The sequence below is a fragment of the Zootermopsis nevadensis genome, unplaced genomic scaffold (genome assembly GCF_977971745.1).
Source record: "Zootermopsis nevadensis isolate Lab colony 2312 unplaced genomic scaffold, Znev_1.0 Znev_ptg000017l, whole genome shotgun sequence".
NCBI classification, from domain to species: domain Eukaryota; kingdom Metazoa; phylum Arthropoda; class Insecta; order Blattodea; family Termopsidae; genus Zootermopsis; species Zootermopsis nevadensis.
The window spans coordinates 286870-743018 of record NW_028259149.1 but is presented as its reverse complement, the minus strand read 5'-3'; the positions used below and the strand labels follow the sequence as shown (position 1 = coordinate 743018).

Genomic DNA, 456149 nt, shown 5'->3' with positions numbered 1-456149 from the left:
CCTCATTCGGTCCCTGCCGAACACGGGCTATGCAACAGAGACCGTATCGTGTAGAGAGTCCGTCAGAGACCGAGTTTGTCAGAGAAGGGGTACGACAGAGACAGGTTCCGGCACTATGCGGTTTGGGAGGAGTTTGAAAAAAAAATTAAATTTTTCGATATATTCAAAAAAAGGAAATTGCTGGAAATTGCCTAAAAAACTCACAAAACTGAAAAATTTCAACTTCAAAATGTTTTCAAATATTTCGAAGTTTTTTGATTTTGTGCGCATTTTAGGCAATTTCCAGCATTTTTCCATTTTCCGAAAATTTCGAAATGTTTTTCAAAATCTCTGCACGCGGTCCCCGCCCTCACCCTTTTATGCCTAACTACGACTCTGCTTCAGTCGATCTCTGCTCATTCTCTCTGTAATGGTGTGATTTATGGATAGATTTAGTCCTACAAATGTTGGTAGCGTGCCTTTGAATGGAGCAAGTCAAGTTCACGAGGATGCTGTAGTCAGCTTAAACGTACTCAGCTGATATGATATTTCTTCCTTGAGGCTACAACTTGTTCCCTAAGGCTATACACCATTTATTTCTAACACTAAGTACTACAGAAATTTTACATTTGTTCAAACATTACATTCCTGACTCAGGCTAGTTCACTTTAACTTTTCAACAATTTGGTTGGGTAAATTTTGAAGATTTCATTATCTACCCCTACTATAGGAGTCATCGTCTCAGCGCTTACCTGTTAACAGTAGCCCGATCAGTGTCCCCTTGCCCATGGCTTCAGTGACCTCCTTCTATCTTCAAAGTTTTGGCTGTTCCGAACGAGATGTATCTTCCACTTCCCTCGTCAACTTTTTCTGATCCCTCCATAACATCGCTGAATTCCATTGCGCTATTTTTGCATTTGGAAACATTACAAAAAGCTTCTGTCTCTCCATCATAATTGTCCATATTGTCACACAAACTCATCTCATGAAACTTCTAGAATTGCCATCAGCCATGATGTACACAGCTGGAGCAGTGCTCATCCTCAGGGTAATGAATTTCTGTACTCTGAGGACAAAGTTGGTTCTTAAAACTTTGGTGTTTTCTCTATCCAACCGCCTGACACAGCAGGCAGCCTGGGAAGAATTCATTATACTTTGTCACTGTTAAATCTTGAGATCATAAACGACATTGCAGTCATTAGCTGCTGGTGGGGCACATGGTAACAGGAAATGAGGGGAAAAATTAAAAATCAAGAATGTTTCTCTTTGCAAGGAAAGATGTTAGATGTGAAATAGAAGTTATGTATGCTGTGTTTAATTAATGGTATATTTGTTTTTAGTATTAACCCAGAACACCAACATTTTGAAATGAAATGTATAGACAAAGTGGTGGAAGAATGTGACCTCCTCAAGCTTTGAACAAAAAATGCAAATAATTGAGTGTTCCTCTTGCAGCATACGAGTTTCCTCTGGTTGAAGGAATCTACAAATTTGTTCAGTCAGTGGCAGGTGCTTCAATAACCTGTGCACAAGGCCTTATAGATCTGTTGGCTCGAATAGCTGTCAACTGGTGCGGGGTCTAGCACCATGCACAGAGGTGAGCTGTGTAAGAATCAGTTTGCTGGTAAAAATCAAGGATTGATGAATGCAGTACAATATTGGCAAAAGAAATACTGGATTAAAATTTATAATTTTATCAAATAACCCCACCCCCTTGACTTTGAAGCCAAGGTCATGTAAATAACATTTTATAAGTCAATCCATAATTCAAAGACAGCACAACACTTTACCATAACAAGGTTCAACTGGTTAATCACGTCGAGTGGTTAAGGAAATATTTGCTTTGGACAGCTAAAAAATTCCAAAACCCATAAAAAGAAAATGAAAAGTTACTGCCTGTTGAAGCAGGTGGTAGTTTTCCAATAAGCTTTAAAGTGTGTGTTTATTCAGACTGTCTGTGAGGCTCACTTATGAATCTATATTGATCATCATTATATGATTTGATTTCTTTCTTGTCACTGATGATGAACACTTGAGGTCACTAGTGTCATTTATAGTGTAAACTTATTGTTTGTGTGCTAATTTTTAAATAAAATTCCGTTTCTCTATATTCCTTGATTAGCTTGTCAGCCAGTCCTTGGGCCTAGTTTTGAAATTGGGATCTCCGGAATACGAAGCAGAAATGATAACTACTCAGACGTGATGTTCAATGAAAATAGTTGTAATAAGTGTACTTCGTAAATCATTTAATGCATTCGACTGTTTCATAGGAAAGAATGAGACGTCTCTCATATTACTTTCAAGATCTTGTGTTTAAATTTCATCTTTCCGTATGTTGGCAACAGATCGAGATAGTTCGAGTAATATAAATAGGAAAGATGTGGTTTGTCTGAAGATATTATAAACTATTAATTACAAATGTTGGCCATGTAGCATTATATCGTCTTTCGAAATATTCTGTGAATTGACTGACTAGACGTTTCCTTTCTTTTTTTAATCCATTTCACATACTGGACTTCTTAAATGTTGAAAATATTTCTAAGTCGGATCAACAGTCGATTTATTGGGCAGCTGAATTTCGATTGTTTCCATGTGCATCATATGCGAGTTCGGTTAACCTTCAGAGTGGTGAGTGATTTTGACTGCTTTGTGGGGACGCATATTTGTGGAAAATTGGATCAGAGTTTCATTAAATTCCGTTTTATTTGATTTATACTTTGTAGCGTTTACACAATATTGTTAGGTTCTTGAGATATGTAGATTAAGAGGATACCTGAGTGAAGTTCATTGTGTGCGCCCTTCACTTCATATATATCTTTCAATGTGTACTGTGATTAAAATCAGCATTGAATATCGTGCGTAGCACACAGTGTGTGCATGTAAATTACTTTTATTTATTTTTTTATATTTAGCTGTTATGTCAGGCATGCATTATTCAGAGTACAACTATTTCCCTCAATTTTTGAGATATCTAACACAATTTTATAATTTACGTTTAATTTAACAGCAGAAGATGGATATAATCAAAATGGAAAATGATGATGTTGTAAGTGAAAAAGATTGCATTGCCATGGTAACTGATGAGGTTAATGTACAATCAGCACTTTCCATAAAGGAAGATGAAACTGAGGTAAGCATTGCTTTCAGATGAGTTTTTTTTTTCTGCCCATTTCTACACATGCTTGTGTTTGTTTGTTTTTACAATATGAGTTATTATTAGCTGTGGAACAGTTATAAAGAGAGAACATTGCTGTACCTTTATAACCTAACTCTGATTTGCTCCTGTAGTGCTCCAGACCTGTAAGAATAATAGAAAATTGCAGTCTGAATTGGGTAGTGTACATATGTATATATATTCATTATTTTAATTTGTAATACAAAGTAACATAGACTCCTTTTTCAGGCTTGTAGAAGAACTGTGGCCCAGTAAATGTAAATAAATACTAAACAGTCTAAGATGTTACAAATTAAATATAATGCTCTTGTTCATATTTGTATCTTGTTTGAAAGCATGAGTGCATGCACGAACACACTCATGCATGTGTATGTGTGTGAGAGAGACGTTAACAATAGTAATAATTGTGTTTAACTGGATATTTGTACAACTAAGAATTTCTTTCCATTTTCCATTTAATTTGTTTTACATCTTTTTTAGATTGATATTCATATTATGTTTCCACTTACAATTCTTATGATAAACCTGTTTTGACAGAATCTTATATTATGGTGTGAAGTATTTTTCATAAATTACAACCCTGTCCATTTTATTTTTTCTTTCGTTACTTTAACAGCACAAGCTAAAGTAAACGTGTCTGTTCTAACAAACTATTTGGTAATGTACACTGTAATGGTATTGAAGTGGTAGTTTGTTTATTGTGTTACTGGGTTATAATATATGTCCCTATATACACTGAATTACTACTACGCCACTGTGACTTGCTAAAAGTAGTTAAAAAGGTTACACGCAACAGTTACTGTAAGGAAAAATATATTTCCAATTCCATTTTCTTATTACATATGTCTGTCACTGTTAGTGTCCTCTGAACTCCAAACATCCGTGGCTTTGTTGTGTCTTCGTGTTAAGGCTGGATGCTCGTATGTTGTTGGGTTGGCACGGTTCCTCCTATGTAGATATGTTTACTGCATTTTGGGATCTTGCTTCTTGCTGTGTGTTCCGTTGATACAATCTTCTGTGATAATAGATGTCTGTGGAGTAAATGAGATCTGCAAAGATATTTGTAAAAAATAATTCATATATATGTATATATATTTAAATCTCTTTAAGAATTTTGTGGTGCATTAACACTTACAGTTGGTGTTGTGGCTTTCATATGTCATCTATTGTGGGGAAGTGTACTGCTTTGTGTATCATGGCATATTGTCATGCTGTATGTCCTAGGTACAAGGGGAGTTTGAAAAGTAATCATATTAGCAACACTGCTCATCTTCAGTTGCCTTCATCGAGATGGCACTTGTTCTGTTTTGTTTAGCTATTAATACAAATATTGTCATTTTCCAAATCGTGTGTGTCTGTGAAAGCTCTTGTAGAAAATACCTGTTTTGCAGTGGTGGAACAGAATGGCATTTCATATGATTTAAGGCAGAGATGTGCAATAGAATTGTGTGTGAAGCTCGGAAAAAGTGGTGAAGAGATGTTAAAGGTGTTACAGAAACAATGAGCCGAGCTAGAATGTTTCAGTGGTTGAACCATTTTAAAGATGGATACAAAAGGGTGGTTGAAGGCGATCAAAGTGGGAGACGAAGCACCATCATCTGGAAAAGTGATGCTGATATTGTTTTCTGACTCAAAGGGCATTATTCTTCACCACTGCCTACCTCAGAAGCTATGTGTGAGTGGTGTTTACTATGCAAATACACTTAAAATTCATTTGGGGAACATAATTCAGAAAGAAGTGACCGGAATTCACAACGTAAAGGTGGTGTCTGCTTCAAGACAATGCATGACCACATATTGCACATGTGGCCAGGGCTGCGGAGTTGGTAAAAATGTACCGACTCCTACCTCTATATAAACTCTTAAGAACACTTTCGCTACCGAGTGAGCCGCCAGCATCCTCAAGGTTAGTGAGATTCAACGACACATTGAAGCACATGGTCTGTTAATAATACTTTGTAACATTGGCTCCAGGCACCTTAAGAATACAAACTGTCTATTAATCAAGCGATTTCTGCAATAACTATCAGACGTATATAGGTTATAAGTCTAAAAAGTAGCCTGATGATCCACGTGGTGGTGCTGAAACCTTTTCTGGTACCATGTACCATTTTAGTAGGTTCTCCATTATTAATAAATATTGAGCTTTTATGAAGGACCCAGAGTCGGAGGTTTTAATACTGACTCCACAGCCGTGCATGTGGCGAAGGAGGCGATACCAGACATCGGTGGACCACCTGTAGAACACCCACCCTACAGTTCAGATCTTGCTCCATGTGATTTTTGGGCATTTCCAGCACTTGAACAAGACACTGAAGTTAAACAAGGTACCGCCGCTGCCTTCTTATTACAGATGGCTTCCAGTACGTGTTAACTAATTGATCTTTGTAATGCGAATTTGTGCTTTTTTCTTGGAGGCAGATATTGACTGAATTATTCAATGATATTTAGACGACTTCAGCTATAAAGGGTTAGGGGAAGAAAATTCATTGATGCTTTTTGACTGTTGATTACAGAACACAATATTTGGAACAGTGAAGGAAATAATGGGGACTGGAGAAGACTGCTTAATGAGGAACTTGGTAATCATTTGTCTACATCAAATGTTAATTATTATTGTTTTCACGTCAAGGAGGATGAATAGGGATTGTAAACATTAGAAATGCATACAAGAATTCAGTTACAAAACCTGAATTGAAGAGACCCCTTGGGGTATCAAGACATAGATTCGAAGATAATATTAAAATAGTTCTTAAAGAAATATGATAATGAGCACAAGGACTGGATCCTTGTGGCTAAGGTTAGCAACCAGTGGCAGGCTCTTTGAACTGACTCTGTAAACCTGTGGGCTCCATATATGCGGCTAATGTCTTGACTGCCTGGGGACTAGTCTGTTCAGCAGGCTTAGTTCAGTAAAGAAATAAATAATTCCATTTTAAATGTTTAATGTTTTTAGTTCTTCTTGAGGGTGTTGGTACAGGATACGAGTTAACAGTTGTAATCTAATTGTTTCAGTCCAGATATATATAGATGCTATTTTATTATGCTTACTGTAATTATCAGCTCTTCCAAGTTACCTGTCACCCAAAAAGGTTATCGATCCTTACTCTAGCCTGTCTGATTGTGTAATGGTTACATTTTACATTGAAATTTTAAATGGACAGAATGTGGACATGATCAGCATCGGGTATGGAGGTTTTGCATAACTTCATTTTACCTAAAGTTGTACCTGGTTCATAGAATGAGACTTGTGTAACGTCTTCTTTCGCAGATCATGAATATAAAACTTGAGGATTTTGCAGATACACATGAAGAGGAGGATCCTCTAGGAGAACTTCCATTAATAAAGTCTGAACGTGAGGTGAGTTTCACATTTTTATGCACTTTTAAGAAATACGTAGGATTACGTATTGTGTTTCTCTTTTTCCATCTCCACATGAAGGAATTCCACTCTGGTGAATGGATTTTGAAATGTCCTTTGAATAATGGTGCCAGAGGACTGAATTTTCTTGGGCACTATTTATGAAATACCATTTTAATTATGTGTTGCATCAGTTTTAAAACATATGAAATTAAACATTGACCAAACTGAGAAATATTTTAGACAAATATAGCCCATAAATCTTGTATAATTTGTGGGCTTTGTATTGAAAATACTGCGTGCTATTGAATTTCTTATACAATTCACAGGAACTATGAATGTTCTAAGATTATCTTTTATTTCTTTTGTAAGTTGATGCAAATTGTACTCATATATTAGAACAGTGTTGTCATTGCTGTTAAGCAACATTAACTCTTTCCATATGGAAAGCTAAAATTGAGTATGTAATAATAACCTTTGTTCAGGAGATAAATTTGCAGCCATGGAGACTTTTAATTAAGGGACAATTTGTGTCATAGCATATTCTGCCTTGTTTTTCAATTTGTTTCTGTAGACCCAAATATTCTCCTTTCCTGTATTGGTTTGGCACATATTTAATTAATTCGAATATTTAAGAAGTTAACTTGACTTCATATATAAAGTTTGTTGTTTTTCTGGACTTTGTCCATAGTTTGATATTCTAAAACAAAACTGTTATATTTCAATAGCTGGATCTGCTGCTGTCTTAAAGTGAAAATGCGTATTCTGTGGTCCCATAGAAAAGTCTTATTAGTCCCTTGGGATTAGTCCCTCCTGTGGGACCAGAGCAGATGTAGTTCTCAGAACGCGCTGATCGTGTTTTAAAATATCAAATGATGGACCATGTCAAGAAAATCAGCAATTTTAAATAAACTCCACCATCTTCAGGCTCCTTTAACCATGTTCTGCAGGTATTATTAGTTTTATTCAGTCCAATTGCATTGATAATTATTCTATTTCTTGCAGTGAGACAGCACAGTCACGATTCATAATGAGTATGGTTATTTTACAGGCCTCCATCAATTTTCAGAAAGTTGTACCTGATGCTTATAGTGAAACGTGTCTCGAGTCTTCTTATGATGACAATCAAGTTACCAATATCAAAGCTGAGGATGTTGGAGGTGTGAAAGAGGAGGAGGATCCTCTCTTGATAACATCTCCAGTAATAAAGGCGGAGCATGAGGTCAGTTGTGTGAGCATTGTTTATTCACATTGCATCTCCATTTGTCTGTCCACATGAAGGAATTCCGCTCTGATGAATGGATTTTGAAGTGTCCTTTGCAAAATGGTGCCAGAGGACTGAATTTTGTTGCTTAGTGTTTGTGAAATGGAATTTTAAATTTCTGTTGCATCAGTTTTAAAATATGTGAAATTAAACATTGCCCAAACTGAGAAATGTTTTACACAAATATATCCCGTAAATCTTGTATAATTCGTGGGCCTTGTATTCAAAATACTGCCTGCTGTTGAATTTCTTATGCAGTTCACAGGAACTATGAATGTTCTAAGATTATGTTTTATTTCTTTTGTAAGTTGATGCAAATTGTACCCATATATTAGAATAGTGTTGTCATTGCTGTTAAGCAACATTAACTCTTTCCATATGGAAAGCTAAAATTGAGTATCTAATAATAAACTTTATTCAGGAGATAAATTTGCAGCCATGGAGACTTTTAATTAAGGAACAATTTGTGTCATAGCATATTCTGCCTTGGTTTTTGAATTTGTTTCTGTAGACTCAAATATTCTCCTTTGCTGTATTGGTTTTGGCACATATTAAATTTAATCAAATATTTAAGAAGTTAACTTGACTTCATATATAAAGTGGGCAAGGAGGGAGGAATGTTAATGTGATGCTCTGCTGAACCGTTCTAAGGTTCAGGCCTTTGATGACCTCTGGCGGCCAGCATTTGAACTGTGTTTGGTCGGTCACGGGAGGATGATGGACCATCAAGATAACGTTCCAGTAATAATTCCTCTATGTTTCTCTTACGTCATTATTAGCCAATTAGCTGTTCTTCCCCCTCCTGTCCTTGTCTCAGGAAGACGTGTGATTAAGACCTGGCATGGGTCTTTCTTTTCCGGTTCGACGGTCATAATGAACAGACGTGTGTAGAGTTATGTCTGGCACCAAAAATTGTCGGGGCCGTCAATTTTGGTTCAAACATAACTTAGTACGGTCATTATGATGGTTGACTGGATCTGCACCCTGTAAAATAGTTTATTTTCTTGTTGTGTCATTATTTGTAGTGAGAAAATGGAACTTGTAAGTATTGGTATGCTTGGGGTCGGGTGTGGCCCAATGTGAAACGTATGTATATCATCATATAGGTCGACTAGTATTGTATTTGTTTAATCACGTATATTACTCTTTTGTTTGTGTGTAAATGGAAAGAGTATTTGTTGTGTTTTGGTGAATGTATCGCGTCTGTTAAGCGTTTCTGAAGGGTGGAATGGGACGCCCTGTGAGAGGCTAGCTGCGTGATAAGACGGGGAAGCACCAGTTCGATCACGAGCTACTGCGTAGCGAAACACGTGATCCAAAGCTGATGCCTGGTTGTGAGGCTAGTGGCTCTCTTGCTCTCCTGGGGCGTGTCACGCCGAGAGAAGATGAGTGTTTGAATCCTTGTGCGGTTCAAACCGATGATTGATCAAAGGTTGGATCTTGGTCTTTCATGTTTTCTGTTCGCGGACCATAAGGTAAATAAGGTCGCACAGAAAAGTAATAAGCTTTGGAAAGAGCGTTGTAATGTACGCATTGTGTATTGTGAATTCACTGGGTGTTGGGTGTGTACGAGAGTGTTGTGTGTACGGATGTCTGGATTAGTATTTTTTTTGTGTATGATGTTTGTGTTGAGGCTGGTCTGACAGCCGGAGAAAACTGTGGGATGTGCCATGGGGCACCTGAAGATGAATTGGGAAGTTGCAAGGTAAAAAGGTGTGAACACCTTTGGTAGCACTTCGCCAAATAATCGTCGTGCGGTGTTGTAACGTAGCGTGGCTACGAGAGCAATCTGTGTTGATGGTGTGGCTGTTATCTGTATGGACGCACCTGGGGTCTGTATGAATGTGTGTAACTTAGAATTTTGTTCTTATTGGAAAATTAGTTTGTATTCTCTCTTGTTTCATAGTACAATTTTTGTCATTTTTACTTTGTCATTTTAAATTCATTTTGTTTGTTTAACTTCAATTGAATGGGATTTGATTATGATTGATTGTGAATGTTCAACTGCCTTCAATGTTCCTTGGTTTCCCCACGAATACCTCGGGCGTAGAATACACGAGCAACGAGTCAGCGAGTATTAGGTGGACCTGATGAGCTGATGGTTCATAAATGGTAGCAAATGGACCGGAGGAGGAGCAGCTATTCGGTTCACTGCTCAGTATTTCTGTCCAAAACATTCAAAATGTAATTTCATTATTGTGTGCACGTACATCAGTGGTGTGAAGATAATTCTATGGAACTCAATGTTGAGAAAACAAAAATTATATCGTTCACACGGAAAACCAACAGTATTTACTTTAATTACTTTGTAAGTGGTATTTTAATTTCCCGTACTGACTGTATAAAAGATCTTGGTGTATTATTAGACAGTAAACTTTACTTTCACTCTCATGTAAATTTTGTTTATTCTCAGGCACTTAGGACATTAGGGCTTATTCGATTTATTACATATAATTTTTCCTCTTTAGACAGTCTTGTTGTTTTGTATAATGCTTTAGTTAGGCCAAAGCTTGAGTATGCCTCTGTCGCTTGGAATAATCTTACACAGACTGATTCTAATAAATTAGAAAATATTCAAAGGAAATTTCCAGTTTGTGCAACTACCGGTTTTTTCAGTTTAATACCTCAGGTAAATATGAGTTGATTTTAACTACGTTAAATTTTAGAACACTTTATTCCAGGCGGCGACATCTCGATGCTTTATTTCTTATTAATGTTTTTAAGGGGAAAATAAATTGCAACTCCATTATGGATACTGTTGGTATCCGTGTGCCGTCAAGGCAAATAAGAGAATTTTCTACGTTTTGCGTGTGCGGTGCGCTCAGACACAGTCCTTCAGCCAGGTGTGTCATTGCTGCTAATTATGTTTGTACATTCTTGGACAGTTTTGGTATAATCAATGTTTCTCTTGATTACACTTTTTCTATAAGGGATAATACCTAGAGTGGATCTTATTGGTTACTTTTGTACTGTAAATTTGCTTTTTATGTTATCTATTAAGTTTTTAATGTCTTTTTTTTCTTCCTTTTTCTGTGTTGTCTTTGTATATTGTTTGTTTGTTTGTGTTGCCCTGTCATTGGCTATAGCAGCTGTGGGTTAGTACATTAAATAAAGAATTTAATTATTATTATTATTATTATTCAAAATTCTTCATTTTGACTATATATTATGGTATTTAATCTTTAAGTCTTTTCTAGTTTTTTTATTGTTTATTGTTCTTTTAGTATTAATGAATTGAATTATTACATTACTTAGGCATATTAATTAGCCCATTTTCTTTTGAATTATCCCTCAATAAAGGATTGGAATTTAATTATTATTATTATTACTAATATGATACACTTTTATATTTAGTTTCATTTGTTTGATTTTGTATTTGCAATGTTTTACTTTTATTATTATTGAAATGAATGTAATCATTGTATTATATTTTATCCTGTAATGTTGTTCAGTGCTTGACTGTTATTGGCCTTACCTGGCTGTTGTCAAGCACTTAAATAAATTAATTGAATTGAATTGAATTGAATTGAATTATTAGTAGTGAGTATGTGTAACTATCGAATAAACCCTGTAACACAATGTTTTCTGACCATTTAATATGTGCTTTACCTTCTGATTACTAAAGCCAAGACATAATCAGCTGAGCCATTGCCACTGCTTTGGCACGAACATGCCAAGTAAACTGATGTGGATGTCGTTGATTTCATATTACATGGAGACTATACTATTAAAGTGATAATTGTATTGGATAAATCCTTTTCATAGTAATGGTTTTGATAGTTTAAGGAAGAAAATCTTTAACAAACAGCTACTGTGATTTAATATTGTTTTTTTGGAATTTGTCCATTTTTTGATGTTCTAAAACAGAACTGCTATATTTTGAGAGCTGGTGAAAGTACCTATTCTGTTGGGTCCCATAGAAAAGTCTTATTAATCTCTTTGGATTAGTTCCACTTATGGGACGAGAGCAGATCTAGTTCCCAGAACGCACTGATCTTGTTTTAAAATATCAAATGATGGACCATGTCAAGAAAATCAGCAATTTTAAATAAACTCCATCATCTTCAGTCTCCTTTAATGAAGTTCTGCAGGTGCTATTAATTTGATTCAGTCCAATTGTATTGATAATTATTCCATTTCATGCAGTGAGAGCACAGTCACGACTCATAATGAGTATGGTTATTTTACAGGCCTCCATCAATTTACAGAAAGTGATACCTGATTCTTATAGTGGAACATGTCTCGAGTCTTGTTATGATGACAATGAAGTCACCAATATCAAAGTTGAGGATGGCGGAGGTGTGATAGAGGAGGAGGATCCTCTCTTGATAACATCTCCAGTAATAAAGGCGGAGCTTGAGGTGAGTTGTGTGAGCATTGTTAGATACATTGCATCTCCATTTGTCTGTCCACATGAAGCAATTCTGCTCTGCTGAATAGATCTTGAAGTGTCCGTTACAAACGTGTGCAAGGGAATTTTAATTTTTGCTTACTGTTTGTCGAATGTAGCTTCTGTTTTGTGTTATATTTATCTTAAGATGTGTGATATTAAATATTGTGAAATACAAGAAGTGTTTTAAACAGATGTTGCAACACAACACTTTGATAGTTTGTCCAGACTTTCCAGTAAGCCTTGTTTTGATGCTGTTACTTCCCTTTGAATTCTGTGCTCATTTTTGTGGGTCTGTGAATGTTTGAAGGTTTTCTCCAGCTGTCTCTTTTCCCCGCTTTCTTTCCTTCTTCCTTTAACCTTGTTGCGGCGTGTATCACTACAGTGGCATAGACCAGCCATTTCCATTAAGGACCTTTAACAGGATAATTGATGACCCTCTAAAAATGTAATATTAGTTGATTTGTTATGTGACTATGTTGGACACTGTTAATTTTCTGGAGTATTTTATTGCCTTCATTTTAAGACTGCATCTTTGTAAGACACACTTGATTTAATGGTAGGTATTTAGGACGGAAATGCTACATTAATTGTTAGACACCATCAAATGTAAAATGCATTGTCAATATTCCTGTCTTTGGGTAATTCGTTGTCATTTACTGACAATTTTAGATTAGCAGCACTTTCCATCAAATGTAGTGTTCTCCAGCAGGTTTAAGTGTGCATTACTCTTTACTAAAGGAAAGGATAAGCTGAATCATTGGGTTACTGTCTGAAAGTTTCTCGTTCACATGATTCATTATTAGGGTTAATATTGAATGATGAACAGATATACGTCCCTCAGAGCTATCTGAAACTTCAGATGTAAGCGAATTTTAATTAACTTTTATCTTACTAGCGTTCCCTGTCTGGGACGTAAGTTGTGTACTCAGCCCTACGAACGTTCTCTGTGCGGAACTCAAAACTTGGAACATTGTAAGTAGATTTGGCTACGTCCTTTGGCCTCTTTTAGGGGCTGCAAATATTGAATCACTTTCTCTAGGGTTTTGACAAGTTCAACATGAGCTGTCAACCAGGGAAATATAACCATAAACAGCAATAAACATTGTTATTATCAAGTGGGTTTCGGCTTCGTTTTCAGATCCCCTAATCAAAGCTTCTCACATTCCTCGGCATGATCTGTGAAAAGAATGTGTATCCACTGTAGTAGGGGAAACAAATGTTTCTGTGTGTTCTTTAGTTCACAACCATGGCTTCTGCCATATCGAATGAGCTTCCAAGGAAGAAAGTAATGTTACTAAGGCCTATGTAGGTAATTATGACATTAACTGCATTTTTAAAAAACTATGTGTTCTCTCTTCTATTCGAATAAATATAGCTTTTATTTCGTCGATTTATCATGTTTACTTTAGATAATATTAAAGTTTTCCTTAGAGTGTGCACAAAAGTTTAAAAACCTGCAAAAAAACTCTGTAGGCCTGCTACCACTTTGCCATTTAAATCCGCATTGTTTAAAGGTTAAAGGTATCACTGGTAGGTGCTTTTTATGTAATTACTTTGTATGGATGTGAAACATGATCTCTCACTCTGAGGGAGGAACATAGATTGCAGATGTTTTAGAATAGGGTATTGAGCCAGATATTTGGGCCTAGTAGGGAAGACGATGGGGTATGGAGGAAATTGCATACTAATGAGTTAAAAAATTTGTATTACTACCTCAGTATTATCAGGGTGATTAAGTCAAGAAGAATGAGATGGGTGGGGCACGTAGCGGACATGGATGGGACAAGAGGTGTTCACCTGGTTTTGGTTGGGAAGCCTGAGGGTGAGACACCGCTGGGGAGACCTAGACGTAGATGGGAGGATAATCTCAGGCGGGATCTATGGGAGATAGGAGTTGAAGGAGACTGGATTTTTTTGACCAAGTCATGGAGCATGGTTACTTCAGTGATGAACCTTAAGGTTCCATAAGCCATCTAGCTAGTTATATATAAAATTGTCCCTACAAATTCTGTTGTTTTCTATGTATAGTAACATCTCAAAGAATATTATTTTTGTGTGTACGTGAAATAATATTCATTAAAATTAAATATTGTTGAGCATAAATCTACCATTCATACAATCTCATTGTTAAATTAAAATTAAATCCGTGGCGTAACAGCTCCAGAGAGTCAAAGCCGACTAGCTTGACTGTTGGCCTCATGTTCACATGCCTAAGCAGAGGCGAACGATCATCCAACCAGATATAGGATGATGTGTGGTCAACACTACGAACCCCCAGCCATTGCTAGCTATCCTGACCGGAATAAGCTACTCATTGTAGCTCCCCAATTTCCTCACGATGCTGGGTTGGCACCGGTCCCATACACTGGTCGATAGATCATGAGAAAATTTCTTCTCCCCCGAGACTCGAACCAGCGCGCATTCTGTATCGCAGCATGATGCCTCAGACCGCGTAGCTACAGTGCGGGACAATCTGATTGTTACTTTGTAAATTAGAATGATATAACTTCATCAAGGTGAAAGTGTCATTGCCCTAATGACAGAGGCAGCAAGCACCTCTGAAACATCAGTAAACTTCTGTCAGATTATGCAGAAGACAACCATCTTCATACTAGGTGCTTTGAGAAACTTTATTTATGTTCTTATCTGTTTGTATGTATGTACAAATGTATCCATACAGGCATGCTGTTTTTCGGTAACTGTTTTATAAAAACAACATTTCTGCAACACAATAATTGTATATGTGTATGGTGGTTTTACAGAACTGTATGGGTTCAGTGAAAGATGAACCTCGTTCAGACAGTGATATGTCTCAAGATGGAAATGAGGTCATCAGAGTAGAAGCGGAGGATGTCTCAGATATAAAAATTGAGGAACATCCTGTTCCAATAACAAATCAAGTTATGGAGGATGAACAGGATATATGTCCATTAAATGTCATTTGTCCTCGTGTGTGTCTGTCCATCCAAATGAAAAATTGAAATTGTGTCTAAGTTATGAAAGGTATCACAGACGATCTTCAGACATTTGTAGATCCTGATAATTATTCTACACATAGATTCAGACCACTGTGTTTGTTTTCGCAGTATACTCAGTCTCTACCCCTTCCTTCTGAAGTAAGGATATGGTATGCTGAATTACCAGATTGTACTCACAGTAGATCTTATTTACGATAGATGTAAATGTACCAGGTCTACAATTTATCAGGCTGTGGTTGTGCTTGCACTGCGTGGTTGGCAGGCGCTCTGTTGATGTGGGTGGGAGTTGTGCGTGTTCCTCTGGTGGGTGACCCGCGAATCAGTTACAGTGCCGCTAGTAACAGTGAACTACGAATATTTCTCGTCACTAAGACATGTTATTACATTAATTGTTCTTACCTTAAATCACAAAAGATGTTCTAAGTGACTTCCTTGTGCTTGCAAGGAAGCAAGCTTCAAACCTCGTTAGCATGTTTCAAAATACTCGATGGAGCTCTTCTTGGGATATTGCCGAAATGAATTGTCAAATGTTTTCTTTAAGTGCTTCTGCAGTGTGTGGATAAGTTGTAAACGTTGTGTAAATTTTATACATAGACCGTTCTTCCAAGAAATGACCGATGAAGAAAAGACTTAAAGTTTCTTCTAAATGTTTTGAACATGAAATTGGTAGAAATATGTTTTTATAAAAATTAAAACTTTTAAGAAGTGGTCATCTTGGTAGTTCAACTGTAAAGTTTGGAAAGTGGTTTATTGGAACAGTCATTATTACTGTAGATTGTACATCACTTCGTCTGAACAGTTAATTTTATTTGTTTTCTATTACTTATTAAGGCATGAAGATGTGCTGGAATTCTTATTGACAAATAGAGAAACCTAAAGATCAGGTTTATTTATTTAGGTTATTTTTTTTAATTTATATTCGCATTAGCAAATCATGACTTCATATATCCCCACTTCATGATACTTTGTCTCTGATTGGTTAACTCTTGCTTGCCTGTTGCAGAAAGCCCAATCATTTTGCTATAGGTTTTCTAATAACAAGTCTGGCTGGATACAAAGAACTTGAGTATGTATGTTATGATATAGGATGAGAATCCAGGGATAGTTGGCATACGTGATTTTCTTCTATTCCGTGCATTAGAAATTTTTTTGCACCTCTTAAGTACCATGCTGTCATTCAGGAGTCCATTTGATATGTGTCCGAGTTCAGGCCTGACCAGAAACCCAACTTTTTGTTACAAGTATCAGGGAACTAAATGAACTAGTAATTTTACATTTTCCTATGCCACTGCATCTAGAGTAATATATTTGCCAAGTTTGTGTGCTTACCCTTTAATACAGTGACCTACCATTCAAAGATAGAACACATTATGCGATGGAAGACCATGGGTTGAATTCAGGGGCTCCAAAATATTTAATCTCTTGCTGTAAGTAGCCAACAAGTGATTGAACCAACAAATTTACATGTAGCTGTCCCAGTGTGTACATAAATGTGTTTACTATGGAATTCAGATCCAACCTGGTACAGAGTAAGAACCAAGATAACTGAGTGACTTGGCATTTATTGTTTGAGTATGATGTTAAATTGGGGGCTGAAGTTTGAGGTCAGGGGCTCCAGATTATGTCACATACCTCAGTGAATTAACTGTTGTAAACTGCAATGTGGGCTTCAAATTCTTGCATGCCCTCCACTAACTTTGGGTGAGGTAATGGGATTTGGTAGAAAAACCTATCATGTTGCTTTCAAACTCATTCTTCTTCTTTTTTTATGATAAGTTATCATAATTCTCATCTCTTTTCTTCAGCAGAGTCCTCAGAAAGAACATGAACTTAAACATGGTGGGGGACATCCCAATTCCTGTGATGTATGCAGTAAAACATTCTCTTCTCCAAGTGGTCTAAAGAGACATCAACTCACACATATTGGAGAGCGTCCATTCCCTCATGATTTGAAGATACATGAACGTGTACATAGTGGTGAGCGGCCATTTTTGTGTGATGTGTGTAATAAATCATTCACTCACAAGACTAATCTGAAACGACATCAAGTCATACACAGTGGGGAGCGTCGATATACCTGTGACGTGTGTAATAAGTCATTCACTCAGAAGTGTCATCTGAAACATCATGATGTCATGCACAGTGGAGAGCGTCCATATTCGTGTGACGTGTGTAATAAGTCATTCACTCAGAAGAATAATCTGGAACGACATCAAGTCCTACACAGTGGAGAGCGTTCATATTCGTGTGACGTGTGTAATAAATCATTCACTCAGAAGAGTCATCTGAAAGAACATCAAGTCATACACAGTGGAGAGCGTCCATTTAACTGTGACATGTGTCATAAGTCATTCACTCAGAAGAGTCCTCTGAAACGACATCAAGTCATACACAGTGGGGAGCGTCGATATACCTGTGACGTGTGTAATAAATCATTCACTCACAAGACTAATCTGAAAGGACATCAAGTCATACACAGTGGAGAGCGTCCATATTCGTGTGACATGTGTAATAAATCATTCACTCACAAGACTAATCTGAAACGACATCAAGTCATACACAGTGGGGAGCGTCGATATACCTGTGACGTGTGTAATAAATCATTCACTCACAAGACTAATCTGAAACGACATCAAGTCATACACAGTGGGGAGCGTCGATATACCTGTGACGTGTGTAATAAATCATTCACTCACAAGACTAATCTGAAAGGACATCAAGTCATACACAGTGGAGAGCGTCAATATATCTGTGACGTGTGTAATAAATCATTCACTCGGAAGACTCAGCTGAAACACCATCAAGTCATACACAGTGGAGAGCGTCCATTTACCTGTGACATGTGTAATAAATCATTCACTGAGAAGAGTCAGCTGAAACACCATCATGTCATACACAGTGGAGAGCGTCAATATACCTGTGATGTATGTAATAAGTCATTCACTCTGAAGCATCATCTGAAACGACATCAAGTCATACACAGTGGAGAGCGTCCATATAAATGTGACGTGTGTAATAAATCATTCACTCTGAAGAGTCATCTGAAACGACATCAAGTCATACACAGTGGAGAGCGTCCATATTCTTTGATGTGTGTAATAAATCATTCACTCGGAAGACTCAGCTGAAAGAACATCAAGTCATACACAGTGGAGAGCGTCCATTTACCTGTGATGTATGTAATAAATCATTCACTGTGTAGAGCAATCTGGAACGACATCAAGTCATACACAGTGGAGAGGGTCCATTTACCTGTGACGTGTGTAATAAATCATTCACTCAGAAAAGTAGTCTGAAGACACACCTTTTATTACAGTCATAACCAGTCATGTGTGTGACAGATCATTCAGTCAGTGGAGTCATCTGAAGAATCATTAGAGCATGTAACATGGAGCTCCAACACCCCTTATAATTTTTCAAAAATTGAAAAAAATAATTTTTTTCTTTATAATTTGTAACACTTTGTTTCCTCTGTATCATTATTTTAATATTGCCCCTTACGTTGTCATTATCTGCTAATCGGCTGAACTGACAATAAGTCCGCGGGCGGGGAGTGCGAAGCAGAACGGGGCTATCATCCGGCTGCACGGATTTCAGCGCGGCTTTCCGGTCCAAAGTGCTTCTTTTATTGAGTTATATTCCTCTGTGTTCTGTTTAGCTCCTCTGTGCATAATATGTTGTTAATCTTGATAAAATTACTTGCTGTGTAATCTTTATTGGTAAACACAATAGACTTATTAATTTATGAGTAAAATGTAAGTGCGTAATTTTACCCAGGGCCTTGGCTGAAAATAAGATTGGGAATTTTGTATTGTTTATGTATTTTTAAAGAATGCCCATAGGAAGATTAATTGTTTATGTAACAGACATTTCTTCATACTCCAGACCGTACATAAAGCATGTAGTTGTACATTCAGAGGTCAGAGCTAATGCGTTAAACTGATTTTTATTTACAGTATGTCATTTTGGGTCCATATCCTCTGTAGAGGAACTCGAGTTATCTGACAGCTGAATGCAAGCAATATTTTGTTTTTGAAGATGATTGTCTTCTGGGATGTTATGCCGTGTGGTCTGGTGGAAGTTTGTCGTTGATAGCTGCCTCTGCCCTGAAGATGGAGGCAGCAAAGTAATCTGAAACTCTTGCAGTTTTCTTCCAGACTACATGACGTTACATTCACGAAGATGGTCGTCTAATACTTGCTACTCTGGGAGCCTGAAATATGACGTTGTTTGCTGTTGTTGGCAGCGTAAATAGTTAAGTACGCAGCAGAAAATGGGTACTTAAGGAAGTTGGTAAAATTTGTGTTTGATTATACATACAATGTGTTATTTGCTGTGTTTGTATCTTTGTAGGAGTGATGTAACATCTAGAGTAACGCAGTTGCACTTTCAATAAATGAATGCTAAGACCAGTTCAGAATCACAAAGAACCTGTTCTAAAAGTATTCCATGCTGGAATGTAGGACCTGTTCGTCTGTTATTTCTGTATTTGGTTTGTGCTGTTACAACAATGTTTTTAGGAAACCTGAAAGATGTAGATGGATCGTAATGAAGCAGGGTGGGAGGTTTGAGTGTGGATTCATGTGGTCCATTGGTGAACATGGTTATGAGCCTTCTTTTTATGGCTCGCTTTAATTTGTTCTTTTTCTTCTACTAGAGCAATGGCGATTTTGAGGCATTGCGACAGTGGGAAAGGCCGTGGTGGGCCCTGGACTGTAAACCAGCGAAATTTTAATTCCACGCAGGAAACCTGCGGATTCAAATCGTGACTTCTGGATTGAGGTGCACATTTACTACAGACCTCTCAGGATACACTTAAGGCCGTTCTTTTGTTTACTTCACGGTCCTTTGTGTGTGCTGTTTATTTAACGACGCTGCTGCTAGTGGCTCGGTTGATGAGTGCCGAACGACGTGTTGGTGAGCGAGTAATGAATTGGGTATGGTGTGGAAGGAAGTGGTCGTGGCTTACTTAAATTCGGCTTACAGTCACAGCATTTGCCATGGGAAACCTCAGTGTGGCCGGTTTCTGGAACCTCCACCGGTACGGAGCAGAATTACTAAGTCTGAGAAAAGTCGCGGTTAATTCTCATTTCGGATAGCAGGTTCTCCGCGTGTGACAGGATGCTTCAAGTCATGACTCACAAACTGTCTTTCTTGCAACCGTCCTTCCACACTCTTCGCCGCGGAGTTTGTTTAGTTGAGGTCACTGGCTAATCCCAGTGACGTGCCAGGCGCTCGTACGGTTGCTGCTTCGACTCTTTCTAGTAAGTGCGGAAGGGAATTTTGGGTAATTTGATAGTGGGCGGGGATTTAGGTCGGCGAGCACGTAACTCCGCTTCCCAGGAAGGCAAGGGTAGGGTTGATGTTTTACGTGGGATAGCAGTCTCAAATAAGAAACGACGCTACTGGTGAGCCTGGAGACGTTCACTTTATTGTCCTTTGAGACTTTTGAAGCCAATTGCAGCTTATACTTGGCAGTGCTGTGAATCGGCTGTTGTGTATAGAAAATGAGTAAGTGGTGAGAGTTTTTACGAAAATCTAAAATGCTGGAAATTGTCTAAAAAGCGCACAGAACTCAATAAATTTAAAAATTTCAATTTTTGTTAAAAATTGTAAGTTTTTGGTTTCGTGCGCTTCATAGACAATTTCCAGCATTTTTTCCATTTTTCGAAAATTTTGTGAAATTTGGAAAAGAAAATCAAAATACACTGCACGCGGTCTCCGCCCTAATCGGTCTGTGATACTAGGTATCTCAGAGACAGGTTCCGGCACGATAATGGTGGTGAGAATTTTAAAAAAAATGAAAATCTTCAACTTTTTTGTTTTTGCGTTTTTTAGACAATTTCCAGCATTTTATGTTTTTTCGAAAATTTGGAATAATTTGAAGAAAAAGAATTCAAAATTCTCCGCATGCGGTCTCTGCCGGAGTAAGTCTACCTCAATCGGTCCCTGCCGAACACGGGCTATGCAACAGAGACCGTATCGTGTATGGAGACCATCAGAGACCGAGTTTGTCAGAGAAGGGGTACGGCAGAGACAGGTTCCGGCACTATACGGTTTGGGAGGAGTTTGAAAAAAAATTAAATTTTTCGATATATTCAAAAAAAGTAAATTGCTGGAAATTGTCTAAAAAACTCACAAAACTGAAAAATTTCAACTTCAAAATGTTTTCAAATATTTCGAAGATTTTTGATTTTGTGCGCATTTTAGGCAATTTCCAGCATTTTTCCATTTTCCGAAAATTTCGAAATGTTTTTCAAAATCTCTGCACGCGGTCCCCGCCCTCAGCCTTCTATGCCTAACTATTACTCAGCTTCAGTCGGTCTCTGCTCATTCTCTCTGTAATGGTGTGACTTATGGATAGATTTAGTCCTACAAATGTTGGTAGCGTGCCTTTGAATGGAGCAAGTCAAGTTCACGAGGATGCTGTCGTCAGCTTAAACGTACTCAGCTGATATGATATTTCTTCCATGAGGCTACAACTTGTTCCCTGAGTCTACACACCGTTTATTTCTAACACTAAGTACTACAGAAATTTTACATTTGTTCAAACATTACATTCCTGACTCAGGCTAGTTCACTTTAACTTTTCAACAATTTGGTTGGGTAAATTTTGAAGATTTCATAATCTACCCCTACTACAGGAGTCATCGTCTCAGCGCTTACCTGTTAACAGTAGCCCGATCAGTGTCCCCTTGCCCATGGCTTCGGTGACCTCCTTCTATCTTCAAAGTTTTGGCTGTTCTGAACGCGAGCTATCTTCCACTTCCCTCGTCAACTTTTTCTGATCCCTCCATAACATCGCTGAATTCCATTGCGCTATTTTTGCATTTGGAAACATTACAAAAAGCTTCTGTTTCTGCATCATAATTGTCCATATTCTGTCACACAGACTCATCTCATGAAACTTCTAGAATTGCCATCAGCCATGATGTACACAGCTGGAACAGTGCTCATCCTCAGGGTAAAGAATTTCTGTACTCTGAGGACAAAGTTGGTTCTTAAAACTTTGGTGTTTTCTCTATCCAACCGCCTGACACAGCAGGCAGCCTGGGAAGAATTCATTATACTTTGTCACTGTTAAATCTTGAGATCATAAAAGACATTGCAGTCATTAGCTGCTGGTGGGGCACATGGTAACAGGAAATGAGGGGAAAAATTAAAAATCAAGAATGTTTCTCTTTGCAAGGAAAGATGTTAGATGTGAAATAGAAGTTATGTATGCTGTGTTTAATTAATGGTATATTTGTTTTTAGTATTAACCCAGAACACCAACATTTTGAAATGAAATGTATAGACAAAGTGGTGGAAGAATGTGACCTCAAGCTTTGAACAAAGACTGCCAATAACTGAGTGTTCCTCTTGCAGCATACGAGTTTCCTCTGGTTGAAGGAATCTACAAATTTGTTCAGTCAGTAGCAGGTGCTTCAATAACCTGTGCACAAGTCTTTATAGATCGGTTGGCTCGAATAGCTATCAACTGGTGCAAGGCAGCACCATGCACAGAGGTGAGCTGTGTAAGAACCAGTTTGCTGGTAAAAATCAAGGATTGATGAATGCAGTACAATATTGGCAAAAGAAATACTGGATTAAAATTTATAATTTTATCAAATAACCCCACCCCCTTGACTTTGAAGCCAAGGTCATGTAAATAACATTTTATAAGTCAATCCATAATTCAAAGACAGCACAACACTTTACCATAACAAGGTTCAACTGGTTAATCACGTCGAGTGGTTAAGGAAATATTTGCTTTGGACAGCTAGAAAATTGCAAAACCCATAATTAGAAAATGAAAAGTTACTGCCTTTTGAAGCAGGTGGTAGTTTTCCACTAAGCTTTAAAGTGTGTGTTTATTCAGACTGGCTGTGAGGCTCACTTATGAATCTATATTGATCATCATTATATGATTTGATTTCTTTCTTGTCACTGATGATGAACACTTGAGGTCACTAGTGTCATTTATAGTGTAAACTTATTGTTTGTGTGTTAATTTTTAAATAAAATTCCGTTTCTCTATATTCCTTGATTAGCTTGTCAGCCAGTCCTTGGGCCTAGTTTTGAAATTGGGATCTCCGGAATACGAAGCAGAAATGATAACTACTCAGACGTGATGTTCAATGAAAATAGTTGTAATAAGTGTACTTCGTAAATCATTTAATGCATTCGACTGTTTCATACGAAAGAATGAGACGTATCTCATATTACTTTTAAGATCTTGTGTTTAAATTTCATCTTTCCGTATGTTGGCAACAGATCGAGATAGTTCGAGTAATATAAATAGGAAAGATGTGGTTTGTCTGAAGATATTATAAACTATTAATTACAAATGTTGGCCATGTAGCATTATATCGTCTTTCGAAATATTCTGTGAATTGACTGACTAGACGTTTCCTTTCTTTTTTTAATCCATTTCACATACTGGACTTCTTAAATGTTGAAAATATTTCTAAGTCGGATCAACAATCGATTTATTCGGCAGCTGAATTTCGATTGTTTCCATGTGCATCATATGCGAGTTCGGTTAACCTTTAGAGTGGTGAGTGGTTTTGACTGCTTTGTGGGGACGCATATTTGTGGAAAATTGGATCAGAGTTTCATTAAATTCCGTTTTATTTGATTTATACTTTGTAGCGTTTACACAATATTGTTAGGTTCTTGAGATATGTAGATTAAGAGGATACCTGAGTGAAGTTCATTGTGTGCGCCCTTCACTTCATATATATCTTTCAATGTGTACTGTGATTGAAATCAGCATTGAATACCGTGCGTAGCACACGATGTGTGCATGTAAATTACTTTTATTTATTTTTTTATATTTAGCTGTTATGTCAGGCATGCATTATTCAGAGTACAACTATTTCCTTCAATTTTTGAGATATCCAACAATTTTATAATTTAGGTTTAATTTAACAGCAGAAGATGGATATAATCAAAATGGAAAATGATGATGATGTAAGTGAAAAAGATTGCATTGCCATGGTAACTAATGAGGTTAATGTACAATCAGCACTTTCCATAAAGGAAGATGAAACTGAGGTAAGCCTTGCCCTCAGATGAGATTTCTTTCTGCCCATTTCTACAATGCTTGTGTTTGTTGTTTTTACAATATGAGTTATTATTAGCTGTGGAACAGTTATAAAGAGAGAACATTGCTGTACCTTTATAACCTAACTGTGATTTGCTCCTGTAGTGCTCCAGACCCATAAGAATAATAGAAAATTGCAGTCTGAATTGGGTAGTGTACATATGTATATATCATTATTTTAATTTGTAATACAAAGTTACATAGGCTCCTTTTTCAGGCTTGTAGAAGAACTGTGGCCCAGTAAATGTAAATAAATACTAAACAGTCTAAGATGTTACAAATTAAATATAATGCTCTTGTTCATATTTGTATCTTGTTTGAAAGCATGTGTGCATGCGCGAACACACTCATGCATGTGTATGTGTGTGAGAGAGACGTTAACAATAGTAATAATTGTGTTTATCTGGATATTTTTACAACTACGAATTTCTTTCCATTTTCCATTTAATTTGTTTTACATCTTTTTTAGATTGATATTCATATTATGTTTCCACTTACAATTCTTATGATAAACCTGTTTTGACAGAATCGTATATTATGGTGTGAAGTATTTTTCATAAATTACAACCCTGTCCATTTTATTTTTTCTTTCGTTACTTTAACAGCACAAGCTAAAGTAAACGTGTCTGTTCTCACAAACTATTTGGTAATGTACACTGTAATGGTATTGAAGTGGTAGTTTGTTTATTGTGTTATTGGGTTTATAATATATGTCCCTATATACACTGAATTACTACTACGCCACTGTGACTTGCTAAAAGTAGTTAAAAAGGTTACACGCAACAGTTAGTGTAAGTGAAAAATATATTTCCAATTCCATACTCATATTACATGTCTGTCACTGTTAGTGTCCTCTGAACTCCAAACATCTGTGGCTTTGTTGTGTCTTCATGTTAAGGCTGGATGCTCGTATGTTGTCGGGTTGGTATGGTTCCTCCTAAGTAGATATGTTTACTGCATTTTGTGATCTTGCTTCTTGCTGTGTGTTCTGTTGATACAATCTTCTGTGATAATAGATGTCTGTGGAGTAAATGAGATCTGCAAAGATATTTGTAAAAAATAATTCATATATATGTATATATATTTAAATCTCTTTAAGAATTTTGTGGTGCATTAACACTTACAGTTGGTGTTGTGGCTTTCATATGTCATCTATTGTGGGGAAGTGTACTGCTTTGTGTATCATGGCATATTGTCATGCTGTATGTCCTAGGTACAAGGGGAGTTTGAAAAGTAATCATATTAGCAACACTGCTCATCTTCAGTTGCCTTCATCGAGATGGCACTTGTTCTGTTTTGTTTAGCTATTAATACAAAGATCGTCATTTTCCAAATCGTGTGTGTCTGTGAAAGCTCTTGTAGAAAATACCTGTTTTGCAGTGGTGGAACAGAATGGCATTTCATATGATTTAAGGCATTGATGTGCAATAGAATTGTGTGTGAAGCTCAGAAAAAGTGGTGAAGAGATGTTAAAGGTGTTACAGAAACAATGAGCCGAGCTAGAATGTTTCAGTGGTTGAACCATTTTAAAGATGGATACAAAAGGGTGGTTGAAGGCGATTGCAGTGGGAGACGAAGCACCATCATCTGGAAAAGTGATGCTGATATTGTTTTCTGACTCAAAGGGCATTATTCTTCACCACTGCCTACCTCAGAAGCTGTGTGTGAGTGGTGTTTACTATGCAAATACACTTAAAATTCATTTGGGGAACACAATTCAGAAAGAAGTGACCGGAATTCACAACGTAAAGGTGGTGTCTGCTTCAAGACAATGCATGACCACATATTGCACATGTGGCCAGGGCTGCGGAGTTGGTAAAAATGTACCGACTCCTACCTCAATATGATCTCTTAAGAACACTTTCGCTACCGAGTGAGCCGCCAGCATCCTCAAGCTTAGTGAGATTCAACGACACATTGAGGCACATGGTCTGTTAATAATACTTTGTAACATTGACTCCAGGCACCTTAAGAATACAAACTGTCTATTAATCAAGCGATTTCTGCAATAACTATCAGACGTATATAGGTTATAAGTCTAAAATGTAGCCTGATGATCCACGTGGTGGTGATGAACTATCCTAACGCACATGTTTGAGAAGTTGGTGGGTCGCTGCAAAAAATGTATAGCACCGAAAGGCTGTTAACTTTGGCAAGGTTAATGCCAAAGCCTCAGGAATCCTCAGATGGTGGGTAATGCGAGTAGTCGCATTACTTTTCAATCTCCCCTCGTAAGGGGACAAGAGGAATGCTGTTGGTAATAATGCTCATATAGTGCGTCAAAGATGGGGTTATGACTGTATGGATATCATTCAGCTTTTGGTTCGATTTTGGGTACAGTATAAGTGGTGTTTTTCTAATACTTTTAACGTCTTTTTTTACTGTTTGTTTTTATTATTTCCAAGTATCTTCTGTGGGGTCATAGGATTCTCCTGTATTTCGGATATATTGTGCATTACCTGATGATCTGTATTGTTCCATGTTCAACATACATGTTCTTTAAACCCCTCGTGAAGTGTGTGATCTGTTTGTGCTATATAATTAGTGTGCAGTCTCCACAGTTTAGTTTATTTGCACCTCCATCATCAATTTTCTTTTGTGATGTAGGTTTTTGGTGTTTTGTAAAAGATTTCAGTGGTTTGGAAGGCTATTGTGATCAGTATTTTTTTAAGTTTGTTATATCCAATTTTTGTTTCATGCATATGCAAATGTGGTCCATTTTTCTTTATGCCCTTTGTTTATTTGTACTATTATGTTGTTCTTAAGATGATGTTATGTGCTTACTATTGTTAAATTTGTTCCATATAATATTTGTATTATGATAATTTTTTTTAGTCATTTGCTGACCGGAATTTAATTTCTTACTTTCGTACTTTATTTTATAATGGATATTTTTGTTACTTGGCTGTATAGGTAATTGTCGCTGTTTTGTGCTATGTAGGATGACGACATCTTTGATGTACAGTCATGTAGATCATGCTAATATTGGAGACACCTAAATGCGTGATGCATAAGTCGAAAGAGGGGGGGGGTTTCAGACAGCCTCAGCTGCTTTGACTCACCAATCTAAACACAGCTAGAGCTACAAACCAACTGAAGCTGACACCCCTCTAGCGCGTGCTTCTGATGGGCCGTCTCATGTGACCAAAATCAGTCCTTTGCACATCTCGTGCGACCTATTCTTATTACAGATGGCTTCCGGTATATGTTAACTAATTGATCTTTGTAATGCATATGTGTGCTTTTTTCTTTGAGGCAGATATTGACTGAATTATTCAATGATATTTAGACGACTTCAGCTATAAAGGGTTAGGGGAAGAAAATTCATTGATGCTTTTTGACTGTTGGGTACAGAGCACAATATTTGGAACAGTGAAGGAAATAATGGGGACTGGAGAAGACTGCTTTATGAGGAATTTGGTAATCATTTGTCTACATCAAATGTCAATTATTATTATCACATCAAGGAGGATTAGTAGGGAATGTAAACATTAGAAATGCATACAAGAATTCAGTTACAAAACCTGAATTGAAGAGACCCCTTGGGGTATCAAGACATAGATTGGAGGATAATATTAAAATAGTTCTTAAAGAAATATGATAATGAGCACAAGGACTGGATCCTTGTGGCTAAGGTTAGCAACCAGTGGCAGGCTCTTTGAACTCACTCCGTAAACCGTTGTGTTCCGTATATGCGGCTAATGTCTTGACTGCCTGGGGACTAGTCTGTTCAGCAGGCTTAGTTCAGTAAAGAAATAAATAATTCCATTTTAAATGTTTAATGTTTTTAGTTCTTCTCGAGGGTGTTGGTACAGGATATGAGTTAACAGTTGTAATCTAATTGTTTCTTTCCAGATATATATAGATGCTATTTTATTATATAATTTATATCTTAATTGCGTCATGTTTGTGTTTTATTGATACAGTCTACCGTCTCTTAATATCGGACACACAACACATCACTTACAACCCGATATAAAACATCCAAGCACAACCTCCAAAATTAAAAGAGGAGACAAATCAATATAAGCAACGCAAGATGTACAACAGTTTTTAAAATTGATAGACCTGATGATGATGTAATACACATTGAAACATGTCGTCAATACAAAAAATGTAACAAGATGCAGTATCTACTGAGAATGTTATAATTTTAAGTAATTTTAAACAACATTATTTTAAGTTTGTGTATAGACGGAAAATAAAATATTGTATTTTATTATGCTTACTGTAATTATCAGCTCTTCCAAATTACCTGTCACCCAAAAAAGGTTATTGATCCTTGCTCTAGCCTGTCTCATTGTGTTATGGTTACATTTTACATTGAAATTGTAAGTTGACAAAACATGGTTATGATTGGTATCAGGTATGGAGGTTTTGCATAAGTTCATTTTACTTAAAGTTGTACCTGGTTCATAGAATGAGACTTGTGTAACGTCTTCTTTCGCAGATCATGAATATAAAACTTGAGGATTTTGCAGATACACATGAAGAGGAGGATCCTCTAGGAGAACTTCCATTAATAAAGTCTGAACATGAGGTGAGTTTCACATTTTTATGCACTTTTAAGAAATACGTAGGATTACGTGTTTTGTGTCTCTTGTCAATCTCCACATGAAGGAATTCCACTCTGTTGAATGGATTTTGAAATGTCCTTTGAATAATGGTGCCAGAGGACTGAATTTTCTTGGGCACTATTTATGAAATACCATTTTAATTATGTGTTGCATCAGTTTTAAAACGTATGAAATTAAACATTGACCAAACTGAGAAATATTTTAGACAAATATAGCCCATAAATCTTGTATAATTTGTGGGCTTTGTATTGAAAATACTGCGTGCTATTGAATTTCTTATACAATTCACAGGAACTATGAATGTTCTAAGATTATCTTTTATTTCTTTTGTAAGTTGATGCAAATTGTACTCATATATTAGAACAGTGTTGTCATTTCTGTTAAGCATCATTAACTCTTTCTTTATGGGAAACTAACATTGAGTATCTAATAATAAACTTTATTCAGGAGATAAATTTGCAGCCATGGAGACTTTTAATTAAGGAACAATTTGTGTCATAGCATATTCTGCCTTGGTTTTTGAATTTGTTTCTGTAGACCCAAATATTCTCCTTTCCTGTATTGGTTTGGCACATATTTAATTAATTCAAATATTTAAGAAGTTAACTTGACTTCATATATAAAGTGGGCAAGGAGGGAGGAATGTTAATGTGATGCTCTGCTCAGTATTTCTGTCCAAAACCTACAAAATGTAATTTCATTATTGTGTGTACTTTATTACTAGTGTGTACATGTGACTATCGAATAAACCCCCATAACATAATGTTTTGTGACCATTTAATATGTGCTTTACCTTCTGATTACATAAACCAAGACATAATCAGCTGAGCCATTGCCACTGCTTTGGCATGAACATGCCAAGTAAACTAATGTTGATGTCTTTGGTTTCATATTACGTGGAGAGTATACTATTACAGTGATAATTGTATTGGATAAATCCTTTTCATAATAATGGTTTTGATAGTTTAAGGAAGAAAATCTTTATCAAACAGCTACTATGATTGAATTTTGTTGTTGTTCAGGACTTTGTCCACAGTTTGATTTTCTAAAACAAAACCGCTATATTTTGAGAACTGGATCTGCTGCTGTCTTAAAGTGAAAATGCCTATTCTGTTGGTTCCCATAGAAAAGTTGTATTAGTCCCTTGGGATTAGTCCCTTGTATGGGACGAGAGCAAATCTAGTTCCCAGATCGTAGTGATCTTGTTTTAAAATATCAAGTGACGGATCATGTAAAGAAATACAGCAATTTTAAATAAACTCCACCATCTTCAGTCTCCTTTAATGAAGTTCTGCAGGTACTATTAATTTGATTCAGTCCAATTGCATTGATAATTATTCCATTTAATGCAGTGAGAGAGCACAGTCACGACTCATAATGAGTATGGTTATTTTACAGGCCTCCATCAATTTACAGAAAGTTGTACCTGATTCTTATGGTGAAACGTGTCTCGAGTCTTGTTATGATGACAATCAAGTCACCAATATCAAAGTTGAGGATGTTGGAGGTGTGAAAGAGGAGGAGGATCCTCTCTTGATAACATCTCCAGTAATAAAGGCGGAGCATGAGGTGAGTTGTGTGAGCATTGTTAGATACATTGCATCTCCATTTGTCTGTCCACATGAAGCAATTCTGCTCTGCTGAATAGATCTTGAAGTGTCCGTTGCAAACTTGTGCAAGGGAATTTTAATTTTTGCTTACTGTTTGTCGAATGTAGCTTCTGTTTTGTGTTATATTTATTTTAAGATGTGTGATCTTATATAATGAGAAGTACAAGAAGTGTTTTAAACAGATGTTGCAACACAACACTTTGATAGTTTGTCCAGACTTTCCAGTAAGCCTTGTTTTGATGCTGTTACTTCCAATTGAATTCTATGCTCATTTTTGTGGGTCTGTGAATGTTTGAATTTTTTTCTCCAGCTGTCTTTTTCCCCCTTTCTTTCCTTCTTCCTTTAACCTTGTTGCAGCGAGTATCACTACAGTGGCATAGACCTGCCATTTCCATTAAGGACCTTTAACAGGATAATTAATTTTATAATTAATAATACTTGATTTGTTATATAACTTTGTTGGACATTCTCAATTTTCTGAAGTATTATATTGCCTTGATTTTAAGACTGCATCTTTGTAAGACGCACTTGATTTAATGGTAGGTATTTAGGACGGAAATGCTACATTAATTGTTAGACACCATCAGATGTAAAATGCATTGTCAGTATTCTTGTCTTTGAGTAATTCATTGTCATTTACTGACAATTTTAGATTAGCAGCACTTTCCATCAAATGTAGTGTTCTCCAGTAGGTTTAAGTGTGCATTACTCTTTACTAAAGGAAAGGATAAGCTGAATCTTTGGGTTACTGTCTGAAAGTTTCTCCTTCACATGATTCATTATTAGGGTTAATATTGAATGATGAACAGATATACGTCCCTCAGAGCCATCTGAAACTTAAGATATAAGCGAATTTTAATTAATCTTGTTGCTGTATCACTGGCAGGTGATTGTGTAATTGCTTTGTATGTATGTGAAACATGGTCTCTCACTTTAAGGGAGGAACATAGATTGCAGATGTTTTAGAATAGGGTATTGAGCCGGATATTTGGGCCTAGTAGGGAAGACGATGGGGTATGGAGAAAATTGCATACTAATGAGTTTAAAAATTTGTATTACTACCTCAGTATTATCAGGGTGACAATGTCAAGAAGAATGAGATGGGTGGAGCATGTAGTATGCATGGATGGGACAAGAGGTGTGCATCGGGTAATGGTTGGGAAGCCTAAGGGTAAAACACCGCTGCGGAGACCTAGACGTAGATGGGAGGATAATCTCAGGCGGGATCTATGGGAGATAGGAGTTGAAGGAGACTGGATTTTTTTGACCAAGTCATGGAGCATGGTTACTTCAGTGATGAACCTTAAGGTTCCATAAGCCATCTAGCTAGTTATATATAAAATTGTGCCTACAAATTCTGTTGTTTTCTTTGTATAGTAACATCTCAAAAAATATTATTTTTGTGTGTACGTAAAATAATATTCATTAAAATTAAATATTGTTGAGCATAAATCTACCATTCATACAATTTCATTGTTACTTTGTAAATTAGAATGATATAACTTCATCAAGGTGAAGGAGTCATTGCCCCGATGATGGAGGCAGCAAGCACCTCTGAAACGTCAGTAACCTTTTGTCAGATTACGTGGAAGACGACCATCTTCATACTAGGTGCTTTGAGAAACTCAAATCTCAAGTAATGTGTCATATCCTCCAATTAACTGAACATCTTTAATTAATGTTCATGTTTTCTGAGTATCTTATATGTAATCAATTACTGACTTTGTTCCATTAACAGTCCATGACACTGTTTGTAGTTTTCTCCATATATATATATATATATGGATGAAGACCATCACTATGGAAAGTCCTCGATGCAAGTCAACACAGGCTATTGGTCTCTGAAAATGTAGTGTTCTGGTTTGGTGAAACACACTGAATGCATTGCTTTCCCTGTCTTGCTTTGCTTCTCAAATTCAGGTATAATTTCTGTGTACATCATAAAACATTTTCAGTTGTCAGAATTGCTGCTTATATCCCAGTACATTGACCCCACCATACATTCCGAAACCTGTTTAAGAAATTCATATCTACATGTTCTTATGAGATATGTGAAAGTCATTTGACGGACACTTGCATTATGAATACTTTCAGCACCAGTATATTACAAGATATTAATTCAGCTGCCATTTATAGGGCATTTTTGCTGCAATTTACCTGTGTGATGCACTCCCACGATCTGCCTAAAAAAATGTAATTATTTAATTATTTTATTAACGTTGTACAGAACTTTGTCATTTGTCTCATGATGTTTGTGTACATTGATACTTTTTTGGTGATTTTGCTGAAACCTATTGTTTTCTCTCTCTCTTAATTGGGATCTGAGCCATTTTTCAGCTATTCCTCGAATGCCATCATAATGTAATTTAGTTAACAAAATTTAATAATTTACACAGTTGGAATTTTTTGCTAAATCACAGTCTATCCTTCTAACCAGCATTTTTTGGCTGTCTGTCAGTTTGTAGGCTGTATCTTCAGTGGACGCACCTTTCCTGAAGCCAGATATTTCTTGGACCAGTGTGCATGTGATGACATAACCTATTGTATAAAACCTAACCTCACATTCTTCTGAAATAATAGGACTTCTGTTAAATGTATCTTACACCTCTCAATATTAATAATGTACCATGTTATTTTTATTTTATTACCAGATTTTGTTATTAGTCTACTGTAAAACTGCTTTTTAGCCTGTTTTATAACATAATTCAGAATTTTACAATACTTAATATGGAATGCTCTTGATTTTCAGTGATAACTGTTTCTGCTATAGATATGAATCCTTATTCATTTGCAAGATGTCTTTAATCCTTGCATAATCCAATCATTCTTTATTTTGGTTATATTATTATATTTAATTAGAAAACTACATTGATAGAAACTTAGAAAAATATACAAAATTGAGTTAACCTTATATTTTGATATTGTGTTCTTTTGAAAGAGAAGTTACCTGCTACAGCAATATTATATTAATGTGAAATATTACATTATATTATTCATAAGCAACTGGATTTTATGGTCTGATTGGTAATATTTTATTGGGGAGGTAGATGATGAACTGAACCTTATACTTGCATAATGCTTCCCTCCTAACTGAATCCTAGGCTTTCTTGAAGGCTATTAATAGCTGATATGTCCTTCATTATACTCCTGATTTTTTTCCAGTACCTCGAAAATGTAGAATGTCTGCTCATTGTTGACTGATTACATAAGAATCTTTAGTGATGATCCAAAATATTTCCATGGATGTATTGAATTAACCTTGACAGAGAATGTTGTATTTAGAATGAAATAGTTACCCCCACATCACGAGGTCTCCTCTTTAATCCACAGCCAGAAGACGTTCTGTGATGTAGTTACTAGGAACCCACATAATATGGACTTTTCCCTGATTTGTTTTTAAGCACATTTGAAACTGAAGGCTATAGAAATTTACCTTTTAGCTTCACTTTACCTATTCATCTGTCCATTTATAAGAAGCTGAAAAGAAAGAGCTAATTGGATTTTCAAGAAGTTTTATGTTAGGGATTTTTCTATTTGAAGAGACATTTCAGTATTGTTCATGTCATGATGGCAACATCTGGTACTTTACATTAATGCCAACATCTGCTTTTTCTTGAGAAAGTGACTTCGTGGTAGTGGTAAAGAATCACCAGCTAGCTACGCAACGAAACTGAGCAAATCTAAGTTGCCATTCTTGATACTGATATCATCTGCCATCCAAGCAAAGGTCAGACACCCTACTCAAGCTAAGGTTACTTGCCCCAAACACCTCTGATGTCACTGGCATCATTCACAAAGGCCAAATTGCTGTAAATATGTCACAATGGTTGCACTTGGCACACTGCCCCCCCCCCCATTTTTTTCTTTTGTTTTGCCAAATCCTACTTGTTCAGTGTTTATGAATTTCTGTTCTTGGGCTAAAGAGATTCATGGGTTATTTTTTTATTTAGTGTTCTGTCTGAGGACAGGTCCATTGTTCTCCCAAAAAGAGTTCGCCAGTTTTCCCTATTCATGGGTTACAAGAAGTTAAAAAGCATTTGATGCAAGTTCATTTATATCCAACTAAAATCATAATTAATTTAGTTGGATATGAGTGAACTTGAGGTTAAATTATTTTAGATTCTCCTTTCACTCTTATCTGTACTGTTTATTGAACCCAGTACATGGTTAACTATATTGCTTGAAAGATTTTTATCAGAAGGTTCACTATGCTTTAGATACCAACAAATAGATTGGTTAACCACTCTTTTTTCTCTCCCCATTAGGCTAAGCAATGTGAGTAGGTTTTTCTAACAACAAATCTGGTTGGGTTGGACATCATGTTATGGAATGTGAATATGTGGTTTATATATGTATCTCTTATGCTTTTCCGCATGCTGCCAGTCGAGAGTTTGTTTGCTTTGCAGAAAATTTCAGTCTTGGCAAGTGAATTAACTTATTTGTCTCAGGTACCCAGGAGCTAATTGAAATAGGAATTAAAATGCTATCCCACTGAGAAAATAAACCTGTTCAGAAAAGAACATAACTTTTGTAATGCAATATTCATCGAGCTTACTTATATCTTGTTTTCAGTCTGATTCTTCTTCCTAATAAGATTTGTCCTAATATTTTTTTCTATTTGTTAAGAGTCCTGCAAATGAACAGAACCTATTACATGATGGTGAGAGTCCGTATTCCTGTGATGTGTGTCATATTTCATTCACTCTTCGAACTACACTGAAGAATCATCAACGCATTCACAGTGGGGACCGTCCATATTCCTGTAATGTGTGTAATAAGACATTCAGCAGTAGAGGTAGTTTGAAAATACATCACCGTTTACATAGTGGTGAGCGTCCATTTTCCTGTGATGCGTGTAACAAATCATTCATTGAACAGAGTACTCTGAAGAAACATGAACGTACGCACAGTGGAGAAAAGCCATATTCCTGTGAAGTGTGTAATGAGTCATTTAGTCATATGGGTAATCTTAAGAATCATCTACGAATCCACAGTGGGGAGCGGCCATATTTATGTGATTTTTGTAATGAGTCATTTAGTCATATGGGTAATCTTAAGAATCATCTACGTATCCACAGTGGGGAGCGGCCATATTTATGTGATGTATGTAACAAATCATTCACTCAACTGAGTAATTTCAAGTTACATCAACGTACGCACAGTGGAGTAAGGCCTTATTCCTGTGATCTGTGTAAGAAGTCATTTGTTCAGAAGGTTTCTTTGAAGGATCATCTACGGGTCCACAGTGGGGAGCGGCCATATTTATGTGATGTATGTAACAACTCATTCACTCAACAGAGTAATTTGAAGAAACATCAGCTTACGCACAGTGGAGTAAGGCCATATTCCTGTGATCTGTGTAAGAAATCATTTGTTCAGAAGGTTGCTTTGAAGAGTCATCTACGGGCCCACAGTGGGGAGCGGCCATATTTATGTGATGTATGTAAGAAATCATTCACTCAACTGATTACTCTGAAGAAACATCAGCTTACGCACAGTGGAGAAACTCCATATTCCTGTGATGGCTAATAAATCATTCAGTCATCAGAGTAATCTGAAGGATCATAAGCGTACGCACAGTGGAGAAACTCCATATTCCTGTGATTTGTGTATTGGGTCATTTAGTTGGAGGAGTGTTCTTAAGATACATTTACGCATCCACAGTGGGCAGCTGCCATATTTCTGTAAGGTCCGTAAATAATTGTTCGTTCAGAAGGGTGCTTTGAAGACACATCAACTTAATACATGGTAGACAGCAGCCACATTTATGAGATGTATATCGTAAATGATTCCTTTACCAGCGTAATCTCATTACTAATCTGTATTTCAGTGATATTAAATGAATTCATTAATAGAATAATCTGATTAGTCAATACATGTGGGTTGCGCATCTTCTTGTGATATATGTAACTCTTTCTATTATCAGAAGAGAATTTGTTTTATACAGGAATATTATGCAGGATGGGAATAGTATTTGTGCATTTGAGGCAGAGGGCAGTCACATTCTTGTTTAATAAAATGATGAGCTTCTCATGATGTGACGTGAAGTTTCTTAGCCACTAAATGCAATAAATTCTTCTTGCATCTCGTGTTGTGTTATCTGTATAACATTCTTTCTTCAAAGAAGCTAAACAGTGACAGTGATGTACTTTTGGTTTAACAATTTTATTCAGTCTATTTCTTCCAAAACATTTTATAATTGTTTCATTGGTATCGGGAATGTTATATAATTTTAAGATGTGTTAAGCATTTGTCACTTTTGTTATTTTAGTTGCATTTATTACTGATAGTTCAAAATAATCATACGAATCTTCAGGTTACTTGCAGGTCAGACAGGAGTGTAAGTTGCAATGGCTTTGTTATCAATAGCCCACCTTCTGAATGCTGTGCTTGGAAATGTCACAAGCAGATCTAAGTGACGGCATATGTGCTTTCATACGCAGAAAGCATTTGAGTGTTTTGTAAAAGATATTCCTACATAGTCGGAGGTGTATTTATTGTTCTTCCTATGTATTTTACATTTTCTGCTAATGTAATCACTATTTGTTATCATAGGATAATATACTAAGCTTGTCCAGGAAACTTCACATGATACATGCTAGGAATATGAGAAGTACATAAGTGTGGTTTGTTTGAGGGCTTGAAGCTTAGCACTCACCCCCGTGCATTGCCAATGGTAAGAATGTATGGATGTATAGTTCCTATTTGCCACATCTCATTATAGAGTCATCAGTTAAAGCACAGGGATTCATACTCGTACCATAGTCACCAATATAGTACACAGATAACCTCACCCTCTTTACCTTTTTCATAAATTGAACCGCGAGTGGGACTTTAAAGATACAGGTAGATTCTCACTTGAAGTAGGAAAACTCAGGGAAATGACCAACGCATGTAAGGAAAGTATTAAGTATTACAGTGTGTGTTTCGGAATTCATTCCTGCATTGAAATATTGATAAGACTGATGATTATGATGCTTTTAAGGACTATATATGCTAGTTAAGCTGTGCCCAGGTGTAGATCAACACTGCTTGACACTCATTCAGACTCTGCAGAAAAGGCAAGAAGTAGTTTTAAGTTGTGGATATATTACCCCTACAGGAACAAAAATCAAATTTTTATAATGCTTTTTCTCCTGTTGGGTTGTTAGCAGCAACTTTGAAGTAACCATGTCACTTCCTAGTCTTACATTCAAAATTACAAGGCAATTCAGCAGAAATGTGTTCTGAAAACCTATTAAATTTTCATGTGATTCTTAAAAATGTTTCTTTCCACAATACTTGAACATAATTGTTCAGGTGGCAACATGTTTACTGTTTGTAGACTGAATGATGTATTTGCATGGCAGCCTGCCAAAGAGAACCAAGCTGTCATAAAAACCTGGACATGGAACTACAATTAAAGATCAGACGCATTTAAAAAAGTTTTGCTTCCTGACAGGGATCTGTGCTCTGGCAATGCAGATTATTTATGCAAGAAGCAGTAACTACTGTATTGAATGGTAAGTAAAATAAAGAAGTCTGGCTACACACTTTGTTAGTGGTTGGGGGAGGGCAGTTATAGATCCAACTAATTCTTAATCTTCCAGGCTATGATGCTCTTCAATGTGCAAGTTTCTCTGTGATACATTCCCCTCTCATTTAGGCCCAAATATATTCCTGAAAAAACTATTCCTAAAGGCCCTCAATTCATGATCCTCAAAGTGAGAGACCAGGTTTGACACCCAGACAGCACAACTTGCAAAATTACAAGTCAATTTTGACGGGTCCAGTGACAGAGGAACTCTGTCCGACCTATCCGAGTAAGTGCCCTTCCCAAGATAAACCGAGGAAGTTGATCCAGCTTACGAAAGGCAGTGTTTTTTTGAAGAAGAAAAAACAGACGATTGACATAGTCCAAGAATTTAGTGTTCCCGATGCCAAAATTACACTTTTGTGTACTTTAGTCTTTGTTATTATATTAGGCAGAAGAAAATATATTGGACTCAAAAATAGCAAGCATCCCCTGAATTTAAACTTCTATGGATTTCATCATGAAATGTCAAACTGATTTGTTAGTGTAATATATATTATTAGTAGTGTTTATAATTTGCGAATTATTCAGCAGTTATTTGATTTTTACCTTTACTAATTATAAGCACATGTGCATACCTGTAACCCGTTCACGTAGCGAAAAAAGTGACATACTGCTCAGATGTATTTTGCGTCTGAATTGGTTGCCGATTGACATGGCGTGGAAATAATATAGTGGAGAAATATGTTTTAAAATATAGTTCAGCTGGGAAATATTATTTTAAAAACAGTTTATTATTTGTGCCAAAGCTTTTGTACAAATAGTGTGTTGATAAATACAGGTTATTTTGACTGCACTAAGGCTCAAAGTGAGGTTATACTCATTAGTTCAGTGAGTTCAACATAATGTCGTTTATGAAGATGAGCTAGAAGCTGAAAGAACAAAGTTATCTTCATCTAGAGTTGTTTATGTTTGCGACCTGCGGCTTTTTTAAATAGTGTCACAAAATTCCTAGCACCTGTGGAAGGGTATGTTGTACATAATTTAATGTATTCTTGGTTTTTCTTCTTCGTCACTTTTCACACATTCAATTCACCGGCCATTCATTAGAACAATATATTTCTGTCCAGTCTGATCATCTTTATGTTCGATTCCCCGATTTTGTGTAATTTTACTGGGAACCATAATTTCTCTCCCCAATGTGAAGAAATAATTTAATGTATTCTGTACGTATGAAATTGAATTCGTTCAATTTCACGTGTAACAAGATCATATTATAGTGACATTTCTGTATTGTAAATTATTATTATATTTGTCAAATATAATTTTTCTTATGTTTCAAGTAATGCAGTAACATTCTTTCATTGCCTTTAGGACTAGTACGTCTATATGGAAGGGTCAGTGTCATTCCGCAAAAAAGTGTAAGAAAAATGTGTAATATGGTTACCTAGGAAATATCAACAATTTGTAAATATGGACTGACAACAATGGTCAGCTTGTATGCGTTGTTATATTACCTAGGAAACGTCATCTGTTTACTCTGCATTGTTGTGTTACATTACTGCTGTCAACAATCCACTTTCGTTATTGTGGAAAGAGATGAGCTGTGAATCGCTTGTAGAAGAAGTGCGTCGTAGACTAGATAATTTTGTGCTGGTAAAAACGTTTTACAATTTCACAGGTACTTATCTTATATAAGAATTATTAAGAAATCTATTGTTGCGTTAGTTTATTGCTATGTACAAGATGGTTGACATTGAAGTTAAAAGACTCCATAACGCAGAATATATGAGACAGTACAGAAAACGTAAGAAAAATAGAAGTATTAAATAATGAACCTAAAGTTCCCAAGAAAATACCAAAAACTAATGCTGAACATACAAGGGAATATATTGATGATTGTAAAAGATTTATTTTGAGTCATTTGAGAAATTATACAAAGATGTTTTCAGTTATGGCCACAGAAGATCCTAATACAATGCCGATAATATTGACAGGAATTTTTAATATTGATTTAAAGGAGGAAAATCAAAGCTTTGTCACATTTATGGAGGAAACGTTTGGCTTAATGTTGATGTCAAATCCTCAATGTAGTACTACTAGATCAAAATCTTGTATAGATATGGTGTTTACACGGTATGTTGATACTCTACAATGTACAAATTTTATAACATATTTCAGCTACCACAGGCCCATCTTAAGCGTAACTAATTCAAGGTAGGCAGTACTGTCTTACTCAAACTTTAATCAATTGTAAAGCGTGTATAAAGCCACTATATAAACTCCTTACCGTATAGACGTATTTACATCAAATTATCCGGAACCGTGGTTCCATTATAACTTTTTTCTTGAATTTTGTTATACATATTTTCCTCCTAATTTTACAGGCATTCATTCACTTGCATATGTAGGCTTATTGCATGATACAAGAAATATCTGTAGTCATCACATGCTAAAATGTGTAATGATTTTTTTTATGTAGGCCATCCTGGTTCACAACCTCATAAGAGCGTATGACATGTGCTCACACGTGCATGTCATCCCTTCCATGCCTGCCTCTGAAGACATTTTGCTGTCATATCATTACTAAAAAATATTTTAAATCCTTCCATAATATCTCTGACTTCCATTTTGTTATTTTTCCATTTGTAAACATTACGAAAAGCTTCTATCCCTGCATCATCATCATCTTTATTCCATCACACAAACTCATCACAGGAAACTTCCAGAATTGCTGTCAGTCATGATGTACACAGCTGAAACTGTGCTTCAATGAGTTATCCTCATCCTCAGGGTACTGAACTTCTGTATTCTGAGGACGAGGACAAAGTTGGTTCTAAATACTTTGGTGTATTCTCCATCCAACCGCCTGACACAGCAGGCAGCCTGGGAAAAATTCATTCTACTTTGTCACTGTTAAATCTTGAGATCATAAAAGACATTGCAGTCATTAGCTGCTGGTAGGGACACATGGTAACAGGAAATGAGGGAGAGAAATTAAAAATCAAGAATGTTTCTCTTTGCAAGGAAAGATGTTAGATGTGAAATAGAACTTGTACATGCTGATGGTGTACATTTTTTAGTATAGACATAGAACACCAACATTTTGAGATGAAATGTATAGACAAAGGGGTGGAAGAATGTGACCTCATGCTTTGAACAAAGACTGCAAATAATTGAGTGTTCATGCAGCATACGAGTTTCCTCTGGTTGAAGGAATGTATTAATTTGTTCAGTCAATATCAGGTGCTTCAATAACATGTGCACAAGTCCTTGTAGATGGATTGGCTGGAATAGCTATCAACTGGAGCAGGGCTGGCACCATGCACAGAGGTGAGCTGTGTGAAGATTCAGTTTGCTGGTAGAAATCAAGTATTGATGAATGCAGCATGATATTGGCAAAAGAAATACTAGATTAAAATTTATAATGTTATTAAATAACCCCCCCCCCCCCCCCCCAGACATTGAAGCCACGGTCGACTAAATAACATTTAATAATTCAATCCATACGTCAAATAAAGCACAACACTTCACCATTACAAGGATCAGCTGGTTAATGCTGTTTAAGGAAGTAATTGCTGTTTACAGCGAGAAAAATACAAAACCCATTAATACAAAATGAAAAGTTACTGTTTGTTCAAGCAGATGGTAATTTTCCACTGGGCTTTAAAGTGTGTTTATTCAGACTGGCTGTGTGGATCACTCATGGACCTGTATTAATCATATTATATGAATTAATTCCCTTTTTGTCGTTGATGATGCACACTTCGTTCGGCACTAGTGTCATTTAGAGTGTAAACAGATTGTTTGTATGTTTTTTTTATATAATAGTCGCAGTTTCTCTATATTCCTTGTTTAGCTTGTCAGCCAGCGTAGTTTGATACTGGGACCTACCGAATATGAAGCAGAAATGTTAACCACTGAACCCTGATGCTCAGTGTTTACGTTTCATCTTTCCCTAAGTTGGCAATTAATCGACATTCGACTAATATGTATCGGAAAGTTGTGGTTTGTAGAACACGTTATAAACTATGAAGTACAAATGTAGTACATGTAGTATGATATTGTCTGCTGAAATATGATGTGAATTGATTTACTAGACGTTTCCTCTCTTGTTTTAAACCATAACACATACTGGACTACTTGAATGTTGGAAATATATCTAAGTCGGATCACCAATCGATTTATTCGATAGCTGTATTTCGGTTGTGCCCATCTGTTCCATATGCGAGTACGCTTAACCTTCGGATTCGTATCAAGTCCCAGATGAGTCGAGAGTGATTTTGACTGGTTAGTGGAATCGCCCATGTGTGGAACATTGAATCACAGTTTCATACTGTTGAGTTTTATTTGATAAATACTTTGTAGTGTTTACAAAATATTCTTTGGTTCTTGAGATATGTAGATCAGGAGGATACCTGGGTGAAATTCGTTGTGTGCGCCCTTCACTTCAAATATATCTTTCAAGGTGTACTATGATTGAAATCGATATTGAATACTATACGTAGCACACACTGTGTGCATTTAAATTACGTATGTTTTTTTTATGTTTAGCTGTTATATATAATTTTATTTATTTTATAATTGTGCTTTTTAATTTTACAGCAGAACATTGTTATAATCAAAATGGAAAATGACGTTGATACTCTGAGTGAAAAAGATTGCATTGCCATGGTAACTGATGAGGTTAATGTTCAATCAGCACTTTCCATAACGGAAGATGAAACTGAGGTAAGCCTTGCTTTCAGATGAGATTTCTTTCTGCCCATTTCTACACATGCTTGTGTTTGTTTGTTTTTACAATATGAGTTATTATTAGCTGTGGAACAGTTATAAAGAGAGAACATTGCTGTACCTTTATGATGTAACTCTGATTTGCTCCTGTAGTGCTCCAGACCTGTAACATAGACACTCTTTTTCAGGCTTGCAGAAGAACTGTTCCCCATAATTGTAAATAAATACTAAATATTCAAAGATGGTACAAATTAAATATAATGCATTTGTTCAAATTGTTATCTTGTTTGAAAGCATGTGTGCATGTGAGAACACACTTAAGCATGTGTGTGAGATAGAGACATTAACAATAGTAATATTTGTGTTCATCTGGAAACAATGTTCCATAGAATTTTTTTCTGTGATTTGCCAAGTGGAATTCAATTTCTTACTCTCATTCTTTGTTTTATAAAGTATATATCTGTTCCTTGGTTGAACAGGTAGTTGTCGCTGTTTTGTGCTCTGTAGGATGACGACGTGTTTGATGTACAGTCATGTAGGTCACACGAGTAGTAGTGGCACCTAAATGCATGATGCATAAGTCGAAAGAGGGGGGGTTCAGTAGTAGTGAGATTCACACAGCCTCAGCTTCTTTGACGCACCGATCTAAACACAGCTAGAGCTACAAACCAACTGAAGCTGACTTCCTTCTAGCACGTGCTTTGGACGAGTCCATCTCATGCGTCCAAAATCATTCCTTTGCACAAGTAACAGCACTTCTCGTGTGACCTATTCTTATTACAGATGGCTTCCAGTATATGTTAACTAATTGATCTTTGTAATGCGAATGTGTGCTTTTTTCTTTGAGGCAGATATTGACTGAATTATTCAATGATATTTAGACGACTTCAGCTATAAAGGGTTAGGGGAAGAAAATTCATTGATGCTTTTTGACTGTTGGGTACAGAGCACAATATTTGGAACAGTGAAGGAAATAATGGGGACTGGAGAAGACTGCTTAATGAGGAACTTGGTAATCATTTGTCTACATCAAATGTCAATTATTATTATCACAACAAGGAGGATTAGTAGGGAATGTAAACATTAGAAATGCATACAAGAATTCAGTTACAAAACCTGAATTGAAGGGATCCCTTGGGGGATCAAGACATAGATAGGAGGATAATATTAAAATAGTTCTTAAAGAAATAGGAAATAAGCACAAGAACTGTATCCTTGTGGCTAAGGATAGCAACCAGTGGCAGGATCTTTGAACTCACGCTGTATATGTTCTGTATATGCACCTAATTTCTTGATTGCCTGGGGACTAGTCTGTTCAGCAGGCTTAGTTCAGTAAAGAAATAAATAATTCCATTTTAAATGTTTAATGTTTTTAGTTCTTCTCAAGGGTGTTGGTACAGGATTTGAGTTAACAGTTGTAATCTAATTGTTTCATTCCATATATATATATATATAGATGCTATTTTATTATGCTTACTGTAATTATCAGCTCTTCCAAATTACCTGTCACCCAAAAAGGTTATCGATCCTTGCTCTAGCCTGTCTGATTGTGTTATGATTACGTTTTACATTGAAATTGTAAGTGGACAAAACGTGGACATGATCAGCATCAGGTAAGGAGGTTTTGCATAACTTCATTTTACTTAAAGTTGTACCTGGTTCATAGAATGAGACTTGTGTAACATCTTCTTTCGCAGATCATGAATATAAAACTTGAGGATTTTGCAGATACACACGAGGAGGAGGATTCTCTAACCAAATTTCCAGTAATAAAGTCTGAACATGATGTGAGTTTCACATTTTTATGCACTTTTAAGAAATATGTAGGATTACGTGTTGTGTGTCTCTTGTCCATCTCCACATGAAGGAATTCCACTCTGTTGAATGGATTTTGAAGTGTCCTTTACAAAATGGTGCCAGAGGATTGAATTTTGTTGCTTAGTGTTTGTGAAATGCAATTTTAAATCTGTTGCATCAGTTTTAAAATATGTGAAATTAAACATTGACCAAACTGAGAAATATTTTAGACAAATATATCCCGTAAATCTTGTATAATTCGTGGGCTTTGTATTCAAAATACTGCATGCTATTGAATTTCTTATACAATTCACAGGAACTATGAATGTTCTAAGATTGTCTTTTATTTCTTTTGTAACTAGATGCAAATTGTACTGATATATTAGAACAGTAATGTAATTTCATTATTGTGTGCACATTATTACTAGTGTGTACATGTAACTATCGAATAAACCCTGTAACATAATGTTTTCTGACCATTTAATATGTGCTTTACCTTCTGATTACTAAAGCCAAGACATAATCAGCTGAGCCATTGCCACTGCTTTGGCACGAACATGCCAAGTAAACTGATGTGGATGTCGTTGATTTCATATTACATGGAGACTATACTATTAAAGTGATAATTGTATTGGATAAATCCTTTTCATAGTAATGGTTTTGATAGTTTAAGGAAGAAAATCTTTAACAAACAGCTACTGTGATTTAATATTGTTTTTTTGGAATTTGTCCATATTTCAATATTTTAAAACAAAACAGCTATATTTTGAGAGCTGGTGAAAATACCTATTCTGTTGGGTCCCATAGAAAAGTCTTATTAATCTCTTTGGATTAGTTCCACTTATGGGACCAGAGCAGATGTAGTTCTCAGAACGCACTGATCTTGTTTTAAAATATCAAATGATGGACCATGTCAAGAAAATCAGCAATTTTAAATAAACTCCACCATCTTCAGTCTCCTTTAATGAAGTTCTGCAGCTGCTATTAATTTGATTCAGTCCAATTGTATTGATAATTATTCTATTTCATGCAGTGAGAGAGCACAGTCACGACTCATAATGAGTGGTTATTTTACAGGATTCCATCACTTTACAGAAAGTTGTACCTGATTCTTATAGTGGAACGTGTCTCGAGTCTTCTTATGAAGACAATCAAATCGTCGATATCAAAGTTGAGGGTGTGGGAGATGTGAAAGTGGAGGAGGATCCTTTTTTGATAATATCTCCAGCAATAAAGGCGGAGCATGAGGTGAGTTGTGAGAGCATTGTTAGATACATTGCATCTCCATTTGTCTGTCCACATGAAGCAATTCTGCTCTGCTTAATAGATCTTGAAGTGTCCGTTGCAAACTAGTGCAAGGGAATTTTAATTTTTGTTTACTGTTTGTGGAATATCGCTTCTGTTTTGTGTTAAATTTATTTTAAGACGTGTGATATTAAATATTGAGAAATACAAGAAGTGTTTTAAATAGATGTTGCAACACAACACTTTGATAGTTTGTCCAGACTTTCCAGTAAGCCTTGTTTTGATGCTGTTACTTCCAATTGAATTCTATGCTCATTTTTGTGGGTCTGTGAATGTTTGAATTTTTTTGTCCAGCTGTCTTTTTCCCCCTTTCTTTCCTTCTTCCTTTAACCTTGTTGCAGCGAGTATCACTACAGTGGCATAGACCTGCATTTCCGGTAAGGACCTTTAACAGGATAATTAATTTTATAATTAATAATACTTGATTTGTTATATAACTTTGTTGGACATTCTTAATTTTCTGAAGTATTATATTGCCTTCATTTTAAGACTGCATCTTTGTAAGACACACTTGATTTAATGGTAGGTATTTAGGATGGAAATGCTACATCAATTGTTAGACACCATCAAATGTAAAATGCATTCCTGTCTTTGGGTAATTCGTTGTCATTTACTGACAATTTTAGATTAGCTGCAGTTTGGATCAAATTAGGTCTTCTCCCTTAAACAGCAAACTTAGGTTTAAGTGCGTGTTACTGTTTACTAGGAGGAAAAGATAAGCTGAATCTCTGGATTACTGTCTGAAAGTTTTTCATCACAGGATTCATAATTAGGGTTATTACTGAATGATGAACAGATATACGCTCTCAGAGTCACCTGAAACTTAGATGTAAGCGGTTTTTAATTAAACTTGTACCCATATCACTGGCAGGTGATTTTTATATGTAATTGTTTTTTTTTGGATGTGAAACGTGGTCTCTCACTCAGAGGGAGGAACATAGATTGCAGGTTCAACGCGTGTTGTGGCTAGCGGAGTTGCTAACTCTTATTAAGGCTGTCCAGCGTTCTTTTAGAATGCAGTATGGACATCAACCTCCTACACGGAAAAGCATTTGGTTCTGGGACAACAAACTGAGGACTACAGGTAGTCTGTTGCGTGTAAAATCTCCTGGAAAGACACGGACCTCTGAAGAAAATGTCAGTAGCATTAGAGAGGAATTCCAGCGAAGTCCACGCAAATCAATTCGTGCTGCTAGTTACAAATTTCACATTCAACAGTGCACGATGTGCTACACAAAAGGCTCCGCCTAAGACCGTACAAGATTCAAATGATTCATGCACTAAAACCGACTGACCAAGTAGCACGCACAAACTTTGCTGTGGACATGCTAGAAAGAATTGACGCGTCACCCGATTTCCTCCGCCAAGTGTACTTCTTGGACGAGGCGACGATCCATGTCAATGGAGTTGTAGGATTTGGGGCAGTCAAAATCCACAGGTCACATTTCAGATGGAGAGAGGCAGCCCCTAAGTGAACGTGAGGGCCGGCTTAATGCACGACAAGTTGATTGGACCGTTAAATTTTTTATTTTGGATAAATTTCATAAGCAGCTGGATATAATATGGTCTGATTGGTAATATTTTATTGGGGAGGTAGATGATGAACTGAACCTTATACTTGCATAATGCTTCCCTCCTAACTGAATCTGAGGCTTTCTTGAAGGCTATTAATAGCTGATATGTCTTCCATTGTACTCCTGATTTTGTTCCAGTACCTGAAAAATGCAGAATGTCTGCTCAGTGTTGACAGATCACATAAGAATCTTCAGTGATGATCCCAAATAATTCCATGGATGTTTTGAATTAACCTTGACAGAGAATGTTGTATTTAGAACAAAATAGTTATCCCCACATCACGAGGTCTTCTGTTTAATCCACAGCTAGAAGACGTTCTGTGATGTAGTTACTAGGAACCCGCATAATATGGACTTTTCCCTGATTTATTTTTGAGCATATTTGAAACTGAAGGCTAAAGAAATTTACCTTTTAGCTTCACTTTACCTATTCATCTGTCCATTTATAAGAACCTGAAAAGAAAGAGCTAATTGGATTTTCAAGATGGTTTATATTAGGGAATTTTTCTATTTGAAGAGACATTTCAGTTTTTTTCAGTGTCATATTGTCAATATTTCGTACCTTACATTAACTCCTACATGTGCTTTTGCTTGTGAAAGTGAGTTTGTGGTAGTGGTAAAGAATCGCCAACTAGCTACGCAACCACACTGAGAAAATCTAAGCTGTCATTTTTCATAATGACAACATCAGCCATCCAAACAGAGGTCAGGCACCCTACTCAAGCTAAGGTCACTGGCAACATTCACAAAGGCCGAATTGCTGTGAATATGTCAGGATGGTTGCACTTGGAACACTTGTCCTTTCTTTTGCCAATCCTACTTGTTCAGTGTTTATGATATTCTGTTCTTGGGCTAAAGAGATTCATGGGTTACAAGACGTTAGTAAGCATTTGATGCAAGTTTATTTATATCCAACTAAAATCATAATTAATTTAGTTGGATGTGAGTGAACTTGAGGTTAAATTATTTTAGATTCTCCTTTCACTCTTATCTGTACTGTAGATTGAATCCAGTATATGGTTAACTAAATTGCTTGAAAGATTTTTATCAGAAGGTTCACTATATTGCATATAATTATATGTCACCATTATAGCAACATCTGAGTATTCTTGTTTTTCGATGCTTTAGATATCAATAAATGGATTGGTTAACCTCTCTTTTTTCTCTCCCCATCAGGCTAAGCAATGTGAGTAGGGTTTTCTAACAACAAATGTGGTTGGGTGAAGCAAGCTTGAACTTGGACATCATGTTATGTAATGTGAATATGTGGTTTGAATATGTAATTCATATGCATTTCTGCATGCTGTCAGTCAACGAGTTTGTTTGCTAAGTAGAAAATTACAGTCTTGTGTGGGGTAGCCAGGAACTAAATGAAATAGGGATTAAATTCCTATCCCACTGAGAAAATAAATTAGTTCTGAAAAGAACATTACTTTCGTAATGCAATATTCATTGGGCTTACTTATATCTTGTTTTCAGCCTCATTCTTCTTCCTAATAAGATTTATCCTAATATTTTTTTCACTTTGTTTCCTAGTTTCCTGCGAATGAACAGAACCTATTACGTGATGGTAAGCATCCGTATTCCTGTGATATGTGTCATAAATCATTCACTTGTCAAACTACACTGAAGAATCATCAACACATTCACAATGAGGACCGTCCATATTCCTGTATTGTGTGTAATAAGTCATTCACGAGTAAAGGTAGTTTGAAGATACATCACCGTGTACATAGTGGAGAGCGTCCATATTCCTGTGATTTGTGTAATGGGTCATTTAGTCATATGAGTATTCTTAAGAATCATCTACACATGCACAGTGGGGAGCGGCCATATTTATGTGATGTATGTAACAAAACATTCACTCGACAGAGTAATCTGAAGAGACATCAGGTTATGCACAGTGGAGAAAGGCAATATTCGTGTGGTGTGTGTAAGAAGTCATTTTTTGAGAACAGCACTTTGAAGAAACATCTACGCATCCACAGTGGGGAGCGGCCCTATACCTGTGATCTATGTAACAAAACATTCACTCTACAGTGTAATCTGAAGGAACATCAGCGTACACACAGTTCAGAAAGGCCATTTACCTGTGATGTATGTAACAAAACATTCACTCTACAAGGTAATCTGAAGAAACATCATTATAAGCACAGTGGAGAAAGGCCATATTCCTGTGGTGTGTGTAAAAAGTCATTTTTTGAGAAGGGCGCTTTGAAGGAACATCTATGCCTGCACAGTGGGGAGCGGCCCTATACCTGTGATGTATGTAACAAAACATTCACTTTCCAGAGTAATCTGAAGAGACATCAGCATTTGCACAATGGAGAAAGGCCATTTTCCTGTGATGTCTAATAAGTCACTCAGTGTTCAGAGTAATCTAAAGGAACATCAGCATATGCACAGTGGAGAAAGTCCATATTCCTGTGATTTGTGTAATGGGTCATTTGGTCGGAGGAGTGATCTTAACATACATCTATGCATCCACAGTGGGGAGCTGCCATATTTCTGTGATGTCTGTAAAAAATTGTCAGTGGAACGACGGTTCCGGAGAATTTGACGTAAATACGTCTATACGGAAAGGAAGTTTATATATTGGCTTTATTCTAAATATTTCCTTTATACCCGCTTTACAATTGAGATAAGTTTGATTAAGACTTTGCTTATTTAACTTGAATTAGTTACGCTTAAGATGGGTCTGTGGTAGCGTAATGTAATGTAACGTTTTATAGGTAACAATGCCAAGTAAACAGATGATGTTTCCTAGGTAACCATTGTTGTCAATTTTTTGATAAACAGATGACGTTTCCTAGGTAACCATCTTACGCATTTTCATGACACTTTTTTGCAGAATGACCCTTCCGTATAGACGTATTTACGTCAAAATCTTTCGTTCAGAAGGGTGTTTTGAAGACAAATCAACTTATACATGGTAGACAGCAGCCACATTTATGTAATGTATATCATAAATGATTCCTTTGCCAGCGTGATCTCATTAATGACTAATCTGTATTTCAGTGATATTAAATGTATTCGTTAATAGAATAATCTGATTTGTCAATATTTGTGTAGGGTATGCATATTCTTGTGATGTAACTCTTCGTATTATTAGAAGAGAATTTGCTTGATACAGGAATATTATCTGGGATGGGTTAGTAATTGTGCATTTGAGGCAAAGGACAGTCACATTCTTGTGTAATAAAATGACGAGCGTCTCATGATGTATGACATGAATGTTCTCGGCCACTAAATGTAATAAATTCTTTTCGCATCTCGTGTTGTGTTATCTGTATAACATTCATTCTTCAAAGAAGCAAAACAGTGACAGTGACTTATTTTTGGTTTAACAATTTTATTCAGTCTATTTCTTCCAAAACATTTTATAATTGTTTCATTTGTATGGGGAATGTTATATAATTTTAAGATGTGTTAAGCATTTGTCACTTTTGTTATTTTAGTTGCATTTATTACTGATAGTTCAAAATAATCATACGAATCTTCAGGTTACTTGCAGGTCAAACAGGAGTGTAGGTTGCAATGGCTTTATTTTCAATAGCCGACCATCTGAATGCTGTGCTTCAAAATGTCTTAATCAGATCTAAGTGACTGGTATATATGCTTTCAGATGCAGTAAATTTTTTGTGTTTTGTCAAAGACATTTCTACATATTGGCAGGTGTATTTATTGTTGTTTCCATGTATATTACATTTGCTGCTAATCTAATCACTATTTGTTATCATAGGATAATATACTGTGGCGTAAGTTGGTTCTTATGCCATTTATTGTCAATCCTTGCTTTTTGGAGTCTACTGCTTTGAATATGATCCGACAAACACTTTTACATGTGGATCCACACACTAATCACACGCTCAACGCTTCGCGGTCTTGACGCCCTCCAACTTACTCTCTGCATGTTACTTCACCACTTGGCCGCACCCAGGATTGCAACTTTGTTTATATCCCCCTCCCAAGATGTTGAAAGATTCAGACCAGGCAGCCTGGAAGTCAGGCAGCCCCTCCCCTCCAGCGTGAGACCCGGCACCCACGGCGACGCATAACACTACCCCCTCCTTAAAGCTGCTCGTCCCGAGCAGCACCCAAGTACGGCGCCAACCTGTCCAGGTGTACTACCATCATCCGGGCCCAGGTATGCCGCTGAATCCGGTAAACCACGTCGTTGATTCTGGTCACCACCTTGTAGGGACTTTCTCTGTATTTGGCCTGCCTTGTTATGGGCTTTACATTGATAGCTTTATCCCTGTGCCCTTCTTTGCTTGGTTAGAAACCCCTGTGCTTCTACACTCTCTCTTCAGATCACCCAGGCCTTGGATGAATTGGGGCTGCTCCAAAGGGTTTGGTTACCCACAGGACTAGGCTACTTCTGCGGATCACATCCACTGGAAACATCACCAAATAATACCTGCTATGAAGATTACAGTCTTCAATTGGCACATTCATCGCCCTAATGACGGAGACAGTATGACCTCTGAAATGTTGGTGGAAATCTACCGTACTACATGGCGCAACAACCCTGAAGACGGCAATCTTCAGGCTCACCGCTGTGAAAACATCAAATCCTAAATACCCACTGTGCCTGCACCAAGCTGGGCTTTTAACACCTAGGCCTTTCCCAAGTATGTTTGTTCGCTGCAGTCTGATCACTTTTGCTTGCTTTCCCAGGGGCTTTGCCCTCTAGACTCCTCTGTGAGGCTTTTGAAATTCACTGCTTTGTTTCACAACTGGGTCTGCCCACTCAACAGAGAGCTAGGCCACCACCTCAAGGGCCCTCCATTCCCTTCAATAAATCCCAGGGATTTACTCCCTACAATCAGAAAGGCCTCGGAACAACCAGGACAGCTTTCAATCCTCCCATATCATCTGATTATGAAATTGTTTTGCATAAGAATAATGTAGGATAGTTTGTATCTTTCTGTAAATTATGCATTGAAATTTGGGTTTTAATATTAAATATATATTTCCACAGTTTCTTTTCTTTGTTAAGATTTTGATAGTTGTAAGCAAGGAAATGTGTACATATATTGTCAGTTTGCTGAAGTCCACAGTGATCCTAAAGGATGTGTACCCTGTTTTGTGCACGAGAGAGCACGTTCATGGGTGGTAATTGTCTGGTGTCTTACAGAACTGTGTTGATTTACTGAAAGTAGAACCTAGTTCATGCAGTGAGACATGTCTCACATCTCCTCATGATGGAAATGAGGTCATTGATATAAAAGTTGACGATACCACATGTGTATAAGGACAGGAGGTCACTTGCTAAAGAATTTTCCAGCAGTACAGACTGATCATGAGGTGAGTTTTAGTCTGTCTGTAAATTCTTAGATATATAGAATTGTGCATTATCTTCTCGAATGTGATGGGCTTTACCTCGGAGGTGCATAGGACCAGAAGTGGCATTGTTGTCAATTCTCTTAAGAACAGTCGTGATCCTCTTGAGGCGTTGTAGAATCCCAGGGGTTTCAAGCCCAACAAAAGGCCAGTGAGGCTTTGTCCCTGTGAGTTTCTTAAGGGGATAGATCCCCACTGAGGTGGCCCATCTTATGATATACAGACCTGTTTGTGGGCTAGTAACCCGTCATAGTGGAAATCCTGCAAGAGCAAAGCAGTGCAACCTAATATTTTTCTGTTTAACAGAGTCTTCTAAATGAAGGTAATCAGATACATAGTGAGGAGCGTGCATATTCCTATGATGTGTGTAATAAAACATTCAATTGGAGGAGTAATTTGATGGTTCACTGTGATGTATGTAATAAGTCATTTGGTCGGAGAAATCATCTGAAGAGACATGAAAGCACACACAGTAGGGAGCAGCCATATTCTTGTGATGTGTGTAATAAATCATTCAGTCGTAGGGGTCTCCTGAAGAGGCATCTACATGTACATAGTGGTGAGCGACCCTATTCCTGTCATTTATGTAATAAATCATTCAGTCAGAGGGGTCATCTCAAGGTACATCAACGCATACATAGTGGGGAGCGGCCATATTCTTAATATATTAAATGGATTTGATATCTGTTTATCTGCTATTTTTCATGAGTATTCTATAGGATTACATTACTAACTCATTTTGTAAGAATGTGCTAAAAATAAGACCCTAGCCTAGGTTGTGATTTTTATATAAACTAGAGCAGGGCGCTCCTTTCGGAGCTCCTAGGGGGGGGGGGGTGTCAAGTTTGTAAAACGCAACCAAACTTGGTTAGTCCCGAAGGGGAGTTAGTGTAGTGTCTCATTCAAGTGTTTTAACCCCTGAGTAAGAAACTAAACTAACCCCCCCCCCCCCCATGGGGGGTTTAAACACTTGACCAACCCCCCGAAGGGGGTTGGTTGCGTTTTAAAATCTTGAGTAAGACAACTACACTAACCCCCGTGTATAAACAAATATAAGGTGATATTGTTGATTTGACGACAACGATGGCTAATCCTTTCGGAGCGCTTCCTGCAATCTGATATTTTAATTCTTTACGTCGCTGTTCAGAGGCAAACAGTTCTTGGTCACTCAACTTTCTACGTCCACCCCCACCCCTGCAAATCTTCGTCTTAATATCGATCAAAAGTCAGTTTTCATAATACTTTCGTAATCATAAAGTCAGTTTTCATAACACTTTCTTAATCGTAATATATCGAATGAGTATCACTTTACCTTGTTGGAGTTGTTGGAGTTGGTACTTCAAATACTTGATAACGTCTTCTTTCACTTTTCTGATGTTTTAGGCCGACTGTCAGTCAATATTCAAGAACGCGAAGTGCTCCTTCTGGAGCAGAAATCATGCGACTGGCTTGATAGTTTTTGTTGTGAATCATTATTTGTTTTCTCGGCATTGTTGTGCAACAATGCCGAGTAAACAAATATCTGTTGGCATTGTTGATGACGTCATTTTTTGACGACAGATTGGTTGACGACAACGACTAATCACAAATTTTTATAGAAGACCAGATTGCCGTCGTTGGCCAGTGATACAATTGCATTGTGCTGGGACCTTTGGTTTCTAGCCATCGTAATTACTAACTTCATGGCAATCTGCTGTATGTACTTCAGGCTCATTAAATTGGTCAGCTACGTGAACGTTTAGTAACTTAGTAAAGTAATCTCTCCATCTGTCTACGATGCCATGTGATTCCGCGAGCAGATCCCCATTCTCGTCCTTGATTAAATGTATCCTAGGTTTGTACCCCTTCTTAAATTCACTTATGCTTCTGTACTTCTCTCTGATGTACATTCACAGTCTATGCCACATTTTCACTTCCCTCCTCCTCCTCCTCTTCTCTCTCTCTCGCTTGCAACTCATTTCTACATCCTGACTCTCCTCAACACACTCTCCAACAAATACAAATACAACAATGTCGAATACAACAATGTCATTAAACAGACACAACAATTATAAACGAATACAATTCCAAAAGCAACAATGTCTATAAATAGACACAACAATGCCGAATACGACAATGCCAAATACAATAATGTTAATAAACAGATAACAATGCCAGACGCGACAATGTCAATAAACAGACAACTAAACTAATCCCCCTTCGGAAGGATTAGTTTATGTCTCATTCAAGTGTTTTAACACTTGAGTAAGAAACTAAACTCCCCCCGAATGGGGGTTAAAACACTTGACTAACTCCCCCTTAGGGGGGGTTATTGCGTTTTAAAATCTTGAGTAAGACACTAAACCAAACCTCCCTTCGGAAGGGTTAGTTTAGGGGGTGAGGGTTAGGTTAGTTTCTTACTCAAGGGTTAAAACACTTGAATGAGACACTAAACTAACCCCCCGAAGGGCAGTTAGTTTAGCGTGTTACTTAAGATTTCAAAACGCAACCAACCCCCACCCCGAATGGTGGTTAAAATACTTGACGAACCCCCCTCCGGGGGGGTTGGTTTAGTGTCTTAACCCTTGAGTAAGAAACTAAACTAACCCTCACCCCCGAATTGGGGGGTTAAAACACTTGACTAACTCCCCCTTCGGGGGGTTGGTTGCGTTTTAAAATCGTGAGTAAGACACTAAACTAACCCTCTTCGGGGGGTTAATTTAGTGTCTTATTTAAGTGTTTTAACCCTTAAAGAGCAGTATGACTTGGATGAATGTTATTATTATTATCAGATTACCTTTTTGGTGTTGGTAACGTCTTCTTTCACTTTTCTTCATTTCTTAAATGGTCTAATGTCGCTGTTCGGAGACGATTTGATGCTTGTAGAGCAGTGGTAATGCGACTGGCTTGGTACTAAGCGTTATTTGATTACTCGGCATTGTTGTGGAACAACAATGCCGTGTATAAACAAATATAAGGTGATATTGTTGATGACGTCATTTTTTGACATTAGTTTAGTGTCTCATTCAAGTGTTTTAACCCTTGTATAAGAAACTAAACTATCCCACCCGAATAGGGGGTTAAAACACTTGACCAACCTCCCTTCGGGGATTGCATTTTAAAATCCTTAGTAAGAAACTAAACTACCCTCCCAAATGGGGGTTAAAACACTCGGTTGGTCAAGTGTTTAAAACGCCAACAGTTTTTGTTCAGTCAACTTTTTACGTCCAGCCCCACCCTTGCAAATCTTCGTCTTAATATCGATCATAAAGTCAGTTTTCATAATACTTTCTTAATCGTAATATATCGAATGAGTATCACTTTACCTTGTTGGAGTTGTTGGAGTTGGAACTTCAAATACTTGATAACGTCTTCTTTCACTTTTCTGATGTTTTAGGCCAACTGTCAGTCAATATTCAAGAACGCGAAGTGCTCCTTCTGGAGCAGTGATCATGCGACTGTCTTCATATTTTTTGATTTCTTTGTTGTGAAGCGTTATTTGTTTACTCGGCATTGTTGTGTTCCACAACAATGCCGTGTAAACAAATATCTGTTGACATTGTTGATGACGTCATTTTTTGACGACAAATTGGTTGACGACAACGACTAATCACAAATTTTTATAGTAAAAAAAAGAAAGAAAGATTTATCATGTTAATTGTAGATTTTATTGTTTAATCTATAGAAAATGTGCTTATTCCACATTTTAATTGTTGAACATTATGTTGCCAGAATACAAACTAAATTTTACCAAAGTTGCCCACACGACAAAAGATGTTGGGCAGGCTTGTTGTAAAGTGGGAGGGCTGCAGGGAGAAAACCTTTGGGAATACCTAGGTTTAGGTGAGAGGACAGCATTAAGATGGACATTAGCAAGATGGGATTCAGTGGAGTGAAATGAATATACCTATTCTGTTCTGCTTGAAAGTGCAGATTTCAATACATGCTTCAAATTCTCTTCATTTTTTATTCCTTTGTTTTTTGGTTCTCTTCTTATTCTTCTTCTTACCCTGTAAATCTCTTTTGGCATTTGTTACTGCTTTTCTTTCTTCGAGCAGAATTAAAGTAGCTGTTTCTTGTTTGTGGATTAGCTCAGGATAGAGTGAGGTAGCAGGCTTTTGTGAACAGGGTGATGAACCTTTGGGTTACATGAAGAAAGCAGGATATTCTTTTACAAGCCAACTTTTCAAAGAATATCCTGCACCATAGTGAGTGAGTGTTCTAAATTCTCCACTGGCACTTACATGGATCAAGATCTCTGAGATCATGTGAATGCTGCCTTGAGACCTTCACAGACCACTGAACCTTAGACGATGTTTGGCACAGCTGCACTAATTTTAGTAGCAGCTCCTGTTAGCACTGGGTTCACACAGTTCTTGCTAAGACCCGGGAAGAGAGTTGCATTTAATTCTGTCAATGAATGCATTGTAGATTGCTGTCTTCTGTGTAGTATGATAGAATCACGGTGCAACAACCAAGAAGACAGCAATCTTCAGACTCATCGCTGTGAAAACCTCAGATCGAACGCACTGTACTTCATTAGTATGCATGTAGCTTTGCTTATGGCAATGTTCAACATGTATTTAGTTTAAATGCTGCATTACTCTTTTGTACATAGTATTCTCAAAAAAAAAAAATAGAACTATAATTTTATGTTTGTATTATAATATTTTATATCTTATAATTCATTTAGCTGTGGATTGGTTTCCGGATTAGACTGCAGTACGAGTTTGAATGTAACGTGATCGTAGCCTGTCAGGTAATTTTTAGTCTGCCTTCAAACTGAAGTAAAGAAGCTTTCAGGCGTTACTGCATCATTTATATGACAAACTTTAATAATTAGGTTAACACGTTCGAAGGTACGTTGTATGTATTTGTTATTTATTTAATGACGTCGTGAAAAACTTAATTACGTTGAATAATAAGATGATTAATGAATTGGTAAGTATGTTCAACAACGGTGTTTTAAACGGACAGTTCCATGCACATAATACCAAGTCCAAACCGTGTTCACTGTTCCTCTCTGGTAGCCACGGAACCGAAATGCAGCGGACGGATACGATGTGTTTTAAGTTTTGCAGGTTACGTTACTCATACAATCTTTAGACTGGACAAAGCGAATTCATTTAGTATGTGTCCTCCATTGTTTTTTTAAACCGAATTCATTCGGTTTTCATTCGACGATTAATCCAATCGGCCGTGGAACTGACGTTAGATTGTGTTTAGTACTTGAAAGATGTGATCTATGCAGTTATGTGTTCTATACTTTTTCTTTGGTCATATACTGTGCATCCCAGTGCATAATTTGTTGTACCTGTTGTTTTGGCAGATTTTTGTCATAGTCAGTAGAAAGAACTTTGTTAGAGTTTTACAGTTTTATGTTTAAGTTTCTCTTTCAATGGTTGCGGGTTTTTTAGTTACAGTTGTCGAGGACGATATCTAGGTAAATGTCTTTGATATTTTCAAATATATGTTGTTTTAAATTCCAGTAGAAGGGTGAAATAAAAATGAACACTGCACATAGTACATTAAGGCAAGCATGTGTGAACATTATCGTGTTAGTATGTGTATTACAGAGTTGAGAGCTCCTTTACATTCCATAGCTCCATTTTTGGGCTAAACCAAAGGTTGTAGAACATAAATACAAGTAAAGAACTTGTTTCACATACAGGAATGCATAAACTTAAGAAATTTCAATATAAATACAAAAACTTATTTTACGTATAGATATACACGAAGTTTAAGATTTGTCAACAGTGGTAAAATCATCTGCAGTGTTGGAGTGAGTTAAGAGGTAACCTTTTATGCGGTCTTGAATACTTTTATATCATGATTTAAACTTTTAATTGCAGGTGTAAGATTATTGAATAACCTGATAACCGTGTAGTATACTCTTTTTTGTTATTTAGCGAGGTTGGTATTTGGCAGATGAAGGTCATGTTTACGTCTTTTGTTTAAATTGTGTACATTTGTGTTTCTTTGACATTTTCCCAAGTTTTCCACTACAAATAATTCTAAGGAGAGTATGTATTTACTTGCATGTAGAAGTATAGTAAATTTCCAAAATAATTTTCTGCAGGAGACTGCTTTTATCACTTGCCATTATTCTAATTTTGTTTCTGATGTAAAATACTTTATCACTGCCTCTTGAATTATCCTAGAAGTTAAGGTAAACAAAATAAAATAATTTTAAAGTATCTATTGTCATGAGTGGTAAGACTGTCCTCATGGAAAAAAAACATGCAGTGTTTACTTTGGTATAATATATTTAATGTCAATTTGTTTACCATAGAATCTGTTTGCTTCTACTTCAACTAATTTATTGTCAAAACCTATATTTAAACTAGGATATGTCTTGTTCTTAGTAGCAAATTTGATGTAGTTTGTTTTATCATTACTGAGTGCTAGCTACTTAGTGTTAGATCATTTGTTTAGGTTACTAAAACATCATTCATGATATTTCTAATATAGACCATTTCTGGATGTGTAATAATGATACTTGTATCGTCAGCAAAGAATTAATTTTGGATTGAAAGTTTATAGTTGCAGTTATGAAAACTGTTCTTAGATAAAAACTGGTCATCAGCAATATTCAGAGAATAATTATTTTATTTTATTTCTGAATGTTTGTGAGGAAGGTTAATTATAGCTTCAATATCATGGACCTTATGTTAGACATACAAACTGTTGTTTTTGTATCTTTGTATACGGTAAGCTGATCTTTGTAATCCGTTTTGTTTTAATGAAGATATTGTCAATACTGAGCATTGTGTAGGCATGTTGGAACTTTAAATATTCTACAGCAATCTTAGCATGTCATATTTAATTTTTTTTTCAAGCCTGTATTATTTTTGAAATTTGTTAATATTTACTATTCTTAGCATTCATTACTAATTTGTGACCTTCTTTGGCCATATGATGGGACTGTTCGTAAACTATTGTTCACTATGAAATAAACCCATACCATGAGCTCATCACAGTGGTTGAGAATTTGTGAAGGAGGATAGAATATTTCAGCAACCATTGACTACTGCTGTTATTCATTTATTGAGTGTTTACCACGGTTATTATGTTAATTGTGGTAATTGTGGTGTATATTGATGTAAGTAGGAATCAGCCAAAGTGTCCATATGTGTTAAGATTGTGTTGGGACAGATTAGGTTTAAACAGGTTAAGACATGTTAGTGTCAGTTAAGTTAGGTTATGTCAGGTCCGTAAGGTAAAGACATGTTTTGTTAGGTTATGTTTGTTTAATTGTGGTTAAAGAAGTTTGGATTAGAATAGATGTTTTTATATGATTTTCAACCGTGTGAATTGTGAAATTTTTAAAACTATGGGTGCATACAGATTTTAAAAATTTAGAAGGTTTATACAATTTAAAAATTTGTACTTCTATTTAGCGGGACAAGGCAGATGTAATACCTCTAAATGCATGTTGAAAAGAACACATTGGGGATATTATATGGAATACATTTTCCCAGCTTGTCTTATCAAAAGATGGAAGCAGAATTCAGTTAATGAAACATTGTGGTTTTTTTATTTAGATGATGAATAAGGCCTATGAAAACAATTCTACAGCCTCTTTCCACATTGGTATACAAAATGCATTGTTGGATGAGTAAGTGATGCATATTTGTTCTGCAACGTGATGTTGGTCATACCTACTGCAAACTGCAGATGAATTACTGCATGCTGATGCTGTACTGTGGAAGCCAGATGAACATTCAATTATACCTGAGGCCCAAAGCAGCCAGGACATTGAACAGAATGTTTCTTGGAACATGCTGCCTCCATACCATTTTGTATATGCTTTCTCTGGCATTGCTGTCGACTACGAGTACCTCCTGCCACAAAAATCTTGGTGAGATGCCCTAAAGGTGTTTACGTCAGATTGTCTCATTGCTGAAAAACTAGGTTTCTCATTAATATCAGGAAAAAAAGTGTGGAATAAATTAGTGTGTTTGCTTTCATTAGCTATAGTACTAATGTGTTTTTATTGATCACAAGGAATGTAGCATCTCATACAACCACATCTTTTATTTACAATTTTACAGGTGAATATTGATGTAATCAAATCAGAAAGTGATCTGATATTCTGAGCGAAGAACTTTCCATTGACATGAATACTGATAAGTTTTACATGTCATCAACATTTTCCTTAAAAATGCCTAAAACTGAGGTGAGCCTTGACTTATTTATGTTTATGTGCACATTCCCACATGTGGAAAACAGATCATTTATAAAGTGACATGTAATTCAAAGAATGCTCACAGTAATTTAATTTGCATGAAAGAACACAACAAAGACTTTCTATTGCAAACAAGTGAAAGAAACGTTACTCCAGCATGTGTAAATAAAGTCATAACATTCAATGATAACATAATCACATATACACGGTGTGTCCCAAAAATTTTGAGACAGATTTAATTACCCACGAAGGGCTGGCTCCATCTGTTGAGTTTGTTCCTGAGAGCGCAACTGTTGGTGTAAATTATTACTTGGAAGCCGTTGTCGTTCACGAGTTTTTGACAACCTGAGGTGTTGTGGTTGTTAATTACTTGCCTGATTTGTCAACTTCTGACTATTTTTTGTTCCCTAAATTAAAATTTAAAATGAAACGCATACGTTTTGATTACACTGAAGACAATCAGAAAGCTGCGGCCGACTTCCTGGAGGCTATCCCTAAGAAGGACTTTCAGCAATGCTTTGAAAAGTTTTATGATTGTTACAAGTGAATTGCTGTAGATGGATGTGCAATATAAAATGTAATTACTTGAAGATAAGCATGCTTTTAAGCCAGTCTGGAATATTTTGGGACGCACTGTGTACAACATACTGAACTAAGTCTAGTCATGTTGTGGGGTAAGTGTTGTGTTCAGTGAAGCTTGTATAATCAGTCTAAATGTTTTGGATTTCAGCATTGTGCTGTCATTCAGTTTTTGTGGTTAGAGGGATTAAGACTCAATAAGATTCAAAAGAAGAATGTTAGCACAATACTGAGTAAACTGTACTGCACAAATGAAGGTTTACCAGTGAGTGGAAAGATTCCAAAGTGGCAGGACAAATGTCATTAAATAAGACTGTTCAGACTGCCCGACCATTTTATGAATGACGGACAGTGTTAAATAGGTTTTTTCTCTGGTTAAAGAGGGCTGATGGATTACTAATATGATATAGGGGATAAGTTGGACATCAGCTGTGGATCGGCATATTCCATATGGTACATATGTTGCTTCACGTTCAGCCGAAAACATTTTTCACCTGTGGCATCAGGATTCTTGTGGGCCAAAGTAACATCTGTAGGGAAAATGGGGGATTACATAAACAGATGACATTTTTTTTTCTTGCACACATTTGTAGAATAAAGAAATAGTCAATTTTCCTGGCTTTTTAAATTTCCTTCAAATTCATAACAGCAGTGGATAAGTTGTTGCCCTCTGCTGACAGGAATAACAATAAACTGAAAATGACTAAAAATACATTTCATCTTAATAGAAGTAAAGAGCAGATAAATTAAAGGTGTGCTGCTACCATTCATTTCTGTGTCTTTGATCTCTCCACCCTTTCTAAAAGCATATAGATTCAAATGAACTATAAGCAAATTTTACTTTTTTTGGAGGTTGAGTGAAATTTGATCTCATGTTGAGGATAGAACATAAGTAGATCAAAGGTGTTTGAGAACTGCATGCTGATTGGAATACATTTGGCTGCAGAGTATTTGACTTCCATTCACTAGTGCAGCATTGTAAGATGAATTGATACACGGAAGTGTTTCTGATATCTTTACTGTGATGTGAAGACTGAGCATCAGCTGGCATTATTCATGTTTGCTAATAGAATAGTGAGAGAGGTAGGTGGTGGCTTAGTAGGGGGGGGGGGGGGGATAGTTTATTACTGAAAACGCGTGTGTAAGTGGATTCTTTGCTCATAGTTCACATACTTTGCAGGGTATTAGACTCCTTGGTCTTGCCGTAGAAATATTGCTCGTCTTACATGACGCTCCTGTTACATTATTGTCGTTACGTCAAAGAGTGGCTTGGCCAGTTGACAGGATGTAAGCCATCGGAAATTAAGAGTGCAGGTGTGTTTAAGAAAATGATAATTGATTCCTGCATTGAAGCAGAGGACATCCTGTAATGACCATTTCTCATTCTCTAAAATTTGTAAGGTTAAGCAATCATTTGAGAGATTTGGCTTTTTCATGGAGGTTTTTGTTGATGTTGGTATTCTGGGTACTAACATGGCGTTACTACCCAGAAAACAAACATTGGTAAGCTATCAATTATTCTTCATCCCAAAATGGGGGAAATGATGCGAACAGTTGAAGAGCTGGATACATGAAGTACAACAGAGGCACAAATCCCTTAAAATAAAATTCATAAACATTTTTGACTTCAGCAGTTGGTAGTAACATTACCATCACACGTGTAGACACCATAATGGTTATTGTTTAAGGACCAGTTGAATATTCTGTAGTCTTCTTTACTTTGGAGAATAGGTGGCATAATGTACTTCTGTGAACTGCCAGATATAAAGAACATGAGAAGTAAAGTCACTAGTATAGTCAGTGAAAAATTCATCTGGCTTAAGATAGGGACCAGTGGTGGGCTCTTGTGAACCCTGTAATGAACCTTTGGGTTCCATAAAATATTCTGAATTCCATGAGTGGCTGTTGGCTTCTCAGGAAGCACTTGGCTCCATGGAGTAATTAAGTGTCGGTAAAAAGTTAGGAATCGAAGGTGTCAGAAAAGTTCAGCATTTTACAGAAATGTATTACTAAGTACTTGGTGGTGCTGATCAAACTTTTCTCCTTATAATGAAGTTCTTGTAAGCTGTGATTGTATTTTTGCTGTTACAGTAATGATTTTGATAGCTGTTAGAAGAAAATCTGTATTAAACAGGTATTATCAACTTCATGCAGTATGTGTGTTCTATTTCATTTAATGAAAATTTGCAGTAAGTATTAATAATGAGTGTGGTGATTGGTGGTTTCACAGAGTTGTGCCAGTTTACAGAAAATTGTATCCAGTTCATGTAGTGAAACAGATCTTACAACTTCTCATGGTGGAAATCAGGTCGTCAATATAAAAGTTGAAAATGTAGCAGATGTACAAGACAAGGAGGAAGATCCCCTGATAACAGAATTTCCAATAATAAAGGCAGAGCATGAGGTCAGTTTTATGTCTTTGTGTACATTTCAAGGCACTTTGTAGAAATATGTAGGATTAACTATTGCTTTTCTCATCACCGTCTGTCTCCACGTGAAACACTTTGGTCATTCGGCTTTAAAGAGCTTTTTCCAAAATGTTTCAAGAGTCTTGTATGATGTGACATCATGTTTGTGCGCTACTACTACCGTTTTGTCTTAAGTTGGTTTCAAGAAATTAAATTGATGAATGTTTATCATTTGATATTACATCCTATCATTGGATTTATTATAAGAGTTCCCACAAAGTATGAATGTTTCAAAGTTGTCATTTGTTACTTCTGTAATTTTTTCCAAATTCTTATCCACATATTAGTTGTAACTGGAGTTCAGGATATTTATCTCCTTCAGTAGGGAAGATATACAGGTATGATTTAACTGACTTATAAAAAGTGGGATTTGAGGTTTTCACGGCTGTGAGTTCGAAGACGGCCGTCTTCTAGGTTGTAGCGCCACGTAGTCTGGTGGAAGTTTTCTCATCTCCCTGATACTGTAGGCAGCAAGGACCTCTGAAACATTGATAAACTTCTACCAGATTTTCGTACAGCACATGACATTGTCACATTTCTCATCTCTCGGAACTTTTGTGTGAAATGGGGTTGTCAAATACCATTTTGTCCTGAAGATATTTGGCATTAGTTTCTGGAGAGCTATTCTGTTTCTGAAGCCCTGCCTTTATGATATTCGACTTTTAAAAATTCCATGGTGGTATCTGCTGTTGTACATTCTGTGTCCTCTTTTACATTTGTATTTGACAAGTAAGGAAAGTATCAAGTGAAGCCTTTGCGGTAACTAAAGTTGATGAAAGACTCTCGGGTTACAAGCCGCATCAGGTGGCTGAATTGTGAATAAACCATATCTTCTGCCAATGTTTCGAGAGCAATCTCTGCTCTTATCCTCAGGGCTGCTGTGTAACAAATCTGATCCTTTGTAGCGCGCTTGCCGATGGGAACTCAGTTGGCAGAAGATATGGTTTATTCACCATTTATCTGTCTGATGCGGCTTGTACCCCGTGAGTCTTTCATCAAGAAAAGTGTCATTCATCATAATTATCTTTTATTTATAATTTTGCAGCAGAACATTGAATTCATCAAAGTGGAACATGATTTGGGTGTTCTGAGTGAAGACAATTCCACTAGCATGGAAACTGACGAGCTTTGCGTACCACCGCCATTTTCCATAAAAATGGCTGAACCTGAGGTGAGCGTCTACTTTTGTGGTTGTTGAAATGTGCAATAGAACAAATTAGAAGTATGATTAGCATTTCAGAAAAAGCTGACAATAATTTGCATGAACAGAATATTTTCACCTTTGAAAGATATGTAAAGAAACAACATTCTGCAGCTTCATAATTTGTGTCTGGTGTGCTCCCATACACATTCATTCTAGTAAGAACAATATCAAATTGCAGGGTTTGAATTGTGTAGTGTTATTATATTCATTATCTTAATTGACTGTGTTATAATGTGTGTGATTCAGAGTTAAAAATAAAGTAAAGCTGTCACACTATACACCATGTACGAGGTGCGATCGGAAACTTTCCAGACTGTGTCAATAGAGGGCGAACCGGATGTAGTACGAGCTTCTGCCTTTAGTGGGTGCAGCCTACATTCATATTGAATCGGTGTGCCAGCCGGCATCATCGAATTATCATTTGTTTCTTAGTTACGGGCGTTTTGGTAGTGCATTACACCGACCCTCCTGCGATTTCGGAATGGCGTGTGCATCAAATTTTGCCAAAGACTCGCCAAAACGGCTACGGAAACCTATGAAATGCTAAAGCAAGCATTTGGGGAGTCCGCAATGGGTCGTGCACAAACTTTTGTGTGGCATTCACGTTTTAAAAATGGCCGAACCTCTGTCGATGATGACGAGCGTTCTGGACGACCATCTTCGAGCACAACGCCCGAAAATGTTACGAAGATTCGGCAGGCCATTCACGAAGATCGACGTCGTACCATCAACGACTTGTGCGACATTGTTGGGATAGGCTATGGGACCTGTCAGCTGATTCTAAAGGAAGAACTCCACATGCGACGCATCCTGTCTGAGGACCAGAAGCAGAATCGACTTCTCGTTTGTCAGGAGCTCAATGATCTTGCAAGAACCGACCCCAACTTCCTTTCTAAGCTCCGTGTGACTTCTTCCTCTTCCCAAAGATGAAAATTCAGCTAAAGGGAAGGAGATTTGAGACGATAGAAGAGATTCAGGCAGAATCGCAGATGGTGCTTGACAGGCTGACAAAGAAAGATTTCCAGGGATGCTTCGAGGCTTGGCAGTGGCGCTGCGATCGTTGTGTTCACTCCCAGGGGAACTACTTCGAAGGTGATGGATGAATTTAATACCTGAGATAAGTGTACGGGTTTTTATAGGCGCAGTCTGGAAACTTTCCGATCGCACCTCGTAGGTGGGAGGAGGGGAGAGGAGGTACAGCTCCTACTTCTTCTTAACCTTGACACTAAAAGGAGGTGAGTGGTCAGCATTACGCCCCAGCCGTTCTTTACCCCCGGGAAAGGACCCTGTTGCCCATTGGATAGAAGGCTGCGTGGGCCCCAGAGCCGGTCTGGACGCAGAAGCTAGAGGAAAAATCCTCTGCTTCTGTCGGGGATCGAACCTTGGTCGTCCAGTCCATAGCCAGTCACTGTACTGGCTGAGCGACCCCTGTTAATATTTGATTCAGAATACATAATAATATTAAAAGAAATTTGCCTCCCAACAAGTGTAAATAGAATCCAAATACAAAATGGCTGTCTTTTGGGTTGTTGTGCTGTGTTGTCTGGTAGAAGTTTCAAATGTTTCAGAGATCCTTGTTGCTGGCATCATCTCCCCGATTTTCATTAAACCCAGAATAATTCATTGTACAGTATATCGCCAAATATTGTCATTTAAAACTTCTGTGTCTTTTTGTTAATGGACTATACATTTTAAGTGATTTCTTTGTGTAAAACAGTTACCGTCACATTGACGCAGTGCATAATTAGTGTAAAGAATGTGTATCATATTTGACGTAATGAGAGAGTACAGTCGTGATTGTAATGGTTGTTTTACAGAACTGCTGTGATTTACCAAAAGTTGCACCTGGTTCATACAATGAAACACGTGTCACATCTTCTCATGATGGAAACCAGTTCGTCAATATAAAAGTTGAGGATGTCGTAGATACACAAGAAGACGAGGAGGAGGAGGATCCTCTGTTAATAGAATTTCCAGTAATGAAGTCTGAAAATGAGGTCTGTAAGAATATCATTAGGCATATTTCATATAAAATGGTATTTTCTTTCTCATTTCGTCTGTCTCTTTCCACATGAAACAGTTTGACTCTGGTGAATGGGTTTTGAAAAGTCTTTTCTAAAATGTCATGAATGGGAATGTATTTTTTTGTTCTTTGTTTGCAGAGTACCAATTATGTTTTGTCTTTACATTTTGAAGGCATACATCAGTGGTAAGCCAAGCTTAAATGTCCACTTTGCAGTACCTAGATGAAACTGGGAGTGTAGTTTCTTGTTTCAACTTTAGTGATTAAAATGGCAATTTTTCAATTATTAATTACATTGCACTCAGAAACATTATGAGGGTTTATGAACACAGTAGTCATTACATGAAACCATTATCCTTTGAAATCCTTGCTAATCACATCCATGTGTTTAAATTGTTGGTCCAGCTGGCCCTTCTTGATGTTTCCTGGATTGCAGGATGCCGTAATGTCACCTCGAATTCAAGGTTGAAGTAAGGTATCAAATAGAAGACATGGGTTCAAGTAGAAATGTTTTGATTTACCTTTCATAAATCACTGTAAAATAACTGTTTCAAATGGAATATTGGGCATGTGATTTGTATAGCCTTTACACGATAGCATAGACTCATTAATGGTGAGAAATGGAGTTCGTAATGAAAACAGTGTAATGTAATATTTCTTGGCCTCATTTATATCTTGCTTTTATAATTTTTTTTTCTATTAACCTGCTACCTGATGTCCGTGTTTTGTGTTTCACAGAGTCCTCTGAATGAACGTCATCTAATACATGGTGAGGATGAATGCATACACCACAGGGAACGTCCATATTCCTGTGATCTGTGTAATAAGTCTTTCAGTCAGGTGAATCATTTGAAGCTACATCAACGAATACACAGTGGGGAACATCCATATTCATGTGATGTGTGTGATAAATCATTCAGTTGGAGGAGTCATTTGAAGATACATCAGCGCACACATAGTGGTGAGCGGCCTTATTCCTGTGATATGTGTAATAAATCGTTTAGTCAGAGAAGTCATTTGAAGATACATCAAGGCATACATAATGGGGACAAACCATATTCTTGTGATGTGTGCAATAAATCCTTCAGTCGCAGGAGTCTTCTTAAGAGACATGAACGCACACACAGTGGGGAGCGGCCATACTCCTGTGATATATGTGATAAATCATTTAGTAGTCAGAGTTATCTGAAGACACACAAACACATGCACAGTGGGGAACAGCCATATTCCTGTGATGTATGTAATAAATCATTCAGTCACATGAGTATTCTGCAGGTGCATCAACGCATACATAGTGGGGATCGGTCATATTCCTGTGACGTTTGTAATAAATTTTTTAGCAGAAAGAGTCAGGTGAAGATCCATAAACGCATACACACTGGAGATCGCCCATACGCTTGTGATGTGTGTAGTAAATCGTTCAGCCAGAGAAGTCAGCAAAAGGTACATCAACGCATACATAGTGGGGAGCGGCCTTATTCCTGTGATGTGTGTAATAAGTCATTCAACAGAAAGAGCCATCTGAAGCTCCATCATAGCATACATATTTGAGTTAATTGCAGGGAGCTGTCATATTCATGTGATGTGTGTAGTAAATAATTTAATCTGGTGAATGCTCTGATGATGAATCACACACATTGAGTTTCTTCATATGCCTGCCATGTGATCATTTATTCAGAGAAGTAATCTGAAGATACATGAAGACATATTGGGGAGTGGGCATATGCCTGTGATACATGTACGAGGTGCGATCGGAAAGTTTCCAGACTGTGTCAATAGAGGGCGAACCGGATGTAGTACGAGCTTCTGCCGCTAGATGGTGCGGCCTACATTCATAGTGAATCAGTGTGCCAGCCGGCATCATCGAATTAGCATTTGTTTCTTAGTTAACGGGCGTTTTGGTAGTGCATTACATCGACCCTCCTGCGATTTCGGAATGGCGTGTGCATCAAATTTTGCCAAAGACTCGCCAAAACGGCTACGGAAACCTATGAAATGCTAAAGCAAGCATTTGGGGAGTCCGCAAACTTTTGTGTGGCATTCACGTTTTAAAAATGGCCGAACCTCTGTCGATGATGACGAGCGTTCTGGACGACCATCTTCGAGCACAACGCCCGAAAATGTTACAAAGATTCGGCAGGCCATTCATGAAGATCGACGTCGTACCATCAACGACTTGTGCGACATTGTTGGGATAGGCTATGGGACCTGTCAGCTGATTCTAAAGGAAGAACTCCACATGCGACGCATCACAGCCAAGTTTGTGCCAAGGCTCCTGTCTGAGGACCAGAAGCAGAATCGACTTCTCGTTTGTCAGGAGCTCAAAGATCTTGCCGGATTGCCGGATTTAGCTCCGTGTGACTTCTTCCTCTTCCCAAAGATGAAAATTCAGCTGAAGGGAAGGAGATTTGAGACGATAGAAGAGATTCAGGCAGAATCGCAGATGGTGCTTGACAGGCTGACAAAGAAAGATTTCCAGGGATGCTTCTAGGCTTGGCAGCGGCGCTGGGATTGTTGTGTTCACTCCCAGGGGAACTACTTCGAGGGTGATGGATGAATTTAATACCTGAGATAAGTGTACGAGTTTATATATATATATATATATATATATATATATATATATATATATATATATATATATATATATATATATATATATATATAGGCGCAGTCTGGAAACTTTCCGATCGTACCTCGTAGTACATTGCTGAATAGGAAGGTATGGTAAAGGTCGTTTTCAAGCTGATGCTGCATTTTCCTCTCCATGTACTGAGATGCTGGCCAGTAAATCATGTCTTTCAGATCACATGATAGCATGCAAGAACATGATCTGATTGGAGGGTATACCTGTGCTCAGAAAATGTTCTAAGTTCAGATACTTTTAGTTAATTGCAGTGGCTGCTGAATGTTATTTCCATCATTTGGGAACATAATTTCAAACTATTGCAACATTCTCCAACACATAGAAGTTGCCCTGACATGATTTCTAAATGATATGAAATTACGTCTGTAAGGGGCTCAAAGTGCGTGCGATAGAGAGATTTCTGCAGACTTTCTGTTTCAATTTTTGAATGATAAAAATTACATTTCAGATGTGGGAATATGACAGCCATAGTCATCTGTTATTTGTTAATTGAATTAATGCATTAAATAGAGCCCATAATTGAATTGTTCACATTGTGTTTGGTGCACTCTCCTGTTCAAAATATGTTCAACATTTTTGTTGGTCTCTGTTCCTACTGGTAACAGATTTTGTTTCTGATCTGGAGCTTCAAAGCAACTAAATATAATAAATTATTTTTAACCTTTGAACAACCTGACACAGCTGGTAGCCCAAGAATAATTTATTGCATGTGGCTTCATATTATATTTTTACAGTAACATTCTTCGTCTTCCGGTGGCTCTATTACCCAGTGTGGGTCTTCACTGCCTCCTTTCAGAGGTTTCTTAGTCTTTTAAGTGTGTATTTGTGGGTAGTAAGTGACCAGCCCACTACCTCTGCACAATTTCTACTCAGGCCTGATTTTGTCTGCTAGAGAATCAGGAGAGACGTAGGTGAGAAGTGGTCGCTGAATTTTGCTTACGAAACATCTCGTTCGTTCTTTTACACGCCGTAAGTCTAGGACATGGGACAGCTGGATTTACTTCCCCACTGAAGAAAATAGTGCTACGGATTTTTATCACCCTTAAAAATTCATCGACCTTGGCTGGGTTTTAACCTGCGAACCTTGGATCCAGTGGTGAGCACACTAACCACCAGTCCACTGAGGGCAACTTTACAGTAACTTTAAGACATTTTATTTCTTGGGTAAAAGTTAATCCAGATACTACTGAGAAATTTATGGTTGACAAATGAATTACATGCTTATAGCACAAGACTTTGTGTGTGTTAAACATGATTAACTGCATGCTGGAAGCCTACTTGTGTAATCAGAGAAGTAAATGAAGTTATGGTACTTGGAACAGTTAACGAGCATGGATATGTAAACATAGCAAAAGCTTCCATACTTAGGTGATGTCTGGAATAAACCATTCATTAAGCAGTATCTTCTGAAGTGTTTATTTTTGACTGCCTAGCCCTGTGTTATTTGTTACTTTTTATTGTCAATATTCTGCAGAGACAAATGCATATCAGTTGAAGAATGTCCCTGTGTAACATTTCGTAATGAGTTATTGTTTTTACGGTGAGGGGTTATTAGCTCAACACCTAACCTCCAAACTAGAGGATCACCCCACCACTCCTTGCTGGTTGTCCACATATTCATAGCTACGCTCCATATCTGGAGGCCTTCTCCATCCGCAACTTGAGGCCATGCCATGGTGACAAGGTACCCACAATACATGGTCTGCTATCAGCAGCTGAATGAATATTAACTGTGTTGAAGAATATGTCCTAGGACTGGAGTAATGTGGTATGTGCACACACCTGGATATGTTTGAAAATGGGGTTGTCATATTTTGCAAATTCTGTCCCACATAGAGCAGAAACATCTATACGTGTTTATCTTAATGGGATGTCTCCTGTTTCCCTATTTTTGGACCTGGATTTCAAGTTTTAAACTTGTTAGTCTTGTTCTCTGCATCCCAAAACACCTCTTAGTGAAGCATCCGCAATTTGTATTTACATCTTCAGGCCTACCCCTTGATGTATGATACAACATTTTTGCAGTCTAAATTGCAGTAATGACTAAAGTAGCTTAAAAGGAGTGAGGAGGTTTCCATGCTCTTTTGACAAAAAGAGCTTGTCGGAGTATAAAGCTCTTTGCAGGAAATAAAGATAGGTAGGAGCTGATGAATTGTAATCCACGCTTTGCTCTTCCAGTAACTGGATTTTAAAGTTAGTAACCTGGATTGAAGATTGCCATGATGTACGAGGCTCGTCCACAAAGTAAGTTTCCCTGGGGCCGTTTACAGAAACAAAACACAATTTCATGGAAATATTTATTGCAACAGATACAGCAAGTGTCCAGCTATTTTTCAACAGATTCGCCACCGGAATTGAGACATTTGTCATACCGTGGGACCAACTTTTGAATACCTGTGTCGTAGAAGTCTGCCGCCTGGGATTGGAACCACTGTGTGACAACCATCTCCGCCTCTGTGTCATTCTCAAAACGCTGACGCCGACCGGACAGGAATTTCTTGAGGTGTAGGAAAAGATGGAAATCACTGGGAGCGAGGTCCGGGCTGTAGGGTGGATGATTAAACACCTCCCAGCTGAACTCCTGCAGGAGACTTGCTGTCCGTCGAGCCGTGTGCGGCCTAGCGTTATCACTGACCGCACTTCACAGTCGGCGGGAGCTGGAATAAGAACCTCCATCTTCAACAGCTGCAACGATGCTACTGTGAAAACGCGGGAAGTGCCGTTAGTGCATGCGCCATGCTGCGTCATTGCTCTATCACGTACGCACAGTCGCTTCGCGCAATATAAGGTTTGCTAGCTGTGGGACGAGTGGGAAACTTACTTTGTGGACGCGCCTCGTACAATAGTATTCAGACAAAGCATATATTAGGAAGTGGTCTGTTTCTGCCTTAAATCCTCTTAAGCACCTTTATCTCCACTGCACAAGGCTATATTTTCTCACTGGCTGTGATACAATCCATAATGGCTTTACTGCTTCTTTCTCGGGGTGAATGGATGTAGGTTGTATAACTCTGAACATGATAAATCCCAAGTGTAACTTTGCCATGGTGCCAAGAAATTTTGTCATGGTATCTAGTATTTTCAAGAATAATCATGTTCGGTTTGTGTCTGTTCATTCTCATTTGAAAATTCTAACTCAAAAATTATCTTGGGCAGTGGGCATTTGTGTGATAGTACATATTACAGTAAATGGTAAGCACATAGTTCATTTGCAATGCCATAGGTGGCATTTGTGTGCTGATCAGGAAGTGCAGACCAATCTATATCTGTGTTATGCAGTGAACTTGCAGAAGGTGAACTTTGACTTGTGGTTAAAATATTAGTTTCTTTGTTGTGGTTTTAATAGTTTGTTAGCAGATGAATAAAATGTGCAATAACAGCTGGGAGACGAGAAAACTACATAAATGCGGATAATGAGTTTCTTTGCTTAGTGAGATTTGAGGTTCTCATGGCAGCAAGTGTGAAGATGTGTGTCTTCTGGGTTGTTGTGCCATTTAGCTAGTAGGGGTTTACTGATCTTTCAGAACTACTTCCTGCCTCCATCATCAAAGTCTGATTTTCCCCACAGATGTTAAAATGATGTGCTCTGTTACAAATATAATTGTCTACATGTGTATTGAAATAAGCTCAAAAAATTAGTTATTATGTTATGTAAAATGGTTGTTGAAAGTGTTCAATCAAGATTAAAATGTAAAATTACCCAATACCATACATACTTAATGAATATAGGTCTAACCATTCTCAAGTTATTAACATGCACAGGCAGAGTGATTTTAAGAAGTACTCTGCACGGTTGCCTAAAACGATAATTCACATAGAATTCCTTTTGTTGGCATTAAAATATATAAAAACACTGAGGACAAAAAATTGCATACCTCTTAAATTTTTTGGGCTGGCTTGTAGTCCAAACAAACTCTTGTCATGCCCTGCAACTACATAGATCAGAAATTCTATGAGGACAGTTGCAGTACTCATGAAAACAGAACTTCATAAGTAGTTTATTTTTCTTACTTCCATTCTATCATGTCATATGGAATCATTTTATGGGGAAATCAACAGACAGCAAGAAAGAATTTTACATTCAAAAGAGGATCATTAGAATAAAGACAGGCACTAAAAGGATAGACTCTTGTAGGGAATTATTTGAGAAGTTTAATATTCTTCAACTACCCAGTGATTTCTTGCTCTCACTAATATCATTTGTATTGGATAACATGGAAAAATTTCAAACAAATACAAACATCCACAGCATAAGAACAAGATACAAATACAACCTTCATGTGCCGATTTCTAACCTCAGTGAATATCAAAAAGGAGTTTACTATACTGAAATTAAGTTATTCAATAATCGTCCACCTACTATAAATAGAAAGTTTAAAATATGATATAAAAATGTTGAAGCCAGCGTTAAAAGAGTATCTCCTATCTCACTCCTTCTACTCAGTATAAGAATTTATAAATACATGTAAGTAACAATGTTGATGGTTTCTCATCATAATTATTTTGCTGTAATACTGTAGTTCCAAAAATCTGTAAATAGCTGTTATAACGTTACATTTATATTTGTACTAGAAACAAGTTTTGTATTTGTGCTATGACCTATTCTACATCCTTGGCTGAGGCCTATGAAGGATCTATGAAATGTAAATAAATTCTATTCTATTCTACGATGTTTGATATTGTACTTTCTCCAGTGGGTCCAGTTAGTTAAGCATTTAGTTGACATCAAACTATTGAATTCAGGTCTCATTATATAATCATTGTCTGCCACACCTGCCAACAATAAACAGCGCGACTTTCCTGTTGTAAATTTCAGTGAAACGATACTGTCGCCAATTCATGCATACTCGCCGTGATTTTTCCAAGGACTTGATTCAGTTTCTCTATATTCCTTGTTTAGCTTGTTAGCCAGTCTTTGGGCCTAGATTTGAAACTAGCACTTACTGATACGAAGAAAGAATGTTAACCACTCAACCGTGATGTTCAGTGAATACACCTGCAATAGGTGTACTTCGTAACCATTTAATACATTCGACTGTTTGATAACATATAATAGGACGTCTCTCTTATATCACTTTCAAGACCTTGTGTTTACATTCCATATTTCCGTAAGTTGGCAACAAACCGAAATAGTTGGACTAATATGTATCGGAAAGTTGCGGTTTGTCAGAAAACAGTATAACTATAAATTACAAATGTAGGCCATATAGTAATATATTGTCTTCCGAAATAATATGTGAATTGATTTACTAGACGTTAATTTGTTGTTTTCAACCAAATCACATACTGGACTTCTTATATGTTCAAAATATTTCTAAGTCGGAGCACCAATCGATTTATTAGATAGCTGTATTTCGATTGTGCCCATTCATACCATACGCGAGGACATTAACCTGCAGACAGATGTAAAGTCACAGATGAACCACAGACATGGGAAAAGCCCTGCAATGGTAAGGGCTACCGCACACGTAAGACAAACAGTCAGACGATTGTTTCGTCGTTCGCACAAAGCCCTTAAGAACATATAGAGATGCGCACACTGTTACGACACGACAGCGACACGACTGGCAGTCGGTTACCTCTTACGACAACCCCGGACTTTTCTGTCTACCAACTGTCGTTGGCCCTTCGAATTATATGAAAGCGCGCAGACGAACGGCCTTTCATTTCGTGTGAGCATTTGCAGACAGTAGACGATTGTCAAACGTGGATTTTGTTGAAACTGCTATAGTATGTGCACTTGTGATACGCCTCAATAAAAGGAGGAAAAGGAATTACTGGGTGCATCCATTATACAGGGAGAGACTGTTCAAAGGAAAATTTCATACTATGTATGAAACATTACGGAATTATCCTGCAAAATTCTTTTCATATTTTCGCATGAGTACACAAAGTTTTGATGAACTTCTATTATTGCTGAGACCGAGTATAACCTATCAAGATACGGATATGCGTCTCGCTATTTTACCTGAAGAAAGACTGGCAGTGACACTAAGGTAAGTTAATAAATAAAATCAACTTTACATTAATTATTCTTATTTTCCTTATTTTTAAAGAAAGAAACTTAGATACAATGTGAAGTTATGCCTTGCTGTAGACAAATAACCTAGGCAGAGAGCCTAGTATCTAAAGGTCTAATATGTAAGAATCACAAGAGAAATTGGAATAATATGTTTGGACTGTGTCATTTGAATTTGGAGAACTGAAATCAGGATGCACTGGAGTAGATGAGCAACGTCGTTGTATTTCTTCGTAGTTGACTGAGGTTGTTGCAGCAGCTTGCGTCCAAATAAAGGCATTCCTGTTGCTATTTAACCCAGATGGCCCAGCTGCATTCAACATGAAAGGGGGGATTGTCCTGCTCTTAAGTTTTTAATCACGCTCAAAATTCTTATCTTCGCCTAGCTTTTTGAGCGAAGGAACTAAGGAAAGTGCGAAGTGGACGTTTTCGTCGTCAGTATTTCTTGAACTCAAATTGTTGAGTAAAGATTCCTCGAAAGGCTTCTGCTTGTTTCTTTTTTCTTCCGTGAAAGATTTTGCTCTGTTTTCAGCCTCGTTTACGTGGTCGATTCCCTCTTCTTTATCGCCATCGTCATCTGATATTACATTTGTTTCCGTTGTGGGAAGTAAAAATAACAATTTTTCAAAATATATATATTTCCTCCTCTTCGATGCTGATTGGCCGGACTTGGTCTGTTCCTGGGCGCGAAGCTCTCTGCTAAAACATGATCTTAAATTCTGCCACTTCTTTTGTATGTCTCGACCTAGAAATAGTGACACTATTTTATATAATATAAGTTTATAATACGACCCTACTATTATATGCTATGTTGTGTGATTTTATGTTACGTTGTACGTGTAGGTCTATTATGTTCTGTGATGTGATAGTATTTATATTGTATTATGACCATATTCTAGACTTGTCCCATAGATGTCAGCATCGGTTTCTGCGACTGCATAATTAAGGCATGTTGTGTACTTCATAATTTTGTTCGCTGTAAGGACGGCACACGTTTTGTTGATACTGTACAGGATATACACAAAAGAATGGCGCGGTTTCAAAAGTTAGTAAAAAAAAATATTTCTCACCTGACCGTGTATGTTGTGCCCCTGTAAGATGAGAAATAAATTTTGTTATTAACTTTTGAAACCGCGCCATTCTTTTGTGTATACCCTGTATATGAGTGTCCTCTCGAAAGTTAGGAGTTTCTTGTCGAAGTTTTTCATTTCACTTCAAGGATCAATACCAAAGCATTACGAAAAAATGTGATAGGCAGGTCGTGTGAAGACAATAAACATTTTACCAAGAATGACAGATTTGGTGCCATATAAGATGAAACAACATTTAATTTGGAATAAAATAAAAATTATCAAGCAAATCGGTCTACACTATAAGTAAAAATTTAAATTGTTAAAATGTAATTGTTGAAATTAAATAAAAAAACAAATAAACTAACCTGTTTCAGTCTTTTTTTCGGGTGACAATTCGCTCCAACCTGGTACCACAACTGAACAAATCTCTTGCCAAAGTTCTCTTTTAACATTGATGTTTGCATAATCTTTTATTGTTTTGTCATAAAGAGTAGGGCGTCTTTCGACCTCTTCAATTAATTCTTCGATATTCTCTTCTTGCAACATTCCTGACTTCTGTACTCGGCGAGGATAGAGCGAAGAACGTGGAACAAAAGAGAACAAGAGAACGACTGTTTAGACGTACGTCTGCGCATGCTCGTGGACTGAACTGTCGTGTCGTTTATTGATCGTATGCTTCAGCCGACCACGACAGAAATCTTGCGCATGCGCGAATATCGAATTCGTAGCACGGATTTTCTCCTCGTCTGTGTACTGTGCGTGTGTGTGTGTAGTACATTTAATCTCAGTTTCATTATATTCCATTTTATTTTATTTATTCTTTGTAGTGTTTACACAATATTGTTTGATTCTTGAGATATGTAGATCATGAGGATACCTGGGTGAAAGTAGCTATGTGTGCCCTTCACTACAAATATATCTTTCAACCTATACTATGATTGAAATCGGTATTGAATTCTGTAGGTAGCACACATTGTGTGTGCATTTAAATGACTTATATTTTTTTTATGTTTAGCTGTAATGACAGGCATACATGAACATCGTCATATTAGTACTATATTGCTCATATGCATTATTCAGAGCACAACTATTTTCCTTGATTTTTGAGATATCTAACACAATTTTATAATTTATTTTTAATTTTACAGCAGAACATGGGTATAATCAAAATGGAAAATGATGTTGATGTTCAAAGTGAAAAAGAGTCAATTGGCATGGTATCTGATGAGGTTCATCTACAATCAACACTTTCAATAAAAGAAGATGAAATTGAGGTAAGCCCTCCTTTCAGATGAGTTTTTTTTCTGTCCATTATTACACATGCCTGAGTGTTTGTTTTTACTGTATGAGTTATTATTATCTGTGAAACAGTTATAAAGAAAGAACATTGCTGTACCTTTGTAACCTAACTCTGATTTGCTCCTGTAGTGCTCCAGGCCTTTAACAGTAATAGCAAATTGAAGTCTGAATTGGGTAGTGTACATATGTATATATATTCGTTATTTTAATTTGTAATACAAAGTAACATAGACACCTTTTTCAGGCTTGTAGAATAACTGTGCCCCAGTAATTGTAAATAAATACTAAATATTCAAAGATGGTACAAATTAATTATAATGCATTTGTTCATATTGATATCTTGTTTCAAAGCATGTGTTCATGTGTGTGAGAGAGAGACATTAACTATACCAATAATTGTGTTCATCTGGAAATGTTTATAAGTGAGAATTTCTTTCCATTAACCCTTTAATTTGCTTTACATCTTTTTTAGATTGATTTTCATATTATGTTTCCACTTACAATTCTTATGATAAATCTGTTTTGATAGAATCTTATATTTTGTGTGAAGTTTTTATTATAAATTACAAACCTGCCCATTTTATTATTTGTTTTGTTACTTTAACAGCACAAGCTAAAGTAAACGTGTCTGTTCTCACAAACTGTTTGGTAATGTACACTGTAATGGTATTGAAGTGGTAGTTTGTTTATTGGGTTATAATATATGTTCCTGTGTACAATGAATTACTACCACACCATTGTTACTTGTTAAAATTGGTTAAAAAGGTTACATGCAACAGTTGGTGTAAGTGAAAAATATATTTCCAATTCCATACTCATATTACATGTCTGTCACTGTTAGTGTCCTCTGAACTCCAAACATCCGTGGCTTTGTTGTGTCTTCATGTTAAGGCTGGATGCTCGTATGTTGTCGGGTTGGTATGGTTCCTCCTAAGTAGATATGTTTACTGCATTTTGGGATCTTGCTTCTTGCTGTGTGTTCCGTTGATACAATCTTCTGTGATAATAGATATCTGTGGAGTAAATGAGATCTGCAAAGATATATGTAAAAAATAATTCATATATATGTATATATATTTAAATCTCTGTAAGAATTATGTTGTGCATTAACACTTACAGTTGGTGTTGTGGGTTTCATATGTCATCTATTGTGGGGAAGTGTACTGCTTTGTGTATCATGGCATATTGTCATGCTGTATGTCCTAGGTACAAGGGGAGTTTGAAAAGTAATGTTATTGGCAACACTGCTCTTCTTCAGGGTACTGTTTTGTTTCCTCAAGAGTGTTTAGCTATTAATACAAAGTTTGTCATTAAAGAGACCCCTTGGGTGATCTAGATATGAATGGGAGGATAATATTAAAATAGTTCTTAAAGAATTAGGATAAAAGCACAAGGACTGGATCCTTGTGGCTAAGGATAGCAACCAGTGGCAGGATCTTTGAACTCACTCTGTAAATCAAATCTAAAACTTCTTGACGATGGTGAAGAGTCAATTGAATAAAAATTTACTTGGATATTATCCATCGTCTAGTAATAAACAGAATAATAATAATAAACAGAAAATACAAGGAGGCTGCACACATGGCACTACTCGCCAATCCTATCAGCCAGCCTAGTTTGGATTTATCTCCTATTTGGATACCTGTCATCTCTCAAGAAATCCAAGGTGGGCATCGAGTTTCAAGTTAATATTCTTGTGTATTTATTCCCACCTTTTGTGAGTCTTTGTTTTATTTGGCTTTTTCGTGTTTAATGAATTTTGTTTCTACTATTTTATTCTTTTACGTCCCACGGATGGATGGTGTGGTAATGCCTTTTTATTCTGGGACTTTCACTTTTTTAATTTGTCCGGAGATAGGGATTAGCTCTATCTAGTGGGCCCAACTGAGTAGGAACCTGAAGACGAAGATAGAGCCCCATCTCCGAAACGTCGTTTTACGTTTTTTACGTTTTATTACTAGACGATGGATAATATCCAAGTAAATTTTTATTCAATTCACTCTGTAAACCTTCGGGTTCTGTATATGCACCTTGACTGCCTGAGGACTAGTACGTTCAGCAGACTTAGTTCAGTAAAGAAATAAAACAGTCCATTTTAAATGTTTAATTTCTTTAGTTCTCCTTCAGGCTGTTGGTACAGCACATGCAGTAACACAGTTGTAATCTAATTGTTTCAGTTTAGATATACAGGTGAGTCAGAAGTATGTTTTCAAACTTCGTGTGCGTATTCCAGGATCAAAAATAAGAATAAATGTTCCTATGAGCATGTTGTCACAAATGTTTCATTTTCGAAATAATAGCCAAAAATAAGATTCAATGAATTCACTTTATTTTAAAGTGAATCCAGCTTCCATGAAAGATTTTCAATGTACGTTTGGGCAGGAATTGTTGGCTACATGCTTATTGGTCCACACATGCTTCCATCGCGTCTAAGGGGACCTTCATATCGGTGATTCTTAAGAAGACACTTGCCACGTCTCCTTGAAGATGTACCACTGAATACAAGAAGACAAATGTGGTTTATGCATGACAGAGCCCCAGCACAGTTCTCCCATTGCATCAGATATCTCAATGAACAATACCCTCAGTGATGAATTGGGAATGGTGGCCCAGTAGCATGGCAACTGAGGTCACAAGTCCATTGGACTTTTATCTGTGGGTTGACTTGAAGTCCGTCGTTTATGCAACTTCCATAAACAATGACGACAACCCGTGGGAACCTGTGAAGATTGCACGCCAGATGATTCTAGAAAACCATGGTGTGTACGACCGAAACCGTCAGTTTTGTGTATGTCATGCTCGGGCATCTGTTACAACGAAACATCCCTGTCCTTATACTTGGCAATAAAGGCATACATTGAAAATGAAACATTTGTGACCTCGTGTTCATAGGAATATTTGTTCTGATTTTTGATCCTGGAATACGCACACAAAGTTTGTAAACATACTTCTAACACACCTGTATATAGACGCTCTTTTATGATGATTACTATAATTATCAGCTCCTCCAAGTTACCTGTCACCCAAAAAGGTTATCGATCCTTGCTCTCTCCTGTCTAATTGTGTTTTGATTACATTTTACATTGAAATTGTAAGTTGACAAAACATGTTTATGATTGGTATCAGGTATGGAGGTTTTGCATAACTTAATTTTACCTAAAGTTGTACCTGGTTCATAGAATGAGACTTGTGTAATGTCTTCTTTTTGCAGATCATGAATATAAAACTTGAGGATTTTGCAGATACACATGAAGAGGAGGATCCTCTAGGAGAACTTCCATTAATAAAGTCTGAACATGAGGTGAGTTTCACATTTTTATGAGCTTTTAAGAAATATGTAGGATTACGTGTTGTGTGTCTCTTGTCAATCTCCACATGAAGCAGTTTCACTCTGTTGAATGGATTTTGAATTGTCCTTTGCAAAATGGTGCCAGAGGACTGAATTTTGTTGCTTAGTGTTTGTGAAATGCAATTTTAAATTTCTGTTGCATCAGTTTTAAAATGTATGAAATTAGACATTGACCAAACTGAGGAATATTTTAGACAATTATGGCTACAGAAATCTCGTATAATTTGAGTGGTTTGAGATCAAAATACTGCATGCTGTTGAATTTCTTATACAATTCACAGGAACTATGAATGTTTTAAGATTATCTTTCATTTTTTTTGTAAGTTGATGCAAATTGTACCCATATATTAGAACAGTGTTGTCATTTCTGTTAAGCAACATTAACTCTTTCCATATGGAAAGCTAAAATTGAGTGTGTAATAATGAACTTTGATAAGGAGATAAATTTGCAGCCATGGAGACTTTTAATTAAGGGACAATTTGTGTCATAGCATATTCTGCCTTGTTTTTGAATTTGTTTCTGTAGACCCAAATATTCTCCTTTGCTGTATTGGTTTGGCACATATTTAATTAAATCAAATATTTAAGAAGTTAACTTGACTTCATGTATAAAGTGGGCAAGGAGGGAGGAATGTTAATGTGATGCTCTGCTCAGTATTTCTGTCCAAAACATACAAAATGTAATTTCATTATTGTGTGCACTTTATTAGTAGTGAGTATGTGTAACTATCGAATAAACCCTGTAACACAATATTGTGTGACCATTGAATATGTGCATTTACCTTCTGATTACTAAAGCCAAGACATAATCAGCTGAGCCATTGTCACTGCTTGGGCATGAACATGCCAAGTAAACTGAAGTAGATGTCGTTGATTTCATATTACATGGAGACTATACTATTAAAGTGATAATTGTATTGGATAAATCCTTTTCATAGTAATGGTTTTGATAGTTTAAGGAAGAAAATTTTTAACAAACAGCTACTGTGATTTAATATTGTTTTTTTGGAATTTGTCCATTTTTTGATGTTCTAAAACAGAACTGCTATATTTTGAGAGCTGGTGAAAGTACCTATTCTGTTGGGTCCCATAGAAAAGTCTTATTAATCTCTTTGGATTAGTTCCACTTATGGGACCAGAGGAGATGTATTTCCCAGAACGCACTGATCTTGTTTTAAAATATCAAATGATGGACCATGTCAAGAAAATCAGCAATTTTAAATAAACTCCACCATCTTCAGTCTCCTTTAATGAAGTTCTGCAGCTGCTATTAATTTGATTCAGTCCAATTGCATTGATAATTATTCCATTTCATGCAGTGAGAGAGCACAGTCACGACTCATAATGAGTATGGTTATTTTACAGGCCTCCATCACTTTACGGAAACTTGTACCTGATTCTTATGGTGAAACGTGTCTCGAGTCTTCTTATGATGACAATCAAGTCACCAATATCAAAGTTGAGGATGTCGGAGATGTGAAAGTGGAGGAGGATCCTTTTTTGATAACATCTCCAGCAATAAAGGCGGAGCATGAGGTGAGTTGTGTGAGCATTGTTAGATACATTGCATCTCCATTTGTGTGGTCCGCTGTTTAGACTTAAAGACTTTTTTAACAGGATAATTGACGACCCTCTAAAAATGTAATATTAGTTGATTTGTTATGTGACTGTTGAACATTGTTAATTTTATATAGTATTTTATTGCCTTCATTTTAAGACTGCATCTTTGTAAGACACACTTGATTTAATGGTAGGTATTTAGGACGGAAATGCTGCATCAATTGTTAGACACCATCAAATGTAAAATGCATTATCAATATTCCTGTCTTTGGGTAATTCGTTGTCATTTACTGACAATTTTAGATTCGCTGCAGTTTGGATCAAATTAGGTCTTCTCCCTTAAACAGCAAACTTAGGTTTAAGTGCGTGTTACTGTTTACTACGAGGAAAAGATAAGCTGAATCTCTGGATTACTATCTGAAAGTTTTTCATCACAGGATTCATAATTAGGGTTATTACTGAATGATAAACAGATATACGCTCTCAGAGCCACTTTAAACTTCAGATATAAGAAATTTTAAATTAAGCTTGTTACCGTATCACTGGCAGGTGATTTTTAGATTTTATTTTTATACATGACTCATTTATTGTGATATTGTTGAGCATACACTGTCATTCATACAATCACATTGTTACATTGTAAACTAGAATGTTATAACATCATCAGGGTTATGAGTCATTGCCCCGATGACGGAGGCAGCAAGCACCTCGGAAACATCAGTAAACTTCTGTCAGATTATGCAGAAGACGGCCATCTTCATACTAGATTCTTTGAGAAACTCAAATCTCAAGTAATGTGTCATATCCTCCAATTATCTGAACATCTGTAATTAATGTTCATGTTTTCTGAGTATCTTATATGTAATCAATTACTGACTTTGTTCCATTAACAGTCCATGACACTGTTTGTAGTTTCCTCCATATATATATATGGATGAAGACCATCACTATGGAAAGTCCTCGATGCAAGTCAACACAGGCTATTGGTCTCTGAAAATTTAGTGTTCTGGTTTGGTGAAACACACTGAATGCATTGCTTTCCCTGTCTTGCTTTGCTTCTCAAATTCAGGTATAATTTCTGTGTACATCATAAAACATGTTTCAGTTGTCAGAAGTGCTTCTAATATCCCAGTTCATTGACCCTGCCATACATTAGAAAACCTGTATATGAAATTCATGTCTACATGTTCTTATGAGATATGTGAAAGTCATTCGACCAACACAAGTTATTAATTCGGCACTCATTTATAGGGTATTTTTGCTGCAATTTACCTGTGTGATGCACTCCCACAACCTGGCTGGAAAATTGTAATTATTTATTCATTTGAAATGTCAGAAATAATTATTAACGTTGTGACAGCCCACTCTGAGTTCGATTCTCGAGCAGGCAGACCGGAGATGGACTTAGACTGGACTTTTGGCGATTACGCCAGTTTATATGCAAGGAAAGGGGCCTAAGTTAGTTTTGTTTCGGTAGCGCCTTCCTTAATCGGAATTTATATTCAAATTGTATGGAATTTTCCCGAGTTGACGGTTAGTATCGCTAGTTCGGGCCACATCTTGGGAGACTTGTTTGTTCCACTGGGCGACTGCCTGGCGCCAGCTACGTGATCAGATGAATGGGTGATTTTATGACCGGTGGCTCGACTTGGTGGGATGAGTAAGCTCTTCCAGATGTGTTTTAGCCGTTAGAAGACTTAGGGAAATTCACGTCACTATCCACCAATGGGTTTAAAATAAGCTATCGGCGGCAAATTTGTAAGGTTAGGGTGATGAACCACTCAGCCAATGAAAACATTCTTCAGATTAAAAAGTCTTGCTGAACGCGGTGTGCGTCCAGCAAGGGACTTCCAAACACTCACTTACGCTTTAGTCTCGGCGGCGAGTAGTCCTGCACTCGGCGAGGGAAAGTACGAAATTAATAAACGTGCCTGGTGAAAGTGAACAAATACACAATTTATAACTGAACGATATCCCCTCTTATTCCACTGCCTCACAAGTTGATCCCGAAACCCCTCTTCACCAACCCGTATATTCCTTGAAGGCAAGAGTCCATGCCCTGAGCTACCAAAACGAAACCCAACACAAAACCCCTTGTAACCAGCCGGGCGTCCTGATGTACAGAAAGAAATAGAAAGGACGGTTACAACGTTGTACAGAACTTTGTTATTTGTCGCATGATGTTGGTGAACTGCCTTGTGCTTCTCATTATTATAAGGTACATGAAAGTGTGAATGTGCGTGTTAGTATCTTGATGTTTCCCATACTTGCATCAGAAATATGGAGCTGTTTATATATCTTTTTTTTTTTTTTTGTCCATAAAACTGCCTCTCTGGAAAAAGATACACAAACATGTGGGCAGGATTTGTCACTGTAGAAACTCGTATGGTACCTTACAAGATAATTGGACGTTCTGTTCAAGTTTAGAAAGTGTTCCCCAATTTTAAAAAAATTAGTTTTTTGGTGATTTTACTCAAACCTTTTGTTTTCTCTCTCTGAAATAGCATGTGAGTCATTTTGCAGCTATTCCTGCAATGCTAGCAAAATGTAATTTAGTTATGAAATTTAATTATTTACACACTCAAAAGATGTTGCTACATCACAGTTAATTCCTCTAACCTGCATTTGTTTTATTTTCTGTTAATTTCAAGGCTGCATCCTCAGTGCATGCACCTTTCCTGAAGCCAGATTTTTCTTTGACCAATGTGCATGTGATTATATAATCTATTGTACATAACCTAACCTCACATTCTTCCAAAGAAGTAGTTAACAATTCAGTTAAATGTATTTTCATCTCTCCCTTTTTATTATGTACCATGTTCTTTTTATTTTATTACCAGATTTTGTTATTAGTCTACTGTAATACTGCGTTCTAGCCTATTTTATAACATCATTCAGGATTTTATTTAATATAGAATGCTCTTGTTTTTGGGTGATAACTGTTCCTGCTGTAGATATGATTCCTCTTACATTTGCAAGATATTTTTATTCCTTGCATAATCCAATTTTTCTTGATTTTTCCTATATTATTATATTTGATTGGCAAACTACCTTCTTGATACTTAAAAAATATACAAAATTGAATTAAGCTTATATTTTGATATTATTGTCTTTTTTAAAAGAGAAGTTACCTGCTACAGCTGTATCATATTAATACAAAATATTATATTATTCATGAGCTACTGGACTGATTGGTAATTTATTATTCTAGAGGTTTATGAAGAGCTGAACCTTTACTTGCATAATGCTTCATCCTAACTGAATCATAGGCTTTCCTGAAGGCTATAAATAGCTGATATGTCTTCCATTGTACTACTGATTTTTTTCTAGTACCTCAAAAAAGCAGAATGTCTGCTCATTGTTGACTGATGACATAAGAATCATCAGTTATGATCCCTAATAATTCCATGGGTGTATTGAATTAACCTTGACAGAGAATCTTCTACTTACAATGTAATAGTTACCCCCAACTTTATGAGGTCTTCTCTTTAATCCACAGAGAGAAAACATTCTGTTATGTAGTGACATGGGACCCGCATAACATGTACTATTCCCCGCTTTTTTTAAGCAGATTTCAAACTAAAGGCTACAGAAATGTACCTATTAGCTTCACTTTACCTATTCATCTGTCCATTTATAAGAACCTGAAAAGAAAGAGCTAATTGGATTTTCAAGATGGTTTATATTAGGGAATTTTTCTATTTGAAGAGACACTTCAGTTTTGTTCAGTGTCATGATGGCAATATTTGATACTTGACATCAATGCCTACATGTGCTTTTGCTTGTGAAAGTGAGTTTGTGGTAGTGGTAAAGAATCGCCAACTAGCTACGCAACCACACTGAGAAAATCTAAGCTGTCATTTTTCATAATGACAACATCAGCCATCCAAACAGAGGCCAGGCACCCTACTCAAGCTAAGGTCACTTGCCCCAAACACCTCTGATGTCACTGACAACATTCACAAAGCCCGAATTGCTGTGAATATGTCAGGATGGTTGCACTTGGCACACTTGTCCTTTCTTTTGCCAATCCTACTTGTTCAGTGTTTATGATATTCTGTTCTTGGGCTAAAGAGATTCATGGGTTACAAGACGTTAATAAGCATTTGATGCAAGTTCATTTATATCCAACTAAAATCATAATTAATTTAGTTGGATGTGAGTGAACTTGAGGTTAAATTATTTTAGATTCTCCTTTCACTCTTATCTGTACTGTTTATTGAACCCAGTACATAGTTAACTATATTGCTCGAAAGATTTTTAACAGAAGGTTCACTCTAATGCATATAATTGTATGTCACCATTATAGCGACATCTGTGTATCCTTCCTTTACAATGCTTTAGATATCAATAACTAGATTGGTTAACCTCTCTTTTTTCTCTCCCCATCAGGCTAAGCAATGTGAGTAGGTTTTTCTAACAACAAATCTGGTTGGGTTGGACATCATGTTATGGAATGTGAATATGTAACTCTTATGCATTTCTGTATGCTGTCAGTCGAGAGTTTGTTTGTAATATAGAATATTACAGTCTTGACAAGTGAATTAACCTATTTGTCTCAGGTAGCCAGGAACTAAATGTAATAGGAAATAAAATGCTATTCCACTGAGAAAATAATTCTGTTCTGAAAAGAACATAACTTTCGTAATGCAATATTTATTGAACTTGTTTTCAGTATCATTCTTCTTCCTAATAAGATTAGTCCTAATATTTTTTTTCAATTTGTTTGCTAGAGTCCTGTGAATGAACGGAACCTATTACATGATGGTGAGAGTCCGTATTCCTGTGATGTTTGTCATAGATCATTCGCTCTTCAAACTACACTGAAGAATCATCAACGCATTCACAATGGGGACCGTCCATATTCCTGTAATGTGTGTAATAAGTCATTCAGCCGGAGAAATCGTTTGAAGATACATCACAATATTCATAGTGGGGAGCGTCCATACTCCTGTGATGTATGTAACAAATCATTCATTGAACGGAGTAATCTGAAGAAACATCAACGTACGCACAGTGGAGAAAGGCCATACTCCTGTGATGTGTGTAATAAATCTTTCATTCTTCAAACTACACTGAAGAATCATCAACGCATTCACAATGGGGACCTTCCATATTCCTGTGATGTGTGTAATAAGTCATTTAGCCGCAGAAGTCGCTTGGAGAGACATCACCTTATACATGGTGGGGAGCGTCCATATTCCTGTGATGTATGTAACAAATCATTCATTGATCAGGGTAGTTTGAACAAACATCAGTTTACGCACAGTGGAGAAAGGCCATATTCCTGTGATGTGTGTAATAAATCGTTCAGTAGGAGTAGTAATCTGAAGGTACACCTACGCATACATAGTGGGGAGTGGCCATACTGCTGTGATGTGTGTAAGAAATCATTTAGTCGAAGCAATCTTATGAAGAACCATAAATGCATACACAGTGGGGAGCAGCTGCCAGATTTCTGTAATGCGTGTAGTAATTCGTTAGGTCAGATGTGTAATCTGAAGATCCATCAATTAATACATAATGGCAAGCGGCCATATTCTTGTGACATGTGTAATAAATCATTTACTCATAAAAGAAATCTAATCAGACATCGGCGTACACACAGTCGGGAGAGGCCATTCTCTTGTGATTTGTGTAATAGGTCATTTGGTCGGAGGAGTGATCTTAAGATACATCTACGCATCCACAGTGGGGAGCGGCCATATATCTGTGATGTCTGTAAAAAATCTTTCGTTCAGAAGGGTGCTTTGAAGACACATCACATTATACATGATAGACAGTAGACACAATTATGTGATATATTTCATAAATGATTCCTTTACCAGCGTAATGCCATTAATGACTATTGGTTATTTCAGTAACATTAAATCTACTCATTAATAGAATAATCCGATGAGTCAATACATGTGTGGGGTGCACATATTCTTGTGATATATGTAGGTCTTCCTATTATCAGAAGAGTCTGCAGAAGTATTATTGCTTACCGAGATTAAAGTAACTATTGTCCCATCTTGAATAAGACTTTGTCTGCTGTGAGAATGCAAATGAATATCTACTCGAGCACATTTGATTTGTACAGGAATATTATCGAGGATAGGATTAGTAATTGTGTATTTGAGGCAAAACAGAGAGGCATGGCCCGACATCATCTGGATTCATATTTAGCTGAGATCTTGTGGCAGCGTACAAATGATAACGGTGATATTTTTAAAACGATTTTAAAATCCATAAGCAAATTTTGTCCTCTGGAGACAGGTAGTAATAACAATTAACATCTCATGCATATCAAAATAAAATTTAATAATTTGTCATTTATTGAAATAAAATATAATAACTTTCAAGTATATGTCATTTATCCACACACATTAACCTAACGTAACCTAAGATAAACTAACCTAACCTAACCCATTTTTAAAGCGATGTGTCCCGATAACCCACAAGTACTAAAATTACATACTGCTCGGATGTATTTTGCGTCTGGATAAGTTGCCGTTAGGCATTGCGCGGAAATAATATAGTTGAGAAATATGTTTTTAAAAACAGTTCAGTATATGGCTCATAGCTTTTTGTACAGATAGTGTGTTGATAAATATTGGTTTGTAAGGTGCAATATTTTGACTGAATGAAGTCTCAAAGTGAGGTGATACTCATTAATTCAGTGAATTCAACATAACATAGCTTATGATGATGAGCTAGTAGGCTAAAAATGCATAGTTATCTTCTTCGGGAGTTGTCTATGTTTGCGACCTACAGCTTTTTAAAAAGTGTGACAAAATTCCTGACATCCGTGGAAGGGTATGTTGTACGTAATGTAATGTATTTTTGGTTATTCTTCTTCGTCTTCTTTCACACATTCATTTCATCGACCACTCACTAGAACAATATATGTCTGTCCAGTGTGATCATCATTATGTGTGATTCCCCGTTTTTGTGTAACTTTACTGGGAACCGTAATTTCTCTTCCCAATGTGAAGAAATATATTAATGTATTTACGAAATTGAATTGGTTCACTTTCTCGTGTAAGCAGATCATATTATAGAGACATTTCTGTATTGTATATTATTATTTCGATGAAGAAGATTTACTTGAATTTGGGTTAGGTATGTATGGAATCAGTATTTGATACATTTGGCAAGTATCACATGAAAATTCTGCTAGGAGATTTCAATGCAAAAATTGGGAGGGAGGATGTCTTCAAACCCACAATAGGCAGCGAGAGTCTCCATGCACTTAGTAATGATAATGGCGTCAGAGCAGTGACCTTCGCTACGTCAAAAGATTTAATTGTAAAAAGTACAAAATTTCCACACCGTGATGTTCATAAATACACTTGGACTTCCCCAGATGGCAGAACACACAATCAAATAGATCATGTTTTAGTAGATAAGAGAAGGCAGACAAATGTAATTGATGTGAGATCATTCAGAGGAGCAGATTGCGACACTGATCATTATCTGGTGGTAGCAAAAGTGAGGGAGCGGCTTTCAGTAAGTAGACGAACTAAACAAAATTTTGACACAGAAAGATTTGATTTGAAAAAATTAAGTGAGGGAGAGGCAAAGGAACAATATCAAGTTGAAATTTCGAATAGGTTTCAAATTTTAGAGACAAATGAGGATAATGAAAGTGTGGACATCAACAGGGAGTGGGAAAATGTCAGAAACTGCATCAAAATTTCAGCAAAAGAGAAACTAGGATACTACAGGAGAAAGCAAAATAAACCGTGGTTTGATGAAGAATGTTCAAAATTAATAGATCGAAGGAAGCAAACAAAATTTCAATGGTTGCAGAACCCAAACAAAACAAATGCGGATAATCTATGTAACGTGAGACGTGAGGCTAGTAGAACCTTTAGGACTAAGAAAAGGGAATACCTGAAGGGCAAAATTGCTGAACTTGAGACAAATAATAAGGAAAAAAACATCAGAGACCTGTACAGAGGCATTAATAACTTTAAGAAAGGATATCAACCCCAGACTAATTTGGTAAAGGATGATAGTGGCAATTTGCTTGCAGATCCAATAAAAATTGTGAATAGGTGGAAAAATTTCTTTAGCGAGCTCTTAAATGTTCATAATACTGGTGATATTAGACAGATTAAAATGCATACAGCTGAACTGTTGGTGCCAGAACCTAGCTTAGATGAAGTGGAACTAGCCATTGGGAAGTTGAAAAGTTATAAATCTCCAGGAATTGATCAGATTCCGGCCGAATTAATTAAAGCAGGTGGCAAAGGGTTGCATATGAGGATCCATAAGCTTATTCAGTTAATTTGGGATAAGGAAGAGATGCCACATCAATGGAAGGAATCCATAATTATTCCTATTTATAAGAAGGGGGACAAGACTGAGTGTGGTAATTACCGAGGAATATCGCTGCTATCAACCTCATACAAAATTCTATCCAACATTCTTTTGGCAAGATTAACCCCATATGCGAATGAAACTATTGGGGATCATCAGTGTGGGTTCAGACGAAACAGATCAACGATTGATCAGATCTTTTGCATTCGTCAGATACTAGAGAAAAAATGGGAGTTCGGTGGGACTGTACATCAGTTATTTATAGATTTCAAAAAAGCCTATGACTCTGTGAAGAGAGAAGTGCTATATAATATTCTTATTGAATTTGGTATACCAAAGAAGCTAGTGGGTCTAATAAAAATGTGCTTAAATGAAACCTGCAGCAAAATTCGAGTAGGTAAATATGTATCTGAGACATTCCTCATCAAGAACGGTCTAAAACAAGGAGATGCTTTGTCTCCCTTGCTCTTTAACTTTGCGCTAGAATACGCCATCAGGAAGGTCCAAGGTAGGCAGGAGGGTTTGCAATTGAACGGGACACATCAGCTATTGGCATATGCTGATGATGTTAATTTATTGGGGGACGATATAAATACAATAAAGAGGAACGCAGAAGTTTTACTAGAGGCTGGTAGACAAGGGGGGCTGGAAGTAAATTCAGAAAAAACTAAGTACATGTTAGTATCTCGTCATCAGAAGACAGGCGGGCAAAATTATCTTAGGGTAGCTAATAAATCCTTTGAAAGGGTTACAAAGTTCAAATATTTGGGAACAACAATAACAAATCAAAATGATACTTGTGAGGAAGTTAGGAGGAGACTAAATTCCGGAAATGCTTGCTACTTCTCAGTCCAAAATATTTTGTCTTCCCGTCTGATTTCTAAGAACCTGAAAATTAAAGTATACAAAACAATAATCTTGCCTGTTGTTTTGTATGGGTGCGAAACATGGTCTCTCACTCAGAGGGAGGAACACAGATTGCAGGTGTTTGAGAATCGGGTGTTGAGGAGGATATTTGGGCCTAAGAGGGAAGACGATGGGGCGTGGAGAAAACTGCACAATGACGAGCTTAAAAATCTGTACTGCTCCCCCAGTATTGTGAGGGTGATTAAGTCGAGAAGAGTGAGATGGGCGGGACATGTAGCGCGCATGGATGGGACAAGAGGTGTGCACCGGGTACTGGTTGGGAAACCTGAAGGGAAGAGACCGCTGGGGAGACCTAGACGTAGATGGGAGGATAATCTCAGGCGGGATCTATGGGAGATAGGAGTTGAAGGAAACTGGATTTTGTTGGCCCAGGACAGGGTCCGGTGGAGGGCTTTGGTTAATTCGGTGATGAACCTTCGGGTTCGGTAAGCCATCTAGTTAGTTAGTTAGTTATGTATTTGTTTCATTACTAACGTATTGATTCTTAATTTAATATTCCGATAATCCATCCGCAGTGAGTGTGATATTTGTCTGAGAACGAATTATTCCTGCCCTTCTGGAATCCTGAAGAAAATAATCTGACATTCAGATGTGGTTAGTATTTTGGACACATTTATCCAAGTTATCCAGGATATCTGTCAGAGGTGGCCATCTCATGAGAATGTTCATTCAATATGTCCTGAATCACATTTGCCATGTGTAGTCTTGCCTAATCTTGTTAGGAAACTGTTTCTTCTTTGTTCTATCCCATAGCTTGAAGAGTCTCAACAAAATAGCCTTGAAAGATCTGCAAGTAGCGTGCGGCATTACTTATGTCATCCAGGAAGTTCAGTGTGAAGTTTCCATCTGATGAAACAGCATCCCACACTGCATTTTTCAGGACGCAGAGCATGGGGATTATCAGTGCCTAAGATATGCATATTCTGTTTATTTATATGTCCATTTATGTGAAGCTGAGCTTCAGAGAACATGTGTTGAATAACTGTTTGCTGTTCTTCTAAATATTAATGAAATGAATCACAACAGATGAGTTAGCTATCTTCATCAACATCCGTTACTGCTTGTTGGATCTGAATTTTATAATCAAACATTTTCGAGTCTTTTCTTATTATGGTTAAAATGGTTAATTGTTTTAATCCTTTAAACCAAGCTCTTGTGGCAGCCATTTTACAGGTTTCCCTTGGCTAAGCACAAGTGCTGTCTGTATATATGTAGAGTTTTCTGGTATCCTCACAAACATCTTTCTGCCAACCCAGGCCTTGAATGTTCAAAATCTTCACTCACATTTAAATGGTCGATCTTTTATGACTTTCTCTGCAGTCTCACTCTAAACTCGCGCTGCATCATACAACACTCGCAGTTTGATAAAACAAACTGTTTCATACAAAACAAACACTGGTCACTTGTGTATGCCAGCTTGCTTATTACTGCTTGCGGAATGTCCCGCTTAGGAAGCACTAATAATTGATCAGAAGTCTCTGTCCTCTTACATGTTTTATGACACCAAATTTATTAATTTTTTTGCACTATATCAGCACATATTGGGATTTGTAACAACAATGTCTTCTCTTGATGACCCTGTATTTTCTGTACGGGTGTAAAACCTGGTTTCCCACCCATAGGGAAGAACATAGATAAGCACTTTAATGGGGATACCCTAAATATTTTGAGCTAGAAAGCTCTTTGCTTCTCTTGGTATGTCCTGATTTTATTTGGTTTGTGTTAATTTCTCTGGTGAAATGTAAGTGGTCAGTAACAAATCATACAAAATCTGCTGTCTTTTGACAACAAACTTGTGTGTTCATTCCACTATACATTAGTCGGTGAGGTAAGAAATATCGAGCAATCACAGGTTTAAGGGTTAGGCTTTAGGTTTCCATGACATTGAAAATTTATGTTGCAATTTTCTTGATGTCACATCCCAGACTATCAAAATCTGTAGATTAACCAATCAAAATGCAAGCTGTTGCCTATTATGAAGGAGACTTGAACATTACATTGCTCAAAATTCATTTGACTCTATGACTCTAAACATTTGAATCTACTGGATGGATTTGTTCAATCTTTCTGGATGAGACAATAGTAAATGTCGTGAGTAGCTTTAGATATGGATGGATTTACTGTCAGTATTATTGAAATGTTGACATTTTAGAGCAAGTTCAAATATCTGTCTGGTAGTAATGTCACTGAAACATGTTGTCTGCAGGATCATTTTATTTCAAGTATACAATCTTCATCTATTGGATACTGGTTGGATCTAGTTAGCATGAACAGATAATGTCATTATCAGCTATTTGATACTACTAAGACTTTAGAACTGATCAAAAAGAAAAAGACTGCTTGCTATTTTTCGTCATTTCTTTCCTAAAATATATTTGAAATCCCTCCATAATATTTCTGACTTCCATTGCGTTATTTTTGCATTTGTAAACATTACAAAAAGCTCCTCTCCTGACATCGTAGTTGTCCGTACTCCATCACACAAACTCATCACTTGAAAATTCTAGAATTGCCATCAGCAATATATCACTAGATACGTAGATGATATTATAATTATTTTTGACGAATCCTTCTCCACAGCCGAACATCCTAGATGATCATAACAACATGCACCAAAAGTTAAAATATAACCTAGAAACAGAAAATAATAATAAAATTAACTTTTCAGACCTCACCATTCACAGACACCTAAAAGAATTCCAATTGGGCATCTACAGGAAACCCACATTCTCAGACATGGTAATCCACAAAACATCTAACCATCCCAACTCTCAGAAACAAGCTGCATTCAAATTCCTTGTGAACAGATTGCACTAAATACCATTCTCTAAAGAAGAATTTGATAAAGAAACCAAACTCATCCAAGAGATAGGATACAATAATGGTTACAAATTTAATATCACAAGATCCTGTAACCTAATAAAAGCACCTAAACCCAACGTCAATGTACCCCACCTCACTAATAAAGTATGGTCCAGCTTTACATTTTTAATAGCATTAGAACACTCAATAAAATATTGAAAAACATAAACGTGGAAGTAGCATACACAGTTAACAATACCATAAAATTCAAATGCAGTTCAAGAAAACAAGTTAACAAATACAATAATAGTGGTGTATACCAGTAAAAATGCGGAAGCTGCGAGCTGGTCTATATATTGGCCAAACCGGTACGGATTTTAAAACCTTATTTAAAGAACACGTCCACGACATCAGTTTTAACAAAATCTAAATATGCCGAACACGGACAAGAATACGGCCCCATAGATCATATCATGGACATATTAAGAGTAGCTCAAATGGGTAAAATGCTGGGTATTCTAGAAAAATTACATATATACAAAAGTAGTAAACACAAAGCCATCATTAACGAACAAAACGCCCAAAATTCTAATGTATTATTTGACCTGGCATTAAACAGGAGAAAGTAAATTTTACAATAGTTGGCCACATTGCTTTCGAGCTAATATATACCCCACGCATTCCAACTTCCAGTAGGAACCCTGTTAGCTTTATCAAAATTCCCGTTTTTAGTGTAAGACCGTGTACCATTTCCAGCAATGCGTTTCTTGCGCAGGAATGGTGTCACCTAGCAAGGGAAGATGTCCTCCGCTTGCGCAGAACTCCGGCCTTAGTTAGCTTTTTTTAAAAAAAAAAAAACTTCCAATCTCCAACCACGACTCTGCACTTCACAGGTAAGGACGATGCAACCATAGCTACGGCCACCGGATCAATAGGTAAGTGTATAGTTCAACTTTGAATAACAACATGTAGTGCAGTATCGCTTGAAATGCTAATGTATATTTCATATATCCAGTTTAAACCATTAGATTAAATGAATTAATTTCCTTGATGCCACTGATGATGACCTCTTGAGGTTGAAACGCGTATGGCAATACTGTCTTTTTTATAGTGTTTATAGTTTCTTTACTTATTTTATATTCTAATACACGGTATGCAAAGTTTTAAGATTTTTAAAAACAGTTTAATATTTGAGCCAACGGTTTTGTACAGATAGTGTGTTATTAAATGTTGGTTTGCAAAGCATGTGAGGTCAACATAACGTCGCTTATGAAAATTTGCCAGTAGGTTAAAAAAACAGTTAACTTCTTCGAGAGGTGTCTATGATAGCGACCTACTGCTTTTTAAAGAGTGTGACAAAATTCCTAACATGTGGAAGGGTATGTTGTATATAATTTAATGTATGTTAGTTTTCCTTGTTCGTCACTTTTCACACATTCAGTTCACCGAGCAATCACTGGAACTATACATTTCTGGCCATTGTGACCATCATATTCGATTCCCCGTTTTTGGTGTAATTTCACTGGGTATCGTAATTTCTACTCTCAATGTATAAAAATTATTTAATGTGTTTTGTACTTACGAAATTGAATTCGTTCACTTTCTCGTGTAAGCAGATCATACTCTAGACACATCTCTGTAATCTAAATTATTATCTTTTTCAAATATAATTTTAGTTATGTTTCAAGTAATGCAGTAGCATTCTTTCGTTGCGTTTGGGACCAGTGAAATACTTTTCTTTCGTTTTCTTGAATTATTTATATTTGTTTTCCTTCTAATTCTGCGGGCATTCATGCATTTGCATTTGTAGGCTTATTGAATGGTACAGGAAACATCTGTAGTTGTCTCATGTTAACGTGTAATGAGTTGATTTTTTCATGTAGGCCACACTGGTTCACAACCTCATAAGAGCATATGACTTGTTCTGACACATGCATGTCATCCCTTCTGAGGCCATTTTGCTGTCTTTCCATTCCAGGAACTACATTGAATTTCTTCAGAAAGTAGAGGAAAGTTGTGCCTTGGAAAACCATGAAGAAGATTTACTTGAATTTGGGTTAGGTATGTATTTGTTTAATTAGTAACTGATTGATTCTTAATGTAATATTTCAATAACTCATCTCCAGTGAATGTAATATCAGTGTGAGAATGAATTTTTCCTGCCCTTCTGGAATCCTGAAGAAAATTATCAGTGATTCAGATGTGGTGAGTATTTTGGACATGTTTATCCAAGTCATCCAGGATATCTGTCAGAGGTAACCACATATATCATGGTAATGTTTGTTTAATATGTCTGAAATCATATTTGTCATATGTAGTCTTTCCCCATCTTGTTGGGAAAATGTTTCTTGTTCATTCCCATGGCTTAAAAAGTCTGAACAATATAAATAGTCTTGTGAGATCTGCAAGTAGCAAGCAACATTACATATGTCATACAGGAAGATTAGTGTGAAGATTCCGTCTAATGAATTAGTGTTCCACACTGCATGTTTCAGGACGCAGAGCACGGGGATCATCAGTGCTTCAGATATGCATATTGTATTTATTTATATGTCCATTTATAGGATATTGAGTTTCAGAGAATGTGTCGAATAACTGTTTGCTCTTCTTCTAAATATTGATGAAATGAATCACAAAAGATGATTTAGCTATCTTCGTCAACATCCATCACTTGTTGTAGGATCTAAATTTTATAAGCAAATATTTTTAGGTCTTTTCCGATTGTTTTAAACATTTAAACCAACCTCTTGTGACAGCCATTTTACAGACTTTCCTTGGCTGCGCACAAGTGTGGCGTACATGCTGTTTCTTTTCATGTACCTGAAAGATGCAGAATGTCTGATCAATGCTGCCTGATTACATAAAAATGTTCGGTGGTAATCGAATATAATTCCATGCATGTATTCAATTAACCTTGATGGAGAATGTTGTATTTAGAATGAAATAGTTACCCCCACTTTATGAGGTCTTCTCTTTAATCCACAGAGAGAAAACCTCCTGTTATGTAGTGACATGGGACCCACATAATATGGCCTTTTCACTGATTTATTTTTAAGCACATTTGAAACTAAAGGCTATTCAAATATACCTATTGGCTTCGCTATGACTATTAATCTGTCCATATGTAAGAACTTGGGAACAAACAGATAATTTGAATTTCAAGATGTTTTATGTTAGGGAATTTTTCTATTTGAAGAGACATTTCAGTTTTGTTCAGTGTCATGATTGCAACATTTGGTATTTTACATTAAAGCCTACATGTGCTTTTGCTTGTGAAAGTGAGTTTGTGGTAGTAGTAAAGAATCGCCAACTAGCTACGCAACCACACTGAGAAAATCTAAGCTGTCATTCTTCATATTGATATCATCTGCCATCCAAACAGAGGCCAGGCACCCTACTCAAGCTAAGGTCACTGGCAACATTCACAAAGGCCGAATTGCTGTGAATATGTCAGGATGGTTGCACTTGACACACTTGTCCTCTTTTTTTGCCAATCCTACTTGTTCAGTGTTTATGATATTCTGTTCTTGGGCTAAAGAGATTCATGGGTTACAAGAAGTTATTAAGCATTTGATGCAAGTTCATTTATATCCAACTAAAATGATAATTAATTTAGTTGGATGTGAGTGAACTTGAGGTTAAATTATTTTAGATTCTCCTTTCACTCTTATCTGTACTGTAGATTGAACCCCAGTATGTGGTTAACTAAATTGCTCGAAAGATTTTTATCAGAAGGTTCACTATATTGCATATAATTATATGTCACCATTATAGCGACATCTGTGTATCCTTCCTTTACGATGCTTTAGATATCAATAAATGGATTGGTTAACCTCTCTTTTTTCTCTCCCCATCAGACTAAGCAATGTGAGTAGGGTTTTCTAACAACAAATCTGGTTGGATGAAGCAAACTTGAACTTTGACATCATGTTATGGAATGTGAATATGTGGTTTGAATATGTAACTCTTATGCATTTCTGCATGTTGTCAGTCAAGAGTTTGTTTACTGTGTATAAATTACAATCCTGGCAAGTGTGTAACCTATTTGTCTCTAATGTATGTAAGAAATAATTTAATCTAAAAAGTGCTCTGAAGACACATCAGCTTATGCACAGTGGAGAAAGGCCGTTTTCCTGTGATTACTCTGTCGATGAATTTCAAATGTTTACAAGTAAGTCGTAATTTACCTATTGTATCCTTTGTTTATATTTTTGTGACATTTATATGACTTGTATTTGTATAACATGTATTGTATTATTATGACTTATTCTACATCCTATTGTCATCTGACTAACTTATGGATCCATGGAATGTAATAAAGATGTATGTATGTATGTATAACGTCACAGAGTTATCAGTAATCTGAAGGAACATCTGCGTACATACAGTGGAGAAAGGCCATTTTCCTGAGATTTGTGTAACAGGCCATTTAGATATAAGTCACATCACAGGAAAATGGCCTTTCTCCACTGTGCGTAATAGATCAAACAACAACAGAAGTGTTTTGAAGATACATCGGCACATCCACAGTGGGGAAGCGGGCATATTATATGTGAATTGTGTAAGAAGTCTCGTTCGGATGGATTCTTTGAAGAAACATCTGCTTGTACATGGAAGACAACAGCCACATTTATGTGATGTATATTGTAAATGATTCCTTTGCCAGCGTAATGTCATTAATGATTAATCTTTATTTCAGTCACATTAAATCTATTCATTAATAGAATAATCTGATTTGTCAATACTTGCTTGAATTGTGCATATTCTTGTGATATATGTAGGTCTTCCTATTATCAGAAGAGTCAGATTAATGTAACTAAATGCAATAAAATCTTCTCGCATCTCCTGTTTTGGTATCAGTATAAAAGTCAAGCAAAATATTGCAATGACGTCTTTTAGGTTTAACAATATCATCCTGTTTATTACTCCCAAAACTTTTTGTAACTGTTCATTAGTATGGGGAATATTGCATAATTTTAAGTTGCTATGCATTTGTCCTTTTTGTTATTTTCAGTTGCATTTATTACTGATAGTTCAAAATAATCATTGTAACCTTCAGGTTACTTGCAGGTCAAACAAAAGTGTAGGTTGCAATGGCTTTGTTTTCAATAGCCGACCTTCTGAATGCTGTGCTTGGAAATGTCACAATCAGATCTAAGTGACTGGCATATGTGAATTTAGATGTAGATAACTTTTTTACGTTTTGTCAAAGATATTCCTACATAGTGGCAGAAATATTTATTGTAATATCCATGTATATTACATTTGATGCTGATCTAATCATTATTTCTTATCAGAGGATAATATATTGAGTTTGTTCAGGGAGCTTCAGATGATACATGCTAGGAATATGTGAAATACATGAGTGTGTTTTGTTTCTAACAAGTGCCATATTTGGGTTTGAGGGCTTGAAGCTTATCACTCACCCCCATGTATTGCCAATAGAAAGATTGTATGGAACTATAGTTTCATTCTGTCATACCTCATCATATGGTGATTAGTTAAAGCACTGGATACGTCCTTATGCCATAGTCACCAATAAAGTACACGGATAACTTTTCTTTACCTTTTTCATACATTGAGCCACGGGTGGGACTTTAAAGATACAGGTAGACTCCCAATTAGTAGGAAAACTCGGGGAAATGACCAGCGCATATAAGGAAAGTATCAAGTATTACAGTGTGTGTTTGGGAATTTATTCCTGCATTGTAATTCTCACACATCGATGACTATGATGCCTTTAAGGACTATATATGCCAGTGAAGCTGTGCCCAGGTGTTGATCAACACTGCTTCAGGCTCGTTCAAACTCTGCAGACAAAGCAAGAAGTAATTTTAGTTTGTGAATATATTACCCTTACAGGAACAAAAATCAAATTTTTATAATGCTTTTTCTCCTGTGGGGTGGTTAGCAGTGACTTTTAAGTAGGCATGTTCCTTCCCAGTCTTACGTTCAGAATTACAAAGCAGTTCAGCAGAATGTGTTCAGAATCCCTGTAAAAATTTCATGTACTTCTTAAAAATGTCTCTTTTCACAACACTTGAACATAATTGTTCAGGTGGCAACATGTTTACTATTTGTAGAATGAATGATGTATTTGCATGGCAGCCTGCCAGAGAGAACCCAGCTGTCATAAAAACCTGAACATGGAACTACAATTAAAGATCAGACTCATTTAAAAAAGTTGTGCTTCCTGAAAGGGATCTGTGCTCTGGCAATGCAGATCATTTATGCAAGAAGCAGTAACTACTGTATTGAATGGTAAGTGAAGTACACACTATGTAGGTGGTTGGGGGAGGGCAATTATAGATCCAACTAATTCTTAATCTTCCGGGCTATGAAGCTCTTCAATGTGCAATTTTCTCTGTTATATATTCCCTCCCATTATCCTCAAATATTTAACCCAAAAGACTGTTGAAACAAACTATCAATGTTCCCTCAAGGTCAGAGACCAAGTTTCACATCCTTACAGCACAACTGACAAAGTTACAAGTCAATATTGAAGGGTCCAGTGACCGAGGAACACTTTGACGAACTAAACTGAGTAGGTTTCCAAAACTCCTTTATAAACTGAGAAAGGAAATAGCTCCAGCATCTGACACTCAGTGTTCTTTTTTAAAAAAACAGATGATAGGCATAGTCCTGGAATGTGGTGTTTCTATGCCTAAATTACACTTTTGTGTACCTTCAGCTTTGTTTTTTTTTGTGTTAGGACAGATTTTTGACTTAATAATAGCAAGCATTCCCTGAACTTAATCTGCTCTTGATTTCGTCATGAATTTTCATTCAGAATTGTTAGTGTAATATATATTATTAGTCGTGTTCATAATTTGCGAATTATTAAGCAGTTATTCGATTTGTACTAATTAATGCCGGGCACATTCGGCCCTACTACGAAGTTGTTAGTGTAACGATTACGAAAATACCACAGCAACAAACAAATGTGAAAGCATGTAGCGAAAACAATTATATACTATTCGGATGTATTTTGCGTTTAGATAGTTTGCCGATAGACATTGCATGGAAATAATGTTGAGAAATATGTTTTTAAAAAAAGTTTAATATTTCGCACAAAGCATTTTGTATAGATAGTGTGTTGATAAATATCGTTTTGTAAGGCGCGTTATTTTGACTGCACGAAGTCTTAAAGTGAGGTTATACTCATTAATTAAGTGAGTTTAACATAACGTTGCCTATGAAGATGAGCTAGGAGGCTAAGAAAACGAAGTCATATTCTTCGAGAGTTGTGTATGTTTGCGAATACAGCTTTTTAAAGAGTGTCACAAAATTCCTAGCAACTGTGGAAGGTTACGTTGTACATAATATAATATATGTGTAGTTAATTCTGTTCGTCACTTTTCATACATTCAGTTCACCGACCATTCTGACATAACAATATATTTCTGTCCAGTGTAATCATCATTATGATCGAATCACCAATTTTGTGTAATTTTACTGGGATACATAATTTCTCTTCTCAATGTGAAAAAATAATCTAATGAATTTTGTACGGATGATATTGAATTAGTTCACTTTCTCCTGTAAGCAAATCATAATATAGAGACATTTCTGTATTGTAATATTATTTTTATAATTTTCAAATATAAATTTTGTTATGTTTCAAGTAATGCAGTAGCATTTTTTCATTGCTTTTGGGACTATTGAAATACTTTTCTTTCCTTTTCTTCAATTTTGTTATACATATTTTCCTCCTAATTTTACAGCATTCATTCACTTACGTATGTAAGTCTTATTGCTTGATACAAGAACCATCTATAGTCGTCACATGTTAGCACGTGTAATGAATTGTTTTTGTCATGTAGGCCATCCTGGTTCACAACCTCATAAGAGCATACGAATTGTGTTTACACATGCATTTTTACCCTTCCGTGCCTGCTTCTATGGACATTTTGCAGTCCTTCCAATCCAGGAACTACACTGAATTTCTTCAGAAAGTAAAGGAAAATAGTGCCTTGGAAAACCACGAAGAAGATGTACTTGAATTTAGGTTATGTATTTTGTGCATTATTAACTGATTTAATTTTCTCGTACAGAGGCTTCGGTTTATAAAGCTGCCGTCGTACTTGAAGTGCGAGGTCGTCCGGTAGTCTGTTGGTGTGGGCGGGAGATTTTCATGTTCTTTCCTTGAGTCACCAGTGAATCAGTTTCATTGCGTCTGCTTTAGCGGATTGACGTTGATATTATGGTGTATAGTATTAAGGAACGTGTGTTCTTAGTCGAAACATATTCAAAATATTCTTCCTACGGAAGGTGCCGCCGTAAATTTCGCAGACATTTTCCTGGTCAAAGTGTTCCTAGCAGGCCCATGATAGAGAGATTAGTAAAAAAATTTCGTAGCACGGGATCAGTTTTGGATAAAAAGAAGAACAGGAAACGGAGTGTATTGACGGAAGAGAAATTAGATGAAATTGGGGCTCTATTAGAAAAAGGTCCAAGGCAATCTTTGGCAAGTTTAGCTGCACAATCCGGCGTGTCATTGGGATCTGCTCACACAGCAACAAGACTTCTGAATTTTAAGGTAAGCACAATTAATGTAATAACATGTTTTAGTGACGAGAAATATTCGTACTTCGCTGTTGGTAGTGGCACTGAATCCTAAAGAAAATAATCAGAGAATCACATGAAGTGGGTATTTTGACAGGTTTATCCAAATCCAAATCATGCAGGATATCTGGTCGGAGGTGACCATTTCATGGGAATTTTCATTCAATATGTCCAGAATCACATTTCACATATGTAGTCATGCCCAATCTTGTTGGGAACATTTTAATTCCATGTTCTATCCCATGGCTTGGAGAGTCTTATGTCATCCAGGAAGATCAGTATGAAAAATCCATCTAAAGAAATAGCGTCCCACCCTGTGCATTTTTCAAGATGCAGAGCATGGGGATCATCAGTGCCTCAGATATGTATATTCTGTTTATTGACATGTCCATTTATGTGAAACTGGAGTAAAGAGAACAACATGTGATGAGTAACTGTCTTCTCTTCTTCTAAATATTAATGAAATGAATGACTTAACTATCTTCATCGACATCCATTACTGCTTGTTGGATCTGAATTTTATAATCAAACATTTTTAAGTCTTTTCTTATTCCGGTTAAAATGGATGATTGTTTTAAACCTTTACACCAAGCTCTTGTGACAGCCATTTTACAGGTTTCCCTTGGCTAAGCAAAAGTGCTGTCTGTGTATATGCAGTGTTTTCTGGTATCCTCACAAACATCTTTCTGCCAACCCAGAACTTTTTCATTCACATTTAAATGGTCGATCTTTTATGACTTTCTCTGCAGTCTCACTCTAAACTCACGCTGCATCATACAACACTCGCAGTTTGATAAAACAAACTGTTTCATACAAAACACACACCGCTCACTTGTGTATGCCAGCTTGCTTATTACTGCTTGCGGAATGTCCCGCTTAGGAAGCACTAATAATTGATCAGAAGTCTCTAACATCTTACATGTTCAATGACACCAAACTTATTAATGTCAGCGCAGGATATCAGCAAATATTGGGATTTGTAACAACAATGTCTTTTCTAGATGACTCTGTATATTTTGTGTGGGTGTAAAACCTGATTTCTCACCCAAAGAGAAGAATATAAGTTATTTTGACTTGTTATTGGGAACACTTATGTGTGGTACATTAAATTTCACTTTCATAAATTTCAATTCTTTTTAAATTATACTTTCTAGTGTTTACATGATAATGTTAGGTTCTTGAGATATGTAGATCATGAGGGTACCTGGGTGAAATTCATTATGAGTGCCCTTCAATTCAAATATATTCTTCAACATATACTGTGATTGTAATCTGTACTGAATTCTGTACATAGCACACACTGTGTGAATGTAAATTACTTATATTTTTTTATGTTTAGCTGTTATGACAGGCATGCATGAATATCGTCATATTCGTACAATATTGCTCATATTCATTATTCAGAGTACAACTATTTCCCTCAATTTTTGAGATATCTAACACAATTTTATAATTTAGTTTTAATTTTACAGCAGAAGATGGATATAATCAAAATGGAAAATGATGATGTTGTAAGTGAAAAAGATTGCATTGCCATGGTAACTGATGAGGTTAATGTTCAATCAGCACTTTCCATAAAGGAAGATGAAACTGAGGTAAGCCTTGCTTTCAGATGAGATTTCTTTCTGCCCATTTCTACACATGCTTGCGTTTGTTTGTTTTTACAATATGAGTTATTATTATCTGTGAAACAGTTATAAAGAGAGAACATTGCTGTACCTTTATAACCTAACTCTGCTCCTGTAGTGCTCCAGGCCTGTAAGAATGAGTACGTATATTCGTTATCTTAATTTGTAATACAAAGTAACATAGACACCTTTTTCAGGCTTGTAGAAGAACTGTGCACCAGTAATTGTAAATAAATACTAACTAGTCGAATATGTTTCAAATTAAATATAATGCTCTTGTTCATATTGGTTTCTTGTTTGAAAGTGTGTGTGCACATGCGAACACACTTAAGCATGTGTGTGAGACAGAGACTTTAAAAATAGTAATAATTGTGTTCATCTGGAAATTTTTACGAGTAAGAATTTCTTTCCGTTATTCATTTAATTTGGTTTACATCATTTTTAGATTGATTTTCATATGATGTTTCCACTTACAAGTCTTATGATATATCTGTTTTGACAGAATCTTATATTTTGGTGTGAAGTTTTTGTTATAAATTACAGCCCTACTGCATACAGTATATGGTGTTTTTCTAATAGTTCAAACGTCTTTCTTACTCACTATTTTTATTATTTCCAAGTATCTTTTGTGGGGCCATAGGATTCTCCTGTATTTGGGATATGTTGTGCATTACCTGATCTCAATTGCTCCATATTGAAAATACATGTTCTTTAAACCCCTCGTGAAGTGTGTGATCTGTTTGTGCTATATAATTAGTGTGCAGTCTCTACAGTTTAGTGTATTTGCACCTCCATCATCAATTTTTTTGTGATTTAGGTTTTTAGGTGTTTTTTTAAAGAATCGGTGGTTTGGAAAGCTATTTTTATCAGAATTTTTTCAATTTTGTTATATGCCAGGTTTGTTTGCATGTGTATTCAAATGTATTTCATTTTTCCTTTTGTCGTTTGTTCATTTGTGCTATTATGTTGTTTTTACATCGATGTTAAGCGTTTACTGTTGTTAAATTTGTTCCACATTATATTCGTATTTTAATTATTTTTCTGTTATTTGCCAAGTGGAATTCAATTTCTTACTTTCATTCTTTATTTTATAAAGGTTATGTTTTTTTACGTGGTTGAACAGGTGATTGTCGTTGTTTTGTGTTCTGTAGCATTACAATATGTTTCATGTACAGTCATACTTATTAGAGATGGCTTGCCGCATGTGTTAGCCAATTGATCTTTCTAATGCGAATGTGTGGTGTTTCCTTTCAGGCAGGTACTAACAGATTCATTTAATGTTATTTTAAAAACTTCAGCTGTAAAGGGTTAAGGGAAGAAAATTCATTGATGCTTTTTGACTGTTGGGTACAGAGAACAATATTTGGAACAGTGAAGGAAATAATGGGGACTGGAGAAAACTGCTTATTGAGGATCTTCGTAATCATTTCTGTTTATCAAATATTAATTATTATTGTTATCAAATTAACTACGATGATTAGGGAATGTAAACTTTAGAATTGCATACAAAACCTGAATTGAAGGGATCCCTTGGGGGATCAAGACATAGATAGGAGGATAATATTAAAATAGTTCTTAAATAAATAGGAAATAAGCACAAGAACTGTATCCTTGTGGCTAAGGATAGCAACCAGTGGCAGGTTCTTTGAACTCACTCCGTAAACCTTTGTGTTCCGTATATGCGGCTAATGTCTTGACTGCCTGAGGACTAGTCTGTTCAGCAGGCTTAGTTCAGTAAATAAATTAAACATTCCATTTTAAATGTTTAATTTGTTAAGTTCTTCTTGAGGGTGTTGGTACAGGATACGAGTTAACACAGTTGTAATCTAATTGTTTCAGTCCATATTTATATAGATGCTATTTTATTATGCTTACTGTAATTATCAGCTCCTCCAAGTTACCTGTCACCCAAAAAGGTTATCGATCCTTGCTCTATCCTGTCTGATTGTGTTTTGATTACATTTTACATTGAAATTGTAAGTGGACAAAACGTGGACATGATCAGCATCAGGTATGGAGGTTTTGCATAACTTCATTTTACTTAAAGTTGTACCTGGTTCATAGAATGAGACTTGTGTAACGTCTTCTTTCGCAGATCATGAATATAAAACTTGAGGACTTTGCAGATACACACGAGGAGGAGGATTCTCTAACCAAATTTCCAGTAATAAAGTCTGAACATGATGTGAGTTTCACATTTTTATGAGCTTTTAAGAAATACGTAGGATTACGTATTGTGTTTCTTTTTTCCATCTCCACATGAAGCAATTCCACTCTGGTGAATATATTTTGAAGTGTCCTTTGCAAAATGGTGCCAGAGGACTGAATTTTATTGCTTAGTTTTGTGAAATACCATTTTAATTTTGTGTTGCATAATTTTAAAACATATGAAATTAAATATTGCACAAACTGAGAAATATTTTAGAAAATCTTGTATAATTCGAGAGCTTTGTATTCAAAATACTGCATGCTATTGAATTTCTTATACAATTCACAGGAACTATGAATGTTCTAAGATTATCTTTTATTTCTTTTGTAAGTTGATGCAAATTGTACTCATATATTAGAACAGTGTTGTCATTTCTGTTAAGCATCATTAACTCTTTCCATATGGAAAGCTAAAATTGAGTATTTAATAATAAACTTTGATAAAGAGATAAATTTGCAGCCATGGAGACTTTTAATTAAGGGACAATTTGTGTCACAGCATATTCTGCCTTGTTTTTGAATTTGTTTCTGTAGACCCAAATATTCTCCTTTGCTGTATTGGTTTGGCACAGCGTTAATTGAATCAAATATTTAAGAGGTTAACTTGACTTCATATATAAAGTTTGCCGGGAGAGAGGAATGTTAATGTGATGCTCTGCTCAGTATTTCTGTCCAAAACATTCAAAATGTAATTTCATTATTGTGTGCACATTATTAGTAGTGAGTATGTGTAACTATCGAATAAACCCTGTAACAAAATTTTTTCTGACCATTTAATATGTGCTTTACCTTCTGATTACTAAAGCCAAGACATAATCAGCTGAGCCATTGTCACTGCTTTCGCATGAACATGCCAAGTAAACTGATGTGGATGTCGTTGATTTTATATTAAATGGAGACTATACTATTGAAGTCATATTTCTGTTAGAAAAATCTATTTCATAGAAAAGTCTTATTAGTCCCTTGGGATTAGTCCCTCCTGTGGGACCAGAGCAGATGTAGTTCTCAGAACGCACTGATCTTTTTTTAAAATATCAAATGATGGATCATGTCAAGAAAAACAGCAATTTTAAATAAACTCCACCATCTTCAGTCTCCTTTAATGAAGTTCTGCAGCTGCTATTAATTTGATTCAGTCCAATTGCATTGATAATTATTCCATTTCATGCAGTGAGAGAGCACAGTCACGACTCATAATGAGTATGGTTATTTTACAGGCCTCCATCAATTTACAGAAAGTTGTACCTGATTCTTATGGTGAAACGTGTCTCGAGTCTTCTTATGATGACAGTGAAGTCACCAATATCAAAGTTGAGGCTGGCGGAGGTGTGAAAGAGGAGGAGGATCCTCTCTTGATAACATCTCCAGTAATAAAGGCGGAGCATGAGGTGAGTTGTGTGAGCATTGTTAGATACATTGCATCTCCATTTGTCTGTCCACATGAAGCAAATCTGCTCTGCTGAATGGATCTTGAAGTGTCCATTGCAAACTAGTGCAATGGAATTTTAATTTTTGCTTACTGTTTGTCGAATGTAGCTTCTGTTTTGTGTTATATTTATCTTAAGATGTGTGATATTAAATATTGTGAAATACAATAAGTGTTTTAAACAGATGTTGCAACACAACACTTTGATAGTTTGTCCAGACTTTCCAGTAAGCCTTGTTTTGATGCTATTTCTTCCCTTTGAATTCTATGCTCATTTTTGTGGGTCTGTGAATGTTTGAAGGTTTTCTCCAGCTGTCTTTTCCCCCCTTTCCTTCCTTCTTTCTTTAACCTTGTTGCGGCGTGTATCACTACAGTGGCATAGACCTGCATTTCCGTTAAGGTCCTTTAACAGGATAATTGATGACCCTCTAAAAATGTAATATTAGTTGATTTGTTATATAACTTTGTTGGACATTCTTAATTTTCTGGAGTATTTTATTGCCTTCATTTTAAGACTGCATCTTTGTAAGACACACTTGATTTAATGGTAGGTATTTAGGACGGAAAATGCTGCATCAATTGTTAGACACCATCAAATGTAAAATGCATTGTCAATATTCCTGTCTTTGGGTAATTCGTTGTCATTTACTGACAATTTTAGATTCGCTGCAGTTTGGATCAAATTAGGTCTTCTCCCTTAAACAGCAAACTTAGGTTTAAGTGCGTGTTACTGTTTACTACGAGGAAAAGATAAGCTGAATCTCTGGATTACTATCTGAAAGTTTTTCATCACAGGATTCATAATTAGGGTTATTACTGAATGATAAACAGATATACGCTCTCAGAGCCACTTTAAACTTCAGATATAAGCAATTTTAAATTAAGCTTGTTACCGTATCACTGGCAGGTGATTTTTAGATTTTATTTTTATACATCACTCATTTATTGTGATATTGTTGAGCATAAAACTGTAATTCGTACAATCACACTGTTACATTGTAAACTAGAATGTTATAACATCATCAGGGTTATGAGTCATTGCCCCGATGATGGAGGCAGCAAGCACCTCGGAAACATCAGTAAACTTCTGTCAGATTACGCAGAAGACGGCCATCTTCATATTAGGTGCTTTGAGAAACCCAAATCTCAAGTAATGTGTCATGACGTATGTAATTCATTACTGTTACTGTCTTATGTCTAGTTGGTGTTAGTTTTTAAGTTATCTACTTTAGGTTATCTGTTGTGTTTAAATACTTGTGTTTTTATTTTGAGTAATGTGTGTGCCTTATGGTTTTGTAATTTTATGAGTTGATTTATTTTGAGTGGTGTGTGTTGTTTTGTTTGTGTCTTATTGTAACACCACTGCCACCGGGTATAAACCCATATGCAGTTAGTAATAATAATAATTTTTGGACATCTGTAATTAATGTTCCTGTTTTCTGATTATTGAATATGCAATCAATTACTGACTTTGTTCCTTTAAATGACCATGACACTGTTTGTAGTTTTATCCATATTTATCCATAAAGACCATCACTATGGAAAGTCCTCCATGTGTGTCAACACAGGCTATCGGTCTCTGAAAATTTTGTGTTTACTTGTGTTCTGGTGTTGTGAACCTCACTCAATGCATTGCTGTTGCTTCTCACATTCAGGTAAATTTCTGTGTACATCATAAAACATGTTTCAGTTGTCAGAAGTGCTCCTAATATCTCAGTACATTGACCCTACCATACATTAGAAAACCTGTAAATGAAATTCATGTCTACATGTTCTTATGAGAAATGAGAAAGTCATTCGACCAACACAAGATATTAATTCGGCACTCATTTATAGGGTATTTTTGCTGCAATTTACCTGTGTGATGCACTCCCACAATCTGCCTGAAAAAATGTAATTATTTAATTATTTCAAAGTCAGAAATAATTATTAACATACAGAACTTTGTTATTTGTCGCATGATATTGGTGTACATTGATAGTTTTTTGGTGATTCTGCTGAAACCTATTGTTTCCTCTCTCTTAACTAGGATCTGAGCCATTTTTCAGCTATTCCTCGAATGCCATCATAATGTAATTTAGTTAACAAAATTTAATAATTTATACAGTCAACATTTTTTGCTAAATCACAGTCTATCCTTCTAACCAACATTTTTTGGTTGTCTGTTAGTTTGTAGCCTGCGTGTTCAGTGGATTATCCTTTCCTGAAGTGAAATATTTCTTTGACCAATGTGCATGTGATGATATAATCTATTGTACATAACCTAACCTCACATTCTTCCAAAGAAGTAGTTAACAGTTTAGTTAAATGTATCTTTCCTCTCTCCCTTTTTATTATGTACCGTGTTCTTTTTATTTTATTACCAGATTTTGTTATTAGTCTACTGTAATACTGCGTTCTAGCTTATTTTATAACATCATTCATGATTTTATTTAATATAGAATGCTCTTGTTTTTGGGTGATAACTGTTCCTGCTGTAGATATGATTCCTCTTACATTTGCAAGATATTTTTATTCCTTGCATAATCCAGTTTTTCTTGATTTTGCCTATATTATTATATTTGATTGGAAAACTACCTTCTTGATACTTAAAAAATATACAAAATTGAATTAAGCTCATATTTTGATATTATTGTCTTTTTTAAAAGAAGTTACCTGCTACAGCTGTATCATATTAATACAAAATATTATATTATTCATGAGCTACTGGACTGATTGGTAATTTATTATTCTAGAGGTTTATGAAGAGCTGAACCTTTACTTGCATAATGCTTCATCCTAACTGAATCATAGGCTTTCCTGAAGGCTATAAATAGCTGATATGTCTTCCATTGTACTACTGATTTTTTTCTAGTACCTCAAAAAAGCAGAATGTCTGCTCATTGTTGACTGATGACATAAGAATCATCAGTGATGATCCCTAATAAATCCATGGATGTATTTAGAATGAAATAGTTACCCCTACATCATGAGGTCTTCTCTTTAATCCACAGCCAGAAGACGTTCTGTGATGTAGTTACTACGGACCAGCATAATATGGACTTTTAAGCACATTTGAAACTGAAGGCTACAGAAATGTACCTATTAGCTTTGCTATACCTATTCATCTGTGCATATGTAAGAACGTGAGAGCAAACAGCTAATTGGATTGTCAAGATGTTATATGTTATGGAATTTTCCTATTTGAAGAGACATTTCAGTTTTGTTCAGTGAAAGTGACTTTGTTGTAGTGTTGGACAATCACCAGCTAGTTATGCAACCACACTGAGCAAAGTTGTCAGTCTTCATATTAACACCGTCAGCCATGCAAACAGAGGCCAGGCACTCTACTCAAGCTAAGGTCATTTGCCACAAACACCTCTGATGTCACTGGCATCATTCACAAAGGACAGATAGTGTCAGAATGGTTGCAGTTGTCATACTTGTCCTTACTTGTTTTTATTTTCCAAGTCGACATTTTCAGTGTCTATGAGATTCTTTTCTCGGAATAAAGAGATGCAAGGATTACAACATGTTAATAAGTAGATGATGAAAAGTTGTAATACAAGGTCATTTCCGATTTTGTTTGAAATTAGTGAACTTTAGATTTAATTAATTATTCGGTTTTTGTCCGTCTAATCACAATTCATATATAAAATTTACAATTAATATAATTAAAATATCATTTGATGTTCCTCATCGAACAATCAATTTACATTTGGAACATCTATTTACAACATGTTTCGGTTCCTATATGAACCATCCTCAGGTGTAAAATTTAAAATTATAATTTGTAGCTTAAATGCGTCATGTTTGTGTTGATTAAATATATATATTTATTTTCACAGTCTATACACAAACGTTTTTGTTAAATGATGTTTTTAAAATTATATAATATTAAAACATTAGTAGTTACAGATTATCTTCACCAGCTATCAGAGGTAAGTTACTCCGCACAACACATCTTGAAAATAAACGTCTGAATACAAACAAACAACCCAGCATGAAAATAGAAAATCTACAAGCAAACCACAGATTAATATAATACATTGCATAAAAAATATCTAATAATTTTAAAATATTATAAAATTGATATAAACCTGAAGATGAGGTCTTATCCATCGAAACATGTCGTTTAATAAATAAAAAAGCGCTTAATAATGTAAATCGTATTTACGATAAAAAGCGCCAAAAATATAATATTTTATACTACTAATGTTTTAATATTATATAATTTTAACAACATCATTTAACAAAAACGTTTGTGTATAGACTGTGAAAATAAATATATATATTAAAATTATAAACTTAAAATCTAATTACAATTTCTGATATGCAACTTTTTGGTGATGTTCACTTCCAGATTCATTTTTACATATTGGAGTGAATGTTTTTTGATGTTCTACATCGGCCTGTAATGCAAATGATTTAAAGAAATATTAATGAATATGAAAGAATATAAAAACAAAATGAAATAATATATTGGAAAGTAAAATTGAACATGGACATTCTAAAAATAGTGCAAAATAAAAGACAGAGAGATACAATAGAAAAATATCATATACAGCAAACATTTAAACAAAACATTTACCTAAACGATAATAATATTTACCTTAATAACCCCATTTTTAATGCCCTTCAGTTGCTTGACCCCACCCCCAACAACCACCTTTCACTCACTCTCCCTACATGCAACCGCGATCAGTAGTGAGCCATGTCTGTTCGGATACGTTAATGCTTCCAGACACATCAAGATATATCTACAATCTCATCTTTGGTATGTTCAATTTTACTTTCCAATATATTATTTTGTTTCTATATTCTTTCATATTCATTAATATTTCTTTAAATCATTTGCATTACAGGCCGATGTAGAACATCGAAAAACATTCACTCCAATATGTAAAAATGAATCTGGAAGTGAACAACACCAAAAAGTTGCATATCAGAAATTGTAATTAGATTTTAAGTTTATAATTTTAACTTTTACACCTGAGGATGGTTCGTATAGGAACCGAAACATGTTGTAAATAGATGTTCCAAATGTAAATCGATTGTTCGATGAGGAACATCAAATGATATTTTAATTATATTAATTGTAAATTTTATATATGAATTGTAATTAGACGGACAAAAACCGAATAATTAATTAAATATTAGTTTCACAATATGACGCAACTATATCACCTTTAGATTTAATGTTTTAGATTCTTCTCTCGCACTTCTCTGTACTGTAGATTGAACCCAGTATATGGTTAACTATATCGCTCGAAAGATTTTTATCAGCTCTATAACGACATCTGTGTATCCTTGCTTTTCGATACTTTAGATACCAACAAATAGATTGGTTAACCTCACTTTTTTCTCTCCCTATTAGGCTAAGCAATGTGAGTAGGTTTTCAAACAACAAATCTGGTTGGATGAAGCAAACTTGAACTTGCGCAGCACTACCACTCCTCAGACTAATGAGCCGCCACTGAGTGTAGGTTTGGGAATCATTCCTGCATTGTAATCTTCATGAGTCGATGATTGTGATGCCTTTAAGAAATATATATGCTAGTTATGCTGTGCCCAGGTGTAGATCAGCACTGCTTCAGGCTCGTTCAGACTCTGCAGAAAAGGCAAGAAGTAATTTAAGTTTGGGGAAATATTATCCCCTACAGGAACAAAAATCAAATTTTTATAATGCTTTTTCTCCTGTTGGGTGGTTAGCAGTGACTTTTAAGTAGGCATGTTCCTTCCCAGTCTTACGTTCAGAATTACAAAGCAGTTCAGCAGAAATGTGTTCTGAATCCCTCTAAAAATTTCATGTACTTCTTAAAAATGTCTCTTTCCACAACACTTAAACATAATTGTTCAGGTGGCAACATGTTTACTATTTGTAGAATGAATGATGTATTTGCATGGCAACCTGCCAGAGAGAACCAAGCTGTCATAAGAACCTGAACATGGAACTACAATCAAAGATCAGAAGCATTTAAAAAAGTTGTGCTTCCTGAAAGGGATCTGTGCTCTGGCAATGCAGATCATTTATGCAAGAAGCAGTAACTACTGTATTGAATGGTAAGTAAAGTACACACTATGTAGGTGGTTGGGGGAGGGCAATTATAGATCCAACTAATTTTTAATCTTCCAGGCTATAAAGCTCTTCAATGTGCAGTTTTCTCTGTGATACATAACCCCTCCCATTATCCTCAAGTCCAGTGACCCAGGAACACGTTTTGGTGAACCTAACTGAGTAGGTTTCCATCCCCTCTTTTATAAACTGAGGAAGGAATTAGATCCAGCATCCGAAACTAAGTGACCTTTTAAAAAAAACACGATTGATATAGTCCTGGAATTTAGTGTTCCTATGCCTAAATTACACTTTTGTGTGTACCTTCATCTTTGTTTTTTATATTAGGCGTTAGGACATAGATTTTGGACTGAATAATAACAAGCATTCCCTGAATTTAATCTGATCTTGATTTTGTCATGAATTTTCATTCGGAATTGTTAGTGTAATATATATTATTAGTAATGTTCATAATTTGCTAATTATTCAGCAGTTAATCGATTTGTTCTAATTAAAGCAGGGCACATTCGTCCCTACTACGAAGTTTTTACTGTAACGATTACCAAATTACCACAGCAACAAAACAATTTGAATCCATGTAGCGGGAAAAAAATATATACTGTTCGGATATATTTTGCGTTTAGATACTTTGCCGATAGACATTGCGTGGAAATAATATAATTGAGAAATATGTTTTTAAAAAGAGTTTAATATTTGGCCCAAAGCTTTTTGTACAGATAGTGTGTTGATAAATATCGTTTTGTAAGGGATGTTATTTTTACTACATCAAGATTCAAAGTGAGGTTATACTCATTAATTCAGTGAGTTCAAAGTAACGTCTCTTATGAAGATGAGCTAGAAGGCTAAAAAAACAGTTATCTTCTTCTAGAGTTGTTTATGTTTGCGACCTACAGCTTTTTAAAGAGTGTCACAAAATTCCTAGCATCTGTGGAAGGGCATGTTGTACATAATTTAATATATTTTTGTTTATTCCTGTTCGTCACTTCACCGACCATTCACCAGAATATATTTCTGTCAGTGTGATCGTCATTATGTTCGATTCCCCGATTTTGTGTAATTTTACTGGGATACCTAATTTCTCTTCCCAATGTGAGGAAATAATCAAATGTATTTTGTACTATGAATTTGATTTCGTTCACTTTCTCGTGTAAACTGATCATAATATAGAGACATTTCTGTATTGTAAAATTATTTTTATAATTTTCAAATATAAATTTTGTTATGTTTCAAGTAATGCAGTAGCATTTTTTCATTGCGTTTGGGACTAGTGAAATACTTTTCTTTCCTTTACTTCAATTTAGTTATACATATTTTCTTCCTGATTTTACAGGCATTCATTCACTTACGTATGTAAGTCTTATTGCTTGGTACAAGAACCATCTATAGTCGTCACATGTTAACACGTGTAATGAATTGTTTTTGTCATGTAGGCCATCCTGGTTCACAACCTCATAAGAGTATACGAATTGTGTTTACACATGCATTTTTACCCTTCCGTGCCTGCTTCTGTAGACATTTTGAAGTACTTCCAATCCAGGAACTACACTGAATTTCTTCGGAAAGTAGAGGAAAATAGTGCCTTGGAAAACCACGAAGAAGATGTACTTGAATTTAGGTTATGTATTTTGTGCATTATTAACTGGTTTAATTTTAATGTACAGGGACTTCAATTTATGACGCTGTGGTCGTGCTTGAAGTGCGAGGTCGGCCGGCTCTCTTGGTGTGGGCGGTATATTTTCACGTTCATTCCTTGAGTCGCTGGTGAATCAATTTAATTGCGTCTATCGTAGCGGATTGACGTTGATAATATGGTGTATAGTATTAAGCAACGTGTGTTCTTAGTCGAAACATATACAAAATATTCATCCTACGGAAGATGCCGCCGTAAATTTTTCCGACATTTTCCTGGAGTATGTGTTCCTAGCAGGTCCATGATAGAGAGATTAGTAAAAAAATTTCGTAGCACGGGATCAGTTTTGGATAAAAAGAAGAACAGGAAACGGAGTGTATTGACGGAAGAGAAATTGGATGAAATTGGGGCTCTATTAGAAAAAAGTCCAAGGCAATCTTTGGCAAGTTTAGCTGCACAATCCGGCGTGTCATTGGGATCTGCTCAAACAGCAACAAGACTTCTGAAACTTAAGGTAAGAACAATTAATGTAATAACATGTTTTAGTGACGAGAAATATTCGTACTTCGCTGTTGGTAGAGGCACTGTATCCTAAAGAAAATAATCAGAGATTCAGATGAAGTGGGTATTTTGACAGGTTTATCCAAGTCCAAATCATGCAGGATATCTGGTCGGAGGTGACCATTTCATGGGAATTTTCATTCAATATGTCCTGAATCACATTTCACATATGTAGTCATGCCCAATCTTGTTGGGAACATTTTAATTCCATGTTCTATCCCATGGCTTGGAGAGTGTGAACAAAATAGCCTTGTAAGATCTGCAAGTAGCGTGCGGCATTACTTATGTCATCCAGGAAGATCAGTATGAAAAATCCATCTGATGAAATAGCGTCCCACCCTGTGCATTTTTCAGGATGCAGAGCATGGGGATCATCAGTGCCTCAGATATGCATATTCTGTTTATTGACATGTCCATTTATGTAGATATGTAGATCATGAGGGTACCTGGGTGAAATTAATTTTGAGTGCCCTTCAATTCAAATATATTCTTCAACATATACGACTATGATTGTAATCTGTACTGAATTCTGTACATAACACACACTGTGTGAATGTAAATTACTTATATTTTTTATGTTTAGCTGTTATGACAGGCATGCATGAATATCGTCATATTCCTACAATATTGCTCATATTCATTATTCAGAGTACAACCATTTTCCTCGATTTTTGAGAGTTTCTAACACAATTTTATAATTCGTTTTTAATTTTTCAGCAGAACACTGGTATAATCAAAATGGAAAATGATGTTGATGTTCTAAATGAAAATGATTCCGCTTGCAAGATATCTGATGAGGTTCATGTACAGTCAGCACTTTCAATAAAAAAAGATGAAACTGAGGTAAGCTTTCCTTTCAGATGAGCTTTTGTTGCTGTCCATTTATACACATGCCTGAGTGTGTTTGTTTTTACTGTATGAGTTATTATTATCTGTGAAACAGTTATAAAGAGAGAACATTGCTGTACCTTTATAACCTAACTCTGATTTGCTCCTGTAGTGCTCCAGACCTGTAAGAATGAGTACGTATATTCGTTATCTTAATTTGTAATACAAAGTAACATAGACACCTTTTTCAGGCTTGTAGAAGAACTGTGCACCAGTAATTGTAAATAAATACTAACTAGTCGAATATGTTTCAAATTAAATATAATGCTCTTGTTCATATTGGTTTCTTGTTAGAAAGTGTGTGTGCACATGCGAACACACTTAAGCATGTGTGTGAGACAGAGACTTTAAAAATAGTAATAATTGTGTTCATCTGGAAATTTTTACGAATAAGAATTTATAAGATATTGTAGATGCGTCATATTGTGATTTATATAGTATTAAAAATATATTAAAATTAGCTGTCAATCACAATATAATATTATTAAAAGATTAAAATATCTTTTTACGTTCCCTATCGAGTACTCGATTTACATGTGGAACATACACGACATGTTTCGGCTATATATAGCCATCATCAGGTGTTATGTATTTAAACTTTTCACTGAATTACTGATTTTTTACTGATTTTTAATGATTTTTAGTCTTCATTTTTCTTATGATGTTCTAGTCCTTTATATTGTTTCTTCATTCGTTGTAGTATCACAGGTCACTAATATGTTTGTATTTCGTATTGATGTCAATGTTTTGTATATGGACTGTGAAGTAAAGGTTTCAAACTATTAATGAAAATTGAATATAGAAAACAAAATAAATAGTTGAAATTAATCATGTGAACTTACCCAAGAAGTAATATCGTATCAGGTTTATGAGAGATCGGAGATGTACTGTACTGTATTGGATCGTGGCTGGTTACCGACTGCGGTGCTTAGTGGGTGAAAGGTGGTTTGTCAGGGTTGAGGTCAAAATTATAAACAAAACATATGCCTTAATGATAATAATATTGTACTTAACAACCCCATTTTTAAAGCACTTCAGTACCTTGACCTCAACCCTGACAAACCTCCTTTCACCACTAGCACCGCAGTCGGTAACCAGCCACGATCCAATACAGTACAGTACATCTCCGATCTCTCATAAACCTGATACGATATTACTTCTTGGGTAAGTTCACATGATTAATTTCAACTATTTATTTTGTTTTCTATATTCAATTTTCATTAATAGTTTGAAACCTTTACTTCACAGTCCATATACAAAACATTGACATCAATACGAAATACAAACATATTAGTGACCTGTGATACTACAACGAATGAAGAAACAATATAAAGGACTAGAACATCATAAGAAAAATGAAGACTAAAAATCATTAAAAATCAGTAAAAAATCAGTAATTCAGTGAAAAGTTTAAATACATAACACCTGATGATGGCTATATATAGCCGAAACATGTCGTGTATGTTCCACATGTAAATCGAGTACTCGATAGGGAACGTAAAAAGATATTTTAATCTTTTAATAATATTATATTGTGATTGACGGCTAATTTTAATATATTTTTAATAGAATAAGAATTTCTTTTCGTTATTCATTTAATTTGGTTTACATCATTTTTAGATTGATTTTCATATGATGTTTCCACTTACAAGTCTTATGATATATCTGTTTTGACAGAATCTTATATTTTGGTGTGAAGTTTTTGTTATAAATTACAGCCTTACTGCGTACAGTATATGCTGTTTTTCTAATAGTTCAAACGTCTTTCTTACTCACTGTTTTTATTATTTCCAAGTATCTTTTGTGGGGCCATAGGATTCTCCTGTATTTGGGATATGTTGTGCATTACGTGATCTCAATTGCTCCATATTGAAAATACATGTTCTTTAAACCCCTCGTGAAGTGTGTGATCTGTTTGTGCTATATAATTAGTGTGCAGTCTCTACAGTTTAGTGTATTTGCACCTCCATCATCAATTTTTTTGTGATTTAGGTTTTTTGGTGTGTTTTTTAAAGAATCGGTGGTTTGGAAAGCTATTTTTATCAGAATTTTTTCAATTTTGATATAAGCCAGGTTTGTTTGCATGTGTATTCAAATGTATTTCATTTTTCCTTATGTCGTTTGTTCATTTGTGCTATTATGTTGTTTTTACATCGATGTTAAGCGTTTACTGTTGTTAAATTTGTTCCACATTATATTTGTATTTTAATTATTTTTCTGTTATTTGCCAAGTGGAATTCAATTTCTTACTTTCATTCTTTATTTTATAAAGGTTATGTTTTTTTTACGTGGTTGAACAGGTGATTGTCGCTGTTTTGTGTTCTGTAGCATTACAACATGTTTCATGTACAGTCATACTTATTAGAGATGGCTTGCCGCATGTGTTAGCCAATTGATCTTTCTAATGCGAATGTGTGGTGTTTCCTTTCAGGCAGGTACTAACAGATTCATTTAGTGTTATTTTAAAAACTTCAGCTGTAAAGGGTTAAGGGAAGAAAATTCATTGATGCTTTTTGACTGTTGGGTACAGAGAACAATATTTGGAACAGTGAAGGAAATAATGGGGACTGGAGAAAACTGCTTATTAAGGATCTTCGTAATCATTTCTGTTTATCAAATATTAATTATTATTGTTATCAAATCAACTACGATGATTAGGGAATGTAAACTTTAGAATTGCATACAAGAATTCAATTACAAAACCTGAATTGAAGGGACCTCTTGGGGGATCAAGACATAGATAGGAGGATAATATTAAAATAGTTCTTAAAGAATTAGGATATAAGCACAAGAACTGTATCCTTGTGGCTAAGGATAGCAACCAGTGGCAGGCTCTTTGAACTGACTCTGTAAACCTGTGGGCTCCGTATATGCGGCTAATGTCTTGACTGCCTGGGGACTAGTCTGTTCAGCAGGCTTAGTTCAGTAAAGAAATAAATAATTCCATTTTAAATGTTTAATGTTTTTAGTTCTTCTCGAGGGTGTTGGTACAGGATATGAGTTAACAGTTGTAATCTAATTGTTTCATTCCATATATATATATAGATGCTATTTTATTATGCTTACTGTAATTATCAGCTCTTCCAAGTTACCTGTCACCCAAAAAGGTTATCGATCCTTGCTCTCTCCTGTCTGATTGTGTTATGGTTACATTTTACATTGAAATTTTAAATGGACAGAACGTGGACATGATCAGCATCAGGTATGGAGGTTTTGCATAAGTTCCTTTTTCTTAAAGTTGTACCTGGTTCATAGAATGAGACTTGTGTAACGTCTTCTTTCGCAGATCATGAATATAAAACTTGAGGATTTTGCAGATACACATGAAGAGGAGGATCCTCTAGGAGAACTTCCATTAATAAAGTCTGAACATGAGGCGAGATTCACATTTTTATGTACTTCTGAGTATTGTGTTTCTCTTGTCCATCTCCACATGAAGGAATTCCACTCTGGTGAATGGATTTTGAAATGTCCTTTGAATAATGGTGCCAGAGAACTGAATTTTCTTGGGCACTATTTATGAAATACCATTTTAATTTTGTGTTGCATCAGTTTTAAAACATATGAAATTAAACATTGACCGAACTGAGGAATATTTTAGACAGATATATCCCATAAATCTTATAAAATACACAGGAACTATGAATGTTTTAAGATTGTCTTTAATTTCTTATGTAACTTGATGCAAATAGTACTGATATATTAGAACAGTGTTGTCATTTTTGTTTAACTCTTTCCATATGGGAAGCTAATGTAGCGCGCATGGATGGGACAAGAGGTGTGCACCGGGTATTAGTTGGGAAGCCTGGGGGGAAGAGACCGCTGGGGAGACCTAGACATAGATGGGAGGATAATCTCAGGCGGGATCTATAGGAGATAGGAGTCGAAGGAGACTGGATTTCGTTGGCCCAGGACAGGGTCCGGTGTAGGGCTTTGGTTAATTCGGTGATGAACCTTCGGGTTCGGTAAGCCATCTAGTTAGTTAGTTAGTTAGTTAGTTATATGGGAAGCTAACATTAAGTACGTAATATTAAGCATTGATCAGGAGATAAATATGCAGCCATGGAGACTTTTAATTAAGGGACAATTTGTGTCATAACATTTTCAGCTTTATATATGACTTTGTTTCTATAGACCCAAATATTCTCCTTTGCTCTGTCGTCTTCACATATTTAATTACATCAGATATTTAAGAGGTTAACTTGACTTCATATATAAAGTTTGCCGGGAGAGAGGAATGTTAATGTGATGCTCTGCTGAGCATTTCTGTCCAAAACATACAACATATAATTTCATTATTGTTTACACTTTATTAGTTGTGTATACATGTAAGTATCGAATAAACCCTGTAACAAAATTTTTTCTGACCATTTAATATGTGCTTTACCTTCTGATTACTAAAGCTAAGACATAATCAGCTGAGCCATTGTCACTGCTTGGGCATGAACAAGCTAAGTAAACTGATGTCGATGTCTTTGATTTCATATTACATGGAGACTATATTATTAAAGTGATAATTGTATTAGAAATTTTTTTTCCATAGTAGTGGTTTTGAAAGTTATACGCAAGAAAATCTTTATGAAACAGGTTCTAATATTGCATATTGTTGTTTCTATGGACTTTGTCTATAGTTTGATATTCTAAAACAAAACCGCTATATTTTGAGAGCTCGTGAAAATAGCAATTCTGATAGGTTCCATAGAAAAGTCTTATTAGTCCCTTGGGATTACTCCCTCGTGTGGGACCAGAGCAGATGTAGTTCGGAGAACGTAGTGATCTTGTTTTAAAATATCAAATGATGGATCATGTCAAGAATCAAAACAGCAATTTTAAATAAACTCCACCATTTTCAGTCTCCTTTAATGAAGTTCTGCAGCTACTAATAATTTGATTCAGTCCAATTGTATTGATAATTATTCTATTTCTTGCAGTGAGACAGCACAGTCATGACTCATAATGAGTATGGTTATTTTACAGGCCTCCATCAATTTACAGAAAGTGATACCTGATTCTTATAGTGGAACGTGTCTCGAGTCTTCTTATGATGACGATCAAATCATCGATATCAAAGTTGAGGGTGTGGTAGATGTGAAAGTGGAGGAGGATCCTTTTTTGATAACATCTCCAGTAATAAAGGCGGAGCATGAGGTGAGTTGTGTGAGCATTGTTAGATACATTGCATCTCCATTTGTCTGTCCACATGAAGCAAATCTGCTCTGCTGAATATGTTTTGAAGTGTGCGTTGGAAAAATTGTGCAAAGGATTTGGATTTTTGCTTACTGTTTGTGGAATGTAGCTTCTTTTTTGTGTTATATTTGTTTTAAGATGTGTGATATTAAATATTGAGAAATACAAGAAGTGTTTTAAACAGATGTAGAAAACACAACCCTTTGATAGTTTGTCCAGACGTTCCAGTATGTCTTCTTTTGATGCTGTTACTTCCCATTGAATTGTGTGCACAGTATTGAGGATCTGTGTATGTTTCTGGATTTTCTCCAGCTTTCTTTTTTCCCTTTTCATTCTTTCTTCCTTTAACCTTGTTGCGGCGTGTATCACTACAGTGGCATAGACCAGCCATTTCCATTAAGGACCTTTAACAGGATAATTGACGACCCTCTAAAAATGTAATATTAGTTGATTTGTTATGTGACTATGTTGGACACTGTTAATTTTCTGGAGTATTTTATTGCCTTCATTTTAAGACTGCATCTTTGTAAGACACACTTGATTTAATGGTAGGTATTTAGGACAGAAATGCTACATCAATTGTTAGACACCATCAAATGTAAAATGCATTCCTGTCTTTGGGTAATTCGTTGTCATTTACTGACAATTTTAGATTAGCTGCAGTTTGGATCAAATTAGGTCTTCTCCCTTAAACAGCAAACTTAGGTTTAAGTGCGTGTTACTGTTTACTACGAGGAAAAGATAAGCTGAATCTCTGGATTACTGTCTGAAAGTTTTTCATCACAGGATTCATAATTAGGGTTATTACTGAATGATGAACAGATATACGCTCTCAGAGTCACCTGAAACTTCAGATATAAGAAATTTTAAATTAAGCTTGTTACCGTATCACTGGCAGGTGATTTTTACTTGTAATTGTTTTGTATGGACGTGAACCATAGTCTCTCACTCAGAGGGAGGAACATAGATTGCAGGTGTTTGTGAATAGGGTGTTGAGGATGATATTTGAGCCTAGGAGAGAAGACGATAGGGCATGGAGAAAACTGCATAATAATGAGCTTAAAAATTTGTACTCCTCCCCTAGTATTATCAGGGTGATTAAGTCAAGATGAATGAGATGGGTGGGGCATGTTGCATGTATGGATGGGAAATGGTGTGTTGACCGGGTATTTTTCAGGAATCCTGAGGGGATGCCACCGTTGGGGACACCTAGAGAAGATGGGACAATAATTTCAAGTGGGATCTATGGGAGAAAGGAGTTGAAGGAGAATGGATTTTTTTGCCCAGGACAGTGACTGGTGTAGGGCTTTGGTTAATTCGGTGATGAATCTTAAGGTCCCATAAGCCATATTGTTTGTTATATAAAATTGTACCTACAAATTCTGTTGTTTTCTTTGTATAGTAACATCTCAAAATATATTATTTTGTTTGTGGATGTCAAATAGTATTCATTACGATTAAATGTTGCTGTAATGGAAAAAAAACTAAGATTTATTGTTTTTATAAAGGATATGAATTTTTGTCAAGTACATGATACATCACTCATTTATTGTGATATTGTTGAGCATAAAACTATCATTCATACAATCACACTGTTCCATTGTAAACTAGAATGTTATAACATCATCAGGGTTATGAGTAATTGCCCCGATGACGGAGGCAGCAAGCACCTCGGAAACATCAGTAAACTTCTGTCAGATTACGCAGAAGACGGCCATCTTCATACTAGATTCTTTGAGAAACTCAAATCTCAAGTAATGTGTCATGACGTATGTAATTCATTACTGTTACTGTCTTATGTCTAGTTGGTGTTAGTTTTTAAGTTATCTACTTTAGGTTATCTGTTGTGTTTAAATACTTGTGTTTTTATTTTGAGTAATGTGTGTGCCTTATGGTTTTGTAATTTTATGAGTTGATTTATTTTGAGTGGTGTGTGTTGTTTTGTCTGTGTCTTATTGTAACACCACTGCCACCGAGTATAAACCCATATGCAGTTAGTAATAATAATAATAATTTTTGGACATCTTTAATTAATGTTCCTGTTTTCTGATTATCTAATATGCAATCAATTACTGACTTTGTTCCTTTAACAGACCATGACACTTTTTGTAGTTTTACTTATATATATAGATAAAGACCGTCACTATGGAATGTCCTCCATGCGTGTCAACACAGGCTATTGGTCTCTGAAAATTTTGTGTTTACTTGTATTCTGGTGTTGTGAACCTCACTCAATGCATTGCTGTTGCTTCTCACATTCAGGTAAATTTCTGTGTACATCATAAAACATGTTTCAGTTGTCAGAAGTGCTGCTTATATCCCAGTACATTGACCCCACCATACATTCCGAAACCTGTTTATGAAATTCATATCTACATGTTCTTATGAGATATGTGAAAGTCATTTGACGGACACTTGCATTATGAATACTTTCAGCACCAGTATATTACAAGATATTAATTCAGCTGCCATTTATAGGGCATTCTTGCTGCAATTTACCTGTGTGATGCACTCCCACAATCTGCCTGAAAAAATGTAATTATTTAATTATTTCAAAGTCAGAAATAATTATTAACATACAGAACTTTGTTATTTGTCTCATGATGATGGTGTACATTGATACTTTTTTGGTGATTTTACTCAAACCTTTTGTTTTCTCTCTCTTAACTAGGATCTGAGCCATTTTTAAGGTATTCCTCGAATGCTATCATAATGTAATTTAGTTAACAAAATTTAATAATCTACACGGTTAGAAGATTTTGCTAAATCACAGTAAATTCCTCTAACCTGCATTTTTTTCATTGTCTGTTAGTTTGAAGGCTTCGTCTTCAGTAGACACACCTCTCCTAATGCCAGATGTTTCTGGGACCATTGTGCATGTGATGACATAACCTAACCTCACATTCTTCCAAAGAAGTAGTTAGCAGTTTAGTTAAATGTATTTTCCTCTCTCCCTTTTTATTATGTACCATGTTCTTTTTATTTTATTACCAGAATTTGTTATTAGTCTACTGTAATACTGCGTTCTAGCTTATTTTATAACATCATTCATGATTTTACAGTACTTAATATAGAATGCTCTTGTTTTTGGGTGATAACTGTTCCTGTTGTAGATATGACTTCTCTTACATTTGCAGGATATATTTTATCCTTGCATAATCCAATTTTTCTTGATTTTTCCTATATTATTATATTTGATTGGCAAACTACCTTCATAGATACTTAAAAAATATACAAAATTGAATTAAGCTCATATTTTGATGTTATTGTCTTTTTTAAAAGAAGTTACCTGCTACAGCTGTATCATATTAATACAAAATATTATATTATTCATGAGCTACTGGATATTATGGTCTGATTGGTAATTTATTATTGGGGAAGTAGATCAGGATCTGAACCTTATACTTGCATAATGCTTCACTCCTAACTGAGTCATAGGCTTTCCTGAAGGCTATAAATAGCTGATATGTCTTCCATTGTACTACTGATTTTTTTCTAGTACCTCAAAAAAGCAGAATGTCTGCTCATTGTTGACTGATGACATAAGAATCATCAGTGATGATCCCTAATAATTCCATGGGTGTATTTAGAATGAAATAGTTACCCCTACATCATGAGGTCTTCTCTTTAATCCACAGCCAGAAGACGTTCTGTGATGTAGTTACTACGGACCAGCATAATATGGACTTTTAAGCACATTTGAAACTGAAGGCTACAGAAATGTACCTATTAGCTTTGCTATGCCTATTCATCTGTGCATATGTAAGAACGTGAGAGCAAACAGCTAATTGGATTGTCAAGATGTTATATGTTATGGAATTTTCCTATTTGAAGAGACATTTCAGTTTTGTTCAGTGAAAGTGACTTTGTTGTAGTGTTGGACAATCACCAGCTAGTTATGCAACCACACTGAGCAAAGTTGTCAGTCTTCATATTAACACCGTCAGCCATGCAAACAGAGGCCAGGCACTCTACTCAAGCTAAGGTCATTTGCCACAAACACCTCTGATGTCACTGGCATCATTCACAAAGGACAGATAGTGTCAGAATGGTTGCAGTTGTCATACTTGTCCTTATTTGTTTTTATTTTCCAAGTCGACATTTTCAGTGTCTATGAGATTCTTTTCTCGGAATAACGAGATGCAAGGATTACAACATGTTAATAAGTAGATGATGAAAAGTTGTAATACAAGGTCATTTCCGATTTTGTTTGAAATTAGTGAACTTCAGATGTAATGTTTTAGACTCTTCTCTTGCACTTCTCTGTACTGTAGATTGAACCCAGTATATGGTTAACTATATCGCTCGAAAGATTTTTATCAGCTCTATAACGACATCTGTGTATCCTTGCTTTTCGATACTTTAGATACCAACAAATAGATTGGTTAACCTCACTTTTTTCTCTCCCTATTAGGCTAAGAATGTGAGTAGGTTTTTCCAACAACTAGTCTGGCAGGGTGAAGCAAACTTGAACTAGCGCAGCACTACCACTCCTCAGACTAATGAGCCGCCACTGAGTGTAGGTTTGGGAATCATTCCTGCATTGTAATCTTCATGAGTCGATGATTGTGATGCCTTTATGAAATATATATGCTAGTTATGCTGTGCCCAGGTGTAGATCAGCACTGCTTCAGGCTCGTTCAGACTCTGCAGAAAAGGCAAGAAGTAATTTAAGTTTGTGGAAATATTACCCCTACAGGTGGTTAGCAGTGACTTTTAAGTAGGCATGTTCCTTCCCAGTCTTACATTCAAAATTACAAGGCAGTTCAGCAGAAATGTGTTCTGAAAACCTATTTTATTTTCATGTGATTCTTAAAAATGTCTCTTTCCACAATACTTGAACATAATTGTTCAGGTGGCAACATGTTTACTGTTTGTAGACTGAATGATGTATTTGCATGGCAGCCTGCCTGAGAGAACCCAGCTGTCAAAAACCTCAACATGGAACTACAATCAATGATCATACACATTTATAAAAGTTGTGCTTCCTGAAAGGGATCTGTGCTCTGGCAATGCAGATCATTTATGCAAGAAGCAGTAACTACTGTATTGAATGGTAAGTAAAGTACACACTATGTAGGTGGTTGGGGGAGGGCAATTATAGATCCAACTAATTTTTAATCTTCCAGTCTATGAAGCTCTTCAATGTGCAATTTTCTCTGTGATACATAACCCCTCCCATTATCCTCAAATATTTTTCTCCAAAAAATTTTTGAAAGACCATAGATCCATGTTCTTCAAGGTCAGAGGCCAAGTTTCACATACATACAGCATAACTGACAAAATTACAAGTCAGTATTGAAGGGTCCGGTGACCAAGTAACACTTTGGTAAACATAACTGAGTAGCTTTCCATCCCCTCCTTTATAAACTGAGGAAGGAATTAGATCCAGCTTCTGAAACCAAGTGTTCTTTTTTCAAAAAAAAAACGATTGACATAGTCCTGGAATGTTATTGTTCCGATGCCTAAATTACACTTTTGTGTACCTTCGTCTTTGTTTTTTATATATAATTTGCGAATTATTAAGCAGTTATTCGATTTGTACTAATTAAGGCCGAGCACATTCGCCCCTACTACGAAGTTACTGTATCGATTACTAAAATACCACAGCAACAAGCAAATGTGAATTCATGTAGCGAAAAAAATATATACTATTCGGATATATTTTGCGTTTAGACAGTTTGCCGATAGACATTGCATGGAAATAATATAGTTGAGAAATATGTTTTTAAAAAAAGATTAATATATGGCCCATAGCTTTTTTGTACAGATAGTGTGTTGATAAATATTGTTTTGTAAGGCGCGTTATTTTGACTGCACCAAGTCTCAAAAGTGAGGTTATACTCATTAATTCAGTGAGTTCAACATAACTTCGCTTATGAAGATGAGCCAGGAGGCTAAAAAAACAAAGTTATATTCTTCGAGAGTTGTCTATGTTTGTGACCTACTGCTTTTTAAAGAGTGTGACAAAATTCCTAACATCTGTGGAAGGGTATGTTGTATATAATTTAATGTATTTTGGTTTTCCTTGTTCGTCACTTTTCACACATTCAGTTCACTGACCATTCACTAGAACAATACATTTCTGTCTGTTGTGACCATCATTATGTTCGATTCCCCGTTTTTGTGTAATTTCTCTGGGTATCGTAATTTCTCCTCCCTATGTAAAGAAATAATGTAATGTACTTACGAAATTGAATTCGTTCACCTTCTCGTGTAAGCAGATCATATTCTAGAGACATTTTTATATTGTAAATTATTATTATTGTTATATTTTTCAAATATAATTTTTGTTATGTTTCAAGTAATGCCATAGAATTTTTTCATTGTTTTTGAGGTTAGTGAAATAATTTTGTTCCTTTTTCTTGAATTTTGTTGTACATATTTTCCTCCTAATTTTACAGGAATTCATTCACTTGCATATGTAGGTTTATTGCATGATACTAGGAACATCTGTAGTCATCACTAGTTAACATGGGTAATGAATTGTTTTTTCCATCTAGGCCATTCTAGTTCATAACCTCATAAGAGCGTATGACTTGTTGTCACATATGCATCTCATCCCTTCGGAGCCTGCCTCTGAGGACATTTTGCTGTCTTTCCATTCCAGGAACTACATTGAATTTCTTCAGAAGGTAGAGGAAAGTAGTGACTTGGAAAACCACGAAGAAGATTTACTTGAATTTGGGTTAGGTATGTATTTGTTTCATTACTAACTGATTTACTCTTAATGTATTATTCTGATAATCCATCCGCAGTGAATGTGATATTTGTCTGAGAACGAATTATTCCTGCCCTTCTGGTATCCTGAAGAAAATAATCTGAGATTCAGATGTGGTGAGTATTTTGGACATGTTTATCCAAGTCCAAATCATCCAGGATATCTGTCGGAGGTGGCCATATCATGGGAATTTTCACTCAATAAGTCTAGAACCACATATGCCATATGTAGTTTTGCCCAAACTTGTTCGGATAATGTTTCTTCCATTTTCATTCCCAGGGCTGAACAAAATAGCCTTGAAAGATCTGCAAGTAGCGTGTGGATTTCTTATGTCATACAGGAAGATCAGTGGGAAGTTTCCATCTGATGAAATAGCGTCCCACACTGCATTTTTCAGGACGCAGAACATGGGGATTATCAGTGCCTGAGATATGCATAATTTATTTATTGATATGTCCATTTATGTGAAGCTGAGCTTCAGAGAACAACATATGTTGAATAACTGTTTGCTGTTCTTCTAAATATTAATGAAATAATTCACAAAAGATGACTTAGCTATCTTCATCAACATCCGTTACTGCTTGTTGGATCTGAATTTTATAATCAAACATTTTCGAGTCTTTTCTTATTATGGTTAAAATGGTTGATTGTTTTAATCCTTTAAACCAAGCTCTTGTGGCAGCCATTTTACAGGTTTCCCTTGGCTAAGCACAAGTGCTCTCTGTGTATATGCAGTGTTTTCTGGTATCCTCTCAAACTTCTTTCTGCCAACCCAGGCTTTGAATGTTCAAAATCTTCACTCACATTTATATTGTCGATCTTTTATGACTTTCTCTGCAGTCTCACTCTAAACTCGCGCTGCATCATACAACATTTCCAGTTTGATAAAACAAACTGTTTCATACAAAACACACACTGGTCACTTGTGTATGACAACTTGCTTATTACTGCTTGCTGAATGTCCCGCTTAGGAAGCACGAATAATTGATCAGAAAACTCTAACCATTACATGTTTTATGACACCAAATTTATTAATTTTTTTGCACTATATCAGCACGTATTGGGATTTGTAACACCGATGTCTTTTCTTGATGATCCTATATATTCTGTACGGGTGTAAAACCTGGTTTCCCACCCATAGGGAAGAACATAGATAAGCACTTTAATGGGGATGCCCTAAATATTTTGAGCTAGAAAGCTCTTTGCTTCTCTTGGTATGTCCTGATTTTATTTGGTTTGTGTTAATTGCTCTGGTGAAATGTAAGTGGTCAGTAACAAATCATACAAAATCTGCTGTCTTTTGACAAAAAACTTGTGTGTTCATTCCACTATACATTAGTCGGTGAGGTAAGAAATATCGAGCACTCACAGGTTTAAGGGTGAGGCTTTAGGTTTCCATGACATTGAAAGTTTATGTTGCAATTTTCTTGATGTCACATCCCAGACTATCAAAATCTGTAGATTAACCAATCAAAATGCAGCTGTTGCCTATTATGAAGGAGACTTGAACATTACATTGCTCAAAATTCTTTGACTCTGTGAAATATTAATACATTTTAATCTAGTGGATGGATTTGTTGAATCTTTCTGGATGAGACAAATGTAAATGTCGTGAGTAGCTTTAGATATGGATGGATTTACTGTCAGTATTATTGAAATGTTGACATTTTAGAGCAAGTTCAAATATCTGTCTGGTATTAATGTCACTGAAACATGTTGTCTGCAGGATCATTTTATTTCAAGTATACAATCTTCATCTATTGGATATTGGTTGGATCTAGTTAGCATGAACAGATAATGTCATTATCAGCTATTTGATACTACTAAGACTTTAGAACTGATGAAAAAGAAAAAGACTGCTTGATATTTTTGGTCATATCATTGCTAAAAAATAATTAAATAACCTCCATAATGCCACTGGTTTCCATTGTATTATTTTTGCATTTGTAAACATTACAAAAAGCTTCTGTCCCTGCATCATAATTGTCCGTATTCCGTCACACAAACTCATCACAAGAAACTTATAGAATTGCCTTCAGTCATGATGTACACAGCTGAAACAGTGCTTCAATGAGTTCTCTTCATCTTCATGGTACGGAACTTCTGTACCCTGAAACCAAGGACTACATTGGTTCGTAAAACATTGGTGCTTCCTCCATCCAACCGTATGACATGGCTGGTAGCCTGAGAAGAATTCATTATACTTCATTGCCATGAAAGCTTTACATCATCAATGACATTGCTTTCTGTATCTACTGGAAGGGGCACATGGTGACAGGAAATGCAGGGGAGAAATTAAAAATTGAGAATATTTCTTTGCAAGGAAAGATGTTAGATGTGAAATAGAACTTGTGTATCCTTCCTTCCTCTGTGGCTCTGCAGTCCTCTGAGGACTCTGGCCTCTCTTATCACAGTCTTCCAGTCATCCCTTGACTCTGCCTTCCTTCGCCATCTTACTCCAATGGTTCTCAGATCTGCCTCCACATCATCTATCCATCTCATACGTGGTCGTCCCCTCATCCTCCTTCCACCTGCTTGACCATTTAACACCTTTTTTTTGGGTACCTTCCGCCAGTCATCCGTTGAACATGTCCCATCCATCTCAGTCCGCCTATCTTAATAGTAGCAACCAGATCTGGTTCTTTGTACAGGGCTCTGATTTCTTCATTCGTTCTTATTCTCCATTCGTCTCCTTCCTCCACTGGCCCAAATATCTTTCTCTCGCATACATTAATCCTCCTTTCTGTTGTTTTCGTTAGGACCCATCCTTCACTTCCATTCATTATTACAGGTCTCATAATAGTTTTGTACATTCTCAGTTTGGCCCTTCTACTTAAATGTTTGCTTTTAAGGAGTATAAATAGAGCCGCATAACATCTATTGGCTGACTTAATTCTATTAGTTATGTCTGTTTGAACATTATTATTATCTGTCATTACTGAGCCCAGATATTTAAAACTCTCAACTGCTTCAAAAAGGTTATCTTCTATATGGATATGTTCCTTCTCCCTTTTGTTTCTTTCCGTTACCTTATATTTGAATTTGGCTTGACTGATTTCTAGTCTCAACCTCCTGGCTGTTGTTTCAAATTCCATGTAAGCAGATTTCAGTGCCCCCCCCCCCCCCCCCCCCTCTATTTCTGGCTGATATTACATCATCGTCTGCGTAGATTAACCATTGCACATGTCTATCATAAATGTTACCTCCTGGGTTTGTAGTTATTGCTCTTATTGCCTTTTCCCTGTCTTAGACCTTCATTTATTGGGAATTCTTTTGACAGTTCGCCTTGTACATTTCCACAGCTTTGGTTCTCCCTCATAGTCATTTTTACTAAATTAACAATAACAAATCAAAATGATACTTGTGAGGAAGTTAGGAGGAGACTAAATTCCGGAAATGCTTGCTACTTCTCAGTCCAAAATATTTTGTCTTCTCGTCTGATTTCTAAGAACCTGAAAATTAAAGTATACAAAACAATAATCTTGCCTGTTGTTTTGTATGGGTGTGAAACATGGTCTCTCACTCAGAGGGAGGAACACTGATTGCAGGTGTTTGAGAACAGGGTGTTGAGGAGGATATTTGGGCCTAGGAGAGAAGACGATGGGGCGTGGAGAAAACTGCACAATGATGAGCTTAAAAATCTGTACTCCTCCCCCAGTATTGTGAGGGTGATTAAGTCGAGAAGAGTGAGATGGGCGGGACATGTAGCGCGCATGGATGGGACAAGAGGTTTGCACCGGGTACTGGTTGGGAAACCTGAAGGGAAGAGACCGCTGGGGAGACCTAGACGTAGATGGGAGGATAATCTCAGGAGGGATCTATGGGAGATAGGAGTTGAATGAGACTGGATTTTGTTGGCCCAGGACAGGGTCCGGTGGAGGGCTTTGGTTAATTCTGTGATGAACCTTCGAGTTCCGTAAGCCATCTAGTTAGTTAGTTAATTAATTTCTTAGGGATTTTAAATTCTTTCATAGTTTCCCAAAGCTCCAGTCTTCTTACTTTGTCGTGTGCTTGCTTAATGTCTATAAAGAGGTGTTTCAGTCTCACATTATATTCATATGTTTTCTCCAAGATTGTTGTTAATGTAGAAATACGGTCAACTGTTGACCTCCCTGGTCTAAACCCCGCTTGATATTCCCCTAGTATGGTCTCAGATCTCTCGTTTATCATCTTTGTTATTGCTACAGACAGCATTTCATATACTATGCTTAGTAATGATATCCGTATGTAATTTTGACATTTCATGCGTGATCCCTATTTGTATATTGGACATATAATTGCTTGTTTCCAATCTTGTGGCATTTTCTCTTTGCCCCAGATCAAACTGATTAATTTATGTATCCTAGACGCCACGGTGGTCTAGCGGTTAGAACGCTGGCCTTGTAATCCTGGGGTCTCGGGTTCGATTCCCGGCGGTGCCCGAATTTATAACTTGTATTGGGCAAGGCCGTGGTCTAGGCAACACGGAGTTTTCCTCCGTGGCATCCCAACAATTACTCCATTCACACACAGAAGAAGGCAATGGCAAACCACTTCTGGATCATCTGCCAAGAACGTATATGAACAGGTCCCAGTCCGAGAAAAGGATGGAGGGATCCTGTTCATATGGACCTGTCGTCACACAGAACACTAAATAAATAAAATAAATAAACCTGTCAAACTGTCCCCTCCATTTTTTATTGTCTCTGCTGAGATCTGATTAATCCCCGGGGCTTTATTCCCTTTTAACTTATTTATCATTTCTTTGATTTCTTCTATGGTAGGTGAGTTGATCTCTTGGTTATTCTCTTCTTCTATTTCATCTAATTTCCCTTCCTCTTCTCGTCCTTCTCCCGTTAACAGTGCTTCAAAGTGTTGGGCCCATTCCTGCTACTATATTTCCTTCTTCATCCTCTAATCACGACAGTCTTGGTTGGTAGCCCTTTTTTATTTCATCCTCATTTTTGTAAAATTTCCTTATTTGATTATTTTCAAAATTATTTTGTATTTCATCCAAAAATTCCCTTTCTCTTTCCTTTTCTTCCTCCTTATAATTGCTTTAGCATTCCATCTTTCTTTATACTCCTTTAGGTTATTTCTGGTTGGTCTTTGTAACATCCTACATCTGGCTTTTATCTTTCTTATAGGGCTTTAGCAATCTCCTCATCAAACCAATCATTTTTTTTTGTCCTCCTTTCCTCCCAATACATCTTGAGCGGTTGATTTGATGGTTTTCTTTGTTTTTTCCCCAAACATCTTCTGTATCATCCTCATCATTGACTTTTTCTGCTTGTAATGCTTGTGTTAATTTATCTTTAAACTCTTCCAATTTTCCTTGCTTTTTGAGCTCCTCCACATTGTAAGCTTTGTTCTTCTCTCCTGGTGTCTTCCTTGTTTTGATTGCTAACTTCTGTCTTATTTTCAATCGTACCAAACGGTGATCTGAATCAGTATCTCCCCCTCTACAACTTTTGACATCTCCTGTCTATCAATACTTGGTCTATTTGGTTTTTAACCCGGCCATCTGCAGATATCCATGTTTCTTTATGTATTTCTTTGTGTGGGAAAAGGTACTTTTAATAACCATCTCTTTACTTAATGCAAAGTCTACTAACTTCCTTCCATTCTCATTTGTTTCTTCATGTTTGCTATACCGTCCGACTGCCGGCCCAAACTCTTCTTCGTTTCCAATCTTGGCGTTGCAGTCTCCTAGTACTATCTTAACATCGTGTTTTGGTAATCTGTCATAGGTTCTCTCCAATATCTCTTAGAACTGTTCTTTTTGTTCTTCCTCTGCGTCAGTGTACACGTATCATAGAGATGTTAAAAAACTTCCCTCTTAACCTGAGCTTACATATCCTTGAGGTCACCATCTCATATTCCATAATATTATGTCTGATAGTTTTCTTTACCATAAATCCAGTACCTAGGATGTTGGCTTCTTCCCCACTATTAATCAGTATATAATCTTGTAACTCTGTTACCTCTGTTTCCTTCCATCTGTTTTCTTGTAGTGCCATGCCACTACATCTATCTTATACTTTAATAACTGTTGTTCCAATCTTTTATTAGCTCCGGGCTGAAAAATACTTCTTACATTCCATATTCCAAACATTCTCGTTTCTCCCTTTTTACATCGCGGAGGTCGGCATAATGTTGAGGCTGTCCTGCTATTACTGTGATTTGGCTTCTCAACTGGTTTTGTTTTTACGGTGTGGGGTAGTTGGCCCTATGCCCAACCCTCAACCTGAAGGACCAGGTCATTTGATTTTGGGGTTTCTGTCCCCTAGACCGGTTGGTTTCACCACAGCTCCCGGAGCGCAGTCCGCACCTGGTTTTACATCAGAGTGCATTCTCCTAGCCTTTGGATAACCAATCCCTATATGCAAGGCAGCACAACCCTCCTCCTTTCTCAATCGAGCTTGGGACCATCTATGGCGGAGTTTAGAACTTGTATATGCAGTGTTTAATTAATGGTATATTTGTTTTTAGTATTAACCCAGAACACCAACATTTTGAGATGAAATGTATAGACAAAGTGGTGGAAGAATGTGACCTCATGCTTTGAACAAAGATTGCAAATAATTGAATGTTCTTCTTGCAGCGTACGACTGTCCTCTTGTTGAAGGAATCTACAAATTTGTTCAGTCAATAGCAGGTGCTTCAATAACCTGTGCACAAGTCCTTGTGGATGGTTTGGCTCGAATAGCTATCAACTGGTGCGGGGGCTGGCACCATGCACAGAGGTGAGCCGGATGAAGATTCAGATTGCTGGTAGAAATGATCAGTTGATAAATGTAGTACAATATTGTCAAAAGAAATACTAGATTAAAATTTATAATTTTATGAAATAACTGGCCCCCTACAATGAATACTGAGTTTCTTTTCGCATGAGTGAAGCATCTGGATCACGAAACTCGTCTGACTCACTTCCAACTTTTGCCGAGGGAACAAATGCTGGTATTTTACCTTCACCCCCCCCCCCCCCCCCCCCCTACATCAACACAGGATGATATACTTAAGTGCTGAGACAACTTTGCTTTATATGTCAGAATAATAACCCATGCTACAAAGTTTTGGCGTTTATTTGAACTTTTACAGCGTTATAGTACATGACTTGAATCTTGGAATGTTTTCTGGTTTCGATAAAAAGGGTAGACTCTATGAAATTATGGAAATGGAAAACATATCCCTTTACAAAAACTTTCTTTTTGTGCAAGAACCAGGCTATTACCAGTGTTTGAAGCATAACCGCTGTTTAAAATTTCTATGTTGATGTCTGGCTACGTTTCTACCTTGGTCTGCTGTTTTATCATAGTTTCTAAGACATCTGCAGTATTGGTCATTCCACTAAGCAGATGTAGCTGAGTGATTAGTTTTCACAGTCTATCACAGTAATCTGACATACTGTCAATTACAATAACTCAATAGAAATTAACTTTATGTATAAAGAGTGGATTACAAAAGTCAGGTTAGTTTACATTTAAGTATTTTAGCTGATTTAACATCTTGAAGGTGTCTTAAAGGACGCCTACACCGTTCGTTCGTAATTCTACTGTAGGTTTGTATGTATTTTTTCTTAGATTTGATCCTTTAGTTCAATTTTTTGAAAACCAGAGTTACACCTGAAGATGGCTGTCTTCTGGGTGGTTGTGCTGTGTAGTCTGGCAGAAGTTTACCAACATTTCGGAAGTCCTTGCTGCCGCCGTCATCAGGGCAATTGCTGTGATGATGGACGTCGGTAAACTTCTACCAGACTACGCAGCGCAACATCCCAGAAGACAGCATCTTCAGACTCACCACCATGAAAACCTCAAATCCTGCACAGAGTTACACCATCTCCATTGAATTTGTGAACTGGTGTGATTCTGGCAAGGAGGGGCATCGACTCACTCTGCCAAAGCATCGATGGTTGTATGGTTGTTTCCAAACCACATCTCTTGGGATGGGCATTTGTCATGGCATCCAAGATAACCAGATTTGAAGATTTCCGCCTTCTGGGTTGTTGCGCTGTGTAGTCTGGTCGATGTTAACCAACGTTTCAGAGGTCATACTGCCTCCGTCATCAGGGCGATGAGTATGAAGATTTCTGTCTTCTGGGTTGTTGCGTTGTGTAGTCTGGTTGATGTTAACCAACGTTTCAGAGGTCATACTGCCTCCATCATCAGAGTATGAAAATTTTTGTCTTCTGGGTTGTTGCGTTGTGTAGTCTGGTTGATGTTAACCAACGTTTCAGAGGTCATACTGCCTCCATCATCAGAGTATGAAAATTTCTGTCTTCTGGGTTGTTGCGCTGTGTAGTCTGGTTGATGTTAACCAACGTTTCAGAGGTCATACTGCCTCCGTCATCAGAGTATGAAGATTTCTGTCTTCTGGGTTGTTGCGCTGTGTAGTCTGGTTGATGTTAACCAACGTTTCAGAGGTCATACTGCCTCCGTCATCAGAGTATGAAGATTTCTGTCTTCTGGGTTGTTGCGCTGTGTAGTCTGGTTGATGTTAACCAACGTTTCAGAGGTCATACTGCCTCCGTCATCAGAGTATGAAGATTTCTGTCTTCTGGATTGTTGCGCTGTGTAGTCTGGTCGATGTTAACCAACGTTTCAGAGGTCATACTGCCTCCGTCATCAGGGTGATCACCGCTGTGAGAACCTCAAGTCTTACATAACCAGATTTAACTGCATGTAACTTTATACTGTGGTGGTATCTGAAAAGAAAGTTGACATTAGTCATCCTCAGAATTTTGTCAAGCTAATAGATTGAATTTGATAAGGAATTAGATAATAATGGCAAATATGTCACAAAATATTATAGAAAACTTGCAGTCAGCAGCTGAGGAATGCTTGCATGGAGGTTGAGATTAATTCGAGATGTGATGTGTGAGACTAAAATGCTGAAATGTATACCTGGATTTTGTAACCCATTTTTTAGATATAAAATATTTTCTGTAGTGTTACTGTATTTCAGAATGTGTCAATATGATGAGCCCTGTATTTGGGGGACTTATAACTCACATTTTATCTCTCTAGGGATGAGGCAGAGGGATTCTGTTATGTCAATGATATAGTCCTTGCCATTCACAAACTGAGAGAGAAGTTCAGCCGCATCCTGTACATTGACTTTGATCTTCACCACGGTGAGTAATACAGGAGTATATCTCGTACAGAAAAATTCGAAGTTTGTCTTAAATATGGATTGGAAATCCATAAACAAACTTAAGACTTTCACGTTTACTAAGTATAGCCACATGACAAGTCAGTAAAGCAGTTTTAGTTTATCAAAAAATTATGTTAGCTACTCTGAAAAAGATGGTAGATATAATAAAACAGCGTGAATTTTCTCTCACTTACATGTAGTTGATTTAATTACCTTTTGGATAGTCATAATACTGACATGTTTAACAAGTTGGTAGAATGCGCCAAAAATCGATGTTCTGTGACCTTATTTTTGTGGTCAGAGAATATGGAAAGAGTTGAATTTTTGGAAGAATTGCAGTTCATCTAGGTGGTAACCATCCAGCCAGATAAAAGAGCATGAATATGTAGAAAGATTTAAAGGATGTCAGGTGAGGGACGTGCACATTCTACGTGGCCGAAGACTGTAATGCATGTTGAGGTTAAGGAGCAGGTCATTGAGCATATCTAGGACAGTCGAGTCAACGTGTGCATCTGAAATAAGCATGCCTCAGTCATGGAAAAAAGAATTAGCACTCAAGTGGAAACTAAAAACTTGTAAACCATTGCGCTAAACTCATTGAAAGGTAGGGCAGTTGTGTATAAAAATAAGATATAATGCAGATGACTGGCTTATGAGATCTTGCACATTTGAAAATTCATTCAGTAGTAATTTGCCCATATACCATGCGATTTTGAGTTTGAGGCTGTTGATATATCTTCTGGAGTTCTAAAATTGTTTTTCTCTTTTAGGATCTCAGGTTTTCACGGTGATGAGTCCGAAGATTGCTGTCTTCTGGGTTGTTGTGCCGTGTAGTCTGGTAGAAGTATAACGACGTTTCAGAGGTCCTTGCTGCCTCCATCATCGGGCAAACTCATCGTCAGTAACATTCTACCAGACTGCATGACGCAACAACTCAGGAAACAGCAATCTTCATTGTTTGTGTCTTTCTGTCGTTACAGGGAATGGAGTGGAAAATGCGTTTTCCTTCTCACCACATGTTATGACACTCTCGCTGCACAAATATGAGCCAGGTTTCTACCCTGGCTCTGGGGGGCTGTCAGATGTGGGATTGGGTCAGGGTCGGTATTACACAGTAAATGTGCCTCTCAAGGAAGGTGTCAGGGATGACAATTACTTCACTATTTTTCAAAGGTTGGTAATATGTAACAATTTTATTACTTTTGTCTGCTGAGTATTACTATTCACATATGTTAAGAATTATTTAAAAGTATATAGTTACAAAAACAAATACAATGTTAAAATTATTACTTCATGTCTTATGTTACATTACAGTGGACACCCGTAGAATTTAATTTAGTCCTTGAAAACCTTCATTATGTGAATGTGGGAAATACAGATTAAAGGCCTAATTCATTCCCAGACCATTATTCATATTTTATCTTATGCCTCTCGCTAATTGCAGTCACTATTAATTCACATTTAAGTAAACAATTTGAATTAAACACAAAGTCTGAAAGACAGCTTTTCCAGACTGAACTCCAGATGCTTGCAAATGAGTGCCATTGATTGGCTGAAGCCAGCTAAGCCTTCTTATTGGATCTCAGAGTGACTAAAATTTGGTGAGTGCGTGTACTTTGTACGAGGTGCGATCGGAAAGTTTCAAGACTGCGCGTATAAAATCCCGTACACTTATCTCAGGTATTAAATTCATCCATCACTCTCGAAGTAGTTCCCCTGGGAGTGAACACAACGATCCCAGCGCCGCTGCCAAGCCTGGAAGCATCCCTGGAAATCTTTCTTTGTCAGCCTGTCAAGCACCATCTGCGATCCTTAGCTCCGTGTGACTTCTTCCTCTTCCCAAAGATTAAAATTCAGCTAAAGGGAAGGAGATTTGAGACGATAGAAGAGATTCAGGCAGAATCGCAGATGGTGCTTGACATTCAGTATTAAATGTGGGGTGTGTAGTTTTTGTCTAGTCTTGAGTAGGTTTCTGCAGATGTGGAAGATTACTGCAAATGTGTTGAGTGTGCGAGTTTGTGTCACGCTGCATACCACAGAACATAAATGTAATGGCAACTGTGCAGACATGAAACTTCCATGCCCTTATTTATACATAACATTATTACAGTAAACTGTAAATTATCCAGCCTTTATTGAGGACATCCTACTGTGTAATAGGTATGATACAGTAATGATATAATTAATATCTGTCCACACAGCTTAGCTTAATGTCTTGTTCTTTTCCACAATAGCATTATATGTTTCGGTCTAATCCAGACCATCTTCAGGTGGCATGTAAGGTTTTTTATTGAACTGTGTGTGATTTATGATATATTGACATTTAAGTTACAAAATACAAAACAAATATATAAGATGCTATACATTAGGTCTGTAGTTAAAAGATAAAACTTTAAGAAATTTTTAAAATACTTTGTTATATTTTTTATCTAAGCTTAAAATTACATTAAATAAATAGGTAAGTGAGCAAAACACCCCATTATTGGCTCTATAAGGATCCTCGAAAGCTATATTTTTTGCATAATAATTATCGACATTATCCAGTTTGCAGATTAAACTTGACCATCTTAGTTTTACATAAATGTGGACGTGTGTGAACTAGACTTTCATTCTTTGTCTACACTGTACTCTCCGCTTTGTGGGGGTCTGCGGTAGATGTGGTCGGACAATGGAGTTTTATTTTCTCAGCCAATCATGGTCATTATCAGTGGTAGAGTGGGGATGTTTGTTTCAGAGGTCATGGGGGCGGCTAAATAACGTAGTGGTTATTACAGGATACATTCAGAATTAGTAAGGGAGTTTTTATAGCAAATCTAAAACTTCTTGACGATGGTGAAGAGTCAATTGAATAAACATTTTCTTGGATATTATCCATCGTCTAGTAAATATAAAACGTAAAACGACGTTTCGTTTTACTTTGTCCGGAGATAGGGATTAGCTCTATCTAGTGGGCCCAACTGTGTAGGAACCTGAAGACGGAGATAGAGTCCCATCTCCGAAACGTCGTTTTACGTTTTATATTTACTAGATGATGGATAATATCCAAGAAAATTTTTATTCAATTGAGTTTTTATAGACTTACAGTATGAAAAAATTCCTTGTCTGAAACAGGTGTTTCTGAAGTGTCAGAACTAGTGTTCATGGCTTGTGGAGAAGCTTCAAAAACTGCAACAGGAGCTCGTTTATAAAAGCCGTCAAATCCCTATATAACATGAAGTAGTGTGATCACTTGAGCAGCCATTTTTATCCATCATGGATGGTCCTGTCATTTGGTGGCATATAACCTATACATTGTGACATGAACCAAGAAACATAATGTCCTGTTTTTTCTGGCCATCTAAGCTGAAACCCAAATTAGTATAATGAAATGCCAGTTCTTTCTTGTATTATCTGAAGCTTTCACGGCGACCAAGTATAATTAATTCTTCTCAGGCTACCAGCCGTGTAAGGTGGCTTAATGAAGAAAACACCAACAGTACCCTGAGGACGAGGACGGAGTTGGTTCTCGAAACGTCAGCGTTTTCTTCATTAAGCCACCTTACACGGCTGGTAGCTTGAGAAGAATTTATTATACAGTTCTTTCTTGTTTACCAGTATAGCCAACAAGGTTTGGTCAACATTTTGTCCTAACGCCGTGGTGGTCCAGTGTGGAGCAGACTGCATCAATGGAGACCCCGCGTGTGGCTTCAACCTCACACCTCGTGGCATCGGTCGATGCATCGAGAATGTTTTGGCATGGAATGTGCCAACCCTATTTTTAGGTGGAGGTACAGTTCAATTGTATTGTTCCCTATATATAGACCATTAATGCATTCCTTAATAAAAATGTGACAGTTATGGAGTAATGTGCTCACATATTATAATGTTGAGTAATTCCAGTGAAGTCATAAAATTAAGCTCCAAGCTCATTTTTTGCTCCTGGCATCTTAGCTTTCTCATTTGATTTTACCAATTCGGACACTTCGTTCATTCTTTCTGCATGTAGAAATGTGTATTGTCAAGAAAGATACAACATAAGAGATAATGGTGTTAAATACTGAACATTGAATTCTGATGTCCATTATACTCCCTGTACACATTGCAAATACATGTGCATCTTCTAGGGGGCTACAACCTGCCGAACACAGCTCGCTGCTGGACGTACCTCACTTCAATCATACTTGGTCTCCAGATCACTTCGTCCATTCCAGATAGTAATTTGGTAAGTATTCAGATATATGATGTGAATCTTTCACGGCGGCTTTCATTTATAAAGTCTTCTCGGGCTATCAGCCGTGTTAGATGGTGATTAATCACCGACGTAGTGCGCTATGAGCCACATAGTCAACAGCCTTGAAAATGAGGACAGAGATGTTCCTCGAAACGTCGGCAATTAATCACCATCTAACACGGCTGATAGCTCGAGAAGACTTTATTAAAGTATTCAGATGTTGGATTGTGGCGTATTAAATGCGTAGTCAAAGAGTTTGTGAACTCGGCCTGTATCATGATGGCTTTTACTATATATTGCTTTCAAAGTAATTCCCTTCTGCCGTCACATATTTCAGCTAGCATTCGTAAATTGCTGGATGCGCTCTGACTTACGCACTGCGCTCGTAGCCTTATTATGACTTCTGCAGACTGAAATCTTCGTCCCTTTGAGAAGACTTTCCTTCATGGGGACAGGTGATAATGATAAGGGGTGGTCCAGTGACTGAGAATGCTGTGGAAACATATTCCCATCACTGTTGGTCGGATACAGGTGCACCAAATTAGACCATGGAGCTGGTGCATTGTCTTTGTGGATCATCCAGTTTCATGAAGCTGAGATAATTTGCAGTGGATAGTTTCTTGCAAACATCAACAGTTTCATCAGTTGTCCATCTGCTGTCCTCTTGAGTAGTAGCAATTTGGGTTGTTGCACCGTGCAGTCTGGTAGACGTTCACCAGGTGATGAGTCATCACCCTGATAATGGCGGCAGCAAGGACCTCTGAAACGTCTTGAAACTTCTACCAGATTACATGGCACATCAACCCAGAAGACAGCCATCTTCAGACTCACTGCCACGAAAACCTCATCCTACATACTAGCAATTCATTGCTCATTATGGGTTACTGATGCCCTTGCTTTCCATACGCTGCCCTTCTTCATTACACTGGTCAACACGTAAAATGTTATGAAAATGAAACTTACCGATCTTGATTAATTTTAGGCTGCTGAACACGAAAATCACATTAAAATTTGTCGGTTGGCTCGTGTTTTCGAATTACGGCTGGGGTATCACATTGGTGAGTTACTCTACATTATTGTCACCACCCCGCTCTGCATTATGTGAAAAGCTGTTGCCGCCTCAAATGCATCTTCAACTCTTGCAGTATTCCTCGAATCCGGCCAGGTACCGGGTAATTTGTTCTCAGTTAACGGTTCTCTGTGAGATTCCTACTTCTTGTTCAGCATTTGTGTCGTGTAAGATTAATATGCCCTGTAATTGTGTGAATAGCCTGGATAACGTCTTTTACGTATGTGGAGAAGTCACGTTTGCTTCAAGAAAGTGTACATTAACTAGGCCATAAAAAAGGCTTACGAATTGTACTTTTGGTGTAAAGTAGGCGACCAGGACAAGAACAGGGCTCCACACACATGCTGCACCACCTGCTCATCAAAACTCAACGCGTGGGTGAATCGTAAGGGACGTTCTGTGCCTTTCTCAGTGCCCATGGTATGGAGGGAGCCAACAAATCACATCACAGACTGTTATTTCTTTATGGTGCCTCCTATTCGAAAAGGGATGACAATGAATAAAAAGTGGACAGTGACGTACCCAAATATACCATCTGCAATTCTCCCCGTCCCTCACGGTGAACTACTACCTATTCTTGAACCACCTGAAGATGAAGACGCTGATGATGTTCATGTTGAGCTTGATATACACGAAGAAGTACATCAGCTGTCTACGTTAAGGGATCCACCATTTTGTATAAGCCTCTATCCTTTTGAACCACATAAGATCACAGAAAGCGAGCTTAATGACCTCATCAGGGATCTCGAACTGCCGAAGAATAAGGCAGAGCTTTTGGTCTCGAGGCTAGAACAGTGAAATTTTCTAGATCATTCTGTGAAAGTGACAAAATTTCGTACTCGAAATAAAGACCGTGATAAATTCTATCAAACAGAAGGCGAACTCACTGACTTCTTATGGAAAAACTGGGGTGCAACTTGTCATTGAAGATGCATTTCTTGCACTCACACTCGGATTTCTTTCCGGTAAACTGTGGTGCCGTCAGCGACGAACATGGTGGGTGTTTCCAACAAGACATCTCAGCGATGGAGCAAAGATACAAAAGCAAATGGAGTGCCGCCATGTTAGCTGATTATTGTCGGATGGTGGAAAGGGATGCTTCAGTAGCTAAATATAAGGGAAATGTGAAAAGGCGCCGTGTTTGACAAAAGTATGTTCATAGCTACATTTAACTGCCATATAACTAAATAATACCTTGTATAAGTATAACAAACAATTTTTTTTCAGAAAACAATCTGCCAATTTAAGCACTATTTCCGTGTTTAGCACCCCAAAATCTATACAGTAAACTTACTTTCATGCCCATAACAAGAAATGACCCAAAATTTGTCCAACAGTGTTATTGGCGCTGCTTTTAAAGCTGTGGGCTAGGTATATGTGGTTAAAACCTCAATAGAGGCACAAGGATATTCAGAACACCTCTCCGTCTATTTTCTGGCCAATTCATGCATCAAATTTTGATCCCACACTTCCTGTATTTTCTCAAATAATGTGCTTAATATAAGCTTTGTAAATATTTAATATGATTAATGGAGTAGTGCAGAGATTAAAAGTTTAACTTCGATGGTGGATACGTCATGGGTTTTGCCGACACATAGACTTGTCGGTAGATGTCAGGATTTTGGAGAAACATGCTGGCTCCATCTTCAGGGCTGAACCCCCACTTCAGCACTGAAGATGGAGCCAGCATGTTTCTCTGAAAGACTGGCATCTAGCAACTAGTCTTCACAGCACCAAAATCCATAAGAACATCATCCTTACCGTTTGTCCGTGTTCTTCAGTGTTGTGACATCGTGTGGACTTGTAGGTCGATATCAGAATTTTGTAGAAACCTCCAGAGACATGTTTCTCCAAGATGAAGGTATCAACCTATGACTCCATATGGAATCACAACTCAGAAGAACATTGTCAGTCTTCACAATCATGAGAACCTCAATCTCACGTTACCTTCACTTTCTATGATGGAAGGCGTGGAAGTGACTTATTTGCAAAAGACAAACTAGTTCCCATTGGTAGATTTTTCATAGCGTAGTGTAACATGTGTTCAAGATGACTGTCTTCTATGTTGTAGCACTGTGTAGTCTGGTAGAAGTTTACAAACATTTCAGAGGTTCTTGCTGCCTCATCAGTTGGTAAATTTCTACCAGACTGCGCTACACTACAACCCAGAAGATAGCCATCTTCAGACTCACTGCTATAAGATCCTCAGATTCTACTTTGCATGTGTTTACATCATGAGAAGTTGGTACTCATACTTACCGCTACAGTGCACTGTTTTTTGTGCAGGACTTCATGTGCTACAGCCCTGATTTTGAGCTGGACATCGTTCGTGGCAACCGATCAGATCTTAATACTGCCGAGGACATGAAACACCTCACAGAAACCATATGCAGTGAGTACCATCACACGTGAAGTACAGTAATGTGATGTCGAGGCCTTGGTTCTCAGAAAGAGACACACTGGCATGACAGACTATGTGTGTAGCTTTCAGAAGTAGTTTTGCTGCTGTAAAATACGAGGTGTGATCGAAAGGTTTCCAGACCGCGTATAAAAACCCGTACACTTATCTCAGGTATTAAATTCATCCATCACCCTCGAAGTAGTTCCCCTGGGAGTGAACACAACGATCCCAGCGCCGCTGCCAAGCCTGGAAGCATCCCTGGAAATCTTTCTTTGTCAGCCTGTCAAGCACCATCTGCGATTCTGCCTGAATCTCTTCTATCGTCTCAAATCTCCTTCCCTTTAGCTGAATTTTCATCTTTGGGAAGAGAAAGAAGTCACACGGAGCTTAGAAAGGAAGTTGGGGTCGGTTCTGGCAAGATCTTTGAGCTCCTGACAAACGAGAAGTCGATTCTGCTTCTGGTCCTCAGACAGGATGCGTCGCATGTGGAGTTCTTCCTTTAGAATCAGCTGACAGGTCCCATAGCCTATCCCAACAATGTCGCACAAGTCGTTGATGGTACGACGTCGATCTTCGTAACATTTTCGGGCGTTGTGCTCGAAGATGGTCGTCCAGAACGCTCGTCATCATCGACAGAGGTTCGGCCATTTTTAAAAACGTGAATGCCACACAAAAGTTTGCGGACTCCCCAAATGCTTGCTTTAGCATTTCATAGGTTTCCGTAGCCGTTTTGGCGAGTCTTTGGCAAAATTTGATGCACACGCCATTCCGAAATCGCAGGAGGGTCGGTGTAATGCACTACCAAAACGCCCGTAACTAAGAAACAAATGCTAATTCGATGATGCCGGCTGGCACACTGATTCACTATGAATGTAGGCCGCACCCCCTAGCGGCAGAAGCTCGTACTACACCCGGTTCGCCCTCTATTGACACAGTCTTGAAACTTTCCGATCGCACCTCGTATTATCCGCATTGTGGACTTTGGTTGGGAAATTAGTCTTTTTCACTGGTCTTCTTTGACTTTGTAGTTATTGAGCAGTACAAGAAATTCCCTGTTATGAAACCGAAAGATTTGTCACTATCAGAATGAAAGTCGTCGTCAGACAGTTTCTGTAGCATCCTTCTGATGAAAGAAAGTTATATCATGTCTGACTGAGTGATTCATTGGTTAAAAATGCTGTTTCACTGCAGTGGTTATGAAACATTGGATGTGCTGAACAGATGGTCATGAATGATGAACAGGTAAGGATTTGAAAGATGGGTATCGTAACCTGTTCAAATACACTCTTCCATCATTTTCCTGGAGATAATTCAAGAAACTTTTAACACCACATTTAGAACAGTTTTTGGACCCACTTATCGTATCCAGTGAGTACCAGGGGCTCTTTACCTAGGGATAATGATTCAGATCGGTAAGTTGACCACTCACTTCGTGTGATTCCAAATTAAATACATGGTGCTTTAATTACGTTCCCCATGCACGTCTTCAAAGTGTTCTTAAACATGGGGACTCCTTTACTTTAAACCACAGCAAAGAAGAAAATGTGACATTAAACTCTATCTGTTCTACAAACATAGGTGACGTAGTTCATCACATCTTTAAAATGGGACTAGATTCTGTTTTCAACGTACTTCATGTATTCATACACCAGTGGGAAATTCAAACATTCTGTGCTTAACGTACGTCACTAGATGGTAGAGGAGATGCAATGTAAAAATGTTAAATGTTAAAACCAAATTTTATAATTAGCACGTTACTTAATGTGTTACTTCTGTTACATTATTATCTTGATTCACAAGCAATTATGTTTTAATCTGATATTGAACTAAAATTTACAGTATTCTTATTGTTATATGTGGAAAGTATACCGTAATGAATTTAAGTCATATATGGAATCCTGTTGCCACTCAGTATTTTACTATTTTTGAGATAGACATGAAAATATATGATACATGTGTCAACCAAGGGACCAGGTACTATTGAATATGATGGTCAAATTAGTAGAGGATGGGGTATGGAGAAAATTTCATAATGATGAGCTTAAGTATTTGTATTCCTTACCCAATATTTTCAGGGTGATTAAGTCGAGAAGAATGAGATGGGCGGAGTATGTAGCGTGCATGGATGGGATAAGAAGTGTGCACCGGGTATTGGTCGGGAAGCCTGAGGGAAAGAGACCGCTGGGGAGACCTAGACGTAGATGGGAGGATAATCTCAGGCGGGATCTATGGGAGATAGGAATTGAAGGAGACTGGATTTTGTTGGCCCGGGACAGGATCCGGTGGAGGGCTTTGGTTAATTCGGTGATGAACCTTCGGGTTTGGTAAGCCATCTGGTTGGTTGGGTCCACTATTTGGGAAGCCTGAGGGGAAGAGACCTCTGGGGAGACCTAGACGTAGATGGGAGGATAATGTCAGGTGGGATCTATGGGAGATAGGAGTTGAAGGTGACTGGATTTTGTTGGCCCAGGATAGGGACTGGTGGAGGGCTTTGGTTAATTTGGTGATGAACCTTTGGGTTCCCATAAGCTAGCTAGTTAGTTATTAAAAATTACCTTATGTAGGCTGATGACATCATCACCATTATGAATAATTGAGTCACCATTGTTTAACATCATGACTTTGGCATCCATCTCATTGATATTATGAAATATAGGAAATTTAATAACATCATCATCCCACCTCACTAATTGAAGCATCAGTCCTGTTGGTACTACCAAGCACAGGAACTTGAAAAGTAACTGTTTGGAGTAGTCGTAGCCATAACAAATTTCTTTAAAATCCTTTTAGACATAATCAAATTGTTAGATGCACACAGGCAGATATCACAAGTGAATTCTTATTAGATTATGTTAAGTTGGTGACGCACAGAGAATTGTGGGATTCACCTTCATTCTGTCTCATGAATTCAAGCAACCGTCATGCTGATATTACCAAATGTAGGAAGTCACAAAGTATGAGTTTAGAGAAGTCAGCTGTGGCATAACATATATATCAGAGGTTTAAGTTAGGTTAGGTTAGTGGTGTGCATGCACAGAATACAATATGTAATTGTATCATCATCATTTTACTTTCACTGATACCTGTCATCTACCTGGTAACATCATTGTGAATCAAGCCAACTTGAATTACCGTTTAATACTATAACGTTTATCCCAGTGAGAGTGGTCAGTCATCTGAATCATTTTCATCGTCAGAGGTCTCTTCAGTGCTAATAATATGATGGATGTCTGGGTTTCGGGTTTCTGTAGAAGTTTATTTCCCAGCTGTGTCCTTCGTCAGCCTCTCTGTGTGCCATACAGAATTTTCCTACATGAAATTTGTACCAGCGTCCACATTCTTTAACAGAATTCCACAATAGTAATTGAATTTATTTCATGAGGCAGTGTGTGCGTTTGCTTGGTTGTCATCGAACAAAAAGAACAGACCTGCTCCAATGATTCCACCCGTGTATTTTTCACTGCTTCCATTCCAATCCCATTCTGTCCATTGTTGCTTGTGTGATACCATTTAGCCTGTGACCAGTCCATTTCAGTCAGATTAAACTGGCAGTTGTATTTTGGTAGCCATGAAATCTTGCGCCCATGTTCCACAGTTAATTCATAAATTTTAAACCTATCAAGGAATATTTTTTACATATGTTCAGTATTATTACTGGACTGACTTCCTTCATAATGTGAAAGAAATTAAATATTCCTCGTGCTATTATTTATACAGCAAATTAATCACACTGACATGTACATTTACAGAAACTGATATGTCTTGGTGCTGAATGAAGCAGCTGACAACCCTAACCTATACACCATCAATAATCTGTTCAGAGATGAAACTACTATAATTGAGGTTGTTTCACCTTTTTCTTGAGGATGTGTTGACAGTGGCAAGATTCATTTAGAGCAGGGGTGGCCAACCCAAATGATCTTTCGGGCCACTTTGGAAATGCATCATAACTCCGCGGGCCACATATAAAATTATATATCCCCACAAATAATGTATTTTTTTAATACATTGGTTTTCACTACTTTGGCCATTATAAAATAAATATATTTTGTAAAAGTGTGATGAATCTCGCGGGCCGGAAAAATGTTCAAGGCGGGCCACATGCGGCCCGCGGGCTGGCCACCCCTGATTTAGAGTAACATTTAGAATCCATTATTAAATACTACTAAAAAGGGTATAAAGTTCAAATGTAAATGTATCCGCATTCGTGAAGATTGGTGTAAAATTATTCAACATATGGGAGATATCAGTGGACATACAGGACATTGTAAAGTTACATATGCAGCAAGGTACAATGAAATTATTTTGTTGCGCAGACAGTGTGTAATGTCTTAGGTATAAACTGAGTTTTAAAGTGAAAAGAAATAATATTTACCTTGTGTAGGTATGAATATGGCATTAGTATCCAGACTCTGTCAGTCTGTCGAATATTTACTGAGACACACCTAATTGACATATTTTCTCTTTCACTAACAGTAAAAGGACTAATTATCCACTGCATCTAAAATTGTTTTACTCAGTCTCGTACTGTTTTGCATCTCACATGATCAAACCAGATAACGTTAAATTGGTGGAAGATGTAGCATGCTTGGGGATCAGTGAGAAATACACATTAACGCACAGAATTTCAGTAAGAAAACTGAAGAGATATTACTTGAGAGACCTAGTCATAAATGGGAGGTTTATATTAAAATGGGTATTAAAGGTAGTGAATATTGTAGTTTGGAATGAACTCAGTTGGTTCCTTATCGGATTGCATGTCAGGATCTTGTGAAGATAGGCGTCACCCTTCAAGATTCATAAAAGGGACCATTTATTCTACTTCATTAGAAGGACTTCATATTTGTTATGATAAGTTAGTATTATTACCTTGCAACAAGGTGCTTATATTAGAAACAACGCTAACTCTGTCAATTCTCCATCTGTTACAGAAAACCTTGATAATATTGCAGAAGGACACAAGTAACATGAAAATAACTAAGATCAGAACTGTAGTTGCTGCAATCAGTGACGTGTTCACGTTGACTAATGCTGGGTCATCTTAAAGTTTAGAGTGGAAACTAGTAAACATTAAAATTATCAAATTTTTTATCTTAATGGCATCATAGCCTGTTCTAAATAAATTATTGCCATTCAAGTTAGTGAGAAGTGTACTGTTTAATCATAGCTGTTGATGCTATTATATCAGGTTCATAATTAATCATACTCAAATTCACATGAGCAACTTTGCTTTCATCAATAAGTCTATTTCCAAAATCAAATTTTGTATTATTCATCGCATAAAATAAATTTCAGAAATATAAATAAATGTGAAAATTGTTAACTGCCACCGAAGATTGTTTCAGAGTATAAAATATGGTTGCCAATGTGTTTTAGCCTTCTGTCACTTTATCTTCAACCTTAATATTTGTTTAATATGCATTCCCTTCTAAACATTTGCATTCCATTTCTAAGATTTTGTTTTTTTAGTTCGCTAAAGGACTCACGCCAAATTGAGATAGACTAATATGCAGTTCAATACATTCTAACATTTAAAATTGTACAATGTCAGGACTTCAGAAACTTTACTGTTTACTCGAGATGACTGAAGTCCAAAAATCTCGAGGAAAACCTTTATTCCGCTGAGGTAATAATATCTGAGAAAGCTTCCATATGTTGTCTTCTCCGAGTTCCAAATTATTTTAAGATCATCCATTTCAAGGAATCATTGTAGTCTGTGACTGTTCAAATCATGTTGACATAATTTTGGTTTCTTTTCAACTACTGCAGTGTTTATGACTGACAACTATGTCAGCTGCGTTCTCTGAACGTCGCAGTTTCACGTTTAACTCATTCAAGTGAACGCTTAAGTCAGTGAAGTACAACACTGGAGTGAAAAGCTATTTCATATCATCTAACTGCAGATATTGTTGATTTTCACCCCCAAAAACATTTTTATCTTGTTGAAACACGGAAAATCTGATAAGCGCACACCCACAACTAAGCCAGTGAACATTATTGGACATAATCAAGCCATATCATTTTTGAATCAACCTCTTTTGAAAATAGATTTATCTGCCTTTTATTTGAAGCATATGAAGCATTGAAGTTAATGATTTTCTTTATATGCCGTCCATTACTTGTGTCATGTGTGGAACCATTCTATGAGATGAAGATGACTGTCTTGTGAGTTGTAGTAAAAACGTCCATCTTCATACTCACTGCCGTGAGAACCTCAAATCATCAATTTTGTGAGATCTTCCCTGAGCCATGTCCTCTTTATTAATATTTGCTCATGAGTTCAAGAATGTAGTCGTAAACCAAGGTCCTGACGTCCTTCCCCCACAGGAAGTCTAGGTGGTTGAACTCCCTCAGCGGCACCCGGAAGTAACCAATAGGATTTGGGAGCTGTTTATGTAACAGCAGAACATCCTATGAATAGAAAGACCTCTTTAAGTGAATTAAATTAAATGTAGAGATTTGCTGCAGCCCGCAGACCATTTTGGCTTATCTGTTAACATTTTCCTCAGCCTTGAAAACCAATGAGTGCAATTTATAAACAGTATCAGGTAATTTGAATAAAAATTTTCTTGGATATTATCCGTCGTCTTCTTCTTCTTCTTCTATGGCTCTCCGGTCTGCGTTCGGTCCATGGCCTCCTCAATTCTCCTCTTCCATTCGGTCCTATTGTTAGGTCCATTCTATCCGAGGCTTTGATTGAGGTTTCGAAACATCTTCCTTTTTACGGTGCAAGGTTGTTAGCCTTGCGACCAACCCCCAACCTGGAGGACCAGGGTACCTGTCTTAGTCTGACCTCTCCCCCTCGACCAATCTGGCTAGGGAGGCCCTACCAGTAGCTAAGCTACCGCCAGCATAGCTCTTGGGGTCACTGAGGTACTCAAGCCCCACCACCACGACATGGTGCAGGTACCATTTAGTGGGGATTATCCATCGTCTAGTAAATAAAATATAAGACATAACACGACGTTTCGGAGATGGGGCTCTATCTCCGTCTTCAGGTTCCTACTCAGTTTGGCCCACTAGATAGAGCTAATCCCTATCTCCGGACAAAGTATAAAAGTGAAAGTCTCAGAATACAAGAACATCACCACACCATCCATCCGTGGGACGTAAAAGAATAAAATAGTAGAAACAGACCAGACTACACAGCGCAATAACCCAGAAGACAGAAATCTTCAGTAGAAACAAAATTCGTTAAACACGAAAAAGCCAAATAAAACAAAGACTCACAAAATGTGGGAATAAATACATATGAACATTAATTTGAAACTCGATGCACAACTTGGACTTCTTCAGAGATGACCGGAATCCAAATATGAGATAAATCCAAACTAGGCTGGCTGATAGGATTGGCGAGTAGTGCCATGTGTGCCGCCTCCTTGTATTTCCTGTAGACGGTATTAGGTTCTGTTAGTAACACCCTGGCTCCATCCCAACAGACATGATGATCTTCATACGCATGTTGGGCCAATCTCGATTTCTCCAGCAGGCCCTGTCTGAAGTAATATTTATGTTCCTTTATGCGTACCTCCAGGGGTCTGCTAGTTTCGCTGATATACCATCTACCGCAATCACAAGGGATCCCGTACACACACTGCCTAGTCTGTCTCTCGACTGTTCTGGGTCTCATGGAACTCAATACGTTTTATGTCTTATATTTTATTTACTAGACGATGGATAATATCCAAGAAAATTTTTATTCAAATGACTCATCACCATCGTCAAGAACTTTTAGATTTGAGTATCAGGTAATATGATTTATATGCAATTATTATCATAGGATCTGAACTTCAACAAATATCCATATTTTGCCTGGGTTTTTCTTAAAATTAACTGCATTCATGTAATTAAATTCATTATTTATTAATATCACACATGTTTAATAAATCATACTTAATTCTTACAACTACGTGCATAGTAGGATTGAGGTTTTCACGGCAGTGATTTCAAAGATGGCTGTCTTCCTGGTTGTAGCGCTAACTCGCAAGACAGTCATCTACGTGTATATTAGATTAATATTCTGAATGTGTTTGTAATAAGGTTAAAATGGAAACAAAAACAAGCCACTCTAATGTCGCAGATTTAAAATATCTGGTAATGATGGCAACAAACCAAAATTACATTCCCGAAGACATAAAGAGAAGATTAAATTTGGGGAACGCTGCCGTTCACTTCACAACTTTTCATCTTTCTCAGACTTTAATATATTTGAGCACTGAAGATACTCATCGTCTTCTGGGCTGTGATGCTGTACGGTCTTACGGTTAGTTACCGAAGTTCCTACAGAATTTTCTTAACAACCTACAGGATCACGAGGCTTCACAACCTAAAGATGACAGCCAACTTTAGCTTCCTGTTACCTATCTAATGACATAAAAATTAAAATATCAGAACTATAATTTTACCTGCAGTTTCATATGGGCATGAAATATGGCCTTTTACTTTAAGAGAAGACATGAATTTAGGTGCTGAGGAGAGGGAGGGAGTAAGCGGAGGCTGGAGAAAATTGCATAATGATGAACTTCATAATTTGTACTCCTCACCACGCAACTCAAGCTAGACAGTATAAAAAGGGGGGTTTATACGAGTAAATGCATACAAAGTTTTGGTTACAAAAATGTGAAGGAAAGGAACCACTTGGAAGACATAGGCATAGATGGGAGGATAATATAAAAATTGATCTTGATAGAAATGGGGGTTATAATAATGCTCAGTGATTCAGGGACAGGCTTTCGTCGACCTGGTAATGAACTTTGAGTTCCATAAAATGCAGGGAATTTCTTGATTATATGAGCTGCTGTTAGCAAGAAGGACTCTGCTCTTTGGCATAGGCTCTTCTTGATAGTTTCTAGGACAGCATATGGAGTTTAATGCATAAAGCGATCTGTTTGGTATTTTCAAGCTTTGTTACTGTGTGATGTCACGTTTTCATTTTCGGAATGTTAATTCAGTGATGGTGAGATTGTGTCGCACTGTGTAGACTTTTATGCATGAAGAGATTAAAGTGGCTCACCTTTACCTCCTTGCGTGTGTTGCCCATAGAAGATTAATACACACGTACTTACAAATATTGAGGAATGTTCATTGACCTTTATCATATGGAAGGAGAGGATTTAACACCTATACTATGGGGTTACCAACCAGACATCAATTCTTGTGGTTTAGCGGTATGCTAGTGTGATGTACAGCCGGTTTAACCATGCTAAAGCCATGATGTTCTGACGATTAAGATTAAAGATACATGATACAAGAAATAAGCATTTTCATTATTTCAGACAGCTTATTTTAAGGGAATCCCAGCTTTGTTTGTAAATTTATAAATTAGTAATTCTATGCCATTAAATACCTTAATAGAGTATCTAAACTAATTGTGTGTAGGACTGAAAGAAAAGGATGTCTTAGAGTGACCCAGCGTAAAGTTATAATTATTTCTTATCCTTTTGTCATGCCATGTTGGTTCATGGGGAAGTACAGATAAGACTTTACTAAATCCAGTTGAGTTCTTGACTTCACTGTTTGGTCAGCCGTATCCTAATTATGTTTCAAGAGCTACCTATTGGATAGGAGAATAGGCATTCTCCAGGGCTAATCCTCTGTGGACAATGAATAGAAACTCACTCTGCCCCATCTACTTTATAATAATCTGCGTATGATTTGGCTCCATGTATTTGTTAACCAGTGTCAGAAGTGAGTGACATTTCAGTTTTGTCAACAGACACATGAATGTTTGAGTCACGCCTCGTGCGTATCAAGAATAGAATCGTGAGACCTTGTCCTGCGCCGTTGACGGCCTGACACATTCCCTGCAGATCGACTCTGATACAGGCTTATTCTTTGAAAATCACTGGCCAGAGTGCTGTGTCCACTTCCTTAGCTGGCTACAGAGACAAAGGTTGAAGCAGTGGTGCCAGATTGAACTAATATTATTTTTACTTTGTAGGTTATCGTAGTTTGTGCTCTGCTGTGTATTTTGAAAAATTATACATAGTAATGCATCAGTATTGTAATATTTAAACGTGTAAGTATTGATCATTGGTGTCACTGGAACGTAGTTTAACGAAGGGGTAGGTTCTTTCCCAGATCAGGGACAAATGCAGAATTTGCACTCAGCATGCACAGATTCCTTTTAGTGGAGTACAAGACAGTATAACAGTTTTTATCATATATCATAGTTTTGCCAGTTAAATCATACAAAAGCTACCTTGATTCTACCTGGTTTATTTCGTAGATTTCCATCCTACTAGGCACACATCCGAGTAAATGCGTATGAAGCCAAGTAAAGTTATAAAGCGATGATTTCCTGAGCAGGTTCGTGTAACTAATTCTTATTGCCAGTTCAAATCTTGCCGTGTTAAAGCATCATAACCGAGTTTATTCTGGTTTTCCTGTCTATCCAGGAGAATGTGGAGATGGTATTTTGAATATGCCGTGACAAGTCCTTCAACCAGTTTTTGTTGTATTTCTATTCCATTCTGTGCAGTGCAAACAGGGTAATTAAAGAACCTAAAATTCGCGTGAAACAGCAACTGGAGGAAAACAAAGAATAGGGTGCTCTGTCTATCTAACTAAGCGGATGGCTTAGGAAACCCGAAGGTTCATCCCCGAATTAACCAAAGCCCTCCACCGGACCCTGTCCTGGGCCAACAAAATCCAGTCTCCTTCAACTCCTATCTCCCATAGATCACTCCTGAGATTATCCTCCCATCTACGTCTAGGTCTCCCCAGCGGCCTCCTCCCCTCAGGCTTCCTGACCAATACCCGGTGTACACCTCTTGTCCCATCCATGTGTGCTACATGCCTCGCCCATCTCATTTCTTTAAGAGGGTGTTTACATTTTGAAAGTAGTTTGCAACTCTCGGTTTACTTACTGTATGAGATGCGAGTGAGTCGTGGTCACTGTAGTGCAGAGAGATCGGTGCCTTCAAGTTGTCCAGTTTGTAGGCCGGGGGCTTCACATCTCCATAAAGACGGCTGTTCCCATCAGGCCCATAGTCGAATTGACAGAATCTCCCTGCGGAGCACATGGCCACGGAAGACGAGTAATTTACACTTCATCGTAATGTGGATAATACAATAATTGAAGATCACTATCTTCTGGGTTGTTGCGCAGTGTAGTCTGGTAGAACACAACCCAGAAGGCAGCCATCTTCGGACTCACTGCCATGAAAATGTCAAATCTTACAATACACCCAAATTTATTTTGACTTTATAGTATAAAGTTGGTGTTAAAGCAATTTGCTATGGTTCTTGGTAATTATTATTGTGGATCTAGTATTTGTAATGAAAATAAATACTGAATGTTGGTAACATACATGGAAGTAAATATTAATTAAACATCAAAAATTAATTTTTAAAACTTTGCATACATTAGGTAGGATTTGAAGTTGTTGTCGTGGTGATTGTGAAGATGGAACATTTCAGAGGTACTTACTGCTTCTAACATCAAGACGATAGAGTTGCGTCATATTGTGAAAATATATATTTAATTAATTAATCTTGTCCGTCTAATCACAATTTAAAATTTAGAATTAAGATAATTAAAATACCATGTGATGCTCCTTATCGAAACATTCCATTTACATTTGGAACATCACTTTCTCACTACATGTTTCAGTTCTTAGATGAACCATCTTCAGGTGTGTAAAAATTAAAATTATATAAACTTAAAACTTAATCATAATTTCTTATATGCAACTTTTTTGTAGTTGTTTATCACTTATTAGTGATGTTCACTTCCAGATTCCATTTTAATATATTTGAAGTTGTTCTATATATGTGCGTCGTGTTCAAATAAACTTTTAGGTTGGTGAATATTTTTGTTGATGTTTTTTATATCAGTCTGTAATGTAAATAATTCAAAGAATAAATAAATATTAATGAATGAATAAGAATAAAGAGAATAGAAAACAAAATAATAATTTGAAAAGTAAATATGAACATACCAGAGATGAGAGGTGTAGTTGAGTTCCGACTGTCTGGAAGTACTATCGTATTTGAACTGAACTGTGTTCACTATTGATCGTGGTTGTTTGTAGGGGGGGTAAGTGAAAGGGAGTTGTTGGGGGTGGGGGTTAAGCATTTGAAGGGAATTAAAGATAGGGTTATTAAGGTAATAATATTTACCTTAATAACCCTATCTTTAATGGCAGTACAGCCCAGAAGACAGCCATCTTCATGTGTACATTAAATTAAATAGGACTTGATGTATCTGAATTGTTGCAAAGTAGAGATTTTTATTTTCATTTAATTGAATAAATTACAGATGCCTAAAAATAATGTGGTTAGGAAAATGTTTGCGCCTGAGAAGGATGAAGTAAGTTGGCAATATGGAATATTATGTGAGGGTAAACTAGTATTGTTTGTATAGGAAGTTCAGGATACAGTAGACCGGACATGTGGTTACGATGGCGAAGAAACCTCTTGGTTTAGGGGTTAGGGAACATTAAGGCAGATCGTAGCAAAATATTTTTTGGATGGAACTGTCTCAGAATTATGGCAGACAGTGGATTTTGGTATTAGTGGCATTGAATCTTTGCGATCTACTAACAGAGATACTGTTAAAATGTTAGGTTTAACTGACTCAGTTTATGGTCCACAGGCAGACCATGAAAGATAACCTCTTTGATTCCATAACAGCTGAGTTTTAGTCGTCGTTTTAAAAATTAAGATCCACTTACCAGATTTTACCAGTTGTGCAAAGTGAAGAAATGTTTTGGTGGAAGTTCCTGCAGGAGTGTGTCCTAGGATGGTTGGTATATCAGACTGCAACAGAAAATTTTGTTACCTTAAGTAGTTCTGCTTATGAAGGAGTTTCAGGGATGGTATTTGGGTTAATCTTATGTGATTTAGCAGGATTTGAAGTGCCAAGAATCTTTGTCAGTGCATGCACCAATTGTTAATGACCTTTGGCCCACTCTAGTTTTCACAACCAGCCAGTAGCTACTGTTATTAACATTATCAGTAGCAAGGTCACCACAAATTTTAAATGTTTGTAGTTTTAGAATTCAGTGCATAACGAAGGACGTAGAAGTTTTATGAGCTAACTGCAAAATTTTAAATTCCCTGAATGCATATTTCATTATAAAATGAAAATGGTGTGCCATTCACAAAAATACATACAAAATTGTTAAACCTTAACCAAAAAGTGAAAATATTTTTACATGAAACATTTCTTATGTCTAGTTCTGTAAAAAAATTACACAAAAAATCATGAATGCAACTCAAGATGAAATTATTCAAAAGTGTAAAGTTAGGTTAGGTTACAATAAATGTTGACAACTCACGTTGTTGCCATTCCGGAACAACTTACGAGCACTGCTTCGTTATTCAAATAAATCTTTGCAGAGAGTCTGTCCTTATTTGATTCTACACATTAAAGGATTTTTATGTGCCGGAAGTGATGATGACCCTACCAGTGAACACGTTAAAACCTTATTGTGTATTCTGTAAAATGTTGAGGATGAAGGTTAAGTAGATTTCCCATTTGAGTTGAATTTGTTTGTCATATCCTTTTGTTATCGAGGTGACTAATATCATTATGTAACTATCCTTTAAGAGGTGACTCGTAATCCAGCGAGAAATTGGCGTTGTCATGCCGTATGCACGAGCTAGCCCTGGAAGACGCAGCTTACTGGATGAGGATGATGTGTTAGACTACACAATACTATTTTTTATTCCCTTTTCACTCCTACGAGAAGCATCCGGCTATCTTTTTGGAGGTTGCTATCTTTTTGGAGGTTACTGTATCTCTTTAGATATTTGGTAGGACCCCCTGAACGAGTGATCAGCCCTTCGCAAGGCCTCTGCCTGTACACAAGACAGCACGAGACAGAAAGACGCAGACAAATATCAATGCCTTGAGCGGAATTGGAACCCACGGCCCCAGTGTCCAGGCGTCCATTGTGACCGGAACACAAGACGAGACAATTTTCGGAACAGGTGGATTGGGTGTGGAGGTCCGTCGCCCGGCGTCCACGTTTTCCCGATCTGCTCCCCCCCCCCCCCCCTAAATATATATATCATAATTTTTTTTCGTTTTTGGTGATGCATGAAGGATAGGTTTGTGCTGTGGATGTACCAGGTCGTTACGATGTACTTAATTTCCATTGAGGTTAGGTTTGCTGGAGGCATCGTACATGAACATGTAGTTTACTTCAGGGGCTCAATTTGACGTCGGTGTGAGGTTTATGTTCAGATTAGGGAATGAAACTCAGAACATTTGTTTGTACATTCACTACACAGACAAGTCCCCACCATACGAACAGACCAAGTGCTCAAAATTACGTACTCTGAAGTGACGATCGAAAAATGCTACAACAGGCAAAATTGGCTTCTTCTTCTTCTTTTTTCGTTCTAAACAAGGAAGTCAGTTCGCATGTGTTAAAACGAATTGTTCCCATTTTACAAAAATCGACAACCACAATAATAAAATCAACATAAAAATACCTTAACTCGGAAACGGTGGTGCATCTGAAAACTTTTTGTTTTCATTTTCTTTTTCCAGATTATATCCTCACCAACCTCTTTAATAATTGTACCCGAACGTTTAATCAACCTGTATGACTTCTATACAGGATGGAGAAACATGTTTTGCTAATGAAAGCCTGAAGATTCATTGCTGTGGTTGTCCGAAGTAGCTAAATTTCGCAATCCTTTTTACTTTTATTTCATAGTTTACTTTTACCGACACGCATCAGTGTGGCGCTACCTATCGTCGTAGGCATACGGTACTGTGGCTCCACACACAGTTTCAATCTGCAGTTACGTATATTAGATCACTCACTTTCTTTAGTTTACGGAACCAGACACGTGCCAAAGGTTAGACGCATTTTTGCAACGTCATTTCAAATACGCCTAGGATTTATCAGCTCTTGTATTGGGTTATATTCAAAGACGGAAATTATGTGGGTTCCATGCTTTACCCTCACTGCTGTGTTAATGCTTACTGCGTTGATCTGGCTGCTGCCAAGGCCACCTAAAACGAGGAGGATGTTTCCACAGACGGCTTTAGCGAAGGATTTGTCCCTGCATGCACGGCGGCCGATCTCGACAAAAGGGTCCGAATTTGACAGGACGTTCATCACTCCGAGATTCCTTATGGTTCTCTGTATGGCACAGATAACATCACTTGATAGATCACAGATGTTCAGTAGAATCCCTCTGGTGGCAATTACTGCTGATTTTTTTCTAGCCCAGTAACATAACCCCAAAAAACCAGTACATGCATCATATTCAGGCACTAAAACCAAATTTATTTCTCATAAAATTCTGAACTTTGGGGTCTGAATGGAACTGGTGCCTTCTGTAGAAACTCAGAAATAAGACAATTTCTCAAACATGGACTCCTTATCATCTAAAAGAGTTGCAATTACGACTTTGCCAACAGGTATTTGAGCCTTTCATGTTTTCCGACAGGGGCTTCAGATGTTTCAACTCATGAGCTTATTCATTTGGTGACTTTTTATCATCTGACACTCATCAGAAGCCATTACATTCGATCTTAGTATCCATTAATCACTCTCAGCTGGGTTTCTGTTGAACCTAACTGCTAATTCATCATAAAAATATTAAATTGTATAAAAATTTGGCCAACTGTATAGTACCTTCAAAGAGAAAAACCCATAACAAAACCCACATGGACTGTCCTGGAAGAGAATTCAACCTTGTCCAACGAGAAAGCACCCGAACTATGGCTCAACCTTGTTGTCCCAGTAATTGTCTGTTACTCAGGACAAGACCTTTGACATTTTCAGTGTCCACGGACGTTGTGGGGGCAAAATACTGACCTTCCGCGTAGTTCCCCATTCTCAAGGTCAAATCTTTTTCTCCTGATTAACAACTAACAGGCAGGAATTACACTCATTACTTAGTTATTAATAACTGTTAGTGCACCGATGACCTACGTAGAACGCCTCGAGCCCTCTCGTCAGGATGAATGCCCTCAACGGGTTCGTCATGTGCGATGAGAACGCTACGGGGGCGAGACTGAACATCGCCCGGATCTTTCCGTTGTACTGAGGTCGTTCCGACAGAAAAGCGTAGAACATTGTCGTTCCCATTGAATGGCCGACGTAGAACAGCCGCTGTTCACCCGTCGTATTGACGATGTAGTCCACAACCGCGGGCAAGTCATACACTCCCATTTCGTGCCAACTGCAACTCACACAGAGACAATAGTAATCGATTCATATCGAAGATCGATACATCGTTTCATGATGTCCGAGGTATCGAAAAACTTGAGGAGTAGCAAGGTTACTCCGAATATTATAAGACAGATACAATAGAGATGAGTGGTAACTTCAACTCACACAGAGACAATAGTAATCGATTCATATCGAAGATCGATACATCGTTTCATGATGTCCGAGGTATCGAAAAACTTGAGGAGTAGAAAGGTGGTCGTCAATGAAAGGTTACTCCGAATATTATAAGACAGATACAATAGAGATGAGTGGTAACTTCAACTCACACAGAGACAATAGTAATCGATTCATATCGAAGATCAATACATCGTTTCATGATGTCCGAGGTATCGGAAAACTTGAGGAGTAGCAAGGTTACTCCGAATATTATAAGACAGATACAATAGAGATGAGTGGTAACTTCAGCCTCCGGCCGATTTACTCCGCAGAAGGAGCCACTTGTATCAATTGGATCTCCTTAGGAAATAATCCCACTGCTTATTCAATAGGATAGGAAGGCCCCGACAGATAATTAGACGAACAAGAAATCCCTGTCGGATATCGAACCCCGGTGTTCTTGCAAGATGCCTCAGTTGTCCCTGATGCCCTATTGGTATTATCAGCGAAGGTAAAAGAGTTATTTTATGCTGGACAGCAGTGGCGGCTCGTCTATAAGAGCTGCAGAGCTCCAACACCCCTTATAATTTTTCAAAAATTAAAAAAATTAATTTTTGTTTTTATAATTTGTAACACTTTGTTTCCTCTGTATCATTATTTTAATATTGCCCCTTACGTTGTCATTATCCACTAATCGACTGAACTGATAATAAGTCCACGGGCGAGGAGGAATGGGATGGAGGACGGGGCTATCATCCGGTTGCAAGGATTTCAGTGCGGTTAGCCGTTGAAATTTAGTGAGCGCGGCGGGCGGTAGAGTGAGGGGCAGTTCAATGGTACAGCGCGTATCGGAGCTGCAGTCCCCGCAAATTACTTTTTATAAATTGTCTTTGAGTAAGAAATAATGTAAAAATTCATGGCCGCCTTCTTCTGGACTTACAAATAGTTACAACATCCTCGATCACGTATGGCTTTTCTCCTGATGTAAATTTACTTTTTAGTTATTTATATTGTTATGTGTTGAAATAATATTCTGGTTTTTCCCCTAACACAGCACTATCGCTGCTCAGACTCACGAGCCGCCACTGCCGGTTAGGTAGTTTCAGACAAGAGACAAGACATCTTGGAACTGACAACATGAGATGAAAGAGATATTTAAATGGATGTTGTAGACCGAGTGTCTATGTTATCGTAAACGTTGGTTTAACTTAACAAACTCGGGATAAACTCTAGTGGCTTGCTCAGTTAACCCAGCTGTTCGTTAACTCATATTTAAATGGTTGACTTAATTCTCTAACGATTTCTCTGTATGACGTAGCAGACGTTTGTTTATTTCTATTTATATTTATTTTCTGACAAGTTTTACCCTTCGTGGATCTGCTTACCTGAAGTCCCAAAATTGCTCTGTTCCAGTAGTTAACTTCACGTGTCTTCTAGAGTAAGTGTTGCCCCTTGCGTTTCCCAACCAGACGTCATAACCCGCGTCTGCCAGCACATAACCTAGAACCAGTGTCAGTTTTAGTCGTCATGACCCCGCTCTTGCCAACAAGTAACCCAGCACCAGTGTAAATTTTACACGTCATGACCTGCTCTTGCCATCAAGTAACCTAGAACAAGTGTGCATTTTACACGTCATGACCTGCTCTTGCCATCAAGTAACCTAGAACAAGTGTCCATTTTACACGTCATGACCTGCTCTTGCCAACAAGTAACCTAGAACAAGTGTCCATTTTACACGTCATGACCTGCTCTTGCCAACAAGTAACCCATTGGTGCCTTTTCTTTCTGGTGAGGAACCTAACCTAAAACAATTTTTTAAACAAACGCGCCAAATTCGAGTGCGACAGTTAACTAATCGTTACATCGAGAAATCGTTAGTAATTTTAATTATCAGTTATTTATAGATTTCAAAAAAGCCTATGACTCTGTGAAGAGAGAAGTGCTATATAATATTCTTATTGAATTTGGTATACCAAAGAAGCTAGTGGGTCTAATAAAAATGTGCTTAAATGAAACCTGTAGCAAAATTCGAGTAGGTAAATATGTATCTGAGACATTCCTCATCAAGAACGGTCTAAAACAAGGAGATGCTTTGTCTCCCTTGCTCTTTAACTTTGCGCTAGAATACGCCATCAGGAAGGTCCAAGGCAGGCAGGAGGGTTTGCAATTGAATGGGACACATCAGCTATTGGCATTTGCTGATGATGTTAATTTATTGGGGGACGATATAAATACAATAAAGAGGAACGCAGAAGTTTTACTAGAGGCTGGTAGACAGGTGGGGCTGGAAGTAAATTCAGAAAAAACTAAGTACATGTTAGTATCTCGTCATCAGAAGACAGGCGGGCAAAATTATCTTAGGGTGGCTAATAAATCCTTTGAAAGGGTTACAAAGTTCAAATATTTGGGAACAACAATAACAAATCAAAATGATACTTGTGAGGAAGTTAGGAGGAGACTAAATTCCGGAAATGCTTGCTACTTCTCAGTCCAAAATATTTTGTCTTCCCGTCTGATTTCTAAGAACCTGAAAATTAAAGTATACAAAACAATAATCTTGCCTGTTGTTTTGTATGGGTGCGAAACATGGTCTCTCACTCAGAGGGAGGAACACAGATTGCAGGTGTTTGAGAATCGGGTGTTGAGGAGGATATTTGGGCCTAAGAGGGAAGACGATGGGGCGTGGAGAAAACTGCACAATGATGAGCTTAAAAATCTGTACTCCTCCCCCAGTATTGTGAGGGTGATTAAGTCGAGAAGAGTGAGATGGGCGGGACATGTAGCGCGCATGGATGGGACAAGAGGTTTGCACCGGGTACTGGTTGGGAAACCTGAAGGGAAGAGACCGCTGGGGAGACCTAGACGTAGATGGGAGGATAATCTCAGGCGGGATCTATGGGAGATAGGAGTTGAAGGAAACTGGATTTTGTTGGCCCAGGACAGGGTCCGGTGGAGGGCTTTGGTTAATTCGGTGATGAACCTTCGGGTTCGGTAAGCCATCTAGTTAGTTAGTTAGTTAGTTAGTTAGCAAATGTAAATTTTTCTTTCAAAATTTTATGACAACATATTCAAGAATATAAATATGGGTTCTATTAAATATGAATAATAGGGGGGGGGGGGTAGCTCCTTTAAAGGGATTTGAATATTTATTTGCCTTTCTGGTTAAATAAATGTTCGTCACATTATTTAGACACTTGCCTCTAAATGGAGGTATAGTCCTACCGAAAAATGCTCGCTTTCACACTACCTCTTCAACCGGACCACTTCTTCATGGGCGACATACCTTGACGTCAGGGCTGAAACTTCTTCGTATTTTGAGTTATAGCAAAGTTTTACTAAGACACGTGCCCATCAGAATCTAATATTCTTGCACATATAAGAGTATATATTATGTCGATGTGCATAGACTATGATATTTGGGTTAATATTTTGGATGGCTTATGGGAGAAACCACCACTGACGTTACTTGTAACTTCATGTCCTGTTTATACGTAAATAACTGTCCCAATATAAATTAATGAAATAAATACCTCAGCCAGTTACATAAATTTCATATGCAATTTCTGTCTGTTTTAAGGAAAATAATTGCCATCACATATTTCCAGTTCTGATAATGTAAATGAGTGTGCATAAGCCAAAATGCAGTTGCACTTAATACATCGTAAGACAAACATGACTTGTTTTGACTTTTGACGAAAACATCGAAATCTTCACCTTTGGAAAAAAAACTTTAATCAAACACAATGACCAGATTTTCCAGAAGTACGATTTCAACCCCAGCATCCTACACAAAATGGCAGTAAAAAGTGTCGAAATCACGACAGATCGTCCGCATACCGAGAGCTTTGTCTGGGCCGAGGATTACCCAGTCCGCCGAGCTGCTCAGAACGCCGTGCTGTACAATGACGGCGCCACTGTACACCGTCGCGTTATGGCGGCCATGAGGGATGCGATGGAGAGTGAGGAAGTAGCCGTCTGAGGTCAGCACTGTGTGACTCTCCACAGGATAGCCGTACTTGCTTACCAGCTGTGGCTAAAACACGCGGATCGACAGAGAAATGAGTGCGACTGTGGGCTAGGACACATTTTGGCTAGAGCATTCGTACTAACAGGACACTGAGACGACCTAGTATATCGAACAGTTCTGATGTGGAAGTGTAACCCATCATCCCCTTTGGAATTTAAGGCATTGACCCTTTAACTGCATGGTAATTATGTACCCAATTTCCTTCAAAAATCAAACTCTCTCTTTTATATTTATGGATTTCGAATTACTCTGACTGTAAATAGCAATTATTAAAGAGCGTTAACCAACTGATCTATGTAATGGTGAAGTGTTGTGCTTTATTTGAGGTAAAGAACTGAATCTTTAAATATTATTTTTACGAGGTATGGCTTTGTTGTTTTAAGAACATCAGAATGTTGCCTGAACATCGTTTGTTGAAATTTCTTTGTTGTAAGCAGTTTCGCTGCGAGGTTGTGTCTAGCATTGGCACGTGCTTACTTTCCTCTCCATTATCGAAGTTTCGTACTCACCGTTGACAGGTGTGCGTCAGGGTTATAATCCACCGTCTGATTCTGCACAGACGCGAGGTGCAAAGTTAGAAGTAATACGATAGATGGAAGCACTGGCAGGCCAGCCATGACACAGTTACAGTAGCTTGCTTCCTGTGGACAGTTAATTAAAGGAGCAAGTCACCATTTTTTCCTTTTTACGTGGTGAAGTGGCTCCCACGACATCCATTCTTCTGTCTCCCAGAAAGTTGAAATATTTGGGAGAATGACATTTAACGAAATGCAAGTAGACAAAATGTATTCTTTACTTTTTTAATTGTAATTTTATCTTATGTCGACTTTGGTGTTGGACAATAGAACGAAAACAAAGAAACACTTTACAAATTCTGTGAAGTCCTTGTTTTGTCACTATTGTTGTGTGGACCAAAATAATAAATAAATAATAAAAAAGAGGAATTCAGAAGTAGCTTAAATACACTTTTTGAGAGCAGGAGAAGAAGTCGAGAATGATCGATATTGATACGAAGAGGACAGTTACGAGTTCCGAGTCGAACATCGTGGTCGAGTGGTTAACTTTCTTGCTTCGTATTCGGGAGGACAATCTCTTGGTATCAGTAAATGAATTAAATATAAAAAATCTTAGTTATGGTTACAGTCGTATAACGTCCAAACCTAATCTCATAAATATCCGTCTCTGTGCATGTGTGACATAAAACTGTTTAACCTGTACATTTCGGACATGCCACACACAGTACCGACAAAATTCAGATATTCGGACGACCTGGCACTGGCAACCCAACACAAGCTTTTGGAAAATACTGAGACAATCCTCCCAAGAAGTGGTGATTGACTCCTAGCCCTTCCAAAACAGAAACCACATGTTTTCACCTTAATAATAGGATGGGCAACATTACATTGAGGACTATAACAGGCTGTCTCACCCACTGGCTAACTATACTGAGCAGAATTCTACCACCAGCAATACGTAGACAAGAAACCTTGTTACGTGAGAAAATCCTAACCTCCCAGCTCATGACAGCTGTCATCTTAATCTCGAAATTACCAACGGGACAAGACCTTCCTCGACAAACATGGAAAACCTTCAACAGGATCCTCACCAGCCACAGCGCATGCGCAGATGCCCTTAATAAGTGGGGAAAAATTCAAACAGCCAACTGTGACTGTGGTGCGAGTCAACAGACCATCAAACATATTGTACAGGGTTGCCACCTGAGGGCCTCTCCACCAGCAGTTGAATGGACTGCCAATCTTAACCTAAAATTATAGTACTGTATTCTAGTATATTATATTTGTAATGTCCATCGAATACTTGTATTTAATGTGTTGTAATATAGACATAAGATAAATAAATGTGACATCAAAGACGATTACGTCATCAGGACAGCCGAGGAAATACCAAATACAAAAATATAGACTAAAGGGCAACAATATTTCTACGGCCACGTTGGTAGTATGTAAAGACGTCACCACTTATTCATACAGGATCATGGGTAATTACGTCATTATTATCTAACCTCACAAATTTGAGCGTTCGTCACGTTGATATAATAGAACATAAGAAATTATGATTTAGGAATTCGGAGCAGTCTCCAGTAACATTGCGGCCATGTTTTCAGTCTCGTTAGTAGTTTGAAAGCGGTAATTTGGAAGACTGAGAAGAATAATGCAGCGCAGTAGTAAAATAAACATTAAGGAAATGTGGTTTGTTAATTTTCTCGTGATCGGTTTAGTGTTGTAGCAGGAGAATTTAATTTAAGTTCTTACGACAATGTGAGGTTATGTTCTGTGAAACTGTGGACACTCACGGACCCATCGTCCATCATGAAATTCGTTGGACGCCGTGAAAACTTGTCACACTGCCAATTTGTCCACTACTAATCCACGTAATAATTTTTTTACAAAATCTGCACTGACGTAAGAGCTAGGGATAGCCAACAGTATGAACAATAAAATAGTTGTGTACGTTTAGAATAAAAGGAAAATTGCCATCGTTGCTGTTAGTCAGAATCTGCTGGTTGTTAACCTGACTGTGACAGCCTAGTAGCTTCAGATATGATCTCTTTGCTTACGTCAGAGCAAAACGTAACAGTCTGGAAACTTTCCGATCGCACCTCGTACAAATCACTAAGTGTCTCTTCTTGTAACATATTCTGTCTTCTACTTAGTAAATGTTTATTATTATTATTATAATTATATTCCATCTGTTCACCACTTTACATGATATTTACTTCTATGTACCCGAGAAAAACCTTGCCCCTGAGGAACATAGTACAGCAGATATTTCTGAAATACATTTTGTTTTTAATACGTGTTACATGTATTATATAGTTTTATTTTTAGAGATGATTACATATTTTACGACAGCGTCTTTCGAATGATGTATGAAGATCCTAAAATGGCGGTTTTCTGAAGTTCCCTGAGGTCGTGTTCGCCCGGGATCTTGGCCAAATATTTTTTAAGTGACTTCGAGACGGTTCCAGTTGCTCCTATAATTATTGGGATTACTTTTGATTTCACTTTCAAAATTCTCTGTATTTCAATGAGAAGGTCCTTGTATTTCAAGATATTCTCCATTTCCTCCTTAATCATTATTATTATTATTATTATCACCATAATTATCATCACGCTCAGAATGAACACTTCACTCTTACTAACATGGATGGAATATTTTCTTCAGTTGTCACATTAACAAGTTCTTTATTCATTTACAAAATAAAGGAGCGGCCATTGTAGTTTCCCCTGCATGTCTGCAAAAAGCGTTACTCAGTCCATCCAAAGGTTAAGAGGCGAGCTTCAGTGGCTTGAAGTGTCGTGTTCACCTTGAACTATACCACCCAACTGTAGTGGAAGGCGAAAGACCGAGTCCACTCACCACACACCTCAATTCGGTCGTGATCTTCCTCAGCACCTCCAAGCAAACATCGAGGTCGTGTGCTGAAATAGGCCACTGCCGCTTCGTTTGAAAAAATTCGTGATAAGTCTTGTGTCTCTTTGAACTTTTGTACCAGATGCAGCGTCATTTTGTTACTTATGGCCCAGAATGTTGATGGAAAAATTAATTTGTTCTTGAGATGATAGAGAACATCATTTAATATATTTTAAATATTTAAATGTTAATTATGGTAATATTTTAATATTTAATAGGAATTTTATTGTGATTAGACTGATAAGATTTAAACAAATAATTTGTTCTGTTACGTCCAGACGAACTACTCTCGTTTCAAAATTATACCTCACTCCACTAACAAGAATCCTTGTTGAAGATCCAACCGCCGTGCCCTAAACTGCCCATTTTAATATTATCATCCCATCTGCGCTTAGATCTCCCAAGTGTCCGTTTTCTTGTATGATTTGAAGTTTACGCGGCGGTGAGTCTGAAGATGGCTAAATACGTTTCAGATGTCCTTGCTGCCTCCTTCTTCAGAGCGATAATTTTTTTACTTCAAATTCATGCTATATGATTTTTCTATCCTTCGAGCATCGTCTATGAGTGAATAGCGTTGTAGCTTCTTATTCGTAAGGTCCCGATTTCAAATCTCATCCCAGTAGGGCTTTTCTGACGGAAATTATTTGTAGTTTTTTCAGTCCCTCTAAATAAATTATGGGAGTATTTTGAAATAGGTGACGACTCCTTCCTACTATATCCTTGCCGATTTATTAAGTATTCATCCGGTAATTCGACTGTTTACAGCCTGAGCTATCGAAAGAGTCGATAAATTCACCAGCTATGAATAAATTTACCACCTCATCTATTTTATTTATTCGCCGTACGCCATCTTTTCTTTTCGGCGAAGTTTGCCAAGTAACAAATACGTCTTGTTTCAGACCGTTCTTGATGGAAAATATTCAGATAAATATTTACGTAAAAGAATTTTGCTACAGGTTTCATTTAAGCACATTTTTATTAGACCCACTAGCTTCTTTGGTATACCAAATTCAATAAGAATATTATATAACACTTCTCTCTTCACAGAGTCATAGGTTTTTTTTTAAATCTATAAATAATTAATGTACGGTCCCACTGACGTCCCATTTTTTATCTAGTATCAGACGAATGCAAAAGATCTGATCAATCGTTGATCTGTTTCGTCTGAACCCACACTGACGATCCCCAATAATTTAATTAACATGTGGAGTTAATCTTGCCAAAAGAATGTTTAATAGAATTTTTTATGAGGTTGAAAATAGAGATATTCCTCTGCAATTACCACACTTAGACATTAAAGACAATAATATCGCACCAACGTCCTTCCAAAATTACATAAGACAACCGGTCACTAACAAATTCCACTCTCTTAACTGCTGCCCTAATTCTGCTATGAACAAAAAAAAAACCTGTCCCTAACTGATGATTGTCATTCCCCTTTCCATAGGAAAAATGTTAAATTGTCCAATGGGATCGCGTCCTCCCCCTCCCATCGTACTTCCTGCACTGTCATTAAATCTAACTTATAATTCTCTAAGTCCCTACTCACTGATTTCAGTGCCTCAACCTTATAGAGACTTCTAATGATCCACATTCCAAATGTCATATCCTTTTTAAATTGTCATGGTCGTGCCAAAGAGTCCTTCCGGTTCCTAGACTTTAAGGTTATGTTTTTCGTAACAATCCTGTTTTTTACTGCGAAAGGTTCTTAGCCTTATTCAATGTTGCATTGAACGGTAAAAAACAAACTTTTCAAATGGAATTAAACTGTATAAAAACAAATTTTGAATTATTTTATTTTTAAACACCTTCAATTCATGTCCACTGTTTAATTTAAAAGACATAATTTTACACTGATACAAAACGACAGGTAAAAATACTTTAATTATTTAGAAGGAGAATGAAAAATCCTTTGGGTCTCAGTTTATCATCAAATTCCGTTTTTACATTTACTCCAGCTTAAAGACCGTCATTAAATAACGTAAAATGAAACACTTGCCAAGTCGTGTTGCGTGTTATATGACGCGCTTACCTGTGGACAAACAGACTCTTCGTTCTTCGTAGTCACTGCAGCATCATTTGATCTGGTGGGGGCCTTTTATACCCATCCTGAGGCTGGTATCACAATTACATACGCACAATCGGAAATGTACGATGTGCGATCGGAAAGTTTCAAGACTGTGTCAATAGAGGGCGAACTGGATGTAGTACGAGCTTCTGCCGCTAGGGGGTGCGGCCTACATTCATAGTGAATCAATGTGCCAGCCGGCATCATCGAATTAGCATTTGTTTCTTAGTTACGGGCGTTTTGGTAGTGCATTACACCGACCCTCCTGCGATTTCGGAATGGCGTGTGCATCAAATTTTGCCAAAGACTCGCCAAAACGGCTACGGAAACCTATGAAATGCTAAAGCAAGCATTTGGGGAGTCTTTGGCAAGATATTCAGGCAGAATCGCAGATGGTGCTTGACAGGCTGACAAAGAAAGATTTCCAGGGATGCTTCCAGGCTTGGCAGCGGCGCAAGGGATCGTTGTGTTCACTCCCAGCGGAACTACTTCGAGGGTGATGGATGAATTTAATACCTGAGATAAGTGTACGGGTTTTTATAGGCGTAGTCTTGAAACTTTCTGATCGCACCTCGTATGACATCTCACTGCATTTATAATGCCACCAACATGTTCTTGAGTTTTCAACATTACATCAAAATCAGTTACATAAACCGCTTGTCCACAGCCCCTAAGAAAGTTGCTACTTTGAACCTCAGTGGTAGCATTCAAACATTACTATATTAGTTTTTAATTGTTGATGGTAAAAACTGACCTACAGATTTCGGAGACTCTGTTAGTGGTCAGTCAAGGATCTCGGTAGAAAATTGTTTGAAAACATTGTTTCATTGCTAGAGCTCAAGTCAGTATTTTGAAAGTACGATCCTGTAATCAGTTTTTATTTTAAAACTTCAAATCACGACGTTAATTACATATAAAACCTGCTTTAACAACCATTTTACGTAAATTTTTAAAACAGAGAGTATTTATGGATTTAGTGTGATTCTAAGAGTAAAGATCGATTATTTTCCGTAACAGAATTAATCGATTTGTGTTTGTAATGGAGACGCGTTGAATTTTGTTTGAAGTATGAACTAAACATTTAAATGTTGTTGAGATGTTGACTGGATATCAGGATTTTCAGAACATAAAAAGTCAGGTTTCGTTTTGAATTCTTAATACTTTGCTATTTAGAATATTTGTTTACATGCGTAAATTATTTTCTGTCTTATTGATCATCGCTCTTGATGGAGGCAGCAGGGACCTCTGAAACGTGTATAAACTTCTACCAGACTACACAGCTCAACAGCCCAGAACACAGCCATCTTAAAAAATATTCAGTGTGAAATTTAGGTGCCATAAGATTAATGTTGTTTGAATTCTTAATTTTGTTGGTTAGAATTCATTTCATTGCCTAGGTTCTTTTTTGTTTCAGGTGCAACAACTGTAAGTGGTCAAATTTCTTTGTCGTCTGGACATTTAGCTCAGATGGCACTGATAGACATATTTTTACACCTTCGTTACGAAATCTGCATTATTAATCGTTGAAGATATTGAACGAAGCACAAATTGAACTTCACACATCAAGAGTCTGTCTGTTCAAAGGTGGAAACCTCTTATATAATAAAGATTGTTGTGTCATCACTAAAATTTATACAGTCCTATACAGTTTCAGGGATTTCTGACTCTGAGGCGGATCGCCCAGTTACTATGAGTCAGTGCAGTATTGAAGGAATCCTGAAACGGTTAATTTTTTAAAAACATTTTATTTATGACAGGTGGATCCTGGGAACATTTTCTGATGGATATGACAGCGCATTCGAATTGTATAAATCTGAAATCCCACGAAAGTTTGAGGTTGGTAAATATTTTCCCACATTAATGTGTTAACCCTATGCGGTCCCTTTTAAATATTACTACTGCCTGGGCTATTTAAATACCACTTACGAGGTGCGATCGGAAAGTTTCCAGACTGCGCGTATAAAAACCCGTACACTTATCTCAGGTATTAAATTCATCCATCACCCTCGAAGTAGTTCCCCTGGGAGTGAACAAAACGATCCCAGCGTCGCTGCCAAGCCTGGAAGCATCCCTGGAAATCTTTCTTTGTCAGCCTGTCAAGCACCATCTGCGATTCTGCCTGAATCTCTTGCCAAAGACTCGCCAAAACGGCTACGGAAACCTATGAAATGCTAAAGCAAGCATTTGGGGAGTCCGCAATGGGTCGTGCACAAACTTTTGTGTGGCATTCACGTTTTAAAAATGGCCGAACCTCTGTCGATGATGACGAGCGATCTGGACGACCATCTTCGAGCACAACACCCGAAAATGTTACGAAGATTCGGCAGGCCATTCATGAAGATCGACGTCGTACCATCAACGACTTGTGCGACATTGTTGGGATAGGCTATGGGACCTGTCAGCTGATTCTAAAGGAAGAACTCCACATGCGACGCATCATGACAACGCGCCAGCGCACACCGCCCTCAAAGTTCGGCAGTTTTTGGCCTCAAACACCATGGCCGTCATCCCGCACCCTCCTTATTCGCCGTGTGACTTCTTCCTCTTCCCAAAGATGAAAATTCAGCTAAAGGGAAGGAGATTTGAGACGATAGAAGAGATTCAGGCAGAATCGCAGATGGTGCTTGACAGGCTGACAAAGAAAGATTTCCAGGGATGCTTCCAGTCTTGGCAGCGGCGCTGGGATCGTTGTGTTCACTCCCAGGGGAACTACTTCGAGGGTGATGGATGAATTTAATACCTGAGATAAGTGTACGGGTTTTTATACGCGCAGTCTGGAAACTTTCCGATCGCACCTCATATTTTACCCTGATCTGGCCTCTACCAGTGACGCAAGTTTCAACTCGTTTGCTTCACTCAGTAGCAGTGGACGAGTATTTTTGTACAGACGTGTTTTTACCCTCGGCCGGAAAATGTCTGACTGCAAACGTGAACAAGGAGTTAACATCAAGTTTCTTGTTAAACTGAAGAAATCGCGACTGAAACTTTTCAATTATGATCCGAAAACCAAGCGACAATCAATACAGTGGAAGACAACATCATCTCCAAGACCAAAAAAAGCACGCATGAGTCGTTCGAAGTTCAAGGCAATGTTGATTATTTTCTTTGATATCAAGGGTATTGTGATAGCAGAGCGGGTATCCAGTGACCAGACGGTAAATCAGCAGTATTACACCCTATCCGCCAGACATCGCTCGCTGCGACGTCTCCCTCTTCCCAAAGATAAAGTCTGTGCTCAAAGGAACACATTCTTTTTCGGTAGATGTGAAAGCAAAATTGCTTTTGAACGTTGGCAGCATTGTATGCAGCAGTGTGTCAACTCAGAAGGGAACTATTTTGAAGGCGATCGTAGTTGATTTTCTGAATTTGTTAAATAAAAACAGTTCAAAGAAGAAGGCTTGAATGATAAGCTAGCCTCAGTTTGACTCCAGATCACGTATAAAATTCGTAAAATACGTGGCGGACTCAGTCTGACATCTGACCCTCAAAAGGTTAAACCCAGTAGTGACTATGTGACCCTCCTGCTTTCAATAGTCATTTTCACACGAGGAATGAATAAAGGGAGAAGGTAAAATATGCATGAAACATAAAAAGTTAATTATACTTAAGAGATGTATGTTTGCAAATCTGAATTGCTTCTACCTTGAAACTACGGATTGTCAAGGTAATGACTTTACATTTCTTAGCGAACACAGGGTTGTCGAGCCAGTGATGATGACGATGACGATGGCGAAATTTGCTGCTCATGTGTTATCCCAGATGGCATTAAGTATTATTATCTGCTATTGTTTTTTTATAAATAAATCAGTAGAACTGTTAATACGTTGGTTGGCTGTGTTCAGGTTCAGACATATTCGCGCTGGCTTCTAATTACGGAGACCTATGTTCAGTCCCGTATGAATTCAACTGAAGAAAGTAGCCCTGAAGAAGGTTCTTCTTCGAGTTCAAAGGTAGACGCTTCATCTCTTGACTCTGGGCTTTGTGAGTGTGGCAGTAACAATCTTTCTTTCATACCCGGAATCGGGATAGCTCAGTATTGATGCTGACTGTGGTCAATATTCTGTTGGAGCAGGTATAAGACGGCCTAAGCCTGAAGGCACTAAGTGATCTCCACCTCGTGCTGAGGACAACGATGAGTGGAGCTGTGTTACCTCTATCTTCATCGATGAAGCTCAAGGCAAATGTTCCTTTACCACGGGTTTTGATGTTCATTTATTATTTATTTAAAATCATGTATTATTTTATAACGAACATGATATTTCTGTAATGCGTTAATTTCTTATCTTCCCTGAGCCAAATGGTCGTATATAAAAGGGGTTGATTTCGAAGTAACTTTTACTCACCGCGGCTCAATAAATCAATAAACGTTTGCGCTGAAGGCTCTGAACATGTGAACGGAAGATACCATTTCTGTGATTCCATACTACACCCTTGGTCATTTATATGTACTTTTCCATCCACGGCTTATAGTAAACTTCTTATTTCCCTGACTGAATCTGTGTATGTGAGTCTTATAATCTCTGACATCACTGCTACCAACAGTAGAACACGTACTCAGGAGAACCACGTACGTTGGGTTGGTCACATATCAACGAATGACTAGCTGATTGTGGACGGTTTAGTGTTGAAGTTTCATACAAAGTAAAGTAAAATGGAAGAAATAGGAATTATATTACCTGATAAGGTATTCGGACGAATATTAAGAAAGAGTATTATTTTAATGAGACGTAGCACCATAAACGAATACATTATTTAGTGTAATGATCACATTCATTGGTCTTGACACATAACCAAAATCAACTTTGAACTTGCTTTACAGGAGGAGAATAGTCAGGATTCCAAGCCGATTTCAGGGCCTATAATTGGTGCAGGTGAAGAGTTAGACGTAGAAGATCTTTATACAAAATACAAGGTAGGCCTGTAATGTGTCACTGATAAGAATATCCCTGCTTTTGGCAATTAAGCATCCATAAGCTTCTCAGAAAGGCACTTGTACCATGGAGTTAAATTTTATACACATGCTTTGTACTGTGAAGTGATAACTTTACTGTGTGACTTGGCAGGGAAATGTGCCTTCAGTATCGATTTACTTGAACTTCTCATGAACTTATGCCACTAATGTGCACTGTGTAACCATTAACTTGTCTTGAGTGTTTTTCTGCTGCATTTTAAACAGTTTACAAAGCCCAACCAAAGTATCTGAATACTATCTTAAAACACAGTATTATGGTTGTATTTGTTAATATATTATTTTCTGTAACCATCAACACATCTAATTGTCAGTTGACACTAATTTATTGGTAACATGTTTTGACATCACCCTATCATCTGGTGAGACTTCATCATAAAAGTGATGTAGTGCACCAACCTTTTAACATCGTTAAAACTACTCAAAGTGAAACTATTTACGTTACATATTTGTGATGAAAGCTGGAATAGAAAATCACACTGTGATGTTTGCGTCAGCTGACAATTAGTTGTGGTGATGGTTACAATATATAATATACAGTAGAGTCCCAATTATCTGACCTTCAGTTATTGTACATTTCATTTTGTCCAATGTGCTGCGTTAGAATGCTCCGTTTTATCAACAGTTAACTGTGCATTGAACTCCAGCTTCTCATGTAGAGAAATCATCTCCTGGCTATTTGACGCCATGTGGGCTGGGCTGAGTTGGTGGATCAGTTTACCATTTCTCAAATTCCTAACTTTGTGTCCAGTCTAAACCAATGCTTTTTGTGGATGACAGATACTATTATTTTATATCCAGAAATTGTGACTGTTTCCAAATTTGCGTGAACGATGTTATTGCTAGCTTGAACAGATGGATTAAAGCCAATAAACTCACATTAAATTTTGACAAAAATGTCGTGAGTTTTTGTACTACCAACAAAAATTGTGTTAATCGATGTATAGGTTATCGAGATAAAACAACTGAAGAAGTTTCATTTATTCATTTAAGAAGTTTTAAAAATATCTGCATATTGAAACAACTCTGCAGGTTGCAGGTGATATATTGCTTCTTATTGTTCTAAGCACAGTATTAGTATATTAGTGACAATTATTTTATCATCTTACAATAACTTTAAACAGTTTACATGAAACTAAGTAAAAGAAATCAAAGCTGTCCCACTGTACACCATGTAGGCACTTGGGGGAAGAAAAGGTTTAGCTCCAACTCATTCTCAGCCTCAGCATTGGCGAGTAGTAGTTGGCATGAAGCTCCGGCCATGCTTTACCTCCAAGAAAGAACCCGTGTTCCCATTGGATAGGAGGCTGGGTGGACCCCAGAGCCAGTCTGCGTTTGCAGCGATTTATTTCTTGATTCTGTGTTTGCTTCTTGCCTGAATGTAGAAAACTGATCTGGAGTAAAGTGGTTTTGGTGTCTTTTGTTTTCTATTATTATTATTATTAAGTGTTCTGTCTTACGACAGGTCCATTGCTCTGCCCAAAAAGAGCTCTCCAGTTGTCCCTATTCTCGGCTTCTCGCTTTAATTCCTGGAACGTCATCTTCTTTCCTTGTTTAAGGTCGTCGGTTAGCTGTATCAATCTTCTTCCTAGTCCTCTCTTTCCTTCAACCTGGCCTTCGGTGATATCACTCATTAATCCATTCCTTCTCATAATATGTCCCAGCCAGTTGGCTTTCCTTCGTGTAATCTTTGCTCGTTGACTCTCCTCAATACTTCTTCGTTGGTCACTCGATCCGTCCACCTGATCTTCTCTATTCTTCTCCAACACCACATTTCGAAACTCTCCAGGTATTTCTGTTCCTTCTTCCTGAGTGTCCAAGTCTCTGCTCCATACAGCGCGACACTCCATACGTAACACTTGACTAGTTTCTTCTTCATCTCCAAGCCCAACTTGCTAGTGAGAAGTATCCTCTTCTTGACGAAAGCTGCCTTGGCCATGGCTATCCTCGCTTTTACTTCCTTGGTGCATAGAGCGTCCGTCGTGACTATGCTTCCCAAGTACTTGAAATGCTCCACATTCTCCAGCTGTTGGTTTCCAATTACAACGTTCAATGGTTCTGCTCTCGGTGCTATCCTCATTACCTTTTCTATTATTGGGTGTTATTTTGATTTCTAAAGTTTTGCGTGTATGTTGTTGTACTGTACACGCATCACTTACTGGGCTGCCTACGTCACAAGTACTTATTGAACTCTTGCATACGGTGGAAAATAATGTACATTAATTACAAACTGTTTATTTGGAAGACTGCGTAAGTTTCTTGATCCAGAATGAGGCAGCCGATATGTGTTAACAGAAATTGCAGCGGCAGCTTGAGTTCCTTGCAGTTCAGGAGGAGTACATCAAGGATGAGCAGCGTAACCTGAAGAAGGAGTACCTCCACGCACAGGAGGAGGTGAAGCGCATCCAGAGCGTTCCTCTCGTCATAGGGCAGTTCCTGGAAGCTGTCGACCAGAATACTGGCATTGTAGGCAGCACAACAGGTATGTCGGAAATGAGTGCACCTTCAGCTGGGTCGAATGATTTTTCTGCCCCCCTTCTAGAACAGGTCGGCAACCTGCATGTGGTCTGTCGCGTGATTTGCAAATTAGCCAGTGCAAGAAAGGCAAACATTTTCTGCCATTAAGGGACGTACACTATTTAAGTTTAAGAGCAGACGGTCACAACAGGAAATGTTTGAATGAAACAAAGATGTTTTTGATATAGGCCTATAAAGTTAGAATTACGTTCTGATCCTGAGGTGCACTGTTCTTTTGTTCGTACCAAATAAAAAAAACAGTATGAAAAATAACCAAATAATTGAAGTTTGTAAAATTAATAGTGACTTGAAACCAAAACTGTTCGAAAGCCAACAACTGTTGTTTTTACAACAAACTCGTCTGTTTGGAGAAATATGCGAGCTGTCCTTGACATTATTAATTATTTCCGCAGCCTTTACCAAAGATATGAATGGCCACTGTGGCCCACAGTAATGAAAATGTTGCCAGTCCTTTTTTGTAGAACGGGTTCTCAACCCTTCTCACTGGCGTACCACTAATTCTAATTTAACACATTAAATGTACCACTAACCAAATGCGTTCAGGGAAAATTATTTATGTTAATATTATCTTTTGATTTTCTTACTTACTTCGCGTACCACCAGTGGTACGCGTACCATGGGTTGAGAAACGCTGTTCTAGAACATGATAGCTAGCAGTGAGTTAACTTTAGATGTGGTTGTAAGACTTGAGGTTCTCACAGCGGTGAGTATGAAGATTTCCGTCTTCTGGGTTGTTGCGCTGTGTAGTCTGGTCGATGTTAACCAACGTTTCAGAGGTCATACTGCCTCCATCATCAGAGTATGAAGATTTCTGTCTTCTGGGTTGTTGCGCTGTGTAGTCTGGTCGATGTTAACCAACGTTTCGGAGGTCATACTGCCTCCGTCATCAGGGCGATGAGTATGAAGATTTCTGTCTTCTGGGTTGTTAACCGACGTTTCAGAGGTCATACTGCCTCCATCATCAGGGCGATGAGTATGAAGATTTCTGTCTTCTGGGTTGTTGCGCTGTGTAGTCTGGTCGATGTTAACCAACGTTTCGGAGGTCATACTGCCTCCGTCATCAGGGCGATGAGTATGAAGATTTCTGTCTTCTGGGTTGTTAACCGACGTTTCAGAGGTCATACTGCCTCCATCATCAGGGCGATGAGTATGAAGATTTCCGTCTTCTGGGTTGTTGCGCTGTGTAGTCTGGTCGATGTTAACCAACGTTTCAGAGGTCATACTGCCTCCATCATCAGAGTATGAAGATTTCTGTCTTCTGGGTTGTTGCGCTGTGTAGTCTGGTCGATGTTAACCAACGTTTCGGAGGTCATACTGCCTCCGTTATCAGGGCGATGAGTATGAAGATTTCTGTCTTCTGGGTTGTTGCGCTGTGTAGTCTGGTCGATGTTAACCAACGTTTCAGAGGTCATACTGCCTCCGTCATCAGAGTATGAAGATTTCCATCTTCTGGGTTGTTGTGCTGTGTAGTCTGGTCGATGTTAACCAACGTTTCAGAGGTCATACTGCCTCCGTCATCAGGGCACACAGCGCAACAACCCAGAAGACGGAAATCTTTAGATGTGGTTACTGATTATTTCTGATGATGCCATGTTCTTTATGACAGGCCATTACCCCTACCCATTCCTTTTCCAGCATTTCACGTACAGTGAATCCAGCTTCTTAATAAAGTTGCCATTTGCCGCTGTCATTGATTTGATTTTGATTTGTGCAGTTTGGAGAAAGTGTTACTGATGATGGAGCCAGAATGTTTCATGAAACAATTCTTGTTTTCTCACATGATTTTTTTTTATTGTTTTATGTTTCGTGTCTTTGTGTGTTGATTGATAATGACGAGCTTTTGGAAAATTCTGCGAGTCTCGTTATGTTCTAAATAGACAGAAAGAACAAAAGTTGGCAGACTGACTGTTAAACATTTGAAGCAGAAGCTCGTCTAAACAATATTTAATAATTCAGTCTGTACCACAAAGAAAACACAACTCTTCACCATTACAAAGCTCAGCTGGTTTTACCGCTATTTAAGGAAATAGTCGCTGTTGACGTTGAGAATCATATGAGATACATAAATAAAGAGGTAAGAATTAATTGTTGCTGAAGCACATGGGACAAACACCATTTGTCTGAAGAATTAGACATCTCTGAAATTATGTTGTACATTATGTACAATTAATAAATTGAAAAAAAGCAGAGTTGTTGGGTTACCAGAGATTTAATTAAACCTTTATTCGCAATGTATCACAGCTTCAGTGTTCTCGTATGATAAAGGTTAAGATTCTTTTAGGTCGATTGATAATATTCAAGTACATTTAAAACATTAATATAGTAAATAAAATAATAAGTGCCCTTTTTTTTTAGCTAAACAACAACAGTTATTTACATATTTTATTGTTTTGTTCAGAGAAAACATACATCTGTGCTGAATAGCTGAATCACGTTTAATTTATGTGAAAAATACGTAGTGAGAATTAGACAGTTTGAAGGAATGTGTTCATGAAACGAGCATTATGTACAATTTTATATAACATGCTTGGATAAGTGTGTGGTGTATTACAGGTGGGCTTTTTCCGCAACAGTTGTGTGTTTTTGGCAATGCAAATTAATGACGTGGCTCAGAATTCTATTTTAACGTGAACTTTTTTGTGTATGTTAATCACCCGATTTTATTACATTTGTGGTTTCGGTGTTGAGAAATGTAAGAATGGAATTTTTGTCATTGTTGACAAATCTCATGGAATTCTGTGACTGAAAATCAAGTTTACCGTAAATTCTAGTACAGATCTTACATACCTCATTTGATGAAAATACAGGCAATATCGCATGTAAGATTTTTACCTGTTACATATGACACTAAATTATCATAAGCTATTTACTAATTACATTCAAAGTTGTGGAGGAGCCAGAGTAGCGCAGTCGGTATAGCGACTCACTACAAAAGTAACGACTGGGGATCGATCCCCGACAGGCAGAGGATTTTTCCTATAGCCTCAGCATCCAGACCAGCTCTGGGGCACACCCAGCCTCCTGTCCAGTGGGTACCGGGGTCCTTTCCCGAGGGTAAAGCACAATCAGGGCGTGACACTGACTGCTCACCCCTATCTAGTGCTGAGGTTAAGAACGAGTAGGAGCTGTAACGCCTCTCCCCTGAATTGCCTACATGGTGTATACCAGGATAGATTTACATTTACGTATTGTGCGTGTGTATGCAGCTATTCCGTAATCATGTGAATACCTCCAAGAATTATGTTTCTTCAAAATCTCCGAAGTACAAGTGTGATGACATGAAATTTTTTTTTATAAATCTGTGTGGAGCCTGGCAGAGACGACCAAAGGTGACAGCTTTTGAACTTTGCTCACCAGAGCTGAGTTTCTTTGTCAGTGATAAATGCTCTTACATTTGATGTTATGTACGTTGCAGGTTCAAACTATTACGTGCGGATATTGTCCACTATAGACCGGGAGCTGCTGAAGCCTTCAGCCAGCGTGGCTCTGCACAAGCACAGTAACGCTCTCGTCGACGTGCTACCGCCTGAAGCCGACTCGTCAATATCCATGTTGCAAGCCGGTGAGTGCAAGTTATGTGGGTGAACTGTGTTTCTTAAATGATCCTCTAGCTGAACTTCGGAGAATAGTGGTTAGCATTCTTGTTTTTTATTTTTTGATGCCCTGAATTCATATCTTCTGGTAATTGTGACTGATAATGTACATTGCTTTCCTGAATTTATTTAGGAAACTGCCGAGATAATACTGTAAAGTCTTATGCTCACAACCTTCACAGTCCAAGATTTATAATTATTTTTAAACTACATAAATAATGTATTTAACAAACTGTTATTGAAAACAGAAACCAGGTTCTTGTAATATCAAATCTAAAACATCTTGACGATGGTGAAGAGTCAGTTGAATAAAAATTTACTTAGATATTATCCATCGTCTATTAATAAAACGTAAAAAACGTAAATCCAAGGTGGGCATCGAGTTTCAAGTTAATATTCATGTGTATTTATTCCCACCTTTTGTGAGTCTTTGTTTTATTTGGCTTTTTCGTGTTTAATGAATTTTGTTTCTACTATTTTATTCTTTTACGTCCCACGGATGGATGGTGTGGTAATGCCTTTTTATTCTGGGACTTTCACTTTTTAATTTGTCCGGAGATAGGGATTAGCTCTATCTAGTGGGCCCAACTGAGTAGGAACCTGAAGACGGAGATAGAGTCCCATCTCCGAAACGTCGTTTTACGTTTTATTACTAGACGATGGATAATATCCAAGTAAATTTTTATTCAATTGTCAGGTTCTTGTTAGTTCAGCAAACATGGCACCAACCCAGTTAGTTCATATGCTGATGTTTCTGATTTGTGTTCAGGAGGCAAATGGCTCAAATCTTGACGAGGATGCCACCTATTCTGACTTTAGAGCTTCCCCCCTCTCTCTTACAGTGTTGTAAAGGAACATGGTTCAGATTTGAGATTTTGCAGGTGGTGAATATTTTGATAATGGTCTTCTGGATTGTAATGAATACCCTCGAAGGTGGTTACCTGTATCTTTGGAGGAATGGCTCCCCTCCATGTACAGAATGTATCCTGAAGTGGAGGCAGTAGGTTCCTGTGAAGTCTTGAGGAGCTGATGTCACCTGTTTTGTGTGGTTCAGATGAGAAGCCGGATGTTCAGTATTCAGATATTGGTGGGATGGACATGCAGAAGCAAGAGATCCGAGAAGCCGTCGAACTGCCCTTGACCCATTTTGAACTGTACAAGCAGATTGGTATTGACCCACCACGTGGAGTGCTTATGTATGGCCCCCCTGGCTGTGGCAAGACCATGCTGGCCAAGGCGGTGGCCCACCACACAACGGGTAAGGTTCTGAAAACTTTGATTCACTCTAAAATGTAAAAATATCTCACTGTGTAATTTTGAGTCTTAAAGAGATGTCAGTAAGTGTATTCACTGCGCAGAGAGATCGTAAATTGTTACAAATGGGTGCTTGGGTAGCTCAAAATGGATTTGTAGCTTTTTTTTACTGTAGTTTATTTGTAATGCCACGGTGGTCTAGCAGTTAGAACTCTGGTCTTGTAATCCTGGGGTCTCGGGTTCGATTCCCGGCGGTGCCCGAATTTATAACTTGTGTTGGGCAAGGCCGTGGTCTAGGCATCACGGAGTTTTCCTCCGTGACATCCCAACAATTACTCCATTCACACACAGAAGAAGGCAATGGCAAACCACTTCTGGATCATCTGCCAAGAACGTATATGAACAGGTCCCAGTCCGAGAAAAGGATGAAAGGATCCTGTTCATATGGACCTGTCGTCAGACAGAACACTAAATAATAATAATAGTTTATTTGTACCAAATTTTGCTGAAATGGGACCACTATTTCAGCTGAATTTTTCATCATATTCTGTTTGGTAGCAGTGATAGATCACTGTCATTCAGAATCAAATTTTGCTGACTGATTTTAGGGCAAACATATTTGATCTAAATTCTGTCACATGTTTAATCAGAGCCAACTTTTATTACGTAGACATGAAGCTGACAGACGAGCAATTTCTTCCGACTCTGTAAAACATTAAGCAGTAAAAAAGTAAAGCGTCCCACTAATGCCATGTAGGCGCATCGGGGGAGTGGAGGTATAGCTCCTACTCTTTCTTGACCTCGACACTACATGGGGGTGAGTGGTCAGCATCACGCCCTGGCCGTGCTTTACCCCCAGGAAAGGATCCCGGTACCCATTGGACAGGAGGCTGGGTGGGCCCCAGAGCCGGTCTGGACGCAGAGGCTAGAGGAAAAATCCTCTGCTCCTGTCGGGGATCGAACCCCGGTCGTCCAGCCCGTAGCTAGTCACTATACTGAACTATACTATACTATAAGCAGTGCAAAATATAATATGTTCGGTTTGACCCCGGTACAGTGCGCCTTTATATACTGTCACATTTTTATTGTGCTAATTAAATCCTGTATGTCTTCATAGGTAATTAGTGTGGTTAAGTGCCACATCCGCTAGCCGCCATCTACCAACTTCTGAGGCAATATAAATGTACCGCTAAGCATTATAAGAAGTCCAGTATAGTGTGGGAAAGCGAAGGCGAGGGGACATGTCTTAATCCTTGAGATTACAGTTTCTCATGGCAGCGAGCGTGACCAAGGGTTATAGGACCATGTAAACTGGTAGACGTTTATCGACATTTCAGAGGTGCTTGTTGCCTCTGAAGTTTTAATAAATATCTACCATACCTCATGGTACTGCAACCCAGAAGACAAAAAACTTGTTATTTTAATCCTGCATGTTATTTATATTCTGAGGAGACTGTTCACGTCACAGAAGTTGAAAACTGAATCATTTGATTCTTCCTGTGCTGCAGCCGCGTTCATCCGAGTGGTGGGATCAGAATTCGTGCAGAAGTACCTTGGTGAGGGGCCCCGTATGGTGCGGGACGTCTTTCGATTAGCCAAAGAGAACTCGCCAGCCATCATATTTATCGACGAGATCGATGCCATCGCCACGAAGCGCTTTGATGCCCAGACCGGTGCAGACAGGGAGGTTCAGCGAATCTTGCTAGAGCTTCTGAACCAGATGGATGGATTTGATCAAACCACGAATGTGAAAGTGATCATGGCTACCAACCGTGCAGACACTCTCGACCCGGCTCTACTTCGGCCCGGGCGATTGGACCGTAAGATCGAATTCCCGTTACCAGACAGGCGACAGAAGAGACTTGTATTCTCTACAATTACATCAAGAATGAACCTCAGTGAGGAAGTGGATCTAGAAGATTATGTGGCGCGTCCTGATCGCATCTCCGGTGCAGATATCAATGCCATCTGCCAGGAGGTGGGTAACAATATAAATAATTGATATACTTGTAAGTCCTGCTTGGTAATGTACCTGCATATTGTAGTCAGTACTTCTGGAAGTGCCAGTAGGTTAATTTGAATGATACGCCTGTTCTGTTTAGACTGTAAATCTTTGGTAAGACGAGGCCCGACAGAGTTGGCTGACATGCTTAGAGTTTACTCAGCTGCTAATGTTGTATATGCTCTGACAATTAACTGGATTTATTCTGTAAAATTACATATGTAGTGATTAACCACTGTAACAGAAATATGTGACGTTGTGTTCCATTAACTCATTAGGGAATTATACATAAATTATGATAGAAATTTGTTGGATCTTCCAAGTGTGCTCTCAGTTCTGCCTCTGAAATTTGAATGTTTGATAATAATGGGCTGAAACTGTTGAAGGCCTTCGAAACTTTTCCAGTTTTTGGTGTCAGAATGGTTGCCTGGCGAAAAAGGTGTTTGGTGTTACCAGTTCTGTTCTGCACATTCAGCTGCCTGGCAGCATAGTGCAAAAGTGCAGGTGGAAGGGCACTTTTTGAACTGTCGTCTGTTCTCGTCGTTGCAGGCCGGAATGCACGCCGTCCGCGAAAACCGATACATCGTCCTTGCGAAGGACTTCGAGAAGGGCTACAAGAACAACATCAAGAAGGACGAGTCGGAGCACGAATTCTACAAGTGAATTGTTTTAATCTGTGTGGCTTTGTAGTTACTAATAAAAAGAAAAGATGGACCTTTTGCTTTCATCTTTATGCGGTGCGTTCATTGATGAAGTTGAGCCCGACTGTCACGTCTTGGCTCCCGTCAGGAACTGCTGTAAAGAAGGTAAGCTGATTTTATTGTTTCCGTCAAGTGATGCTTGAGTCATATTCAGAAAACCTTGTAGTCCTTGGCAGCGAGTCATGTAGTTCCAGCCAGGAAGTGACAGTTGTGTTCAACATATAAGTGAATGAACGCACTCTGCAAGTGGCGTCAAAGGGCAAGTGCAGAAATGCATCTTGGTGGTCACTTACTTTCATCCCTACAAACAGAACACGTATTCATATTGAGTTAACATTGAGAATTTTGTTGCACCTTGTATAACAGTAGGCTTCCAAAGGATTCATGATGATTTTTGTGTTCTCTTTTTCCGTTCTTACTTGCACACAGGCAGATGGGTCAGAAATGTTCCTTCAGTTATCCTGACGTTTTGATTTTGTGGGTTCAGACGTGGTGAAATCATTCAGTCGAAGATGACTGTTCTGAAATATTGCACCATGTAGTGTGATAAGAGTTTACTGATGTTTCAGAGGTGCTTGCTGCCTTTATCATCAGGGTGATCACTCTTTGCCCTCATTTTGGAGGCAGCAGGCACCTCTGAAATGTACGTAAACTTCTACTAGACTACGCCACGTGCAAGATCCCAGAAGACGGTCGTTACTCGCTGCCATGAAAACCTGAAATCTCAACTCATTCAGTAAAAGTTTTCAAAATTCTTAAAAGTTTCCGCTACTGTATGTAATTAAATTTACTTACCAGTCACAGTGCTGTTCATGTACATGGCACAAAAACATAAATTCATGGGTTTTGTAACATCTTTAATAGAATTAAGTACTACTGACATCTACATATATAATATATCGTTCTAACTAAAACCATTATTAAAATTCACGATTAACTTCAGTTTTGGCCAATTTTGTCTGCTGGTTTGCATGGATCTTCAACATTTAACTGTATTTTAAGTTACAGATTAACACATTGAAGATTAAAGTAATTCCCCAGTAATCGTAGGATAACGTTCATTTCTTATTTGTATCTTTCAGTTCTGTAGCTGAGTCTTCAGATTGTCATATTTTTATTGCTCAAAGAAACTCATGTTAAAACAATTGTGAAGTTGGCAGTTGTTGATTATGTGATTTTTATAATTAAATAAGCTTGGAAAAACATTCTCCGGTATGCTTTATCTACGGTCTTTGCCTCCTCCGCTTTGGTTTGGCATTCATTAGTGGTTCCTTTGGCCACGTCTTAAAAGACTGGTTTCTTGTTGTTTCGTCTTCTGCGATTTCAATCACCGGTAAGTTCTGGTACAGGCTTATTGCTCCTATGGTCTGTTCTTCTTCATCCTGTGGCTCTACAACCAATGTCGGTCTTCGCTGCCTCCTTTCGGATGTTTTCCTAATCTTTTAAGTGTGCATCTCTGAGTAGTGAGTGACCAGCCCACTGCCTCCGCACAATTTCTACTCAATCCTGATTATGTCTGCCAGAGCCATCTAGTAGAGAATCAGGAGATATGTGGCTGAGAAATGGCTGCTGAATTTTGCTTACAAAACATCTCGTTTATGCTCGTAAGTTTCTTTTACGTGCCGTAAATCAACGACATGGGACTGCCAGCTTTACTCGCCCTCCGAAGGAAGTTGTACTACAGATTTTTATCACCCTTATAAATCCATTGACCTCAGCCAAGTTTGAACCCACGGACCTTGGGTCTGTAGCAAGCAAAGTATCCACTAGTTCACCAAGGGTGATGCCCCTATGGTCGGAAGCTAAGATTAAGCTGAAAGCCTCCTTCCTTGACATCATCCCATCAATGAGTGTTGCAAATGAGGCCACGAATGTTTAAGACCAACACTAGAGGAATTTACTGCAGCGAAGCATGAAGGTTATAAATTATTCAAGAATACTTCCAAATAAGTGTCTGTGAACATCAAGACCAAATAGAAATAAGGTCCATGATTAAATTATGAAAAGTTGGAGAAAAAACTTCACTTTCCAAAATTGTAAAGGTTAGATTATACAAGACATTAAAATTACCAGCTGTTTTGTGTGGGTGTGAAACAGAGTGGTCAGGAAATGATTTGAATCTTGAAGAATAAAGTTGTAAATGAGAAATTTGTAATATTATACAATAAGGAACACTGTGATGTATGCAGGTTATCGAGTGCAGGTCATTCAGTTGAGGAAGAAACTTAACAGCACTAAGTAGCAGGTAGGCTGGTTTCATGTGGTCCACATCTGTTTGCGTCTCAGTCTTTGTTTCTTTCGGTCGCAAATAAGTTTTCATTTTAGCAGCAAGTGCTAATAGTGCCATCTTTCATTGGGGAAAAACCAGGTTTATTTATAAATTACCAGAATCATGAGTACGCAAAAAAAGCTCTTTCTACTGCATCCAGGTCTTAGGTTTTTATTCATGGTGGTGTAACTCTGCTTGCATTTTCATGTAGAGTGTCTTTCATCTTCTTGAAGAAGGTCACATTCATACTAACTGCTTTTTTTTACATTGACATAAGACTGATTCTTCACATTATCATATTGTTTTCTTGCCATCTGTACTAAACTACAGCCCCTGAACTCCACTTGCTTTAACAAGATTTTTACCCTTCCATAGACAGCAAAATTTAATGTCATAATGAATACCTGTTTTTAACCACCACTTGAAAGAGGCACAGGGTTACAATTGTAGGCTATGGTCGCTGAATTGGAAAGTACAAGACACTCCTGCCATCTAGATAATCATTTGGTTAAATCAGCACAAGATGACTTTTACTTCTTGGATCTGTTTGCTATAACAAAACAGAATAAATCCAATTCCACTGTTTCTCACAGAAAAACACATGAAGCTAATTTAATATTATATTTACCCATGCTAATAGAGGAAAACAGATGTATTTTGACTTTTTTCCCCAAGAGGTGTAAAAAACAGTATAGTTTCTCACAACACATCTAATTTTGAAAAAAAAATTAATTAAACTCATTTCTCCCCACCAAAGAATTTTTTATACCCAGAATTTTGACATTGGATTTGGAATAGATGGTCCAATATGTGATAACCAAAACAACCAATCAATATTATATCTGTATAATTGGGGAATTAGAACTTAACTGATCCAGTCTGGCTACAAGCAACTCCAGTTGTCCCTTCAGACACACTGAATTAAGTATGGACTGACACTGAACATGTTTGTCCAGCGTAAATGGCACCTAGGGTACTGAATATTTATTTTGTTATATGTGCTGTCAGTGGGTCAGGCAACACAGTGGCAAGTAATAGGATGATAAATGAATTGGAAGGTTAGGTTGGCAATTAACTTCAGTGTGAAAGGAAATCGTTTAAGAAAACAGGATAGCCAATCTCCGGGCCAAGTTTTTCTGAATACATAGCAGGAGCGCTGGGCACGAAAAAGGTACATTTATATATATAATATCACTAAATTAATAGTGTCTTTTTTGAAAAGATTCGTTTTCCATTTAAGTCAGTCATTTGGTTAAATACAATACTTCAAAATATGGTTACTTTTTGAATGACTATATAACACATTGTATTGTATGGTTGGTTCGTCACTTACCGAATTGTTTGACATCTCAAAGAGTATTTGTACCTAAAGAGGAATGAATTGGTTCCTGAAGTGTAGAAAATCACATGTTGAGGGACTTTATGTGTAATTCAAAGATGCACCACTTACAGAAGTGACAGCTTACAGGTCTACCAAAAATCTTATGTTGTAAGACCACGGAAGTAAGCCGGTTGGAAAACATAACCCTGAATTGTAAGATGATAATAGAATTACGCAATGTAGCACGCAGTGGCTGTCTTTTCTTGTAGCCATGACGAAACTGTTGTGTACGCAATAACCTAACCTTACTAGGAAATAATTAAATTAACGTCAGAGGCCGCGGAAATCTACAGACAGCTGACTTTGTATAAACAGACCGCATATGTAAACAGTATTAGACCCAGCCTCGCTGATGAGTGGTTGGCAACCCTGCTCCATATTTGGTGGGTCTTGGGTTCAGGTATTGGCCTGGAGACTGTCAGTCGTGTTTGGGAGTGTTTTTGCGTTTCTGTCCACGTTAATACAAGAGCCGTAAATTAAAATAGAGAGGAGTAATTTCTTTCCAAATCATTCAATGAACTCGTTCATAATCCCATTATTCGAATGCCAACAGCTTCTTTAAAAAGAAGTTTGGAAAAGTGTACTCTTAGGAGTATTCTGTTATTCCTAAGGTGTTCTTCACGCAAGTCAGTATTGCTATAATGTGATCCCTGACCAACAATGCACTTAGATCATTCTTACAGTAATGTCGAAACTGCGATGACGGAATCGCAGGGGGTACGAGGGGAGAAGTAGCCGAGGGGTAAGAACCCCCGGACGAACAAGACTACGGGCCATGCCTCAACGAAGCAAGCGTCCTGGGGAAGTGCTTGGGCTGCAATGACCCACGGGGTAAATGACCCTGATTTTAAGTACATATTAGGGGCATTACCTGGTGGTGTTTCAAATGGACCTTAGTCCCCTAAAGTGACGCTTCGGATAACCTAACCTGAGTTTGTTAAGCTAAAGCCGGCGAATACGAGGCCAAGAAACAACAAGGAGAACATTTACAACTAACTAACTAGACGGCTTAGGGAACCCGAAGGTTCATCACCGAACTAACCAAAGCCCTCCACCGGACCAACAAAATCCAGTCTCCTTCAACTCCTATCTCCCATAGATCCCGCCTGAGATTATCCTCCCATCTATGTCTAGGTCTCTCCAGCGGTCTCTTTCCCTCAGGCTTCCCAGATAGTGGACCCAACCGAAGGTTCATCACCGAAACAACCAAAGCCCTCCACCGGACCAACAAAATCCAGTCTCCTTCAACTCCTATCTCCCATAGATCCCGCCTGAGATTATCCTCCCATCTATGTCTAGGTCTCTCCAGCGGTCTCTTTCCCTCAGGCTTCCCAGATAGTGGACCCAACCGAAGGTTCATCACCGAAACAACCAAAGCCCTCCACCGGACCAACAAAATCCAGTCTCCTTCAACTCCTATCTCCCATAGATCCCGCCTGAGATTATCCTCCCATCTATGTCTAGGTCTCTCCAGCGGTCTCTTTCCCTCAGGCTTCCCAGATAGTGGACCCAACCGAAGGTTCATCACCGAAACAACCAAAGCCCTCCACCGGACCAACAAAATCCAGTCTCCTTCAACTCCTATCTCCCATAGATCCCGCCTGAGATTATCCTCCCATCTATGTCTAGGTCTCTCCAGCGGTCTCTTTCCCTCAGGCTTCCCAGATAGTGGACCCAACCGAAGGTTCATCACCGAAACAACCAAAGCCCTCCACCGGACCAACAAAATCCAGTCTCCTTCAACTCCTATCTCCCATAGATCCCGCCTGAGATTATCCTCCCATCTATGTCTAGGTCTCTCCAGCGGTCTCTTTCCCTCAGGCTTCCCAGATAGTGGACCCAACCGAAGGTTCATCACCGAAACAACCAAAGCCCTCCACCGGACCAACAAAATCCAGTCTCCTTCAACTCCTATCTCCCATAGATCCCGCCTGAGATTATCCTCCCATCTATGTCTAGGTCTCTCCAGCGGTCTCTTTCCCTCAGGCTTCCCAGATAGTGGACCCAACCGAAGGTTCATCACCGAAACAACCAAAGCCCTCCACCGGACCAACAAAATCCAGTCTCCTTCAACTCCTATCTCCCATAGATCCCGCCTGAGATTATCCTCCCATCTACGTCTATGTCTCCCCAGCGGTCTCTTCCCCTCAGGCTTCCCAAATAGTGGACCCAACCAACCAGATGGCTTACCGAACCCGAAGGTTCATCACCGAATTAACCAAAGCCCTCCACCGGACCCTGTCCTGGGCCAACAAAATCCAGTCTCCTTCAACTCCTATCTCCCACAGATCCCTCCTGAGATTATCCTCCCATCTACGTCTAGGTCTCCCCAGCGGTCTCTTCCCTTCAGGTTTCCCAACCAGTACCCGGTGCACACCTCTTGTCCCATCCATGCGCGCTACATATCCCGCCCATCTCACTCTTCTCGACTTAATCACCCTCACGATACTTGGGGAGCAGTACAGATTTTTAAGCTCGTCATTGTGCAGTTTTCTCCACGCCCCATCGTCTTCCCTCTTAGGCCCGAATATCCTCCTCAACACCCGATTCTCAAACACCTGCAATCTGTGTTCCTCCCTCTGAGTGAGAGACCATGTTTCACACCCATACAAAACAACAGGCAAGATTATTGTTTTGTATACTTTAATTTTCGGGTTCTTAGAAATCAGACGGGAAGACAAAATATTTTGGACTGAGAAGTAGCAAGCATTTCCGGAATTTAGTCTCCTCCTAACTTCCTCACGAGTGTCATTTTGATTTGTTATTGTTGTTCCCAAATATTTGAACTTTGTAACCCTCTCAAAGGACTTCTTAACTACCCTAAGATTCTTTATTGTATTTACGTCGTCCCCCAATAAATTAACATCATCAGCATACGCCAATAGCTGACGTGTCCCATTCAACTTAAACCCTGCCTCGTGCCAAAGACTCCGTCCGTTTCCTGGGATTAAATGTTTTTCGTAACAACGCTGTTTTTTTTACGGTGAAAGATTATTAACCTCACGCCCAACCCCAAAGCTGGAGGACCACCCTTCGTCGGCTGTCCGCGACTGGTTATTAATTCGGGGCTAACCTCCATAACTGGAGGCTGTTCCTTCATCTGCAACCCGCGGACGCTCCGTGCCGTGCGGGTTGAACGCCTCGCAGGAAAAGCATGACAGACAGACATGTCCTGGGGCCTCGTAACAATCCACAAATAAACAAACGCTTGTTTGGACTGCACAGATTTCAATCGTAGTCACAGAATGTGTGAATCAGTTGTCATGGAATTTTCGTTTGTTCGTCGAGGCTTCGGGTTTTAATGGAGTTGATATTTTTCTCGTTTTGAATGATTAGCTTCGCAAAATGCCTGTTAACCCTACTGTGTCAATAGATGGCAGTATATTCCATTATGTCTGACCTCAGATGAAATTAGCAGATGGATTTTTATCTACCAAATACATAGTTTGTTGACGCTATTAGCTTGAGTACGGTCCTTGAGGAGCTGACAGCGTCTTACTAAGTCAAGAAATTCCGCGCCTTATATTGGCTTCAGCCATATGAACTCAATTCAAACCTTCCAATTTTAATATTATCATCTCGTCTACATTCAGATATGTCATGTGGTCGCCATTTTCCGTGAATCTCATCTTAGATTTGATCAATATAAAATGGCTACTTGATGAAGGGTACAAATTCGGTTTTCTCCACTGTGTTATTATTTTGTGCCTCATAGCTCCATGTATTCTGCTCGGCGGATTGATCTCAAATAATGTCAGTCTGTTGTTTCCTTAATGTGAGAAATCAATTTTCACACCTAAATAAAATTACAGGTTAGGCTAGGTTAGGTTAGGTTAGGTTAGGTTATGTTAGGTTAGGTGAGGTTATGTTATGTTAGGTTATGTTAGGATAGGTTAGGCTAGGTTGGGTTAGATTATGTTAGGTGAGGTGAGGTTATGTTATGTTAGGTTAGTTTGTGTTAGGCTTGGGTACGTTAGTCTAGGTTGGGTTAGATTATGTTAGGTGAGGTTATGTTAGGCTAGGATAGGTTAGGCTAGGTTGGGTTAGATTATGTTAGGTTAGGTGAGGTTATGTTAGGTTAGGTTAGGCGAGGTTAGGTTATGTTAGGTTAGGTGAGGTTAGGTGAGGTTATGTTAGGTTAGGTGAGGTGAGGTTATGTTAGGTTAGGTTAGGCGAGGTTATGTTAGGTTAGGTTATGTTATGTTAGGCTAGGGTAGGTTAGGTTAGGTTAGGTTAGGTGAGGTTATGTTAGGTTAGGTTAGGCGAGGTTAGGTTATGTTAGGTTATGTGAGGTTAGGTGAGGTTATGTTAGGTTAGGTTAGGCTAGGTTAGGTTATGTTAGGGTAGGTTAGGCTAGGTTAGGTTATGTTAGGGTAGGTTAGGCTAGGGTAGGTTAGATTAGGTTTATTCGTAGCAGACGTCAAGGTCAAATTATATCAGAGTATATTTCAGTTGAATGGGTTTTAATAAGTAAGACTGCTGATGTCAGTTCGTTTGGGGGGGGGGGTGCATGAATATTGCCAATAAAAAACACGTTTTATAGCTGGTTAGTGGGTTTAGAAGTAAAGGAAATAAAAAACAAAGATAGGAAAATAAGGACAAGACGTTCATGTGTCATTACCAGACTACGGGTTAAAATACGAATATGAAATAGGCAAAGTTCAAATGTTGTGAAAAGAATAAAATGTCATTCACGAATAATTTAAGAGTAGACTGATGTGTTTCAATGCAGAAAGCGATCACGCAGTGTAGGGGCCTGCGTTGATAGGATAGTCTAGGCTTGTGGCTTGGTCGAGGTAAATTAGGATGCACACTCGTTTGGGGAATATCGACGAGGAGATAAGATGATAATATTAAACTGTATCTCAGGAAGGTATCGTGTGAGGTGCCTGAAACTGGTTCAGGGACATTTCCATTATCGATATTTTATAGTATCGATTTTGAAAATTCGAGAAATGGCTGTCTTCAAGGTGTGAGACACAGAATTAGAATTATTCTATTTGTTTTTTTACGCGTAGCTGAAGCTGAGTTTTGCTTAGCTTAGAACGTGATGCAGTTTGCATGTTTCTACCCACGGCACTTCCTACCTAGAGTCGATTACTGAACACAGCGATATCATGTTTCAGTCTTTAGATTATCGAACACGAGCTGCAAGCTCTCTGCGTGGGACTGTCGTCCATATTTTTGGAACAGCCTGTACTACCTTTGACGTCATTATGTCGTGCTGTGACGTCAGCACTGACGCACGTCCGACGGCAGCATACAGGCTGTTATTAGAACGGAGTGCCTGCGGAAAACAGTTAGTTTCACGCGAAATCAATACGTTCACTAAATATATCGACTCTTTCGTTGCTGTGGTGATTGTTTAATGTCGCAATGTCGCAAGATAATGAAAGAGTAGTTCCGTTCGGGCTCACTGGTGTCGTTAGTGTAGGGCGTGATTATCAGAAGCTATTTCAATTGAGTGTCCATGCTGGCAAAGATTTTATAGTGCGATAGTTTAGTGTCGTAAGATGTTGGACAATCGATAAACCGGCGGGGGGGGGGGGGGTCTTCTACAAAACCGATTTTAAGACGTCGTCGTATCAAAGGGACGCTTAAGCTTAAAATATTCTCGACGGAAACAGAAATCACGAAATAAAATATACGTTAAAGTAATCGGTTCTGAAGATATCAGCTTTACTAACCTGACACCAGATTGAGCTTTCGTTGTGGTCGATACTGGAAAGAAGGAGACATCGATCACTCGTTAGAGGTTCATAAACATTCTTCTTCACGCTGTTGACTAACCAAAAGTTTTATTGTCCTCGTACATTCCCGCAGAAAGAACAAGGATTAAATCTTGTAACGTCGGTATAAATAATAAAGAGTTTGTTCCAAGACAGTGTGACTAAAAAGTTATCGAAGGTAGGCTCATACTGAAATAAACTAGATTAGGCCCACGTAGAGGATTATTAACGACGGGAGAGAACCTGTCGTGGTCTTATTTAAGGCACAATCCCGTCATAAGCGTGGAGGGCTGAGGAAAACTGTAGAATCCCTCATTCAGCTCAGCTGATCTCCATATTACGAAGCATTTGACCACCGCCGTTCGGTTATCATATCTTGAGTTAGATGAACATGGACCGCACATTGACTTACTCCATGTTTAAGACCAGTTTTAATTAATATTCTCCCATCTGTGTCGTTGTCAGATTGAGCTAAGTGGTCTTGTGGGTTTATGACGAAAATGTTATGTTAATTTTTCGTTTCTGTCCCGTGTTCTACATGGCCAACCCATCACCTGATCCTCTAGTTTATCGCTCTAATAGTATTTGATGATGAGTTAAAATTGTGAGGCACTTCCATAAATTAATGTCGTTTACGACCGTCTGTGACTGTCCTTCATAGGTACGGCTTTGCACTCAAGTTTCACAGTCATAGTAGGTAGAAAGGTAAAACCATATTCGGTATCGTTACGTTAATCTTTGACGAGAACAGAAAGATATTGTGAATCGATTGTACGAATTATCTGTATTTATTTTTTGATTCTGTGAGTAAAATATCATAAAAGACACACAAATACTTATTGCAAGACAGACGAACAGATGAACAGCGTTCTTTGTACTACGCTGAGGGTTGTAGAAGGTCATGACTTTTGAATAAACAGTTGCTATCTTTTGAGATAACTTCTTCGTCTATTTGCTGATGGAAAATACTGCAACGGCGAATTTAAATATGCCACGACCACTTTATTCCACATCGTCTTCCGTTGTCATTTTCCCATTTCATGTTTCATAACTAAAACAGGCGAGACACAGCGTCGGAAAATAAAAAAACAAATGAATACGCTTTCGGCACGAACGTTTTCTCAGAATCTCTGGTTCTTTATTTTAAAACAATTTCTGTTAATGTTCTGTAGTTTACAGCATCATTATACCGAGAAACGGAATAAATACAATTCAGTCAGAAGTATGTTTTTTTTTTGCACGGTTGGTACCAATGGTGTGCAATGACACTCTTTGAATTGCACAGAATTAACGAAAATAAAGTGGAAAACAATGTTCGTGTGGTGCTCACAGTTTACCCATTCATGAGTTTCTCCAACGTAATATAGTTTTAGGGAAACAAAACTCGCTAGCGTACGTAATAAAAATGTTCGACTGTCTGAGGTGGGGGGGGGGGGGGATGTCAAGATCAAGGGCAGGGCGCAACGCGCTGTTGTGACGTGGGGGATCATCCACCCCCGCCAACAAAGAACACTTCGAAGGGTGGGTTAGTCCGCCTCCACACCGACACACAGCGCCACACCAGCTCTGCGATATAATCGATACAGATTTACTTCGATACTAAGGCTGTTGTAATAATATTTACCAACACGGTCGTGCAGTAAGCCGATACAAGTGGCCGTGAAAGCAAGGCGTATGGATCAGTGCCTGTCGGACTGCCGCGCTGTTAGGATGGGTCGGAGTGAGCGTTCGCTAGTGCATACCAACACAAGGTAATGGCGGCGGACCGGCAGAGGGCGCCCATCAGAGTTGGTTTCTATGACATCGAGAGAACCATTGGCAAGGGCAACTTCGCCGTGGTGAAACTCGCCAAGCACCGCATAACGAAAACAGAGGTGAGTAGTGTGTATTCGTTTGTTTGTGTGTGTACCAAGAGACGAGCTGAAAGGAAACGTGTTTCAGAATCTACTACAAGGTTACTTTGTATCGGCTCCGCGTGGTTGTCGGAACCAGGGTAGGTTTTGTGAGTTGTTTTGAGGAAATTTTGGCAAGGCAGTAGTCCCTGCCAGTATGTCCATTGCGCGGACGAAACAAGTGCAACATTGAGCTAAAAATTTGTGTTCATATCGCCGCTGTGTTACAAAGTTTGTGATCGGATTAATTTAAGGTTATTTAATGACGCTCAGTTGGAAATGTTACGTAGGAAAAACGTGAGGATGAATGATGAATTGGAAGCTGTGTGCGAAATCGATTCCTTTGTGTAGTTGTAATTATCGGTTTGAATTGCATTTGAATTCATTGTTGTCGCTACACACTGAAGTCTTCCCCATTGGGTGTTGGTTTCGATTTGAATGACATTGTACTTCGATGGAATGCAGGCTGCAGTATATCACGCTTTAGTTCGTAATACACGTCATGCAAACGTCTGACATATTTATGGCGTTTCACATGAAATTCCCCGTAACAGACGAAGTAAAGTATTTCAGGGGAATGGAACATGTTCTAATTCTAAAATGCATGGCCGGGATTTGAGGTAATAGTAATATGTGTCTAATAGGAAATGGTAGGTCACTTACAAGCAGAGGATAGAGTAAACTGGAGTGAACTGGTTCAACCTCGGCTCCGATCGTGTTCTACGAGAACAAGGAACGGCTGAATCAGCTTAGTAACAGTCAAGCAGCTATGGGACTTGCGTATTGAAGTAACCGCGACACGAAACATCTGGTGTTTGTCCGATGATATTAACAACAATTGCCTTTTGGTGACCGATTGTCGTGATTGGGCATTTTACAGGGCGGGGGGGGGGGGGGAAGGGTCAGCCATAATTAATCGTAGATTTGACATAGCTTTGCGTCCACCAGTGTTACCAACGTAGCAGTTAATATAATAGAATAGGTCATAGCACAAATACAAAACTTGTTTCTAGTACAAATATAAATGTAAAGTTATAACAGATATTTACAGATTTTTGGAACTACAGTATTACAGCAAAATAATTATGATGAGAAACCATCAACATTATTACTTACATGTATTTATAAATTCTTATACTGAGTGGGAGTGAGATAGGAGATACTCTTTTAACGCTGGCTTCAACATTTTTATATCATATTTTAAACTTTCTATTTATAGTAGGTGGACGATTATTGAATAACTTAATTTCAGTATAGTAAACTCCTTTTTGATATTCACTGAGGTTAGAAATCGGCACATGAAGGTTGTATTTGTATCTTGTTCTTATGCTGTGGATGTCTGTATTTGTTTGAAATTTTTCCATGTTATCCACTATAAATGATATTAGTGAGAGCAAGAATTCAATGGGCATTCTGCTAAACATCGTAAATACTAGCACGTCGATACTTCCAGAAACCTTACAGATAACCTAGAAATTTACCTTGTTGAGACATTTTCTCTCTTTTAGTTTTTAATTATTCGTATTGGTGGGGGGGGGGGGTTACCTTCTTTTAGTATGCTTCGGTGGCCATGATTGAGTTTAACTTGATATGGTTTCAGAATTAATAACACTTTTACTTCAATTGGGCTACCTGAGGGCCGAGACGCTACTCTCTCTCTCTCTCTGCGCCATTGTATTAATTAATGCCAATGTTTTCGAAGCGTTTCGTCAGGGCTAGAAATGCACTTTGAAATATAACTTATGTCCAGATATTTCTCAACTTGAAGAAGAATTCAAAACATTTACGCAAGTAGATTATAAGTGGCCCATTTTATTATCGCAGTCACTTGAGATCAGAAGTGTCTTGAGACATTTGAATACCGAGATAAGATTGAACTGCATTAACCTCAATGTGTATTACTTTTATGAAATGTACGCAGACAATTTATCGAAAATGTTTTGGAATACCGAGAAATTTTAAGATTTATTCCGCCATTAAGTACCGTGATAATGGTCGTGAGGAAGATTTATGATAATAGATAGCCATAATATTATATCAGCCATTTAAGGCTTTGACCGGGATGTTAAATCTTAAGTGGTACCGCCTGATTCGACTTCTAATGGTTAAGTGAAGTGTTTTCTTCGCGGTACGGTCTGGATTCGTAAATATTATGAAGACGAGCTTCGGCTTTAAAGGGTTAACCAGCTGATTTTCGTAATGGTGAGGTGTAGTGTTTTCTTCGCGGTACGGACTGAATTCATAAATAATATTTAGACGATCTTCGGCTTCAAAGGGTTAAGTTATCTGTTTCGAACAGCTTTCCATTTATCCAGATAATAGGATCATACATTGCTACCAACTAAAGAATGATTATCTAAAAGAACTATTAGACTAGTGATGTTATATGGTTGGATTCGTACCAAAACAGATGGATACTTCCACAGAAAGTTTCACAAACAATTGAAATATGTCATAGTAACAGTTTTATCATGATAACTTATCAAGGTGTTTGTTATATTAATAATAAAGGCTGAGAAGCTTTATTTTTGCACAGATACAGGCGTTTACACGTGGTGTTAATTTTACATTTGGATAACGTGAGCGCTCTAGACTCGTGGGCAGATGGTTGTGCTACAATGGAATCCACCCGGCCCACATTTTGCACATAACCTCAAAGTTTCCCACCGTATTCATCGCTGTCAACTGTGCCACGAAGCTAACGGGGGCCATTTTGAAAACTACACAAGATTCGCTAATTCACTGGGTGCCAATGTTGACGTATGGATTGGTTTAGTGTATTAAAAATGAGATGATAATGTTGCGTCGTTATTGTGTTGAATATATACTTGCTCAATTTTTCGAAATGTTCGATTTACATTAGAGCATCATCTTTTACACTACATGTTTCGGTTCTAAATGAGCCATCTTCAGGTGTATGATCCATATAAACTCAAAATGTAATATCGTAAGTGCAATCCTTCGTCAGATGTCCATCAAATATCAGAAAGTTTTCTGATATTTGATGGACTGCACTTAGGATGTTAAATTTTGAGTTTATATGGATCATACACCTGAAGATGGTTCATTTAGAACCGAAACATTTAGTGTAAAAGATGATGCTCTAATGTAAATCGAACATTTCGATAGAGAGCATCATTTTAATATATTTTAAATATTTAAATGTTAATTGTAATAATATTTTAATATTTTAACATTTAATAATAATATTTTATTGTGATTTGACTGATAAAATTGAGCAAGTATGTATTAAAAATGTCTAACATAACCTGCTTTGACATCCAAACTCTTAAAATTTATACAGTTGATCTTTGTAATGGTGAAGTGTCGTGTTTTCTTTTCGGTACGGGCTGTCGTATGTATTTGGCGTTGTAATGTCAGACTTAAAGACGTCAGACAAGCAATGGAGAATTATGCCAGTCGAACTGTGAGCTAGCTATGAAACTGTCATGTGTTTATTTAACGTACGTGAATTCCTTCTTGGTTTCACAATAGCTTAAATCAATCGTAATGAGATTTATAAAAAAGTTGATCGTGTTACAGGCATAGCTCATAAAATCTACGTGCAGCCTTCAAGTCCCACGTGTCTTGTGTCTGTTTTATGGCTAGGTAATGTAAGTTTCAGTCGGTCTCAATTCACCTCAGGGCAGGATTTTTCTCTGACATAACGTCTAGACCAGTTGTGAGGCCAAATGAGTCTCTCTCTCAAACGCAGATTTCGTCAGATTGTGATGCTGTTACCCCCAGCATACGACCGTCCCCCGATGTGCCCATTTTGGTTTAAATTGGCGTCATATACGCAAGCAATAATTTTCATCCGGACACGCCTTAATTTGTAAATGATACATTACGACACACCACAGAATTTCGCGTATACTAGAAACTATATGTGGTCATGAATATGTATCTAAATTTTAATCCTTGACCTATAAGAAATGAAATCGAGCCGTGTTGAGCAGAACTGCTGATTAACCCGTGTGTGTGTATTACGAATTGTTACTTCGAAAGATAAGATATTGCATTTTTCTGTCAATCACGTAAAAGATGCACATTTTTAAAAAGATTTTTACACACCGTTTCCGGTACATTGATCTGTACCTCGATGTTTAACAGCGTCCAGAGCTCATTCATTATTACAGTAGTAGTAGTAATCGTGTATCTTTCTACGCTCCTCAAAATAATTAAGGGGTCAGGTTTTCAAATGGTCGTAAATTTTTCTTGGAGTTTGTCAAGTTTATTAAAATATGGGTAGTTTAGAGAATGGACATTTATTTAAATAAAAATAGGCCTCTTTGTAACAGCAGACACAACTGAATTATTGTTACACTGAACAGTTTTGAACTAATCACAAAAAAAATAGAAGTTTTATTTGCATAAAGTTTTTGTGACATAATTTCAAGGTTTTTTTGAGCTAAGTAGGCGGTTGGACTCCCTTCAACTCGAAGGACAGCTGTACAGCGTTGAGGCATCTTCCGGACAATCCTCCGGGTGTCGATTTGGGGAATTTGCGCCCAATCCTCCAAAATGACATTTTTCAGGTCCCGCAGTGTGATAGGTGCGTTCTGACGGTCTCTGACGCTTCGCCCCAGTACGTCCCACAAATTCTCAGTAGGGTTAATGTCTGGGCTGCGAGCTGGCTGTGGTAAAATGGCGATGTCTTGCTCTTGGGGGTACTCCTTGAGGATTCTGCAACGTGAGGGCAGCACTGTCATGCATTAGGAGAAAATTTTCTCCAAATGCCAATGCAAACGAGGTTCCAGCACCTCGGGAATGTAACACCGCGCATTCATAGAGCCGTTTCTGATGACCACGAGGTCGGTTTTGTCGTCAGTCAAAATACCGGCCCACACCATTATGATAGCCACGGTGGTCTAGCGGTTAGAACGCTGGCCTTGTAATCCTGGGGTCTCGGGTTCGATTCCCGGCGGTGCCCGAATTTATAACTTGTGTTGGGCAAGGCCGTGGTCTAGGCAACACGGAGTTTTCCTCCGTGGCATCCCAACAATTACTCCATTCACACACAGAAGAAGGCAATGGCAAACCACTTCTGGATCATCTGCCAAGAACGTATATGAACAGGTCCCAGTCCGAGAAAAGGATTGAAGGATCCTGTTCATATGGACCTGTCCTCAGACAGAACAGTAAATAATAATAATAAAAAACACCATTATGGAGCCAACACCAAAACTGACATTTTCCTGGACTGTGACTGGTAGAAAACGCTCTCCTGGCCGTTGCCAAACTCGGACGCGTCTATCGTTGCCCTGCAGGATAACTCTAGACTCGTCGGTGAAAAGGACATTGCGCCAATGTTGATGTTCTTGAGCGAACTGTTTTCTCCCTCGTCAATCGGGGTACTCTAGCAGGACGTCTGGACCTCAGATCCATCTCTCGAAGACGGTTTCTCACCGTTTGGTCAGACACTTGTCGATCTGTAGCTCGGGAAAGGTCATTTTGCGAGGCCCGTGAAGTATCTCTGCGGTGCCTCAAGGCTTGTAGACGCAGAAAACGATCATCCCTAGCAGTTGTTGCCCTGTCCTCGTCGTCGAATGACTGTTCCAGTGTCTTGGTATCGGCGGCTTAGTCGCCATGTCACGGATTGAACCACACCGAGCCGTCCGGCTCTCTTGCAGAAGCGTCACGGTCTGTGTTGCTTCTTTAGCTGTCAAATGTCTCCTTACACCTTTCCCAACTTGCACATTGCGCTGCATAACAACAGTATTCCTGTATCGTCAGTAACAAACACAAGAACTGCTCTCCTTCATTCCTCTCGTAGGCTTCTCTCCCTGAAAAAACCAACTGTAACCGATCGCACCTTTCACAATTGCACTCGTATCAGAATTGTTTACAACCCTACAGAATGCGCTGATTTCAGATTTAGTCCAAGAAACTTTACAACCATTCGAAAACTTGACCCCTTAATTGGGGAATGTATATTCTTTCAACGCCATTTTACTTTTAAACGTTAAAATCAAACAAATTGTTTACCTTTGCAAAAATAAACACCTTCTCTGGCTATAACCCTTGAGAGTCGATGTACCTGTCAGAATACTTGCTGGCAACGGGCGGTATAACCATGTGTTTGATCCCTGTTAGGAGCAACCTGTTTTCCTTCCAGCCCCCCCCCCCCCCCGACTTTGGGGCCAACCCACTGTCTTGTGCAATGGGTACCGGAGGTCCTATCCGTGGGATCAAAGCCCTGCCGGGTCCCTGGGCGTGACGCTGACCACTAGAGCCATCTAGTGTTCAGATCGTGAATGACTTGGAGCCACGAAGTCGACCCACAGTTGCCCTTCTTTAAGGGATTCGGATAGAGTCGTAGAAAACCTAAGGGATTCGGATAGAGTCGTAGAAAACCTAAGGGATTCGGATAGAGTCGTAGAAAACCTAACCTCGTAAACTGCGGAACGTTTGACGTTAAAATCGAGAAAGTATTCTTGATTTTCTGTTATTACGTCTGACCTTCATCCCATGGGTATTTCTTTTCTTTTGGGGATACATCTGTAACGCTGTATACGTTCCACCATTGTCGTTTGCCTCAACGTGCCTGGAGGATAAGAGATGCAGTGGTCACAGTCACCCTTGGCTTGCTTAACAACGCTTGGACTTGGAAAAAAATTGATATCGTATCAGCCGGCCCACTTACAGTGCCCTCATTGAACATCTATAAAATGTAGGTCACAAAATCTTCATCATGTGGCCTACTAATATACGTTTAATTTTAATTATTCTCTCGTTCATTTTGTTCAAGTTAGGTAAACCATTGCATCTGCTTGCCGGAGAGTGTTGGCTAGTTCTGGAAAGTCCTGCGATTGGCCAGTTCTTGGTTTTACTCCGTCTTAAAGCAAATGCTGAGATGGTTCTCAAGTCCCATTGCATGCTTTTCTTGTAGCCCTCCAGATTTCAAGTTACAAAAATAATCACCATTCTTAGGACGCTACCACATTATTTGTCGATCCAAATTCTGTTTTAAATACGCATTAATTGTCTGTGTCAGTCTGAGAAGCTATTACGTCTTACCACCAAAATGCCTTTTTTCATTCTGCCCTTGTCAGGACGAGTGGGCGAAACCTGGGAACGACCTTCTGACACAAATTGCTTTATGTTCCCATGATAATCTCTTTGCATGCATTCTTTATTTGCTTTTCCTCCCCTATGACATTCTCTTTTCAACTAGTTTTATTTGTTTTTTCTCCCCCATGATATTCTCTTTGCACCCAGTTTTATTAGCTTTTCCTCCCCGCACGATATTCCCTTTGCACCCAGTGTTATTTGTTTTTTCTCCCCCATGATATTCTCTTTGCACCCAGTTTTATTAGCTTTTCCTCCCCCACGATATTCCCTTTGCACCCAGTGTTATTTGCTTTTTCTCCCCCATGATATACTCTTTGCACCCAGTTTTATTAGCATGTCCTCCCCCCACGATATTCCCTTTGCACCCAGTGTTATTTGCTTTTTCTCCCCGCACGATATTCCCTTTGCACCCAGTGTTATTTGCTTTTTCTCCCCCATGATATACTCTTTGCACCCAGTTTTATTAGCATTTCCTCCCCGCACGATATTCCCTTTGCACCCAGTGTTATTTGCTTTTTCTCCCCCATGATATACTCTTTGCACCCAGTTTTATTAGCATTTCCTCCCCCCACGATATTCCCTTTGCACCCAGTGTTATTTGCTTTTTCTCCCCCATGATATACTGTTTGCACCCAGTTTTATTAGCATTTCCTCCCCCACGATATTCCCTTTGCACCCAGTGTTATTTGTTTTTCTCCCCCATGATATACTCTTTACACCCAGTTTTATTAGCATTTCCTCCCCCCACGATATTCCCTTTGCACCCAGTGTTATTTGTTTTTCTCCCCCATGATATACTCTTTGCACCCAGTTTTATTAGCATTTCCTCCCCCACGATATTCCCTTTGCACAAAGTGTTATTTGTTTTTCTCCCCCATGATATACTCTTTACACCCAGTTTTATTAGCATTTCCTCCCCCCACGATATTCCCTTTGCACCCAGTGTTATTTGTTTTTCTCCCCCATGATATACTCTTTACACCCAGTTTTATTAGCATTTCTTCCCCCCACGATATTCCCTTTGCACCCAGTGTTATTTGTTTTTTCTTCCCCATGATATACTCTTTGCACCCAGTTTTATTAGCATTTCCTCCCCCCACGATATTCCCTTTGCACCCAGTGTTATTTGCTTTTCCTCCCCCGTGATATACTCTTTGCACCCAGTTTTATTAGCATTTCCTCCCCCACGATATTCCCTTTGCACCCAATGTTATTTGTTTTGCTCCCCCATGATATACTCTTTGCACCCAGTTTTATTAGCATTTCCTCCCCCCACGATATTCCCTTTGCACCCAGTGTTATTTGTTTTTCTCCCCCATGATATACTCTTTGCACCCAGTTTTATTAGCATTTCCTCCCCCCACGATATTCCCTTTGCACCCAGTGTTATTTGTTTTTCTCCTCCATGATATACTCTTTGCACCCAGTTTTATTAGCATTTCCTCCCCCCACGATATTCCCTTTGCACCCAGTGTTATTTGTTTTTCTCCCCCATGATATACTCTTTACACCCAGTTTTATTAGCATTTCTTCCCCCCACGATATTCCCTTTGCACCTAGTGTTATTTGTTTTGTCTCCCCCATGATATACTCTTTGCACCCAGTTTTATTAGCATTTCCTCCCCCCACGATATTCCCTTTGCACCCAGTGTTATTTGCTTTTTCTCCCCCATGATATACTCTTTGCACCCAGTTTTATTAGCATTTCCTCCCCCACGATATTCCCTTTGCACCCAGTGTTATTTGTTTTTCTCCCCCATGATATACTCTTTACACCCAGTTTTATTAGCATTTCTTCCCCCCACGATATTCCCTTTGCACCCAGTGTTATTTGCTTTTTCTCCCCCATGATATACTCTTTGCACCCAGTTTTATTAGCATTTCCTCCCCCACGATATTCCCTTTGCACCCAGTGTTATTTGTTTTTCTCCCCCATGATATACTCTTTGCACCCAGTTTTATTAGCATTTCCTCCCCCCACGATATTCCCTTTGCACCCAGTGTTATTTGCTTTTTCTCCCCCATGATATACTCTTTGCACCCAGTTTTATTAGCATTTCCTCCCCCCACGATATTCCCTTTGCACCCAGTGTTATTTGTTTTTCTCCCCCATGATATTCTCTTTGCACACAGTTTTATTAGCTTTTCCTCCCCAACGATATTCCCTTTGCACCCAGTGTTATTTGCTTTTTCTGCCCCATGGTATTCTCTTTGTACCCACTCTTATTTGCTCTTCCTCCCCCTTGATATTTTTGCACCCAGTTTTATTTGCTTTCTTTGCCCCATGATATACTCTTCGCACCCAGTTTTATTAGCTTTTCCTCCCCGCACGATATTCCCTTTGCACCCAGTGTTATTTGCTTTTTCTCCCCCATGATATACTCTTTGCACCCAGTTTTATTAGCATTTCCTCCCCCCACGATATTCCCTTTGCACCCAGTGTTATTTGTTTTTCTCCCCCATGATATTCTCTTTGTACCCACTCTTATTTGCTTTCTTCGCCCCATGATATTCTGTTTGCGCCCACTCTTCTTTTGCCAGTCATGATTCTCTGTCTCTCTCTGGTCTCTTGCTTCATACTTTAACAAACGAGTAGCAGTACAGTTGAAGCACCTCCCTCCGACCCTCTGTCTCTCTCTCTCTTGCTGCCCACCGCATTGAGATAGCGCTCCCGAGTGTAGGAGAAATTGCAGTCTGGATCGCCGTATTGAGGTCACACCAACGTTCAGTTGCCACGTGTTCCCGTCGCTTTGGTTCGAGTCTCGGCGGTCGCTGGTGATCCTGAGGTCACGTAGGCGACGTGCGGTGGGCGCGCTCCTTTGTGACATTCGTCCGAGAGCCAGATGGCATTTCAAGCTGAGACACGATCTGAGGTTCTCAGAAATACTCTGCTTTATTCAAATGCATAAATTTCCAGTTGCTCCTATAACTACTGTAGTTACTTTTCCTTCTATTTTCCACATATTATTACCATCTTAATCCTCGTTATAATTTATTTACAGGTTTTTCTTGGTACGTGTGCTTTTGAAGCCCACAATTCAGGCTTCGCTTTTCTGATTGTCCCATTTTCCTTATTTTGTATTGTCTTCCTAGTACAGCTTTTTTTGTGGAGAATCTGTTCATTGCTTTCATTTTATTCATCCATAATTTTTTCGTTAGTCCTTTTGGTCGAAGCGATCACCGATGTTGCAAAACATTTCACGTTCTACACTCGCTGAGTTTCTATACTTAAGTTTTTTCATTTTTTTTTATCTAATGCTGTAATTACGTCAAAGGTAAAGTATGACTCATTCATATGGAATAATCTAACATTGACAAGAGTCTAGTAAATTATAAAATATTTAAAGGTAAATTGCCAGTCTGCGTCATTATTATTTTCTTTTCCAATTTGATGTAAGATAGTATAATTGCGTCATATTGTGAATCAAATATTAAATTAATTATTTGGTTTTGCCCGTCTAATCACAATTATATTTAAAATTTACAAATAAGATAATTAAAATATCATTTTATGTTCCATATCGAATAATCGATTTACATTCCAAATGTAAATCGATTATAATCGAATAATAAGATAATTAAAATATCATTTTATGTTCCACATCCAATAATCGATTTACATTCCAAATGTGAATCGATTATAATCGAATAATAAGATAATTAAAATATTTTATGTTCCACATCGAATAATCGATTTACATTCCAAATGTAAATCGATTATAATCGAATAATCGATTTACATTTGGAATGTAAATCGATTATTCGATGTGGAACATAAAATGATATTTTAATTATTTTATTTGTAAATTTTAAACATAATTGTGATTAGACGGACAAAACCAAATAATCAATTTGATGTCTCACGTAACTATGAATTGATTTTAACTTCTTTACATTTTAAAACAATCTATTGCTTAAACCTTCGATGATTTATTTATTATTAATGTTCTAAAAGGCGTAATAAATTGCCTGTACATCGTGGCCAATGTTGGTATACGTGTGGCTCCAAGGCAAATAAGATAATTTCACACTTTTAGTGTCAGCACTGCGCGAAGACATAGTCCTTGAGTCAGGTTCGTCAATGCTGCAAATTACGTTTAGATATTTGTGGACACACTTAGCATAAACATTGTCTGATTTGAGGACAGTTTCTCAATACGGGTAATGATAGGTTTTAAAGACTAATTACTGCAACAAAGTCGACGTGGGTCCAGGAAATGATTCCTGTCTTGTAACGTAACAGACTTTTTTTTAAAAAATAACATTGGATTAAATTACGATCACTGTTTAAACTACGTACAATTGAACACACTACACTTTGATGTGTTATTCGTAAGGATCGTTTATAATTGATTTTTAACCCAGCAGATGCCCTTCCGTTCGTTACGCCCTACCTTCGAAAGAGATTCGATATTCGATATATATTGTAACATAAATATTTTGTTAAAATCGACTTATCGATTATTACAGTTTATATTAATACCTTCAGCGTTGTTATGCATTTTGTATTAGAATGTATTAGTCTTTTTTTAATCTTCGTATTTAATTTTCTTGTGATGATTCTGTAATTATCTCGTGAAGCTATTGAGCTGGGTCTATAAAATAAATAAATTGAGTTTAATTATTTCAACTTTAAATTTTGTGTTGTTAATTTTACAAGTTTTTGCGTCTTGTAAGGTACACCCGGGTAATAAACGTGTAAATTTCTACAAAAATAATTTACTTAAACGTATTTTAATGATAAATTTACGTCACTATGTCCTATTTGAGGAATATTATCTGATATAAAAATTCAAATAAAATATTATCTATCAGTTGTATGTAAAATAAAGTGTAATTGAGTCTTAATAATTTGAGTTTCATAAAATTAGGCAGTGACTTAGTTGGAATTAGTTGGCCTTGCGTAACAAAGTAAGATTTTTTTTAAGACTTGTTCATAGATTATTTAACAATATTGCTGTAATTTTTGATTGTTACTATCAGAATGCATAACAGAAATTCAAAGAAACTAAAAGTTGTCAGTGGAACCACGGTTCCGGAGAATTTGACGTAAATACTTCTATACGGAAAGGAAGTTTATATATTGGCTTTATTCTAAATATTTCCTTTATACATGCTTTACAATTGAGTAAAGTTTGATTAAGACATTGCTTATTTAACTTGAATTAGTTACGCTTAAGATGGGTCTGTGGTAGCTGAATGTAATGTTTTATAGGTAACAACAATTCCGAGTAAACACGACGTTCCCTAGGTACACTTGTTACACTTTTTCGTCCCTTTTTCGTCCCCCTTTTTCGCCCCCCTTTTTCGTCTCCCTTTTTCGTTTCCCTTTTATGCCGAATGATCCTTCCTTATAGATGTATTTACGTCAAAAAAACAAACAAACGAAAGGACTGAAAATTAAACAAAGCAATTAACTTCTTGGCACCTTCAAGTGAGCAGTAGAGCTCATGCACAGTTCCTGCAGTAATCAGTAGGAAGTAACTGAAATTTGTGGGTGAGACGCGATGCGTCCGTGTGGTACGACGTGGAAGTAATCACTGAACCTGACAGTGGACTTTATTTCACGTCGGGAAGAGTTACCATGTTTATTGTCTGTAGACGAGATCGAAGACTTTTGTTAGCTTAGGCGTTATGAACGCGTTCTCTGACCTTTCTGCAGTGACCGAGATACTGACTCGATAACGGACGCCATCTATATTTCATTCGTGAAAGTAAAAGATCTACAGGGTGATTCAAAGCCGTGTGGCCAATCGTCTGGAAGTTGATGGAAAGAGAATTTGGAGTAGAGACTGTAATAAACTATTCTTCGAATCTCCACCTTTTGTCAGGTCTTGAAATTTCACCACTCTTTAAGGAAATGAAGTAATTGTCCGATCTTTTGTTCATACGATCATTTAATTTATCGTATTTATTTTATTAATTTTAATCAGAGTTGATGAAAAGTAAATATTTTGATATTAATAGCTTCTTTCTGTTTGAATTCTGTGAGTCGGCGTAGCTCAGTCGGTATAGTGACTGGCTACGGGCTGGACGACCGGGGTTCGATCCCCGACAGGGGCAGAATTTTTCCTCTAGCCATTGCGTCCAGAACGGCTCTGGGGCTCACCCAGCTTCCTATCCGATGGGTACCGGGGATTTTATGTTAAACACTACTTTGCCATTGGACGTAAACGCCATAACTCTGAAACGATGTAAAATCAGATAATTGTTTACATTATCTGCTCCATGGAACTTAGAATCATCCTGTATTGTTGATATATCGATACTACTATGCGTGTAGTTATAAATTTGATTATTGACAAAGCAAATTAACAGTTTTTCTATTTGCGCAAGGCGTGAACTGCGTGAACTGTGTCCTTGGATTTCTTTAAATATGCTTCGTCCTGAAAAACAACGACATAAATTGCGTTTTTAATTTCGCTGTAGTTAAGCAAGTATATTTTTATTACACATACGTCATGAATACATAACTTTTACAGGAGTAACTCGTTTCGATCTTGAATAGATCATTATGATTGTCATGCTCCGATGCACTCATGCGACGTAAATGAAGCGCATACCGACCGTCGCTTGTCTCATCATCCGAACGCAATCTCGCTCATCCGAAATGTTCCGAACAAAACCGAGCTCGTGCTGACGAGAACAAATTGATTCAGTCAGCACGACGTACGTTTTTTGTTTTGGTGTGGATCTTGTGACAGATTTTGTCGTTTAGTGTCTTGATATTTTTTCCAGATTATCTATTGTTTTATAATTTGTTTTGCCAGTTCTAATCGTTTAGGAAACTAACCTTCAGTTACAACATTGGGCCAATGGACAGTGCTGCTCCCCATGAACACTCTCTAGGAATTAATCCGTCAGTAAGAGACTGCCAGTGTACTGAAAAGATGTTTTATTAAGGGTCGAATTGAGTTAAAGAGGGGCGATTTTCGCAGTGCAGTCAGTGCAGCGACTGGGCTACGTACTGCACGACCGGGATTCGATCCCCGACGGGGGTAGAGTATTTTTCATCTAGCCTCTGCGTCCATACCGGCTCTGGGGCCACTCACCCCCATCTCGTGTCGAAGTCAAGAGTGAGTAGGAGCTATACCGCCTCTCCCACTAAGCGCCTACATGGCGTGAGTGGGACACCTTTGCTTTACATTTTGTACTTTGAAAATGTAGACTTCTAGTACGAAATTTAGTCGAAATCCCGCTGATTTGATCGTATTTATTTACAATTTTGTTTGCCGTGTGTGTGATCGGATTAAAAGGACATTAGTAAGAAATTTTCTCCTGTACGTATTTTTTTAAATCAGCCATGTTAAAACTTATATTTTGTAAACTTTAAGTGACCCGAAGGACCGACTGAATTTTTAAATACTATTTAGACGAGTCTCTGCTTCAAATGGTTAATTAATTATCAGAATAAATATATATTATTTCCTTAAACAGCGTTAACCAGTTGATCTTTGTAATGGTGAGGCGTTGTGTTTACTTCGCGGTACGGACCGAATTCTTATATATTATTTGAACGAGTCTCTGCTCCAAATGGTTAATTAATTATCAGAATAAATTATATTATTTCCTTAAACAACGTTAACCAGTTGATCTTTGTAATGGTGAAGAGTTGTGTTTTCTTCGCGGTACGGACAGAATTCTTTAATATTATTTGAACGAGTCTCTGCTCCAAATGGTTAGTTAATTATCAGAATAAATTATATTATTTCCTTAAACAGCGTTAACCAGTTGATATTTGTAATGGTGAAGAGTTGTGTTTTCTTCGCGGTACGGACTGAATTCTTTAATATTATTTGAACGAGTCTCTGCTTCAAATGATTAATTAATTATCAGAATAAATTATATTATTTCCTTAAACAACGTTAACCAGTTGATATTTGTAATGGTGAGGCGTTGTGTTTTCTTCGCGGTACGGACTGAATCATTAAATATTATTTAGGCGGGTAATCACAAAAAATATGTATAATGATATCGAAACTAACCTAAAAACGTGAGAAGAGTGAAGATATAAACACGTAATCCTGAAAATAATCGTTGCTCCGAAGCGATCTGTGACTGCGATTGTAGTATTGATGGTGAATCAGGACGATTCGTACGCTGGCGAGCCACGCGGCGGGCGGTCGGTCGGCCGGCCGGCCGGAAGTTCTGTTTTGCCGCGATAATTTCTGTGTTGACTCATTATGCCTTCCGCGCACTGCGGAGTAAGCAGCCGGCCTTGGATTCTAGGTCCCCGTCACGGCCTGCCAGGATATGGATGTTAGACAAATTACAGTCCGATTGCTACATCCTGAGCAACTCGTCCAGACGGCCGTTTTTATATTTTGAAGCTGAGTCAGCTTCGTGCCCTTAACTAGCGAAGTCTGGGGTTTGGACGGCCGAGGTTCGATTCCTGACAGGGCCATAAATCACTGTATGTTTCATCTATAGATCGTTTAGCGATGATCAGATTGAAAAAATTATCGTGACAGTAGATTGTCTTGAACGTACTGCCCTGCATTCCCAGAGAAAAACCACGTCAGTCGGAATAGACGGTAATATGGGGCTGGGATTCGACCTAGGTTCTTCTCGAATGGCACAGGTGTACCAACTTCCTCGCCAGAAGTGTTAAAAAAATTCTGTCTACAACAGTAGAGATTGGCAATAACGTTATTTGTTGTTAACGTTGGTAGCACTGATTGAAATATTTATTTACTGTTGATGTTACGTGAAATGCAACATAGTATTGTGTCCAATGCGTTTTGAAAATAAACGTAAATATATTGTTTTTTTAGTGTGTATGAACTTTTTGGACACACTATATCAGTTCCAGATTTACCTTGGCAGCGAATGGGTGTTATCCGATTATGTTATGGTGGCCGCTGAGTTTTGGTAGCGCTGGGAAAAGGTCGAGTCTATTCTTGTCAGTTTATCCCAGGGGGGGGTAGTGAGTCAGTTTGGTGATTGTAGCGTGCGAGAAAGGTCGATTGTGGGACGTTTTGCGCCAATTTTATATATTATCGATTATCATATCCGTCCTGTCTATAAACTGCACTTAAAACTCATGCACGGCCGAACCAGATAGTGGTTTGTGACACTAACCCGCGATATGTAACGTTCTCAATTGATCAGCGCATGCGTAGTCTCGCTGTTGGTGAGTGGAAAACATTAGTCTTTAGCACAAAGATATTTGTTACAGGCATTTTTATTGTTGCCCGCTGATGCGTTGTTAATTAATTTGATTTGTTGTTTTATTGTCATGGTGTTTTTAAATGTTACCATTGAAGTTTACATCAAACGAAAGCACGTACTATGTTTTTCGGTCTGGTAGTAATGCGGCACGTGACTTCCTAGGCCGTATATGTCAAGCCTTGCACGATCGACTAATATCGCTGCTTAAAATTCTATTCATTGACCCCCACCACTTTTTTCTCCATCTCCCTTTTGCGCAGACGCAAGTCACCACAAAATAATAGTACTGCTTTAAAGGTATTCTCCTATTTCAAAGATATTGACATCGATCTCCGTCCTGGGGGGACACACATACTTTGAGCCATTTGGTAATCGAACCCGGTGCCGCGCGAATGCAGATCGAGGCGTGGAAGGGCCGACCGTGACCCTGTGATGTGTTGGCATTAACGCGTGTAGGAGTGAGGTAGTGGATACAGAACGAATACGGCGAAGGAAGGAAGTGAGGGGGTGAGAGAGATGAGGGGAGGGAGGATTGGGGGGGAGAGGGGATTAGGGGTAGGGAGAAACAAAGAAAGAAGTCGCTTTCCCCTCCCACAGAACACGTCAGTTGAATCACGTAATGGTTTTTATAGTTCGACGAATAGGCAGGCAGTTATTCTAAGAAGTTGCACAGAACTGCTTTGTACGTTTAGTTTCAAGAGTGATAATGGGTTTCTCTACCTTGGCGCGTCGGAAAGTTTTTTTGTTTTTTTTTTCGAGGGGGATCTACGTCATTTACGTGTGATGTCAATTGAGTTACCGCATTACTTTTCATGTACCTACCGAAAAGATTTTCAATACATCTGATTTTTAAATGCTCAGAGGAAGAGACGACGATGATAATACGTAAATGCTCTCTGACATGCCATATAACAAGATGGGGTTTATCTTTTAATTAAACTGATAGTTAGCGACAACATTCTGAATATTTGTTTATGAAAAGCGAGAAAACTAATTCGCCTAATGACAGTAACAAGAGAACGCGTATAAAATCAGTAAAACATAAATTTCTGTATTCGTTAACAGTCATCGGTACCGAACGACAGGAACGAAATCTATACAACAATTAAAAAAAAAAATGTTGCGTGGCTATTACGTAATTGGCTGTGTCCTGCTTCGACGATGTACCGTAGAGACATTACCAGCGCTGGCAGCGGATTGTGCTAAAAGTAGCTCTGTAGGAAAGTGGGAGGAGTTATTTCTGTGTTCCCAGATCGAGCGGTGTTGGTGGAAGACAGTTCAAGAAAGCGTAGAAACAGTTGCCGGCTGTCTCGTTCTCTTTTCACATAAGAGATGGAGTGACCGGTCAGCTTTAGACCAGTGTTCCGGAACCTTTTTCGTATCACACGCGGCACACCCAGATTTGATTAAATACTTTTAAAAAAATGGCGGTACGGGACTGGCTATAAATATGTATCTACATATAAATATTTTCCCTATGAAAACAAAATATATCTATGATGGAAGATTTTATTAACTGTAACGTGTGAATATACGGTTTATTGTAAAAAAATTCCCGACAAACCTGAAATCTTGCTGTGGTTAACCGGTTGTATCTAGCATGGACTGGAATCTGATATGTCCCGTTTTTACCTTGGATCTACCAATATCATATTACGAATCTAAGCTAAGATATAATGGCAATAAATTATCTCCTTCAAGATGACTGAGTCCTGTGTATTTTGGTACTAGTTTCCCCACGTTTCACAGATCCTTGCTGCTTCCATCATCAAGACGAAACGTAAACATCAACAAGGTTATCTTAAACGTCGGAAAACTTTTATCAAACTACACCACGCATCAACCCAGAAGGCATGCCACGTCACGGGTGTTGCCAGTTTGACAATCGAGGGAAGGCAACGTTGGAATCCAAAGTAATCCGAAGTCATTGTTTCAGCCCTGACATCTGTTGGCATCTCTGCAACATTATATATAACATTATTTATTATTATTTAGTGTTCTGTCTGACGACAGGTCCATATGAACAGGATCCTTCCATCCTTTTCTCGGACTGGGACCTGTTCATATACGTTCTTGGCAGATGATCCAGAAGTGGTTTGCCATTGCCTTCTTCTGTGTGTGAATGGAGTAATTGTTGGGATGCCACGGAGGAAAACTCCGTGTTGCCTAGACCACGGCCTTGCCCAACACAAGTTATAAATTCGGGCACCGCCGGGAATCGAACCCGAGACCCCCAGGATTACAAGGCCAGCGTTCTAACCGCTAGACCACCGTAATCTCTCGTTGTATACCGCGATCTCTGAATGTGAATTAATTTTGAAACAGCCGATCTGCAACCGAATTAACCAGCTCGTTGCCAGTCTCGTTATATTTAGCCCAGATTCATGGGATAATTCACCTTACTCTGTCGTCGATTTTGGGGCACCTTATCGTAAGCGGCTCACGTGCGTCACAGGGAGATAAACGCGCTTAGAGCAACAACGGCGTAAGTAGCATCGCTTCTTGAATTTCAGTTATTTATATTGACTCCCCTCGCAGTTCGTGGACTAACCTATGGGAACAGTCCAATAGAACTTGATCAAAACTGATACCCGGTCCCTTGCACCGTGGATCAGCGCGAAGTTTGCGTATGCCCGGGGTTCAGTGGCGTGCGGATGTACGTACGTATCAGCGATTTGACTAAGAAGTTTAAAACGTGTGAAATTAGTAACCGTTTTATATTACGTATTAAATTAACCGCGAAAAGACTGCGTTTTCCCTACGCACAAAAGACAAGAAAATACTTAAGTAAATTATTTAACGACGCTCTAAAAACATGAGATTACTTTGCCGTTTGAGGAAATATTGGATGCAAAGTTTAAAAGGCGTTGTTATTTCTAAAACGGGGAATCAAGTCGGTTTCTGTTCCAAAATGTTGACAGTCTCGCCCTTGATAATATCCACTAAAAAGGGCCTAACGTCTGGATAATGTAAATAAATACGAGGCTCGTCCACAAAGTAAGTTTCCCTGGGGCCGTTTACAGAAACAAAACACAATTTCATGGAAATATTTATTGCAACAGATACAGCAAGTGTCCAGCTATTTTTCAACATATTCGCCACCGGAATTGAGACATTTGTCATACCGTGGGACCAACTTTTGAATACCTGTGTCGTAGAAGTCTGCCGCCTGGGATTGGAACCACTGTGTGACAACCATCTCCGCCTCTCTGTCATTCTCAAAACGCTGACGCTGACCGGACAGGAATTTCTTGAGGTGTAGGAAAAGATGGAAATCACTGGGAGCGAGGTCCGGGCTGTAGGGTGGATGATTAAACACCTCCCAGCTGAACTCCTGCAGGAGACTTGCTGTCCGTCGAGCCGTGTGCGGCCTAGCGTTATCACTGACCGCACTTCACAGTCGGCGGGAGCTGGAATAAGAACCTCCATCTTCAACAGCTGCAACGATGCTACTGTGAGAACGCGGGAAGTGCCGTTAGTGCATGCGCCATGCTACGTCATTGCTCTATCACGTACGCACAGTCGCTTCGCGCAATATAAGGTTTGCTAGCTGTGGGACGAGTGGGAAACTTACTTTGAGGACGCGCCTCGTATTTATAAGATAGTGTAGTTGCGTCATATTGTGATTTATTAAATTAAAATTAAATTAATTGGTTATTCCGTCAAATCACAATGTATTTAAAATAAGATAATTATTCGATTTGGAACACATAATGATATTTTAATTTAAATATTTTAAATATTTTTATATTATATTTTAATTATTTTAATTATCTTATTTTAAATACATTGTGATTTGACGGAATAACCAAATAATTTAATTTTAATAAATATTTATGTTGTTAAATCAAATGGTTTTATTGTACATTATCTGAATCGCTGAAAGTGTTACCAGAGGGAATTTCGACGAATTCTTGTATTTCTTATCAACATTTATTATCCTAAAGCTTTTAATGTGCTTAATCATTCTCTCTGTTTCGTCGAATATCGTGGTAAAAAGAAACATTATTTGTAAACCCAACATATTTACCGAGAATCGAACCCAGAACAGTTTTTGGGTTTCTGACCTTAATCCCTGTAACCTCCTCGCCGAAAGAAACAAATTTGGTCTTTGAGTCGTTGTTATTTTCCGAGTTACAGGAATTGCCCTCACCGGGAATCGAACTCGGGACATTTTCCGAAATTTTATTTTCTCCTCCTTGCCTCAAGGATTACGAATGCGAAGTTTTGTATAAATCGATTCGTCACTTCTCGAGCCATGAACTGATATGCATAAAATGACATAAGTGCGCCCACAATTTCAACTTTGTACGTAAGAACCAAATTGGTCCACTTTGCGGGATAATTGAGCCTTTGTTCCCCCTTCGTAATGGCAAGGGCATCGAACCAAGATCTCGGTGTGCGTCGTCAGATTTGTCTTTAGTCTGTTTCCCGCAAAACGACATGAGTCCTGGACTTATGTTTACATTTTGGTTTTGAGCTTCTGACCATGAATAAACCCTTTAAATTAACAGCAAATTAAACAAGTCGAACCCAGTACTGAAGAAAGACAACCAATCACCAATCAAGAATTACTTTAACTTTTATCTCTGGATGCAAAGGATGTTAATTAATTTTATTTGTTTTTAAAATAAATTTTGTGGACTTTCGTGGTTTTGCAAGTAATCGATTCAGTCAGATTAAATGATGGTTTTAATTCTACTAGCAATAAATATAATAAAAATGACTGTAAAACGATTTTTAATAAATAAGAACGCTACACATTTAAATGTTTCTTGAGTTTTCTGTCACTAATATTGATAAACGGTCAACGCCATTTTGATCCAAGTCGTATATTTGAAATTTTTAAATGAATTAATTATCAATTAGCCAGTATTCGGTATGGGTTGAGATTATTCCATTAAAATACAGAGTTTCGCGGATCACGGTTTGAGAAACACTGGTGTAGTAAAACGTTTCAGAGTTTGATGTTTAACCCGCCTCATTTGATCTGTTGTTTTTGGCCATAAGAAGTATAAGTAGATTCTTCTGTTAACATTTTCCATTTCTTAAATACAGATCTTAAATAATATGAATTGTCAGAGAGAGGGTTTGGGTAGACGGACTTTCGAATTACATAAAATCTGATATTTTGTGGCAACACCGTCAAGATCCGTTCATGATAAATGTGGCAACAACGTCTTCATAAGTAGGCGGAGTAAGGCAACATGGCTAAAGGGAATGAAATTATAAATTAATACGCTCGAAATAAAATTATCTGATCACAGCCTGCGTTGAAATAAAATCTTTACCGAAAAAATTTCGTGTTTCGCGGATTTTGTAACGTCCTGTAGTATGCTAGGAAAAGCAGTTTAGGCGGACTGTACGCGAGATTGTCCCTGTGACGTAGGCAGCCCGATAGGCAAGTCATTTACGCATGCGCAACACCTCTGTTTCTGAGATGAGGGCATTGGCCTATAGTACGAAGATATTTCTCACGCGGCGTTGTTGTATCGTTATTCTGTCTCCCACCAATTTTGAGTGAATAAGAAATTAAATCTGGACTACAGATAATAAATTGTCAATTTATAAGTGTAGCTGATGTTTAGTTGTAAATGATTCGGTCACAGCGCGCAATCTTCAAGCTTTAATGCTTGTGACCTGAAGCATGTTATTTTTTTAGTGACTAGAATCATACAGGGTGATCACTTTAAAAATTATACAGACAACTGCGCCCTACTGGCGACGTGAAAAGATTAAAATAACTCCAGAGGTCGGGAGGTGGTACGGTCACAGGATTATTACTGGGGTTGACCCCAAAAATACAAAATAAATACTCTCCCAAAAAAAAAATTACTAAAATATATATAAAGAAATATATATATATATATATATATATATATATATATTAAAAAAATGGTGTATTGGATCGCAGGTGACTTCCGGTCTGCCTTCGGTTGACCATACACGTTGGTCTTAAATGAAGAGATGGCACAGTGCGATGTAAGTCCTCTCAGAAATCATCTTAACAATCAGATGTAACTGGCAACAGCGAGAGTTCGATGTCAGATGAACTGCCACTGATTCGACAGACTCCAGGAAGTCGTAGCGTCGACTTCCGAGACAACGGAGACTAGTCCACACGTTTCTGTAGACAGTTCTTCAAGGCTATTGTCGGGCCGTCATCAGAACATATTAAAACCGTCGTAGCTCCAGTCTTGTAAATCAACGTACTTGTCGGACTTCTCCCACGGGATTAACAAGGCATGGAGAGACGCCATCCGCACGCCACGGAGTCCATCGCCCAGGTGAACAGATGTAACCATAATTAGACACGCAACCAACACAGTAAAGAAGTTACGTGTCACATAGTTCCTTGATTACAAACTGGAAACATCTCGCCTTGAGGACAGACACAACAATGACAAAGGCGGTTTTCTACAGTTATAATATATTTGTATGATATTCTACAGCACTTAAATTAAACACTATACCTATAACACGTTCATATAACACTCTCCAATACTTAAAGTAAATATTATATCTGTTATACTCTATGATGGGCGTCCTATCTAAAATCTATACATATCACACTAGTATTACTTACAGAATACCATAAAATGTAATAGTACCTGTCTCCTTGAGGGGTCTGTGTGTGTGTGTGTGTCCATCGGGCAGAGGCTCCTCCCTCAAGTCGTTTCAATTACGACGAGAGGGTGGATAACCGCGGAAACCACTCGCCTAAGACGCGGTGCCAAGGACGTCTAACCTTTGCTTAACCGGCAACCAGACAGATAGATAATTCACGATCCAACGCGTATAAATCCAACACTGCCCTCGGCCGTTTAGAAAAGGAACGTCCATGTTCTGTAGGAGATCCACAATCTCAACCTCCCCGACCTTCTCTGCCCGGCGGACACACACAGACTGTCTGCCATGCTGGTTCAACAGGGCCTTGAAGCCAGCGGCTCCAAAGAACGTAGAGAGGGGAAGATAGGTGACTTCGAACCATGAAGCAAGGCTCACAACGTGCGGTGTGCTTAGGATTTCCCCACCTACACAATTGTTTCTTTTTTTAATCTACTCATTCTTGATCTCGGCACTAGATGGGGGTGAGTGGTCAGGATCACGCTCCGGCTGTACTTTACCCCCGGGATCGAACCCCGGTCCTCTATGCACCTACGCCATTCGATAGAAATAAAATGAATGTATTACCCGGGTGATGGTTGATGTTGCGCGCCTCCGCTAGATGCCACTGGTTTTCAAAATGGCCGCCCAACAACAGAGGAGCTGCTGTGTTGTGCAGTTAGCGAAGAAAGCGTGTGTGTGCAAAGTTCATTTCGAAAACAATTTCACATGGATCCACCCAGCCGAGAATCCATTTTCCCTCCGCACAATCTTTGTCAGAGTTGAGGGCACAGCTTCTGTCACCGCACAAAGTCTGGGACGAGTTTGATTAACTTATCGATATATATCGACACATATCGAGTCTCTGTGAGGTGTGTACAAAACTTTGAGAGTTTTTCTATCGACTGGTGTGGGTGTGAAGTTGGAAGTATGACGCACTTGTTTGCTGTTTCATTCAGAAAGTGAATTTTTGTTCACACGGTTATATATTGTTGCAGAGATATAAGTAAGTCTTTTGTAAATTTTTAATTAAGAGCCGAACATTAAAATTGCATTGTTGCAAGTTTAAGGTAATGAATTTGATATTATTAATAAAATATCAGTGCTGTTCATTGTGAAGATATTGACTTTATTAAAACTGTTTTCAGTTCATGAGAGTTAGGTTGTGATTTTGTATTATGGATTATGTACGTATTGGATAGTAGGTGAGACTTTGTTAGAATTTTTAACTGTCGTACTTTAATCTGATTTCTTACTTAATTAAGTGTCTAAAACATTAACTTTTTACAATGTAAACCGTCTTCATATCACATATATAGACCCTGAAGATTACGCATTTCGATCGAAACATGTATCTCTTTTGCATCAGAGATTCTAATTAGTTTATATTGTTTTGTCGTGTGATATGGTGACTATGAACTATCATAAAATGTAGTTACCGATGATTCTCTCTTGTGAATATTTCTCTTAGGATTTATCTCTTAGAAATGTTCAGCGTTAGTTAACCAACATACCAGGGCGCCATTTTTTTCCTGGTATCGCTTTGATAAGATATTCACCAACAGCGCCAAAGTTTGTTTGAAATAAAGTCGAGATGTGAGACCGGATAATCGATTGTAATGACATTTTACGTTTTTCGTCCCGCGACTTTGTGTAATGTGTCGAGGGAATTTCCCCCCCCCCCCCCCCCCCAGTATTGAACAACACAGCTTTAAAACTGAGTTTTTAGGAATCGATAATAGTCGTCATTCATTTGGATCTCGTTGGCCATGAGACAGCCCGCATCGATGTTTTGAAGTTTCAGATTTATCACGCATTAAACCTTTGAAGCCAAAGCTCGAAAAATTATATTTAAGAATTCAGTCCGTACCGCGAAGAAAACACTACGCTTCTATATTGCAAAGACCGACTTCATAATGCTATTTAAGGAAATAAATCCTGTTTAAAGTGAGATCATACCAAACCCATGAATAAAAAATGCCCAGTTACTTAATTTGCGTCATATAATTACCGCTGGCTTTCAAAGTGTTGATCATCTTATCATTCCACGCCATCTATTATGAGCTACTGGCAATTAACCTCAAAAAACAGTCTTCTTAAGTACTTCGTATCAAACACATCATTTTTATAGAAGACTCCAAAACTTTCAGGCAGTGGATCGACGTCATTACGTCCTGTGCCAATTTCCCTATTTCGTCAGCTAATACGCGTTTTGACGGCCTTCGGGATTGGCGTATCGTAATTAATTCGGGATTGCTTTCGATAGGTCGATGACGGCTCGAATTCGAGATGCGAGGTAAATATCGATGGTATCAGCTTGAATGTGGAATTTATTGAAGTGTTCAGTGAAATGGGAAAGTTATAATTAACGCAAGAAGGTGTTTTACGTGCAAGTGAATTATTGGCGTGGCGTAATGGAACCTCGGGGCGGGCTGGATGAAATTACCCAGCCCGCCCCGAGGTACGTTAAAATGAATAAAATTTTGTTTCCCCTTGGAGAACGGACTTATGTTACACTCGTGCGTATATTTTTTTTTTTGCATAAATGTCAATAATCCTAAAATTAATTAATTAACTACGATCTAAGAATATCTGAGGTTATATTGTTGTTTAAGAGACTTTAAAAATATATCGGATAGGAAGTTTGTGATGTGTTATTTGCGAAACAGTCTATTTGAAGGCACTGTCCTAATCTGTTGCTGGAGGTTGGTTCGCTCCCCGGCCACTACCAGCAGTGTCGCTACTGCGCCAGTTATCTTGATTGATGCGATGTTGTTATGTCTTCGTCGCATGTGTTCGTACCCACAGTGACGCGAAGGTAATGGGTTACGTCTGTTGCAGGTGGCCATCAAGATCATAGACAAGACGCAGCTGGACGCCGTCAATCTGCAGAAGGTTTACCGGGAGGTGGACATCATGAAGCTTCTGGATCACCCGCACATCATAAAACTGTACCAGGTAGGCGCCACTGTCGCTTCTGAACGCACTCTAGTAACGGTCGCGAGAAGTAACTGAGCTCCACCGACGTTGGTGGCCAGCCAGACGAGCTGCCCTTTGCATTTATGAAACACAATTTTCGATCTTCAAAGTCTTTTCAGAAAGCCCGTGACACACAAACGTCGCACTTTCCATTGAAGCGAGAACGGTTTCCGTAACTCCTGTCGCCATGGTAACCAAAGTTTTTGATATTAATTAAATTTTAATTGAACAAACGACAGGTCAGTTTGTCATTAGTGTTCGTATCTACGGAAAGACTCCGCCATTCTCCAGTTTATCGCAGGTATGTGTGTTTGTTAATGACGCTGTATCAACTGGCCAGGTTATGTTAAGTATAGGGTGATTAAGAATAGTTGGGTCTCCATCCAAGGAATATAATACGTGGGTGTCTGGACAAAAATATCATTCAGCTTAGTAATTGTGCTTTCGCATCTTCATAATGTCGTAACCCCAGATTCTTGCAGTTTCTCTGGACTAAGATCTATAAGAAAGGATAATCGCCCTTATGATGGACGCAGGGAACAATTGCGAATTGATATTCATCTTGTACGAAACTTATTACCGGGTGAGTTACATGAAAACGCCTTGGAACAGGCTGATCCCCCATCCGTGGATTGCGGCTACGTCTTTGGACAAAGGTCGATAATGGGCCTATATAAGAATCTCTGCAACGGAGGACATAAGAATTTAATCGGGCTGTAGCTTCTCGCTAGTAGGCCGCATTTCTCGTAGAAAGAAACTTTTAAAACCACGACGAAGCGATGTTTTTGCGTAATTTGTCGGACAAAGAATAAAAAATGTTAATTTAAGTGACTTATTTGGTTTTTGTCGTCGTACCAGTCACAGCAGTGGTAGAAACATGACGCCATGAATACAGCAATGTTTGTGCCTGAACTGGTCCATTACGATTAAATATTTTAATTGGTTAATTGAAATAATCGCCATCTGTGTTCCTGTGTTTATCTAATGAACTTGCAGGTTTTGTGCATGTGTGGGGTGAACAAAAATGGATTAAAATAGGAAAAATATAATATAATGAAATGAGGCGTAGGGACTCTCGAAATTAAATAGACTGTCACGAAGAAACTGGACTGGATTCTTAAATATTATTTAGACGAACTTCGGCTTCAAATGAGTAATGGCTACCGCCTTCAGTTGTGTGTGTATGAAACTTGTTTTTCTGTTCGAACGTTGTTATGTGCCTGGCGGCTTTGACCCCGTCGAAACATCGTATTCCGCTTGACTGCATTTCTCTAGGATTTGAACGAGACGGCTTGTGGCTGTCAGTTGTTCGATAGGAGGAATTATCACGTGATCAGATTTAAACCAATCAGCGTCAGTCCAGTCTGTGATACTCGCTACATCAGATGTCTCTTGCCTGTTTGATACTTTTTCCGTGACAGAAAGACTTATTTACGTTTACTGGCCTTTTGTTTCGAGTCTAAAAATGGAAGAGAAAGAGTTTCCACGCGTCAGATTCTATACAGACGATGGAATTAATGTGTTTTAAAATCAGAAACTCGTTATTTTGGAACTGTGCGCGGTTTCACCAGGTCACGAGAACGTATTCCAGATCCATAGCTTGTGGTATCGGACACTCCGAAGCCGAGTGTCGCGTCATTAAAACTTTGTCTTCGGTTTGTTGCGGCTAGCTGCCATATTGTCCGCCATGTTTCAATCCAAGTGTAATGTGTTGGTGTGGGAGGAAACAGCTAATTTATGTGCACCTGTTCTACAGTACACCTTTGCCATTAAACTTACACATATATGCCATTTGCATTGAAGTGTGTCGCTATGACGTCATTGCACATTTTTAAAGATAATAATACGACACGTTTTTTTATATATATACAATTGGAAACTATCTGTAAAACTGTTCTCTGCGGTATTCAAGGCTTCAATACCAACAAGTGTTTGGATGTTCTGAAGGTAATGACACCAGATTAATTACTGATTTTCCGTCAGTCGGCCTGACTAATCCACTTTTAATAGATCACCGTTGTCTCCTTCCAAACCTTCAGCCACTAACAATTCATGATTTTTTTTTAATTTAATTCTTTATTGTAGCTTAAGTGCGCAGGTTAAACAGCGCTGTTACGTATTCAAGGAATCGAGAATCAGTGGCTGTTGATTTAAGATTTGTGATGTGTTAAAGTAATTGATCTTGTGACGCTAATAGTCGGTCAGCTAATTAAGAAATTCCTCGCCTTTTATGGAGCAGGATTATTTGTTGCCGTGTTTATAAAAACCTGCCTCTTTCTTATGAACCAGATGAATCCAGTCGGCATTCTTAGATTTTAGTATGTCATGTCAACCTGTCTGAGTCTCGTGGATCCGCAAGGACACGGTTTTGCTCCTGCGACAGAACGTAAAATTCTGGGGGCGGTTAAGAAATTAGTTAAATCTCGCATTTGATTTTCAGTAATTAGAAAATTAATACCGGTTCAAGAATCGAAATACGTAAGCAAAGGCTTTGTAAAAAAAATATGTTAGGTTTATTAAATTATTTTTGAATTCGAAAGAAAGGTAAATTTTATGATGTCATTTGTAACCTCAGAATCATTACGTCGTACCATTATGTCAGCCGTCGGACTGTTTTAAAGCCCAGTGGTAAATATATGTTTCATGTTCTGTAATTAGTAACTGTTCATTCCTAATTTGTATGTTTTGTATAATTCTGACTGTAAACAGCGAACATTTCCTTAAACAGCGTTAACCAGTTGATCTTCGTAATGGTGAAGTGCTGTGTTTTCTTCGCGGTACGGACTGAATTCTTAAATATAATTTAGACGAGCTTTGGCTTCAAATGGTTATTTTTTTTTTGTTTTAAATATCAATTCAATTAATTTATTTAAGTATTTTCCTACAGCAAGAAGACAGTAACAGGCAAAGACTGATAGATAATACAATAATAATGAAATACAAATTAAAAATATTATACAAACAGATTAATTAACTTATACATGTACAGTATTAAATATAACTGCCAAGTACAGGCAAACCCAAAATAGAAACAATATTAACACAGAGCAAAAAATGAAGAAATATAAATAAAAACAAATAATCCACCTAGGGAACACTAATATAATTGTAAAACTTTAAAAAATATAAAAAGACATAACGAAGCTAGATCATTTCCCTTGTTGAGAACGTGACCTCAAGGGAGACAATGTTTGTGCTAAATACGTCCAAAGATTTACATACGTAATTTGCAGCGATGACGCACCTCGCTGAAGGACTATGTCTAAGCTCACTGCTCACACTAAAAGTAGAAAATTCTCTTATTTGCCTCGCCGGCACACGTAAACCAACAGCGTCCATAATGGAATGGCAAATTATTTTGCCCTTAAAGACATTAACAAGAAATAACGCATCGAGATGTCGTCGTCTAATATATAGTGTTCTAAAATTTAAGGTATATAAAATCAATTCATATTTACGTGTGATATTAAACTGAAAAAATCTGTAATTGCACAAACTGGCAAATTTTCTTTGAATATTTTCTAATTTATTAGAATCTGTCTGTGTAAGATTATTCCATACGACCGAGACGTACTCAAGCATTGACCTAATTAAAACATTATATAAAACAACAAGGCTGTCTAGAGAGGAAAAATTATATGTAATAAAACGAATAAGCCATAAGGTCCTTAGTGCCTGAGAATTCCTTAAATAACGTCAACCACTTGAACTTTAAAATGGTGAACAGTTGTGTTTTCTTTGTTACGTATTACTTTGACAAGGACGAGCGGGCACTGTCTGGGGGCATTCGTAACCGTAGATTTAAATTAATGTTACACCCCGAGTTAAATGTAGTGCCTGTCTCCTTCAGAGGGTTCATCCAGCGGGTAGATAACCCCCCAAGAGCTCAAAAACTTAACTGACGACAGGTCCATATGAACAGGATCCTTCCATCCTTTTCTCGGACTGGGACCTGTTCATATACGTTTTTGGCAGATGATCCAGAAGTGGTTTGCCATTGCCTTCTTCTGTGTGTGAATGGAGTAATTGTTGGGATGCCACGGAGGAAAACTCCGTGTTGCCTAGACCACGGCCTTGCCCAACACAAGTTATAAATTCGGGCACCGCCGGGAATCGAACCCGAGACCCCCCAGGATTACAAGGCCAGCGTTATAACAGCTAGACCAACTACAGACATACCTCTCAGATATTGCGTTTTTATTTTCAAATTGAAGCGTTGTGGCAACCCTGCGTCGAGCAAGTCTATCGGCGCCATTTTTCCAAAAGCATGTGCTCACTTCGTGTCTCTATGTCCCATTTTGTAATTCTCACGTTTTTTTTTTAGAAATAATGCTATTACACACTTAATAGACTATAGTATAGTGTAAACATAACTTTTATGTCCACTGGGAAACAAAAAAAATTGTGTGACTCGTTTTATTGCGGTGGTCTGGAACCGAACCCGCAATATCTCTGAGGTATGCCTTATAAAATTTGGGTGATGCGCAGTGTCGACGTGTTATTTATTTGGAAACCCCAAAAAAATTGTTTGTCCCCAAAGAAAAGGAACATGTTCCCCTCCGCCCCTCTCATTTCTCGTTCTCCGAACTGTTCAATGCGAATTTTTGCAGGTGATGGAGACGAAGAACATGATCTACATTGTGTCGGAGTACGCCAGTCAGGGCGAGATATTCGGTGAGTGGAGGAACGCTTATGAATGTCCCGCTCAGAGATCGAAAAGTCACACAGTGCACATTAACGTGTTTGTTGACGATTGGAATCCCGTTCGATTAATAAACAGAACATCCCCTGTGATTTGCACGAAAGTCACGTCAATGTTCTAACATGTTCACGCCAGTCCGTCACTTATGTGGTCATTTAATTATTTGTGGAAGGCAGCCATCTTGAAGCTCATCGCTTGTGAAAACCTCAAAAATCCTACAAATTACTTATAAGGTAAATATACCGCAAATTAAGTCCTGTGTATATTATTTGATCATATAATTTCAAAGTTCTTGATTGATTTTCAATAAAATACGAAATTTCAATGTTCCATTGTTAGTTAATGCTAATTCCATCATTAGACTGTCTTCTTTTTTATGACCGTAGTGTGTTTTGAACTTCGAGGTTGGTATCCCTGTTTACGTATTCTTCGCAAAAAAAAAAGAGAGAGAGAGAGATAAAAGAACGTGTTTATCAGTTACAGTAGCACAGAAATTCAGCTTTGCTTTTAAGGTGCCAGCACATCTAATTCTCCACTTAATAATAATTACGATGTGTGATATTTTTGCAATCGTAGGCAGTGTCAAATTGTAGTTCGACTACGATTCGATCTTGCTGCCATCTGTGCACCAGTCGAGCGTACCAACCCTTGAAGTAAATTGCATTGCGTTGTTGGGTTATAAACTTACATTGCTGTTCATTCTTGATTTCTAACCCATGATTGACGTAGTCCTGTTGATATCGTTAGCGTGATGTGTTGATGTGATTCTTGTTATGGAATTTTCAGACTACATCGCAAGGTACGGACGAATGACGGAGGGGGCTGCTCGTCGGAAGTTTTGGCAGATCCTGTCCGCCGTGGAGTACTGCCATAATCGTCGCGTGGTGCACAGGGACCTGAAGGTATCGCCAGTCACGTGACGTAGGCACCGCGAGGTGCCACGACTTTGGCAACAGATGTCACTGTTTGAATACTGAGCAGTGGTCACTGAACAGCTGAGGAAACGAGCGCGTGTTGTTGCGTCAATGTTTTCGATTTGTTAATGTCCGAAAGCCAGCAGTGACGTCAGAGTTTCTCATACCATTTATATTTTTATGAGCCTTTGTGGTTGTATAAGTCATCTCGGGATTCCCCAACTTTGCGTAAGTATAGCGCTTAAACGGGGAATCCTACACACGGTTGTAAGACCGCTTCAGGTTACTCACCACCGTGAGATCCTCAAATCTCACCAAACAGATGAATTGTCAATTTTTATATGTTAACTGTTTTAAATATGGCGACGCTGCGATGTGAAACTTGTGTTGATAAATGGAACGTAAGATTACCACGTCGAAAATTATGCACAGTGGATGGTAAAATGTAAGCAAGATAGATTCTGGGTCGTAACGTCACTGCTCAGTATCCGCCACTGATGTAGGCTATGACAGATTTGGATATTGGCCATTAAAATTATTTCTCCATTGTTAACACGACGCCAGGAAATTACGTCGAAGCCCCAGGGGGTGTCTGTTTAAGTGAAAGAAACGAAACATTATCGTACTAAAATGGTCGCTGACGTCATAAACTAGGATTTGACAACACTCAACGTTCTACTGACGTCATCGTGATAATGTAACAGAAACAGCAGCTCACAGCAAAGGTCAAACGATTGTTATAACATGTCTGGGAAGGCTTGCGGCGGTTTCTCTTCTTGTCACGTGACATTAGCTGATAAGATTTGATTTGGGTACAGTCCGAGCAAGAAAGTGTATGAAGTGCATTGTACGCGAAATAACTCGGAGTCTGAAGATGGCTGTCTTCTGGGTTGCAGCGCCGTGAGTAGTTCAGTTGTTCGCCACAAATAAGCGCGTGGCAGTGGAGGGGGAAGGAGGGAGGGAGGGGAGGGGCAGATCGCGAAGTACAGCACAAAACGGACTGAGAGATAACCCAGCGCTGCCTTAAACAATCGGATGTGAAATTATTTCGTTTAAGCTGTAGAAATAGCTCGTGAGGAGGGTTAGGGCATTTCTCGTGTTTAATAATTCTTTTGGTTCACAAAAGTCAGTGTACGAAAATGGCAGCGATCGTGTCGGAATTAAAAAGGGATAAATGTTTTTTTGTTACGTCAGACATGCGCAGACAGACTCCCGACCGCCGCCATCTTAATATCTTTCTGTGACGTAGCTGAAGCTCGAAGTTATTTTGCGTGCACTGTAGAAAGGTACTATGGCTTTCTTGACAGACTGTACATATGCCTTCTTCTTACAGCCCAAGAAAGTGTTTGTTGAGTGCACAGGAGGAAATGCTCGCTCTGTGCTCAGATAGGTTATGTGGGTCGATGATCTATGCGTTTCCGACGGAACATCCAGCAGGTGGAGGGGTTTATTTATTCCATGCGCTATTAATCGATTTTCTTCCGTACATGAGCAGTTTAAATTCGCTGTACCGTATTTAACGACGCCATCACATCCACGTGTTATATAGAGGTTTTTATAAATTCTCTTGGTTTGCGAACCTTCAGAATGTAAGTCGTGGACGATTAAAAATAAAAGAAGAATTACAGATTCAGTTTGCATCGGCTGCCTAATATTATTAAGGAACGTGTTTAAATATTGGGCTCCATTTTTTTTATATAATATATTTTGCAAAAATCACAGAAAATATGAAATTTTCGCGTAATTGTACAAAGTTTCTGTCTTCTGAAAATCGTTCGGTCCAAATTTACAGTGATTTCCAGGTACTTGAGTCGAAGGTTAGGTTAGGTTTTTGTGGTGGAAAATTTGAGGACGACGAAAATTCGCCCTGGAAGGGCAGGTGAAGAGTAGTTCGTTGTTGTACGACGTCAACCAACCACGTAGTGCTTCACACTAGCAATTCGTTGGTTTAAACCTTCACGAACGGGTGTGTCCTGCCAAGTGTACGTCGGCTACTTGACGCGACCTGTGTTCTCCAACGACTACAGAGCCACGGGAAAAGAAAGAACTAAAACGGGGTTTAGGTCTGGACGTTTTGCAACACTACTGGACCGCAGTTACGTAACCAGCGACTTTCGTGCCGCTGATAACAAGTAACTTCACGGCCACGTCATGTCTTGCGTTAAAATCGGCAGTTCATTTAAGTATCGGCAGTTAAATGTTGTTTCGATGTCGTGTGATTTGGAGAACAACTAACCTCACTTAGCTGGTATTCAACAATTTCGGATTAAACATTCGCTGATATCGACTTTCAAATGCACACACAATCGATTGTTTTCACTCCGTAAAAAGTTCGTTGCATTGTTTATTCGAAATTACCTTCAAATAACCCCCCCCCCCGCCCCCGGGCTGTAAGACGACGCCCTGTTTGTGAAACGCATTAAAATATAATATTACTTACAGTAAAATTCATTTTCTGTATCGTCCAAAGTATTGTGATGTAATTTTCATTTGTCCATAGTGTCACTAATAAAACTGCAATAATTTCGACGTGTGGGCGAAATCCAAAAGATGATTTTTACATATCACTTGTTCGTGTTGATCGAATTATAAATGTCGTCAAACATTTGCACAGATTCATGGTCTGTACCAGTCGAGTTACGTAACAGTTATCGCATTGACGAAAAGACAGACTTGTTTTAAATCGATAGATCGAAAAGACAGACTTGTTTAAAATCGATAGATCGAAAAGACAGACTTGTTTTAAATCGATAGCTCGAAAAGACAGACTTGTTTTAAATCGATAGATCGAAAAGACAGACTTTTTTAAATCGATAGATCGAAAAGACAGACTTGTTTTAAATCGATAGATCGAAAAGACAGACTTGTTTAAAATCGATAGATCGATAGTTGACCAGGTGCGTCATCTGTGACGTGTACGAGCGAAGCGAATAACATTAAAGCCTACATGGACCAATCGTTCAGAGTCCCGTGGTGGTTTGTCAAGGATGCTTGCCTGTTAACTGCGGTTTTTTTGTGTGTGTGACAAGACACGCCACGTTTCTTAAAATCGGAAAATCGATTACTCGGAACAGTGCGCTCGCTACCTGCCAGGACCACCAACCTTGCAGCAAACAGGAGCATTTTCTCACGGTGAATCGGTCACTGCTAAATAAAGTAGTGTTGTGTGACGTCAGACGGACCATCAACTCGTGGCTCTGAATGATTTTAGACGAATTTTCAGATCAGTTGTCATTTGCCCTTACTGAATTGACCGAAACGTAAATGAGGCTGGTGTCTTTTTCCGCTGTTTACCTTAAAAGGAGAAGGGAGGCCATTTTTGAAACTCAAAGACTGTTAAGGGACAAATTTTCGCAGCATTAATATGATAACTGTAATGTGTTGTATAGTAACTGACAGCAAACTGTACCATTTTCCCATGTCACTAGCTTGTGAGCTGAACGAAACAAAACACGTATACTCCGTGCGAGCGGAGAATTGACTTGACCTTGAAGAGGAAGAATCCGTTGGTGGAGGTGCTCAGCCTTTCTAATACACGGTATAAAAACATAGGCTGTTATAAGAAACCCCCTCCCCCCCAACGCTGAGGCCCCTGTCCACCTACCGTCATGTTTGAATCTACACTTTCGGAGGCAGTCGGAGCTTCTCCCCATAAAGGGAAAAAACGTAGTTGGCGGATGGTGGCCCGAGAATATTTTATTTTCGCCTTTTAGATGAGCCTTGTTTCTGAGCCGAATGCTACGATGTTTGTTTATTGGCGAATAAAACCCCGAAGTTTGTGACTGGGCATTCTGTACTTAAGTAATTTAATAGGACGTCGCTTTGAGGCTTGTTAATAGTGACGTTTCGTGCACATGACTCGGTTGCCGGAGCCTCGTTCACGACGGATGCTGATGCGATGAGGGGGGGTTGGGTTGCAGGCTGAGAACCTGCTGATGGACGGACACATGAACATCAAGATCGCAGACTTCGGGTTCAGCAACTACTACACGCCGGGCGAGCAGCTGGCCACGTGGTGCGGGTCCCCGCCTTACGCCGCGCCAGAGGTCTTCGAGGGAAAGAAGTACACGGGGCCTGAGATCGACGTCTGGGTGAGTCCCTTGCTCAAACCTTGCTAAGTTCATGTGCATATGATTTCGATGTGTTTTTCCAAAATATACTCTTTCTTTCCTTTTTGTTTTTTTGAAGTTGGCTGTCTTGTGGTTAGTAACTTCGTGTATATTTCTACTATCATCTCGGGCAGTCACGTGATCTCGCTGATATCGATAATAGCAAAATGTTCGCGCGTGTTTAAAGTCGTTTACTTAACGTAAGGAAGGTGTCGCGAGCGACATTATTTGTTCCATGCAACCAAATAGCATTTATCTCAATCAAATTGAAAATCATTACGCATTCCGTAACTCTAAGTGAATTTACGTTGAAACAAATGACTGTAAAACCTACTTTTCCGGTGAGCACTCCGAAGCTGTCCGAGAACTGCCATTGGATGACGACATCTGTATTTTTATATGCGTCATAGCATGACCCTGATGAAGCCGACTTACAAGTTCCATGTAAAATGTAATCATGTAATGTAAATTTACACGTGTGAGGCCTTCGACAAATCTCTTTACGAATTCCTCACATTTGTATTTACGTTTCGTTGTTTATTTGTTACGTAGAAATAAATAATTGTTTAATGTCGAATTTCAACGGGCATTTTCACTAACAAAAATTAAATATAATAACGTAGGTGAACGTAATTTAAGCCGTCCCGTTACGGACCATGTAGGCGATTGGGATTAGAGGGATTATAACTCCTATTAATTCTCAGCCTTGGCACTAGATGGAGTTGGTTGGCCAGAATTACGTAGATGGCGTGCGGGTGGTTGAGTGATTTTAATTTATTTAATTACTTTTAATGCATTGGCCTTACAACTAATCGTAGCACGAAAAGTTCTCGGTGTGAGTAAAATTTTCGTGTTAATTTCTCCAAGACACACAGAAGTTCCCTTCTTAGAACTTATCGAGATTGAAGTCTGGTGACGTGGGTGGCCATTTGACAGTTCGATAACAAATCGATCCTTCGCAAATATTTTTTTAAACTTATTTTTCAGGGGTATATTTTTAAACGTCCCCTCCAGTAACTGTCTTGTTTTACGTAAGATTTGTTGTGTTCTTCGTGTAATCACGTGACTTTGCTTGGTGTTGCCGCAGAGTCTCGGCGTTGTCCTGTACGTGCTGGTGTGCGGAGCTCTGCCGTTCGATGGATCGACTCTCCAGTCTCTCAGGGACAGGGTCCTCTCTGGCAGGTTCCGGATACCCTACTTCATGAGCTCAGGTACGCATTGCCCGTTGTTGCCCGCGCCCAGGAGGAAAGCCGGCTCGAATCTCGGTGGCGAAACCGGTCGTCCTCAGGTTTCTTTCATTCGGGTCGAGCACGAGATTTCTCATCCCTTCTGACCTTTCACCTTTAAGGTACTATCCGGGCACTTTCCTGGGGGGGACTGAGGAAAACCACAAGAAATCCCACCCAGGATAGCCGGTCTAAGAGCCGAGATATGATCACGGGACCTCCCGAATACGAATCAGGAGTATTAACCACTCGACCACGACGTTCGGCCTTACGCCGACGTTTCGCAGATAATTGTTGCTTCCATCATGAGGGCGATGTTGGTAGTAAGCATCTCTGAAACGTCGGTAAACGTCTGCCACACTGCACGGCAAAACAACCCAGAAGACAGCCATCTTGTTAAAACTGAGATTCCTCGTTGTAGTTCTCGGTCTCGCGCAAGAGTCGATTTAGCGCCGTCGAGATTCGAAACGAGACTTCTTTAACCAATTCTTCGCATTTGCTGTGTATTCGGCGATGAATGACTCATGCAGTTGATGCGTGTAATTTCAGAATCAGTCAGGCTCCTGGCTTTAGTTATCGACCAACTCGATCGGATGTCGTTCGGTCGATAGCAATCGGACCACGCTCTACCATATCGATTAATATCTTCCTCTAAATCGATATTGTGTCATTCACGTCCTTTATTTTGGGTGAATTCGCCATTTTCTCTAACGCTGTTCCATTGCCATCGCATTAAGATAAATGTAATGTCATGTTCTTCTTTAGAAATGTGGCTAAACGCGATTTCAAACGAAATGCGTTCGGACTGAAGGTCACGTTCACGTCAGGTGTAAGGCTGGACGAGTTGAGTCATTCACTGTGAGAGCGTTTGCCTCTCGGCTACATTCGCCATTCCCGATGACAGCCGAAGTTACCCGAAGACAAATGACGGGTGATTGACGCAATACTCCTGGGGAAATATTACGTCTTTACCGACGTATTTGCGCATTCTTTTGAAACAGTTTTGGAAATTTCACCCTCGTTACGTCTTGATACAAATGTCATTCATATTCTTTATCCATTTCTCAGTTTCTTCGTGGCTGAGGGAACAGCTGGTCCGCGGGCCAGATTAATTGTCGAGGCCCCATAAAAATAATAAATAATACACGTAAGATATTTTTGGTGATTTCAGGTATAATTTGAATGATTTGGAAAGTACGTATGAGCCAATTATAATACCTACATACATTAAGGGAAGGAGTGATAATGTGACCTATCAGTACGAAATCAATCTACGCCAACAACATAAGAGAATCGGAGTTTACTATCCACAGGCTTTTATCAAAAACTTTCTAAGTTTATTCATTATTGTCGGCCTCTGATAAAATTGCAAGTGTAAGGCGAAATATGTAATTAAAAAAGGAGATCAGGTCGCACTGTCACCCGGAGGACCTTGATGCAAACGAGAAATGACATCCGCCAGCAGCCTTGAAATGCCAGTTGTCTTATCTTCGTAACAATTAAAGCACAAACATGTGTTCGATTCCAACCGAACCGAAAGTCACGTCCTTGACGTATGGATCCTTCAAATGTAGTTATAATTTGATCTAAAATGTTTTACCCTATTATTTTACATGGACCCAAGATTTTATATAACCTATATACAGGGTTATTCATAATTCCCAGAAACATTACAAAAATTCGCTAGACTTGAATGGCGCAATGGATGGTAACTTAGGACATGCCGATAGAAAGAGAAACTCTCCAAGTTTGTTTTACATACCTCATAAATGCTCTGCGTGTCCACCCTTTGTGACGCGGCAGACTTCAAGCCCATAATCGATTTGTGAGATGGCAGCGATGATTTTTCTTCGCAATTCATGCAGATCCCGTGGCAGAGGCGATACAAAGACCTGGTTCTTAATATACCCCCATAAGAAGAAATGATATGGCGTCAGGTCAGGTGATCGGGGTGGCCAACGAAGCAGCCATGGTCATATAGAGCATTCATGAGATATGTAAAACAAACTTGGAGAGTTTCTCTTTCTATCGGCATGTCCCATGTTACCATCCATTACACCATTCAAGTCTAGCGATTTTTGTAATGTGTCAGGGAATTATGAATAACTCTGTATATATATTTTTTTTTTGTAGAATTATAGAGAATTTATTATTGTATATCGAGGTGGTAACATGGACATAATCGAAGTACCTCTATTACAAAAATTAAACCACAAACAGGAAGTACGTCATTATTTGTATGAAACAGCGAACAATCACGGTCAGGAGAGAAACTGTCTCATTGGACAAATTAGGAGCGATCAGCCTTGCTTTATCTATGACATTTTGGACTTTGCTGTTTGAAGATCTCGATGTATTGTCGTTCATCTCAGAGTACTCGTGGAGTATTCGCTGAAAATGTGCGTGTTCCACGAGCGTTACAAATAAAATGCAAGGTGATCGAAAGGTAGCGCAATCCTTTGGAGACACGTGTTCTGTTTGTGAAGAAACAAGTTACTTTGAAATCATAAAATAAAAAAAAAGTTACGTAAAGTGTTGTTTCTGCCTATTGCAGTTATCTGCGTGTGCATTCAAACTTCACTCTTTTCCTCGTGTCTGATCGAATCACAAAAGAACTTCAATTCTAAAGGGTTTTGACGACGGTAGATTACAGAGATTAGCTCTGTCTAAGGCACCCAACAGAGTAGGTACCTCTCACCTGAAGATGGAGGCAGAACCAGCCTCCGAAACGTCGTGAATTTTAATGAATAATTTTAACCAAAGAACTTACTTAATGTATGCATTATATTTTAATATTTAATAGGAATTTTATTGTGATTAGACTGAGAATATTAAACAAATATTAATGTATGCATTGTTAAATTTTCTCGGTTCGCCATAACGCCATCTTGCTGAAAACATTAATGTTGTTCGTCATCGTATAAAAGCGAAATGAAATTTGTAATTAATCCCCGGTAACGTTCAGCTGCTGTCATCTTAATGAAGAAAATGGGTGGTCCAATTATACGATATCTATCATCCGTCTAGAATCATCACACCGCACTCCTCTGATTTCCAAGGAATGTGACGGTCATTAATGGGAAATACGTGTAATTACATCGCCCGGTTTCCTGTTTTTCTTGTTATTAATGTGTCCACTTAGATGTAACCACGCTTCATCACTACAGAAAAGTTTATCAGAAATTTCCCCACCTCCTCGAATGACGTGTGTACTCCATTTGCAGTACTTAAGTCGTTTTCCACGTCAGGTTCCTCGAATTCATTAATGACACGTGGACTTCGAGGACGAAGTTTCAAAATCTTTGTTTCCGGCCTCGTGTAAACTTCCGTACGATAATTCACCCTGAAGCGGGTTTTTTTTTCTTGTGACAGTCGTGACGAGAGTGATAGAGTTAGACGGATATTGTCCAAACTATCGCTAATTGACATCGAAACTCGACCGGAAATGTTGCAGTCCTTCACGGTTCATGCGTCACGAAAACCAACGAGACGATATATCGAACGAGAATCGATAAACATGTCCCTAACTCACCTAAAGACAGCTGACGATCAGGCGCGAACAGATTACGACATAACCTAAGTGTTCTCTTGTATATAAGTACAGAAGTGTTGCGTGTTTATTAATGCAGTCGAATTGTGCTGAATTTAAACCATCAGTAAACATTTTAATATGGGTTGAGTGACTTTTCGATCTCCTTTTAACGGTTCATGCGTCACGAAAACCAACGAGACGATATATCGAACGAGAATCGATAAACATGTCTCTAACTCACTAAAGACAGCTGACGATCAGGCGCGAACAGGTTACGACATAACCTAAGTGTTCTCTTGTATATAAGTACAGAAGTGTTGCGTGTTTATTAATGCAGTCGAATTGTGCTGAATTTAAACCATCAGTAAACATTTTAATATGGGTTGCGTGACTTTTCGATCTCCTTATATAAACATTTCTCAGCCACAGTTCAATTGTCGGCATTCTCCGAAATACAGAGTCGGCAGAAAAGAATTTTACACTTCAGAGTGACAAAGAAAATATGCGGCAGAACTTAGAACTTCACACATACGCGATTCGATAAAAAAATGGAATGTATGACCCGGGTGATGGTTGATGTTGCGCGCCTCCGCTAGATGCCACTGGTTTTCAAAATGGCCACCCCAGAACAGAGGAGCTGCTGTGTTGTGCAGTTAGCGAAGAAAGCGTGTGTGTGCAAAGTTCATTTCGAAAACAATTTCACATGGATCCACCCAGCCGAGAATCCATTTTCCCTCCGCACAATCTTTGTCAGAGTTGAGGGCACAGCTTCTGTCACCGCACAAAGTCTGGAACGAGTTTGATTAACTTATCGATATATATCGACACATATCGAGTCCCTGTGAGGTGTGTACAAAACTTTGAGAGTTTTTCTATCGACTGGTGTGGGTGTGAAGTTGCAAGTATGACGCAGTTCTTTTCTATTTCATTCAGAAAGGACAAAGATCTTTTGTGCTCACCCTGTATATACGTCTGTTTTCCTTCAATCCCCAAGCAGTGGCGTAGACCAAACGCGCAGTCTGTTCTCGGATACTGTACCGTCTATTAACAAAAATAAGATTTCCTTGGACGCATTTGGTTAGTGGTACATTTAATTAGAAAAAAGGGTGAGAACCCCTGTTCTATGTGATTCTTATCAGTTGAATATACGGAGTGTCCATTGAACTAGTTTATAAAAGTTTCTTTTCTGATGGTGGAATTATGTTATTTTCCATCTTCAGTTTACCCTTACAATAATTTCTAATATATTTATTTTGTACAGTCTATACACAAATGTTTGAAGTTTATTGGTGTTGTAAAAAATTATATAATATTAAAACATTTTGTTGTGTAAAATATTATATTAGCGCTCTTAATCGTAAATACGATTTTACATTATATTTTTAATAAAAAAATATATAAAAAATATATAAAAATATAATAAAAAATATAAAAATATAAATAAAAAAATAATGTAAAATCGTATTTGCGATTAAGAGCGCTAATATAATATTTTATACAACAAAATGTTTTAATATTATATAATTTTTTACAACACCAATAAACTTCAAACGTTTGTGTGTAGACTGTACAAAATAAATATATTTAATCAAACACAAACATGACGCATATAAGATACAAATTAAAAAAAAAATTGCTAAGTTTCCAAATACCTTTGGGCCATCAAAACGTAAATTCTTGGTATTTCTGCTCGTAATTTTCACTTGAACAACGTGTTTCGAAACAGCGTGGCCACAATTAGGTTCAGTTCCTTACTTTTACGTCATTGCGCTAAGGATATATTTTCGTCCGATGCCCTGAAATAATAAGCTGTATATTAAACGTTTTTAAATTTTTTAAGTTGGTTCGAAGTTAAAATTCCAAAATGTTGAATTAAATGACGCTGGTTTCGTACCCTCCTCGGAATATTATTAAGGCCGCCATGTTGTGATTGTCGATGAGTACATAAATTATCACGAAAATCTTGTATATTTTTATGAAGGGGGTTCAATTTTTGTTTGTAATTAAATAGGGGAGAGATTAACCACGAACAGCTCGCCACAGACATGGCGCCGTGGAGTGAGATGATTATGAATGTTAAATAATGTATAGAAACTGCCTTGATTTACACGAGGAGATTGTGAGGTAAACCTCGATAAATCTGTAAGGAAAGCCACGTTCCAGCCACGTGTAATTTTACGTTGTGGGGCGGAAAGATTACGTAATTCACTGTCGTGTATAGAATTTAATTACGAGTTACGAGGAAAGTGGGGTTGTGAAATCATTCAGGATTGCCGAACTGTGTTCACCAGTGGCGGAGTGTGACTTTTCAATTTTTGATTGAAATTTTACAGTTATAAGTAGGTGTTCACAGGTTTTGAAAATTAATAAAATATGTAAATTTTAAGATTATTTTAAAAAAATTAAGTTGCGGGACATTTAGAACATTTAAAATCGTGAAAACTTAAAATTATGAAATTCCGTGAATGTTGTTAGGTTATTATGCGTTCTCCGTGTGAAATGCAGCTCGTTATAATTATCATTAGGTGGCAGACAGCGACTCGCAAGCTACAGTTGGTAAAGATACCTTTTATCTCATCAGTTCTAGTGTTCTGGTGAAAGTATGACTTATTTTTATTTTATTAAAGTGTCAGCCTGGCTAACATGGTTGATATGTTCCTTGTGTCCACATATTTGCTCTGAAATAATTCACATAACGTGTACTTCCTCATAAAATTATAAAAATTGTACGTGTCTTATTTCCATTCAGACAACTTGTAACACTTCGTTTGAATATAGTTTAAAAAAAAAAAATTCCGACCCCTGGGACATCATATAAAACACGTGGGATCAGGACGTAGGCAGTATTTAATAAAACGTATTTCCGCTGATGGAGACTTCTTGGAAAAGACGGAGAATAATAAATATTTTATACAAATAGAATAACTAGAAATGTATCCGTGTGCTTCATTAAGATACTCGTAATTGTTCTGTCAAACGAATTCTTTTCCTATTAATTCATCGTTTGTATTTATAGGACTGATCCCTGTATATCCTATGTTCAGAGCTGGTACAGGACCGACATGCCGCACGTGTGCAGAATGTCGTTTATTTAGCAACAACAAAGCATTGTCTACCTCTTAAAGGCTATCAGAGTTCCATTTATAGTGTCCAGCAGTCAAATGACAGACGCCTTCCCCCACCGTCAATTTCTCTTCATATCGACTCTTTCGTCGAGACATAGCGAGGATAAAAAGTCGATTGTAAGAGACAATCGATAGAGCAGTCACCTAACCTCAACGTATTGATTTGTCTACCTCTTAAAGGCTATCAGAGTTCCATTTATAGAGTCCAGCAGTCAAATGACAGACGCCTTCCCCCACCGTCAATTTCTCTTCATATCGACTCTTTCGTCGAGACATAGCGAGTATAAAAAGTCGATTGTAAGAGACAATCGATAAAGCAGTCACCTAACCTCAACGTATTGATTTGTCAGAAGCAGGTGTGACAATATCGTGAATATTTTCGGAATTGTCGGGAGGACCTGTTAAAAATCATGATCCCGATCGATAGGGATCGGTCCGTGTTGTAGCAGGTCGCAAGTCTCCACCCCCCCCCCCCCCGCCCCTTTCCACAGTCCACGTTTACGTCACAGCGCCTAGCCTCTTGCGTCAGCAGCAGATAATGTGGTGCATAACCGGCACAAGGGACTTTGTTCACTGTCGACTGGTGCAAACCTGAATTCGTTCGATATGGATTACAAATTACAGCCCCGTAGAAGAGTAATGTTTTATCTGACTGCAATCTAGATTGGAGTGGCCCAGTATCTTGATGCGTTTGGGAGTTCTACATTGTTTTATCACGCATTTTTAGGTTAAGTTGAATATCACAAAAAAAGCTAATGTACATTTCACTGTTTTGAATGGATTCAGGCCTTGGACAAAGATCGCGGTTTACAGAGTGTGGCGTATTGCATTATTATATCACAATAAAATTATAATAATTCATTAATAAACATACCATCCATATTGCGATGCGATCGAATCATTAGCAAAACATTTTTATATTCAGTAATTCCTGGGTTTCATTCTTATCTCAGGTTTCTTAGTTTTCCTCAGCCCTCCCAGACACATGCTGTGATAGTGCCACTTTCCTAATTTATAATTCATTAAGCTATATTAATTCTGTAGTGCGTAGTATTTTTTAGAAAATTATTGCTTTTAAGTTAGTCAAAAGAGTTCCTTTTTTAAGGGGCACTGAATCCTGTCCTGAGCCAGCTCAATCCAGTCCACACACTCACCTGCTCTCTTTGAGTCTTAAATGTATGGGAATGAGATTTAGACTCCCATAGAATGTGGCTGTCAACTCCTCGAAGAACAGATTAGTGGTACGATATTGTGGTGTGCAGTCGGTTTTGAATGGGGGCATCCGAAGGGCACAGTTTGAGTGCGTGACTGAGTCCTGCGACATTAAGAATTCCTGGTTCTTAACAGCCCGCTTGAATCAAATACCAGAGCTCATCCTCTTGTGTCGACACTTTCGAGAAGTTGGCAGGAGTGAGACCACAGAACTGGTCCATTTTGTCATATCTCTAAATCTGTGTAATGAGAGTTCAAAAACTGCTTTTTGCTGCAGGTAAAATGAACAGGCATTCCATCATGCTTATAAACGACGTAGGTCGTGGAAGTACAAATGGCACATCCCCCAGTATTTGAGGTAACTGTGATTTCAGATTGTGAATCTCTGATCCGCAAGATGTTGGTGCTAGACCCAAGCAAGCGGTACAGTGTCGATCATATCAAGAGGCACCGTTGGATGGTTGCCGAGGCCCCCAGACTGCTGCCGAGTACTGGCGGAGAGCAGCACGGCACAGAGCCGAACGAGCAGATTCTGCGACTGATGCAGAGCCTTGGGATAGACGCAGTCAAGACGAGGGAGGTGAGTCGCTCCGAGACCAGGACAGTGTTCTCTTAAGAACACTGAGTAATGTTGTTCTTTAAAGTGATGTCACTGTTTTATAAAGAATAAAGTTACAATGCAAAGTGCTGAGTCAGTATGTGATCTGGTGAATTGATTGCAGTCTCTGCGGTGTGGGAGCTATGATCACCATGCAGCCATCTACTTTCTATTGTTGGAGCGGTTGAGACAGCAACGCAGCAGCTTCCCACTGTCGCACGACACTGGCTCCACCAGCGGACAGAGTGGAAAGCAGTCCCTGGACTCGATGCAGCGACGGCGCCCGAGCACCATCGCCGAGCAGGCCATGCGCAAGTTGGGGATAGCGGTTCCCTCTACTCTGGCCAGCAGCGGCATCCCAGAAAGCAGTACCAGACGTGCAAGTGGGGAGCATACCCGATTGTCCTACCCCCCACAGGACCTAGCACCTCAGTTCCCAGCAGTACCCACTCAACAAGACTTCTTCTTGGCACGATCTAGCAGCCGAACTGCACCTTCAGCAGATATTCGCCTCGTGAATCACCCCCCACCATTCAGAGACCTATATCAGTACCATTACTCATCACAGCAGCCGCGGTTTAGCAATCTTGGCAGTTCTCTGTCTGCAGGTGTGGTTCCTTCTGTACAGTATGCAGATGAGGGTGTGGAAACAGACATGGAGGACTCTCCTGCCAGTAGCACAAGATCACAGCATCAGCGCCTGGCCTCTTACGCAAGCTCATCCTCCTCGAGTGGCAACAAGAGCCTGAGTCAACACCTCAGCTCTGACTCGTGCTCTGGATCCACGTTCGACGACTACCAGCTGGAGTCGGATCTGGCTTCCAGTCTGCCTTCCTGCAGCACCCCCCAAGAGAGTGTTGCCGCTACAGTGTACACCAAGCCACACAATCCCCTGCTGCACAGTGCTACCAGCCGTGCCAACACACGTTCGCCCGTCGATTTCAGAGAGGGACGGCGGGCCTCGGATGGCCTGGTGGCTCAGCAGGGAGTGGATGGAGGGAGCGGGAATGTGACCGGAGGGGGCGTGATTGCATTCAACAGTCAGAGGCTGCACGAGACAGGCAAAGCCAAGGGCATCATGGAACTTCATCTTGTTCAGCGTGAGCATCAGGCCCTACGAAGCAGGTATCAGCCAAGTGAACAGCATTCTCAATTCATGCGCTCCGCGCCACGAGTCAGCCTGCCGCTTAGCCTGCTGCAGCAGAAGAGACAGATTCTGCAAAAGCAAGGTGCTTTCCAGCAGCCAAGCGTGAGTGAGGTGATGAGCCGGCGTCAGATGCTGCGACAGGCCTCCTATAAGCTCGCGCAGCAGACGCAGATACTGCCTCCCCTCCCCCTTCAAGAGACAATCGTGGAAGACCGGGCTCTCCAGTACAAACACGCCATCGAGGGGGAGTTCGGAGAACAGGTGGCATTCCAGACTATAGCGGAGGACAGCACCAACGGAGTTCATCCTCCAGGGGGCAGAGTCCTCCACGCTCCGCAAGCAGACGTGGCTAGAGCTCTGCCGACGTTAGATGACGCGCCACCGAGCGATCCAGGAGGGGAGCAGTGGCAGTCGCTGCCTAGCACCCTGGCATCAGCGTGCCACATTAGTGACTCGCAGTCATGGGGACGACAGACACTGTGTGAGGGAATCCCCACGTGGCAGCAGCAGTCCACTTACGCAACGACACAACCTGTCACAGGCTGGAACCAGGTAGCTCAAGAGTGACACTTGCACAATGTTCACACAACAGCGGGGCAGACCTGTGGTCAGGTCTAAGAGTATTACGTCACACATGGGGAAGATATGTCCGTCTGTTAGTGCAGTTGTCCCTAAGGAAATGTTTTTGCAATTTTCAGAATAGAAGTCTAAAGTCGTGCTTTTCGACTTGAGGCGTAAATGAACTTTATCTAGACGTAACATATAAGAGTTAAATTCGCAACTCTAATCTTGAGACTTGTGGGGTGAATGAGGTAGGAGGAGAGATAGCGTCTGCTGTGCTCGGCCTTTAACGCTTTCTGACGTCCCGCGTTCCTCGCAAGTCTCAATATTACAGCCGCTAATAGTAGTTAATGTCTAAATTGTTTCCTCTCATTTACACATCGCGAAGATTCCTTCGTAAGACAGAATAATTAAAATGTGCCGTATATAAACATCGAATGGCTAGCGTGAAAATATGACGGGTTATGGAAACGAGAAAAGCAGGGAAAGACCATTTTGTGATTAGAATCATCTTTCAAATTTGTCATTGTCGAAAGTCAAAATCGCATCGCATTCACAACTTCAATTAAAAATGTTTATATTTCTGCGCAGACAGCCGGATCACATACCATCGAGTTCATCGCATTACTGCAATGTAATTACTAAATTTACTCCCAGATATTTGATGCGTTATAATTTATTATATCACTTTTTCTTCTTTGCTTACATATTAGACCTTGTGGTTTGTTGTTATTTAGAATTATTTCCAAAATTACCAGCCCAATTGACTCTCGTAGGGAATTGTCCATGTTTTCTTATACTAAAACAGCACGTGTCGATCTCAAAAAAGAATTTTAATCTTTTTCTGGTTAAAACTTTGTTGCCAATTACTACTGACAGCTAAATATTTCAATTGTCTGTGATAAAGAAAGAATAGCTAATTATCTTTGTCTTCTGATAATTCTGGCCTACGCGTACGTGGCAAAAATGAAGAGATTTACTTGTAAGGCTGAATTATCGTACGTGCCATTACCATTTAGCCTTGTGATAGATCGAGCAGTGGTAAAGATACAAAGATATTGGCGAGAGGAGGAAATCTCTGCTCCAGCAAAGTATTTACTCTGAAACGGTGGTGGGGCCTCGACACTGACAGAATTCGACTTCGTCACAAGCGAGGGATGGCGGAATCGTGCAAGTTCGATATGTCACTTTCGAAACCTCTCCGTATCTTTACCCCCCCCCCTCTTCTTTTAAGATAAAAAGAATTAAGAATTGAACACAGAGTAAATTTGGTAAATTAGTCTCGTGCAGAGTTACCCACGGTTCTGCCGAGTTCAATATCGTCCTTGCCGTTCAGCAGTCGCGCTCTAAAGTTGAGTGAACATTGTGCAGTTGTCTTGTTTGCGAGTTCCTGTAGAAATTTAGTGTTGATGTTGTGGTAGTACTGCATGGCTGCATCAGTCTGTGACTTGCAAGTTTTAGTGGTGTTGACTTGTGCTGGAAGAAATTGTGATTCAAGGCTCTTTCTTCGCTTGCATTCAGTATTCTGCGATGGTGGTACCATTGAAACAGATATATAAATATAACCATAAATATAAAAAAAAAAAACAGAGTTTGAAAAGTGAACTGTCACTGCATTTTGTACACTTCCATTAGAATTGCCTCGTTCCTGCTCCAAGACGATACAACGACTGTGACCTCGTGGACGTTTATATTTGGCCATAATTATCGCATCATTATTTATTGTGGTGAGAGACGTAACTAATGTCATTAGTTCTGAAATGAAAAGTTAGAGTGGGAGTTGAAGTTCTGACGGTACGAAGACGGCTCTCGTCTGAGTTGTAGCGCTGTGTAGTATGGTAGAAGTTTAGCAGAATTTCAAGAGTTTCTTGATGCTTTCAGTATTACTCATTGCACTGATGATGGAGGCAGCAAGGACCTCTTAAACATTGTTAAATTTATACCATACTACACAGCGCTACAACCCAGAAGACAGCCGTCTTTGAAAAACTGGATAAATACTGAACCAGGTAGTAAGTACAATTGTACCGAGTATGTTCATAAATTAAGCACCCTAGCTGTTTAGGGAAAGAGTGCTTTTTGGGGTCTCGGTTTCGATTACCTAGATTCAGTTTGTACACAGCTACGTATTTATTTAACCATTTTGCAATGTGATATTTTCTTTAGGAAAAAAATCTCTTCATCTGCCTAGATCAGTAATACCCAGACTGGAAGGTTTGTAGGGGTTCCTAGTGGTGTATTTAATTAAAAACTCCCAGCCGAAACGTCTTTCCATTAAAATTATAAATTTAAAGTCAGATATTTACCGTAAAAATTATTTAAGCTGGAGCTCTGATCTAAGAATGTGGAATGTAAGAACTCTATTATTATTATTATTATTATTATTTTATTTTATTTTTTTTCGAAAACTGACGTACACATTACGTATGACAGGTTTGCTTGCTGGTATCGTTAATTTTATTTTATTTTATTTTCAAAAATGGTAGTAAACTCTGAAGAATTGCCTGCCTATTAATGGTTGAATATTATTTTATTCTAAATTTCACTTATAATACAATTTTGTATAGAACGTTCATTGTCTTATCATTTCTTGTTATTTATTTTTCTATCTTGAGGTACGCATATACTGCACATATAAATTAGGTTACTGTACGAGGAACCATTGCGTCTCTGACGTGTCAGACCAGGTTTCTCTTCTGATGTTACAGGCTTATGTAGGAATAACCCATAAAGGGAGGGCTTTGATTAATATGAACCAAATGTGGTAGTTGCCAGGTGTTTTGCAAGTTGTCATTGTGGGACGAACGGCAAAGAAGGGGATTTGTTGCATGCGCATCTACATACATTTCAGAAAACATAAACAGTTACAACATGTTTCGGTTTTATTAAACCATCATCAGGTGTAAAATTATATTAAATTTAAAACTCAATTATATAATTATTAATATAATTTTACACCTGATGATGGTTTAATAAAACCGAAACATGTTGTAACTGTTCCAATTGTAAATCGATTATTCGATATGGAACACAGAATGATATTTTAATTATCTTATTTTAAATACATTGTGATTTGACGGAATAACCAAATAATTTAATTTTAATTTAATAAATCACAATATGACGCAACTACACTATCTTAGAGATTATGATGATGATAGAAATAATTTAGAATGGTCTATCCACAACAGTCAGTGATTTTGAGATGTCTGCCTTAGCACCAGGCCACTCTAAATCTTTACCTGACTGCATAAAATCCAGTGGAGTCCTGAAAGTAGGCCGCACCGCTTGCAACACACCTGGTAGGTACTCTACGCTAGTCTATTGGAATATTAATAGGCAAAGTAAAGATGCTGTTGTCATCAGTAGAGTTCATTTTCTTGTTTCAATCATTGCCACTAGTTCCATCTAGTGATGAAATAGTAAACTGTGTTGTCATGGTCTGAAATGATAACAGAAAGAAAAGTTTTGAGTGGTATATTCTGTCATGCTGCTGGGTATATACAATAAAATGTTAGGTGTAATGGCAAATGATGGATATTTAACCTTTAGTATACAGAAATAGGGGATTTAAAACTGCAGAGGGACTGATTAAGAGTAAGTCATGATGAAGGTTAAACAAGAAAGTGTCATACATTATAATAAAAATTCTTCCATTGTTTTTGTTAAAGCTGGGGAGTTTGTAGAAATTTGTAATTCTGATATATTTTCAGTGGAACGTCATCGATTATAATTGTTCCGTATTTTACATCGTGTCGACTAAGTTACACACAGACTTCCGTGTCTTTTGATCAATTATTCCATTCCTTCGAGAATTTTAATTAGAAAACAGTCTAGGAATTTCATTTTCACATGACATAGCATTTTATGAGCGTATTTGAATGATTTTAATATTTTTAAAAACTGATTCGTACCTATCGTGTGTGTTCTCCACAACTCAGCCTACTAAGATCTTCATTATTTTTTATATCTTAATTGCGTCATGTTTGTGTTTTATTGATACAATATTTTATTTTCCGTCTATACACAAACTTAAAATAATGTTGTTTAAAATTACTTAAAATTATAACATTCTCAGTAGACACTGCATCATGTTACATTTTTTGTATTCGACGACATGTTTCAATGTGTATTACATCATCATCAGGTCTATCAATTTTAAAAACTGTTGTACATTTTGCGTTGCGTTTATTGATTATTTTAATTTGTTTAATTTTAAGTTTTTTCTCTTCCTTTTGGTTTGGAGGTTGTACTTGGATGTTTTATATCGGGTTGTAATTGATGTGTTGTGTGTCCGATATTAAGAGACGGTAGACTGCGAATGTAACAAGATGCAGTATCTACTGAGAATGTTATAATTTTAAGTAATTTTAAACAACATTATTTTAAGTTTGTGTATAGACGGAAACTAAAATATTGTATCTTCATTATTATTCATGTACTTTTGAGAAATGTCCTTAGAACTATTATAGTCCAAGGAAGCGAAGCGTCTTTAAACATTCACTGCTGTCTAGAAGCATTTCTGTCATTTCTCATATGCATTCATCCATCATTTTATGAATTCCACTTTCATTTCAGTTTTGCCTGCTGAAATTTTGAATGAATTTTGTATAATATTAATCTTCGATGATAGAGAGCATTATGGAAAGTGGGGAGAATGTTAGCTTATGCTATATGTAGGAGAATTTTTGTAATAATCACCGTAAGACGTGGCAAACTAGTGTGCGTTAGTTCTCTAGCTACCAGGTCGTTGAAGAAGTTAATGTTTTCACTGAAGGTTGTCGTGTATAATAAGGACATACACATATTTAAATAAATATTAGGTACTACTGCCGTATTGTCCAAGAACATTTATGTCTGCTGAGACCTGTGTTTCTGAAAGAGAAATAATGGGCTGTCTCTCCTGAATTTTGGTTCCTTGTGTTATTAATGATTTTATTAGGACTGAAGACATTTTTTGTCAGTTGAAATAATTAAAAACAAAATGCTTGCATAATTAATGACTGAAACAGAGGTGAAGATGATACTGTTTAGTGGCAGTCCGAGAAAAGGATGGAAGGATCCTGTTCATATGGACCTGTCGTCAGACAGAACACTAAATAAAATAAATTACTGTGTACCAACTGCAGCAAGCAGTCTGATTATGTTGCGGAATGTATGATTTAAGGTTTTCATAGCGGTGAGTTTGAAGATGGCTGTCTTCTGGGTTGTTGGGGCCATGTAGTCTTGTAGAATTTTACCAGCGTTTTGAGGTCCTAGCTACGTCAATCATCGACCTGATAATGGAGGCAGCAAGGACCTGTAAAACGTCGGAAAACTTCTACCAGACTACATGGCGCAACAACACAGAAGACAGCCATCTTCATGTTATGAAATGCTTAAATATAGTTATCTGAGAGGGATGGGACTGAAACCTTTGTTTCAGGGAACAACTCATGATTTTTCTTAAAGGAGTGAGGGAAATTGAAAACCCCCAGTCAGGACAGATATTGCTTTAACTCAATTTTGAACTCGGTACCTCGCAAATACAGGTGGAATGTGCTATTGCTCTTTGAGATCTGAAAGTGAAAGGTTTAGATGTACTGTACTGTGCACACATTTGCCTTAAGTGACTTAGAAAATGCAGGATTAACTGGTCCAGAGGGGCATTTTTATAATTTTGTGGATTCAAGTGCAAAGGCATGGTTTACAGTTGTTGCTGGGATTAATACAACGCCGAATGTGTTTTGATACACAAACAAAGCAGTGGCACGTATCTTCCTGATATATTCATGTTTTAGAATACCTTCGTCTAGCCTCTGCATTACCTACCACTGATATATGACGGTCCGCAGGGGAAATCTAGTCACCCAGACAATACGAAGTTGAGATCAGTTAATATCTCGTCACACAGGGCATACTGTGAATCTCGTACCAGTGGTTTTACCACCGTTGCCGGAGACATTTGGGAGACCATGAGACATGTTCTGTGCCATCAGTGTAAGTACGTAGATAGGGACTACCCAATATGTCTTCTTACCTTTCATTTAGTGTTTGCAGCTTTATAACATTATTTTTGTCATCATTGTTATTATTATTATTATTATCATTGTTATTATTATTGTCTTTTTTAGCATTACTCATTATCATTATATGTATTATCTCCATGATAACACAACCTTTGTTGCAATTTTGTTATTAAAGTATGTGTTCAGCTGTCAACACAGGCTTTTTTATCCTTCCTTTCCTGCGTTTGACGAAATGAGCATGGCACGAGCATTGACGAGTACGGTCTCAGACTTATACTGCGGCCTCTGAAGTTAAGAAATTATGCAGAATACTTTCTGCATATTAAACTCGTAATTTACCATGGTAATATATGTAGAAAATGAGGCGTTTACATTGTGGTCCTCTGTGTTGCGACAATTTGTAGTCTTGTAGGTAGTTACAAATATTTCAGAGGAGCTTTATACCTCAATCTTCAGAGTAATAAATAAAGCTGGCATGTTGATGGTTTGTATAGGGAAGAACAGAGAGAGACAGCCAAAGACGACACGAAGACTGGCCAGTCGAAGCCAGAGATCGTGGACTAAGGGAAAGAGGAAAGGCCCATTTGAATGCCGTTTTCTAATACGCAACGTATAAAAGCTAATTGGTGCTTCAATGTCAAATGAGAGTCAGATTATTAATGAATTGGTAGTCTGGATGGAATTAGAGTAAAGTTGTAAGGGTAGATTTTAAGATCTATAACTTTGTATTTGAAACATTTTGTAGTTAATATTTAATAAATAATAAAAAAAAGAAAGCTGTCTCGCTATACGCCATGTTGGTGCTTGAGGGGGAAGAGGAGGTATGGCACTTACTCAATCTTAACCTCGGTACTAGGTAGGGGTGAGTGGTCAGTGTCATGCCCCGGCTGCGTTTAATCCCTGGGAAGGGACCCACTGGACAGGAGGCTGGGTGGACCTCAGGCCCGGTCTGGGTGTAGAGGCTAAAGGAAAAATTCTATGCCTCTGTTTGGGGATCGAATCCCAGGCGTACAGTCTGTAACCAGCCGCCGTACTGACACAGATTTGATTGCAGTCCCTCGTAATTACAAATAAGATGCATTATGACACGAGTTAACCAGTGAAATGACCAGAAGATTTACTGTGGGAGTTTATTCTAGATTTTGTCTTGTTGGAGATCACTGATAAAAACTAGTGAATATGTCGGAGAAAGAATCTGTTAAGGCATCCAAGTACTTGACATCATTGGAACAGTAAATCACACATTTTCAATTATAAATTATCATGTTTTAAGTTTTTATGTGTACTTTGCGTAAAGTGCATGAAGCTTAGATTCGGAGTTGGCACAAGAAATTAATTTTATAACCGTTGGTTAGCATGAAACTTGAATCTTAACAAAATTTGTAAATACTAAGTGGCTTATACAAAAATTTGTACACAGTGTAAGGAATGTGTATCTTACCAAGATCTTTAACTTTGTATTTTAAAGTTTTTTTTATTATTTAATGAAAGGCAAAGAATTTTCTCTTGTGTCTCTATGTAGTGTCATATGTTGATTTCCTCTATCAACAGCTGTTTGGTATCTGCAGTAGATGGATGTCCAGATTAATGAGGGGCAAAATATTTAAAGACATTCTGTGAAGAATTTCCGCTCTTTAAACTATGACCCTCCTTCCGACTCTTGGTCACGGAAAAGAAAGTTGAATTAAAGAAGAAACTGATGTCACTTAGTGTTTTCTCATAGGGATTTACTTAAAAAGTCTGAGCGATAGTTTCGTGTGTTTGTGGTTTTTCAGCAATGATGATACTCGTATAAAACTGAAAAATTGCAGATAATAAAAAAATCACTTGATTTGCTGTAATTTTGTGTTCTTTTCATACAGGTGGAAACAAACATTCTATTAACACTTCATTATTCCATTTGATCATAAAACATTACCATATGTTTGTATTGCAACGTGAAGACAGAACGTTGTGTTACATGTACTGATCCGATTTATTGTTTGCGACTACCAAAAGCACCCGCAGTTTGCATGGGGTCATTCTAACAAACTGTACTGAAGTAATCAAATAGTTTATTTCTTATAACAGTCATATGAATATATATTTTCACTGACCGAAAGAAAGAAAACTTAACCAAAAAATTGTGAAATGATGTGACATCACAGAACTTTTCTTTATTGCTAATTATGCTGCGTAATGATCACCCCAAATGTTTAGTGGAGCATTGAGAAAGTGATATATGTAGTAAGACTTGAGGTTCTCACAGCGGTGAGTATGAAGATTTCCATCTTCTGGGTTGTTGCGCTGTGTGGTCTGGTCAATGTTAACCAACGTTTCAGAGGTCATACTGCCTCCGTCATCAGAGTATGAAGATTTCTGTCTTCTGGGTTGTTGCGCTGTGTAGTCTGGTCGATGTTAACCAACGTTTCAGAGGTCATACTGCCTCCGTCATCAGGGCGATTCTTAGTATGAAGATTTCTGTCTTCTGGGTTGTTGCGCTGTGTAGTCTGGTCGATGTTAACCAACGTTTCAGAGGTCATACTGCCTCCATCATCAGGGCGATGAGTATGAAGATTTCTGTCTTCTGGGTTGTTGCGCTGTGTAGTCTGGTCGATGTTAACCAACGTTTCAGAGGTCATACTGCCTCCGTCATCAGAGTATGAAGATTTCTGTCTTCTGGGTTGTTGCGCTGTGTAGTCTGGTCGATGTTAACCAACGTTTCAGAGGTCATACTGCCTCCGTCATCAGAGTATGAAGATTTCTGTCTTCTGGGTTGTTGCGCTGTGTGGTCTGGTCAATGTTAACCAACGTTTCAGAGGTCATACTGCCTCCGTCATCAGAGTATGAAGATTTCTGTCTTCTGGGTTGTTGCGCTGTGTAGTTTGGTCGATGTTAACCAACGTTTCAGAGGTCATACTGCCTCCATCATCAGGGCGATGAGTATGAAGATTTCTGTCTTCTGGGTTGTTGCGCTGTGTAGTCTGGTCGATGTTAACCAACGTTTCAGAGGTCATACTGCCTCCATCATCAGGGCGATGAGTATGAAGATTTCTGTCTTCTGGGTTGTTGCGCTGTGTAGTCTGGTCGATGTTAACCAACGTTTCAGAGGTCATACTGCCTCCATCATCAGGGCGATGAGTATGAAGATTTCTGTCTTCCGGGACGTTGCGCTGTGTAGTCTGGTCGATGTTAACCAACGTTTCAGAGGTCATACTGCCTCCATCATCAGGGCGATGAGTATGAAGATTTCTGTCTTCTGGGTTGTTGCGCTGTGTAGTCTGGTCGATGTTTACCAACATTTCGGAGGTCATACTGCCTCCATCATCAGGGCGATGAGTATGAAGATTTCTGTCTTCTAGGTTGCGCTGTGTAGTCTGGTCGATGTTAACCAACGTTTCAGAGGTCATACTGCCTCCGTCATCAGAGTATGAAGATTTCTGTCTTCTGGGTTGTTGCGCTGTGTAGTCTGGTCGATGTTAACCAACGTTTCAGAGGTCATACTGCCTCCGTCATCAGGGCGATTCTTAGTATGAAGATTTCTGTCTTCTGGGTTGTTGCGCTGTGTAGTCTGGTCGATGTTAACCAACGTTTCAGAGGTCATACTGCCTCCATCATCAGGGCGATGAGTATGAAGATTTCTGTCTTCTGGGTTGTTGCGCTGTGTAGTCTGGTCGATGTTAACCAACGTTTCAGAGGTCATACTGCCTCCGTCATCAGAGTATGAAGATTTCTGTCTTCTGGGTTGTTGCGCTGTGTAGTCTGGTCGATGTTAACCAACGTTTCAGAGGTCATACTGCCTCCGTCATCAGAGTATGAAGATTTCTGTCTTCTGGGTTGTTGCGCTGTGTGGTCTGGTCAATGTTAACCAACGTTTCAGAGGTCATACTGCCTCCGTCATCAGAGTATGAAGATTTCTGTCTTCTGGGTTGTTGCGCTGTGTAGTCTGGTCGATGTTAACCAACGTTTCAGAGGTCATACTGCCTCCATCATCAGGGCGATGAGTATGAAGATTTCTGTCTTCTGGGTTGTTGCGCTGTGTAGTCTGGTCGATGTTAACCAACGTTTCAGAGGTCATACTGCCTCCATCATCAGGGCGATGAGTATGAAGATTTCTGTCTTCTGGGTTGTTGCGCTGTGTAGTCTGGTCGATGTTAACCAACGTTTCAGAGGTCATACTGCCTCCGTCATCAGAGTATGAAGATTTCCATCTTCTGGGTTGTTGCGCTGTGTAGTCTGGTCGATGTTAACCAACGTTTCAGAGGTCATACTGCCTCCATCATCAGGGCGATGAGTATGAAGATTTCTGTCTTCTGGGTTGTTGCGCTGTGTAGTCTGGTCGATGTTTACCAACATTTCGGAGGTCATACTGCCTCCATCATCAGGGCGATGAGTATGAAGATTTCTGTCTTCTAGGTTGCGCTGTGTAGTCTGGTCGATGTTAACCAACGTTTCAGAGGTCATACTGCCTCCGTCATCAGAGTATGAAGATTTCTGTCTTCTGGGTTGTTGCGCTGTGTGGTCTGGTCAATGTTAACCAACGTTTCAGAGGTCATACTGCCTCCGTCATCAGAGTATGAAGATTTCTGTCTTCTGGGTTGTTGCGCTGTGTAGTCTGGTCGATGTTAACCAACGTTTCAGAGGTCATACTGCCTCCATCATCAGGGCGATGAGTATGAAGATTTCTGTCTTCTGGGTTGTTGCGCTGTGTAGTCTGGTCGATGTTAACCAACGTTTCAGAGGTCATACTGCCTCCATCATCAGGGCGATGAGTATGAAGATTTCTGTCTTCTGGGTTGTTGCGCTGTGTAGTCTGGTCGATGTTAACCAACGTTTCAGAGGTCATACTGCCTCCGTCATCAGAGTATGAAGATTTCCATCTTCTGGGTTGTTGCGCTGTGTAGTCTGGTCGATGTTAACCAACGTTTCAGAGGTCATACTGCCTCCATCATCAGGGCGATGAGTATGAAGATTTCTGTCTTCTGGGTTGTTGCGCTGTGTAGTCTGGTCGATGTTTACCAACATTTCGGAGGTCATACTGCCTCCATCATCAGGGCGATGAGTATGAAGATTTCTGTCTTCTAGGTTGCGCTGTGTAGTCTGGTCGATGTTAACCAACGTTTCAGAGGTCATACTGCCTCCGTCATCAGAGTATGAAGATTTCCATCTTCTGGGTTGTTGCGCTGTGTAGTCTGGTCGATGTTAACCAACGTTTCAGAGGTCATACTGCCTCCATCATCAGGGCGATGAGTATGAAGATTTCTGTCTTCTGGGTTGTTGCGCTGTGTAGTCTGGTCGATGTTTACCAACATTTCGGAGGTCATACTGCCTCCATCATCAGGGCGATGAGTATGAAGATTTCTGTCTTCTAGGTTGCGCTGTGTAGTCTGGTCGATGTTAACCAACGTTTCAGAGGTCATACTGCCTCCGTCATCAGAGTATGAAGATTTCCATCTTCTGGGTTGTTGCGCTGTGTAGTCTGGTCGATGTTAACCAACGTTTCAGAGGTCATACTGCCTCCATCATCAGAGTATGAAGATTTCTGTCTTCTGGGTTGTTGCGCTGTGTAGTCTGGTCGATGTTAACCAACGTTTCAGAGGTCATACTGCCTCCGTCATCAGAGTATGAAGATTTCCATCTTCTGGGTTGTTGCGCTGTGTAGTCTGGTCGATGTTAACCAACGTTTCAGAGGTCATACTGCCTCCGTCATCAGAGTATGAAGATTTCTGTCTTCTGGGTTGTTGCGCTGTGTAGTCTGGTCGATGTTAACCAACGTTTCAGAGGTCATACTGCCTCCGTCATCAGAGTATGAAGATTTCCATCTTCTGGGTTGTTGCGCTGTGTAGTCTGGTCGATGTTAACCAACGTTTCAGAGGTCATACTGCCTCCGTCATCAGAGTATGAAGATTTCTGTCTTCTGGGTTGTTGCGCTGTGTAGTCTGGTCGATGTTAACCAACGTTTCAGAGGTCATACTGCCTCCGTCATCAGAGTATGAAGATTTCCATCTTCTGGGTTGTTGCGCTGTGTAGTCTGGTCGATGTTAACCAACGTTTCAGAGGTCATACTGCCTCCGTCATCAGAGTATGAAGATTTCTGTCTTCTGAGTTGTTGCGCTGTGTAGTCTGGTCGATGTTAACCAACGTTTCAGAGGTCATACTGCCTCCGTCATCAGGGCGATGAGTATGGTTAACATCGACCAGACTACACAGCGCAACAACCCAGAAGACTGATATCTTGATATATGTAGATTGTTTTATGCACTATACCAGTTTCAGTAGCGTAACAACCAGACCAAAGACAATTATACTCTTTTTTATTTACACACACACACAAATATAAAAAACATTAACATTTATTATATAGAAATACGGGATTCAAACCCTGTATGTCTGGGCTGCCTACCATTGGGAATTTAACTCCAGTGTTAACAGTTTGTGGCATGCTACTGAATGCAAGGCCAGTGGACTGCACATAAGATGTGATGCGCTGTTGAAAATGTTACTCTAAGGGTGACTTCTGTTGTACTCTTACCTAGAATGTAAATATTCAAGAAATTTGGTGGAATTAGGCTAAATACATGTAGCAATTAAATGGATCTGGGGGGGGGGGGGAGATTGGGTTGGAAATGCACATGTAACGAACAGGGTAAAACTGAAAAGATGAATTTAAGTTGCTCCGTATAAGAAGTGACTGATGTCATGAGCCTTAAGTGTGCATATAAAGAGGAAATTTCTTAAGACATGTTGGTAACATTGTGCGTTCTGGCGCTGTGCAGACTTGTCAGTAGATGCCAACGTTTATCCAAAATGTCTCCAGTCCACATGGCACCAAAACCCGCAAAAGCATCATCATCATCACCACCACTAAAAAAGCTTAAATCTCACACGTCTTAATAAGTGCCCTGCTTGGGGATTATCCTGTGTTAGGGAATTAGTAAATCAGACAGTTGGTTGCTTGGTTCCATTTTTAAAATTTATATTCGTCAGACTAAGTTCTTAGAAAATTCGTTAAATTTATGCACATATGAAAGCCTGCTATGAAGAGTGATGAGAAACTGTATTTTTCATTGGTATCACTGTTTTAATTTAAACTATGTTTTGATAGGGTAGGTACATATTTATGTGCAATTGACTACACAGGAATTATTTCACATAATTAATTGTTTATGTGAATTGTAACTTTTTATTTTTAACCGACGGGACAGAGTAAGAATGAAGGATTATATGTATCATAAAGTCGGGAAACAAAATTTATAAAAGAGTCCTAAAATGGGCTTTGTTATAATTCATGAGGGTATATTGGAAATATTAATATAATCTATCATCATAATACAGAAGTCTTCAAAATGTGTAGTCCATATCATTTCATAAGTTGTATCACTCTGGTAAATCTGTAATGTACTGCATTTTTATTTTTTTTTGGTTTTCTTTTTTGTAATTAATTCTTCAATCCACATTTATTGTGTCGCTATACCGAAGATGCTGTCAGACTTTTGTGAGCACAGAAATGGTTTCATAAAGGCAATGTAATTAACCAGCTGAGCGACCAACAGTTTCTCATGAATGACTGCTTCATGAAGATAGTAATTTCGTCCTCTCTCATTCAGTGCGTCGCTATCATCATAATCATCATTGCAACTGCCATCGTCACCACTTGTTACTGTGAATGGCAGATTTTCACTGAAGATGGCTGTCTTCTGGGTTATTGCGCCGTGCAGTCTGGTCAAAGTTTACCGACACTTTAGAGGTCCATGCTGCCTCCATCAATGCGCTGATTATTGGGCAGCAAGGACCTCAGAAACAGTGGTAAACATCTGCCACAGCAACCCAGAAGACAGCCATCTTTATACTCGCCACCGTCAGAACCTGTGTTACCACCAAGTTATCACTTTTTTTCCAATTTCTTATGTTCTCTGTCTCTTGTATGTGCATCTTTATCAAATTATGACATCTCTTTCTGGTTTTCCAGTAGGGTGTGGCTTTATTTCTGTCTAACCTTTTCAGGCTAAATGATAATTAAATATACCACCTGCTTTAATTAAAATGTATTTTTCATCAGTCAACATGCAACTCAAAAATCATTATATTCTTGGCACTGCTTACGTGTTTGTTTAATGATTCAATGCTCATATTATAGGTATAATAGTGAAATATATGTATATCATACCTATTATATGATCACTGTATAATTAAATAATTAAAGGAGTATGCAGCGCCAAGAATATGATGATTTTTTTGAGTTGTGTGTTGACTGATGAATACATTGTAGTTCTGTAAGACTGCAACAGGATGCCGTCTTACAAATTACCTGCTTTGATTTTTAGTAACTACATTTTACCCATAGAGTGTATTTATGGGTTATGTAATATTCTTAGAATAGATTATTTCCTTAAACAGCATTGACCAGTTGATCTTCATAATTTGTGTTGTTGGGTTATTTTCTTTGAGGCAGAAACTGAATTTTTAAATACTATTTAGACTATATATTAAATCTTGTCCGTCTAATCACAATAAATTCTTATTAAATATTAAAATATTACAATAATTAACATTTAAAATATTAAATGATGTTCTTTATCGAAATATTCGATTTACATTAGACCATCATTTTTCATGTTTCACGACATGTTTCAGTTCCTAAAAGAACCATCCTCAGGTGTATATAATTAAGATTTAATATATACTTATTATATCACAATATGACGCAACTTTGCCATCTTACTATTTAAACAGTATTTGGCTTCAAAAGGTTATGGCTGCTTTCTGTATTGTACTGTTTTCCATTCACATGACATGAAAAAACTACTCTTGAAGAATGTCATCTCAGTAATTTTTGTTAAGTCTCTCAGTTCATGTCCACGTTTCAGGTTCGTGTTGGTATTTCACAAAAGGATTTTGCTTCTCTCGTATGTTCTAGCATTGTGATTGCTTCACTTATTTTCCTGCAGTTTATTACATCACAGAAGACAAGACAGTAGCAATGAACTAGACAGCAAAGAGAATAGCACAAACTATGGAACACACCAAGACAGAAACTCCCGAGCCCTCAGGAGTGCATCACACTACATTAAGTGAACAGATTGAAGTTCAGCTGCAGTTTACACCATTAATCAAAACTTTATTGTAACATAAGGACTTAAGTACATTAGTGGAAGCGTCATTGTGCACTTTTCTTGTGGATCATCATACAAAGCCGTCTCCTGAGGCTTTGTAATGTTTTGAAAGTAGTTTCCTGTTCAATCCGCTGCAGGTTTATCGGGCCTGTCGAAGCTTCACTATCTGCCGTAATTTCAGGGTTACTTTTGGCATTTGGGAGGGATATTCTGCACACTGAGCATTTATTTAAATCACCAGAAATATTTGTATGTTGATGAAAGCTAGAAGAATGCATGCCGAGATTAGTTTGAGATTACCATTACCTTTAAGTCTAGATATAAAAATAAGCAAAACAAACAAACTGTTAACACTATAAATGACGCTAGTGCCAAACGCGTTTTGACCTCAGTAGAGTAGTGTTTATTTACATTCCATAGATCCTTCTTAAGACTCAACCAAAGGATGTGCAACATGTCAATTCATACAATATTCATACACTTCACAACTTTCAACACAAGTACAAGAACGTATTTCACATATCAATGAACATAAATTTCAGATTCTGCAATACAAGTATGAAAAATAATTTTACAAAATTAATATACATAAACCTCAGAATTTTAAATATAAATACAAAACTTGCTTTACATATACGTAGATTATGGATATAAAGCTTAAACATTTTCAGCAGAGATGAAATCATCTACAGAATAGAAGGATTGAGTGAAGAGGTAATCTTTCAATGCAGGCTTGAATACCTTTATATCGCAATTTAGACTTTTTATTGTTGGTGGAAGATTATTAAACAACTTGATACCTGTATAGTACACTCCTTTCTGATATTTAGTAAAGTTAGCATTTGGCACATATAGATCATGTTTACGTCTTGTATTTAAATTATGTACATCTGTATTTCTTTTAAAATTATACAACTTTTCCACCACAAATGATAGTAAGCAGAGTATAAATTCACTTGCAAGTGGAAGTATATTAAATTTACGAAATAATTTTCTACAAGATACCCTGTTTTTGACACCGGCCGTTATTCTAATTATTTTCTTTTGCATGTAAAAAACTTTATTACTCTCTGTTGAATTTCCCCAAAAGATTAATCCATATGACAATACAGAGTGGAAATAAGCAAAGTAAACTAGCTTTAAAGTATCTATTTTCATGAGTGGTACGACTGTTCTCATGGCAAAGCATGCAGAGCTTAATTTGGGAATAATATACTCGATGTGTTTCTTCCAATTTAAGGTACGGTCGACTTGCAAGCCAAGGAATTTGTTTGTTTCAACTTCCACAAATAATTTTTCTTCAAAACCTATATTTAATCTAGGATATGTCTTGTGCTTAGTAACAAATTTTATGAAGAGGTGATCATCAGTGGGAAAAGAGGAATTCATTCATATAATCAAATTTGCATCTGTTATATTTTATACTAAGTGTCTGAAACCCTTTGTTGAAACACTCTTATTTTCCTTATTGATACAAATAAAGTGTCTTTTTTTGAGAATCTTGTGTATGACAGAGTTATGAATATTAAATCTGAAAGGTACACATTATTAATTACTATGAATAAAGTCTGTTTAAACTCAGATTGCTTCCTTTAAACATAAATAAAACAATTTGTGGTTATGTTTATCATCTCTGATATGTTAAATCTTACTTACGTAGCTTCAGTGGTCCATGTTGAAAATATTTTTGAATGGTAACCTTGCCGTTTTCCATTTTGGAAAAGATTTTCCTTCATAACAAGAAGCAGTATTATTGTATGACACTAGTGTGTGTGTGTAGCCGGCCGTCATGTTACATACAATTTTAGAAACTTTATCAAAGCTTATAGACATCTTCGGGGAAAAGCATAATATTAAAAACATAGATTTTTAAATATGCAGAACATCAGTTCACAGGTTATTGGGTGGGAATTGTTAACATACTGGTTTCCAAAGCAACCTTATTCTTAGCATATTCTTATGACAACATAAATTTTGTATTAACACAAAGCTACAAAAATATTTAGCTTTAAATATTGCAGACTGTGGAGTGCATTTCTTCCGTTGTTCTAAAATAACAGATAGATGGCGCTTTTAAGTGAAATATCTCATCTGTAGCATGGGAAGGCTTAATGATGTATCTGTTTCTAGACAGTAAGTACGGAAGTGTTTGTCCTCAGATGTCAACGACTCCCGCATCAGGCTCCTACCTGACAACAAGCAGCATCCCTTGGCAACCCATTGTGTCATCCATGCAACCTGTGTGTGAGAGTCCAATCCTGGAGCTGACAGAGCAGATGGAGTCTATGTGAACAGGTTAAGGTTAGTCTTATCATTCACTAATGTTTAAGAAGAGAACGTTCTCTTCTAGGAACATGACGGTTTCATGTTTTCTGACACATTTGACCGTACATTAACCCCTTCTCTGATTAATTTATTTTTGGAAATATGATAAATAATCATATTTTTAGTTAATATTTGCAGTATACCAACAAAAATGAAATTATTGATATATGTTTTCTTGAGAAATATTTAATCATGCTGTACAAATTGTTTATGTAATTGTAGTAATTATTATCATGAGTTATCTCGTGTGACTTTTCGTTGTTTGTAAAAATCCACTTCTTTACAATCGTGGCACACAAATGACACTGCAGCTAGAATATGAAATTATGACGTGCTACAGATGCATGAAAGTCCTATTCATAGTGATCTAGTTTAAAGATATATAAATGCACGTGACTTTTGAGAATACATCAGACCATCATCTACAGACATCTACAGTCTGAAAAATGTTTTCTTTTTGGACGCAGATGAAGTTAATTTAGTATTAATAATAGCACATATAAAAATATTGTCCCAAATTAACTTATATGTATATCTCCCGCAGGATAATCAGGGAAGCATTTGAAGTTATGGTACAGTTCTCTTTCTGCAGCTCTGACCTAGCCGAAGGATGCTGCGTTGAGAAGATCATAATGCAGTGCTTTACCATGTTGCAGAATTGCAGAACAAACGTAACTACATCACGACACGTGTTGTGTAGTACCAAGACCAGATGAAGGAAGACATGACGCGGTCTCTTCAGTCTGGGTTTTATTTGGCTCCAAGGATTACTGTTGTGATGTGTTTTGTTTCATATATCGCTCAGACTATGTGATAATTAATCAGTATGATGTGTGATTCATCATGTTTAAATTTCCATCCAGTCTGGTTCAGGCATAACTGAAAAGGGGGGGTAACATAATCATCACATATTCATGTATATATGTATATGAAATTAGTTAACATGATTATATTTCAGAGTCTGGTAATTAAAAGCATCTATGCAAGGAGATATAGTCTCAAAAATATTATAAAATTTTACTTTTTTTTACTATTATTAGATTCTTTGACAAATATTTTGACATGAGATATATGAAACAACTTACTAACAGCGTCTGTGGGCATAGTTTTAATGTTATTTACTTAAATTATTGTTTTTATGAGCTTTCTTAGTTGGATGACAGTAGTCAGGTTTCAGTATCTCTTAACCATAACATCTCGACTGGCTTCTGAACTGATTCGGTCTTCTCTTCAGTGGGTACCCAAGGACTCTTTCTGTAGTCGTAAAGCTGCCACTTCAACCACTCACTTTCATCTGATACCAAGATTAAGAACACACAAATCATTACTTCCACACCCTCAATACGCCTTTGTGTCTGGTGCTTAGGAACAGCGACAGTTTTAACTTTTATTCATTTTAAATTTTCTTCCACGAGCATAGAAAGTCGGGTAGCCGAGTCGTATATTGACTGACTACAGGCTGGACGATTGGGAGTTTGATCCCCAACAGGGGCACATGATTTTCTTTTAGCCTTTGATCGAGACTGGCTCTGGGGCCCACCCAGAGGTCCTTTCCCTAGGTGTAAAGCGCAGCCGGGGCATGACGCTGGCCACTTATCTGCATCTAGTACCGAGGTTGAGAATGCGTAGGAGCTATACTTCCTCTCCTCGTAAGCACCTACATGGCGTGTAATGAGATTACTGTTTTTTTACCCACAGTGGAGCTACGTTCGACTGTGCCTGCATTGCGATCGTCAAGCGTAGTGTTCCTAAATTTTTGTTGCTGTTACTTAAAAATATTCCCATGATAATATGTTGCAAGAAGTTCGGTCTTGATCTTGTTTGGTTCTGGTCCACTGTGATAAAGATTCTATCAGGTACAAGGATATTCTCTGTTGTTTGGTTATCTTCCGCGTAGACCACGACTGTGTACGCTGCAATCTGAGGGCTGGATACAGAGCCTATGTTGTAACTGAGAGCAGCTGAATGGGGAAATTTATATTTTTCAGGATCTAGCAGTTTGAGTCTCAATATTTCAGACTGATCATTCATTTTGTATGTAAGATTTTTCTCTTTTCTGTGGTGTCGAACACAAGAAAAAAGTAATTAAATCTGTTACTAAATTTGAAGGAATAACGGAAGGTGGAATAAGTACATATTATTGTGTTTTTGGCAAATAACTTATTAAGTATTGTTTTCCTCCCTAATTATAAGACTGACCAATTTTTTTTCTAAAATAAATGGACCACTGGTCTTTTAAAAAAAAATTTCAAACCCCAGAGTGAAGTTGGCAGGCTTTCTTATCGAAACCAAAGCGAGACTTGACATATACCAGTTTTGTATGAGCTATAAAATATTCCGCAACTGTTTCTTAGATGATGACATTTTACAAACTGTTGATGTAACCTGAGATCACATCTGAATGCTTGTGACTGCCGAACTATAAGACAAGCAGAGGTGATGGCCTAATTATATGGACCTAAAATGGACTACTTGAAATATCAAAGTGTCTGTAGTTACGATAGCCTGCCTTGACAACTACTCACAAGATAGTCTGCTCTGACCCCAAAAATTGTTTGAGTTCCAAACATGGTTCATATACTGACAAGTTCACCCACAGTGTTTCTAATATAAAACTAATATTATGGATTAATTTAAGCAGTGGAAGAAATTTTGTGTCATTTTAGTAGGCCAGGTAAAAAAATCTTCTAACCATGAAAATGACTGTCTTGTCAGTTTATCCACCATGTAATTTGATAGAATTTAAGGTTTTCATGCGTCATGTTTGTGTTTTTTGATTAAAATATATAATAAAATTCAGGTCAATACACAAAACTATATTTAGATGTTAAAATTTAAATGTTAAAATTTAAAATTTTAACACAATCCAAGTCATTGACTCAAGCACCTGACACCCTCTACCTATATATACCACCCGCTGCTATACACGAACAGACAGTCAACCCGAGCAGACGTGATACACCACACAACACGACTTATGGTATGTTATTGAGTTTCTTAATGTTACAATATAGTTCATATTCCAAAACTTATTTGCATATAAAATAAAAAAATAAAAAATAAATAACTCCCACATATTATTACATTTATTTACAGAATAATCAAAATAAAATGCGTAAAATGGGAGGATCAGCGGAACACATGCTACAATAATGAATATACTGAAAGACATGCATTAAAATATAAAATAGTTTTAAAGACAACACCTGAAGATGATGTATTACATCGAAACATGTTGTGAAATGAATAAAAGCGCTTTATTGTAACATCCTTATAGTGATGAATGGCGCAAATTTAAAATTTTAAATTTTAACATCTAAATATAGTTTTGTGTATTGACCTGAATTTTATTATATATTTTAATTTGATAGAAGTTTACTGATGTTTCAGAGGCTCTTGCTGCTTCCATCGTAAGGACAATGAATAAGCTTTGTGCAAGCAGTTCCTTGTTAACAGCGTACATGTCCTATTGATGGGCACAGAAAGTACCTTTGAACCATCAGTAAACTTCCATCAAATTACATGGTGCAAAACCCCACAAGACAGTCATCATCATATTTGCCACTATGAGAACCTGAAATCTCATCCAACCATGGAGATACTAGAACATTTTCATGATTTTATAGAGTCCTGTCACAGGGGTCGACAGTTATTTAAGTTAATGGACCATCAAGAAGGATATAACATAATTTAATGAGTTTATATCTTAATTGCATCATGCTTGTGTTCCTCAATACAATACTTTTATTTCCGTCGTTACACAAGCTTATTGTTAAAAATCATATAAAATTTCACATAAAATTGTTACATTTTAAAATTGACGACATGTTTCGATATACAATTCTATCATCGTCGATGATAGAATTGTATATCGAAACATGTCGTCAATTTTAAAATGTAACAATTTTATGTGAAATTTTATATGATTTTTAACAATAAGCTTGTGTAACGACGGAAATAAAAGTATTGTATAATTTAATGAAGTTGGTATTTACATAAGATATTGTAGGTGCGTCATGTTGTGATTTATTTAAATAGTATTAAAAATATATTAAAATTGGCCGTCAATCGATTTACATGTTCCACATGTAAATCGAGTACTCGATACGGAACGTAAAATGATATTTTAATCTTTTAATTATCTTATATTGTGATTGACGGCCAATTTTAATATATTTTTAATACTATTTGGTATTTACATATTTATGGTTGGAATATCTGATCTTTTAAATGTGAAGCTCATCAAAACAATATTTAATAATTCAGTCTATACCACAAAGAAAACACAACACTTCACTATTACAAAGATCAATCAGTTAATGCTGTTTGAGGTACTAATCACTGTTTACAGTGAGAATCATAATAAACCAATAAAAAATGTACATTTATTTATTATTAAAGCAGGTGGGACATATGGTTACCACTGGGATTTGAAAGGTTAGTGAATATGTCTGCTACAGAGGTTAAGATATATAAATGGGTTACTGTGTATATTGAAAGAATGGGAGAAGAAGTTATTGAGGCCTATTTGATTATGTTATTGGAAAACCACACACAACTTCAGTCGGGGTAACCAGGTTTGTATTTGTTCCATATACAAGTCAAGCTTCTTACTGTTTAGTTTATAAGATGAGAGAGGAAAAGCATCCTGCCAAAATAAGGTATGTGGAACTAATTTTGTTGATAGATTTTATTCTTGAAGCTTTGTACCTTCTGTTGACCATTAAGAGTTATTCTAGGGTTTTTGTCTTATGTGCATGCCTTGTACATTCATCACCATGGAGACAGACTAGTAAGTTTGTCAGAACTTGCATTTTTATAACCCCATGTCCTAAAAATGACCTAAAGAGCTGTGCCAGGGAGCTATGCCCCTGTAGCCACATGGTTACGAGGTTTATATGGCTTAGATCATGACACACGAGGTTAAATTAATATTTGAATTATTTCCAAATGTTATAAATCTTTCCTGGTAAAGAACAACTATGAGTTTTAATTAACCTCTTGTATACATGTGTATGTCAAAGATAGCCATATGGTTACACACTGTATGTAAAAACACATTTAAATAAACACTTCACGTAAATATCTAAATGAATCTTAAAATTTACCTCATGGGTATTCATAAAATAGAAAGTAAAAGTGTGGTTAGGTTTCAGACTTGCTGAATAATGGAGGCTGGTAGCATTCCATCCCATGTTGAACATGGTATATGAAAAACACTAGTCATAATTAGTGCTATGGAAAATGTTTTAAACTTTTTACTCTAAGCATATTGTTAGGCATATTTATCCGTATCAGACTTACTTCATGACATCACGTTTTATGTCAATGGAGAGTGCTTTCTAGTTCTTTTGTTCAATTGCAATGAAGTGGATCTTGTAGAAATTGAGTTAGAATATTTGAACTGGATCGAAATAAATCAGTATGAAGTCCAATAGCAGACATTTTTTAACATGATGGTGACCCTATGCTGCCATAGAAAGGAAATTTCTTAACAAAGTGAATAATACTAACTTTTTGAGTAATACCTGCAGCATGAGATTTGAACTCATAGTTGCAGTGTTTACTGAGTCTACGACCTTCCTACACTGTGCATCCATTGAGCCAAGCTCTAAACATACTTATATACGAGGCTCGTTCACAAAGTAAGTTTCCCTGGGGCCGTTTACAGAAACAAAACACAATTTCATGGAAATATTTATTGCAACAGATACAGCAAGTGTCCAGATATTTTTCAACATATTCGCCACCGGAATTGAGACATTTGTCATACCGTGGGACCAACTTTTGAATACCTGTGTCGTAGAAGTCTGCCGCCTGGGATTGGAACCACTGTGTGACAACCATCTCCGCCTCTCTGTCATTCTCAAAACGCTGACGCTGACCGGACAGGAATTTCTTGAGGTGTAGGAAAAGATGGAAATCACTGGGAGCGAGGTCCGGGCTGTAGGGTGAATGATTAAACACCTCCCAGCTGAACTCCTGCAGGAGACTTGCTGTCCGTCGAGCCGTGTGCGGCCTAGCGTTATCACTGACCGCACTTCACAGTCGGCGGGAGCTGGAATAAGAACCTCCATCTTCAACAGCTGCAACGATGCTACTGTGAGAACGCGGGAAGTGCCGTTAGTGCATGCGCCATGCTACGTCATTGCTCTATCACGTACGCACAGTCGCTTCGCTCAATATAAGGTTTGCTAGCTGTGGGACGAGTGGGAAACTTACTTTTGGGACGCGCCTCGTATTTCTCTTAAAATCTCAGGACCAAAATGTTACAAGTGTGAAAAAAAGTTGTAATTTCACATTAACTTACACTTGATATTGTGCTGAAAGTGAAGCATTTGGTCAGGCTTAAGCACTGGATGTGTGATCACAGTTTTGGATAGTTTGTTCATGTGAATAATGTTGTGATAGTACTGCAGAGTTTAGAATTGAATTATAAGAAATGTCTCATTTGTGTTCAAATTCCAGCTGTTTATTTTAACTGCCACACAGAAACTTGTAATCCTCTTTGAGGTTAGATGGATGAATTAATCTGCAGAAATATTTTCAAACTGTATGGCTATACTGCTTCCCATAACCTTGTATATATGTACAATTATTTAATAGAGAGAAAGATATATCATCTTTGAAAAGACTTTGAAAGTATCTAGAAAAAATGTATGCAGAACCTTGGATGCAAGGGTAGTTTGTAATGTAGAGTAAGGTTACCTTATACTGTATCCAGTTTTGGTCAGAGGGAATTTTCTGGTCTTCACCAATGAAGCATCTTCTTATGCAGTGTAACAAGCAACCCTTCTGGTAATGCTTGATACATCATCCTTCACATTCCAGGACATAACAGAGCATAAAGCAGTGAATACTGATAACTATTACATTTAGTGCTTATAAGAAAAATTTAAGTATATTTTTCTCTCACAACATTTTTACTTGAATTTTCTCAAACCTGGGAATACCTTAACGTGACTAAATAATCCGCAGAGGATGCTAGCTTATGGCATACCACCCACTTCAGAGAGGTAATGGCCGTGAGTGGTGGTGATGAGAAGTGTACACAGACGTTCATGCCTTATGTAAGATTTGAACCTTCGCTCGGCCTAAAGTCATGTGTACCCTTATTGGCTGTGTGAATTGTGAATCACAGAATTAAGTCCAGCTGGTAGCCCTGTAATACAAGCGTTCAACTCCCCTTTTCTTGTATGATAAAAGGCTGAGTATCTGAATTGCCATGTTTTACTAAAAATTATGTTTTTCGACGTTTAATTGTAGCTCAGTTCACATGAAACACCTAATTTATATGAAAATGTGCACACACGCAAGTAATTGTTATAAATTGTAGCATTAGTCATGTATTATGAAGGGCCTAGAGAATGAATGACTCTATGGAGGACAGAAGATTTGTTGCAAGGGAAAATTTCTAATCTAAAATTTTAATAATTTGTCTTTCACCTTTAGCAATTTGAATACCATGTTCTGTAAATTCTGGTCTGTCATAAACTAGCATATTTCCACAACTCATGTTTAATTTTCTGATGACATCTGTGTGACCAGTGGCAGATTATACATGTTCTGTCATCTTTCATGAAAAATATGAAAACATATGTGTGATTCTTCCAGTGAGAACATTTAGAATAGTCAGAAAACATGGCCGCAAGAGACTGTCGAGAAAGACAGTTGTGAACACGTATGCTGTTACACAACTTCAAGCCATCTGATTCTATTTGTGTATGTCATATGCTCTGTTTTGTCTTTAAAATTGTACAACTGAAATGTCGACAAGTATGTGCAATTAATTAACCAAGTTTGTCTAGAATGCCATAGCATTTCTTTCACTTTTCATTCATTCACTGAACAGATTCGGCTCAGTAGTGATGTGAATTTTTGGATGTATATGATTTAAATCTTGGCCAATCTGTAAGTTACCCTAATGAGACATTTCATACATTTCTTGAGTCCCTCCAGGAAATGGTTGGATTGACCTTGAAATGGTATACAGCTGTTTTGTCCTTCACCCTTTAAAAACCTACCATATGTAACACTCCTTACATCTTATTCAAAAGTATACAATGTTCAGTTGATACATCATCATTAAATAATAACAAATCATCAATTATTGAGTGTTTAAAGGACACCTTATGTACAAGCATTTTTTATCAAGCGTATCATTCTAGAACGTCATTTAAATTACAAAAGAAAATGTTTCTCGCATCTCGAAATATGTTTTGAAGATACCACTTAAGAGGCTTTACAGTGTACCTCTATTAATACAAAACTATGCATTTGTGAGCAGTAGCAGTTTGTTGCCAGAAAAGTGCCAAGACAGAAGTAAAGTCCCAGCTAAAGGCCGTGGTTGTGATATTTGCTGGGCAGTGACGTTAACTGCACACCTCAAGAGCGGTGATAAATGACTATGGATTATTAGTGGAATGATTACTGAAATGTGAAATATAATGTATTCAGTGCCGGTCTGTCTGCCTCCCTTGAATCCTACATGCACTACTCTGAGTTTTAACCCAGGCCTCTGCAGTTAAATATTGGCATCCAAACACCTGACTTACGACGCTGCCTCACGTTCAGTTGCTATTTGTAATTTAAAGCTCAGAGATGACTGAATTAATTTGTACTTTGATAATAAATGAAAATAAAATTGAAGAGGAACTCGATACCTAATTGGCAGATTAATAAGTACAGATAACGTTCTTTGACAAGTTGAATCACATGAAATGACAATTTAATTACAAGCATAATTATGTTCTGACTACCTGTTTTTCTAATGCTTTACGTGCCACACCAATGAGGTGTGCTTCATAGTTTATGAAATGCTGTGGAAAGATTATGGGGTAAAATAAGTTTCAGGCCTGTTTAATGTTTACTTTCTTTAAACATTCTAATGTCAGCGGTCTTGATGTGGCAGTTTAATGCTTTCCACGCTACAAACAATGTATATCGTGTTAAATATGGTATGTTATATTACATTCAGTTCTCTTTTTCTCAGTATATTAATGTGTGAAGACCTCAGCATAGAAAGAGTTCACAGCCTGCAAATAAGTTTGGAATTATACATCCAGTGGAGATTTCAGCCTGGTACCATGATATTTTCATTGCTCAGAATCCATTTTCTTGAAAAAACATTCAAACTTTCATTACATAATAGAAAAAGTGTAAGAAAGCTGTGACATTCTAAGACATTGTAACAGGATTGACTAACATCTTGTCTACCAACAAGAGACTCTCTGCCGTCATCTCAGTGGGTAAAAAACATAATGACATTCTGTGGACAGTCTGTGAACTTCTGAGCAATAATGTGTAACATGGAGTAGTGGAGTTAGTACGTGTGCAGTGCAGCCAACATGAATGACTGTAGCAATAATTTTATTATTTGAAATACATGATAGGCTTATAATACATTTATTACATAATAAATTTTGTGTTTACTTAAATTTTTTTACATACGAGTACCTCCGCTGGTCGGAGAGAAATGTTTTGTTACACCAGAGGGTTTTGTGTTTGACAGTTAACAATGTGTGTGATTGTTTGTGCAGTGTGTGTCCACAGTAGAATACACAAGATAACAGCAGAATTTTGTTTTATTTTTTCTGAGGTAGCTCACTAGTGAGATACACCCACAGTTTATGAAATTAATACGAAAAGTGAAGTCCCGTTCAACAGAATATGTACCATGCAGTCTGGAAGAGATTGACTGATATTTCAGAGATGCTATTGCCTCCATCATCAGAGCCTGATCGTCACTCTCTACCAACTGCATGGCACAATATCACAGAAGACACATTATTAGACTCATCTCTCTGAGAACCAAAAATCTTATCAGATCAGTGCAGTTTAGTATTGTATCTTAAAACAATGCTATGTGATACAAAACAAAATAATATATTTTCAAGGCTTATCAATTTGATAACTCCATAACCTTGTCACATGTAACATCAGAGCTCCACTTTACAGCACTGTCTTTATGCAACCGAAGATCGATCTTTTTAACTTGTGGATAGCAGTTAGGAAGAAGACTTTTGTTTCACAAATAATTATACCTGAACAAGATAAATATCTACAGCTCGAAATGATTATTACTGTCTGATCTGTGACCATAAAGGGGGGGGGGGGGACATGAAGAGTTGCAAGTGTCCAAGCTTAGTTTAGTTGAGATTTCATGTTTTAAAAAGTGAGGGGCGTCCCAGTGATTTGAAGTTAGCTCTTTCTATCATACTCAACAAATTAGATGCCCCTCTTCATTTTTTAACCTGAGGATGGAAGCAGATGCAGCTTCTAAAACATAGTATTCTTTTTTAAAAACATAGATTATGGATATACTCTAAGAATTTAGTGATCCTGGAGGTTCCATAAAAATTTCATAAAAGCAGGGAAAGTTTTTGTTAAACTTGAGTGACTACAGGCTTCTCAAGTACTCTTATCCATGGAATTAGGAAACTCAGTATGTCTGCTACCCAGATGCAGCTGTTGGAAATGCAAAAGCTGTTGAGCAGTTAGTATGAATATTTAATAGGAGCATGAGGGAAGGGCTTCGTCACTTTGACATGATGCTTGATTTTACTACAAACTGCTGCCTGAAGATCAAAACATGGCAGTTAACATTATTTACTACATTTTCTACAGCAAAATTGTCAACACAAAGGGATAGTTGCCTGCAAGCCACAACCATCAGATGGCAAATCTGTCAGTTAGCTCAGTTACTATCCTTGCAAAACGTTTAATTTAATCAGTGTGTGGGAATGTGCTGCCAGGGTTCTTTGGTTACCTTCATCTACCTAACTACTAAAATGTTAGGAACTTGCAGTAGTTAATATGTAAAAAGTTGCCTTTTGAATTGTAACACCATATTTCCTTGTTAATGGTCTGACATTTCGGAGAAATGAATCGCACCTAAAAACAGGACGATGATCTGAAACTTGTTTGTATGATATGATAGATGGCAGCACTGGCATTTTGTGTATCCACTGATAGATGGAAGCACAATCAGTAATAGGCCGCAATCACTGTGACTGTCCCTGCGCTCAGAGCCTACATAGTTTTTACAAGCATGCAAGAGATAACACAATTCTTCAAAACTGTCCCAAAGAAATGAATAGACATTATAATACAGTGACGCTTTTCAGTCAGTTGCTCACCTCTATAAACTGTGCAATGGAACTAACGGTGGTCATATTTTAACACCTACACTACACTCACTAAATCACTGAGTGCAAATATTGACATATAGAATTATCTAGTTTATTAAAATATTTGTTTCATTCAATGAACGAGTGCGTATATCTTCTTGCAATATTCTATATATGTAAGAAACTAGCCTGCTCGTTTACAAAATTTAACAAGAAAAATTGAATCCAAAAGAAGAAGAATGACGCTCATGAAGACCTAAGGTCAAATCCGCCTAAAAATGATAGCGAATTCATCTAAATTATGCACACTTGTGCGCACTTACTTTTGAATGAAGTATGCCAGAGATTCTTCGTAATTATCTATGCTTCGCTAAATCTATTGCCTGAACCATTTTTAATGATAAAAATGCGATTGTACATTTATACTCCTTGATTGGTTCTGTAATCTCTGCTCACAAGACGCAGGTGTTCATATTTTGAATAGTTAGCAGTTGGACTTCGGCAATCAGGTTTTCGTATCGACACATGTAATTCCAAAGTGTTTTGTGACATGTTTCATACGAAGTTCGTTTTATACATAAGACGTTCAGTTGCATAATTCTAAGGAAAATGGATAATGGACAACCAGATACAAGGAAGTCGGAGACGGAAAGTTCAATACTGCAAACAATCTTAACGCAAACAGAGACAAATGCAAAAGTGAGTTTGTTTTCCTCGGAAGTGGTGTTTTTGTGGGTTGAATTTCTGAATAATAGGAACCTTGTTTAATCGTTTCAGTTTAAAATAAATAAATTGGTTAGCACTAACCTGTACAAATTGAAATATGAATTGATCTCGTATAACAATTACAAAACGTATGTTGTATGTTTCAGGTACCAGATGTACAAGATTTCAATATTGTGAAGCCAATAAGCAGAGGATCGTTTGGGTAATTATCTCTGTTGTTTTACGTGGGAGAAATTGGTTATGTCAGGCACATTTGATGTGGGTTTTATTTTCTAGCATAATGTAGTTTGTCTGTACGACCACTGCGATTTATTTGGCCACAGGTATTGTGTTTTATTACCTTAGCAGATTGTCATGTAAATAAACTTAACATAATGTGGCATAATACTACAAATTTTTTCTAAAACCACCATTACCTTCCAAAGCTTGAATTGCGTTGTTTGTTTTATTGTAGCCCATGTGCAAAATAAAGAAGTGTGTTGACGTATAACCTGTGTAATTTGTTCGACAGATTATGAGACTCATCACTATGTAGTTTCCTCGAGTTGTTACATAAAATATAATACCATAATTTCATCATTATTATTGCTTTATTTGTGCAAATGACCAGCGGATGTGAATTGCATTGATCTAGAAATATGAGTTAATGCATCATTTCCAGTGTTGCCATTTTGAAGTGTGTCAGCTTATGACAACTGGTGATGTGTTACAGCAAAGTTTTCCTAGGCTGTAAGAAGAGCAACCCAGATCAGATATACGCCATCAAGGTGATGAAGAAGTCGGAGTTGGTGAACAAAAATATGGCCAGCCAAGGTGATTATATTAATAGAATAAGATTGCTGTTCAGGTGTGGACTGTTCATCTTTTATTTAGGGATTTATAGCAGTTCCTTCAGTATAATAATTCAATAGTACAACGTATCATAAAGATTTGATTGTATCATATACATATATAAAAGTTTGTGTATTTTTAATCTTTATGTCTTATAGACAGATGGGAAGATGAACATTTCAAAGCTGGTAACAAGCATTTTCTGAATTTAATCCACTCTTAATTTGTTATGAATACATTTTTTATGCAGGTATTTAAAATTTGCTACATTTTTGAAGAATGTTTTTTTATTTTGTTTTGCCTTCTGGAGATGAGACTTGAATAAATATTTACCTTTTTTTTATTTACATAGTATTCAGTTTTTATGAGCATTCAAATGAGGCACTTGTCACTTAGTTTGTTTTTATGCGTTCTGTGTTCTGTAGTTCAGCTTAATTGTGGGTTAAATAGGCTATTATGAATTGTCTTTGGAAGTTTTCCGACATTTAATGCATTTATGAGACACTGATTTCTAAACAAAAGACTCACAAGCTAACTGTTAGAACAGAACTTGTTTGTGACTCTTAAATTTCTGTAGTTACTTTTCTCTGACACATGACTGTACAGAGTTGTCCAAAATGTTTTGCCTAAATGACGGTGTATAAAAATCTTGTTCAAATACCACGCAGATCAGAATCTCAAACCATTTATATTATGATATTTTTTATGTGTTTGCACTAAAAGATTTTCAGTCGTTGCTGTTGAAGGCCTTCACCATTGATAGTAATAGACTAGAACTGTTCCTGTCTTGTAAAATCTTTTGATGAGGTTTGAAATCTCATGCCTGTCCGGTCCACCTTTAACACTGCCAGATTTTACATGGGACACTCTTTTGAACTTTTCTTCGCTTTCAGATTATTAAATGTGCACTTTGATCATGAGTATTCAACGCTCAGTACCGTTCAAAATCAAGTAAAAACAAATGATACACGAATGACTTGAGCAGTACAGTGTGTCAGCAAAGTTTCTCCAAATTATAATCACTTACGGAGAAAATTGAGTTTAAACGTGGTAATACATTTTGGGCCATCCTTTAGTTGTACGACTGAATCAGTGTTGAGCATGTATTCTTGTATTGATGCAGATGCAATGTTGAGTGACCATTATTTGTATATTTAATAGTTTTGTGTATAATTCAATCTTACATACATTTTATGCGTAGTATAACGTGTCATAGTAGCATACTGCCGTATTGTTCACCCCTGAACTAAAGCCCAGCCAGCAGCAGCCTCAATACAGGAATTTGAATCTCCTTTTTCTGTACAATAAGAGTTAAGCATTGCCACTTAATGCATTGTCATTTCTCTAACAAATAATGTAATGTGTTGCAGTGGTAACAGAAAGAAATGCCCTTGCGCTGTCGAACAGCCCGTTCTGCGTTCAACTATTTTACTCCCTGCAGACAATCCACAGCGTTTACCTGGTGAGTCACAATTTAAAAATAAAGTAAAGCTGTACCAGTATACACCTTGTTGGTGCTTGAAGGGAGAGGGGTATAGCTCCTACTCATTCTCAACCTAGGCACTAGATGGGGTGAGTGGTAATCGTCATGCCCCAGTCATGCTTTACCCCCAGGAAAAGGACCCCGGTACCCATTAAATAGGTGGCTGGGTGGGCCCCAGAGTCGGTCTGGACGCAGAGGCTAGAAGAAAAGTCCCCTGCCTCCGTTGGGGATCGAACTCTGGCTGTCCAGTCCGTAGTCAGTCTCTGTTCTGACTGAGCTACCTCGGCTCGTACAATCTCTCTTAAAATGTTAACATTAAGTACAACTAAAACTTACCATTTGTGATCACGTTACTACAGTAATGGATACTGTGTAACCTCTGCAGTGAGAACAGTGTTGTCGAATTATCTAAATTTAGTCTTTAAATCCATATTATCATTTTGTGTCATATGTGCAGATAAAGTTTTCTCAATGCATAAATATGCTGTAATAGGAGTATAAAATTTGTTGTGATGAGAAGTGTTTTAATATGTATCAAATGTTGGAAATTGTCCATTATGTCATACTTTCATTAAACTGTGATATAACTTTGTTGTAATGGAGTAGTTCACAATGCAAGAAAAATTCTTATTAAATCAATGCCTATTATACAGTGCATCTGCTGATGGAGGTAAATGTAACTGTCACTTCCTGGCCTCCAGTAGGAACTACATGACTCACTGCCAAACGCTACAAGATTTTTATCATATGTGTCAAGTATCACTCCATGAAAAGAAGAACATCTTATCTTTTGTATGTTCATGAGCATTCGTGGTGACTAAGTACAATAAATTCTCAGGCTACCAGCCATGTCAGGTGGTTGAAAGGCAAAGGTTTTTTTTTTTTTTTTGCCTTTCAACCACCTGACATGGCAGGTAGCCTGAGAAGAAATTATTAAACTATTTTTTTTACAAGAGGCGCTGAAAATTATGTCCTTGTACGTGCACTGTACATGTTGTTCAAGTATATTTAAATTTACACAAATTGTTTACCAACGTTTCGGAGGTCATACTGCCTCTGTCATCAGGGCGAAGAGTATGAAGATTTCTGTCTTCTGGGTTGTTGCGCTGTGTAGTCTGGTCGATGAATCGCCCTGATGACGGAGGCAGTATGACCTCTGAAACGTTAGTTAACATCGACCAGACTACACATCGCAACAACCCAGAAGACAGAAATCTTCATACCCTGATGACGGAGGCAGTATGACCTCTGAAACGTTGGTTAACATCGACCAGACTACACATCGCAACAACCCAGAAGACAGAAATCTTCATACCCTGATGACGGAGGCAGTATGACCTCTGAAACGTTGGTTAACATCGACCAGACTACACAGCGCAACAACCCAGAAGACAGAAATCTTCATACCCTGATGACGGAGGCAGTATGACCTCTGAAACGTTGGTTAACATCGACCAGACTACACAGCGCAACAACCCAGAAGACAGAAATCTTCTAAATGTAAATTCCGTACCGTTGAATATTATAACATGAATTAGCGTGCATTTACTTTCAGATCTGAATAAGAAGTCATAAATATTTGTGTCTATTTTTGCTTTTTGTATAAGTATTGCACTTTATCATCTGTCTAGTTGGCAACTGCTGTTTTTTTAGCTCTGTAGCGTGATTACTCTGGAGTGCTGTGTGTTATCAGGTGATGGAGTATCTGGTTGGAGGGGACCTCAAATCGCTGCTCAGTATGTATGGTTACTTTGATGAGAACATGGCTGTTTTCTATGCAGCAGAAATAACCTTGGCACTGGAATATCTCCATTCGCACGGGATCATACACCGTGACTTGAAGCCTGACAACATGCTCCTTACTGACCGCGGTCACGTCAAACTGACTGATTTTGGACTGAGTCGCATATCTGAGTTTCAAAGAGGTTTGTACACTCACTGCAACAGCTGTTCTCCAAATCGCATGCTTCATGGTCACAGCGAAGTCATATATCATTGCAACACAGGCACTGGGGGTCAGGGAAGTTGAACGTTGAAATGGAAATTTTCACTTTAATCTGCTGTAACATTTTCATTTGTAATAGGATCAGTGATATTTCAATTACTACATTCTTCATTCCTTTGTTAATATAACAATACATTTATAATGCATTTGCTATAGTATTCTGTTATTTTAATAAGTGAAAAATCTTTCCCTGTGTTTCAAATAATTCTTCACTATGCAGGTAAAAATATACACTGCTACAAATTTATGTGATATAAATCCTGCTGCCTACATTCTGACTATGAAATATGGCTAAAGGTTCTAACTTTATGTTTTTTTGTGTGACATCTAAGTTTATCTTTTAATTTATGAGAAACTACAGTGTATGTTTGTGCGTTGTATACACTTGGTGATTTTGTGCCACGACTGGGACCATGACATATAATACAACTAAGCAGGTAGTTCTGTACCCAGCTTCACTGGTGCTGTAGCAGCCGATGACGTTTCAGGTTGAGGTTCTATATCACCACACAGCAATTCACTGCATGATACAACAGATATTACAAACTTGCAAAAGGACAAACAAATTAAAATTTACAGCGCAGGAGTGCCAGGCTGTCTCTGTGGCTCACAGTTCGTGTTGCGCTGTGGGTCACCTGCTGACTCGTTACCGTGAGTCACTGCTCAGGCCTACGCGAGAGAGGAGAAGAAGCAGTAGTTTAATGGGGTACCTGTCATTGTGACAGTGTGCAGGGAGTAGAAAGGATTATCGCTATCTGTGACAGATAATTTATTACACACAAAGCCAGGCAGCAGACTCTCTTGTTTACCTTTCTGTGCTCTGTTTGACCAAATGGATTTTAAGGTAGTATATTTGCGTCATATTGTGAATTAGGTTAATATTTTCCGTCAAATCACAATTTTAATAAGATAATAAAATATAAAATATTTAAAATATCATTTCACGTTCCGCATCGAATGATCGATTTACAAATTGGAACGTCTCTTACGACATGTTTCGGTTATATTTAACCGTCCTCAGGTATAAATTAGATTGGTAAAATTTAAAACTCGAATTACAATCATTTACAATGTTATGCAATTTATTGAAATGTTCTTATCAGATTACTCTTATATATTAGAACGAAGGTATTGTTTTTTATATATGGCGTGGTTCATCTGATGTTCAATATTAGTCGGTGATGAGTCGATAGAGACATGACGTGTCTGGCGGAAGACATCTAGAAGTATTACTGTGTCGGGTCGAGGTTTAATACTGAATACCTTCGTTCTAATATATAAGAGTAATCTGATAAGAACATTTCAATAAACTGCATAACATTGTAAATGATTGTAATTCGAGTTTTAAATTTTACCAATCTAATTTATACCTGAGGACGGTTAAATATAACCGAAACATGTCGTAAGAGACGTTCCAATTTGTAAATCGATCATTCGATGCGGAACGTGAAATGATATTTTAAATATTTTATATTTTATTATCTTATTAAAATTGTGATTTGACGGAAAATATTAAAATATTAACAAATGGATTTTGCTCGAAAGAAAGGTATCATTTGTTTGGTTTGTGGCACTCATTCTACTTCCTTGTCTTAAAGAAGTACATTGAATCATACATTGTGAGCTGTCCCAGCTCACAAGTGGAATTCTATACTCATGTTAGACAAGCAACAAAATCAGAAGATCTTATAAGCAGCAGTCAGTGATAGGTTGTCGCACGTGCCTCCATTTATGGTCTCTTTCACTGCCTTTGTCTTGTCTCTGCGTGCCTTAACAGTGGTGTCTGTTCTTGAACTGGGCTACAGTAAGGGTTTGAGCCCTTTAGCCCTGCGGAAAAGTGACAGAGTCAGTTAGTGGCTTATCTGGCGCGTGCAATTATTTAGGATTTGAGGTTCTCACAGCAGCGAGTACTATTGTATGCCCTGGCAGTGTTTGACGCTAGCTGCTTCTGCGGTAAGTAGCTGCTGACTAACACCGTCTGCTCTATGACATGAGCAGAATCTGCCCTTAGTGAATTAGATTTCTGTTTTGAAATATCTGACATACTACAGGAAATCAGCATGTAAATTTTGCAAACGGAGCAAAGGTGAACTTGGTCATACTTTTATTCTAAATAATAGATACATTTCCTTCTCTTTGATCTGAAGTTTTGATGGCGACTAAGTATAATGAATTTTTCTCGGGCTACCAGCAGTGTAAGGTGGTAGAATGAAGAGAAAACAAATGTTTCGAGAACCATCTTTGTCATCGTCCTCAGGACACTGTGAGTATGAAGATGGTCCTTGAAACATCGGAGTTTTCTTTATTAAACCATGTTACACGACTGGTAGCCTGAGAAGAATTCATTATACAGTTCCTTCTCCTTACCTCCATCCACATCACAATTTCCGCATTCCTCCTAGGGCTAAAAAGGTTGGACCTGTACAATTTGAATCAGAACTCTGCCACATATGAGAGAGACAATACATGTTCTGGATCCAACGAACCTTGAACCTGAGACCTTGGGCACAGATGTCAAGTTCCTTACTTGTTTACTGGGTCTCCAGTGTCGTTAACGTGGTGAGTAAATGTCATTTCAGACAGGATACGAGCTTGCGTCAACCATCCTGTTTCCAAGCAAGTCACTAGGACGGTTGTTACTTGTTCTAAAGGCAGTATGTTTGCACTATTCAAGGGTGTACAAAGTACTTTCTGTCACAGAATTAAGACACTAAATCCCCTTTTAATATTGTCATTGGTGTCCACACTTTGTAGATACTTTGAACATTCCTGACAGTACAAAGTCTCCTATTGAACATGCATAAATGTTTTCATGGAGATCATGTTGAAAGGTAGGACACTAAACGTCTCAATATTTTGTAGGGAAGTTATCATTTGAATTATTTGTTGACAATTAAAATGCTGATTCTGGGTGGGGATGGGGGGGATTTATCTTAAAGTTATGAATATTGAATACCTTTAATTGTTATTGATTTCACTGACCTCAGCCTTTCTGTACAGGTAATGGATATTATCTGATATAAGGCGAGAACACGTAAGGTGAATTTTAACGTGATGTCTGAACTGCTGTGGGACCTCGGCTGTTATATTCACAAAGTTTGCAACTTTGTCTTTTGGGGTTGAGTTATATTGAATTTTAAGAATTGTCCACTGTTTTGGCAAACATTGCAGTTGCAAAATTTAGTGTGAATGTGTAGTGGTTGGACAATTTTGGAACCCAAGTATGGGGCAGGAAACTTTGCATAATTTGTTACATTTTACATTGCTCAATTCCAAAGGTCGAAGTTGAGCATCAAACTTCAGCCAAAAAAATTTACGGTCTGCGTATTCGCAAGGTCTGAATTTTGTCAGAGGTGGTGGTTGTACTAACGCTTCCTTGTCTCAGTCCAAAGACGTTTGGCATAGAAGGCTACTAAATCCTTCTGTTTGTTTAAAAGTAGCGGTCAGTTTGTTAGAAACCTGTCAAGTACTGCAGAAGGAATTTTGATATTCATATCACCTGTACAATGAATTTCTCAAAAGTTCAGGCAGGAAGTTAAAGTTTTAAATTGAACAAGTTTCGTTGCTTATGTTTGCAGACTTGGAAATATCAGACTTGGTGAGTAAGTCAGAGATGGGTGTCTCCTTCAGTCGTACCCCAGGACAGCTTTTGTCTCTGACCTCACGTCTCTCCTTTGTGAGTATACAGTTCTCAAAAATCATTGATTTTTAAGTACGGAAATTTTTGGTCTTTGTATAATGAAGAATGAAACTTCTAGATGAATTGTATCTTTTATTTTGTAATGTGCTGCAGACTGTTATCAAGATGTGCGATATTTAATTATGATTCAGTCTGCATTACTTGAGTTTTAACTCTACATGAACATGTATTACAATATTTACAATTTTATTACTGTGGTGTTTATTAATTGAGAATTGTTAAAATATGAGAGAGTTAAAGTAGCTGGAATATAAATAAAATTAGAAGAGTAAGAATTTATGTTTTTCAGTTGGTATTGTGGGGCGTTTAAATCAAGGAATTTGTGATGGACATGATATGCAACATGCAAAGAGGAAAATTGTTTGGATGAACTTGTGGAGAGAGACCACTGGGAGAAGCAAATGAACACTCGGCAATAACGCAAAATTTCTTCAATCGAGATATTGTGGGCGTAATGTATTTTTTGATGCTGATTTTGAATGTGTAGCCTGTTTTTCTCTAGCTCCCTCAGTTTGCAAGAAACTTCATATTTTAATTTTCACATATGTAGATTTTGTTGTATGTGTTCACATACATTAAACCACGCGTTGTTGTAAAGTTCTGGCATCAGGGATTTTCTACATTTTACAACAGTGTTTTTGTATCAGCTGTTTCTAGACTATTCCACCCCAACTTCCCCCCCTGCACGTCAAATGGATATATAAAGCAAACCTGCCAAACGCGGCCAATCAGCCAGAGTTAAAAGTGTGTCATTTAACATTGTTACTTAGTAAGCTAATGCTCTTTTCAAGTTGTTGTCAATTGTAGTTGAAAGTGGTTTAAATTGCCACATCGGTGCATTAATTTACCGGATAGCTTTTGTTGTGTGTGCAGTGAGTACTCAGTTAAATCTCACGGAGAGTCTGTAACGCCCCTATTAAAGTGTATGAGCTTCATTTTGGCTGCAAATTAACTGATCAAGACAAGATGTGTTCTCGTCATATATCCCGCATTAATTGTGCTTCGTATCTCTGAGGCTCGTTAAAAAATAAACATAAAGTTTTACTTGCCATTTGCTTTCCCTGTCGTGTGGCGGGAGTCAACCAATCATGTCATTGACTGTTATTTTTGTATGACCCAAATTGATTAAATTAAAGGGAAAGACAGAAAAGAAATTGAATATCCGAATATTCTGTCAGCTGTTAAACGAGTAGGTCACAGTGACAAGCTACCAATTTCTGTTCATCCACAAACCTGGCCATTAGAAGAGTAATCCAATGTAAACAGTCCATACGTGTTCAGAATCAGATTACGTACGTGGGGTAATTAGTAGATGGTAAGAATAAGAGCTGTTTCTGTGATACAGGGCTCGGGTCAAAGTGGCATGCTCCCAGGTGATGTGACAAGCCTCAACACTTCATCCAGCTGCGAGGACCCAACACAGAACCTCACATCCCTGTTGGAGGAACATCACAGTGATGCAAGTACGTATTATTATTATTAAGTGTTCTGTCTTACAACAGGTCCATTGCTCTGCCCAAAAAGAGCTCTCCAGTTGTCCCTATTCTCGGCTTCTCGCTTTAATTCCTGGAACGTCATCTTCTTTCCTTGTTTAAGGTCGTCGGTTAGCTGTATCAATCTTCTTCCCAGTCCTCGCTTTCCTTCAACCTGGCCTTCGATGACATCACTCATTAATCCATTCCTTCTCATAATATGTCCCAGCCAGTTAGCTTTCCTTCGTGTAATCGCCTGCAGAATGTTTCTTTGCTCGTTGACTTTCCTCAATACTTCTTCGTTGGTCACTCGATCCGTCCACCTGATCTTCTCTATTCTTCTCCAACACCACATTTCGAAACTCTCCAGGTATTTCTGTTCCTTCTTCCTGAGTGTCCAAGTCTAACAGAAATGGAGATTGTCACGGCATATTGTTTGAAGGAACATGCTACCTCCATCTTCAGGGTTTAAATCAGTAGGTATAGGAAGTTAATGGGTTGTACAGGATAGGCAAATGTTGGGACCAAGAGGCAGAGGAAGATTGGCCAAACATAACATTGGCTGGGCCATTATGCCCTGGTCTCACATCTGCCTTTCCATCCCTTGGCTGTGTTTGTCCAGTCTTCATGTGCACCCTGGTTCCACCCTCTGCTTACCTCTGTATAGTCCATCCACATCTAACTCTACTCACTTCATCCCCAGAAATGGAAGCATCATGTTCCAACAAAAAAATGGTATACTACCACAAGATTACTTGATGTAATAACCCGGAAGACTACGATTTGATGTATCCGTGGATTGCATGTGCTTGAGAGGCGTTGAATATGATTAATCCAACCACCGTAACAAATGTTGGAGGAAAATTTGCTCTGAGTTCAAGGAAAAGGATTGCTTTTATTACAGGGAAGAGGAATTTTGAGTGGCCAAGTTAGCCTCCATTTTGAAGTATATGCCAGGCTGTAAGAATGTTAACAGTGACAACATTTTAGAATGGTTTGCAGTTGACTGTATTGACCCAGGTTACATGATGTAGAATGAGGGGACAGTCAAAGAAAAGAGCTGAATACGCTGAAGATGAAAAATCCCCATCGGCCATTCACTTGCACTTGAATGGACTGAAAACTTCTTGAATTACTTGGAACACGAAGGCAGCTCTTGTCGGACAAGCTGGCGCTACAACGATTGATATGTACGAGGAACAAAGAAGCCTCTTCTCTAAAGCAGAAATCACTTAAAGATGCATGTAGGCATAATCCATGTGTAAACTGACGGATGTAATACTCTTGAATGTTATTCTACATAATCCCTGCATTTTGAAGTGCATTAATAATCCTATGAGCCTCATTTTAAAAGGCGCGCTGTAAGCACTGTCAGCCATACTGTAATGGCCGGATGAGTGAGATCACTCGAAATGAGCTGTGGTCTTGAAACAGTTTTCTTGTCTTTCAATGTGCCTAGGAATCAGCCCCTTCATTTGTGCTAATTAACTACATTGAACAGAGACCTTGAGAAGCTGATTGTCACTCAGTTAGTAAAATAATTCCCTGCTTTTTATGGAACGCATACGTTTGTTGCTGTGTTCGCAAGAGTCCGCCACTGGTCCCTATTCTGAGCCATTGAATTCAGTTCATACCCTGCTACTGTATTTCTTTAAGGTCCATTTTAATATTATCCTCCCATCTGTGCTTCGGTCTTCCAAGTGGTATCGTCCCTTCAAGTTTCCTGACCAACATTTTGCATGCATTTCTCATCTGTTAAAAAAATGGTACATTCCCTGACCATCTCATCTTTACTTATTTGATTAGTCTTGTATTTGGTGAAAAGTACAACTTACAAAGCTCCTCATAATGCAGTTTTTGTCAGTATTCTCTTTCCTCAGTACTCTGTTTTGAAACACCATCAATGTTTGTTTTTCCCTTAATGTGAGGGTCCGAGTAATTATTAGTACATAATAAATTTATTAACCTATATATAAATTTTTTTTTACAGGTGTGTCTCAGCATGATAATAGTAGTAATTTGTCGGGCATTGCTCCGTTCATGTCCGCTAACAGCAGTGATGCATTTGATTTGTACCAAACTTGTTCCAGCGCCTTCACCAGTGACAAGACTCCTCTTACTAGGCATTCTTCCTCATGGTAAGAAATTACATGTTCCGCCTTGTGAAACTCTGTGCAAAGACTAGACAATACGTTGCTCTGTATTTTCAAAAACACTTTTTTTACAGAGAAATGTGTGATGATTTCTGTTAAGGTGTGTGAAGACATCCTATAGCAACAAAAGGCGTTCCCGTCCGATCACTTTGCCGCTCCACCAGTCAATGACCACGCCTCCCACCGCTTTCTTTAAGTGCCCCCATCAGCTGCAGGGCACCAAGCGGAAGCTGTCTCCCGAACGTAGTGTACTGGCCGACATGACCAACAGCACGCCCAAGAGATACGCAGTCAGCACCCCAAAGAGGAAGGATTCTAAACATACAGGCCTCACCAAGGACTTCATCAAAGTGGATATCATCGGCAAAAGAAAGGTGAATGTAACATACGTGATGAGGTTAAAGGAAACCGTGTCTTCCTGAACCTGATGCAAGCTGCGTTCTCGGTAACATCTAAAAATTACGTCTTGAAAACAACCTACTGTGATGAATTTATTTTTGCCAGTGGTCTCTCTCTCTCTCTCTCTTTTAGCGGTGATAATGATTATGATTAAATTTGGTAATGAGAGAAAGAGGGAAGGTGTTGGACTGCGCAAATTTAATCTTCATTTATATCTACCTAATATAATATAGAATAGAATGTTATCAGTTTCCTCAAAGTGGCCTGTTGTATAAAAGATTGGTTCGTTATACGTTATGTAAATATCATCAAGTTCTAAGATGTTCGAGTCGGTTTTCAGTATCGTGAATATCGAAACTAAATAGAAGGATAAAAATTGACTCTTTGCCTGTAGTATTCTGAGCTTTGTGATAATGTAACTGTAATAAATGAACATCAGGGCCAGTTGTGAAGAGTTACGAAGAACGCGTTTGGAAAAAAGTCTGGTAGACATTTACCAGAGTTTTAGAGGTCCTTGCTGCCTCCATCTTCAGGGCATTGAGTGATGGAGGCGGCAAGGACCTCTGAAACTTTGGTAAACTTCTACCAGACAACACGGTACAACAACCCGGAAGACAGCCATCTCAGCCTTCCGATTGTTCCTACGAGAAGCTAAGCGAAAACTTTTACTTATAAATAAATAATTATTTTGTACCGTGATGTTTAATACATGCACTGTATATGTAGAAATCCCATAACAAATATGGTGGTACAGTAAGCGTATTCGTGCATAAGTTAAATGTCACTGAAGATGATATTTTATAAGTCTAAACCCATTTGTCATATCTTTGTCATGCGAACAAATAGAAGTCAGATTTCGAAATGGATTTATTGCTAGTTCGTTGAATGAAGTTGTGTTGAAGGTATTCAGTTCTTTGTTTTGAAGAACTTTAGCATATTAATGATCCACCATTGGAAATCTTCCTAATACAATTAAGCCAAAATTAAATTGAAACCTGCGTCTATCAGAAAATGTCTTTGATCTTGAGAATGTAGAGTGTAAGTGACCATAAAATTACTTGTAACAAGCATGAACTGCTTAATTTTAATTATGTCATGAGCTAAATTCGAATTGTAATATTTCCTTTGTTGTAATGAAATTTCGGGTGAGTGGCCCAAGGACTTTCTGGAAGTAACAATGATTCCATTACAGAAGAAAAAGAATTCCAAGAAGTGCGGCGATTACAGGACCATCAGCCTAATCTCACATGCGGCGAAGATAATGACGAGAATACTGACTAAAAGACTAGAAAAGAAGATAGAGGAAGTGATGGGAGACGACCAATTTGGATTCAGGAGAGGAAGAGGAACCAGAGATGCCATCGGAGTTATGAGAATAATTTCAGAGAGAGTTCTCGATGTCAAGGAAGAAGTATGTGCCTGCTTCATCGACTGGAAGAAGGCTTTCGATCGAGTAGAATGGAAGAAATTAATGAGGATCCTACAGAGAATTGGAATTGATTGGAGAGATAGAAGACTAATCGAAAACCTGTACATGCAGCAAAAAGTCAAAGTGAGACTGGACTCAGGAGACACCAACAGCGTTGAGATAGGTAGAGGTGTAAGACAGGGATGCTGCTTATCACCAATTCTTTTAAACCTGTACGGGGAATGGCTTGCCAAGGAAGCTCTGGAGGGAACAGGAGACTTCTAAATTGGAGGAAGAGTGATAACGACTGTAAAGTATGCAGACGACTTAGTAGTATTGGCGAAGGAAGAGAACATGATGGACAAGTTAGTGGAAACAGGTAGAGAGTATGGAATGGAAATCAACATTGAAAAATCAAAGGTAATGAGGATAGCACCGAGAGCAGAACCATTGAACGTTGTAGATGGAAACCAACAGCTGGAGAATGTGGAGCATTTCAAGTACTTGGGAAGCATAGTCACGACGGACGCTCTGTGCACCAAGGAAGTAAAAGCAAGGATAGCCATGGCCAAGGCAGCTTTTGTCAAGAAGAGGATACTTCTCACTAGCAAGTTGGGCTTGGAGATGAAGAAGAGACTAGTGAAGTGTTACGTATGGAGCAGAGACTTGGACACTCAGGAAGAAGGAACAGAAATACTTGGAGAGTTTTGAAATGTGGTGTTGGAGAAGAATAGAGAAGATCAGGTGGACGGATCGAGTGACCAACGAAGAAGTATTGAGGAGAGTCAACGAGCAAAGAAACATTCTGCAGGCGATTACACGAAGGAAAGCTAACTGGCTGGGACATATTATGAGAAGGAATGGGTTACTGAGTGATGTCATCGAAGGCCAGGTTGAAGGAAAGAGAGGACTAGGAAGAAGGTTGATACAGCTAACCGACGACCTTAAACATAGAAAGAAGATGAAGTTCCAGGAATTAAAACGAGAAGCCGAGAATAGGGACAACTGGAGAGCTCTTTTTGGGCAGAGCAATGGACCTGTCGTCAGACAGAACACTAAATAATAATAAAATGAAATATTACTGTATTGTCATTTCATCTCATAAATAAATTTAATGTGCTATTTTCATCTGATGCCTAACTTTGTTGCGTCATGTTTTAGGTGAAGGGAGTGCTTAAATGTGAGAATGTTGCTTTGCTGTCCACCCCTGTAACCTCGCTACCTGTCATCAAGACCACCCGATTCAATTTGCCACAGAAACTTGGAGATGACGTCTCTGTTTCCAGTGTGAGTATGATTTTATATGTTGCATTGACTGTAACATCACTGTCTTTATCTCTGTTTGTCGCCAGAACACAAAATATCACCGCTGTTCTGTCTAGTAATGTCACACTTTGGCTCATACTTGGTATTTTTACCCCACAGAATGGTGCTCTAGTAACGACTCCTCTCACTTCTAACCATACACCATTCCGCACGCCAAAGTCTGTCCGACGAGGCAACCCTTCCAGTGACCACCGTATCCTGGGTACACCAGATTACTTGGCCCCTGAGCTGCTGTTACGTCAAGGACACGGTAAGTTATGCAGGTCTGTGGCTGGTTATGAATTGATCGTACCATCGTATGATCTGGAGCTTCAACAGTGACAAAGTGTAATAAATTTTTTCTTGTGCTGGCAGCCGTGTCAGGTGGTTGAAAAGCTTGAGAACCATCTTCTGAAGTCTCCTCAGTACCCTGAGGACGAGGATGAAGATGGTTCTCGAAATGTTGGTGTTTTCGCCTTTCAACCACCTGACAAGGCCGGTAGCCCGAGTAAAATTTATTATGCTCTTACTTAATACGCTGTGCTATGTGAAGTGTTGGACATTTTGAGGCAGATTACTTTTGAATATGCTTAAACTTGTTTAGAACATCATAGGTACAAAATTATAATCGCTGTTTGCTAATTCTGCGTAGAGACACATACCATTTCCGTGTCCTCACATTTCATGTATGATGGTCTTTTGCCTCAACACTCTGCCCACCGCCCATGAAGTATGTGTAAGTTTATGCGTTGAATCAGTCTTTTTAAATATATTTTCCTTAAAATTTATATAGATTTAGAAATTATAGCACTGTGAGAATAAAGAAAATGTATTTGGAAACAGCCACAAACATACACAAATTGAACTGTCGTGGGATGTTTTAACCTGTCTGGCATGCTGAAACAAATTGCAGTAGTTGCTTCAAGCCGACAGCACAGTGATGTTTTTATCAAGATCAGCAGCTGTCTCACTTTCCCTCTTGCCAGTTCAGTTTTGTTGTAGCCTTCGTTAAAAAATTTTTTATTTACTATTACAACTTCATCTTCATTCTCTTACTTTAACTGTCCTATTTGGTACAGTCACTGCTGTTGCAGTTTAGTAGTTGTGTTAAAGAATATCGCTGTCTTCTGGGTTGTTGCGCTGTGTAGTCTGGTAGATGTCCACCAACGCTTCAGAGGTCATGCTGCCTCTGTCATCAGGGCGATTTCAATCAACAACCCAGATTCACCGCCGTGAAAACCTCAAATCCTACACAGTATTCGTGTTCTCGAAGTTCTTTGCCTTCATTTGCCATGTGCTTGATAGTTTTACTTCCAAAACAGACTTGTGTTACGGAAATGGTGCATCCTAATTCTTCCTTTGCGTTAGATACAAATCGCACAATGAGAACATTCGAGTAACAGAGCGGACTGCAAGTTCAAGTTATTTTCTGCTGTCCCTTCTATTTGAAGTTCATTTGTATTTGGTACTGATACCAAGTCAGCTTCAGAATTTTGTAACGTGTTTCGAAAATTTAATTCTCAAATTTTCCCCTCTGCTTCCGCTTTAATTTTAACTTGTTGCTTACGTTAATAAATGCAGCTGTTTTAAGCCTTTCCTTCTCTCTGCAACTAATTATAGAGACAGAAACCTAAAATGTAGTTAGTACAATGTGTTAGCATTTCTAATAATTTGTACCACATTCAGACGCACTGGATATTCAAAACACTGTGTCAGTTATTGAACTTTTTCTGAATGTATAAACCAAGGGTTATAACCCATGGATCATGATTGAAAATCGAGCCGCCATGCTGTTTTGGCTGGGTTACCGTGTGTAAGCAAGGTTCACATTTATATATCTTTCTGTTTTTAATTCTGGGTAGTTCTTCTAATTTTTATAACTGTCTTCAACTATTTTGTACTACGAATTAATGTATGAATAAATATTTTAATTGGGTGTTCAGTTTTATTAATTCATTTTATACTAATTTGTGTGCATATCTTAATTTTCAATTGACCTATGGGTTGCAAGGCTGACTCGCAAATTTTATCCGAGTCTCTGCAGTAAACGGTTAAGAACCACTGGTTGAATTCTGACGTGGTATCGATTGTGGTCATCTGGACTGTAAGACAATTCCTCTAAAGGTGGCGACTGACTTGTAACATTTGCCTGTAATGTAACGTGTTACAAATCGAGCATTACACAAGTGAAGACAGCGAACGGAGCCGCTCGATGCGAGCCGCTCACGCTCGCGGGCGCTCCATCGTGTTGTCGGTTTTTTCGCGAATCCCTTTGAGTGTTACATTACAAGTCAGTCAGTCAGTCGAGCGGCGTCGTAACGAGCATTCACGAGTTCTTTAGATAAGAGTAGCGTATTAAATGGAACAAAGATAACACAACCTCCACGTCCGACATATGAATGGAGCACACATGAGCACAGTCGAGCCGAGCGTTCAAAACGAGCATTCGATACGCCTCACCAGTTGTGGTGTAATGTAACATGCTCGCCGCGAATGTTACATTACGAGTAAATGTTACAAGTCAGTCGCCACCTTAAAATGTTGGCAACCAGCTGCAAGACTGCATGGCGTCACAACCCAGAACACTGTAATTGATATGTGCCACTGTGAGAACATAAAGTATCGCACTGACGTCATTGTGTGATCTTTTACAAGAATGTGTTTCTGTTTGCGTCCTGCAGGACCTGCAGTAGACTGGTGGGCACTGGGTGTCTGCTTGTTTGAATTCATGGCTGGCATCCCGCCCTTTAACGATGGAACTCCTCAGGATGTGTTTAATAACATTCTTAACAGAGGTAACGATTGTACACTCATTTTAATGTAATTTCAAGTTTGCAGTTATTCTGCCCTTAAATAATCACTTTTCATGTGCATAAAGTTAACTGTCTCTTTTTAATTTTTATGAAGTTGGTTTATTGCCACGTTCACAGGTCCCTGTGATAAAATGTTGGGCTTTCATAATGATCTTCGCGTCCAATGTCATTTTCTTGGGCACTGATTAGTTACAGCTGCTGCATACAATCCAAAAGTAATTTTAAATGGTATCACCTCCTCTGAATTCCACAACCCATGAATGCAGAACAATGTTACTGTGTTTGTACATGATTTTTCTTAACACTTTTCTAGTTTAATGTTCACCACACACACAAAAAAAGACAGAGACAATTTTCATAACTCGGTGAGACGCGTGTTCCTTATTTTATTGTCGGTATCACTTTTACAGACATCCCATGGCCGCGAGAAGAGGAGCAGTTTTCGAAGCCTGCCCGTTCTGCAATTGACACTCTTCTGACACTGGACCCAGTTCAGAGACCTGCGGCACCTCAGGTGAAACAGATGTCCCTCTTTTCAGCGATAGACTGGGACAATCTCCTGAGCACTACGGCGCCTTTTGTGCCACAGCCTGACGACAGCACCGACACCATCTACTTTCAAGGTGTGTGCTTTTGTCGTGTATGTCAGTACAGTAGACGGTTTATAGTTATCTCTACCGACTCCTTGGAGCACAGTTCTTCTTTAGAAGCCAATAGTCACACAGCTAGTTAAGAAATTCTGTGTCTTTTATGGAACCTTACGGTCTCTTACACTCTTAACAAGAACCCTATCCTGAGCCAGCCGGATGAATCCAGTCACACCCTCCCACCATTTCCTAAAGATATATTTTAATGTTATTTTCCCATCTACAACTAGGCTCTCCCACCAAAATTTTGTATGCATTTCTTATCTACACCACACGCTTTGCTTTGCTAATTATTTCTTGATTTTATCATCCTAATAATATTTGGAGGTGAATACAGTTCAGCGTGGGGCTGACAACCCTGTAAAAATAAAAACATCGTCGCGAAGCCAAAAAGAAGAATATGCCGGACAGACACGGAATGAATTAGGCCAAGAAAGGTACACGATTGGAATGTACTGAGCCTGCACAGAATCGGTGCTTTTGCTAGACTCAAAGAACAATCGGCAGAATATAAGATAGGAGCCGTAGCTCTCCAGGAAGTAAGATGGAGGGGTGATGATATTATGGATTCTGGAGATCATATAACCTTTTATAGTCGCCAAGACGTGCATGAACTTGGAACAAGATTTGTGGTTTTGAGGCACTTGAGACATACGGTTTATAAATTCTCTCCTGTCAATCTTGAGGATTAGGGATAAAATGTTAAACAGAAATTCTTGGTGCTGTTCAGAGGGAAGTGAGTGAATGGTAGAATTCTTATGAAAGATCAGTACGTTCAACTGTTGAAAAAGTTCCCTGTCGGTGTGGATGTTTAAGATTCAGCACTGCTGACACAAAAACGTATTATCTTGTCGTGTCATTAGACATATAAGCGCACATTCTCACAAGTTATTTTGCATCATTCATGTGATTATAATTCTTCTGACTATATGTTGGCCGCTTCCTAATTTCTTGTTCACAGTTCTGATTTTCCTGTGCTCCCTTCAGCTAGATGAAAATTAGTGTAATTTTATGTTTATCTTGATCCGCGTGGAACTTACCATTTGAATTGAAAATGCTGTGTGTTTGCCGTGTTTCAGCTCGGAATATCCTGCAGCATCTGAACGTATCCACCTTTGAGCTCTGAGTGCCTCGATTCAGTGATTGATTTCCAAAATTCTTTTTTTTTTTGCAATTACCAAATATTTCTTGCAGTGAAAAGTCAATATTGTTGTTGCAGGTACGTTTTATTTTGTTTATATTTTTGTACGTTCACTTTTGTATATGTATATATGTGGTTGATTTCTGAATATGCTTTTAAACAACATTACCTAATAGATCTCTGTGATGGTCGTACATCGCTTTCTTTGTGGTAGGAACTTGGGGACTGGATTTTAAACATTATTTAGATGAGCTTCGAAAGTAACAAATAGAACGATGCCATATGATTCGTGCGTACTTTCTTCTTTCTTTAACTGCGTGCCAGATTATCCTGGCACTTTTATTTTTTGGGCTGAATCCCCGATAATGGGATCTGACGTTACAGAAGGATTGGGATGTTCCGTCATACTGCATTACTCGGTAGTAATAAGAGGGATAAATGTAGGGCACAGCTTGTGAATAAGTTAAGTATATTTCCTTCAGGAACGCACATACTCGAAGTAACGCAAGAGACCCGTACCTTGTTTGTTATGTTGGCACTGTTTCAGTCACTCCAACACACACAGTTTAAACCTAGAAATACTGCATGTGGTTTCCAAGCACTGTTAAGGAACTACTTGAGATTCTTGGTGATCCAGCTCATGAAGTGTGTGACGCGGGTGTACACACCGGGATACTGTCCCTTGCCACAGCCGATGCCCCAGCTCACGATGCCGACCTGCATCCAGCGGCCCTGGTTGATCATCAGTGGTCCTCCACTGTCCCCCTGTACCAATTATATCAGATGTCAGTACAGTGACAACCTGTCACCTGAAGGCAGGAGCGGAGCTAACTTGACGTGTCGAACTGACCATTTTACCGTCAAACCTTAGCTCCAGAGTTTTGAAGAATCGCCACATTGTTTCATGAAAGTTGTTTAATACTTAGAAGATGTTGAATATGAACAGAAAACCTTGAAAGTCAAATATTTTGTGGGTCTGGGCCATCGCGTAATGTACGAAATTCATACGTTCCTGATATGAACGTCATGTTGGGCCTAAGAGAACCTGACTTGTCATTTTAGTTAACTAGGAAATAATTATTCAACTAAATAACCTCTAGCTAGTTACCGAGATGTCAGTGGTACTTACACTACATGAGTCATGACCATTGTCCCCAGCACACAGGAAGTGCTCCACAATACCACCCGGTGCTGACGGACCATATTTTGACCGGCAGGCGTCATTGGTCCAGATCAGAACATTGACTTCCTGCAGTGTGTCTGGCTGGTGGCCTCCTGCAGGATTATAGAGTGTTATCAGGATTACTTTGTTTTAGCCACACACATCAATGGAGGATGAAGAAACAGGTCGTATACTCGCCTTCTCTCAGACTCCCCCAGCCGATGACGGTCCCCGTTATCCCCGAATACAGAGCGCTGCCTGTCGGAAGACAGATTGGTCGCACCTGATGCGTGAAGGTGACCGGCGAATCCATTGTCAGAATGGCAACGTCATTGTACTGAAACATGAAGTGATGCGTGACTGTTTGTAGTACAACATGAATTACAAATGGTTCTGAAGATAGAGACAGCAGATTCCTCTGAACTGTTGGTAAAGGCCTACATGACTACAGTGTCACAGCGACAATGACTTCGAATGAACAAATAAAGCAAAGTAGGACAAATGCCACGACAAACTTACGTCATAATAATGGAGATCAGTTATTAGCCGTTGTTTCCTTAAGCGGACACAGATTGTACGCGCGATAATCAGACTTGTTTAGCGACAGGCCTAATGCGATGTCATTGTGGAATTGACTCTTTACATGTGAACTGACCCCGGCGTTTTGACTCGCAGGAGTCGACACTCGTGACCCCAAGCTTCAGTGATGTGCATTGTTATCAATTTCTTCAAACAATAGTAATTAATTTTCTTCCCTCAAGATGTTACACTTTACAACCATACAGGAAATGGAAAAATTTAGGAATTTTATCATAGGTTCAGTACTTATCGTGAGAAATATACTCACAGTATGAAAGTCGGTGATAATACAGTATATTTCGGTTCGTGAAATGAAGCGCATTGAACTACTCAACAGTGTGCGGTGGCAGAAATAATTTACGTAACCGAAGAATGCTTTGTTAAAAGACAGAGAATTTTCCACTAATGGTTTATTTGAGCTGGTTTCTGCTGGAATGAACGTAAGTGCGTGGTGATTGCACAGAATTGAACCACAGTCATTCCTTTCAGTTTTAAAAACTGGTTACAGATCTTTCTGGAATGCTCCAGTGATACTGTGTGATGAAGCGTGCCTTTGTTATTACCCACCAGAGTGCGTGAGTCGAAGCCACGGTGGCGAACCACTCTCTTCACCTTCTTCTCAATGTGGTGGACCTCGGAGTTCAGTTTTATGTTGTGGTCACCTAGTCGCACTGTCAGGCGGGCTACGTCCCACGAGCTCATACTGCAATGCAATTCGGCAGCTTGTGTTCATGTCTGTATTTTCATATCTCATATATGCAAGTTATACTTTCAGAGGTGATGATTTGTGAATATTATTTTCCTTCTTAGGCCTTTATCAGTTATGCAGTGTATTTTATTTAATTGAAGCTGGTAAATTATTATACTCTGATTGTATAGCATTGAATGATAATTATACTGATGAAAGGATATGGAAGACAAAGGTTGTGGCGTAATGTAATGTACTTTCCCGTCATTTACCTGGAGAGACTAAGGAAGACTAACGAAAGCCTCAGTCAGTATAGCCAATCTCTGAATACAAACGAAGAGTTCTAACCACTTAACTGTGACATTCATGTAGTGTCAAATGGGAAATCAAAAAATGATTGTGAAGCTCAATTTTCAAGGGGTTATGGCCATGACTTACCAACACGCCACAGCGGACATCTTGTCCGGTTTAGTTAGCTACGAAATAAATGTGCTGATAGCTGAGTCAGTCCACAGCGTGGGTGGTCAGGGATTAATCCCTGACAGAAGTAGGACTTGTCCATTTGTCACCACGTTTAGATGAACTTCATTAAAATGAGCGCGAGGGTCTCTCTCCGATGATAAAGCGTATACAGCTTGAAACTCGAAGCTTTAAGTCTGCTCCCGCTATATGTTGTCATGGTGTTTAAACTTAAGTGAGACTTAATCTTTTACGTCTTGGCATTGTTTACACGCCAATTACTTATTGCATGTAATTTATGTACTTGAAAAGAGATGGTACGGTATTGTAATATGTGTGATTTCCTACAGACCGTGCCGTAACGCAGGCGGTTGATCGCTAGATTCTTGCCAAAGAGGCCCAGGTTTGCTCCCAGTGGAGTCCATGTGGGATTTCTGGTGGACAGACCTGCAATTTGGGTGCGATTCTCTCCGAGTCTTTCAGTTTTCCCCCTGTGAATAACATTCCACTGCTGTTCCATATTCAGACTTGTATCAGCTTTGCCGGAGTGTCATATTGTTGATGACCTACGCATTGTATTTTTGAATCCCTACTTTCATTGATATAAACGTGTAACGCTGTTAACCTTTAAAGAGAGAAAAATCTTTTTAAATTGTCTTCGTCTGGATCAGTGCATCCCAGACACATTAATGAAAGGTTAGATGTTATAAATTTTAGTAATTAAATTATCACAGATAATTTTTGAACTTGTAAATTAATGGTATCTGAAGGAGTGAATTTCATATCTGATTTTAGAACAGAACTACTACAAAGTAAGATATGAGCGAGGGACTTTGAGTGAATCTAAGCTGACCACACGTCAAAATTTGTTTTGATAATATTTCTATGTATGTAATGATTCAGTCTGTTCGTTCTCTATCCAAGATGTCAGGTCTAAGCCATGTTGCGTTATAACTTGTATTCAGAAAGTGTCCATTCTTAATCTTGTCTGATTCACCAGCTATCCCAACTTACGATTTTCGTAGTCTTCCTCAGATCCTACATGTAAGTATGAAGACGGTACCAGACTCCTTTTGTCTTCCAGTTCTAAAATAGTCCTCTGATCTAATCAGACACTAAATAATTGGATTATTTCACACATTGCCATTAAATAACCATGTAATCATCTCTGTTGTCCGTTCTGCCTATGTGCATATAAGTTAAGAATGGTTGCTCCGAACTTCATGAGATTTTGTGATCCAGCTTTGCTTTTAGGTGGATTGTACACCCCATTTCAATGTGATGTCTTCTAGAACAGTAAACAAGCAACAGAAGAACTTGACGGCAAACACGCTGCGAGCGTTACCATGACTGGAAAACGTAAATATGATAATGTGATGAATACAGAAACGTAAGTGACCTTGAACACTTAGTTTTTAGGTTCTAACCGCGGCAAGAATGAAGATGACTCTCTTCCGGGTCGTTGCGCCATGCAGTCTGGTAGAAGTCTACTGATGTTTCAGAGGTATTCGCTGTCTCCATCATCAGGGTGGTGTGGAAACAGCAAATGCCTCTGAAACGTCAGTAGACTTCTACCAGACTGCATGGCGCAACGACCCGGAAGAGAGTCATCTGACACCGATCAGTGTTTATAAGACCATTAGTTAGATTACATAACGACCAAAACAATTGTCTTCCGTTCCTTGAATGGGTAATAGGAAGGCCACATAAAATATTTAGTCTTTGCGTTCTGCTATGTGACTGATTCAGTAGCGGCTTTTTTGTGTGATTGTGAATCATGTAGTGGAGTTTCTTTTTCTACGTGTTATGTGCATACAATTTTATTACATTCCATGGATCTATTTGTTTGTCAGATGACAATAGGATGTGGAATAAGTCTTAGTAATACAATATATATTATACATATTACAAGTAAAATTCATTCTGTTATAAAGATTTTGCGTAATGTAAGGAAAGGGTTCACATAAAGTAGTGACGTGTTTCAAATATATCCACCCATCATCAGAAAACAATAAAACCCTAATGAACATTAGAAATTCATCGAAAAGGTGTGTTGGAAGCCCAGGGGTTGTATGTTTTGCAGTCGTAGTTTGTACCGTCACAATCCGTGCCAGAATAAATTATTAAAGTGTGTGGGTGAGAACTCTTAGGTCTCAAAAGTGGTACACCAGCAGCACATTTTAAAGATCCATATTTTTCCCGCTCCAAAAGAATTTACTTCTATTATGTTCATATTGACAGATACGAATTCGAAGAAAGATTTTCAAAAATATTTAATACAGTGATTGTTATTCTCAAATGTCAAGTAACTGAAGCGAATAGAATATCTGGATACTTAAATGATACAATATGGAGAACAAATACTTGCGACATGAACCAAAAGTAAGAATCTACAAAAGTTTCATTAGGCCCATTAAGACTTATGCAGCAGAAACAAGACCAAAACAACTGAAATAAGAACACTGAGGAAAATCATGGGGAAAACGAGGATAGATGACACGAGAGGCCAAGACATCAGGCAGCAATGTGATATTCAAGAGAATGGGTGAAGGGGAGGGGAGAAGAATAAGATTGTTATTCACTTTTTTAGAAAATATTTGAAAAAAAAGTTTGTACAGTTGATGAGTAAAATATTCCTTTTTGGGATTATAACCTTTCCAAAATGAGACGTGAATTACATACAAGGAATAAACTGACAAACTGTCCTGATGTCTGGGAGTGCTGTGTGTCGCACTTTGTACTCAATAGTAGGAATTTGGGTTACTTACTGCGCCACACAGTGGGCTGCAGTCAGGATGTGCGTACTGTCGATCAACGAACCGCCACAGAACTGCCTCCCGCCGTTGAATAGAGCTGCCTGTGGATTTGTACACAAACAGTCTTGCGTCATGACCACATCCAGGAATTCATTTGTGACAAAAGTTAAAAATCAGCTGATATAAAACGTAACGCAGTGCATTTACTCACGCAGTTGAACGCAACTGTCACTCTCTGGCTCCCAGGCGGAACTACATAACTCACGGCCATGCACTTCGTGGTTTTCCTCCATAAAAACAAAATCAGTGTTAGAGTGGTTTCTTTCGGAAGCTGGGAAGTGACAGGGCATTCAACTTTATCAGTAAACAAACTGAACCAAGAATCACAAATTTGCTTCGTTCTTGACGGTGGCGTAGTTCTAAAGATAAATGTGCTGGTGTAGTCTGTCACGCAGTTTAATGTTCAATCATAATCACAAATTGCTGGAAAGCAAATGTGAATTTAATTTTTAATGCCTTCTACACTGAAATGACTGTAATACCGAACTGAAAATCAGCCACGTGTTCATTAAATGTATAATATCATCAAATTACAAGGATTTTTAGAACAGAATCATTTCCATTTGACAACTACGATGGAAATGGCCAAACAAAGTCTTAAATTTGTTCTGCATCCCAAAGAATTTTCGTAGGCTGGCTAATTAGTTCCTTTTATTTATAAAAAAAATAATAGTTTTACAAATCTGAAATTTTAAACTGTACAGATGTGACCTCAAGCAGAAGCACTTCAGTTCACAGCTGCAAAGTTTAAAATTGCTTTAAATCCTTCATGCAATGCGACAAATGTTAACGGTAACCTTAATAATATCACCAGCCACTTCTGGCTTTGAACCAGTGGTCCTCTTGCTTATTAAATTGGGAGGGGGGGGGGGGGAGGGCCTTGCAGAGAACTTCTTAATAACAATATTGATACAAAACCAAATGCACAAGATACGTTTGCCAGTGAAATTAAAATACCAATCTCCACTTTAGGACTGCTGTAACGCACATTTGGAAAGGCAATTTTAAACCATGACTGAATTTTTGGTGCGAGGGAAGGCAAACGCATCTTCTCCCCATGAAATGTGACTGACCCTCGTCTCTCTACCAGGATTCTCCTTCGTCTGTGCAAACTGTCCTTCTTATGGCAATGTACGGTTTTAATGAGTTTTGCGATACAATCTTTCTGCAGAGTCAATAAGAACGTGTAGTAAGATCTTTCCAATAGTTCTTTTCTTATTGCTTTTATAGAGCTGATCTTTGTCACGTTGTCTTGCCTTCGCAGGTAGATGCAGTTAAGAGAGACTGTCCTGGAAAGCGTGGAAGAGTTAGTTATGTCAATGTTTGTCAGCTTGTGCTGTTGGAATTGCAAACAGTACTTACGACCCAGGGCCACTCGCCCAGTTCTGCGTTGTGACCACCCACGATCCGCTCCTGCTCCTGGTTGCCATTCTTTGCCCCGCAGGATGCATCCGCTATCATTATTGGGGCGCTGGCCTCGGTCGTGGGGGTTGGTTGTGTGGGTACAGGTGGGTGCGTGGGTACAGGTGGGTGTGTGGGGACAGGGGGGTGTGTGGGCACAGGGGGGTGTGTGGGGGGCCATGGGGCAGGAGGCTTGACAGGAGGAGGTTTTGTAGTAGCTGGCGGCCATGGTTGTGGGGGCCACGGTATAGGGGCTGGAGGCTTTGGGGCCTTGGTTGTTGTCGTCGTACTCGACGTGGTTGTAGAATCTACATTGGCCGGCAGGCCAGGCCACCCTGGGGATGGGGGGTGTGTCGGAAGAGGTGGGATAGTGTGGTCAGGCGGGTGCGTTTGAATGGGAGGTGGCCAGTTTGGTGGAATCGGGTTGGGACTTGGGACTGCCCCAAGTCCTTCCTCTTCTTCTTCTTGTTCTTCTTCTTCCTCCTCTTCCTTTCCGGGGCTCTGTGTGGGGCGTGGCGGCTGAGTGGGGCGAGCCGTGCCAGGGTTCGTGCAGCAGACGCCGAACATCTGCCACAATAACAGTTTCTGTATCCCAGGCGAGGCGAACGAAGAAATAGGTTATGTGCGGCGGAAGAGCTGTTCATTCGAGAGAACGTGCGACCTCGCTTAGCTCTGGGTGGCCTTCGCTGCTGACGAGTAACGGAAAGGAGGCGACGCGCAGTCAAGGGCTCCGAGGGCGGAAATTTTAAAATTGTACCCGTCCCCTGCTTAAGCCCGACTTCATTCTATTCCAGCCCGAATTAAGCCCGATCTACTTACAGTCTGCCCTGACTGTCGTATCACTAAATAGATGATTCTTTTAATGCGCATGCGCCAGTGATTCTTAAACGACTCTATATGAGCATCTGAAGTTACTTTGTCGTTTGAGGAGCGGTAGAAATTTATCGAATGACAAATATGTAAGGTGTTATCTCCAAGTACTTCTGGGAGGGGGCAGGCACGGAAATCCCCGAGAAAATCAAGTCAGTGGGATTTTTTACTTACGAAAAAATAATAATGGTCCAAGGAAGACCGAAATGTTCTTTGTAGCTTTCGATTGTCACAACGTGAACTCGGCCTAGACCCAGACATTTTTTTGTACTATAAAATCAAAGCCCGTGCAGACCAGAACTCGAGAGCGACTTAGCATTGGTCGGTGATTTCTGGCAAACACCTCCGTGGTTTTATATTTTCTCGAAAAAAAAAAAAAGGGAGACTCGGAAAATATGAGTTGGCACCTTTGTTGACGTTGAACCTAACCCAACCTCAGCACAAACTCATCTTCAAATACGACTCCTTTAATCATGAATGTCCTATCTTAAATCCAATTATATTATCCCGTAAAAATTTAACAATTGCCCAGGTAGTCTTATGCGACAATCAAGGGTCAGTCGCCATTTTCACCTTTTTTTTTGACCTATTCTGAACGAGTTTAATCGTATCTCGTTCTTCACGCCGTTTTCTCTAAGGTCCATTTTAATAATATCCTCACAACTACGCCTAGGTCTTCTCACTCTCTTTACTTGAGGTTGTCTGATACGCGTTTTTTGATTCGTCCATGCTTGTTTTATAATTTATCTATGTCATTCTCCTTGATTTATTCTTCCTCAGGACGCAAAACACTAAATTGTTCGCTGTGTATATTTAACCAGCCTGCAATTTGCACTGATGTGCTTTCGACTGTCTGAATATGTTTCATACGAAATATATGAACACTGATAATTGTTTTTACTGGTTCCAACTCTAAGGGCTTTTAAGTCTTAACTTCAGGAAACTAAAACACAAAATCAGACTGTAGGATTTCAGGTTCTCAAGGCAGTGAGATTGGTATTATCTGTATGACAATGGCTGATGATGGAGGTACCAAGTTTCTCTGAAACGTCAGTAAACAGCCATTGTTAAAATCAAAGTTTTATCTGTCAAATCTGAGGAATATTTAGGGTTAAGACACGAAGAGTGCATGCAGAATATAACAAAAACCTATTAAAATAAACCCAATATATTTTTCGCGCTGTCACACTCATGGAAGATGAACAGACACTTTAGAAATATTATAAAATGCAGAAATTCTACATTGAAATACCCAATAGAAATTATGGAATTAAAAAATAACCCTGTTTTGACGTCATCCATTGCGTTGTTAAATAGTATCACAGATGAGCAAAGGCAGCACTGTACTCTACTATGTTATATTAACTGTGATATTATGCCTAGGAATACAACAAACCCACTTCCTGCCGTCAGAACGCTAGTTATAATCGTGGGTTGGCGAGTGCTAGATTCGAGTGCTGACATAAGATCGAGCAATTGTAAGTAAAATCATAAAAATAACATATTTTCAGTTATTAGCCATAAGATAAATAACAGCTCGATAAGATCATTATTTTACATGAACTGAAGAATATGTGCGGTTATAATTCACCGGAAAATATAAGTCAGTAATTACACGTAAGTAACCATAACCAAAAAATTGTAGGAACAAAAGACATTCGCCTACGCCATTTTAAGTCTTATAAAGCAATTAATGTGATCTTTTGCGCGTGCGCCAAACATTGACCTTATAACAGCTGCAATTTCGTGTTGTGGCATTTCGTTCAGTGAACTATACGACGCCATCTACAGTTACGCCGCGTATTTAAAATCATGACGTACAGAATGTTGCTTATTTACAAAGTGGGACTTGCTTTCATGCTGGGCGTAGCAATTTTGCAGCCTGGTAAATTAAGTTTTAACGGGACACCGTTATATTTAATTCGAACTCCATTGTCCCGCCCCTGTACAGCCTTGCGTGTGGCTCTCGTCATTTTATGACTGTTTATTTTCAGTGATGCGCCCTGAGTTTTTTTTTTAAACATTTGCATGCATAACGGTTTTTGTGAAGACTATTGTCTTGTTTTCTGTAAATGGTACAGTAAGCCTTCCTCCGTCGTCTGTTTATCCAATGCGGATTCGATCACAGGCGTGGGGAAGTAAATCCTGATAATTATTTGTCGAACGGGGAAAATTCGATTCTACGCGGTTGGGAAAAAAAAACAAAAAACATACGAGAACTACCGCTGACGCATTTGTAAACTCAAAAAAGGAGACGACGTAGAAAACGAGATTTTGGTGTCTACTGGGGGGGCGAGTATGAATCCGGCCATCTCCCGGGATATTTTGAAATTAACCGACGTTTCAGAGATGTTTACTATCTCCATTGTCAGGGCGATGATGATCGAGGCTATTGGTTACTGAAATATCTTCTGCATTGTTATTTCGGATTGAGGTTTTCACAGCGTTGGATATTTTGATGTATGTTTTTTAGAGGACTTATATAGGTGGACACCATCTTTAACCCTGAAAATGGAGGCAGTATATTCCTCCGAAACAAGACTTAATGGTGTTACTTGTCAGTAGACAAACCTCATAGATTCTTTATTTCGTTTCTGTTACGTGGTGATAGTATTCTGTTTGTTTTGGTCAGATTTCTGAACTGATATTAGTTTAATTTCAAGTTGTATTCTGATTCTGGTGCACTGTGTCTTGCGTTAGGTAGTAGGCTGTGTTTTGAATGGGACACTCAGCAGCACCAAGTAACCTCAGACAAGTGTTCTGCCACAACCTGAACCATTTCTGATACTAGATACAGACGTTAACCTGCAAGGGGTGGTCCTCCATGTTGGAATTGAATACGAGGATTAATCTTCCCGTCTCTTATGCTAAATTATGTTTAAAATAGTCAGTGCTGAGGTATAATTTTACCCGCTGTTTTGTATGTCTGTGAAACTTTCTCTATTATCACGAGGGAAGAGACTGAGCGCTGTAGCTCAGGCGGTTAGCATCTCATAGCAAAGGCTCGCGTTAGCAACCACGCGGCATTTTTTATGGACAGAGCAACACTGGGGTCGCCTTCGATGGACTTACTGGACCCAAGGCTGGGGGGGGGGGGGGGGGGGGTTCAAACCCCGGCCGAGGTCGATGGATTTTTAAGGGAGATAAAGATTCGGAGGGGGAGTAAAGCTGGATAAGCTAAATTCAGCGGCCATTTCTCACACAAGTCTCTCCTGATTCACCGCTAGATGGCTCTAGTGAGTAGAAATTGTACAGAGGCAGTGGGCCTGTCACTCACTACTCACAAATTCACACTTGAGAGACCAAGAAACGTCCGAAAGGAGACGGTCAAGACCCACAGTGGGTTATAGAGCCACAAGAAGAATAGATTTTCGCTTCACGCCTGTCTGTGTCATTCCATCGCCGCAACATATTAATTAATTTCCTTAAGGGATGTACAAATGTCCCTTTACAGGAGTACCACTGATGGGATTTTTTGAACTCGGTTGCGAACCGCAGGGTTTCTTACAAAATTTTATTCCTTAAAACGCAACTCGAGAGATCATTCAGGAGACTTGGGAGTAGATGGAAGGTTTTCTTCAGTTCGTCTTATCCCTTTGAAGCCAAAGCTCGAAAGAATTATATTTAAGAATTTGAGTCCGTACCGCGAAGAAAACACAAGACTTCACCGTTACAAAGATCAACTGGTTAACTCTGTTTACGGAAATAATCGCTGTTTGCAGTGAGAATTATACAAGACTTAAAAATACAAAATGTCCACAGTTACTGGTTCTTCAATCAACTGGTGAATTTAGCCTACTTTCGACTGGGTTTTAAAGTGTAAAATAATTGAGTGTGAACGGGACTTGTTTTTTGAAGATATGGACCAAAGGTAAGTCCATGTGGACACGATAATGTATGGTCTAATTCCACAAAAGACGGGACCAGTTGACCGAATATCGGAGTCCGATGAAAAGGGCTATTCCGCATGGAATTAACATGGAACGTGAGACGTTTCGTGAACTCACCTGTCTGCCCGAGCTCGTGAAGTAGCTGCAGGTATCGTACATGCCGAGGATCCACGTATCCCAGTTGCTCAACTCGGGCAACTTGAAGTAAGGGTAACACTGTCGAAAGCTGGTGCACCGCCCCAGAACGCCCTTACTGCTGAAGCAGGGCCCCACGGGCAACCCGCCCGGCCACCCCACGAACTGCCGCTTGTCCCGCTGGTCCAGGGACACCTCGTCCTCCGTCCGAAGAGCTGCGAACATAACCTCAACCTGGTCACATTTTTCAGAGGATAGTACTGCCTCCTTCGTCAGGGTGAATCCATACTACACGGTACTACGTCCCAGAAGACATAACCTCAGATTTTAACAGTTATTCAGTGTTGCTATTGGTGTATGCTGTTGATGTTAATTTATTGGGGGACGATATAAATACAATAAAGAGGAACGCAGAAGTTTTACTGGAGGCTAGTAGACAGGCGGGGCTAGAAGTAAATTCAGAAAAAACTAAGTACATGTTGGTATCTCGTCATCAGAAGACAGGCGGGCAAAATTATCATAGGGTGGCTAATAAATCCTTTGAAATATTTGGGAACAACAATAACAAATCAAAATGATACTCGTGAGGAAGATAGGAGGAAATTAAATTCTGGAAATGCTTGCAACTTCTCAGTGCAAAATATTTTGTCTTCCCGTCTGATTTCTAAGAACCTGAAAATTAAAGTATACAAAACAATAATCTTGCCTGTTGTTTTGTATGGGTGCGAAACATGGTCTCTCACTCAGAGGGAGGAACACAGATTGCAGGTGTTTGAGAATCGGGTGTTGAGGAGGATATTTGGGCCTAAGAGGGAAGACGATGGGGTCTAGAGAAAACTGCATAATGTTGAGCTTAAAATTTCTACTCCTCCCCCAACATAGTCAGAGTGATTAAGTCGAGAAGAATTAAATGGGCGGGACATGTAGCACGCATGTATGGGACAAGAGGTTGGGAAGCCTGAGGGGAAGAGACCCCTGGGGAGACCTAGACGTAGATGGGAGGATAATGTCAGGCGGGATCTACGGGAGATAGGAGTTGAAGGAGACTGGATTTTGTTGGCCCAGGACAGGGTCCGGTGGAGGGCTTTGGTTAATTCGGTGATGAACCTTCGGGTTCCCTAAGCCATCTAGTTAGTTAGTCTGTTGCACGCGGCATGCGTAAAGTTGTTGCTCGGATGTCCTGTTCCATGCCTTTTCTTTAAAGTGTAGTTACTTCGTTTCTGGCTGCGTATTGTTAGGCGTTCTTTGCGGAACGCAGTGAACAGCGTAATAACCAGGCATCCTGAAAACATGCCTGTGAACTGACAACTTGAGAACAAATCACCGCATTGGTTATCCTGGTTTCTGAGGCTTGATTTTTAAATCTACGCGATCCTGTTCAGACCAGTTCCGGGGCCCCTCAAAGGTTGACAAAGGACATTTAAAGACTTGAACTGGATGCATTTGGTGTATATTAATCCTTTACAGCCGAAAGAAATCCGTCCGTACCTCAAAGAAAACACTACACTCCGTCATTACGAAGATAAACCGGTTAATGCTGTTTCCATGTTTGCATTTAAAACCACCCGAAACAAAATTAAGATTTGCTGATCGTTAAAGCAGGCGGGACATCGTAGAATGCAGTCGTGAGAAGTCGTTTTGATTTTATCTCTTAATCGCCAATTGTATTCGGCGAGGAGACGAGACGAGATTATTACTACTTCGTGTCTGTAGATGGAACCACGTGTCTCGTTAGCTGTCAGAAAGCAAATCGTACGTTGGAAGGCGTGGCTTCTATTACTAAAACCCACTCACATCAGCAGAATGGCGCTGATGTCAATGATTTTGCTAACGAAGTAAGGAAGATGAGAGATAGAGAAAACATGTAATTGAAAACAAACGTATAAAATGTGGTAAACAGAATCAAGTGACGAGGTTGCAATAGTTTAATAATTGAAAAGGGGAATAAAGAATGTAAGATAAAGAAATGGAAAATGACAGCTGTAGACAAAGATAATGATGGAAGGAGACAGTTGAGAAAAAAGATAAAGATCTGCTTGAGGCACGGGATTTTTAAGGTGACGAACCGTGGACGCCGGCTGCAGTCTGCCAATCACATTTTGGCATCTCGAGTATGGAAATGATCGACTATCGGGGTCAACGCTCTGCTGGCGGGTTTTTCTTCGCTGCATACCAAAGGAGGGGTCACCGTGAGTCATTAGTCGCCACACAAGTGCGTGGCAGCTGACTTATTACTCGGATCGCTTCTCGCTGATCAACAACATGGCAGCCTCAGACATGCCAACAGCTGGTGTAGAAATTTCCCGCCTTTTACGGAATCAAAACGTCCATTACATTTTTCACAAAAGCACGCCCTGTACCTCATCCCAAACCAAATGAATCCAGCTTCCCCCGACATATATTTCTCTAATATCGTTTTTAATAATATTCTCACTTCATAATAATTAGTTTTTCTCAGAAGTGATTTAAAAGCGTATGAAACTCAGCCATCTCAGAAGGAACTTTACGATGCCAGGTACTGTTAATGGCATAGGCGTATCATCTTAATATAAGGATACTTTTAGCGGAACTTTTATTTTCGTCGATACACCAAAATGGGATCTGGGCCCCATCAAGCCGACGTAACGGGAAGGGCGTCTGACTCTTACGCCTAAGCTTGGGCTTACTGAAAGAAACACCGTGTGCTCATCTTGCAAGAAAATTGTGGTGACACTAAAATTCCCCACACGAGAGTCGTTTCTTTTTATCAGTTTCTTAGCATCAAAGACGTGGATGTTGCAAGCTCGTCGTTAAATGTTCTATAAGCAGCGCCATTTTTAGCGTCTCACTGCGTAATCAGCTCTTGTTCAACGCCTACCATGTTTCAAAGTGGATAACTTGCAGCGATTCTGTATCGTCTGTCCTCAGTTAATAACTCTTCACCATTACAAAGACCAGCTGGTTAACGCTGTTTAAGGAAATAGTAGATATTTATTCTGATAATTAATTAACCATTTAAAGTAGAAGCTCGTCTAAATAATATATAAGAATTCGGTCCGTACCGCGAAGTAAACACAACGCCTCACCATTACAAACATGAACTGGTTAACGCTGTTTAAGGAAATATTAGACATTTATTCAGATAATTAATTAACCCTTCGACGCCGAAACTCGTATAAATAATATTTAAGAATTCAGTCCGTACCGCGAAGAAAACACAACGCCTCACCATTACAAACATCAGCTGGTTAATTTTTTAAGGGAATAATCTCTGTTTACAGTGAAATTCACGTGAAACACATAAATAACAAGTGGCCAGTTAATAATTGCTGAAGCGAAGTGGTACATATAGTTACCATTGGATTTTAAACGGTTCAGGTGACGACATTTCGACACTAAACTATTTCACGTGCGTGCAATTTCGTTTCATGAGAGAGTCTGGCGTGTTTACAAACTTTGTGTGCGCGCGCACGTCGGCATGGCGACTGAGCGAACCTTGTGAGGTTATGTTTCCAAAACCAGTCTTAACTAGGTCGGCTCTCCCGGCACACTTTGTTGGAATTGTTATGGATGCCACCACACACATTACTAGTTTAAAATCCCATCTGTATGCGTGGCTTTTTGTCGCTTCTTAGCGCAAGTGACAAACCCTTGTCTGTCTGTCTGTCATCTCGCTGTTGGATCACATTTTTGCAACGATGACTTTGGATATCATCGTTTTATTTATTTCCTTCTACTGCCGGCGTATTCGCCGGTGGCGTGGCGTTGAGCTCACGTTTATAATTCTACTGTACTTCAAAGAATACACCCTTTCTAATCTTCTTCTTCTTCTCTCTGTCTCTGTGTAAACATCACGGCACTCCACTTCATAATTGACCCAGTTTCTCATCTCTTCCTGGAGACGTTCTATCCTGACTGAGGTTCTTTGTGGCTTTCCTCAGTTCCTCCAGGCAAATTCGAGGAAAGAACCCTTTCATTAGGCCACGACCACTTCCTTCCATAGCCTTTCCAATTCATTATTCGACTCCGTATGGTCTGAGTTACTGAAAAACTGTGGGCAAATAAACCATGGTTAAAAAGTAAAGCTGTACGCCATGAGGACAAGTTGCCTGACGGGATAACCTCTCATCAGCAGCAACAGACCCTAGTTTGTATAGCCGAGGCTACCGCAGGAATGGTGTTACCTAGCAAGGGACGATGTCTTGCGCCTGCGCAGGACGCCAGTCCATTGTTAGCTTTTTCATTGGTTGGTTTGGCGCTGCGTGATTCTGCTGTGTAATAAGTGTGTTATTGATCGGAGTATTTTAATGACAAGTAGATAAAAAGAAATTACTTACGAGAGAAATATGTTTAAGCAAGAAACCCGTTTGACGTATATGATCGAAGGACCTTGTTTGTGACAGAGTTTGTATTTATCAGGCCAGTATCAGGACAGTGTGATAAAATGTTCATAACTTTTCTTCTGTCCCCCTCATTTAACCAATCACAGTTCTCGCTCACGTTTCCTTGGAAGCTAATCTCTCAATCGTACACACAGCCGTCAACGAACTCTCAACACATTCAACATTACAACTCCGCTCTCTCTCTCTCTCTCTCTCTCTCTCTCTCTCTCTCTCTCTCTCTCTCTCTCCTCTTTTTTAGCTGTCTCGACGTGTTTACAATCTTGTCAGAGTTACGTACAACTATGCTTCGAGACATGAATCACAAACACTGGTTCCCTCTGACAGACGAAACACGAAATATTCTAATCTTGTCTTTGGTATTCGGCAAGGTCTTAAGTCAAACGTAATTTGTATTGACTTCTGGCTTTCTCCCCGAGCGTCAGAGATATGTTAGTGAAGGAGTCTGCCCTTTTTAGGGCTTCTTCTTGCTGTGTTGCGTGTGTGTCGCTGTCTGGCGGTATTAAACATAAACAAATCACCGCTAATTGATAGTCATTTACTACAAACAAGTGCACAGCGATCTGTGAAGGACAGACATTTCCGACTTTCTGTCTATCCGTGACGGGCCAATAATCTGTGGTATCTTTCAAAGAAATTTGATGTCTTATCAAGAACTTCTGAAAATTAAATACAGACAATGCGAAATTTTTATGCATTCGCATAAAAGAGTGGCTTACTTCATTTGTTTGTTTTTTTCTTAAGACAAAATGTGCATACTTGAAATATATTTTAGGATCATAGATTGAATGAAATGTTTTGTGCAAGTTAACACAATTCACGAATCATAGATTTTTATTCGAAATCGGATGGGTTTTTTTACGTCAGTGCGAAATTGCCGAAGTTCATTGAAAACACGACATGCACATTTTGAGGTTGGGGGTTGATACTGACTCCTACCGCTCCAAAAGAGACCTGCATTAACTTTAATTAACTCTGCATTTTGTATTATGGATTTCGCATGATTTTCACTGTAAACATCGATTACTTCCTTAAACAGCGTTAACGAGTTGATCTTTTAAACGGTGAAGCGCTGTGTTTACTTCGCGGTACGGACTGAATTCTTAAATATTATTTGAACGAGTCTCTGCTCTAAATGGTTAATTAATTATCAGAATAAATTATATTATTTCCTTAAACAGCGTTAACCAGTCGATCTTTGTAACGGTGAGGCGTTGTGTTTTCTTCCCGGTACGGACTGAATTCTTATATATTATTTGGACGAGCTTCGGTTGCAAAGGAGTTCACATGGGAATTTGTTTCTGCATAACCTTTGACTTTTGGAAATGCCAGCAGTGACGTCACTTGTCTTTGATGAGTGACGTTTGCGTCGGGGTGGGGGGGGGGGACGTCTGTCGTCTGTCTGGATTCACAGGTTGGAAGGCAATTGCCGTTCATAGGAGCGCATGAAAAGTGTTCATTATTATTACGCGATTACGACCAGAATTGGAATCTGCAGACATTAGGAAAAACAAAACCTAATACCAAATTTCATGGAAATTCGTTCGGCGTTCCTCAAGTTGTTGTTTCAGGATGGAATTTTGATTAGCGAAAGCGCCTAGGACGTCACGAGGCGCCTGAATTTGTAAATTTGTCCACACTCCTCTTTGAGGCCCAAATAGTATTCTTGGTTCTGTTTTGCTCAAAGAGGCTGTGTTCAGTAGGCGTCCTATTATTCAGATTTATAGGGAAATATATTTTTGCGGAAAATCTAAACCCCGGTTAATCTGCAAAAATGAAAGAAAAACGCGCAGGTCTAAGAAATACCGAAGTTTATTTACAGACAAACACTGCTTACATTTTTAAACACTCACTAATAACAGAAAAAATGTTAATAAAACATTTAATAATCCATGCCATCTATTTCTAAGAAGAAATCAAACGGATTTGTTAAATAATATTTCTTCCTTTTTAAACGTTCCAAATTTTACAACAGATTTTCTAAATTAATTTCGAGTTGTCTTTTAAACCAGGTAGACCGCGGTTAATCAACTTCGTGATAATCGGGAGTATTTTAATTGTTTTTGAGGAAAAAGTTGGGGAAAATAAATTATTCTTTATTCGTCGTTTCCGGTCAGATCCTAAGTTATTCATTAACGCAGTTTTAATCTTTAGCCGTCTTTCCCCAAATACTGCAACTTCTCCGACGTTTTCTAGGGGTTCAGTAGTTACCTACGCAAATTTCGTCGACGAGACTTTTGAGCCAAAGTTGTCTCTTTGTTCAATTCTAGTTTGCCGTCTGACAGAGCATCAGTGGCGAATTCTCTGGGCCAGCCTAGTAGTGCGCTGCCATACCACTGAAACTGGAAAGCGGGAACGAAAGAACTCCACATCTAAATTAAATGTAATGCTTGGTGGATTCTGCTATTAGAATTACCTATCTTTACCTCCTGACTGGACGTGCAGGTCCGTGTTCTTTGCGCATGCGTAAGTGTATTAAAAAACTCTCTCTCTTTAAATGTTGCTAGGTCGACTACAGCCACGGTGGTCTAGCGGTTATAACGCTGGCCTTGTAATCCTGGGGTCTCGGGTTCGATTCCCGGCGGTGCCCGAATTTATAACTTGTGTTGGGCAAGGCCGTGGTCTAGGCAACACGGAGTTTTCCTCCGTGGCATCCCAACAATTACTCCATTCACACACAGAAGAAGGCAATGGCAAACCACTTCTGGATCATCTGCCAAGAACGTATATGAACAGGTCCCAGTCCGAGAAAAGGATGGAAGGATCCTGTTCATATGGACCTGTCGTCAGACAGAACACTAAATAATAATAAAATACCTCAACCGAGATTATTTGTACCCGCGGTTAACAGCTTGCGAATATCTGAACTTTTACGCTTTACAGAGAAGTGCAAATCTTGTGCAACACATCTCCAGTACACGCTGAACCTTCTCGATGTTGATTACCAGGGATTCACGAGGCTCTCGACATACGACTTAAGTTTAATGACTCGGAACACAATGGAAGAATTCGTAAAGCCACGAGAAAGGTTGAGTCCGCTAATGTGATTTTTCCTTCCGGCAAATTAGGAAATACCATTTAGAAGTCATGATGGATATAATTCGTGTCTTGACGGAGGATATTTCGTAGGATTTCTGCAGATTCTCTAAGACTGTGATCCTTCTCCTAAATGAACACCTATAAACGTGCACTGTGTCCCAGTAGATCATCGACCATTGAAGATATTTCCTTCAAGCCATCCATGAAGTAACGCTACGTATTCAAGATGCGTGTTATGTTGGCTGAGACTTATGATAACCCCTGGTTCGACTGACGTCAATGCTAATAGAAGTTGTGATGGTTTCTTTTCAGTCATGTACAAAAATCAATTTCAAAATTTAGGTTAGGATCTAAGATTGTAGCTGCAGCGTGCAATGAGGAATCAGTTACGAGCGAACTTTTCAACTGTCTACATGAACTACCCATCCCTTTGTCAGAGCCGTTACAATGCTGAAGAGAACTCAGCGTCTGTTTTCCTTCCTTAAATTCGATTGCTACCTTAAGATCGCATTCAACAATGACAACTGAACATCTGAAGAGAACAGTGTCTTCTTTGATCGCCACCAGATGGTACTTCCCGCCTGCCTCAGCAAATACGTGGGGGGGGGGAATCTTGCCCTCTTGTTCAATCACCCTGACATCTATCAGCTAGGAACGTCGACGTCATCCCAATAAACTAACTAACTTTCTAGATGGCTTAACGAACCCGAAGGTTCATCACCGAAACAACCAAAGCCCTCCACCGGACCAACAAAATCCAGTCTCCTTCAACTCCTATCTCCCATAGATCCCGCCTGAGATTATCCTCCCATCTACGTCTAGGTCTCCCCAGCGGTCTCTTCCCCTCAGGCTTCCCAAATAGTGGACCCAACCAACTAGATGGCTTACGGAACCCGAAGGTTCATCACCGAATTAACCAAAGCCCTCCACCGGACCCTGTCCTGGGCCAACAAAATCCAGTCTCCTTCAACTCCTGTCTCCCATAGATCCCGCCTGAGATTATCCTCCCATCTACGTCTAGGTCTCTCCAGAGGTCTCTTCCCCTCAGGCTTCCTCCCGCCTGAGATTATCCTCCCATCTGCGTCTAGGTCTCCCCAGTGGTCTCTTTCCCTCAGGCTTTCCAACCAGTACCCGGTGCACACCTCTTGCCCCATCCATGCGCGCTACATGCCCAGCCCATCTCATTCTTCTTGACTTAATCACCCTGATAATTTTGGGGGAGGAGTACAGATTTTTAAGCTCATCATTATGCAGTTTTCTCCATACCCCATCGTCTTCTCTCTTAGGCCCAAATATCCTCCTCAACACCTGCAATCTTTGTTCATCCCACGCCAATAAACACCATCACCAACGTTTCCACTTTTATGAATCATTAATTATGCATATTACGTATTCTGTTTCGCGTGTATTTGGTTCACGTAACCCCATTTTTTCCGCACAAGCGATGCCAAAACAAGAGGACGAGTTGAACAGGTAAAAAAACTTTATGTAGTCTTTTTTTCGAATACTAATCTTTGTAAACGATCTGCAAATGGCGTGAGGTAATTTATAATTCCGAATGATTATAAGATTTAATTTAACGCTACTAATATATCTGAGCCGGGCGTAGCTCAGTCAGTACGTGGTGTCCGGTGTTCGACCGTCATCAAAAGTCAAATATTCTTCTACGTAAGTCGTCCTGGGCTTCCGTGCCGACAGATGCGCTTGTAATATGTGACAGTGGAATTATTTATGAAACGACTCCTTCAACTGTTTAGATAAATCTTCACATAATACGATGATCAATGCCAAGGAATGTGGAAAGAGACGGTCATAGCCTAACTTAATTTATAATGCCCTAGAGGGACTGAGGAAAACCGAGGTGAACCGGTCCCCCGGGCCGAGATTTCATGCCGGAAGCCCGTGCAGTGTTGACCTCGTGACTCCGACTTTCAGTTGTCAGCTTACGTCTGCAAACGTAACGTCACGAATTGGTCACGAGGTGTCAACGTAAGATGAATTTTCCGCTTGTTAGTTTCATGAACTGCCACCGATCTGGCGCTGTTGTTGCTCGTATAATTTTGTGCTGCTGAAACCAGGGCGTAGAATACAAAAATCGACATTCCGTTAACCGTTATTAATCCATGATTTTATTAAACTCTGTCCGTAAGAATGTAATTAACACCCATTCGCATTCTGGGAATGGATTTTTTGTCGAATGTTTTCCGTGTTCGTAGAAATGTCGCAATTAACCTGTCAGTTGTCCAGGGAGTCCTACCAACTGTGTAAAAAAATATTTCAGAATCTGTGACAGATGAATATCGATGTCCGGGAGTGAATTGAAGTAACTGGAATTGCTAATAAAGTTTTGGTAACGGACGCTCCTTCGAAATCCTGAAAGTTTTGTATCATATAATTACCTGATTGGTTACTTTAGCATTCGCTTGGTGAATAATGAACGGAATTTGGGGGATCGTATGAAGTGTATGGTGCATGAATCGGTGTTAAGTTGGTACGATCCAACCTGCCTTGCTTTGTTTCAGCTCATTGTTCTGGTTCGCTGGAACACATGTTACCAAAGTCCGCTTCTCGAACGGCTTGATTAGAGGCGAGGTATTTGAGGGCGTTGGCGGACGACGGCGAAAATGTCATTTCGAGGCAAATGTGCGAAGGGGTGCACGTGACACGATTTGGGAGCGTAAATTAATATTAATTAAAGTCGATTGGGTAAGTGTCAAGATGGAGGTTGTTCAAGATAGTCGCGAAAACACCAAAGCTACTGAATCTGAACATAATAAAAGCTTTGAGAATTAAAAAAAAAATGTTTTATATTAAGTTTATGGAAATATAAAATATAAAATGAAAGTGTATAAATCGTATTATAGAAACTTCTTTGTTATATACTTTGCCTAAAGAATTTGAGGCATTTTATAAAATTCCTACGTATTCTATAGAATACCTAGGCATTTTATAAAATGCCTGGGCATTCCATAGAATGCCTGAATTTTATATTTTGCCTACTGACTTTAGGCATTCTATACATTGCCGGATTTCATAGTTTGCCGGTGACATACACACAATCAGTGAATTAAATAATGACATTTTAATTAATAAACAATTTCACACGTCAGCATTGGCACTTGGTGAATTCGCGAAAATCTATTTTAGGTGTTCAAAATGGCCACCCCTAGCTCCGTGGCAAATTTTACGCAGGTGAGCAACTGCCACCAACATTATAATGTTCATAAATCTTTTTGGAACACCCTGTATTAGCCTACTATTCACTCAGGAACGGGCACGTGTGTGTCAAGGTCACTGAATTATGAAGGCTTCCCGATCTCCCTCCAACCATCATCACGTTAGTCGTTGTTCGGATATCATAGGCACTGTAATGCATAAAGCGATCTGAGTTACTCGGTATTTACGAACTTTACCGCTATGCGATATCAGGGAATACGATTTTAATGAGTGGAGATAATTCAGTGCTTGTTCCTTGCAGTGAATTTTTGGTCACGAGCCTTTGGCAAATCTGGCGCTGGGAAAAGTTTCAATATTATTCTTCCTTGTGGAGAAAAAACAGCTGCGATTATCGATTAATCGTATTGAAGTTAACAGTGAACTTTGTTTATTGCTGAGCTCAATACAAACAGATTTATCTGACGGAAAACCTGAAAATAAGACGCCACTCGGTAGATCTTGACATAGATGGAAGTATAATTTTAAATTTAAGCGGCCACTGGACTAAACTGGCTCAGAACAGGGATTTGTGACTGGATTTTGTGTCCACGTTGAACCGTTTGTTTCCATAAAAGGCGATGAATTTCGTCAAAGGGGACTCTGCTACAGGGAGCAGGAGATATTTTCCGACAAAGGCACATTTCCGTTGATCCACGCGCTTCAATGTCTAGAATTTTGCATGCTCCGGGCGCCGAGGACGATTGTCACGTGTTTATTGTTATTATTATTATCGCAATTTTATCTGGCGCTGTTTCCAGATATTCTTAGTCCTTTGGCTACAATTCCTGTGTTTAGTGACAAAACATTTCATGTTCCACACTTCCTGAATATCTGCGCTTACATTTCTATGTCTTAATTTCTCACATCTACCAGTAGGCAGATTTTATCTTATTTTCCTGAATGTATCTTCATGGGCTCCATGTTTTCACAGCGATGTCACATCTTCATGTTCGCTACCGACTTACGTGCGTGGGAATACAACTTTTCTGCTGTTTTAATTGAAAATGTTTTTTCGTATTGAGTTACAGTCTGTTTAAAATCTTCCCTCACTAATACGAGCTTCTTTTAACGCGTAAATGCCAGTAATTATTTAACGAAGCTCTAAAGCCGTGTATCGACTGCGCGCGGCTGCCGCGCGAAGCAATGTTAGTTGCTTTGTCTCGCAAAGTCGATACCATGTTGCCGCGCGCGGCAGAACTAACAATGCCGCGCTCGAACTTGGCGCGCGTCGAGCCAAATCGGAGCGGTTCTTTGTCCCGCGGCAAAGGGATTTCAGTGTGCTGTGCTCTCTCAGCTCACGGCTGCCGCGATCGGTGCTGGCAACCACGAACACGGTTTTAAACATAAACAAACGAACGAGTTTGCCGCGCATGAACAGCTGCGCGCGCAGTCGAGCATCTGAAGTTACTTTGTCGTTTGAGGAGCGGTAGAAATTTATCGAGTGTTATCTCCAAGTACTTCTGGGAGGGGGCAGGCACGGAAATCCCCGAGAAAATCAACTCAGTGGGGTTTTTATCACTCCGGAGCCCGTCTGCGTTACGAACACGAATAGATTTTACCTTACAAAAAAAAAAGACCGAAATGTTCTTTGTGTCGTCTGGCTTATAGTTTATTGTACCCTGGGAGGGGATACACTGCGCATGCGCGCAGAGCAATAGACTCGTTCGTTGTCTTTGTGTTCAGAAACGTGGACATACATCAGAAGAGAGTGCGCTGGGCTGTCCACGAGGAACCTGTTCGTGCTCTGTGGAGGCTGGCGTTGCAAAATCGATTGCAGCAGCCAGCAATCCATTAACGACTGTAAAACACGTCAACACTTTCCGGCACCTGGCAGTTTCGAAGCCAAACCACATTCCCTCGCCTAAGGAACAGGTTATTTAGTATCAAAAACACCGAGTAAAGGCCCCGCACGTCACAGATGTTGTGGATCTTTCTCTGCGGAGTGGTGGGGGTGGGTAAACTTCGGAAAGAGAAATGGACCAGCTCGCCAGTCTGACTGATTCTCACGTCTTCTTCACACGAAAGATTTTTTTTGAAACGGGTTTTCTCTCACTTCACAGAATGAGAAATTAACACTTTGAAACAGAAGCTCGTCTACATAATACTTAAGCGTTCGGTCCGTACCGCGAAGAAAACACAACTCTTCACCATTACAAGGATCAACTTGTTAACGCTGTTTAAGGAAATAATAGATATTTATTCTGATAATTAATTAACCATTTAGAGCAGAGACTCGTTCAAATAATATGTAAGAATTCAGTCCGTACCGCAAGGAAAACACAAGACTTTACCATTACAAAGATCATTTTTGATGCTGTGATATTAAATAATCGACGATTTATGCCGAGAATAATCCTCAAAAGCTATAAATATTTACTCTTTGTTAAAGCAGCTGGTACGTATAGCTACTACTCGAATTTAAAGGTTTAAATGCCTCATGCTGTGGATATTTTCCTTCAAGAACCTTGACTCGCAAATCTTCGTCTGAAACTACATTTTTCGTCATCAATACTCACGTGTCCTAAGACATACATTTGTTCGTCAACGAGTCGTAAACCTCGCGTGATGTTTGACAAATTGTCAATGACGATAGTGCGAATGTTAATTCATTCTCCTTATACAGGGTGTTCCTAAAAAGATGCTTCGGTTTTAATTTCACACAGTTACCTAACTACACAGCGAATATCATTGTCTTTGGTGTCTCTGAGTTCGTAAGTCTTGAGAGAATGTGCTGCCACTAATGTTGGGTGTGCTTAATAAAAGTTCTGGCTACAGAGCGTTGTCTTATTATTTCCCTGGATGGGTCGGATATGGGAGATCCTGGACACTCTCCAGTAGATATGAAGCCGTGCAGTTATATTATTATGGGGCTTTCTTATAGATACAGTCCACAAAATCATTCTGCACACAATCTAAGAAATGCAACAACAACTTTTATCAACAGCCGTCATCGCCAACGAAGAAACTCTAACTGCAATTGTGCGAAATTTGCGACGTCGATTGCAGATGGTCTTGGACGCTGATGGTGGACATATTGGAAATGCATTTAACGTGATTTTTAATCTACCAAGACTTCTGAAGTCAGAGACACCAAATACAGCGATGGTTGCCATGTAGTTAGGTTATTACGTGCAATTAAAATCTCAGCGTATTTTTAGCAACACCCTGTATGATTGTATAACTCCATTCATCACTCAGAAAACAGGACTGAAACTCAGAATGCGGTTATTTAGTCTAAAAATATATTTGACAGGTTTGTTACCATAAATTACTATTGAACTCTCGCATTCACATGCATTAGCGTGCTTACCATTCCAGAACGCTAATTAAGGCAATGCCTTTAGAGAGTCAGACCAGTTTTTCCGCACGTCTTATCTAGGTAACAAAACTCTCGAGAACGGATTCGCCGATTTGTGCCAAACCTGGTACGCTCATTTCTCGAAACACGTGAGAGATTCTATAAATGTAAAAGCTCCGGAAAGGTGTCCTGGGTTCGAAATCCGGCGACGGTCGTTTCTGTATCTTAGAAACTCAATATGATAGAAGAACGTGATGAAGAACCTCGTTGTTTGTTTCGACGATTACGAAACAGGAATACAAGTCACAAATCCGAAAACTGCCCTGTGTTAGGTTAGTCTCGGTGAATATTTTGGGTTTGGGATGACGATATAAAAAGTTTTCTAAAATGTTCTGCGATACGTGTCTAATGATCAGACCTGCGACAAATTTTACTGAAAAGGAGGCACGCACGTTCGGCGAAGTTCGTATGAGCCACTGTTGCACTCGGCTTTCCTCGGCCTTGCTCGTGAAGTGTACTCAAGCTCGCTTCGTGAGTCTGACGACGTTCTGTAAGATCACTGCCCTGACTCTCGTCATTAATTAATGTTTCTTGAGATAATTTACGCTAAAAAAAAAAGACTATCACGTCCACATCTCCGCAGACGGCTGGAATGTGGCATGTATATTTTTTCCTTCATTAAATTAATCCTCAGGCCAATAAAGGGAACAATTTTCATAAACGACTCAGGACATACGAGACCTTATTTGAGACGAGATTCGTTTATTTGAAAGGTGAGACGAAGTTTGCGTAATTAAAGAACGTTTTACGTCAAAGTACCTCGACATTTTCTTTACATGCAACTAAAATATCTGGTTGAAGTTAAGCGTATAGTAATTTCAAGTTGTGTTATTCCATTGTGGAAGGAAAATAAGTTGTTAGAAAGGCTTAAAACTTGTAGCTACAAACGCAAATTAAAAGATGTCAGTGGTTCCGGAGAATTTGACGTAAATACGGAAAGGAAGTTTATATTTTGGCTTTATTCTAAATATTTCCTTTATACACGCTTTATTATTATTATTATTATTATTTAATGTTCTGTCTGACGACAGGTCCATATGAACAGGATCCTTCAATCCTTTTCTCTTCTCGGACTGGGACCTGTTCATATACGTTCTTGGCAGATGATCCAGAAGTGGTTTGCCATTGCCTTCTTCTGTGTGTGAATGGAGTAATTGTTGGGATGCCACGGAGGAAAACTCCGTGTTGCCTAGACCACGGCCTTGCCCAACACAAGTTAAAAATTCGGGCACCGCCGGAGATCGAACCCGAGACCCCAGGATTACAAGGCCAGCATTCTAACCGCTAGACCACCGTGATTATACCCGGTCTACATTTGAGATAAGTTTGATTAAGACATTGTTTATTCAACTTGAATTAGTTACGCTTAAGATGGGTCTGTGGTAGCTGAATGTAATGTTTTATAGGTAACAACAATGCCGAGTAAACACGACGTTCCCTAAGTAACCAGAAAACGTTATTATAAAAAGGCCAAATGAAACCACGAATGAGTGGAAATAAATTTTAAAAAATAAACACCATCTTCTGATTCGCGATTTCCAAAGCGAAGCATTCCATTGATACAGACAATTCAGAATGCCATTACATGGGAGCGTTTTACACGTACGGAATTTAATACGACAAGTTTCAATCAAGCGCATTTTAATTAGCTGATCTATTTTCATGAGTGGTGTAATTAATTAAGGGCAAATGAGACTATTGTACAGTTCTCTTCTCCTTAATAAATAATAGACTTTATTTAAATTATATTTATGAATGAGGCTACTGTCCATTGTACACCGCAAACCCCTCCCCCAGCAGAATACCAGATCAGTAATTCGTTTGTTAAGTTTAAACCCGCGCTTGTGGTCCCCAGAATAATGTTAAGCTTCGATTAAGAATGGTGGATATAATTTCGTGATTGGTTCCAGGAAAATAACTTCTGAGCGCCGTGTATTTATTAATTTTTATTTTTTAAGGCGTGAGACAGCCCTCGTTTATCCGGAGTTCAGGTCTGTGCAGTGATTGGTCCATTGTCACTCAAAAATACGCCTGTCAAATGTTTTCGTGTAGACGCACTTTCGCACGAAAATAACTTTTGAGCGCCGTGTAAATATTTTTAGCAGCGTAAATTTCCTTTATGTGGTCAGGGGACACTTGAAACGCTCTTGTTAATCAGCCCTTTTGTTATCTGCACGTAAAATATCATTTGATACACGTGGATCGCCATATTAACAAAACATCGATACATCGATATATCGATAGAGAAATAAAGTCGATATAGCTTCCCTGGCACGCTTGATGAGTGTATCGATTCTTATCGTTATGTGAAGTTTAACAGCGCCGTTCAGACGCCAGAGAAGTTCAACAGACAGACGCTAGAGCGTCATGACCACATAAAAGTTACCTTTTCAGACACAAGGGTGCATGGAATTATTGCCCAAAAAATTCAGTGGTTAATTTTACGTTTTCAGGGATGTTTGAAGAAGCGATCATAGCCCATACGAGAACATTCCTGCTTCTTAAGCGAGAAGTCCCGGGTTCAAATCTCGGGCTGGAGACTGGCTGGGGTTTTCTTTCGTGGTTTTTCTCAGTCCCTACGGGTAAATGCCGGGATAGTATCTTTAATTTTGTCATAGTCCGAGCTAATGAAAACGCGTTTTTAAATATAATATAAATAAATAAAACTAAGTAAAATAATTAGTTTAGAAAATTCGGCATAAAGATTAAATTCTCTACTAAAGAATAATTGCAATACAAGAACACCATGTTAGGTATAAGTGGATGGAAGTAAGTTCTTTGCCTTCGATAGATATAAACAGTCTATTTTTAGACGCAAATCTCTTCAAACACTCTAAATATTTTGTACTTTATTATGATATTAATAAAAGTAAAAGTTTTCGAGAGAAATTATCCACGTACGTCCCATTCTCTGCATGAAACGTGGTAAGACTAAAAACACTGTGTACGATGGAAGCCATTCGTAGGGAAACACAGATCATAAGGGAATAATAGCAAATGACGAAATATTATAACCAGATGCTGACGAACTCGTTACAAACCGCAGAAGTCAAGGTCTCAACATGTAACATCCAAAAACAAACGAACTGAGACTTTCTGATGATCACGTGCACAGGCTTATTGTCGATGTGTTTAACCTCTTAGAGCGCAGTGGTAAGTATACGTACCACCTACTTTAAAACTCATTATTTATGCGTGTTGTGTGCGCCTGATATGATTATCGTTGTAAGCAGCGATCATTTCCTTAAACAGCGTTAACCATTTGATCTTCGTAATGGTGAAGTGTTGTGTTTTCTTCGCGGTACGGGCTGGAATTTTAAATATTATTTGGAAGAGCTTCTATTTCGATTGGTTAATTAATTATCAGAATAAATATCTATTAATTCGTTAATCAGCGTTAACCAGTTGATCTTAGTAATGGTGAAGTGAATTTTTAATTTATTTTTTAAGAGTTTCGACTTGTGTTGTTCACTGGATTTGAAATATTTTAAAAATGTGAGATTTGAAATTCTCACAGCGTCGAATTTCAAGATGGCTGTCTTCTGGATTTTTGCGTAGTGAATGCAATGTAGCAGACGTTTATCGACGTTTCAGAGGTGCTTTCCTCATTCATCACCAGTGCGGTGAGAGTTTTTACTGTTTAAGGAACCAGTAAGCGCCTCTGAAACGTCGGTAAACGTCTCCGAGACAGTCCAGAAGCCGTCTTTTTCTTGTGGACACATCTGATATGATGTCCGGCAGCTAGTGGCACCTGTTACAGAAAGATGGCTGGTGTCGTGACTCGACCCGCTGTCCGCCACTGCTCAGACCGGTTGGCATTCACACTGTGGCCACGCCCATCCGCTAACCTGACCTTCATCCTCTCCCACAATGCTCGGTCAGCGTCCGACCGAACCTTCGCCATATCGCCCGCCTCTCAGCAAAACACTGAGGTCCATTATGTACCATCCTCGCAGTTTCAAGCGAAAATACGTTCTAAAAATCGTCTGCTAGCCTCGTCTTTCGAAATTCATTCTTCGTTTGTTTTAATTTCTCTGTGATTTTGCTGTTTAATTATTAGACACAAATTAACTTCTGTTGAGAAATTTCGTGACAGAACTAAGCGATAAAATACCCTAGCGTCTTCTGCATTTACATTGTCGCCTCACTAAATATTCGCCCTGAAAATGGCAACGGTAATGTCTGCCGAAACGTTGGATAATTAATACTCAACATTCGACGCTGCTCACAGCCGAAAGCCTAAATCTTTCATTGTCAAAGGATACATTGTCATTGCGATAGTTTTAAAATTACGTAACGATATTCAAATGTATTTCAAGTCATCTTCATTTTGCACTGCATTCTGATGGTAGAAATATGTACTAAAATTTGATACTTTAACGCTCAAATGTGTTGAGGACTACATAACATGATTTGCCCACTGAGTTTCGTTAAATAATCGTATTGTCGAAAAATATTCGGTGTAACGATGCGGTATGTCTGGTCTCAGTTGTTTCCGCGACGAGCTTGTTCTGGTATTTATGTGGAATTAAGATTTTATTTGAAGGATAAGAACCAAAATCGCCCAAACATTTATGGTGTAGATTGTTAATAACCACATTTAATCGAATCCCATTCTGTAGTTTCGGACATAAAATGTGTGGGCTAACAGATTATGATACGACAGCCCAAATATGCGTTTATTTTAAGCTTTTAGTAAATTATCGAAATAAAAACTCCCTGAAGAGACCAGAATTCGTCTGTAATTACTATATACCCTTTCTGTATCATACAGAATAAGTCAATAATCCGCCAGTCACGTGTTAATGAAATGCATTATCGTCAGGTTATAAGTATGAGAATGTTAATCGACCGGTGGGTAAATGAAGGCTCTTCGATTATCTAAGATCGATCTAAGATCGATTTATGGCAGACAAAATGGCGACGGTTGTGTGTTCTGCGTAAAGACTGATAAATAAATTCAAAAAGAGGCAGTTATTTTTTTTAAAAAAATGTTAATTATTTTGAGACACATGCAAATAGGGATTATGATGAAAAGTTTTAATTCTGATCACACAGAAAATTATTAAAAAAAAAACAGGAAATTATACGAATGGCCATATAATGACAAATAATATAAAATATTCAGTGTATTACACATTATATTATTATTGATTGTGGGACTGAAATAAAAAAAGTATTCTGACAAACGTGTTTTAATTAATAACACATACTGGTATGTTCCAGTTTAAAATATAAATTTTTACATGTAGTTACCAAATATTTTCATGAATATTATAAAATAAATTAATATCAGTGTATATTTCGATAGACTTCAATATTTCTAGCATGTTATTATATTAATTATTATGGTTATTATATTAATTATTATGGTTATTATATTAATTATTATGGTTATTATATTAATTTACTTCAGATACAAATTCGCCGTTGCTCAGCTGACCGCATTACACAAATACACCAATCCGAGAGAGAAAGACAGATGTATTCCTTGTATTCGTTACATATTTACAAAAATATCAAAGAATTTTTGAAATACAGCATAAATATTTCATGTTAATTAATATCAATACGAGATGCGATCGGAAGGTTTCCAGACTGCGCGTATAAAAACCCGTACACTTATCTCAGGTATTAAATTCATCCATCACCCTCGAAGTAGTTCCCCTGGGAGTGAACACAACGATCCCAGCGCCGCTGCCAAGCCTGGAAGCATCCCTGGAAATCTTTCTTTGTCAGCCTGTCAAGCACCATCTGCGATTCTGCCTGAATCTCTTCTATCGTCTCAAATATCCTTCCATTTAGCTGAATTTTCATCTTTGGGAAGAGGAAGAAGTCACACGGAGCTTAGAAAGGAAGTTGGGGTCGGTTCTTGCAAGATCTTTGAGCTCCTGACAAACGAGAAGTCGATTCTGCTTCTGGTCCTCAGACAGGATGCGTCGCATGTGGAGTTCTTCCTTTAGAATCAGCTGACAGGTCCCATAGCCTATCCCAACAATGTCGCACAAGTCGTTGATGGTACGACGTCGATCTTCGTGAATGGCCTGCCGAATCTTCGTAACATTTTCGGGCGTTGTGCTCGAAGATGGTCGTCCAGAACGCTCGTCATCATCGACAGAGGTTCGGCCATTTTTAAAAGGTGAATGCCACACAAAAGTTTGTGCACGACCCATTGCGGACCCCCCAAATGCTTGCTTTAGCATTTCATAGGTTTCCGTAGCCGTTTTGGCGAGAGATTCAGGCAGAATTGCAGATGGTGCTTGACAGGCTGACAAAGAAAGATTTCCAGGGATGCTTCCAGGCTTGGCAGCGGCGCTGGGATCGTTGTGTTCACTCCCAGGGGAACTACTTCGAGGGTGATGGATGAATTTAATACCTGAGATAAGTGTACGGGTTTTTATACGCGCAGTCTTGAAACTTTCCGATCGCACCTCGTATAGGTTAAAATAATAACACATTAATACACGTCAGTTAGCAGAAATGAATTAAACCCATGTTTCACGTCACGTGCCAATTATTTGTACGCAGAGTCGTTTTGTTTTGATTTCGATTTGAGTTTCGTGTCAAGGAAGATCAAAAATGACAGACCGGAAATGACTAAAATTAAGTTCGCCCCGACATCTGTTTGGGAAGTTCTCGACATTAAACATGACGACGGACTTGAAATGACCCCCATCTATACTCGTCCCCACGTACTTCGTGGCAAAGGACACATAAATATAGGAAGGCGTTAACCAGTTTAATAAAATGTGTAACACTTTTCCGTTCCTCTGAGTTGGTTTCCTGTTTTCTTCTCGTCTAAGAACAGACTCTGCATATAAATGTATTTATTTTATACGTTCTTGAGGGAGGGAGGGAGGGAGGGGGGTCTGTCCTTCCGTCCGTACGCTGTTTTCCTTTTGAAACCATTTAACGAGCGTCCATTTTATTACCGCTGAATTTTATACGTCAACTCTCCGTTAGCATTTGTTTCGGTTCGAACCGGTTGACTATAAAACCGAAGGTAAAATTAAATATCTTCGCTTTTATCAGAAACTCTTCATTGTACGAGCAATTTGTGCGTAATATAGAGTACCACAGAGATCATTAAAGCTTGCAAATCTTCATTTAACATGTGCTCCTACGTGTAGAATATTTTACGAAGAGAAGGTAAAATCAGTCACTCACTTTAAATTACGTGAATTATATCTTTATTGCTAAAAAAATACATAGATTCGTATATAAATGCTGATAAAGCAAGTAACTAGTGACATTTTAAATAACTTTAGTTAAAGAGGTAATTGAAAAGTAAGTGTCGTCAACTTTGTAAAAATAAAAATACCCATTAACGATTTAAGTGTTATGCCAAATGACTTTATAGTACAGCATCGAAACGACTTATAAGAAATCATTTAAATAAAGGCGTTAAAGCTGTTTCAGAGATAATGTTAAAACTACATTATATAATAAAAGACATCCAGTTATAGATAAATAAATTACCCGTCAAGAATGAAGGTATAATCTGAAATGGTACGAAAACACATTTATATTTCCTTTAATTAAAATTATAATACGATTTAACGTGACGCAAACAGCTTTTAACAATCTTAAAACTTTGCATACCGTGTAGTGTATTGGAATATAAAAATAATCATACAAAAACAAACTGTTTACATTATAAATGACATTGTGCCAAAAGCGTTTCGACCTCAAGAGGTCATCATCAGTAGCAAAAGGGGAATTAATTCATATAATATAATAATTATAATTTGATAAATTATAAGATTTACGTCAGCCATAAATAAACAGGTATGTAAAATCGAAAGGAAATGCGATTTAAAATTGGAAAATATTCCAAATTGTACAACATTTAAGCTTTTCTTTATGATAACAGTGTTCTAAAGGAACCGCCCTGATGATGGAGGCGGCAAGCACCTCTGAAATGCATCTTATTTCCGCGTGTGGAAGGAAGTGTTGAGAGGGCATCGCCCCACATTATCATTGCTGCATCAAAGATCAGGCTAATGCAGCGGTAGAAACTCGCTTCAAATCACGACCGCTCTGCTAAATGAGGTTTCTGTGTTTTAATTACTTGTTCCCAAATTTCGTGATGTTACACTGAATTGGCCCTCTGGCGCGGAAGTGACTGAAGTCAGTGACGTATCACGACATTCGCTGTTAGGGCTAAGAAATAACATCAAAATACCAGTGAGGAAAGCCGTCACCTTCTGAATACACGTCTTGAGATTTACCATCGTTACAGCCTGCTCCGTGTGAACCCAAATGGACGTGGTAACTTTCATTTCTAATATTCAAAGTATCATAATCCATCTCGAATCATTAACCCTTTGGAGAAAAGTGGTAATCATATGTACCAGCTGCGTTAACTGTCAATAATTGTATTTGTTTTTGTTTTAGTTTTCAAAACTGTAACCAGCGATTATTTCCTTAAACAGCGTTAACCAGTTGATCTTTGTAATGGTGAAGAGTTGTGTTTTCTTCGCGGTACGGACTGAATTCTTAAATATTATTTGAACGAGTCTCTGCTCCAAATGGTTAATTAATTATCAGATTAAATTATATTATTTCCTTAAACAGCGTTAACCAGTTGATCTTTGTAATGGTGAAGAGTTGTGTTTTCTTCGCGGTACGGACTGAATTCTTTAATATTATTTAAACGAGTCTCTGCTCCAAATGGTTAATTAATTATCAGAATAGATTATATTGTTTCCTTAACAGCGTTAACCAGTTGATCTTTGTAATGGTGAAGAGTTGTGTTTTCTTCGCGGTACGGACTGAATTCTTAAATATTATTTGAACGAGTCTCTGCTCCAAATGGTTAATTAATTATCAGATTAAATTATATTATTTCCTTAAACAGCGTTAACCAGTTGATCTTTGTAATGGTGAAGAGTTGTGTTTTCTTCGCGGTACGGACTGAATTCTTTAATATTATTTAAACGAGTCTCTGCTCCAAATGGTTAATTAATTATCAGAATAGATTATATTGTTTCCTTAAACAGCGTTAACTAGTTGATCTTTGTAATGGTGAAGAGTTGTGTTTTCTTCACGGTACGGACTGAATTCTTAAATATTATTTGAACGAGTCTCTGCTCCAAATGGTTAATTAATTATCAGATTAAATTATATTATTTCCTTAAACAGCGTTAACCAGTTGATCTTTGTAATGGTGAAGAGTTGTGTTTTCTTCGCGGTACGGACTGAATTCTTTAATATTATTTGAACGAGTCTCTGCTCCAAATGGTTAATTAATTATCAGAATAGATTATATTATTTCTTTAAACAGCGTTAACGAGTTGATCTTTGTAATGGTGAAGAGTTGTGTTTTCTTCGCGGTACGGACTGAATTCTTAAATATTTAGACGAGCTTCGGGTTCAAATGATTAATATTACAAAATAAATCACTGTGAAATCTGTGATTTGCTAAGAAACGTATAACGAGGTAGTATTGAAAGCGTCAGTAGTAATGGCCGCACACAAGTTGAACAGGTGAGCCAACCATCTAGTTGAATTGTACTCGGGCGTTACCACCAGTCGGGTTTTTGAAGGTAAACTAAGTATGACACGTGACTACGTGTAAAGTTTGTAGAAGAAAAACGTTTTTTTTGTTAAGTTATTTAAATGCCTTCTACTTGCAGACATTACGAAGCGAAGTGCTAACACGTGATGTTAATTGAGGGTAGGTTATGGTAATTTGTCATACTTGGGAAGGGGGCACTGCTCCACGCAAACAGGCTGTTTGGATGTTGACATTTAGCAACAAATCTGCAAAGTAGAAGCTGAAGTTGCCGTTTATCAAAAGCTCCACGCTTCATAGTACTAAAATGGGAAGTTACGTTTAAGAATTCAGTCCTTACCGCAAAGAAAACAACACTTCAGCATTACAAAAATAATTTTTTTATGGTTTTTACGGAAATAATCCATTAAGCTGAAATTGGTTAAAATTGTTACTTGGTGCAGTTAGTAAAAGCCTTCAGTTTCTATCGGATAGGGGCCTCGGTGGCCCTACGTCGATGTGGACGTAACGTTAAGAATTGAACTCCGGCCGTCGACTTCGTCAGCCGAGATTTTGCTTCTTACCTATCGGAGCCCCACAGACACAACTAAAGTCTAACTCACGTGTTTCAAACAAAAATTCCTTTGGTCTGAAGATTTCTTTTCTGGTTGTGTTTGAATAAGAGAATTCTGTGTAGGGATTTCAACGCCAGAACAAGCGAGGAACTTTAGATGCCAGCAGAGAATCAGGTCCATTCAGCATTACCAAAGTGCACAAACAATCAAAAAAGATTTGTTTCTCTCAGAAATTAAAGTGGGCCAGTGTTTGGCGAACACGTGGGTCAATTAAGAGCCTCAGTTCGGATGAAATCGGACGACAGCCGATATTTGGTGGAGAGACAAACAAGGAAATGTGCGTTTGCCATAAAATAGAACGTAACCAGTATCGTGCTAGATCTTAAACAACAGAACATTTGCTGTGGGGAAACGAATATGATTGGGTATTTAACGACGATGTATTAGGTTAGGTTAGTTTAGTTTAGTGTAATTGCGTCATATTGTGAATATTATATCAATTATTTATTTTAATCCGTCTGATCACAATATAATTTTATTTAAAATTTCTTATAATTAAGATAATAAAATATCATTCATGTTCCTTATCGATTGATCGATTTACATTTCGGAACATTTACACAACATGTTTCGGTTTTCATAAAACCATCATCAGGTGTAAAATATATCTAAGAGCTTAAAACTCAATTATGATTTCTGTAGTTTTTTGGTGATGTTTCATTATATTTGTTTTTCCATATTTGGGCGAAGGTCAGTATTGACCCACGCCTATTCGAAGACACTAGTACTTCCGGACATATCGGGACACTCACTCCTACATCTTTGGCCGATATGTACATCTAATAACATTTAAGAAAAAACAACACCTTCGCCCAAAAATGGAAAAAACAAACGTAATGAAACATCACCAAAAAACTACAGAAATCATAATTGAGTTTTAAGCTCTTAGATATATTTTACACCTGATGATGGTTTTATAAAAACCGAAACATGTTGTGTAAATGTTCCGAAATGTAAATCGATCAATCGATAAGGAACATGAATGATATTTTATTATCTTAATTATAAGAAATTTTAAATAAAATTATATTGTGATCAGACGGATTGAAAATAAATAATTAGTTTAGTTTAGTTAGGTTAGGTTAGGTTATTCAATTTCAACTGACGTTTTACGTTTGTATACGGCATTACCATAACGCCAGACTGGAAAGACTGGGGAAAATCAAGAAATATATTAGAATTAAGCAACTCCATGCAGAAATTTGAAGCTTGTACCACTATGACACAAGTAAGACTCGTTACCACTGGGTTAATTAGTTAGGTTATGGAAGGGTACACGACAATGTGACGTCATATCCATCAGCAAAAACCAAAGTGTTTGTTGAAGTGCTAACGTCCTCTCAATGGCTCCTCTCTGACATTCGACCTCCTGAGTGTGCAGTTCAATAATAATAATAAGTCACTCAGGAAATATTTGGCCAACATTTCGGGCGAACACGACCTCATGAAACTTCAGAAAACCGCCATTTTAGGATCTTCATACATCATTCGAAAGACGCTTTCGTAAAATATGTAATCATCTCTAAAAATAAAACTATATAATATATGTAACACGTATTAAAAACAAAATGTATTTCGGAAATATCTGCTGCACTATGTACCTCAGGGACAAGGTTTTTCTCGGGTACGTGGAAGTAAATATCATGTAAAGTGGTGAATAGATGGGATATAATAATAATAAATTATTAGTGTTAGTGTTACAAGTGTCATCTCTACTAGGTGGGACGTGACTACGCCCCAAGCCATGAAGACGTATGGGGTTATGGAGGTCCAGTTCCATACACTTCTAACCTCGGTACTAAGTTGAGGTGACTTTGCACTCTAACGCCCCGAGACATGGCGCCCCAGCATCCGTTGGATAGGAGGCTGTGTGGACCCAATCTCCGTCCGAGAACAATCGACGTTTCTCCAATACAAAATAAATAACAATAACATTGTAGCAGTTATGACAGCAGCAATGCTGGTTTATTCACGATGGCTCCATCCTGAGGGCTGAAGTGACGATGCCTGGAATCGGAGGGATTAAATAAGGCGTCAGGAAAGGAAGTCTCAAGGACATTGTCAAATCAGGACGGAATTCCAGCCCACAGCCCCCCCAAAAACCCAGAAGAACTTCAACGTGATCGTCGTAACACCCGTGAAGACTGCAAATGTCATAATAGCTAACAACTCTGATTTATTCCTCAACTGAAAAGAGCCTACCACACGCAGACACTAATAAAACACACAACACTAATAAAATATACTGAAATGGAACACGTCAGAACAAAATACAGTTAATCAGATTGTCAATCTAGACACTTCTACGTATAAAGTGTCCTGAGAGGAGACAGAATTTTTTTCCAAATACGTAAAAAAATGCATTTTTCGCTTACTGAAAGAACGTGTCTTAGTGAACTACTTGTTTGCCTTGCAGGCTCGTAGATACAAACAGCGACCTTGATAGAATGACAGCTTATTTTTAACTTTGAAAATAAACATCAGAGATTAATAAAATATCGAGATGTCGTCTTGAATAAATTATTCTAAAATGAGAACATAATTGGGTAAAATATCGATCTCAGAATATCAGTTGTTTTGTAACTTTGTTTCTAATTTAGTAACAATCTCGTCTAATCTGTTCTGTTTGCAACAACAGGGGTTAGATGTTTCAAAATTTGCGTTCCCTCAGTGTTACTCCGCGTTTTATTTCCGTCCATTTACAGTACCAGAACTGACCCTCGATCACTACGGTGTCGTCGTATTCCTCAGGACGGCCTCCTCGCGTCAGGATCTGCTGTCGTGGGTCGTGCTCCTCGACTAGGGCGCCGCCCAGTGCGGCCAGGAACAACACTCGCCACAACATGGCAACTTGAACTACAGGCCGGCCACTTCGCAAGCCTCTTTTAAGTGTGGCAGGCCTGCCACGTGGAGACACCAACCCGCGACCAGTTACCTAGGGTCATCAACACGGAATTCGCAGGTACAGTCAGCCACAGCAAGATGATGCTCCAGTTCTTAACTCCTTCTTCCGTCTAGCCTGTCAGACGATCGATCGATAGATCGATCCATCACTCGCAGTTATCTGTTTCATCTATCGAACCTCGATTCATTTTATTCGTATTATTTGCCAACTGACACACACATTAATTTATTTCTTTTTTCCAACTTCAGTTTCGCAGTCAACATTCTTTCTTCAGAGACCTTACATTAAGCGTGTCTCAAAGTTTTGTGTCTGAAACCCACAAATACCGTTTATATTCGAAACAATATTTTAAGGTTATGTAATCGTCGTGTCATTGTTTTTCTGTTCTAAGCTAATAGTATTTAAACAAGATAACTGAATTTTTTAATATTCTATATGAATTTCCTGCGTTTTGCATCCGGAATTCTCTCCCAGTTCTTAATAATGTTATATCAACAATGCCGGACGAGTGAACATAAACGCCATTGTTGTTGGGGTCTTGACATTTTCATGGTGATAAATCTTTGGGAAAAAAAAATTCACAGAGATATTAACGCTATTATTGTGTAAAAATAATATAAAAATAATAACAGTTAAAAGTTAGGTTATGTGATCTTAATTTACGTTGTGGTTTAAAAAATACTGCATTCTTAAATCTTGTCTCATGCCATTTTGTATATCGACCTAAAAATTGTTTATGAGAATTTTAGGTTAGAAAATGGTTACAAATTAATATTGGAGGTTATGTGGTTGTGTTAGAAGTCTACACTGGAGATTAATAACCAAGTTAAATTGCGTTAGGGAATCTGGCGTCATGAGTTCATCCCAGGATGCATTTCTTTTTAACTTCTCTTGAAGCACGCGTATAAAATGCTGTGACGAAGTTGTTCACTTCAGACATTTAGGTTAGGTTGTGTATTTTCATGATTAAGTATCTTAAGGCGCCGGATTTGAATTCTCGGGCTACGGATTCGGCGAATTGCTGTTATTCTTAAGAGCCTCGAGTATGAAAAGGACAGATATTTTATTAAAAACAAAGGAGATGGATGTTTTGGCTTCTGACGTAATGAGACCTGCGACGTAATGGCTTCTTAGAACAGTCACGGCCCCATAGAATCGAGATATTACTACTGACTGTTCAGAAATCAACACTAGACAGGGATCTTTTAAACGACAACATTACGAATGCATCGTGGTATCTAGTCTACATAGTAATACAAAGTTTTCACGAATTTTAACATTTAGTAAACATTACAGCAAAAAGAATGGCGAGACAGTTTCAGAATAAAGAAACAAACGACACTCTGCATTCCGATGCTCGTTAATTTACATACAATGTTTAGGATCAGGTGTTAATATCAGAGGCCATTTTTCGAACCCATACAAAACAACAGATAAAAATGTCAGTGCTGTATATTTCAATGAACACGACTAACAGTGAAAACATTTATAAATCGATACAAGTTCGGGAGACGGGAGGATAAATTTTTGAAACTACAGGCTGTCTCAAAAATATGTATACACATTTTAATACGGAATATTAACATTGTGTTTGTGCGTATTTTTTTGGACACCCTGTATACAGAATATTAATTAACGCAAATGATAAAATACGAAGGACGCGAGAAGGATAAGATTCGCAGAAATGAGGACTACGAGAACCTTTGATGAATACAGACGTTTGCAAAAAAAAATATCTTGGTGACATCAAAATTGTAGATGATCCTAAATAATTCTAGAGGTTGCCACGTGTCATTGTGATGGACCAGCACATAGAGTGGGTGAGGGAGTCGGAGGATTGGGCCCTAAGAAGGGAAGGAATGATTATTCCTCGCGTATTTTAAGAACGGGTAAGATTTTCGGGACCTGCTCGTGAGGAAATTAGAAGAGCGTACAAAATTTTAGAGGAGAAGACTTTGGAAGCTAGCTTCAGACGGGAAGATAATATTAAAATGGTTTTTAAAGAAAAAAAGGATTACTATATCCGTCTAGTTCAGTGACGGGCAGATGTTAACACGATAATTTACCCCATGTGAATATAAAAGGTTAAATCAGATGAATCAGTTTGAATCTAGAAGGAAATGAATAAGAAAAATACCAAGGACACGCTGGTAAGAAGATTCTAAGGCCGGCACAGTTGTCTAACCTGCTACAAGATTACAGAGTTGAGAGCGTAATAAGTGATGAGGTATCTTCAGTAGCGAATTGAAACGTTTGTTGCCCCCAGGGTTAACCTGTGATTATGGCTCTCTGGAGGAAACAGAGATAGACGCGGGTATGTAATTGTGACACCGTTTCCCAGGTCAGAAACAAGGAACGCAGATGCACGCTTTAAACTAATGAATGTCTTCATTAGATTCGGACCAACGTGGCTGAAAATCATTGAAATCATCAAACGTCAGCACCGTTTAAAATCAATGATGAATGCGTAATGTAGAAAAGATTTAGCGTGATTCTTTCCGTGTTCCTAATAACGTCTGGACCAGCTGCTTGGATGTTAATATTCTGAAGAGGTCAGACGGCGTGGAAATATGGATAATAGACAACCGATAATGGGCAGTCTTCAAGATTGGCATTGCTACAAGACTAACAACTCCCGACCGTAAAAGAAACTGTACGATTGATGATGTCAATCTGGGTTTTTGCGACGCGTAAACTCGTCGGCGGATGCCAGACGTTCTGAGAAACATACTGCCTACATCTTCAGGGCTGAAGTGGAGGAGAGATTCACTTCCCAGCTTCGTCAATTCAACCGTGATGGTGGAGACAGCGTGTTTATCCGAAACTTTGGTATCTGACGACGAGTTTACGCGGCGACAAAACCTAGAAGAAGGTCTCGACCAGCTCCGGAAATATCAGATTTTTAAAGAGGTGTCCTGATTATAGGGCCGGAGTACCTCGGTTCGAGAACTGGCTACAGTTACGGGGTTCAGTTCCCAACAAGGGAGAAAGCTCTTCTTCAACACAGCCTCTGTCACCCCAGCCCTGCGGCTCACTAAGCCTTCTGACCAATCGTTGCTGGGGCTTGGACGGGGGGGTTTGACTTCCCGTAGAGATGAGGCGGTCTGAGCGTGGAGCTCTACTGATAATATTATCTTTCCGTCCTCGCGTTGGTGTTCCGAATGATCTCTTAACGTATTCTGATCAATATTTTGGGTGAAATTCTGTCCCATGCACGCTACATGCCTCGCCCATCTCATTCTTCTTGAGTTCATAATCTTAATGATTTTGGTGAAGACAAATTATGAAGTCAAAACTTCTTTTGGGTTGTGCACAATGGCAACAAGATAAATGAGCAAAATATTTTGGTCTTCAATGATGATCTATTGCATCTTGGCGTGATATTATGTGGTTGCATCTTTTAAAAGCTTGTGGCAAGAAGTTTAGCCCTGAAGGCACTGAAATAGCGCTGACTGCTCTAACCTAACATTTCCTTCAGTCGAATAGCAAAGATGAAAAATAATCCTCGATTAATTTCCATGGATCTCTAAGATCAAAACATCTTCGTTGCCATCAGAACCTAAAATCTCATGTTGATGGTCGTCTTCTGAGTTGTAGCGCCGTGTTTATCGACGTTTCAGAGGTCCTTGCTGCCTAAATCGTCAGGGTTCTCACGTTGTTCCGAGACATTCAATTCTCTTTTGTGCCATATGATCAATGCATCTTGGAATTGGACCTTGGTTTCAAGTCCCACTCAAGGCATGGATGTTTGTCCGCGTCTTCCTGTGTTTGTACAGGTAGAGGCCTTGCGATGGGCTGATCACTCATCCAAGGAGACCTATCAAATGTCCACTAAATAGATCATGAAACCCGCACTGGGTTGTACAGTCACAGACAAAGAAAGTGTAATCAAGACTCATAATTACTCCTCGTAATAATAATTACGTCGAGGAGTCAAGGACGGTTGTCGACATTACAAGGTTAATTTAAAATCGATATTAAATGCGAGATGATAAATATCAGAAGTGACTTTACAATAATTTTATATAGACACTGATGTCTGTTAATTCAAGATCGGGAAGAATTTAGAACAGAATTTTTTGTGCTGAAAGAATTTCCTTTAACTATTATTATAGTAGTAAGAATTTTTACAATTTGGATGCCATTAATTCATACTTCAGGCACGTTCATTAAAATCACCTAACACATTTGCATGGTAATGATTTAAAATTAAATTTTGCTCTAAAAATTGTAAATAATCAGGGGATAACCTATCGATAAATTATAGTTGTCTCCAACAAGAATTTAATTACACACTCCTTAATTATAATTTATTTTAATAACATCGCTCTCATTTTAATTTAAACGACGTTTCAGAGACCACAATCCGTCTTCGTCCTCAGGTAAAACCTACTTTGTTCATGGAGCCAGCACGTGTCTTCAGAAAATGTTACAAAGCAATGAACCAAGGGCGGAGACCTCGGGCCATTTGGTAATTAATGTGTGGGTGTGTGTGGTATTTGCCACTGCTACACTTCTGAGAAAATGATGGGGCATTGACGCGGATGTGTCAGGGGAAATCAGCCCCAGTTTCACGCAGTCAAGCTTCGTGAAGCTCCGACGAGCTGACGAGTAGCGATAAGATTCTGGCTCACTCCTTTAGGGCTAAAAGGGGAGTAGCTTCTATCAGTCACTGAACGGTCATTACATCTGAGCCAGGTCACACGAAGAGAAAGCGTTCGATACAAAATGGACACCTCTTCATGCGAGATTCGAGAATATGGCTGCTTCGTAGGACAGATCTCCATGTAATAAACAAAACCCCTGAATGAGGGTATTCTGTTGTAGATCTTAAAATTTTATTGAGCTAAAATAACTTTCCTAGTGACACAAGCAATAAAGACGATTTTCATACAAAAATTGACAATTTGTTTTTCATACTTTCATCAAAATCTTCAACAGTCTGCCGGTTAATAAAAGTTAAAGTAAAGATGTCGCCGTACTCTACATAATGGCGTTGCTGAGGCGGGGGAGAGCAGGTAATAGCTCCGTCTTATTCTCAGCCTCGGCACTAGAGGGCAACGAGTGGTCAGCGTCACGCTCCGGCCGCGTTTTACCCCCGGAGAAAGGACTCCCAGTACCCACTGCATAGGTTAGGTTGGGTTAGGTTAGGTTAGGTTGGGTTAGGTTAGGTTAGGTTAGGTTGGGTTAGGTTAGGTTAGGTTAGGTTTTGGTTGGGTTAGATTAGGCTAGGTTGGGTTAGGTTAGGTTAGGTTAGGTTGGCTTAGGTTACGTTAGGTTAGGTTGGGTTAGGTTGGGTTAGGTTACGTTGGGTTAGGTTGGGTTAGGTTGGGTTAGGTTAGGTTAGGTTGGGTTAGGTTGGGTTAGGTTGGGTTGGGTTAGGTTGGGTTAGGTTGGGTTAGGTTGGGTTAGGTTGGGTTAGGTTAGGTTAGGTTGGGTTAGGTTGGGTTAGGTTGGGTTAGGTTGGGTTAGGTTAGGTTAGGTTGGGTTAAGTTAGGTTGGGTTAGGTTAGGTTAGGACCAGTCCCGTCTCATCTACAACATAGTCTGAAAAGTATTTCTGATAAAAGGAAGAATTTTGAAGTAAAATTAAAAGAATACCTAAATACACACACTTGTTATTCTATTACTGAATTTTGAGAGTTTAAAAAGGACTCGTAAACTTTCTATAGTTTATTGTACTTAAGTATTATAAATTACGACCATCATCATCAACACATAAGCGTTATAGCAGTGGATTTAGTGTAACCTTTTTAGTTTGTGAAACGTAATTAACTGACTAACTAGATTGCTTACCGAACCCGAAGTTCATCAACGAAATAACTAAAGCCCTCCACCGGACCCTGTCCTGTGACTTGTGAAACGTAATTAATATTTTAAATTGTATTAATCTGTCTGTGTTATGCTTTAATGACTCATTCCACGTTTTGTAGTCAATTTGACTAACTTTTGGATCCGTGAAATATGTGTGCCCTATCTGATGGGCAGAAACTCAAAAAAAATACCCAAAGATTTTAGGTAAAAATGGTTCACCCCGAAATTACAAAGAAATAATGTTGCAACATGTGCTAGCTGTTTGATTCATCGCATTCTTGCGAATGTTTAACTAGCACTTGGAAGTGTTTGTACTCAGATAATTACGAGACGAGGACGACTCATCAAGATCGAGAAGATTTGGAGCCAGAGTTGCAAAAGAATGAAACTGGTTGTGGGCATTCTATTGAAACTCATTCTTCACCTTGAGCTGTCTCTTTGTTAACATAGGATTAGCTGCGCGGAGGAATACATTTGTGGCATGCAAAATTCAATGTTGGGAGGAGCATGCTTCTGAGAAAAGTGTGGAATATGTTCTTTGTATCAAGAACAAAACCTTAAGATTAAATAAATAAAACAAGACAGGAAATATGTAATCCATTCTGGAATACAAAGACTTTACACGTGCGGATTTTTTTAAATTATAAATTCTGATTGCTTGTAGATGAAATTAAAATGGTTTCATACACTACGAAATCGTTACCATTAGAATCGTCTACATCAGTGGTATTCAACATGGGGTACGCGTACCCCCGGGGGGTACGCGAAGACATCTTAGGGGGTACGTGAAATTTAAAAAAAATATATTATTTTACGATAAACACTGAATAATCAGTAATATAATTTATTTAATTTATTTTAGATGTAGATTATATACTATGTATAACTTGAATTATACACCAACAACTTTGGGGGTACAAAGTTGAAGAGAAATTATATCTGGGGGTACGCGAACAAAAAAGGTTGAATACCACTGCTCTACATACGAGGTGCGATCGAAAGGTTTCCAGACTGCGTGTATAAAAACCCGTACACTTATCTCAGGTATTAAATTCATCCATCACCCTCGAAGTAGTTCCCCTGGCAGTGAACACAACGATCCCAGCGGCGCTGCCAAGCCTGGAAGCATCCCTGGAAATCTTTCTTTGTCAGCCTGTCAAGCACCATCTGCGATTCTGCCTGAATCTCTTCTATCGTCTCAAATATCCTTCCATGTAGCTGAATTTTCATCTTTGGGAAGAGGAAGAAGTCACACGGAGCTTAGAAAGGAAGTTGGGGTCGGTTCTTGCAAGATCTTTGAGCTCCTGACAAACGAGAAGTCGATTCTGCTTCTGGTCCTCAGACAGGATGCGTCGCATGTGGAGTTCTTCCTTTAGAATCAGCTGACAGGTCCCATAGCCTATCCCAACAATGTCGCACAAGTCGTTGATGGTACGACGTCGATCTTCGTAACATTTTCGGGCGTTGTGCTCGAAGATGGTCGTCCAGAACGCTCGTCATCATCGACAGAGGTTCGGCCATTTTTAAAACGTGAATGCCACACAAAAGTTTGCGGACTCCCCAAATGCTTGCTTTAGCATTTCATAGGTTTCCGTAGCCGTTTTGGCGAGTCTTTGACAAAATTTGATGCACACGCCATTCCGAAATCGCAGGAGGGTCGGTGTAATGCACTACCAAAACGCCCGTAACTAAGAAACAAATGCTAATTCGATGATGCCGGCTGGCACACTGATTCACTATGAATGTAGGCCGCACCCCCTAGCGGCAGAAGCTCGTACTACATCCGGTTCGCCCTCTATTGACACAGTCTTGAAACTTTCCGATCGCACCTCGTACACAAGCGATGTAATAACATACGCGTATATCTTGAACAAAAGATTTATTGAAGATTTCTGTCTTCTGGGTTATTGCGCTGTGTAGTCTGGTCGATGTTTACCAACGCTTCGGAGGTCATACTGCCTCCATCATCAGGGCGATGAGTATGAAGATTTCTGTCTTCTGGGTTGTTGCGCTGTGTAGTCTGGTCGATGTTTACCAACGTTTCGGAGGTCATACTGCCTCCATCATCAGGGCGATGAGTATGAAGATTTCTGTCTTCTGGGTTGTTGCGCTGTGTAGTCTGGTCGAAGTTTACCAACGTTTCAGAGGTCATACTGCCTCCATCATCAGGGTGATTCATCACCTCCGAAACGTTGGTAAACATCGACCAGACTACACAGCGCAACAACCCAGAAGACAGAAATCTTCATACTCATCGCTGTGAAAACCTCAAATCACTCTTACCTACTTATCTCCTTAATTAACAAAAGTAAGGAGCCAGTTTCATTGTAATATAAGGGAGACTTAATCATTCTTCTCTAAATTCACAAGCTCCGAAATTGTATCGCGTACTAAAATTACACACATCGTCATGCTCTGATTGCGATGTCAATTTAGAGATATTGAAGAACCAACTTGTTTGATAGTTCCCACATTGGTCACTAGGTCGCAGCACCTCGATATCTGCCTTGCGACTTACCGCATTCATTTTATTTTTATAGCTCGTAGGATATTCAATAATACGATTTTGAGGTCGTGCAGATTAGACCAACCTCCACATCAGATTTAATCCAGATTTGTCCAGTGGTTCTCCAGTCGAATCGACTGGACAAACGACAGTCCATAATGCCTTCTCGCTATGCACTTCGTGCAAAGAACCCATTGCTTATGTAAGGTTTGGAGTATGAAAAAATGTCTTTATATGTGCATCTTTCCAAATAAATATTTTCAAAATGTCTACAGTTTTTTCAGTTTAGGCCAAAATCCTAAGTGATATGACACATTTTTTTCATGAATTGCTATTAACGTTTACCATTAAAGATTATAGAACATGTAACCTGACCGTGATTAACAACGCGTTAGACAAAGAGGAGCCAAGGAGATAACACAATAGAAGCGATACCTAACCTAACCTAACCTAACCTAACCCAACCTAACCTAACCTAACCTAACCTAACCTAACACAACCTAACCTAACCTAACCTAACACAACCTAATCTAACCTAACCTAACTTAACCTAACCTAACTTAACCTAACCTAACCTAACCTAACCCAACCTAACCTAACCTAACCTAACCTAACACAACCTAACCTAACCTAACACAACCTAATCTAACCTAACCTAACACAACCTAATCTAATCTAACCTAACCCAACCTAACTTAACCTAACCTAACCTAACCCAACCTAACCTAACCTAACCTAACCTAACCTAACACAACCTAACCTAACCTAACACAATTTAATCTAACCTAACCTAACACAACCTAATCTAACCTAACCTAACACAACCCAACCTAACCTAACCTAACCTAACACAACCTAACCTAACCTAACCTAACCTAACCCAACCTAACCTAACCTAACCTAACCCAACCTAACCTAACCTAACCTAACCTAAAATAACACAACCTAACCTAACCTAACCTAACACAACCTAATCTAACCTAACCTAACTTAACCTAACCTAACTTAACCTAACCTAACCTAACCTAACCTAACTTAACCTAACCTAACCTCACCTCATCTCACATAACCTAAAATAAACTAACCTAACGTAACCTAACCTTCCTGTTTGTGACGAGATAAAAACAAATTCAATCATTCATTCTATGGTGTTTCGTATTCTTTGAAAAGTCAATTGTTACTCGTCTTGTTTAATGAATAGCCCACTTTCTTTATGGAACCCGTGCGTTCATCACCGTGTTCAAAAATCCCCGCCTCCGTATTCTATCCTGAGCTAGCTGCATCCAGCTCCCTCCATCGATTCATATCTCCATAAAGTCCATCTTAATGTTATCCTCCCACGTACGCCTAGGTCTTCCCAGCGATCTCCCCCCTTCAGGCCTACCAACCAGTACATTGTAAACATCTCTCCCCTCCCCCTTGCGTGTCGCATGTGCCACCCCCTCATTCCCCTCGATTTAAACACCCCCAACAATATTAGGTGAGGAGTACAGGCCGTGAAGCTCATAATTATGAAATTTTCTCCATGATTAGTCTCCCTCCCTTTTAGGGCCAAATATCCTCCTCAACATTCTGTTCTCAAAGGCAACGTAATCTATGTTCCTCCTTAAAAGCGACTGACCAAGTTTCAAACCCGTACAGCACAGCTGGTAAAATTACACTTTTGAATATTTTAACCTTTAGTTCGTTTGATATAAGGATAACATATTTTGGACTGAATGGGTTTAATTAAAGATCCCTCAGCTGAGGCTTTAGTCATTTATTTTCAGGTGATTGCTGATTTAAATTCTTCCGCGCGATATCGGTCAAAGTTAATGTAATACACCGATGAGTCCGTGATATCGTTTCAACTTGCAACAACTGACGACTCCTCTCAAAAGAAGTCTGCGTCTCAAATACATTAATTTCTCCGAAATGTGAAATGTTGTAATATCATTGGTTGGACTTCCCGCTTAGTTTTGTGATTGGTGGAATATTTTAAATCTAAGTCTCTGATTGGTCGGTTCGATACCCGAGGCCAAGTTTGACAGTTTACATCGCGTGGTGACGCTACTTTTGTATAAACCCAATTAATAGGGGTCCGACCTCCTCCTAGGGGTTAAATACTGCAATGACCAGTTAAAAGAAGTTTCGAACTTCTTGGATGTGGATTTTTCGAAAGGACAGATGACAGTGACCCTTCGCGACATGTGCGGGAGTGCGGGAGTGAATCCTTGATGGGTGGTCGTAGTCCGAGCTCGACCTCATGGCTAGACGATTACAGTTGGTTCTTCCTCAGGCACATGGCACAATTACCCGGTATATTTGAGCAACTCAGCCAAATGAATTTTCAAAATTCTTTTTAAAATATCACACGTAGATTAGAAATCGATACAAAATTCACAGTCTGTTGCCTTCATAATGACGTTTTTGTAAACGATGTTCATGAATCTTCCCCTAATACCATGAAGACGGTTTCGTAAGTCGAAACATGTCGCCACAAGTGGATTTATTTAATACAAGACCCAAGGTGAAACTTATATTGATGAATGGTAATATTTTATATAAAATTAAACGTCTTTAAAATAATTAATTTCAATAAGACTTCTTGAGCAGAAAATATTTCTCTTTATTTTACACCAATTCCTAGTTTTCTACATTATTTTCGTAAGGAACGTAATTAAAATTAATGCGTTCGTCGGGGTTGTAATCAACTGCAAACTACCAGTCCAAGTTCATAGTTCGATTCCTTAATGGGCTGAAACTTGAGATGAAAAGATAACCAGGCTTTGGCATATTAATCCGGTTTATACAAACGAAGGATGAGATTATATTTGGAACGCCTTACTTCATCCAAATGTGAATTGATTTTATGAATTTTGGCATTGTTTAATGTATTAAATTGGAAGAGAGAGAGAGACATTCACAAAGCTTTCGCACTCGTAAAAGTTGTTTACTCAAGCCTTTTCAGATATAGAATGACGTTTGCCCTAGAACAGTCGCCTTACAGCGATTGGGACCAATGAAATTCGAATATGGCTTTTCGGAGCGTTTCCGACTTTATTATTATTATTTATTATTGACTGCAAATGGGTTTATACCCGGTTGCAGTGACCTACAATAAGACACAACAAAAACAACACATCCATTAATCAATTTCAATACTTTAGATTAGAATATAAAGTCCGCCCTCAGTACATGAAAATTTTATCCCAAAGAACTTCGAGACCAAGACACTTCACTCCCCTTATCACCATTTAGACCGCCACGGTGGTCTAGCGGTTAGAACGCTGGCCTTGTAATCCTGGGGTCTCGGGTTCGATTCCCGGCGGTGCCCGAATTTATAACTTGTGTTGGGCAAGGCCGTGGTCTAGGCAACACGGAGTTTTCCTCCGTGGCATCCCAACAATTACTCCATTCACACACAGAAGAAGGCAATGGCAAACCACTTCTGGATCATCTGCCAAGAACGTATATGAACAGGTCCCAGTCCGAGAAAAGGATGGAAGGATCCTGTTCATATGGACCTGTCGTCAGACAGAACACTAAATAAAAATAATAAATATTATACAATCATCAGCGAAAAGCCGTGTATTTGAATCAGTGTTTTTCCAAATATCATTAACATAAGCTAGGAATAGTAAGGGACCTAATACGCTCCCTTACGGCACTCCTGACGTTACCCTGACTTCATGAGATAGTTGCCCGTCCACTCTTACTCTTTGCGAACGTCCTAAGAGAAATTCCTCAAGTCCACACCGGATGCCGCAATTTTTGTAATCAGCCACTCGTGCGGGACTAAATCGAATGCCTTTGAGAAATCTATTAAAACCGCATCAGTCCTGATTCCCTCGTCCAATGAACCCAGCAACATCCTGACAAACCCTGGTCTAAACCCATGTTGACCCTCATATAACTACTCACTCCTTTCCCAGACTTGCCTTAGATAACCTGCTATAACGTGTTCAATTTGCTTGTAAACCAGAGGTTAAACTGACCGGTCTATAGTTCCCAACTACCGATCGATCGCCCCCTTTATAAATAAGAACCACTATTGCCTTCTTCCAGTCCCCTGGGATAAAATTGTTCATCGTTACCTCCAGCAGTGATGAGGTTTCCTTTAATGTCCTTGATTGCAGGAATAGTTTCTAATTTACCTTTACGTCTTTTAACATATTTGTTAAAACTCTGTCCAGTAACTGGAACAGGAAAGAGCATTATGAAAAAGTCAGAGAACATTCACTGCGTTATTTGCCAATACTCAAATTAAAGTCGAACTTCTGTATCACACACAGATTGCTTTCGTAGCCAGGACGTGCAACTTCGGCGTCTGTCCGTGCCTTCCACTCGATCTGAGCGCTTGCATCGTGCTTTTTCAAACGAGTTAGTGATTCAGTTAAAAGGTTGGCCGCGAGGTGTCACGAGCTGCTACCAACAAGTGAGACACGTGTGCTCCGAAACAACTTCAGCTTTCGACTGAATTGAAGGCATCAAATATTAAGAGGTTAATGAGTTCTCTTTTAGCCACTTTTATGGACGAGTGCAGTGAATTCGATGTCTTTAACCTTCTAATCTAATGTCCCGTTTGTTTAGATTAACGCAGTGATTTCTGTCTAATAAACTTCAAAGGAAAAAGTTGTGTTGTACGTGATTTAGTTCGACGTTTCAAATACGCGATTCAATTTTGTTCGATCATTCTGCGTAGTTTTGTCAGAATAAATTAAAATAAAGTTTATGCAAGATGACGACCACAGCCGGTTTTGGGCATCACGAGTTCTTGACCATGGTTCCGGCGCTTGGGGCGCCTGCAGCGAGCAAATTTCAAATTAAAACTGAATAGAAATTATTTACCATCACAGACTTTGCTTCGAGTGGCACATAATCGGAGCAGAACCTTCAGTGAATGCGTCGTTAAATTGTTCAAGTTGTTGGACATCTCCAACCTGAAAATTTAAGTGTACAAAACAATAATCTTGCCTGTTGTTTTGTATGGGTGCGAAACATGGTCTCTCACTCAGAGGGAGGAACACAGATTGCAGGTGTTTGAGAATCGGGTGTTGAGGAGGATATTTGGGCCTAGGAGGGAAGACGATGGGGCGTGGAGAAAACTGCATAATGATGAGCTTATAATTCTGTACTCCTCCCCCAATATTGTCAGGGTGATTAAGTCGAGAAGAATGAGATGGGCTGGGCATGTAGCGCGCATGGATGGGGCAAGAGGTGTGCTCAGGGTATTGGTTGGGAAGCCTGAGGGGAAGAGACCGCTAGGGAGACCTAGACGTAGATGGGAGGATAATCTCAGGCGGGATCTATGGGAGATAGGAGTTGAACGAGACTGGATTTTGTTGGCCCAGGGCAGTGTCCGGTGGCTTACATGAACTTATATTAGCAGAGAATTTTTGGTTGAGATAAATTCTTTACGTTGGAACAAGAGTCATGTAATGAATTTCTGTAAAACATTGCTCAGTATCTATTGGAAGATAAATTATACCAACATAATGATCTACAGTTTCTTTTATTTGTTTGTTGTGGTTAATACAAAAGGTAGGAAAATTTTTCTGCAGACTATTGCACATGTAATGTTGGCTTTGCCAACATCAAAATTTATAAATCAATGAATTGTTATATCTGTAACACAAATTAGCATTACAACAGTGAACCTCCAACCATAGTATAACAATGCCAGTAAACGCTCTTGAAGGTGTAGAGAGTTACTGAAGATTCTGGTACATTCTTTCATGCACATAACGCAATTTCACTATGGCCAGAAGGAATACGCTTGAAATTGAATATCTGCAATGTTCCCCACACTGCATAAGAAATGCCGATCATTTCAGTGCCACGAAAAGAAGTTATGAAAAGAAAGCCGAACTTACTAAACGTAATCATACGCCTGTCACAGACATAAAACTAGTTTAAATCCTACTTACTGCCTCCTAATTCCACGTATATTACATAGCAAGGCTTTTGGTGACAGTTTCCTAACATTGGCATTTACCGAAGATACAGGCACAGTTGGTACGTCGATTTTAAGATGGATGTCTTGGGATATAGATTTGTGTTGTTTGGTAGGAGTTTACGAACGTTTCGGAGGTAGTAGCTATGCTCAATATATTGTACATTTGAACTTTTCATAATCTTAAAGTGTATTTAGTTATGAAGCTGTGTGTAATACATAAATAGACTTTTGGTAATGTTTGTTTTTCTGTGCTTTGATCTAAGATGTCCATATAAACAGAGTTGAAAATATGTAAACATCAATAACGGTTTGGATAAAAACAATGCGAAGTCAATCTGTTATTTTACATAGTAACAGCAATGTTGTTATCTGTGGCGACAATGTCACCATGTTGTTTGTTTATTGGTTTCTGTGTAAGTTTTGTAGATCACGTGATCATTGTTTATCAGTTCAGGGAGGAAAGGATTCGTAGCACCTCAAGTGAAAAAGAATTGCTTTGAAAGTTGTACATTATGGCCGCCTTCGGTGCAGTAATTGTTCAAGTAATTTCATTGATTAGGAAACTTTTAATTCAAAGGAAAAACCAGTTACTTTCAGTAAATGATGTGGAGTGTTTCCTTGAAGAACTGGATGGATTGTCACCCTGGGTAAGTGTGTGTTTCAAATATACATGAAATTAAGTATGATTTTAGCTGGCACTCACTTCATCACCAGTTTAGAAATTGTGTCTGTCTATTTTGTGCTATTTGCTGCACATAGCCAGTTCAACTGGAAGACTTTGGGAGGCAGAAGTGAAGGGCATTGTGTTTGGCCTGACATTAGAGTCCTGTTAATTGTGTATATCACAATCTCAGGAACATAACTTAGAATTTTATTTTCCTGCGTAAGAATAATGAAATATAAAACAATCTATGTTATGTTTGACTTAATGTGTGCTTCTTTAATCATTCCTGATATGAGGTGTCCGTTGTATAATATGATATAATGAATACTTCCATCGACACAATTTTCTTATACATTATGTATTAGTGACAACTGCATGAAAGCCACATGTTTAGGTATAACACTTGGCCATCATCAGGTGGTATATGATAATAAAAGGTTACCAGCTGAACTTTCAGACATGTCGTAATAGACTGTGTATTAAAAGTGTTTTTTTTTAATTACAGCAACAAAACAATTCCAATTGTTAAAATAGAATGTATGTTAGGTTAGGTTAGGTTAGGTTAGGTTTAGATATTAAAAATTAAAACATTAAAATCACTCTAAATCTCTTTAATAGATTTCATGTTATGAGGTAAGAATATTAACATTTTTTAATAAGGATGCATTTCTGATTTTAATATTGTAATCTTTCATTACACATTCTATTAAAATATGTCTTACAGTTAAATTTTAAACTTTTTTGTTATAATTGTATGCCAGATGATGATGCTCAGATGTTGTATTGTGTATTCATTTTTTGCATCTACTGATATTAATATTTATTATATTTATTAAAAATATATTAAAATTGGCCATCAATCACAATATAAGATAATTAAAAGATTATAATATCATTTTACGTTCCTTATCGAGTACTCGATTTACATGTGGAACATTTACGACATGTTTCGGCTATATATAGCCTACAATATCTACAATATCTTATAATTTATTATATTGTTGAAACATGTTTATGCCATGTGAAGTGTTATGAAGTTCTGAACTGTTGTAACTACATTGCAGACACGAGGAGGACTTCATTTTCCTTCCTTCATCATAATGGATGTACAGTTCCTCTATCACACTCAAGGTTTTCCTCAGAAGGTAGGTGAGTTGAGCAATTTTGTTGATCATATCTGTCATGTTCTTTGTCCATATGAATGGAATATAAAGCCGTGTGGGGGTGAAATGGTGGCAGATGTGAAACTTGCCACTCCGCTTTGATCAGTTTGATGCAACGTAAATTTGATATTGTTTTAGATGCTTTTGACTGTACATTTGGTAAAATGTAGAGGAGAACAAAGTTATTCTAATATTGGCGTGTGCAGAAAAATAGTTTTATTATTATTTTTAAGCTGTCTTCTTATTCTTTAATTGCTTTCATAAACTGACAATTCTTAAATTCTGAATAAAATGTTTTTCAGTTGATGCTACAAATTCATATGAAAATATCAGTGCATAGGATGGATACCGGTGTGGATGTGTTGAGGGAATTATCCTGTTTTAGTGTTTGTGGTATGATTAATACGTGACAAATGCTAAGACTCTTGAATCATTGTTTGTTACAAAAAGTTGACAGTGGAACCACGGTTCCGGAGAATTTGACGTAAATACTTCTATACGGAAAGGAAGTTTATATATTGGCTTTATTCTAAATATTTCCTTTATACCCGCTTTACAATTGAGATAAGTTTGATTAAGACATTGCTTAATCAACTTGAATTAGTTACGCTTAAGATGGGTCTGTGGTAGCTGAATGTAATGTAAAGTATTGTAATGTTTTATAGGTAATAACAATGCCGAGTAAACACGACGTTCCCTAGGTAACCAGGTTACACTCTTTCGTTTCCCTTTTTTGTTCCACTTTTTTGCCGAATGACCCTTCCTTATAGACGTATTTACGTCAAAAAATAAATAATGCATCTTCAGAAAATTACTACTAAGTGTGAAATATTTTTTACGCGTGTAAATCGATTCTTTGCAGCTTCACTTGTTCCACTTTGCAGACACGGCATGTGATGAAACAATAGATAAATCTGCCCAACCGGTCTGTTACTGCCACTTACCAGTTAGAGTCATTTGGGTTTTGCCTCGCAGTGTACCCCTGTTAAATGTGTGTATCAGAACTTCATGGAATTTCATCTCCTACATAAGAACAACGAACTAAAACAGTGAATGACTGTCTCTTTGTCTCCACCCCTCTTCCGCTGGGTCACGTGCTGTGTACTTGTTTAAGCTTATTCATGTCTTGTGAGGTGCTGAAGTCTTGTAACTAATTTGCAGGTGTTGCTGGGGATGGGTGTTTCCGCTCTTGAAATAGCTGACGTGGTTGTCGTGAGGTACACTGATGGGGAGCAGTACAGGGTGAGTGTCTTTAATGTGTTGATTGGTCAGTCTACTCCCACTACTAATACTACTCCTTGGCACTACAGCCCTTTTGTAGGGCCTTGGCCTCCCTGATTTTTCAGTCTACAGACAGCTTTACTTCACTTCACGTTACTTCTCCGTATTATCAACAGTGCGTGACAGCACTGAGAGGAAGAATTAACTCACAAGTAGATGTAAAATAAATTTCTTGAAGAGTTCTTTGCAAGAGAGTCATCCACTCACACCTTCTACATCATCTTTATGTGCCGTGAAAATTTTCCTTCTTCCAATGTATTTCATTTTGTATTCCCGCAAATAGGCCCATGTGTCTGTACTGCCACTTTCTCCATTAAATTTCTTGTCATCACCTCTGTCAGTAATAATCGCATTCTCCTCTTCACCGCAAGTACTTTTATCTTAATCCATTGTACTGTTGTATGAGCCGGGATAGCTTGGTCATTATAGTGACTAGCTACGGGCTGGACGACCGGGGTTCGATCCCCGACGGGTGCAGAGGATTTTTCCTCTAGCCTCTGCGTCCAGACCGGCTCTGGGGCCCACCCAGCCTCCTTTACAATGGGTACCGGGGTCCTTTCCCGGGGGTAAAGCCGGCCGGGACGTGATACTGACCACTCACCCCCGTCTAGTGCCGAGGTCAAGGAAGAGAGGAGCTATACCTCCACTCCCCCCAAACGCCTACATGGCGTATAGTGGGACAAACTTTACTTTTACTGTACTGTTGTATGAATCTGTAAGATGTTCAGCACATAATAATGTAGCTAAGTAGGATTTGAGGTTTTTTGTGGCGGTGAGTCTGCCGTAGCTGTCTTTCAAGCGTGTTGACGTTGACATTGTGCTTTGAACTGCAGACATTGGGTCTGTATCAGGATCTGCCAACAGCATACATGTAGATACACGTACAAATGAAGTGGGCGTGATATATTGACCATGCACGTGCATTTTGAAAGAGTGTAAACAGATGGAAGGACATTGCAGGTGTTCTGTAAATGAATTTGTTATTGAACACTGTAAATTGTGTTGGTCAAGAAGCCTAACTAACTCTTTTATCGACATAAACTTCACAGCCTCTTTTGTCAACCTTATAATTTGTAACTGAAATATTTTGGTGGGTGAGAACACTGTTTTTGGTATAATTTATTCAGATCTTCTAATAAACACAGGGACAAAGAACTGACTAGTACAAAATGTAGATGCATATTTTTATATCATATTAAGAGCATTCATTCGCATTTCTGACCATATAAAATGTCATGAAATATTTTAAAATCTTATCCAGAAGTAAAATGGTAAATAAATTGTTTGTGTGGTGTCTTACTGCATATGATGTGGGTGGATGCAAGTATATTTGGCCTCCTATGTTGAAAGGGCAAACTAAAAGGTTCTTAAATCTAAAACTTCTTGACGATGGTGAAGAGTCAATTGAATAAAAATTTCCTTGGATATTATCCATCGTATAGTAAATATAAAACGTAAAACGACGTTTTGGAGATAGGGATTAGCTCTATCTAGTGGGCCCAACTGTGTAGGAACCTGAAGACGGAATAGAGTCCCATCTGCGAAACGTCGTTTTACGTTTTATATTTACTAGACGATGAATAATATCCAAGGAAATTTTTATTCAATTAAAAGGGTTTTGGTATAACAATTTTTACCTCAGTCATTTTGTAGTTTGCTGTCAGTGAAGATCACTGATATGTCGAGAGTAATGTTAACGAGTTAATGTTTGTTTCAGGTGCTCAGAATTTCGCATCAAGCGTTAGTGGAGTTCTGTGACAGAACAAGAAGGATGTTGTCGCTCAGTCTTTATAGACACATATCACTGAAGCGCCGGCTGTTGGTATGGAAGTTTATAGTAAACTTACTCTAATTTCAAGGAAGTAAAACTTGTAAGCTTCTTTATGTGGTTTAGTGTTTTGTTTTCATAAAATTTGTGGTTCATAACAATCTTTTAATGCGGGGGGGGGGGGGGGGGGGCTCTTTGAAATTGCTAACTTTGAAAGTAGATAATTGAAAGCAGTTATGTGTAATAACCTAGCAGAAGTTACTGAAATTGTAATGTCTTCTTATTAATAATAAATAAAGCTGTCCCACTATGTGCCATGTAGGCGTTTGGGGGAAGAGGAGATATAGCTTATCAAATCTAAAAGTTGTTAACGATGGTGATGAGTCATTTGAATAAATATTTTCTTGGATATTATCCATCGTCTAGTAAATAAAATATAAAACGTAACACGACGTTTCGGAGATGGGGCTCTATCTCCATCTTCAGGTTCCTACGCAGTTGGGCCCACTAGATAGAGCTAATTCCTATCTCCGGACAAAGTAAAAAAGTGAAAGTCCCAGAATACAAGAACATCACCACACCATCCATCCGTGGGACGTAAAAGAACAAAATAGTAGAAACAAAATTTGCTGAACATGAAAAAGCCAAATAAAAACAAAGACACACGAAAAGTGGGAATAAATACACATGAACATTAATTTGAAACTCGATGCACAACTTGGACTTCTTCAGAGATGACCGGAATCCAAATATGAGATAAATCCAAACTAAGCTGGCTGATAGGATTGGCAAGTAGTGCCATGTGTGCCGCCTCCTTGTATTTCCTGTAGACGGTATTAGGTTCTGTTAGTAACACCCTGGCTCCATCCCAACAGAAGAAGATCATCATGTCTAGCACGTGGATTCCGGTCATCTCTGAAGAAGTCCAAGTTGTGCATCGAGTTTCAAATTAATGTTCATGTGTATTTATTCCCACTTTTCGTGTATCTTTGTTTTTATTTAGAGCCCCATCTCCGAAATGTCGTTTTACGTCTTATATTTTATTTACTAGACGATGGATAATATCCAAGAAAATTTTTATTCAAAGGAGATATAGCTCCTATTCATTCTTCACTTCAGCACTAGATGGGGGTGAGTGGTCAGCGTCACGCCTCAGCCACACTTTACCCCCGAGAAAGGACTCCGGTACCCATTGGATAAGAGGATGGGTGGGCCCTAGAGCCAGTCTGGATGCAGAGACTAGAGGGAAAATCCTCTGCCCCCGTTGGGGATCAGACCTCGGTTGTCCAGTCCGTAGCCAGTCACTATACGCACTGAGCTACGCCAGCTCAAAATATTATTCTTGTATAATTAAAAAAAAGTTATTTACAAAAGAAATTCAATCATCTCTCATCTTTCGTGGTAGGCCATATATTGTTTATTAGGGTTATTGATTCTTTTTTTCTTATTATTTGCAGACTGCGTAGTGTTTCTCATAATTAAATCAATCTTAACAGGAATGCCATACTGCAAACCTTATGTACAAGACAGTGTTAGTCCTGAGGCCGTAGTGTATAAAAGCCACATAGTGTTTTTTTGTCCTTAATTTTATACAGGTTCTGAGCAGAAAAGGACTGCAGAGGATTCAAATTGAGATTCCTTGATTCTTGCTGAAGCAGGTTTTATTTTTTGGGTTATGTTGTATGTCTGTAATTTTACTCTTGTTTGTCACTTCAAAGGCAAAAGAGGAGGAACTGATGGGATACAAGGAAAGAAGGGACTGCGTCGAGAAGAAGCTATCGGAACTGAAAGCGGCTCTGGTCCGAAGAGAGGCAGAATTTATGGCTGTGAAGAGAAGCCTAGAAGAGAGAAATGCATTTCTGCAGCAAGACTTGAAAGCAATAAAATCTGAAGCACAGGAGGGGTTTAGTTCCCTTAAAGAGCATTTAAATCATGAAAGATGGAAAGTGCAAAATATGAACGAACATCTGAGAGAAAGAAAGAATCAAATTGAAGATTTGCATAACGAGCTGCTACAAAGGCCACCAAGAGATTATGCTGTAAAACAATTGCAGGAATATGAAAGAATCATAAAAGAACAGGGAAATGTGATCAAGGAACTGACCATGAAATTAAGTCAACAAGGTAAGAATATTGCTAAACTAAGTAACTAGACGGCTTAGGGAACCCGAAGGTTCATCACTGAATTAACCAAAGCCCTCCACCGGACCCTGTCCTGGGCCAACAAAATCCAGTCTCCTTCAACTCTATCTCCCATAGATCCCGCCTGAGATTATCCTCCCATCTACGTCTAGGTCTCCCCAGAGGCCTCTTCCCCTCAGGCTTCCCAAACAGTGGACCCAACCAACCAGATGGCTTACGGAACCCGAAGGTTCATCACCGAACCAACCAAAGCCCTCCACCGGACCCTGTCCTGGGCCAACAAAATCCAGTCTCCTTCAACTCCTATCTCCCATAGATCCCGCCTGAGATTATCCTCCCATCTACGTCTAGGTCTCCCCAGTGGTTTCTTCCCCTCAGGCTTCCCGATGGATACCCGGTGCACACCTCGCGCCCCATCTGTGCGTGCCACATGCCCTGCCCATCTCATTCTTCTTGATATTGCTGAAGTTTAAAATTTGGTTGACAGCTTGAAAGAATAAGTAAGCTCTGAGTGACATGGGTGACTATGAAACAGCTCGTTTTGTAATTTTATCACTTCTGTTTAATTGCAAATACTCTTTAGAAATTTGTTTCCAATGCGTTCAGGCCTTAATCTTGTCTCTGAATCAGAAATGAAGTTCAGCATCCAAAGAAGATTTTAATTTTAGTTGGGAAATGACACCGTGATGCTGGATTTAGAACTGAAGGATAGCGTACGTTTTGCAAGCTGCTGCTTTCTCGGCTTTTCAGCTTCTTCTGAGGTTCAGAAAGTAAATGGGCTGAACCATTTATGTAACTGAGAGGAGCTTGCATTTTCTGAGCTTATCGTCATAATTTTATCACAACTTACTCTTTAACTCCATAAATAATTATAATAATGAAATAAGGATGTGATTACTACTGTCACCTTACATTACACTTCCTTGCTTCACCCCCCCCCCCCCCCCCCCCCCCCCCGTTGTTTAAGAGAGATTTTGTATCACAAACATGAAACTCTGACACTACATGAATGCGTGCCTTTGACATTTGTCATGTGGGAACAGGACAGTTAAGCGCCCAAAGTATTGGAGCGGTGCCTATTTTGCTATGCGACATGTACATTGTGATATGTCTGGCAGCGGAATTGGAAAAACCTCTGTTAATTTGCCACTTTCCGCTTCACTTATTCTTCATCTGCAAAGTGGCCTATTACCACGTAAGATCTGAGATTTTCACATCGGTGAGTATGAAGATTTCCGTCTTCTGGGTTGTTGCTCTGTGTAGTCTGTTCGATGTTAACCAACGTTTCAGAGGTCATACTGCCTCCATCATCAGGGCGATGACGGAGGCATTGGTAAACATCGACCAGACTACACAGCGCAACAACCCAGAAGACAGATATCTTCTGGCCTATTACCGACTGAATTTCCTTATTTCACGTGGGCAGTTTGTAGTTTGTTTTGCGAGTTCCACTGATGGAGACAGTCAAAGGAGGGTACTAATTGATTTCAAACCATTGTTAAACATGTACTGTTCCAGTAGTTTTTTTATTTCTTTAAATACGCCCACAAGAAGATTTTATAGATTATTTTATATCATCATATGATGTTACAGAAGTGGTTGCTCCGAATGAACTGACATCCAAGGATTTACTGTTGCAAGACCTGGAAGAAGCTTTTAAAAAAAAGGCCAGAGATAGTAGAATCTTGGCGGACGAGGTTGTAGTGAAGCAGAGAGAAATCAACAAACTGAAAAGAGACAGTATGTATGGTTTAAATCTATGTGTGTTATAAGGTGAACAGTATAGACTATGAATCTCCTCAATTATAGCGTTACTGTGTATTTTAGAAGTCTACATGTTCTCCCTGTCACTCTCTTCTAGCCAGTTTAAATATTTCAGTAAAATCATCTCGGGCTATCTGCCGCGTCAGACGGTTATAAGACGAAACTGTCGTCTCAGGGACCATTGCTATCCCCATCATCAGAGTTCTGTGGGTTCTGATGTCAGAACCTTGATGATGGGGACAGAGATAGTCCCTGAGACGATGGTTTCGTCTTTCATCCGTCTGACGCGGCAGATCCCCCGAGATGATTTTATTGAGTTACGTCGCCACGAAAGCTCACAAAGCATATATCACTTTCAATATTTGTTGTTCTTTCTTGGTTAGAGGTAAAGTTATGCATTTCAACAAGGAGAGAGGTAACTGTGATATTATGAATGACTTCAGCTTTTGAGGGATGAACCATGTCAAATATTGAAAATTAATCCAGTGTTTTGAAAAAAAATTTCATTTGCCATTTTCACCGTGAAGAAGAATGGCATTGGTAGACGAAACATGGGAAATTTTTCAACATTTGTTGTGGCGAATTACTGAAAGCTGAAGTTGTGTAGTGACAGCTAACCACAAAATATAAGGGACAACACTGACATTTTGTTACATTTTTCACATTAATGTGACTTGTATTTGTGGCGTGCGTAGAATCGGTCACATGTCCCAAAACAAAATAAAAAAGATTTCTTATTCATGATGTACTACAGTGGTCTAGCAGTTAGAACGCTGGCCTTGTAATCCTGGGGTCTCGGGTTCGATTCCCGGCGGTGCCCGAAATTATAACTTGTGTTGGGCAAGGCCGTGGTCTAGGCAACACGGAGTTTTCCTCCGTGGCATCCCAACAATTACTCCATTCACACACAGAAGAAGGCAATGGCAAACCACTTCTGGATCATCTGCCAAGAACGTATATGAACAGGTCCCAGTCCGAGAAAAGGATGGAAGGATCCTGTTCATATGGACCTGTCGTCAAACAGAACACTAATTAAATTAATTCATGATGTGACACTGGATGGGCATGTCATTGATATGTCCCTTAAAATATGTGGATTTTAACCTGTTGTTGAGTGTTACATTATGTTTCTGTTGTGAATTCTGGTGTGAAGAGAAATGTAGATGTACTGTGTTTTCTGTGTTTAGTTCAAGATCCATTTTAGTTACTTATTTTGTTTTCGGATTACAACTGAGAATAACTTTGTACATGTTTGTCAGATGCCATTGCATATCTTGCACTTCGGAAACTAGTGACAAGATGACACTTGGTTCCTTGGGTCCCGCACGGTAAATGCCGTTTTTTGAAAATGTACGCTGTTCAAGAGCCAGACTGTGTAGTGCCAATGCAAGTTGTTCATGAAGATTAATTTTTCCTGATGCGCAGTATTCAAGTCAGAGTCGTAAAGACTGCAAATTCCTCTTTGTAATTTACTGCGTCATTACATACTACGACAGAAATGGAAATTGACGCTTTGGATGGCTTGAAACATTTTATATGTTCTTCGTGGGTGCACATCTTAATTTTGTTGTTTTCTGAAATACCCTCAGAAGAGGAATTACACACAGTGCCATGAATTGTTACAGAGGAAGAGTTGAGAGACGATATTCTTGCTCTACAACGTAAAGTTAAGGAACGTGAATCTGATATTTCTGCTCTGACCATGGGGAGTAGGCTGTTAAATACGAAGGTGTCGGAGCAGGAGAAGAAGATATCTGAAATGAACACAGAAAGTATGTATATTCTTAAGATAGTGTAATTGCGTCATATTGTGAATATTCTAACAATTATTTATTTTAATCCGTCTTATCACAATATTTAAAATTTCTTATAATTAAGATAATAAAATATCATTGATGTTCCATATCGATTGATCGATTTACATTTTGGAACATCCTTTACACAACATGTTTCAGTTTTTTATAAAACCATCATCAGGTGTAAATTATTTACGAACTTAAAACTCAAATATGATTCCATTTGGTGATGTTTCATGCCATTTGTTTTTCAATTTTGGGCGAGGTGTTGTCTTTTCTTAATTTTATCAGATGTACATATCGGTCTTAGATGTAGGAGTGATTGTTCCGATATGTCTAGAAGTACTACTGTCATCGTATAGGTGTGGGTCAATCGGAACAATCACTCCTACATCTAAGACCGATATGTACATCTGATAAAATTAAGAAAAGACAACACCTCGCCCAAAATTGAAAAACAAATGGCATGAAACATCACCAAATGGAATCATATTTGAGTTTTAAGTTCGTAAATCTTATACACCTGAAGATGGTTTTATAAAAACTGAAACATGTTGTGTAAAGGATGTTCCAAAATGTGTGTTCTTATTATATTGATGTACTAATGCGGAGAGTAGAGGCTGTAGAGGTCCTCGATATGATATTCTGTAAATTAAAATGTTAGCGCGTGTCTCTTTAGAACCCCACTTTTTCTGCCCGTCAGTCACTTACAGTTACCTTCAATATTTGTTCTTCTGTTTAAGTTAGGTTGAAGTTTCTTCTTTCTTGAGAAGACGACAGATTACGTCCTAATTTTAACAGCTTTGACTTTATATGATGAACCGCATAAATTGTCCAATGTTTTTGAAAAAAAATTCAGCATTTTACATAGCTCATCCCTCGAATTTAAAATTGTATATTAACATCTAGGCACAAGATCTCGGGGACAAGGACTCTGATATTTTGTTACATTGTTGACTTTAGAGTGACGTGTCTCTTTTCCGTGTAGAGTATCAGTCACCCGTCTGAAAACAAAATAGATCAGATCTGTTTTCATTAAGTGGCATTGGATAGGCATGTTTCTTACAATTCAGTTTTGGGATTTTGAGGGAACATTTGGCATTATATTATGATTCTGTTCTGCATTCTGATGAACAAGATGAAACTTAGTTCGGTGGGTCTCGCGCGGTAAATGTCATTGGGTGCAGATCTTAATTATGTTGTTTTTTGAAATACCCTCTGAAGAGGAATTACACAGAGACCATTACATAATGTCATGATTTTTTACAGAGGTAGAGTCGTGTGATAATTGTTTTGCTCTACAACGTGAAGCGAAGGAACGTGAATCTGATATTTCTGCTCTGTCCACGGAGAATAAGCAGTTAGTTATGAAGGTGTCAGAGCTGGAGAAGAAGATATCTGAAATCAACTCAGAAAGTATGTATGTTCTTATTATATTGATGTACTAATGCAGAGAGTAGAGGCTGTAAAGGTCCTCGATATGATATTCTGTCAATTAAAATGTTAGCGCGTGTCTCTATAGAACCCCACTTTTTCTGCCTATCAGTCACTTACAGTTACCTTCAATATTTGTTCTTTTGTTTAAGTTAGGGTTGAAGTTTCTTCTTTCTTTCTTGAGAAGACGATGGATTAGTGTCCTAATTTTAACGGCTTTGGCTTTCAAGGGTGAACCGCGTAAATTGTTGAAAATTATCCAATATTTTTGAAAGAATTGTAGTTGTTTCCTTTGCCTTGAAGAATGAAATTGTATTGTTAGTGAAAGACAGGATAATTTTCAACATTTGTAACATTTGATACAGCTAATTGCCATTGGAGAATGTTAGAAATTGAAGTCCCGTCGCAGGAAAAGAATTTTCACGTTTTGTTACGTAGTACATGATAGAGAGACTCATGTTTATGACGTGTAAATAGCCGTCACAATGAAATCATAAAAGAAGTGAAATCACTTCTTCATGATGGGGCACTGTGTTAGGGATGCTGTCTGATTTAGAAGGAAGACAGCCATCTTGAGACTCATTTCCATGAAAACGTCAAATCCTACTCTGATCTATGTTCCTCATTTTAAGTTTCCACCCGTTATGGAATCCAATGTTTCATTCCCGTGTTTATATGAGCCCACTGGTAGTTCCAGTCATAAGAGAAATAAGTAGAGGATTCCCTTTGACACTGCATGTGCACGATTCATTTTAATATTATCTCTCCATTCACGCTCAGTCTGTCAAAGTGATATTTCTCATTCCGTGTGCTTGCCCTCTGTCCCATCTGCTTGTTTTGGTCACTCGTGTTGTTGAACTCAGCCCAGCTCCTCTTTTTATATATAACTCATCCATGCATCATATCTCTTATCTACTCCAAAAATGTAGGCAGAAGGTTCCTGCAAAAGTTGATGAATACATACAGGACTATGTGGTGTCATATCGCAGACTGTAGTTCAGACGTTGGATCTCACATATTCATTTATCACGCAGCCGCAAGTAAATTGTAGTGACATCCATTTCAGTTACATACAGAAATTAAAAAGATGAAGATTTATGACTTAAAAAGTCTTGTATGTCATTGGACATAATTCTTAATTGTGAGTCTTTAATATCGTGGGAGTACTTTAATTGTTCATGTTTAACAGGCTGGCTGAGAATTCACTGTACCTCACTTAACTTTCCATGTGGATCTGTATGTACCGGCCATGTGCCGTGGTACACTGTGAAAATTGCAGGTGGTGTGTGGCAACACTGTCAGTCACACGTGTTTGCAGGGCATAGTTACATAGTTAAAAAGAGTCAGTTGTGTTGTGACTGGCCAATACGAACAGGTATTTAGTTGAGGAGTGTTTCATAGGACTGTTGTTTTGTATGGGTGCGAAACATGGTCTCATACTCAGAGGGAGGAACAAAGATTGCAGGTGTTTGAGAATCGGGTGTTGAGGAGGATATTTGGGCCTAGGAGAGAAGACGATGGGGCGTGGAGAAAACTGCATAATGACGAGCTTAAAAATCTGTACTCCTCCCCCAGTATTATCAGGGTGATTAAGTCAAGAATAATGAGATGGGCGGGGCATGTAGCGCGCATGGATGGGACAAGAGGTATGCACCGGGTACTGGTCGGGAAGCCTGAGGGGAAGAGACCTCTGGGGAGACCTAGACGTAGATGGGAGGATAATGTCAGGCGGGATCTATGGGAGATAAGAGTTGAAGGAGGCTGGATTTTGTTGGCCCAGGACAAGGTCCGGTGGAGGGCTTTGGTTAATTCGGTGATGAACCTTCGGGTTCCCTAAGCCATCTGGTTAGTTAGTGTTTCATAGGAAGCATGTGGGTGCACAAGAGATCACGCACAAGCCAAACAATGGCCCAACTGATGACAGCGTGCCATGAAAAGTGATAGACAATGCTAGACTAGGAGAAACATGCTTTCACCCCTGGAAATGTTAAGGATTGACCATGGAGAGGATAAAGGACTTGACCACATCGTTCATGGTCAACCTGTTGATTGTTTCCCCCAGAAATCAATGCCAAAACTATCAATAGGGCTTGGTGTGCCTCAGTCAACAATGTGAGGTCACATGAAGAAAGACTTGCATTTGAAGCCATATTTCCTGACATTGACAAAGAACTGTCAGGCGTTGACTTGAATCTATGCCGTGATGCACCACTCAACACTTTCCTGAATATCGCTTCCTGCTCACAACTACTCTTCACCAATGACATGTAATGTATTGGGCCAAGGAAAACCGCAATTCACCGAGTTGCAATGTAACCCACCAAACATGTTTTGGGCTGGTATGAAAACTTATTTGATTGGCACCTGTTTCTTCGATAGACATGTCAATGTCTTGTATGAAGATACGTTAGAGATTCGGTTAATACCACAGTTTAGAGGCTGAAGAATCAGAATATACGTGGCTGCGATGTTATGGAGTATCTCCACATTTCACCGTCACTGTGCTTGTCATTTTGAACAAATATTTTTGAAGCCACTGGGTTGGCTGTGGTTCACCAACATTTCCCACACCATTATCCTGGCCTCATCTTACAAAACTGTACAACTCTTTGTGGGGAATTATCAAGGACCATGTGGCGGCACACTGCCGTCGCGACATTGACGAATTGTACGGATCTATGGAACACATTTACAACCACCCTCCCACTCGCGTTTTTCTGCATATCGCACGGAGCATGGCACTTCATCAGACTGTATTTCTAACACAACGGTACACACACAGATCCAGTTGATATGCAGTGACTCTTGTCACATGGTAAGTTAGGTAGCGGTACAGTGACTATTCGGCCATTCTGTATATAATCGTGTTCTTGTATACTAGTAATATTTAACATCTTAAACTGTTATGTGAATAGCGTGGCACATGGAGCAATAGAACTTGAAAGGCGACTCCTGTTTTGCCACTTTATGGTCCAGATATTGTTCGGTTCCTCTCATAAAGAGAGATGAGGTCTAAGGAGAATACTTTGTTGAATTCAAACCATTGTTAAACGTGTAGCTGTGCAGAACTAATGAAATTTACTGTTCCACTAGTTTCTTTGTTTCTTCAAATACCCTCAGAATACGAATTTCATGAAATGTTTCAGAAATAAATGCTGAGAAAGAACTGGAAAACAAGAAAATTGCTTTGAATGACCTAGAAGAAGCGTTTCATACTTGGAACAGAGAAATTGAAATCGTGGCAGAGAAGAAAGGAGAAGACGTTAGGAAAATGACCCCAAAGAGTATGTATGGTTTAAATCTATGTTTGTAATAAGGCGAGCAGTGTAGACTTTGAATCTCATCAATATCATACTCTGTCAATTAATGTGTTGGTACATGTCCCTTTAAAATTTCATATATTCTGACCAGGACTCCCTTCCAGTTAACCTTCAAAATTCGTTCTTATCTCTGAGTTACAGATGAAGATTTGAAGTTGTATATTGACAGCTAGGCACAAGATCCCGGGGACAAGGACTCATTCTGTTCTGCATTCTGGTGTGAAGAGAAATGTAGATGTACTGTGTTTTCTGTGTTTAGTTCAAGATCCATTTTAGTTACTTATTTTGTTTTCTGATTACAACTGAGAATAACTTTGTACATGTTTGTCAGATGCCATTGCATATCTTGCGCTTCGTAAACTAGTGACAAGATGACACTTGGTTCCTTGGGTCCCGCACGGTAAATGCCGTTTTTTGAAAATGTACGCTGTTCAAGAGCCAGACTGTGTAGTGCCAATGCAAGTTGTTCATGAAGATTAATTTTTCCTGATGCGCAGTATTCAAGTCAGAGTCGTAAAGACTGCAAATTCCTCTTTGTAATTTACTGCGTCATTACATACTACGACAGAAATGGAAATTGACGCTTTGGATGGCTTGAAACATTTTATATGTTCTTCGTGGGTGCACATCTTAATTTTGTTGTTTTCTGAAATACCCTCAGAAGAGGAATTACACATAGTGCCATGAATTGTTACAGAGGAAGAGTTGAGAGACGATATTCTTGCTCTACAACGTAAAGTTAAGGAACGTGAATCTGATATTTCTGCTCTGACCATGGGGAGTAAGCTGTTAGATTTGAAGGTGTCAGAGCTGGAGAAGACGATATCTGAAATCAACACAGAAAGTATGTTTGTTCTTATTATATTGATGTACTAATGCGGAGAGTAGAGGCTGTAGAGGTCCTCGATATGATATTCTGTAAATTAAAATGATAGTGGGTGTCTCTTTAGAACCCCACTTTTTCTGCCCGTCAGTCATTTACAGTTACCTTCAATATTTGTTCTTCTGTTTAAGTTAGGGTTGAAGTTTCTTCTTTCTTTCTTGAGAAGACGATGGATTAGTGTCCTAATTTTAAAAGCTTTGGCTTTCAAGGATGAACCGCGTAAATTGTTGAAAACTATGCAATTTTTTTGAATAAATTGTAGTTACTATCTCAACCCTGAAGTTATTTAAACAAACTTTGGATAATTTTCGCATTTGACAGCTCATCCCCCATATTCAAAGTTGCGTATTAACAGCTAGGCGACAAGGACTGTGATATTTTGTTACATTGTTGACGTTAGAGTGACCTGTCTTTTTTCCGTGTAGAGTATCAGTCACCCGTCTGAAAACAAAATAGATCAGATCTGTTTTCATTAAGTGGCATTGGATAGGCATGTCTCTTATAAGTGTGCCTGACCGTAATGAACTTTGCACAGCTTATTTCTTCTTGGAGGATTTTCTTCCGCACTGTGTGTTTAAATTCTGTTTATGAATATCCTTCTATTCATGCCCATCCTTTTAGAGAAACAGTTCTTCCAGACAAAATTCTTTATGCATTTCTTACCTCTTCCATGCGTGCTACCCATTGATTTGTTCGTGCCTTGTGATTGGTGTACAACATGATGCTTCACATTATTCTATTGCCCTTCCTGCTGTTAGTTCCCTCATTATAGGTATGGTATTTTTCTTGGCATCCTGTTCTCAGGTATCTTGTTCCTCTTTTCTGTGTGGTCTGGGCTCTGTACGCCATGCACCTTTGTCATTAAAATGGTTGTGTCCTGTGTAATATACAAGTTTTAGTTTTATGGATTGCAAATTGCTATTAGTAATATATTGCTCAAGTGAGATTGTGCATTTTAGAAAATGCTGTACTCATGTGGCACAGACTTATACGAGGAGCGATCGGAAAGTTTCCAGACTGTGTCAATAGAGGGCGAACCGGATGTAGTACGAGCTTCTGCCGCTAGGGGGTGCGGCCTACATTCATAGTGAATCAGTGTGCCAGTCGGCATCATCGAATTAGCATTTGTTTCTTAGTTACGGGCGTATTGGTAGTGAATTACACCGACCCTCCTGCGATTTCGGAATGGCGTGTGCATCAAATTTGGCCAAAGACTCGCCAAAACGGCTACGGAAACCTATGAAATTCTAAAGCAAGCATTTGGGGAGTCCGCAATGGGTCGTGCACAAACTTTTGTGTGGCATTCACGTTTTAAAAATGGCCGAACCTCTGTCGATGATGACGAGCTTTCTGGATGACCATCTTCGAGCACAACGCCCGAAAATGTTACGAAGATTCGGCAGGCCATTCACGAAGATCGACGTCGTACCATCAACGACTTGTGCGACATTGTTGGGATAGGCTATGGGACCTATCAGCTGATTCTAAAGGAAGAACTCCACATGCGACGCATCGCAGCCAAGTTTGTGCCAAGGCTCCTGTCTGAGGACCAGAAGCAGAATCGACTTCTAGTTTGTCAGGAGCTCAAAGATCTTGCAAGAACCGACCCCAACTTCCTTTCTAAGCTCCGTGTGACTTCTTCCTCTTCCCAAAGATGAAAATTCAGCTAAAGGGAAGGAGATTTGAGACGATAGAAGAGATTCAGGCAGAATCGCAGAAGGTGCTTGACAGGCTGACAAAGAAAGATTTCCAGGCTTGGCAGCGGCGCTGGGATCGTTGTGTTCACTCCCAGGGGAACTACTTCGAGGGTGATGGATGAATTTAATACCTGAGATAAGTGTACGGGTTTTTATAGGCGCAGTCTAGAAACTTTCCGATCGCACCTCGTAACCCGATCTTTAAGCACAGATTTAAATAATTGGTCACAGTTGGAAGAATGACTAACTCTTGTCACTGTTTATTTTTTAATTTTTATTATTTTTTGTTTTTGTTCGTTTTTCTAAACATGCAGTTATGGTTTTTAACTCAGCCTAATTCCTTATCCTTGTCTTTATAACTTATCCGTCTAGCAAATCTCTTCCCCACACCAAGAATATAGGCAGCAGGTTCCTCCAAGAAGTTTGTGGCTATATACAGGACTATGTGGTGCTCTATCTTTGATGACCATCATCTGAATTGTGGCTGTAGTTAATGCATTGAATCCCACGTATTTATTTATCACGCAGGCGTTATAACATCAGTGAACTATGCTTACTTCTCCTTACATTACACAAAACACTGACGCTAATGGAGATTTCTTATGCCTAAATTTTTGTATATCCTTGAGCACAATTCTTAATTGTGGGTGTCCAATATAACACAAGGGCTCTAAATGTTCATTTTCTAATTAATGATGTGGTATACTAATAATATTTAACGTCTTAAATTAGTATTTGTGATTGTAATCCATTGGGTAGTGGAATTGAAGAAGCCACTGTGCTCTTTCCTGCATTGTGACTAATGAATGGTTGGTGATCTTTTGTTCAAGAGAGAGTCCATGGAGAATGCTCCTGTGATTTGAAACCCTTGTTAAATCTGTGGTGTAGCATTCCATTTTGTTAAGTTTTGTAGGTTTTTCTGCCTGTCACTTTTCACACGCACTGTTTGGTTTCTGTTCACTTGAACAACATGTTTCGAACCAATGTGGCCATCGTCATGTTCAGTACTCTGATGTCATTGCGCTAAGGATCTCATCCTCAATGTCTGGATATAATTATAACTATATATTAAAATTTATATAATTTTGTTACATCATTTAAAAGGTTAAATGCTGAAACGATTATCAGTATGTTTTATTCTTTTATTTTTAGCACAGCCTGGTAAATCTTGGTGTGTTTCTTTCCCCTGTAAACAGAAAACTAATTTTTGTGTGTATGTGTAGTAGTGGATTATACCTACCACTACACATACTTACTAGGATACTTGGACAACCCGTTCTTCAAATGCCTGAGCACTGCGGGTCCCAACGTTTTGTTGGTTTTGATCTATAGACATTTCGTAGGACTCCTTGGACGAGGGATCGGCCCGTCGCAAGGTCTCTACCTGTACACAGGACAGCATAACACAGAAAAATGTGGACAAACATCCGTGGCTTGAGTGGGATTCGAACCCACGGTCCCAGTGACCAAGCGGCACAAGGCCCAGCCTCAGACCGCGCGACCACTGCGACCTCACCACTACACATACGTATTAAAAATAAATTAATAAATAAAAAGGCTCGCCGGGGTGTTTTAAAAACAAATACAAAAATATTGATAATCATTTTAGCAATTTAACTTTTAACTGAATGAACAAAATTGCAAACGTTCTAGTATGGTGTTAATTATTTCTGGGCACTGGGGACGAGATCTCGAGTGCAATGACATCGAAGCACCGAACATGATGATGGCCACATTGGTTCAAAACATGTTCAAGTGAACAGAATGTGTGAAATGTGACATGCAGCAATACCAAAAACTCTTGTTAAATATGTAGTTATGTGTAAATGATATAACATGCTGTAGCACATGATTACATACAGGTATTAAATGTTACAGAACTGAAGGCTGAGAGACAATCTGAAAATTATCTCAGTCACATGAGGAATGTGGAAACATCATATCGTACTCTGACTGAAGAAGTTGTGGAATTAAGGAACGAGAATGCAGCGCAAGCACAAGAGATCCGGAAACTGAAAAAAGTAATTACAGCTTAAATATGTGTATGTACTAAGGTGAAAATTGTGGATTATAAATCTCCTCAGTATGTATTCTGCTCAGTTACAATGTTTGTGCACGTCTGTTTAGAAGTCCATATATTCTCCTTAGTGTTCTTTCAACTTCCTTCAATATTTACTCCTCATTCTTAGTAGTTAGGGTCGAGGATTTGCTTCTGAAGGAGATGAGAAGTTTCTGTGGTATTTTGAGCAAATTTTGGCTTTCAGGGATGAACTTTGTCAAATGTGGAAAGTTATCCATTGTTTCTAAAATTATTTCATTTACTGTCTCTGGTCGCCAAGACGTCAAGTGCAGTTGTAGCCAAAACATGGGATAATTTTCGACTTTTAATGTGACGATATGAACTGTCACATTTTATTACTTAGTTCAGATTAGAATGATGTATGTTTATGCCATGTATGGTAGCAGTCGCAAATCTGAAAACTCAAAACGAGTGATATCTCATCTTCGTGTCTGGATGCTGTGGTAGGAATGTCTTTTGATTGATATGTGTTGCACATTATCATTGAAACGTCATGGAGAAGAACCCTCTTTGTGAAGTGAATAATTGCCCTTCTAGTCATTAAATTTTCCACCGCTCATGGAACCCAAAGGTTGATTTCCATTTTCACAAAAGCACATTTCTTGTACTTCACACACATTTTCTGAGCTCTCCAATATCCTTGGTATCTTCTTGTCTGTGTGAAGAATTAAGGCAGAGCCACCCTTTGTAATGCCAGACATCTTTTTTATTTTTATTTTTTATATCTTAATTGCGTCATGTTTGTGTTTTATTGATACAATATTTTTATTTTCCGTCTATACACAAACTTAAAATAATGTTGTTTAAAATTATAACATTCTCAGTAGACACTGCATCATGCAAGTTGCAGTTTACCGTCTCTTAATATCGGACACACAACACATCAATTACAACCCGATATAAAACATCCAAGTACAACCTCCAAACCAAAAGGAAGAGAAAAAACTTAAAATTAAACAAATTAAAATAATCAATAAACGCAACGCAAAATGTACTACAGTTTTTAAAATATATTAAAATTGATAGACCTGATGATGATGTAATACACATTGAAACATGTCGTCGAATACAAAAAATGTAACATGATGCAGTGTCTACTGAGAATGTTATAATTTTAGATAATTTTAAACAACATTATTTTAAGTTTGTGTATAGACAGAAAATAAAAATATTGTATCTTTTTTATTGATAAGAATGAGTGTTTCCCAAAGTGCAGTATGAATATCCTATTGGTAAAGACAGCAAATACAATGGTATTTCTCAAAGGCTTCGGACTGTAACCAGAACTGACTCCTAACCTTGTAAGATGGAAAATATCTAGTTAATGGTGGAAAAGTTACTATTTTAAATTCAAGAACTTTTGTCGCTGTTCATTTTCTTGCACCTGAATACCCAATACTCTTGTTCTTCTCGGCCAAGTTCTGCCTTTCCTGCCAATGTACCAGATTTCTGTCACATCGTAGATGTGGCAGCAAGGCTCCTCCAAGAATACGGTAACCACTTGCATGGTGTCAAAATGCAGAAGACCGCAGATGATCTTGTGAAAATAATTTGTGTTGAACATTTGGTACCAGACCCTTCTTTCATGTAGGTCGCATGAGACAAGTCAGTCACAATTACTTTTGTTTCTATTACATACATCACTGAGATTGAATTAGATTTCTGATGATTTGAAGAACTTTGTATGTCCTTGGGCATAGTTTGTAATTGTTTTCATTGTGTGTGGTTTTTGAGATCTCTCCCATTTTAATATTACATCTGGCTTTAAATTTTAATGCTCCAAATAAACATGTTAGTAATAATTACATTTGTAGACAATTTTTTTTGGATCGTTAGACGTGGGTTAGGTGATTTACAGAAAACCTGGTACTCAGTTCCCGCTTTTGATTAAGAATAGTTTGAGGTCCAGGGACACAGAGATGGTGCCTGAAGATTTGCTGTCTTGATTTCAAAGCCTTCTTACATTTATAGACCTACGTAGGAATGGTGCTGTGCTGTAACACAAAGACTCTTGTTGTTTTGTTTTTTTAATGCAGTTATAGGAGTAGGAAATCGACAAACAGTTTCAGAGAGACTTATGAAGTTCAGTCCCTTCAAGAACGAAACAAGGATCTGGAGGCTGCGGTGTGGCAGTTTGGAGCCATTTGGAATGTTGTGAGCATCAGAAAGTGTCAGCTCTTAAGCTTCCTGTTATGCAGTATTCTCAAATTCCAGATTTTGCATTTTGTGGCTGTAACCACAGTGACAATCTGTGATATGGTAAGCCATTTTAATTAATTGTCCTTGTTTGATTAATTAACGTAACTATTTGTGTTTAGTTATGTTCTGAGGAAGCAGCAAAATATCTCGTGTTCTGCAGATCTGAAGTGTTACTGTGCGTGGTTGCGTCTGCGTGTTTCATTTCCAGAGCTTGTGTGGTTCTCAGTGAACTTTTGATACTGGGGTTCTCTACTGAAAGTTGTCAGTTTAATTTTAATTTATGTAATTTCAATGTCACAAGGGCTGTAGTTGATGCAGGGATTATTGCACTGGAGTGGTATCACATGTAGACTGTGTAGCTTAGTGACAAGCGGGGTTTGAGGCTCCAGCCCTCCCTACATAATATAGGCAAAGAATGTCTTTGTACGAGGGTGAGTCAAATGAAAACCGTAAAACTGAGATAAAAATTCGAAATATCGCGCCATTGTCCTATAAGTTGGCAGACATGTTACCAATGCTATAAAGAGTATCCTATAGGTGACAGTATAGTGCAGACAAACAGAACGCCATCACAGTGCCAGTTTGAAGATGGCTGCAGTCAGATCAAAGCGACGTGGACTTTTGACTAGAGGTGTCCTTTTGCAACAAGACAATGCTCGGACCCATACTGCCCGTGCAACAATCCAGGACTTGCACTTTGAGTGTCTTCCACATCCGCCATACTCACTAGACCTAGCCCCAAGTGATTACCACATGTTTGGGCCACTCAAAGAGGCGATGGGAGGAAAGATGTTCCGTTCCGATGAAGAGGTACAGCAGGCGGTGCATGAGTGGTTGCGCAGACAACCACAGAACTTTTTTCTAGATGAATCCATTCACTTCGTAAACGCTGGAGGGCCTGTATTGAACGAAATGGAGACTATGTAGAAAAATTATATAGTTGTGTACCGCTTTCACTCAATAAATTAAATTTAAAAAAAAAATTACGGTTTTCATTTGACTCACCCTCGTAAAACACACATGATGCCAGTGGTGTACACATTGCATTATTAGAGCATTAGGTCTGTGAATTGTTCTGCATTGTCAAGGACAGAATTATTATTGTGTTCAATACTGATTAAGCCAAACCACCACAGCACTGTAATTAGCACTCCTACTTCATATTCAGTAAATCCTGATTTTAAATCCGTGTGAAATTATACCTTGTCATGGCTGGAGTTTTCTGTGAGTTTCCACAGTCCCTCCCTAAGGTAGTTCATTAAACACGTTATTAGATCTTGCCTTCAAATTATTTCCAGTTTATCTTTCAGAATTGTCTTACTGTTTGCTTTTAGGAATATTAGTAAGTACACCAAGAATCATTTGGTGGTCAAGATTAATTATATCGTTGGTAAAACAGAATTGCATAACTTGCTGGCGTTGATTTGGTTCATCGCCAGTTTCAACATACCTGCCACTTGGTATAGTGTATATTTTTAACAAATGATTGCATATATTGATGTAAATATGTCCTTATTTTAAGCGCCTAAAATAGCATTCTGCAGTTTCTGAACACTCGATCTCTGGTTATGGCATATAATGATTAAATTTTAAAATAAAAGGAGTGAAGATTTGGTGAAGAAAACAGGAGGATTTTGTATAAGGCACATAACAAAAGAGAATGTGATAAAAGAGCTTCAGAGACAAGAAATAAGGAAATAAAAATATAATTTTTTATATGCATAGAATAATAATGATTGACATATGACTAGATAGAGCTAATCCCTATCCCTATCTTGGGCCCAATTCTGTAGGAACCTGAAGACGGAGATAGAGTCCCATCTCCAAAACGTCGTTTTACGTTTTATATTTACTAGACGATGGATAATATCCAAGGAAATTTTTATTCAATTAACTCTTCACCATCGTCAAGAAGTTTTAGATTTGATAGACATATTTATGTGTTTGGCTGTTAGCAGAGGCACAAATTATAATATTCAGCAAGCAGCGAATATATATCACATGATAAGATAACATGATTTTTCATGTCTCTTTTCAGCAGGTGTTGAAACGGCGTCAGATCCATGCCTTGCTTTTCCCGGATAAATGGTCGTCTCGAGCCTGGGTTACGTGGCAATGTCGCCTTTAATTTACGTGTCCAGCTTGACCATGAAGAATAATGGGAGTTAAGAGATGTCTGTTGCAGAAGAATTTTAGGCTAGAGAGAAACTGGCTGACCAGAGCTAAGGAATGAGGAGATAGTGTGGGCCTTATAAGCCAAACAGGGATTCATAGAGGATGCCAGGAGCCCTACTTAGGTTATGCGTACTCTCTTTTGTTTTAGGGTGCAGTCAGGTAGGGTTCCTGGTCCATGCCTACTCAATTCCTGAGCTCTGGTTGGCCAGTTTCTCTCTCCCCTTCCAAACAACCTTATTTCAGCCCCGAAGATGGAGGCAGTGTGTTCCTCTGAAATGTTGTCTTTCAGCATTATGGTCGAGAAGACCAACATTGACATCTCCCCTGCCTCATATGTGAGCGTCCGCTCACAATGGGGAACTGTCTAATAATGAATAATGTTCCTGTAGTCAGTATCATATTACATTTATTATAACAGTTTATTTACACTACATCTGAGAGTTTGTACATATTATTCAGATTTTTAGAACAACATTTGTATCTTCTAACCAGAAGTATTATAATTATGTATATATTGATAAATTAGAAGTCACTGAAAACAGAAGAAAAAATAAATAAAATTGAGATTCATATTTTATATTCTGTCTAGAATTGTTGTGGTTATTAGCCCTTTGAAACCAAAGCTGGTCTTAACAGAATTTAAGAATCAAGTTCTTACCTCAAAGAAAACGTGGAAGTTCATCATTGCAAAGATCAATTGGTTAGTGGTGTTTAGGGAAATAGTAACTTTTTGTAAGATTTGAGAATTATATATCGGTGACTAGGTATTACTATGGGATGTGTTAAGATACTAAATACTGCAATAGTTGCTGTTAGGTTTCACTAATGGTCACTACTTATAGTTTTACCAAGGAGAGGCTAGTTTAAACAGATTGTGGGTATTTCCCACGTGATTTACACAAATGAAGGGACAAAGAAAAAAAATGTTTCTCTTGGAGATACAACTTAGAGGAAGTTACAGGACTTATCTTTTGAAAACCAATCATAGTGATGTCCAAAATAATTGTACAGTGGTTTGTGTCTTCCAAATGTCACATAATAAGAATGGTCCTTTTGAAGAGATAACCTCAAAAAAGTTACCAAATGTTTGCAATTTTGAAAACAAGGTACAGAACAGCATGTCTTGGAGAAACTGGTGAACAATGTTTGTGTTGGACAGACAATGATAGGAAAATTATTCATTGTGTCTGTTAAAAAATTAGGCATACGGTAGGAGTGTCCAAAATACTTGGCATATCGCAGAAAAAGAAAATGAAATTCAGTTTCCCACATTACGAAGATTTTAATTTCAAGTAACTGAAGATAATTTAATGGTGCATTTTAGAAAAGAATTGCTTTGAATTTCACTGGGCATTGCTAGTGGAAGACATAAATGCAAGCTGAAGAATTCCATCTACTATGTCTCTCCTCTTAGAAGTGCTGTCATTGACAGGAACTACAAGTAACTAGTTAGAGATGGTAAGATGGCAATGCCACCAGCGTTCATGACAGGATGCGTCAATAGACGAGGGCAGGCAGCAGTAGAAGTCAGACTCTCCGATCAGTTATGCCTTTACAATTGGCGCCAGTGGTACAGTGTTTGGTTTCCCCTGCTACTTGGTCCATTACAATGTGGTGCTGGCAGTGTGATAATAGACACCCTCATTGCTGATACACTACACAAGAATAACTCATTCTAAGCAGTTGACTGTTAAAGGCCAACCATGTCTTTTTAGACACTGCAACCATAGAATTTAAGACGTGGCACACATTCCATCATGTAACATGAGCTTGTGATATTCCTGTTGGGTTCTAACTCGTGTAAAAAAATTAAAATTATTTACTTTCAGGACTTTTCCCATCGTCCTTGTTTAAATGAAGAAATCACGACGTTTCGGAAACTGGCTCTGTTTCCATCTTCAGACGAGAGGTACGTACTCAGTCGCGTTTGTCAGGTAGAGCGAGTCTCTGTCACTGGACCAGTGATGGAGGATGATGGAAAAAGTCCAGATACTGAATACTTTTAAGTGTAATCCACCATCGTCAGAACCCTTTAGAATCATGTAAACAATGTTAGTTAATTCTAGAAGTATGACTGTATCTACTGTTATGGTGTTATGTGCATTAGTTTCATCATTCACATAACAGAATTTATCGTACATAAATAAATAGCAGGAGATTTAAAATGTCTCCATTTTAGTGAAGAAAATATATTAGCAGGGCTGTATATAGATTAGAATTTAGAAGAGGAGCTTGTAGATGAGCTGGAACATAAATTCATTCTCATTGAAAATATAGCTAATAGCTTTCAGATGTTATGTGGAGGGCAGAGGAAGTATGAGACAGGTACAAAGATTTACAGGACCCAGTGTTGGTTTATAATGCAGCACCTGGCATTAAGGATTATTATTCTTCCATTGAACACTCCAAAGTTATCTTCATATAGTTTTTGAACACATTACTATTTGAGGTATATGTACGAGGGCTTACATTGCAAAGCAACGTAAAGACGCTATTGCTGATCGACACCTACACGTGGTACCATTATGCAGCTTGGAAGAAGGGTGAAGGATGTTGGTCACTAGATGTTCATGGATAATTAGAGACATTCACAATAAAATTCCTATCAAATATTAAAATATTACCATAATTAACATTTAAATATTTAAAATATATTAAATGATGTTCTTTATCGAAATGTTCGATTTACATTAGATCCCCCACTACAAACAACCACGATCAATAATGAACACTTCAGTTCAAACACGGCAATACTTCCAGACAGACGTAACTCCTCCACAACTTCATTTCTGGTATGTTTCAAAATTAAATCAAATATATTATTTTATTTTCTATTTCTAATTTATTAATATTCATTTAGTCTTTATATTATTTACTTTACAGGATGATACAAAAACAACAACAAAACGTTCACCCACACAAAATCATGTTAAGCACGACGTACATATACAGAACAACTTCGAATACGATATTAAAAATACAATAAAATCTGGAAGAAAACATCATTTGAAATCTGATAAACATCTGACTAAAAGTTGCATTTAAGAAATTATATTTAAGTTTAAGTTTATATAATTTTATACACCTGAAGATGGTTCTTTTAGAACTGAAACATGTCGTGTAAAAAGTGATGATCTAATGTAAATCGAACATTTCGATAGAGAACATCATTTAATATATTTTAAATATTTAAATGTTAATTATGGTAATATTTTAATATTTGATAGGAATTTTATTGTGATTAGACTGACAAGATTTAAACAAATAAACAAACAGGAAAATTGCTTTCTGTGACAATGTTTGGCATAACAGAAGGAATGCCCCAAAATTATAAATGAAGAATGGGGTACTATGAGTAGAGATCATAGCAATGTCACAGCATCTTCATTGATGTTCCATCTGGAAATAAAGCATTGAAACAATGGGCAATAAAGGCCAAGAAAAAGGGGCTCAGAATGTTATCAAAAAGACACAAATAGGCATTGAGTGAAATCTTGTGAGGTCTGTAGTGTTGGGCTGAATATTTGTGTTGGAAACTGTACCACAAAACTGGCCTTTAAATGGCATGTTTAGGGGGCAGGAAATTAGTTGATAATGTTTGTGTGAGCATATAGCAGGAACAAAAGTAATACAGTTGTCAGAGGGAAAACACAACTTGGTATGATACTTTAACATTTCCACGTCAATATTAAAATGAAATCACAGTGTTTTCAAAATATGAATCTAATGGTAGCAGAAAATGTAAATGAGTGTAATATTCATTTCTGTTGTAAAGAATCTTACGAAGCGACAGCTTGGGGAACAATTCCATGTGGAAAAGGTTTTCTGAATAATATTTTATTTCACTTTCGTATGTGGATTTTTAAGAAAGATGCATTGTTTTATAGTAAGACGTAGCGCAACAGTGGGTTTGCGAGGATTTAGGCGCCTGGTGTATATTTTGAAGGTTAACAGCGTACGAAGATGGCTGAATATGCGATAGAAATACACACAATTTGTGTACCAGTTTGTTTACTGGACTACAATTTACACAAATAAATCGAAATATTTTGTCGCATGTTAAATCAGAGAGTGTTAATACGTATAAACGAACTTGACATTAGACCATGTTGCATAATGTCGAAGTAGTTTAATATGGCGCTATCGTCCATGATGAAATTTTAGTTTGACAAAATTATGAAATGTGGATGTTGAGGTAAGGTAGAATTTCTTTTCTCCGTAAAGCTGATTTATGATTCGTATATTTTATTTTTTTAGATACCGGTTACACTCTGTCACATTAATGTTCCGTACATCAGTAGTTTGTGGTCGGTGGTCTTACTGCATTTACATGTGTGTGTTTTGTATGATTTTAGAGGTTAGGGAAGATTGTAGTACGACTGTCAGTATGTGCAGGTGAGCATGCAGACGGTAATTTTTGCACAGTCTATTCTTACTCTGTATCGGCATTCAATTTGGGGTTTAAAACCAGTTTAGTCCCCGTGAAAGGAGCTTTTCTGTCATTGCAGAATGCAGACAATGTTAAAGTAGCAGCGTGTGAGACGTGTGAGGAATATTCCGAATTTTATTGCAGATCGAAAAGTATCGAAGCTTAACTTGCCCAAAAATATTATCTGCACACATCGTAATCTGATTATCAAGGTATACGAAATTCTTTCCAAATGATGTTAAGGTTGCCGCGTGTGGCATAATCGCAGAGAGGGCTCGTGCAGTTGCGGAGGCATAAGGCAAATATCATTTACATTTAATGGTTTGAGCGTCAGGACTAAGGCACAGAATGTAATTTTTGTTCGAATTTCTTGACTTTCAGTGGTAAAAGTACAGTTTTCTTACTAGATAGAACACAGGAATTTGTTAATGTTATGTAGAGAATTATTACAAATTATGTTTATTGGCATAGATGGTGGATCCTAAGGTTGGGGGGTAGACTGGAGGCCCTCAACATTTTAGACCTTAGGCATGCCTCTCCTTGAAACAGGAATTTATGTACAGAAGTAAAGTACTCATAACACACAATTTAGAATAATATTTGTTTGTTCTCTTGTTGAAGTTTTTTACCTGTGTATGAAATTTGTTAGGAATTAAATTGAATAACAAAGTTATTTGGAGTACAATTATAAGCGATCATATGGAATAATGATTGCTGGCATTTGGCAGTCCTTATGTTAATGATCTGATCAGAACAAGCTCTGTTTCTTCAGCAAATATTGAGGGGTCCTTCACACTAAGAATACTTGAACCATATGAGATCATCATTGTCACAGAACAGGTCTGAGATTATTATATTTTATGTACAGGACTCCTCAGAGATTGTTAATAAATGTTTATGGACAAAAACACTAGTTCTTTACTTGTTCTGTTTTTCATTTAGATTGCAAATTATGCTACCTTGTAAAATAAATAAAGAGGTTATGTAAGAATTGAATGTTGGATAACTGAAGGTTGTGTAATTGTAACTCTGCTGTATAATAGAGGAAGGTGATAAAAACGGTGTGCATATCAGCAGTGGTACTGACAACAAATTTAGAGGCTTTGTTGCCAATTATTGTGGCTGAGTGTTTATTACTCCATATTTGGTACATCCCAGGTTGAATTTTTGTACTGCGGATCAGCTACCCTGCCTGAAATTTTCATGGTTTTCTTCCATATTCCAGGCAAATGCTAGTATGGTACTTAAATTAGGCTGCAGCTACATCCTTTCATGTCCTTTCAAATTCACCGTTCATTAATTGTCCTAACATTTGATGCTGTGTAGTCTGAGGTCCTGATAGCACAACAAAATGAACTACAGGTAAACAGTGAGGCTTTGTTACAATTACAGCATGTAGCACACATGATTCAAGCTTAAAATCCAGTCTTTTATCTATGATAAAATGGAGGTAATTATACTTCTTTAATATTAACATGGCAGTGTAAAAGTGAAGATCTTTTCTCTGAAGTATGTCCACAAAAAGCTGGCGGAAGTTCTCTGTACTGATGGAAGAAGATCCATGCTGTTGCAGATGGAGAGGAATAAAATATGCCCTGCATTTCTGTTATTCAGCCTCTTTAATCATAGCAACTTATTCCACTGGCAATGATGTGAATGCATGACGATTTATTAAAAAATAATATTGCTTGAGATTTCAGGTTCTCATGGTGCCAAGTATGAAGATGGCTAACTTATGGGTTGTTGCATTGTTTAATTTGGTAGAAGTTAAACAACATTTTATAGGTGCTTGCTGTCCTCATTATTGCCCTGATGATGGAGGCAACAGGTACCCATGAAACCTTATCAGACTTCTACCAGACAACATGATGCAATAACTCAGAAGATGGCCGTCATCATTAATAATGTTGTATGTATACAGTTGTGTAAATATTATAGTTCAATCATCTGATATGTTAAAACAGACTGCACATGAGACAACTTCCTTCTGCATTTGGTTTCCATTAGACATCCCTCTGTTGTTTGTCAAGTATAATACTTAATTATATAATTAATATTTCCTTTTGAAGGGGAATTCAAAGCACGTTTAAAAGAACAAAATCCAGAATTCAATAACATGACTGTGCTTGTTCCTATGCTAACCTTGAATCAAACAGTTGTAATTCTGTTGTCTGCTAGTAGCGATGCGTGAGAAATGCTGCGTAATTTGATTTGAACCCCAACACAGCGTCCTACTTATGTGCTGCCACCTTCTTATTGTGCCCACAGAAGGCTTGGAACAGAAGTTGTTTATGAAATTTGAAATGGAGTCCCCAGTAAAGTTCCAGTCAACTGGCCATCATCCGCCAATATCTGCGGTGGTAAAAATGTACCATTAAGCATTGTAATCAAGTACGATACAACGTCATACCGTTTCATTTCCACCATCTGCACAAATAACTTTATGGAATGTTTAAATACTATACATCAACAGCTCTGCATTAAATGAAACGTACTGAAGTAAGTCAGGGAGACTGTTACTTAAGTTGAGCAGTATAAATGGCACCGCCACGGTGGTCTAGCGGTTAGAACGCTGGCCTTGTAATCCTGGGGTCTCGGGTTCGATTCCCGGCGGTGCCCAAATTTATAACTTGTGTTGGGCAAGGCCGTGGTCTAGGCAATACGGAGTTTTCCTCCGTGGCATCCCAACAATTACTCCATTCACACACAGAAGAAGGCAATGGCAAACCACTTCTGGATCATCTGCCAAGAACGTATATGAACAGGTCCCAGTCCGAGAAAAGGATGGAAGGATCCTGTTCATATGGACCTGTCATCAGACAGAACACTACAAATAAAAAAAAAGTATAAATGGCAACATTCAAATTCCAACGTACCTAACGTGCAGTGTTCTGTGATCCTTGTCACATCATGTTGTTCCGGTTTTACTGGTTTTATCTTCTGTCTTCCTGTTGTCATTTCCAACCGCAATATTTTATATGATGGCTCATCAAGTCTCTAAGCATTCCAGCATACATTTCCTTGTAGAAGATCTACTGGCATGCAGTGGAAGTAGCATCTTATTAGCGGCTGTATTGCCATTTCTGCATATTAACATCTTTTACTAATGACTTTGCTCACAGATATGTGGAGTATGGAGCAAAGCAGGGGTGTGCTTCATTCTAACTTCAAGGGAACAAACTTATTTTTACAGAATACTGTGATGGAACCAAACCCTCTGAGTATTATCCTCGTCAAAAGCGACAGTAAGGGCGATCGCTTACTGTTCCGTTATCCATACGCTGCAGACGCTCGCAATGAAGCGGGGCACCAGAGCCGACGCCGAAACCCGTATGCCTTGACAATAACTGAGGACCTGCTGCAGACACCTCCTCCGCAGACTTCGAACATCTGCAAGGGTCACCTCACTGGCTTCTCGGATGAGGTTCTCTCTACGTTGTTTGCGGTGAAGCCAGAACTGTGTGAACGCAAGTTTGAGCTGAAGGTGAATGATGTGCGTTTCGTGGGGCACCCTACCCTGCTCAGCGATTCGATCATCCTGACCAACATCGTGTTTGCACTCCATGCCACGGCCAGCCACTCCATCGTCAAATGCTACTACGACCTCAGCAAGCGACTTGGCGTCGCACTTCGGCATGAAGAGCGGCGCTGCGGCTACCTCAGCCAGGAGACGAAGACCATGGTCATGGCTCATGATGAAGTGTCAGCCAGGTGAGATCTTATCCCATTCAGACATGTACAGTGAAACCCCCATTTAGATTTTACTTTGGGAACAAGCATTTTGTACCTTAATTGGGAGTTATATCAAAATGAAACAAAAATGACTTGTTTGGTTATAAAAACACCTACGAAGTTTAGGATTTTTATGGTGATAGAACAAATAAGGTACAGGTGTAACAAGAAAAGGGATGCGTGCGTACGTAGCAGGTGCGTTAGTTCTTGAAACAATCCAAAACCAGCACTAAAATTCACATGTGAAAGTTCACAGTGGGTTCACGAGCACAATGTTCGAACTCCACGATCAGCTCACAAAATAGTGCCTCATCAGGCCACGTGGCTTTTCTGAGTGGGCGACTGCAATGAGCAGGGTAGGAAGAGACTTTGCATTTTTCTTGTGGCTTCAGACTCATTGGTGTTGATGGTGAATTGCACACATTGTTCACATAAACACTGATCTGTAGTCCAGATTTTGTGTACAGACCTGAATGTCATTCCTTGAAATCAGGGTAATACCTTAAATCAAGAAATACTAAACCAGCGCAAACTGCGCATTGCATTATGTGGATCTGTGGGTGGGACCACAAAAATGAACGAAAGATGCATAAAAAGTGACAGTGGAACCACGGTTCCGGAGAATTTGACGTAAATACGTCTATACGGAAAGGAAGTTTATATATTGGCTTTATTCTAAATATTTCCTTTATACCTGCTTTACAATTGAGATAAGTTTGATTAAGACATTGCTTATTTAACTTGAATTACTTACGCTTAAGATGGGTCTGTGGTAGCTGAATGTAAGGTAAGGTAAGGTAATGAAATGTTTCCTAGGTAACAACAGTGCCGAGTAAACAATTGAAATTGGAATTTCTCTGTACACATTTTCCTCTCATGTATAATTGTGCTCTTTATGCAAAGAATGCGATGCAGTAACATGTAAACTTGTCAGTGGTTCAGCGTGAGTTCTTGCTTTGTGCAGGCCAGAGGGGGAGAAGGCAGATGACGCAGACACTCCGTTTGACCTGATTTTGCAGCGTAGCACTCTGGCACGCAACTTGAAGTCTGTGTATGACGACCTGATCTCAACGGGGCTTGTGCACGTACGTGTCAACAGGTGGATCGAAGTGAGTTTCTGCCTACCACAGAAAGTGCACCAATTCTACAAGAAGGACTTCATCATTGAACCTGAGTCTATACACAGGTGACTACACATATTGTTTGTCGTAAGTGTTCGGAAAATCAGGGGGAAAGAGTTATATTCTCTCAACTTTGTCTTAAGGCACTGTCACAAGCACAGGTCAGTGATGAGAGGTTGTTTCACTTTCTGACCAGAAGTGGCATAAGTGAAACATTTGTACTCCTCCCCCAGTATTGTCAGGGTGATTAAGTGTAGAAGAATGAGATGGGTGGGGCATGTAGCGCACATGGATGAGACAAGAGGTGTGCACCGGGTACTGGTTGGGAAGCCTGAAGGGAAGAGACCGCTGGGGAGACCTAGACGTAGATGGGAGGATAATCTCAGGCGGGATCTATGGGAGATAGGAGTTGAAGGAGACTGGATTTTGTTGGCCCAGGACAAGGTCCGGTGGAGGGCTTTGGTTAATTCAGTGATGAACCTTCGGGTTCCGTAAGCCATCTAGTTGGTTGGGGTCCACTACTTGGGAAGCCTGAGGGAAAGAGACCACTGGGGAGACTTAGACGTAGATGGGAGGATAATGTCAGGCGGGATCTATGGGAGATAGGAGTTGAAGGAGACTGGATTTTGTTGGCCCAGGACAGGGTCCGGTGGAGGGATTTGGTTAATTCAGTGATGAACCTTCGGGTTCCGTAAGCCATCTGGTTGGTTGGGTCCACTATTTGGGAAGCCTGAGGGGAAGAGACCGCTGGGGAGACCTAGACGTAGATGGGAGGATAATCTCAGGCGGGATCTATGGGAGATGGGAGTTGAAGGAGACTGGATTTTGTTGGCTCAGGACAGTGTCCGGTGGAGGGCTTTGGTTAATTCGGTGATGAACCTTCGGGTTCGGTAAGCCATCTAGTTAGTTAGTTAGTTTAGTGGCATAAGTGGCCGGACTATTGTGAAAGGAAGGAAATTCAGTTTGACTGTGTTTTGAATTCATTTAAGTGTTAATCCATAAAGGGTTATGGGCAATAACACATCTGATTTGTATTCTAAATCTTCCTGATGTGTTTTCACCGCTCGAGAAGTTTGCCGAGCAAGAGACCACTGAAATATTTTAATTCACGCTTATCAGTTGTCTGGGATGTCATCAGGTGTCTCCAGTCACTGCGTCCATACCACGGACTGCTGCTGCTGGTGGAGTCGAACGAGCTGTTGGATCACATGCACCCTGATGCCTCACCTGCTCTGGTGCGCCTCATTCGCATGTATAGCCCCCTCAAGAGCTTGCAGACGTTGGCTGCAGATGCTGACCTGACATTGTCCCAGGTTTGTTTTTGACAGGAATGAACAGAACATGGGAATTATGCTGCATTTCATGCTTAAAATATGTTGTACATTTCTTTAGGTCTGAATGTGTTATATCCGAATACACCTTCGTGTGTATTTCTATTGTAAAGTGACTTCATTATAAAGCAGTTTCCTTTTCAGAACTTACGTGCAGGCACTATGTAATTTATTTCTGGACTGAATGGATGTAATTACAACATATTCATATTTATGTATTATGCTGTTTTCTGTCCCTCCAAGATTTACAAATAATATTTGGACCTTTGAGAATGGATGTGACATGACACAGGAGAAAATTACACCTTAGGAGCTTACTCTTCACCAAATATTAGTGTCATTAAATCAAGTAGAATAAAATGAATATGGAATGTAGCCTGTTTTGTATAAAATTAGAAATGCACACAAAATTGTGGTCAGAAACCCAAAGAGAAGAGACCAGTTTGGAGGCTAAGCATAAATAGAAGATAAATCTATTGTTAAAGGAACGGTATATGAAGAAGTAGACCGGATTCGTCTGACTCAGGATATGTTCCAGTATTGGGTTCTTGTGTGGTAATGCACAATCAGAGGTTCCCCTCAAAACCGGGGAATTTCTTGCCCAGCTGAATGGGTGTCTGTAGTACGATTTGAGGTTTTCACGGCGGTGAGTCCAGTGAAGGCCGTCTTCTGGGTTTTCGCGCTTTGTAATCTGGTAGAAGTTTACCAACGTTTCAGAGGTCCTTGCTGCCTCCATCATTACTGTGATGATGGAGGCAGCAAGGACCTCTAAAACCTCAAGAAGGGCTTTCATTGTGGGGTTATTTGGTACACCTGTGTAATAGGATCTCCTTTGACAGATGAAACAATCACTGCAATCTCCACAACAAAGGACAGTCCATAATAGAATCTCTCTATTCTTTTTGTTCTTTTGTAATGAGAAAAACATTTTACATTGTAGTAGTGTTGTTGTAACATATACAAACAGATAATTTTTTTTTTAAGTTTGTTTCACCGAGTTCAACTTATGAACTGCTTGTTTTCATTGTATTATTACTTGAATGATGTTTTTGAAATGTGGCCTTCTGTTTTGTGGAACTTGATGTTCACAGATGTTCCAGTTGGCTGGCCACCTCTTGTACTGGGCTAAGGCAACTGTGATCTATCCTTTATGTGAGAGCAATGTGTATGTCATTGCCCCAGATGCGCCAACACATGTAAATTCTCCCCTCACGGAACGATTCTCAGAGCACTTTCCAGGCATGAACCTTTTGCAGGTAAACATTTTAATGTTTTGTGCGTTAGTCCACGGATCTCTTAAGATTAAGCTTTATCAGTTGTGTGTCAACATGTCGCTGAAAAATTAACCCCCGAGTCAGTTGGACGAGTAACCCCATAGTACAGGGGTTTAAACTGTGAGATGGATAGCTCAGTCGGTATAGTGACTGGCTATGGGCTGGGAGATCGGGGTTCAATCCCCAATGGGGGCAGAGGATTTTCTTCTAGCCTCTGCATCCAGACCAACTCTGAGGCCCACATGGCCTCTTGTCCAATGGGTACAGGAGTAAAGCGCAGCTGGGGCATGCTCCTGACCACCTACCCCCTTCTAGCGCTGAGGTGAGAATGAGGAGGAGCTATTCCTCCTCTCTTCTAAGTGCCAACATTGGCATGTGACGGGATGAGGGGTTTAAACCACCTTTTATCTCGATTATAAATGTTAAAATCCATTGAGACCGTACGCAATATTCTGTAGACTGGATGACAGAATAAATCCTTTCAAAATGTGATATTGTGAAGTGCTTCGAAAAGAAAATTTCCAATCAAAATCATATTGTTAACAAAATTGGGAGAAAATTGAATTTACGAGAGGCTGCTATCATGTCATTCAGGGTCTTTTAATTGTGTCCGGTGTAAAAATGTACAAAACTCTTATTTTATATGGGTGCAGAACTTGGTCTCTCACTCTGATGGATAAACACAGATAGTGCCTTAGAACAAAGTGCCAAAGATAGTATTAGAATATATCTCAGAGAAGTGGGATTTGAGGGTGTGGATTGGATTAAATTAATTCAAGATAAGGTCCAGTAGTTGCCTTTTGTGAACACAGTGAAGAAACTTCAAATTTTATAAAGGCAGGGAATTCATTGACCAGCTAAGTCATTTTCAGTTTTTCGTAAAAAATTCTGTACCGTGTAATTAAGTTAATAGAATTAGAGAAGCATAAAGATTTGCGCACGTTTTATGCGCGTTTAGGCTCGGCTGTTTCTCACTGTTTCTTGTTCAGAGTCTATTATTTAATCTCTTTTCTGAGACAGATATTGAACTCTGTTGCCAAACTGACAGGTGATGAGTGACTTCTCGCTGCCAACTTCCATCAGCCAGAAGATGAACCCTCTGAACCACCCGCAGCATCAGAAGCAGCTTGTGCAGATGATAGTGTGGATGCTGCAACATCGATTGTTACTGCAGCTGCACACTTATGTGTACTTCATGCCGACTGCCAGCGGGCCCAGTCTGCCTCAGGTATGTGTATTCAAGTCTTTGAAGCTGCAGCGCATCTAAATAATATTTAAGAATTCAGACCCTACTGCAAAGAAAACATGAATTAGAGAAACTATCTTCATTGGGATTCCAACCTAGGACGGATTGAAAGTGTCGTGGCCTTTTCTCCTGTAATTTCCTCACCGAAACAAACAGCTTTGGTGTTGGTGCCATTTTTCTGTCATGCTTAGTTTCCAAGCTTCAGCATCCAACCTTACAGGAAATCGAACTCATTACATTTTTTCGGAGTTTTTACCTTCCTTTAAATCGTTTCCTGTTATCATGGAGTTCGCATACCAAATTTGATGCAAATTGGTATATCCCATTCTTGAGCTACAAGAGAACATACACACATCCACAATTTCAGTATTTAATTTTCTGATAATTTTTAAATTGAATAAGATGAGGATTTCATGAAAGGGACAATTAGATAAGATAATGCTTTTCTAAAGCATTTTTAGATTTTTCTGTCTCAGTATGATGTTTAGTGGTAGGACAAAGAAGGAATAACAGCTTGCAGAGAACTATAAATATTTTGACAGATTCACAAAATTCAGAGGGATTTTTGTAAGCACACATACCTCTTAAAATTGATGACTGCATTACAGATGAACGTCTGACAATCTAAGAAGCCCATGAAATCTCATCAGACATAAAAATATCTTATTTTCCAGGTATATAACAATGTCTTGACAGAATGGTGGTATCCAATTTGGCCTCTCGCATTTTCATGTTTTGGGACAAATACGTTCCTTTCGGCCTCTTAGTTTTGTGGGATGGTGTTACAGGATGGGCTAGGCCGACAGCACAGTCACAGCCTGCATCACAGCTCCACGCGAGATGGGAGCTATCAGAGCACGCCAGATGAACAGTTGAGCATCAGTGTAGGTGGGCTGATGGGTGGACGGGCACCCAGTGAAAGCGACCTGAGTTCCAATATCAGCGACGATGTTCTAGTCACACCTGGCAACAAATTGAATGGCTTGCCCATTCAGACGAGCGGTTCGCTGGTTTCCACCGACAATGAGGTACTAACATGGCACACTAATGGACAATTTTTTATTGTTACTAGTGTAACAGTACTAAATAATAGAGATATTAATGATCCGTTACTTTGGTTAATTAAATAACCTTTGATTTATAAGATTTCTTGTCTTAGGTATTGAAGATTTTTTCATCATTTTACAAATTAAATTAAAGAAATATGGTGAAATTCCGATTTAATGTTTTTTGTTGTTGCAACAGTGGGTTTGAACACTGAACTGAGGAAAGAACACTAAATGAGACAAAACCATCATCATCTCCAAGGATTGGGCCCTTCCCCTCCAAAGGAAGTCGTCCTAAGAATTTTTATCACCCTTAAAAACCCGTCGACCTTGGCCGGGTTTGAACCAGTGGCAAGCACGCTACCTCCAGATCGCCAAGGGTGACTACGAGACAGAACCTTAAATCAGATATTGGACACCCTTGAGTCACTGTTAGCTCAGGTTAGATTGTCCACGTCTCAGGAGGATCTGGACTTTTGACTGACAGGTTTTGCTACACACATAGTTTGGCTACTTTCAGGGACTAAGCCCCACAGTAATGCCCCCAACGCCTACTCCAAATGAACATTACTTATGCCCTGGGGCTTTACCACCCAGTCCGCTCCCCTCAGGATGATTCCCTTGTTTCGGCCTGTCCCGCAATGTTCGATACTTCAGGGCCTCTCCCCTGCCTTGGCCATCAGACCCAGACTCCCCTGTACTTCAGCCATCATTGATGCAGTAATGACCTAAGGTCACTGGTGGAATACAGTGTCGTGCGACAGTGACCTTGGATCACATTAGTGCAGCGATGACTTGTATGTTGCGTGAAGCTCACCTTGTGAATGCCAGTGTAATCCAAAGATTACACCTTTCTTCTCTTGATTTTCATACCTGGCAGGTCTGTTACTGAAATTTGTATTGTGATGCTCGTCACTCCTGCTGACGTCCTTACATTCAGAATCTTGCCCACGAACTATCTCTTCAAACTGATAATTTCTTCTATATCTTTTACACCATCCCAAATTCAGTATTAAAGATTACACAGCAATTTGATATTATTATAACCTCTGCAGTAGAGAAAAAATTGTTAAATTAACCAAGGAACAATCCGGAACTGTCTTTATTTGCAGGTGAGTTTTGTGAATGTTCTGGAGGAGGAAAAGTCGAGTCTGGTCCGCGAGGAACTGCTAGCTGACTTCAGTGATGAGGAGCGCACTGCTATACTCAAGATACCTGCTGCGGCTAATCCAGAAGACCTGCTTCTCTTGGCACAGCTCTGTCGCATGGGGTATCTGAGGGGTTGCCATCATTTGGAGGAGATAATGTACTTGGAAAATATCAGACGTTCCCAGCTTCTTCAGTTGTTGGACAAGTTCCGTGATGTTCTGGTCACTTGTGAGACTGAGGATCCTGCTATTGCACTGTTCTACTCTCATTCCTACACCTGAGGGAGCGTACAAGCACCAAGGACATTCACCCATTCCATAGGTTGATAACGAGAACTTTTAGGTATAAATATGGTTGTCCTGGAATGTTGGATTAATATGTATTGAAATGGTACAGATGCATTTATCAAGTTATTTGTTACAGATACAAAGTTGATTAGAGTTGTTTTACAAAATGCAAATAATTTCAGTGAGTCAATTTAACTGTATAAAAATAAAAGTAAAAGTAAAACTGTCCCACTATACGCCATGTAGGCGCTTGGGGGGAGTGGAGGTATAGCTCCTCTCTTCCTTGACCTCGGCACTAGATGGGGGTGAGTGGTCAGCATCACGCCCAGGCCGGCTTTACCCCCGGAAAAGGAGCCCGGTACCCATTGGATAGGAGGCTGGGTGGGCCCCAGAGCCGGTCTGGACGCAGAGGCTAGAGGAAATATCCTCTGCCCCCGTCGGGGATCAAACCCCGGTCGCCAAGTCCGTAGCCAGTTGCTATACTGACTGAGCTACGCCGGCTCCTCAATTTAACTGTGTGGATGATGTACATAGAACAGATAGCCTGGTACCGTGTCTCAAACCTCGCAATCCGACAACCACATGTTATAAAACTTATATTTTCTTGAAAATGAAATGTAATCATAAAGATGGCTGTTTTCTGGGTTATAGCGCCATGCAGTCTGGTAGAAGTTTACCGACATTTCAGTGTTCCTTGCTGCCTCCATCATTATCTCTCATCAACCTGTTGATAGAGGCAGCAAGGACCTCTGAAATATTTTTACAACTTGGAAATAAATGGTTCCAGGTAAGTCATGTTAAAACAAGTAATGTAAAGATTACCATAAAGGAAAATTAACAACAAAACTTTTGGTGTTACGTAACTGATTGTTGATCTTTTAGACTTGTAGTTACAGACAGAATTCTGACACGTATTAGATTGCGGATGTAGACCAGATTTTACAGTCACACTTTTGGTATATATAGTCTTAATTTTTACATGCCTTTTCTGACGAGATGTCTGGCTTATCATTTGTCAGAAGCTTTGGTCTTTCTTATATGTTCATAGTTTTTACAATTTTTCATGTATGTAAAATGCACATAGAAAAATATTTTTTTTTTTTTGCATATATGTAATATGTACAATATATACAAGGCCTCTGTAATTCCAAGCATTGTACAGATCAAGCTGTATCTAGCTTAGTCTAATGCTGTAATGGCGAGTTAGTCACTTGATCAATTATAAATTTTGCAATGAAACTTCTAATATTTTCCACGTCAGTTTTTCCCTTGTCCTGTGTTGTGTCCATTTACATTTTCAGTTTCATGATTTTATATCACTTCTGCTTCCTGCCTGCATTATTTTGTGTTAAAATCATACACGTATAACATACAGACTTTTGAAAGCCACTTGCGTATTATGGACTGGTATGTGCTTGCCATTGGCCAGGAGAATGTTTTACTTATGAAAGACTCCCGGGTTACAAGCCGCGTCAGGTGGCTGAACAGTGAATAGACCATATCAAGAACAATCTCTGCTCTCATGTTTGGGGCTACTTGATAACCAGTCCGATGCTTTGTTACGCGCTCGCTGCTTTCATAAACTTCAGTCGCCGCGCAAACTTCACTTTATACATTGGAATATTTTATTACGTGAGTTGCTATCTGCCACAAATTTCCAAGTGGTGCAGGCATGAGTCATTATTGACGTGGCAGGGACTTTGTGGGTGTTAATTTAAGGTTAGCACTTAGGGATTCACTTTTGAATACAGAGTAGAATATTAGATGTTGTCAAAGCCTGGCTTGTAGATTTTCCCTGAATGATAACACTGAGATATACGTACGATTTACAGATGTAATATCAAATCTAAAACTTCTTGACGATGGTGAAGAGTCAATTGAATAAAAATTTACTTGGATATTATCCATCGTCTAGTAATAAAACATAAAAAACGTAAAACGACGTTTCGGAGATGGGGCTCTATCTCCATCTTCAGGTTCCTACTCAGTTGGGCCCACTAGATAGAGCTAATCCCTATCTCCGGACAAATTAAAAAGTGAAAGTCCCAGAATAAAAACGCATAACCACACCATCCATCCGTGGGACGTAAAAGAATAAAATAGTAGAAACAAAATTCATTAAACACGAAAAAGCCAAATAAAACAAAGACTCACAAAATGTGGGAATAAATACATATCAACATTACAGATGTAATGTTCCTTCCGTTCAGTGCAAGATGCATATCAGATCAGAGACATAGATGGCTTGAGTCTCATCTGCATTGATTTTTATATTCTAGTGATCACACCACAACTCCATTGAAGTAAGGCCTCACTGCAGCTCTCTGAGAACATAACCCTCTTTGTGGCGTGTGCCATGTATGCACGTCATCAGCGAAGGGGCTAGAGGATCACCTGGTGACGGGCGTCATTTATGTGCAAGCAGTACAAGGTAGGGGACAGGATGAAACCGTGTGGCACCCCTGCTTGCATCTGCCTTGGTGTAGACATTTTGCCTTAAACCAAAACTTTGAATTTTATATTTATTTGGGTTAATTAGTTTCACTAAACTGATTGAAAAGTGCAATTTTGTTAACTGATACTGCAAGCCAGTGCGCCATACAGTACCAATGGTTTTCTCCATATTCAAGAGTACTGTAGTCTTAGACGTGTTTCAATTTAAGTTGACGTGGTCCACAAGCCTCATACATTGAAGATTGAAGTTTATAGCTGTTATGTGCATGAGGACTGAACTGGCTTACATTAAGCAGAGCCCATGTTTGACAAGATAATTGGAGACAAACTTTGTGGATTAGTGACAGCTGGTTAAATAAATGAGTTACATGTACCAGTGGTCTCCATGGAAGGTGTGCGAGTCATTCATTTGCGCTGCCATCAATTCCGCTGGTCTTTGTCGGTTTTAAAATCTGCAAGTGTCGTAATCCAAGTATGTTTGTGTTGCAACTAACGCACTTTGGTGCATTGCTAACAGACGAATTCATGAGCATCCATTCTTCACTGAATGTGCCAAAGCTTTAACTGGGGGCTTTAACTCAAAGTTAACTGACGCAAGGAACCCCTTATTTCTGCCTATTTGAAGGCAAAAAGCTGTCTGAAGTCATGACTGATGCTCAGCATGGCAATTGAGGCTGCCCATATAAAAGTGGGCAAGGAGATGCAATGATTGGTGCCTTAATACTATTTGGCAACCGTGTCTGAATTTTCCATGCTTTTCCCCAGTTGTATAACTGAAGGAGCATGGCCTGCCTACCCCAGTCATGGAGGCCTTCATCCAAACTATTCCCCACCACTTCTGGGTTCAAATCCCAGAGAGCCATCCAACAAAAGTTCCTTTTAAAAAGGACAGATTGCCTGATCGGAGCTCATGCTACCAGTAGCAGCAGCCGTTGGTCTGATTGTGTCAGTGCCTTCAGCCAAGACGACAAACTCGTTAGCAAAAGCACATCCCCAGTTATAATTTATAAGGCACTGTTCTCACGTTCCAGTTGAGCATTTCATACATAGCAATGGTTTCACAGAGGAAGGAACTTTAACTGCAGTGTTTGCCAACATAGAAAACTTCTCAGAATTTGACACGGCTCGTCTGGGAAGGCAGAAGTTGTACGTTGATGTCCAACCATGAAAAACTTTAGACAAGGATTATACTTGGTTACTTTCTCAGTTGAGCCCGAAACATGCTTTCTTTTCTTAAGGCAATTGGGCCTCCAAGAAACTGTTTCCCGATACCTTAACAAGAAACAAAATTTTTTCACAACATGTGACCTTGTTGGTATTCAAACTTCATGTGCACTAGTAGGAAGTGATGGTTCTTTAAATTAAGTGATAAAGTTAAAGATAAACATTATAAAAGGAGAAAATATTAAAGGGAAATATTAACTAAAGTAGAAGTAGAGTAAATTAAAGTAAAGCTGTCCCACTATACGCCATGTAGGCGCTTGGGGGGAGAGGTGGTATAGCTCCTACTCGTTCTTGACCTCGGCACTAGATGGGGGTGAGTGGTCAGCATCACACCCCAGCCACATACCCCTGGGAAATGACTCCGTTACCCATTGGATGGGTGGGCCCCAAAACTGGTCTGGACACAGAGGCTAGAGGAAAAATCCTCTGCCCCCGTCGGGGATCAAACCCCAGTCGTCCAGCCCGTAGCTAGTCACTATACTGACTGAGCAACTCTGGCTCTCACAAAATAAATGATAATTAAAATTAAAAGCACGGGGAGGAGTAGAAAGGAATAGAGAAAGAAGGATGTGGCTTCAGCTGCTGATCAACAGGTCAAGCCAAGAATAGGCGCTTTATGATCGAGGATTCCGGTGTTCTGTCGGGCTGAAGTCCTTTTGCCATCACATTCCTGATTACCGTGGTCATCACCTCTTCTTCTTAACCATGTGTTTATCAGATCTTTCATATCCCATTTGCTGTCTACTGGATGGCTTGCAAAAAAATACCCAACCAACATATTCACCCTGAGCATGGTAATTGCAATGTTTGCTGAAACAAATAACTTTCAACATCCAGTGTGGCTTATCATGAAGACTCTAGAGTTTTACATTTAGCTCCAGTCGTAAAAAGCTAACGACAAAGAGTTCGTGTAATTTATGTCTTATGTCATTGACACCATAAAAGTGGCTTTGGAAATGGCTTCATAATGTGTTTTTTTATATATTTATTGTAGCTGTAACATTCCCAGAGGAAAATGTGTGAATTTAAGAGAGTAGCAGGGGGGATGAATAATGTTGCACTTTTTGTCAGAAAATCTGAAGTTCCAACGTGAGAGGCTCAGGCATGTATGTATATATATATATATTAAACTGGATGCAGAGCACGAGAATTTGGACTGGACTGATTTGGTTCAGGCTAAGATGGATTGGCAGACTCTTGTGAACACAAAATGAATATTTGGGATCCATAAAACCAGGGAATATCTTGACCACATGAGCAAATACTACTTCTTAATGCTTCTGTTTCATGGACATTTAATATTCCCATTGTTTCATATACAGTTTATAGATTTGTTGTCAGTGTTGCATTAACGGTGAAGCAAATGTGGATTAAGTCACATAGAAAAATATTCTTCAAATGTGTTAAGGCACTTAGTGTATTGTAAGCCTGTTAATGTACACATTTTGGCTGTAGTATTTGTCTTTAACATCTGCTGACAAAAGTTTCGAAGTATCCACAATCTTTGCGAAAACAAGTGTATCAAAAACATGACATATGTCGGCCACGGAAAATTCTGTATTGCATCACATACTTTCTTAAGAAGCAAATTGATTCTCTGAAGCTTTATAAAAATTGTTACTTCATTACATCTCAGATATGTTGGACATTGAACATTTTGTGAACTGTATTAAATATACACCAGCATAATTTCCATATAAAACTCGGGTCAGTCACGGTAAATAATTACATTCATGAACTCACAAACCCTGAGGTAACAGAGCCGAAATATTCAACAGTGCCAGTACCAAAACCTGCCATTGGCTGTGACCCTGAGCCAGTTTCATCCATCACCCATCCTGTCAACCAGTTTCCATCATAATCATGGTCATGTCATTGTCCCATCTTCATTTTAGACTTTGAAGTAAATATTTTTGAACAGGTTTCTCTGTCAAAATTTTTTGTGCATTCTTTGTCTTGCTCATCGCAGCCTTGTGCCCAGCACTTCGTAATCTACATATCACTTTCCTCCCAGGACTAGTTACCTGTATAAACCTTTTAAGTTCCTTATGTAATATCGTAAACTCCTCATTGGTTCGTACTTGGTACATCCAGATAATTTCCTGAGGGCGTCGTTTTCAGGCACCTGTCCATTGATTGAGATTAGTTCGGTGGATCCCACGGAATAGGTGCCCTTCCCCTTCGCCACACCTGAAGACAAGGACAGATCCGATCCTCGATACGTGTAATTTCGTAACATCAGACGATGGACAAGGTCCAAAAAACCCAACGATGCAGATTGTATTACACTTTCATCAGAACCTTCAGAGTAGATATTTTCCGATGTTTACTACAATCTGCGCGTACATATAAATAGAAAATTAGCTGTGTCGCATTGTCAGGTTGCGGATATCGTCAGTAGCTGCGCAGTCATAGTCAGGTCACAGAGGACAATTTGTACTGCACGACGATTAGTTGCAGAGCTGTTACCACCCTAAATGACTGTTTTATTATGAACTATGAAAGAAATTCTGAGGACATTAAACTCGGATATCCGAGAAACATGTCAGGAATATGAGAATAATGCCTGGAATGAAGGTTAATTCTATTATGTACCTAGATAACAGAGTGTGACAAAACTATGAAAAGTTGTAGGATTTGAGGTTTTCATGGCAATGAATACAAATATGGCTGTCTTCTGGGTTGTAGCACTGACTTGTCTGCTTCCATCAGGTGGAGCTAGTGAGAATAGTGGTGAAATGTAAATTTTTCTATATACATACTGAAGTTAGTAATTTTAGAGACCAAATTTATGATAAACTGTAGATGTTTGTTGTGTGTGTTTGCATGTGTTGTCCGCTTGCTGTGCCAGAAGATTAAGTACTGAAAATATCTGAAAACAAAGTATTTGGATGCAACAGAATAAAATAAATACGGAATTGTGAATGTTACTTTAAAAGGAACATGTGCTGTTAATGCTCAAACTCAGATTGAAGACTGAGACATCGTAGGATGAATATTTGGAAACTAGGTTGTGAATTTAAATAAGTGAGGTTGTTGTTTTTTTATCTGCATTTGTTTAATTAATTCTTCCATTGCAAAAATATATAATGTAGTTGTGTATTTGTTAAGTAGAGAAGATTGTGTTAGGATCGTCCTATTTTGGGCTATCCCGTTGCTATGTATCGTAGTGCCGTACATACGACGAGCAGTAGCATCGCCTTCTCGACTGATGGTGCCGCATTGCAGAGGTCCCCCTGACAGAAACACATGTACACCTTCTTGTGGTTCCACGTGATGTAGTCGCACCTTTCCTCATTGTCTGATGGACCACGCTGTAGGCACATGCGTTGAGTTGCTACCCCGTACTCTGTAACATGCCGAGCATTCGCGTCTATATTACATTGTTCCCTGGAACTATCCCTGTATGTAATATACACAGGAGATGTACACAATTTTACTGAAACACTGTTCATAAACTGAAAGGCAGAGGAATGGAAGCTAAATACATTTTGAGCAGGTTGTATGATGAAGTTTATAATTCATGCCACTCACAGATGTTAAAATGGCATCCCGAGTAGGTGAATTCCTCACGCCTCAATGACGTGCTGGTCCAGCAAGATGGAGCACCTTCACATTTCCACAAAGAACTGACAGACTTCTTAATTTGTAAGTTTCCAAAGAAATGGATCAACAGAGGAGGGGTCTATCACGTGACCACCCTGTTCACCTGACCTTAATCCCAATATTTTTTTCTCTTTTGGGGGTGTATCAAGGATGCTGTGTACGTGGCACCATCGGCTACCACTCTGCGAGGACTCGCCAAGAGGATAAGAAATGCAGTGGCTACAGTAACCCTTGACCTTAACAGTGTGTGGACTCAAAGTGATTCAGGGTAACCCCCACTGAATATCTGTTCAATGGGGGTCACAGCAACTTGATCATATAAGCGAGTCAAATGTGTTTTGTCTTCATGTGCAATGTTACATTAAAATGGTATACATTTCATATGTACATCCTATATTTTAGAATGTCCATTCCAACGTAACATCTGTCTCTCTCTGTATATCTGCTGCTTCCATGCATTGAAGGAGAGTGTTTTAGTAATTATAATAAAATATTAGAAACTCTTCGAACATCTGGCTGCTTGGGTCCATGTCGAACATTGTCACTGACATTTTCTTTTCAACAGTGTTCTTCTATCCCCCTCAGTATTTTGAATTTGCTCTTTCCTCGGAATCTTTTACGACGATGCAAAGTTAAAATGTTTTTTCTATCACATTTGTAACTAAGAAGTTAACAGTGCTGTGGTAACAGAACGTAAAGGTTAAACAGAAGCAAAATACTGTGTTGGCGTCTATATTTAAGCCCACTCCATGTCATCGTAGGCTTTTTTCCTTGAGTCTATTACCCCCCATTTCCATCAGAGTGCAGGCTGTAATTCATAATTTATATTATGACCATCTTTTGGGTTTAAATATTGTTATTATCAATTCATTCCCAAACATTTTGTACATATTTGTACTGGTATTTCTGGAAATGCAAATGCAACGAGAGTTCTTAATGCTGTCTGTGCTTAATTCTGACTTTGACCTCATGATGGTCTCACCGTCATCCTTGAAGGAATTGCCCCCTTCTAGAAATTTGCCACACCATCCTGAGGCACAAGGCATTGCCTCGACTCCCCTCTCTTGCTCCGCCAGAGTGAGGTTCAGTGCGAACGGATCCTTACAAGTGCCCAGGTCACCACGTGAACGGCAGGAATAGCAGCGGCGTAGCAGTGCTGAAACATGTCGTGCAGTCAAGAGTTAATACTGTTGGACTCTGTATATTTGAAGTACTTATATAGAATTGATTCGGATTTTTCGAAATAAATACCAGAAATTGCCAGCAAATTTTCATGGATTATCAAGTAAGATATTTAAATAATCATACAAATATTTCTGTTCAGCATCTAGTACGAATTTCTGCTATCTTTGATGTTAGAATTCCAGCTTCGTATTCAGAGGGTTCTAGGTTAAAATCTTGGTCCAGTTTTAGTGAGTTTCTATGTTTATCTTTCGTTATTCTATTCATTAAATACCAGGATAGTACAATAAATTCCTTATTGATCATTCATGAACAAGTTATTTATTTATTTTTTTACGTAAGTGCAGACACGTGTGTACGAGGCTTGCGTCGTCTTTCTGCGCAGGCTCGAGGGGTGGTGGTGGTCTGCAGACGATATTGCAGATCACTACTTTTTATTCTTATTTGCTACAGCGCCCATGGCGGAGAAGCGAGGAGATACTACAGACAGCTGTTTGATCGTTCGCACAGTCAATTGTTAACGTTTTACTGGGCGTCAGGTAAAAATTACAGGAAACTTTTTGATCCGAAGTAAAACAGCTGAAAATCGAAATAACAGCTTCCGGTCAAATTAATAATTTGTGAACGAAGAATTGCCGACAGAATTAGCCAAAGATAATGGGGCAGGGATTGTGTGAGTGCGTCCGATAACCGACGCTACCGGTCTCGCCTCAAGATTCTTGCCGATGCAGATGGCAACGTAAGATAAAGAAAATGAGACTCTTCCCTGCTATGTACGGCGTATCTCGGGCATGGTCAATTTATCGTGCGTCTTTAGGAGCTGGACGACCGGGGTTCAATCCCCGACGGGGGCAGATAATTTTTTTTCCCCCTCTAGCTTGTGCGTCCAGACCAGTTCTAGGGTCCACCCACTGATAACTGATAGTTCACTTTTGTCAGTAAATTCTATATTTTATAAATCGTGAACGTCGCCTTGAGGTTTCCTGACCGAGCACGTGGAATTTGGGGTTGAATCCCAACTGGGGCAGAGACTTTTCTTGTTACCACTGCATCCGAATTGGCTATGGGACCCACCCAGACCCATATCCAATCAGTACTAGGGGATATTTCTCCAGAGATAAAGGAGCCAAGTTATGAACTTGATCCTGAAGGAAATACACCACTTGAAAAATCTAGTTGTAGATGGGACGATATTATTATAATGGATTTTAGGCAGCAAGGATGTAGATTGGATTTATATGGCTCAAGCTAGGAAGCAGTTTAGGATTCTTGAGAACACAGTAAAGAACTTCGGCGATCAGTTTATTGGAATTTTTAGGTTAGGTTAGGATACGGTTTCCTTCTCACGAGGGAGTCTGCCCGACGGGGTTAATTATCCATATAAAGTGTCTTCAAAGTGGGCCTGAAGGAAACAGTTTACTGAAGACAAGTTCAAAACGAGCATCGGTATTGTACGTCTAAATATCATCTGTTATATCGACATAGTGTTTGTAAAGTGACGTCATCGTTTTGAATTTAATCTGAATATTTGTTTACCAAACTAGGGAATTGCGTACTAGAAACTACAAATGGACGTCGTTCTATATTTAAATGTTATATCTGCAGTTCTTCAGATAACCTCTGACCCTACATTGGACCTTGAGTTTGCTGTTGGAATTGTTTACTTTCAATTTCTGAAACACGCGTAGTTGGTAAAATATTATTCTGTTAGCAACAGAATTTCTAAGAGCAGAAAAGGAACCACTGCTTATGTTCCATAAGGCCACAAGCCGAATGATGAAAAACGTAATGTTATTTTTAAAAAAAACATTTACCTGTACATATTTCTATTTTCTGTTGACAAACATTATTAATATTAGCACAAAATTAAAATTGGTATGTTTAATTCTGTGGATGGAAACATGTCAGCGACTTCCTTGGCACGACTACAGGATGATTCAAAAGTTTTTGCACAAGCGTTGAAAGTACGCCCTGTGTATATTACTAGCACATATGCATTTTATCTTTTTGCTGAAGACGAGTAAAATCAGTGATGGCTTCCTTCAAATGTCGTAGACTACATGGATTTTCTATGCACACTGAAGCTTCCGCTAGTACTCACAATTAAAAATAAGAGAAGTGAGATCGGGAGACCTCGGCGGCCAAACGTCCTTTCAAATTGATCGTTCACCGAACACACTGCATAAAACACGAGCGGCTGTTTTGGGAGTCGAAGTCCTTTACATAAATCGAATCACGCCTCATCTAAATAAGCGACGTCCAGAATATATTCTCCATTATTATTATTATTTAGTGTTCTGTCTGACGACAGGTCCATATGAACAGGATCCTTCCATCCTTTTCTCGGACTGGGACCTGTTCATATACGTTCTTGGCAGATGATCCAGAAGTGGTTTGCCATTGCCTTCTTCTGTGTGTGAATGGAGTAATTGTTGGGATGCCACGGAGAAAAACTCCGTGTTGCCTAGACCACCGCCTTGCCCAACACAAGTTATAAATTCGGGCACCGCCGGGAATCGAACCCGAGACCCCAGGATTACAAGGCCAGCGTTCTAACCGCTAGACCACCGTGGCTATCGTCAATAATGCACACGCTTGCAGTTGAGGATGGGAAAAGAGATGGTTCTCGAAAAGGCAGAAGATTTTGTTTGTTCGCCGTTCAGCCACCTGACGCGGCTTGTAGCCCGAGAATCCTTTATCAACTTCTGTCGTCGCTAAAGCTTCACTTCATACATTGAAGAACTGGATTTTTCCTGCCAGAACAAATGTTACATTTAAAGAATAAACACGTAGGAAGGAAGATGGCTCATCGCCCAGATTATGGAGGCAACAAGGATCTATGGAACTACGACCAGACTACACGGCGCTACAATCCAGAGGACAGCCATCTTCGTACCCACCACCATGAGAACCTCAAGTCCTACGTCCGAAGAAAGTTTACCCTACGCTTCGTGTTCTTAACATTTCCTTTCCAAGGTCATAAAACACTTACAGCCACTGGCTGTGTAGAATCATAGCTAGGCATGATGTCACTTCGTTTAACAAAGGTTCCACACATTAATTGTAAAACGATTCTAAACACTGAACTTCCAGCCTTCTGTAGCCGTGACCTACTTACCTCAGCGAAGAACTTTGGGGACTGTTAAAAACCCATTTCACAGAGACGACTATTTTTACAGTTGCAATTTCATTTAAAATCCAGAAATAATGTCAGCGACACACCCAGCTTCTACATATGTCATTGTTTAGTTGAAAACCAGAATAATGTCGGTGAACAGTGTTGTGAGTTACCTTCTGATAAGTCTGGAACCGAAACACACAAAAACAGAAGAAACGCGCATCCCGACGCTACGACGTGCCTCATTGTTGATACATCCGGGATATAAGTTCACGTTCCAGAACTACAGCTGTTCTCCAGCATCGTACCTGAACTGACTACCAGTTACCGTTAGGTTGCACACAGCGATATCTAGCGGCATCCTTGTGAGTTGAGTCGCCGATGCGACACAGAAGAGAAAGCGAGGCGGTAGGCAAGTCGACAGAAAATATGTCCGAAATTACATAATGTGAATTAAATTGCATAACATCGCTTAAAAAAGGAAAGGCTAATCGTCAGGACAGCCTAAAATAAGGCATCCTTCAGCCTTGCTGGTAGCTTCTGTGTCTTTCTCAGTTTTTACTTTCCCCATAACTTCACACAAATCGTGTGGTTGGCCGCCCTGTAAATCTGCATAACTCTCCACATGAATAACATTTCTGCTCCTTAATCTTTACATCCTGCACGATTTCGTAGCCCTATATTTTGTACATCAACTTCCCAGCTGGGTTTTTGTTGATACATTTTGATATCACGGGATGGGTGTTAAAGTAATGGTAATGATGACTTTAGGATAAGCTGGATCGGTTTGGTTGAATGTTCAAGAAAGTGTTTAACATTATTTTGCTACTCTGTGTTGTGCTGGCACCCCTTCTCACCCTTATTCGGACCCCATGTTATTAACATTGTCAATACTAATTGTAGTCGTCCCACATTGTTCTGCATTCTTTCTTCATGTATAGAAGACACGTGTATGCTTTGTTCAACCTGGCACTAAGACCCTTAAACGCAGAATAGTGTGGACCAATAGGAAGCGCCTTGCGCGTCCTTAGAAACTCTATAAAAGGTGCGAGATTATTGCCTTGCGTCGATTTTTAGGGCAGTAGTTATAGGAGGAACCTGTGTCGCTTGTGGCCATAATGTGGATATTGTTCATGTTAATTTGCAGCTGCGGTGAGTAAAGCCTTGTATCGACTGCGCGCGGCTGCCTCGCGCACCTGTTCGTGCGCGGCAAACTCGTTCGTTCGCTCATTGTGCTCGTGGTTACCAGCATCGAGCGCGGCAGCCGTGTTCGGCTGTGATCGACGCTGTTCGTCAGTTCTCGCAAGATCACCATGAATACAGCACAGTCAAATCCCTTTGCCGCGGGACAAAGAACCGCTCAGATTTGGCTCGACGGGCGCCAAGTTCGAGCGCGGCATTGTTCGTTCTGCCACGCGTGGCAACATGGTATCGACTTTGCGAGGCAAAGCAACGAACATTGCCTCGCGAGGCAGCCGCGCGCAGTCGATACAAGGCTTAAGGCATGTTTGTTCTGTGGTGACAAGAAGGAGTTGGTTCTGGTTCGGACATTATAACTCTAAATTTGTGTAATTATACTAGTAGGATAGCAAATGGTGTTTGAACGATAAAAAGTGCGACTCCCCCACCAAATGTCGCCCGTCCTATGTTCTGCCAGGAGGGTTAAATAGCCATACTCTTCACATTAAGTGGTGGGCCACAAGAAAGACGATGATGGAGGCAGCATGGACCTCTGAAACGTCGATAAACTTCTACAAGACTACACGGCGCAATAACCCAGAGGACATCTTCAGACTCAACGCCGTGAGAACCTCAAATCCTACAACTGCACTGCCCTGAATCGTCCAGCCTCGACCGCGGCCCTGTTTATTCGACAAACATCCATTGGTATTATCGATTATTGCCATGGTGCAGTATGTACGTGGCAATACGTTACTGCTGCCATCTGTGCGGGCACAGACAGAGGTATTATTCATGTTGGTAACAAGATTGTGTGTTTTTTAATCTTTGGTAGTAGTTGGGCGATGGTTTCTTTGTCACGCGTAGAAAGTCGTTGGTAGTGGACGCACGAACTAGGTCGGTAGCTTATTGAGAAAGATTCTTCATGGAATGCAGTATATCAGGTAATTGCGTGGAATTGAAATTCAGCAGATCATACAGTGTTATAGCATGCATGTTAATGGCATTTTTGATACCATATTACAAATTTCTGTGCTACACAAAGCGCCATTGCGATGGCCGTTTTGTGGGTTGTAGCGCCATGTTTGGTGACGTAGAAGTTTTTGTTGCTACCACAAGCCAAAGACGGCCATCTTATTCGCCGCCATTAGAAACCGTGAAGCTAGCTGTGTGTGTTTGCTGTATATAATCTCTTTCTGGTAGGTAAGCTGCATAAGAAACGTTATAAAACCTAAATTGTCGAAATCATTGACGTTTAATATATTCATTAAATAATGTTATACATAAATTCCACATATTTAGTTTATTATCGATTCACGTGAATATACATGTACATGTACATGGGTTACTTTTGATACACAGTCAAACTTCCATTATTAGTTCCACTTTTTGTTCGCCAGTTTTTGCGTTGCAGTAAATTCAAATTATTTATTCACTCAATGTTTTGAACATTGTTCCATTTTCTGGATTTGCCTCATAAAATGGAGATATACTGGCTTGTGGGCACTGTGAGTTTAACTGCATATAAAAATAGCTGCAAATAAATTTTCTGAAAATAAGTGGTATTAACCGGTAACTCAAAGTAATATCTGTAATAAGCATGTCATAATGCACAAGAGTAATTCTTAGATATCTGGTATTGTTACATAATCCTGTATGGTTTTCTAGTGTGTTTCTTGCATTGTGTGTATAACCACGCCATTGTGATTCTGTAATCCTTCAGTTGTACCTGTCCAGTGGTTATGCCAGATACAAATTTAAAATCTTCACTCCTTGTATTTATTTAATCTTTTCTTTTATCCGTGCAGTACTTCTGCATCCTGTCAACTGCATTCGTTGCGGCTCGATAAGCCTCAAACTCTCCAGGGAAAATCTGGAAATGTGAGGTAAGCTTGACCAATGGTAATCAATTGTGCCATACGCCCATAATCAGCCCACTGTGTAATGATCCTCATTGACAAGGCTACATGAGGAAAATCACGCCAGGTTTCTGATATTGGACGGGTATTATTTTGATTGATCCGTACTCTTTCTGGAGAGAGATGTACCAGATATCCTACTTTGTCGTGGTGGTTGTATTGAACTTGGTGAAGTTTTGCATCACCGCCTGACCTCTAGTTGCCACACTATAGTAGAATTCTACCTTGCTATCATGGAGGAATGTGACATGAACAGGTCTCATACTATCCCTCATATGGTACGAGAATGCCACTGCTCTCCGAAGATCTGCAATTGGAATATCAGGATTAGGAACTGGAATGACTTGACCTGGAATCAATCCAACATCATCTGTGGCCAAAGCATGGGCACACACTGTTAACTCTCACGTGAGGTTGATTTGAGGCGATTTGTTCTGGAACGTGGAGCCATTAAGTTTCCTATAAGACATAACTTAATGTTGTCATCCGAACCTTCGACACTTACCATAAGCTAACATGAAGGCCATTGTACATAGGATGGGATGACTAATTTGGGTTCCTCCAACCATGATGGGTCAGCAGAATGGAGCCCGAGAGGTGGCGGAAACCCACAACCGGGTTGTAGGGCCAAGAAATAACAACACTTGGTGTAGTTAGGAAATTATAACAATTATTTCTGATACCGTATCCTAACAAAGCCTACAGCAGTGATTCCACATAAAATCAGCATAGAAAGATACATTTTCAACAAGACCTCAGTTTTTTTGTTTTGAGACTGTAGTCTGAATGGAGATAAGTATTTGTACCAATTTTTATTGCATTTTGGCCACTAGATTTTTTGGGAGCAGACATCCAACGTAAAAAAAACTTTCTTGGCACAAGTAGTCTTAGAGAAAGTGTCTTAAGTTCTGCCCTGATTTGAGGTACATAGCTCATTTTAAACCTTAATAAAACCCCTTTCAGTGATCTATTCTACCAGTATATTCAGTAAAGTTGTCTCCAATGTATTTAAATTTGACCTTTGACCTTGTATTCTCAACTTTTTAATTTTTAAGAAAAAAATGTTGTTTATAAGTAATTTGTTTAAAACATCTGAAAATACCAAATTTGGAACTGCAGTGGTATTGGGTTTTGTGAAGCAGATTGCTGTGAAGTTGCGTTGCTTTTATTGAAGAGAACTTGAAAAAAACATTTTTCTCTTTACTTTTTTACATTTATTAATTTTCGTTAATATAAATGGCTATGCTTTTGTTAAAGCAATTTTTTTAGAATTGTGTGCCATTAAACTTGTATAAAATTTGGCAAAAAATGAGGGAAATATTTTAAAAAAGCTGCAACAAACAGTACTTTTGCTTAACAGAATTCAATAAGCTGTACGTGTTGGCCAAGTTCAGACATGCTTGGCTTGCATCATTGCCAATGAGTATGAGTTGTGCAGTGTCTGCAGTATTGGCGGGCTTCCTGTGTGGCGTCGATTTGACATGGAATGACCCAACAGCACTTTGGCTTTTCAGGTTTTAGGATTTTCAGGATTTTGTAATTTTGCTTTTTTCCATGTCAGTTCTTGAGCATATTCTACAATTTATTAACATTTTGATTTTTGTGAAAAATATCAAAAGCCATCACATTTTGGGTGGTATATTCGTCTGAACAACACCTAAAAGGCCACATGCCATTCACTGGCTAAACAAGTGTAAGTAAATAGGATTTGAGGTTATCACAGCGGTGAGTAGGAAGATTTCTGTCTTCTGGGTTGTTTCTCTGTTTAGCGTGGTAGATGTCCACCAGTGTTTCAGAGATCATACTGCCTCCTTCATCAGGGCGATGAATGAGCCAGTCTAGTGGGAAATTCTAGGTTTATGGGGACCTGCTCCCATTGGCTAGGATTCGGCTACTCCATTCACTGTCTGGTCATTATAAACCTAGCGTTTTCCAATCGATTGGCTCATTCATCGCCCCGATGACGAAGGCAGTATGACCTCTGAAACGTTGGTGGACTTCTACCATAGTACACGGCGTAACAACCCAGAAGACTGCAATCTTCAAGTGTAAATAAGCAGGCTACATTCTACTGCCTGTAAGAAGACATCAAGAGTGGTGCCATTCACATTATCATTAGTCAAAGAATGGTGATGCACCAGTTTTTAAACTTGACAAGCTTATGAAAATGGCACCACAAAAAATCTCCATGAAAAAATATGCGAATTAGGTTTTTAAGGTTTTTGGAATGCCAGATATAGGTTCTGACACCATAGTTCCTTTCCAGTGCCGTAAACATGTCTAACTTCATTCCCGCTCGACAGTCCCTTCATCTTGCATATTCCCACTCCGCTGGAAATATCTGCCCAATCATTTGCAGTGTATTTTGGTACCGCTGCACATCAGGATTCGTTAGGATGTTCCAGTAGCTTCCTGTTACAAGCAGTATAAATTGGCACTCGAAGCAACTTACTTTGTGCTTTGTTTCCTTGCCTCGTTCCTAGAGGGGTTGTGGTTCGTATTGCAGTGCGATGCCATCAGGGCTGTGGAGTCGGAAGCAATTTTAGGTGGAATCGGAGTTGGTATATTTTTACCGACTCCGACCTCGATATAAAATCTTAAGAACACTTTCGCTGTCGTGTGAGCAGCCAGTGGCCTCACATTTAGGGAGATTCAATGACGTGTTGACCCACATGGTGTTTGGAATAATACATTATGACTTTGGTTCCAGTATCTTAAGAATGCAAACTGTGTATAAATCAACCGATTTCTGCAATAACCATTAGTTATATTTAAATATGGGTTGTGAGTGGGGTTTGGATGTTCGTGACCTAAAAAACTGAGAAATATGCATGCAAATATGCCCCCAAAAATAGCGAAATATGACTCAAAAAAGGCAAAATGTGACCTAATTTGTTATGAAAAAATATTCGCCAAAATTTAAAAAAAAAAATTATATTTCAATCATGTTATTTATTTACATATGCATGTACGATTACATTACTTGATTTCGTAGCAATTTTAATCAAAAATCTCAGTCGCTTTAAGTTGTAAATGCCTCGTTTCGGATCAGCATCAGATGTTGAGTATACATGATCCTGTAAAAATAAGATAAATTTTAAGAAAGCCTTTCATGCATTTCATATTCATTAATTACAAATAAATAAATGAACGGAATTCAAAATATTACATGCATTTCTTCATTCTCCTTTCTTGGCAGCATTACAATATATAACGATGTGCATTTTCAAGGTCTCGAATGAAAATCTTCTTAGATTGTCGCACAATATGGTCTTGTAACTTGAGACATCACAAATGTTTCATGGCGTTATCGAAAAGTACAGTGATAGGGGAGTGGTTTATTGTTTCAAGAAGGAATAAGTCACCAGGGCGGTCAGCAAGGAGCGTGCGAATAATGACATTCCCTACATATCTGCCGCAGACATCCGTTGTTTCAGCAACCGAAACCCAGATCTTATTGTCACCCACAGTACATGTAATTCTTTTTAGAACATCTCCATAACAGGCAGGTACAGTTCATTGTTCACTTTGTTAAGTTGGCAGATGCCATCATTTCACATAGGGATTCACTGTAAGTGTCTGAGAATTGTAGTTACAAGTAAAAGTTTATACACAAAATATAACCAGAATATGCGTTTAAGTACAAATATGACCAAACACAAAAATGAAAAATATGCATTTATATGCAAAATAAAAACGGTATAATTGTGATTAGGACAACCCAGTTAGTGTTTAATTTCAGTTTAGACTGAAAATAGAAGCCCCAATAAAAATATGACATCGTGGACATCCGAACCCTAGTTACAAGTCTAAAAAGTAGCCTGATGATTCACGTGGTGGTACCATTTACCATTTTATTAATGCATATTGAGTTTTTATGAAGGAGTCGGAGGTTTTAGTACCAACACCACAGCCCTGGTTGCCATGCCCTTCATCTCGACTGCCAACACGATTTGTTTGTTCTTCAGAAGGTCCGGGTCTCCTTTCTCCAGTTTAACTCTTCCCTCATACAAGCTAGGCCTTGGGCGTACTAGTTCTCGGGGAATAATCTGCTCTCCCTCGGGATACCTACATGCAGCCGTCTGTCACGTTCGCTCCTGGCCAACTACCGTAACTCATATTTCTCTTTCATTTTGCGTGCATTTGCCACAGCCACCTTATTTATCAAGGGCTTTATTCAGTAGTTGTAATCGGACAACCCTCTAATGACCTCTCATGCTATTTAATTTCTTTATGAATTTGGCTCAATCATGTTTTCCCTTTATCATCTCCAAAATCTAAATCATGTTCCCCTGTCATGATAATGCATTCTATTTCTCTTGTCCAGTCCTCTGTTCTGTGGCGTTGTATGGGTCGTGCGTCAGATTGTATTTCAGGTCATAGTTACGTGTTCTTTGCATGAAGTGCACAGTGAAAACTCATTTTGGGCTGGTCGTGTCTGCCCGTCAAAATACCCCCCCCCCCAGTTCAACTTAACCACTGGATGGATTTGGATTGAATTTGACAAGACAGTTGTGTTCTGCACAACCTCAAAATCGAATTTCCTTGTGTCCTGCAAGTGGTGATAACAAAATGATGGCTGAGTAAAATCATAAGGTAGTAATTCAGGTGGTTCAGTCCGGTGGCCAATGTGGGAACTACTGAACAATATGGATTTAATATCTCTAAATGAACGTTGCAAAGAACACATGAGGCTGTTACGTGTATTTCTGTTTGGAGTACACGTAACAAGCTTGTTCATCTTGAGGTTTCCTGTGGTCATTCCGTCTGCCATCTCTGTCCTGTGCAATGGGTAGATTGGAAGGATTTATTGCCTGCTGAGCAATCAAGGCACAATTCACAGTCCTCCCACATATTTTTGTATTTATTAACGTGGTGGCTCGTGACTCGAGCTTAAACTTTTGTCATCAGATGGATTGAGGTTGAATTAATTCTCATCATCTTCAACAGCTTGCACGTTACTGAAACACGGGCCGACAGAAGATGAGACAGAGCCTCGGCCACTTGGGAGTACCAGAGGGCGACGTGACATGAACATCTTCGTGTGCTACGGTAGGTGCATCCAGCTGTATTACAGGGATCGTCTCGATTGTGACCGAAGTGATCGACAAAGGTAAGCAGTATCTGTTCTTCATGGTTTGTGAATATGGTCCATAATCATTGATGCCGTTCGCAAGGGAATGAAGACGTTCTCACAGAGGACCTGTGAAGCCTCAGCCTTTAACCCTTCAGCGTGGAAGCATTTAAATCCCAAGTCTATACCGTGCTGTGGGAGGAGTTTCTGCATGGGGATTTAATTTTGAGCTGAAAGTGCATCATTTTACTTATATGGGCACAACTTCCCTAATAATTGATAAATTTTAGTGAAACTTTGAACAAAATGTTCACAACACACTATGCTTTATAGAAAGGTACAAAATTTACCTTAAGCAGTAGGACGTGCCACACTCGGTAAACTGCTCCCACTTTGTTCACCGTCATTGTATTCATTTTCAGATTTGTCACATGTAAGAAATTCACGAACAGGTAAATCATCGATTACACTTGATTCATCATCTGAATTGAACACGCTACTTTCGGAATCGGTGAGAGGTTTGTCTACACTTCTAGCAATGTCTTGAGGAGACAAAAAACGCCTGCTACTCGAAGCCATATTCACGGCTGACTGACGGCAGATATGTACTATAGAATTCTGTTCTTACCAAGGGGAGAACAGAGAATGCATTGACTAAGGTCGTTGACATCACATACCGTTAGAAAGGTTGGAATGTGTTCTACACAGCCTTCGAAACCTTAAATATATTACTCCATTTGTCTTCCCTAGAGAGAGCCACAAAGCAGAGGCTGAATGCAGTTGAGTTCAAAAATCGATCTATATTTCAAAGTCGAAAAACACTGATAAAATCGATCTGTCAGAGTCATGATATATATCAATCGATAGCCAGCATTTTTCTCTACATGGCTACTGGATCCAGAATACATAAAATACAAGGTCAGTCGCTACGAAGAAGGAGAAGTCTTAGCGCGCATTATGCGAGCAGTGCTCGGCACTCCACGCCATGGGATGACTACGTCATGACGAGCGATGTTCGGCACTCCACGCTGAAGGGTTAAATGGCTTGCAGATTAAACCACAGGTGATGTTAATTGTCTCTCTGGAGTTTTTTTTTGCGTCTTAAAAAAATTATTCCTCTGAAAGTGTACTAGGTAACTTGTCAGTGTTGTGATGGATGGTGACTTTACCAATTTGTTGGTTCACCCACGTGAGATACAAAGACAAACAGTCTAGTTGTGTACCAGACTTGGGAAAACTGTGTAAAGTACCACGTGGGTTCGATGACGTTGGTCGAGCGGATTTTTGGTGATTGGTTATTCGTCGCCGAATGGAATAAGAGCTGCTGAGAGTAGACTCGTACAAAGGCTTTATTACTAATAAATAGTAATAAATACAACAGGTTGTTGGTTGAGGCTTTAGCAGGGGCCGACTGTGACTGAACGAAGTACCGTCAAGACTAAACTTGTAACAGATCAAAAGTTGCTATATATGACGACGTCTTACCTTTGACGAAGCGACACGTTCTCTGCCTTTTATACCTTCCTTTTGATGTTCATGGGCAGGCATTGTACGGGCTCTGCTGGTCTGCGCACAGGTGACGCGTCGCAACTTTTTCTTGTGTGCCCCTTTTCTGAGAATCTTCTGTTTACGAGCCACATTGGAGTTGTATATGTATATTGGCCAGCAAGGGCATAGCCCGGGTACAATATGTGTATTCCGTACTGTGTATTGTTAAGAAATTTCTAGAATGTTCTAAAGTTTTTGCGAGTTCTCTGCCTTTTGTCCCTCCCCTTTGATGTTCATGGGTAGGCAGGATACGGGCTCTGCTGGTCTGTGCAGTGGTGAAGCGTTGCAACTTTTTCTTGTGTGCCTCTTTTCTGAGAATCTTCTGTTTACGAGCCACATTGAGGTTCTATATGTATATTGGCCAGCAAGGGCATAGCCCGGGTACAATATGTGTATTCCGTACTTTGTATCGATAAGAAATTTCTAGAATGTTCTAAAGTTTTTGTGAGTTTGTCCTCTGACACTTGCCTCACTCCCGGACTTTTGGCTGGTGCTTATTAATTATTTTGAAATGGTACATTTGTGGGATGACAGTGTCACCGTTTCCTTGAAAAACAACCCAATTATCGAACAAGGGTAACATCGACGAAAGCCCGAGTTACAGAATTTGGCAGCAGTGTTCACGTAAAAGACTTACTAGCAACTAGCATACTACCTGATATAACAATATTATATTACCTACAATAATAATATCCTATAAACTACTATGCATATACAGCATAGTAAATACATTAAATTGAATACTTTGTTACTTTCGAAATTCCTTGCTGATGACAGGAATCCACGTGGGAGAGAAATCCAGACTGGGTTGACTGGTTGAATTGGCTGGCATAGACGCGTCGGCCGATTCCTTATATTTTCCCTAAATATATTTGATGCCCTTATTGATATGAATGTTAGGCTAATTCTGATTATTCCAGCAGACCCTGCATCGTGTAATGTTTGTGTTTTTTAATACGTACTTCCAGAGGTCTGAGGTGTAGAGGTGTTTTAGAAGTTCCTGTAATTTGGCTGATCCACATTGCCAAATCACAAAATATGTCGTCAACATGTCTTAACCACATAACCAGTCATCAGGAAAGGAGTTGGAAAGTTACAGCCTAGTTCAGTTTAATGTCTTTATGAGACTGTGTGACTTTGTTTTTTACATTCTTGATTTCTAACTTTTCATTTTGTAATTGTTGACTTTTAGGTAGAGTCTTTTATGAAACATGTATTGTGTTTGGTTTACGAACCTGGGCGTATACGAACTTTCCACCTGGGGTCGGCAAACATGATAATGCTGTGTATAATCCATTACGTCTCATATTTTGTGCTCTGAATTGCCCTGATGGAGTTACAGTGAATGGCGCTGTTGTTGGGCGTGGTTCTTTTGTTGCTTGTTATGTATTTCACATATTCCTAGCATGTAGTGTATCATCAGAAGTTTCATAGACAAGCTTGGTATATTGCAACCGTCCTTCCAAACTCTCGTCTCCTCGGTGTTTTTGTCAGAGTCACGGGTCAAACCCAGTGACGTACCAGGCGCTCATTCGTTTACAGCTTCGAATCTTTTTATAAGTGCGGAAGGAATTTTAGGAGAATTTGATGGTGGTCGTGGGTTTAGGTCGGTGAGCATGGAACTCCGATCCCAAGGGAATGTGTGGGGGAAGGCAGTGTTAGGGTTGATGTTTTACGTGGGATGAGCAGTCTCGAATAACAAAAGACGCCACTGGTGAGCTGGGAGTAGTCAACTTTATTGTCTCTTTGAGACAATGGAGACCAGTTACAGTTTACAGTAGGTAGTGCGTTGAATCAGCTGTTGTATGAAGAAATTTATGTAAATGGAGCACGGTCTACACGACCTGCAGATCGAAAACTTGAGAGGCTAAGAACTGTGCGGCTTCCGAGGGTAAGAAGACTTGAGAGATTGAGATCTTGAGAACTTGTGAACTTGCGAGAGCGCCGCAACCACAGTCGCTCTTTAAATACTCCTGCATTACGTAACTTGTTATTGAATTTGAATTAATGCGGCGATGTGATTCGTTCTCCCACGGGCGGGAACGTACCCATAAGCCATATTCAAATTCAATTGGTCCATCGCAGTAAGGCGATGGTCGTAATGCAGTCGTCACCCGACATCTGCCAAGCTCTCTTGATCTCCCTTTGCTAGGCCTCTCCTTGTAAGAATGTAGCTTTTCAGCAATTATGTTGAGATAGGGGTACGTCAAGCATGTAAAACTCTAAGGCTAACACGGGCCAAATAAACAAGGTTTAAGTTTATGTGGGCCGCAAAAAAACAAAAACTTCAATTTTCATAGAAACGTAGGTTTATTTCGAAAAGTATAGTATAAAAAAAGAACAAGGATAACATTAATGTTTTCTTCCTGACACTTGGCATCTCTTCTCTGCTACTATCTTTCCTACTTCGGGGGAAATCTTGTTCCCAGTGATTACTTTCAAAACTGGTCCAAGTTGAATATCAGTAATTCTGGATCTGACAGGAGACTTATTTCCTTTCATAATTGTAAATAACTGCTCACACCGATAAGTACTTCCAAACATGGAAATAATTTCATATGCGAATTTTCGAGTATTTTCAAACCTGGCAGGTAAATATTTGTAAAACCCAGGTACGCCAACTTCACTTAATTTTGCCTTCAAATCTGAATTGCACTGGATCTCAATTACCTCCATTTGCATTTGATTAGGTACTGATTCTATATTTATTGAAAAAATTGGAGTAAAAAAAAGAAAGAAAACTTGTCTTCCAAAAATTTAAAATCTGCAAACCTTGTTTTAAATTCAGTTCTAAGGCTTAAAATTTTTGCGTATTTTTGATATGATGCGAGTTTCACCTAAACTCGATTTGTTCATGTTGCAAGTCGGAAAGTGCGTTAAATCTTCATTTTTCAACTGCTTTTGCCAAAGAACTAGCTTACATTTGAATGCTTTAACTTGGTCACACATGTTCGTAATGATTTGATCTTTTCGTTGCAGTTTTAAATTTAAATCATGTAAGTGTTTTGTTATATCAATCATGAAGGATAAATCTTGCAACCATACTGTGTCAAAAAACTGGCTTGTGTCATGATTTTTAGTTATTAAGAACTGACATATTTCTTCTTTCAAGTCCCAGAATTGTTTAAGAACCTTGGAGCAGGACAAACCGGAATATTCGCTGTCTAATTCACTTAAAGCAGAGAACTGTCGCTGATTTAAGCTTCGAGATCTTATGAAATTGATGATTTTTTTGATAGATGTCAACTCATTTTCCATGTTTATTACCTTCGCGCATAATACTTCTTGATGTGTCTTGAATCTGTCATAAATTTCACTTTGTTCTTTTTGCAGTAATGCCACGAAACCATTGTTTTTTCCGGTTATCGAAGGAGCTCCATCTGTAGCTACAGAAGTTAATTTTGACAGAGGTAGATTGTATTTTTGCATAAGTTCAAAAACACAATTAAATACAGTGAAACCTCGATGCATCGTTTTCGGCGGGGGTGGGAAATAAAAACGATAGATGCGGGAAAACGATAGATGCGGGAAAGCATTAAATTTTTTAAAAAAAAACAATGTTTCTCTTTCAAAGTTACTTCTTTTTACCAAAAAAGTCTTTAATGGACAACTGGTTTGTCGAAACTTTACGTTTTAGACCAAACAGAGCCCTTTCCGCGTTCAAAATGTTTTCCTCGTCACGTTCGCTAATATTATGGGCATAAAAGAACGACTTCACTTTTGCCAATGCAGCGTGTGCTTCGGCAAAACTCGGCACAGCTTCGGGCTCGCATTCGTCGTCTTCCTCACCGCTCCCACCCCTTCGCGATCGTCACACAACTCATCAATCGTGTCGACTCCGCATGTAGCAAGCTCGCTGTCTACTGCCGCGTAGTCACCAAATTTAACCACGTCTTTCACGGCGCCAAATCTATTCCAGTCTTCGTGAAAGCCATCATGCTCATCCACACTGACGTTAGAGTCTGCTTCTGTGCGAAGTTCACACCCGTAGCCACCTTTGTGAAAACAATTCAGAACAGTTGGTTGGGAGACATGCCGCCAAGCTGCCACTGTGAAATGAATTGCTTGTAGCACGTCAATTTTCATGTTGACATCCTTCCCAGCATCCATTGCACATACAGCTGTTTGCACAAGGCGCTTTCTATACAACTGCTTGAAAGATTTTATGATGCCCAAATCAAGCGGTTGCAAGACGCTCGTGCAATTTGCTGGATACTGCACGACTTTCACATTTCGTAGAAATGTCGTGTCCTTCGGATGAGCGGCACAATTATCAACAAACAGCAAAATCTTTCTGCCTTGTGCGCCCATGGAGGCATCCAGAGAACTTAAAAACGCCGTAAAGATGTCTGTTGTCATCCAAGCCTTTTTGTTGGCGTGATATTTCACCGGAAGTTTTTTCATGTTTTTGAAACAACGCGGTTTTCGTGATTTTCCAACTACAATCGGAACCCGTGTGTCACTACCGTCACTGTTAACACACAGAAGAACAGTAATTCGGTGTTTTGCACGTATTCCCCCGTGGCAAGATTCACCTTTCAATGCCAGAGTCCTATCCGGGAGGGCGTTGTAGAAAAGTCCGGTCTCATCCGCATTATAAATGTCCCGCGGCTCATATCCCTCCAGCAGTGTTGGCAGTCTCTCGAGCCACAGCTCCGTTACTTCCACATCCACAGCAGCACTTTCGCCGGCTAACTTCTTGTAGACCATACCATGTCGTTCTTTAAACCTACTAATCCAGCCATTCGACGCTGCAAAATTTTCAATATTCAGTCTTGCGGCTATCGTCTTGGCTTTTTCCCGCAAGATGTTGCCATCAACAGGAATTCCTGAGGCCCGCGATTGCTGGTACCAAGTGAAGAGGACACTTTCTAGCTCACTGAAAGTTGATTTTCTTCCGGATTTCCTTTTTTTGCATGAATTACCGCACTTGTCAGTTTGTTTTCGGATTTCTTTCTTCTTTGCAACTATTGAATTTAAAGTAGATGGTGCTAATCCAAGGCGTTTAGCAATGTCGATTCTTTTTTCAAATGGATTCTTCTCCACTTCTTCTATGATTTTTAATCTTTCTTGAAGAGTTCTGACTTGCTTTAGTGGGCGAGACATGGTACAGGAATAATAACAAAATAATTAACAGGAGTAAGAGGAATAACAAAATATTTACGGGAACAACAACAAAAGTATAGACTGGAACAATAACAGTAAGAATGGAAATACTATTACTGCCGAACACGACGAAACGTAGCTGTAGAAGACACGATATGAACCAGAAGAATGAAAAGTGCCGCCAGCCTTTCCTTTGTACTTGTAATAAAAGCATTTGTGAAGAAATTCACACTGCACATGCCATCTGGCATCGCTGAAATGAAATATGAGTGCACCCAAATTAAAATCGTAAAATTTCTGACAATGGGCACCGCCATTCACTCCAACTATCACCCCTGCACCGCTGACCCTCATTCCAAAAGAATGTGCTGGTTGGGCGACATAACAGGTTACCGCTACTGTGTATTCCAAAAACATTATGCGTCTTTCGGTATTAATTTATCTCTAAACCCAGCATTTTAATTTCTCAGAAACGATCATTGCGGGAAAATTGTGGGCCGGGACTGAGATTTTTGAACGATCGATGCGATAAAACGATAGAAGCGGGAAAATGTAACATTATTTTATATGGGATGTATTCGGGACCGAACAAAATGGACGATGCATCCGGGAAAACGATAGTTCCGGGAACGATGGATAGAGGTTTCACTATCTTGTCCTGTACTAGTGTTATGATGCATCGGTACTAGTTCCAATAATTCGTCAAAAATGTTGAAATCCGTGTCGCAAGCACGAAGGAACAGCTAATTGAGCTACGCCGCCAATGTCCCTACACTCGTCACAGGCAATGTAAAAAGCTTCGAAACTAGATGATTTTGCTTTGATCTGAATACTTAATCAGTAACTCTTTCCGCAACTGTATTTCGAGACGAGGTTGCTTGAAAATCCTTCACATTTCCAGGACAAACAATTTCTGCAGCTTTAATTAGACATTCCTTGATGAAATCACCTTCAGTAAAAGGTTTCGAGTGTTTAGCTGTCGACTCCGACAAGACGTAGCTTCACTTTCTGTTGTTTTTTCAGTCCCAACTTGGGCTCTTTGAACTTTTCTTGTCTCAATTATTCGGTTTTTGTCCGTCTAATCACAATTCATATATAAATTTACAATTAAGATAATTAAAATATCATTTTATGTTCCTCATCGAACAATCGATTACAATTGGAACATCTTTTTACAACATGTTTCGGTTTCTATATAAACCATCTTCAGGTGTAAAAGTTAAAATTATAAACTTAAAACTTAATTACAATTTCTGATATGCAACATTTTGGTGATGTTCACTTCCAGATTCATTTTTATATTGGAGTGAATGTTTTTTGATGTTCTACATCTCTTGTCTCATTAATCCCTCGTAATTATCATATTTTGATTTATGTTGTTCATAGTGACGATTAATGTTGTATAACTTTGGTGCACATATCAAGCAGATTATTTTATTTTTTACATCACAGCAAAAATACTCCAATTCCTACTTTTTTTGGAAATTTCGATGTTCGTCAGCAATATTTCGTTTATTTCGATAGAGACGTGCTGAATACAAAGGGCTGAAATATCGTTGACATAAAATAATAGATCATTTTAATAAAAATTAATATTTTTTCTAGAACATTAACTTACCAGACACTGAATAACTGCACAAATTAATAAGCGTAACGTAAATAAACCTATTTTTCTTGTTCTACGAAAGCAAAATATTTCCTGTTACGCACCAAACAAACAAGTCAGTACAAGACTAATGACGCGGCACTGGCACGTGGTAGTAGGTATATAATCGGCTGCTAGTATTAGTGGGGGGAAATGGATGCAACACGATTATAGTAATCAGTCATTGGCGAACGTTGTAGTTCGTTATTAATAATTATGTATAACAGGTTATTGTAAAAATTAAGTTACGAAATTTTTATTAAAACCTTTATTACATTCCGTTATATTGGCTGGGCAGCGAGTTTGACATTCTTGCCTTAGACCTGTCTGGCTGGGGTGACCCTACCATGAGCCGAAGCTCCGGCCGGCATAGCCCTAAGGGTCATTGGACAAGGTGGTGATACCTTCGAGTACTTGTTCCCTGAACTGTCGATATTCTGCATCCTGATAGGCATTTTTGTTTCGTGGCCGAGCGTTCCTTCCCCAACTCTGGATGCCTCTTTATCCCCTGGGATAAGCAGGCGTTGTCCATTAAGCGTCCTGAATGGCGAAGGGGTGCAGTGTGTGCTAATCCCCCACTGGTGTTCCTCCCAACCCTAGCGAAATGAAACACTTGTAATCGTTGGTAATTAATACCAAGTAAGTAAGGAATGGTAAGCCCCAATCGCTGTTGTCTTCAAGTCACCGGTTTAGAACTGTCCTTGCAAGCTAGGCCGAGCGAACGGATCTCTGCTTGCAGATGCAGGGTCCAGCGATGATGTCCATCTTGTAGAAGTCTGTTTCGCTAGCTTGGCGCGTGTTTAATCTCTGCGTGCGTGAAGTCTAGGAGTCTCGTTCCGGCGAGAGAATCTTTGGGTTAATTAATTACTAGTTACCTTGGGTTTATATTTGTCTGTTAGAATAAGAATTTCTTAAATTAGCGAGTGTTATCCAAGACCCAAGAGGATGAAGATAGAGTTGCATTCTCTGAAGGTGGCTGCAAATACAAGATAAAATTTACTTCCTTATAAATAAGTCATGTTTAAAAACCAGACTGGCAGAAATATTTTAGTTAACCTGAAAGTACCGCATTTACAGCTGATATATGGTGAAACTCTCGTTCAAAGCAATGAAAGGTATCAAAAATGTTTAAATAATTTTGTGGTTCTTATGTTACATGGTGAATGATCATTATAAAGAAACTTCCAAACCCTTTCTGTTACGTCACTGCATTCAGAGCTTTTGCCAACTTTCTTATTATCTGAAATGACTATTCAATGATGTGGAAAGCTTAAAAATGTTAATTCTGACACGACTTTGCAAAATCCATCGTTCAATCTGTAATTATTTTAAATTATAAAAAGCTTAAAAACTGTTTCCATACATTATGTATATTTAAAGAATCAGAGTCTGTTTTAACGTGGCTGAGAATAATCCCCCAGAGGGAATCTTCTATCAAATAAATTGCAGATAGCGTCTAAACCAGCTGAGCCACCACCAGCTTCTCATGGAGGATTCTCGTACGTGAATTCAATAATACGTTTCTAGGTTCACACTTTCTAGAAAAAACATTTATTTCTGAAACATAATAGCCTTCAGTGGCCTTCTCTCCCTCCAACTCTGTGTAAAGAAAGTCCTTCTTTCAAATCCAGTTCCCCCCCTCCCTCCGAAAAAATCAGTCTTGTTTGACCATCAGCCAAAGTGATCCCGCTTTGTTTTTTTTCTGTGGTACTTGCTGCCTCCATCTTCACACTTCTCGCCGTGAGAACCCGAAATCTCACTCAGTCGATGCGAATTATCTTGAAATAACAGGGATCAAAGTGGAGGCGACTATCATGATCTAGGAGAGACGCAATGGCGGAGGAGATTAAACATTTTTGTTTGTCGCCTTATGGAATGGAGGGATGGGCGGGGCATATAGCACGCGTCGAATAGAAATAAATTAAAACATGTTTGTTAGGAACCCACAAGGGAGGAAATTGCTTGCGGAGCCCAGAACAAGAAAGAATAATTAAAATGTATTGGAATATAAAAAGCCTGTGAAACTGCTCTTTAACTGCAATTTCGAATACGAGGCTCCGTTAAAATGTGAGTTTTGGGGTTACTCTTGCCTGGACAACCCCCCAGTAAAATCACGATTTACGAAAACAAAGTGTACAATTCCAGAAATCAGATTTATTGGCGACATTTGAGGTTCTGACGGCGGTGAAGACGTGGCTTAGTCGTCGCACTCTTGAGTCGTGTATGGCTCAAGACTCGATCTTACCGGGGAAGAAATCGAGCTCTCCTGAGAGGTGGCCTTAGTTATGGCAATCATTGTTAGGACCGCCATCCCAATCGCCACCCAAAGGCGGAACACCTCCCTCGGACGATCCCTCATACGCCCTCTTAACTTACATCTGAAATTAAATGTTGATTTAGGTTACGCTCTTATATTGTCGCTACTGTACTTACAAATCAATTGTGACCAAAGGAATTTCTAAACAGATCAATCGATTTGTATCTCAATTGCGTCATGTTTGCGTTGATTCGAATATATATATATATTTATTTTGGCCGTCTATACACAAACTTATTAAAATGAGTTGTTAAAATATTATAACATTCACAAAATAAATATAAAATACGTTATGTTATGTTTTGGTGCTCTTTTTATCGTATTACGATATTACGTTCCATTTTGGCACCTTCATGTTAGAAACAACATGTTTCGATGTACTAAGACATCATCTTCAGGTTATCAATTCTATTAATTTTTACAAACTATTATATACTAAGTTGCGTTGCATTTATTGATTTTATGCGTTTGTGAATCCATCCATCTTCATGATTGATTTGGTGTTAATGTTTCGCTGTTTATTGTCTGTGGAATTAATTTCCAGTTATTATTATACAACTCTTATAGAAATTTATTTCTTATACACATTTGTTGGTATGGAATTAACGTAGGAAATGAATAAATACTATATATTATATATAAAATAAAATACTGAAAAACATACCATGTCGTAATGTGTTGTATCATGTCTGACACCGGGAGATCATCGATTTCTGTGCAGTAGATTAGCGGCTTACAATGGCAGGCCAAAGTTAAAACAGATAAAGATCCAAATATGTATTTATTATTTAAGTCTATACACAAACTTTTAAATTGTTGATGTTAAAATTTAAAATTAATATTAATATTCTGCGCCATTCATCGTTATCTCGATGTTACAATATTACGCTTAATACTACTACATGTTTCAATGTCATAGCATCATCTTCAGGTTTTTTTATCTTTAAAACTACTCTATATTTATTAATGCAAGCTTTTCATTGATTGTAGATTACTGTTGTGGGTGTTCCTTTGATCTTCAAGAGTTTGATGTGCAGTGTGTCCCCGTCTGATCAGGCGAATGTCAGTTCATGGACTCAAGTTTGTGTATAGACTTGAATAATAAATATATATTTGAATTTTAAACACAAACATGACGCATCTAAACTATAAAGATAAAGATCCCTTGGTCCTGTCTTATTTTAAACTGGAGTCTGCTTATTACAAGCAGTTTTAAAAAGTCATGGGGGTTTCCCCTATTAAAGGAAAGAACGTGTGATTTGGAGACTTCCTTCGATCTCCGGGATCTAGCCACATTTGAAGACTGACTTAATGCACACACGTTCATTTAGTTTATAAAGAATGCGGAATGTTCGGGCCTGTCAGCGAGGTTTTATGACATGCAGACTAATTAAATTGTCTCATCAGTTAAGCGAAATTATAATTAGCTCCAATTTGCTTCACTTAATGCCGATTCACGGTTAAGGTGAATAGCATTGCCGCCATTACTATAATATTCTTTACATGCTTCAGCGTTGAGTGCTGTAATGTGAAAGTAAATATTTGAATCCTTGTGGTCAAGATCTGCAACTGCGTATCCTGATTCATGATTTATGCGTCTCTTAAGGACACTATAGCACCCTGCACGGGATATTTACCTCGGAATAATATTTGTCTTTGATAATAATAAGTTGTTTAATTATCGCATTCATAAAAAAACGCTTTCTCAGTTTACATGGGGGACTTAACCTGGAAGAACCGAGGAAAACCCAGATTTCTAGACGAGTTTCTGCCGACATTCGGACCTGAGTCATTTTGATTTTCTAATTTTTCTCTCCGTGAGCAAATACGCAGTCGAATGCCTGCGTGCCTCATTCTCTCTCGTAAAGAAAAATCCGGACGCCTTTAGAGTTCTTTACGTGAATTTGGAGTCTTTCAAGGACGAAGAATCTATACCATTCATAACTTAGATACAATTTCAAAATTTATTCATCAGAAGACACTTTTTTCATTTGGATGGACAGACACATGAGGACAATTGACACTTTAATGGACATATCTCCTGTTCATCCTGTTCATCCTTGATTACTGCAGTTAGTATTGGAACAGGACGTTCCTCGATTTCTATGTCCGCGTCATCCTCAGATTTTACTCTGATGACCTTATTTATATCCTGAGACATATCACTGTCTGAATGAGAATCATCTTTCACCGAATCCATATCTAGATTCTTTATTAATTAATAATAAAATAAAATAATAAAATCCTTTGACGTGCGACTTGTTGAGGAAGGCTTCCTTAATGGTGCTTACATTAGGGGGGGGGAGGGTGGCCTGAGTTGGCGTCTGTAAGATGTAACTCTGATAAGCTCGGTGACAAATGCGTCGACAACACTGAATATCTAAAAAAAAGTGTTCCTTCTCTTCGTCGTATGGATCCTGATACAAAGGGCATCTCGTCTGAGTACTCCGTAGTAGCTGTTAGGGCTTGTATCCAGCGATGAACCATTGTTTGGCGTAACCTTCGTGGCTAACGGAGGTCTGAGAGTGGTCTGACCAAAATTGTAACCACATTCTGCTCGTGGCAGTCCGCGACTTTAGGTGGTACCAGATCATTGAACACGTTGGTCAAGCCCCCGATGTGTTTGGTCCGTCGCCAGGGCAGTTGTCTGCTTCATGGCATAGAACCTAAGCCTACGTGTCACTTACCGCGAGAGTGACGGCGATGGCAAACGCCACTGACGTGAAACGTGGGGGTGGTGTCTTTGTTGTCAGGTTTTACCGCCGCATAGATCGCCGTCCCCTGGTTAATCAGTACAAGGAAAATGGCCATATACTTGCCAGTGAAAGTGGGAAAGGTATTTCTTAATTCGATGACCAGCAAGTGATGAATTGGCAGTTTTTGTTTCAAATATGACCACCTAAATGAAGTCTCTTCAGTCACTTACACAATTTCGTATAGGTATTAGTGTTTTGTGACTGTCAAATCGTTCATATTGTCGATGTAACGAGTTTTGAATCTCGTGTAATTTTGGAAAGTACCACAATCTGTCATATGATAGCAATTTGTTAACAATATTCAGCTATTTTTTTCTGATGATCTTTAGTCAGCTTCCAAAGCTCTCGTGTTGGTTCCATTGCATTGGGTAGGAGAGTATGGTTCCTACCTCATCAAAATAAATTCCTGTTTGCGATTGTAATTGTGTAAGAGTAGTACCATCGCCCAAATTCTGCGTAGTTTCCTACGAAGGAGGAGAAATGTGCTTTTAATCTGTTTGTATGCACTTCTGGACTTGAAAGTACTAAAAGTAATGAATTTGTTGAATTTCCCATTGAGGTTGCAGTGGCGTCTAATCAGTTAAGCTTAAGCTTAAGATTATGTACTTTAATTTTTTGTTTTTAGAAATTTAATCGTGTTTTTTTCCCGTCTAATCACAATTGTATATAAATAAAATTATACATAAGATATTAAAATATCATTTACATATTTGGTACAACTTTTTTCTACATGTTTCGGTTGCATTGAACCATCTTCAGGTATTAAAAATATATTAAAATTGGCCGTCAATCACAATATAAAATAATTAAAAGATTAAAATATCATTTTTCGTTCCGTATCGAGTACTCGATTTACATATGGAACATTTACGACATGTTTCGGCTATCATAGAGCCGTCATCAGGTGTTATGTTATAAACTTTTTAACTGAATTACTGATTTTTAATGCTTTTTAGTTTTCATTTTTCTTATCATTTTCTCGTCCTTCATATTGTTTCTTTATTCGTTGTAGTATCACAGGTCACTAATATAATTGCATGTCGTAGTGATGCCAATGTTGTGTATATTGGACTGTGAAGTAAAGGTTTCAAAACTATTAATGAAAATTGAATATAGAAAACAAAATAAATAGATGAAAGTAATCATATAAGCTTACCCGAGAAGTAATATCGCAGCAGTATTCCATATGTAGATCGAGTACTCGATACGGAACGAAAAATGATATTTTAATCTTTTAATTATCTTATATTGTGATTGACGGCCAATTTTAATAAATTTTTAATACTATTTAATAAATCACAATATGACGCACCTACAATATCTCATCTTCAGGTGTAAAGTTAAAAGTTAAAAATTATAATCTTATAAACTAAAACTTAATTACTGTTGTTGTGTAACTTCTGATGATGTTTACTTCCAAATTCATTTGAGTGAGGGTATATTTTGAAGTGATAGTGGTTTAACATTGGCCGAGGAAGAGCATAGATATGTCTTGAAGGTATTCAGAAGTACTAACGTAGAAACTTAAAGCTTATGTGGCCACCTCTTAAAAACATTCTACTGAAACAAAGTTTTTTCGCTGCCTTGTTATAATTTAAATTGTTTTTATATTCCAGATTATAATATACATCCTGGAGTTGTTGCCTGTATCGGACAGAATTAGTGCCATTTGTGGCATATGGCGTCAGAAGACCTCAAACTGAATAGCAGTGCAGTAGTGGTCTTTGAAAATAGTTCTGGAACATTTCTGAATTTTGTGTTCAAAGACGTAGAACTAGGAGGAAAGTTAACATGATTTTGGGATAGATTCTGAACACAAATGCAGTCTCTTTCCATAAATAGTTGTGATATCAGAAAAGACCTTTGTAGATATTTGAAGTGGTCACATTTAGAAACTCTCGACGTGAGTGGGTGCAGAAATCTGATGTTATTCTGCTTAGTAACACTCTTACACATTACATTCCTGAGTCAGGATAGTTCACTTTAACTTTTCAACAATTTGGTTGGGTAAATTTTGAAGATTTCATTATCTACCCCTACTATAGGAGTCATCGTCTCAGCGCTTACCTGTTAAAAGTAGCCCAATCAGCTGTCCCTTGCCCGTGGCTTAGGTGACGACCTTGTATCTTCAAAGTTCCCTCGTCACGTTTCCAATATTTCTGCTGACTGCCTGCATTTCGGTTTAATTTATATGCAATTAGTCTTGCATATAAATGCTGGGTGTTGTAATATACCCACATTGCACGTGAAATGGTCGTATTCTCTTTCTACAGTGGGTACGAAGCCCTCGTAAGTCGTAGAGAAAGTATTTTCTCCACGCTCCTCAAAGTCAATCCACATAGGATCATTTCTGAGAGGAGTGGAGGTTGTTGCTAAATCTTTGGCCGCCTGGTGCTGGCCTCATTTTTCAGTAGCTGGCTTCTAACTTGTAACTTCTCACTTAACGGTTCATATCGGGCGTGTCTGCCATAGCTACCAGTTCATTTGTAGTGCAGTGTGAGTTGAAGTGCCCACTCTTGGAAGATGTTTAATTTTTCCATCTTTGGAGCTTATTGTTTTTGACAAATTCAGGTATTTTCCGTATGTAACAAAAGTTTCACCTCGTGTTTCGATCTGAATATCTTCTGTACTTTTTGCCGTTGAAGTTAATTCGACTGAAGGATTCTCGGAATTTGGATGAGGGACGTTTGTTTGGATAGGATTTTTACATTTAGGACGGTTCGATGTGTACAATTTTGGTTTTCCGTAACAAATTCTTACTGTGAAAAGGATTGTGAAAATTGAAGGGATTGCTATGTACCAAGCTGTGTTACGGATAATGTGTCATTCGTTTTAGTCATGGAACTATGAATGTTGCAAATGGTTGGGAGTTCAAAACCAGAGACAAGATCTGGAGATTCCTATACAACTCTGATGTATACATTTAAAGTCTCGAAGCAACTCATCAGTGTAAAGTACTTTTACAGGAAAGGTGATATTATTTCTATTTATTATTCACTGTGTAACATTGAATTTTAAACATATTGAACGGAATATTTCCTCAGAAATATTCACAGTAATTATTGCAATACAGTACACATTAAAGCAACATGGTCCTATGGATCCCGGTATACGTACTTCGTTAAATCATTGTGGGCTAATAATATTACTACTAATTTTAAAAATAAAATGCATATAATTGTTTTAAACATTCTGAAGAGAAAAATTGTGTTATCATATGTGATTACATGTATTTCAGTGACTACTGTGTGTCTGAATCGTTCATTTTGCTGGAAAAGTTGACTCGATTGTGGTGTTCCTATGTTTGAATAGTTTGACTGCGATGAAATGCTTGAATCGTATCGTGACTGAGTAAAGTATCCATAATTTGGTGTTCGATTAAATTTCCCCATTTGACCTTGTAATAACGTATTACTTATGTTGTTTTTTTACAAGAGCTTCGTATATATTATTTAAATCTTGTCCGTCTAATCACAATAAATTCTTATTAAATATTAAAATATTACAATAATTAACATTTAAAATATTAAATGATGTTCTTTATCGAAATATTCGATTTACATTAGACCATCATTTTTTCACGACATGTTTCAGTTCCTAAAAGAACTGTCTAAGAATTTATTGTGATTAGACGGGCAAGATTTAAATAATATATATTTATTATATCACAATATGACGCAACTTTACCATCTCAAGAGCTTCGTAATTCTGCTGCAATATTTTCACTATAAATAGTAAATTAATCTCTTCCGCGATGCTGTTCCACGCATCTGTCTTTATATTCCGATTTTAATAATCGGCATGTTGCCCGTTCCACAGACATTGATTGCCATGGTATAAGTCAATCGTCCGACCACTGTACATTCGTTGCTGGTCTCGCGACGCTCGAGACGTCCTTCGTGTTCCTCTCAACCGATAACCGGGCACATCAAGCGACTTTGTGCCCTAGTGCGTACAGGGGTCTTCCAGTGTTGCCACTCCGAAGAGGTTGATGGGGAAAGTACAGAAGGATACTTCCTAAAAAAAATAATAAACCACGCCTTTACATAATTATACACAGTTTTAAATAAATTAACCACGCTCTGCTACCATCTTCTATGTGAAATTTAAAAGAAAATTAAATATAACCGGCGTGGATCGGTCATACTAAAATAAAGAACATAGAACACAAAATCAAAATAAGTGTATATACGAGGTCTGCCACAAAAGAACGAGACTGCCTGTAACTGTTTTTATTTAACAAATTCAGAAAATCAACTACGCCTTCAAAATAGTTCCCTTCTGAGTTGACACACTGCTGCCAACGTTCAAAGCAATTTTGCTTTCGTATCCGACAAAAAATGTGTTCCTTTGAGGACAGACTTTATCTTTGGGATGAGGGAGAAGTCGCAGGGAGCGAGTTCTGGCGGATAGTTTGAGGTGGTAATTGGGGCAGCGCGTAGAGCTCCATAATGTCCAAGGACGAACGTCCTGTCACAGTCTTTTCCGAAAAGAAAAACGGCCCAATCTACTTGTCGTGCATTAAGCCGGCCCACACGTTCACTTTGGGGAACGTGAAATTTGTAACTAGCAGCACGAATTGATTTGCGCGGAGTTCGCTGGAATGCCTCTCTAATGCGACTGACATTTTCTTCAGAGGTCCGTGTCTTTCCAGGAGATTTTACACGTAACAGACTACCTGTAGTCCTCAGTTTGTGGTCCCAGAACCAAATGCTTTTCCATGCATTCTAAAACGACGCTGGACAGCCTTAATATGAGTTAGCAACTCCGCTAGCCACAACACGCGTTGAACCTGTTCCTGTGGTGTCGACATCGGTACTGAGCTCGCCGAAGGTCACCAGCTGGCGCATGCGCGTAGGCCGGGCATGAGAAAAAAAAACTTTCAGAGTTTTCCTTTGCGATGACATAAACCGGATACGTGTTTGACAATTAGTTTCCGATATATAAATTTTTTATTTTGGATACATTTCGTTAATATTGTGTAATATTTCATATTAATATAATATTGCTGTAGCAGGTAACTTTTCTTTTGAAAAAAACAATAATATTAAAGAAAGTTTAACTCATTTTTTTATTTAAAAATAGTATTAAAATATATTAAAATTGTCCGTCAATCACAATAAAGTAATATAAGATAATTAAATGGTTAAAATATTATCCTTTGTTCCGTATCGAGTACTCGATTTACATATGGAACATTCTCGACATGTTTCGGCTTTCATAGAGCCGTCATCAGGTGTATGTTATAAACTCTTAATTCAATTACTAATTTTTAATTTTCTTATCATTTCTTCGTTTTTTCACATTGTATCAACATTTTGTTGTTGTGTTATATATCATTGATACAATCGTATTGTCGGAGTGATGTTAATGCTGCGTATATTGGTCTGTGAATTAAAGGATTCAAAACTATTAATGAAATTGAATATAGAAAACAAAATAAATAAATGAAAGTAAACATATAAACTTACCAGAGAAGTAATATCGAAGTTGTAAGAGGAGAGATCAGAAGTACATCGTATCGGATCGAGGTTGGTTATTGACTGCGGTGTTAGTGGGTGAAAGGTGAAAGGACAAATATTTCAGACTTAAAGGATATTACGCTACGCCAGGTAGAATTAACCCCAAAGTTTTTCAAAGAACTGACGCCTACACCAGATTCTTTACCGGCGGAGACGCCATATTTGTCCTTCAGATGGCTTGTCATCGTCATTCAGAAATATACTTCCGCAGACTGGACATCTGCTCACTTGTGATGTGGCCATTGACAAATTATTATGGGCGTCCGAAAATATTCCATGCATTATTATTTTATTTATTTATTGAGTGTTCTGTGTGACGACAGATCCATTGTTCTGCCCAAAAAGAGTTCGCCAGTTTTCCCTATTCTCAGGTTCTCGTTTTAACTCCTGATATCATGCATACAGGACATTTAAGTTCCGACAGGAAATCTTGTATTATGGTCGCCATAATTTTATTGGCTCGCGGTCTGCAAAAGAGAGTTTGAAAACGTTGACACTGCACCAACTGGAAATTCTCTTGCAGAAAAGATGATTCACAGAAGAACTCTCTAAAAATAAGAAACAAAAATGTGTGAACAGAAAATTATTAATTTCTTGTACACACGTTTGATGACCTGTGTAGAAATCATGGCAGGTGGTCTCGGAAAACAACTCTAAGAAATAGTTGAAGCACTGGAAGCACTGTCGATCGCGGCACGTTGAATTGTCTTGATGCTTGGCGAATTGATTTTTGCTCGGGCTTCATTCAAAACCCGCTCGAATTTCTTCAGAAACACTTGGACGAGCTCCCCCAGATTGTTTTAGAACACTTCCAGTCGCCAGAAAATTCTCGAACTGTACCTTAATTGTTTTAATTATTCGGGTTTTTGTCCGTCTAATCAATTCGTATATAAATTTACAATTAAGATAATTAAAATATTTTATGTTCCTCATCGAACAATCGATTTGCAATTGGAACATGTTTCGGTTTCTATATAAACCATCTTCAGGTGTAAAAGTTAAAATTATAAACTTAAAACTTAATTACAATTTCTGATATGTAACATTTTGGTGATGTTCACTTCCAGATTCATTTTTACATATTGGAGTGAATGTTTTTTGATGTTCTACATCGGCCTGTAATGCAAATGATTTAAAGAAATATTAATGAATATGAAAGAATATAAAAACAAAATGAAATAATATATTGGAAAGTAAAATTGAACATACCAAAGATGAGAGTGTAGATATATCTTGATGTGTCTGGAAGCACTGAGGTATCCGAACAGACATGGCTCACTACTGATCGCGGTTGCATGTAGGGAGAGTGAGTGAAAGGCGGTTGTTGGGGGTGGGGTCAAGCAACTGAAGGGCATTAAAAATGGGGTTATTAAGGTAAATATTATTATCGTTTAGGCAAATGTTTTGTTTAAATGTTTGCTGTATATGGTATTTTTCTATTGTGTCTATGTCTTTTATTTTGCACTATTTTTAAATTTCACAATATGACGCAACTATATCATCTTAATTGTTTTCCCCATCAGGTGCATCTCCGTACACTCGTCGGTAAATTATTGATTTTGATTCCGCATACCACACTACTGTTTGTGCTCGCTGCTGCTCCTTTTTGTTTTCAACAGGGACATTGAAAGTGAAAGTACATATTGAAATGAAGCTCAAAAGGACCATTTTAAAGCCAATTCTATTAACAATTACACATAATTAAAAATACACCTACAAAATCATCATGTGCTCGAATGTTCAGGTATTTCTTAACTGTATAGTTAAATTGCCATTTTGAATTTTCTCTTAAACACATTTTACTACACCATTTACATAGATTAGTGCTTTCAGAAATTTATGTTGGGCCCAAATAATTGTTGTAATCAAAAGGAGAATTGACACTAACCTCATCGTCAATGAACTGTTGAATTTCAGCATTCTCGCTGGAGTCCAAAAATCCTTCCAAACCAAAGTCGTCATCAAATTGCACGGGAACATTTTGGTCGTCGGCCACTCTGCCGAAATGGAGCAATGACGTCGCTGTCGTGTGTCCTAAAACCGACGACGGTGACATTCCTGATTCGTATGTTGTTGTTTACAGTACCAAGGAGCAAAGACTCAGACGTCTTTGGACAATGAATGTTCGCTCGCTATAGAATCGCTACTCGCGAAAAGGAATTTAATCCAATCACAAAAAGTGGGAAACTTTTCCAACAATATTTGGTTGATACTGAAATTAAACGTGAGAAAGACGTTATCAACTACTTGAGGTATCAACTCCAACCGACTAAACGTGTAGATAAGTGCAGCAGTTTGAAAGCAAACTTGGAAAAGCTTGCAAAAGAAATGAAGTTTTGAACTCGTCGTTCGTTGGATCGCCACGTTACATGTTGGTCGCTTGTTGCGTTTTGTTAGTTAAGTATGACTTGGTGTTTACTAATTTTGTAATTTTTCTAGAATATCCAGCATTTTCCCCTTTGGAGCATTTTACCCTTTGTTAAGTCATCTACTGAAGGAAGGCGCATTTCTCTCCCATAAAGAAGGTAATAAGGACTGTATTTAGTAGTTGAATGAGGTACCGCTCGCTCTATGCGCCATCAACGCATAGTTGACAAACTCGTCCCAATTATTTCCATATTTATTGACTTAATTGCTAATTGATTTAGTCCCAAAAGAAATTTTTCAATTTTGCCCTGCATCTTAGGGTTAAATGCGGTCGAAGTTAATCTTTTCATTTCTTGAAATAATTGTGACAAAGTCTGTCCCTCTGTCCGAACTAAGGACTCTTGGACATCCGTGACGGCTAAACACATTGCCAAGTAAGGCGCGTGTTACCGTCTCCGCGTCTTGTTTAGGTATTGCGACGGTTTCAGGAAATCGTGTGAAATGGTCAATGAAGGTGAGAAGATAATTCTTTCCTTTCTCACTGAGTGGGTGAGGTCCACAAATATCGATGGAAGTAATTTCGAAAGGAAAGTGAGTCTCTGGAAGCTCACCTGAAGGTGCGGCAATGATTCGTCCTCCCTTATGTTGAGCGCAAGAGTGACATTTGTTTACGTATTCTTCGACATCTTTGTTTAATGTCGGCCAAAAGTAATGTACGAGGGTCGCTCATTAAGTAATGCCCCACATTTTTTCCTCAGAATATATTTATTCAACATGGCTGAAATTTGGTGACAATATAAATCAATGTTTCCCTTACACATACTATTTTTCCACATAGTCCCCATCAACTTGTACGGCTTTACGCCATCGTGGAACAAGTGCGTGCATGCCTTGCCGGTACCAGCTCTTGTCCTGTGCACGTAGCCATGTCCTCACTGTTTGAATCACGCTCTCGTCATCTTCAAATCTTGTTCCGCGGATAGCATCTTTGAGATGAAAGTCGGAGGGTGGATGGGGCAGCACCGTCCAACCCAATTTGGTGATTTCTTCCCGGGTTCTCGGACTTGTGTGAGGGCGTGCATTGTCGTGCAGGAGCAAAATTTCTGCTGGATGCTTGTGAGGCCGAACTCGTCGGAAACGCTTCTTGAGGGTTTTCAGGGTCCTGATGTACGCGTCTCGCACCTCTTGGCATTACATCCACAAGAATGAACCCATCACTGTCCCAAAAGACAGTAATCATGACTTTCCGGCGGAGGGAGTTGTCTTGAATTTCTTCTTTCTCGGTGATTGAGGGTGAATCCACTCCATTGACTGCCTTTTTGTCTCCGGCTCAAAGTGGTGTATCCAGGTTTCGTCACCTGTAATGATCCCTCAGCATCAAAACGCTTCCAACAATTCAGAAGAAATTGTTTTCCTTTGAATCCTGCGGTCTGCTGTGAGACTTCGTGGAACCCATCTTGCGCACACCTTCGAATATGCAAGAGCCCGGATAATTGCAATTACACTTCCATTGCTGACTGAAAGCTGTTGGGCCAATTGTCGAGTTGTGACATCCGTGACGGCTAAACACATTGCCAAGTAAGGCGCGTGTTACCGTCTCCGCGTCTTGTTTAGGTATTGCGACGGTTTCAGGAAATCGTGTGAAATGGTCAATGAAGGTGAGAAGATAATTCTTTCCTTTCTCACTGAGTGGGTGAGGTCCACAAATATCGATGGAAGTAATTTCGAAAGGAAAGTGAGTCTCTGGAAGCTCACCTGAAGGTGCGGCAATGATTCGTCCTCCCTTATGTTGAGCGCAAGAGTGACATTTGTTTACGTATTCTTTGACATCTTTGTTTAATGTCGGCCAAAAGTAATGTAATTTGATAATGTCCTGCGTTCTGGTAATACCCTGATGTCCTATGTATACTTTATCATGATGGTGTTCAATAACTGTCGAAATTAGACTTTGAGGTATGATAATCTTCGTTTTCTGTCCTACTTTCTTGTAACAAAGAATTTCATTATTATCAAGAAAGAATTTAGTTTATTGCGGTGTTCCTTATCTGTTCTTGGCAATAAAAATCCTCTTGTGCTCTAAATATACGTATTAGAGGTTCGGTGAGACATGAGCTGTGAAATGCGCGTGAGGCAGGGTACTGACGCTGTCTGCTAGCTGTAGTAGGGCACGTAGGGGAACAGTTTTCTCTGTACTACTAAACACAAAAGCATTAGTGTACATTGAATTATCTCCAGTGGCTGATGAATATTTTACAAAGCTTCTGTTACTCTTAATTCATCATCTGCTTTTTCCTTACAACTGCTACGACTGTTGTTTTGTAAGTTAACTATAATTTGTTCCGAAATGTCGTCAATAATAGGTTCGAACCGCAAGGAATTTTGTTCGCACTGACGGGATTTGTTGCACCTCGAGCTCCGTTCTTCCTTTGTGATGATACTAAACTTTTCCTCAGCTGGTTTCATAGCATCATCTAGACGGAAACTGACATCCTCTCTGGCGACATGTTCTTTGACCAATCCCCGTATCAGTTCAATCGGATTGATATCTGGGTGATATGGTTTCAAGCGAAGGACAGTGGCCATGTTCAGCGAGTAGAACATCAATTTTGAATGTTTTGAATCGTGGTTTACGCTGTTTAATTAGGGAATACAATTCGGGCTTTAGTTTGTTTAAATACTTGCAATTAGTAGGCCCCGCGGTCTCGTGTATATGTCATAAATGGGTTCATATGGACCTAATTGCCTAATTTGGAAGTTCTCACTAGCTTGACTTTTAGCATAAAATTTCTTTGCTAGCTTCCTGACATGGTTGCGGAACGTCTCCATGCCAGTTTGCTCATGTGAAATTTCGATTGCCGTTACCCTTGGGAGTTTCGTTATAATTCTGAGCACCTTGTTCTGAAAAAGTTGGAGCTTACTGACGTGAGTTTTGGCCGCGTGTCCCCATGCCGGGGCTGCGTACGTTATTATTGGGCGTAGGAGTGTTTAATAGATTGTAAATGCTAGGTTAATGTTGATGGAGGACTTGTTAAGGATTGGATAGAGTTGGCTGAGCCTCAGAGTTGTAGAGGATAACCACGGGCGGAATCTTGTCACGTGGTGTGGTTAAGTAGTTCCCGGGAGATTGGGACTTGGAGTCTGTTTGGGCTGGATACTGCGGAGCGGGAGAGAGAGGCAATGACGTGTTAATGGCCTCGAGCGACACCGAAGGAGAGACTCCCTTCGCCAAAAGCTTTTTGGTTTTCCGGGAGATTTGGACAGAAGTCCTCGTCTATCCGGATCCGGTCGGAAGGAGCCCGCACAGAGACCGGGTCTGCCTTACTTGCGGGGGCGTCCCCGATGTTACGTGACCCTGGGAACAGTGGATGTCTGCCACTACCATTGTCACTGTCACTATCTGAATTGTTACGTTCAGTTATGTTCACCAACTGAGTGCAGTCAATGTCTACTACACTTTCAGACTCAGAAGACATTTCACTCGAAGTTTCATCTTCTAAAACTTCATCTATCATCAGGATTTGCTTCGCGTCTGTCAACGCACGTCTGGTCGACGGGCGGTGCATTGTGACTGTGAGGTCACGCATTTATATTTAGACTCCCATTCACTTGCTGCAAGGAAATGCAACAGGGTTGCAACATCGTCAGATAGAGGGTTCGTTTCACAACAGACCAGTGCAAACGTCATCGCGGTGTCGTTTCTGGTTCTCCTTCAAACTGAGCAATATGAACACTGATGTTGAGAAAAGCATCGCTCCTGATGGAAACATCAACTCCCTCCATTGAACTTGAGAAGTACAAATCATGAGGTAATAATTCTTTCGAATCATACCATCTGAGTGCATCCAAAGCGGTTGTCCATGTAGAAATTAGGCTTACAGCCGGACGTCTGTGAACGTCGAAACGTAAGTTATGGATGTAAATGCCAGACGTTTCGGGACGTGGAACGCAGCTGAAGGGTTTTTGGTTTGGTCGTGGTTCCTTCTGGTGGGCCAAATCCCAGATATTGGCTAGTTCGTCTGAAGAGTCGGACGAAATGACGTGTTTAAGTCGTCAGAGTTAATCGGTGATCTGCGCGTGTGTCTAAGTGTTTTTGGACAGTGTAGTTTTGATGGAGATGGCTTTTTCTTTCAGGGAGTCCGAAACGGAGGTTTTTTTGGTTCTAGGTTTTCTTGGTTTGACGCTGGCACTGGAAGGGCCACCAACGTCAAGCGTACGCCGGATCCCGGGAAGGTCCAGCCTAACTTAGATTTGGTCATTAGTAAGCTGGGGCACTTACCGACATCAGCTTACTGATTAACAATTACACATAATTAAAAATACACCTTCAAAATCATCATGTGCTCGAATGTTCAGGTATTTCTTAACTGTATAGTTAAATTGCCATTTTGAATTTTCTCATAAACACATTTTACTACACCATTTACATAGATTAGTGCTTTCAGAAATTTATGTTGGGCCCAAATAATTGTAATCAAAAGGAGAATTGACACTAACCTCATCGTCAATGAACTGTTGAATTTCTGCATTCTCGCTGGAGTCCAAAAATCCTGCTAAACCAAAGTCGTCATCAAATTGCACAGGAACATTTTGGTCGTCGGCCACTCTGCCGAAATGGAGCAATGACGTCACTGTCGTGTGTCCTAAAACCGACGATGGTGACATTCCTGATTCGTATGTTGTTGTTTACAGTACCAAGGAGCAAAGACTCAGACGTCTTTCGACAATGAATGTTCGCTCGCTATAGAATCGCTACTCGCGAAAAGGAATTTAATCCAATCACAAAAAGTGGGAAACTTTTCCAACAATATTTGGTTGATACTGAAATTAAACGTGAGAAAGACGTTATCAACTACTTGAGGTATCAACTCCAACCGACTAAACGTGTAGATAAGTGCAGCAGTTTGAAAGCAAACTTGGAAAAGCTTGCAAAAGAAATGAAGAAATGACTCGTCGTTCGTTGGATCGCCACGGTACATGTTGGTCGCTTGTTGCGTTTTGTTAGTTAATGATGACTTGGTGTTTACTAATTTTGTAATTTTTCTAGAATATCCAGCATTTTCCCCTTTGGAGCATTTTACCCTTGGTTAAGTCATCTACTGAAGGAAGGCGCATTTCTCTCCCATAAAGATTGTAATAAGGACTGTATTTAGTAGTTGAATGAGGTACCGCTCGCTCTATGCGCCATCAACGCATAGTTGACAAACTCGTCCCAATTATTTCCATATTTATTGTCTTAATTGCTAATAGATTTAGTCCCAAAAGAAATTTTTCAATTTTGCCCTGCATCTTAGGGTTTAATGCGGTCGAAGTTAATCTTTTCATTTCTTGAAATAATTGTGACAAAGTCTGTCCCTCTGTCCGAACTAAGGACTCTTGGACATCCGTGACGGCTAAACACATTGCCAAGTAAGGCTCGTGTTACCGTCTCCGCGTCTTGTTTAGGTATTGCGACGGTTTCAGGAAATCGTGTGAAATGGTCAATGAAGGTGAGAAGATAATTCTTTCCTTTCTCACTGAGTGGGTGAGGTCCACAAATATCGATGGAAGTAATTTCGAAAGGAAAGTGAGTCTCTGGAAGCTCACCTGAAGGTGCGGCAATGATTCGTCCTCCCTTATGTTGAGCGCAAGAGTGACATTTGTTTACGTATTCTTCGACATCTTTGTTTAATGTCGGCCAAAAGTAATGTACGAGGGTCGCTCATTAAGTAATGCCCCACATTTTTTCCTCAATATATTTATTCAAGATGGCTGAAATTTGGTGACAATATAAATCAATGTTTCCCTTACACATACTATTTTTTCACATGATCCCTCATCAACTTGTACGGTTTTACGCCATCGTGGAACAAGTGCATGCATGCCTTGCCGGTACCAGCTCTTGTCCTGTGCACGTAGCCATGTTCTCACTGTTTGAATCACGCTCTCGTCATCTTCAAATCTTGTTCCGCGGATAGCATCTTTGAGTGGCCCAAAGAGATGAAAGTCGGAGGGTGGATGGGGCAGCACCGTCCAACCCAATTTGGTGATTTCTTCCCGGGTTCTCGGACTTGTGTGAGGGCGTGCATTGTCGTGCAGGAGCAAAATTTCTGCTGGATGCTTGTGAGGCCGAACTCGTCGGAAACGCTTCTTGAGGGTTTCAGGGTCCCGATGTACGCGTCTCGCACCTCTTGGCATTACATCCACAAGAATGAACCCATTACTGTCCCAAAAGACAGTAATCATGACTTTTCCGGCGGAGGGAGTTGTCTTGAATTTCTTCTTTCTCGGTGATTGAGGGTGAATCCACTCCATTGACTGCCTTTTTGTCTCCGGCTCAAAGTGGTGTATCCAGGTTTCGTCACCTGTAATGATCCCTTAGCATCAAAACGCTTCCAACAATTCAGAAGAAATTGTTTTCCTTTGAATCCTGCGGTCTGCTGTGAGACTTCGTGGAACCCATCTTGCGCACACCTTCGAATATGCAAGAGCCCGGATAATTGCAATTACACTTCCATTGCTGACTGAAAGCTGTTGGGCCAATTGTCGAGTTGTGACATCCGTGACGGCTAAACACATTGCCAAGTAAGGCGCGTGTTACCGTCTCCGCGTCTTGTTTAGGTATTGCGACGGTTTCAGGAAATCGTGTGAAATGGTCAATGAAGGTGAGAAGATAATTCTTTCCTTTCTCACTGAGTGGGTGAGGTCCACAAATATCGATGGAAGTAATTTCGAAAGGAAAGTGAGGCTCTGGAAGCTCACCTGAAGGTGCGGCAATGATTCGTCCTCCCTTATGTTGAGCGCAAGAGTGACATTTGTTTACGTATTCTTCGACATCTTTGTTTAATGTCGGCCAAAAGTAATGTAATTTGATAATGTCCTGCGTTCTGGTAATACCCTGATGTCCTATGTATACTTTATCATGATGGTGTTCAATAACTGTCGAAATTAGACTTTGAGGTATGATAATCTTAGTTTTCTGTCCTACGACTTTGTAACAAAGAATTTCATTATTATCAAGAAAGAATTTAGTTTATTGCGATGTTCCTTATCTGTTCTTGGCAATAAAAATCCTCTTGTGCTCTAAATATACGTATTCGGTGAGACATGAGCTGTGAAATGCGCGTGAGGCAGGGTACTGACGCTGTCTGCTAGCTGTAGTAGGGCACGTAGGGGAACAGTTTTCTCTGTACTACTAAACACAAAAGCATTAGTGTACATTGAATTATCTCCAGTGGCTGATGAACATTTTACAAAGCTTCTGTTACTCTTAATTCATCATCTGCTTTTTCCTTACAACTGCTACGACTGTTGTTTTGTAAGTTAACTATAATTTGTTCCGAAATGTCGTCTATAATAGGTTCGAACCGCGAGGAATTTGTTCGCACTTTCCTCAGCTGGTTTCATAGCATCATCTAGACGGAAACTGACATCCTCTCTGGCGACATATTCTTTGACCAATCCCCGTATCAGTTCAATCGGATTGAGATCTGGGTGATATGGCCGCAAGCGAAGGACAGTGGCCATGTTCAGCGAGTAGAACATCAATTTTGAATGTTTTGAATCGTGGTTTACGCTGTTTAATTAGGGAATACAATTCGGGCTTTAGTTTGTTTAAATACTTGCAATTAGTAGGCCCCGCGGTCTCGTGTATATGTCATAAATGGGTTCATATGGACCTAATTGCCTAATTTGGAAGTTCTCACTAGCTTGACTTTTAGCATAAAATTTCTTAGCTAGCTTCCTGACATGGTTGCGGAACGTCTCCATGCCAGTTTGCTCATGTAAAATTTCGATTGCCGTTACCCTGGGGAGTTTCGTGATAATTCTGAGCACCATGTTCTGAAAAACTTGGAGCTTACTGACGTGAGGTTTGGCCGCGTGTCCTCATGCCGGGGCTGCGTACGTTAGTATTGGGCGGTGGAGTGTCTTATAGATTGTAAGTGCGAGGTTGATGTTGATGGAGGAGGACTTGTTAAGGATTGGATAGAGTTGGCTGAGCCTCAGAGTTGTAGAGGATAACCACGGGCGGAATCTTGTCACGTGGTGTGGTTAAGTAGTTCCCGGGAGATTGGGACTTGGAGGCTGTTTGGGCTGGATACTGCGGAGCGGGAGAGAGAGGCAATGACGTGTTAATGGCCTCGAGCGACACCGAAGGAGAGACTCCCTTCGCCAAAAGCTTTTTGGTTTTCCGGGAGATTTGGACAGAAGTCCTCGTCTATCCGGATCCGGTCGGAAGGAGCCCGCACAGAGACCGGGTCTGCCTTACTTGCGGGGGCGTCCCCGATGTTACGTGACCCTGGGAACAGTGGATGTCTGCCACTACCATTGTCACTGTCACTATCTGAATTGTTACGTTCAGTTATGTTCACCAACTGAGTGCAGTCAATGTCTACTACACTTTCAGACTCAGAAGACATTTCACTCGAAGTTTCATCTTCTAAAACTTCATCTATCATCAGGATTTGCTCCGCGTCTGTCAACGCACGTCTGGTCGACGGGCGGTGCATTGTGACTGTGAGGTCACGCATTTATATTTAGACTCCCATTCACTTGCTGCAAGGAAATGCAACAGGGTTGCAACATCGTCAGATAGAGGGTTCGTTTCACAACAGACCAGTGCAAACGTCATCGCGCTGTCGTTTCTCGTTCTTCAAACTGAGCAATACGAACACTGATGTTGAGAAAAGCATCGCTCCTGATGGAAACATCAACTCCCTCCATTGAACTTGAGAAGTACAAATCATGAGGTAATAATTCTTTCGAATCATACCATCTGAGTGCATACAAAGCGGCTCTCCATGTAGAAATTAGGCTTACAGCCGGACGTCTGTGAACGTCGAAACGTAAGTTATGGATGTAAATGCCAGACGTTTCGGGACGTGGAACGCAGCTGAAGGGTTTTTGGTTTGGTCGTGGTTCCTTCTGGTGGGCCAAATCCCAGATATTGGCTAGTTCGTCTGAAGAGTCGGACGAAATGACGTGTTTAAGTCGTCGGAGTTAATCGGTGATCTGCGCGAGTGTCTAAGTGTTTTTGGACAGTGTAGTTTTGATGGAGGTGGCTGTTTCTTTCAGGGAGTCCGAAACGGAGGTTTTTTTGGTTCTAGGTTTTCTTGGTTTGACGCTGGCACTGGAAGGGCCACCAACGTCAAGCGTACGCCGGATCCCGGGAAGGTCCAGCCTAACTTAGGTTTGGTCATTAGTAAGCTGGGGCACTTACCGACATCAGCTTACTGATTAACAATTACACATAATTAAAAATACACCTTCAAAATCATAATGTGCTGGAATGTTCAGGTATTTCTTAACTGTATAGTTAAATTGCCATTTTGAATTTTCTCTTAAACACATTTTACTACACCATTTACATAGATTAGTGCTTTCAGAAATTTATGTTGGGCCCAAATAATTGTAATCAAAAGGAGAATTGACACTAACCTCATCGTCAATGAACTGTTGAATTTCTGCATTCTCGCTGGAGTCCAAAAATCCTGCCAAACCAAAGTCGTCATCAAATTGCACAGGAACATTTTGGTCGTCGGCCACTCTGCCGAAATGGAGCAATGACGTCGCTGTCGTGTGTCCTAAAACCGACGACGGTGACATTCCTGATTCGTATGTTGTTGTTTACAGTACCAAGGAGCAAAGACTCAGACGTCTTTCGACAATGAATGTTCGCTCGCTATAGAATCGCTACTCGCGAAAAGGAATTTAATCCAATCACAAAAAGTGGGAAACTTTTCCAACAATATTTGGTTGATACTGAAATTAAACGTGAGAAAGACGTTATCAACTACTTGAGGTATCAACTCCAACCAATTAAACGTGTAGATAAGTGCAGCAGTTTGAAAGCAAACTTGGAAAAGCTTGCAAAAGAAATGAAGTTTTGAACTCGTCGTTCGTTGGATCGCCACGTTACATGTTGGTCGCTTGTTGCGTTTTGTTAGTTAATGATGACTTGGTGTTTACTAATTTTGTAATTTTTCTAGAATATCCAGCATTTTTCCCTTTGGAGCATTTTACCCTTGGTTAAGTCATCTACTGAAGGAAGGCGCATTTCTCTCCCATAACGAAGGTAATAAGGACTGTATTTAGTAGTTGAATGAGGTACCGCTCGCTCTATGCGCCATCAACGCATAGTTGACAAACTCGTCCCGATTATTTCGATATTTATTGACTTAATTGCTAATTGATTAAGTCCCAAAAGAAATTTTTCAATTTTGCCCTGCATCTTAGGGTTAAATGCGGTCGAAGTTAATCTTTTCATTTCTTGAAATAATTGTGACAAAGTCTGTCCCTCTGTCCGAACTAAGGACTCTTGGACATCCGTGACGGCTAAACACATTGCCAAGTAAGGCGCGTGTTACCGTCTCCGCGTCTTGTTTAGGTATTGCGACGGTTTCAGGAAATCGTGTGAAATGGTCAATGAAGGTGAGAAGATAATTCTTTCCTTTCTCACTGAGTGGGTGAGGTCCACAAATATCGATGGAAGTAATTTCGAAAGGAAAGTGAGTCTCTGGAAGCTCACCTGAAGGTGCGGCAATGATTCGTCCTCCCTTATGTTGAGCGCAAGAGTGACATTTGTTTACGTATTCTTCGACATCTTTGTTTAATGTCGGCCAAAAGTAATGTACGAGGGTCGCTCATTAAGTAATGCCCCACATTTTTTCCTCAGAATATATTTATTCAAGATGGCTGAAATTTGGTGACAATATAAATCAATGTTTCCCTTACACATACTATTTTTTCACATGATCCCCCATCAACTTGTACGGTTTTACGCCAGCGTGGAACAAGTGCATGCATGCCTTGCCGGTACCAGCTCTTGTCCTGTGCACGTAGCCATGTTCTCACTGTTTGAATCACGCTCTCGTCATCTTCAAATCTTGTTCCGCGGATAGCATCTTTGAGTGGCCCAAAGAGATGAAAGTCGGAGGGTGGATGGGGCAGCACCGTCCAACCCAATTTGGTGATTTCTTCCCGGGTTCTCGGACTTGTGTGAGGGCGTGCATTGTCGTGCAGGAGCAAAATTTCTGCTGGATGCTTGTGAGGCCGAACTCGTCGGAAACGCTTCTTGAGGGTTTCAGGGTCCCGATGTACGCGTCTCGCACCTCTTGGCATTACATCCACAAGAATGAACCCATTACTGTCCCAAAAGACAGTAATCATGACTTTTCCGGCGGAGGGAGTTGTCTTGAATTTCTTCTTTCTCGGTGATTGAGGGTGAATCCACTCCATTGACTGCCTTTTTGTCTCCGGCTCAAAGTGGTGTATCCAGGTTTCGTCACCTGTAATGATCCCTCAGCATCAAAACGCTTCCAACAATTCAGAAGAAATTGTTTTCCTTTGAATCCTGCGGTCTGCTGTGAGACTTCGTGGAACCCATCTTGCGCACACCTTCGAATATGCAAGAGCCCGGATAATTGCAATTACACTTCCATTGGTGACTGAAAGCTGTTGGGCCAATTGTCGAGTTGTGACATCCGTGACGGCTAATCACATTGCCAAGTAAGGCGCGTGTTACCGTCTCCGCGTCTTGTTTAGGTATTGCGACGGTTTCAGGAAATCGTGTGAAATGGTCAATGAAGGTGAGAAGATAATTCTTTCCTTTCTCACTGAGTGGGTGAGGTCCACAAATATCGATGGAAGTAATTTCGAAAGGAAAGTGAGGCTCTGGAAGCTCACCTGAAGGTGCGGCAATGATTCGTCCTCCCTTATGTTGAGCGCAAGAGTGACATTTGTTTACGTATTCTTCGACATCTTTGTTTAATGTCTGCCAAAAGTAATGTAATTTGATAATGTCCTGCGTTCTGGTAATACCCTGATGTCCTATGTATACTTTATCATGATGGTGTTCAATAACTGTCGAAATTAGACTTTGAGGTATGATAATCTTCGTTTTCTGTCCTACGACTTTGTAACAAAGAATTTCATTATTATCAAGAAAGAATTTAGTTTATTGCGATGTTCCTTATCTGTTCTTGGCAATAAAAATCCTCTTGTGCTCTAAATATACGTATTAGAGGTTCGGTGAGACATGAGCTGTGAAATGCGCGTGAGGCAGGGTACTGACGCTGTCTGCTAGCTGTAGTAGGGCACGTAGGGGAACAGTTTTCTCTGTACTACTAAACACAAAAGCATTAGTGTACATTGAATTATCTCCAGTGGCTGATGAACATTTTACAAAGCTTCTGTTACTCTTAATTCATCATCTGCTTTTTCCTTACAACTGCTACGACTGTTGGTATCACTGTCGTTTTGTAAGTTAACTATAATTTGTTCCGAAATGTCGTCTATAATAGGTTCGAACCGCGAGGAATTTGTTCGCACTTTCCTCAGCTGGTTTCATAGCATCATCTAGACGGAAACTGACATCCTCTCTGGCGACATATTCTTTGACCAATCCCCGTATCAGTTCAATCGGATTGAGATCTGGGTGATATGGCCGCAAGCGAAGGACAGTGGCCATGTTCAGCGAGTAGAACGTCAATTTTGAATGTTTTGAATCGTGGTTTACGCTGTTTAATTAGGGAATACAATTCGGGCTTTAGTTTGTTTAAATACTTGCAATTAGTAGGCCCCGCGGTCTCGTGTATATGTCATAAATGGGTTCATATGGACCTAATTGCCTAATTTGGAAGTTCTCACTAGCTTGACTTTTAGCATAAAATTTCTTTGCTAGCTTCCTGACATGGTTGCGGAACGTCTCCATGCCAGTTTGCTCATGTGAAATTTCGATTGCCGTTACCCTTGGGAGTTTCGTTATAATTCTGAGCACCTTGTTCTGAAAAAGTTGGAGCTTACTGATGTGTGTTTTGGCCGCGTGTCCCCATGCCGGGGCTGCGTACGTTATTATTGGGCGTAGGAGTGTTTAATAGATTGTAAGTGCTAGGTTAATGTTGATGGAGGAGGACTTGTTAAGGATTGGATAGAGTTGGCTGAGCCTCAGAGTTGTAGAGGATAACCACGGGCGGAATCTTGTCACGTGGTGTGGTTAAGTAGTTCCCGGGAGATTGGGACTTGGAGGCTGTTTGGGCTGGATACTGCGGAGCGGGGAGAGAGGCAATGACGTGTTAATGGCCTCGAGCGACACCGAAGGAGAGACTCCCTTCGCCAAAAGCTTTTTGGTTTTCCGGGAGATTTGGACAGAAGTCCTCGTCTATCCGGATCCGGTCGGAAGGAGCCCGCACAGAGACCGGGTCTGCCTTACTTGCGGGGGCGTCCCCGATGTTACGTGACCCTGGGAACAGTGGATGTCTGCCACTACCATTGTCACTGTCACTATCTGAATTGTTACGTTCAGTTATGTTCACCAACTGAGTGCAGTCAATGTCTACTACACTTTCAGACTCAGAAGACATTTCACTCGAAGTTTCATCTAAAACTTCATCTATCATCAGGACTTGTTCCGCGTCTGTCAACGCACGTCTGGTCGACGGGCGGTGCATTGTGACTGTGAGGTCACGCATTTATATTTAGACTCCCATTCACTTGCTGCAAGGAAATGCAACAGGGTTGCAACATCGTCAGAGGGTTCGTTTCACAACAGACCAGTGCAAACGTCATCGCGCTGTCGTTTCTCGTTCTCCTTCAAACTGAGCAATACGAACACTGATGTTGAGAAAAGCATCGCTCCTGATGGAAACATCAACTCCCTCCATTGAACTTGAGAAGTACAAATCATGAGGTAATAGAATCATACCATCTGAGTGCATACAAAGCGGCTCTCCATGTAGAAATTAGGCTTACAGCCGGACGTCTGTGAACGTCGAAACGTAAGTTATGGATGTAAATGCTAGACGTTCCGGGACGTCGAACGCAGCTGAAGGGTTTTTGGTTTTGGAATGGTTCCTTCTGGTGGGCCAAATCCCAGATATTGGCTAGTTCGTCTGAAGAGTCGGACGAAATGACGTGTTTAAGTCGTCAGAGTTAATCGGTGATCTGCGCGTGTGTCTTAAGTGTTTTGGACAGTGTAGTTTTGATGCAGATGGCTTTTTCTTTCAGGGAGTCCGAAACGGAGGTTTTTTTGGTTCTAGGTTTTCTTGGTTTGACGCTGGCACTGGAAGGGCCACCAACGTCAAGCGTACGCCGGATCCCGGGAAGGTCCAGCCTAACTTAGGTTTGGTCATTAGTAAGCTGGGGCCCTTACCGACATCAGCTTACTGATTATCAATTACACATAATTAAAAATACACCTTCAAAATCATCATGTGCTCGAATGTTCAGGTATTTCTTAACTGTATAGTTAAATTGCCATTTTGAATTTTCTCTTAAACACATTTTACTACACCATTTACATAGATTAGTGCTTTCAGAAATTTATGTTGGGCCCAAATAATTGTTGTAATCAAAAGGAAAATTGACACTAACCTCATCGTCAATGAACTGTTGAATTTCAGCATTCTCGCTGGAGTCCAAAAATCCTTCCAAACCAAAGTCGTCATCAAATTGCACGGGAACATTTTGGTCGTCGGCCACTCTGCCGAAATGGAGCAATGACGTCGCTGTCGTGTGTCCTAAAACCGACGACGGTGACATTCCTGATTCGTATGTTGTTGTTTACAGTACCAAGGAGCAAAGACTCAAACGTCTTTCGACAATGAATGTTCGCTCGCTATAGAATCGCTACTCGCGAAAAGGAATTTAATCCAATCACAAAAAGTGGGAAACTTTTCCAACAATATTTGGTTGATACTGAAATTAAACGTGAGAAAGACGTTATCAACTACTTAAGGTATCAACTCCGACCAACTAAACTTGTAGATAAGTGCAGCAGTTTGAAAGCAAACTTGGAAAAGCTTGCAAAAGAAATGAAGAAATGACTCGTCGTTCGTTGGATCGCCACGGTACATGTTGGTCGCTTGTTGCGTTTTGTTAGTTAATGATGACTTGGTGTTTACTAATTTTGTAATTTTTCTAGAATATCCAGCATTTTCCCCTTTGGAGCATTTTACCCTTGGTTAAGTCATCTACTGAAGGAAGGCGCATTTCTCTCCCATAAAGAATGTAATAAGTACTGTATTTAGTAGTTGAATGAGGTACCGCTCGCTCTATGCGCCATCAACGCATAGTTGACAAACTCGTCCCAATTATTTCCATATTTATTGACTTAATTGCTGATAGATTTAGTCCCAAAAGAAATTTTTCAATTTTGCCCTGCATCTTAGGGTTAAATGCGGTCGAAGTTAATCTTTTCATTTCTTGAAATAATTGTGACAAAATCTGTCCCTCTGTCCGAACTAAGGACTCTTGGACATCCGTGACGGCTAAACACATTGCCAAGTAAGGCGCGTGTTACCGTCTCCGCGTCTTGTTTAGGTATTGCGACGGTTTCAGGAAATCGTGTGAAATGGTCAATGAAGGTGAGAAGATAATTCTTTCCTTTCTCACTGAGTGGGTGAGGTCCACAAATATCGATGGAAGTAATTTCGAAAGGAAAGTGAGTCTCTGGAAGCTCACCTGAAGGTGCGGCAATGATTCGTCCTCCCTTATGTTGAGCGCAAGAGTGACATTTGTTTACGTATTCTTCGACATCTTTGTTTAATGTCTGCCAAAAGTAATGTAATTTGATAATGTCCTGCGTTCTGGTAATACCCTGATGTCCTATGTATACTTTATCATGATGGTGTTCAATAACTGTCGAAATTAGACTTTGAGGTATGATAATCTTCGTTTTCTGTCCTACGACTTTGTAACAAAGAATTTCATTGTCATCAAGAAAGAATTTAGTTTCAGAGTTTATTGCGATATTCCTTATCTGTTCTTGGCAATAAACATCCTCTTGTTCAGCTCTAAATATAGTTTCACGAGTTAGATCCGTAGTTGTTTCCGGAGTTGAATGTACTGATGCGATGTCGACTGAACACACCCGCATTAACATGTTTCTTTCCCGGTTTATGTATAATGTCAAATTCATACTCTGAAAGTTTTAATACCCATCGCGTTAATCTAGTACATTGGTGATTTTTCACAGTAATCAGCCATTTTAAAGCGGGATGATCTGTGATGACTTGAAATTTTCTACCATAAAGAAAAAATCTATGAATTTTAGTTCCAAATACAACAGCTAGTAATTCTTTATGAGTAGTACTGTAGTTTATTTCGTGTTCGTTCAGAACTCTACTGGCAAAGCTTAATGGTCGTTCGTGATTATTTTGTTTTTGACTTAGAATTGCTGAAATTGCGTAATTTGACGCATCACAACTTAGAATGAACGGAAGTTCAAAATTTGGATGAGCAAGAACTGATTCTGATGACAACTGTTATTAGTTTGTCGAAAGTTTCCTGCTATTTCTCTGTCCAATCAAAACGGATATCCTTACGCGTGAGTAAGGTTAGGGGTCTACTAATAGCTGCAAAGTCATGAATGAAAGAGCGATAGTATCCTGCCAAACCTAGGAAGGCTCGGACATCCTTAACAGTTTGTGGTCTCGGAAAGTTTGTGATTGCGGTTACTTTCCTTTTATCCGGTGCGACTGCATTTCTGCTAACCTCGTGCCCTAAATAAGCAACTTGTGATGCTGGAAATGTACATTTTTCCAAATTCAATTTGGAATTAGCATCCCTAATTCGTTCGAAGACAAGTCGAAGTCTCCGTGCATGATCCTGAACTGTAGGACTGTATATGAGAAATCATCTAGATAAATGAGACATTCAATATCCTTTAACCCTAGTAAAACATTATCCATAACTTTTTGAAATGTGCTTGGTGCTCCTGAAAGTCCAAATGCCATTCTTTCATAGCGAAAACTCCCAAATGGTGTTACAAATCCAGTTTTATCTCCATCCTCAATTTTGATAGGAATATTCCAATACGCGTTTGCAATGTCTATAAGAGTAAAATATTTGCTCTCTGCCATGAGTGACAAGTTATTTTTGATATCTGGAATAGGATAGACGTGTTTTGAGTCACTTCATTGAGTGCTCTGAAGTCTGTGCAAAATCTGTATTTAGGAGATCCATCCGGTGATTTCTTTGGTACTAAGATTACTGAAGCACATGGTGTAATTACTCCTTTAGTAAACATCTCATCTAATTGTCTTTTCATTTCATCTTTGAGTGCAAACGGTACTCGGTAAGGGTTCTTAATTGGTAATGCATCTCCTGTGCGTATCTCATGATAACCTTTAGTAGTACAGGGTAACTCTCCTGTCTTCATCCTTAAATAAATCTCTGTACTACTCGAGTACTGGGGCTATCGCTTCAAATTCATCTTTTGTTAAGTGACTTAACTTCTTACCAAATGCATGAGTCATATCCTCTTTAAACTTTGACGGTTTCTTACTTATCTGACTATGGGCCCATGTGGCTGCAAATAGGTCATCGTGCAGGATTTCCGCTGTTCCAAACAATATTCTTCCCTATCTGAACATACTCTCTACTTGTATTCAACATCTTCGTAAAGCAATAACAATCGTTATACTCCCGAGGTTTTCTTACCTCATTTATCAACATCACTCTATCGTGGTTTTCATCTTTAAATTCTTGAGATCTCAAATTACTGCTACTGAAATTAAATTCTTTTAACTGATTGGTATAATCACTCCACTCACCACGCGCGCTACATATATACCCCCGATACCAAGATCCATGGGTTCTACTAATACTTCTGCGGGAATATTCACATCTTGTTTACCTTTAATCCTACCAATGATAAAATTTTGCGACAATGGAGGCAGAATAGTTGACTCGTAGGTCGTAACACTCCAAACACGGTCGGGATGTTCTCGGGTTCTACCCTGAGCTGGGCACTTATATGTGATTTACGGTCATAGGGGTGGCCTGCCCCGTGTTTGACTCTACACATGTGAAGTGCAGTTGTCGGGAGATTCCCTCACCGATCTCAGCCTCAAATCCCACAGGATACCGCGTTTTCCCAATTACTAATGTACTGTTCTTTAAATCTACCCTTGCTTACATGTGACGTAGTATATCAACCCCTAAAATTCGACTATACTCTACTTCGAGAGGTGCAACTACAAATTCATAGTGAAACTTCTTTTTTTCCTATTGAAAATTCCACGTTCTGTATTCCCATTATGTCCAAAAGATTCCCTGTGTTTAGTAGGTTTAATTTCCGCATTGCGTACGCCTATTTTTAAAATCGAAAGACTCGCTCCTGAATCTACTAGAACCTGATGTTCTTTTCCTTCAATGGAAATATTCAATAATAATTCCATTCCTGTGTCGTGCCCCCGTTCTTGGGGCTCGGCGGTGGGGGTCGATTCGCCGAACCAATTGAGTTTGGGTCAGAATTAGGTGAATTTCTATCTCTAGTAAATTTGGAAGTTCGATTCAATTTTGGACATTGGCTACGATAATGCCAGTTCGAATGACAGTACGTACACCTTGGTTCTGTTCGAGAATAAGCAATGTTTCCGCCACGTCCTCGACCTTGCATTCCCTCGGAATGAAAGCGATTTCTATTTAGGAATCTACCTCTTCCTTGATTCTGAAAAGATTTTGAGCTACAGTTTCTCGCTATATGCCCTCGTTGATTACATTGGTAGCAAACTACCTCAGCAGTCGTAAAGACCTGCTTCTCGGAAGTCTTTTGTTGTTCAGCATTTTCAATTGTCACAGCTTCGTCCATAGTTGCTGGCATTCTGAATCTTACCTGCTGTCCCACTACGCCCCGTAAACTATTAATGTTGGCCGTCACCAACCTACGTTCTTCGTTTAAAGTCACTTGAATGGCTTCATCATCCACTCTCCGTACTGTTTTTATGCATAATTTCCTACAACGATCCCCGAATATCTCGGCAGATTCGCCTTTCTTTTGTACAGCATCCTGTAGCTGTGTGTAACGATATTGATCAGGCAATTTATCTGAGAATCGATCAGTTTAAGCCTTTTTTATAACTCCATACGGACAGGAATCTTTCAGTAATGCTTTATTTCCATTTAAATATTGCAATGCTGGACCTGTAGCTTTGACTTAGCCATGTCCAATTCCGTCCAGTGGCTGACTTTAGCGAATGACTCGATTTGAGTAAAATATTCTTGTACCTTTGTACTAATGATACATCTTTAGTTAAACTTCGTGATAGGGCGGTCTGTAGTCCTTCCAGCAGCCAGAAGTCCCAGTGTGGAGCAGTAGTAGGATCGCGCCTGGGAGTGGGAGCCCGACCAACAGAAATCAGACCAACATTTAGCCTCCATTATAAAAGTTTGTTAATTTAAAATATGTTTACAGAACGCCCTGTATCAATAAAAATTTAGTTGTAAGTTTCTCCCAGTAAGATATTTGCATACCACTCGAAATTCAAACAACACATCCACGAAATAATAACCTGTATTCACAGTCTTGCACACAAAGGAATGACTGTGCTAGCGAGATAAACTTTCTGGGCATCGGGCTTCAAAATGTTAATTTACGAATTCCACCATTCTATTGCGATGTTTTTGAGAGAAAACGCACTACATGAATTCTTACATTGTGACTGCATTACTTACAGTGGAATAATAACATTACAGGCAGCACTACCAACATAATCACAACGCCACTTGCAAATTCCAGCAATTTGTATTACGATCTGGAGAAAATGGGGACTCCTTAAATACAGAAGAGGAACAGAACATGACAGTACAGGCTGCTCATTAATAAATTGCATTTAGTTTCTTCTAAGATGGAGGGAAGGCCGTTAAAATCATTTAAAACACAAATGTGTTCGTAAATATGCATTCAAGAAATCGATTATTTGGAAATCTGTGCGATAATGTATACAGATCCATACTTAAGTAAACGTTGGACTGACTTTTTACTTTTTTGGCAACGATTCACAGATTGCAATTTGAAACGTAAGCTCGTAAGAATGACTACGACATTTAGATTTGAGCACCAAATTTGATCGAATTAATTCTTACGTGAAGTTCCGATAACCGGTTGCCACAATTGCGACTGATCTGCAAACTGGACAGAATTCTACTGAATATTAGACAGAGAGACAGACTGGCAACAAATTATTCCCTCAGGATTTCTATCTCTCCTGCCACTGAGGTTGCCATTTTTGAAAACTAATATTTATCGTCTCTCTTTTGTTTCGGACTGACTCAGGTCCTTTGGCTGCTCTACAGTTGTACTTAGGGGAAAGGCTTTAGATATAGAAAATAAATGTACTCTCTTTCTGCTGATTAAATTCCTGTCGCAAAATCAAGGTTTTGTTAAATTCATATACTGAGGTCTTTCTGGCTTTGAGCGTTCAGGAAGATCGTGCTCTGACTCTCGAACAGCAGGCTCCTCGTATCCCCTGTATGCACACTCGATATTTCCCTTTCTTAAGACTCACAGGTCCCTGGTGAACAGGTGGTCTGATTAGTCGGATTGTTGACTGTCAGATGATTTAATCCTCCGTAATTTGGCAAACAATCGGTACGCTTAATCTCTAAATCTTCGTATTCGTACCCTGGAGAAATAAATCGTTCAATGATGCTCGTTTCTACTTCAAAAACTACGGTCCCAGTTGAGGTTTCGTTCGTAGAAACTTTATATGATGGGGCGGCAAATCCATTTGGTTTACCCTCAAAAGCAATTTCCAAACGCGAGTCAACTTTTGAGTTCTCATAATTTTGCGCAAACTCGTTAACACGCTGTGGATTGATCTTCGTATACTTCTTAAAGAAATTTTTAACGAGAATCTTCGCAAATATGTTTGAGCCTATAAGAGCGTCACTATTGGTTGCTCCTACGACGTGTACTAATAAAACCGTGAATTTGAGTCAAGGGTGGAGGTCTGCGACAAGACATACTAGAACATTTCTTCAAATTTTACCCACATTCTCTTTCTGCTTTTAAAAACACCTCAATTCACTCACTCAAGTATGTATTACTTTTCCGGAGCGAAGGTTCTTTTTCCTGACACAATCCTTCAATTTTAAAAGACGTGTTTAATCACGACGCTGCCAGCAATTTGTTGTATACACACCTGGGAGGTGGGTTTGATTATATATTTTACAATAAGTATTTAAATGATTATACCAAAATGAATACACAACTATCAATGATTATCAAGTATACACACATATAAAGCGTAAAAAACACACCCATATACTTATAATAACCTATACGTAATTAAAACATTTAATTTGTTACAATTCTCAGAAGTACTTTATTAACTTCGTAATAATTCTTGAATGACTTGAGTGACTTTTAGTGACAAACGCAGATAATACTCGCGTACGATGACCACAGTGCACAGCATGCTTGTTAGTGTTGGCTTCCCAGATACTCGTCTCGACAAATACTGCTTGAGATTTACCTTATTTTGTACTAATAAACGTAGTACAACTGCCCGGGGGGCGGCTGAGTGAAATCTGATTGGTGGATAGTTTGAATGACTTACGCGTTCGCCGAGAATTACCTCATGCTTTTTTACGAGGCTCGTCCACAAAGTAAGTTTCCCTGGGGCCGTTTACAGAAACAAAACGCAATTTCATGGAAATATTTATTTCAACAGATACAGCAAGTGTCCAGCTATTTTTCAAACATATTCGCCACCGGAATTGAGATATTTGTCATACCTTGGGACCAACTTTTGAATACCTGGGATCCTGAGAGTATGGTGGTTGGGTGTTATCGGGAATGCTTTTCTCGGCGAGGAATTGTTGCACAACCAGCGATGTGTGGCTCAGTGCGTTATCGGGATGGCAGAAACCACCCACCCTGCCACTTGTCACGCCGAATCCTTCGCGCAACACTTGCACGTAGAAATGACCCGTAACAGTCTGGTCCAGGCGGTACGAACTCGTGGTGCACCACACCGTCGATGTCAGAATACCATGAGACTCACTTTTTCCTTGGATCGGACGAGGCGTGATTTCTTTGGTCGGGGAGACGACGCTGTGTGCCACTCGGATGACTGCATCTTCGTCTCCGGGTCATAGGCGAACACCCATGACTCATCACCAGTGACGATCTTTGTGATAAACGTCGGGCCCTGCGTACTTTTCTCAAACAGATCTCCAGCCCTACGTATTAAGTCCGCTAGTAAATAACGGGGTTGCACACTTCATTCATATAATTCACCCTGCATGTCTGCACAGCCTCTTCTCTGTGTAGTTCCTCTTTGCGAACCTTGAATCATCGTTGATGACGAGGTATCAAGACCACATTGTCCATGTCGCATGTCCTGGGATGTCCATCCCGAAACATTTCTTTTTTTGTCTTTGAAATCTGTGTCAGCGGACGTTTCAAAACGGAGATACTCCGAAAAGAGCACACGGAAGAAAACTTTAAGCAGCATTTATAAATCGCTTAGCAGGGGCTCCAGGGAAACGTCAGGATGGACAAGAAATTAAGTATGGAATCCTCCCTCTGTTTCTACTGCCATTAACCCTCTCGTTGACGGCGCTGCTTCACTTAGGGTAGGGTGGCGTTGTGTAGTTCGTTTTCCCTACAGCGTTTGAGCTCACCCTGGGGGGCCCCCCTTTCGTCCCCGACGACAATGTCGTATATTTTGTCCAGCAAGCCCTCCCTTAGGTCGTTCTTCGGCCCTGCCGCCTTCCCCTCCTGCAGAAGTCCGGAAGGAGCGATTTCCTGCTCTATCCCTGATATTTTGACCTAATGGGCTGGAGGTCCGGCCACCTCGGTTACTGCTCCATTGAAATTGACTAGGTGCACGCCCACGGCTGAATCCTACCGCGAACATCTTTTTAATGCGTCCCCTATGTTCTGGTAGCGAATTTTTCCTCTGTCTGGTCAGCATTCGTTGCTACGACGGCCATGTTCAAGGCATCTGTAGCCAGACGCGTCACTCGGCTTCGTGAGCCAGCTCCTCAGGTTGTATTGTCTGCAGACCCGTGGTACAGTTGACAAGCCATTGTCTTGCGCGCGATCAGCTGGTCTCTCCCTGCCGCCCGGCTCCGCGACCGTGTACCCGCGCTCCTTTGCTGGATATTGGCATCCGGTCCAGTGTTCCCTTTTTTCTGATTAGACCTTCTGACCGCAGGGGTGTCCACACCCCTGTCCCGCGTTCCCAGTTGCATATTCATTGACAAGTATTGCAGGTCGTAGGTCCGCCCGTCCACCACCAGTCTATTTTTCTCCAAAAAATGCCGTGTCGTCTCTTAGCATCCCGTAAATAGGGAATACACTTCCTTCCGAGTGTATCCTCACTCTCCTTGCTGCAAACGCGCCGATTCTGGTCCGGTAGCTTTCGACCGTAAAGCCCATCCTCCCTCGAGCTGCAGAAACGCCCGCTCGCCACCGTAGCTACAGCTCAACTCTTCATGCAGTATCCTAAGACCCCGTAGGAACTTTATTTCCCTATCTGCTCTTTAAATTAACACGACGTTTCGTAATGCAGAGTGGGCATCGTTCGTATTTTACATTTATCCGGCTACTTACCCTAACTTAAGGACGATAATGAAGACATTGCCACCAAGACGTACTTGTTACATTAAGGGCCCTGGCTACAACTGTGTCTATCCTGGGTCTTTGTAGTACCGCCACGCCACGGAAGATCACGGAACTACAACCTCCCCTCACTGACACGCCAAAGACTGCAACCAGTTTATGAATTCTGCCAACTGGCACAGCTTCCTCAAAGGATCTAAGTGCGTCTCGGGACGTTGGAAGTTGTCAAGTCCCGGTCGTGTGAATCTCAGTTCGTTATTTCCAGTCCCCGTCGGCAAATCCGCGTGTTTACTTAGCTCGTGAAGTTCGGCTAGACTCTCTCGACGTGGGATTAGGTTTGATCGTGTTTCGTCCTGTCGCGGAAGTAATTCCTCGGTTATCGGACCAACTTCCTCTAAGATTGTCGTGAGGGCGGCCTCCTTCCGTCGAAGAGGTATCTTCCTGGACGCCATGCGAGCGACCACTCTGGTGCAAGTCGCTTTATGAGGCCCTCTGCAATATTTTAAGGTCAGCCAATGCGTGGTGCGTTGAGTGATTTTCTCTGTTCCAATGTTTGCAGCAGTTGACTTGGCTCTCTATATATTCCTGTTGGGGTGTAGACGTGTCCCGTCGCATCACGGACTCCAGAGTAGCAAGTGTGGAATTTGCCTTCTCGCGATTTGTCTGCAATTGTTGGTTTCTTCATCCGAGATCAGCTGAGGCAACTCTGGTGCAATCACGTGACCAGTGATTAAGGTGAAATTTGAGTAACTGTCCGTAACTGGAAGTTGTATAAAACTTTCTGAAAAATACTGGAGAGTCCCTGCTCCATTTAGGATCATGTCCTTACTATAAGTAGTTCCATTGACCTTACATGTCTTTGTTACGCGGGTCGAAGTAGGCAAGCTGTATACCCAAAAAGGCATTTTCCCCTTGGAATTTATCCAAAGTGGCTTAAAATTTGGTCGTGAGCGACCTCGTCCTGCCCAAAATGCGAGGCTGACGTACATGAACCAACTCGTTTATGAATGAGTGGAAATGTAGCATCACAAATCGTCAGAAGTCGACGCTGACAATTCTGAATGTCTGCCTGTTCTCCGTCGTACTTCAGGTTCTGGCTGTGTAGGTCTTCCCTGGCAGTGCAGAGAAGGCGAGTAGTGGTTCTACCTTATACAATGACATTGCTCGATCAGTGCCCCGTAATGGAATGCGTACTAATAATCAAATTGAATTTTCTGTAGCGTAGGCTTGTACCTTCGCAGTATCATAATAGGTATACGTGTTATCTACATCCGTGTTTGTAATCAGTGAAACGTCACGTGGTAATTTCAAAGCAATTTGACCTCTTAAATTAGGTCAGACGGTGGTAGAAGAACTGACGATAATCTTCCCAATGATGTTACGTCAATATGTATTTGGATAAGTTCCTGCTGTAGTATTGATAAATTCAAGGTTAGAAATGACGTGGATGTTCTGTGTGAAGACGATTCCGTTGGCCTTAGATGATATGAGGTTTACACACCATAAACTTTTCCGATAATAAAGGATGAATGGAGGGTAAGCCTCCTGTTAACTAAATTATTTATGGTACTTATCTTTACGTGTGTATGTCCAAATGTGTGATAATTTCTAAGCAATTTGTCCTAATAAATTTGATAAATTAGACGGCGGTAAAAGACCTGACGATAATCTTCCTAATGATGTTACATCAGTATCTTCTGTAGTCGAATAAGTTCGTGCTGTGGTCTTAAGGCAGTGAGTTCTGGTTCTCTCATATTCCGTGAAATATTCTTTTGAATAGCCACTAGAGTGGTTAGTCTGTCTATGGCTGACGAAATCGAAAAATTGGCATTAACGTCGATAGTCAATTGTTTCAACACTCGCCAAATTCAATAGATCTACTGTATTCTAATATAGAGTAAATACACCAAGTATTAACACTGTAATAGACACTATTGCCATAAGCTTTTCGACCTCAAGAGGTCATCTTCAGTATGAACCGATAGCTGCTCCTCCGGTCCATTTGCTACCATTTATGAACCATCAGCTCATCCGGTCCACCTGCTGCTGACTCGATTGCTCGTGTATTCTACGCCCCGAGATATTCGTGGGGAAACCAAGGAACATTGAAGGTAGTTGAACATAACAATCAATCAAATCCCATTAAATTTGAAGTTAAACAAACAAAATGAATTTAATGTGGAAAAATTGATAAAAACAAAACAAGAATACAATTAATCTTTCGGAAGATAATATTAAAGTTTACACAAACATACGCCCAAGTGTGTCCATACTTGATGGCAGCCACACCTTCAACATCGTAGAAAAACCCTTCTTCATTTTACACAGAATACTACGTAAGGCCCCCCTTTAACATTTAAATGTTTGTAGGCGCAGTTGGCTACCTACAAACTCCCCTTTAGCCGCCAGGCCGGCTTTACACTGACATCAAATATAGTATATCATACTTCATCTCGTAGCCACGCTACGTTACAACACCGTACTCCAGTTATTTGGCGAAGTGCTATAAATGTGTTCACACATTTGATACGCAACTTCCCAATTCATCTTCAGGTGCCCCATGGCACATCCCACAGTTTCGGGTTTCCATACACAACCCTTTTAAAAACTTGACATCGCCATCGGATGCCAGATCATCCTCAACTTACACGTAACATCATACACATACTAATACACAGACATCCGTACACACCCACACCCAGTGGATCACTACACGATGCGTACGTATAACACTCCCTCCAAAGCTTCAACACTTTTCTGCGCGACGTTATTAACCTTATGGTCCGCGAACAGAAACATGAAAGATCAAGACCCATTCATTGATCAATAATCCGTTTGAACCGCACAAGGATTCAAACACTCATCTTCTCTCGGCGTGACACGCCCCAGGAGAGCAAGAGAGCCACTAGCCTCACTACCAGGCGTAAGCTTTGGGATCACGTGTTCCATTACGCAACAGCTCGTGATCAAACTGGTGTTCCCCCGTCTTATCACGCAGCTAACCTCGCGTCAGGGCGTCCCATACCGCCTTTTTGCAAAGCCTACACGCGCGATACATTCACCAAAACACAACAATTACTCATTTCATTTACTCACTAACAAAAGAGTAATATACGTAAGAAAAACAAAATAATACCAACCACCTATATGACGATACATACACGACAGTAAGGTGAGGCCCCTTGTTACAACCGGGCCACACCCTATCACAAGCACAACATACTTACAATTTCATTTATTCACAACCAATAATGACACAACAAGAAAATAAACTATTTTACAGGGTGCAGATCCAGTCAACCATCATAATAACCGTACTAAGTTATGTTTGAACCAAAAATGACGGCCTCCACAATTTTTGGTGCCAGACATAACTCTACGCACGTCAGTTCATTATGACCGTCGAACCGGAAAAGAAAGACCCATGCCAGGTCTTAATCACACGTCTTCCTGAGACAAGGACAGGAGGGGGAAGAACAGCTAATTGGCTAATAATGACGTAAGAGAAACATAGAGGAATTATTACTGGAACGTTATCTTGATGGTCCATCATCCTCCCGTGACCGACCAAACACAGTTCAAATGCTGGCCGCCAGAGGTCATCGAAGGCCTGAACCTTAGAACGGTTCAAGTGGCATCAGGGAAATTAATTCGTTTAATCAGATGATTTAAACTGGATTCAGAATTAAAATGAAAAGGTATATGACAAGATTTTTGAAGTGACACTGCACTAGATGCTGTTATTCACAGGAGTAAAACTTGCATTTAGCTGTTGATCCCGTTGTACGGTGGCCGTTGCTGGTCTCGACGAGCTATAGATGCGTCGTCCGTACCTGCGAACTCTATTTTCAAATTGTGACACGACGCTTTGCAAATCGTGAATTTCTGTGTTTGTTGCGGTTCCAAATAAGAATTTTAATATTTGACCTCCAAAGTCAATTAGGCCTCGCCGCTGTCTCATAGTTCTACTTGATTTATAAGGTAGTTACTTA

The 456149-nt window shown here is 38.8% G+C and overlaps 16 protein-coding genes and 6 long non-coding RNA genes across 102 annotated transcripts; 13 read left to right on the top strand and 9 right to left on the bottom strand.

Annotated features, from left to right (window-relative positions):
* Window positions 1–219: 219 nt before the first annotated feature.
* LOC110839263 (uncharacterized) lies at window positions 220–19562 on the top strand. 17 transcript variants are annotated; one of them, XM_087350721.1, is made up of 7 exons: window positions 220–1576; window positions 2987–3109; window positions 5671–5736; window positions 6426–6515; window positions 7567–7737; window positions 11970–12140; window positions 16956–19562. In XM_087350721.1, exons 2-7 carry the CDS (start codon window positions 2993–2995, stop codon window positions 18276–18278), a joined length of 1938 nt encoding a protein of 645 aa, XP_087206847.1. In that variant the 5' UTR covers window positions 220–1576; window positions 2987–2992; the 3' UTR covers window positions 18279–19562. The 17 variants fall into 17 exon arrangements, with proteins under 17 accessions (XP_087206847.1, XP_087206842.1, XP_087206841.1 ...); XM_087350716.1 differs by lacking the exon at window positions 220–1576 and adding an exon at window positions 2467–2607 and having other exon boundaries at window positions 16959–19562; XM_087350715.1 differs by lacking the exon at window positions 220–1576 and adding an exon at window positions 2467–2607.
* Window positions 19563–21583: 2021 nt separating this feature from the next.
* On the top strand, window positions 21584–36102 carry LOC147873444 (uncharacterized). Of its 2 annotated transcripts, none has more exons than XM_087350747.1 (6): window positions 21584–23689; window positions 24067–24189; window positions 27593–27658; window positions 28689–28778; window positions 30214–30384; window positions 33756–34964. In XM_087350747.1, the coding sequence occupies exons 1-6, from the start codon at window positions 23585–23587 to the stop codon at window positions 33771–33773; spliced, it is 573 nt and encodes a 190-aa protein (XP_087206873.1). In that variant the 5' UTR covers window positions 21584–23584; the 3' UTR covers window positions 33774–34964. The 2 variants fall into 2 exon arrangements, with proteins under 2 accessions (XP_087206873.1, XP_087206872.1); XM_087350746.1 differs by lacking the exon at window positions 33756–34964 and adding an exon at window positions 35052–36102 and having other exon boundaries at window positions 21993–23689.
* Window positions 25025–56258, bottom strand: LOC110839517 (uncharacterized). 7 transcript variants are annotated; one of them, XR_015535552.1, is made up of 3 exons: window positions 55471–55992; window positions 42794–42835; window positions 25025–25276 (listed from the first exon to the last, which is right to left on the bottom strand). It is a non-coding gene; the product is annotated as an uncharacterized LOC110839517 (long non-coding RNA). The 7 variants fall into 7 exon arrangements; XR_015535554.1 differs by lacking the exon at window positions 55471–55992 and adding an exon at window positions 54007–55459; XR_015535553.1 differs by lacking the exons at window positions 25025–25276; window positions 42794–42835; window positions 55471–55992 and adding exons at window positions 46686–47489; window positions 52734–52955; window positions 54007–55459.
* Window positions 38571–52335, top strand: LOC110836521 (uncharacterized). Of its 6 annotated transcripts, none has more exons than XM_087350762.1 (6): window positions 41380–41946; window positions 42544–42669; window positions 43619–43684; window positions 44370–44459; window positions 45547–45717; window positions 51662–52335. In XM_087350762.1, the coding sequence occupies exons 1-6, from the start codon at window positions 41869–41871 to the stop codon at window positions 51812–51814; spliced, it is 684 nt and encodes a 227-aa protein (XP_087206888.1). In that variant the 5' UTR covers window positions 41380–41868; the 3' UTR covers window positions 51815–52335. The 6 variants fall into 6 exon arrangements, with proteins under 6 accessions (XP_087206885.1, XP_087206888.1, XP_087206883.1 ...); XM_087350757.1 differs by lacking the exon at window positions 51662–52335 and adding an exon at window positions 48885–50622; XM_087350761.1 differs by lacking the exon at window positions 51662–52335 and adding an exon at window positions 48885–50622 and having other exon boundaries at window positions 43524–43684.
* On the bottom strand, window positions 39655–41884 carry LOC147873443 (uncharacterized). The gene is made up of 2 exons (XR_015535558.1): window positions 41833–41884; window positions 39655–41276 (listed from the first exon to the last, which is right to left on the bottom strand). It is a non-coding gene; the product is annotated as an uncharacterized LOC147873443 (long non-coding RNA).
* Window positions 56259–56329: 71 nt separating the features above from the next.
* LOC110839516 (uncharacterized) lies at window positions 56330–71181 on the top strand. 9 transcript variants are annotated; one of them, XM_022083771.2, is made up of 7 exons: window positions 56330–57532; window positions 60218–60534; window positions 60728–60852; window positions 63671–63844; window positions 64954–65079; window positions 66930–67109; window positions 67874–71181. In XM_022083771.2, the coding sequence occupies exons 3-7, from the start codon at window positions 60793–60795 to the stop codon at window positions 68684–68686; spliced, it is 1353 nt and encodes a 450-aa protein (XP_021939463.1). In that variant the 5' UTR covers window positions 56330–57532; window positions 60218–60534; window positions 60728–60792; the 3' UTR covers window positions 68687–71181. The 9 variants fall into 9 exon arrangements, with proteins under 9 accessions (XP_021939463.1, XP_021939466.1, XP_021939456.1 ...); XM_022083774.2 differs by lacking the exon at window positions 56330–57532 and adding an exon at window positions 57587–58116 and having other exon boundaries at window positions 64957–65079; XM_022083764.2 differs by lacking the exon at window positions 56330–57532 and adding an exon at window positions 57588–58116.
* A 4617-nt stretch (window positions 71182–75798) lies between these two features.
* LOC110839512 (uncharacterized) lies at window positions 75799–77506 on the bottom strand. Its single transcript, XM_022083761.2, has 2 exons — window positions 77237–77506; window positions 75799–76543 (listed from the first exon to the last, which is right to left on the bottom strand). Exons 1-2 carry the CDS (start codon window positions 77415–77417, stop codon window positions 76152–76154), a joined length of 573 nt encoding a protein of 190 aa, XP_021939453.2. The 5' UTR covers window positions 77418–77506; the 3' UTR covers window positions 75799–76151.
* Window positions 77507–77543: 37 nt separating this feature from the next.
* Window positions 77544–99961, top strand: LOC110839513 (uncharacterized). Of its 5 annotated transcripts, none has more exons than XM_087350740.1 (6): window positions 77544–77636; window positions 78020–78145; window positions 81382–81471; window positions 82885–83055; window positions 87813–90183; window positions 92764–99961. In XM_087350740.1, the coding sequence occupies exons 1-5, from the start codon at window positions 77544–77546 to the stop codon at window positions 88863–88865; spliced, it is 1533 nt and encodes a 510-aa protein (XP_087206866.1). In that variant the 3' UTR covers window positions 88866–90183; window positions 92764–99961. The 5 variants fall into 5 exon arrangements, with proteins under 5 accessions (XP_087206866.1, XP_087206870.1, XP_087206868.1 ...); XM_087350742.1 differs by lacking the exon at window positions 77544–77636 and adding an exon at window positions 77707–77830 and having other exon boundaries at window positions 78023–78145; XM_087350743.1 differs by lacking the exon at window positions 77544–77636 and adding an exon at window positions 77714–77818.
* Window positions 99962–101953: 1992 nt separating this feature from the next.
* Window positions 101954–127564, top strand: LOC110830569 (uncharacterized). 11 transcript variants are annotated; one of them, XR_015535541.1, is made up of 7 exons: window positions 101954–102422; window positions 102939–103654; window positions 105153–105275; window positions 107404–107493; window positions 108734–108904; window positions 109969–110107; window positions 111936–112452. XR_015535541.1 is itself a non-coding variant. In XM_087350836.1 (7 exons), the coding sequence occupies exons 2-7, from the start codon at window positions 103319–103321 to the stop codon at window positions 124903–124905; spliced, it is 903 nt and encodes a 300-aa protein (XP_087206962.1). In that variant the 5' UTR covers window positions 101956–102422; window positions 102939–103318; the 3' UTR covers window positions 124906–127564. The 11 variants fall into 11 exon arrangements, 10 of the variants coding, with proteins under 10 accessions (XP_087206967.1, XP_087206962.1, XP_087206959.1 ...); XM_087350836.1 differs by lacking the exons at window positions 109969–110107; window positions 111936–112452 and adding exons at window positions 123054–123224; window positions 124894–127564 and having other exon boundaries at window positions 101956–102422; XM_087350837.1 differs by lacking the exons at window positions 109969–110107; window positions 111936–112452 and adding exons at window positions 123054–123224; window positions 124441–127564 and having other exon boundaries at window positions 101960–102422.
* On the bottom strand, window positions 111324–116465 carry LOC147873442 (uncharacterized). Its single transcript, XR_015535557.1, has 2 exons — window positions 116344–116465; window positions 111324–114531 (listed from the first exon to the last, which is right to left on the bottom strand). It is a non-coding gene; the product is annotated as an uncharacterized LOC147873442 (long non-coding RNA).
* A 1556-nt stretch (window positions 127565–129120) lies between the features above and the next one.
* On the top strand, window positions 129121–174255 carry LOC110830570 (histone deacetylase 8). 3 transcript variants are annotated; one of them, XM_022065658.2, is made up of 9 exons: window positions 129121–129255; window positions 129767–129956; window positions 136568–136709; window positions 138990–139096; window positions 140097–140289; window positions 142711–142883; window positions 143220–143317; window positions 146682–146787; window positions 174039–174255. In XM_022065658.2, the coding sequence occupies exons 1-9, from the start codon at window positions 129142–129144 to the stop codon at window positions 174149–174151; spliced, it is 1236 nt and encodes a 411-aa protein (XP_021921350.2). In that variant the 5' UTR covers window positions 129121–129141; the 3' UTR covers window positions 174152–174255. The 3 variants fall into 3 exon arrangements, with proteins under 3 accessions (XP_021921350.2, XP_021921351.1, XP_021921352.1); XM_022065659.2 differs by lacking the exon at window positions 174039–174255 and adding an exon at window positions 151728–156053; XM_022065660.2 differs by lacking the exon at window positions 174039–174255 and adding an exon at window positions 150546–156053.
* On the bottom strand, window positions 137031–172624 carry LOC110830571 (lipase 3). 2 transcript variants are annotated; one of them, XM_022065663.2, is made up of 9 exons: window positions 172589–172624; window positions 167631–167762; window positions 166932–167127; window positions 164480–164594; window positions 162699–162948; window positions 161742–161900; window positions 159474–159558; window positions 157665–157807; window positions 137031–138667 (listed from the first exon to the last, which is right to left on the bottom strand). In XM_022065663.2, the coding sequence occupies exons 2-9, from the start codon at window positions 167736–167738 to the stop codon at window positions 138635–138637; spliced, it is 1089 nt and encodes a 362-aa protein (XP_021921355.2). In that variant the 5' UTR covers window positions 167739–167762; window positions 172589–172624; the 3' UTR covers window positions 137031–138634. The 2 variants fall into 2 exon arrangements, with proteins under 2 accessions (XP_021921355.2, XP_021921354.2); XM_022065662.2 differs by lacking the exon at window positions 137031–138667 and adding an exon at window positions 151586–153207.
* A 2897-nt stretch (window positions 174256–177152) lies between the features above and the next one.
* Rpt3 (26S proteasome regulatory subunit Rpt3) lies at window positions 177153–188886 on the top strand. The gene is made up of 7 exons (XM_022065667.2): window positions 177153–177308; window positions 177444–177536; window positions 179889–180075; window positions 183547–183693; window positions 184779–184982; window positions 186487–186956; window positions 187530–188886. Exons 1-7 carry the CDS (start codon window positions 177276–177278, stop codon window positions 187641–187643), a joined length of 1248 nt encoding a protein of 415 aa, XP_021921359.1. The 5' UTR covers window positions 177153–177275; the 3' UTR covers window positions 187644–188886.
* Window positions 188518–191774, bottom strand: LOC147873441 (uncharacterized). The gene is made up of 2 exons (XR_015535425.1): window positions 191284–191774; window positions 188518–189635 (listed from the first exon to the last, which is right to left on the bottom strand). It is a non-coding gene; the product is annotated as an uncharacterized LOC147873441 (long non-coding RNA).
* A 6817-nt stretch (window positions 191775–198591) lies between these two features.
* LOC110830572 (serine/threonine-protein kinase SIK2) lies at window positions 198592–272910 on the top strand. 5 transcript variants are annotated; one of them, XR_015535538.1, is made up of 10 exons: window positions 198593–198934; window positions 224645–224761; window positions 229393–229456; window positions 230271–230386; window positions 234319–234489; window positions 235595–235718; window positions 243977–244182; window positions 244325–245899; window positions 263168–267085; window positions 267274–272910. XR_015535538.1 is itself a non-coding variant. In XM_022065664.2 (10 exons), the coding sequence occupies exons 1-9, from the start codon at window positions 198815–198817 to the stop codon at window positions 263297–263299; spliced, it is 2625 nt and encodes an 874-aa protein (XP_021921356.1). In that variant the 5' UTR covers window positions 198593–198814; the 3' UTR covers window positions 263300–263309; window positions 263990–272910. The 5 variants fall into 5 exon arrangements, 4 of the variants coding, with proteins under 4 accessions (XP_087206840.1, XP_021921356.1, XP_087206839.1 ...); XM_022065664.2 differs by having other exon boundaries at window positions 263168–263309; window positions 263990–272910; XM_087350713.1 differs by having other exon boundaries at window positions 263168–263309; window positions 263926–272910.
* A 1945-nt stretch (window positions 272911–274855) lies between these two features.
* Window positions 274856–299576, top strand: gwl (serine/threonine-protein kinase greatwall). 3 transcript variants are annotated; one of them, XR_002543281.2, is made up of 15 exons: window positions 274860–275161; window positions 275335–275390; window positions 275901–276001; window positions 277390–277481; window positions 279196–279427; window positions 283086–283183; window positions 284553–284670; window positions 286670–286817; window positions 286933–287206; window positions 289801–289926; window positions 290065–290215; window positions 292626–292739; window positions 293168–293380; window positions 294484–294623; window positions 295862–299576. XR_002543281.2 is itself a non-coding variant. In XM_022065665.2 (14 exons), the coding sequence occupies exons 1-14, from the start codon at window positions 275072–275074 to the stop codon at window positions 294528–294530; spliced, it is 1860 nt and encodes a 619-aa protein (XP_021921357.2). In that variant the 5' UTR covers window positions 274860–275071; the 3' UTR covers window positions 294531–294831. The 3 variants fall into 3 exon arrangements, 2 of the variants coding, with proteins under 2 accessions (XP_087206114.1, XP_021921357.2); XM_022065665.2 differs by lacking the exon at window positions 295862–299576 and having other exon boundaries at window positions 294484–294831; XM_087349988.1 differs by lacking the exon at window positions 295862–299576 and having other exon boundaries at window positions 274856–275161; window positions 293168–294831.
* Window positions 294998–333513, bottom strand: l(2)k05911 (CLIP and Tryp_SPc domain-containing lethal (2) k05911). The gene is made up of 8 exons (XM_087350000.1): window positions 333387–333513; window positions 306528–306760; window positions 301612–302217; window positions 300202–300290; window positions 296854–296989; window positions 295906–296044; window positions 295675–295820; window positions 294998–295310 (listed from the first exon to the last, which is right to left on the bottom strand). The coding sequence occupies exons 1-8, from the start codon at window positions 333511–333513 to the stop codon at window positions 295158–295160; spliced, it is 1629 nt and encodes a 542-aa protein (XP_087206126.1). The 3' UTR covers window positions 294998–295157.
* On the top strand, window positions 333493–372773 carry LOC110840880 (uncharacterized). Of its 11 annotated transcripts, none has more exons than XM_087349990.1 (14): window positions 333493–333630; window positions 348285–348477; window positions 349559–349639; window positions 350819–350899; window positions 352656–352760; window positions 354425–354830; window positions 356442–356588; window positions 358238–358384; window positions 359678–359824; window positions 362989–363126; window positions 363860–364006; window positions 367621–367763; window positions 369859–370081; window positions 372060–372773. In XM_087349990.1, exons 2-13 carry the CDS (start codon window positions 348343–348345, stop codon window positions 369862–369864), a joined length of 1683 nt encoding a protein of 560 aa, XP_087206116.1. In that variant the 5' UTR covers window positions 333493–333630; window positions 348285–348342; the 3' UTR covers window positions 369865–370081; window positions 372060–372773. The 11 variants fall into 11 exon arrangements, with proteins under 11 accessions (XP_087206116.1, XP_087206123.1, XP_087206120.1 ...); XM_087349994.1 differs by lacking the exon at window positions 333493–333630 and adding an exon at window positions 347300–347889; XM_087349991.1 differs by lacking the exon at window positions 333493–333630 and adding an exon at window positions 347887–347964 and having other exon boundaries at window positions 348257–348477.
* Window positions 372774–375755: 2982 nt separating this feature from the next.
* Nprl3 (GATOR complex protein Nprl3) lies at window positions 375756–389050 on the top strand. Of its 9 annotated transcripts, XM_087349987.1 has the most exons (9): window positions 376137–376391; window positions 376552–376591; window positions 379819–380336; window positions 381322–381543; window positions 382617–382791; window positions 383901–384065; window positions 385132–385311; window positions 386118–386357; window positions 387488–389050. In XM_087349987.1, the coding sequence occupies exons 3-9, from the start codon at window positions 379828–379830 to the stop codon at window positions 387803–387805; spliced, it is 1809 nt and encodes a 602-aa protein (XP_087206113.1). In that variant the 5' UTR covers window positions 376137–376391; window positions 376552–376591; window positions 379819–379827; the 3' UTR covers window positions 387806–389050. The 9 variants fall into 9 exon arrangements, with proteins under 9 accessions (XP_021939362.1, XP_021939357.2, XP_087206113.1 ...); XM_022083670.2 differs by lacking the exons at window positions 376137–376391; window positions 376552–376591 and adding an exon at window positions 375756–375854; XM_022083665.2 differs by lacking the exons at window positions 376137–376391; window positions 376552–376591 and adding an exon at window positions 375944–376016.
* A 3717-nt stretch (window positions 389051–392767) lies between these two features.
* Window positions 392768–399760, bottom strand: rtv (QVR superfamily protein rtv). Its single transcript, XM_022083664.2, has 3 exons — window positions 399569–399760; window positions 396078–396251; window positions 392768–394838 (listed from the first exon to the last, which is right to left on the bottom strand). Exons 1-3 carry the CDS (start codon window positions 399639–399641, stop codon window positions 394636–394638), a joined length of 450 nt encoding a protein of 149 aa, XP_021939356.1. The 5' UTR covers window positions 399642–399760; the 3' UTR covers window positions 392768–394635.
* Window positions 399761–401394: 1634 nt separating this feature from the next.
* Window positions 401395–434229, top strand: LOC110839465 (uncharacterized). Of its 4 annotated transcripts, none has more exons than XR_015535423.1 (4): window positions 401395–401518; window positions 402383–402460; window positions 407444–407606; window positions 432992–434229. It is a non-coding gene; the product is annotated as an uncharacterized LOC110839465 (long non-coding RNA). The 4 variants fall into 4 exon arrangements; XR_002546491.2 differs by lacking the exon at window positions 432992–434229 and adding an exon at window positions 422556–424181; XR_015535422.1 differs by lacking the exon at window positions 432992–434229 and adding an exon at window positions 419174–420464.
* LOC147873440 (uncharacterized) lies at window positions 425987–427050 on the bottom strand. Its single transcript, XR_015535424.1, has 2 exons — window positions 426411–427050; window positions 425987–426326 (listed from the first exon to the last, which is right to left on the bottom strand). It is a non-coding gene; the product is annotated as an uncharacterized LOC147873440 (long non-coding RNA).
* Window positions 434230–456149: the final 21920 nt, after the last annotated feature.

Coding starts and splice junctions, on each gene's coding strand:
- LOC110839263 (XM_087350715.1), top strand. CDS start 2,503: ATGTTGAAAATATTTCTAAGTCGGATCAACAGTCGATTTATTGGGCAG. Junction 5,737..6,425: donor ACTGCTTAATGAGGAACTTG/GTAATCATTTGT, acceptor CTTCTTTCGCAG/ATCATGAATATAAAACTTGA. Junction 7,738..11,969: donor TAATAAAGGCGGAGCATGAG/GTCAGTTGTGTG, acceptor GTTATTTTACAG/GCCTCCATCAATTTACAGAA.
- LOC147873444 (XM_087350746.1), top strand. CDS start 23,585: ATGTTGAAAATATTTCTAAGTCGGATCAACAATCGATTTATTCGGCAG. Junction 23,690..24,066: donor TTCGGTTAACCTTTAGAGTG/GTGAGTGGTTTT, acceptor TTAATTTAACAG/CAGAAGATGGATATAATCAA. Junction 30,385..35,051: donor TAATAAAGGCGGAGCATGAG/GTGAGTTGTGTG, acceptor CTATTTGTTAAG/AGTCCTGCAAATGAACAGAA.
- LOC110836521 (XM_087350757.1), top strand. CDS start 41,869: ATGCTCAGTGTTTACGTTTCATCTTTCCCTAAGTTGGCAATTAATCGA. Junction 42,670..43,618: donor TAACGGAAGATGAAACTGAG/GTAAGCCTTGCT, acceptor TGTTGGGTACAG/AGCACAATATTTGGAACAGT. Junction 43,685..44,369: donor ACTGCTTAATGAGGAACTTG/GTAATCATTTGT, acceptor CTTCTTTCGCAG/ATCATGAATATAAAACTTGA.
- LOC110839516 (XM_022083771.2), top strand. CDS start 60,793: ATGAATACTGATAAGTTTTACATGTCATCAACATTTTCCTTAAAAATG. Junction 63,845..64,953: donor TAATAAAGGCAGAGCATGAG/GTCAGTTTTATG, acceptor ATAATTTTGCAG/CAGAACATTGAATTCATCAA. Junction 65,080..66,929: donor TAAAAATGGCTGAACCTGAG/GTGAGCGTCTAC, acceptor GTTGTTTTACAG/AACTGCTGTGATTTACCAAA.
- LOC110839512 (XM_022083761.2), bottom strand. CDS start 77,417: ATGTTGCAAGAAGAGAATATCGAAGAATTAATTGAAGAGGTCGAAAGA. Junction 76,544..77,236: donor CGAAAAAAAGACTGAAACAG/GTTAGTTTATTT, acceptor CACTATTTCTAG/GTCGAGACATACAAAAGAAG.
- LOC110839513 (XM_087350740.1), top strand. CDS start 77,544: ATGCTTCAGCCGACCACGACAGAAATCTTGCGCATGCGCGAATATCGA. Junction 77,637..78,019: donor TCTGTGTACTGTGCGTGTGT/GTGTGTAGTACA, acceptor TTAATTTTACAG/CAGAACATGGGTATAATCAA. Junction 83,056..87,812: donor CAATAAAGGCGGAGCATGAG/GTGAGTTGTGTG, acceptor TTTGTTTGCTAG/AGTCCTGTGAATGAACGGAA.
- LOC110830569 (XM_087350833.1), top strand. CDS start 103,319: ATGGTGTATAGTATTAAGGAACGTGTGTTCTTAGTCGAAACATATTCA. Junction 103,655..105,152: donor CAAGACTTCTGAATTTTAAG/GTAAGCACAATT, acceptor TTAATTTTACAG/CAGAAGATGGATATAATCAA. Junction 107,494..108,733: donor TAATAAAGTCTGAACATGAT/GTGAGTTTCACA, acceptor GTTATTTTACAG/GCCTCCATCAATTTACAGAA.
- LOC110830570 (XM_022065658.2), top strand. CDS start 129,142: ATGAAGATGAGCCAGGAGGCTAAAAAAACAAAGTTATATTCTTCGAGA. Junction 139,097..140,096: donor TGACTTTGATCTTCACCACG/GTGAGTAATACA, acceptor CTGTCGTTACAG/GGAATGGAGTGGAAAATGCG. Junction 146,788..174,038: donor CCTCACAGAAACCATATGCA/GTGAGTACCATC, acceptor TTTTTGTTTCAG/GTGCAACAACTGTAAGTGGT.
- LOC110830571 (XM_022065662.2), bottom strand. CDS start 167,738: ATGGCTGGCCTGCCAGTGCTTCCATCTATCGTATTACTTCTAACTTTG. Junction 164,595..166,931: donor CGGCCCAGACAAAGCTCTCG/GTATGCGGACGA, acceptor CACTGGTTCTAG/GTTATGTGCTGGCAGACGCG. Junction 161,901..162,698: donor GAGGGCTCGAGGCGTTCTAC/GTAGGTCATCGG, acceptor TGTGCCATACAG/AGAACCATAAGGAATCTCGG.
- Rpt3 (XM_022065667.2), top strand. CDS start 177,276: ATGGAAGAAATAGGAATTATATTACCTGATAAG. Junction 180,076..183,546: donor CATTGTAGGCAGCACAACAG/GTATGTCGGAAA, acceptor TGTACGTTGCAG/GTTCAAACTATTACGTGCGG. Junction 183,694..184,778: donor AATATCCATGTTGCAAGCCG/GTGAGTGCAAGT, acceptor TGTGTGGTTCAG/ATGAGAAGCCGGATGTTCAG.
- LOC110830572 (XM_022065664.2), top strand. CDS start 198,815: ATGGCGGCGGACCGGCAGAGGGCGCCCATCAGAGTTGGTTTCTATGAC. Junction 229,457..230,270: donor CAGTCAGGGCGAGATATTCG/GTGAGTGGAGGA, acceptor TGGAATTTTCAG/ACTACATCGCAAGGTACGGA. Junction 235,719..243,976: donor ACCCTACTTCATGAGCTCAG/GTACGCATTGCC, acceptor CTGTGATTTCAG/ATTGTGAATCTCTGATCCGC.
- gwl (XM_087349988.1), top strand. CDS start 275,072: ATGGATAATGGACAACCAGATACAAGGAAGTCGGAGACGGAAAGTTCA. Junction 286,818..286,932: donor ACTAGGCATTCTTCCTCATG/GTAAGAAATTAC, acceptor ATTTCTGTTAAG/GTGTGTGAAGACATCCTATA. Junction 289,927..290,064: donor ATGACGTCTCTGTTTCCAGT/GTGAGTATGATT, acceptor TTTACCCCACAG/AATGGTGCTCTAGTAACGAC.
- LOC110840880 (XM_087349990.1), top strand. CDS start 348,343: ATGGCCGCCTTCGGTGCAGTAATTGTTCAAGTAATTTCATTGATTAGG. Junction 350,900..352,655: donor CTGATGGGGAGCAGTACAGG/GTGAGTGTCTTT, acceptor TGTTTGTTTCAG/GTGCTCAGAATTTCGCATCA. Junction 358,385..359,677: donor ATCTGAAATGAACACAGAAA/GTATGTATATTC, acceptor GATTTTTTACAG/AGGTAGAGTCGTGTGATAAT.
- Nprl3 (XM_022083666.2), top strand. Junction 382,792..383,900: donor CTGACCTGACATTGTCCCAG/GTTTGTTTTTGA, acceptor TGATGTTCACAG/ATGTTCCAGTTGGCTGGCCA. Junction 384,066..385,131: donor CAGGCATGAACCTTTTGCAG/GTAAACATTTTA, acceptor CCAAACTGACAG/GTGATGAGTGACTTCTCGCT.
- rtv (XM_022083664.2), bottom strand. CDS start 399,641: ATGAGGCACGTCGTAGCGTCGGGATGCGCGTTTCTTCTGTTTTTGTGT. Junction 396,252..399,568: donor GGTTCCAGACTTATCAGAAG/GTAACTCACAAC, acceptor GACATGTTTCAG/CACTGCTACGCCGCTGCTAT. Junction 394,839..396,077: donor CAATTCCTTCAAGGATGACG/GTGAGACCATCA, acceptor GGCATGTTACAG/AGTACGGGGTAGCAACTCAA.